This window comes from Carcharhinus amblyrhynchos, unplaced genomic scaffold, assembly GCF_965287045.1.
Source record: "Carcharhinus amblyrhynchos unplaced genomic scaffold, sCarAmb.v2.hapA scaffold_58, whole genome shotgun sequence".
Lineage (NCBI taxonomy): Eukaryota > Metazoa > Chordata > Chondrichthyes > Carcharhiniformes > Carcharhinidae > Carcharhinus > Carcharhinus amblyrhynchos.
In genome coordinates, this window is record NW_027649798.1 from 117,501 (window position 1) to 527,500 (window position 410,000).

Below are 410,000 nucleotides of genomic sequence, written 5' to 3' on the forward strand. Positions count from 1 at the left end.
ATAAACACTCAAGCATCAAGAAAGTATCTGCTGGATTTTCAGCTCTCACTGGCCGATCTGTTTGTTCCTCAATCTGAGCTTCCGTCTTCACTGCTGGAAGTCCCTGCGAACCTATTCAGACACAGGCTCACACTCTCTCCCTCAGGAACTGCGCATTGTACTGCACGGCTTCCCTCCCTGAGTCCTGGACACAGACTGTGGGTTCCCAGCAACCAGTTTAAATGATCCCCTCTGTTAATCAACTCCTCCCAATGGGTGTGACTGCCAACACCAAGGATTAGATTGACTACAAATATATAACCTTTATATAATACCCAGCTAACATTTCGATCACATCAGTATCCAGATAATTTAAACAAATTTTTATTTAAGATCGTGACAACATTTTCTGATCAATTGTCTGACATGTGGAGAGACAGTTCGTACCCGCTCATATGGACTGCTTAAAGGGGCCATCCCCCAGAACTCTAAGGCTTTTACAGCACCCTCCAGTACTAACCCTCACCCCTGAGGCTTTTACAGAACCATTCTGTACTGCCCCTTAACCTCTCAGGTTTTCCAGCACCATTCTGTACTGACGTCACCCCTCAGGCTTTTACAGCACTGTCCTGTACTGCCCTTTACCCCTGGAACTGCTACAGCACCGTCCTCTACTGCCCCTTACGCCTGATGGCTGCGACAGCACCGTCCTGTATTACCCCTTACCTCTGAGGTTGTAAAAGCACCATCCTGTACTGACCCTTACCCCCGAGACTGTTACAGCACTGTCCTGTACTGCCCTTTACCCCTGGAACTGCTACAGCACCGTCCTCTACTGCCCCTTATGCCTGACGGCTGTGACAGCACCATCCTGTACTGCTCCTTACCCATAGAGCCATAGAATCATAGAAAATTTACACTCAGAAACATGCCTTTTGGCCCTTCTTGTCTATGCTGAACCATTTTTTGCCTAGTCCCACTGACCTGCACTTGGACCATATCCCTCCACACCCCTCTCATCCATGAGCCTGTCCAAGTTTTTCTCAAATGTTAAAAGTGACGCGGCACTTGCCACTTTATCCGGCAGCTCGTTCCACACTGTCACCACTAACATTCCCTTTAAACTTTTCTCTTTTCACCCTTAATCCATGTCCTCTAGTTTTTTTCTCCCCTAGCCTCAGTGGAAAAAGCCTGCTTGCATTCACTCTATCTATGCGGACGTGGAGGCCTTAGAGAGTGCAGAAGAGGTTTACCAGGGTGTTGCCTGGTATGGAGGGTCTTAGCTATGAGGAGAGATTGGGCAAACTGGGGTTGTTTTCCCTGGGAATGATGGAGCATGAGGGTAGACCTAATAGAGGTGTATAAGATTATGAAGGGTATAGATAGGGTGAACAGTGGGAAGCTTTTTCCCAGGTTGGAGGCGAAGATCACGAGGGGTCATGGACTCGAGGTGAGAGGGGTGAGGTATAACTCAGATGTCAGAGGGTCGTTTTTCATAGAGAGGGTTGTGGGAGCCTAGAATGCACTGCCAAGTAGGGTGGTGGAGGCAGATACGCTAGGGTTGTTTAAGACTTATCTGGACAGGCACATGAGCAGACTGGAAAAGGAGCGACACAAAAGAATGTTCTAGTTGAAGATCAAGGACCTCAGGACGTTCCTGGGAATTAATAGATTCCTATCAATCAAAGAACAAAGAACAACACAGCACAGGAAACAGGTCCTTCCGCCCAATGAGCCCGTGCCGCCATTTCAACATTGTGAGTCCCCTCTTCCACCCATGACCCTTGTCTGCACTTATGGCACTCCACGTTGGAAACCAGATTGAGGGGAGAATAATTTAGGGACAATTTGTTACACCAATATAGCCTAAGAGCACATCTTTGGGGTGTGCCTCCTTTGCAACCTTCTCCACCTGTACTGCCACCTTCAAAGACTTGTGCACTTGCACCCCCAGGTCCCTCTGCATTTCTATACTCTTAATAGGTCTACCCTTTATCATATAACTCCCCCCTACATTATTTCTCCCAAAATGCATCACCTCACATTTATCAGGATTAAATTCCATCTGCCATTTCTCTGCCCAATATACCAGCCTATCTATATCCTGCTGTATTGCCTGACACTGCTCCTCACTGTCTGCCAGTCCAGCCATCTTTGTGTCATCTGCAAACTTGCTGATCACACCACTTACTCCCTCTTCCGAGTCATTTATGTATATTACAAATAGAAGAGGTCCCGGTGCTGAGCCCTGCGGCACACCACTAGTCTGACAACACCAGGTTTTAGTCCACCCTATTTATTTGATAATATACTCGCAAGCTTTCGGGTTAGCCCCTTCGTCAGGTGAATGGAGAGTTCTGGCCAGAACTCTCCATTCACCTGACGAAGGGGCTAACCCGAAAGCTTGCGAGTATGTTATCAAATAAATAGGGTGGACTAAAACCTGGTGTTGTCAGACTTTTTACTGTGTTTACGCCAGTCCAACGCCGGCATACCCACATCACATCACTAGTGACAGACCTCCAGCTAGAAAAGGACCCTTCCACTACTACTCTCTGTCTCCTTTTAATCTTCAATTGTAATTAGCACTCTCCCAGATTTCTGCACAATTTAGAAAGATTAATCCTTGCAATGAATCCGAAATTCCAGACTTTGCTGAAGATTCACCAGTTCCAAACTAAAAACAAGGGACAAAACTCCCAAAAATGCTGAATTGGCAGGAAAACTTCTAAATCCCGACTGCTTTGTTAGTTCAGCTTCTCACTTGAGTCTCTGCACTCTTGTGCACTGCAGACATCCCAGCCGTAAATCTCATTAAAAACCCGGCGGGGGGGAGCTCCCGCCAGAGTCTGACAGTTCTGGAACTCTGTGCATGTGCAGTGGTCCCGGTCTGTCAAACACCCCAATCGCTGGCCAGCCCGGGACCCCCAAGGTGCTGCCCCTCCAGCCCCCCCCCCCCACTCCCTCCCCAGACAATTCCCGGGCCAGCCCTAGCCTCCCCCCTTTCCTGAGGCACCCCAATGCCGAGGCCTGCCCCACAGTAGTGATGATCCCCCCACCCCTTCACCCCAGCAGACTGCACGCCCCAGCCCGCCCAATGGCTGCCCTCTCTTCATTCCAGACCGATCCCAATGCAGAGCGGCCGTGGGACCCCCCCACTCCTACTGATTGCCCTTAGGCTCCACCTACAGTAGGCCCCGCCCCTTGGCACTGCCCAATGCCTGATGGGCAGCGACAAGGTATCCTGTGGGCATAGGCACTTTGCCCTTTGGGCAGTGGCAGGGGGCACAGTACTGGGGTGCTCATGTCCATGGGGCACCACCCCTCTGCTGTCCGACCTCCTGAGGGGCCCTGATTGCAGCTCCCCCCCCCCCTTCATTCTGGGTGTCCAGCTAGTTCCCCGAACATGGGGAGCTAGTCTGAACTCACCAGAATGAAGTTCTCTTGTCAGGGTGGGAGATTCAACTGAGACCTGAAAGATCCCGATAATTAACTCATATACATATTTAAAATATATTGAAAACAGGTTCAGATTCACCTGCCTTCCAGCTGGTTTCCAGCAAGGTCTGATCGGCGACTGTTTGCCAGCTCTGGGAGATGCACATGCACTCCCTTCGCATGTGATCCCGGTGCATGTGATCCCAGCGCATGTATTCCCTGCGCTTGTGTTCCAGGCGCATGTGATCCTGGCACGTGTTCCCTGCGTATGTGATCCCGGCACATGTGTTCCCTGTGCACGTGTTCCAGGCACATGTGATCCCAGCATGTGTTCCCTGCGCATGTGTTCCCGGCGCATGTGTTTCCTGCGCATGTGATCCCGATGCATGTGATCCCTGCCCATGTGATCCCAGCACATGCATTCCCTGTGCACGTGTTCCCGGCACATGTATTCCCTGTGCATATGATCCCAGCGCATGTGTTCCCTGCCCATGTGATCTTGGCACATGTATTCCCTGTGCACGTGTTCCCAGCGCATGTGATCCCGGCACATGTGACCCCGGCGCGTGTGTTCCAGGCGCATGTGATCCCGATGCATGTGTTCCCTGCACATGTGATCCTGGCACATGTGTTCCCTGCGCATGTGATCCTGGCGCATGTGTTCCCTGCACATGTGATCCTGGCACATGTGTTCCCTGCGCATGTGATCCTGGCGCATGTGTTCCCTGCGCATGTGATCCTGGCGCATGTGATCCCGGTGCATGTGTTCCCAGCGCATGTGATCCCGGCGCACGTGTTCCCGGTGCATGTGTTCCCTGCCCATGTGATCTTGGCACATGTATTCCCTGTGCACGTGTTCCCAGCGCATGTGATCCCGGCGCACGTGTTCCCGGTGCATGTGTTCCCTGCCCATGTGATCTTGGCACATGTATTCCCTGTGCACGTGTTCCCAGCGCATGTGATCCCGGCGCACGTGTTCCCGGTGCATGTGTTCCCAGCGCATGTGATCCTGGCACATGTGTTCCCTTCGCACGCGCAAATCCCCATTCAAGGCCGCAGACGCATCTCTCCTAGCCGGACCAACCAGGAAAGTGATAGGCGACTATGGGAGAATCCCAGCCAAGATGTCTGCTTCTCATGAATAATGCATATTTCTTATTTGGAAATAACTATCCCAATTTTTACATTTAGAATCTGAAAATGTAGAACAACAGAAATCAAGCGAGGGGATTAAGGGTTATGGGGAGAGGGTGGGAATATGGAACTGAGCCGCGACAGATCAGCCATGATCTTATTGAATGGCGGGGCAGGCTCGAGGGGCTAGATGGCCTACTCCTGCTCCTATTTCTTATGTTCTTATGATCATCAGCTTTAAATAAAACATATTCTCAGCAAACACAGCTTTCCAGATTAAATGACAATTGTCTAACTTTTAACAAGAAATTCTTGAGAATTGACACATCCACAGATTAAATGGGGTGATCCAGTGACACATTGGTGGCAACAGGGAGCTGGTTTCAATTCCATCGGCCAATGTACATTTAGACTCTGAAATACTAAAATACGGCTTAATCCAGAATAGTCGACACAGATTCGTGAAGGGTAAGTCTTGCCTCCTTTCTTAAGTTCTTAAACTCCTTTTGGATATGGCCCACTAAGCTTTCTATTTGTTCAGAATGGTCGGGGATGTACGTGCAGCACTCAGAGCTTATTATACCACATGTCCCACCTTTTTCAATTAACAAATAATCTAGGGCCATTCTGTTCTGAAAAGTCACTGTTCTTATGGCTGTCATCTCATCACTTAATCCTTTTATAGCTTTTGTAGTATAATTTGCCTCCACTTCTACTAATTTAGCCAATTTGACTATTTTGACTGAGGTAAATCTGACTCCGACTGAGGGATAGAGGATCGAAAAGAACTGTTGTGTTTCTATAAGGGCTCATTTAGACCGATAAAGGGGATGATGCGTTAGGGAGGGCAAATGAGGGATATAAGGTGTTAGAGGAATTTTCTGAAGGTGTTCCCCTGGGGTGCTCTATACTTGTTGAACCTCACTCAACAAATACATAGGCTGCGAAAGACAGTATATAGTTAAAGAGCAAAAAGGAATTTATTTGCCAATGCATGCATCAGGAGAGAGACACAGTCAATGAGGGCTGACTGTCCTCTCTGAGCTAATATTGCAAGGTAAAATTATTATATTATTCTGAACATTTCAATATCCCACCCAGTCTTGTCAATCAGATTGGAGGTTCCAATCACAATATTTCTTATGTTCTTATGAGGAATCAGGATTAGGCTATTGAGTTGGATGATCAGCCATGATTGTAACACATGGCAGGCAGATTGGAAGGGCCAAATGGCCTCTTCCTGCCCCTGTCTTAATATTTCGATGTTTACCACTACCTACAATTTTGAGGTCTGCCATCATGTTACCATTAGTCCTTGTCAGTTCCTACTAAGTCTCTGACCATAACTCTTCCATTAGCTGTGACTTTGATGTCTTTTGACTCTGTTTTGGCAGAGTAAAGGCAGCTTCATTAAAACTCACTCTTCTATCTATTGTTTCTGATAAGTGTCCTTTATGGCCTTGTGATTCCAACAGTTGGGTGCTTTAAAGGAATGTATTCAAATCATGTTTAGTGTTACAAGGCACTCTATAACTGTGCATCAAGTTAAACAAAGTTTCCTGGTTTAACTTCTAGAAATGTATAGAAGATATATTTGTCTGTTTGAACAGAGAGGAGTATGATAAGATGAGGGCGGAATTGGCTAATGTAGATTGGGGGAGCAGACTGGTTGGTAGGACAGCTGAGGAACAGTGAAGGATTTTTAAGGAGATCTTTTTCAGTACTCAGCAGAAATATATTCTGATGGTAAAGAAAGATTGTAAGAAAAGGGATAACCAGCCGTGGTTATCGAAGGAAATAAAGGAGAGTATTAAATTAAAAGCTGATGCGTTCAGAGTGGCTAAAAATAGTGGGGAATTAGAAGATTGGGAAAGATTTAAAAATCAACAAAGAATGACTAAGAAAGCGATAAAGAAAGGAAAGATAGAGTACGAAGCTAAACTAGCTCTAAATATAAAAAATGATAGTAAAAGTTTTTACAAATATATAAAGGAGAGACTGGCTAGAGTGAATGTTGGACCCTTGGAGGACGAGAGGGGGGATTTAGCGGTGGGTAACAAGGAAATGGCTGCGACTTCAAGTAAGTTTTTTTTGTCGGACTTCACAGAGGAGGACACAAATAGCTTACTGAATATTAAAGATAGAGGAATGGTAGGAGATAAGGTCCTTAATGCAATTACTGTCACTAAAGAGGTAGTGCTTGGTAGACTAATGGGACTGAAGGTAGACAAGTCCCCGGGACCGGATGGAATGCATCCCAGAGTTCTGAAAAAAATGGCAGAAGTGATAGCAGATGCCTTAGTAATTATTTATCAAAATTCGCTGGATTCCGGGGAGGTGCCGGAGGATTGGAAAACAGCTAATGTTACGCCGCTATTTAAAAAAGGTAGCAAACAAAAGGCAGGGAATTATAGGCCGGTTAGTTTAATGTCCGTAGTTGGAAAAATGCTAGAATACATCATAAAAGAAGAAATAGCAGGACACCTAGAAAAGAACAGTTTGATCAAGCAGACGCAGCACAGATTTGTTAAGGGGAAGTCATGTTTAACAAATTTACTGGATTTCTATGAAGATGCGACAAGTGCGGTAGACACAGGGGAACCGGTAGATGTGGTGTTTTTAGATTTCCAGGAGGCGTTCGATAAGGTGCCTCCCAAAAGTTTACTACAGAGGGTTAGGGTGCACGGAGTTGGGGTAAGGTGTTAGCATGGATAGAGGATTCGTTATCTAACAGGAAGCAGAGAGTTGGTGTCAATGGGTGCTATTCTGGTTGGCAGTTGGTGACTAGTGGAGTGCCGCACAGATCGGTGCTGGGGCCTCAACTGTTCACCATTTACATAGACGATCTGGAGGAGGGGGCTGAGTGTAGGGTGACAAAATTTGTTGATGACACAAAGATGAGTGGAAAAGCTAATTGTGCGGAAGGTGTGGAAAGTCTGCAGAGAGATCTGGATAGGCTGAGCGAGTGGGTGAGGACCTGGCAGATGGAGTATAATGTTAGCAAATGTGAGATTATTCACTTTGGTAGAAATAATAGTAGGAGGCATTATTATTTAAATGGTGAAAAGCTGCAGCATGCTACGGTGCAGAGGGACCTGGGGGTCCTTGTGCATGAATCGCAAAAACTCGGGCTGCAGGTGCAGTAGGTGATCAAGAAGGCGAATGGGATGCTGGCCTTTATAGCGAGGGGGATAGAATATAAAAGCAGGGAGGCCTTGCTGCAACTGTACAAGGCACTGGTGAGGCCGCAACTGGAGTACTGTGTGCAGTTTTGGTCCCCTTATTTGCGACAGGATATATTGGTCTTGGAGGGAGTACAGAGAAGGTTCACCAGGCTGATACCAGAGATGAGGGGGTTAGTTTATGAGGAGAGATTGAATAGGCTGGGCCTGTACTCGTTAGAGTTTAGAAGGCTGAGGGGGGATCTTATAGAGACAAGATAATGAAGGGGCTCGATAGCGTAGAGGTGGAGAGATTCTTTACACTTAGAAAGGAAAACAGAACTAGAGGGCACAGCCTCAAAATAAGGCGGAGTTGAGGAGGAACTTCTTCACTCAAAGGGTGGTGAATCTCTGGAATTCTCTGCCCATTGAAGTGGTGGAGGCTACCTTGTTGAATATGTTTAAAATAGAACATAGAACACTACAGCACAAACAGGCCCTTCGGCCCATAAGTTGCGCCGATCACAACTATACCTACCAAGCCATAGAACTATCTGTAACTCCCAATCCCATTAGATCCCATACATTCATCCAGAAGTCTTTTAAAAGACCCCAGCGAGTTCGCCTCTACCACCACCGACAGCAGCCGATTCCACTCACTCACCACCCTCTGAGTGAAAAACCTACCCCTACCCCCGAATAATGGGGCAGGCTGTTAATGCGCAAATAAGTGTGGCGTGCAGGAATGGGACGGCCGTAGTTATGGGGGATTTCAATCTGCATATTGATTGGTCGACCCATGTTGGACGCGGGGGGCTCGAGGAAGAGTTCTTGGAATGCTGCCGGGATAGTTTCCTCGAACAGTGTGTGTTGGAGCCGACGAGGGAGCGAGCTATCTTGGATCTGGTGCTATGTAATGAGGCGGGTAGAATTAGGGACCTTGTGGTGAAGGATCCTCTTGGGGAGAGTGATCATTGTATGGTGGAGTTTCTGGTGCAGATGGAGGAGGAGAAAGTGGGTTCCCGGACACGCGTCCTCTGTTTGAATAGAGGGGAGTACGGTAGGATGAGAGAAGAATTGGCGAATGTGGACTGGGGGAGCGCGTTGGAGGGAGGGTCTGTTGAGGAGCAGTGAAGGATCTTTAAGGAGATCTTTCTTGGTGCTCAGCAGAAATTTATTCTGATGGTCAAAAAGGATAGTAGGAGGAGAGGTAATAAGCCGTGGATAACGAAGGAGGTGAAGGAAAGTGTTAAATTAAAAGCGGAGGAATTTAGAGTAGCTAAGAGTAGTGGGCGAGAAGAGGATTGGGAGAGGTTTAAATGTCAACAAAGATTGACAAAGAAGTTGATAAAGAAGGGTAGGAGAAACTATGAAGCTGGGCTAGCGCTTAATATAAAGAAGGATAGCAAGAGTTTATAAATATATAAAAAGGAAGAGGCTGGCTAGGGTGAATGTTGGTCCTTTAGAGGATGAGAAAGGGGACCTAGTGGTAGGGGATGGGGATATGGCTAAGCTATTGAATAACTTTTTTGTTTCTGTCTTCACGGAGGAGGACGTGAATAATTTGCCGGGTGTTAGCGATGGAAAGGTGGTAGGACTGGAGGGTCTTAATGACATTACTGTTACTAGAGAAGCGGTGCTCGACAGACTGGAGGGGCTGATTGTGGACAAGTCCCCAGGACCGGATGGAATGCATGCGAGGGTTCTGAAAGAAATGGCGGAGGTGATAGTGGATGCCTTGGTGGTTATTTTCCAGACGTCGCTGGATTCCGGGGAAGTGCCGGATGATTGGAAAACGGCTAATGTTACGCCGTTGTTTAAGAAGGGTGCCAGGCAAAAGGCGGGGAATTATAGGCCGGTTAGTTTAACGTCTGTGGTAGGTAAAATGTTAGAATCTGTCATTAAGGAGAAAATTGCGAGGCATCTTGAAGGGAATTGCTTGATAGAGCAGATGCAGCACGGTTTCATTAAAGGGAAGTCGTGTCTGACAAATTTACTGGAGTTCTATGAGGATGTGTCTAGGGCGGTGGATAGAGGAGAGCCGGTGGATGTGGTCTTTCTAGATTTTCAGAAGGCGTTTGACAAAGTACCTCACAAGAGGTTATTGCAGAAGGTCGAGGGACATGGAGTTGGGGGTAGGGTGTTAGCGTGGATAGAGGATTGGTTGTCAAATAGGAGGCAGAGAGTGGGGGTCAACGGGTGCTATTCGGATTGGCGGATGGTGACTAGTGGAGTGCCCCAGGGGTCGGTGCTGGGGCCTCAGCTTTTTACCATTTATATAGATGATCTGGAGGAGGGAACTGAGTGTAGGGTGTCGAAATTTGCTGATGACACCAAGATAGGGGGAACGGCAAATTGTGCGGAGGGTGTGGAGAGTCTGCAGGAGGATCTAGATAGGGTGGGCGAATGGGCCAGGAAATGGCAAATGGAATTTAATGTTGGCAAGTGTGAGGTGGTCCACTTTGGTAGGAAGAATGGTAGGAAGGACTATTACTTACGGGGCGAAAAACTGCAGCAGGCAACGGTGCAGAGGGACCTCGGGGTCCTTGTGCATGAGTCGCAAAAACCCAGCTTGCAGGTGCAGCAGGTGGTCAGGAAGGCGAATGGGATGCTGGCCTTCATAGCGAGGGGGATTGAATATAAAAGTAGGGAGGTCTTGCTGCAGCTGTATAGGGCATTGGTGAGGCCGCAGCTGGAGTACTGTGTGCAGTTTTGGGCGCCACACCTGCGCAAAGATATTTTGGCCTTGGAGGGAGTGCAGAGGAGGTGTACTAGGCTGATACCGGAGTTGAGGGGGTTGAGCTATGAGGAGAGGCTGAATAAACTGGGCTTGTACTCGTTAGAGTTTAGAAGAATGAGGGGAGATCTCATTGAGACATATAAGATGATGAATGGGATGGATAGGATAGAGGTGGAGAGACTCTTCCTGCTCAGAAAGGATAGTAGGACTAGGGGGCACAGCCTCAAGATAAAAGGGGGGCGGTTTAGAACGGAGTTGAGGAGGAACTTCTTCACTCAAAGGGTGGTGAATCTCTGGAATTCTCTGCCCGTTGAAGTGGTGGAGGCTGCCTCGCTAAATATTTTTAAGATGCGGGTTGATGGGTTTTTGATAAGAGAGGGGATTAAGGGTTATGGGGAGAGGGCGGGAAAGAGGAACTGAGCAGCGACAGATCAGCCATGATCTTATTGAATGGCAGGGCAGGCTCGAAGGGCTAGATGGCCGACTCCTGCTCCTATTTCTTATGTTCTTATGTTCTAACAGCTCTCCTGTACTTGCTTCCCAGCACCTTAAACCTACGTCCTCTCGTAGCAACCATTTCAGCCCTGGGAAATAGCCTCCCAGAATCCACCCTATCTACTCCTCTCAACATTTTATAAACCTCTATCAGGTCGCCTCTCAACCTTCGTCTCTCCAGAGAGAAGAGACCTAGCTCCCTCAACCTATCTTCATAAGGCATGCCTCCCAATCGAGTCAACATCCTTGTAAATCTCCTCCGCACCCTCTCAATAGCTTCCACACCCTTCCTGTAGTGAGGCGACCAGAACTGTGCACAGTACTCCAAGTGGGATCTGACAAGGGTCTTATAAAGTTGCAGCATTACCTCCTGACTCCTAAACTCAATCCCTCGATTAATGAAGGCCAGTACACCATACGCCTTCTTGGCCACATCCTCCATAGGACTCTTAAATCAGTCATAGGACTGTTAAATTGATTTAAGAGTCCTATGGACCTGGACCCCAAGATCCACCTGCTCTTCAACCCAGCTAAGACTCCTACCCTTGATATTGTACTCCTGCATCCCATTCGTCCCGCCAAAATGGACCACTACACATTTATCCGCGTTGAAGTCCATCTGCCACTCCTCCACCCAGTCTTGCATCCTATCTATGTCACGCTGCAACTTCTGACATCCCTCCAGACTATCCACAACACCACCAACCTTCGTACCATCGGCGAACTTACTAGCCCATCCCATCATTTCCTCATCCATGTCATTTATGAAAATGACAAACAGCAAGGGTCCTAGAACAGATCCCTGGGGCACTCCACTGGTGACTGACCTCCGTGCAGAAAAAGACCCATCCACAACCACTCTCTGCCTTCTGCAGGCAAGCCAGTTCTGGATCCTCAAGGCCAAAGACCCTTGGATCCCATGCCTTCTCACCTTCTCAAGAAGTCTTGCATGGGGGACCTTATCAAACGCCTTGCTGAAGTCCATGTAAACCACATCCACCACTCTTCCTTCGTCAATGTGTTCAGTCACATTTTCAAAGAACTCAACTAAGCTTGAAAGGCACGACCTGCCCTTGACAAAGCCGTGCTGACTATTTCTGATCATCCTAAACTCCATCCCCGAGATGCCCTCCCACCGAGAGATCCGACACCTGTCCTGGTTCATTAGCCAGCACCAGGTCAAGTACAGCCTCTCCTCTCGTAGGCTTATCCACGTGCTATGTCAGGAAACCATCCTGAATACACCTAACAAACTCCTCCCCATCCAAACCCCTTACCCTAGGGATATTCCAGTCAATGTTTGGGAAATTAAAGTCTCCCATCATGACAACTCTGTTGTTACGACATCTCTCTAGGTTCTGTTTCCCTGTCTGCACCTCAACTTCCCTGTCACTATTGGGTGGCCTACAGAAAACACCCAGCAAAGTTATCGACCCTTTGCTGTTCTTAACTTCCACCCACAGAGACTCCGTAGACAGTCCCTCCACGGCATCCTCCTTCTGTGCAGCCATGACACTGTCCCTGATCAACAGTGCCACTCCACCACCTCTTTTGCCCCCCTCCCTGTCCTTCCTGAAGCATCTGAATCCCGGCACCTGAAGTACCCAGTCCTGTCCCTGAGATATCCAAGTCTCTGTAATGGCCACCACATCACATTCCCAAGCAGCAATCCACGCCCTAAGCTCATCTACTTTGTTCACTACACTCCTGGCGTTAAAATAGGCACACCTCAGACCCTCGGTCTGGGCACTTCCCTTCTCTATCACCCGTCTAACCTCCCTCTCATATTGTCTACAGTCCTTCTCTCTGCGAGGCCGACTCTTAAATCGGCCTCGCAGGTGGAAGAGGTGGTCAAGAAGGCGTATGGTGTACTGGCCTTCATTAATCGAGGGATTGAGTTTAGGAGTCGGGAGGTAATGCCGCAACTTTATAAGACCCTTGTCAGGCCTCATTTGGAGTACTGTGCGCAGTTCTGGTTGCCTCACTATAGGAAAGACGTAGAAGCTATTGAAAGGGTACAGAGGAGATTTACAAGGATGTTGCCTGGACTGGGAGGCATGCCTTATGAAGTTAGGTTGAGGGAGCTGGGTCTCTTTTCCCTGGAGAGACGAAGGTTGAGAGGCGACCTGATAGAGGTTTATAAAATGTTGAGAGGAATAGATAGGGTGGATTCTCAGAGGCTATTTCCCCGGGTTGAAATGGTCGCTACGAGAGGACACAGATTTAAGGTGCGGGGAGGAAAGTACAGAAGTGATGTTAGGGGTAAGTTTTTCACTCAGAGGGTGGTGAGTGAGTGGAATTGGCTGCCGTCAGTGGTGGTGGAGGCAAACTCGCTGGGGTCTTTTAAAAGACTTCTGGATGAGTATTTGGGGTTTTATGGGATGGGGGATATAGATAGGTGTTGATGTGATCGGCGCAACTCGTGGGCCGAAGGGCCTGTTTGTGCTGTAGTGTTCTATGTTCTACCTGCGAGCTAACCTCCTCGCTCTCAGTCTCCTCATCTCTATTCCCTCCCCCCAACCTTTCTGGTCACGGGTAGGTATATTCCTGACCAATAAGGGAATTAAGGGTTATGGGGAGCAGGCGGGAATGTGGAACTGATCCACTTCAGATCAGCCATGATCTTATTGAATGGCGGGGCAGGCTCGAAGGGCTAGATGGCCTACTCCTGCTCCTGCTCCTATTTCTTATGTTCTTATTTATATGTATCAACTAATTAAAGGTCTTATACGTACCTTTAAAACTACAAAATATTTAAAACACCTCATTGCAATTACTAACAAACTTGCTCCCCATTGATTTACAGTGAATTCGAAGTTGAGTAAACAAAACCCCTCGCAGGGCTGGGCAATCTTATAGTAGTCCTTTCTTTTCTATCTTTCTACACATTCCAGGAATCAGACTGGTGAACCTTTGCTGGACCCCCTTCCTCAGACTAGGAGACCAAAACTGCACACAATACTCAAAGTGTGGCTTCACCAAGGCCCTGTATAACTGCAGCAAGACATCCTTGCTCCTATATTCAAATCCTCTTTGTTCTTTGACAACCCACTGAGAGCATAATGGCTCAAATTAAAAACTGCAGAGAAAACATCACACCACATTCAAACCTGTTGTCAGACTTTTTACAGTACCTGTGTAAACCATAGAGTGCTGATGTGGGTATGCCGGCGTTGGACTGGCGTAAACACAGTAAAAAGTCTGACAACACCAGGTTTTAGTCCAACCTATTTATTTGATAATATTCTCACTAGCTTTCGAGGGGACAGCCTCTTCGTCAGGTGAATGGAGAGTTCTGGCCTCAGACAGAGCATATAAAGCACAGACAGTTTAGAGATTACTGATTAAAATGCGAATCCTTACACCTAACCTGCTGTTCAAGACCTGAAGTGGCTGACAATGTGAGTGGTAGGAGCACTGATCACAGTTTAAAGAGATGTGTATTGTCTCCAGACAGTACAGTAAGTGAGGTTTTGCAAACCCAGGCAAGTCACGGGGGTTACAGATAGTGCGACATGAACCCAAGATCCCTGTTGAGACCGTCCTCATGTGTGCGGAACTTGGCTATCAGTCTCTGCTCAGCGACTCTGCGCTGTCGTGTGTTGTGAAGGCCGCCTTGGAGAATGCTTACCCGAAGGTCAGAGGCTGAATGCCCGTGACCACTGAAGTGTTCGCCAACAGGAAGGGAACAGTCTTGCCTGGTGACTGTCACCAGGCAAGACTGTTCCCTTCCTGTTGGCGAACACTTCAGTGGTCACGGGCATTCAGCCTCCGACCTTCGGGTAAGCATTCTCCAAGGCGGCCTTCACAACACACGACAGCGCAGAGTCGCTGAGCAGAGACTGATAGCCAAGTTCCGCACACATGAGGACGGTCTCAACAGGGATCTTGGGTTCATGTCGCACTATCTGTAACCCCCGTGACTTGCCTGGGTTTGCAAAACCTCACTTACTGTACTGTCTGGAGACAATACACATCTCTTTAAACTGTGATCAGTGCTCCTACCACTCACATTGTCAGCCACTTCAGGTCTTGAACAGCAGGTTAGGTGTAAGGATTCGCATTTTAATCAGTAATCTCTAAACTGTCTGTGCTTTATATGCTCTGTCTGAGGCCAGAACTCTCCATTCACCTGACGAAGAGGCTGTCCCATAGAGTGCGCCAGAGCATTAGAGAACACAAACCACTGTTAAAATCCAAAACATGCAGCATGCAGCTGTTACCAAGTCAGAAGTCTCACAGCACCGGGTTACATAAGAACATAAGAAATAGGAGCAGGAGTGGGCCATCTAGCCCTTCGAGCCTGCCTCGCCATTCAATAAGATCATGGCTGACCTGTCGTGGCTCAGTTCCACTTTCCCGCCCTCTCCCCATAACCCTTAATCCCCTCTCTTATCAAAAACCCATCAACCCGCGTCTTAAAAATACTTAGTGAGGTAGCCTCCAGCACTTCAACGGGCAGAGAATTCCAGAGATTCACCACCCTTTGAGTGAAGAAGTTCTTCCTCAACTCCGTTCTAAACCACCCCCCCCTTTACCTTGAGGCTGTGCCCCCTAGTCCTACTGTCCTTTCTGAGCGGGAAGAGCCTCTCCACCTCTATCCTATCCATCCCATTCATCATCTTGTACGTCTCAATGAGATCTCCCCTCATTCTTCTAAACTCTAACGAGTACAAGCCTAGTTTATTCAGCCTCTCCTCACAGCTCAACCCCCTCAACTCCGGCATCAGCCTAGTAAACCTCCTCTGCACTCCCTCCAAGGCCAAAATATCCTTGCATAAGTACGGCGCCCAAAACAGCACACAGTACTCCAGCTGCGGCCTCACCAATGCCCTATACAGCTGCAGCAAGATCTCCCTACTTTTATATTCAATCCCCCTCGCTATGAAGGCCAGCATCCCATTCGCCTTTCTGACCACCTGCTGCACCTGCAAGCTGGGTTTTTGTGACTCATGCACAAGGACCCCGAGGTCCCTCTGCACCGTCGCCTGCTGCAGTTTTTCGCCAAGTAAGTAATAATCCTTCCTACCATTATTCCTACCAAAGTGGGCCACCTCGCACTTGCCAACATTAAATTCCATTTGCCAGTTCCTGGCCCATTCGCCCAGCCTATCTAGATCCTTCTGCAGACTCTCCACATCCTCCGCGCAATTTGCCGTTCCACCAATCTTGGTGTCATCAGCAAACTTCGACACCATACACTCGGTTCCCTCTTCCAGATCATCTATATAAATGGTGAATAGCTGAGGCCCCAGCACTGACCCCTGGGGCACTCCACTAGTCACCAACCGCCAATCCGAATAGCACCCATTAACCCCCACTCTCTGCCTCCTATTTGACAACCAATCCTCTATCCACGCTAACACCCTACCCCCAACTCCCTGTCCCCTGACCTTCTGCAATAACCTCGTGAGGTACCTTGTCAAACGCCTTCTGAAAATCAAGAAAGACCACATCCACCGGCTCTCCTCTATCCACCGCCCTAGACACATCCTCATAGAACTCCAGTAAATTTGTCAGACACGACTTCCCCTTAACGAAACCGTGCTGCGTCTGCTCTATGAAGCAATTCCCCTCAAGATGCCTCGCTATTTCCTCCTTGATTTATAGGCCGGTTAGTTTAACGTCTGTTGTAGGTAAAGTGTGAAAGTCCACCAGGTTTGTTTGGTAGCACAAGCTTCTGGAGCATTGCTCCTTCTTCAGGTGAGTGGGAGTTCTATTCACAAACAGGCCATATATAGACACAAACTCAATTTACAAGATAATGTTTGGAATGCAAGACTTTACAGGTAATCAAGTCTTTGCAGCGACAGACAATGTGAGTGGAGAAAGAGCCAAGCACAGGTTAAAGAGATGTGTACTGTCTTCAGCCAGGACAGTTAGTGAGATTTTGCAAACACAGGCAAGTTGTTGAAGTTACAGATAGTGATCCCGGTTTAGGCTGTCCTCAGGTATGTGGAACTTGGCTATCAGTGTCTGCTCAGCGATTCTGCACTGTCGTGCGTCGTGAAGGCTGCCTTGGAGAACGCTTACCTGAAGATCAGAGGCCGAAAGCCCACGACTGCTGAAGTGTTCCCTGACAGGAACAGAACACTCCTGCCTGGTGCTAGTTGAGCAGTGTTCATTCATCCGTTGTTGTAGCGTCTGCATGGTCTCCCCAGTGTACCATGCCTCAGGACATCCTTTCCTGCAGCTTATCAGGTAGATGACGTTGGCCGAGTCACAAGATTATGTGCCGTGTACCTGGTGGATGGTGTTCTCACGTGAGATGATGACATCTGTGTCGATGATCCAGCACGTCTTGCAGAGGTTGCTGTGGCAGGGTTGCGTGGTGTCGTGGTCACTGTTTTCCTGAAGGCTGGGTAGTTTGCTGCGGACAATGGTCTGTTTGAGGCTGTGTGGTTGTTTGAAGACAAGAAGTGGGGGTGTGGGAATGGCCCTGGTGATATGTTCGTCTTCATCAATAACATGTTGAAGAGATGTCCGGAGATATCATAGTTTCTCCGTTCTGGGAAAGTACTGGACGACGAAGGGAACTCTGTCCACCGTGTCCCGTGTTTGTCTTCTGAGGAGATCAGTGCAGTTTTTTGCTGTGGCGCGTTGGAACTGCCGATCGATGAGTCGAGCGCTATACCCTTTTCTAAGGAGAGTATGAAAATAGATAAGTCCCCTGGGCCGGATGGGATTTACCCTAGGATTCTCTGGGAGGCTAGGGAGGAGATTGCAGAGCCTTTGGCTTTGATCTTCATGTCGTCATTGGCTACAGGTATAGTGCCAGAAGACTGGAGGATAGCAAATGTTGTCCCCTTTTTCATGGGGAGTAGAGACCATCCTGGGAATTATAGACCGGTGAACCTTACTTCTGTTGTGGCAAAGTTTTGGAAAGAATTATAACGAATAGGATTTATAATCATCTAGAGGGAAATAAATCGATTAGGGATAGTCAACACAGTTTTGTGAAGAGTAGGTCGTGCCTCACAAACCTTATCGAGTTTTTTGAAAAGGTGACCAAAGAGGTGGTTAAGGGTAAGGCAGTTGACGTGGTGTATATGGATTTTAGCAAAGCGTTTGATAGGTAGGCTACTGCAGAAAATGCAGATGCATGGGATTGAGGGTGATTTAGCAGTTTGGATCAGGAATTGGCTAGCTGATAGAAGACAGAGGGTGGTGGTTGATGGGAAATATTCAACCTGGAGTTCAGTTACAAGTGGTGTACCTCAGGGATCTGTTTTGGGGCCACTGCTGTTTGTCATTTTCATAAATGACCTAGATGAGGGTGTAGAAGGATGGGTTAGTAAATTTGCTGATGACACCAGAGTTGGAGGAGTTGTAGACAGTGAGGATGGATGTTACAGTTTGCAGAGGGACATAGATAAGCTGTAGAGCTGGGCTGAGAGGTGGCAAATGGAGTTTAATGCGGAAAAGTGTGAGGTGATTCACGTTGGTAAGAGTAACAGGAGTACAGAATATAGGGCTAATGGAAGGTCTCTTGGTAGTGTCGACGAGTAGAAAGATCTCGGTGTACATGTGCATAGATCCCTGAAAGTTGGCACCCAGGTTGATAAGGTTGTTAAGAAGGCGTACGGTGTGTTAGCTTTTATTGGTAGAGGGACTGAATTTCGGAGCCGTGAGGTCATGTTACAACTGTGCAAAACTCTGGTGCAAAACTTGGAGTATTGCGCACAGTTCTGGTTGCCGCATTATAAGAAAGATGTGGAGGCATTAGAAAGGGTGCAGAGAAGGTTTACCAGATGTTGCCTGGTATGGTGGGAAGGTTGCATGAGGAAAGGCTGAGGGACTTGAGGTTGTTTTCGTTAGAAAGGAGAAGGTTAAGAAGAGACCTAATTGAGGCATACAAGACCATCAGAGGGTTAGATAGGGTGGATAGTGAGAGCCTTTTTCCTCGGACGGTGATGGCTAACACGAGGGGACATAGCTTTAAATTAAAGGGTGGTAATTGTAGGAGGGATGTGAGACGTAGGTCCTTTACTCAGAGGGTAGCAAGGGCGTGGAATGCCCTGCCTGCAGCAGTTGTGGACTCGCCAACTTGAAGGGCGTTCAAATGGTCAATGGATAGGCATGTGGATAACATTGGAATAGTTTAGGTGGGAGGGTCATGACATTGGTTTCACTGGTCGGCACAACATCGAGGGCCGAAGGGCCTGTACTGCGCTATAATGTTCTATGTTCTCTCTCTCTCTCTATTTCAGTCGATCTCTCTCTCTCTCTATTCCAGTCGATCTCTCTCTCTCTCTCTATTCCAGTCGATCTCTCTCTCTCTATTCCAGTCGATCTCTCTCTCTCTCTCTATTCCAGTCGATCTCTCTCTCTCTATTCCAGTCGATCTCTCTCTCTCTCTCGCTATTCCAGTCGATCTCTCTCTCTCTCTATTCCAGTCGATCTCTCTCTCTCTATTCCAGTCGATCTCACTCTATTCCTGTCGATCTCTCTCTCTCTCTATTCCAGTCGATCTCTCTCTCTCTATTCCAGTCGTTCTCTCTCTCTCTATTCCAGTCGATCTCTCTCTCTCTCTCGCTATTCCAGTCAATCTCTCTCTCTCTCTATTCCAGTCAATCTCTCTCTCTCTCTATTCTAGTCGATCTCTCACTCTATTCCAGTCGATCTCTCTCTCCCTATTCCAGCCGATCTCTCTCTCCCTATTCCAGCCGATCTCTCTCTCTCTATTCCAGTCGATCTCTCTCTCTCTATTCCAGTCGATCTCTGTCTCTCTCTCTCTCTATTCCAGTCAATCTCTCTCTCTCTCTATTCCAGTCGATCTCTCTCTCTCTCTCTATTCCAGTCGATCTCTCTCTCTCTCTCTCTCTATTCCAGTCGATCTCTCTCTCTCTCTCTATTCCAGTCGATCTCTCTCTCTCTCTCTATTCCAGTCGATCTCTCTCTCTCTCTCTATTCCAGTCGATCTCTCTCTCTCTCTCTCTATTCCAGTCGATCTCTCTCACTCTCTCTCTATTCCAGTCGATCTCTCTCTCTCTCTCTATTCCAGTCGATCTCTCTCTCTCTCTCTCTCTATTCCAGTCGATCTCTCTCTCTCTCTCTCTATTCCAGTCGATCTCTCTCTCTCTCTCTATTCCAGTCGATCTCTCTCTCTCTATTCCAGTCGATCTCTCTCTATTCCAGTCGATCTCTCTCTCTATTCCAGTCAATCTCTCTCTCTCTCTCTATTCCAGTCAATCTCTCTCTCTCTCTCTATTCCAGTCGATCTCTCTCTCTCTATTCCAGTCGATCTCTCTCTCTCTATTTCAGTCGATCTCAATCTATTCCAGTCGATCTCTCTCTCTCTATTCCAGTCGATCTCTCTCTCTCTATTCCAGTCGATCTCTCTCTCTCTATTCCAGTCGATCTCTCTCTCTCTATTCCAGTCAATCTCTCTCTCTCTCTCTCTATTCCAGCCGATCTCTCTCTCTCTATTCCAGTCGATCTCTCTCTCTCTCTCTATTCCAGTCAATCTCTCTATTCCAGTCAATCTCTCTCTCTCTCTCTATTCCAGTCAATCTCTCTCTCTCTATTCCAGTCGATCTCTCTCTCTCTATTCCAGTCGACCTCTCTCTCTCTATTCCTTATAACCTTATTGAGTTTTTTGAGAAGGTGACCAAAGAGGTGGATGGGGGCAAGGCAGTTGACGTGGTATACATGGATTTTAGTAAGGCGTTCGATAAGGTTCACCATGGTAGGCTTCTGCAGAAAATGCAGATGTATGGGATTGTGGGTAATCTAGGAAGTTGGATCAGGAATTGGCTATCAGATAGGAGACAGAGGGTGGTGGTGGATGGTAAATATTCATCATGGAGTGCAGTTACGAGTGGTGTGCCTCAGGGATCTGTTTTGGGGCCACTGTTGTTTGTAATTTTTATTAATGATCTGGATGAGGGTATAGTTGGGTGGATTAGTAAATTTGCTGATGACACCAAAGTTGGAGGTGTGGTAGATTGTGAGGAAGGGTGTCATAGTCTGCAGGGAGACTTAGATAGGTTGCAGAGCTGGGCCGAGAGGTGGCGGATGGAATTTAATGCGGAGAAGTGTGAGGTAATTCACTTTGGTAGGAGCAACAGATGTGTCGAGTATAGGGCTAACGGGAGGACTTTGAATAGTGTGGATGAACAGAGGGATCTAGGTGTGTGTGTACATAGATCCCTGAAAGTTGGGAATCAAGTAGATAAGGTTGTTAAGAAGGCGTACGGTGTCTTGGCGTTTATTGGTAGGGGGATTGAATTTAGGAGTCGCAGTGTAATGTTGCAACTGTACACTACTCTAGTGCGGCCGCACTTGGAGTACTGTGTGCAGTTCTGGTCCCCGCATTACAAGAAGGATGTGGAGGCGTTGGAGAGGGTGCAGAGGAGGTTTACTAGGATGTTGCCTGGTATGGTGGGGAGGTCCTATGAGGAGAGACTGAGGGATTTAGGGTTGTTTTCGTTGGAAAGAAGGCGGCTAAGAGGGGATCTTATTGAAACATATAAGATGATTAGAGGTTTAGATAGGGTGGATAGTGATAGCCTTTTTCCTCGGATGGAGAAAGCTAGCACGAAGGGGCATGGCTTTAAATTAAGGGGGGGTAGCTACAGGACGGATGTCAGGGGTAGGTTCTTTACCCAGCGGGTGGTGAGGGATTGGAATGCCCTGCCTGCTGCAGTTGTAAATGCGTCTAGTTTGGGGGCGTTTAAGAGATCTCTGGATAGGTTTATGGACGAAAAGGGATTGGTATAGGCTAGTGGGTCATTGTTTTTCTAACTGGTCGGCGCAACATCGTGGGCCGAAGGGCCTGTTCTGCGCTGTAATGTTCTATGTTCAATTCCAGTCAATCTCTCTCTCTCTCTCTATTCCAGTCGATCTCTCTCTCTGTATTCCAGTCGATCTCTCTCTCTCTATTCCAGTCAATCTCTCTCTCTCTCTCTATTCCAGTCAATCTCTCTCTCTCTCTCTATTCCAGTCGATCTCTCTCTCTCTATTCCAGTCGATCTCTCTCTCTCTCTCTCTCTATTCCAGTCAATCTCTCTCTCTCTCTATTCCAGTCAATCTCTCTCTCTCTCTCTATTCCAGTCAATCTCTCTCTCTCTATTCCAGTCAATCTCTCTCTCTCTATTCCAGTCAATCTCTCTCTCTCTATTCCAGTCAATCTCTCTCTCTCTCTATTCCAGTCAATCTCTCTCTCTCTATTCCAGTCAATCTCTCTCTCTCTATTCCAGTCGATCACTCTCTCTATTCCAGTCAATCTCTCTCTCTCTATTCCAGTCGATCTCTCTCTCTCTATTCCAGTCAATCTCTCTCTCTCTCTCTATTCCAGTCGATCTCTCTCTCTCTATTCCAGTCGATCTCTCTCTCTCTATTCCAGTCAATCTCTCTCTCTCTATTCCAGTCGATCTCTCTCTCTATATTCCAGTCGACCTCTCTCTCTCTATTCCAGTCAATCTCTCTCTATTCCAGTCGATCTCTCTCTCTCTCTCTATTCCAGTCGATCTCTCTCTCTCTATTCCAGTCGATCTGTCTCTCTCTATTCCAGTCGATCTCTCTCTCTCTATTCCAGTCGATCTCTCTCTCTCTATTCCAGTCGATCTCTCTCTCTCTCTCGCTATTCCAGTCAATCTCTCTCTCTCTATTCCAGTCGATCTCTCTCTCTCTATTCCAGTCGATCTCTCTCTCTCTATTCCAGTCGATCTCTCTCTCTCTATTCCAGTCAATCTCTCTCTCTCTCTCTATTCCAGTCGATCTCTCTCTCTCTATTCCAGTCGATCTCTCTCTCTCTATTCCAGTCAATCTCTCTCTCTCTCTATTCCAGTCGATCTCTCTCTCTCTATTCCAGTCGATCTCTCTCTCTATATTCCAGTCGACCTCTCTCTCTCTATTCCAGTCAATCTCTCTCTATTCCAGTCGATCTCTCTCTCTCTCTCTATTCCAGTCGATCTCTCTCTCTCTATTCCAGTCGATCTCTCTCTCTCTATTCCAGTCGATCTGTCTCTCTCTATTCCAGTCGATCTGTCTCTCTCTATTCCAGTCGATCTCTCTCTCTCTATTCCAGTCGATCTCTCTCTCTCTCTCTCTATTCCAGTCGATCTCTCTCTCTCAATTCCAGTCAATCTCTCTCTCTCTATTCCAGTCGATCTCTCTCTCTCAATTCCAGTCAATCTCTCTCTCTCTATTCCAGTCGATCTCTCTCTCTATTCCAGTCAATCTCTCTCTCTCTCTCTATTCCAGTCAATCTCTCTCTCTCTCTATTCCAGTCAATCTCTCTCTCTATTCCAGTCAATCTCTCTCTCTCTCTATTCCAGTCGATCTCTCTCTCTATTCCAGTCAATCTCTCTCTCTCTCTCTATTCCAGTCAATCTCTCTCTCTCTCTCTCTATTCCAGTCAATCTCTCTCTCTCTCTATTCCAGTCAATCTCTCTCTCTCTCTATTCCAGTCGATCTCTCTCTCTCTATTCCAGTCGATCTCTCTCTCTCTCTCTATTCCAGTCAATCTCTCTCTCTCTCTATTCCAGTCGATCTCTCTCTCTATTCCAGTCAATCTCTCTCTCTCTCTCTATTCCAGTCAATCTCTCTCTCTCTCTATTCCAGTCAATCTCTCTCTCTATTCCAGTCAATCTCTCTCTCTCTCTATTCCAGTCGATCTCTCTCTCTATTCCAGTCAATCTCTCTCTCTCTCTCTATTCCAGTCAATCTCTCTCTCTCTCTCTCTATTCCAGTCAATCTCTCTCTCTCTCTATTCCAGTCAATCTCTCTCTCTCTATTCCAGTCGATCTCTCTCTCTCTATTCCAGTCGATCTCTCTCTCTCTATTCCAGTCGATCTCTCTCTCTCTATTCCAGTCGATCTCTCTCTCTCTATTCTAGTCGATCTCTCTCTCTCTCTATTCCAGTCAATCTCTCTCTCTATTCCAGTCGATCTCTGTCTCTCTCTCTCTATTCCAGTCGATCTCTCTCTCTCAATTCCAGTCAATCTCTCTCTCTCTATTCCAGTCGATCTCCCTCTCTCTATTCCAGTCAATCTCTCTCTCTCTCTCTATTCCAGTCAATCTCTCTCTCTCTCTATTCCAGTCGATCTCTCTCTCTCTCTCGCTATTCCAGTCAATCTCTCTCTCTCTCTCGCTATTCCAGTCAATCTCTCTCTCTCTCTCTCTATTCCAGTCAATCTCTCTCTCTCTCTATACCCAGTCAATCTCTCTCTCTCTCTATTCCAGTCAATCTCTCTCTCTCTCTCTATTCCAGTCAATCCCTCTCTCTCTATTCCAGTCGATCTCTCTCTCTCTATTCCAGTCGATCTCTCTCTCTCTATTCCAGTCGATCTCTCTCTCTCTATTCCAGTCGATCTCTCTCTCTCTATTCCAGTCGATCTCTCTCTCTATTCCAGTCGATCTCTCTCTCTCTATTCCAGTCGATCTCTCCCTCTCTATTCCAGCCAATCTCTCTCTCTCTCTATTCCAGTCAATCTCTCTCTCTATTCCAGTCAATTTCTCTCTCTCTCTCTCTCTCTCTCTATTCCAGTCGATCTCTCTCTCTCTATTCCAGTCAATCTCTCTCTCTCTCTCTATTCCAGTCGATCTCTCTCTCTATTCCAGTCAATCTCTCTCTCTCTCTCTATTCCAGTCAATCTCGCTCTCTGTATTCCAGTCAATCTCTCTCTCTCTCTCTGTATTCCAGTCAATCTCTCTCTCTCTCTCTATTCCAGTCAATCTCTCTCTCTCTCTCTATTCCAGTCAATCTCTCTCTCTCTCTCTCTATTCCAGTCAATCTCTCTCTCTCTCTCTCTATTCCAGTCAATCTCTCTCTCTCTCTCTATTCCAGTCAATCTCTCTATCTCTCTCTATTCCAGTCAATCTCTCTCTCTCTATTCCAGTCAATCTCTCTCTCTCTATTCCAGACAATCTCTCTCTCTCTATTCCAGTCGATCTCCCTCTCTCTATTCCAGTCAATCTCTCTCTCTCTCTCTATTCCAGTCAATCTCTCTCTCTCTCTATTCCAGTCGATCTCTCTCTCTCTATTCCAGTCGATCTCTCTCTCTCTCTCTATTCCAGTCGATCTCTCTCTCTCTATTCCAGTCGATCTCTCTCTCTCTCTCTATTCCAGTCAATCTCTCTCTCTCTCTATTCCAGTCGATCTCTCTCTCTATTCCAGTCAATCTCTCTCTCTCTCTCTATTCCAGTCAATCTCTCTCTCTCTCTATTCCAGTCAATCTCTCTCTCTATTCCAGTCAATCTCTCTCTCTCTCTATTCCAGTCGATCTCTCTCTCTATTCCAGTCAATCTCTCTCTCTCTCTCTATTCCAGTCAATCTCTCTCTCTCTCTCTCTATTCCAGTCAATCTCTCTCTCTCTCTATTCCAGTCAATCTCTCTCTCTCTCTCTATTCCAGTCAATCTCTCTCTCTCTCTCTATTCCAGTCAATCTCTCTCTCTCTCTCTATTCCAGTCAATCTCTCTCTCTCTCTCTCTATTCCAGTCAATCTCTCTCTCTCTCTCTCTATTCCAGTCAATCTCTCTCTCTCTCTCTATTCCAGTCAATCTCTCTCTCTCTATTCCAGTCAATCTCTCTCTCTCTATTCCAGTCAATCTCTCTCTCTCTATTCCAGTCAATCTCTCTCTCTCTCTATTCCAGTCGATCTCTCTCTCTCTCTATTCCAGTCGATCTCTCCCTCTCTATTCCAGTCAATCTCTCTCTCTCTCTATTCCAGTCGATCTCTCTCTCTCTATTCCAGTCAATCTCTCTCTCTCTATTCCAGTCAATCTCTCTCTCTCTATTCCAGTCAATCTCTCTCTCTCTCTATTCCAGTCGATCTCTCTCTCTCTCTATTCCAGTCAATCTCTCTCTCTCTCTATTCCAGTCGATCTCTCTCTCTCTCTCTATTCCAGTCGATCTCTCTCTCTCTCTATTCCAGTCGATCTCTCTCTCTCTATTCCAGTCAATCTCTCTCTCTCTCTATTCCAGTCAATCTCTCTCTCTCTCTATTCCAGTCGATCTCTCTCTCTCTCTATTCCAGTCGATCTCTCTCTCTCTATTCCAGTCAATCTCTCTCTCTCTCTATTCCAGTCAATCTCTCTCTCTCTCTATTCCAGTCAATCTCTCTCTCTCTCTCTATTCCAGTCAATCTCGCTCTCTGTATTCCAGTCAATCTCTCTCTCTCTCTCTGTATTCCAGTCAATCTCTCTCTCTCTCTCTATTCCAGTCAATCTCTCTCTCTCTCTCTATTCCAGTCAATCTCTCTCTCTCTCTCTCTATTCCAGTCAATCTCTCTCTCTCTCTCTCTATTCCAGTCAATCTCTCTCTCTCTCTCTATTCCAGTCAATCTCTCTATCTCTCTCTATTCCAGTCAATCTCTCTCTCTCTATTCCAGTCAATCTCTCTCTCTCTATTCCAGACAATCTCTCTCTCTCTATTCCAGTCGATCTCCCTCTCTCTATTCCAGTCAATCTCTCTCTCTCTCTCTATTCCAGTCAATCTCTCTCTCTCTCTATTCCAGTCGATCTCTCTCTCTCTATTCCAGTCGATCTCTCTCTCTCTCTCTATTCCAGTCGATCTCTCTCTCTCTATTCCAGTCGATCTCTCTCTCTCTCTCTATTCCAGTCAATCTCTCTCTCTCTCTATTCCAGTCGATCTCTCTCTCTATTCCAGTCAATCTCTCTCTCTCTCTCTATTCCAGTCAATCTCTCTCTCTCTCTATTCCAGTCAATCTCTCTCTCTATTCCAGTCAATCTCTCTCTCTCTCTATTCCAGTCGATCTCTCTCTCTATTCCAGTCAATCTCTCTCTCTCTCTCTATTCCAGTCAATCTCTCTCTCTCTCTCTCTATTCCAGTCAATCTCTCTCTCTCTCTATTCCAGTCAATCTCTCTCTCTCTCTCTATTCCAGTCAATCTCTCTCTCTCTCTCTATTCCAGTCAATCTCTCTCTCTCTCTCTATTCCAGTCAATCTCTCTCTCTCTCTCTCTATTCCAGTCAATCTCTCTCTCTCTCTCTCTATTCCAGTCAATCTCTCTCTCTCTCTCTATTCCAGTCAATCTCTCTCTCTCTATTCCAGTCAATCTCTCTCTCTCTATTCCAGTCAATCTCTCTCTCTCTATTCCAGTCAATCTCTCTCTCTCTCTATTCCAGTCGATCTCTCTCTCTCTCTATTCCAGTCGATCTCTCCCTCTCTATTCCAGTCAATCTCTCTCTCTCTCTATTCCAGTCGATCTCTCTCTCTCTATTCCAGTCAATCTCTCTCTCTCTATTCCAGTCAATCTCTCTCTCTCTATTCCAGTCAATCTCTCTCTCTCTCTATTCCAGTCGATCTCTCTCTCTCTCTATTCCAGTCAATCTCTCTCTCTCTCTATTCCAGTCGATCTCTCTCTCTCTCTCTATTCCAGTCGATCTCTCTCTCTCTCTATTCCAGTCGATCTCTCTCTCTCTATTCCAGTCAATCTCTCTCTCTCTCTATTCCAGTCAATCTCTCTCTCTCTCTATTCCAGTCGATCTCTCTCTCTCTCTATTCCAGTCGATCTCTCTCTCTCTATTCCAGTCAATCTCTCTCTCTCTCTATTCCAGTCAATCTCTCTCTCTCTCTATTCCAGTCAATCTCTCTCTCTCTCTATTCCAGTCAATCTCTCTCTCTCTCTATTCCAGTCAATCTCTCTCTCTCTCTATTCCAGTCAATCTCTCTCTCTCTCTATTCCAGTCAATCTCTCCCTCTCTCTATTCCAGTCGATCTCTCTCTCTCTCTATTCCAGTCGATCTCTCTCTCTCTCTCTATTCCAGTCGATCTCTCTCTCTCTCTATTCCAGTCGATCTCTCTCTCTCTCTCTATTCCAGTCGATCTCTCTCTCTCTCTCTATTCCAGTCGATCTCTCTCTCTCTCTCTCTATTCCAGTCAATCTCTCTCTCTCTATTCCAGTCGATCTCTCTCTCTCTCTATTCCAGTCGATCTCTCTCTCTCTCTCTCTATTCCAGTCAATCTCTCTCTCTCTCTATTCCAGTCAATCTCTCTCTCTCTCTATTCCAGTCAATCTCTCTCTCTCTCTATTCCAGTCAATCTCTCTCTCTCTCTATTCCAGTCAATCTCTCCCTCTCTGTATTCCAGTCGATCTCTCTCTCTCTCTATTCCAGTCGATCTCTCTCTCTCTCTCTATTCCAGTCGATCTCTCTCTCTCTATTCCAGTCGATCTCTCTCTCTCTATTCCAGTCGATCTCTCTCTCTCTATTCCAGTCGATCTCTCTCTCTCTATTCCAGTCAATCTCTCTCTCTCTCTATTCCAGTCAATCTCTCTCTCTCTCTATTCCAGTCAATCTCTCTCTCTCTCTATTCCAGTCGATCTCTCTCTCTCTCTCTATTCTAGTCAATCTCTCTCTCTCTCTCTATTCCAGTCAATCTCTCTCTCTCTATTCCAGTCGATCTCTCTCTCTCTCTATTCCAGTCGATCTCTCTCTCTCTCTCTCTATTCCAGTCAATCTCTCTCTCTCTCTATTCCAGTCAATCTCTCTCTCTCTCTATTCCAGTCGATCTCTCTCTCTCTCTCTATTCTAGTCAATCTCTCTCTCTCTCTCTATTCCAGTCAATCTCTCTCTCTCTCTCTCTATTCCAGTCAATCTCTCTCTCTCTCTATTCCAGTCGATCTCTCTCTCTCTCTATTCCAGTCGATCTCTCTCTCTCTCTCTATTCTAGTCAATCTCTCTCTCTCTCTCTATTCCAGTCAATCTCTCTCTCTCTATTCCAGTCGATCTCTCTCTCTCTATTCCAGTCGATCTCTCTCTCTCTCTATTCCAGTCGATCTCTCTCTCTGGTTCTGCGCATGCTCGGCGATTGTTGATGACGTCACCGGGACGCCGATCGAAGCGGAGAAAATCCGGTAAAAAAATAAAAATAATAAAATATAAAATATAGAGATCGAGATAGAGAGATATATACCCGAGATAGAGAGAGAGACAGAGAGAGAGAGGGAGAGAGAGACAGAGCGAGACAGAGAGGGAGAGAGACAGAGGGAGTGACTGAGACAGACAGAGAGATGGTGTATTATGAAAGGGTGAATTGTTGACCCCATTTCATTCCCAGTTGTGAGTGATTGACGCTGCCGCAAACTGACTGACTGACTGACTGACTGACATCCCCGCCGCGCCCCCACTGTGAATGTTTGACCATTTGGTGTTCTTTATCTTTCCACTTCAGGTCGACAGTAATTGGTGCCAACATGAGCAACAGCCACCAGTTACATCCGTACACTTCCATTGGTGAGATCAATCACGTTCACATCTTGTCGGAGCATGTCGGTGCTCTGATTCACCACGAGGAGTACAGCGATGTTACCTTTCTCGTGGAGAAGAAGCGGTTTGCTGCACATCGTGTGATTCTGGCCGCTCGCTGTCAGTATTTTAGGTGAACCCTACGTTCCAGGAGTACTGTTTATTCATTGCGCGTTTGCTGTCATACCTAATCTGAACAGGCCTACATCATTCAAACCCTGGAATCTAAGAAACATAAGAAATAGGAGCAGGAGTAGGCCATCTAGCCCTTCAAGCCTGCCCCGCCATTCAATAAGATCATGGCTGATCTGTCGTGGCTCAGTTCCACTTTCCCGCCCTCTCCCCATAACCCTTAATCCCCTCTCTTATCAAAAACCCATCGACCCGCGTCTTAAAAATATTTAGCGAGGCAGCCTCCACCACTTCAACGGGCAGAGAATTCCAGAGATTCACCACCCTTTGAGTGAAGAAGTTCCTCCTCAACTCCGTTCTAAACCGCGCCCCCCCCTTTATCTTGAGGCTGTGCCCCCTAGTCCTACTGTCTTTTTTGAGCGGGAAGAGTCTCTCCACCTCTATCCTATCCATCCCATTCATCATCTTATACGTCTCAATGAGATCTCCCCTCATTCTTCTGAACTCTAACGAGTACAAGCCTAGTTTATTCAGCCTCTCCTCATAGCTCAATCCCCTCAACTCTGGTATCAGCCTAGTAAACCTCCTCTGCACTCCCTCCAAGGCCAAAATATCTTTGCGCAGGTGCGGCGCCCAAAACAGCACACAGTACTCCAGCTGCGGCCTCACCAATGCCCTATACAGCTGCAGCAAGACCTCCCTACTTTTACATTCAGTCCCCCTCGCTATGAAGGCCAGCATCCCATTAGCCTTCCTGACCACCTAGCAATGTAATCTTGGTTAATCTTCCTCTCCATATCCACTTACTGTTCCCCAATTCTCACTGGATTCCCTGAGAGACAGGAAAGCTGTCTGTTGCTATTTTGAACTTTCTTAATAAATAGGACCATAAAACATAAGAGCAGAAGGAGGCCCTTTGAGTCTGCTACATATTCATTATGATCGTGGTGGATCATCCAACTCAACAGCCTAATCCCTCCTTCCGCCTCATACCCTTTGATTGGGACATGGAGCAAGGGCAGGCAGAAGGGATAAGTTTAATTTGTTTACATTTTTGGCAAAAATATGTGGGCTGAAGGGCCTGTTTCTGTGCTGTGTTCTATGTTCTAACTCCTTTCTATGGTAGAGAATTCCACAGGCTCAGCATGTTTTGAGTGAACATAAGAACATAAGAAATAGGAGCAGGAGTAGGCCATCTAGCCCTTCGAGCCTGCCCCGCCATTCAATAAGATCATGGCTGATCTGTCGTGGCTCAGTTCCACCTTCCCGCCCTCTCCCCATAACCCTTAATCCCCTCTCTTATCAAAAACCCATCAACCCGCGTCTTAAAAATATTTAGCGAGGCAAATGTCTCCTCACCTCCATCCTAAATGGTCTACCCTGAAACCTCAGAGTATGACCCCTGGCTCTGGACTCCCCCACTGTCAGGAACACCCTCCCTGTATCTACCCTGTCTAGTCCTGTAAGAATTTTATAAGCCTTTCTGAGATTACCCCCCTCATTCTTCTGAACTCCAGTGAAAACAATCCTAACCGACTCAATCTCTCTTCATACTGCCATCTCAGGAATAAACCTTCTCTCGAGAGCAAGAACATCCTTCCTCAGATAAGGAGACCATATATACACACAATATTCCAGGATAGCCTCTCCAAGGCCGTGTATAATTACAACAAGACATCCCTGTTCCTGTACCCAAGCAAATTGACATAGGACCTGGATGAGGTATTGGAGGTGTTGGCAGCCTTAAAAGTGGACAAATCTCCAGGTCTGGGTGAATTGTGCCCAAGGTTACTGTGGGAGGCAAGGGAGGTGCCTGCAGGGGCTCTGACCCAAATTTTCAATTCCTCTTTTGCCACAGGGGAGGTCAACACAGTAAGAAGTCTCACAACGTCCGGTTAAAGTCCAACAGGTTTATTTGTAGCAACCGCCACTAGCTTTTGGAACTGGCTGTTTCTTCATCAGGTGGGAGGTGCTAGACGACTGGAGAACAGCTAATGTGGTTCCACTATTTAAGAAGGGTTGAAGAGATAAACCAGGGAACTACAGACCAGTGAGCCTCACGTCAGTGGCAGAGAAACTACTGGAGAAACTTCTGAAGGAAAGCATCTAACTCCACTTGGGGAGGCAAAGCTTGATCAGGTCAACATGGCTTTGTCAGAGGGAGTCATGCCTAACAAATCTGATTGAGTTTTTTGAGGAGGTGACCAGGTGTGTAGACGAGGGTAGTGCAGTCGATGTAGTTTATGTGGATTTCAGCAAAGCCTTTAATAAGGTCCCACATGGGAGATTTATAAAGAGGGTAAATTCACATGGGATACAGGGTCATTTGATAAAGTGGATTCAAAATTGGCTCAGTTGTAGGAGACAGCGGGTGGTGACAGGCTGCTCTAGTGACTAGAAGAAGTTTCACAACACCAGGTTAAAGTCCAGCAGGTTTATTTGATATTCGTCATGGAGTTCGGTTACAAGTGGTGTGCCTCAGGGATCTGTTTTGGGGCCACTGCTGTTTGTAATTTTTATTAATGATCTGGATGAGGGTATAGTTGGGTGGATTAGTAAGTTTGCTGATGACACCAAAGTCGGAGGTGTGGTAGATTGTGAGGAAGGGTGTCATAGTTTGCAGGGTGACTTAGACAGGTTGCAGAGCTGGGCCGCGAGGTGGTGGATGGAGTTTAATGTGGAGAACTGTGAGGTAGTTCATTTCGGTAGGAGTAACAGATGTGTTCAGTATAGGGCTAACGGGAGGACTTTGAATAGTGTGGAGGAGCAGAGGGATCTAGGTGTATGTGTACATAGATCCCTGAAAGTTGGGAATCAAGTAGATAAGGTTGTTAAGAAGGCATACGGTGTCTTGGCGTTTATTGGTAGGGGGATTGAATTTAGGAGTCGCAGCGTCATGTTGCAACTGTACACAACTCTGGTGCGGCCGCACTTGGAGTACTGTGTGCAGTTCTGGTCCCCACATTACAGGAAGGACGTTGAGGCTTTGGAGAGGGTGCAGAGGAGGTTTACCAGGATGTTGCCTGGTATGGAGGGGAGGTCATATGAGGAGAGACTGAGGGATTTGGGGTTGTTTTCGCTGGAAAGAAGGAGGCTAAGAGGGGATCTTATTGAAACATATAAGATGATTAGAGGTTTAGATAGGGTGATGAGTGATAGCCTTTTTCCTCGGATGGAGAATGCTAGCACGAGGGGGCATGGCTTTAAATTAAGGGGTGGTAGTTATAGGACGGATGTCAGGGGTAGGTTCTTTACCCAGAGGGTGGTGAGGGATTGGAATGCCCTGCCTGCTGCGGTTGTAAATGCGCCTAGTTTGGGGGCGTTTAAGAGATCTATGGATAGGTTTATGGACGAAAAGGGATTGGTTTAGATTAGTGGGTCAGTGGTCGGCGCAACATCGTGGGCCGAAGGGCCTGTTCTGCGCTGTAATGTTCTACGTTCTAATGTTCTATGTTAAACGCCACAAGCTTTCGGAATGCTGTTCCTTCGTTAGGTGAGTGGAAGCCAGTGACCGGTGGTGTACCACAGGGATCTGTGTTGGGTCCCCTATTATTCATCATTTATATAAATGACATCAGTGACTATGTGGGAAGTAGGATTAATAAGTTTGTGGATGACACAATGATTGGACGGGTGGTTGACAGTGAGGCGGAGTGTCTTGGGCTCCAAGAAGATGGAGATGAGATGGTCAGATGGGTAAATAAGTGGCAGATGGCATTTAACCCTGAAAAGTGTGAGGTGATACACTTTGGAAGGAGTCGTTTGACAAGAAAGTATTCAGTGAACAGCATGGAACGAGGAAGCTCTGTGGGACAAAAGGGCATAAATGATATCGATGGGAATGTTAAGCAAATTTGCAGGTGACACCAAGTTGGTCAGGTGGTTAATGGTGAAGAAGATGGTAGTCGGTTACAGAAAGATTGGATCAGTCAGATAGGCAGAGCAGTGGCAGACGATATTTAATCCTGATAAGTGCGAGGTGATGCACTTTGGAAGACGAAATAAGAAGAGGGAATATTCAATGAATAGCAGGACACTGGGAGGCTCAGAGGAACCTTGGAGGAATTATACACAGTTTATTTATTAGTGGCAAGTAGGCTTACATTCACGCTGTAATGAAGTTACTGTGAAAATTCTCTATCGCCACATTCTGATGCCTGTTCTGGTACACTGAGGGAGAACTTAGCATGACCAATGCAGAGGGATCTGGGTGTGCAAGTCCACAGATCCTTAAAGGTAGCAACACAGGTGGAAAACATAGAACATAGAACATTACAGCGCAGAACAGGCCCTTCGGCCCACGATGTTGCGCCGACCAGTTAAAAAAATACAACAACAACAATGACCCACTAACCTAAACCAATCCCTTTTCGTCCATAAACCTGTCCACAGACCTCTTAAACGCCCCCAAACTAGGCGCATTTACAACTGCAGCAGGCAGGGCATTCCAATCCCTCACCACCCTCTGGGTAAAGAACCTACCCCTGACATCTGTCCTATAACTACCCCCCCTTAGTTTAAAGCCATGCCCCCTCGTGCTAGATTTTTCCATCAGAGGAAAAAGGCTATCACTATCCACCCTATCTAAACCTCTAATCATCTTATATGTTTCAATAAGATCCCCTCTTAGCCGCCTTCTTTCCAGCGAAAACAACCCCAAATCCCTCAGCCTCTCCTCATAGGATCTCCCCTCCATACCAGGCAACATCCTGGTAAACCTCCTCTGCACCCTCTCCAAAGCCTCCACATCCTTCCTGTAATGTGGGGACCAGAACTGCACACAATACTCCAAGTGCGGCCGCACCAGAGTTGTGTACAGTTGCAACATAATGCTACGACTCCTAAATTCAATCCCCCTACCAATAAACGCCAAGACACTGTATGCCTTCTTAACAACCTTATCTACTTGATTCCCAACTTTCAGGGATCTATGTACACATACACCTAGATCCCTCTGCTCCTCCACACTATTCAAAGTCTTCCCGTTAGCCCTATACTCAACACATCTGTTATTCCTACCAAAGTGAATTACCTCACATTTCTCTGCATTAAACTCCATCCGCCACCTCTCGGCCCAGCTCTGCAACCTGTCTAAGTCTTCCTGCAAACTATGACACCCTTCCTCACAATCTACCACACCTCCGACTTTGGTGTCATCAGCAAATTTACTGATCCACCCAACTATACCCTCATCCAGATCATTAATAAAAATCACAAACAGCAGTGGCCCCAACACAGATCCCTGAGGCACACCACTTGTAACCGAACTCCATGATGAATATTTACCGTCAACCACTACCCTCTGTCTCCTATCCGCTAGCCAATTCCTAATCCAGTTCCCTAGATCACCCCCAATCCCATACATCTGCATTTTGTGCAGAAGCCTACCATGGTGAACCTTATCAAACGCCTTACTAAAATCCATATACACCACGTCCACTGCCTTACCCCCATCCACCTCTTTGGTCACTTTCTCAAAAAACTCAATAAGGTTAGTAAGGCACGACCTACCCGCCACAAAACCATGCTGACTATCTCCAATCAACTCATTACTCTCCAAATAACTATAAATCCTATCCCTAATAATTTTTTCCAAAACCTTGCCCACAACAGAAGTGAGACTCACCGGTCTATAATTCCCGGGGAAGTCTCTGTTCCCCTTCTTAAACAATGGGACAACATTCGCTAACCTCCAATCATCTGGTACTATACCAGAGGCCAACGACGACCTGAATATCAGAGCCAGAGGCTCTGCAATCACTTCTCTTGCCTCCCAGAGAATCCTGGGGTAAATCCCATCCAGACCAGGGGACTTATCTATTTTCAGACCCTCCAGAATATCCAGCACATCCTCCTTATCAACTGTAACACTGTCAATTCTACTCCCCTGCAACCCAGTGTCCTCCTCAGCTATATCCATGTCCCCCTGCGTGAACACCGAAGAGAAATATTGGTTCAATGCTTCACCAATCTCCTCCGGTTCCACACATAACTTCCCTCTGCCGTCTATAACTGGCCCTAACCTTGCCCTAACCAACCTTCTGTTCTTGACATACCTATAGAACGCCTTAGGATTCTCCTTAACCCTATCAGCCAAAGTCTTCTCATGTCCTCTTTTAGCCCTTCTTAGCTCGCTCTTCAACTCCCTCCTAGCCAATCTAAAGCTCTCTAGTGCACTATCCGAGTGCTCACGTCTCATCCGAACATAAGCCTCCTTTTTCTTTTTAACCAACGAATCAACTTTTTTGGTGCACCACGGTTCCCTAGCCTTACCAATTCCACCTTGCCTGACAGGGACATACCTATCACAGACTCGCAGTAGCTGCTCCTTGAAAAAACTCCACATTTCGGACGTTCCCAATCCCTGTAATCTCCTAGTCCACCCTATGTTTCCTAATTCTCTCCTAATAGCCTCATAATTACCCTTCCCCCAGCTAAAACCACTGGCCCGAGGTTCATGCCTATCCCTTTCCATCACTAAGGTGAACGTAACCGAATTGTGGTCACTATCACCAAAATGCACACCAACTTCCAAATCCAACACCTGATCTGGCTCATTTCCCAGCACCAAATCCAATATAGCCTCACCTCTAGTTGGCCTATCTACATACTGAGTCAAAAAACCTTCCTGCACATTTTGCACAAAAACTGACCCCTCTAACGAGCTAGAGCTATAACAATTCCAATCAATATTAGTAAAGTTAAAATCCCCCATAACAATTACCCTATTACTTTCACTCCTAACCAGGATCGTCTCCGCAATCCTTTCCTCAACCTCTCTAGAACTTTTAGGAGGTCTATAAAAGACTCCCAACAGGGTGACCTCTCCTCTCCTATTTCTAATCTCCGCCCATACTACCTCAACAGACAAGTCCTCATCAAACCTCCTCTCTGGTGGTGAAGAAGGCATATGGCATGCTTGCCTTTATTGGGTGGGGCATAGAATATAAAAGTTGGCATATGATAGAACCATAGAACACTACAGCACAGAAACAGGCCTTTTGGCCCTTCTTGGCAGTGCTGAACCAGTTTTCTGCCTAGTCCCGCTGACCTGCACCTGTACCATATCCCTCCACACCCCTCTCATCCATGTGCCTGTCCAAGTTTTTCTTAAATGTTAAAAGCGAGCCCGCATTTACCACTTCATCTGGCAGCTCATTCCACACTCCCACCACTCTCTGTGTGAAGACCCCCTCCCCAATATTCCCTTTAAACTTTTCCCCCTTCACCCTTAACCCATGTCCTCTAGTTTTTTTTCTCTCCTAGACTCAGTGGAAAAAGCCTGCTTGAATTCACTCTATCTATACCCATCATAATTTTATACACCTCTATCAAATCTCCCCTCATTCTTCTATGCTCCAGGGAATAAAGTCCTAACCTATTCAATCTCTCATTGTAACTCAGTTTCTCAAGTCCCAGCAACATCCTTATGAACCTTCTCTGTACTCTTTCAACCTTATTAATATTCTTCCTGTAATTAGGTGACCAAATTTGCACACAATACTCTAAATTCGGCCTCACCAATGTCTTATACAATCTCATCATAACATTCCAACTCTTCTTCTCAGTACTTTGATTTATAAAGGCCAATGTTCCAAAAGCACTCTTAAACAACCCTATCTACCTGTGACGTCATTTTTAGGGAATTATGTATCTGTATTCCCAGATCCTTCTGTTGTACTGCACTCTTCAATGTCCTACCATTTACCTTGTATGTTCTACCTTGGTTTGTCCTTCCAAAGTGCAATACCTCACACTTGCCTGCATTAAACTCCATCTGCCATTGTTCAGCCCATTTTTCTGGCTGGTCCAAATCCCTCTGCAAGCTTTGAAAACCTTCCTCACTGTCCACTACACCTCCAATCTTTGTATCATCAGCAAATTTGCTGATCCAATTTACCACATTATCATCCAGATCATTGATATAGATGACAAACAACAAAGGACCCAGCACTGATTCCTGTGGCACACCAGTAGTTACAGGCCTCCACTCAAAGAAACAATCCTCCACTAACACTTGCTGGCTTCTTCTATTGAACACAGAACACTGCAGCACAAACAGGCCCTTCGGCCCACAGGTTGCGCCGATCACATCTATACCTACCAAGCCATAGAACTATCTGTAACTCCCAATTCCATTAGATCCCATGTACTCATCCAGAAGTCTTTTAAAAGACCCCAGCGAGTTCGCCTCTACCATCACTGACGGCAGCCGATTCTACTCACTCACCACCCTCTGAGTGAAAAACTTACCCCTGACATCCCTTCTGTACTTGCTTCCCAGCACCTTTAACCTGTGTCCTCTCGTAGCAACCATTTCAGCCCTGGGAAATAGCCTCCGAGAATCCACCCTATCTATTCCTCTCAACATTTTATAAACCTCCATCAGGTCGCTTCTCAACCTTCATCTCTCCAGGGAGAAGAGTTCTAGCTCCCTCAACCTATCTTCATAAGGCATGCCTCCCAATCCAGGCAGCATCCTTGTAAATCTCCTCTGCACCCTCTCAATAGCTTCCACATCCTTCCTGTAATGAGGCGACCAGAACTGTGCACAGTACTCCAAGTGGGGTCTGACAAGGGTCTTCTAAAGTTGCAGCACTACCTCCTGACTCTTAAACTCAATCCCTCGATTAATGAAGGCCAGTACACCATACGCCTTCTTGACCACATCCTCCACCTGCGAGGCCGATTTAAGAGTCCTATGGACCCGGATCCCAAGATCCTTCTGCTCCTCAACCCAGCTAAGACTCCTACCCTTGATATTGTACTCCTGCATCCCATTGGTCCTGCCAAAATGGACCACTACACATTTATCCACGTTGAACTCCATCTGCCACTTCTCCCCCCAGTCTTGCATCCTATCTATGTCTCGCTATAACTTCTGACATCCCTCCAGACTATCCACAACACCACCAACCTTTGTATCGTCGGTGAACTTACTAACCAATCCCTCCAGTTGCTCATCCAGGTCATTTATGAAAATGACAAACAGCGAGGGTCCCAGAACAGATCAAAATACTTTTGAAAGTATTTAAAAAGTTGATGAAGAAAAATGTCGGCCCCCTTACATTCTGAAATAGGAGAATTCATAATGGAGAACAAGTAAATGACAGAGCAATTAACTGTCTTCACAATGGAAGACACAAATAACTTTCCAGAAGTATTAGGAATCAATGGTCTAGTGAGAAGGAGCAATTGAAAGAATGCGGTATTAATAGAAAAATAGTTCAGGAGAAATTAATGGGAGTGAAAGCTGATAAATCCTTAGAGCCTGATTATCTGACATCCCAGGTACTGAAGGAAGTCGCCGTGGAAATAGTGGATGTGTTGGATGTTACCTTAGAAAATTCTGTAGATTGTGGAACTGTCCCAGGAGATTAGAGGTGAAAAATGAAACATCGCTATTTAAAGAAGGAGGGAGGGTGAAAACAGGGAATACAGTCCAGTTAATCTAATGTCAGTAGTCAGGAAAATGCGCGGCTCTATTATAAAGGATGTGATAATATGATACTTAGAAAATCTCAACTGGATTGTACAAGAGATTCACCAGGTTGCTTCCTGGGATGGAACATTTAAGTTATGAAGAGAGGTTGGATAGAGTTGGGTTTTTTGGGTGGCACAGTGGTTAGTTTGGGTCAGCCTCTTGCTATATTCCTTATACACCTAGAACTGTGTGGCCAAATTTACACCTCAAATTTCAAGTTTGCTGATGACACCAGCATAGTGGGTCGGATCTCAAACAATAATGAGATGGAGTACAGGAATGAGATAGAGAATCTAGAGAACTGGTAAAATAACAATGATCTCTCCCGCAATGTCAGCAAAACGAAGGCGGTTGCCAACGACTTCAAGAAGCATAAAAGAGAACATGCCCCTGTCTACATCAATAGAGACAAAGTGGAAATGGTCAGGAGCTTCAAATTTTCAGGTGTCTAGATCACCAACAACCTGTCCTGGTCCCTCCATGCCGAAGCTATACTAAAGAAAGCCTACCAATGCCTCTACTTCCCCAGGAGACTAAATAAATTTGGCATGTCAGCTACAACTCTCACCAACGTTTACAGATGCACCACAGAAAGCATTCTTTCTGGTTGTATCACAGCTAGCTTTGGCTCCTGCTCTGCCCAAGACCGGAAGGAACTACAATAGGGTCATGAACGTAGCCCAGTCCATCACTCAAACCAGCCTCCCATCCAGTGGCTTTGTCTACATTTCCCCAGAAAAGCAGCCAGCATAATCAAGGACCCCATGCATCCAGACATTCTCCCTTCCACTTTCTTCTTTCGGGAAAAAGATACATAAGTCTGAGGTCACGTACCGACTGACTCAAGAACAGCTTCTTCCCTGCTGCTGTCAGACTTTTGAATGGACTGACCTCATATTTAGATAATCTTTCTTTACACCCCAGCTATGACTGTCACTGCTGGCTGTGCAGATACATGGATTTGGGCCTGTGTCTGTGGGAGTTTGCGCATTCTCCCTGTGGTTGCGTGGGTTTCCTCCGGGTGCTCTGGTTTCCTCCCACACCCCAAAGATGTGCTCTTAGGCTGATTGGTGTACCAAATTGACCCTACACTATTCTCCCCTGAATCTGGCTACATTAGGGGTGCCATTCACATACACACGGGGCAGGGTAGGTGTAGGAAAATGCTTTGTTGAAATGGCAGCGCGGGCCGAAGGGCCTGTTTCCCGTGCTGGGTTGTTCTTTGTATAACATTCTGCAATCTCTCGTTTCCTTCTCTTATACATAGAACATAGAACACTACAGCACAAACAGGCCCTTCGGCCCACGAGTTGCGCCGAACACATCAACACCTACCAATCTATAGACCTATCTATAACCCCCAATCCCATTAAACCCCATATACTCATCCAGAAGTCTTTTAAAAGACCCCAGCGAGTTCGCCTCCACCACCACTGACAGCAGCCGATTCCATTCACTCACCACCCTCTGAGTGAAAAACTTACCCCTAACATCACTTCTGTACTTTCCTCCCCACACCTTAAATCTGTGTCCTCTCGTAGCGACCATTTCAACCCGGGGAAATAGCCTCTGAGAATCCACCCTATCTATTCCTCTCAGCATTTTATAAACTTCTATCAGGTCGCCTCTCAACCTTCGTCTCTCCAGGGAAAAGAGACCCAGCTCCCTCAACCTAACTTCATAAGGCATGCCTCCCAGTCCAGGCAACATCCTTGTAAATCTCCTCTGTACCCTTTCAATAGCTTCTACATCTTTCCTATAGTGAGGCGACCAGAACTGCGCACAGTACTCCAGATGAGGCCTGACAAGGGTCTTATAAAGTTGCAGCATTACCTCCCGACTCCTAAACTCAATCCCTCGATTAATGAAGGCCAGTACACCATACGCCTTCTTGACCACCTCCTCCACCTGCGAGGCCGATTTAAGAGTCCTGTGGACCCGGACCCCAAGATCCTTCTGCTCTTCAACACTACTAAGACTCTTGCCCTTGATAGTGTACTCGTTCATCCCGTTGGTTCTGCCAAAATGGACGACTACACATTTATCCGCGTTGAAGTCCATCTGCCACTTCTCCGCCCAGTCCTGCATCCTATTTATGTCCTGTTGCAACTTTTGACATCCTTCCAGACCATCCACAACACCACCGACCTTCGTGTCATCAGCGAACTTACTTACCCATCCCTCCACTTCCTCATCCAGGTCATTTATGAAAATGACAAACAGCAAGGATCCTAGAACAGATCCCTGGGGCACTCCACTGGTGACTGACCTCCATGCCGAAAAAGACCCATCCACAACCACCCTCTGCCTTCTGCAGGCAAGCCAGTTCTGGATCCACAAGGCCAAAGGCCCTTGGATCCCATGCCCTCTCACCTTCTCAAGAAGTCTTGCATGGGGGACCTTATCAATTATGTACAATATGCTTTGCCTGAATAGTGCGCAAAAAACAATACTTTTCACCAATAATAAATTAACATTATCCTCTTTGGACGGAGAAACAAAATGGCAGAATATTATTTAAATGGTCATAGACTGAGAAATTGACTTATCATATGTATTGGAATACAGTGAAAAGTATTGTTTCTTGCGAGCTATACAGAGAAAACATACTGTCCATAGGGTACGCAGCAGAGAAGGAAAGGAGAGGGTGCAGCATGTAGTGTTACAGTCGTAGCTAGGGTGTGAAGAAAGATCAGCTTAACATGTGACAGGACCATTCAAAAGTCTGATGGCAGCAGGGAAGAAGTTGTTCTTGAGTCGGTTGATATGTGTTTTTGGACTTTTGTACCTTTTTCCCTACAGAAGAAGATGGAAGAGAGTATGTCTGGGATGTGTGGGGTCCTGTATTTTGCTGGCTGCTTTGCTGAGGCAACGGAAAGTGTTAATAAAACATAGAACATAGAACAGTACAGCACACTACAGGCTCATCAGCCCTCAGTGTTGTGCCGAGCTTTGTCTGAAACCAAGATCAAGCTATCCCCTCCCTATCATTCTGGTGTGCTCCATGTGCCTGTCCAATAACCGCTTGAAAGTTCCTAAAGTGTCCAACTTCACTATCACAGCAGGCAGTCCATTCCACACCCAACCGCTCTCTGAGTAATGAACCTACCTCGGACATCCCTTCTATATTTCTCACCATGAACCTTATAGTTATGCCCCCAAGTAACAGCTACATACACTCGAGAAAATAGTCTCCGAACGTCATAAGAACATAAATAGGAGCAGGAGTAGGCCATCTAGCCATTCGAGCCTGCCCCGCCATGCAATAAGATCATGGCTGATCTGAAGTGGCTCAGTTCCACTTTCCCGCTTTCTCCCCATAACCCTTAATTCCCTTGTCTACCAAAAACCTATCTACCTGTGTCTTAAATAAATTTAGTGAGGTAGCCTCCACCACTTCAATGGGCAGAGAATTCCAGAGATTCACCACCCTTTGAGTGAAGAAGTTCCTCCTCAACTCCATTCTAAACTGCCCCCCCTCTTATCTTGAGGCTGTGCTCTCTAGTCCTGCTGTCTTTTCTGAGCAGGAAGAATCTCTCTACCTAGACCCTATCCATCCCCTTCATTATCTTATACGTCTCTATAAGATTCCCCCCTCATCCTTCTAAACTCCAATGAGTACAAACCCAAGAAGGCGGCTACGAAGGGACCTTATTGAAACATATAAGATGATTAGAGGTTTAGATAGGGTGGACAGTGATAACCTTTTTCCTCGGATGGAGAAAGCTAGCACGAGGGGGCATAGCTTTAAATTAAGGGGTGGTAGTTATAGGACGGATGTCAGGGGTAGGTTCTTTACCCAGAAGGTGGTGAGGGATTGGAATGCCCTGCCTGCTGCTGTTGTAAATGCGCCTAGTTTGGGGGCATTTAAGAGATCCGTGGATAGGTTTATGGATGGAAAGGGTTTGGTTTAGGTTAGAGGGTCATTGTTTTTTAACTGGTTGGCGCAACATCGTGGGCCGAAGGGCCTGTTCTGTGCTGTAATGTTCTATGTTCTATGTTCTATGTTCTATTCAGTCTCTCTTCGTAGTCCAACCCACTCATCTCTGGTATCAGCCTAGTGAACCTCCTCTGCACTCCTTCCAAGGCCAAAATATCCTTGCGCACGTGCGGCGACTCTATCTATCTACGTCCACTCTATCTATCCCCCTCATCATCTTATAAACCTCTGTTAAGTTGCCTCTCATCCTCCTCCGCTCTAAAGAGAAAAGCTCTAGCTCCCTCAACCTATCCTCATAAGACCTACCCTCCAAACCAGGCAGCATCCTGGTAAATCTCCTCTGCAGTCTCTCCAATGCTTCCACATCCTTCTTATAGTGAGATGACCAGAGCTGGACACAATATTCCAATTGTTTCAAATGTGGTCTCACCAAGGTCCTGTACAGTTTTAGCATAACCCCATGGCTCTTGAACTCAAACCCCCTGTTAATAAACACTAACACACTATAAGCCTTCTTCATGGCTCTATCCACTTGAGTGGCAACCTTCAGAGATCTGTGGATATGAACCCCAAGATCTCTGTTCCTTCACATTCCTCAGAACCCTGCCGTTGACCCTGTAATCCACATTCAAGTTTGTCCTACCAAAATGAATCACCTCGCGTTTATCAGGGTTAAACCCCATCCGCCACTTTTTGGCCCAGCTCTGCATCCTATCAATGTCTCTTTGCAGCCTACAAGAGCCTTCCACCTCATCCACTCCTCCTCCAATCTTGGTGTCATCAGCAAATTTACTGACCCATCCTTCAGCCCCCCTCCTCCAAGTCATTGATAAAAATCACAAATAGCAGAGGACCCAGCACTGAATCCTGTGGAACACTGCTGGTAACTGGTCTCCAGTCTGAAAATTTTCCATCCACCACCACCTCTGTCTTCTACAAGATAGCCAGTTACTTATCCAGTCGGCCAAATTTCCTTCTATCCCACACCTCCTTACTTTCTTCATGAGCCTACCATGGGGAATCTTATCAAATGCCTCACTAAAATCCATGTACAAGACATCAACTGCTCTACCTTCATCTACACACTTAATTACCTCGTCAAAGAATTCAATCAAATTTGTGAGGCAAGATTTACCCTTCACGAATCTGTGCTGACTATCCCAGATTAAGCTGCATCTTTTCAAATGGTCATACATCCGATCGCTCAGGACCTTTTCCATTAACTTACCGACCAGCGAAGTAAGACTGACAATCTTCCTTTGGTGGTCGGTAATCTTAATGTACAAAGAAACCTAGGGTCCCAGTGCACCTGTCACTTAAAGCAACCATGCAGGTCAGAAGGCAAATGATATATTAGTCTTCATTTCAAGATGATTTGCATATCAGAACAAGGATGTCTCAGTGCAGCTGTGCAGGGCCTTGGTGAGACCACACCTGGAATACTGCTTGCAGTTTTGGTCTGTTTCTCAAAGAAAGGATATTCTTTTCAGAGAGGGAGTGCAACAAAGGTTCAAGACAGATTCCTGGGATGGCAGGATTGTCGTCTGAGGAGAGATTGGGTCAATTGGGACTGTGTTCACTTTAATTTGGAAGAATGAGAGATGATTTGATTGAATGAGTTTGATTGAATTTGATTGAATTGAATGAGAGATGATGGCAGAGGTGATAGTGGATGCCTTAGTAATTATTTACCAAAATTCTCTGGATTCCGGGGAAGTGCCAGGAGATTGGAAAACAGCTAATGTTACGCCGCTGTTTAAAAAAGGTAGCAGACAAAAGGCAGGGAATTATAGGCCGGTTAGTTTAACATCTGTAGTTGGAAAAATGCTAGAATCTGTCATCAAAGAAGAAATAGCGAGGCACCTAGAAAGGAATGGTTTGATCGAGCAGACGCAGCACGGATTCATGAAGGGGAAATCGTGTTTGACGAATTTATTGGATTTCTATGAGGATGTGACTAGTGTGGTAGACGGAGGGGAACAGGTGGATGTGGTGTTTTTAGATTTCCAAAAGGCGTTTGATAAGGTGCCTCATAAAAGGTTGCTATAGAGGTTAGGGTGCACGGAGTTGGGGGTAAGGTGTTAGCATGGATAGAGGATTGGTTGTCTAATAGGAAGCAGAGAGTTGGTATCAATGGGTGCTATTCTGGTTGGCAGTTGTGACTAGTGGAGTGCCGCACAGATCGGTGCTGGGGCCTCAACTGTTTACCATTTATATGCCACGGGAGAATGAGGGCAGGAAAGGAATGAGGTGGAGGCTGAATGCGTGGCTGAGGGACTGGTGCAGAGGGCAGGGATTTCGGTTCCTAGATCATTGGGACCTCTATAGGGGCAGGTGTGACCTGTACAGTAAAGACGGGTGGCACTTAAATCCCAGGGGGACTAATATCTTGGTGGGAAGACTGGCTAAGGCTACCGGGGGGACTTTAAACTAGAAAGGATGGGAGGAGGGAATTGTGATGGGGAGACTGGGACGGAGGAGGTTACCTCCCAGGTAGGGGAGGACTGCAGGCAGTATGAGAGGGAGGTTAGACAGGGGGTGGAGAAGGGAAATGCCTAGACTGAGGGGCTGAAGTGTATATATTTTAACGCCAGGAGTGTAGTGAATAAGGTAGATGAGCTTAGGGCGTGGATTGCTGCTTAGGAATGTGATGTGGTGGCCATTACGGAGACTTGGATGTCTCAGGGACAGGACTGGGTACTTCAGGTGCTGGGATTCAGATGCTTCAGGAAGGACAGGGAGGGTGGCAGAAGGGGCGGTGGAGTGGCACTGTTGATCAGGGACGGTGTCATGGCTGCAGAGAAGGAGGATACTGTGGAGGGACTATCTACAGAGTCTCTGTGGGTGGAAGTTAGGAACAGCAAAGCGTCGAAAACTTTGCTGGGTGTATTCTATAGGCCACCCAATAGTGACAGGGAAGTTGAGGTGCAGATAGGGAAACAGATTCTAGAGAGATGTAGTAATAACAGAGTTGTCGTGATGGGAGACTTCAATTTCCCAAACATTGACTGGAATATCCCTAGGGTAAGGGGTTTGGATGGGGAGGAGTTTGTTAGGTATGTTCAGGAAGGTTTCCTGACACAGTATGTGGATAAGCCGACGAGGGGAGAGGCTGTACTTGACCTGGTACTGGCGAATGAACCAGGACAGGTGATGGATCTCTCGGTAGGAGAGCATCTTGGGAATGGTGATCATAATTCTATCTCCTTCACAATTGCATTGGAACGAGATAGGATCAGGCAGGCTAGGAAGGTGTTTGTCTGGAGTAAGGGAAAATACGAAGAAGTCAGGAAGTTACTTGGACAAATAAACTGGAAGGAGGCGTTCTTAGGGAAAAGTACTGAAGGAAGGTGGCGGATATTCAAGGATTGTTTGTCTGGAGCTCTGCATGACAACGTTCCGATGAGACAAGGGGGTTTTGGTAGGTCGCGGGAACCGTGGTGCACGAAGGCTGTGCTGAACCTAGTCAGGAGGAAAAGGAAGGTGTACAAAAGGTTCAGGGAACTAGATGTTAAGGATCTTGAGGAGTATAAGGATTGTAGAAAGGAGCTTAAAAGGGAAATTAGGAGAGCCAGAAGGGGTCATGAGAAGACCTTGGCGGGTAAGATTAAGGAAAATCCCAAGGCCTTTTATAAATATGTGAAAAGTAAAAGGATGAGAAGAGAAGAGATAGGACCAATAAAAGGTGAAGGGGGAAAGGTCTGTGTGGAACCAGAAGAAATGGCAGAGGTGCTTAATGAGTACTTTGCCTCAGTATTCACAGTGGAAACTGATCTGAGAGATTTTGCTACGGATTTGCAGCAGATGGAAAAGATTGAGTATGTGGATATTAAGGAGGAGGATGTGTTAGAACTTTTGAATTCTATCAAGATAGATAAGTCGCCGGGACCAGATGGGATGTACCCCAGGATACTGTGGGAGATGAGGGAAGTGATTGCAGAGCCCCTGGCGATGATCTTTGCGTCGTCAATGGAGACAGGAGAGGTTCTGGAAGATTGGAGGATTGCGGATGTAGTTCCTATTTTCAAGAAAGGGAACAGAGATAGCCCGGGAAATTACCGACCAGTGAGTCTGACCTCAGTGGTTGGTAAGCTGATGGAGAGGCTTCTGAGGGACAAGATTTACGAGCATTTGGAGAAGTTTGACATGATCAGAAATAGTCAGCATGGTTTTGTCAAGGGCAGGTCGTGCCTTACGAGCCTAGTTGAGTTCTTCGAAAATGTGACTGAACACATTGACGAAGGAAGTGCAGTGGACGTGGTGTACATGGACTTCAGCAAGGCGTTTGATAAGGTTCTCCATGCAAGACTTCTTGAGAAGGTGAGAGGGCATGGGATCTAAGGGCCTTTGGCCTTGTGGATCCAGAACTGGCTTGCCTGCAGAAGGCAGAGAGTGGTTGTGGATGGGTCTTTTTCTGCACGGAGGTCAGTCACCAGTGGAGTGCCCCAGGGATCTGTTCTAGGACCCTTGCTGTTTGTCATTTTCATAAATGACCTGGATGAGGAAGTGGAGGGATGGGTAAGTAAGTTCGCTGATGACACGAAGGTCGGTGGTGTTGTGCATGGTCTGGAAGGATGTCAAAAGTTGCAGCAGGACATAGATAGGATGCAGGACTGGGCGGAGAAGTGGCAAATGGACTTCAACGCGGATAAATGCGTAGTCGTCCATTTTGGCAGAACCAATGGGATGAACGAGTACACTATCAAGGGCAGGAGTCTTAGTAGTGTTGAAGAGCAGAAGGATCTTGGGGTCCGGGTCCGGGTCCACAGGACTCTTAAATCGGCCTCGCAGGTGGAGGAGGTGGTCAAGAAGGCGTATGGCGTACTGGCCTTCATTAATCGAGGGATTGAGTTTAGGAATCGGGAGGTAATGCTGCAACTTTATAAGACCCTTGTGTGAGGTTGTCCTCTTTGGCAGAAATAATAGTAGGAGGGATTATTATTTAAAAGGCGAAAAGCTGCAGCATGCTACGGTGCAGAGGGACCTGGGGGTCCTTGTGCATGAGTCGCAAAAACCCAGTCTGCAGGTGCAGCAGGTGATCAAGAAGGCGAATGGTATGCGGCCTTTATAGCGAGGGGGATAGAATATAAAAGCAGGGAGGCCTTGCTGCAACTGTACAGGGTACTGCTGAGGCTGCAGCTGGAGTACAAAGAAGAACAAAGAACAACCCAGCACGGGAAACAGGCCCTTCGGCCCAACGAGCCCGCGCCGCCGCATCGCCCTACACCTATTCTACCCTGCATGTCTACGAATGGGACCCTACTCAGTCAGATTCAGGGAAGAAATAGTGTCAATTTGGTGGAAACCAATTAGCCTAAGAGCACATCTTTGGGGTGTGGGAGGAAACCGGAGCGCCCGGAGGAAACCCACGCAGCCACAGGGAGAATGCACAAACTCCCACAGACACAGGCCCAAATCCATGTATCTGCACAGCTAGCAGTGCTAGTCACTGAGCTGTTGTGGAGCCCGTCTATCGGTCCAGGATCAAGCACACACACCGACATGAAGTACTAGGCCACTCCTGGACTTCCAAGAGCAGCCCACGCACAACCTGCCGTGTGCATGCCCCTCGCTTGACACGAGGTGGACCTCCACCTGTGGAATAAAGACAAAACATATTAGTTATACAGCCTGCCCTTCCGGTGTCTCCCGAGGTTTACCCTATTTAATAGCCCCTACCATATCCCTCCATTCCCGTTTCACTCATATGCCTATCTAACTGCATCTTAAACGAGTCCAACGTGCCTGCCTCCACCACCCTACTCGGTAGCGCATTCCAGACCCCCACAACTCTCTGTGTAAAGAACCTTCCTCTTACCTCCAAATTATACCTCCCCCCCCTCACCCTTAATTGATGACCTCTTGTGTTCGTACCCAGTCTAGGGAGCAGTCTCTCACTATTAACTCTATCTATTCCCTTCAGTATCTTATATACCTCTATCATGTCCCCTCTCAATCTCCTTCTTTCCAAGGAGAATAGCCCCAGTCTCTTCAGTCTCTCCTCGTAACCCAGTCCCCCCATGCCAGGCAACATCCTGGTAAACCTCCTCTGCACCCTTTCCAGAGACTCCACGTCCTTCCGGTAATAAGGTGACCAGAACTGGACGCAGTACTCCAAATGCGGTCTAACCAACGTTCTGTATAACTGAAGCATTAGACGGCAGCTTTTATACTCTAAGCCCCTTCCTATAAAGGCTAACATCCCATAAGCCTTCCTAACAACGTTCTCCACTTGTGACACAACCTTCATGGATTTGTGGACCTGCACTCCCAGGTCTCTCTGTACATCTATACTCCTAATCGGCCTACCTTTTATCACATAACTCCTCTCTGCATTATTCCTTCCAAAATGCATCACCTCGCATTTGTCAGGATTAAATGCCATCTGCCACCTATCTGCCCACTGCACCAACCTATCTATATCCTGTTGTATCACCTGACAATCCAGTTCTGTACCCGCCAACCCTGCCATCTTGGTGTCATCAGCAAACTTGCTGATCACACCACCTACTCCCTCTTCTAAGTCATTTATGTAGACTACAAAGAGGAGTACTGTGTGCAGTTTTGGTCGCCCCACTTGTGGAAGGATATATTGGCCTTGGAGGGAATGCAGAGGAGGTTCACTAGGCTGATACCGGAGATGAGGGGGTTGGAATATGAACGGAGACTAAATAGACTAGGTCTGTACTCGTTGGAGTTTAGAAGGATGAGGGGGGATCTTATAGAGACGTATAAGATAATGAAGGGGACGGATAGGGTAGAGGTAGAGAGATTCTTCCCGCTTAGAAAGGATAGCAGGACTAGAGGGCACAGCCTCAAGATAAGGGGGGACAGTTTAGATCAGAGTTGAGGAGGAACTGCTGAAAGAAATGGCGGAGGTGATAGTGGATGCCTTGGTGGTTATTTTCCAAACGTCGCTGAATTCCGGGGAAGTGCCGGAAGATTGGAAAACGGCTAATGTTATGTCGTTGTTTAAGAAGGGTGGCAGGCAAAAGGCAGGGAATTATAGGCCGGTTAGTTTAACGTCTGTTGTAGGTAAAATGTTAGAATCCGTCATCGAGGAGGAAATAGCGAAGCATCTTGAGGGGAATTGCTTGATAGAGCAGACGCCGCGCAGTTTCGTTAAGGGGAAGTCGTGTCTGACAAATTTATTGGAGTTCTATGAGGATGTGTCTAGGGCGGTGGACAGAGGAGAGCCGGTGGATGTGGTCTTTCTTGATTTTCAGAAGGCGTTTGACAAGGTACCTCACAAGAGGTTATTGCAGAAGGTAAGGGGGCATGGAGTTGGGGGTAGGGTGTTAGCGTGGATAGAGGATTGGTTGTCAAATAGGAGGCAGAGAGTGGGGGTTAATGGGTGCTATTCGGATTGGCGGTTGGTGACTACTGGAGCGCCCCAGGGGTCGGTGCTGGGGCTTCAGCTATTTACCATTTATATAGATGATCTGGAGGAGGGAACCGAGTGTATGGTGTCGAAATTTGCTGATGACACCAAGATTGGTGGAACGGCAAATTGCGCGGAGGGTGTGGAGAGTCTGCAGGAGGATCTAGATAGGCTGGGCGAATGGGCCAGGAACTGGCAAATGGAATTTAATGTTGGCAAGTGTGAGGTGGTCTACTTTGGTAGGAATAATGGTAGGAAGGATTATCACTTACGTGGCGAAAAACTGCAGCAGGCGACGGTGCAGAGGGACCTCGGGGTCCTTGTGCATGAGTCGCAAAAACCCAGCCTGCAGGTGCAGCAGGTGGTCAGGAAGGCGAATGGGATGCTGGCCTTCATAGCGAGGGGGATTGAATATAAAAGTAGGGAGGTCTTGCTGCAGCTGTATAGGGCATTGGTGAGGCCGCAGCTGGAGTACTGTGTGCAGTTTTGGTCGCCGCACTTACGCAAGGATATTTTGGCCTTGGAGGGAGTGCAGAGGAGGTTTACTAGGCTGATAACGGAGTTGAGGGGCTTGAACTATGAGGAGAGGCTGAATAAACTAGGCTTGTACTCGTTAGAGTTTAGAAGAATGAGGGGAGATCTCATTGAGACGTATAAGATGATGAATGGGATGGATAGGATAGAGGTGGAGAGACTCTTCCCGTCAGAAAGGACAGTAGGACTAGGGGGCACAGCCTCAAGGTAAAGGGGGGGGCGGTTTAGAACGGAGTTGAGGAGGAACTTCTTCACTCAAAGGGTGGTGAATCTCTGGAATTCTCTGCCTGTTGAAGTGGTGGAGGCTGCCTCGCTAAATATTTTTAAGACGCGGGTTGATGGGTTTTTGATAAGAGAGGGGATTAAGGGTTATGGGGAGAGGTCGGGAATGTGGAACTGAGCCACGACAGATCAGCCATGATCTTATTGAATGGCGGGGCAGGCTCGAATGGCTAGATGGCCTACTCCTGCTCCTATTTCTTATGTTCTTATGTTCTTCACTCAAAGGGTGGTGAATCTCTGGAATTCTCTGCCCGTTGAAGTGGTGGAGGCTACCTCGCTAAATATATTTAAGTCATGGGTAGATAGGTTTTTGATAGACAAGGGAATTAAGGGTTAGGGGGAGAAAGCGGGAAAGTGGAAGTGATCCACTTCAGATCAGCCATGATCTTATTGAATGGTGGGGCAGGCTCGAAGGGCTAGATGGCTTACTCCTGCTCCTATTTCTTATGTTCTTATGATTGAAACTCTAACAGGGCTGGACAGACTGGCTGCTGGGATACATAAAACATAAAAATGCAGGACATTCATATGGGGGAGGGTGAGCAGCCAGAAATTGTTGGACACATTGGTACCAACGACACAGGTAGGAAAATGAGGACCTGAAGCATGAATATAGCAAGTTAAGCAGAAGGCTAAAGTGCAGGACCTCGAATGTAGTAATTTCTGAACGACTACCGGTGTCATGTGCAAGTGAGACTCGGAATAGGAAGATTAGGCAGATGAATGCGTGGCTTGAGTGCTGATGCAGGGGACAGGTATTTTTGGATCATTTTGATCTCTGCTGGGGAGTTTGTGGGAAGTGGGAGGCTTTCAAAAGTGTGTTAACCAGGGTTCAGGATAAGCACATTCTTTTTAGAGTAAAGGACAAGGCTGGTAGAAGTGGGGAACCCTGGATGACTCAGAACACTACAGCACAAACAGGCCCTTCGGTCCACAAGTTGCGCCGATCGTATCCCTAACTACCAGGCCGTAGAACTGTCTATAACTCTCAATCCCATTAAATCCCACGTACTCATCTAGAAGTCTTTTAAAAGACCCCAGCGAGTTCGCCTCCACCACCACCGACGGCAGCCGATTCCACTCACTCACCACCCTCTGAGTGAAAAACTTACCCCTGACATCTCCTCAGTACTTGCTCCCCAGCACCTTAAACCTGTGTCCTCTCGTAGCGACCATTTCAGTCCTGGGAAATAGCCTCCGAAAATCCACCCTATCTATACCTCTCAACAGTTTATAAACTTCTATCAGGTCGCCTGTCAACCTTCGTCTCTCCAGGGAGAAGAGACCTAGCCCCCTCAACCTATCCTCATAAGGCATGCCTCCCAATCCAGGCAACATCCTTGTAAATCTCCTCTGCATTCTTTCAATAGCTTCCACATCCTTCTTGTGAAGAATGTTTTTAAGCCAAGGATGGGTAAATTTGAACAGTAAAGGAATTAAGGGTTATGGTGAACAAGTGGGTAAGTGGAGCTGAGTCCACAAAAAGGTCAGCCATGATCTTATTGAATGGCGGAGCAGGCTCGATGGACCAGATGACCTACTCCTGCTCCTAGGTCTTATGTTCTTGTAAGACATAGGAGCAGAATTAGGCCACTCAGCCGAGACAGCCCCACCATTCAATCATGGCTGATGTTTTTCTCGTCCCCATTCTCCTGCCGTTTTCCCATAATCCCTGATCCCCTTATTAATCAAGCATCTATCTATCTACCTGTCTATCTGTTTCTGTCTCCGCCTATATCTGTCTCCGCCTATATCTGTCTCCGCCTATATCTGTCTCCGCCTATATCTGTCTCCGCCTATATCCATCTCCGCCTATATCCATCTCCATCTATATAGAACATAGAACAGTACAAGCCCTTTGGCCCTCAATATTGTGCCAGCTATGTCCAAACCCGAGATCAAGCTATCCCACTCCCTATCATTCTGGTGTGCTCCATGTGCCTATCCAATAATCGCTTGAAAATTCCTAAAGTGTCCGACTCCACTGTCACAGCAGGCAGTGTATTCCACCCCTCAATCACTCTCCAATGAAGAATCTCGAACATCCTTCCCATATCACCCACCATGAACCTTTAGCTGTGAGCAGAGATTGGGTAAACTGGGGTTGTTCTCCCTGGAAAGATAGAGAATGAGATGAGACCTAATAGAGGTGTATAAAATTATGAAGAGCATAGATAGGGTGAACAGTGGGAAGCTTTTTCCCAGGTCGGAGGTGACAAACACAAGGGGTCACAGATACAAGGTGAGGGGGGCAAGGTTTAACTCAGACATCAGAGGGACGTATTTTACACAGAGGGTGATGGGGGCCTGGAATGCACTGCCAAGCAGGGTGGTGCAGGCGGACACCCTGGGATCGTTTAAGACTTATCTGGATAGTCACATGAGCAGACTGGGAATGGAGGGATACAGAAAAACGGTCTAGTTGGACCAATGAGCGGCGCAGGCTTGGAGGGCCGAAGGGCCTGTTTCCTGTGCTGTATTGTTCTTTGTTCTTATAGCAATGCCCCCTAGTAACAGCTACATCCATCCGAGGAAATAGTCTTTGCGCGTCCACTCAATCTATCCCCCTTAGCATCTTATAAACCTCTATTAAGTCGCCTTTCATCCTCCTCCGCTGTAAAGACAAAAGCCCTAGCTCCCTCAATCTTTCCTCGTAAGACCAAGCCTCCAAACCAGGTAGCCTCCTGGTAAATCTCTTCTGCACTCTCTCCAATGTTTCCACATCCTCCTCATAGTGAGATGACCAGAACTGAACACAATATTCCAAATGTGGTCTCACCAATGTTCGGTGTAGTTGCAGCATAACCCCATGGCTCTTGAACTCAAACCCCCGTTAACAAACGCTAACACACTATAAACCTTCTTCACGGCTCTATCCACTTGAGTGGCAACCTTCAGAGATCTGTGGATATGAACCCCAAGATCTCTGTTCCTCCACATTCCTCAGAACCCTGCTGTTAACCCTGTAATCTGCATTCAAGTTTGTCCTACCAAAATGAATCACCTCGCACTTATCAGGGTTACACTTTATCTGCAACTTTTCGGCCCAACTCTGCATCCTATCAATGTCTCTTTGCAGCCTGCAAGAGCCCTCCTACTCATCCACTACTCCACCAATCTTAGTATCATCAGCAAATTTACTAACCCACCCTTCAGCCCCCTCTTCCAAGTCATTGATAAAAATCACAAACAGCAGAGGACCCAGCAATGACCCCTGTGGTACACTTCTGGTAACTGGCCTCCTGTCTGAAAATTTTCCAACACCACCTCTGTCTTCTACAAGATAGCCAGTCACTTATCCAATCAGCCAAATTTCCTTCTATCCCACACCTCCTTATCTTCTTCATCAGCCTACTATGGGGAACCTTATCAAACGCCTTACTAAAATCCATGTATACGACATTAACTGCTCTACCTTCGTCCACACGCTTAATTACCTCCTCAAAGAATTCAATCAAATTTGCGAGGCAGGACACAAAACTGTGCTGACTATCCCGGATTAAACCGCATCTTTCCAAATGGTTAAAAATCCTATCTCTCAGGACCCTTTCCATTAACTTACCAACCACCGAAATAAGACTAACTGGCCTGTAATTACTTGGGTCATTCCTATTTCCTTTTTTGAAGAAAGGAACAACATTTGCCACTGTCCAGTCCTCTGGCACAATGCCCACGGACAGTGAGGACCCAAAGATCAAAACTAAAGGCTCCGCAATCTCATCCCTTGCCTCCCAAAGTATCCGAGGATGTGTCCCATCTGGCCCAGGGGACTTATCCACCCTCAGGTTTTTCAAAATTGCTAAACATCTTCCCTCAGAATATCTACCTCCTCCATCCTATCAGCCTGTATCACAAACACATCCTCAAACACATGGCCCCTCTCCTTAGTGAACACTGAAGAAAAGTATTCATTCAACACCACCTATTTCTTCTGACTCCATGCACAAGTTCCCACTACGATCCTTGACTGGCCCTAACCTCACCCTGATCATTCTTTTATTTCTCACACAAGAGTAAAAAGCCTTGGGGTTTTCTTTTATCTGACGCGCCAAGGACTTCTCATGGCCCCTCCTAGCTCTCCTAAGCCCTTTCTTTTACTCATTCCTAGCTACCTTATAACACTCAAGTGACCAAACTGAACCTTGTTTTTTCGCCCTTGCATACACTTCCTTTTTCCTCTTAACAAGACATTCAACCTCCTTTGTGAACCATGGTTCCCTCACTCAGCCATTTCCTCCCTGCCTGACAGGGACATACCTATTAAGGACACGCAGTATTTGTTCCTTGAAAAAGCTCCACTTTTTGTTTGTGTCCATACCTGACAGTCTCTGTTCCCATCTTATTCTCCCTAATTCTTGCCTAATCGCATCATAATTACCCCGCTCCAATTATAAACCATGCCCTGCCGTGTGACCCTATCCCTCTCCATTGCAATAATGAAAGACACTGAATTGTTGTCACTATCTCCAACGTGCTCTCCCAGAAACAAATCTAACACTTTGCCCGGTTCATTACCCAGTACCAAGCCCAATGTGGCCCCACCTCTTGTCAGCTTATCCACATATTGTGTCAGGAAACTCTCCTGCACACACTGTTCAAAAATTGTCCCATCTGAACTGTTTTGTCAATGCAATAGGTGAGAGGTCCGAGGCTCCTGGTCTCCCAGAAGTCCATATCTGTGCTGGGTGTGTGGAGCTGCGGTTCCTAAGAGACCGGGTTAAGGAACTGGAACTGCAGCTCGAGGACCTTCGTCTCATTCGAGAGAATGAGGAGGCAATTGACAGGAGCTACCGGCAAGTGGTCACTCCGGGGCAACGGGAGGAAGGCGAGTGGGTAATGGTTAGGAAGGGGAAAGCTCATGTGTTGGAGAGCATGCCGGTGGATGTCCTCCTTCATAATAAATACTCCTGTCTGAGTACTGCTGGGGGGGACAGCTTACCTGGGGGAGGCAGCGGTGGCTGGATCTCTGGAGCTGACCCGACCCAGTACTTCAAAAAAGCAAGGAAAAGAGGAGAAAGGCAGTGTTAAAAGGGGACTCCATAGTGAGGGGGTCAGACTGGTGTTTTTGCAGACGCAGACGGGAGTCGCGGATCGTGGTTTGCCTCCCTGGAGCTGGGATCTGGGATGTCTCTGGACGTGTCCCAGACATCCTGAAAGGGGAGGGTACATGTAGGTACCGCTGACGTAGGCAGGAAGAGGGAAGGGGTCATGAAAAGGGATTATAGTGAATTAGGTAGACAGCTGAGAAAGAGGAAAGCAAAGGTAGTAATCTCAGGATTGCTGCCTGCGCCGCGGAAGAGTGAGAGCAAGAATGGAATGAGGTGGAGGGTGAACGCGTGGCTGAGGGACTGGAGCAGGGGGCAGGGATTCCGGTTCCTGGAATATTGGGACCCCTTTAGGGGCAGGTGTGACCTGTTCAGTAAGGACGGGTGGCACTTGAATCCCAGGGGGACCAATATTTTGGCGGGAAGGTTGGCTAGGGCTACTGGGGGGGCTTTAAACTAGAAAGGTTGGGGGGAGGGAATTGAGATGAAGTGACTGAGAGCGAGAAGGACTGTAGACAGTATGAGAGGGAGGTTAGACGGGTGATAGAGAAGGGAAGTGTCCAGACCGAGGGTCTGAGGTGTGTCTATTTTAACGCCAGGAGTGTAGTGAATAAAGTAGATGAGCTTAGGGTGTGGATTGCTGCTTGGGAATATGATGTGGTGGCCATTACAGAGACTTGGATGTCTCAGGGACAGGACTGAGTACTTCAGGTGCTGGGATCCAGATGCTTCAGGAACATAGAACATAGAACACTACAGCACAAACAGGCCCTTCGGCCCACAAGTTGCGCCGATCACATCATCACCTACCAACCTACAGACCTATCTATAACCCTCAATCTCATTAAACCCCATATACTCATCCAGAAGTCTTTTAAAAGACCCCAGCGAGTTCGCCTCCACCACCACTGACGGCAGCCGATTCCATTCACTCACCACCCTCTGAGTGAGGAAGGACAGGGAGGGGGGCAAAAGACGTGGCGGAGTGGCACTGTTGATCAGGGACAGTGTCATGGCTGCAGAGAAGGTGGATGCTGTGGAGGGACTGTCTACGGAGTCTCTGTGGGTAGAAGTTAGGAACAGCAAAGGGTCGATAACTTTGCTGGGTGTTTTCTATAGGCCACCCAATAGTGACAGGGAAGTTGAGGTGCAGATAGGGAAACAGATCCTAGAGAGATGTCGTAATAACAGAGTTGTCGTGATGGGAGACTTTAATTTCCCAAACATTGACTGGAATATCCCTAGGGTAAGGGGTTTGGATGGAGAGGAGTTTGTTAGGTGTGTTCAGGAGGGTCTCCTGACACAACACTATGAGAGGAGAGGCTGTACTTGACTTGGTGCTGGCTAATGAACCAGGACAGATGTTGGATCTCTCGGTGGGAGAGCATCTTGGGGATGGAGATCATAATTCTATCTCCTTCACGATAGCATTGGAAAGAGATAGGATCAGGCAGGCGAGGAAGGTGTTTATCTGGAGTAAGGGGAAATATGAAGATATCAGGCAGATAATTGGACGAGTAAACTGGAAGGAGGTATTCTTGGGGAAGAGTACTGAAGGAAGGTGGCGGATTTTCAAGGAATGTTTGGAACATAACGTAAGAAATAGGAGCAGGAGTAGGCCATCTAGCCCTTCGAGCCTGCCCCGCCATTCAATAAGATCATGGCTGATCTGAAGTGGATCACTTCCACTTTCCCGCTTTCTCTCCATAACCCTTAATTCCCTTGTCTATCAAAAACCTATCTACCCGTGAGTTAAATATATTTAGCGAGGTAGCCTCCACCACTTCAACGGGCAGAGAATTCCAGAGATTCACCACCCTTTGAGTGAAGAAGTTCCTCCTCAACTCTGATCTAAACTGCCCCCCCCTTGAGGCTGTCCCCTCTGGTCCTGCTGTCCTTTCTGAGCGGGAAGAATCTCTCTACCTCTACCCTATCCATCCCCTTCATTACCTTATACGTCTCTATAAGTTCCCCCCTCATCCTTCTAAACTCCAACGAGTACAGACCCAGTCTATTCAGCCTCTTTTCATAGTCCAATTCCCTCACCGCTGGTATCAGCCTAGTGAACCTCCTCTGCAAGGCCAAAATATCCTTGCGCAAGTGCGGCGACCAAAACTGCACACAGTACTCCAGCTGCGGCCTCACCAGTGCCTTGTACAGTTGCAGCAAGACCTCCCTGCTTTTATATTCTATCCCCCTTGCTATAAAGGCCAGCATACCATTCGCCTTCTTGAACACCTGCTGCATCTGCAGACTGGGTTTTTGCGACTCATACACAAGGACCCCCAGGTCCCTCTGCACCGTAGCATGCTGCCGCTTTTCGCCCTTTAAATAATAATCCCTCCTACTATTATTTCTGCCAAAGTGGATAACCTCACACTTGCTAACATTGTACTCCATCTGCCAGGTCCTCCCCACTCGCTCAGCCTATCCAGACCCCTCTGCAGACTTTCCACACCCTCCACACAATTTGCTTTTCCACTTATCTTCGTGTCATCAGCAAATTTCGACACCCTACACTCAGCCCCCTCCTCCAGATCATCTATGTAAATGGTAAATAGCTGAGGCCCCAGCACCGATCCCTGCGGCACTCCACTAGTCACCAACCGCCAGTCAGAATAGCACCCATTGATACCGACTCTCTGCCTCCTATTAGACAACCGACCCTCTATCCACGCTAACACCTTATCCCCAACTCCATGCCCCCTAACCTTCTGAAGCAACCTTTTGTGCGGCACCTTATCTTGGAGCTCTGCACGACAACGTTCTGATGAGACAGGGAGGTTTTGGTAGGTCGCGGGAACCGTGGCGCACAAAGGTTGTGGTGAACCTGGTCAGGAAGAAAAGAAAGGTGTACAAAAGGTGCAGAGAGCTAGGAGAGGTTAAGGACCTAGAGGAGTAAAAGGCTTGTAGAAAGGAGCTTAAAAAGGAAATTAGGAGAGCCAGAAGGGGTCATGAGAAGGCCTTGGCGGGCAAGATTAAGGAGAATCCCAAGGCATTCTACAAATATGTGAAGACTAAAAGGATGAGAAGAGAAGCGATAGGACCTATAAAAGGTGAAGGGGGAAAAGTCTATGTGGAACCGGAAGAAATGGCAGAGGTGCTTAATGAGTACTTTGCCTCGGTATTCACGGTGGAAAGAGATCTGGGATGTTGTACTGCAGGTTTGCGGCGGACTGAAAAGATGGAGTATGTGGATGTTAAGAAAGAGCATGAATTGGAACTTTTAAATTCTATCAGGATAGATAAGTCACCGGGTCCGGATGAGATGTACCCCAGGTTACTGTGGGAGGTGAGGGAAGTGATTGCAGAGCCTTTGGCGATGACCTTTGCAATTGTTGATGGAGACGGGAGAGGTTCCAGAGGATTGGAGGATTGCGGATGTGGTTCCTATTTTCAAGAAAGGGAACAGGGATAGCCCGGGAAATTACCGACCAGTGAGTCTGACCTCAGTGGTTGGTAAGTTGGTGGAGAGAATTCTGAGGGATAGGATTTATGAGCATTTGGAGAAGTTTAATATGATCAGAAATAATCAACACGGCTTTGTCAATGGCAGGTCGTGCCTTACGAACCTAGTTGAGGCCTTTGAAAATGTGACTGAACACATTGACGAAGGAAGAGCGGTGGACATGGTTTACATGGACTTCAGCAAGGCGTTTGATAAGGTCCCCCATGCAAGACTTTTTGAGAAGGTGAGAGGGCATGGGATCCAAGGGGCTTTGGTCTTGTGGATCTAGAACTGGCTTGCCTGCGGAAGGCAGAGAGTGGTTGTGGATGGGTCTTTTTCTGCATGGAGGTCGGTCACTAGTGGAGTGCCCCAGGGATCTGTTCTAGGACCCTTGCTGTTTGTCATTTTCATAAATGACCTGGATGAGGAAGTGGAGGGATGGGTTAGGAAGTTCGCCGACAGTACAAAGGTTGGTGGTGTTGTGGATAGTCTGGAGGGATGTCAGAAGTTTCAGCGTGACATAGATAGGATGCAAGACTGGGCGGAGAAGTGGCAGATGGAGTTCAACATGGATAAATGTGTAGTCGTCCATTTTGGCAGGACCAATGGGATGAAGGAATACAATATCAAGGGTAGGAGTCTTAGCTGTGTTGAAGAGCAGAAGGACCTTGGGGTCTGGGTCCATAGGACTCTTAAATCGGCCTCGCAGGTGGAAGATGTGGTTAAGAAGGCATATGGTGTACTGGCCTTCATTAATCGAGGGATTGAGTTTAGGAGTCGGGAGGTAATGCTGCAACTTTAGAAGACCCTTGTCAGACCCCACTTGGAGTACTGTGCGCAGTTCTGGTCGCCTCACTACAGGAAGGATGTGGAAGCTATTGAGAGGGTGCAGAGGAGATTTACAAGGATGTTGTCTGGATTGGGAGGCATGCCTTATGAAGATAGGTTGAGGGAGCTAGGTCTCTTCTCCCTGGAGAGATGAAGGTTGAGAGGTGACCTGATAGAGGTTTATAAAATGTTGAGAAGTACAGATAGGGTGGATTCTCGGAGGCTATTTCCCAGGGCTGAAATGGTCGCTACGAGAGAACACAGGTTTAAATGCTGGGGAGCAAGTACAGAGGAGATGTTAGAGGTAAGTTTTTCATTCAGAGGGTGGTGAGTGAGTGGAATCGGCTGCCATCGGTGGTGGTAGAGGCGAACTTGCTGGGGTCTTTTTAAAAGACTTCTGGATGAGTACATGGGATTTAATGGGATTGGGAGTTACAGATAGTTCTATCTGGAATGGGATGCTGGCCTTCATAGCGAGGGGGATTGCATATAAAAGTAGGGAGGTCTTGCTGCAGCTGTATAGGGCATTGGTGAGGCCGCAGCTGGAGTACTGTGTGCAGTTTTGGGCGCCGCACCTGCGCAAGGATATTTTGGCCCTGGAGGGAGTGCAGAGGAGGTTTACTAGGCTGATACCGGAGTTGAGGGGGTTGAGCTATGAGGAGAGGCTGAATAAACTAGGCTTGTACTCGCTAGAGTTTAGAAGAATGAGGGGAGATCTCATTGAGACGTATAAGATGATGAATGGGATGGATAGGATAGAGGTGGAGAGACTCTTCCCACTCAAAAAAGACAGTAGGACTAGGGGGCACAGCCTCAAGATAAAGGGGAGGCGGTTTAGAACGGAGTTGAGGAGGAACTTCTTCACTCAAAGGGTGGTGAATCTCTGGAATTCTCTGCCTGTTGAAGTGGTGGAGGCTGCCTCGCTAAATATTTTTAAGAAGCGGGTTGATGGGTTTTTGATAAGAGAGGGGATTAAGGGTTATGGGGAGAGGGCGGGAAAGTGGAACTGAGCCACAACAGATCAGCCATGATCTTATTGAATGGCGGGGCAGGCTCGAAGGGCTAGATGGCCTACTCCTGCTCCTATTTCTTATGTTCTTATGTTCTTATGTTCTATGGCCTGGTAGGTATGGATATGATCGGCGCAACTTGTGGGCCGAAGGGCCTGTTTGTGCTGTAGTGTTCTATGTTCTATGATCTATCTAGATCTATATCTATGTATCTATATCATACGACATACGACATAACCATACGACACCAAAGTTGGAGGAGTTGTAGACAGTGAGGATGGATGTTACAGTTTGCAGAGGGACATAGATAAGCTGCAGAGCTGGGCTGAGAGGTGGCAAATGGAGTTCAATGCGGAAAAGTGTGAGGTGATTCACTTTGGAAAGAGTTACAGGAGTACAGAATATAGGGTCAATGGAAGGATTCTTGGTAGTGTCGACGAGCAGATAGATCTCCGTGTACATGTGCATAGATCCCTGAAAGTTGGCACCCAGGTTGACAAGGTTGTTAAGAAGGCGTACGGTGTGTTAGTTTTTATTGGTCGAGGGATTAAATTTCGGAGCCGTGAGGTCATGTTGCAACTGTATAAAATTCTGGTGTGGCCGCACTTGGAGTATTGCGTACAGTTCTGGTCGCCGCATTATAAGAAGGACGTGGAGGCATTGGAAAGGGTGCAGAGGAGATTTACCAGGATGTTGCCTGGTATGGTGGGAAGGTCTTATGAGGAAAGGCTGAGGGACTTGAGGTTGTTTTCGTTAGAGAGAAGAAGGTTACGAGGTGACCTGATTGAGGCATACAAGATGATCAGAGGGTTAGATAGGGTGGATATTGAGAGCCTTTTTCCTCGGATGGTGATGGCTGACACGAGGGGACATAGCTTAAAGTTAAGGGCTGGTATTTATAGGATGGATGTCAGAGGTAGGTTCTTTACTCAGAGGGTAGTAAGGTCGTGGAATGCCCTGCCTGCAGCAGTTGTGGACTCGCCAACTTTAAGGGCGTTCAAATGGTCAATGGATAGGCATATGGATAATATTGGAATAGTTTAGGTTAGAGGGTCATTAGATTGGTTCCACTGGTCGGCGCAACATCGAGGGCCGAAGGGCCTGTACTGCACTGTAATGTTCTACGTTCTGTGTTCTATACCTCTATCTATCTAGCTCTATCTATGTATCAGTCTATATCAAAAATCAACCTACATATCTATATATATTTTACTGCTATTGCTGAGAGTTACTCCTCAGTTACTCCATTCAAATCCCTCATTATTTAAGTTGCCCCTTAACGTTCTCCACTTGAAGGAGAAGCTTTTCCAAATTCCCCTCATAACTGAAGTCTCTCCTTTCTGATGCCATGCTTGTAAATCCTTTCTACACCCTTTCCAAGGCCTTGAGGTACTTAACCAAGTTTCCTTGAGCAATCCAACTGGAACCTAACCTGTGATTTATAAAGGGTTGAACATGAGAAATAGGAGCTGGAGTAGGCCATCTAGCCCTTCGAGCCTGCCCCGCCATTCAATAAGATCATGGCTGATCTGAAGTGGATCAGTTCCACTTTCCGGCTCTCTCCCCATAACCCTTAATTCCCTGTCTCAAAAACCTATCCACCCGTGACTTAAGTATATTTAGTGAGGTAGCCTCCACCACTTCAACGGGCAGAGAATTCCAGAGATTCACCACCCTTTGAAGAAGTTCCTCCTCAACTCTGATCTAAACTGTCCCCACCTTATCTTGAGGCTGTGCCCTCTAGTCGTGCTATCCTTTCTAAGTGGGAAGAATCTCTCTACCTCTACCCTATCCATCCATTTCATTATCTTATACGACTCTATAAGATCACCCCTCATCCTTCTAAACTCCAATGAGTACTGACCCAGTCTATTTAGTCTCTCTTCATAGTCCAATCCCCTTATCTCTGGTATCAGCCTAGTGAACCTCCTCTGCACTCCCTCCAAGGCCAAAATATCGTTGCACAAGTGCGGCGACCAAAACTGCACACAGTACTCCAGCTGCGGCCTCACCAGTGCCCTGTACAGTTGCAGCAAGACCTCCCTGCTTTTATATTCTATCCCCCTCGCTATGAAGGCCGCATACCATTTGCCATCTTGATCACCTGCTGCACCTGCAGACTGGGTTTTTGCGACTCATGCACAAGGACCCCCAGGTCCCTCTGCACCGTAGCATGCTGTAGTTTTTCGCCCTTTAAATAGTAATCCCTCCTACTATTATTTCTGCCAAAGAGGACAACCTCACACTTGCTAACATTGTACTCCATCTGCCAGGCCCTCGTCCACTCGCTCAGCCTATCCAGATCCCTCTGCAGACTTTCCACACCCTCCGCGCAATTTGCTTTTCCACTCATCTTCGTGTCATCAGCAAATTTCATCCCCCTACACTCAGCCCCCTCCTCCAGATCATCTATATAAATAGTAAATAGCTGAGGCCCCAGCACCGATCGCTGTGGCACTCCACTAGTCACCAACCGCCAATCAGAATAGCACCCACTGATAACAATTCTCTGCTTCCTATTAGACAACCAATCCTCTATCCACGCTAACACCCCCAACTCCATGCACCCTAACCTTCTGAAGCAACCTTTTGTGAGGCACCTTATCAAACGCCTTTTGAAAATCTAGAAACACCACATCCATCGGTTCCCCTCTGTCTACCGCACCAGTCACATCCTCATAGAAATCCAATAAATTTGTCAAACACGATTTCCCCTTAACGAATCCGTGCTGCATCTGCTCTATCAAACCATTCCTTTCCAGATGCCTCGCTATTTCTTCTTTGAAGACGGATTCAAGCATTTTTCCAACTACAAAAATTAAATTGACCGGCCTATAATTCTCTGCCTTTTGTCTGCTACCTTTTTTAAACAGCGGCGTAACATTAGCCATTTTCCAATCTTCCGGCACTTCCCCGGAATCCAGCGAATTTTGGTAAATAATCACTAAGGCATCCGCTATCACGTCTGCCATTTCCTTCAGAACCCTGGGATGCATTCCATCTGGTCCTGGGGACTTGTCCACCATCAGTCCCGTTAGTCTGTCAAGCACTACCTCTTTAGTGACAGTAATCGCATTCAGGCCCTCAACTCCTACCATCCTTCTGTCTTTAATATCTGGCAAACTATTTGTACCCTCCTCCGTGAAGACCGAGGCAAAAAACTTATTTAAGGCCTCAGCCATTTCCTCATCTCCCACCACTAAATCTCCCCTCTCATCCTCTAAGGGTCCAACATTCACTCTAGCCAGCCTCCTCTTCTTTATATATTTGTAAAAACTCTTTTTTTTTATATTTAGTGCTAGTTTAGCTTCATAGTCTATCCTTCCTTTCTTTATCAACTTCTTAGTCATTCTTTGTTGATTTTTAAACCTTTCCCAATCTTCTAATCGCCCACTACTTTTAGCCACTCTGAACGCATCAGCTTTTAATTTAATGCTGTCCTTTATTTCCTTCGATAGCCACGGCTGGTTATCCCTTCTCCTACATCCCTTCTTTACCATCGGAATATATTTCTGCTGAGCACCGAAAGAGATCTCCTTAAAGATCCTGCACTGTTCCTCAGCCGTCCTACCAACCAATCTGCGCCCCCAGTCTACATTTGCCAATTCCTCTCTCATCCTATCGTACTCCCCTCTGTTCAAACAGAGGACACAGGTTCGGGACCCTACTTTCTCATCCTCCATCTGCATCAAAAACTCAATCATACTATGATCGCTCGTCCCACGAGGACCCCTCACAATAAGATCCCTAATTCTTCCTGCCTTGTCACACTACACCAGATCTAAGATAGCTCGCTCCCTCATTGGTTCCGTCACACACTGTTCAAGGAAACTATCCCAACAGCATTCCAAGAACTCTTCTTCAAGCCCACCGTGTCTGACTTGGGTCAACCAATCAATATGCAGATTAAAATCCCCCATAATTATCGCCGCTCCATTTCTGCACCCATCATTTATAACATAAGGTTCATGGTGGGAGATGTAGGTCTGAGGTAGATTCTTTACTGAGAGTGGTTCGGTGTGGAATGGACTGCCTGCTGTGATAGTGGAGTCGTACACTTTAGGAACTTTCAAGCGGTTATTGGATAGGCACATGGAGCACAGCAGAATGATAGGGAGTGGGATAGCTTGATGTTGGGTTTGGACATAGCCTGGCACAACATTGAGGGCCGAAGGGCCTGTACTGTGCTGTACTGTTCTATGTTTCTATAACCTCCTTGCTTTAGTCCTTATTTCCCCTATTTATAAACCCAGGAGTTGTATAATTTTAAAACTGGCTTCTCACTGTTAGAGATTTGTGTACATGAACCTGTAGCTCTCTCTGGTTCTTCACTCCTTTTAAAATGATACCATTTAATCCCTGTTTCCTAATCCCTCTTTAGGCTTGCCCCTCTTTATTTCTGTATTCTCCTCCAGCCTAGCCCAACCCACCCAGATCTCTCTGCCCACCTCATTCTGTCCTCTTGAATATCCCCAGTGTTAATCGTTCCACTATTGGCATCCGTATCTTCAGCTGCTGGAGCCCTTAACTTCTGGAATTCCTTCCCTAATGCTCTCTGCTTCTCCACCTAATTGTCCTGTTGAACATAGAACATAGAACATTACAGCGCAGAACAGGCCCTTCGGCCCACAATGTGAGGCACTTATTTAAACCACCTGTGACCAACGTGCATCTTGCCATGTGGTTTGATGATGTACTTGGTTTGAAAATGCTGCTTTACTCTGTTAAAGATACAATGTAAATATAAGCTGTTGTTTTGATTATATATTTTGATTAATGATTGAATAATTTCTGAGCTCATTCTGCTCTCTCCCTAGGGCATTATTATATGGTGGAATGCGTGAGTCACATTCCCATGCAGAAATCCCATTGGAGGATACCCCAGCAGAGGCATTTACAATGTTGCTGAAATATATCTACACGGGCCAGGTCACGCTCAGTAATGAGAAAGAGGAAATACTATTGGACTTTCTCAGTCTTGCCCATAAGTATGGATTCCCGGAGCTGGAAGATGCCACGTCTGAGTATCTGTGTACCATCCTGAGTATTGCTAACGTCTGTATGGTTTATGATGTGGCCAGTCTTTATTCACTATACAAACTTTCCAACACCTGCTGCTTATACATGGACAGGAATGCAAAAGCAGTTCTTAGCAGCGAAGGCTTTCTGGGCCTCTCAAAGGTGAGATAATGGAATGTAAAATTGTATTTTAATTCTGATTTAACCCTAAATCTATGTCACCGTAGCTTTCCCAGGTGTTGCTTTTTTGCAGTAGTAACATGGGAATTGCAAACTCAGTGAAAAGAGCAGAGGAGAATTTCATACGTTCATAAGATGTAGGAGCAGAACTAGGTCATTTGGCCCATCGAGTCTGCTCCGCCACTTGATCATGGCTGATATGCTCCTCATCCCCATTTTCCTGCCTTTTCCCCATAACCCTTCAATCCATTACCAATTAAAAATCTGTCTAACTCCTCCTTAAATTTACCACAGTCTCTGCATCACTGCATTTTGGGGTAGCGAATTCCACAGATTCACAACCCTTTGGGAGAAGTAGTTTCTCCTCAACACGGCTTTAACTTTGCTACCCCTTATCCTAAGATTATGACTTTCACCTTGGGATACCCCACCAATGGAAGCGTTCACTCCACTTCTACTTTATCCATATCTTTTATCATCTTGTATACCTCAATTTGATCTCCCCTCATTTCTCTAAATTCCAGAGAGAATAGGCCTAAGCTATTCAATCTCTCTTCATATGACAAACCCTTCATCTCTGGAATCAATCTAGTGAATCTCATCTGAACTGCCTCTAATACCACTACATCTTTCCTCAGATAAGGGAACCAAATCCTCACCAATGCCTTGTATAGTTGCAACAGTACTTTCTTACCTTTATGTTCTACTCCTTTAGATATAAACGTCAACACTCCATTCACTTTATTATCTGCTGTACCTGCATGCTAGTTTTCTGTGACTCATGAACGAGGACACCCAGATCCTTCAGCACCGGGGCATCCCGAAGTCTTTCCCCATTCCCAGGTTGATAGGTTTACGTAGAACATAGAACATTACAGCGCAGAACAGGCCCTTCGGCCCACGATGTTGCGCCGACCAGTTAAAAAACAATGACCCACTAATCTAAACCAATCCCTTTTCGTCCATAAACCTATCCACGGATCTCTTAAACGCCCCCAAACTAGGCGCATTTACAACTGCAGCAGGCAGGGCATTCCAATCCCTCACCACCCTCTGGGTAAAGAACCTACCCCTGACATCCGTCCTATAACTACCCCCCCTTAATTTAAAGCCATGCCCCCTCGTGCTAGCTTTCTCCATCCGAGGAAAAAGGCTATCACTATCCACCCTATCTAAACCTCTAATCATCTTATATGTTTCAATAAGATCCCCTCTTAGCCGCCTTCTTTCTAGCGAAAACAACCCCAAATCCCTCAGTCTCTCCTCATAGGACCTCCCCTCCATACCAGGCAACATCCTGGTAAACCTCCTCTGCACCCTCTCCAAAGCCTCCACATCCTTCCTGTAATGTGGGGACCACAACTGCACACAGTACTCCAAGTGTGGCCGCACCAGAGTTGTGTACAGTTGCAACATGGTTTGTTAAGAAGGTGTATGGCGTGTTAGCATTTATTGGTAGAGGGATTGAGTTTCGGAGCTGTGAGATCATGTTGCAGCTGTACAAAACTCTGGTGTGGCCGCACTTGGAGTATTGCGTACAGTTCTGGTCGCCGCATTATAAGAAAGATGTGGAAGCATTGGAAAGGGTGCAGAGGAGGTTTACCAGGATGTTGCCTAGTATGGTGGGAAGGTCTAATGAGGAAAGGCTGAGGGACTTGAGGTTGTGTTTTTTAGAAGAAGGTTAAGAGGTGACTTAATTGAGGCATACAAGATGTTCAGAGGATTAGAAAGAGTGGACAGTGAGAGCCTTTTTCCTTGGATGGTGATGGCAAACACGAGGGAACATAGCTTTAAATTGAGGGGTGATAATTATCGGACAGATGTCAGAGGTAGGTTCTTTACTCAGAGGGTAGTAAGGGCATGGAATGCCCTGCCTGCAGCAGTTGTGGGCTCACCAACTTTAAGGGCATTCAAATGGTCATTGGGTAGACATATGGATAACGTTGGAATAGTTTCGGTTAGAGGATCATTAGATTGGTTTCACTGGTCGGTGCAACATCGAGGCCCGAAGGGCCTGTCTGCGCTGTAATGTTCTATTTTCTATGTTCTATTCTCATTTTTCCAACCAAAATGCACGAACTCACACTTAGCCATGTTAAACTCCATCTGCCACATTTTGGCCCATTCTCCTAACTTATCAATATCTGTATGTAAATTTCTTATTTCCACATTACAACTATTTTTGTGTCACCTCACATTTGGCTACAGAACCTTCTATCCCTGTGTCCAAGTCATTAATATAGATTGTAAATAGCTGGGACCGAAGGACCGAACCCTGTGGCACTCCTCTAGTTATTTCTTGCCATCCAGAAAAAATCCATTTATCCCAACTTTCTGCCTTCTGTCCATCAGCCAGTCACCGATCCAAGCTAATAAATTACCCCTAATCCCATGTGATCTAACCTTGTGAATTAACCTTCTGTGCGGCACCTTATCAAATGCCTTGGGGAAGTCCAGGATCTCCACTTTCTCACTCCCAAACTGAATTTTGAATTCCATCATACTATGGTTACTATTCCCTGGAGTCATCAATTAATCCCAAACCCAGAGTAGCCTGCTCCCTGGTTGGTTCCACAACATACTGTTTCAAGAGACAATCTTCAGCATGTTCAGTGCACTCTGTCTCCAGGCTATCCTTGCCAGTTTGATTCTTCCAATCTATGTGCATATTAAAATCACCCGTGTTTATTGCCATGTCTTTTTTATATGTCAGAATCATACAGTACAAAACAGTTGCTCCATCAAGTTAGTACCAACAAACTACACTAAATTTACACTAATTCCACTTTCCAACACTTAGTGTCATAGAGGTTTACAGCGTGGAAACAGGCCCTTTGGCTCAACTTGCCCATGCTGGCATTTTTTTTAAAGCCCTAAGCTAATCCCAATTGCCTGCATTTGGCCCTTATCCCTCTATAACCATCTTATCCATGTAGAACCATAGAAAATTACAGCTCAGAAACAGGCCTTTTGGCCCTTCTTGTCTGTGCATTTTTTGCCTAGTCCCACTGACCTGCACTTGAACCATATCCCTCCACACCCCTCTCATCTATGAACCCGTCCAAGTTTTTCTTAAATGTTAAAAGTGACCCCGCATTTACCACTTTATCCAGCAGCTCATTCCACACTCCCACCAATCTCTGCGTGAAGAAGCCCCTGCTAATATTCTCTTTAAACTTTTCTCCTTTCACCCTTAACCCATGCTCTCTGGTTTTTTTCTCCCCAAGCCTCTGTGGAAAAAGCCTGCTTGCATTCAGTCTATCTATACCCATCAAAATCTTATACACCTCTATCAAATCTCCCCTCATTCTTCACGGAGGAGGACGTGAATAATTTGCCGGGTGTTAGCGATGGAAAGGTGGTAGGACTGGAGGGTCTTAATGACATTACTGTTACTAGAGAGGCGGTGCTCGACAGACTGGAGGGGCTGATTGTGGACAAGTCCCCAGGACCGGATGGAATGCATCCGAGGGTTCTGAAAGAAATGGCGGAGGTGATAGTGGATGCCTTGGTGGTTATTTTCCAGACGTCGCTGGATTCCGGGGAAGTGCCGGATGATTGGAAAACGGCTAATGTTACGCCGTTGTTTAAGAAGGGTGCCAGGCAAAAGGCGGGGAATTATAGGCCGGTTAGTTTAACGTCTGTGGTAGGTAAAATGTTAGAATCTGTCATTAAGGAGGAAATTGCGAGGCATCTTGAAGGGAATTGCTTGATAGAGCAGACGCAGCACGGTTTCATTAAAGGGAAGTCGTGTCTGACAAATTTACTGGAGTTCTATGAGGATGTGTCTAGGGCGGTGGATAGAGGAGAGCCGGTGGATGTGGTCTTTCTAGATTTTCAGAAGGCGTTTGACAAAGTACCTCACAAGAGGTTATTGCAGAAGGTCGAGGGACATGGAGTTGGGGGTAGGGTGTTAGCATGGATAGAGGATTGGTTGTCAAATAGGAGGCAGAGAGTGGGGGTCAACGGGTGCTATTCGGATTGGCGGATGGTGACTAGTGGAGTGCCCCAGGGGTCGGTGCTGGGGCCTCAGCTTTTTACCATTTATATAGATGATCTGGAGGAGGGAACCGAGTGTAGGGTGTCGAAATTTGCTGATGACACCAAGATAGGGGGAACGGCAAATTGTGCGGAGGGTGTGGAGAGTCTGCAGAAGGATCTAGATAGGCTGGGCGAATGGGCCAGGAAATGGCAAATGGAAATTAATGTTGGCAAGTGTGAGGTGGTCCACTTTGGTAGGAAGGACCATTACTTACGTGGCGAAAAACTGCAGCAGGCGACGGTGCAGAGGGACCTCGGGGTCCTTGTGCATGAGTCGCAAAAACCCAGCTTGCAGGTGCAGCAGGTGGTCGGGAAGGCGAATGGGATGCTGGCCTTCATAGCGAGGGGGATTGAATATAAAAGTAGGGAGGTCTTGCTGCAGCTGTATAGGGCATTGGTGAGGCCGCAGCTGGAGTACTGTGTGCAGTTTTGGGCGCCGCACCTGCGCAAAGATATTTTGGCCTTGGAGGGAGTGCAGAGGAGGTTTACTAGGCTGATACCGGAGTTGAGGGGGTTGAGCTATGAGGAGAGGCTGAATAAACTGGGCTTGTACTCGTTAGAGTTTAGAAGAATGAGGGGAGATCTCATTGAGACGTATAAGATGATGAATGGGATGGATAGGATAGAGGTGGAGAGACGCTTCCCGCTCAAAAAAGACAGTAGGACTAGGGGGCACAGCCTCAAGATAAAAGGGGGGTGGTTTAGAACGGAGTTGAGGAGGAACTTCTTCACTCAAAGGGTGGTGAATCTCTGGAATTCTCTGCCCGTTGAAGTGGTGGAGGCTGCCTCGCTGAATATTTTTAAGACGCGGGTTGATGGGTTTTTGATAAGAGGGGATTAAGGGTTATGGGGAGAAAGCGGGAAAGTGGAACTGAGCAGCGACAGATCAGCCATGATCTTATTGAATGGCGGGGCTGGCTCGAAGGGCTAGATGGCCTACTCCTGCTCCTATTTCTTATGTTCTTATATTCTACGCTCCAGGGAATAAAGTCCTAATCTATTCAATCTCTCTCTGTAACTCAGCTTCTGAAGTCCCAGCAACATCCTTGTGAACCTTCTCTGTACTCTTTCAACCTTATTTACATCCTTCCTGTAACTAGATGACCAAAACTGTACACAATACTCTAAATTCAGCCTCACCAATGTCTTATATAACCTTACCATAAGACTCCAACTTTTATACTCGATACTCTGATTTATAAAGGCCAATGTACCAAAAGCACTCTTTACGACCTTACCCGCCTGTGACGTCACTTTTAGGGAATTCTGTACCTGTATTCCCAGATCCCTCTGTTCAACTGCATTCTTCAGAGTCCTACCATTTACTCTGTACGTTCTACTTTGGTTTGTCCTTCCAAAGTGCAATACCTCACACTTGTCTGCATTAAATTCCATTTGCTATTTTTCAGCCCATTTTTCTAGTATACATGTAACTTCTATACATGTAACTTGGCCCACAGCTTTGAATATTATGACATTTGATTTGTTCACCCAGGTATTTTTAAAGGTTGTAAGGCTTTCCACTTCTACTATCCTCCCAACCAGGGCATTCCAACTTATAGACCCTCTGGATGAAAAAGCCTTTCCTCAAATCCCCTCTAAACATCCTGCCTCTCACCTGAAAATTATGTCCCTCGTCACTGACCTTTCAACTGAAAGGAATAGCTGCTTCCTACTCACCCTGTCCGTGTCCCTCAATTTTATATACCCCAATCAGACCCACCACTCAGCTGTCACTGCTCCAGAGAAAACAATCCAAGCCTATCCAATCTCTCCTTACAGCTGAAACATTCCATCCCAGGCAACAACTTGGTGAATCTCCTCTGCAACCACTCCAGTGTAATTGCATCCTTCCTATAGTAGATGACCCGAACTACTATAGTAGCTGTAGCTTTCTATATCGTATACTTTCAAGAAGCAGTTAGATATCGCCCTTGGGAGTGAAGGGGATCAAAGGATATGGGGGCAAGATGGGATCAGGCTACTGAGTTGGATGAACAGTCATGATAATAATGAATGGCGGAACAGGCTCAAAGGGCTGAAGAGCCTCCTTCTGCTCCTATTTTCCAACTATTCATTCGTGGGGTATGGGCATTACTGGCTGGGCCAGCACTTATTGCCCATCCCTAGTTGCTGTTGAACTGAATATAGGTGAGACCAGGTAATGACAGCTGATTTCCTTCTGTAAAGGACATTATAGTGAACCAGATCGGTTTTCCTGACAATCAACAATGGTTTCATGATTAACCCAGATATTTTTTATTTGAAGTCAAATTCCATTATCTGCCATGGCTGCATTCGAATTCAGATCTCCAGAACATTAACTGATTTTCTAGATTAATAGTCTGGTGATATTACCAGTAGGCCATCGCCTCCCCTATACTTCTATGTGGCCTAACCAAAGATTTGTACAGCTGCAACATAACAAAGAGAAATGAAAATTACAGCACAGGAACAGATCTTTCGGCTCTCCAAGCCTGCACTGACTGTGCTGCCCAACTGAACTAAAACCCCCTTCTCTTCCAGGGATCATATCCCTCTATTCCCCTCCTATTCATGTAATTGCCAAGACGCTCTTTAAATGTCACTATTGTATCTGCTTCCACTACCTCCCCCAGCAGCAAGTTTCGAGGTACCCACCACACTCTGTATAAAAAACATGGTACATCTTCTTTAAATTTTGTCTCTCACACCTTAAACCTATGTCTCCTAGTAATTGACTCTTCCACCCTGGGAAAAAGCTTCTGACTGTCCACTTTGTCCATGCCTCTCATAATCTTGGAGACTTCTATCAGGTCGCCCCTGCTCCCCCCACCCCGCCCGCCACCACCACCACCACCATCATTGCAGTGAGAACACACCAAGCTTCTCCAATCTCTCCCCATAGTTAATACCAGGCAACATCCTGGTAAATCTTTTCTGTACCCTCTCCAAAGCCTCCACATCCTTCGTAGAAACATAGAAAAACTACAGCACAAACAGGCCCATCGGCCCACAAGTTGAGCCGAACATGTCCCTACCTACTAGGCTTACCTATAACCCTCTATCTTACTAAGTTCCAAAAGTCTCTTAAAAGACCCCATCGAATCCGCCTCTACCACCACTGTTGGCAGCCGATTCCACGCATCCACCATACCCTCTGAGTGAAAAACTTACCTCTGACATCTCCTCTGTATCTACTCCCCAGCACCCTAAACCTGTGTCCTCTTCTGGTAGTGTGGCAACCAGAATTGAACACTATATTCCAAGTGCGGCCCCACTAAGGTTCTATAAAGCTGCAACATGATTTGCCAATTTTTAAACTCAGTACACCGGCCGATGAAGGCAAGCATGCCGTATACCTTCTTGACTACCTTCTCCACCTGCATTGCCACTTTCAATGATCTGTGTACACCCAGATCCCTCTGCCTATCGATACTCTTAAGGGTTCTGCCATTTACTGTATATTTCCTATCTGTATTGGACTTCCAAAATGCATTATCCCATATTGGTCTGGATTAAACTCCATCTGCCATCTTTCCGCCCAAGTCTCCAACTGATCTATATCCTGCAGTATCTTCTGATAGTCCTCATCACTATTTGCAAATAAACCAACCTTTGTGCCATCCGCAAACTTGATGATCAAACCAGTTACATTTTCCTCCAAATAATTTATATATATTGTAAACAGCAGAGGTCCCAGCACTGATCCCTGAGGAATGCCACTAGTCACAGCCCTCCATTCAGAAACACACTCTTCCACTGCAACCCTCTGTCTTCTATGACGAAGCCAGTTTTGTATCCACCTTGCCAGCTCACCTCTGATCCCATGTGACTTCACCTTCTGCACCAGTCTGCCATGAGGGACCTTGTCAAAGGCCTTACTGAAGTCCATGTAGACAATAACCACTGCCCAACTCTTGTCAATCATCTTCATCACTTCCTCGAAAAACTCGATCAAGTTAGTGAGGTACGACCTCCACTTCACAAAACTATGTTGTCTCTTGCTAATACGTGCACTTATTTCCAAGTGGGAATAAATCCTGTCTGATGAATCCTCTCCAATAATTTCCCTACCACTGATGTAAGGCTCACTGGCCTGTAATTATTTTGATCATTATTATTATCCTTCTTAAACAAACGAACAACATTGGCTATTCTCCAGTCCTCTGGGACCTTCCCTGTAGCCAGTGAGGATACAAAGATTTCTCTCAAGGCTCCAGCAATTTCCTCCCTTGCCTCTCTCAGTATTCTGGGGTATATTCCATCAGGTCCTGGAGACTTATCTACCTTAGTGTTTCTCAAGAACCCCAATATCTCCTTTTTGATCTCAACATGACTGCAACTATCTACGCACTCTTTCCCAGACTCATCATCCACCAAATCTTTCTCTCTGGTGAATACTGACACAAAGTACTCATTTAATACCTTGCCCATTTCCTCTGGCTGCACGCACAGATTCTCTCCCTTGTCCTTGAGTGGGCCAACTCTCTCCCTGGCTACCTTTTTGCTCTTTATATTTGTATAAAATGCCTTGGGACTTTCCTTAATCCTGCTGGTGAATGCTTTCTCATGACCCCTTTTAGCCCTCCTTCTTGCTTAAGCTTCTTTCTACTTTCCTTGTATTCCACACTTGCTTCGTGTGTCCCCAGCCTCCGAGCTTTGACAAATGCTTCCTTTTTTTCTTTGACACGGTTCACAATATCTCTCATTATCCAAGTGTTCCCAAAACTTGCCATACTTATCTTTCATCCTTACAGGAATGTGCCGGTCCTGAATCCCTATCAACTTACACTTGACAGCCTCCCACATGCCAGATGTTGATTTGTCCTCAAACATCTGCCCCCAATCTACTTTCTTTAGTTGCTGCCTAATATTGTTGTGATTAGCCTTTCCCCAGTTTAGCACCTTCATTTGAGGACGACACTTATCTTTATCCATCAGTCCATCAAAGCTTACTGAATTGTGGTCACTTTTCCTGAACTGCTCCCCAACTGAAACATTGACCATCTGGCTGGGCTCAGGTCCAGAATGGCCCCTTCTCTAGTTGGACTGTCTACATACTGTTTCAGGAAGCCCTCCTGGATGTTCCTTACAAACTCTGCCCCATCCACGCCCCTAGCACTAAGTGAATCCCAGTCAATATAGAGAAAGTTAAAATCTCCCACCACAACAATCCTGTTACTTTTAGACCTTGTCAAATTCTGCCTACATACTTGTTCCTCTATCTCCAGCTGGGAGTTGGCTGGCCTATAGTAAACCCCGAACATTTTGACTACACCCTTCCAAATTCTGAGCTCTACCCAAATTGCCTCACTCTATGAGCCCTCCGAGATGTCCTCCTGCAGTACAGCTGTGATATTCTCCTCAACCAGTAGTGCAACTCTCCCACCCCTTTTACATCCCCCTCTATCCTGCCCGAAATAACTGTACCCTGGAATGTTAAGCTGCCAATCCTGTTCTTCCCTTAACCAAGTCTCTGTACTTGCAGCAACATCATAGTTCCTAGTACTAATCCAAGCTCTACATTCATCTGCTTTACCTGTTACACTTCTCGCATTGAAACCCCTTCAAAAAACTCAATCAAATTTGTGAGACATGATTTTCTACTCACAACGCCATGCTGACTATCCTTAATTAGTAGTAATGGGGGACTCACTAGTTAGAACATAGAACACTACAGCACAAACAGGCCCTTCGGCCCACGAGTTGCGCCGATCACATCAACACCTACCAATCTGTAGACCTATCTATAACCCCCAATCCCATTAAACACCATATACTCATCCAGAAGTCTTTTAAAAGACCCCAGCGAGTTCGCCTCCACCACCACTGATGGCAGCCGATTCCATTCACTCACCACCCTCTGAGTGAAAAACTTACCCCTAACATCACTTCTGTACTTTCCTCCCCGCACCTTAAATCTGTGTCCTCTCGTAGCGACCATTTCAACCTGGGGAAATAGCCTCTGAGAATCCACCCTATCTATTCCTCTCAACATTTTATAAACTATCATTCTATCAGGTCGCCTCTCAACCTTTGTCTCTCCAGGGAAAAGAGTCCCAGCTCCCTCAACCTAACTTCATAAGGCATGCCTCCCAGTCCAGGCAACATCCTTGTAAATCTCCTCTGTACCCTTTCAATAGCTTCTACGTCTTTCCTATAGTGAGGCGACCAGAACTGCGCACAGTACTCCAAATGAGGCCTGACAAGGGTCTTATAAAGTTGCAGCATTACCTCCCGACTCCTAAACTCAATCCCTCGATTAATGAAGGCCAGTACACCATACGCCTTCTTGACCACATCCTCCACCTGCGAGGCCGATTTAAGAGTCCTGTGGACCCGGACCCCAAGATCCTTCTGCTCTTCAACACTACTAAGACTCCTGCCCTTGATAGTGTACTCGTTCATCCCGTTGGTTCTGCCAAAATGGACGACTACACATTTATCTACGTTGAAGTCCATCTGCCACTTCTCCGCCCAGTCCTGCATCCTATTTATGTCCTGCTGCAACTTTTGACACCCTTCCAGACCATCCACAACACCACCGACCTTCGTGTCATCAGCGAACTTACTTACCCATCCCTCCACTTCCTCATCCAGGTCATTTATGAAAATGACAAACAGCAAGGGTCCTAGAACAGATCCCTGGGGCACCCCACTGGTGATTGACCTCCATTCAGAAAAAGACCCATCCACAACCACTCTCTGCCTTCTGCAGGCAAGCCAGTTCTGGATCCACAAGGCCAAAGGCCCTTGGATCCCATGCCCTCTCACCTTCTCAAGAAGTCTTGCATGGGGGACCTTATCAAACGCCTTGCTGAAGTCCATGTACACCACGTCCACGGCACTTCCTTCGTCAATGTGTTCAGTCACATTATCAAAGAACTCAACTAGGCTCGTAAGGCACGACCTGCCCTTGACAAAGTTAGAGGCACAGACAGGCATTTCTGTGCCGCAAGCCCACGGATAACCGCTGCCACGTGCTAGTGACAGTATGAATAGGAGGATTAGGCAGATGAATGCTTGGCTTGAGAGCTGGTGCAGGGGGCAGGGATTTAGATTTTTGTATCATTGAGATTTTTTTGGGGAAGGGCTGACCTGTTCAAGAGGGACAGGTTACATTTGAACTGGATGGGGACTAACATCCTGGCAGGGACAGTTGCTAGAGCCACTCGGGAGGGTTTAAACTAGTTTGGCAGGGGGCTAGGATCCAGAACAGCAGGGAGACAGAAGAGAAGTTTGAGAACAGCACAGAAGATAAAGAGAGCACATTAAACTGTAAAGGCAGTGTCAGTAATCCTAGTACCAGACAGATCAGGCAAAAGAAAGAAAGAGAGCAAGGGAAATCCAGATTAAACTGCATTTATTTCAATACAAGAGGCCTGACAGGCAAGGCAGATGAACTCAGGGTATGGATGGGTATGTGGATCTGGGACATTCTAGTAATTACTGAAACATGGCTAAGGGAGGGACAGGACTGGCAGCTCAATGTTCCAGGGTACAGATGCTATCAGAAAGATAGAACAGGAGATAAGAGAGGAGGGTGAGTTGCGTTTTTGATTAGGGAAAGCATCATGACCGTATTGAGAGGATATATCTGAGGGGTCGTCCACTGAGTCTATATGAATAGAACTGAGAAATAAGAAGGGGGAAATCACTTTGATACGGTCGTACTATAGGCCCCAAATAGTCGGCAGGAAATTGAGGAGCAAATATGTAAGGAGATTACAGATGGCTCCAAGACAAATAGGGTGGTGATAGTCGGAGATTTTAACTTACCCAACATTGATTAGGACAGCCATAGTATTAGAGGATTGGATGGAGAGAAATTTATTGAGTGTATTCAGGAGGAATTTCTCATTCAGTATGTGGATGGTCCGACTAGAGAGGGGGCAACACTTGACCTCCTCTTGGGAAATAGGGAAGGGCAGGTGACAGAAGTGTTAGTGAGCAATCACTTTGGGACCAGTGATCATAATTCTATTGGTTTTAAGATTACTATGAAGAATGATAGGTCTGGCCCAAAAGTTAAAATTCGAAGTTGGGACAGGGCCAATTTTGACGGTATCAGGCAGGAACTTTCCAAAGTTAACTGGGGAAGTCTATGGGAAGGCAAAGGGATGCCTGGTAAGTGGGAGGCTTTCAAAAGTGTGTTAACCCAGGGTTCAGGATAAACACATTCCTCTTGGAGTCAAGGGCTAGGCTGGCTGAAGTAGGGAACCCTGGATGATTGGGGATATCGAGGCCCAGGACAAGAAGAAGAAAGAGGCACATGACATGCATAGGCAGCTGGGATCAAGTGAATCCCTTGAAGAGTATTGGAGGTGTAGCGTAGAGTTAAAAGAGAAATCAGGAGGACAAAAAGAGGACATGAGATTGTTTTGGCAGATAACATAAGAACGTAAGAACATAAGAAATAGGAGCAGGAGTAGGCCAACTAGCCCTTCGAGCCTGCCCCGCCATTCAATAAGATCATGGCTGATCTGTCGTGATCTTGTAAGGCAAGGAGGATAAGACAAAGGAGAATCCAGAGAACTTCTACAAATACATAAAGGGCAAAAGAGTAACTAGGGAGAGAGTAGTGCTTCTTAAATGTCAACTCGGTCATCTGTGTGCAGATCCACAAGAGATGTGTGAGACCCTAAATTAATATTTCTAATCTGTATTTATTGTTGAGAAATACTGTTTTTCTGCATGGAGGTCGGTCACCAGTGGAGTGCCCCAGGGATCTGTTCTGGGACCCTTGCTGTTTGTGATTTTTATAAATGACCTGGTTGAGGAAGTGGAGGAATGTGTTGGTGAGTTTGCCGATGACACGAAGGCTGGAGGTGTTGTGGATAGTGTGGAGGGATGTCAGAAGTTGCAGTGAGACATTGATAGAATGCAAGACTGGACGGAGAAGTGGCAGATAGACTTCAACCCGGATAAGTGTGCGGTGGTTCATTTTGGCAGGTCAAATGGGATGGAGGAATAAAATACCAAGGGTAAGACTCTTAGCAGTGTGGAAGATCAGAAGGATCTTGGGGTCTGGGTCCATAGGACTCTCAAATCAGCTTCGCAGGTAAAGGATGTGGTTAAGAAGGGTGTGGTGTACTGACCTTCATCAATTGAGGAATTCAGTTTAGGAGTCGGGAGATAATGCTGCAGCTGTATAAGACCCTGGTCAGACCCCACTTGGAGTACTGTGCTCAGTTCTGGTCGCCTCATGACAGGAAGGATGTGGAAGCCATTGAGAGGGTGCAGAGGAGATTTACAAGGATGTTGCCTGGATTGGGTGGCATGCCTTATGAGGATAGGTTGAGATAGCTTTTCCCCTTGGAGAGAAGAAGGACGAGAGGTGACCTGATAGAGGTGTATAAGATTTGAGAGGTATTGATCGGGTGGATTCTCAGAGGCATTTTCCCCAGGGCTGAAAAGGCTGCCACAAGAGGACATAGGTTTAGGGTGCTAGGGAGTAGGTACAGAGGAGATGTCAGGGGTAAGTTTTTCACTCAGAGGGTGGTAGGAGCGTGGAATCGGCTGCTGGCGGTGGTGGTGGAGGCAAATTCGATGGGGTCTTTTAAGAGACTTCTGGATGAGTACATGGGACGTAATAGGATTGAGGGTTACAGATAAGCCTAGTAGGTAGAGATACGATTGGCGCAAATTGTGGGCCGAAGGGCCTGTTTGTGCTGTAGTTTTTCTGTGATTCTATGATTCTAAATAAACCTGTTGGACTTTAACTTGGTGTTATGAGACTTATTACTGTGCCCACCCCAGTCCAATGCTGGCATCTCCACATTTTGGCTGTTCAATGTTGTATCTCAATATCTACCAACAGGCAGCCCTGCTCAATGTCGTCTGTCGAGATTCCTTTGCGGCTGCAGAGAAGGATATTTTCCTGGCACTGATGAACTGGTGTAAACAGAATCCAGATGAGAGACATGGGGAGATTATGAAGGCAGTCCGCTTGCCCCTGATGACTTTGACGGAATTGCTCAATGTTGTACGGCCGGCAGCAATGGTGTCTGCTGACACCATTTTAGATGCAATCAAGATCCGCTCAGAGAGCCGAGATATGGAACTGAACTACAGAGGCATGCTCAGTAAGTATTGGATACGTGACAGACAAGCCCAGTACATATTAGACATGCTACAGATTCATAGTCATAAAGGTTTACAGCATGAAAACAGGCCTTTCGGTCCAACGTGTCCATTCTGCCCCATATTTTAAACCCCTAAGCTAATTCCAATTGCCTGCATTTGGCGCATATCCCTCTATAGCCATTTTACCCATGTAACTGTCTAAATGCTTTTTAAAAGACAAAATTACACCTGCCTCAACTACTACCTCTGGCAACTTGTTCCAGACACTCACCACTCTCTGTGTGAAAAATTTGCCCTCTGGACACTTTTGTATCTGTCCCCTCTCACCTTAAACCTATGCCCTCTAGTTTTAGACTCCCCTGCCTTTGGGAAAAAATATTCACTATCTCGCTGACCTATGCCCCTCGTTATTTTATAGACCTTTATAAAATCACCCCTCAGTCTTCTATGCTCCAGAGGAAAAAAGTCTCATTCTGTCAGTCTATCCTTATAACTCAAACCACCAAGTCCCGGTTGAATCCTAATAAACTTTTTCTGCACTCTTTCTATAATAGGGTGACCACAACTGTACACAGTATTCCAAGTGTGGCCTTACCAATGTCTTGTATAACTTAATCAAATGTATCAACTCCTATATTCAGTGTTCTGACCGATGAAACCAAGCATGCCGAATGCCTTCTTCACCACTCTGTCCACCTGTAACTTCACTTTCAAGGAGCTATGAACACGTACCCCTAGATCTCTTTGTTCTGTAACTCTTCCCAACACTCTACCATTAACTGAGTAAGTCCTGCCCTGATTCAGTCTACCAAAATGCATCACCTTGCATTTATCTAAATTAAACTCCATCTGCCATTTGTCAGCCCACTGGCCCAATTGATCAAGATCCCATTGCAATTGGAGATAACTTATTCACTGTTCACTATGCCACCAATCTTAGTGTCATTCGCAAACTTACCAACCTTACTAACTTACGAGGGATTGAGTTTAGGAATCGGGAGGTAATGCTGCAACTTTATAAGACCCTTGTCAGGCCTCATTTGGAGTACTGTGCGCAGTTCTGGTCGCCTCACTATAGGAAGGACGTAGAAGCTATTGAAAGGGTACAGAGGAGATTTACAAGGATGTTGCCTGGACTGGGAGGCATGCCTTATGAAGTTAGGTTGAGGGAGCTGGGACTCTTTTCTCTGGAGAGAAAAAGGTTGAGAGGCGACCTGATATAAGTTTATAAAATGTTGAGTGGAATAGATAGGGTGGATTCTCAGAGGCTATTTCCCCGGGTTGAAATGGTCGCTACGAGAGGACACAGATTGAAGGTGCGGGGAGGCAAGTACAGAAGTGATGTTAGGGGTAAGTTTTTCACTCAGAGGGTGGTGAGTGAATGGAATCGGCTGCCGTCAGTGGTGGTGGAGGCGAACTCGCTGGGGTCTTTTAAAAGACTTCTGGATGAGTATATGGAATTTAATGGGATTGGGGGTTCTAGATAGGTCTATAGATTGGTTGGTGTTGATGTGATCGGTGCAACTCGTGGGCCGAAGGGCCTGTTTGTGCTGTAGTGTTCTATGTTCTATGTTCTAACCATGCCTCCTATATTCTCATCCAAATCATTAATATAAATGACAAATAACAGTGGACCCAGCACTGATCCCTGTGGCACACCGCTGGTCACAGGCCTCCAGTTTGAAGAACAATTCTCTACAACCACCCTCAAGGCCAGTTTTGTATCAATTTAGATGTCTCACCCTGGATCCCGTGAGATTTAACCTAATGCAACAACCTACCATGCAGTACCTTGTCAAAGGCCTTGTTAAAGTCCATGTAGGCAACATCAAGTGCACTGCCCTCATCTACCTTCTTGGTTACCCCTTCAAAAAACTCAATCAAATTTGTGAGACATGACTTTCCACTCACAAAGTCATCCTGACAGTCCCTAATCAGTCCTTGCGTCTCTAAATGCCTATAGATCCTATCTCTCAAAATATCTTCCAGGCCAGTTAGTCTTACTTAGGCCTGTTAGTCTTATTTCGGTGGTCCGTAGGGCAGTTAGTCTTACTTCGGTAGTTGGTAAGTTAATGAAAAGGGTCCTCAGACATTGGATTTATGACCATTTGGAAATACTCAGTTTAGTCCGGGAGATTCACCATGGTTTCGTGAGGGGTAACTCCTACCTCACAAATTGATTGAGTTCTTTGAGGAGGTAACTAAGTGTGTGGACGTAGGTAGAGCAGTTGATGTCGTACATATCGATTTTAGTAAGGCGTTTGATAAGGTTCCCCATGGTAGGATCATGAAGAAGATAAGGATATGTGGCATAGAAGGAAAGTTGGCCGATTGGATAAGTAACTGGCTGTATCATAGAAAACAGAGCGTGGTGGTGGAAGGAAAATTTTCAGACTGGAGGCCACTTACCAGCGGTGTACCACAGGAGTCAGTGCTGGGCCCTCTGCTATTTGTGATTTTTATCAATGACTTGGAAGAGGGGGCTGAAGGGTGGGTTAGTAAATTTGCTGATGACACCAAGATTGGTGGAGTAGTGGATGAGTAGGAGGGCTCTTGCATGCTGCAAAGAGACATTGATAGGATGCAGAGCTGGGCTGAAAAGTGGCAGATGCAGTTTAACCTTGATAAGTGTGAGGTGATTCATTTTGGTAGGACAAACTTGAATGCGGATTACAGGGTCCTAAGGAATGTGGAGGAACAGAAAGATCCTGGGGTTCATATCCACAGATCTCTGAATGTTGCCACTCAAGTGGATAGAGCCGTGAAGAAGGTTTATAGTGTGTTAGCGTTTATTAACAGGGGGTTTGAGTTTAAGAGCCATGGGGTTATGCTGCAACTATACTGGACCTTGGTGAGACCACATTTGGAATATTGTGTTCAGTTCTGGTCACCTCACTATAAGAAGGATGTGGAAGTACTGGAGAGAATGCAGAGGAGATTTACCAGGATGCTGCCTGGTTTGGAGAGTAAGTCTTATGAGGAAAGGTTGAGGGAGCTGGGGCTTTTCTCTTTGGAGCGGAGGAGGATGAGAGGTGACTTAATAGAGGTTTATAAGATGATGAGGGGGATAAATACTGTGGACATGCAGAGACTATTTCCTCGGGTTGATGTAGCTGTTTTTAGGGGCCATAACTATAAGGTTCATGGTGGGAGATATAGGAAGGATGTCCGAGGTAGATTCTTTGCTGGGAGAGTGGTTGGGGTGTGGAATAGATTGCCTGCTGTGATAGTGAAGTCGGATACTTTGGGAACTTTCAAGCGGTTATTGGATAGGCACATGGAGCATACCAGAATGATAGGGAGTGAGATAGCTTGATTTTGGGATTGGACATAGCTCGGCACAACAGTGAGGGGCGAAGGGCCTGTACTGTGCTATACTCCAGCCAGAGTATTGGCAGGCAGGAGGGTGGGTTGAAGTGTGTATACTTTAATGCGAGGAGCATACGCAATAAGGTGGTTGAACTTGCAGCTTGGATTGGTGCCTGGGACTTTGATGTTGTGCCATTTCAGAGACATGGATAGAGCAGGGACAGGAATGGTTGTTGCAGGTTCCAGGGTTCAGATATTTCAGTCAGAGCAGAGAAGGTGGTAGAAGAGGGGGAGGTGTGGCATTGTTAGTCAAGGACTGTATTGCGGTGGCAGAAAGGACGTTTGGTGTGGACCTGTCTATTGAGATAGTATGGGCTGAGATTAGAAACAGGAAAGGAGAGGTCACCCTGCTGGGAGTTTTTTATAGGCCTCCAAAAAGTTCCAGAGATGCAGAAGAATGGATTGCAAAGATGATCCTGGATAGGTGCGAGAATAACAGGGTAGTTGTTATGGGGGACTTTAACTTTACAAATGTCGATTGGAAAAGCTATAGTTCAAGCACGTTAGAGGGGTCAGTTTTTGTCCAATGTGTGCAGGAAGGTTTCCTGACACAGTATGCAGATAGGCCAACAAGAGGTGAAGCTCCATTGGATTTGGTACTGGGTAATGAACCAGACCAGGTGTTAGACTTGGAGGTAGGTGAGCACTTTGGTGATAGTGACCACAATTCGGTTACGTTTACCTTAGTGATGGAAAGGGATAGGTATATACCGAAGGGCAGAAGTTATAGCTGGGGGAAAGGTAATAATGAGGCTATGAGGCGAGATTTAGGATACGTAGGTTGGAGTAGGAAATTGCAGGGGCTCGGAACATCTGAAATGTGGCGCTTATTCAAGGAGCAGTTACTGCGAATCCTTGATAAATATGAACCTGTCAGGCAGGCAGGAAGTGGTCGAGTGAGGGAACCGTGCTGTACTAAAGAAGTTGAATCTCTGGTGAAGAGGAAGAAGGAGGTTTATGTAAAGATGAGACATGAAGGCTCAGTTAGGGCGCTGGAGAGTTACACATTAGCCAGGAAGGAGCTAAAGAGAGTGTTAAGAAGAGCTAGAAGAGGACATGAGAAGACTTTGGCAGATAGGATCAAGGAGAACCCGAGAGCTTTCTATAGGTATGTCAAGAATGAAAGGTTGGTTAGGGCAAAATTAGGGCCAGTTAGAGACATAGAACATTACAGTGCAGTACAGGCCCTTCAGCCCTCGATGTTGCGCCGACCAGTGGAACCAATCTAATGACCCTCTAACCTAAACTATTCCAATGTTATCCATATGCCTATCCACTGACCATTTGAACGCCCTTAAAGTTGGCGAGTCCACAACTGCTGCAGGCAGGGCATTCCACGACTTTACTACCCTCTGAGTAAAGAACCTACCTCTGACATCCATCCTATAATTACCAGCCCTTAATTTAAAGCTATGTCCCCTTGTGTTAGCCATCACCATCCGAGGTAAAAGGCTCTCTCTGTCCACCCTATCCAATCCTTTGATCATCTTGTATGCCTCAATCAGGTCACCTCGTAACCTTCTTCTCTCCAATGAAAATAACCTCAAGTCCCTCAGCCTTTCCTCATAAGACCTTCCCACCATACCAGGCAACATCCCAGTAAACGTCCTCTGCACCCTTTCCAATGCCTCTACATCTTTCTTATAATGCGGCGACCAGAACTGTATGCAATACTCCAAGTGCGGCTGCACCAGAGTTTTGTACAGTTGCAACATGACCTCACGGCTCCGAAATTCAGTCCCTCTACCAATAAAAGCTAACACACGATACACCTTCTTAACAACCTTATCAACCTGGGTGCCAACTTTCAGGGAGCTATGCACATGTACCCCGAGATCTCTCTGTTCGTCAACACTACTAAGAGTCCTTCCATTAGCCCTATGTTCTGTACTGTATGGGAAGTTGTGCGTGGAGCCTGAAGAGATAGGAGAGGCACTGGATGAGTATTTTTCGTCAGTATTCACGCAGGAAAAAGTCAATGTAGTCGAGGAGAATACTGAGATACAGCCTTTTAGACTAGATGGGATTGAGGTACATAAGGACGAGGTGTTAGCAATTCTTGAGAGTATGAAAATAGATAAGTCCCCTGGGCCGGATGGGATTTACCCTAGGATTCTCTGGGAGGCTAGGGAGGAGATTGCAGAGCCTTTGGCTTTGATCTTCATGTCGTCATTGGCTACAGGGAAAGTGCCGGAAGACCGGAGGATAGCAAATGTTGTCCCCTTGTTCAAGAAGGGGAGTAGAGACCATCCTGGGAATTATCGACCGGTGAGCCTTATTTCTGTTGTGGGCAAAGTTTTGGAAAGAATTATAAGGGATAGGATTTATAATCATCTAGAGGGAAATAAATTGATTAGGGATAGTCAACACGGTTTTGTGAAGGGTAGGTCGTGCCTCACAAACCTTATTGAGTTTTTTGAAAAGGTGACCAAAGAAGTGGTTAAGGGTAAGGCAGTTGACGTGCTGCACAGCAATGCATTTGATAAGGTTCCCCATGGTAGGCTACTGCAGAAAATGCAGATGCATGGGATTGATGGTGACTTAGCAGTTTGGATCAGGAATTGGCTAGCTGATAGAAGACAGAGGGTGGTGTTTGATGGGAAATATTCAACCTGGAGTTCAGTTACAAGTGGTGTACCTCAAGGATCTGTTTTGGGGCCACTACTGTTTGTCATTTTTATAAATGACCTAGATGAGGGGTTAGTAAATTTGCTGACAACACCAAAGTTGGAGGAGTTGCAGACAGTAAGGATGGATGTTACAGTTTGCAGAGGGACATAGATAAGCTGCAGAGCTGGGCTGAGAGGTGGCAAATGGAGTTTAATGTGGGAAAGTGTGAGGTGATTCACTTTGGTAAGAGTAACAGGAGTACAGAATATAGGGCTAATGGAAGGACTCTTGGTCGTGTCGACGAACAGAGAGATATGTGGGTGTACATGTGCATAGATCCCTGAAAGTTGGCACCAAGGTTGATAAGATTACATAGAACATAGAACACTACAGCACAAACAGGCCCTTCGGCCCACAAGTTGCGCCGATCACATCAATACCTACCAATCCATAGACCTATCTATAACCCCCAATCCCATTAAATCCCATATACTCATCCAGAAGTCTTTGAAAAGACCCCAGCGAGTTCGCCTCCACCGCCACTGACGGCAGCCAATTCCATTCACTCACCACCCTCTGAGTGAAAAACTTCCCCTAACATCACTTCTGTACTTGCCTCCCCGCACCTTAGATCTGTGTCCTCTCGTAGTGACCATTTCAACCCAGGGAAATAGCCTCTGAGATTGTTAAGAACGCGTACGGTGTGTTAGCTTTTATTGGTAGAGGGATTGAATTTCGGAGCCGTGAGATCATGTTGCAACTGCACAAAACTCTGCTGCAGCCGCACTTGGAGTATTGCATACAGTTCTGGTCGCCGCATTATGAGAAAGATGTGCAGGCATTGGAAAGGGTGCAGAGGAGATTTACCAGGATGTTGCCTGGCATGGTGGGAAGGTCTTATGAGGAAAGGGTGAGTGACTTGAGGTTGTTTTGGTTAGAAAGAAGAAGGTTGAAAGGTGACCTAATTGAGGCATACAAGATGATCAGAGGGTTGGATAGGGTGGACAGTGAGAGCCTTTTTCCTCGGATGGTGATGACTAACATGAGGGGACATAGCTTTAAATTAAGGGGTGTTAATTATAGGACGGATGTCAGAGGTTGGTTCTTTACTGAGAGGATGGTAAGGTTGTGAAATGCCCTGCCTGCAGCAGTAGTGGACTCGCCAACTTTAAGGGCGTTCAAATGGTTAGTGGACAGGCATATAGAACATAGAACATTACAGCGCAGAACAGGCCCTTCGGCCCACGATGTTGCACCGACCAGTTAAAAAGCAATGACCCTCTAACCTAAACCAAACCCTTTCCATCCATAAACCTATCCACGGATCTCGTAAACGCCCCCAAACTAGGCACATCTACAACTGCAGCAGGCAGGGCATTCCAATCCCTCACCACCCTGTATAGGGCATTGGTGAGGCCGCAGCTGGAGTACTGTGTGCAGTTTTGGGCGCCGCACCTGCGCAAGGATATTTTGGCCCTGGAGGGAGTGCAGAGGAGGTTTACTAGGCTGATACCGGAGTTGAGGGGATTGAGCTATGAGGAGAGGCTGAATAAACTAGGCTTGTACTCGTTAGAGTTTAGAAGAATGAGGGGAGATCTCATTGAGACGTATAAGATGATGAATGGGATGGATAGGATAGAGGTGGAGAGACTCTTCCCGCTCAAAAAAGACAGTAGGACTAGGGGGCACAGCCTCAAGATAAAGGGGAGGCGGTTTAGAACGGAGTTGAGGAGGAACTTCTTCACTCAAAGGGTGGTGAATCTCTGGAATTCTCTGCCCGTTGAAGTGGTGGAGGCTGCCTCGCTAAATATTTTTAAGAAGCGGGTTGATGGGTTCTTGATAAGAGAGGGGATTAAGGGTTATGGGGAGAGGGCGGGAAAGTGGAACTGAGCCACAACAGATCAGCCATGATCTTATTGAATGGCGGGGCAGGCTCGAAGGGCTAGATGGCCTACTCCTGCTCCTATTTCTTATGTTCTTATGTTCTTATGTTCACCCTCTGGGTAAAGAACCTACCCCTGACATCCGTCCTATAACTACCACCCCTTAATTTAAAGCTATGCCCCCTCGTGCTAGCTTTCTCCATCCGAGGAAAAAGGCTATCACTGTCCACCCTATCTAAACCTCTAATCATCTTATATGTTTCAATAAGGTCCCCTCTTAGCCGCCTTCTTTCTAACGAAAACAACCTCAAATCCCTCAGTCTCTCCTCATAGGACCTCCCCTCCATACCAGGCAACATCCTGGTAAACCTCCTCTGCACCCTCTCCAAAGCCTCCACATCCTTCCTATAATGTGGGGACCAGAACTGCACACAATACTCCAAGTGCGGCCGCACCAGAGTCTTGTACAGTTGCAACATGACGCTGCGGCTCCTAAATTCAATCCCCCTACCAATAAACGCCAAGACACCGTATGCCTTCCTAACAACCCTATCTGCTTGATTCCCAACTTTCAGGGATCTATGTACACATACACCTAGATCCCTCTGTTCATCCACACTATTCAGAGTCCTACCGTTAGCCCGATACTCCACACATCTGTTATTCCTGCCAAAGTGAATTACCTCACACTTTTCCACATTAAACTCCATCCGCCGCCTCTCAGCCCAGCTCTGCAACTTGTCCAAGTCCCCCTGTAAACTAAGACACCCTTCCTCACTATCTTACCACACCTCCGACTTTGGTGACATCAGCAAATTTACTAATCCACCCAACTATACCCTCATCCAGATCATTTATAAAAATTACAAAGAGCAGTGGCCCCAAAACAGATCCCTAAGGCACACCACTCGTAACTGAACTCCATGACGAATACTTACCATCAACCACCACCCTCTGTCTCCTATCCGCCAGCCAATTCCTGATCCAATTACCTAAATCACCCTCAACCCCATACATCTGCATTTTCTGCAGAAGCCTTCCATGGTGAACCTTATCAAACGCCTTACTAAAGTTCATATACACCACGTCAACTGCCTTACCCCCATCCACCTCTTTGGTCACTGTCTCAAAAAACTCAATAAGGTTAGTAAGGCACGACCTATCCTCCACAAAACCATGCTGACTATCTCCAATCAATTCATTACTCTCCAAATAACGATAAATCCTATCCCTAATAATTTTTTCTAAAATCTTACCCACAACAGAAGGAAGACTCACCGGTCTATAATTCCCGGGGAAGCCTCTGTTCCCCTTCTTAAACAATGGGACAACATTCGCCATCCTCCAATCCTCTGGCACTATACCTGTGACCAACGACGACCTGAAGATCAGAGCCAGAGGCTCTGCAATCGCCTCTCTTGCCTCCCAGAGAATCCTAGGGTGAATCCCGTCCGACCCAGGGGACTTATCTATTTTCAAACCCTCAAGAATATCTAGCACATCCTCCTTATCAACTGCAATACTGTCCAGTTTACAACCCTGTAACCCAGTGTTCTCCACAACTACATTTACATCTCCCTGCGTGAATACCAAAGAGAAATATTGGTTCACTGCCTCTCCAATCTCTTCCGGCTCCACACACAAATTCCCACTGCTGTCTCGAACTGGCCCCAATCTTGCCCTAACCAACCTTCTGTTCTTAACATATCTATAGAACGCCTTAGGATTCTCCTTAATCCTATCAGCCACAGTCTTCTCATGTCCTCTTTTAGCCCTTCTTAACTCACTCTTTAACTCCCTCCCAGCCAATCTAAAGCTTTCTAGTGCACTACCTGAGCCCTCAGGTCTCATCCGGACATAAGCCTCCTTTTTCTTTTTAACCAGCGAACCAACTTTCTTACTGCACCACGGTTCCCTAGCTCTACCAATTCCTCCTTGCCTGACAGGGACATACATATCAAGGACTCGCAGTAGCTGCTCCTTGAAAAAACTCCACATTTCGGACGTTCCGAGAACCTGTAGTCTCCTAGTCCAACCTATGCTTCCTAATTCTCTCCTAATAGCCTCATAATTACCCTTCCCCCAGCTAAAACTACTGACCCGAGGTTCGTGCCTATCCCTTTCCATCACTAAGGTGAACGTAACCGAATTGTGGTCACTATCACCAAAATGCACACCAACTTCCAAGTTTAACACCTGGTCTGGCTCATTTCCCAGCACCAAATCCAATATAGCCTCACCTCTAGTTGGCCTATCAACATACTGAGTCAAAAAACCTTCCTGCACGCTTTGCACAAAAACTGACCCCTCTAACGAGCTAGAGCTATCGCTATTCCAATCGATATTAGTAAAGTTAAAGTCCCCCATAACAATTACCCTGTTACTTTCACTCCTATCCAGGATCGTCTCCGCAATCCTTTCCTCAACCTCTCTAGAACTTTTAGGAGGTCTATAAAAGACTCCCAACAGGGTGACCTCTCCTCTCCTATTTCTAATCTCAGCCCATACTACCTCAACACACAAGTCCTCATCGAACTTCCTCTCTGACACCGTGATACAATCCTTGACTAATAATGCTACCCCTCCCCCACTTCTGCCTCCTTCTCCATATGGATAACAATGGAACAGTTTAGGTTGGAGGGTCATTAGATTGGTTCCACTGGTCGGCACAACATCGAGGGCCGAAGGGCCTGTACTGCGCTGTTATTTTCTATGTTCTTCCAAGTTAACCACCAGAGGACCTCCCCTCCCCCCACTCCCCCCACCCCCCCGTGCCCGCCCACCCTCCCCCCACCCCCCCGTGCCCGCCCGCCCTCCCCCCACCCCCCCGTGCCCGCCCGCCCTCCCCCCCACCCCCCCGTGCCCGCCCGCCTTCCCCCCCACCCCCCCGTGCCCGCCCGCCCCTCCCCCCCACCCCCCCGTGCCCGCCCGCCCTCCCCCCCCACCCCCCCGTGCCCGCCCGCCCTCCCCCCCACCCCCCCGTGCCCGCCCGCCCTCCCCCCCACCCCCCCGTGCCCGCCCGCCCTCCCCCCCCCGCCCCCGGCCCGCCCGCCCTCCCCCCCCACCCCCCCGTGCCCGCCCGCCCTCCCCCCCACCCCCCGTGCCCGCCCGCCCTCCCCCCCACCCCCCGTGCCCGCCCGCCCTCCCCCCCCCCCCCCGTGCCCGCCCGCCCTCCCCCCACCCCCCCCGTGCCCGCCCGCCCTCCCCCCACCCCCCCGTGCCCGCCAGCCCTCCCCCCACCCCCCGTGCCCGCCCGCCCTCCCGTGCCCGCCCGCCCTCCCCCCCCACCCCCCGTGCCCGCCCGCCCTCCCCCCCACCCCCCTGTGCCGCCCGCCCTCCCTCCCCACCCCCCGTGCCCGCCCGCCCTCCCTCCCCCCCCGTGCCCGCCCGCCCTCCCTCCCCCCATCCCCCGTGCCCGCCCGCCCCCCATCCCCTGTGCCCGCCCTCCCCCATCCCCCGTGCCCGCCCGCCCTCCCCCCATCCCCCGTGCCCGCCCGCCCTCCCCCCATCCCCCGTGCCCGCCCGCCCTCCCCCCATCCCCCGTGCCCGCCCGCCCTCCCCCCTCCCATCCCCCGTGCCCGCCCGCCCTCCCCCCCTCCCCCCATCCCCCGTGCCCGCCCGCCCTCCCCCCTCCCCCCATCCCCCGTGCCCGCCCGCCCTCCCCCCATCCCCCGTGCCCGCCCGCCCTCCCCCCATCCCCCGTGCCCGCCCCCCCTCCCCCCATCCCCCGTGCCCGCCCGCCCTCCCCCCATCCCCCGTGCCCGCCCGCCCTCCCCCCATCCCCCGTGCCCGCCCGCCCTCCCCCCATCCCCCGTGCCCGCCCGCCCTCCCCCCATCCCCCGTGCCCGCCCGCCCTCCCCCCATCCCCGTGCCCGCCCGCCCTCCCTCCATCCCCGTGCCCGCCCGCCCTCCCCCCATCCCCCGTGCCCGCCCGCCCTCCCCCCATCCCCCGTGCCCGCCCGCCCTCCCCCCATCCCCGTGCCCGCCCGCCCTCCCGCCACCCCCGTGCCCGCCCGCCCTCCCGCCATCCCCGTGCCCGCCTGCCCTCCCCCCATCCCCCGTGCCCGCCCGCCCTCCCCCCATCCCCCGTGCCCGCCCGCCCTCCCCCATCCCCCGTGCCCGCCCGCCCTCCCCCCATCCCCCGTGCCCGCCCGCCCTCCCCCCATCCCCCGTGCCCGCCCGCCCTCCCCCCCCATCCCCCGTACCCGCCCGCCCTCCCCCCCCATCCCCCGTACCCGCCCGCCCTCCCCCCCCATCCCCCGTACCCGCCCGCCCTCCCCCCATCCCCCGTGCCCGCCCGCCCTCCCCCCATCCCCCGTGCCCGCCCGCCCTCCCCCAACCCCCGTGCCCGCCCTCCCTCCCCCCAACCCCCGTGCCCGCCCTCCCTCCCCCCAACCCCCGTGCCCGCCCTCCCTCCCCCCAACCCCCGTGCCCGCCCTCCCTCCCCCAACCCCCGTGCCCGCCCTCCCTCCCCCCAACCCCCGTGCCCGCCCTCCCTCCCCCCAACCCCCGTGCCCGCCCTCCCCTCCCCCCAACCCCCGTGCCCGCCCTCCCTCCCCCCAACCCCGTGCCCGCCCTCCCTCCCCCCAACCCCCGTGCCCGCCCTCCCCTCCCCCCAACCCCCGTGCCCGCCCTCCCTCCCCCAACCCCCGTGCCCGCCCTCCCTCCCCCCAACCCCCGTGCCCGCCCTCCCTCCCCCCAACCCCCGTGCCCGCCCTCCCTCCCCCCAACCCCCGTGCCCGCCCTCCCTCCCCCCAACCCCCGTGCCCGCCCTCCTCCCCCCGCTCCCCGTGCCCGCCCTCCCTCCCCCGCTCCCCGTGCCCTCCCTCCCCCGCTCCCCGTGCCCTCCCTCCCCCGCTCCCCGTGCCCTCCCTCCCCCGCTCCCCGTGCCCTCCCTCCCCCGCTCCCCGTGCCCTCCCTCCCCCGCTCCCCGTGCCCTCCCTCCCCCGCTCCCCGTGCCCTCCCTCCCCCGCTCCCCGTGCCCTCCCTCCCCCGCTCCCCGTGCCCGCCCGCCCTCCCCCGCTCCCCGTGCCCGCCCGCCCTCCCCCGCTCCCCGTGCCCGCCCGCCCTCCCCCGCTCCCCGTGCCCGCCCGCCCTCCCCCGCTCCCCGTGCCCGCCCGCCCTCCCCCCAACCCCCGTGCCCGCCCTCTCCCTCCCCCCAACCCCCGTGCCCGCCCTCTCCCTCCCCCCAACCCCCGTGCCCGCCCTCTCCCTCCCTGCCCCCTCATCCCGTGCCCGCCCCCTCCCTTCCTCCCTCTCCCTCTCGTCCCGTGACCGCTTCCTCCCTCTCCCTCTCGTCCCGTGCCCGCCCCCTCCCTCCCTCCCTCCCCCCCTCGTCCCGTGCCCGCCCCCTCCCTCCCTCCCTCCCCCCCTCGTCCCGTGCCCGCCCCCTACCTCCCTCCCCCCTCGTCCCTTGCCCGCCCCCTCCCTCCCTACCCCCTCGTCTTGTGCCCGCCTGCCCTCCCCTCTCCCCCCTCTTTGTTTTCAGTTTGCTGAATCGAACGCTGGACCAGTGGTTCTGATAATCCACTCAATTTTGTTTCCACAGTCCCTGACGAGAACATTGCAGCAATGAAATACGGTGCGCAGGTTATTGGGGGTGAGCTGAAAGCAGCTCTGCTTGATGGCGACACTCAGAATTACGATTTGGATCATGGCTTCTCCCGACACCCGATTGATGAGGACTGTCGTTCTGGGATTGAGGTGAAATTGGGCCATGCATCAATTTTGAATCACATTCGCATGCTGCTCTGGGACAGAGATAGTAGGTGGGTTTGGAATGACTTATAGATAATGTGATGGAAGCTATGGTTGTTTTATTACTGGACAAATCACCCACCAAATGTGTTTGAATCCCATATGAAGATTGAGAATTTGAATTCCATTAAGAAATGTGCTAGAAAAAGACGGTAATCAGTAAAAGTGATCATAATGCTCTCGTCTTGTCATAAAAACCCATTAGATTCACTAATATCCTTTAGGGAGGGATATCTGCTGTCCTGCAATCCCGTTCTGATGCCTGGGATGGCAGGCCTGTCACATGAGGAGAGGCTAAATCGGTTAGGATTATATTCACTGGAGTTCAGGAGAGTGAGAGAGGATCTGATAGAAACTTATAAAATTCTAACAGGGTCAGAAAGGGTAGATTCAGAAAGAATGTTCCTGATGGTGGGGGAGTCCAGAACTAGGGGTCAGAGTTTGAGGATAAGGGGTAAACCTTTTAGAACTGAGGTGAGGAGAGATTCCTTCACCCAGAGGGTGGGGAATGTGTGGAATTCACTCCCACAGAAAGTAGTTGAGGCCAAAACATTGTCTGATTTCAGGGAAAAATTAGATTTCACTCTTGGGGCTAAAGGACTGGGGGATATGGGGGGAAGCAGGGATCAGGATATTGAATTGGATGATCAGCCGTGTTCAAGATGAATGATGGAGCGGGCCTGAAGGGCTGAATGGCCTCCTCCTGCTTCTAGTTTCGAAGTTTCTGATTCTAAGAGTGGTACAGATTTGAAAAATTCACTCGCTTTCTTTCTCCACAAAGGCTGCCAAGTTTGCTGAGTTTATCCAGTATTTTCTGTTTTTATTTCAGAGTTAGCATATCCACAATATTTTTGCTTTTATTATTTGCTGCCTTTACTGGCTCTAGCCCACATGTGTCTCCAATGTTGTTGGCTCTTAACTTCCCTCTGAAATGGTACAACAAGCTATTTAGTTGTATTTGAGAAAGTGACTCACCATCAACTTCTCGAGGGCAGTTAGGGATGGGTAACAACACCTGGCTTAGCCAGCAATGCTCAACCTCCATCAGAAAATAAAAGAATTAACAATTTGCACTTTTATTTAGATCATAGAACATAGAACACTACAGCACAAACAGGCCCTTCGGCCCACGAGTTGCGCCGATCACATCAACACCTACCAATCCATAGACCTATCTATAACCCCCAATCCCATTAAACCCCATATACTCATCCAGAAGTCTTTTAGAAGACCCCAGCGAGTTCGCCTCCACCACCACTGACGGCAGCCGATTCCATTCACTCACCACCCTCTGAGTGAAAAACTTACCCCTAACATCACTTCTGTACTTGCCTCCCCGCACCTTAAATCTGTGTCCTCTCGTAGCGACCATTTCAACCCGGGGAAATAGCCTCTGAGAATCCACCCTATCTATTCCTCTCAACATTTTATAAACTTCTATCAGGTCGCCTCTCAACCTTCGTCTCTCCAGGGAAAAGAGTCCCAGCTCCCTCAACCTAACTTCATAAGGCATGCCTCCCAGTCCAGGCAACATCCTTGTAAATCTCCTCTGTACCCTTTCAATAGCTTCTACGTCCTTCCTATAGTGAGGCGACCAGAACTGCGTACAGTACTCCAAATGAGGCCTGACAAGGGTCTTATAAAGTTGCAGCATTACCTCCCGATTCCTAAACTCAATCCCTCGATTAATGAAGGCCAGTACACCATACGCCTTCTTGACCACATCCTCCACCTGCGAGGCCGATTTAAGAGTCCTGTGGACCCGGACCCCAAGATCCTTCTGCTCTTCAACACTACTAAGACTCCTGCCCTTGATAGTGTACTCGTTCATCCCATTAGTTCTGCCAAAATGGACGACTACCCATTTATCCATGTTGAAGTCCATCTGCCACTTCTCCGCCCAGTCCTGCATCCTATTTATGTCCTGCTGCAACTTTTGACATCCTTCCAGACCATCCACAACACCACCGACCTTCGTGTCATCAGCGAACTTACTTACCCATCCCTCCACTTCCTCATCTAGGTCATTTATGAAAATGACAAACAGCAAGGGTCCTAGAACAGATCCCTGGGGCACCCCACTGGTGACTGACCTCCATGCCGAAAAAGACCCATCCACAACCACTCTCTGCCTTCTGCAGGCAAGCCAGTTCTGGATCCACAAGGCCAAAGGCCCTTAGATCCCATGCCCTCTCACCTTCTCAAGAAGTCTTGCATGGGGGACCTTATCAAACGCCTTGCTGAAGTCCATGTACACCACGTCCACTGCACTTCCTTCGTCAATGTGTTCAGTCACATTTTCGAAGAACTCAACTGGGCTCGAAAGGCATGACCTGCCCTTGACAAAACCATGCTGACTATTTCTGATCATGTCAAACATCTCCAAATGCTCGTAAACCTTTCTCGTTATTTTCACCAATTCTCTTCACTTCAAAATTACTATTAATTTATTTTTAAAAAATTAACTGATGCAATTCAAGTGGTGTAGGCATTACCATAGTGTTGTTCGAAAGAGAGCTCCATCAATTTTATTCAGTGAATGGTCATGTAATTCCAAGTCTGGATGCTATTGTTATGGTTCAGGTTAGAAACTCCAAAGTGTTTATGGAGCCCACCTGAATCATTAGTTTTGCATTTGAATTTGGCTAGGATAAACTTGAGACATTTCACTTCAGGTATAATTCAAGTGACCCACTAGGGAACTTTTATCAAAGAACGTTTATTGATGAGTTTAGTTAAAATGTATAGTCAGATAATTAGCCAGAACTTTTATCAATTGCAAACAAGAAACACAACAACCACTATAATGTATAACTCTGAATAAATATCTCTAATGTCATAGAGTCATAGATATTTACAGCATGGAAACAGGCCCTTCGGTCCAACTTGTCTGTGCTGCTCTTTTTTTTAAAAGACCCCTAATCTAATCCCAATTGCCCGCATTTGGCCCATATCCCTCTATACCCATCGTGCCCATGTAACTATCTAAATGCTTTTTAAAAGACATAATTACGAGTTACGAGTGGTGTGCCTCAGGGATCTGTTTTGGGGCCACTGTTGTTTGTAATTTTTATTAATGATCTGGATGAGGGTATAGTTGGGTGGATTAGTAAATTTGCTGATGACACCAAAGTTGGAGGTGTGGTAGATTGTGAGGAAGGGTGTCATAGTCTGCAGGGAGACTTAGATAGGTTGCAGAGCTGGGCCGAGAGGTGGCGGATGGAATTTAATGCGGAGAAGTGTGAGGTAATTCACTTTGGTAGGAGCAACAGATGTGTCGAGTATAGGGCTAACGGGAGGACTTTGAATAGTGTGGATGAACAGAGGGATCTAGGTGTGTGTGTACATAGATCCCTGAAAGTTGGGAATCAAGTAGATAAGGTTGTCAAGAAGGCGTACGGTGTCTTGGCGTTTATTGGTAGGGGGATTGAATTTAGGAGTCGCAGTGTAATGTTGCAACTGTACACTACTCTAGTGCGGCCGCACTTGGAGTACTGTGTGCAGTTCTGGTCCCCGCATTACAAGAAGGATGTGGAGGCGTTGGAGAGGGTGCAGAGGAGGTTTACTAGGATGTTGCCTGGTATGGTGGGGAGGTCCTATGAGGAGAGACTGAGGGATCTAGGGTTGTTTTCGTTGGGAAGAAGGCGGCTAAGAGGGGATCTTATTGAAACATATAAGATGATTAGGGGTTTAGATAGGGTGGATAGTGATAGCCTTTTTCCTCGGATGGAGAAAGCTAGCACGAGGGGGCATGACTTTAAATTAAGGGGGGGTAGCTACAGGACGGATGTCAGGGGTAGGTTCTTTACCCAGCGGGTGGTGAGGGATTGGAATGCCCTGCCTGCTGCAGTTGTAGATGCGTCTAGTTTGGGGGCGTTTAAGAGATCTCTGGATAGGTTTATGGACGAAAAGGGATTGGTATAGGCTAGTGGGTCATTGTTTTTGTAACTGGTCGGCGCAACATCGTGGGCCGAAGGGCCTGTTCTGCGCTGTAATGTTCTATGTTCTATGTTCTATGTTCTATAATTGTACCCACTGCTACTACTATCACAGGCAGCTTATTCCAGACACTCACCATCCTCTGTGTGAAAAGACTGCCCCTCTGGACGCTTTTGTATCTCTCCCCTCTCACCTTAAACCTATGCCCTTTTGCTTTAGACTCCCCTACCTTTGGGAAAAGATACTGACTATCTAGCAGATCTGTGCCCCTCATTATTTTATAGACCTCTGTAAGATCACCCCTCAGCCTCCTATGCTCCAGAAGAAGTAGTCCCAGTCTATTCAGCCTCTCCTTAAACCTCAATCCATCAAGTCCCAGTAGCGTTCTAGTAAATCTTTTCTGCACTCTTTCTCATTTAATAATATCCTTTCTTTATAGGATCCTTGTCAGACCCCACTTGGAGTACTGTGTGCAGTTCTGGTCGCCTCACTACAGGAAGGATGTGGAAGCTATTGAGAGGGTGCAGAGGAGATTTACAAGGATGTTGCCTGGATTGGGAGGCATGCCTTATGAAGATAGATTGAGGGAGCTTGGTCTCTTCTCATAAGAAATAAGAAATAAGAAATAGGAGCAGGAGTAGGCCATCTAGCCCTTCAAGCCTGCCCCGCCATTCAATAAGATCATGGCTGATCTGTTGTGGCTCAGTTCCACTTTCCCGCCCTCTCCCCATAACCCTTAATCCCCTCTCTTATCAAGAACCCATCAACCCGCTTCTTAAAAATATTTAGCGAGGCAGCCTCCACCACTTCAACAGGCAGAGAATTCCAGAGATTCACCACCCTACCACCCTTCTCCCTGGAGAGACGAAGGTTGAGAGGCGACCTGATAGAGGTTTATAAAATGCTGAGAGGAATAGATAGGGTGGATTCTCGGAGGCTATTTCCCAGGGCTGAAATGGTCGGTACGAGGGGACACAGGTTTAAGGTGCTGGGAAGCAAGTACAGAGGAGATGTTAGGGGTGAGTTTTTCACTCAGAGGGTGGTGAGTGAGTGGAATCGGCTGCCGTCGGTGGTGGTAGACACAAACTCGCTGGGGTCTTTTAAAAGACTTCTGGATGAGTATATGGGATCTAATTTCAGAGACGTGGATAGAGCAGGGTCAGGAATGGTTGTTGCAGGTTCCGGGGTTCAAATGCTTTAGTCGGAGTAGAGAAGGAGGTAGAGGGGGGGAGGGGTAGCAGTATTAGTCAAGGACTGTATCACAGTGTCAGAGAGGAAGTTTGATGAGGACTTGTCTGTTGAGGTAGTATGGGCGGAAATTAGAAATAGGAGAGGAGAGGTCACCCTGTTGGGAGTCTTTTATAGACCTCCTAAAAGTTCTAGAGAGGTTGAGGAAAGGATTGCGGAGACGATCCTGGTTAGGAATGAAAGTAATAGGGTAATTGTTATGGGGGACTTTAACTTTACTAATATTGATTGGAATTGCTATAGCTCTAGCTCGTTAGAGGGGTCAGTTTTTGTACAAAGCGTGCAGGAAGGTTTTTTTGACTCAGTATGTTGATAGGCCAACTAGAGGTGAGGCTATATTGGATTTGGTGCTGGGAAATGAGCCAGACCAGGTGCTGGACTTGGAAGTTGGTGTGCATTTTGGTGATAGTGACCACAATTCGGTTACGTTCACCTTAGTGATGGAAAGGGATAGGCATGAACCTCGGGTCAGTAGTTTTAGCTGGGGGAAGGGTAATTATGAGGCTATTAGGAGAGAATTAGGAAGCATAGGTTGGACTAGGAAACTACAGGGACTGGGAACGTCCGAAATGTGGAGTTTTTTCAAGGAGCAGCTACTGCGAGTCCTTGATAGGTATGTCCCTGTCAGGCAAGGAGGAATTGGTAGAGCTAGGGAACCGTGGTGCACTAAAAAAGTTGTTTCGTTGGTTAGAAAGAAAAAGGAGGCTTATGTTCGGATGAGACTTGAGGGCTCAGGTAGTGCACTAGAAAGCTTTAGATTGGCTAGGAGGGAGTTGAAGAGTGAGTTAAGAAGGGCTAAAAGAGGACATGAGAAGACTTTGGCTGATAGGATTAAGGAGAATCCTAAGGCGTTCTATAGGTATGTCAAGAACAGAAGGTTGGTTAGGGCAAGATTAGGGCCAGTTACAGACAGCAGAGGGAAGTTGTGTGTGGAACCGGAAGAGATTGGAGAGGCATTGAACCGATATTTCTCTTCGGTGTTCACGCAGGGGGACATGAATGTAGCTGAGGAGAACACTGGGTTGCAGGGGTGTAAACTAGACAGTATTGCAGTTGATAAGGGGGATGTGCTGGATATTCTTGAGGGTTTGAAAATAGATAAGTCTCCTGGTCCGGACGGGAGTTACCCTAGGATTCTCTGGGAGGCAAGAGAGGTGATTGCAGAGCCTCTGGCTCTGATCTTCAGGTCGTCGTTGGTCTCAGGTATAGTGCCAGAAGATTGGAGGATAGTGAAAGTTGTCCCATTGTTTAAGAAGGGGAACAGAGACTTCCCCGGGAATTATAGACCGGTGAGTCTTACTTCTGTTGTGGGCAAGGTTTTAGAAAAAATTATTAGGGATAGGATGTAGAGTTATTTGGAGAGTAATGAATTGATTGGAGATAGTCAGCATGGTTTTGTAGCGGGTGGGTCGTGCCTTACTAACCTTATTGAGTTTTTTGAGAAAGTGACCAAAGAGGTAGATGGGGGGAAGGCAGTTGACGTGGTATATATGGATTTTAGTAAGGCGTTTGATAAGGTTCACCATGGTAGGCTTCTGCACAAAATGCAGATGTATGGGATTGAGGGTAATCTAGGAAATTGGATCAGGAATTGGCTAGCAGATAGGAAACAGAGGGTGGTGGTTGATGGTAAATATTCGTCATGGAGTTCAGTTACGAGTGGTGTGCCTCAGGGATCTGTTTTGGGGCCACTGCTGTATGTAATTTTTATAAATGATCTGGATGAGGGTATAGTTGGGTGGATTAGTAAATTTGCTGATGACACCAAAGTCGGAGGTGTGGTAGATTGTGAGGAAGGGTGTCATAGTTTTCAGGGAGACTTAGACAGGTTGCAGAGCTGGGCCGAGAGGTGGCGGATGGAGTTTAATGCGGAGAAGTGTGAGGTAATTCACTTTGGTAGGAATAACAGATGTGTCGAGTGTAGGGCTAACAGGAGGACTCTGAATAGTGTGGATGAACAGAGGGATCCACGTGTATGTGTACATAGATCCCTGAAAGTTGGGAATCAAGTAGATAAGGTTGTTAAGAAGGCATACGGTGTCTTGGCGTTTATTGGTAGGGGGATTGAATTTAGGAGTCGCAGTGTCATGTTGCAACTGTACAAGACTCTGGTGCGGCCGCACTTGGAGTATTGTGTGCAGTTCTGGTCCCCACATTACAGGAAGGATGTGGAGGCTTTGGAGAGGGTGCAGAGGAGGTTTACCAGGATGTTGCCTGGTATGGAGGGGAGGTCCTATGAGGAGAGACTGAGGGATTTGGGGTTGTTTTCGCTAGAAAGAAGGCGGCTAAGAGGGGATCTTATTGAAACGTGTAAGATGATTAGAGGTTTAGATAGGGTGGATAGTGATAGCCTTTTTCCTCGGATGGAGAAAGCTAGCACGAGGGGGCATGGCTTTAAATTAAGGGGAGGTAGTTATAGGACGGATGTCAGGGGTAGGTTCTTTACCCAGAGGGTGGTGAGGGATTGGAATGCCCTGCCTGCTGCAGTTGTAAATGCGCCTAGTTTGGGGGCATTTAAGAGATCTGTGGATAGGTTTATGGATGAAAAGGGATTGGTTTAGGTTAGAGGGTCATTGTTTTTTAACTGGTCGGTGCAACATCATGGGCCAAAGGGCCTGTTCTGCGCTGTAATGTTCTATGTTCTAATGGCATTGGAAGTTACAGATAGTTTTATGGCTTGGTAGGTCTAGATATGATCGGTGCAACTTGTGGGCCGAAGGGCCTGTTTGTGCTGTAGTGTTCTATGTTCTATAATAAGGTGACCAGAATTGCACACAGTATTCTAAGTGTGGTCTTACCAATGTCGTGAACAACTTTAACAAGATGTCCCAACTCCTGTATTCAGTGTTCTTACCGATGAAACCAAGCTTGCCGAATGCCTACTTCACCACTCTGTCCACCTATGACTCCACTTTCAAGGAGCTATGAATATGTACCTCCAGATTATTTTGTGCTGTAACTCTCCCCAGTGCCCTACCATTAACTGAGTAGTCCTGCCCTGGTTCAATCTACCAAAATACACCACCTCGCATTTATCTAAATTAAACTCCATCTGCCATTTGTCAGCCCACTGGCCCAATTGATCAAGATCCCATTACAATTGGAGATAACTTTCTTCACTGTCCACTATGCCACCAATCTTGGTGTTATCTGCAAACTTACTAACCATGCCCCCTATATTCTCATCCAAATCATTAATATAAATGACAAATAACAGTGGACCCAACTCTGATCCCTGAGGCACACCACTGGTCACAGGCCTCCAGTTTGAAAAACAACTCTCTACAACCACCCTCTGGCTTCTGTCAAGAAGTCAATTCTGTATCCATTTAGATACCTCACCCTGGATTTTGTGAGATTTAATTTTAACAACCTACCATGCGGTACCTTGTCAAAGGCCTTGCTAAAGTCCATGTATGCAATGTCAACTGCACTGCCCTCATCTACCTTCTTGGTTACCCCTTCAAAAAACTCAATCAAATTTTTGAGACATGATTTTCCACTCACAAAGCCATGCTGACTATCAGTCCATGTGTCTCTAAACGCCTGTCGATCCTATCTCTCAAAATACCTTCCAACAATTTACCCACCACAGATATAAGAACATAAGAAATCGGAGCAGGAGTAGGCCATCTAGCCCTTCGAGCCTGCCCCGCCATTCAATAAGATCATGGCTGATCTGTTGTGGCTCAGTTCCACTTTCCCGCCCTCTCCCCATAACCCTTAATCCCCTCTCTTATCAAGAACCCATCAACCCACTTCTTAAAAATATTTAGCGAGGCAGCCTCCACCACTTCAACGGGCAGAGAATTCCAGAGATTCACCACCCTTTGAGTGAAGAAGTTCCTCCTCAACTCCGTTCTAAACCGCCTCCCCTTTATCTTGAGGCTGTGCCCCCTAGTCCTACTGTCTTTTTTGAGCGGGAAGAGTCTCTCCACCTCTATCCTATCCATCCCATTCATCATCTTATACGTCTCAATGAGATCTCCCCTCATTCTTCTAAACTCTAACGAGTACAAGCCTAGTTTGATATGAGGCTCACTGGCCTGGCTTTCCGATGTGTTCCGATTAAAATTAAAATCCTTAGACAAAACCCTTTAAACAGATTTATCATTGCATAGACTAAAGCTAACATGACACTGGAACCCAGTTCCCTGGGTTAAATGCTGCTTACAAATGATCTTGAAAACTCAGAGCAGCTTGTAGTCATCAGCTCCCCAAAATACCAAAAACACAGATCCTTTCCTGCAGGACGGCAAGAAGCTGTGCTTTCAGCAAATGGAGAAAACCTTACTGCAGGATGTAATAAGCTGCACTTTCAGCTAACTGGTAAAACTTTCGAAGCAAAACAGGAAGAGACTTCTTTCGGCTTTGCTCCTAACACTGCAGCCAAAACAAAGCTAAAAACTTGTCACCTAACCGGCACAGTTTTCTTTTTCCTCCCACCAATGACATCACCTAAGGCTGTGACTATGATTTAAAAAAAAGAAAAAAACCTCCAACATTCACAGATGGTTTCATTTTTCAAGCTCTTTTTGTTTCATATTACTAGAGCTCTACACGCATTTTAGAAAATCAGAGCATGCAAGGTAATATCGTCCTTTTTAGTCCTTGTCTTCCATCATCAAACACTCCGTTTTTTAAAATCACATTTGTAACAAAGGATTGACAATCACAAAGAAGAAAATTACAGCGCAGGAATATGCCGTTAGACCCTCCAAGCCTGCACCGACCATGCTGCCTGACTTAACTAAAGCCCCCTACCCTTCCGGGGACCATATCCCTCTGTTCCCATCCTATTCATGTATTTGTCAAGATGCCCCTTAAAAATCACTAATGCATCTGCTTCCACCACCTCCCCCAGCAACGAGTTGGCACCCACCACCCTCTGTGTAAAAAATCTGCCTTGTACATCTCCTTTAAACCTTGCCCCTCGCACCTTAAACCTCTGCCCTTTAGTAATTACTCTTTCAGCCTGCAAAAAACTTCTGACTGTCCACTCTGTGCATGCCTACCATAATCTTGACGACTTCTATCAGATCACCTCTCAACCTCCGTCATTCCAGTGAGAACAAACTAAGTTTTTTCAATCTATCCTCATAGCTAATGTCCTCCATATCAGGCAGCATCCTGGTAAATTTTTTCTGGATGTCTTCAAAGCCTCCACATCCTTCTGGTAGTGTGACAACCAGAAATCATATGTAAGATGGGTATAGAGGGATATGGGCCAAATGCAGGAAATTGGGATTAGCTTAGGGGTTTTAAAAAAAAGAGCAACATGGACAAGTTGGGCCGAAGGGCCTGTTTCCATGCTGTAAACCCCTATGACTCTAAATGCGGTCTAACTAAGATTCTATAAAGTTGAAACATGACCTGCCAATTTTTAAACTCAATGCCCCGGCCGATGAAGACAAGCATGCCACATACCTTCTTGACTGCCTTTTCCACCTGCATTGCCACTTTCTGTGACCTGTGAACCTGTACACCCAGATCCCTTTGCCTATCAATACTCTTAAGGGTTCTGCCATTTACTGTATTTTTTCTATCTGTATTAGACCTTGCAAAATGCATTATCTCACATTTAGTCAGAGTCATAGAGATTTACAGCATAGAAACAGACTTGTCCAGATTAAACGCATCTGCCATAAGAACATAAGAAATAGGAGCATGAGTAGGCCATCTAGCCCTTCGAGCCTGCTCCACCATTCAATAAGATCATGGCTGATCTGAAGTGGATCACTTCCACTTTCCCGCTTTCTCCCCATAACCTTTAATTCCCTTGTCTGTCAAAAACCTATCTACCCATGACTTAAATATATTTAGCGAGGCAGAGAATTCCAGAGATTCACTACACTTTGAGTGAAGAAGTTCTTCCTCAACTCCGATCTAAACTGCCCCCCCCGCCCCACCTTATCTTGAGGCTGTGCCCTCTAGTCCTGCTATCCTTTCTAAGCAGGAAGAATCTCTCTACCTCTACCCTGTCCATCCCTTTCATTATCTTATACGTCTCTATAAGATCCCCCTTCATCCTTCTAAACTCCAACGAGTACAGACCCAGTCTATTTAGTCTCTGTTCATAGTCCAACCCCCTCATCTCCGATATCAGCCTAGTGAACCTCCTCTGCACTCCCTCCAAGGCCAATATATCCTTGCGCAAGTGCGGCGACCAAAGCTGCACACAGTACTTGAGCTGCAGCCTCAGCAGTACCCTGTACAGTTGCAGCAAGACCTCCCTACTTTTATATTCTATCCCCCTTGCTATAAAGGCTAGCATTCCATTCGCCTTCTTGATCACCTGCTGCACCTGCAGACTTTGTTTTTGCGACTCATGCACAAGGACCCCCAGGTCCCTCTGCACCGTTGCATGCTGCAGCTTTTCACCCTTTAAATAGTAATCCCTCCTACTATTATTTCTGCCAAAGTAACCTCACACTTGCTAACATTAAACTCCATCTGCCAGGTCTTCGCCCACTTGCTCAGCCTATCGAGATCCCTCTGCAGACTTTCCACACCCTCCACGCAATTTGCTTTACCACTCGTCTTCGTGTCATCAGCAAATTTCGTCACCCTACACTCAGCCCCCTCCTCCAGATCGTCTATATAAATGGTAAACAGTTGAGGCCCCAGCACCGATCCCTGTGACACTCCACTAGTCACCAACCGCCAATCAGAATAGCACCCATTGATACCAACTCTCTGCTTCCTATTAGACAACCAATCCTCTATCCACGCTGACACCTTACCCCCAACTCCGTGCACCCTAACCTTCTGTAGCAACCTTTTATGAGGCACCTTATCAAACGCCTTTTGAAAATCTAGAAACACCACGTGCACTGGTTCCCCTCTGTCTACCACACTAGTCACATCCTCATAGAAATCCAATAAATTTGTCAAACACGACTTCCCCTTAACGGATCTGTGCTGCGTCTGCTCGATCAAACCATTCCTTTCCAAGTGCCTCGCTATTTCTTCTTTGATGACGGATTCAAGCATTTTTCCAACTACAGACGTTAAACTAACCGGCCTATAATTCCCTGCCTTTTGTCTGCTATCTTTTTTAAACAGCAGCATAACATTAGCTGTTTTCCAATCTCCTGGCACTTCCCTGGAATCCAGCGAATTTTGGTAAATAATCACCAAGGCATCCACTATCACCTCTGCCATTTCCTTCAGAACCCTGGGATGCATTCCATCCGGTCCTGGGGACTTGTCCACTTTCAGTCCCATTAGTCTGTCAAGCACTACCTCTTTAGTGACAGTAATCGCATTCAGGCCCTCAACTCCTACCATCCTTCTATCTTTAATATCTGGCAAACTATTTGTGTCCTCCTCCGTGAAGACCGAGGCAAAAAACTTATTTAAGGCCTCAGCCATTTCCTCATCTCCCACTACTAAATCTCCCCTCTCATCCTCTAAGGGTCCAACATTCACTCTAGCCAGCCTCCTCTTCTTTATATATTTGTAAAAACTCTTATTGCCCTTTTTTATATTTAGTGCTAGTTTAGCTTCATAGTCTATCCTTCCTTTCTTTATTAACTTCTTAGTCATTCTTTGTTGATTTTTAAACCTTTCCCAATCTTCTAATCGCCCACTACTTTTAGCCACTCTGAACGCATCAGCTTTTAATTTAATACTCTCCTTTATTTCCTTCGATAACCACGGCTGGTTATCCCTTCTCCTACATTCCTTCTTTACCATCGGAATGTATTCCTGCTGAGCACCGAAAGAGATCTCCTTAAAGATCCTCCACTGTTCCTCAGCCGTCCTACCAACCAATCTGCGCCCCCAATCTATATTTGCCAATTCCTCACTCATCCTATCGTACTCCCCTCTGTTCAAACAGAGGACACAGGTTCGGGACCCTACTTTCTCATCTCTCCGCCCAAGTCTCCAACTGTTCTATACCCTGCTGTATCTTCTCGTAGTCCTTATCACCACCTGCAATTCCACTAATCTTTGTGTCGTCCACAAACTTATTAATCAAACCAGTTATATTTTCTTCCAAATCATTTATATATATTACAAACAGTGTAGGTTTCAGCACAATCCCTGAGGAATGCCACCTGCCACAGCACCCCGCTGTGGCTCGAGAAATAGTGGATGCATTGGTGGTCATCTTCCAGGATTCTTATAGACTCTGGCCAGTCCCTGCAGATTGGAGGGGAGCAAATGTCACTCCAATATTCAAAAAGGGAGTTAGGGAGAAAGCAGAATTATAGACCCAGTTAGCTTCACGTTGGTAGTGGGTAAATTTCTCGAATCCATTATCAGGGACTTTATAGCAGACCATTTAGAAAGCAGTGGCAGGATCAGACGGAGTTAGCATGGATTTATGAAGGGCAAAAATCATAATTGACAAATCTGTTGGAATTCTTTAAAGACGTAACTAGTAGAGTTGACAAGGGGGAGCCAGTTGATGTGGTATATTTGGACTTTCAGAAAGTGTTTGACAAAGTCCCGCACAAGAGATTGTCATGCAAGATTAAAGCGCATGGGATTGGGGGAAGTGTATTGAGATGGATAGAAAACTGGTTGGCAGAAAGGAAACAAAAAGTAGGAATTAATGGGTGCTTTTCAAATTGGCAGGCAGTAACGAGTGGGGTGCCACAGGGATCGGTGCTGGGACCCCAGCTATTCACAATATATATTAATGATTTGCATGAGGGAACAAAATGTGACATCTCAAAGTTTGCAGATGATATCATAGAACATAGAACACTACAGCACAAACAGGCCCTTCGGCCCACGAGTTGCGCCGATCATATCAACACCTACCAACCTACAGACCTATCTATAACCCTCAATCTCATTAAACCCCATATACTCATCCAGAAGTCTTTTAAAAGACCCCAGCGAGTTCGCCTCCACCACCACTGACGGCAGCCGATTCCATTACTCACCACCCTCTGAGTGAAAAACTTACCCCTAACATCACTTCTGAACTTCCCTCCCTGCACCTTAAATCTGTGTCCTCTCGTAGCAACCATTTCAACCTGGGGAAATAGCCTCTGAGAGTCCACCCTATCTATTCCTCTCAACATTTTGTAAACTTCTATCAGGTCGCCTCTCAACCTTCATCTCACCAGGGAAAAGAGTCCCAGCTCCCTCAACCTAACTTCATAAGGCATGCCTCCCAGTCCAGGCAACATCCTTGTAAATCTCCTCTGTACCCTCTCAATAGCTTCTACATCTTTCCTATAGTGAGGTGACCAGAACTGCGCACAATACTCTAAATGAGGCCTGACAAGGGTCTTATGAAGTTGCAGCATGTCAAGTTGGATGGGAGGGTAAACTGTGATGAGGATGCAGCGATCTTTCAGAATGATCTGGACAGGTTGGGCGAGTGGGCTTAATCAATGGCAGATGCAGTATAATTTGGATAAGTGTGAGGTTATTCACTTTGAAAGCAAAAACAAGAAGGCAGGTTACTTTATGAATGGCTGTAAATTGGGGGAGGGACCTGGGTGCCTTTGTGCACCAGCCAGGTGCAGCAGGCGGTAAAGAAGGCAAATAGTATGTTGGCATTCATTGCGAAAGGTTTCAAGTACAGGAGCAGGGATGTGTTGTTGCAATTATACAGGGCGTTGGTGAGGCCACACCCAGAATAATGTGTGCAGTTCTGGTCTCCTTTTCTGAGGAAGGATGTCCTTACTCTTGAGGGAGTGCCGTGAAGGTTTACCAGGCTGATTCCGGTGATGGTGGGACTGATGTATGACGAGAGATTGACTAGGTTAGGATTGTTTAAGAAGGGTAGCAAGGATAATCGAGGTAATTACAGGCTGGTAGGGAAATTATTGGAGAGGATTCTTCGCCACAGGATTTACTTCCATTTGGAAGTAAATGGATATATTAGCAAGAGGCAACATGGATTTTGTGAAGAGGTCATGCTTCAGTAACTTAATCAAGTGTTTTGAGGAAGTGATGAAGATGATTGATGAGGTTAGGGCAGTAGAGATTGTCAATATGGACTTCAGTAAGGCCTTTGACAAGGTCCCGCATGGCAGACTGGTACAGAAGGTGAAGTCGCATGGGATCAGAAGTGAGCTGGCAAGATGGATACAGAACTGGCTCGCTCATGGAAGACAGGGTTGCATGGAAGGGTGTGTTTCTGAGTGGAGGACTGTGACAAGTGTGTATTGATAGGTAGAGGGATCTGGGTGTACCGGTACACAGGTCACTGGAAATGGCAGCACTGGTGGAGAAGGTAGTCAAGAAGGCATACGGCATGCTTGCCTTCGTCAGCCAGGGCATTGAGTTTAAAAATTGGCAAGTTATGTTGCAGCTTTATAGAACCTTAGTTAGGCCGCACTTGGAATATAGTGTTCAATTCTGGTTGCCACACTACCAGAAGGAAGTGGAGGCTTTGGAGATGGTACAGAAAAGATTTACCAGGATGTTGCCTGATATGGAGGGCATTAGCTGAGGAAAGGTTGGAGAAATTTGGTTTGTTCTCACTGGAACGATGGAGGTTGAGGGGAGACCTGATAGAAGTCTATAAGATTATGAGAGGCATGGACAGAGTGGATAGTCAGATGTTTTTTTGCAAGCTGGATGAGTCAATTCCTCGGGGGCATAGGTTTAAGATGTGAGGGGCAAGGTTTAAAGGAGATGCATGAGGCAAGGTTTTACACAGAGGGTGGTGGGTGCCTGGAACTCACTGTCGGGGAGGTAGTGGAAGCGGATATGAACATAGAACACTACGGCACAAACAGGCCCTTCGGCCCACAAGTTGCGCCGATCACATCTATACCTACCAAGCCATAGAACTATCTGTAACTTCCAATGCTATATGGTAGTGATTTTTAAGGAGCAAATACATGAATCGAAGAGGAATAGAGGGATATGGTCCCCAAAAGGGAAGGGTTGTTTCAACTTAGACAGGCAGCATGGTCAGTGCTGGCTTGGAGGGCCGAAGGGCCTGTTCCTGTGCTGTAATTTTCTTTGTTCTTTGTTTTTGCTGGAGCTCAGACGAATGAGGGGGGATCTCCTAGAGAGTCGTATAAAATTCTAACAGGACTAGACAGGATAGATGCAGAGAGGATGTTCCCGATGGTTGGGGGGAGTCCAGAACCAGGGGTCACAGTCTGAGGATTCAGGGCAGACCATTTAGAACGGAGATAAGGAGATATTTCTTCACTCAAAGAGTGGTGAGCCTGTGGAATTCATTACCACAGGAAGTAGTTGATGCCAAGACATTGAATGTATTCAAGAGGCGGCTGGATATAGCATTTGGGGCAAATGGGATCAAAGGGAGAAAGCAGGATTAGGCTACTGAGTTGGATGATCAGCCATGGTTGTGATGAATGGCTCAATGAACTGAACGGCTTCCTCCTGCCCCTATCTTCTACGTAATGCTACCTGAATGGCCTCCCCTTGTACCTGATTGTCCTTTTCTTTCACCAGGTCATATTCATACTACATTGAAGTGTCAATGGATGAGCTGGATTGGATTCGGGTCATCGATCATTCCAACTACTTGTGTCGCTCCTGGCAGAACCTATTCTTCTCTCCCCGTGTCTGCAGGTGAGTGCAGTTAAAGAGCTCTTTAGGCTGTAGATGCCATGTAAGGTTCCTGGTTGACAGTACCCGGTACCTTCACTCGTTGTTTATTCATACAGTAATCAGGTGAGTATTCCGAGTATAGACCACCTTTCTCATTCAGTGTTTCCTCATTAGCTCCAATATAGGGCGAAACTACTACTCCCAGGAGGAAGACATTCTTTTCTGGGTTTCATCTGTGATGAGCTATTATTAGGACCTAATGAAAACACAGAAAGTAGGAGCAGGAAGAGGCCATTTGGTATTTTGAGCCTTCTTCATCATTCGGTAAAATCGTTACTGATCATCCAATACCTTCAACCCGCCTTCGCCTCCATATCCTTTGACCCCCTTTACCCTGAGAATGATATCTAACTCCTTCTTGAAGTCATGTAATGTTTTGGCCCCAAGTGCTTTCTGTGGTATATATTCCACAGGCCTACCACTCTCTGGATGAAGAAATTCCTCTTCATTTCAGTTCTAACAGACCTCTATAAATCTGTATACTCAGACTATGACCCCCTGGTTCTGGACACCTACACCATTGTTAGGAACAGTGTGTACCGCGCCCTCTGGTTATTCACCAGGGTAAACAGTCAGAGGTCGTGGTACATTCTGGTACTAACGAAATGAGCAGGAAGAGTGATGAGGTCCTTGCAGCAGCAGTTTAGAGAGTTAGGTAGAAAGTTAAAAAGCAAGACCTCTGGGGTTATAATCTCAGGATTACTCCCTGTGCCACGTGCTAGTGAGGCTAGGAATAGGAAGATAATGCAGCTCAACACATGGCTAAGCAGCTGGAGATGGAAGGAGGGTTTCAAATATCTGAACCATTGGGGTCTCTTCCGGGGTAGGTGGAACCTGTACAAGAAGGACGGGTTGCATCTAAACTGGAGGAAACAAATATTCTGGCCGGGAGGTTTGCTAATGTTACTTGGGAGGATGAAACAAGTTTGGCGGGGGAGTGGGAATTGAAGTACAGATGAATTAGCTGAAGGGGAACCAGAGACTAGGGCCAGTAAGCCTCAGAGAAACAGCAGGCAGGGTGGGATTGCTAATCAGAGCGGGTCTGGTGGACTGAAGTGAACATAAGAACATAAGAAATAGGAGCAGGAGTAGGCCATCTAGCCCCTCGAGCCTGCCCTGCCATTCAATAAGATCACGGCTGATCTGTCGTGTCTCAGTTCCACATTCCCGCCCTCTCCCCATAACCCTTAATCCCCTTGCCTATCAAAAACCTATCAACCCGCATCTTAAATATATTTAGCGAGGCAGCCTCCACCACTTCAACGGGCAGAGAATTCCAGAGATTCACCACCCTTTGAGTGAAGAAGTTCCTCCTCAACTCCGTTCTAAACCGCCCCCCCTTTATCTTGAGGCTGTGCCCTCTAGTCCTACTGTCCTTTCTGAGCGGCAAGAGCCTCTCCACCTCTATCCTTTCCATCCCATTCATCATCTTATATGTCTCAATGAGATCTCCCCTCATTCTTCTAAACTCTAACGAGTACAAGCCTAGTTTATTCAGCCTCTCCTCATAGTTCAACCCCCTCAACTCCGGTATCAGCCTAGTAAACCTCCTCTGCACTCCCTCCAAGGCCAAAATATCCTTGCGTAAGTGCGGCGACCAAAACTGCACACAGTACTCCAGCTGCGGCCTCACCAGTGCCCTGTACAGTTGCAGCAAGACCTCCCTACTTTTATATTCAATCCCCCTCGCTATGAAGGCCAGCATCCCATTCGCCTTCCTGACCACCTGCTGCACCTGCAGGCTGGGTTTTTGCGACTCATGCACAAGGACCCCAAGGTCCCTCTGCACCATTGCATGCTGCAGTTTTTTGCTATGTAAGTAATAATCCTTCCTACCATTATTCCTACCAAAGTGGAAACTTCACACTTGCCAACATTAAATTCCATTTGCCAGTTCCTGGCCCATTCGCCCAGACTATCTAGATCCTTCTGCAGACTTTCCACACCCTCCGCACAATTTGCCGTTCCACCAATCTTGGTGTCATCAGCAAATTTCAACACCATACACTCGGTTCCCTCCTCCAGATCATCTATATAAATGGTGAATAGCTGAGGCCCCAGCACTGACCCCTGGGGCACTCCACTAGTCACCAACCGCCAATCCGAATCGCGCCCATTGACCCCCACTCTCTGCCTCCTATTTGACAGCCAATCCTTGGATTTGGTTCAATGCAAGAAGTGTAACTGGTAAGGCAGATGAGCTTAGAGCTTGAATTAGTACTAGGAACTATGATGATGTTGCCATTAAGGACAGGATTGGCAGCTTAATGTTCTAGGATACTGATGTTTCATGCAGGATGGGGGGGATTGAATATAAAAGTAGGGAGGTCTTGCTGCAGCTGTATAGGGCATTGGTGAGGCCGCAGCTGGAGTACTGTGTGCAGTTTTGGGCGCCGCACCTGCGCAAAGATATTTTGGCCTTGGAGGGAGTGCAGAGGAGGTTTACTAGGCTGATACCGGAGTTGAGGGGGTTGAGCTATGAGGAGAGGCTGAATAAACTGGGCTTGTACTCATTAGAGTTTATAGAGGTGGAGAGACTCTTCCTGCTCAAAAAAGACAGTAGGACTAGGGGGCACAGCCTCAAGATAAAAGGGGGGCGGTTTAGAACGGAGTTGAGGAGGAACTTCTTCACTCAAAGGGTGGTGAATCTCTGGAATTCTCTGCCCGTTGAAGTGGTGGAGGCTGCCTCGCTAAATATTTTTAAGACGCGGGTTGATGGGTTTTTGATAAGAGAGGGGATTAAGGGTTATGGGGAGAAAGCGGGAAAGTGGAACTGAGCAGCGACAGATCAGCCATGATCTTATTGAATGGCGGGGCAGGCTCGAAGGGCTAGATGGCCTACTCCTGCTCCTATTTCTTATGTTCTTATCCATCCCTTTCATTATCTTGTACGTCTCGATAAGATCCCCCCTCAGCCTTCTAAACTCCAACGAGTACAGACCCAGTCTATTCAGTCTCTCTTCATAGTCCAACCCGCTCATCTCTGGTATCAGCCTAGTGAACCTCCTCTGCACTCCCTCCAAGGCTAAGATGTCCTTGCGCAAGTGCGGCGACCAAAACTGCACACAGTACTCCAGCTGCGGCCTCACCAGTGCCCTGTACAGTTGCAGCAAGACCTCCCTGCTTTTATATTCTATCCCCCTCGCTATAAAGGCCAGCATCCCATTCGCCTTCTTGATCACCTACTGCACCTGCAGACTTTGTTTTTGCGACTCATGCACAAGGACCCCCAGGTCCCTCTGCACCGTAGCATGCTGCAGCTTTTCGCCCTTTAAATAATAATCCCTCCTCCTATTATTTCTGCCAAAGTGGATAACCTCACACTTGCTAACATTGTACTCCATCTGCCAGGTCCTCGCCCACTCGCTCAGCCTATCCAGATCCCTCTGCAGACTTTCTACACCCTCCGCACAATTTGCTTTTCCACTCACCTTCGTGTCATCAGCAAATTTTGTCACCCTACACTCAGCCCCCTCCTCCAGATCATCTATATAAATAGGAAATAGCTGAGGCCCCAGCACCAATCCCTGCAGCACTCCACTAGTCACCAACCGCCATTGATACCAACTCTCTGCCTCCTATATTACAGAGACGTGGCTGCAAGGTGACAGGGACTGGGAGCTGAATGTCCAGGGGTATCAAGTGTTTAGAAAGGATAGGCGGGAGGAAAAAGGGGGGGGCGTAGCTCTGCTGATCAGCCATCTTGCTGGATTTTCCAATCCAGCCATCTTGCTGTCATCAGCAAATTTGCTGATCACACCACTTACTCCCCTTCCAAGTCATTTATATATACTACAAAGAGACGAGGTCCCAGTATTGAGCCCTGCGGCACACCACTAGTGACAGACCTCCAGCTGGAGAAGGACCCTTCCACTACTACTCTCTGCCTCCTCTTAGCAAGCCAGTTCTCAACCCATCTAGATACCTGGCCTCGTATCCCATGAGCCTTAATCTTTTCTACCAACCTACCATGAGGGACTTTGTCAAACGCCTTACTGAAATCTGTATAGACGACGTCAACGGCTTATCCTTCGTCGACCGTTTTTGTCACCTCCTCAAAAAATTCTACCAGATTCATAAGGCAAGACTTCCCCTTTACAAAGCCATGCTGCGTATCCTTAATCAGATCGCAATGCTCTAAGTGCTCATACATCCTATCCCTAAGGATCCTCTCCATCAACTTGCCTACCACTGACGTCAAACTCACCGGCCTATAGTTACCCGGGTTATCCCTCCTACCCTTTTTAAACAGTGGTACCACGTTCACTATCCTCCAGTCCTCTGGGACCTCACCTGTGTCCAAAGAAGAGACAAAGATTTTCATCAGAGGCCCAGCAATCTCATCTCTCGCCTCCCTAAGCAGCCTAGGATAAATACCATCAGGCCCCGGCGATTTATCAGTTTTAATGCTACCTAAAAGCCCTAACACTTCTTCCCTCGTAATCGATAGTTCCTTCAATTGGTCTACAGCTCCCTCGATGACCGTACCAGACACCAAGCCCCTCTCCTTCGTGAATACCGACGCAAAGTATTCATTCAGGATCTCCCCCATTCCCTCGGACTCCAAGCACAATTCCCCTCCTCTGTCCCTGAGGGGACCGATTTTTCCCCTAGCCACCCTTTTGTTCCTAACATTGGACTAAAACGCCTTTGGATTTTCCTTAATCCTACCTGCCAAAGCCATTTCATGCCCCCTTTTTCCCCTCCTAACTCCCCTTTTGAGGTCCCTCCTACTCTCTCTGTACTCCTCCAACGCTCTCTCCGTTCCGAGTTGCTTAGACCTGACATACGAGAAGGGATTGGTTTAGGTTAGTGGGTCATTGTTTTGTAACTGGTCGGCGCAACATCGTGGGCCGAAGGGCCTGTTCTGCGCTGTAATGTTCTATGTTCTATGTTCTACGCCTCTCGTTTCTTCCTGACCAGGTCCTCAATCTCTCTAGTAATCCACGGCTCTCTAAACCTACCTTTCCCATCCTTCCTCCTAACTGGCACATGCCTTTCCTGCACCCATTTCAGTTTTCCCTTGAAAAACTCCCACATGCCTAATGTGGGCTTGCCCTCCAACAGCCTATCCCAGTCTGTATCCCTAAACTCCTGCCTAATCCGGCTGTATCTAGCCTTCCCCCAATTTAGCACCCTCCCCTTAGGACAGCACTCATCTTTTTCCATTCGTATCCTAAAGTAGACAGAGTTGTGGTCACTATTAGCCACATGTTCACCTACTGCAACCACAACCAATATGCAGATTGAAATCCCCCATAATTATCGCCGCTCCATTTCTGCACACATCATTTATTTGCTTGTTTATAGCCTGCCCCACCTCTAAGTTATCATTTGGGGGCCTATAGACCACACCCACCAGCGTCTTCCCCTCCTTACTGTTCCTTATCTCCACCCGCAACGATTCCACGTTCTGCTCTTTGGAGCCAATATCTTCCCTTACTACCGCCCTGATATTACCCTTAATCAGCCGAGCTACCCCACCCCCTTTTTCCTCCCACCTATCCTTCCTAAACACTTGATACTTGTAGAAGGATGGATTAGCTGACGACACCAAAGTCGGAGGAGTTCTAGACAGTGAGGATGGATGTTACAGTTTGCAGAGGGACATAGATAAGCTGCAGAGCTGGGCCGAGAGGTGGGAGATGGAGTTTAATACGGAAAAGTGTGAGGTGATTCATGTTGGTAAGAATAACAGGAGTACAGAATATAGGGCTAATGGAAGGACTCTTAGTAGTGTTGACGAGCAGAGAGATCTCAGGGTACATGTGCATAGATCCCTGAAAGTTGGCACCCAGGTTGATAAGGTTGTTAAGAAGGCGTACGGTGTGTTAGCTTTCATTGGTAGAGGGATTGAATTTCGGAGCCGTGAGGTCATGTTACAACTGTACAAAACTCTGGTGCGGCTGTACTTGGAGTATTGCGTACAGTTCTGGTTGCCACATTATAAGAAGGATACGGAAGCATTGGAAAGAGTGCAGAGGAGGTTTACCAGGATGTTGCCTGGTATGGTGGGAAGGTCTTATGAGGAAAGGCTGAGGGACTTGAGGTTATTTTCATTGGAGAGAAGGAGGTTACGAAGTGACCTGATCGAGGCATACGAGATGATCAAAGGATTGGATAGGGTGGACAGTGAGAGCCTTTTACCTCGGATGGTGATGGCTAACACAAGGGGACATAGCTTTAAATTAAGGGGTGGTAATTATCGGACGCATGTCAGAGGTAGGTACTTCACTCAGAGGGTAGTAAGGTCGTGGAATGCCCTGCCTGCAGCAGTTGTGGACTCGCCAACTTTAAGGGCGTTCAAATGGTAAGTGGATAGGCATATGGATAGCATTGGAATAGTTTAGGTTAGAGGGTCATTAAATTGGTTCCACTGGTCGGCGCAACATCGAGGGCCGAAGGGCCTGTGCTGCACTGTTACGTTCTATGATACCCCTGGACATTCAGCTCCCAGTCCCTGTCACCCTGCAACCACGTTTCCGTCTACAGTCCTAGTTATACGATTCGCCAGGACTCTGGTCCCAGCACAGTTCAGCCGAAGACCATCCCATCTGAACAGGTCCCATCTGCCCCAATGCTGGTGCCAATGCCCCATAAATTCAAACCCATTCCTCCCACACCAATCCCTGAGCCACCCATTCATCTCTTTAATCCTATTTACCCTACACCCATCTGCATGTGGTTCAGGTAGTAATCCAGAGATAAACACCTTTTTGGTTCTGCTTTTTAATTTGATTCCCAGATTTAAGAGTCCTATGGACCCGGACCCCAAGATCCTTCTGCTCTTCAACACATCTAAGACTCCTACCCTTGATATTGTACTCCTGCATCCCGTTGGTCCTGCCAAAATGGACCACTACACATTTATCCGCGTTGAAGTCCATCTGCCACTTCTCCGCCCAGTCTTGCATCCTACCTATGTCACGCTGCAACTTCTGACATCCCTCCAGACTATCCACAACACCGCCAACCTTCATATCGTTAGCGAACTTACTAACTCATCCCTCCACTTCCTCATCCAGGTCATTTATGAAAATGACAAACAGCAAGGGCCCTAGAACAGATCCCTGGGGCACTCCACTGGTGACCGACCTCCATGCAGAAAAAGACCCATCCATAACCACTCTCTGCCTTCTGCAGGCAAGCCAGTTCTGGATCCATAAGGCCAAAGCCCCTTGGATCCCATGCCCTCTCACCTTCTCAATAAGTTTTGCATGGGGGACCTTATCAAAGCATATACAGATACAAACTCAATTTCCAGGATAATGGTTGGAATGAGTCTTTACGTAATCAAGTCTTCAAGGTAGAGGCATAGAACATTACAGCACAGAAGCAGATCTTTTGGCCCTTTTTGGCTGTGCTGAACCATTTTTCTGCCTAGTCCCACTGACCTGCACCTGGACCATATCCCTCCACACCCCTCTCATGCATGTACCTGTCCAAGTTTTTCTTAAATAATAAAAGTGAGCCCGCATTCACCACTTCATCTGGCAGTTCATTCCACACTCCCAACACTCTCTGTGTGAAGAACCCCCCCTCCCCACCTTATACTCCCTTTAAACTTTTACCCCTTCACCCTTAACAGATAATGTGAATGGAGAGAGAGCCAAGCACAGGTTAAAGAGATGTGTAATGCCTCCAGCCAGGACAGTTAGTGAGATTTTGCCAACCTAGCCAAGTCGTCTGGGTTACAGATTGTGTGACATGAACCCAGGATCCTGGTTGAGGCCGTCCTCATGTATGCGGAACTTGGCTATCAGTTTCTGCTCAACGAACTGATCGCCACACTACCAGAAAGATATGGAGGTTTTGGAGGGGGTACAGGAAAGATTTACCAGGATGTTGCCTGATATGGAGAGCATTAGCAATGAGGAGAGGTTGGAAAAACTTGGTTTGTTCTCACTGGGGTGATAGAGCTTGAGGGGAGACCTGATAGAAGTCTAAAAGATTATGAGAGGCATGGACAGAGTGGATAGTCAGAAGCTTTTTCCCAGGGTGGAAGAGTCAATTATTAGGCATAGGTTTTAAGATTCACGGGGCAAGGTTTAAAGGGGACGTACGAAGCACGTTTTTTTTTACACAGAGGGTGGTGGGTGCCTGGAACTTGCTGTCAGGGAGATAGTGAAGGCAGATGCGATAGTGACTTTTAAGGGGTGTCTTGACAGATACATGATTAGGATAGGAATGAAGGATATGGTCCCCAGAAGGGTAGGGGGTTTTAGTTCAGACAGGCAGCATGGTCTGTGCAGGCTTGGAGGGCCGAAGGGCCTGTTCCTCTGCTGTAATTTGTACTCATCTATCACCAGCCAATCACTTACCTTGTGGCTGTGATGTCATGGTTCGATATCTTTCTACCTCTCACTTGCCCTCGAGTCTCCCTCACAGGTCTGCCTGTCCACTCCTCCCGAAGATGAGGATCTCTTTCCCCTCAGCACTGAATTCCCACTCCGCCCCAAATTCCTGACACCCTTACTGTGGTTGAATCTCACCCTGGCCGACTGGTCCTGCTCAAGCTCAAACTCCCTAATTACTTGGCATTGCATTCCAGGCATCCACCATCCTCTGTGTAAACCCTTCCGCTGCACATCTGTACTAAATCTTTCCCCCTTACCTTGAACTTGTAACTGTTACTTGAGCCCTGGGAAAAAGCTTCCAATTGTTCACCCTATCTAGACCCCTCACAATTCTATCAAGTCACCCCTCAGCCTTCATCTTTCTAGGGAGAACAATCCCCGTTTATTCAATCTCTCCTCATAGCTAATGCCCTCCATACCAGGCAACGTCCTGGTAAACCTTTTCTGCACTCTCTCCAAACCCTCCATGTCCTTCTGGTAGTTTGGTGGCTAGAATTGTATACAGTATTCCAAATGTGGCCTAACCAATATTTTATACAACTGTAACATAGTTTGCCGACTTTTATACTCAATGCCCCGGCCGATGAAAGCAAGCATGACATATGCTTTCTTCACCACCTTTCCCACCTGTGCTGCCACTTTTAAGGATCTGTGGACGTGCACTCCCAGATATAGAACATAGAACAGTACAGCACAGTACAAGCCCTTCGGTCCTCGATGTTGTGCTGAGCTATGTCCGAACCCAAGATCATGCTATCCCACTGGTGTGCTCCATGTGCCTATCCAATAACCACTTGAAAGTTCCTGAAGTGTCTGACTCCACTATCACAGCAGGCAGTCTATTCCACACCACAACCACTCTCTGAGTAAAGAATCTACCTTGGACATCCCTCCTATATCTCCCACCATGAACTTTATAGTTATGCCCCCTAGTAACAGCTACATCACCCGAGGAAATAGTCTTTGAACATCCACTCTATCAATCCCCCTCATCATCTTTTAAACTTTTATTAAGTTGCCTCTCATCCTCTTCCGCTCTAAAGAGAAAAGCCACAGCTCCCTCAACCTTTCTTTATAAGATCTACCCTCCAAACCAGGCAGCATCCTGGTAAGTCTCCTCTGCACTCTCTCCAATGCTTCCACATCCTTCTTATTAGTGAGGTGACAAGAACGGCACACAATACTCCAAATGTGGTCTCACCAAGGTCCTGTACAATTGCAGCATAACCCCACAGCTCTTAATCTCAAACCCCCTGTTAATAAATGCTAACACACTATAAGCCTTCTTCACGGCTCTATCCACTTGAGCGGCAACCTTCAGAGATCTGTGGGTATGAACCCCAAGATCTCTCTGTTCCTCCACATTCCTCAGAACTCTGCCATTGATGCTGTAATCTGCATTCAAGTTTGTCCTACCAAAATGAATCACCTCACACTTATCAGGGTTAAACTCCATTTGCCACTTTTCGGCCCAGCTCTGCATCCTATCAATGTCTCTTTGCAGCCTACATCAGCCCTCCACCTTATTCACTACTCCACCAATCTTGGTGTCATCAGCAAATTTACTAGCCCACCTTTTAGCCCCCTCTTCCAAGTCATTGATAAAAATCACAAACAGCAGAGACCCAGCACTGACCCCTGTGGTACACCGCTGGTAACTGGCCTCCAGTTTGAAAATTTTCCCTCCACCACCACCCTCTGTCTTCTATGAAATAGCCAGTTACTTATCCAGTCGGCCAAATTTCCTTCTATCTCACACCTCCTTACTTTCTTCATGAGCCTACCATGGGGAACCTTATCAAATGTCTTACTAAAATCCACGTATATGACATCAACTGCTCTACCTTCATCTACATACTTAGTTACCTCCTCAAAGAATTCAATCAAATTTGTGAGGCAGGAGTTACCTCTCAGGAATCCACCTTGACTGTCCCGGATAAAACTGCATCTTTCCAAATGGTCATAAATCCTATCCCTCAAGATCTTTTCCATTAACTTAACGACTACCAAAATAAGACTAACTGGCCTATTATTACCAGGGCCATTCCTATTTCCTTTCTTGAAGAGAGGAACAACATTTGCCACTCTCCAGTCCTCTGGCAAAATCCCCATGGACGGTGAGGACCCAAAGATCAAAGCTAAAGGCTCCATCATCTCTTCTCTTGCCTCCCAAAGTGTCCTAGGATGTATCCCATCTGGCCCAGGGGACTTATCAACCCCAGGTTTTTCAAAATTGCTAATACATCTTCCCTCAGAATATGTACCTTCTCCATCCTATCAGCCTGTATCTCACACTCCTCAAATACATGGCCCCTCTCTCTGTATGTCTATGCTCCTGATAGTTGTGCCATTTATTTTATAGCTCCCATCTGAATTGGATCTACTGAAATGCATCACCTCGGGTTTGTCCATCTGCCATTTCTCAGCCCAATTTTCCAGTCTAGCTATATCCTGCTGCATTCTCTGACAAGCTTCATCACTATCCGCTTCTCCAGCAATCTTGCCTGATCTCGAGGATGTTGACTGTGAGAAGAGGTTGACTAAACTAGAATTGTTTTCAGTGGAAAGATGGAGGCTGAGGGGAGACCTGATAGAGGTTTACAAAATTATGAGAGGCATAGACAGAGTGGATAATCAGAGGCTTTTTCCAAGGGCGGAAGTGTCAATTACAAGGGGGCACAGGTTGAAGGTGAGAGGGCAAACATTTAAGGGAGATGTGTGGGGGGAAGTTTTTCATGCAGAGAGTGATAGGTGCCTGGATCTCGCTGCCAGTTGATGGTGGTGGTGGAGGAGGCAAATATTTTGGGAGCGTTTAAGGGACTTTTAGGTAAGCCCATATGTGTAAAGAATAGAGGAATATGGACCAAGGGCAGGCAGAAGTAATTAGTTTAATTTGGTGTCATGTTTGGCACAACATTGTGGACAGAAGGGCCTTTCCTGTACTGTTCTGTTCTCTGTTTTATTGTAGGCGCAGGCTAAAATATTCTGAGCTGTTCAGAGGTAAAGGGCCAGAAGCCTTCATTTGGTCATCTCAACACTGTCCCATTAGATAAAGATTGTAGGCAGCTTAATCCCACCAGTGTTGCAGGAGGTGGGAAGCCTCTCTGTTGTTTGACAGTTGCTTTCTGTCTATTATTGAAGTTTTCATTTGAATGTTGCCTTATTGCTGCCTGTTCCTCTCCAGGGATGTGTCGCTTATTTTGTAATGCCTGGTTTCCTAAAAAGATGCAGAAATTGCACAGATAAATTTGGATTTTACCGACTCGAATGTTAAATGAGTTCTATGGTCTTTTCTTAACCGGATCTTTTCTTCTGAGCAGTTCAATTAATTGTCAGTCTGACATGCTGCGGGGTTTATGAACTGCGAGAACACACCATTTCCTGCAGGATTCCTTCACCCTTGAGAACTCATTATACAGAGTAGTGTCACTTGCTGCTTCTACAATGCTGAAATCAGGTCATTAACTGTCAGTTAAAGATAGCTCATCTTGCTCCTACCAGGGTCTGACAGTAGCACGTCCCTCTTCTCCTAGCTATCTCTATCCCTCTTTGTCTCTCTAATTATGGGTGTCTCTCTCCCTAACTCTTAGTCTCTCTGTCTCTCTTCTTGTCTTTCTTTGTCTCTGTCTGATTCTGAACCAGAATCTCCCTTACTGACTCTAACTGGTCCTGTTGTCTTATCAACTTTAAAAACAGGTATCCTATCCAATAACACCTCAAAAAGAGAACAAAGAACAATACAGCACAGGAACAGGCCCTTCGGCCCTCCAAGCCTGTGCTGCTCATGCGCCCAACTAGACCATTTGTTTGTATCCCTCTATTCCCAGTCTGTTCATGTGGCTATGTAGATAAGTCTTAAACAATCCTAGCATGTCCGCCTCAACCACCTTGCTTGGCAGTGCATTCCAGGCCCCCACCACCCCCTATGTAAAATATGTCCCCCTGACATCTGTGTTGAACCTTGCCCCCCTCACCTTGAACTTGTGACCCTTGTGTTCGTCACCTCCGACCTGGGAAAAAGCTTCCCACTATTCACCCTATCTATGCCCTTCATAATTTTATACACCTCTATTAGATCGCCCCTCGTCCTCCGTCTTTCCAGGGAGAACAACCCCTGACTATCCCGGATTAAGCTGCATCTTACCAAATGGTCATAAATTCTACCCCTCAAGATCTTTTCTATTAACTTACCGACTACCGAAGTAAGACTAACTGGCCTGTAATTACCAGGGTCATTCCTATTTCTTTTCTTGAAGAGAAAACAAGTTTACCCAATCTCTCCTCATAGCTAAGACGCTCCATACCAGGCAACGTCCTGATAAACCTTTTCTGTACTCTCTCCAAAGCTTCCACGTCATTCTGGTAGTGTGCCGACCAGAACTGGACGCGGTATTCCAGTAGTATTCTAGCTAGCTCACCTTTTATCCTGTGAAATTTAACCTTTTGCACCAACCTGCCATGAGGGACCTTGTCAAATGCTTTATTAAAATCCATAAAGATGACATCCACGGCCCTTCCCTCGTCAATCGCTTTTGTCACCTCCTCAAAAAACTCCACCAAATTTGTGAGGCATGACTTCCCTCGTACAAAACCATGCTGTCTATCGCTAATGAGATTATTCAGTTCTAAATGTGCATATATCCTATCTCTAAGAATTTTCTCCAACAATTTCCCTACCATGGACGTCAAGTTCACCTCCTATCAGGCTTAGACCCTTCAAGTGTCTAAACTACTTCCCTCTTTCGCCATGGTCTGCATAGTATCTTCCTTGGTAATGTAAATGTTATCACAGTCCCAGAGGACCAAAGGCTGCCCTCCCCTTTGAGAAAGAGCTGACTGGTGGTGATTTAGAACATAGAACATTACAGTGCAGTACAGGCCCTTCGGCCCTCGATGTTGCGCCGACCAGTGGAACTAATCTAATGACCCTTGAACCTAAACTATTCCAATGTTATCCATATGCCTATCCACTGACCATTTGAACACCCTTAAAGTTGGCGAATCCACAACTGCTGCAGGCAGGGCATTCCACGCCCATACTACCCTCTGAGTAAAGAACCTACCTCTGACATCCATCCTATAATTACCACCCCTTAATTTAAAGCTATGTCCCCTCGTGTTAGCTGTCACCATCCGAGGAAAAAGGCTCTCACTGTCCATTTCTGATCATCTCGTATGCCTCAATTAGGTCACCTCGTAACCTTCGCTCTAATGAAAATAACCTTAAGTCCCTCAGCCTTTCCTCATAAGACTTTCCCACCATACCAGGCAACATCCTGGTAAACCTCCTCTGCACCCTTTCCAATGCCTCCACATCTTTCTTATAATGCGGTGACCAGAACTGTACGCAGTACTCCAAGTGCGGCCGCACCAGAGTTTTGTACAGTTGCAACATGACCTCACGGCTCAGAAATTCAATCCCTCTACCAAGAAAAGCTAACACACCGTACGCCTTCTTAACAACCTTATCAACTTGGGTGCCAACTTTCAGGGAGCTATGCACGTGTACATCGAGATCTCTCTGCTCGTCGACACTACTAGGAGTCCTTCCATTAGCCCTATATTCTGTACTCCTGTTACTGTTACCAAAGTGAATCACCTCACACTTTTCCACAATAAACTCCATTTGCCACCTCTCGACTCAGCTCTGCAGCTTATCTATGTCGCTCTGCAAACTGTAACATCCATCTTCAATGTCTACAACTCCTCTGACTTTGGTGTGATCAGCAAATTTACTAACCCATCCTTCTATACCCTCATCTAGGTCATTTATAAAAATGACAAACAGCAGTGGCCCTAAAACAGATCCTTGAGGTACACCACTTGTAACTGAACTCCAGGTTGAATATTTCCCATCAAACACCACCCTCTGTCTTCTATCAGCTAGCCAATTCCTGATCTAAACTGCTAAACCACCCTCAATCCCATGCATCTGCATTTTCTGCAGTAGCCTACCATGGGGAACCTTATCAAACGCTTTACTAAAATCCATATACACCACATCAACTGCCTTACCCTTATCCACCTCTTTGGTCACCTTTTCACAAAACTCAATAAGGTTTGTGAGGCACGACCTACCCTTCACAAAACCGTGTTGACTATCCCTAATGAATTTATTTCTCTAGATGATTATAAATCCTATCCCTTATAATTCTTTCCAAAACTTTGCCCACAACAGAAGTAAGGCTCACTGGTCTATAATTCCCAGGATGGTCTCTACTCCCCTTCTTGAAAAAGGGGACAACATTTGCTATCCTCCAGTCTTCCAGCACTTTCCCTGTAGCCAATGACGATATGAAGATCAAAGCCAAAAGCTCTGCAATCTCCTCCCTAGCCTCCAAGAGAATCCTAGGGTAAATCCCATCCGGCCCAGGGGACTTATCTATTTTCATACGCTTAAGAATTGCTAACACCTCCTCCTTATGTACCTCAATCCCGTCTAGCCTACAACTCTGTATCTCAGTATTCTCCTCGACTACACTGACTTTTTCCTGCGTGAATACTGACGAAAAATACTCATTCAGTGCCTCTCCTATCTCTTCAGGCTCCCCGTGCAACTTCCCACTGCTGACTCTGACTGGCCCTAATCTTGCCCTCACCAATCTTTTATTCTTGACGTACCTGTAGAAAGCTTTAGGGTTCTCCTTGATCCTATCTGCCAAAGTTTAACCCGAGTATCACCACGCCTGCAAGTGAGGAGCAATGTTGAAAATGTGGACCTTCAAAACAGAGGCAAAGTATTAATTGAATGCCTTTAGACTTGTTCCCACTAAAGTTTAGAAGAGCAAGTTTCAATGTCCAGCAAAGGAAGAAAGATTCCAAGAGAGGTATAAACCAATCCTGGCTAACCAAGGAAATTAGAACCATAGAATCATACAGCACACAAGACACTCTTAGGCCCATTGAGTCCGCACTGACACATTATAAACACCTGAACTCCCACTTAATCCCATCTGCCTGCTCTTGGTCCTTAGTCCTGAATGTTATGACATGCCAAGTGCTCATCCAGGAACTTTTTAAATGATGTGAGGCAACTCACCTTCCCAGGCGGCGCATTCCAGACATCACCACCCTCTGGGTTAAAAAAAGCTTTTCCTCACATCCCCGCTAAACCTCCTGCCCCTCACCTTGAACCTATTAGTAAGTTCGCCGATGACACGAAGGTCGGTGGTGTTGTGGATGGTCTGAAAGGATGTCAGAAGTTGCAGCAGGACATAAATAGGATGCAGGACTGGGTGGAGAAGTGGCAGATGGACTTCAACGCGGATAAATGTGTAGTCGTCCATTTTGGCAGGACCAATGGGATGAACAAGTACACTATCAAGGGCAGGAGTCTTAGCAGTGTTGAAGAGCAGAAGGATCTTGGGGTCCAGGTCCACAGGATTCTTAAACCGGCCTCGCAGGTGGAGGATGTGGTCAAGAAGGCGTATGGTGTACTGGCCTTCATTAATCGAGGGATTGAGTTTAGGAATCGGGAGGTAATGCTGCAACTTTATAAGACCCTTATCAGGCCTCACTTGGAGTACTGTGCGCAGTTCTGGTCACCTCACTATAGGAAGGACGTAGGAGCTATTGAAAGGGTACAGAGGAGATTTACAAGGATGTTGCCTGGATTGGGAGGCATGCCTTACGAAGATAGGTTGAGGGAGCTGGGACTCTTCTCCCTGGAGAGACAAAGGTTGAGAGGCGACCTGATAGAGGTTTATAAAATGTTGAGAGGAATAGATAGGGTGGATTCTCAGAGGCTATTTACCCGGGTTGAAATATGGGATGGATAGGATAGAGGTGGAGAGACTCTTCCCGCTCAAAAAAGACAGTAGGACTAGGGGGCACAGCCTCAAGATAAGGGGGAGGCGGTTTAGAACGGAGTTGAGGAGGAACTTCTTCACTCAAAGGGTGGTGAATCTCTGGAATTCTCTGCCCGTTGAAGTGGTGGAGGCTGCCTCGCTAAATATTTTTAAGAAGCGGGTTGATGGGTTCTTGATAAGAGAGGGGATTAAGGGTTATGGGGAGAGGGCGGGAAAGTGGAACTGAGCCACGACAGATCAGCCATGATCTTATTGAATGGCGGGGCAGGCTCGAAGGGCTAGATGGCCTACTCCTGCTCCTATTTCTTATGTTCTTATGTTCTTATGAAATGGTCGCTACGAGAGGACACAGATTGAGGGTGCGGCAAGGCAAGTGCAGAAGAGATGTTAGGGGTAAGTTTTTCACTCAGAGGGTGGTGAGTGAATGGAATCGGCTGCCGTCAGTGGTGGTGGAGGCGAACTCACTGGGGTCTTTTAAAAGACTTCTGGATGAGTATATGGGGTTTAATGGGATTGGGGGTTGTAGATAGGTCTATGGATTGGTAGGTATTGATGTGATCGGCGCAACTCGTGGGCCGAAGGGCCTATTTGTGCTGTAGTGCTCTATGTTCTATGTCCCCTCGTGACTGACCCTTCAACTAAGGGGAGCAGCTGCTCCCTATCCATCCTGTCTGTATCTCTCATAATCTTGTACACTTCAATCAGATCACGTCTTAGTCTTCTCTGCTTCAACAGAAACAACCCAAGCCTACCCAACAACTTTTCATAATTTAAATGTTCCGTCCCAGGCAGCATCCTGGTGAATCTCCTCTGCACCCCCTCCAGTGCAATCACATCCTTCCTATAATGTGGTGACCAGAACTGCACCACACCTTGAACTCAAGCTGTGGTCTCACCAAAGTTCTATACAATTCCAACATGACTTCCCTGCTGTTGTAATCTATGCCTAGATTGATAAACATAGAACATAACAGCGCAGAACAGGCCCTTCGGCCCACGATGTTGCGCAGACCAGTTTAAAAAAAAAACAATGACCCACTAATCTAAACCAATCCCTTTTCGTCCATAAACCTATCCACGGATCTCTTAAACGCCCCCAAACTAGGCGCATTTACAACCGCAGCAGGCAGGGCATTCCAATCCCTCACCACCCTCTGGGTAAAGAACCTACCCCTGACATCCGTCCTATAACTACCCCCCCTTAATTTAAAGCCATGCCCCCTCGTGCTAGCTTTCTCCATCCGAGGAAAAAGGCTATCACTATCCACCCTATCTAAACCTCTAATCATCTTATATGTTTCAATAAGATCCCCTCTTAGCCGCCTTCTTTCTAGCGAAAACAGCCCCAAATCCCTCAGTCTCTCCTCATAGGACCTCCCCTCCATACCAGGCAACATCCTGGTAAACCTCCTCTGCACCCTCTCCAAAGCCACCACATCCTTCCTGTAATGTGGGGACCAGAACTGCACACAGTACTCCAAGTGCGGCCGCACCAGAGTTGTGTACAGTTGCAACATGACGCTGCGACTCCTAAATTCAATCCCCCTACCAATAAACGCCAAGACACCGTATGCCTTCTTAACAACCTTATCTACTTGATTCCCAACTTTCAGGGATCTATGTACACATACACCTAGATCCCTCTGTTCATCCACACTATTCAAAGTCCTCCCGTTAGCCCTATACTCAACACATCTGTTATTCCTACCAAAGTGAATCACCTCACACTTCTCCGCATTAAACTCCATCCGCCACCTCTCGGCCCAGCTCTGCAACCTGTCTAAGTCTCCCTGCAAACTATGACACCCTTCCTCACAATCTACCACACCTCCGACTTTGGTGTCATCAGCAAATTTACTAATCCACCCAGCTATACCCTCATCCAGATCATTAATAAAAATTACAAACAGCAGTGGCCCCAAAACAGATCCCTGAGGCACACCACTCGTAACCGAACTCCATGACGAATATTTACCATCAACCACCACCCTCTGTCTCCTATCTGCTAGCCAATTCCTGATCCAATTTCCTAGACTACCCTCAATCCCATACATCTGCATTTTCTGCAGAAGCCTACCATGGTGAACCTTATCAAATGCCTTACTAAAATCCATATATACCACGTCAACTGCCTTACCCCCATCCACCTCTTTGGTCACTTTCTCAAAAAAGTCAATAAGGTTAGTAAGGCACGACCTACCCGCTACAAAACCATGCCGACTATCTCCAATCAATTCATTACTCTCCAAATAACTATAAATCCTATCCCTAACAATTTTTTCTAAAACCTTGCCCACAACAGTCTATAATTCCCGGGGAAGTCTCTGTTCCCCTTCTTAAACAATGGGACAACATTCGCTATCCTCCAATCCTCCGGTACTATACCAGAGACCAACAACGACCTGAAGATCAGAGCCAGAGGCTCTGCAATCACCTCTCTTGCCTCCCAGAGAATCCTGGGGTAAATCCCATCCGGACCAGGGGACTTATCTATTTTCAAACCTTCTAGAATATCCAGCACATCCCCCTTATCAACTGCAATACTGTCTATTTTACACCCCTGCAACCCAGTGTCCTCCTCAGCTATATTCATGTCCCCCTGCGTGAACACCGAAGAGAAATATTGGTTCAATGCCTCACCAATCTCTTCCGGTTCCACACACAATTTCCCTCTACTGTCTGTAACTGGCCCTAATCTTGCCCTAACCAACCTTCTGTTCTTGACATACCTATAGAACGCCTTAGGATTCTCCTTAATCCTATCTGCCAAAGTCTTCTCATGTCCTCTTTTAGCCCTTCTTAACTCACTCTTCAACTCCCTCCTAGCCAATCTAAAGCTTTCTAATGCACTACCTGAGCCCTCAAGCCTCATCCGAACATAAGCCTCCTTTTTCTTTTTAACCAACGAAACAACTTTTTTAGTGCACCACGGTTCCCTAGCCCTACCAAATCCTCCTTGCCTGACAGGGACATACCTATCACGGACTCGCAGTAGCTGCTCCTTGAAAAAACTCCACTTGTCGGACATTCCCAGTCCCTGTAATCTCCTAGTCCAACCTATGCTTCCTAATTCTCTCCTAATAGCCTCATAATTACCCTTCCCCCAGCTAAAACTACTGACCCGAGGTTCATGCCTATCCCTTTCCATCACTAAGGTGAACGTAACCGAATTGTGGTCACTATCACCAAAATGCACACCAACTTCCAAGTCTAACACCTGGTCTGGCTCATTTCCCAGCACCAAATCCAATATAGCCTCACCTCTAGTTGGCCTATCTACATACTGAGTCAAAAAACCTTCCTGCACGCTTTGTACAAAAACTGACCCCTCTAACGAGCTAGAGCTATAGCAATTCCAATCAGTATTAGTAAAGTTAAAGTCCCCCATAACAATTACCCTATTACTTTCACTCCTAACCAGGCTCGTCTCCGCAATCCTTTCCTCAACCTCTCTAGAACTTTTAGGAGGTCTATAAAAGACTCCCAACAGGGTGACCTCTCCTCTCCTATTTCTAATCTCCGCCCATACTACCTCAACAGACAAGTCCTCATCAAACTTCCTCTCTGACACTGTGATACAGTCCTTGACCAATAATACTACCCCTCCCCCCCTTCTACCTCCTTCTCTACTCCGACTAAAGCATTTGAACCCCGGGACCTGCAACAACCATTCCTGACCCTGCTCTATCCATGTCTCTGAAATGGCCACAACATCAAAGTCCCAGGTACTGATCCACGCTGCAAGTTCATCCACTTTATTGCGAATACTCCTCGCATTAAAGTATACGCATTTCAAACCCTGCTCCGCCCCACCCCCACGATGCCGTGCATTGCAGTCCCCATCTATGCCCCCCTCACTTTCACCCTCTCTACTCAGGATCCCACCCCCCCCTCCGAATCAGTTTAAACCTCCCTGCATAGCCTTTGCAAATTTACCCCCCAGGATATTTGTCCCTCTCTGATTCAGGTGTAGACCATCACTCTTATAGAGGTCCCACCTTCACCAGAACGAGCCCCAATTGCTCAAGTACCTGAACCCCTCCCTCCTGCACCATCCCCTCAGCCACGAGTTCAAACTTTCCCTCTCTCTATTCCTGTCTACACTATCCCGTGGCACAGGCAAGAGTCCGGAGATAACCACTCTCTCTGACTTGGCCTTTAGTTTCCACCCCAACTCCATAAATCTCTGTTTAATATCCCCTTCCCTTAACCTCCGTATGTCATGCGTCCCCACATGAACTATAACTTGGGGTTGATCTCCCTCTCCCCTAAGAGTCCTGAATACCCTTTCCGATACATCCCGGACCCCAGCCCCTGGTAGGCAACACACCAGCCCTGAGTCCCTACCATTACTTCCGACTCTCCTATCCGTCCCCTTAACTGTGGAGTCCCCAATCACGAGGCCCAATCTTTTACATCCCCTAACCACCTGAGCTTTTACAATAGGCTCACCCCCAGAGACCTGCTCCCTTTGGCTATCCCCAGTTGATTCCTCCTCAACTGTAGCCTCCAGGACCGAAAACCTATTTTGGAGGGGAACAGCCCCAGGGGATTGTCCCCCCACTTGCTTCTTTCCCCTCCTCCTGGCAGTGACCCAAGACTCATTTCTAGGAGTGACTATCTCCTTATAACTCCTATCGATGTCCGCCTCCGCCTCCCGAATTATGCGGAGTTCCTCTAATTCCACCTCCAGCTCCTTTACACGCTCCTCCAGAAGCTGCAATCGAACACACTTCTTACAAGTAAAATCACCTGAAACACTACTGGAGTCCCTCACCACATACATCCCACAGGAGATGCAGCTTACTGCATAAAGGTCCCATACGCCTTTTTCACCACCCTACTAACATGTCCTTCTGCTTTCAGGGATCTGTGGACAAACACGCCAAGGTCTCTGTTCCACAGAACATCCTAATGTCCTAACTTTCACTGAGTATGTCTTTGTTAAAGGTGCATCACCTCACACTTTTCATGGTTACATTCCATCTGCCACTTATCCGCCCCTTTGATTATTCTGTATCTTCCTGCAGCCCAAGGCACTCCGCCTCATTGTCAACCACCCGGTAATCTTTGCATCAAAAAAGAAAAACAGAAAAAAATTACAGCACAGGAACAGGCCCTTCTGCCCTCCAAGCCTGCACCGACCATGCTGCCTGACTGAACTAAAACCCCCTACCCTTCCGGGGACCATATCCCTCTGTTCCCATCCTATTCATGTACTTGTCAAGACACCCCTTAAAAGTCACTACTGTATCCGCTTCCACTCCTTCCCCTGGCAATGAGTTCCTGGCACACACCACCCTCTGTGTAAAAGATCTGCCTTGTACATCTGAAGGATAGCAAATGTTGTCCCCTTGTTCAAGAAGGGGAGTAGAGACCATCCTGGAAATTATAGACCGGTGAGCCTTACTTCTGTTGTGGGCAAAGTTTTGGAAAGAATTATAAAAGATAGGATTTATAATCATCTAGAGAGAAATAATTTGATTGGGGATAGTCAACACGGTTTTGTGAAGGGTAGGTCGTGCCTCACAAACCTTATTGAGTTCTTTGAGAAGGTGACCAAAGAGGTAGATAAGGGTAAAGCAGTTGACGTGGTGTATATGGATTTTAGCAAAATGTTTGATAAGGTTCCCCGTGGTGAACTACTGCAGAAAATGCAGATGCGTGGGATTGAGGGTGATTTAGCAGTTTGGATCAGGAATTGGCTAGCTGATAGAAGACAGAGGGTGGTGGTTGATGGGAAATATTCAACCTGGAGTTCAGTTACTAGTGGTGTACCTCAGGGATCTTCTTTGGGGCCACTGCTGTTTGTCATTTTTATAAATGACCTAGATGAGGGTGTAGAGGGATGGGTTAGTAAATTTGCGGATGACACTAAAGTCAGAGGAGTTGTAGATGGTGAGGATGGATGTTACAGTTTGCAGAGGGACATAGATAAGCTGCAGAGCTGGGCTGAGAGGTGGCAAATGAAGTTTAATGCGGAAAAGTGTGAGGTGATTCACTTTGGGAAGGACAACAGGAGTACAGAATATAGGGCTAATGGAAGGACTCTTGGTAGTGTCGACGAGCAGAGAGATCTCGGTGTACATGTGCATAGACCCCTGAAAGTTGGCACCCAGGTTGATAGGGTTATTAAGAAGGCGTATGGTGTGTTAGCTTTTATTGGTAGAGGGAATGAATTTCGGAGCCATGAGATCATGTTGCAATTGTACAAAACTCTGGTGCTTGGAGTATTGCGTACAGTTCTGGTCGCTGCATTATAAGAAAGATGTGGAAGCATTGGAAAGGGTGCAGAGGAGGTTTACCAGGATGTTGCCTAGTATGGTGGGAAGGTCTTATGAGGAAACATAAGAACATAAGAAATAGGAGCAGGAGTAGGCCATCTAGCCCTTCGAGCCTGCCCCGCCATTCAATAAGATCATGGCTGATCTGTCGTGGCTCAGTTCCACTTTCCCGCCCTCTCCCCATAACCCTTAATCCCCTCTCTTACAACCCGCGTCTTAAAAATATTTAGCGAGGCAGCCTCCACCACTTCAATGGGCAGAGAATTCCAGAGATTCACCACCCTTTGAGTGAAGAAGTTCCTCCTCAACTCCGCTCTAAACCGCCCCCCCTTTATCTTGAGGCTGTGCCCCCTAGTCCTACTGTCTTTTTTGAGCGGGAAGAGTCTCTCCACCTCTATCCTATCCATCCCATTCATCATCTTATACGTCTCAATGAGATCTCCCCTCATTCTTCTAAACTCTAACGAGTACAAGCCTAGTTTATTCAGCCTCTCCTCATAGCTCAACTCCCTCAACTCCGGTATCAGCCTAGTAAACCTCCTCTGCACTCCCTCCAAGGCCAAAATATCTTTGTGCAGGTGCGGCGCCCAAAACTGCACACAGTACTCCAGCTGCGGCCTCACCAATGCCCTGTACAGCTGCAGCAAGACCTCCCTACTTTTACATTCAATCCCCCTCGCTATGAAGGCCAGCATCCCATTCGCCTTCCTGACCACCTGCTGCACCTGCAAGCTGGGTTTTTGCGACTCATGCACAAGGACCCCGAGGTCCCTCTGCACCGTCGCCTGCTGCAGTTTTTCGCCACGTAAGTAATAGTCCTTCCTACCATTCTTCCTACCAAAGTGGACCACCTCACACTTGCCAACATTAAATTCCATTTGCCATTTCCTGGCCCATTCGCTCAGCCTATCTAGATCCTTCTGCAGACTCTCCACAGCCTCCGCACAATTTGCCGTTTCCCCAATCTTGGTGTCATCAGCAAATTTCGACACCCTACACTTGGTTCCCTCCTCCAGATCATCTATATAAATGGTAAAAAGCTGAGGCCCCAGCACCGACCCCTGGGGCACTCCACTAGTCACCATCCGCCAATCCGAATAGCACCCATTGACCCCCACTCTCTGCCTCCTATTTGACAACCAATCCTCTATCTGAGGGACTTAAGGTTATTTTCGTTAGAGAGGAAGGTTGAGAGGTGACCGAATTGAGGCATACAAGATGATCAGAAGATTAGATAGGATGGACAGTGAGAGCCTTTTTCCTTGGATGGTGATGGCTAACACGAGGGGACATAGCTTTAAATTGAGGGGTGATAATTATAGGACAGATGTCAGAGGTAGGTTCTTTACTCAGAGGGTAGTAAGGGCGTGGAATGCCCTGCCTGCAGCAGTTGTGGACTCGCCAACTTTAAGGGCATTCAAATGGTCATTGGATAGGCATATAGAACATAGAACATTACAGCGCAGAACATGCGCTGGATAACATTGATAACATGGAATAGTTTAGGTTAGAGGGTCATTAGATTGGTTCCACTGGTCGGCGCAATATCAAGGCCCGAAGGGCCTGTACTGCGCTCTAACGTTCTATGTGCCTATCCAATAACCACTTGAAAGTTCCTAAAGTGTCTGACTCCACTATCAAAGCAGGCAATGCATTCCACACCCCAACCACTGTCTGAGCGAAGAATCTACCTCGGACATCCCTCCCATACCTCCCACTATGAACCTTATAGTTATAAAGAATTAGGATGCCCCCTAGTAACAGCTACATCCACCGTGGAAATAGTCTCTGAACGTCCAATCTATCTATCCCCCTCATCATCTTATAAGCTTCTATTAAGTCGTCTCTCATCCTCTTCTGCTCTAAAGACAAAAGCCCCAGCTCCCTCAACCTTTCCTCATAAGACCTACCCTCCAAACCAGGGAGAATTCTGGTAAATCTCCGCTGCACTCTCTCCAATGCTTCCACATCCTTCTTATAGTGACGTGACCAGAACTGAGCACAGTATTCTAAATGTGATCTCACCAAGGTCCTGTACAGTTGCAGCATAACCCTACGGCTCTTAAACTCAAACCCCCTGTTAATAAACGCTAACACACTATAAGCCTCCTTCACAGCTCTATCCGCTTGAGTGGCAGCCTTCAGAGACCTGTGGGTATGAACCCCAAGATCTCTCTGTTCCTCCACATTCCTCAGAACCCTGCCGTTGACCCTGTAACCTGCATTCAAATTGGTCCTACCAAAATGAATCACCTCGCACTTCTCAGGGTTAAACTCCACCTGCCACTTTTCGGCCCAGCTCTGCATCCTATCAATGTCTCTTTGCAGCCTACAAGAGCCCTGCATCTCATCCACTACTCCACCAATCTTGGTGTCATCAGTAAATTGACTGACCCACCCTTCAGCCCTCTCCTCCAAGCCATTGATAAAAATCACAAAAAGCAGAGGACCCAGCACTGACCCCTGTGGCACACCGTTGGTAACTGGTCTCCAGTCTGAAAATTTTCCATCCACCACCACCTTCTGTCTTCTTTGAGATAGTAAAAAGTCTGACAACACCAGGTTTTAGTCCAACCTATTTATTTGATAATAGGTTGGACTAAAACCTGGTGTCGTCAGACTTTTTACTGTGTTTACGCCAGTCCAACGCCGGCATACCCACATCATTTCTTTGAGATAGCCAGTTACTTATCCAATTGGCCAAATTTCCCTCTATCCCACACCTCCTTACTTCCTTCATGAGCCTACCACGGGGAACCTTATCAAACACCTTACTAAAATCCACGTATACAACATTAACTGCTGTACCTTCATCTATAGACTTAGTTACCTCCTCAAAGAATTCAATCAAATTTGTGAGGCAAGACTATCCCTTTACAAACTGTGCTGTCTGTCCCAGATTAAGCTGCATCTTTTCGAACTGGTTATAAATCCTATCCCTCAGGACCTTTTCCATTAACTTACCAACCACCAAAGTAAGACTAACTGGCCTATAATTACCAGGGTCATTCCTATTTCCTTTCTTGAAGAGAGGAACAACATTTGCCACTCTCCAGTCCTCTGGCACTATCCCCATGGATAGTGAGGACCCAAAGATCAGGCTGTGCAATCTCATCCCCTACCTCCTAAAGAATACTAGGATATATACCATCTAGCCCAGGAGACTTATCGACCTTCAGGTTTTTCAAAATTGCTAATACGTCTTCCCTTAGAACATCTACCTCCTCCAGCCTATCAGCCTGTATCACACTCTCATCTCAAAACCATGGCCCCTCTCCTTGGTAAACACTGAGGAAAAGTATTCATTGATCATCTTTCCTATCTCTTCTGACTCCATGCACAAGTTTCCACTCCTATCCTTGACCAGCCCTAACCTCATTCTTTTATTTCTCACAGAAGAGTAAAAACCCTGGGGGGTTTTCCTTTATCCGACCCGTCGAGGACTTTGCATACCTCCTCCTAGCTCTCCTAAGCCCTTTCTTTAACTCATTTCTAGCTACCTTGTAACCCTCTAACGACCCAACCGAACCTTGTTTTCTCATCCTTACATATGCTTCCTTTTTCCTCTTGACATAAGAACGTAAGAAATAGGAGCAGGAGTAGGCCGTCTAGCCCCTCGAGCCTGCCCCGCCATTCAGTAAGATCATGGCTGATATGTCGTGGCTCAGTTCCACATTCCCGCCCTCTCCCCATAACCCTTAATCCCCTTGCCTATCAAAAACCTATCAACCCGCGTCTTAAAATATTGAGCGAGGCAGCCTCCACCACTTCAACGGGCAGAGAATTCCAGAGATTCACCACCCTTTGAGTGAGGAAGTTCCCCCTCAACTCCGTTCTAAACCGTCCCCCCTTTATCCTGAGGCTGTGCCCTCTAGTCCTACTGTCCTTTCTGAGCGGGAAGAGTCTCTCCACCTCTATCCTATCCATCCCATTCATCATCTTATACGTCTCAATGAGATCTCCCCTCATTCTTCTAAACTCTAACGAGTACAAGCTCATAGTTCAACCCCCTCAACTCTGGAATCAGCCTAGTAAACCTCCTCTGCACTCCCTCCAAGGCCAAAATATCCTTGCGTAAGTGCAGCTACCAAAACTGCACACAGTACTCCAGCTGCGGCCTCACCAGTGCCCTGTACAGCTGCAGCAAGACCTCCCTGCTTTTATATTCAATCCCCCTCGCTATGAAGGCCAGCATCCCATTCGCCTTCCTGACCACCTGCTGCACCTGCAAGCTGGGTTTTTGCGACTCATGCACAGGGACCCCGAGGTCCCTCTGCACCGTCGCATGCTGCAGTTTTTCGCCACATAAGTAATAGTCCTTCCTACCATTATTCTTACCAAAGTGGACAACCTCACATTTGCCGACATTAAATTCCATTTGCCAGTTCCTGGCCCATTTGCCCAGCTACCTAGATCCTTCTGCAGACTCTCCACACCGTCTGCACAATTTGCCGTTCCACCAATCTTGGTGTCATCAGCAAATTTCGACACCATACACTTGGTCCCCTCCTCCAGATCATCTGTATACATGGTGAATAGCTGAGGCCCCAGCACCGACCCCTGGGGCACTCCACTAGTCACCAACCGCCAATCCGAATAGCACCCATTGACACCCACTCTCTGCCTCCTATTTGACAGCCAATCCTCTATCCACGCTAACACCCTATCCCCAACTCCATGCCCCCTGACCTTCTGCAATAACCTGTTGTGAGGCACCTTGTCAAACGCCTTCTGAAAATCAAGAAAGACCACATCCACCGGCTCTCCTCTATCCACCGCCCTAGACACATCCTCATAGAACTCCAGTAAATTTGTCAGACACGACTTCCCCTTAACGAAACCGTGCTGCGTCTGCTCTACCAAACAATTCTCCTCAAGATGCCTCGCTATTTTCTCCTTGATCACGGATTCTAACATTTTTCCTACAACAGACGTTAAACTAACCGGCCTATAATTCCCTGCCTTTTGCCTGCCACCCTTCTTAAACAACGGCATAACATTAGCCGTTTTCCAATCTTCCGGCACTTCCCCGGAATCCAGCGACGTTTGGAAAATAATCACCAAGGCATCCACTATCACCTCCGCCATTTCTTTCAGAACCCTTGGATGCATTCCATCCGGTCCTGGGGACTTGTCCACAATCAGTCCCTCCAGTCTGTCGAGCACCGCCTCTCTCGTAACAATAATGTCATTCAGGCCCTCCACTCCTACCATCTTTCCATCGCTAACACCCGGCAAATTATTCACGTCCTCCTCCGTGAAGACAGAAACAAAAAAGTTATTCAGGGCCTCAGCCATTTCCCCATCCCCTACCACTAAGTTCCCCCTCTCATCCTCTAAGGGTCCAACGTTCACCCTAACCAGCCTCTTCCCTTTTATGTATTTATAAAAACTCTTGCTATCCTTTTTTACATTAAGCGCTAGCCCAGCTTCATAGTTTCTCCTACCCTTCTTTATCAACTTCTTTGTCAATCTTTGTTGACATTTAAACCTCTCCCAATCCTCTTCTCGCCCACTACTCTTAGCTACTCTAAATGCATCCGCTTTTAATTTAACACTTTCCTTCACCTCCTTCATTATCCACGGCTGATTACCTCTCCTCCTACGATCCTTTTTAACCATTGGAATAAATTTCTGCTGAGCACCAAGAAAGATCTCCTTAAAGATTCTCCACTGTTCCTCAGCAGACTTACCATCCAACACACTCCCCCAGTCAACATTCGCCAATTCCTCTCTCATCCTACCATACTCCCCTCTGTTCAAACAAAGGACACATGTCTGGGAACCCACTTTCTCCTCCTCCATCTGCATCAGACAAGACATTCAACCTCTTTTGTGAACCATGGTTCCCTCACTCGGCCATTTCCTCCCTGCCTGACAGGGTCATACCTATTAAGGACTCCCAGTATTTGTTCCTTGAACAAGCTCCACTTTTCGTTTGTGTCCATACCTGACAGTCTCTGTTCCCATCTTATTCTCCCTAATTCTTGCCTAATCTCATCATAATTACTCCTGCCCCATTTATAAACCATGCCCTGCCGTGTGACCCTATCCCTCTCCATTGCAATAATGAAAGACACTGAATTGTGGTCACTATCTCCAACGTGCTCTCCCACAAACAAATCCAACACTTGGCCCCATTCATTACCCAGTACCAAGCCCAATGTAGCCCCACCTCTTGTCGGCTTATCCACATATTGTGTCAGGAAACTCTCCTGCACACACAGTACAAAAGATGTCCCATCCAAACTATTCGATCTATAAAGGTTCCAAACAACATTCACCTCTCTAATCCTCCTATTCCTACTCTCACTAGTTCGTGGCACCAGTAGTACTCCTGAAATTACTATCTTCCAGTCCTGCAGGTTAGCCTTCTGCCTAACTCCCTATGGGTGTCATCCCTTTTCCTATCTATGTCGTTGGTACCAATATGCACATCGACCTCTGGCTGCTCACCCTGCCCCATTCTCCAGCCTTTTCCCCATAACCCCTTTCCTTATTAATCAAGAACCTATCTATCTCTGTCTTAAAGACACTCAACGACCTGGCCCTCCACAGCCTTCTGCGGCAAAGAGTTCCGCATGTCTGCGTACATTCATACTCACACAGTCTCACTCTTTGTCTCTCCCTCTGTCTCTGTCTGTCTCTCTCTGTTTCTGTCTGTCTCTCTCTCTCTGTGTCTCTGCCTGACTGTCTCTGTCTCTGACTCTCTCCCTCTCTCTCATTTGCCCTCTCTCAATTTGTCTGTCTCTCTGTCTCTCTCTCTGTCTCTTCTCTCTGTGTGTGTCTCTCTCTGTCTCTCTCTCTGTCTGTTTCTCAATCTGTCTGTTTCTCAATCTGTCTCTCTCTCAATCTGTCTCTCTCTGTCTCTCTCTCTGACTCTCTCTCTGTCTCTCTCTCTCTCTGTCTCTCTCTCTCTCTGTCTCTCTCTCTCTGTGTCTCTCTCTCTCTGTCTCTCTCTCTCTCTGTCTCTCTCTCTCTCTGTCTCTCTCTCTCTGTCTCTCTCTCTCTCTGTCTCTCTCTCTCTCTGTCTCTCTCTCTCTGTGTCTCTCTCTCTCTGTCTCTCTCTCTCTCTGTCTCTGTCTCTCACTCTCTGTCTTTCTCTCTCTCTCTCTCTCTCAATCTATCTCTCTCTCTCTCCCCGTTTCTCTCTCTCTCCCCGTTTCTCTCTCTCTCCCCGTTTCTCTCTCTCTCCCCGTTTCCCTCTCTCCCCGTTTCCCTCTCTCCCCGTTTCCCTCTCTCCCCGTTTCCCTCTCTCCCCGTTTCGCTCTCTCCCCGTTTCGCTCTCTCCCCGTTTCGCTCTCTCCCCGTTTCGCTCTCTCCCCGTTTCGCTCTCTCCCCGTTTCCCTCTCTCCCCGTTTCCCTCTCTCCCCGTTTCGCTCTCTCCCCGTTTCGCTCTCTCCCCGTTTCCCTCTCTCCCCGTTTCCCTCTCTCCCCGTTTCCCTGTTTCTCCCTCCCTGTCTCTCCCTCCCTGTCTCTCCCCCTCTGTCTCTCTTTCTCTGTTTCTCTCTCTCCCTGTTTCTCTCTCTGTCTGTCTCTTTCTCTCTGTCTCTTTCTCTCTGTCTCTTTCTCTCTCTGTCTCTTTCTCTCTCTGTCTCTTTCTCTCTCTGTCTCTTTCTCTCTCTGTCTCTTTGTCTGTCACTCTCTCTATCTCTTTCTCTCTGTCTCTCTCTCTCTCAATCTGTCTGTCTCTTCCTCTCTCTCTTTGCCTCTCGTTCTCTCTTTCTCTGTCCCTCTTTCTCTGTCCCTGTCTCTCTGCCTCTATGTCTCTCTGTCTCTTTCTCTGCCCCCCTCTCTTTCTGCCCCCTCTCTCTCTCTGCCCCCCTCTCTCTCTGCCCCCCTCTCTCTCTGCCCCCCTCTCTCTCTGGCCCCCTCTCTCTCTGGCCCCCTCTCTCTCTGGCCCCCTCTCTCTCTGGCCCCCTCTCTCTCTGGCCCCCTCTCTCTCTGCCCCCCTCTCTCTCTGCCCCCCTCTCTCTCTGCCCCCCTCTCTCTCTGCCCCCCTCTCTCTCTGCCCCCCTCTCTCTCTGCCCCCCTCTCTCTCTCTGCCCCCCTCTCTCTCTCTGCCCCCCTCTCTCTCTCGCCCCCCCTCTCTCTCTCGCCCCCCCTCTCTCTCTCGCCCCCCTCTCTCTCTCGCCCCCCCTCTCTCTCTCGCCCCCCCCACCCTCTCTCGCCCCCCCCTCCCTCTCTCGCCCCCCCCTCCCTCTCTCGCCCCCCCTCCCTCTCTCGCCCCCCCTCCCTCTCTCGCCCCCCCTCCCTCTCTCGCCCCCCCCTCCCTCTCTCGCCCCCCCTCCCTCTCTCGCCCCCCTCTCTCTCTCGCCCCCTCTCTCTCTCACCCCCTCTCTCTGTCATTGTCTCTCTGTCTCTGTGTGTGTGTCTCTCTCTCTGTCTCTCTCTATTTCTCTTAAAAAAGGCAGCAGACAAAAGACAGGGAATTATAGGCCGATTAGCTTAACGTCCGTAGTTAGGAAAATGCTGGAATCCGTCATCAAAGAAGAAATAGTGAGGCACCTAGGAAGGAATAGTTTGATCGAGCAGACGCAGCACGGATTCGTGAAGGGGAAGTCATGTTTAGTGAATTTACTGGATTTCTGTGAGGATGTGACTCGTGCGGTAGACAGAGGGGAACCGGTGGATGTGCTGTTTTTAGATTTCCAGAAGGTGTTTGATAAGTTGCCTCACAAAAGGTTGCTGCAGAAGGTTAAGGTGCACAGAATTGGGGGTAAGGTGTTTGCGTGGATAGAGTATTGGCTGTCTTATAGGAAGCAGAGAGTTGGTATCAATGGGTGCTATTCTGGTTGGCAGTTGGTGACTAGTGGAGTGCCACAGGGATCGGTGCTGGGGCCTCAATTGTTTACCACTTACAGAGACAATCTGGAGGAGGGGGCTGAGTGTAGGGTGACAAAATTTGCTGATGACGCGAAGATGAGTGGAAAAGCAAATTGCTTAGAAGGTGCGGAAAGTCTGCAGAGAGATCTGGATAGGCTGAGTGAGTGGACGAGGACCTGGCAGATGGAATATAATGTTAGCAAGTGTGAGGTTATCTACTGTGGCAGAAATAATAGTAGGAGGGATTATTATTTAAAGGGTGAAAAGCTGCAGCATGCTACGGTGCAGAGGGACCTGGGGGTCCTTGTGCACGAATCGCAAAAACCCAGTCTGCAGGTGCAGCAGGTGGTCAGGAAGGCGAATGGGATGCTGGCCTTTATAGCGAGGGGAATAGAATATAAAAGCAGGGAGGTCTTGCTGCAACTGTACAGGGCACTGGTGAGGCCGCAGCTGGAGTACTGTGTGCAGTTTTGGTCACCGCATTTGCGCAAGGATATATTGGCCTTGGAGGGAGTGCAGAGGAGGTTCACTAGGCTGATACCGGAGATGAGGGGGTTGGACTATGAAGAGAGATTATATATTTAAGTCACGGGTAGATAGGTTTCTGATAGACAAGGGAATTAAGGGTTATGGGGAGAAAGCGGGTAAGTGGAACTGATCCACTTCAGATCAGCCATGACCTTGTTGAATGGCAGGGCGGGCTCGAGGAGCTAGTTGGCCAACTCCTGCTCCTATTTCTTATGTTCTTATATTCAGCGAGGTAGCTTCCACCACTTCAACAGGCAGAGAAGTCCAGAGATTCACCACCCTTTGAGTGAAGAAGTTCCTCCTCAACTTCGATCTAAACATCCCCCCCCCCCTCTTATCTTGAGGCTGTGCCCTCTAGTCCTGCTGTCCTTTCTAAGCGGGAAGAATCTCTCTACTTCTACCCTATCCATCCCTTTCATTATCTTATACGTCAGTATAAGATCCCCCGTCATCCTTCTAAACTCCAGCGAGTACAGACCCAGTCTATTTAGTCTCTCTTCATAGGCCAACCCCCTCATCTCCGGTATCAGCCTAGTGAACCTCCTCTGCACTCCCTCCAAGGCCAGTATATCCTTCCGCAAATGCGGCAACCAAAACTGTACACAGTACTCCAGCTGTGGCCTCACCAGTACCCTGTACAGTTGCAGCAAGACCTCCCTGCTTTTATATTCTATCCCCCTCGCTATAAAGGCCAGCATCCCATTTGCCTTCTTGATCACCTGCTGCACCTGCAGACTGGGTTTTTGCGATTCGTGCACAAGGATCCCCAGGTCCCTCTGCACCGTAGCATGCTGCAGCTTTTCGCCCTTTAAATAATAATCCCTCCTACTATTATTTCTGCCAAAGTGGATAACCTCACACTTGCTAACATTATACTCCATCTGCCAGGTCCTCGCCCACTCGCTCAGCCTATCCAGATCCCTCTGCAGACTTTCCACACCCTCCACGCAATTTGCTTTTCCACTCATCTTCGTGTCATCAGCAAATTTCATTCCCCTACACTCAGCCCCCTCCTCCAGATCATCTATATAAATGGTAAACAGTTGAGGCCCCAGCACCGATCCCTGTGGCACTCCACTAATCACCAACCGCCAATCAGAATAGCACCCATTGATACCGATGTTTAAGTCACGGGTAGATAGGTTTCTGATAAACAAGAGAATTAAGGGTAATGGGGAGAAAGTGGGAAAGTGGAACTGATCCAGTTCAGATCAGCCATGATCTTGTTGAATGGGGGGGCAGGCTCGAAGGGCAAGATGGCCTACTCCTGCTGCTATTTCTTACGTTCTTATGTTCTTTGTCTCCGTCTCTCCCGCTGTCTCTCAGTTCGACGCAACATTGAGGGCTGAAGGGCTCGTACTACACTGTAATGTTCTATGTTCCTCTGTCTATATATCTCTCCTTGTCTCTCTCTTTCTCTCTGTTTGTCTCTCTCTTTCTCTCCTCCCTCTCTGTCTCTGTCCGTCTCTCACTCTTTGTCTCTGTCTCTCTTTCTGTCTCTCTCTCTCTGTCTGACTCTCTCTCTGTCACTCTCTCTCTGTCTCACTCTTTCTCTCTGTCTGTCTGACTCTCTCTCTGTCACTCTCTCTTTCTGTCTCTCTCTCTCTGTCTCTCTCTCTCTGTCTCTCTCTCTCTGTCTCTCACTGTCTCTCTGTCTCTCTGACACTCTCTGTCTCTCTCTCTCTCTGGCTGTCTCTCTCTCTCTGTCTCCCTCTCTCTGTGTCTCCCTCTCTGTCTCCCTCTCTCTCTGTGTTTCTGTCTCTCTGTTTCCCTCTCTCTGTCTCTCTCTCTCCCTCTGTCTCTCTCTTTTTCTTTCTCTGTCAATCTCTCTCTGTCTCTATCTCTGTGTCTATATCTCTGTCTATCCCTCTCTATCTCGTTACCTCTCTGTCTGTGTATCTGTCTCTGTTCCTCTATCTATATCTCTCTGTCTCTCTCTCTCTTTGTCTCTCCCTTTCTCTCTCCGTCCCTCTCTGTCTCCCTCTTCGTCTCTCATCTCTCTCTCTCTCTGCCTCTCTATGTCTCTGTCTCTTTCTGTCTCTTTCATGTCCCTCTCTGTCTCGCTATCTCTCTGTCTGTGTATCTCTCTCTGTTCCTCTATCTATATCTCTTTGTCTCTCTGTCTCTCTTTCTCTGTCCCTCTCTGTCTCTCATTCTCTCTCTCTCTCTCTCTCTCTCTGCCTCTCTATGTCTCTGTTTCTTTCTGTCTCTTTCATGTCTCTCTTTGTCTCTCTCTATCTGTCTCTATCTCTCTCTATCTGTCTCTATCTCTCTCTCTGTCTCTTTCTCTCTCTCTCTCTGCCTCTCTCTCTCTGTTTCCCTCTCTGTCTCTCCCTCTCTCTCTCTCTCTGTGTCTCCCTCTCTGTATCTCTGTATCTCTCTGTCTCTCTATCTCTCTCTGTCTCTGTGTCTCTTTTTTTCTCTCTCTCTGTTTGTCTCCCTCTGTCTCTTTCTCTCTCTCTCTCTCTCTCTCTCTTTCTTTCTCTGTTAATCTCTCTGTCACGATCTCTGTGTATATCTCTCTGTCTCCCCCTCTCTATCTTGCTATCTCTCTGTCTGTGTATCTCTCTCTGTTCCTCTACCTATATCTCTCTGTCTCTCTCTCTCTCTGTGTTCTTCTCTGTCCCTCTCTATGTTGCTGTCTCTCTCTCATTCTCTGTCTCTCTATCTCTTTCTGTCTCACTCTCTCTCTCCCTCTGTCTCTCTCTCTCAGCCTCTCTCTCTTTCTCTGTCTCTCTCTCTCTCTCTCCCCCTCTCTCTCTCTCTCCTCTCTCTCTCCCTGTCTCTCTGTCTCTCTTTCTACCTCTCTCTCTGTCTCGCTGTCTCTTTCTCTCTCCATCTGTCTCTCTCTCTCTCTCTGTCTTTCTGCCTCTCTGTCTTTCTCTTTTCTCTGCCTCTCTCTGTCTGTCTCTCTCTCTGTCTCTCTCTCTCTGTCTGTCTCATAAGAACATAAGAACATAAGAAATAGGAGCAGGAGTAGGCCATCTGGCCCTTCGAGCCTGCCCCGCCATTCAATAAGATCATGGCTGATCTGTCGTGGCTCAGTTCCACTTTCCCGCCCTCTCCCCATAACCCTTAATCCCCTCTCTTATCAAAAACCCATCAACCCGCTTCTTAAAAATATTTAGCGAGGCAGCCTCCACCACTTCAACGGGCAGAGAATTCCAGAGATTCACCACCCTTTGAGTGAAGAAGTTCCTCCTCAACTCCGTTCTGAACCGCCCCCCCTTTATCTTGAGGCTGTGCCCCCTAGTCCTACTGTCTTTTTTGAGCGGGAAGAGTCTTTCCACCTCTATCCTATCCATCCCATTCATCATCTTATACGTCTCAATGAGATCTCCCCTCATTCTTCTAAACTCTAACGAGTACAAGCCTAGTTTATTCAGCCTCTCCTCATAGCTCAACCCCCTCAACTCCGGTATCAGCCTAGTAAACCTCCTCTGCACTCCCTCCAAGGCCAAAATATCCTTGCGCAGGTGCGGCGCCCAAAACTGCACACAGTACTCCAGCTGCGGCCTCACCAATGCCCTATACAGCTGCAGCAAGACCTCCCTACTTTTATATTCAATCCCCCTCGCTATGAAGTCTCTCTCTCTGTCTCTCTCTCTCTGTCTGTCTCTCTCTCTGTCTGTCTCTCTCTCTGTCTGTCTCTCTCTCTGTCTGTCTCTCTCTCTGTCTGTCTCTCTCTCTATCTCTGCCTTTCTCTCTCTCTCTCTGACTTTCTCCCTCTCTTGTTTTCAGACAGGGCTGAATTTTATACCGCTATTGACACCTCTTTTTTTATTTGCCACATTATTTACCACGCTCTTTGTCTTCTGTCCATGAAATCTTTGTCGTATTATCTCTCCTGATGTCCAACCTATCCCTGACATTTTACTTTACTCCAACTTTTCAGCAGCGTATCATCCATCACATTTCTACCCGTGTTCAGCTCTGAAAAAGAGTTATACAACTTAAACATTAACGCACTTTCCGTCTCCACAACTGTCACCTGACCTGCTGAGTTTTTCTAGCATTTTCTGATTTGATTTTCTCTGTGTTGAATTCAGAAGAATTTAGCAATCATTGGTTGTGTGTTTAGTTAGATATTTCTTGTTGCATAAGATTTTCATTAGTCTATAAGGTCCAGTTCACTCACGATTCTGACTGGATGTGTTATGGTCTTTTTTTGAAGGTAAAATCTCTGTAGGTTATTTTGGACAGTGTATTCCCATTGCAGAGTGAGCGAATGATTTAATCCATGTAATTGTTGGGCTATTGATCCCCAGAGCCTCTATTTTTTGCTGTGTTAAAGTCTGAGTGAGAGGAGATGGATGGTTTATGCTGATGGAGAGCTGCTTGACAATTGCTAGTTAATAAGAGAGAATGTCAGTCTACGGGTGATCCAGACAGCACTGTGTAGTTCCCTGCCTCATTTTCTTTTTAATGAAGGAATGTATAGGTTTGGGGTGATCGATGTGAAGCTATTAGATCGCACAAGCTGCCCTGTGCTGCTGCAATCAAAGGCAGCCAAGTGTATAAAACAAATTCTCTTCCTCCACTTCTTGTAGGAATTAGAACTGGTCTCATGTTGACATTATACATATGTTGATGAAAGATAGAAAATAAGTTGATTACAGGACCACAGCAATCCCAGAACAGATACATTAAGCAGTGATACTGACTTCCATCCATGTTGTCTGCAATCGGACTAGAGTTTCAAATTATAGTGTGGCAGAAATTTCAGCACTTTGATCCTGCGCTGTTTACTGCCAGACTGCCCACTGCAAAACAACAGGACGGAAATGGACACAGTTCATTGAAATCTGTCTGTCTGCCAATTCCCCAAACTGTACCCACAATTAAATCAATCCCTCACTCCCCAACCTCCTCATTGAAGACAATTGCTGGTGATATAATGGCATTTGGGTGGTACCGTGGTTATCACTGCTGCCTCATAGAGCTTGGGGCCGGATTCAATTCCAGCCTTGGGTGACTGTGTGGAATTTGCATGTTCCCCCTGTGTCTGCGTGGGTTTCCTCCGGGTGCTCCAGTTTCCTCCCACGACCCAAAGATGTGTAGGTTGGGTGGCTTAGCCATGCTAAATTCCTCCTTCGTGTCCCAAGATGTATATGTTGGGGCGGAGGGGGGGTGGTTAGTAGGGAAAATATGTGGGGTTAAGGAGGAGGTGTTGGTGAGATGCTCTTTTGGAGAGTTTGTGCAGTCTTGAAAGGCTGAATGGCCTTATTCTGCAATGTAGGGTTTCTCTGATTCTAAAACAATGCCTCTAGTCCTGAAACATTGCCATCAGAGACAATGTCTCTTGTCAGTCTAACCCTTCCACAGAACCTGGTTCAAACATGGCTGCAGGATGGTCACAACTGGAGTTCGACATCCAGGGCTATCAGACTGTTTGGAGGGACCGACAGGAAGGTAAGGGAGGTGGTGTAGCTCTGATATTTAAGGATGATATCAGGGCAGGAGTGAGAGATGGTATAAGTTTTATGGAAAAATGACTGTGGTAGGTAAAATGTTAGAATCCGTCATTAAGGAGGAAATTGCGAGGCATCTTGAAGGGAATTGCTTGATAGGGCAGACGCAACACGGTTTCATTAAAGGGAAGTCGTGTCTGACAAATTTACTGGAGTTCTATGAGGATGTGTCTAGGGCGGTGGATAGAGGAGAGCCGGTGGATGTGGTCTTTCTGGATTTTCAGAAGGCGTTTGATAAGGTACCTCACAAGAGGTTACTGCAGAAGGTCAGAGGACATGGAGTTGGGGGTAGGGTGTTAGCGTGGATAGAGGATTGGTTGTCAAATAGGAGGCAGAGAGTGGGGTTCAATGGGTGCTATTCGGATTGGCGGTTGGTGACTAGTGGGGTGCCCCAGGGGTCGGTGCTGGGGCCTCAGCTATTTACCATTTATATAGATGATCTGGAGGAGGGAACCGAGTGTAGGGTGTCGAAATTTGCTGATGACACCAAGATTGGGGGAAAGGCAAATTGTGCGGAGGGTGTGGAGAGTCTGCAGAAGGATCTAGATAGGCTGGGCGAATGGGCCAGGAAATGGCAAATGGAATTTAATGTTGGCAAGTGTGAGGTGGTCCACTTTGGTAGGAAGAATGGTAGGAAGGACTATTACTTACGTGGCGAAAAACTGCAGCAGGCGACGGTGCAGAGGGACCTCGGGGTCCTTGTGCATGAGTCGCAAAAACCCAGCCTGCAGGTGCAGCAGGTGGTCAGGAAGGCGAATGGGATGCTGGCCTTCATAGCGAGGGGGATTGAATATAAAAGTAGGGAGGTCTTGCTGCAGCTGTATAGGGCATTGGTGAGGCCGCAGCTGGAGTACTGTGTGCAGTTTTGGGCGCCGCACCTGCGCAAGGATATTTTGGCCTTGGAGGGAGTGCAGAGGAGGTTTACTAGGCTGATACCGGAGTTGAGGGGGTTGAGCTATGAGGAGAGGCTGAATAAATTAGGCTTGTACTCGTTAGAGTTTAGAAGAATGAGGGGAGATCTCATTGAGACGTATAAGATGATGAATGGGATGGATAGGATAGAGGTGGAGAGACTCTTCCCGCTCAAAAAAGACAGTAGGACTAGGGGGCACAGCCTCAAGATAAAGGGGGGGCGGTTTAGAACGGAGTTGAGGAGGAACTTCTTCACTCAAAGGGTGGTGAATATCTGGAATTCTCTGCCCGTTGAAGTGGTGGAGGCTGCCTCGCTAAATATTTTTAAGAAGCGGGTTGATGGGTTTTTGATAAGAGAGGGGATTAAGGGTCATGGGGAGAGGGCGGGAAAGTGGAACTGAGCCACGACAGATCAGCCATGATCTTATTGAATGGCGGGGCAGGCTCGAAGGGCTAGATGGCCTACTCCTGCTCCTATTTCTTATGTTCTTATGAATCCATTTAGGTGGAAATTAGAAATAGCAAGGAGAAAAAGTCACTGATAGACGTAGTCTATAGGCCACCAAATAATGACATCATGGTGGGGCAAGAAATAAACAAAAAAAAACTGATGCATGTTAACTTGGTACAGCAATTATCATGGGGGATTTTAATCTATGTATCAATTGGTCAAACCAGGTCGGTCAAGGCAGCCTTGACGCTGAGTTCATAGCATTTATCCACAACAGCTTCCTTGAACAGTATGTAATGGAACCTACTAGGGAGCAAGCTATCCTAGGTCTGGTCCTGTGCAGTGAGATCGGAATAATTAATGATCTTGCAGTTAGGGATCCTCTCAGAAGAAGCGATCATAGCCTGGTTGAATTTAAAATACAGATGGAGCATGAGAAGGTAAAATCCAATACCAGTGTCTTGTGCATAAATAAAGGAGACTATAAAGGGATAAGGGAGCAGTTGGCTAAGGTAGACTGGGAGCAAAAACTTAATGATGGGACAATTGAGGAACAGTAGAGGATTTTCAAAGCGATTTTTCACAGTGCTCAGCAGAAGTATATACCAGTGATAACAAAGGACTGTAGAAAAAGAGATAATCAGCAGTGGATATGTAAGGAAATAAAGGAAGATATCAAATTGAAAGAAAATGCATACAAAATGGCAAAGATTAGTGCAAAACTAGAGGATTGGGAAATCTTTTTCCCAGGGTGAAAGAGTCAATTAATAGGGGGCACAGATTTAATGTGTGAGGGGCAAGGTTTAAAGCAGATTTTTCACAGATGGTGACAAAGATGATTGATGAGGGTGGGGCAGTGGATATTGTCTACATGGACTTCAGTAAGGCCTTTGACAAGATCCCTCATGGCAGACTGGTGCAGAAGGCGAAGTCGCATGCGATCAGAGGTGAACATAAGAAATAGGAGCAGGAGTAGGCCATCTAGCCCTTCGAGCCTGCCCCGCCATTCAATAAGATCATGGCTGATCTGTCGTGGCTCAGTTCCACATTCCCACCCTCTCCCCATAACCCTTAATCCCCTCTCTTATCAAAAACCCATCAACCCGCGTCTTAAAAATATTTAGTGAGGTAGCCTCCACCACTTCAACAGGCAGAGAATTCCAGAGATTCACCACACTTTGAGTGAAGAAGTTCCTCCTCAACTCCGTTCTAAACCGCCCCCCCTTTATCTTGAGGCTGTGCCCCCTAGTCCTACTATCCTTTCTGAGCAGGAAGAGTCTCTCCACCTCTATCCTATCCATCCCATTCATCATCTTAAACGTCTCAATGAGATCTCCCCTCATTCTTCTAAACTCTAACGAGTACAAGCCTAGTTTATTCAGCCTCTCCTCATAGCTCAACCCCCTCAACTCCGGCATCAGCCTAGTAAACCTCCTCTGCACTCCCTCCAAGGCCAAAATATCCTTGCGTAAGTACGGCGCCCAAAACTGCACACAGTACTCTAGCTGCGGCCTCACCAATGCTCTATACAGCCGCAGCAAGACCTCCCTACTTTTATATTCAATCCCCCTCGCTATGAAGGCCAGCATCCCATTCGCCTTCCTGATCACCTGCTGCACCTGCAAGTTGGGTTTTTGCAACTCATGCACAAGGACCCCAAGGTCCCTCTGCACTGTCGCCTGCTGCAGTTTTTTGCCACGTAAGTGATAATCCTTCCTACCATTCTTCCTACCAAAGTGGACCACCTCGCACTTGCCAACATTAAATTCCATTTGCCATTTCCTGGCCCATTTGCCCAGCCTATCTAGATCCTTCTGTAGACTCTCCACACCCTCCGCACAATTTGCCTTTCCTCCAATCTTGGTGTCATCAGCAAATTTCGACACCCTACACTCGGTTCCCTCCTCCAGATCATCTATATAAATGGTAAATAGCTGAGGCCCCAGCACCGACCCCTAGGGCACTCCACTAGTCACCATCCGCCAATCCGAATAGCACCCATTGACCCCCACTCCCTGCCTCCTATTTGACAACCAATCCTCTATCCACGCTAACACCCTACCCCCAACTCCCTGTCCCCTGACCTTCTGCAATAACCTCCTGTGAGGTACCTTGTCACACGCCTTCTGAAAATCCAGAAAGACCACATCCACCGGCTCTCCTCTATCCACCGCCCTAGACACATCCTCATAGAACTCCAGTAAATTTGCCAGACACGACTTCCCTTTAACGAAACCGTGCTGCGTCTGCTCTATCAAGCAATTCCTCTCAAGATGCCTCGCTATTTCCTCCTTGATGACGAATTCTAACATTTTACCTACAACAGACGTTAAACTAACCGGCCTATAATTCCCTGCCTTTTGCCTGGCACCCTTCTTAAACAACGGCGTAACATTAGCCGCTTTCCAATCTTCCGACACTTCCCCGGAATCCAGCGACGACTGGAAAATAACCACCAAAGCATCCACTATCAGCTCCGCCATTTCTTTCAGAACCCTCGGATGCATTCCATCCGGTCCTGGCGACTTGTCCACAATCAGTCCCTCCAGTCTGTCGAGCACCTCCTCTCTAGTAACAGTAATGTCATTAAGACCCTCCAGTCCTACCACCTTTCCATCTCTAACACCCGGCAAATTATTCACGTCCTCCTCCATGAAGACAGAAACAAAAAAATTATTCAGGACCTCAGCCATATCCCCATCCCCTACCACTAAGTCCCTCTTCTCATCCTCTAAGGGACCAACGTTCACCCTAGCCAGCCTCTTCCTTTATATATATTTATAAAAACTCTTGCAATCCTTTTTTATATTAAGCGCAAGCCCAGCTTCATAGTTTCTCCTACCCTTCTTTATCAACTTCTTTGTCAATCTTTGTTGACATTTAAACCTCTCCCAATCCTCTTCTCGCCCACTACTCTTTGCTGCTCTAAACGCCTCCGCTTTTAATTTAACACTTTCCTTTACCTCCTTCGTTATCCACGGCTTACTACCTCTCCTCCTACTGTCCTTTTTGACCATCGGAATAAATTTCCACTGAGCACCAAGAAAGATCTCCTTAAAGATCCTCCACTGCTCCTCAGCAGACCTACCTTCCAACGCGCTCCCCCAGTCCACATTCGCCAATTCTTCTCTCATCCTACCGTACTCCCCTCTGTTCAAACAAAGGACGCGCGTCCGGGAACCCACTTTCTCCTCCTCCATCTGCACCAGAAACTCCACCATACAATGATCACAGTCCCCAAGAGGATCCTTCACCGCAAGGTCCCTAATTCCACCCGCCTCATTACATAACACCAGATCCAAGATAGCTCGCTCCCTCGTCGGCTCCAACACACACTGTTCCAGGAAACAATCCCAGCAGCATTCCAAGAACTCCTCCTCGAGCCCACCGCGTCCAACATGGGTCGACCAATCTATATGTAGATTGAAATCCCCCATAACTACGGCCGTCCCATTCGTGCACGCCGCACTTATTTGTGCGTTAACAGCCCGTCCCACCTCCAGATCAGTATTTGGGGGCCTATAGACGACACCCACCAGCGTCTTCCTCCCTTTGCTGTTCCTAATCTCTACCCACAACGATTCTGCTTTCTGTTCTTTGGTTCCTATATCATCCCTTGCTACCACCCTGATGCTATCCTTAATCAGCAGAGCTACGCCCCCCCCTTTCCCCTCCTGCCTATCCTTCCTAAACACTTGAGGTAGATACAAAACTAGCATGGTCAAGGAAGACAGAGGGTAGCAGTGGTAGGGTGCCTTTCTGAATGGAGGGCTGTGACAAGCGGTGTTCCTCAGGGATCAGTGCTGGGACCTTTGCTGTTTGTAATATATATATAATGATTTGGAGAGGAATGTAACTGGATTGATTAGTACGTTGGCAGACGACACAAAGGTTGGTGGATTTGTAGATAGAGGACACAGCAGGATTTAGATCGGTTCGAGACATGGGCGGAGAAATGGCAGATGGCGTTTAATCCAGACAAATGTGAGGTAATGCATTTTGGAAGGTCTTCTCACTGGAACAAAGGAGTTTGAGGGGGTGACCTCATAGAAATCTACGAGATTATGGGATGCATGGACAGAGTGGATAGTCAGAAGCTTTTTCCCAGGGTGCAAGAGTCAACTACTAAGGGGCATAGGTTTCAGGTGCGAGGGGAAAGGTTTAAAGGAGATGTACGAGGCACAGACGGTGGGGGGTGCCTGAAACTCGTTGCCAGGGGAGGTGGTGGAAGCAGATACGATAGTGACTTTTAAGGGGTGTCTGGACAAACACATGAATAGGATGGGAATAGAGGGCTCTGGTCTCCAAAAGGGCAGGGGGTTTTAGTTAAGTAGGGAAGCATGGTCGGTGCAGGTCTGGAGGGCCAAAGGGCCTGTTCTTGTGTTGGAATTTTCTTTGTTCTTTGTCAATGGAAAGATATAGATATATATAGATTGGGACTCCCATACTGTTAAAGATCTAGATGGGGTGGAGTTTGTAAAATGTGTTCAGGAAAGTTTTCCAAATCAATACATAGAGGTACCAACTCGAGAGGATGCAATATTAGATCTCCTATTAGGAAATAAGTTAGGGCAAGTGATGGAAGTGTGTGTCGGGGAACGCTTTGGTTCCAGTGATCGTAACGCCATTAGTTTCAATTTGATCATGGATAAAGATAGATCTGGTCCTCGGGTTGAGGTTCTAAACTGGAAAAAGTCCAAATTTGAAGAAATGAGAAAGGATCTAACAAGTGTGGATTGGTGTGATTGGTAAGTGAGAGGCCTTCAAAGGAGAAATTTTGAGAGTGCAGAGTTTGTATGTTCCTGTCAGGATTAAAGGCAAAGTGAATAAGAATAAGGAACCTTGGCTCTCGAGAGATATTGCAACTCTGACAAAGAAGAAGAGAGAGCTGTATGACATATATAGGCAACAGGGATACAAATATGATGCTTGAGGAATATAAAAAGTTCAAGAAACTACTTAAGAAGGAAATCAGAAGAGGTAAAAGAAGACACGAGGTTGTTTTGGCAGTCAAGGTGAAGGATAATCCTAAGAGCTTCGACAGGTATATTAAGAGCAAAAAGGATAGTAAGGGATAAAATTGGTCCTCTTGAAGATCAGAGTAGTCGGCTATGTATGGAACCAAAAGAAATGGGAGAGATATTAAATGGGTTTTTTGCATCCGAATTTACTAAGGAAAATGGCATGGAGTCTACGGAAATAAGGCAAACAAGCAGGGAGGTCATGAAACCTATAAAAATTAAAGGGGAGGAGGTGCTTGCTGTTTTGAGGCAAATCAGAGTGGATAAATCCCCAGGACTGGACAGGGCATTCCCACGGACCTTGAAGGAGACGAGTGTTGAAATTGCAGGGGCCCTGGCAGACATATTTAAAATGTCGGTATCCACGGGTGAGGTGCCGGATGATTGGAGGATAGTTCATGTTGTTCTGTTGTTTAGAAAAGGCTCAAAAAGTAATCCAGGAAATTATAGGCCGGTAAGTTTGACATCAGTAGTAGGTAAATTATTGGAAAGAATACTAAGAGATAGGATCTACGAATATTTGGATGGATAGGGACTTATTAGGGAGAATCAGCATGGCTTTGTGCGTGGTAGGTTATGTTTAACCAATCTATTAGAGTTTTTCGAGGAGGTTACGAGGAAAGTGGATGAGGGGAAGGCGGTGGATGTTGTCTACACGGACTTCAGGAAGGCCTTTGACAAGGTCCCACATGGGAGGTTGGTTAGGAAGGTTCAGTCGCTAGGTATACATGGAGAGGTAGTAAATTGGATTAAACATGGGCTCAATGGAAGAAGCCAGAGAGTGATGGTGGAGGATTGCTTCTCTGAGTGGAGGCCTGCGACTAGTGGAGTGCCGCAGGGATTGGTGCTGGGTCCATTGTTGTTTGTCATCGATATCAATGATCTGGATGATAATGTGGTAAATTGGATCAGCAAATTTGCTGATGATACAAAGATTAGAGGTGTAGTGGACAGTGAGGAAGGTTTTCAAAGCTTGCAGACGGATTTGGACCAGCTAGAAAAATGGGCTGAAAAATGGCAGATGGAGTTTAATGCAGGCAAGTGTGAGGTATTGCACTTTGGAAGGACAAACCAAGGTAGAACATACAAGGTAAATGGTAGGACACTGAAGATTACAGTAGAACAGAGATATAGAGGGATATCCGAGGTAGATTCTTTAGTCAGAAAGTGGTTGGGGTGTGGAATGAACTGCCTGCTGTGATAGTGAAGTCGGACACTTTAGATCATAGAACATAGAACACTACAGCACAAACAGGCCCTTCAGCCCACAAGTTGCGCCGATCACATCAGTACCTACCAATCCATAGACCTATCTATAACCCCCAATCCCATTAAATCCCATATACTCATCCAGAAGTCTTTTAAAAGACCCCAGCGAGTTCGCCTCCACCACCACTGACGGCAGCCGATTCCATTCACTCACCACCCTCTGAGTGAAAAACTTACCCCTAACATCACTTCTGTACTTTCCTCCCCGCACCTTAAATCTGTGTCCTCTCGTAGCGACCATTTCAACCATTTCGACCATTTCATTTATCTCTGGGCTACTGCCTGAACCGAGCGCAGACGGGCGTAGGGTTGATAGGATTAAGGAAGTGAATGGGTGGCTCAGGGATTGGTGTGGGGGGAATGGGTTTGAATTTATGGGGCATTGGCATCAGTATTGGGGTAGGTGGGACCTGTTTGGGCGGGATGGGGTTGGTCTGAACCGTGCTGGGACCAGAGTGCTGGCGAATAGAGTAAAGAGGACTGCAGGCAGGGCTTTAAACTAATTAGAGGGGGGGAGGGTGCGAGGGTAGGTGACATTACGGGGCCTAAAGTTGAGGAGAGGGTACAGGTAAGGGAAGAGGCCGAGGATGTCCCAATAATAGAGGGAGTAGGGGGCGTGGGTATGGTTGGTGGCGTTACGGCAAATAGGGTCCAGGTGAAGGCTGGGATGAAGGCACTTTATCTGAATGCACGAAGCATTCGGAATAAAGTGGATGAGCTGGTGGCGCAGATCAGCACAAATGGATATGATCTGGTGGCCATTACAGAGACGTGGCTGCAAGGTGACAGGGACTGGGAGCTGAATGTCCAGGGGTATCAAGTGTTTAGGAAGGATAGGCGGGAGGGAAAAGGAGGGGGCGTAGCTCTGCTGATTAAGGATAGCATCAGGGTGGTAGCAAGGGATGATACTGGAGCCAAGGAGCAGAAAGTGGAATTATTGTGGGTAGAGATTAGGAACAGCAAAGGGAGGAAGACACTGGTGGGTGTCGTCTATAGGCCCCCGAATAATGATCTGGAGGTGGGACGGGCTGTTAACGCGCAAATAAGTGCGGCGTGCAGGAATGGGACGGCCGTAGTTATGGGGGATTTCAATCTACATATAGATTGGTCGACCCATGTTGGACGCGGTGGGCTCGAGGAGGAGTTCTTGGAATGCTGCCGGGATAGTTTCCTGGAACAGTGTGTGTTGGAGCCGACGAGGGAGCGAGCTATCTTGGACCTGGTGTTATGTAATGAGGCGGGTAGAATTAGGGACCTTGCGGTGAAGGATCCTCTTGGGGACTGTGATCATTGTATGGTGGAGTTTCTGGTGCAGATGGAGGAGGAGAAAGTGGGTTCCCGGACGCACGTCCTTTGTTTGAACAGAGGGGAGTACGGTAGGATGAGAGAAGAATTGGCGAATGTGGACTGGGGGAGCGCGTTGGAAGGTAGGTCTGCTGAGGAACAGTGGAGGATCTTTAAGGAGATCTTTCTTGGTGCTCAGTGGAAATTTATTCCGATGGTCAAAGAGGACAGTAGGAGGAGAGGTAATAAGCCGTGGATAACGAAGGAGGTGAAGGAAAGTGTTAAATTAAAAGCGGAGGCGTTTAGAGTAGCAAAGAGTAGTGGGCGAGAAGAGGATTGGGAGACGTTTAAATGTCAACAAAGATTGACAAAGAAGTTGATAAAGAAGAGTAGGAGAAACTATGAAGCTGGGCTTGCGCTTAATATAAAAAAGGATTGCAAGAGTTTTTATAAATATATAGAAAGGAAGAGGCTGGCTAGGGTGAACGTTGGTCCCTTAGAGGATGAGAAGGGGGACTTAGTGGTAGGGGATGGGGATATGGCTGAGGTCCTGAATAATTTTTTTGTTTTTGTTTCTGTCTTCACGGAGGAGGACGTGAATAATTTGCCGGGTGTTAGAGATGGAAAGGTGGTAGGACTGGAGGGTCTTAATGACATTACTGTTACTAGAGAGGAGGTGCTCGACAGACGGGAGGGGCTGATTGTGGACAAGTCGCCAGGACCGGATGGAATGCATCCGAGGGTTCTGAAAGAAATGGCGGAGGTGATAGTGGATGCCTTGGTGGTTATTTTCCAGACGTCACTGGATTCCGGGGAAGTGCCGGAAGATTGGAAAACAGCTAATGTTACGCCGTTGTTTAAGAAGGGTGCCAGGCAAAAGGCAGGGAATTATAGGCCGGTTAGTTTAACGTCTGTTGCAGGTAAAATGTTAGAATCCGTCATCAAGGAGGAAATAGCGAGGCACCTTGAGGGGAATTGCTTGATAGAGCAGACGCAGCACGGTTTCGTTAAAGGGAAGTCGTGTCTGACAAATTTACTGGAGTTCTATGAGGATTTGTCCAGGGCGGTGGATAGAGGAGAGCCGGTGGATGTGGTCTTTCTTGATTTTCAGAAGGCGTTTGACAAAGTACCTCACAAGAGGTTATTGAAGAAGGTCAGGGGACATGGAGTTGGGGGTAGGGTGTTAGCGTGGATAGAGGATTGGTTGTCAAATAGGAGGCAGAGAGTGGGGGTCAATGGGTGCTATTCGGATTGGCAGATGGTGACTAGTGGAGTGCCTCAGGGGTCGGTGCTGGGGCCTCAGCTATTTACCATTTATATAGATGATCTGGAGGAGGGAACCGAGTGTAGGGTGTCGAAATTTGCTGATGACACCAAGATTGGTGGAACGGCAAATTGTGCGGAGGGTCTACAGAAGGATCTAGATAGGCTGGGCGAATGGGCCAGGAACTGGCAAATGGAATTTAATGTTGGCAAGTGCGAGGTGGTCCACTTTGGTAGGAATAATGGTAGGAAGGACTATTACTTACGGGGCGAAAAACTGCAACAGGCGACGGTGCAGAGGGACCTTGGGGTCCTTGTGCATGAGTCGCAAAAACCCAGCTTGCAGGTGCAGCAGGTGGTCAGGAAGGCGAATGGGATGCTGGCCTTCTTAGCGAGGGGGATTGAATATAAAAGTAGGGAGGTCTTGCTGCAGCTGTATAGGGCATTGGTGAGGCCGCAGCTGGAGTACTGTGTGCAGTTTTGGGCGCCGCACCTGCGCAAAGATATTTTGGCCTTGGAGGGAGTGCAGAGGAGGTTTACTAGGCTGATGCCAGTGTTGAGGGGGTTGAGCTATGAGGAGAGGTTGAATAAACTAGGCTTGTACTCGTTAGAGTTTAGAAGAATGAGGGGAGATCTCATTGAGACGTATAAGATGATGAATAGGATGGATAGGATAGAGGTGGAGAGACTCTTCCCGCTCAGAAAGGATAGTAGGACTAGGGAGCACAGCCTCAAGATAAAGGGGGGGCGGTTTAGAACAGAGTTGAGGAGGAACTTCTTCACTCAAAGGGTGGTGAATCTCTGGAATTCTCTGCCCATTGAAGTGGTGGAGGCTGCCTCGCTAAATATTTTTAAGACGCGGGTTGATGGGTTTTTGATAAGAGAGGGGATTAAGGGTTATGGGGAGAGGGCGGGAATGTGGAACTGAGCCACGACAGATCAGCCATGATCTTATTGAATGGCGGGGCAGGCTCGAAGGGCTGGATGGCCTACTCCTGCTCCTATTTCTTATGTTCTTATGTTCATCCACAACACCACCGACCTTCGGGTCATCGGCGAACTTACTAACCCATCCCTCCACTCCCTCATCCAGGTCATTTATGAAAATGACAAACAGCAAGGGTCCTAGAACAGATCCCTGGGGTACTCCACTGGTGACCGACCTCCACGCAGAAAAAGACCCATCCACAACCACTCTCTGCCTTCTGCAGGCAAGCCAGTTCTGGATCCACAAGGCCAAAGCCGCTTGGATCCCATGCCCTCTCACCTTCTCAAGAAGTCTTGCATGGGGGACCTTATCAAATGCCTTGCTGAAGTCCATGTACACCACGTCCACTGCTCTTCCTTCGTCAATGTGTTCAGTCACATTTTCGAAGCACTCCACTAGGCTCGTAAGGCACGACCTGCCCTTGACAAATCCATGCTGACTATTTCTGATCATGCTAAACCTCTCCAAATGCTCATAAATCTTGTCCCTCAGAAGCCTCTCCATCAGCTTACCAACCACTGAGGTCAGACTCACTGGTCGGTAAATTCCCGGGCTATCCCTGTCCCCTTTCTTGAAAATAGGAACTACATCCGCAATCCTCCGGAACCTCTCCCGTCTCCATCGACGACGCAGAGATCATCGCCAGGGGCTCTGCGATCACCTCCCACAGTAACCTGGGGTACATCCGATCTGGTCCCGGCGACTTGTCTACCTTGATAGAATTTAAAAGTTCTAACACATCCTCTTCCTTAATATCCACATACTCAATCTTTTCCATCTGCTGCAAACCTGTAGCAAAATCTCCCAGATCAGTTTCCACCGTGAATACTGAGGCAAAGTACTCATTAAGCACCTCTGCCATCTCTTCTGGTTCCACACAGACTTTTCCCCCTTCACCTTTTATAGGTCCTATCCCTTCTCTTCTCATCCTTTTACATTTCACATATTTGTAGAACGCCTTGGGATTCTCCTTAATCTTAGCCACCAAGGCCTTCTCATGACCCCCTCTGGCTCTCCTAATTTCCTTTTTCAGCTCCTTTCTACAATCCTTATACTCCTCTAGATCCTTAACATCTCCTAGCTCCCTGAACCTTTTGTACACCTTCCTTTTCCTCCTGACCAGGTTCACCACAGCCTTCGTGCACCACGGTTCCCGCGACCGACCAAAACCTCCTTGTCTCATCGGAACGTCGTCGTGCAGAGCTCCAGACAAACATTCCTTGAATATCTGCCACCTTCCTTCGGTACTTTTCCCTAAGAACGCCTCCTTCCAGTTTATTTGTCCAATTAACTTCCTGACGTCTTTGTATTTCCCCTTACTCCAGACAAACACCTTCCTAGCCTGCCTGATCCTATCTCGTTCCAATGCAATTGTGAAGGAGATAGAATTATGATCACCATTCCCAAGATGCTCTCCTACCGAGAGATCCGTCACCTGTCCTGGTTCATTCGCCAGTACCAGGTCAAGTACAGCCTCTCCTCTCGTAGGCTTATCCACGTACTGTGTCTGGAAACCTTCCTGAACACACCTAACCAACTCCTCCCCATCCAAACCCCTTACCCTAGGGATATTCCAGTCAATGTTTGGGAAATTGAAGTCTCCCATCACAACAACTCTGTTATTTCTACATCTCTCTAGGATCTGTTTCCCTATCTGCACCTCAACTTCCCTGTCACTATTGGGTGGCCTGTAGAAAACACCCAGCAAAGTTATCGACCCTTTGCTGTTCCTAACTTCCACCCACAGAGACTCTGTAGATAGTCCCTCCACGGCATCCTCCTTCTCTTCAGCCATGACACTGTCCCTGATCAACAGTGCCAGTCCACCACCTTTTTGCCTCCCTCCCTTGTCCTTCCTGAAGCATCTGAATCCTGGCACCTGAAGTACCCAGTCCTGTCCCTGAGACATCCAAGTCTCCGTAAAGTCTCCGTAATAGGAACTTTCAAGCGGTTATTGGATAGGCACATGGAGCACACCAGAATAATAGGGAGTGGGATAGCTTGATCTTGAGTTCGGACGTAGCTCAGCACAACATCGAGGGCTGAAAGGGCCTGTACTGTGCTGTAATGTTCTATGAATCGATAAGATAGAAGCAGGGAAGTTGTTTCTACTGGTGGGTGAAACAAGAACTAGGGGACATGGCCTCAAAATAAGGGGAAGGAGATTTAGGATTGAGTTGAGGAGGAACTTCTTCACACAAAGGGTTGTGAATCTATGGAATTCCCTGCTCAGTGAAGCAGTTGAGGCTACCTCATTGAATGTTTTTAAGGTAAGGATGCCGGCTGCAGCGTCGCAGGTTTCAGCATTGCATGTTGCAGTGTTTCAGGCTGCAGCGTTGCACTCTGCACCATCGCAGACCACAGTACTCACCATTCTAATTTCACAATGAGTCTGGACCAGGTTGGTAAATTAAATAGTTCTGATGATTGGAAGTGAATACGGAGGATCTTGTCCCTACCTATTTGGAGCAGCTGAAACTATTTGAAGATGGAGAAAAGAAAGTTGTAATGTAACCATCTCAATGTTTTCTGGATTCTGAGAGATGCAAATAAATTGAAGTTGAATAATCTGCATTAAATAATCGAGGGGACTGAATTAAACAGGAAGCCCAGGGTTCAGCAGAGTGAATTGATCCACTTACTTCACACTGCTTATGTTGTCTGTGAAGCAGCCTGCAAGGAGACAGTGTAGCAGGAGATAATTTAAAATGTAAAATATTGTTTGCAAGTTTTCTAACCAAGGTGTTTGGGATTTGGGACCTGTGAAGTGTGATTCTTGTGCTAACTGCATACTTTCTCTCAATTCCATTTCTTCAGCTCGAGTTAATGTTAGATTTATTGTAAACATCAGGTTTGCAAAAGAACGTGTATTTACCATGATCGTTCAGCAGTACTATGCTGTTCTGAATTCTCTCTACGAACCTATTATTAACCCTATTATTTGCTGCAACCTGCGACGCTGCAACTTGTGAGGCTGTAACCTGCAATGCTGCAACTGTCAGCAGATTTATCCTGTAGGAATCAGAGTGTGTGGACATGTGACGGAATTATGAACTTTTTCTGACACTGACTCTAATTCTTTGCAGATATATCCGCATTGTTGGAACTCACAACACAGTAAACAAGGTTTTTCACTTAGTCTCATTTGAGTGTATGTTTACCAACAAGCCCTTCTCATTGGATTCCGGCTTACTGGGTAAGACATCATTTTCTCCCTTTCTCATGCACTATCTGTGTTTTGTCTGTTTCCACTCTCTGAGGCTGGGCCATGACTTTTACAACCTATTTTTTATTCATTCATGCAACATGGATGTTGCTGGCTAGCCAGCATTTATTTGGCCATTCTTAGTTGCTCTTGAGAAGGTGATGGTGAGCTGCCTTCTGGAATCGCTGCAGTCCGTGTGCCATTAGGGAGATAATTCCAGAATTTTGTCACAGCGACTGCAAAGGGATGGCAATATTTTTCCATATCAGGACGGTGAATGGCTTGGAGGGGAACTTGCAAGTGGTGGTGTTCCCATTTATCTGCTGCCTTACCCTTCTAGAGGGAAGTGGTTGTGGATTTGTTCATCTTGTAGATAGTACACACTGCTGCTACTGAGCGTCGGTGGTGGAGGGAGTGGGTGTTTGTAGATGTGGTGCCAATCAAGCAGGCTGCTTTGTCCTGGATGGTGTCAAGCTCCTTGAATGTTGTTGGAGCTGCACCATCTAAGCAAGTGGGGAGTATTCCATCACACTCTTGGCTTGTGCCTTGTAGATGGTGGACAGGCTTTGGGGAGTCAGGGGTGAGTTACTCGCCGCAGTTTCCCAGCCTCTGACCTGTTCTCGTAGCCACTGCGTTTATGAGGTGCCTTCTTGAATCACTGCAGTCCCTGAGTGTAAGTACACCCACAGTGCTGTTGGGGAGGGAATTTCAGGATTTTGACCCAACAGCAGTGAAGGAACGGTGATATATTTCCAAGTCAGGATGATGAGTGACTTGGAGTGGAACTCCAGGTGATGGCTTGATGTGATTACTTGTATTAGTATGCAGGGAAAAGTATTGTTTGTTTGCGCTATACAGACAAAGCAAGTGTTCATAGAGAAGGAAACAAGAGAGTGCCGAGTGTAGTATTGAGTATAATGTAGTATGTATGGAGTGTAGTAGTATGTAGTGTAGTATGGAGTATAATGTTAGCAAGTGTGAGGTTGTCCACTTTGGCAGAAATAATAGGAGGGATTACTATTTAAAGGGCGAAAAGCTGCAGCATGCTACGGTGCAGAAGGACCTGGGGGTCCTTGTGCATGAGTCGCAAAAACCCAGTCTGCAGGTGCAGCAGGTGATCAAGAAGGCGAATGGAACGTTGGCCTTTACAGCGAGGGGGATTGATTATAAAAATAGGGAGGTCTTGCTGCAACTGTACAGAGTACTGATGAGGCCGCAGCTGGAGTACTGTGCGCAGTTTTGGTCGCCACACTTGCGGAAGGATATATTGGCCTTGGAGGGAGTGCAGAGGAGGTTCACTAGGCTGATACCAGAGATGAGGGGGTTGGACTGTGAAGAGAGACTGAATAGACTGGGTCTGTACTCGGAGTTTAGAAGGATGAGGGGGGATCTTATAGAGACGTATAAGATAATGAAAGGGATGGATAGGGTAGAGAAAGAGAGATTCTTCCCACTTAGAAAGGATAGCAGGACTAGAGGGCACAGCCTCAGGATAAGGAGGGGGGGGTGCAGTTTAGATCAGAGTTGAGGAGGAACTTCTTCACTCAAAGGGTGGTGAATCTTTGGAATTCTCTGGCCATTCAAGTGGAGTGGTGAACTGGTGGAGGCTACCTCGCTAAATATATTTAAGTCACGGGTAGATAGGTTTCTGATAGACAAGGGAATTAAGGGTTATGGGGAGAAAGCGGGAAAGTGGAACTGAGCCACTTCAGATCAGCCATGATCTTAGTGAATGGCAGGGCAGGCTCAAAGGGCTAGATGGCCTACTCCTGGTCCTATTTCTTATGTATTACAATCATAGAACATAGAACATTACAGCACAGAACAGGCCCTTCGGCCCACGATGTTGCGCCGACCAGTTAAAAAACAATGACCCTCTAACCTAAACCAAACCCTTACCATCCATAAACCTATCCACGGATCTCTTAAACGCCCCCAAACTGGCGCATTTACAACTGCAGCAGGCAGGGCATTCCAATCCCTCACCACCCTCTGGGTAAAGAACCTACCCCTGACATCCGTCCTATAACTACCACCCCTTAATTTAAAGCTATGCCCCCTCGTGCTAGCTTTCTCCATCCGAGGAAAAAGGCTATCACTGTCCACCCTGTCTAAACCTCTAATCATCTTATATGTTTCAATAAGGTCCCCTCTTAGCCGCCTTCTTTCTAACGAAAACAACCTCAAATCCCTCAGTCTCTCCTCATAGGACCTCCCCTCCATACCAGGCAACATCCTGGTAAACCTCCTCTGCACCGTCTCCAAAGCCTCCACATCCTTCCTATAAAGTGGGGACCAGAACTGCACACAATACTCCAAGTGTGGATGAACAGAGGGATCTAGGTGTATGTGTACATAGATCCCTGAAAGTTGGGAATCAAGTAGATAAGGTTGTTAAGAGGCGTTTATTGGTAGGGGGATTGAATTTAGGAGTCGCAGCATCATGTTGCAACTGTACACAACTCTGGTGCGGCCGCACTTGGAGTACTGTGTGCAGTTCTACGTAAGAACATAAGAAATAGGAGCAGGAGTAGGCCATCTAGCCCTTCGAGCCTGCCCCGCCATTCAATAAGATCATGGCTGATCTGTCATGGCTCAGTTCCACTTTCCCGCTTTCTCCCCATAACCCTTAATCCCCTCTCTTATCAAAAACCCATCAATCCGCGGCTTAAAAATATTTAGCGAGGCAGCCTCCACCACTTCAACGGGCAGAGAATTCCAGAGATTCACCACCCTTTGAGTGAAGAAGTTCCTCCTCAACTCCGTTCTAAACCGCCCCCCCCTTTATCTTGAGGCTGTGCCCCCTGGTCCTACTGTCTTTTTTGAGCGGGAAGAGCCTCTCCACCTCTATCCTATCCATCCCATTCATCATCTTATACGTCTCAATGAGATCTCCCCTCATTCTTCTAAACTCTAACGAGTACAAGCCCAGTTTATTCAGCCTCTCCTCATAGCTCAACCCCCTCAACTCCGGTATCAGCCTAGTAAACCTCCTCTGCACTCCCTCCAAGGCCAAAATATCTTTGCGCAGGTGCGGCGCCCAAAACTGCACACAGTACTCCAGCTGCGGCCTCACCAATGCCCTATACAGCTGCAGCAAGACCTCCCTACTTTTATATTCAATCCCCCTCGCTATGAAGGCCAGCATCCCATTCGCCTTCCTGACCACCTGCTGCACCTGCAAGCTAGGTTTTTGCGACTCATGCACAAGGACCCCGAGGTCCCTCTGCACCGTCGCCTGCTGCAGTTTTTCACCCCGTAAGTAATAATCCTTCCTACCATTATTCCTACCAAAGTGGACCACCTCACACTTGCCAACATTAAATTCCATTTGCCATTTCCTGGCCCATTCGCCCAGCCTATCTAGATCCTTCTGCAGACTCTCCACACCCTCCGCACAATTTGCCGTTCCCCCTATCTTGGTGTCATCAGCAAATTTCGACACCCTACACTCGGTTCCCTCCTCCAGATCATCTATATAAATGGTAAAAAGCTGAGGCCCCAGCACCGACCCCTGGGGCACTCCACTAGTCACCATCCGCCAATCCGAATAGCACCCGTTGACCCCCACTCTCTGCCTCCTATTTGACAACCAATCCTCTATCCACGCTAACACCCTACCCCCAACTCCATGTCCCTCGACCTTCTTCAATAACCTCTTGTGAGGTACTTTGTCAAACGCCTTCTGAAAATCTAGAAAGACCACATCCACCGGCTCTCCTCTATCCACCGCCCTAGACACATCCTCATAGAACTCCAGTAAATTTGTCAGACACGACTTCCCTTTAATGAAACCGTGCTGCGTCTGCTCTATCAAGCAATTCCCTTCAAGATGCCTCGCAATTTCCTCCTTAATGACAGATTCTAACATTTTACCTACCACAGACGTTAAACTAACCGGCCTATAATTCCCCGCCTTTTGCCTGGCACCCTTCTTAAACAACGGCGTAACATTAGCCGTTTTCCAATCATCCGGCACTTCCCCGGAATCCAGCGACGTCTGGAAAATAACCACCAAGGCATCCACTATCACCTCCGCCATTTCTTTCAGAACCCTCGGATGCATTCCATCCGGTCCTGGGGACTTGTCCACAATCAGCCCCTCCAGTCTGTCGAGCACCGCCTCTCTAGTAACAGTAATGTCATTAAGACCCTCCAGTCCTACCACCTTTCCATCGCTAACACCCGGCAAATTATTCACGTCCTACTCCGTGAAGACAGAAACAAAAAAGTTATTCAATACCTTAGCCACATCCCCATCCCCTACCACTAGGTCCCCTTTGTCATCCTCTAAAGGACCAACATTCACCCTAGCCAGCCTCTTCCTTTTTATATATTTATAAAAACTCATGCTATCCTTTTTTATATTAAGCGCTAGCCCAGCTTCATAGTTTCTCCTACCCTTCTTTATCAACTTCTTTGTCAATCTTTGTTGACATTTAAACCTCTCCCAATCCTCTTCTCGCCCACTACTCTTAGCTACTCTAAATTCCTCCGCTTTTAATTTAACACTTTCCTTCACCTCCTTCGTTATCCACGGCTTATTACCTCTCTTCCTACTATCCTTTTTGACCATCGGAATAAATTTCCGCTGAGCACCAAGAAAGATCTCCTTAAAGATCCTCCACTGCTCCTCAACAGACCCTCCCTCCAACGCGCTCCCCCAGTCCACATTCGCCAATTCTTCTCTCATCCTACCGTACTCCCCTCTATTCAAACAGAGGACGCGTGTCCGGGAACCCACTTTCTCCTCCTCCATCTGCACCAGAAACTCCACCATACAATGATCACTCTCCCCAAGAGGATCCTTCACCACAAGGTCCCTAATTCCACCCGCCTCATTACATAACACCAGATCCAAGATAGCTCGCTCCCTCGTCGGCTCCAACACACACTGTTCCAGGAAACTATCCCGGCAGCATTCCAAGAACTCTTCCTCGAGCCCCCCGCGTCCAACATGGGTCGACCAATCAATATGCAATCAATTTTCTGGTCCCCACATTACAGGAAGGATGTGGAGGCTTTGGAGAGGGTGCAGAGGAGGTTTACCAGGATGTTGCCTGGTATGGAGGGGAGGTCCTATGAGGAGAGACTGAGGGATTTGGGGTTGTTTTCGCTGGAAAGAAGGAGGCTAAGAGGAGATCTTATTGAAACATATAAGATGATTAGAGGTTTAGATAGGGTGGATAGTGATAGCCTTTTTCCTCGGATGGAGAAAGCTAGCACGAGGGGGCATGGCTTTAAATTAAGGGGGGGTAGTTATAGGACGGATGTCAGGGGTAGGTTCTTTACCGAGAGGGTGGTGAGGGATTGGAATGCCCTGCCTGCTGCGGTTGTAAATGTGCCTAGTTTGGGGGCGTTTAAGAGATCCGTGGATAGGTTTATGGACGAAAAGGGATTGGTTTAGATTAGTGGGTCATTGTTTTTTTTTTAACTGGTCGGCGCAACATCGTGGGCCGAAGGGCCTGTTCTGCGCTGTTATGTTCTATGTTCTAAGTGCGGCCGCACCAGAGTTTTGTACAGTTGCAACATGACGCTGCGGCTCCTAAATTCAATCCCCCTACCAATAAACGCCAAGACACCGTATGCCTTCCTAACAACCCTATCTACTTGATTCCCAACTTTCAGGGATCTACGTACACATACACCTAGATCCCTCTGTTCATCCACTCTATTCAGAGTCCTCCCGTTAGCCCTATACTCTACACATCCGTTATTCCTGCCGAAGTGAATTACCTCACACTTTTCCGCATTAAACTCCATCCTCCACCTCTCGGCCCAGCTCTGCAACTTGTCGAAGTCTCCCTGTAGACTAAGACACCCTTCCTCACTATCTACCACACCTCCGACTTTGGTGTCATCAGCAAATTTACTAATCCACCCAACTATACCCTCATCCAGATCATTTATAAAAATTACAAACAGCAGTGGCCCCAAAACAGATCCCTGAGGCACACCACTCGTAACTGAACTCCATGACGAATACTTACCATCAACCACCACCCTCTGTCTCCTATCCGCCAGCCAATTCCTGATCCAATTACCTAAATCACCCTCAACCCCATACATCTGCATTTTCTGCAGAAGCCTTCCATGGTGAACCTTATCAAACGCCTTACTAAAGTCCATATATACCACGTCAACTGCCTTACCCCCATCCACCTCTTTGGTCACTTTCTCAAAAAACTCAGTAAGGTTAGTAAGGCATGACCTACCCTCCACATAACCATGCTGACTATCTCTAATCAATTCATTACTCTCCAAATAACTATAAATCCTATCCCTAATAATTTTTTCTAAAACCTTGCCCACAACAGAAGTAAGACTCACCGGGTCTATAATTCCCGGGGAAGTCTCTGTTCCCCTTCTTAAACAATGGGACAACATTCGCTAACCTCCAATCTTCTGGCACTATACCGGTGACCAACGACGACCTGAAGATCAGAGCCAGAGGCTCTGCAATCGCCTCCCTTGCCTCCCAGAGAATCCTAGGGTAAATCCCGTCCGGCCCAGGAGACTTATCTATTTTCAAACCATCAAGAATATCTAGCACATCCTCCTTATCAACTGCAATACTGTCCAGTTTACAACCCTGTAACCCAGTGTTCTCCACAGCTACATTTATGTCCCCCTGCGTGAACACCGAAGAGAAATATTGGTTCAATGCCTCTCCAATCTCTTCCGGTTCCACACATAAATTCCCACTGCTGTTTCTAACTGGCCCTAATCTTGCCCTAACCAACCTTTTGTTCTTAACATATCTATAGAACACCTTAGGATTCTCCTTAATCCTATCAGCCAAAGTCTTCTCATGTCCTCTTTTAGCCCTTCTTAACTCTCTCTTTAACTCCCTCCTAGCCAATCTAAAGCTTTCTAGTGCACTACCTGAGCCCTCAGGGCTCATCCGGACATAAGCCTCCTTTTTCTTTTTAACCAGCAAACCAACTTTCCTAGTGCACCACGGTTCCCTAGCTCTACCAATTCCTCCTTGCCTGACAGGGACATACATATCAAGGACTCGCAGTAGCTGCTCCTTGAAAAACTCCACATTTCGGACATTCCGAGACCCTGTAGTCTCCTAGTCCAACCTATGCTTCCTAATTCTCTCCTAATAGCCTCATAATTACCCTTCCCCCAGCTAAAACTACTGACCCGAGGTTTATGCCTATCCCTTTCCATCACTAAGGTGAACGTAACCGAATTGTGGTCACTATCACCAAAATGCACCCCAACTTCCAAGTCTAGCACCTGGTCTGGCTCATTTCCCAGCACCAAATCCAATATAGCCTCACCTCTAGTTGGCCTATCAACATACTGAGTCAAAAAACCTTCCTGCACGCTTTGTACAAAAACTGACCCCTCTAATGAGCTAGAGCTATAGCTGTTCCAATCAATATTAGTAAAGTTAAAGTCCCCCATAACAATTACCCTATTACTTTCACTCCTATCCAGGATCGTCTCCGCAATCCTTTCCTCAACCTCTCTAGAACTTTTAGGAGGTCTATAAAAGACTCCCAACAGGGTGACCTCTCCTCTCCTATTTCTAACCTCAGCCCATACTACCTCAACAGACAAGTCCTCATCAAACTTCCTCTCTGACACTGTGATACAGTCCTTGACCAATAATGCTACCCCTCCCCCCCTTCTACCTCCTTCTCTACTCCGACTAAAGCATTTGAACCCCGGGACCTGCAACAACCATTCCTGACCCTGCTCTATCCATGTCTCTGAAATGGCCACAACATCAAAGTCCCAGGTACTGATCCACGCTGCAAGTTCATCCACTTTATTGCGAATACTCCTCGCATTAAAGTATACACATTTCAAACCCTGCTCCGCTTCACCCCCACGTTGCTGTGCATTGCAGTCCCCATCTATGCCCCCCTCACTTTCACCCCCGCTACTCAGGATCCCACCCCTCCTCTGAATCAGTTTAAACCCCCCTGCATAGCCTTAGCAAATTTTCCCCCCAAGATATTGGTTCCCCTCTGATTCAGGTGTAAACCATCACTCTTGTAGAGGTCCCACCTTCCCCAGAATGAGCCCCAATTGCTCAAGTACCTGAACCCCTCCCTCCTGCGCCATCCCCTTAGCCACGAGTTCAAACTTTCCCTCTCTCTCTGTTCCGCTCTACACTATCCCGTGGCACAGGCAAGAGTCCCAAGATAACCACGCTGTCCGACTTGGCCTTAAGTTTCCACCCCAACTCCATAAATTTCTGCTTAATATCCCCTTCCCTTAACCTCCCTATGTCATGCGTCCCCACATGAACTGTGACTTGGGGTTGATCCCCCTCACCCTGGAGCTGGAGTGTAGAGAAAGATCAAATTAATGCGAGATAGGTCCATTCAAAAGTCTGATGGTATCAGGGAAGAAGTTGTTGTTGAGCCGGTTGGTATGTGACCTCAGACTTTAATATCTTTTTCCAGACGGAAAAAGGCGGAAGAGAGAATGTCCGGGGTGCGTGGGGTCCTTAATTAAGCTGGTTGTTTTGTCGAGGTAGCGGGAAACGTAGACAGAGCCAATGGATGGGAGACTGGTTTGCATGATGGATTAGGCTACGTTCATGACGTTTTGTAGTTTCTTGCGGCCTTGGGCAGAGCAGGAGCCATACCAAGCTGTGATACTGGGCGGCATGGTAGCACAGTGGTTAGCTCTGCTGCTTCACAGCTCCAGGGTCCTGGGTTTGATTCCCGGCTCGGCTCACTGTCTGTGTGGAGTTTGCACATTCTCCATAGAACCATAGAAAATTCCAGCTCAGAAACAGGCCTTTTGGCCCTTCTTGTCTGTGCCGAATCATTTTTCTGCCTAGTCCCACTGACCTGCACTTGGACCACACCCTCCACACCCCTCTCATCTGTGAACCCGTCCAAGTTTTTCTTAAATGTTAAAAGTGACCCCGCATTTACCACTTTATCCGGCAGCTCGTTCCACGCTCCCACCGCTCTCTGCGTGAAGAAGCCCCCCGCTAATATTCCCTTTAAACTTTTCTCCTTTCACCCTTAACCCATGCCCTCTGGTTTTTTTCTCCCCTACCATCAGTGGAAAAAACCTGCTGGCATTCACTCTGTCTATACCCATCAAAATCTTATACACCTCTATCAAATCTCCCCTCATTCTTCTACGCTCCAGGGAATAAAGTCCTAACCTATTCAATCTCTGTCTGTAACTCAGCTTCTCAAGTCCCAACAACATCCTTGTGAACCTTCTCTGCACTCTTTCAACCTTATTTACATCCTTCCTGTAACTAGGTGACCAAAACCGTACACAATACTATAAATTCGGCCTCACCAATGCCTTATATAACCTTACCATAAGACTCCAACTTTTATACTCGATACTCTGATTTATAAAGGCCAATGTACCAAAAGCACTCTTTACGACCCTATCCACCTGTGACGTCACTTTTAGGGAATTCTGTACCTGTATTCCCAGATCCCTCTGTTCAACTGCATTCTTCAGAGTCCTACCATTTACCCTGTACGTTCTACTTTGGTTTGTCCTTCCAAAGTGCAATACCTCACACTTGTCTGCATTAAATTCCATTTGCTATTTTTCAGCCCATTTTTCTAGTTGGTCCAAGTCCATCTGCAAGCTTTGAAAACCTTCAAAGGACATTCTCCTCGTGTCTGCGTGGGTTTCCTCCAGGTACTCTGGTTTCCTCCCACAGTCCAAAGATGGGTTAGGTTGATTGGCTGCGCTAAGAAATCGCCCCTTAGTGTCCTGGGATGCGTAGGTTAGAGGGATTAATGGGTATAATATGTAGGGATATGGGGTAGGGCCTGGGTGGGGTTGCGTTCGGTACAGATTTGATGGGCCGAAGGGCCTCTTTCTGCACTGTAGGGTTCTATGATTCTATGATACAACCAGAAATAATGTTTTCTACGATTCATCTGTAGAAGTAACTGACATGCCAAATTTCCTTAGTCTTCTGAGGAAGTAGAGGCGTTGGTGGCTTTCTTAACTATAGTGTCGGCATGGGGGGATCAGGGATAGGTTGTTGGAGATCTAGAAGCTCTTGACCCTTTCTACTTCGTCCCCATTGATATAGATAGGGGCATGTTCTCCACTACGCACCCTGAAGTCGATGACAATCTCCTTCGTTTTGTTGACATGAAGAAAGAGATTATTGTTGCTGCACCAATTCACCAGATTCTCCATCTCATTCCTGTCCTCGGTCTCATCATTGTTTGAGATCCAATCCACTACAGTGGTGTCATCAGCAAAGTTGAAAATTGAATTGGACGGGAATTTGGCCATACAATCGTAAGGGGCTGAGAACACAGCCTTGTGGGGCACCGGTGTTGAGGATGATCGTGGAGGAGGTGTTGTTGCCTATCCTTACTGATTGTGGTCTGTGATATAGGAAGTTCAGGAGCGAGTCGCAGTGGGAGGTGCTGAGGCCCAGGGCACGGAGTTTGGAGATGAGTTTTGTCGGAATAATGGTGTTGAAGGCTGAGCTGTGGTCAATAAATAGGAGTCTGACACACAACAAAGAATATTACAGCACAGGAACAGGCCCTTCGGCCCACCAAGCCTGCACCGACTATGCTACTCGATTGAACTAAAACCCCCTATCCTTCTGGGGACCATATCCCTCTATCCCCATCCTATTCACGTATTTGTCAAGATGCCCTTTAAAACTCACTATCGTATCATCTTCCACTTCCACTTCCACTCCCTCCCCCGGCAGCGGGTTCCAGGCACCCACCACCCTCTGTGTAAAAAATCTGCCTCGTACATCTCCTTTAAACCTTGTCCCTCGCACCTTAAACCTGTGCCCCCCTAGTAATTGACTCTTCCACCCTGGGAAAAAGCTTCTGACTATCCACTCTGTCCATGCCTCTCGTCATCTTTTAGACTTCTATCAGGTCGCCTCTCAACCTCCATCGTTCCAGTGAGAACAAACCAAGTTTCTCCAATCTTCTCATAGCTAATGCCCTCCATATCAGGCAACAAGCTGGCAAATCTTTTCTGTACCCTCTCCAAAGCCTCCACATCCTTCTGGGTGTGTGGCGACCAGAATTGAACACTATATTCCAAGTCCAGCCTAACTAAGGTTCTATAAAGCTGCAACATGACTTGCCAATTTTTAAGCCCAATGCCATAAGCCTTTTTCACTATCTTTTCCACCTGCATTGCCACTTTCAGTGACCTCTGTACCTGTACACCCAGATACCTTTGCTTATCAATGCTCTTAAGAGTTCTGCCATTTACTGTATATTTCCTATCTGTATTAGACCTTCCAAAATGCGCACCTCACATTTATCTGGATTAAACTCCATCTGCCATCTCTCTGCCCAAGTCTCCAACTACCCTCTTTTTAATACATATACATAACTATATATGTGTAAGAAGCCTTGGGATTTTCTTTAATCCTGCAGGTCAATGCTTTTTCATGAATCCTTTTTATACATATATAAAGAGCAAGAAGATGGCCAAGGAGAGGGTTGGCCCACTCAAGGACAAAGGAGGGAATTCGTAGAGCCAGAGGAAATGGGTGAGGTATTAAATGAGCACTTTGCGTCAGTATTCACCAAAGAGAAGGACTTGGTGGAATGGTGAGTCTGGAAAGAGTGTGTAGATAGTTTGAGTCATGTTGAGATCAAAAAGGAGGTGGTACTGGGGTTCTTGAGAAACATTAAGGTAGACAAGTCCCCAGGGCCCGATGGAATATACTCCAGAATACTGAGAGAGGCAAGGGACGGAATTGCTGGGGCCTTGAGAAAAATCTTTGTATCCTCACTGGCTACAGGGGAGGTCCCAGAGGATTGGAGAATAGCCAATGTTGTAACTTTGTTTAAGAAGGGTAGCAAGAAAAATCCAAGTAATTACAGGCCAGTGAGCCTTACATCAGTGATAGGGAAGTTATTGGAGGGGATTCTTCAAGACAGGATTTATTCCCACTTGGAAATAAATGGACGTATTAGTGAGAGGCAACATGGTTTTGTGAAGGGGAGTTGTGTCTCACGAACTTGATGGAGGTTTTCGAGAAAGTGACGAAGATGATTGATGAGGTTAGAGCAGTGGATGTTGTCTACATGGACTTCATTAAGGCCTTTGACAAGGTTCCAAATGGCAGACTGGTTCAGAAGGTGAAGTCACATGGGATAACAGGTGAGCTGGCAAGGGGGGTACAAAACTCTCGTGGTTCATGTGGGTGCCAATGACATAGGCAAAATAGGAACTAAGGATCTGCAGAGGGAGTATGAAAAGCTGGGGACCAAATTAAAAAGCAGAACCAACAAGGTGGTTATCTCAGCATTACTACCTGAACCACGTGCAAATTGGCACAGGGTAAATAGGATTAAGGAGGTGAATGTGTGGCTCAAGGATTGGTGTGGGACGAATGGGTTTGAATTTATGGGGCATTGGCACCAGTATTGGGGCAGATGGGACCTGTTCCGATGGGATGGTCTTTGTCTGAATCGTGCTGGGACCAGACTCCTGGCGAATCGTATAACTAGGGCTGTAGATAGGGCTTTAAACTAATTAGAGAGGTGGAGGGTGCAGGGGTGGGGGAAATTACAAAATCTAAAGTAAAAGAGAGGGTACGTGTGCAGGTTAATGTTGAGGATGTTCCACTAATTAAAGGAGTAAGGGGCACGAGAGAGGTTAGTAATGTTTCTACAAATAAGGTCCAGATAAAGGCTGGTATAAAGACACTTTACCTGAATGCACGAAGCATTCGGAACAAAGTGAACGAGCTGATGGCGCAAATCAGCACAAATGGGTATGATCTAGTGGCCATTACGAAAACGTGGTTGCAGGGTGACAGGGACTGGGAACTGAATATCCAGGGGTATCAGGCGTTTAGGAAGGATAGTGAGTCTTACTTCTGTTGTGGGCAAGGTTTTAGAAAGAATTATTAGGGATAGGATTTATAGTTATTTGGAGAGTAATGAATTGATTAGAGACAGTCAGCATGGTTTTGTAGCAGGTAGGTCGTGCCTTACTAACCTTATTGAGTTCTTTGAGAAAGTGACCAAAGAGGTGGATGGGGGTAAGGCAGTTGACGTGGTATATATGGATTTTAGTAAGGCGTTTGATAAGGTTCACCATGGTAGGCTTCTGCAGAAAATGCAGATGTATGGGATTGGGGGTAATCTAGGTACTTGGATCAGGAATTGGCTAGCAGATAGGAGACAGAGGGTGGTGGTTGATGGTGAATATTCGTCATGGAGTTCGGTTACGAGTGGTGTGCCTCAGGGATCTGTTTTGGGGCCACTGCTGTTTGTAATTTTTATTAATGATCTGGATGAGGGTATAGCTGGGTGGATTAGTAAATTTGCTGATGACACCAAAGTCGGAGGTGTGGTAGATTGTGAGGAAGGGTGTCATAGTTTGCAGGGTGACTTAGAAAGGTTGCAGAGCTGGGCCGCAAGGTGGCGGATGGAGTTTAATGCAGAGAAGTGTGAGGTAATTCATTTCGGTAGGAGTAACAGATGTGTTGAGTATAGGGCTAACGGGAGGACTTTGAATAGTGTGGAGGAGCAGAGGGATCTAGGTGTATGTGTACATAGATCCCTGAAAGTTGGGAATCAAGTAGATAGGGTTGTTAAGAAGGCATACGGTGTCTTGGCGTTTATTGGTAGGGGGATTGAATTTAGGAGTCGCAGCGTCATGTTGCAACTGTACACAACTCTGGTGAGGCCGCACTTGGAGTACTGTGTGCAGTTCTGGTCCCCACATTACAGGAAGGACATGGAGGCTTTGGAGAGGGTGCAGAGGAGGTTTACCAGGATGTTGCCTGGTATGGAGGGGAGGTCCTATGAGGAGAGACTGAGGGATTTGGGGTTGTTTTCGCTGGAAAGAAGGAGGCTAAGAGGGGATCTTATTGAAACATATAAGATGATTAGAGGTTTAGATAGGGTGGATAGTGATAGCCTTTTTCCTCGGATGGAGAAAGCTAGCACGAGGGGGCATGGCTTTAAATTAAGGGGGGGGTAGTTATAGGACGGATGTCAGGGGTAGGTTCTTTACCCAGAGGGTGGTGAGGGATTGGAATGCCCTGCCTTTTGCGGTTGTAAATGCGCCTAGTTTGGGGGCGTTTAAGAGATCTGTGGATAGGTTTATGGACGAAAAGGGATTGGTTTAGATTAGTGAGTCAGTGTTTTTTTTTACAAACTGGTCGGCGCAACATCGTGGGCCGAAGGGCCTGTTCTGCGCTGTTATGTTCTATGTTCTATGATAGGCAGGAGGAAAAAGGAGGTGGGGTAGCTCTGTTAATAAAGGGTAATATCAGGGCGGTAATAAGAGAAGATATAGGCTCCAAAGAGCAAAACGTGGAATCGTTGTGGGTGGAGATAAGGAATAGTAAGGGGAGGAAGACACTGGTGGGTGTGGTCTATCGCCCCCCCAAATAATAATTTTGAGATGGGGCGGGCTATAAACAAGCGAATAATTGATGCGTACAGAAACGGAACGGCGATAATTATGGGGGATTTTAATCTGCATATTGATTGGTTGACTCAAGTCGGACGCGGTGGGCTTGAGAAAGAGTTCTTTGAATGCTGTCGGGATAGTTTCCTTGAATAGTATGTAACGGAACCTACGAGGGAGCGAGTTATCTTAGATCTGGTGTTTAACGAGGCAGGTAGAATTAGAGATCTTCTTGTGAGGGATCCTCTTAGGTCAAGTGACCATAGTATGGTTGAATTTCTGATGCAGATGGAGGATGAGATAGTAGGGTCCCAAACCTGTGTCCTCTGTTTGAACAGAGGGGAGTACGATAGGATGAGAGAGGAATTGGCTAATGTAGATTGGGGGCGCAGATTGGTTGGTAGGACAGCTGAGGAACAGTGGAGGATTTTTAAGGAGACTTTTTTCGGTGCTCAGCAGAAATATATTCCGATGGTAAAGAAGGAATGTAAGAGAAGGGATAACCAGCCATGGATATCGAAGGAAATAAAGGAGAGTATGAAGTTAAAAGCTGATGCGTACAGAGCGGCTAAAAATAGTGGGGAATGAGAAGATTGGGAAAGATTTAAAAAGCAACAAAGAATGATGGTAAAAGTTTTTACAAATATATAAGGAAGAAGAGACTGGCTACAGTGAATGTTACCTAAGAACATAAGAAATAGGAGCAGGAGTAGGCCATCTAGCCCTTCGAGCCTGCCCCGCCATTCAATAAGGTCATGGCTGATCTGTCGTGACTCAGTTCCACTTTCCCGCCCTCTCCCCATAACCCTTAATCCCCTTGCCTATCAAAAGCCTATCAACCCGCGTCTTAAATATATTTAGCGAGGCAGCCTCCACCACTTCAACGGGCAGAGAATTCCAGAGATTCACCCAGTGAGGAAGTTCCTCCTCAACTCCGTTCTAAACTGTGCCCTCTAGTCCTACTGTCCTTTCTGAGCGGGAAGAGCCTCTCCACCTCTATCCTATCCATCCCATTCATCATCTTATATGTCTCAATGAGATCTCCCCTCATTCTTCTGGACTCTAACGAGTTCTAGCCTAGTTTATTCAGCCTCTCCTCATAGTTCAACCCCCTCAACTCCAGTATCAGCCTAGTAAACCTCCTCTGCACTCCTTCCAAGGCCAAAATATCCTTGCGTAAGTGCAGCGACCAAAACTGCACACAGTACTCCAGCTGCGGCCTCACCAGTGCCCTGTACAGTTGCAGCAAGACCTCCCTACTTTTATATTCAGTCCCCCTCGCTATGAAGGCCAGCATCCCATTCGCCTTCCTGACCACCTGCTGCACCTGCAGGCTGGGTTTTTGTGACTCATGCACAAGGACCCCGAGGTCCCTCTGCACCGTCGCATGCTGCAGTTTTTCGCCATGTAAGTAATAGTCCTTCCTACCATTATTCCTACCAAAGTGGACAACTTCACCCTTGCCAACATTAAATTCCATTTGCCGGTTCCTGGCCCATTCGCCCAGCCTATCCAGATCCTTCTGCAGACTTTCCACACCATCCGCACAACTTGCCGTTCCACCAATCTTGGTGTCGTCAGCAAATTTCGACACCATACACTCGGTTCCCTCCTCCAGATCATCTATATAAATGGTAAATAGCTGAGGCCCCAGCACCGACCCCTGGGGCACTCCACTAGTCACCAACCGCCAATCCGAATAGCACCCATTGACCCCCACTCTCTGCCTCCTATTTGACAGCCAATCCCCTAACCACGCTAACACCCTACCCCCAACTCCATGCCCCCTAACCTTCTGTAATAACCTCTTGTGAGGTACCTTATCAAACGCCTTCTGAAAATCAAGAAACACCATATCCACCGGCTCTCCTCTATCCACCGCCCTAGACACATCCTCATAGAACTCCAATAAATTCGTCAGACACGACTTCCCCTTAACGAAACCGTGCTGCGTCTGCTCTATCAAACAATTCTCCTCAAGATGCCTCGCTATTTTCTCCTTGATCACGGATTCTAACATTTTACCTACAACAGACGTTAAACTAACCGGCCTATAATTCCCTGCCTTTTGCCTGGCACCCTTCTTAAACAACGGCGTAACATTAGCCGTTTTCCAATCTTCCGGCACTTCCCCGGAATCCAGTGATGTTTGGAAAATAATCATCAAGGCATCCACTATCACCTCCACCATTTCCTTCAGATCCCTTGGATGCATTCCATCCGGTCCTGGGGACTTGTCCACAATCAGTCCCTCAAGTCTGTCGAGCACTGCCCCTCTAGTAACAATAATGTCATTCAGGCCCTCCATTCCTACCATCTGTCCTTCGCTAACACCCAGCAAATTATTCACGTCCTCCTCCGTGAAGACCTAAACAAAAAAGTTATTCAAGGCCTCAGCCATTTCCCCATCCCCTACCACTAAGTCCCCCTTCTCATCCTGTAAGGGTCCAACGTTCACCCGAGTCAGCCTCTTCCTTTTTATATATTTATAAAAACTCTTACTATCCTTTTTTATATTAAGCGCTACCCAGCTTCATAGTTTATCCTACCCTTCTTTATCAACTTCTTTGTCATTCTTTCTTGATATTTAAACCTCTCCCAATCCTCTTCTCGCCCACTACTCTTAGCTACTAATGTTGGACCCTTGGAGGATGAGAGGGGGGATTTAGCAGTGGGTAACAAGGAAATGGCTGAGGCTTTAAATAAGTTTTTTGTGTCAGTCTTCAGAAATAGCTTACCGAATATTAAAGATAGAGGAATGGTAGGAGATGAGGTCCTTAATACAATTACAGTCACTAATGAGGTAGTGCTTGGTAGACTAACGGGACTGAAGGTAGACAAGTCCCCGGGACCGGATGGAATGCATCCCAGGGTTCTGAAAGAAATGGCAGAAGTAATAGCAGATGCCTTCTAATTATTTATCAAAATTCGCTAGACTCTGGGGAAGTGCCAGAGGATTGGAAAAGGGCTAATGTTACACCGCTGTTTAAAAAAGTAGCAGACAAAAGGCGGGGAACTATAGGCCTATTAGCTTAACATCCGTAGTTAGAAAAATGCTAGAATCCATCATCAAAGAAGAAATAGCGAGGCACCTAGAAGAGAACGGTTTGATCAAGCAGACGCAGCATGGATTCGTTAAGGGGAAGTCGTGTTTAACGAATTTATTGGATTTCTATGAAGATGCGACAAGTGCGGTAGACAGAGGGGAACCGGTGGATGTGGTGTTTTTAGATTTCCAGAAGGCATTTGATAAGGTGCTTCACAAAAGGTTGCTGCAAAAGGTTAGGGTGCACGGAGTTGGGGGTAAGGTGTTAGCGTGGATAGAGGATTGGCTGTCTAATAGGAAGCAGAGAGTTGGAATCAGTGGGTGCTATTCTGATTGGCGGTCGGTGACTAGTGGAGTGCCGCAGGGATCGGTGCTGGGGCCTCAGCTATTTACCATTTGTATAGATGATCTGGAGGAGGGGGCTGAGTGTAGGGTGACGAAATTTGCTGATGACACAAAGATGAGTGGAAAAGTGAATTGTGTGGAGGGTGTGGAAAGTCTGCAGAGAGATCTAGATTGGCTGAGTGAGTGGGCGAGGACCTGGCAGATGAAGTATAACGTTAGCAAATGTGAGGTTATCCACTTTGGTTGAAATAATAGTAGGAGGGATTATTATTTAAAGGGCGAAAAGCTGCAGCATGCTACGGTGCAGAGGGACCTGGGGGTCCTTGTGCATGAGTCGCAAAAACCCAGTCTGCAGGTGCAGCAGGTGATCAAGAAGGCGAATGGGATGTTGGCCTTTATAGCGAGGGGGATTGAATATAAAAGCAGGGAGGTCTTGCTGCAACTGTACAGGGCACTGGTGAGGCCGCAGCTGGAGTACTGTGTGCAGTTTTGGTCACCGCACTTGCGGAAGGATATATTGGCCTTGGAGGGAGTGCAGAGGAGGTTCACTAGGCTAATACTGGAGATGAGGGGGTTGGAATATGAGGAGAGATTGAATAGACTGGGTCTGTACTCGTTGGAGTTTAGAAGGCTGAGGGGGGATCTTATAGAGACGTATAAGATAATGAAAGGGATGGATAGGGTAGAGGTAGAGAGATTCTTCCTGCTTAGAAAGGATAGCAGGACTAGAGGGCACAGCCTCAGGATAAGGGGGGGTGCAGTTTAGATCAGAGTTGAGGAGGAACTTCTTCACTCAAAGGGTGGTGAATCTTTGGAATTCTCTACCATTGAAGAGGTGGAGGCTACCTCGCTAAATATATTTAAGTCACGGGTAGAGAGGTTTCTGACAGACAAGGGAATTGAGGGTTATGGGGAGAAAGCAGGAAAGTGGAACTGATCCAGTTCAGATCAGCCATGATCTTGTTGAATGGCGGGGCAGGCTCGAAGGGCTAGATGGCCTACTCCTGCTCCTATTTCTTCTGTTCTTATGTTCTTATAAGCTGTTCTTGAGTCGGTTGGTACATGACGTCAGACTTCTGTATCTTTTTCCCGAAGGAAGAAGGTGGAAGAGAGAATGCCCGGGGTGCGTAGGGTCCTTAATTATGCTGGCAGCTTTGCCGAGGCAGCAGCACAGTCACATGGATAAGATGGGTGTAGAGGGATATGGGCCAAATGTGGGCAATTGGGACTACCTTAGGAGTTAAAAAAAAGGGCAGCATGGATAACTTGGGCTGAAGGGCCTGTTTCCCTGCTGTAAACCTCTATGACGATATGGTTTGCCCACTCACCCAACCTGTCCAGATCATTCTGAAGGATTTCTGCATCCGCATCACACTTTACCCTCCCACCCAACTTGGTATCATCTGCAATCTTCGAGATGTTACATTTTGTTCCCTCATCCAAATCATTATTATATATGGTGAATAGCTGGAGTCCCAGCACTGATCCCTGTGGCACCCCACTAGTTACTGCCTACCAATTTGAAAAGCACAGAATAGAACATAGAACATAGAACATTACAGCGCAGAACAGGCCCTTCGGCCCACGATGTTGCGCCGACCAGTTACAAAAACAATGACCCACTAGCCTATACCAATCCCTTTTCGTCCATAAACCTATCCAGAGATCTCTTAAACGCCCCCAAACTAGACGCATTTACAACTGCAGCAGGCAGGGCATTCCAATCCCTCACCACCCGCTGGGTAAAGAACCTACCCCTGACATCCGTCCTGTAGCTACCCCCCCTTAATTTAAAGCCATGCCCCCTCGTGCTAGCTTTCTCCATCCGAGGAAAAAGGCTATCACTATCCACCCTATCTAAACCTCTAATCATCTTATATGTTTCAATAAGATCCCCTCTTAGCCGCCTTCTTTCCAACGAAAACAACCCTAAATCCCTCAGTCTCTCCTCATAGGACCTCCCCACCATACCAGGCAACATCCTAGTAAACCTCCTCTGCACCCTCTCCAACGCCTCCACATCCTTCTTGTAATGCGGGGACCAGAACTGCACACAGTACTCCAAGTGCGGCCGCACTAGAGTAGTGTACAGTTGCAACATTACACTGCGACTCCTAAATTCAATCCCCCTACCAATAAACACCAAGACACCGTACGCCTTCTTGACAACCTTATCTACTTGATTCCCAACTTTCAGGGATCTATGTACACACACACCTAGATCCCTCTGTTCATCCACACTATTCAAAGTCCTCCCGTTAGCCCTATACTCGACACATCTGTTGCTCCTACCAAAGTGAATTACCTCACACTTCTCCGCATTAAATTCCATCCGCCACCTCTCGGCCCAGCTCTGCAACCTATCTAAGTCTCCCTGCAGACTATGACACCCTTCCTCACAATCTACCACACCTCCAACTTTGGTGTCATCAGCAAATTTACTAATCCACCCAACTATACCCTCATCCAGATCATTCATAAAAATTACAAACAACAGTGGCCCCAAAACAGATCCCTGAGGCACACCACTCGTAACTGCACTCCATGATGAATATTTACCATCCACCACCACCCTCTGTCTCCTATCCGATAGCCAATTCCTGATCCAACTTCCTAGATTACCCACAATCCCATACATCTGCATTTTCTGCAGAAGCCTACCATGGTGAACCTTATCGAACGCCTTACTAAAATCCATGTATACCACGTCAACTGCCTTACCCCCATCCACCTCTTTGGTCACCTTCTCAAAAAACTCAATAAGGTTAGTAAGGCATGACCTACCCGCTACAAAACCATGCTGACTATTTCTAATCAATTCATTACACTCCAAATAACTATAAATCCTATCCCTAATAATTTTTTCTAAAACCTTGCCCACAACAGAAGTAAGACTCACCGGTCTATAATTCCCGGCAAAGTCTCTGTTCCCCTTCTTAAACAATGGGACAACATTCGCTATCCTCCAATCCTCCGGGACTACACCAGAGACCAATGACGACCTGAAGATCTGAGCCAGAGGCTCTGCAATCACCTCTCTAGCCTCCCAGAGAATCCTAGGGTAGATCCCATCCGGACCAGGGGACTTATCTATTTTCAGCCCCTCAAGAATTTCCAGCACATCCTCTTTATCAACCGTAATACTGTCTATTTTACACCCCTGCAACCCAATGTCCTCCTCAGCTATATTCATGTCCCCTTGCGTGAACACCGAAGAGAAATATTGGTTCAATACTTCTCCAATCTCCTCCGGTTCCACACACAACTTCCCCCTGCTGTCTGTAACTGGCCCTAATCTTGGCCTGACCAACCTTCTGTTCTTGACATACCTATAGAACGCCTTAGGATTCTCCTTAATCCTATCAGCCAAAGTCTTCTCATGTCCTCTTTTAGCCCTTCTCAACTCACTCTTCAACTCCCTCCTAGCCAATCTAAAGCTTTCTAGTGCACTATCTGAGCCCTCCAATCTCATCCGAACATAAGCCTCCTTTTTCTTTTTAACCATCGACTCAACTCTTTTAGTGCACCACGGTTCCCTAGATCTACCAAATCCACCATGCCTGACAGGGACATACCTATCAAGGACTCGCAGTAGTTGCTCCTTGAAAAAACTCCACATTTCAGACGTTCCCAGTCCCTGTAATCCCCTAATCCAATCCATGCTTCCTAATTCACTCCTGATAGCCTCATAATCGCCCTTACCCCAGCTAAAATTGCTGACCCGAGGTTCATGCCTATCTCTTCCCATCACTAAGGTGAACGTAACCGAATTGTGGTCACTATCACCAAAATGCACACCAACTTCCAAGTCTAGCACCTGGTCTGGCTCATTTCCCAGCACCAAATCCAATATAGCCTCACCTCTAGTTGGCCTGTCTACATACTGAGACAAAAAACCTTCCTGCACGCTTTGTACAAACACTGACCCCTCTAGCGAGCTAGAACTATAGCAACTCCAATCAATATTCGTAAAGTTAAAGTCCCCCATAACAATTACCCTATTACTTTCACTCCTAACCAGGATTGTCTCCGCAATCCTTTCCTCAACCTCTCTAGAACTTTTAGGAGGTCTATAAAAGACTCCCAACAGGGTGACCTCTCCTCTCCTATTTCTAATCTCCGCCCATACTACCTCAACTGACAAGTCCTCATCAAACTTTCTCTCCGACACTGTGATACAGTCCTTGACTAGCAATGCTACCCCACCCCCCCTTCTACCTTCTTCTCTACTCCGACTAAAGCATTTGTACCCCGGAACCTGCAACATCCATTCCTGACCCTGCTCTATCCATGTCTCAGAAATGGCCACAACATCAAAGTCCCAGGTACTGATCCACGCTGCAAGTTCATCCACTTTATTGCGAATACTCCTCGCATTAAAGTACACGCATTTCAAACCCTGCTCCGCCCCACCCCCACTATGCCGTGCCTTGCATTCCCCAACTATGCCCCCCTCACTTTCACCCCCTTTCCTCACTATCCCTCCCCCCCTCCGAATCAGTTTAAACCTTCCTGCATCGCTTTTGCAAATTTACCCCCCAGGATATTGATTCCCCTCTGGTTCAGGTGTAGACCATCCCTCTTATAGAGGTCCCACCTTCCCCAGAATGAGCCCCAACCCCAGAATCATAGAACATCATCTCTTGGTGGGAGAGCATCTCGGGGGTGGCGATCATAAGCATTGGAAAGAGATAGGATCAGGCAGGCTCGGAAGGTGTTTATCTGGAGTAAGGGAAAATATGAAGACATCAGGCAGAAATTTGGACGACTAAACTGGAAGGAGGTGTTCTTGGGGAAAAGCACTGAAGGAAGGTGGCGGATTTTCAAGGAATGTTTGACTGGAGCTCTGCACGACAACGTTCCGATGAGACAGGTTTCGGTAGGTCGCGGGAACCGTGGTGCAAGAAGGTTGAGATGAACCTGGTCAGGAAGAAAGGAAAGGCGTATAAAAGGTTCAGAGAGCTAAGAGATGTTGAGGATCTAGAGGAGTATACGGTTTGTAGAAAGGAAATTAGGAGAGCCAGAAGGGGTCATGAGAAGGCCTTGGCGGGTAAGATTAAGGAGAACCCCAAGGCGTTCTACAAATATGTGAAGAGTAAAAGGATGAGAAGTGAAGGGATAGGACCTATAAAAGGTGAAGGGGGGAAAGTCTGTGTGGAAGCGGAAGAAACGGCAGAGGCGCTTAATGAGTACTTTGCCTCTGTATTAAGAGCATAAGAAATAGGAGCAGGAGTAGGCCATCTAGCCCTTCGAGCCTGCCCCGCCGTTCAATATTCACGGTGGAAAATGATCTGGGAGGTTGTACTGTAGGTTTGTGGTGGACTGAAAAGATTGAGTATGTGGACGTTGAGAAAGAGGATGTGTTGGAACTTTTAAATTCTATCAAGATAGATAAGTCGCCAGGACCGGATGGGATGTACCCCAGGTTACTGTGGGAGGCGAGGGAAGTGATTGCAGAGCCCCTGGCGATGATCTTTGCATCGTCGATGGAGACAGGAGAGGTTCGGGAGGGTTGGACGATTGCGGATGTGGTTCCTATTTTCAAGAAAGGGGACAGGGATAGCCCAGGAAATTACCAAGCGGTGAGTCTGACCTCAGTGGTTGGTAAGTTGATGGAGAGGATTCTGAGGGACAAGATTTATGAGCATTTAGGGAAGTTTAGAATGATCAGGAATAGTCAGCACGGCTTTGTCAAGGGCAGGTCATGCCTTACGAGCCTAGTTGAGGTCTTTGAAAATGTGACTGAACACATTGACGAAGGAAGAGCGGTGGATGTGATTTACATGGACTTCAGCAAGGCGTTTGATAAGGTCCCCCATGCAAGACTTCTTGAGAAGGTGAGAGGGCATGGGATCCAAGGGGCTTTGGCCTTCTGGATCCAGAACTGGCTTGCCTGCAGAAGGCAGAGAGTGGTTGTGGATGGGTCTTTTCCTGCATGGAGGTCGGTCACCAGTGGAGTGCCCCAGGGATCTGTTCTAGGACCCTTGCTGTTTGTCATTTTCATAAATGACCTGGATGAGGAAGTGGAGGGATGGGTTAGTAAGTTTGCCGACGATACGAAGGTTGGTGGTGTTGTGGATGGTCTGGAGGGATGTCAGAAGTTGCAGCGTGACATAGATAGGATGCAAGACTGGGCAGAGAAGTGGCAGATGGACTTCAACGCGGATAAATGTGTAGTGGTCCATTTTGGCAGGACCAACGGGATGAACGAGTACACTATCAAGGGTAGGAGTCTTAACAGTGTTGAAGAGCAGAAGGATCTTGGGGTCCGGGTCCATAGGACTCTTAAATCGGCCTCGCAGGTGGAGTATGTGGTCAAGAAGGTGTATGGTGTACTGGCCTTCGTTAATCGAGGGATTGAGTTTAGGAGTCGGGAGGTAATGCTGCAACTTTATAAGACCCTTGTCAGACCCCACTTGGAGTACTGTGCGCAGTTGTGGTCGCCTCACTACAGGAAGGATGTGGAAGCTATTGAGAGGGTGCAGAGGAGATTTACAAAGATGTTGCCTGGATTGGGAGGCATGCCTTTTGAAGATAGGTTGAGGGAGCTAGGTCTGTTCTCCCTGGAGAGATGAAGGTTGAGAGGCAACCTGATAGAGGTTTATAAAATGTTGAGAGGAATAGATAGGGTGGATTCTGGGAGGCTATTTCCCAGGGCTGAAATGGTCGGTACGAGGGGACACAGGTTTAAGGTGCTGGGAAGCAGATACAGAGGAGATGTTAGGGGTAAGTTTTTCACTCAGAGCGTGGTGAGTGAGTGGAATCGGCTGCCATCGGTGGTGGTAGAGGCGAACTTGCTGGGGTCTTTTAAAAGACTTCTGGATGAGTATATGGGATCAAATGGGATTGGGAGTTACAGATAGTTCTTTGGCTTCGTAGGTATAGATGTGATCGGCGCAACTTGTGGGCTGAAGGGCCTGTCTGTGCTGTAGTGTTCTATGTTCTATTCCCTTAGCAGACCGTCTGTTCCTGTTATCTATGTCATTGGCACCTACGTGGACCACGACAACTGGATTCTTACCCTCCCACTCTAAATTCCTCAGTAGCCCAGATGAGATATCCTGGACCCGAGCACCAGGCAGGCAACACAACCTTCAGGATTCTCGATCCTGGTCACAGAGAACAGTGTCAATGCCCTTAACTACACTATCCCCAATTATGACTACATCTCTTTTCTCTGCCTCCACTTGAACAGCTCCCTGCACCATGGTGCCCCGGTCAGTTTGCTCGTCCTCCTTGCAGTCCCCGTTCCCATCCACACAGGGAGCAAGAATCTCAAACCTGTTGTACAGATTCATGGACTAAGGCTCCTGGAACTCTACCTCCTGGATCCCTCTTCCTGCCTCACTCGCAGGCACACCCTGTTGTCCCTGACCACTGGCTGAATTAGTTAGTCTGAAACACAGCGTCCAGGTAACTCTCCCCTCCCTAATGTGTCGCAGTGTTCGAAGCTCAGAATCCAGCTCGTCAACCTTGAGCCGCCTCAAGCAACCAACACTTACTGCAGACATGCTCACTGGGAATCACATTGGGGTCCACCAGCTCCCACATCATGAAAGAACAGCACATCACATGACCCTCCATCCTTAATTTCTTAGTTTAAATTTTTACAAATTAATAATTAATCCTACATTGACTCGCCTGTTTCCGCCAAAGCCCTTTAGCTCTCACTGTGCTACCTGCTCACTCCGCTGTCCGCTGTACAGTGCAGCCTGCTTTTTAAACCTAGCGTGCTTAAAAAAAACCCTTCCCAGCTCACCCCGCGGCCCATTTCTGCTTTACTTTTAAAGTAACTTTTGAAAAACAGAAACCCCGCGAGAAACTTAAAAAAAAGTCAATTGCTTAGCTTCACACTCCTGCCACAAATCGATCCTCCTCTCAGCTTGTTCCAATGAACAACTCAATACGGTTTGTGAGGCATGACCTGCCCTTCACAAAACCGTGTTGACTATCCTTAATCAAATTATTCCTTTCTAGATGATCATAAATCCAATCTCTTATAAACTTTGCCCACAACAGAAGCAAGGTTCAATGATCTATAATTACCAGGGTTGTCTCTACTCCCCTTCTTGATCAAGGGGACAACATTTGCTCTCCTCCAGTCTACTGGCACAATTCCTGTAGACAATGATGACCTAAAAATCAAAGCCAAAGGCTCTGCATTCTCCTCCCTAGCCTCCCAGAGAATCCTAGGATAAATCCCATCCGGCCCAGGGGACTTACTATTTTTACACTTTTCAGAATTGCTAACACCTCCTCCTGATGAACCTCAATCCTGTCTCATCTAATAACCTGTATCTCAGTATTTTCCTCAGCAGCATTGTCTTTTTCCTGTGTGAATACTGACGAAAAATATTCATGTAGCGCCTCTCCTATCTCTTCAGACTCCACGCACAACTTCCCACTACTGTCCTTGACTGGCCCAAATCTTACCCTAAATAATAAAACAATTCTGAAAAGTTAGTACAATATTATTTCTGACATACCCATAGAAAGCTTTAGGGTTTTTTCTTGTCCCTGCCTGCCAAAGACTTCTCATGTTCCCCTCCTGGCTCTTCTTAGCTCTCTCTTTAGGTCCTTCCTGGCTAACTTGTGACTCTCAAGCATCCTAACTGAGCCTTGACGTCTCATCTTGACATAAGTTTGCTTTTCCCTCTTCACAAGAGATTCAACTTCTTTAGTAAACCACGGTTCTCTCACTCGACCACTTCCTCCCTGCCTGACAGGTACATAATAGAGGGATATTGTCCCCAGAAGGGTAGGGGCTTTTAGTTAAGTCGGGCAACATGGTCGGTGCAGGCTTGGAGGGCCGAAGGGCCCGTTCCTGTGCTGTAATTTTCTTTGTTCTTTGAGAGAAATCTTTGTATCCTCACTGGCTATAGGGGAGTTCCCAGAAGACTGGAGAATAGCCAATGTTGTCCCTTTGTTTAAGAAGGGTAGCAAGAATAATCCAGATAATTACAGGCCAGTGAGCCTTACATCAGTGGTAGGGAAATTATTGGAAAGAATTCTTCAAGACAGGATTTATTCCCACTTGGAAATAAGGGGACATAATAGCGAGAGGCAACATAGTTTTGTGGAGGGGAAATCATGTCGCATTAATTTGATCGCGTTTTTTGAGGAGATAACAGAGGTGATTGATGAGGGTAGGGCAGTGGATGTTGTCTATGTGGACTTCAGTAAGGCCTTTGACAAGGTCCCTCATGGCACAGTGGTGTAGAAGGTGAAGTCTCTTCGGATCAGAGGTGAGCTGGTAAGGTGGCTACAGAATTGGCTCGGTTATAGAAGAGAGGGTAGCAGTGAAAGGGTGTGTTTCTGTATGGAGCCCTGTGACAAGTGATGTTCCTCAAGGATCAGTGCTGGGACCTTTGCTGTTTGTAATATATATAAATGATTTGGAGGAAAATGTAACTAGTTTGATTAGTAAGTTTGAGATGACACAAAGGTTGGTGGATTTGTGGATAGTGATGAGGACCATCAGAGGATACAGCAGGATATAGGTAGGTTAGATGCTTGGGCAGAGAGATGGCAGGTGGAATTTAATCCAGACAAATGTGAGGTAATGCATTTAGTAAAGTCTAATATAGATAGGAAATACACAGTAAATGGCAGAACCTTTAAGAGTATTGATAGGCAGAGGGATATAGGTGTACAGGTACACAGGTCACTGAAAGTGGCAACGCAGGTGGAGAAGGTAGTCAAGAAGGCATACAGCATGCTTGCCTTCATCGGCCAGGGCACTGAGTTTAAAAATTGGCAAGTCATGTTGCAGCTTTGTAGAACCTTAGTTAGGCTGCACTTGGAATATAGTGTTCAATTCTGGTCACCACACTACCAGAAGGATGTGGAGGCTTTGGAGAGGGTTCAGAAAAGATTTACCAGGATGTTACCTGGCATGGAGGGCATTAGCTTTGAGAAGAGGTTGGAGAAACTTGATTTGTTCTCACTGGAACGACGGAGGTTGAGGGGCGACCTGATAGAAGTCTACAAGATTATGAGAGGCATGGACAGAGTGGATAGTCAGAAGCTTTTTCCCAGGATAGTAGAGTCAATTACTGGGGGGCACAGGTTTAAGATGCGAGGGCAAGGTTTAAAGGAGATGTACGAGGCAAGTTTTTTGCACAGAGGGTGGTGGATGCCTGGAACTTGCTGCCAGGGTAGGTAATGGAAGCAGATAGTATAGTGACTTTTAAGGGGCGTCTGGACAAATACATGAATAAGATGGGAACAGAGAGATATGGTCTGCGGAAGGGTAAGGGGTTTTAGTTCAGTTAGGCAGCATGGTCAGTGCAGGCTTGGAGGGCCAAAGGGCCTGTACCTGTGCTGTAATTTTCTTTGTTCTTTGAGCTATACGCCCTACCTTAGGCTCCTCATCCATCAATTCCCTCCCTTTGGTGAATATTGAGGCAAAGTATTCATTTAGTATCTCACCCATTTTCTCTGGTTCCATACATAGATTCCCTCCACTGTCCTTGAGTGGACCAACCCAATTATGGTGATCATAATTCTATCTCCTTCACAATTGCATTGGAACGAGATAGGATCAGGCAGGCTAGGAAGGTGTTTGTCTGGAGTAAGGGGAAATACGAAGACATCAGGAAGATAATTGGACAAATAAACTGGAAGGAGGCGTTCTGAGGGAAAAGTACCGAAGGAAGGTGGCGGATATTCAAGGAATGTTTGTCTGGAGCTCTGCACGACAACGTTCCAATGAGACAGGGAGGTTTTGGTAGGTTGCGGGAACCGTGGTGCACGAAGGCTGTGGTGAACCTAGTCAGGAGGAAAAGGAAGGTGTACAAAAGGTTCAGAGAGCTAGGAGATGGTAAGGATCTTGAGGAGTATAAGGATTGTAGAAAGGAGCTTAAAAGGGAAATTAGGAGAGCCAGAAGGGGTCATGAGAAGGCCTTGGCGGGTAAGATTAAGGAGAATCCCAAGGCCTTCTATAAATATGTGAAATGTAAAAAGATGAGAAGAGAAGGGATAGGACCTATAAAAGGTGAAGGGGGAAAGGTCTGTGTGGAACCAGAAGAAATGGCAGAGGTGCTTAATGAGTACTTTGCCTCAGTATTCACGGTGGAAACTGATCTGGGAGATTTTGCTACAGATTTGCAGCAGATGGAAAAGATTGAATATGTGGATATTAAGGAAGAGGATGTGTTAGAACTTTTGAATTCTCTCAAGATAGATAAGTCGCCGGGACCAGATGGGATGTACCCCAGGTTACTGTGGGAGGTGATTGCAGAGCCCCTGGCGATGATCTTTGCGTCATCAATGGAGACGGGAGAGGTTCCGGAAGATTGGACGATTGCGGATGTGGTTCCTGTTTTCAAGAAAGGGAACAGAGATAGCCCGGGAAATTATTGACCGGTGAGTCTGACCTCAGTGGTTGGTAAGCTGATGGAGAGGCTTCTGAGGGACAAGATTTACGAGCATTTGGAGAGGTTTGGCATGATCAGAAATAGTCAGCATGGATTTGTCAAGGGCAGGTCATGCCTTACGAGCCTAGTTGAGTTCTTCGAAAATGTGACTGAACACATTGACGAAGGAAGTGCAGTGGACGTGGTGTACATGGCCTTCAGCAAGGCGTTTGATAAGGTCCCCCATGCAAGACTTCTTGAGAAGGTGAGAGGGCATGGGGCCCAAGGGGCTTTGGCCTTGTGGATCCAGAACTGGCTTGCCTGCAGAAGGCAGAGAGTGGTTGTGGATGGGTCTTTTTCTGCATGGAGGTCAGTCACCAGTGGAGTGCCCCAGGGATCTGTTCTAGGACCCTTGCTGTTTGTCATTTTCATAAATGACCCAGATGAAGAAGTGGAGGGATGGGTTAGTAAGTTCGCTGATGACACGAAGGTCGGTGGTCTTGTGGATGGTCTGGAAGGATGTCAGAAGTTGCAGCAGGACATAAATAGGATGCAGGACTGGGCGGAGAAGTGGCAGATGGACTTCAACGCAGATAAATGTGTAGTCGTCCATTTTGGCAGGACCAACGGGATGAACGAGTACACTATCAAGGGCAGGATTCTTAGTAGTTTTGAAGAGCAGAAGGATCTTGGGGTCCGGGTCCACAGGACTCTTAAATCGGCCTCGCAGGTGGAGGATGTGGTCAAGAAGGCGTATGGTGTACTGGCCTTCGTTAATCGAGGGATTGAGTTTAGGAGTCGGGAGGTAATGCTGCAACTTTATAAGACCCTTGTCAGGCCTCACTTGGAGTACTGTGCGCAGTTCTGGTCGCCTCACTATAGGAAAGACGTGGAAGCTATTGAAAGGGTACAGAGGAGATTTACAAGGATGTTGCCTGGATTGGGAGGCATGCCTTATGAAGATAGGTTGAGGGAGCTGGGACTCTTCTCCCTGGAGAGACGAAGGTTGAGAGGTGACCTGATAGAAGTTTATAAGATGTTGAGAGGAATAGGTAGGGTGGATTCTCAGAGGCTATTTCCCCTGGTTGAAATGGTCGCTATGAGAGGACACAGATTGAAGGTGCGGGGAGGCAAGTACAGAAGAGATGTTCGGGGTAAGTTTTTCACTTAGAGGGTGGTGAGTGAATGGAATCGGCTGCTGTCAGTGGTGGTGGAGGCGAACTCGCTGGGGTCTTTTAAAAGACTTCTGGATGAGTATATGGGATTTAGTGGGATTGAGGGTTATAGATAGGTCTATAGATTGGTAGGTGTTGATGTGATCGGCGCAACTCGTGGGCCGAAGGGCCTGTTTGTGCTGTAGTGTTCTAAGTTCTATGTTCTAACCCTTTCCATGGCCACCCTCTTGCTCTTTACGTTGAACATAGAACATAGAACATTACAGCGCAGAACAGGCCCTTCGGCCCACGATGTTGCGCCGACCAGTTACAAAAACAATGACCCACTAGCCTATACCAATCCCTTTTCGTCCATAAACCTATCCAGAGATCTCTTAAACGCCCCCAAACTAGACGCATTTACAACTGCAGCAGGCAGGGCATTCCAATCCCTCACCACCCGCTGGGTAAAGAACCTACCCCTGACATCCGTCCTGTAGCTACCCCCCCTTAATTTAAAGCCATGCCCCCTCGTGCTAGCTTTCTCCATCCGAGGAAAAAGGCTATCACTATCCACCCTATCTAAACCTCTAATCATCTTATATGTTTCAATAAGATCCCCTCTTAGCCGCCTTCTTTCCAACGAAAACAACCCTAGATCCCTCAGTCTCTCCTCATAGGACCTCCCCACCATACCAGGCAACATCCTAGTAAACCTCCTCTGCACCCTCTCCAACGCCTCCACATCCTTCTTGTAATGCGGGGACCAGAACTGCACACAGTACTCCAAGTGCGGCCGCACTAGAGTAGTGTACAGTTGCAACATTACACTGCGACTCCTAAATTCAATCCCCCTACCAATAAACGCCAAGACACCGTACGCCTTCTTGACAACCTTATCTACTTGATTCCCAATATCCCTTATCTACTTGATATCAAATGCCTTAGGATTTTCCTTAATCCTGTTTGTCAGGGATTTTTCATGACCCCTTTTAGCCTCCTAACTCCTTCCTTAAATTCCTTCCTGCGATCTTTATATTCTTCAAGGGCTTCATCTGTCCTAAGCCTTTTAGGCCTTACAGATGCTTCCTTTTCCTTTTTGACAAGGCTCATACTATCCCTTGTTATCCATGGTTCCCAATATTTGCCACACTTATCCTTCATCCTTCAGATATATGCTGGTTCTGATTCCAATCAACTCACATTTGAAAGACTCCCATATGTTGGATGTTGATTTACCTTCCAACAGCCTCCCCGAGTCTACACTCTCTGGATCCTGCCTAATGTTGTTGTAGTCTTCCCCCAATTTAACATCTTTGCCTGAGAGCCACTCTTGTCCTTATCCACAAGCATCGTAAAACTTACAAAATTATGATCACTGCTCCCGAAATGCTCCTCTACAGAAACCTCGATCTTCTGGCTGGGTTCATGCTCCAATACCAGGTCTAATATGGCTCCTCCTGAGTTGGGCGATTTACATACTGTTTCAAGAAGCCCTCCTAGACTCTCCTTACAAACTCTACCCATCCACCCCCCAGCACTAAGTGAGTCCCAGTCAATATAGAGGAAGTTAAAATCTCCCACCACAAAAACAACCCTGTTGTTATTGCATCGTTCCAAAATCTGTCTGCATATCTGTTCCTCTACTCCCGCTGGCTGTTGGGAGGCCTGTAATAAACCCCAACTTTGTGACTGCGCCCTTCCCGTTCCTGAGCTCTACCCACATTGCCTCACTATATGAGCCCTCCGAGGTGTCCTCCCGGAGTACAGCTGTGATATTCTCCTTAACCAGTAGCGCAACTCCCCCACCTCTTTTACATGCCGCTCTATCTGCCTGGAATATTCAGCTGCCAATCATGTCCCTCTTTCAACTAAGTCTCTGTAATAGCAACAACATCATAGTTCCAATTACTAATCCAAGCTCTAAGTTTCCTGTGTCTTACTTGTTACACTCCTCACATTGAAACAAATGCACTTCAGACCACCAGTCCCGCTGTGTTCAACAACTACTCTCTGCCTGCTCTTCCTCTTAATCTTACAGCCTTGGTACATCGCTCTCGCTTAGTTATTTCTCCTGCTGACCTGTTGCTCTGATTGCCACCCCCCCTTGTCATACTAGTTTAAACCCTCCCGAGTGGCTCCAGCAATCTATCTGCCAGGATATTTGTGCCTGTCCAGTTTAGGTGAAACCTGTCCTTCTTGTACAGGTCCCATCTGTCCCAGAAGAAATCCCAGTGGTCCAAATGTCTGAAACCCTCCCTCCTACACCAGTTGTTTAGCCACATATTGAGCTGCACTATCTTCCTATTCCTAGTCATACTGGCAGGTGGTACAGGGAGTCATCCTAAAATTACGACCCTAGAGGCCCTGTCTTTTAACTTTCTACCTAACTCCCTGAACTCTCCTTGCAGGACTTTGTCATTCTTCCTGCCTATGTTGTTAGTGCCAATATGTACCACAACCTCTGGCTGTTCACCTTCTCCCTTCAGAATGTTTTCTGCCCGTTCAGAGACATCCTGGACCCTGGCACCAAGGAAGCAACGTACCCTTCTAGAGTCTCTTTCCCAGCCACAGAAACATCTATCTGCACTCCTGACTATAGAATCCCTTATAACTATCGCTGTTCTGCACCTTGGTCCTCCCTGCTGAACAGCAGAACCAGCCGTGGTGCCATTGCCCTGGCTGTTGTTGTTTCCCCCTGAAAGGCCACCCAACAGTATCCAAAATGGTATACCTGTTAAAGAGGGGGACGACTACAAGCAATTCCTGCACTGACTGCTGGCCCCTTCTAGCGGCTTCCTGCTGACATAGTCATCTGAGACGCTGGAAGCCTCACAGAACCCACGCATCTTGTGAGTTATATGATAAAGGGTAGACCTATTAAGAGTATAGAAACGCAGAGGGACCTGGGGGTGCAAGTGCACAAGTCTTTGAAGGTGGCTGTACAGGTGGAGAAGGTTGTGAAGAAAGCTTATGGTATGTTAGCCTTTATAGGGAGGGGTATAGAGTACAAGAGCTGCCGTCTAATGTTGCAGTTGTATAGAACGTTGGTTAGGCTGCATTTGGAGTACTGCATCCACTTCTGGTCGCCTTACTACCGGAAGGACGTGGAGACTCTGGAGAGAGTGCAGAGGAGGTTTACCGGGATGCTGTCTGGTATGGAAGGACTGGGGTATGAGGAAAGATTGGGCAAATTGGGGCAGTTTTCCCTAGAAAGACGGAGACTGAGGGGAGATGTAATAGAGGTATATAAGATTATGAAGGATATAGATAGAGTAAATAGTGGTAAGCTTTTTCCTAGATTGGAAACACACATTGCGAGGGGCCACGAGCTTAGGGTGAGGGGGTCGAGGTATAATTCGGATGTTAGAACATAGAACATTCCAGTGCAGTACAGGCCCTTCAGCCCTCGATGTTGCGCCGATCAGTGGAACCAATCTAATGACCCTCTAACCTAAACTATTCCAATGTTATCCATATGCCTATCCACTTACCATCTGAACGCCCTTAAAGTTGGTAAGTCCACAACTGCTGCAGGCAGGGCATTCCACTCCCTTACCACCCTCTGAGTAAAGAACCTATCTCTGACATCCATCCTATAATTACCACCCCTTAATTTGAAGCTATGGTCCCTCATGTTAGCCATCACCATCCGAGGTAAAAGACTCTCACTGTCCACCCTATCCAATCCTTTGATCATCTTGTATGCCTCAATCAGGTCACCTCGTAACCTTCTTCTTTCTAACGAAAATAACCTCAAGTCCCTCAGCCTTTCCTCGTAAGACCTTCCCACCATACCAGGCAACATCCTGGTAAATCTCCTCTGCACCCTTTCCAATGCCTCCACATCTTTCTTATAATGCGGCGACCAGAACTGTACGCAATACTCCAAGTGCGGCCGCACCAGAGTTTTGTACAGTTGTAACATGACCTCATGGCTCCGAAATTCAATCCCTCTACCAATAAAAGCTAACACACCGTACGCCTTAACAACCTTATCAACCTGGGTGCCAACTTTCAGGGAGCTATGCACATGTACCCCGAGATCTCTCTGCTCGTCAACACTACTAAGAGTCCTTCCATTAGCCCTATATTCTGTAGTCCTGTTACTCTTACCAAAGTGAATCACCTCACACTTTTCCGTATTAAACTCCATTTGCCACCTCTCGGCCCAGCTCTGCAGCTTATCGATGTCCCTCTGCAAACTGAAACATCCATCCTCACTGTCTACAACTCCTCCGACTTTGGTGTCATCAGCAAATTTACTAACCCATCCTTTTTCACCCTCATCTAGGTCATTTATAAAAATGACAAACAGCAGTGGCCCCAAAACAGATCCCTGAGGTACACCACTTGTAACTGAACTCCAGGTTAAATATTTCCCATCAACCACCACCATCTGTCTTCTAAGTTCAGTCAGGCCACAGTCCCCTGTGACATAACTTTACCGGTTTTTTCAATGTATGAAACAAAGTCTTATAGTTACCCGGAATGTAGGCCGCGAATCCCCGGGGTAAAGTATTTATACTCTTACCGTCACCCGGAATGTAGGCTCCGAATCCCCGGGGTAAAGTATTTAACAAAGAACAACCCAGCACGGGAAACAGGCCCTTCGGCCCAACGAGCCCACGCCACCGCATCTTCCTACATCTACCCTGCCCTGTGTGTATGTGAGTGGAACCCCTAATGTAGCCAGATTCAGGGGAGAATAGTGTCAATTTGGTACACCAATCAGCCTAAGAGCTCATCTTTGGGGTGTGGGAGGAAACCGGAGCGCCCGGAGGAAACCCACACAACCACGGGGAGAATGCGCAAACTCCCACAGACACAGGCCCAAATCCATGTATCTGCACAGCTAGCAGTGATAGTCACTGAGCTGTTGTGGCGCCCGTCTACTGGTCCAGGATTAAGCACACACACCGACACGAAGTACTAGGCCACTCCAGGAACCTCCAAGAGCAGCCCATGCACGACCCACCGTGTGCATGCCCCTCATTTGACAACAAGGTGGACCGACACCTGTGGAATAAAAAGACAAAACGTTAACATGTAATTCTACATTTCCGGTGTTGTCCCAAGGCTCTGACCCTATTTAATACACTCTACTATAACCCTCCATCCTTGTTTCGCTCATGTGTCTATCTAAGTAAACCTTAAACAAGTCCAACGTGCCTGCCTCCACCACCCTACTCGGTAGCGCGTTCCATACCCCCACGACCCTCTGCGTGAAAAACCTTCCTCTCGTATCCAAATTATACTTTTCCCCCCTCACCCTTAGATCGTGACCGCTCGTAATTGTCCCCAATCTAGGGAAAAGCCTACCACTGTTGACTCTATCTATTCCCTTTATACTCTTACCGTCACCCGGAGTGTAGGCTCTGAATCCCCGAAGTAAAGTATTTATACTCTGACCTTTACCTGTCTCTTTGACAATCAACTGTTTCCCTTGTGTCCTCTACTACTGCTGTAGGGCAAGTCAACACCTCGCTTTTACCTCCTCACAGTGCCCTTTTTTTTGTTAGAGGAAATGGAGTGGGGGAAACACTAATGGAACGTTTCGGGCTTAACTACATCTTGACACCAGACCTTCTGCTTGCTGCCTCTACCGGATGCTGTTCCTCCCATTTATTGCTGGAGGGCTTCAACTCCTTCCACTTTTAACAAACTCCCACATTCCAAATGTAGGTTTACCTGCTGGTAGCTGCTCCCAATCTTCACTTACCGGATCCTGTGTAATGATATTGAAATCAGCCTTCCCCAATTCAGACTCTTGCTTTCTGGACTCTCTTTATCCCTTTCGAGAATTACTTTGTGTTATGGTCAGTATCCTCAAAACGCTCATCCACTGACACTTTGACCACTTCCCTAGAGTTAGGTCTAGGTCTGTCCGGTCCTGAGTGGGACTGTCTACGTAGTGGGACAAAGAGCTCTGCGGAATGCACTTTAAAAATTAATTCTTTCACACTAAGGTGATTCCAGTTAATTTGGCGAATATTATTTAAATAGATATAGACTGCAGAAAGCACAGAGAGATTTTGGGATCCTTGTGCATAAATCATATAAAGTTAGCATGCAAGTCCAGCGTGTAATAAGGAAGACAAATGGAATTTTAGCTGTTATTTTCAGAAGGGATGGAGTGTAAAAATAGAGAAAGCTTGTTAAAAACTATACAAGGCACCTATTAGAGCATCCTGCGAAATCCTGTGAATTGTTTCAGTCACACGTAGAAACTATAGTTTCCTTGTCTAAGGAAAGATCAAAGATCAAAGAAACTGGCGTTGGAAGTGTTCCAGAGAAGGTTCACTGGGTCGATCCCACGTATGATGGGATTTTCCTGTGAGGAGAGGTTTAGTAGGTTGGGTCTGTAGTCATTTGAGTTTAACAGAATGAGAGGCAACCTTAATGGACATATAGGATTCTCAGGAAGCTTAACAGGGTAGATGCTGAAAGTTTGTTTCCCTTTGTGGGAGAGTCTAGGACCAGAGAGCGTTATCCCAGAGTAAGGGGTCGCCCATTTAAGGTAGAGATGAGGAGGGATTTCTTCTCTCAAAAGGTAGTGAATCTGCGGAATTCTTTATCGCAGAGGGCTGTAGAGGCTGGGTTAGAGAATCATAGAATTCACACAGTGCAGAAGAGGCTATCCAGCCCATCGACTCGGCACCAACACATTAGAAACACCTGAACTCCCACCTAATCCCATCTGCCAGCACTTGACCTGAATATTATAACAAGCCAAGTGCTCATCCAGGTACTTTTTAAAGGATGTGAGGCATCCTGTCTCTACCACCCTCCCAGGCAGCGCATTCCAGAACGTCACCTCCTGCTGAGTAAAAAGGTTTTTTTTTCACATCCCTCTAGAGCTCCCACCCCTCATCTCAAACCTATGTCCCCTCATGACTGACCCTTCAACTAGGGGAACAGCTGCTCTTTACCCAATCTGTCCATGTCTCTCATAATCTTGTATGTTCAAACCTGAGATAGACAAATTTTTAATCAGTAAGGGAATCGAGGGCTATGTGGATGAAGTGGGAAAGTGGAGTTGAGGAGTGGATCAGATCAGTCATGATCTCATTGAATGACAGAGCAGACTCAATGGGCCGAAAGCCCTACTTCTTCTCCTATGCTTTACATTCATATGGACTGCCTCTTGTACAAAGAATCCAGGTAAATTTTGCCATGCCTGACGTGTCGCAGTGTTTATAGTTCAGCCTCCAGCTCAGCGATGAGCTGAAACTCCTCAACTGGAAACACCTGCATTTGTTGTGGATTGCACTAGTATAGGAGCACCCACATGCTGCAACTATAACACATCACCTCTCCTGCAATCCTTAATGTGCTTTTATTCATTGCTTCGATTATTCTACTGAATTAATTATTTTCATTTTGTTTACATATTTTATTAACCTTAGAATCCCTACAATACAGAAAAAGGCCATTTGGCCCATCGAGCCTGCATCGACAACAATCCCAACCAGCCCTATCCCCATAACCCTATATATTTACTATGCTAGTCTCCCTGATACTGAGGGAGCATTTAGCGTGGCCAGTCCACCTGACCTGCACATCTTTCGGACTGTGGGAGGAAACTGGAGCACCTAGAGGAAATCCACGCTGACACGGGGAGAACATGCAATCTACACACAGTCACCCGAGGCCAGAATCAAACCTGGGCCCCTGGCACTCTGAAGTAGCAGTGCTAACCACTGTGTCGTCGTACCACGATTGGAAAATTTACCACCAGTTTATATTCTTTTTGAACTTGAGGAATAGAATAAATGTGACAGTGGGAAAGTTTGTATAGAACCAGTAGAAATAGCAGAGGTGCTCAATGAATACTTTACTTTGGTATTCACAGTGGAAAAGGATCTTGGTGGTTGTAGTGCAGGCTTGCGGTGGACTGAAAAGCTTGAGTGTGTGGACATTAAGAAAGAGGATGTGTTGGAGCTTTTGAAAAGCATCAAGTTAGATAAGTTGCCAGGACCAGCTGGGATGTACCTCAGGTTACTGTGGGAGGCGAGGGAAGAGATTGCTGAGCCTCTGGCGATGATCTTTACATCATCGACGGAGACAGGAGAGGTTCCGGAGGATTGGAGGATTGCGGATGTGGTTCCTATATTCAAGAAAGGGAATAGAGATAGCCCAGGAAATTATCGACTGGTGAGTCTAACATCAGTGGTTGGTAAGTTGATGGAAAAGATCCTGAGAGACAGGATTTATGAACATTTAGAGAAACATAGCATGATCAAAAGTAGTCAGCACAGCTTTGTTAAAGGCAGATCGTGTCTTATGAGCCTGGTTGAGTTTTTTGAAAATGTGACTAAACACATTGACGAAGTAAGAGCAGTGGATGTGGTTCATATGGACTCCAGCAAGGCATTCGATAACATCCCCCATGCAAGACTTATTGAGAAAGTGAGGGGGCATGGGATCCAAGGGGACGTTGCTTTGTGGATCCAGAACTGGCTTGCCCACAGAAAGCAAAGAGTGGTTGTAGATGGGTCTTTTTCTGCATGGAGGTTGGTCACCAGTGGAGTGCCCCAGGGATCTGTTCTGGGACCTTTGCTGTTTGTGATTTTTATAAATGACCTGGATGACGAAGTGGAGGGATGGGTTTGTAAGTTTGCCGATGACACGAAGGTCGGAGGTGTTGTGGATAGTCTGGAGGGATGTCAGAAGTTGCAGCTTGACATAGATAGGATGTAAGACTGAGCAGAGAAGTGGCAGATGGACTTCAACCTGGATGAATGTGTAATGGTACATTTTGACAGGTCAAATGGGATGAAGGAATATAATATTAAGGGTAAGACTCTTAGCAATGTGGAAGATCAGAAGGATCTCGGGGTGCGGATTCATAGGACTCTTAAATCGCAGGTAGAGGATGTGGTTAAGAAGGCATGTGGTGTACTGGCCTTCATCAATTGAGGGATTGAGTTTAGGAGTCAGGAGATAATGCTGCAGCTGTATAAGACCCTGGTCAGACCCCACTTGGAGTACTGTGCTCAGTTCTGGTCGCCTCATTACAGGAAGGATGTGGAAGCCATTGAAAGAGTGCAGAGGAGGTTTACAAGGATGTTGCCTGGATTGGGTGGCATGCCTTATGAGGATAGATTGAGAGAGCTCGATCTTTTCTCCTTAGAGAGACGAAGAACGAGAGGTGACCTGATAGAGGTGTATAATTTGATAAAAGGTATAAATCGGGTGGATTCTCAGAGGCTTTTTACCAGGGCTGAAATGGTTGCTACGAGAGGACACAGGTTTAAGGTGCTGGGGAGTAGGTACAGAGGAGATGTCAGGGGTAAGTTTTTCACTCGGAGGGTGGTGAGTGAGTGGAATTGGCTGCCGTTGGTAGTGGCGGAGGCAAATTCGATAAGGTCTTTTAAGAGACTTCTGGATGAACATAAGAAATAGGAGCAGGAGTAGGCCATCTAGCCCTTCGAGCCTGCCCCGCCATTCAATACGATCATGGCTGATCTGTCATGTCTCAGTTCCACATTCCCGCCCTCTCCCCATAACCCTTAATCCCCTTGTCTATCAAAAACCTATCAACCCGCGTCTTAAAAATATTGAGCGAGGCAGCCTCCACCACTTCAACGGGCAGAGAATTCCAGAGATTCACCACCCTTTGAGTGAAGAAGTTCCTCCTCAACTCCGTTCTAAACCACCCCCCCTTTATCTTGAGGCTGTGCCCTCTAGTCCTACTGTCCTTTCTGAGCGGGAAGAGCCTCTCCACCTCTATCCTATCCATCCCATTCAACATCTTATACGTCTCAATGAGATCTCCCCTCATTCTTCTAAACCCTAACGAGTACAAGCCTAGTTTATTCAGCCTCCCTTCATAGTTCAACCCCCTCAACTCCGGCATCAGCCTAGTAAACCTCCTCTGCACTCCCTCCAAGGCCAAAATATCCTTGCGTAAGTGCGGCGCCCAGAACTGCACACAGTACTCCAGCTGCAGCCTCACCAGTGCCCTGTACAGTTGCAGCAAGACCTCCCTACTTTTATATTCAATCCCCCTCGCTATGAAGGCCAGCATCCCATTCACCTTCCTGACAACCTGCTGCACCTGCAGGCTGGGTTTTTGCGATGAGTACACAGGATTTAATAGGATTGGGGGTTATAGGTTAACCTAGTAGGTAGAGATAAGATCAGCGCAACTTGTGGGCCGAAGGGCTGTTTGTGTTGTAGTTAAAAAAAAACACATCAATGACTTACCAGATGCTCAGCAAATTGCTAGTGTCTACCCCAGTCATATAGCAAAAACCAATTCGCATAGGGAGAAAAAGTTTAAAAAGACAAAGTTCCTGTGTCCTCCTTACCGAAACTTCCAGCTTGTTGTAGTTTTATTCCATTTATTCTTTGCTTTGACCTTTCCCTGTGTTTAAAATATTTAACACAAATGATGCTTCAGTTCCCACAGAAAACATGGCCACAGTTGGTGCAAGTGCCACAGTGACAGAAGGAGTGAGTCGCACTCGGAATGCTCTCTTAAATGGAGATACAAAGAACTATGACTGGGATTCTGGTTACACCTGTCATCAGCTGGGAAGTGGAGCCATTGTGGTCCAGTTAGCACAGCCCTTCATGATCGGATCCATGAGGTAATTGATACCTGGACATTCAGATCACAATGAGTAAGATCAGTGTGTGCATTAGCATAGAGACATAGAAAACTTACAACTGGGAAGGAGGCCATTCAGCCCATCTTGTCCATGCCATCTCAAGGATAGTTGCCACGAGAAAGTGAGAGCAGGAATGGAATGAAATGGAGGATGAATGCATGGCTGAGGGATTGGAGCAGGGGGCAGGGATTCAGGTTCCTGGATCATTGGGACCTCTTTAGGTCCCAATGATCCAGTACAAAAAGGACAGGTGGCACTTGAATTCCAGGGGGACCAATATCCTGGCAGGAAGGTTGGCTAGGACTACTGGGGAGACTTTAAACTACAATGGTTGGCGGAAGGGAATCGAAATGAAGTGACTAGGAGCTAGGAGGTTAGCTTGCAAATAGAGAGGGATTGTCGACAGTTTAAGAGGGAGGATAGACAGGTGATGGAGAAGGGGAGCGCTCAGACCGAAGGTTTGAGATGTGTCTATTTTAACGCTAGGAGTGTAGTGAACAAAATGGATGAGCTTAGAGCATGGATCACTGCGTGGGAATGTGATGTGGTGGCCATTACAGAGACTTGGATGTCTCAGGGACAGGACTGGATACTTCAAGTGCCGGGTTTCAGATGTTTCAAGAGGGACAGGGAGGGAGGCAAAAGAGGTGGCAGAGTGGCTCTGTTGATCAGGGATAATGTCACGGCTGTAGGAGAAGGTAGACGCCGTGGAGAGACTGTCTACGGAGTCTCTGTGGGTGGAGGTTAGGAACAGCAAAGGGTCGATAACTTTGCTGGATGTTTTCTATAGGCCACCCAATAATAACAGGGATATTGAGGAGCAGATAGGGAAACAGATCCTGGAGAGATGTCGTAATAACAGAGTTGTCGTGATGGGAGACTTTAATTTCCCAAATATCGACTGGAGTATCCCTAGGGTAAGGGGTTTGGATGGGGAGGAGTTTGTTAGGTGTGTTCAGGAGGGTTTGCTGACACACTACGTGGATGAGCCTACGAGAGGAGAGGCTGTACTTGACCTGGTGCTGGCTAATGAACCAGGACAGGTGTCAGATCTCTCAGTGGGAGACCATTTTGGGGATAGTGATCATAACTCTATCTCCTTTCACTAGCATTGGAGAGAGATAGGATCAGACAAGGTAGGAAAGTGTTTATCTGGAGTTATGAAAGGGAATTATGAAGCCATCAGGTAGGAAATTAGAGGCATAAGTTGGAAGGAGGTATTCTCGCGGAAATGTACTGAAGTAAGGTGGCACATTTTCAAGGAATGTTTGTCTGGAGTTCTGCACGACAACGTTCTGATGAGACAGGGAGGTTTTGGTAGGTTACACGAACCGTGATGGATGAAAGTTGTAGCCAGCCTTGTGAAAAAGGAAAGAAAAGCGAACAAAAGGTTCAGGGAACTAGGGAATATTAGGGATCTAGAAGAGTACGCAGCTTATAGGAAGGAATTTAGGAAGGAAATTAGGAAAGCCAGAAGGGTTCATGAGAAGGTCTTGGCAGGTAAGATTAAGGAAAACCCTAACGTGTTCTAAAAATATATGAAGAGATACAAAGGAATAGGACCTATAAAATGTGACGGTGGGAAAGTTTGTATAGAACTGGTAGAAATAGCAGAGGTGCTCAATGAATATTTTACTTCGGTATTCACAGTGAAAAAGGATCTTGGTGGTTGTAGTGCAGGCTTGCGGTGGACTGAAAAGCTTGAGTGTGTGGACATTAAGAAGGAGGATGTGTTGGAGCTTTTGAATAGCATCAAGATAGATAAGTTGCCAGGACCAGCTGGGATGTACCCCAGGTTACTGTGGAGGTGAGGGAAGTGATTGCTGAGCCTCTGGCAATGATCTTTGCGTCATCGATGGAGAGGGGAGAGGTTCCGGAGGATTGCGGATGTGGTTCCTATATTCAAGAAAGGGAATAGAGATAGCCCAGGAAATTATCGACTGGTGAGCCTAACCTCAGTGGTTGGTAAGTTGTTGGAAAAATCCTGAGAGACAGGATTTATGAACATTTGGAGAATTATAGTATGATCAAAAATAATCAGCATGGCTTTGTCAATGGCAGACCGTGCCTTACGAGCCTGGTTGAGTTTTTTGAAAATGTGACTAAACTCATTGATGTAGGAAGACCGGTAGATGTGGTTTATCTGGACTTCAGCAAGGCGTTCGATAAGGTTCCCCATGCAAGACTTATTGAGAAAGTGAGGGGGCATGGGGTCCAAGGGGACGTTGCTTTGTGGATCTGGAGCTGGCTTGCCCACAGAAGGCAGAGAGTGGTTGTAGATGGGTCTTTTTCTGCATGGAGGTTGGACACCAGTGGAGTGACCCAGGGATCTGTTCTGGGACCCTTGCTGTTTGTAATTTTTATAAATGACCTGGATGAGGAAGTGGAGGAATTAGTTGGTAAGTTTGCCGATGACATGAAGGTTGGAGGTGTTGTGGATAGTCTGGAGGGATGTCAGAAGTTACAGTGAGACATTGATAGGATGTAAAATTGGGCAGAGAAGTGGCAGATGGACTTCAACCCTTTTTCCTCTGATGGAGAAATCTAGCACGAGGGGGCATGGCTTTAAATTAAGGGGTGGTAGTTATAGGACGGATGTCATGGGTAGGTTCTTTACCCAGAGGGTGGTGAGGGATTGGAATGCCCTGCCTGCTGCAGTTGTAAATGCGCCTAGTTTGGGGGCGTTTAAGAGATCCGTGGATAGGTTTATGGACAAAAAGGGATTGGTTTAGGTTAGTGGGTCATTGTTTTGTAACTGGTCGGCGCAACATCGTGGGCCGAAGGGCCTGTTCTGCGCTGTAATGTTCTATGTTCTATGTTCTATGGCTTTAAACTAAGGGGGGGTAGTTATAGGACAGATGTCAGGGGTAGGTTCTTTACCCAGAGGGTGGTGAGGGATTGGAATGCCCTGCCTGCTGCAGTTGTAAATGCGCCTAGTTTGGGGGCGTTTAAGAGGTCTGCGGACAGGTTTATGGACGAAAAGGGATTGGTTTAGGTTAGTGGGTCATTGTTGTTTTTTTTTAACTGGTCGGCGCAACATCGTGGGCCGAAGGGCCTGTTCTGCGCTGTAGTGTTCTAGTGTTCTATGTTAAATGTGTGGTGGTTCATTTTGGCAGGTTAAATGGGATGAAGGATAATAATATTAAGGGTAAGACTCTTTGCAGTGTGGAAGATCAGAAGGATCTAGGGGTCCGGGTTCAGAGGACTCTCAAATCGGCTTCGCGGGTAGAGGATGTGGTTAAGAAGGCGTATGGTGTACTGGCCTTCATCAATCGAGGAATTGAGTTTAGGAGTCGGGAGATAACCCTGCAGCTGTATAAGACCCTGGTCAGACCCCACTTGGAGTACTGTGCGCAGTTCTGGTTGCCCCATTACAGGAAGGATGTGGAAGCCATTGAAAGGGTGCAGAGTAGATTTACAAGGATGTTGCCTGGATTGGGTGGCATGCTTTATGAGGATAGGTTGAGAGAGTTCAGTCTTTTCTCTTTGGAGAGACGAAGGATGAGAGGTGACCTGATAGGTGTTAAGAGGTATTGATTGGGTGGATTCTCAGAGGCTTTTTCCCAAGGCTGAAATGGCTGCCACAAGAGGACACAGGTTTAGGGTGCTGGGAAGTAGGTACAGAGAAGATGTCAGGGTAAGTTTTCCATTCAGAGAGTGATGGGTGAGTGGAATCGATTGCTGTCGGTGGTGGTGGAGGCGAACTCGTTGGGGTCTTTTAAGAGACTTCTGGATGAGTACATGGGATTTAATAGGATTGAGGGTTATAGGTAAGACTAGTAGGTAGAGAAATGATCGGCACAACTTGTGGGCAGAAGGATCTGTTTGTGCTGTAGTTTTTCTATGTTCTATGGTAGTGTGTTGATGAGGCTAGTTTTTTTCCCCTAAATGCCCTTTGCGAAGGTGGTGGGGAGCTGAATTTTTAAACCATGGCAGTCCCTGTGGTGTTTGTACGTTGCTGTTTGGAAGGTAGTTTCAGCATATTGACCCAGTGGCAGTGAAAAATCGTGCACTGCATCGGGCCATCCAGCCCGACACATTAGAAACACCTGAACTCCCACTAATGGGCGGCATGGTAGCACAGTGGTTAGCACTGCTGCTTCACAGCTCCAAGGTCCTGGGTTCAGTTCCCGGCTCAAGTCACTGTCTGTGTGGAGTTTGCACGTTCTCCTCGTGTCTGCGTGGGTTTCCTCTGGGTACTCCTGTTTCCTCCCACAGTCCAAAGATGTGCGGGTTAGGTTGATTGGTCATGCTAACAAATTGCCCCTTAGTGCCCAGGGATGCGTAGGTTAGAGGGATTAGTGGGCATAATATGTAGGGATATGGGGGTAGGGCCTGGGTGGGATTGTGTTCGGTGCAGACTCGATGGGCCAAAGGGTCTCTTTCTGTACTGTAGGGTTCTATGATTCTACAATGCCATCTGCCAGCACTTGGCCCATTGTCCTGAATGTTATGATTAGCCAATGCTCATCCTGATACTTTTCAAACAATCTGAGGCATCTCGCCTGCACCACCGTCTGAGGCAACACATTCCAGACCGTCACCACCCATTGGATAAAAAACTTTTCCTCGCATCCCTCTAAACCTCCTGTCCCTCACCTTGAACCTATGTCCCTCTGTGACTGATCCTTCAACTACAAACATAAGAACATAGAGAACTAGCAGCAGGAGTAGGCCATTCAGCCCCTCGAGCCTGCTCCGCCATTCAATAAGATCATGGCTGATCTTTTCGGGGACTCAGCTTCACTCACCCGCCTGCTCACCATAACCCTTAATTCCTTTACTGTTCAAAAATGTACCTATCGTTGCCTTAAAAACATTCAATGAGGGAGCCTCAACTGCTTCACTGGGCAGGGAATTCCACAGATTCGTAACCCTTTGAAGAAGTTCCTCCTCAACTCAGTCCTAAATCTGCTTCCCCTTATTTTGAGGCTATGCCCCCAGTTCTAATTTCACTTGTCAGTGGAAACAACTTCTCTGCTTCTATCTTATCTATTCCCTTCATAATCTTATATATCTCTATAAGATCTCCCCTTATTCTTCTGAATTCCAATGAGTAAAGGCCCAGTCTACTCAATCCCTCCTCATAATCCAACCCTCTGAACTCCAGAATCAACCTAGTGAATCTCCTCTGCACCCCCTCCAGTGCCAGTATATCCTTTCTCAAGTAAGGAGACCAAAACTGTACACAATACTCCAGGTGTGGCCTCACCAGCACCTTATACAGCTGCAACATAACCTCACTGTTTTTAAACTCCATCCCTCCAGCAATGAAGGACAAAATTCCATTTGCCTTCTTATTTACCTGCTACACCTACAAACCAACTCCTTGTGATTCCTGCACAAGGACACCCAGGTCCCTCTACACAGCAGCATGCTGGAATTTTTTACCATTTAAATAATAGTCCATTTTGCAGTTATTCCTATCAAAATGGATGATCTCACATTTACCAACATTGTACTCCATCTGTCAGACCCTCACCCACTCATAGAACAGGACAGCACAGTTCAAGCCCTGCAGCCCTCAATGTTGTGCCAAGCTATGTCCAATCCCAAGATCAAGCTGTCCCCTCCCTGTCATTCTGTGTGCTCCATGTGCCTATCCAATAACTACTTGAAAGTTCCTAAATCATCTATATTGACTATCTATATCCCTTTGCAAACTTTTAGCATCCTCGGCACACTTTGCTCTGCCACTCACCTTAGTGTTATCTACAAATTTTGACACTTGGTCCCCAACTCCAAATCATCTATGTAAGTTGTAAACAATTGCGGTCCCAACACAGATCCCTGAGGCACACCACTGGTCTTCAGAAAAACACCCATTTACCCCACTTCTTGCTTTACCCGTAACACCATGCACCTTTATCTTATGTAGCAGTCTTTGGTGCAGCACCTTGTCAAATGCCTTCTGGAAATCCAGATACACCACATCCACAGGTTCCCCATTGTCCACTGCACATGTAATGTTCTCAAAGAATTCCACCAAATTATCAAACATGACCTTCCCTACATGAACCCATTCTGCGTCTTACCAATGGGACAATTTATATCCAGATGTTTCGCTATTTCTTCCTTGATGATAAATTCAAGCATTTACCCTATCCTTACCTTCCTGTTGGTTCCTCAGAACAATCTGATACCCCTGGATATTTAACTCCCAGTCGTGACCATCCTGCAACCATGTCTCTGTAATGGCCGCCAAATCATACTCGTTCGCAATGATTTGTGCTGTCAACTCATTTACTTTGTTTCGATTGCTGTGAGCATTCAGATAAAGTGCCCTTATGCTAGCTTTTGTACATTCTTTTTGAATTTTAACACTTCCATTAATAACATCTTCTGAGTTAGAACAAAGAACAACCCAGCACGGGAAACAGGCCCTTTGGCCCAGCGAGCCCGTGCCGCCGCATCACCCTACACCTATTCTACCCTGCATGTCTACGAATGGAACCCCTAACTTAGCCAGATTCAGGGGAGAATAGTGTCAATTTGGTAAAACCAATCAGCCTAAGAGCACATCTTTGGGGTGTGGGAGGAAACCGGAGCGCCCGGAGGAAACCCATGCAACCACAGGGAGAATGCGTAAACTCCCACAGACACAGGCCCAAATCCGTGTATCTGCACAGCTAGCATTGCTAGTCACCGAGCTGTTGCGGTGCCCGTCTACCGGTCCAGGATCAAGCACACACACCGAAGAGTTCCCCTTCCTTTTAACTTTTTTCCTGATTTTTGATATAGTTGGAATATTCCCCCCATATTTTGTCCTTGCTTCCTCATTCTTAGACTCCTTACATAGGTTCCCATCCCCCAGGTATGCTAATTTAAATGCCCCCCAACCACTCTCACAAACACTCCCCCTCAGACATCAGTCCCAGTCCTGCCCAGGTGTAACCCGTCCAATTTGTACAGGTCCCACCTCCCCTAGAACCAGTCCCAATCCCAGGAATGTGAAACCCTTTCCCTGACACCATCTCTTCAGCCACATGTTTATCCGATATATGCTCTCATTTCTACTCTGACGAGCATGTGGCACCGGCAGTAATCCTGAGATCACTACCTTTTGAGGTCTGATTTCGTAATTTTCTTCCTAGGTCTCTGTACTCTGCTTTTAGGACCTAATCTCTTTTTTTTCACCTGTGTTGTTTGTACCAACATGTACTGCGATCACTGGCTATTTGCCGTCCCCCTTCAGAATGTCCTGCAGGCGCTCTGAGACATCCTTGACCCGAGCACCAGGGAGACAACATCCCATCCCAGAGTCTCATTTGCAGCCACAGAAACGCCTGTCTATTCCCCTTACAATTGAATCCCCTATCACTGGCACACTTTTTACCTGTCCCCTTTGCAGCAGAACCAACCGTGGTGCTGCTGCTTTCCCTGGAGTGGTCATTCCCCTCAACCATATCCAGTGTATCCAGTTGACTCCATTGTACAGGAGGATGAGAATAGGGAGGTCATGGATAAAGTTTCAAGGTCGCAGCAGTGTATTGGCAGGCAGGAGGGTGGTTTGAAGTGTGTATACTTTAACGCTAGGAGCATACGGAATAAGGTGGGTGAACACCAGGAGCATACGGAATAAGTGCGGGCGGCATGGTAGCACAGTGGTTAGCACTGCTGCTTCACAGCTCCAGGGTCCTGGGTTCGGTTCTTGGCTTGGGTCACTGTCTTTGTGGAGTTTGCACATTCTCCTCGTGTTTGCATGGGTTTCCTCCCACAGTCCAAAGATATGCGGGTTAGGTTGATTGGCTATGCTAAGAAATTGCCCCTTAGTGTCCAAGGATGCTGAGGTTAGAGGGATTAGTGGGTATAATATGTAGGGATATGGGGACAGGGCCTGGGTGGGATTGTGTTCGGTGCAGACTCGATGGGCCGAAGGGCCTCTTTCTGTACTGCAGGGTTCTATGATCCTAACTTGCAGCCTGGGTTGGTACCTGGGACTTCAATGTCGTGACCATTTCGGAGAATGGATAGAGCAACGTCAGGAATGGTTGTTGCAGGTTCTGGGGTTTAGATCTTTCAGTCAGAGCAGGGAAGGCGGTAGAAGAGGGGGAGGCGTGGCATTGTTAGTCAAGGACTGTATTACGGTGGCAGAAAGGACGTTTGATGTGGACCTGTCTATTGAGATAGTATGGGCTGAGATTAGAAACAGGAGAGGAGAGGTCACCCTGCTGGGAGTATTTTATAGGCCTCCAAAAAGTTCCAGAGATGCAGAGGAATGGATTGCAAAGATGATTCTGGATAGGAGCGAGAATAACAGGGTAGTTGTTATGGGGGACTTTAACTTTACAAATATCGATTGGAAAAGCTATAGTTCAAGCACGTTAGAGGGGTCAGTTTGTGCAGGAAGGTTTCCCAAGGTGATGGAACGGGATAGGTATATACCAAAGGGGAGAAGTTATAGCTGGGGGAAAGGAAATTATGAGGCTATTAGGCGAGATTTAGGATACATAGGTTGGAGTACAAAACTGCAGGGGCTGGGAACATTTGAAATGTGGAGCTTGCTCAAGGAGCAGCTACTGCGAGTCCTTGATAAATATGTACCTGTCAGGGAAGGAGGAAGTGGTCGAGCGAGGGAACCGTGCTGTACTAAGGAAGTTGAATCTATGGTGAAGTGGAAGAAGGAGGCTTATGTAAAGATGAGACGTGGAGGCTCAGGGCACTGGAGAGTTACAAATTAGCCAGGAAGGAGCTAAAGAGAGAGTTAAGAAGAGCTAGAAGAGGACATGAGAAGACTTTGGCGGATAGGATCAAGGAGAACCCTGAAGCTTTCTATAGGCATGTCAGGAATAAAAGAATGATTAGGGCAAGATTAGGGACAGTAGTGGGAAGTTGTGTATGGAGCCTGAAGAGATAGGAGAGGCACTAAATGAATATTTTTCATCTGTATTCACGCAGGAAAGAGTCAGTGTAGTCGAGGAGAATACTGAGATACAGGCTTTTAGACTAGATGGGATTGAGGTACATATGGAGGAGGTGTTAGCAATTCTTGAGAGTATGAAAATAGATAAATCGCCTGGGCCAGATGGGATTTATCCTAGGATTATTTGGGAGGCTAGGGAGGAGATTGCAGAGCCTTTGGCTTTGATCTTCATGTTGTCATTGGCTACAGGTACAGTGCCGGAAGACTGGAGGATAGCAAATGTTGTCCCCTTGTTCAAGAAGGGGAGTAGGGACCATCCTGGGAATTATAAACCGGTGAGCCTTACTTCTGTTGTGGGCAAAGTTTTGGAAAGAATTATAAGGGATAGGATTTATAATCATCTAGAGAGAAATAATTTGATTAGGGATAGTCAACACGGTTTTGTAAAGGGTAGGTCGTGCCTCACAAACCTTATCGAGTTCTTTCAGAAGGTGACCAAAGAGGTGGATAAGGGTAAGGCAGTTGATGTGTTGTATATGGATTTAAGTAAAGCGTTTGATAAGGTTCCCCATGGTAGGCTACTGCAGAAAATACGGATGCATGGGATTGAGGGTGATTTAGCAGTTTGGATCAGGAATTGGCTAGCTGATAGAAGTCATGATGTAGATATACCAGCGTTGGACTGGGGTAAACACAGTAAAAAGTCTGACAACACCAGGTTTAAGTCCAACCGATTTATTTGATAGTAAACTCACAAGCTTTCAAGGTTAGTCCCTTCGTCAGATGAATGAAGGGACGTCACCTGACGAAGGGACTAGCCCCGAAAGCTTGTGAGTTTACTATCAAATAAATCGGTTGGACTTAAACCTGGTGTTGTCAGACTTCTTAGCTGATAGAAGACAGAGGGTGGTGGTTGATGGGAAATATTCAACCTGGAGTTCAGTTACAAGTGGTGTACCGCAGGGATCTGTTTTGGGGCCACTGCTATTTGTCATTTTTATAAATGACCTAGATGAGGGTGTAGAAGGATGGATTAGTAAATTTGGGGATGACACTAAAGTCGGAGGAGTTGCAGACAGTGAGGATGGATGTTACAGTTTGCAGAGGGACATAGATAAGCTGCAGAGCTGGGCTGAGAGGTGGCAAATGGAGTTTAATGCAGAAAAGTGTGAGGTGATTCACTTTGGAACGAGTAACAGGATTACAGAGTATTGGGCTAATGGAAGGACTGTTGGTCGTGTTGACGAGCAGATCTTGGTGTACATGTTCATAGATCCCTGAAAGTTGGCAGACAGGTTGATAGGGTTGTTAAGAAGGCGTACGGTGTGTTAGCTTTTATTGGTAAAGTGATTGAGTTTCGGAGCCGTGAGATCATGTTTCAGCTGTACAAAAGTCTGGTGCAGCCGTGCTTGGAGTATTGCGTACAGTTCTGGTCGCCGCATTATAAGAAGGACGTGGAGGCATTAGAAAGGGTGAAGAGGAGGTTTACTGGGATGTTGCCTGGTATGGTGGGAAGGTCTTGTGAGGAAAGGCTGAGGGACTTGAGGTTGTTTTCGTTAGAGAGAAGAAGGTTATGAGGTGACCTAATTGAGGCATACACGATGATCAGAGGATTAGATAGGGTGGACAGTGAGAGCCTTTTTCCTTGGATGGTGACAGCTAGTGCAAGGAGACATAGCTTAAAATTAAGGGGTGGTAATTGTAGGACGGATGTCGGAGGTAGGTTCAGAGGGTAGTAAGGGCGTGGAATGCCCTGCCTGCAGCAGTTGTGGACTCGCCAACTTTCAGGGCGTTCAAATGGTCAGTGGATAGGCATATGGATAACATTGGAATAGTTTAGGTTAGAGGGTCATTAGATTGGTTCCACTGGTCGGCGCAACATCGAGGGCCGAAGGGCCTGTACTGTGCTGTAATGTTCTATGTTCTAAAGCAATATATATGTTTTGCAGGGGAATGGCCAAGGAGATTCCTGCACTACCTGCCTATCTCCCTTGCTCTAAGGGGAACAACTGTTCCTTGTGATTATGGCTCTCATAATCTTTTACACCTCAATCAGGTCACCCCTCAATTTTCTGTGCTCCAATGAAAACAACCCAAGCCTATCCAACCTCTCCCCATAACTTAAATATTCCATCCCAGGCAACATCCTGATGAATCTCCTCCGCACCCCCTCCAGTACACTCACATCCTTATAATGTGGTGAGCAGAACTGCACACTCTATTCCAGTATTTGACCTTCCAAAATGCATTACCTCACATTTGTCTGGATAAATGTGAGGTAATGCAATTATCTTGGGCTACGAGAAGAAATAGATGGAATGATCAAATGAGCAGATAGAATTTAACCCTGAAAAGTGTGACATGATACACTTTGAAAAGAGTAATTTGACAAGGAAGTATTCAGTGAATGGTAGGACATTAGGAAGTTCTGAGGAACAAAGAGACCTTAGTGTGTGTGTCCACAGATTTCTGAAGGCAGAAGGACATGTTAGTTGAGTGGTGAAAAAGGCACATGGGACACTTGCCTTTATCAATTGAGGCACAGATTACAAGAACAGGAAAGTCATGTTGGAGTTGTATAGAACTTTGGTGAGGCCACTGCTGGAATTGCACCTTAAACCTATGCCCCTTGTAATTGACTCTTCCACCCTGGAAAAAAACTTCTGATGATCCACTCTGTCCATGCCCCTCATAACCTTGTAGACTTCTATCAGGTCACCCCTCAACCCCTGTTGTTCCAATGAAAACAAACCAAGTTTCTCCAACCTCTCCTCATAGCTAATGCCCTCCATACCAGGCAACATCCTGGTAAATCTTTTCTGTACCCTCTCCAAAGCCTCCACATCCTTCTGGTAGTGTGACGACCAGAATTGAACACTATATTCCAAGTGCGCCTAACTAAGGTTCTATAAAACTGCAACACGACTCGCCAATTTTTAAACTCAGTAACCCGGCCGATGAAGGCAAGCATGCCGTATGCCTTCTTGACTACCTTCTCCACCTGCATTGCCACTTTCAGTGACCTATATACCTGTATACCCAGATCTTTCTGCCTATCAATATTCTTAAGGGTTCTGCCAATTACTGTATATTTCCTATCTGTATTCGATCTTCCAAAATGCATTACCTCACATTTATAGAACATAGGAATGTAGAACAGTACAGGCCCTTTGGCCGTCAGTGTTGTGCCGAGCTATGTCCAATCCGAAGATCAAGCTATCCCACTCCCTATCATTCTGCTGTGCTCCATGTACCTATCCAATAACCGCTTGAAAGTTCCTAAAGTGTCCGACTCCACTATCACAGCAGGCAGTGTATTCCACACCTCAACCTCTCTCTGAGTAAAGAATATACCTCGGAAATCCCTCCCATATCTTCCACCATAAACCTTATAGTTATGCCCCCTGGTAACAGCTACGTCCACCCGAGGAAATAGTCTCTGCACGTCTACTCTATCAATCCCTCTCATCATCTTATAAACCTCTATTAAGTTGCCTCTCATCCTCCTCCGCTCCAAAGAGAAAAGCTCCAGCTTCCTCAACCTTTCCTCGTAAGACCTACCCTCCAAACCAGGCAGCATCCTGGTAAATCTCCTCTGCACTCTCTCCAGCGCTTCCACATCCTCCTCATAGTGAAGTGACCAGAACTGAACACAATATTCCAAATGTGGTCTCACTAACATCCGGAGTAGTTGCAGCATAACCCCACGGCTCTTAAACTCAAACCCCCTGTTAATAAACACTAACACACAATCAGCCTTCTTCGCGGCTTTATCCACTTGAGTGGCAACATTCAGAGATCTGTGGATATGAACACCAAGATCTCTCTTGTCAGGATTAAACTCTATCTGTCATCTTTCTGCCCAAGTCTCCAATTGATCTATACCCTGCTGTATATTCTGATGGTCCTCACCGCTATCCACAATTTCACCAACCTGTGTGTTGTCCGCGAATTTACTAATCAAAGCAGTTACATTTTTCTCCAAATCATTTATATATATTACATAGAACATAGAACACTACAGCACAAACAGGCCCTTCGGCCCACAAGTTGCGCCAATCACATCTATACCTACCAAGCCATAGAACTGTCTGTAACTCCCAATCCCATTTGATCCCATATATTCGTCCAGAAGTCTTTTAAAAGACCCCAGCAAGTTCGCCTCTACCACCACCGATGGCAGCCGATTCCACTCACTCACCACCCTCTGAGTGAAAAACTTATCCCTGACATCTCCTCTGTACTTGCTTCCCGGCACCTTACACCTGTGTCCTCTCGTAGCGACCATTTCAGCGCTGGGAAATAGCCTCCGAGAATCCACCCTATCTATTCCTCTCAACATTTTATAAACCTCTATCAGGTTGCCTCTCAACCTTCATCTCTCCAGGGAGAAGAGTCCTAGCTCCCTCAACCTATCTTCATAGGCATGCCTCCCAATCCAGGCAACATCCTTGTAAATCTCCTCTGCACCCTCTCAATAGCTTCCACATCCTTCCTGTAGTGAGGTGACCAGAACTGCGCACAGTACTCCAAGTGGGGTCTGACAAGGGTCTTATAAAGTTGCAGCATTACCTCCCGACTCCTAAACTCAATCCCTCGATTAATGAAGGCCAGTACACCATACACCTTCTTGACCACATCCTCCACCTGCGAGGCCAATTTAAGAGTCCTATGGACCCGGACCCCAAGGTCCTTCTGCTCTTCAACACATCTAAGACTCCTACCCTTGATAGTGTACTCGTTCATCCCATTGGTCCTGCCAAAATGGACCACTACACATTTATCCATGTTGAACTCCATCTGCCACTTCTGCACCCAGTCTTGCATCCTATCTATGTCACACTGCAACTTCTGACATCCCTCCAGGCTATCCACAACACCACCAACCTTCGTATTGTCGACGAACTTACTAACCCATCCCTCCACTTCCTCATCCAGGTCATTTATGAAAATGACAAACAGCAAGGGTCCTAGAACAGATCCCTGGGGCACTCCACTGGTGACCGACTTCCATGCAGAAAAAGACCCATTCTCAACCACTCTCTGCCTTCTGCAGGCAAGCCAGTTCTAGATCCATAGGTCAAAGCCCCTTGGATCCCATGCCCTCTCACCTTCTCAAGAAGCCTTGCATGGGGGACCTTATCAAACGCCTTGCTGAAGTCCATGTAAACCACATCCACCGCTCTTCCTTCGTCAATGTGTTCAGTCACATTATCAAAGAACTCAACTAGGCTCGTAAGGCACGACCTGCCCTTGACAAAGCCGTGCTGACTATTTCTGATCATCCTAAACTTCCCTAAATGCTCGTAAATCTTGTCCCTCAGAATCCTCTCCATCAGCTTACCAACCACTGAGGTCAGACTCACTGGTCGGTAATTTCCAGGGCTATCCCTGTTCCCTTTCTTGAAAATAGGAACCACATCCACAATCCTCCAATCCTCCAGAACCTCTCCTGTCTCCATCGACGATGCAAAGATCATCGCCAGGGGCTCTGCAATCACTTCCCTCACCTCCCACAGTAACCTGGGGTACGTTCCATCCGGTCCTGGTGACTTATCTATCCTGATAGAATTTAAAAGTTCCAACACATCCTCTTTCTTAACATCCACATACTCAATCTTTTCAGTCGGCCGCAAACCTGTAGTACAACATCCCAGATCAGTTTCCACCGTGAATACCGAGGCAAAGTACTCATTAAACACCTCTGCCATTTCTTCCGGTTCCACACGGACTTTTCCCCCTTCACCTTTTATAGGTCCTATCCCTTCACTTCTCATCCTTTAACTCTTCACAGATTTGTAGAACGCCTTGGGATTCTCCTTAATCTTACCCGCCAAGGTCTTCTCATGACCCCTTCTGGCTCTCCTAATTTCCTTTTTAAGCTCCTTTCTACAAGCCTTATACTCCTCTAGATCCTTAACATCTCCTAGCTCTCTGAACCTTTTATACGCCTTTCTTTTCTTCCTGACTAGGTTCACCACAACCTTCGTGCACCACGGTTCCCGTGACCTACCAAAACCTCCTTGTCTCATCGGAACGTTATCGTGCAGAGCTCCAGTCAAACATTCCTTGAAAATCCGCCACCTTCCTTCAGTACTCTTCCCCAAGGACACCCCCTTCCAGTTTACTCGTCCAATTATCTGCCTGATATCTTCATATTTCCCCTTACTCCAGATAAACACCTTCCTCGCCTGCCTCATCCTATCTCTTTCCAATGCTATTGTGAAGGAGATAGAATTATGATCTCCATCCCCAAGATGCTCTCCCACCGAGAGATCCATCACCTGTCCTGGGTCATTCGCCAGCACCAGATCAAGTACAGCCTCTCCCCTCGTAGGCTTATCCACGTACTGTGTAAGGAAACCCTCCTGAACACACCTAACAAACTCCTCCCCATCCAAATCCCTTACCCTAGGGATATTCCAGTCGATGTTTGGGAAATTAAAGTCTCCCATCACGACCACTCTGTTATTTCTACATCTCTCTAGGATCTGTTTCCCTATCTGCACCTCGACTTCCCTGTCACTATTGGGTGGCCTGTAGAAAACACCCAGCAAAGTTATCGACCCTTTGCTGTTCCTAACTTCTACCCACAGAGACTCCGTAGACAGTCCCTCCACAGCATCCACCTTCTCTGCAGCCATGACACTGTCCCTGATCAACAGTGCCAGTCCACCACCTCTTTTGCCCCCCTCCCTGTCCTTCCTGAAGCATCTGAATCCCAGCACCTGAAGTACCCAGTCCTGTCCCTGAGACATCCAAGTCTCTGTAATGGCCACCACATCACATTCCCAAGCAGCAATCCACGCCCTAAGCTCATCTACTTTATTCACTACACTCCTGGCGTTAAAAACTGCAGCAGGCGACGGTGCAGAGGGACCTCGGGGTCCTTGTGCATGAGTCGCAAAAACCCAGCTTGCAGGTGCAGCAGGTGGTCAGGAAGGCGAATGGGATGCTGGCCTTCATCGTGAGGGGGATTGAATATAAAAGTAGGGAGGTCTTGCTGCAGCTGTATAGGGCATTGGTGAGGCCACAGCTGGAGTACTGTGTGCAGTTTTGGGCGCCGCACCTGCACAAAGATATTTTGGCCTTGGAGGGAGTGCAGAGGAGGTTTACGAGGCTGATGCTGGAGTTGAGGGGGTTGAGCTATGAGGAGAGGCTGAATAAATTAGGCTTGTACTCGTTAGAGTTTAGAAGAATGAGGGGAGGTCTCATTGAGACGTATAAGATGATGAATGGGATGGATAGGATAGAGGTGGAGAGACTCTTCCCGCTCAGAAAGGATAGTAGGACTAGGGGGCACAGCCTCAAGATAAAGGGGGGGCGGTTTAGAACGGAGTTGAGGAGGAACTTCTTCACTCAAAGGGTGGTGAATCTCTGGAATTCTCTGCCCGTTGAAGGGGTGGAGGCTGCCTCGCTCAATATTTTTAAGACGCGGGTTGATGGGTTTTTGATAAGAGAGGGGATTAAGGGTAATGGGGAGAGGGCGGGAAAGTGGAACTGAGCCAAGACAGATCAGCCATGATCTTATTGAATGGCGGGGCAGGCTCGAAGGGCTAGTTGGTCTACTCCTGCTCCTATTTCTTATGTTCTAAAATAGACACACCTCAGACCCTCGGTCTGGGCACTTCCCTTCTCCATCACCCGTCTAACCTCCCTCTTGTACTGTCTACAGTCCTCCTTGCTCTCAGTCACCTCATCTCAATTCCCTCCCCCCAACCTTTCCAGTTTTACGCCCCCCCAGTAGCCCTAGCCAACCTTTGCACCAAAATATTGGTCCCCCTGGATTCAAATGCCACCCGTCCTTACTGAACAGGTCACACCTGCCCCTAAAGGGGTCCCAATATTCCAGGAACCGGAATCCCTGCCCCCTGCTCCAGTCCCTCAGCCACGTGTTCACCCTCCACCTCATTCCATTCCTGCTGTCACTCTCCCGCGGCGCAGGCGGCAATCCTGAGATTACTACCTTACCAACAGCAAAGGTCCCAGCACTGATCCCTGAGGAACACCACTTGTCACAGCCTCCATTCAGAAACAGTAAGAATCTTCATGATACCAGGTTAAAGTCCAACAGGTTTATTTGGTAGCACAAGCTTTCAGAGCGCTGCTCCTTCATCAAGTGAGTGCCAGAAACATACCCTTCCACTGCTATCCACTTTCACCCATGACCGAACCAGTTCTGTATCCATCTTGCCATCTCCTCTGATCCCAAGCGACTTCACCTTCTATACCAGTCTGCCATAAGGGACCTTGTCAGAGGCCTTACTGAAGTCCATGTAAACAACATCCACTGCCCTACCCTCATCAATCATCTTCATCACTTCCTCAAAAAACTCAATCAAGTTCGTGAGACACGACCTCCCCTTCACAAAACCATTCTGCCTCTCACTGACACGTCCACTTATTTCCAAGTGGGAATAAATCCTGTCTCGAAGAATCCTCTCCAATAATTTCCTTACCAGTTATGCAAGGTTCACCAGCCTGTAATTACCTGGATTATCCTTGCTACCCTTCTTAAACAAAGGAACACTGTTGGCTGTTCTCCAATCCTCTGTAGCCAGTGAGGATACAAACATTTATCTCAAGGCCCTAGCAATTCCCTTGCTGTGTCATAGAGTCATAGAGTTGTAGAGCTTTACAGCATGGAAACAGGACCTTTGGTCCAACTTGCCCATGCCGCCCTTTGTTTTTAAACTCCTAAACTATTCTCAATTGTCCACATTTAGAACATAGAACATAGAACATTACAGCGCAGAACAGGCCCTTCGGCCCACGATGTTGCGCCGACCAGTTACAAAAACAATGACCCACTAACCTATACCAATCCCTTTTCGTCCATAAACCTATCCAGAGATCTCTTAAATGCCCCCAAACTAGACGCATTTACAACTGCAGCAGGCAGGGCATTCCAATCCCTCACCACCCGCTGGGTAAAGAACCTACCCCTGACATCCGTCCTGTAGCTACCCCCCCTTAATTTAAAGCCATGCCCCCTCGTGCTAGCTTTCTCCATCCGAGGAAAAAGGCTATCACTATCCACCCTATCTAAACCTCTAATCATCTTATATGTTTCAATAAGATCCCCTCTTAGCCGCCTTCTTTCCAACGAAAACAACCCTAGATCCCTCAGTCTCTCCTCATAGGACCTCCCCACCATACCAGGCAACATCCTAGTAAACCTCCTCTGCACCCTCTCCAACGCCTCCACATCCTTCTTGTAATGCGGGGACCAGAACTGCACACAGTACTCCAAGTGCGGCCGCACTAGAGTAGTGTACAGTTGCAACATTACACTGCGACTCCTAAATTCAATCCCCCTACCAATAAACGCCAAGACACCGTACGCCTTCTTGACAACCTTATCTACTTGATTCCCAACTTTCAGGGATCTATGTACACACACACCTAGATCCCTCTGTTCATCCACACTATTCAAAGTCCTCCCGTTAGCCCTATACTCGACACATCTGTTGCTCCTACCAAAGTGAATTACCTCACACTTCTCCGCATTAAATTCCATCCGCCACCTCTCGGCCCAGCTCTGCAACCTATCTAAGTCTCCCTGCAGACTATGACACCCTTCCTCACAATCTACCACACCTCCAACTTTGGTGTCATCAGCAAATTTACTAATCCACCCAACTATACCCTCATCCAGATCATTAATAAAAATTACAAACAGCAGTGGCCCCAAAACAGATCCCTGAGGCACACCACTCGTAACTGCACTCCATGATGAATATTTACCATCCACCACCACCCTCTGTCTCCTATCTGATAGCCAATTCCTGATCCAACTTCCTAGATTACCCACAATCCCATACATCTGCATTTTCTGCAGAAGCCTACCATGGTGAACCTTATCGAACGCCTTACTAAAATCCATGTATACCACGTCAACTGCCTTACCCCCATCCACCTCTTTGGTCACCTTCTCAAAATTTGGCCCATATCCCTCTATACCCATCGTACCCACGTGGTCGGTGCAGTCTCGATGGGCTGAAAAGCCTCCTTCTGCACTGTAGGATTTCTATAGTATCTATGATTTCTACAGGTGGTGGAACCAACCAGGGAGCAGGCTATTCTGGATTTGGTATTTGTAGTGTGCAGAGATGAATTAATCATATTATTGTTAAAGATCCTCAAGGAAAGAGTGATCATAGCACGATAGAATTAAAAATTGAGTTGAGGGTGACCAGTTGGCGTCCCACACTCACGTTCTGTAGTTAAACCAAGATAATGACATAGACATGAAGCCAGAGGGTGGTTGTAGAGAGTTGTTTTTCAAACTGGAGGCCTGTGACCAGCGGTGTGCCTCAGGGATCAGAGCTGGGCCCACTGTTATTTGTCATTTATACAAAGAACAAAGAACAACCCAGCACGGGAAACAGGCCCTTCGGCCCAACGAGCCCGCACCGCCGCATCACCCTACACCTATTCTACCCTGCGTATCTACAAATAGAACCCCTGACTTAGCCAGATTCAGGGGAGAATAGTGTCAATTTGGTAAAACCAATCAGCCTAAGAGCACATCTTTGGGGTGTGGGAGGAAACCGGAGCGCCCGGAGGAAACCCACGCAACCACAGGGAGAATGCACAAACTCCCACAGACACAGGCCCAAATCCATGTATCTGCACAGCTAGCAGTGATAGTCACCGAGCTGTTGCGGCGCCCGTCTACCGGTCCAGGATCAAGCACACACACCGACACGAAGTACTAGGCCACTCCAGGAACCTCCAGGAGCAGCCCACGCACAACCCACCGTGTGCATGCCCCTCGTTTGACAACGAGGTGGACCTCCACCTGCGGAGTGAAAAGACAAAAACGTTAATCACAAGCCTGCCTTTCCGGTGTCTCCCGAGGTTCTAACCCTTATTCAATAACCCCTACCACAACCCTCCATCCTCGTTTCACTCATGTGCCTATCTAACTGAACCTTAAACGAGTCCAACGTTCCCGCCTCCACCACCCCACTCGGTAGCGCGTTCCATACCCCCACTACTCTCTGCGTAAAGAACCTTCCTCTCATATCCAAATTATACCTCTCCCCCCTCACCCTTAAATCATGTCCTCTTGTATTCGTAACCAATCTAGGGAGCAGTCTCTCACTATTGACCCTGTCTATTCCCTTCAGTATCTTATATACCTCTATCATGTCACCCCTCAATCTCCGTCTTTCCAAAGAGAACAGTCCCAGTTTCTCCAACCTTTCCTCGTAACCCAACCCCTCCATGCCAGGCAACATCCTGGTAAACCTCCTCTGCACCCTTTCCAGAGCCTCCACGTCCTTCCGGTAGTAAGGTGACCAGAACTGGACGCAGTACTCCAAATGCGGTCTAACCAACGTTCTATACAACTGAAGCATTAGACGGCAGCTTTTAAACTCTATACCTCTTCCTATAAAGGCTAGCATTCCATAAGCCTTCCTGACAACATTCTCCACTTGTGTCACAACCTTCATGGATTTGTGAACCTGCACTCCCAGGTCCCTCTGTGTTTCTATACTCCTAATTTGTCTACCTTTAATCACATAGCTCCTCTCTGCATTATTCCTTCCAAAATGCATCACCTCGCATTTGTCAGGATTAAATGCCATCTGCCACCTATCTGCCCAATGCACCAACCTATCTATGTCTTGTTGTATCACCTGACAATCCACTTCAGTACCCGCCAACCCTGCCATCTTGGTGTCATCAGCAAACTTGCTGATCACACCACCTACGCTCTCTTCCAAGTCATTTATGTAGACTACAAAGAGGAGAGGTCCCAGTACCGAGCCCTGCGGCACACCACTGGTCACTGGCCTCCAGCTGGACAAAGTCCCCTCCACAACTACCCTCTGTCTCCTATTACCCAGCCAGTTCTCAATCCACCTAGCTACCTGACCCCGTATCCCATGCGCCTTAACCTTTTCTACCAGCCTACCATGAGGGACTTTGTCAAACGCCTTACTGAAATCCATATAGATGACATCAACGGCTTGCCCATCGTCAACCGTTTTTGTCACCTCCTCAAAGAATTCCACCAGATTCGTAAGGCAAGACCTCCCTCTAACAAAGCCATGTTGCGTATCCCCAATCAGACCGCAACGCTCCAAATGCTCATACATCCTACCCCTAAGTACTTTTTCCATTAATTTCCCTACCACCGATGTCAAACTCACCGGCCTATAATTCCCAGGGTTATCCCTACTACCTTTTTTGAACAGCGGTACCACATTTGCCACCCTCCAGTCTTCTGGGACCTCACCTGTGTCCAAAGAAGAGACAAAGATTTGCACCAGAGGCCCAGCAATTTCATCTTTCACCTCCCTAAGCAGCCTGGGATAAATACCATCAGGCCCCGGAGCTTTATCCGTCCTTACGCTACCTAAAAGCCCTAGCACTTCCTCCCTCGTAATAGATATTTCCTGCAGCTGATCCTCAGCTCCCTCTAACAGACCGCACGATTCCGAACCCCTCTCCTTCGTGAATACTGACGCAAAGTATTCATTCAGGAGCTCCCCCATTCCCTCCGACTCAATACATAACTCCCCACTTTTGTCCCTAAGAGGACCAATTTTCCCTCTAACTACTCTCTTGCTCCTAATATAGGAATAAAATGCCTTTGGATTCTCCTTAATCCTCCCAGCCAAAGCCATTTCATGCCCTCTCTTCTCCCTTCTAATTCCCCTTTTTAGCTCCCTCCTACTCTCTCTATATTCCTCCAGCGCACTCTCCGTACCCAGTCGTTTCGACCTAACATACGCCTCCCTCTTCTTCCTGACCAAGTCTTCGATACCCCCTGTAATCCACGGCTCTCTAATCCTACCTTTCCCATCCTTCCGCTTAACCGGAACATACCTCCCCTGCAACCATTTCATTTTGCCTTTAAAAGCCTCCCACTTGCCAACCGTGGACTTGCCAGCTAACAGTCCTTCCCAATCAGTGTCCTGCAGCTCCCTCCTAATCCTGCTATAGCTCGCCTTTCCCCAGTTCAGCACACTCCCGTTCGGCCGGCACTCGTCCCTTTCCATTTTTATGCTAAAGTAGACGGACTTGTGGTCACTATTAGCCACATGTTCGCCTACCTCTACCTCTCCCACCTGCCCCGGCTCATTACCCAACACTAAATCCAGTATAGCCTCTCCCCTAGTCGGACTAGTTACATACTGCTCTAGAGACCCTTCCAAAACACATTTCACAAACTCCTCTCCCTCCGTACCCCCAGCTCTAGGCCCCCTCCAATTCACTCCAGGAAGATTAAAGTCACCCACTACAACCACCCTATTCTTCCTGCACCTATCCAAAATGCCCCTGCAAATACCTTCCTCCACTGACCTCGGGCTGTTGGGTGGCCTATAGTACCCCCCTAGCAATGTAATCTCTCCCTTTTTATTCCTCAACTCCACCCACAGCGACTCAATCCCTATCTCTTCCATATTGCCCTCCCTCTGCACTACTGTGATGTTTTCCTTTACCAACAGTGCCACCCCTCCACCTCTCTTCAACCCTCTTCTGTCACACCTAAAACACTTGTACCCAGGAACATTCAGCTGCCAGTCCTGCCCTTCCCTTAACCACGTCTCTGTTACAGCCACCACATCTAACTGCCTCACACACAGCAAGGCCCTAAGCTCATCCGTTTTCCCTGTCATACTCCTAGCATTGAAACAGACACAGTTCAACCCACGAGTGTCCCTCGGAACCTCCTTCTCCCTGATACTTTTCCTTTCACCCGACTCTCTCCCAGCCACCTCCCCACCCCCCCTCCATATTAGTTTAAACCCTTCGTAAACACCCTAGCTAACCTCCCCGCTAAGACATTAGTTCCCCTCCCGTTCAAATTCTCCCCACCTTTCCTGTACAATTGCCCTTCTCTCCTAAACACCTCCCAGTGATCCACAAAAGTAAAGCCCTCCACCCTACACCAATCCCTCAACCATGCATTCAGCTGCATGATCTCTTCATTCTTTGCCCTGCTTGTACCGGGCAGCAACCCAGAGATTGCCACCCTGGAGGTCCTACTCTTTAGTTTGGCCCCCAGCTCCCTAAATTGCCTTCGTACCTCTACCCCACTGCTCCTTCCTATGTCCCCCTCCCCTACATGTACTATGACCTCAGCCTGTGCCCCCTCCCCTTTCAAAATTCCTTCTACCCTGTCCGTTACGTCCTTGACCCCTGCTCCAGGGAGGCAGACCACCATCCTGGAGTCACGCCTCTGTCCACAGAACCTCCTATCGATACCTCTGACCCTCCCATCCCCTACCACTATCACCTTACCGGCCCCCTTCTGTCCCTCTAAGTTAGTCTCCCCCTCCTGCCTATCTTTCTGTGCCCCTGTCGACAAACCTTGGGGGGCCTCTGGGGAGGCTGGGGGACCCTGACTGCTCTTCTTCTTCCTCTTTCCCCTCCTCACAGTCGTCCATCCTCCCTTCTCTTCAGCCCTTGAGACTTCCTCCTTCTCATGTTTCCCAGCCATTATCTCCTCGTTCTCCCTGACTAGAAACGCATCTTCCAGCCGCCCCTCGAGTTGCCTGACCCGGGCCCTCAAGCACTGCAGTTCCAAACATTTACTGCAGATGTGGACCTTGGGGACACGTGACACGTATATTAATGATTTGGACGAGAATATAGGAGGCATGGTCAGTAAGTTTGCGGATGACACCAAGATTGGTGGCATAGTGGACAGTGAAGAAGGTTATCTTGGATTGTAATGGGATCTTGATCAGTTGGGCCAGTGGGCTGAAGAATGGCAAATGGTGTTTAATTTAGACAAATGCGAGGTGATGCATTTTGATAGATTGAACTAGGGCAGGACTTACTCAATTAATGGTAGGGCATTGGGGAGAATTACAGAACAAAGAGACCTCGGGGTACAGGTTCATAGCTCCTTGAAAGTGGAGTCACAGGTGGACAGAGTGGTGAAGAAGGCATTCAGCATGCTTGGTTTCATTGGTCAGAACATTGAATACAGGAGTTGGGATGTCTTGTTGAAATTGTCTGAGATATTGGTAAGTTTACACTTGGAATACTGTGTACAGTTCTGGTCCCCCTATTATAAAAAGGGTATTATTCCACTGAAGAGAGTGCAGAAAAGACTTACTAGGATGCTGCCGGGACTTGATGGTTTGACTTAGAAGGAAAGGCTGAATAGACTGGGACTTTTTTCTCTGGAGTGTAGGAGGCTGAGGGGCAATCTTAGAGAGGTCTATAAAATAATGAGGGGCACAAATCAGCTAGATAGTCAGTATGTTTTCCCAAAGGTAGAGGAGCCTAAAACTAGAGGGCATAGGTTTAAGGTGAGAGGAGAGAGATACAAAAGTGTCCAGAGGGATAATATTTCATGCAGAGGGTGGTGAGTATCTGGAACAAGCTGCCAGAGGTAGTAGTAGAGGGGGGTACAATTTTGTCTTTTAAGAAGCTTTCAGACATTTACATGGGTAAGTGAGTATAGAGGGATATGGGCCAAATGCGGGCAATTGGACTAGCTTAGAGGTTTTAAAAAAAAGGGCAGCATAGACGAGCTGAGTCGAAGGGCCTGTTTCCATGCTGAAAACCTCTGTAACTTTATGACAGACTTGGCCTTAGTGGACTGGGCAGGAAAGAATGAAAGGCGGACAGTTGATGAGCAGTGACAGTTATTTAAGGAGTTGTTCAATTTCACCCAACAAAAATATATTCCAGAGAGGAAGAAAGATTGTAAGAGGGAGAAGAACATCCATGGCTAAGCAAGGAAGTTAAAGACAACATAAAGACAAAAACTAAAACATAGGCATATCATCATCAAAAAGAATTAGTGTGAGGTAAGCTAATGGGGCAAAGGTAGGCAAGTCTCTTGGTCCTGATGGAATGCATCCCACGGTACTAAAAGAGATGGTGGGAGAAATAGCAAATGCACTAGTGGTAATTTACCAAAATTCACTGGACTCTGGGACGGTTCCCGCAAATTGGAAAACAGCAAATGTGATGCCACTGTTTGAAAAAGGAGGTAGACAAAAGGCAGTTACTATAGGCCGGTTAACTTAACTTCTATAGTAGGGAAAATGTTTGAATCTATCATCAAGGAAGAAATAGCGAGACATCTGGATATAAATTGTCCCATTGGTAATACGCAGCATGTGTTCGAGAAGGGAAGGTCATGTGTGACTAATTTGGTGGAATTCTTTGAGAACATTACATGTGCAGTAGACAATGGGGAACCTGTGGATGTGGTGTATCTGGATTTCCAGAAGATATTTGACAAGGTTGGCAATGAGAAGAGATTGAATAAACTAGAATAGTTTTCACTGGTAAGACGGTTGCTGAGGGGAGACCTGATAGAGGTCTACACAGTTATGAGAAGCAGTCAGGGTGGATAGTCAGAGGCTTTTTCTCAGGGTGGAAGTGTCAGTTACAAGGAGCCACAGGTTCAAGTTGAGAGGGGGAAAGTTTAAGGGAGATGCGTAGGGGAAGTTTTTCATGCAGAGAGCGCTGGGTGCCTGGAATGCGCTGCCAGAGGAGGTGGTGGAAGCAGGCACATTAGCAACATTGAATAGACATCTGGATGGGTACTGAATAGGAGGGAATAGAGGGATACAGACTGAGTAAGGGCAGAAGGTTTTTTTCTAATTTAGTTAGGGCTTCATGATTGGCACAGACTTGGAGGACCGAAGGGCCTGTTCCTGTGCTGTACTCCTCTTTTAAATAAAAGCAAATTACTGCAGATACTGGAACCTGAAACCAAAAGAGAAAATGCTGGAAATCCTCAGCAGGTCTGGCAACATCTGGAAGGAGAGAAAAAGAGCTGACATTTCAAGTCCAGATGACCCTTTGTCAAAGCCCTTTTTCTTTATTCTTTGCGAGGTTATCTGATTAAAACATAGGATTCTTAGGGGCTTCATAGAAATCATAGAAACCCTACAGTACGGAAAGAGGCCCTTCGGCCCATCGAGTCTGCATCGACCACAATCCCACACAGACTTGAAGGTAAATGCTGAGAGGATGTCCCCCCTTGTGGGGGAGTCAGTGGATTGGTTAGTATTTAAAAACTCTGCAACTAGCCTGAACGAGTGCGCCACTGCAGTTACTGACTTCATTAGTAAGTGTGTAGAAGACTGTGTGTCAAAGAAGCAAATCCGTGTGTTCCCAATTGGAAACCGTGGATGAACAGGAATGTCCACTGCTTGCTGAAATCCAGGTCTGAGCAATCAAGTCAGACCACACTGACCTATACAAGGAAGCCAGATATGATTTGATTTGATTTCATTTTATTTATTATTGTCACATGTAAAAAGATACAATGAAAAGTATTGTTTCTTGCGCGCTATATAGACAAAACGTGCCATTCATAGAGAAGGAAACGAGAGAGTGGAGAATGTAGTGTTACAGTCGTAGCTAGGGTGTAGAGAAAGATCAACAAGGGAAATTAGGAGAGCCAGAAGGGGTCATGAGAAGACCTTGGCGGGTAAGATTAAGGAGAATCCCAAGGCCTTCTATAAATATGTGAAAGGTAAAAGGATAAGAAGAGAAGGGATAGGACCTATAAAAGGTGAGGGGGGAAAGGTTTGTGTGGAACCAGAAGAAATGGCAGAGGTGCTTAACGAGTACTTCGCCTCAGTATTCACGGTGGAAGCCGATCTGGGAGATTTTGTTATGGATTTGCAGCAGATGGAAAGGATTGAGTACGTGAATATTAAGGAGGAGGATGTGTTGGAACTTTTGAATTCTATCAAGGTAGATAAGTCGCCGGGACCAGATGGGATGTACCCCAGGATACTGTGGGAGGCGAGGGAAGAGATTGCAGAGCCCCTGGCGATGATCTTTGCGTCGTCAATGGAGACGGGAGAGGTTCCAGAGGATTGGAGGATTGCAGATGTAGTTCCTATTTTTAAGAAAGGGAACAGAGATAGCCCGGGAAATTACCGACCGGTGAGTCTGACCTCAGTGGTTGGTAAGCTGATGGAGAGGCTTCTGAGGGACAAGATTTACGAACATTTGGAGAGGTTTGACATGATCAGGAATAGTCAGCATGGATTTGTCAAGGGCAGGTCGTGCCTTACGAGCCTAGTTGAGTTCTTCGATAATGTGACTGAACACATTGACGAAGGAAGTGCCGTGGACGTAGTGTACATGGACTTCAGCAAGGCGTTTGATAAGGTCCCCCATGCAAGACTTCTTGAGAAGGTGAGAGGGCATGGGATCCAAGGGCCTTTGGCCTTGTGGATCCAGAACTGGCTTGCCTGCAGAAGGCAGAGAGTGGTTGTGGATGGGGCTTTTTCTGAATGGAGGTCAGTCACCAGCGGAGTGCCTCAAGGATCTGTTCTGGGACCCTTGTTGTTTGTCATTTTCATAAATGACCTGGATGAGGAAGTGGAGGGATGGGTAAGTAAGTTCGCTGATGACACGAAGGTCGGTGGTGTTGTGGATGATCTGGAAGGATGGCAAAAGTTGCAGCAGGACATAGATAGGATGCAGGACTGGGCGGAGAAGTGGCAGATGGACTTCAACGCGGATAAATGTGTAGTCGTCCATTTTGGCAGAACCAACGGGATGAACGAGTACACTATCAAGGGCAGAAGTCTGAGTAGTGTTGAGGAGCAGAAGGATCTTGGGGTCCGGGTCCACAGGACTCTTAAATCGGCCTCGCAGGTGGAGGAGGTGGTCAAGAAGGCGTATGGTGTACTGGCCTTCATTAATCGAGGGATTGAGTTTAGGAGTCGGGAGGTAATGCTGCAACTTTATAAGACCCTTGTCAGGCCTCATTTGGAGTATTGTGCGCAGTTCTGGTCGCCTCACTATAGGAAAGATGTAGAAGCTATTGAAAGGGTGCAGAGGAGATTTACAAGGATGTTGCCTGGACTGGGAGGCATGCCTTATGAAGTTAGGTTGAGGGAGCTGGGACTCTTTTCCCTGGAGAGACGAAGGTTGAGAGGCGACCTGATAGAAGTTTACAAAATGTTGAGAGGAATAGATAGGGTGGACTCTCAGAGGCTATTTCCCCAGTTTGAAATGGTCGCTACGAGAGGACACAGATTTAAGGTGCGGGGAGGGAGGTTCAGAAGTGATGTTAGGGGTAAGTTTTTCACTCAGAGGGTGGTGAGTGAATGGAATCGGCTGCCGTCAGTGGTGGTGGAGGCGAACTTGCTGGGGTCTTTTAAAAGACTTCTGGATGAGTATATGGGGTTTAATGAGATTGAGGGTTATAGATAGGTCTGTAGGTTGGTAGGTGATGTGATCGGCGCAACTTGTGGGCCGAGGGCCTGTTTGTGCTGTAGTGTTCTATGTTCTATGTTCTAACTTAATGCAAGGTAGGTCCATTCAAAAGTCTAACAGCAGCAGGGAAGAAGCTGTTCTTGAGTCAGTTGGTACGTGATCTCAGACTTTTGTAACTTTTTCCGGAAGGAAGAAGGTGGAAGCCAAATTGTCTGGAGTGTGGGGTGCTTAGTTATGCTGGCTGCTTTGCGAGAAGTGTAAACAGAGTCAGTGGATGGGAGGCTGGTTTCCATGATCAATTGGACTACATTCATGATCTTTTCTTTGCAGTCGTAGGCAGAGCAGGAGCCATACCAAACTGTGATACAACCAGAAAGAATGTTTTCTGTGGTGCATCTGTAAATGTTGGTGAGAGTCATAGCTGACATGCCAAATTCCCTTAGTCTTAACATAAAACATAGAACACTACAGCACAAACAGGCCCTTGGGCCCACAAGTTGCGCCGATCATATCCCTACCTGCCAGGCCTATCTATAACCCTCAATCCCATTAAATCCCATATACTCATCCAGAAGTCTTTTAAAAGACCCCAGCGAGTTCGTCTCTACCACCACCGAAGGCAGCCGATTCCACTCACTCACCACCCTCTGAGTGTCTGTGTGGAGTTTGCATATTCTTCCCGTGTCTGCGTGGGTTTCTGCAGGTGCTCAGCTTTCCTCCCACAGTCCAAAGATGTGCGGGTTAGGTGGATTGGCCATACTAAGTTGCCACTTAATGTCGGGATTGGTAGTATAAATGCATGGGGTTGTGGGGATAGGGCTTGCATGGGATTGTGATTGGTGCAGACTCGACGGGCCAAATGGCCTCCTTCTGTGCTGTAGGATTCTGTGATTCTGTCCTGGTTCCCCCCATGCCGAGACTATAGTTCAGCCCACCAACGATTCTACTTTCTCAGAGGACTAAGGAAATTTGGCATGCCAGCTATGACTCTCGCCAAGTTTTACAGGTGCACCATCGAAAGCATTCTTCCCGGATGTATTGCAGCTTGGTATGGCTTCTGCCCTGCCCAAGGTCACAAAAAAACTACAAAAGGTCATGAATGTAGCTCAATCCATCATGCAAACCATCCATTGAATCTGTCTACACTTCCTGCTGCCTCAGCAAAGCAGCCAGCATAATTAAGGACCCCACACACCCTGGACATTCTCTCTTCCACCTTCTTTTGTTGGGAAAAAGATACAAAAGTCTGAGGTCACGTACCAACCGACTCAAGAACAGCTTCTTTCTGCTGCTGTCAGACTTTTGAGTGGACTTACCTTGCATTAAGTTGATCTTCCTCTGTACCCTAGCTGTGACTATAATCACTATAATCTGCATTCTCTCATTTCCCTCACTACAAACGGTATGCTTCATATAGTACGCAAGAAGCAATATTTTTCACTGTATATGAATACGTGTGACAATAATAAAACAAATCAAATCAAGAGAGTCTCAGCCCAGTGGACAAAGGTGCAGAATAAAGAGACACCAAGACTGAGATGAGAAGGACTTTCTTCTTTCAGAGGATTGAGAGTCTTTGGAACTATTTGCCGCAGAGAGCTGCGGGAGCAGAGTCTTTGTGTATTTTTGAGGCTGAGATAGATAGATTTTTGTTCAGAAAAGAAGTCAAGGGTTATGGGTAAAAGGCAGGAAAGTGAACATGAGAAGTGAGGAGAGGTTGGAGAAACTTGGTTTGTTCTCACTGGAGCGACGGAGGTTGTGGGGCAACCTGTCAGAAGTCTACAAGATTATGAGGAGCATGGACAGAGTGGATAGTCAGAAGTTTTTTCCCAGGGTGGAAGAGTCAATTACTCAGGGGCACAGGTTTAAGGTGCGAGGGGCAAGGTTTAAAGGAGATGTACAAGGCAGATTTTTTTACACAGAAAGTGGTGGGTGCCTGGAACTTGCTGCCAGGGGAAGTAGTGGAAGCGGATATGGTAGTGACTTTTAAGGGTCGTCTTGACAAGTATATGAATAGAATAGGAATAGAGGGATATGGTCCCTGGAAAGGTAGGGGGTCTTAGTTCAGTCGGGCAGCATGGTTGATGCGGGCTTGGAGGGCTGGAGGGCCTGTTGCTGTGCTGTAATTTTATTTGTTCCTTGTTCTAAACGTTGTCAGATCTGCCACGATCCTGTTGGGCTGCACTTGGATGTTGCTTCGAGAATTGCCTCGTGCTTCACGTCATTAGTGTGTGCTTAAACTGGACCATTTGACGGGCAACATGACAGCTCAGTGACTATCACTGTTTGCTGTGCAGATACATGGACCTGGGTCGGATCTCCGGCTTGGGTCGGTGTCTGTGGGAGTTTGCACATTCTTCCCATGCTTGCGTGGGTTTTCTCCAGGTGCTCCGGTTTCCTCCCACACCCCAAAAACGTGCTTTTAGGCTGATTGGTGTTAATAAATTGTCCCTAAGTTGGACCTCCCTTAACCTGGCGCACATATAATTCCCTAAATTTGCACCCCTATATTGTGGAGTCCACTAGATATAGACAAAAGTCGTAGGTAGAAGAAGGATTGGAATGAGGTGCTCACTGAGTGTTAAAATGGGCGGCGTGGGCTTTAGGGCCAAAGGGCCTGTTTCCTGTGCTGTGTTGTTCTTTGTTCTTTATTGAATGATGGAGCAGGCTCGAGGGGCCGAATGGCTTCCTTCTGTTTATTACGGAACTAACTGGCTCGTCCTGCTGTGTCGCCTTGTCTGTAATGTCTTCATAATTTGCCTGCACCATTTACAGTCTGTCCTTCTGCTCAGGTTACTCCTCTGGGATTGCGATGATCGAAGCTACAGTTTCTACATCGAGGTTTCCAACAATCAGCAGCAGTGGAGGATGGTGGCTGATCGGACAAAGGTCACCTGCAGGTGAGGATCTCTCTTTACTCTTTCAAACTTACATGCCTGCGGATTCCTTGGATCATAATACTCTCAGTAATATAGGGAGGGACAAGTCATACAAATGTTTCTGGGAGCAGAAAGGCTGCTGAATATCTCTATATTAGAGTTATGATCACCATTGTGTCTAGGTCAGTGCCCCGACTGTGACTGGTTTAGTGTCCCGACTGTCTCTGGCTCAGCGTCCCGACTGCCTCTGGGTCAGCGTCCCAACTGATCCTAAATGAATATATCTCATCAGTATTCACTGTTGAGAAAAGCATGGATGTTAGGGAACTTGGGGAAATAAATAGTGATGTCTTGAGAAGTGTACATAATACAGAGAAGGAGGTGCTGGAAGTCTTAAAGCGCATCAAGGTAGATAAATCCCCAGACCTGATGAGGTATATCCCAGGACACTGTGAGAGGCCAGGGAGGAAATTGCGGGTTCCCTAGCTGAGATACTTGAATCATCGATAGACACGGGTGAGGTGCCTGAAGATTGGAGATTGGCAAATGTTGTGGCTTTGTTTAAAAAGGGCAGCAGGGAAAAGCCTGGGAACTACAGGCCAGTGAGACTCACATCTGTGGTGGGTAAATTGTTGGAAGGTATTTTGAGAGACAGGATCGACAGGCGTTTAGAGACCAATGACTGATTAGGGACAGTGCCTCACAAATTTGATTGAATGCTTTGAGGAGGTAACTAAGTGTGTGGACGAAGGTAGAGCAGTTGATGTCGTATACATGGATTTTAGTAAGGTTCCCCATGGTAGGCTCATGAAGAAGGTAAAGAGTGGGATAGAAGGAAATTTGGCCGCTTGGATAGGTAACTGGCTGAGTCACAGAAGACAGAGGGTGGTGGTGGAGGGAAAATTTTCAGGCCAGTTACCAGCGGTGTACCACAGGGGTCAGTGCTGGGTCCTCTGCTATTTGTGATTTTATCAATGACTTGGAAGAGGGGGCTGAAGGGTGGGTTAGTAAATTTGTTGACGACACCAAGATTGGTGGAGTAGTGGATGAAGTGGAGGGCTCTTGCAGGCTGCAAAGAGACAGTGCTATCAATGTCTCTTTGAATGTCCAAATAGGATGCAGAGCTGGGCCGAAAAGTGGCAGATGGAGTTTAACCCTGATAAGTGTGAGGTGATTCATTTTGGTAGGACAAACTTGAATGCAGATTACAGGGTTAACAGCAGGGTTCTGAGGAATGTGGAGGAACAGAGAGATCTTGGGGTTCATAGCCACAGATCTCTGAAGGTTGCCACTCAAGTGGATAGAGCCGTGAAGAAGGCTTATAGTGTGTTAGCGTTTATTAACAGGTGTTTTGAGTTTAAGAGCCGTGGAGTTTTGCTGCAACTATACCAGACGTTGGTGAGACCACATTTGGAATATTGTGTTCAGTTCTGGTCACCTCACTATAAAAAGGATGCGGAAACTTTGGAGAGAGTGCAGAGGAGATTTACGAGGATGCTGCCTGGTTTGGAGGGTAGGTCTTATGAGGAAAGGTTGAGGGAGCTGGGGCTTTTCTCTTCAGAGCAGAGGAGGATGAGAAGCGACTTAATAGTTGTTTATAAGACGATGAGAGGGATAGATAGAGTGGACGTGCAGAGACTATTTCCTTGGGTGGGTATAGCTGTTAGTAGGGGGCATAACTATAAGGTTCATGGTGGGAGATATAGGAGGGATGTCCGAGGTAGGTTCTTCACTCAGAGAGTGATTGGGGTGTGGAATGCACTGCCTGCTGTGATAGTGGAGTTGGACACTTTCAAGTGGTTATTGTATAGGCACATGGAGCACACCAGAATTATAGGGAGTGGGGTAGCTTGATCTTGGGTTTGGATATAGCTTGGCACAACATTGAGGGCTGAAGGGCCTGTACTGTGCTGTACTATTCTATGTCCTAGATACCTCCACCTGGAGCCCTTAAGATTTAACTTTATGCAACAATCTACCATGTGGTACCTTGTCAAAGGCCTTGCTAAAATCCATGTAGACAACATCAACTGTACTGCCCTCATCTACATCTGTATTAAAGATCTGCTTCATTCATCTCCTTTAAACCTTGCCCCTCACACCTTAAACCTGTGCCCCCTAGTAATTGACTCTTCCACCCTGGGAAAATGCTTTGGACTATCCACTCTGTCCATGCCCCTCATTATCTTATAGATTTCTAACATCTCATCCTTAAGATAGAGAAGCAGAATTAGGCCACTCAGCCCATCAAATCTGCTTCACTATTCAATCATGGCTGATTTTTTTTCTCATCCCCATTCTCCTGCCTTTTCCCCATAGCCTCCACAGCCTTCTGCAGCAAAGAGTTCCATAGTTTCGCCACTCTCTAGCTGAAGAAATTCCTCATCATCTCTATTTTAAAGGATCACCCCTTTCGCCTGAGCTTGTATCCTCTGGTTCTAGCTTTTCCTACTGTTGGAAACTTCCTCTCTGCATCCACTCTATCCAGGCCTTGCAGTATCCTGCAAGTTTAATAAAGATCCCCCCTTTATCCTTCTAAACTCCGAGTTCAGACCCAGAGTCCTCAGCTGCTCCTCATACAACAAGCTTTTTATTCCAGGGATCATTCTTGTGAACCTCCTCTGGACCCTTTCCAAAGCCAGCACATCATTCCTTACATATGGGTCCAAAACTGCTCACAATACTCCAAATGGGGTCAACGTCCGTCGTACCAGTGAGAAGAAACCAAGTTTCTCCAACCTCTCCTCATAGTTAATGCCCTTCATACCAGGCAACATCCTGGTAGATCTTTTCTGTACCCTATCCAGAGCCTCCACATCCTTCTGGTAGTGTGGTAACCAGAATTGATCACTATATTCCAAGTGCAGCTCAACTAAGGTTCTATGAAGCTGCAACATTACTTGCCAAGTTTTAAACTCAATGCCCTGGCCGATGAAGGCAAGCATGCCGTGTGCCTTCTTGACTACCTTCTCCACCTGCATTGCCACCTTCAGTGACCTGTGTACCTGTGCACCCAGATCCCTCTGCCTATCAATACTCTTAAGGATTCTGCCATTTACTGTATATTTCCTATCTGTATTAGACCTTCAAAAATGCATTACCTCACATTTGTCTGGATTAAACTCCATCTGCCATCTCTCCGCCCAAACAGGCCCTTCGGCCCACAAGTTGCGCCGATCATATCCCTACCTACCAGGCCTATCTATAACTCTCAATCCCATTAAATCCCATGTATTCATCCAGAAGTCTGTTAAACGACCCCAACGAGTTCGCCTCCACCACCACCGACAGCAGCTGATTCCACTCACTCACCACCCTCTGAGTGAAAAACTTACCACTGACATCTCCTCGGTACCTACACCCCAGCACCTTAAACCTGTGTCCTCTCATAGCGACCATTTCAGCCCTGGGAAACAGCCTCTGAGAATCCACCTGATCTATACTTCTCAAGATCCTATAAACCTCTATCAGGCTGCCTCTCATCCTTCGTCTCTCCAGGGAGAAAAGACCGAGCTCCCTCAACCTATTCTCATAAGGCATGCCTCCCAATCCAGGCAACATCCTTGTAAATCTTCTGTGCACCCTTTCAATAGCTTCCACATCCATCTATATCCTGCTGCGTCCTCTGATGGTCCTCATCACATTCTGCAAATCCACCAACCTTTGTGTCATCCGCCAGCAGAGATCTGCAGAGTTTTTCCAATATTTTCTGTTTCTGGTTTTATATCTGTACTAAGTGTTGATTGCTTGAAGAACTCTGGCTCAGAGTTGATGAGCTGAAGTCTGAGCTTCAGACCCCGCGACACAGCAGAGAGGGGAGAGGTACCTGGACACTGTCTTTCAAGAAGCAGTCACACTCCTTAGATTAACTCCCTGAAAAATAGTTTTGGATTGGATGAGAGCGGATTTTAGTAAAATAAGACAGGATCTGGCCAAGGTAGACTGGGAACAGCTACTAACGGGAAGCCTACAGAAGAGCAGTGGGGGCATTCAAAAAGAAAATGGGGAGGGTACAAGCTCAGCATGTTCCTTCTTGGGTGATAGGTAGGAGTAACAAGCCCAGAGAACCATGGATGTCCTGACTGTGTCTGAGTCAATACCATCATCTGGCTTCTGTCGTCAAACCAATTTTGTATCCATTTAGATACCTCACCCTGGATCACGTGAGATTTAACCTCATTCAACAACCTACCATGCGGTACCTTGTCAAAGGCCTTGCTAAAGTCCTTATAGACAACATCAACTGCACTGCCTTCATCTATCTTCTTGGTTACCCCTTCAAAAAACTCAGTCAAATTTGTGAGACATGATTTTCCACTCACAAAGCCATGCTGACTGTCCCTAATCAGTCCTTGCATTGCTAAATGCCTATAGGCCCTGTCTGTCAAAATATCTTCCAACAATTTACCCACCACAGATGTGAGGCTCACTGGCCTGTAGTTCCCAGGTTTTTCTCTGCAGCCCTTTTTAGACAAAGGCAGAACATTTGCCACTCCAATCTTCAGGCACCTCACCCGTGACTATCGATGATTCGAATATCTCGGTTAGGGGACCCGCAATTTCCTCCCTAGCCTCCCACAATGTCCAGGGATATACCTCATCAGGTCCCGGGGATTTATTTACCTTGATGCACTTTAAGACTTCCAGCACCTCCTTCTCTGTAATACGTACACTCTTCAAGACATCACTATTTATTTCCCCAAGTTCACTAACATCCATGCTTTTCTCAACAGTAAATACTGATGAGAAATATTCATTTAGGATCTCACCATCTCTTGTGGATCTGCACCTAGATGACCTTGTTGATCCTTAAGAGGCCCTGTTTTCTCCCTTTATGTGTTTGTAGAAGCTCTTTGCATTCTCCTTTGCCTTATCTGCCAAAACAATTTTGTGTCCCCTTTTTTGTCCTCCTGATTTCTCTCTTAACCCTATTCCTACATTCCCTGTACTCTTCAAGGGATTCACTTGATCCCAGCTGCCTATGCATGTCATGTGCCTCCTTCTTCTTCTTGGCCAGGGCCTCAATATCCCGAGTCATCCAGGTCTCCCTACTTCTACCAGCCTTGCTCTTCACTGTAAGAGGAATGTGTTTACCCTGAACCCTGGTTAACACACTTTTGAAAGCCTACCACTTACCAGATGTCCCTTTGCCTTCCCACAGACTCCCCCAATTCACTTTTGAAAGTTCCTGCCTGATACCGTCAAAATTGGCCTTGTCCCCATTTCAAATTTTAACTTTTGGGCCAGACCTATCATTCTCCAAAGCTGTCTTAAAACTAATAGAATTATGGTCACTGGTCCCACTTCTGTCACCTGCCCTTCCTTATTTCCCAAGAGGAGGTCAAGTTTTGCCCCCTCTCTAGTCAGGCTATCCACATACTGAATGAGAAATTCCTCCTGAATACTCAACAAATTTCTCCCCATCCAACCCTCCCTGTCAATGTTAGGAAAGTTAAAATCCCCTACTCTTACCATCCTATTTTTCTTGGCGCTATCTGTAGTCTCCTTACACATTTGCTTTTTAATTTCCCGCTGGTTTTTTGTGGACCTATAGTACAACCCTATCAAACTGAATTCCCCTTTCATATTTCTCAGTTCAACCCATATAGACTCAGTGGGTGAACCTTCAGATATATCCCTTCTCACTATTGCCGTGCTGTTTTCCCGAATTAAAAATGCAACTCCCCCTCCTCTCTCATCTCCTGTTCTATCTTTCCGATAGCATCTGTACCCTGGAACATTTAGCTGTCAGTCCTGTCCCTCCCTTAGCCATGTTTCAGTAATTGCTATAATATCCCAGTCCCACTTACCCATCCATACTCTGAGTTAACATAACATAAGAACATAAGAAATAGGAGCAGGAGTAGGCCAACTAGCTCCTCGAGCCCGCCCTGCCATTCAATAAGATCATGGCTGATCTGAAGTGGATCAGTTCCACTTGCCCGCTTTCTCCCCATAACCCTTAATTCCCTTGTCTATCAAAAACCTATTTACCCGTGACTTGAATATATTTAGCGAGGTAGCCTCCACCACTTCAACGGGCAGAGAATTCCAGAGATTCACCACCCTTTGAGTGAAGAAGTTCCTCCTCAACTCTGATCTAAACTGCACCCCCCTGCCCCCCCCCTTATCTTGAGGCTGTGTCCTCTAGTCCTGCTATCCTTTCTAAACAGGAAGAATCTCTCTACCTCTATCCTATCCACCCCCTTCATTATCTTATACATCTCTATAAGATCCCCCCCTCATCCTTCTAAACTCCAACGAGTACAGACCTAGTCTATTTAGTCTCTCTTCATAGTCCAACCCCATCATCTCCGGTATCAGCCTAGTGAACCTCCTCTGCACTCCCTCCAAGGCCAGTATATCCTTGCGCAAGTGCGGTGACCAAAACTGCACACAGTACTCCAGCTGCGGCCTCACCAGTACCCTGTACAGCTGCAGCAAGACCTCCCTGCTTTTATATTTTATCCCCCTCGCTATAAAGGCCAGCATCCCATTCGCCTTCTTGATCACCTGCTGCACCTGCAGACTGGGTTTTTGCGACTCATGCACAAGGATCCCCAGGTCCCTCTGCACCGTAGCATGCTGCAGCTTCTCGCCTTTTAAATAATAATCCCTCCTACTATTATTTCTGCCAAAGTGGATAACCTCACACTTGCTAACATTATACTCCATCTGTCAGGTCCTCGCCCACTCACTCAACCTATCCAGATCCCTCTGCAGACTTTCCACACCCTCCGCGCAATTTGCTTTTCCACTCATCTTCGTGTCATCAGCAAATTTCATCACCCTACACTCAGCCCCCTCCTCCAGATCATCTATATAAATGGTAAATAGTTGAGGTCCCAGCACCGATCCCTGCGGCACTCCACGAATCACCAATCGCCAACCAGAATAGCACCCATTGATACCAACTCTCTGCTTCCTGTTAGACAGTCAATCCTCTATCCACGCTAACACCTTGCCCCAACTCCATGCACCCTAACCTTCTGTAGCAACCTTTGATGAGGCACCTTATCAAACGCCTTTTGGAAATCTAAAAACACCACATCCACCTCTGTCTACCACATTAGTCACATCCTCATAGAAATCCAATAAATTCATCAAACACGACTTCCCCTTCACGAATCCGTGCTGCATCTGCTCGATCAAACCATTCTTTTCTAGGTGTCTCACTATTTCTTCTTTGATGGTGGATTCTAGCATTTTTCCAACTACAGACGTTAAACTAACCGGCCTATAATTCCCTGCCTTTTGTCTGCTACCTTTTTTAAACAGCGGCGTAACATTAGCCGTTTTCCAATCTTCCGGCACTTCCCCAGAATCCAGCGAATTTTGGTAAATAATCACTAAAGCATTCACTATCACCTCTGCCATTTCTTTCAGAACCCTGGGATGCATTCCATCTGGTCCTGGGGACTTGTCCACCATCAGTCATAAGAACATAAGAAATAGGAGCAGGAGTAGGCCATCTAGCCCTTCGAGCCTGCCCTGCCATTCAATAAGATCATGGCTGATCTGTCGTGGCTCAGTTCCACTTTCCCGCCCTCTCCCCATAACCCTTAATCCCCTCGCTTATCAAAAACTTCATCATGAACTGCCTGGCCCCCTCATTTCATCGCCTAGCCCTGGAACACACATAGACAAGGAAACTAACTGGGAGATTTACATATTCACAAACTCATTCACTCACTCACACACGTTCCCACAAACTGAATTTTCCTCAGCCCGGAGTGGCGGGATGAACGTGTGGATGAAGCTGGGAAAGAGGGAGGAGCCATGCTGAAGTGGATCCCATGCATTCCCAAGGGGAACCTTGCCAAAAGCTGGCTAGGACTAGGATCAGCTGCCCACTCCAAGGAGTTAGGCAGCCAATTAACATTGTTAAGACCCCAAGAAGGCGCACATTTTCCAGTAGCAGAGTGGAGTGCCCCTTTCCCACCACGTGTCGATGCTACCAGAAATCAAAGGTTACTGACCTGAAACTCAGTTTCTCTCTCCTCACTCGCTGCCAGACCTGCTGAGAATTTCCAGCATTTTCTATTTTTATTGCTCGATTACTAATCTAAATGAATTAATATCATCATCACGTGGCTACTGTATACTTCAAACCAAATTAAACCATTGATTATGCTACACAGCATTACATTTGAAAGAAAACCTAAATTTCCTTACAGTATATAGAAACATAGAAAATAGGAGCAGAAGGAGACCATTTGGCCCTTCAAGCCTGCTCTGCCATTCACTGTGATCATGGCTGACCATCCAATCCAATAGCCAGATCCTCCTTTCCCCCCATATCCTTTGATCCTCTTTTCGCCTAGCGCAAAATCTAACTGTTCCTTGAAAACACACAATGTTTTGGCCTTAATTATGATAGGGGCATTTAGTTAAGGGTGTTAGCGTGGATAGAGGGCTGGTTATCAAATAGGAGGCAGAGAGTGGGGGTCAATGGGTGCTATTCAATGGGAGAAAGCTAGCACGAGGGGGCATGGCTTTAAATTAAGGGGGGGTAGCTACAGGACGGATGTCAGGGGTAGGTTCTTTACCCAGCGGGTGGTGAGGGATTGGAATGCCCTGCCTGCTGCAGTTGTAAATGTGTCTAGTTTGGGGGCGTTTAAGAGATCTCTGGATAGGTTTATGGACGAAATGGGATTGGTATAGGCTAGTGGGTCATTGTTTTTGTAACTGGTCGGCGCAACATCGTGGGCCGAAGGGCCTGTTCTGCGCTGTAATGTTCTATGTTCTATGTTCTATGTTCTATTCGGATTGGCGGATGGTGACTAGTGGAGTGCCCCAGGGGTTGGTGCTGGGGCCTCAGCTTTTTACCATTTATATAGATGATCTGGAGGAGGGAACCGAGTGTATGGTGTCGAAATTTGCTGATGACACCAAGATTGGTGGAACGGCAAATTGCGCGGAGGGTGTGGAGAGTCTACAGAAGGATCTAGATAGGCTGGGCGAATGGGCCAGGAACTGGCAAATGGAATTTAATGTTGGCAAGTGCGAGGTGGTCCACTTTGGTAGGAATAATGGTAGGAAGGATTATTACTTGCGGGGCGAAAAACTGCAGCAGGCGACGGTGCAGAGGGACCTCGGGGTCCTTGTGCATGAGTCGCAAAAACCCAGCTTGCAGGTGCAGCAGGTGGTCAAGAAGGCAAATGGGATGCTGGCCTTCATAGCGAGGAGGATTGAATATAAAAGTAGGGAGGTCTTGCTGCGGCTATATAGGGCATTGGTGAGGCCGCAGCTGGAGTACTGTGTGCAGTTTTGGTCCCCACACTTACGCAAGGATATTTTGGCCTTGGAGGGAGTGCAGAGGAGGTTTACTAGGCTGATGCCGGAGTTGAGGGGGTTGGACTGTGAAGAGAGGCTGAATAAACTAGGCTTGTACTCGTTAGAGTTTAGAAGAATGAGGGGAGATCTCATTGAGACGTATAAGATGATGAATGGGATGGATAGGATAGAGGTGTAGAGACTCTTCCCGCTTAGAAAGAAAGGACAGTAGGACTAGGGGGCACAGCCTCAAGGTAAAGGGGGGGGCGGTTTAGAACGGAGTTCAGGAAGAACTTCTTCACTTAAAGGGTGGTGAATCTCTGGAATTCTCTGCCCATTGAAGTGGTGGAGGCTACCTCACTAAATATTTTTAAGACGCGGGTTGATGGGTTTTTGATAAGAGAGGCGATTAAGGGTTATGGGGAGAGGGCGGGAAAGTGGAACTGAGCCACGACAGATCAGCCATGATCTTATTGAATGGCGGGGCAGGCTCGAAGGGCTAGATGGCCTACTCCTGCTCCTATTTCTTATGTTATGTTCTTATAAGCACATAAGGTCGGTGGTGTTGTGGATGGTCTGGAAGGATGTCAAAAGTTGCAGCAGGACATAAGTAGGATGCAGGACTGGGCGGAGAAGTGGCAGATGGACTTCAACGCGGATAAATGTGTAGTCGTCCATTTTGGCAGAACCAACGGGATGAACGAGTACACTATCAAGGGCAGGAGTCTTAGTAGTGTTGAAGAGCAGAAGGATCTTGGGGTCCGGGTCCACAGGACTCTTAAATCGGCCTCGCAGGTGGAAGAGGTGGTCAAGAAGGCGTATGGTGTACTGGCCTTCATTAATTGAGGGATTGAGTTTAGGAGTCGGGAGGTAATGCTGCAACTTTATAAGACCCTTGTCAGGCCTCATTTGGAGTACTGTGCGCAGTTCTGGTCGCCTCACTATAGGAAAGACGTAGAAGCTATTGAAAGGGTACAGAGGAGATTTACAAGGATGTTGCCTGGATTGGGAGGCATGCCTTATGAAGTTAGGTTGAGGGAGCTGGGTCTCTTTTCCCTGGAGAGACGAAGGTTGAGAGGCGACCTGATAGAAGTTTATAAAATGTTGAGAGGAATAGATAGGGTGGATTCTCAGAGGCTATTTCCCCGGGTTGAAATGGTCGCTATGAGAGGACACAGATTTAAGGTGCGGGGAGAAAAGTACAGAAGTGATGTTAGGGGTAAGTTTTTCACTCAGAGGGTGGTGAGTGAATGGAATCGGCTGCCGTCAGTGGTGGTGGAGGCGAACTCGCTGGGGTCTTTTAAAAGACTTCTGGATGAGTATATGGGGTTTTATGGGATTGGGGGTTATAGATAGGTCTATAGACTGGTAGGTGTTGATGTGATCGGCGCAACTCATGGGCCGAAGGGCCTGTTTGTGCTGTAGTGTTCTATGTTCTATAAATACGCAAGGAATAAAGGGACATGGAACAAGGGCAGTGAGAAGGGATTAGTTTAATTTGTTGTCATGCTTGGCAAAAAACTGTGAGCTGAGGGGCCTGTTCCTGTGCTGTACTGTTGTGCTGTACTATGTTCTGACTACTTTCTGTGGTAGAGAATTCCACAGGCTGACCACTCACTGGGTGAAGAAATTTAACATAAGAACATAAGAACATAAGAAATAGGAGCAGGAGTAGGCCATCTGGCCCTTCGAGCCTGCCCCGCCATTCAATAAGATCATGGCTGATCTGTCGTGGCTCAGTTCCACTTTCCCGCCCTCTCCCCATAACCCTTAATCCCCTCTCTTATCAAAAACCCATCAACCCGCTTCTTAAAAATATTTAGCGAGGCAGCCTCCACCACTTCAACGGGCAGAGAATTCCAGAGATTCACCACCCTTTGAGTGAAGAAGTTCCTCCTCAACTCCGTTCTAAACCGCCCCCCCTTTATCTTGAGGCTGTGCCCCCTAGTCCTACTGTCTTTTTTGAGCGGGAAGAGTCTCTCCACCTCTATCCTATCCATCCCATTCATCATCTTATACGTCTCAATGAGATCTCCCCTCATTCTTCTAAACTCTAAACTCTTCTTAGTCATTCTTTGTTGATTTTTAAATCTTTCCCAATCTCCTAATCGCCCACTATTTTTAGCCACTCTGAACGCATCAGCTTTTAATTTAATGCTCTCCTTTATTTCCTTCGATAACCATGGCTGGTTATCCCTTCTCCTTCTTCATCTGCCTCGCCCGTCAGGCCTCTTGCATTGAAATAAATGCAGTTTATTAGACTCTCCTTGCTCTTTGCCCTGCTTTCTCAGACTATCTGTCCTGTCATGTCAAGAAAGCTTTAGATTGGCTAGGAGGGAGTTGAAGAGTGAATTAAGAAGGGCTAAAAGAGGACATGAGAAGACTTTGGCTGATAGGATTAAGGAGAATCCTAAGGTGTTCTATAGGTATGTTAAGAACAGAAGGTTGGTTAGGGCAAGATTAGGGCCAGTTACAGACAGCAGAGGGAAGTTGTGTGTGGAACCGGAAGAGATTGGTGAGGCATTGAACCAATATTTCTCTTCAGTGTTCTCGCAGGGGGACATGAATGTAGCTGAGGAGAACACTTGGTTGCAGGGGTGTAAACCAGACAGTATTGCAGTTGATAAGGGGGATGTGCTGGATATTCTTGAGGGTTTGAAAATAGATAAGTCCCCTGGTCCGGACGGGATTTACCCTAGGATTCTCTGGGAGGCAAGAGAGGTGATTGCAGAGCCTCTGGCTCTGATCTTCAGGTCGTCGTTGGTCTCAGGTATAGTACCGGAAGATTGGAGGATAGCGAATGTTGTCCCATTGTTTAAGAAGGGGAACAGAGACTTCCCCGGGAATTATAGACCGGTGAGTCTTACTTCTGTTGTGGGCAAGGTTTTAGAAAAAATTATTAGGGATAGGATTTATAGTTATTTGGAGAGTAATGAATTGATTGGAGACAGTCAGCATGGTTTTGTAGCGGGTAGGTCGTGCCTTACTAACCTTATTGAGTTTTTTGAGAAAGTGACCAAGGAGGTGGATGGGGGAAAGGCAGTTGACGTGGTATATATGGATTTTAGTAAGGCATTTGATAAGGCTCACCATGGTAGGCTTCTGCAGAAAATGCAGATGTATGGGATTGAGGGTAATCTAGGAAATTGGATCAGGAATTGGCTAGCAGATAGGAGACAGAGGGTGGTGGTTGATGGTAAATATTCGTCATGGAGTTCGGTTACGAGTGGTGTGCCTCAGGGATCTGTTTTGGGGCCACTGCTGTTTGTAATTTTTATAAATGATCTGGATGAGGGTATAGTTGGGTGGATTAGTAAATTTGCTGATGACACCAAAGTCGGAGGTGTGGTAGATTGTGAGGAAGGGTGTCGTAGTTTGCAAGGTGACTTAGATAGGTTACAGAGCTGGGCCGAGAGGTGGCGGATGGAGTTTAATGTGGAGAAGTGTGAGGTAATTCACTTTGGTAGGAATAACAGATGTGTCGAGTATAGGGCTAACGGGAGGACTCTGAATAGTGTGGATGAACAGAGGGATCTAGGTGTATGTGTACATAGATCCCTGAAAGTAGGGAATCAAGTAGATAAGGTTGTTAAGAAGGCATACGGTGTCTTGGCGTTTATTGGTAGGGGGATTGAATTTATGAGTCGCAGTGTCATGTTGCAACTGTACACAACTCTGGTGCGGCCGCACTTGGAGTATTGTGTGCAGTTCTGGTCCCCACATTATAGGAAGGATGTGGAGGCTTTGGAGAGGGTGCAGAGGAGGTTTACCAGGATGTTGCCTGGCATGGAGGGGAGGTCCTATGAGGAGAGACTGAGGGATTTGGGGTTGTTTTCGCTAGAAGGAAGGCGGCTAAGAGGGGATCTTATTGAAACATATAAGATGATTAGAGGTTTAGATAGGGTGGATAGTGATAGCCTTTTTCCTTGGATGGAGAATGCTAGCACGAGGGGGCATGGCTTTAAATTAAGGGGGGGGTAGTTATAGGACGGATGTCAGGGGTAAGTTCTTTACCCAGAGGGTGGTGAGGGATTGGAATGCCCTGCCTGCTGCAGTTGTAAATGCGCCTAGTTTGGGGGCGTTTAAGAGACCCGTGGATAGGTTTATGGATGGAAAGGGATTGGTTTAGGTTAGAGGGTCATTGTTTTTTAACTGGTCGGCGCAACATCGTGGGCCGAAGGGCCTGTTCTGCGCTGTAATGTTCTATGTTCTATGTTCTATGTTTTGTACACTCTCCTTGTGTTTTATTTCCCTGAGCTATAACATAAGAACATAAGAAATAGGAGCAGGAGTAGGCCTTTGAGCCTGCCCCGCCATTCAATAAGATCATGGCTGATCTGTCATGTCTCAGTTCCACATTCCCACCCTCTCCCCATAACCCTTAATCCCCTCGCTTATCAAAAACCCGTCAACCCGCGTCTTAAAAATATTTAGCGAGGCAGCCTCCACCACTTCAACGGGCAGAGAATTCCAGAGATTCACCACCCTTTAAGTGAAGAAGTTCTTCCTCAACTCCGTTCTAAACCGCCCCCCCTTTATCTTGAGGCTGTGCCCCCTAGTCCTACCGTCCTTTCTGAGCGGGAAGAGCCTCTCCACCTCTATCCTATCCATCCTATTCATCATCTTATATGTCTCAATGAGATCTCCCCTCATTCTTCTAAACTCTAACAAGTACAAGCCTAGTTTATTCAGCCTCTCCTCATAGCTCAACCCCCTCAACTCCGGTATCAGCCTAGTAAACCTCCTCTGCACTCCCTCCAAGGCCAAAATATCCTTGCATAAGTGTGGCGACCAAAACTGCACACAGTACTCCAGCTGTGGCCTCACCAGTGCCCTATACAGCTGCAGCAAGCCCTTCCTAGTTTTATATTCAATCCCCCTCGCTATGAAGGCCAGCATCCCATTAGCCTTCCTGACCACCTGCTGCACCTGCAGGCTGGGTTTTTGCGACTCATGCACAAGGACCCCGAGGTCCCTCTGCACCGTCGCCTGCTGCAGTTTTTCGCCACGTAAATAATAGTCCTTCCTACCATTATTCCTACCAAAGTGAACCACCTCGCACTTGAATTAAACTGGACTCAGTCACTGAGTTCTCCACAGTCGCTGTACTGTGGCCCTTTTTGATTCTTGTCTTTGGTTTCTCTGCCTTTCACTATCTCCCTTACTGCCTTTTGTTTCTGTCCCCACTTTACTTCCCTCTGACTTCCTGCATCGGTTCCTATCCCCCTGCCACATTAATTTAAACCCTCCCCAACAGCACGAGCAAACACTCCCCCTGGGACATTGGTTCCAGTCCTGCCCAGGTACAGACTGTCTGATTTGTACTGGTCCCACCTCCCCCAGAACCGGTTCCAGTGTCCCAGGAATTTGAATCCCTTCCTCTCGCACCATCTCTCACGCCACGTATTCATCTTAGCTATGCTGACATTCCTACTCTGACTAGCACGTGGCATTGGGAGCAATCCTGAGATTACTACCTTTGAGGTTCTACTTTTTAGTTTAATTCCTAACTCCCTAAATTCAGTTTATAGGACCTCATCTTGTTTTTTACTCTATAGCTTTGGTGCCTATAAACACCACGACAGCTGGCTATTCATCCTCCCTCCTCCAGAATGCCCTGCAACTGCTCCAAGGCATCCTTGACCCTTGCACCAGGAGGTGACACACTATCCAGCACAATAGCACAGTGGTTAGCACTGCTGCTTCACAGCTGCAGGGACCTGGGTTCGATTCCCGGCTTGGGTCACTGTCTGTATGGAGTTTGCACATTCTCCTCGTGTCTGTGCAGGTTTCCTCCGGGTGCTCCGGTTTCCTCCCACAGTCCAAAGGTTAGGTTGACTGGCCATGCTAAAATTGCCCCTTAGTGCGTAGGTTAGAGGGATTAGCGGGTAAGGATATGGGAATAGGGCCTGGGTGGGATTGTGGTCGGTGCAGACTCGATTGGCCGAATGGCCTCTTTCTGCACTGTAGGGTTTCTGTGATTTCTATGATCCTGGAATCTCGTTTGTGTCTGCAGAAACGCTTGTCCATTTCCCTTACGATTGAGTCCTCTATCACGAGAGCTCTGCCACTCTTTATCCTGCCCTCCTGTGCAGCAGAGTCAGCCGTGGTGCCATGAACTGGCTACTGCCACCTTCTCCTGGTGAGCGATCTTCCCCAACAGTATTCAAACTGGTCTATCTGTTTTGGAGGTAGATGACCACAGGAGACCCCCACACTGCCTTCCTACTCTTTCTCTGTCTGCTGATTACCCATTCTCTATCTACCTCAGTAATTTTTATCTGCGGTGTGACCAACTCACTGAATGTGCTGTCCACAACTTCCTCAGCATTGTGGATGCTCCAAAGTGAATCCATCCGCAGCTCCAGAGCCATCAGGTGGTCTGATGAGAGCTGTAGTTGGGCACACGTCCTGCACGTGAAGGAGCCGGGGCACTGGAAGGGTCCCTGAATTCCCACGTTGCACAAGAGCAGTGTGACATGGGTCTGGGATCTCCTGCGATGACGTAACTCTTAAGTTAACTTACAACAGCTACAATGCCAAGACAACAGAGAAAAAATTAAAAGAAAAGCTACTTAACCAGTCACCAACCAGTCACTTACCTGCTGGCTGTGATGTCATGGTTTGATTTCTTTCGCCTCTCACTTGCCCTCGAGTCTCCTTCGCGGGGCTTTCTGCTCCTTTCGAAGATCAGCACATTTGTCCCTTCAGCACTGAATTCCCAATACTCTCATCCTGGCTGAATCTGACTCTGACTGACACATCCTGTGCAAGCTCACTCATTCTCCGTTCGATACTTTTGCACTCCTGTGTTAACTGTGTTTTGTTTCTAGATCGTGGCAAACAATCATCTTCGAGCAGCAGCCAGTGGTGTTTATCAGGATTGTGGGGACCTATAACACAGCCAATGAGGTATGATTTTACTGGCAAAGAATCAGACTGTCCAGTCAGTTTTTTTGAAGGAAAAGTCAGATTAGAATAATTTAGGAAGAAAGTCAGGGTGGAAGATTCCTCAATCCTTCCAAAGCAGCTTAGAAGAATGGACAGCTCAGATAGAACTACTGTGCTGAGGAGAAAGATCATCGCCGTGCATTTATATTGCGTCTTTTCAGACTATTGGACACCCTTAAACGTTTTACAGCAAGTGAAGTGTTTTTTAAGGTTTTGCTGCTGTTGTATTGGGAGAGTGGGGAATGTGTGGAATTCACTACCACAGAAAGTAGTTAAGACCAAAATGGAGAGCGATTTCAAGAAGAAATTAGATATAGCTCATGGGGCTTAAGGGATATGGGAGGAAGGGGGATCAGGATATTAATGTGGAGGCTTTAGAGAGGATGCAGAAGAGGTTTACCAGGATGCTACCTGGATTAGAGGATATGAGCTATAAGGAGAGGCTGGACAAACTAGGGCTGTTTACCCTGGAATGACGGAGGCTGAGGAGAGACCTGACAGATGAATATAAAATTGTGAGAAGCACAGATAGGGATGATAATCAGAATCTTTTTCCCAGAATTGATGAGGATCATCAGAAGATTGGCCGGGCCATTGAGTTTAAAAATTGGCAAGTCACCTAGCAGCTTTATAGAACCTTAGTTAGGCTGCACTGGAATATAGTGTTCAATTCTGGTCGCCACACTACCAGAATGATGTTTTGATTTGATTTGGTTTGATTTATTGTTGTCACAAGTATCAACATACCGTAAAAAGTATTGTTTCTTGTGCGTTATACAGACAAAACATATTGTTCATAGAGAAGGAAACGAGAGAGTGCAGAATGTAGTCATAGCTAGGGTGTAGAGAAAGATCAACTTAATGCAAGGTAGGTTCATTCAAAAGTCTGACAGCAGCAGGGAAGAAGCTGTTCTTGAATCGGTCAGTACATGACCTCAGACTTTTGTAACTTTTTCCCGACGGAAGAAGGTGGAAGAGAGAATGTCCAGGGTGCGTGGGGTCCTTAATTATGCTGGTTGCTTTGCCGAGGCAGCGGGAAGTGTAGACGGAGTCAATGGGTGGGAGGCTGGTTTGCGTGATGGATTGGGCTGCATTCACGACCTTTTGTAGTTTCTTACAGTCTTGATTTAAGGTGCAAGGAGCAAGATTTAAAGAAGATATACGAGGCAAATTTTTTACACACAGGATGGTGGGTGCCTGGAACTCGCTGCCGGGGGAGGTAATGGAAGCAGATATGATAGTGATTTTTAGAGGGCCTCTGAACAAATACATGAATAGGATGGGAATAGAGGGATAAGGTCCCTGGAATGGTAGGAGGCTTTAGTTAAGTCAGGCAGCATGGCCAGTGCAGACTTGGAGGGGCCGAAGGGCCTGTTCCTGTACTGTAATTTTCTTTGCTCTTCAGAAGGTGTAATACGAGGGGGCATACACTTAAAAGGGGGGACGTTCAAAGAAGTCACAGTGGCAAGTTTTTTTTATACAAAGATCGGTGACTGTCTGGAATGCACTGCCAGGGGTGGTGGTGGAACATAGAACATCCCAGCGCAGTACAGGCCCTTCGGCCCTCGATGTTGCGCCGGCTAGCGAAACCAATCTAAAGCCCATCTAACCTACACTATTCCAATATCATCCATATGTTTATCCAATGACCATTTAAATGCCCTTAATGTTGGCGAGTCCACTACTGCTGCAGGCAGGGCATTCCACGCCCTTACTACCCTCTGAGTAAAGAACCTACCTCTGACATCTGTCCTATATCTATCACCTGACATCTTTCCTATATCTATCTAGAGGCAGATACGATAGGAGCATTTAGATAAGCACATGAACATGCAAGGAGTAGAGGGATATGGAGCAAGGGCAGGCAAAAGGGATTAGTTTAATTTGGCATCATGTTCAGCACAGCATTGTGGGCCGAAGGACCTTTCCTGTTCTGTATGGTTCTGTGTTCTATCACTAATTAGTCCATATTTTCCTAAATGTGAGTAAATCCTATCCCTAAGAATTTTCTCCAATGATTTTCCTGCCACTGATGTAAGGTTCACCAACCGATAATTTCCTGGATTATCCCTGACGCCCTTCTAAAACAGAGAAACAACATTGGCTTGTTCTCCAGTCCTCTGGACCCCATGAGGTTTCATGGCACCAGGTTAAATATGTGCAAGGAAGCCTCCTGCCGATTACCACGTACCATTTCCCCCTCAGCTGAGGAATCAGCACTCCTCCATGTTGAACACCACTTGGAAGAAGCACTGAGGGTGGCGAGGCCGCAGAAGGTACTCTGAGTGGGGACTTCAATATGCACCACCGAGAGTGGCTCTATACCACAGACCAAGCTGGTCGGGTCCTAAAGGACGTTGCTCATAGCTGCTGGACTGGGACTGTGGCAGGTGGTGAGGAAACCAACAAGAGAGAAAAACATACTTGGGTGAGGCAGACACAGAGTAGTACTGTCAGTGGGATTAGACCAGGATAATGCTTTGGGGACCTGGATTCGAATCCCACCATGGCAGATAGTGAAATTTGAATTCACTAAACATCTGGAATTAAGAATCTATTGATGACCATAAAACCATTGTTATTTGTCGGAAAAACCCATCTAGGTCACTAATGTCCTTTGGAGAAGGAAATCTGCCGTCCTTATCCAGTCTGGCCTACATGTGACTCCAGTCACAGCAATGTGGTTGACTTTCATATACCCAAGGTGATGAACAATGAATGCCGGCCCACCCAATTACACTCGCATTGGTGTAGGAACAGGCCATTCAGCCCCTCGAGCCTGTTCCACCATTCAGTAAGGTCACAGCAGATCCGACTGTTCAATCAGCAAAGACAAATCTAAAATTGATAAAAAGGGGAGAATATAGAAGCTGACATTTTGTAGGAATGAGATGGGGAAGTGGGACATTGTTACTTTCAGTTAAATCTCAGTCAGAATGAGCTGATGATTTTGTGATCAGTAATGTCAGAGGTTGCACTGTTCTATTACTTGTGTTTGTTTAATATGTGGTTTTCTATTGGGTTAGGCTCTTGATAGTCAAACAATTTTTGAAAGATAGATGGGCCAATACTTTGGGATGAGTTTTTGCTCACAGAGTTAAGGTGAGACGTAAAAGACGCAGGGCAGGATTCTCTGATCTTGTCTGTACCCACCCAGCTGGCAATGAGAATGGTCAGACTAAACCCCATTGTGCACAGTCGAATCCCAGCCACGGATGGGGTGGGTACTGGAGTCTTCTTTCTGGAGCAGATGAATGACAATTAGGGTTACAATTCTAACTGTCATTTTCTGATGTAGGTATTCCACTGTGTACACTTTGAGTGTCCAGCACAAAGGAACACGCACCAGGAACCAAGTGAAGATGCAACAGGAACAAGTGATGCAGCAGAACATAGATCTGGACAAGGACTGGCATCTGGAACACAAACTCAATCTGTCACTAACATAAGAAGCAGGCCGCAGTTCAGTCGCTAAGTTCAGTGGAGTTTAGAAAATGGCTTCTAGCACTCTTGGCGATCACTGATTCGAATCAAGGTGAATTCCAGACAGACAAATCCCTGTTTTTCCCGTATTGCATCACATGAGAATTTTGGTCAGTCCTGCTCACATGATGAACTGATGTAGCCCATTTCCCTGCTTCATGCATCATCAGAGCACAACAAATTGTCATGTTTATAACACTTATCCAGGGTATGGGAGAAAATGGAATGAAGTTGCTGCTTCCAATCAGGAACAGTTTGCATCTTCAAAGATGGAACTTTTCTTAATGCAGAGGCTAAGTCTGATTCTGTCTCAGCGAGTGACCATCCTGCTACAGTTTTACAATGTAACTGGGGCAAAGCGAAAGGTTCTCCATCTTGTATGAATGGAGAATAAATCAGTCCTTTCTTACAGTCATTGGCTAATGATTGCCACAAAGATGGGATTGAAGATGAGATTGATTGTAACTGCTCTGCAGCCCTTATAGGAACTTCTCCCTGTCTTTTTGGAGAGTTTAATGTTTCTTTGTTTTATCATTTACATCTGACCTCCAGCTTTATTCTGGTGGTAATTAAATATTGGTCGTGAGGATTTCTGATTCAAGCAAAATGGGTTCCTCACGAAGACAAGCTGTTCATATTGTTTAACTGGGAGTGGGTTCACTTTACGAGTCTGATTAATGTTTCACCTTTACTGAAAATGTGAGATTGTTAAATGATTGCTCGAGGGGTGATGTCCAGGATGTCAATGTTTTTGTCCAGGGTAGTTTGGCATATGTGTAAGATTGAAAACTGTATTAATGTTTTGTAAAAAACTACAAGAGGATCTTTCCGTTTAAACGTTGGGTCATTGTGAAGCACTTGGAAATTCCTTCAATTCTGAATGAGTCAATGATAAGATGAAGCCACAGATATAGTGGTTGTGTTCTGAACGGGGCTCACATTATTGAACCTATAAAAATACAAGCCATAACATAGAACACTACAGCACAAACAGGCCCTTCGGCCCACGAGTTGCGCCGAACACATCAACACCTACCAATCTACAGACCTATCTATAACCCCCAATCCCATAAAACCCCATATACTCATCCAGAAGTCTTTTAAAAGACCCCAGCGAGTTCGCCTCCACCACCACTGACGGCAGCCGATTCCATTCACTCACCACCCTCTGAGTGAAAAACTTACCCCTAACATCACTTCTGTACTTTCCTCCCCGCACCTTAAATCTGTGTCCTCTCGTAGCGACCATTTCAACCCAGGGAAATAGCCTCTGAGAACCCACTCTATCTATTCCTCTCAACATTTTATAAACTTCTATCAGGTCGCCTCTCAACCTTCGTCTCTCCAGGGAAAAGAGTCCCAGCTCCCTCAACCTAACTTCATAAGGCATGCCTCCCAGTCCAGGCAAAATCCTTGTAAATCTCCTCTGTACCCTTTCAATAGCTTCTACGTCTTTCCTATAGTGAGGCGACCAGAACTGCGCACAGTACTCCAAATGAGGCCTGACAAGGGTCTTATAAAGTTGCAGCATTACCTCCCGATTCCTAAACTCAATCCCTTGATTAATGAAGGCCAGTACACCATACGCCTTCTTGACCACCTCCTCCACCTGCGAGGCCGATTTAAGAGTCCTGTGGACCCGGACCCCAAGATCCTTCTGCTCTTCAACACTACTAAGACTCCTGCCCTTGATAGTGTACTCGTTCATCCCGTTGGTTCTGCCAAAATGGACGACTACACATTTATCCACGTTGAAGTCCATCTGCCACTTCTCCGCCCAGTCCTGCATCCTATTTATGTCCTGCTGCAACTTTTGACATCCCTCCAGACCATCCATAACATTTGTTCAATTACTGCTATTCTCAATCAAACTCTTGTGTAGAGTAGCAAACAAAAAATCTAAAGAATTGTCTATTCCAAGCTTCATCCTAATAAACAGATGGATGGAATAGACAGCATCAAGCCCAATTTCATTTTCATATTAGGCTGTGTGTTAGATTGTTTGTTGCTCCCCTGAAAGAGTGGCATCAAGGGCTACACTTTTCACCCATGATGTGGAGATGCCGGCGTTGGACTGGGGTAAACACTGTAAGAAGTCTCACAACACCAGGTTAAAGTCCAACCAGTTTATTTGGTAGTAAACCCACAAGCTCTCGGAAACAGTGTTCCTTCGTCAGGTGTGTGGAAGGTTCTGATCAGAGAAGGGTATATAAAGTCACACACAGTTTACAGAATACTGATTAGAACATAGAACATTACAGCGCAGAACAGGCCCTTCGGCCCACGATGTTGCGCCGACCAGTTAAAAAAAAAACAACAGTGACCCACTAACCTAAACCAATCCCTTTTCGTCCATAAACCTATCCACAGACCTCTTAAACGCCCCCAAACTAGGCGCATTTACAACTGCAGCAGGCAGGGCATTCCAATCCCTCACCACCCTCTGGGTAAAGAACCTACCCCTGACATCTGTCCTATAACTACCCCCCCTTAGTTTAAAGCCATGCCCCCTCGTGCTAGATTTTTCCATCAGAGGAAAAAGGCTATCACTATCCACCCTATCTAAACCTCTAATCATCTTATATGTTTCAATAAGATCCCCTCTTAGCCGCCTTCTTTCCAGCGAAAACAACCCCAAATCCCTCAGCCTCTCCTCATAGGATCTCCCCTCCATACCAGGCAACATCCTGGTAAACCTCCTCTGCACCCTCTCCAAAGCCTCCACATCCTTCCTGTAATGTGGGGACCAGAACTGCACACAATACTCCAAGTGCGGCCGCACCAGAGTTGTGTACAGTTGCAACATAACGCTACGACTCCTAAATTCAATCCCCCTACCAATAAAAGCCAAGACACTGTATGCCTTCTTAACAACCTTATCTACTTGATTCCCAACTTTCAGGGATCTATGTACACATACACCTAGATCCCTCTGCTCCTCCACACTATTCAAAGTCTTCCCGTTAGCCCTATACTCAACACATCTGTTATTCCTACCAAAGTGAATTACCTCACATTTCTCTGCATTAAACTCCATTCGCCACCTCTCGGCCCAGCTCTGCAACCTAAGTCTTCCTGCAAACTATGACACCCTTCCTCACTATCTACCACACCTCCGACTTTGGTATCATCAGCAAATTTACTGATCCACCCAACTATACCCTCATCCAGATCATTAATAAAAATCACAAACAGCAGTGGCCCCAACACAGATCCCTGAGGCACACCACTGGTAACCGAACTCCATGATGAATATTTACCAATTAGAATGCAAGTCTTTACAGCTAACCTGCTATTCAAGTCTTAAAGATGCAGACAATGTGAGTGGAGATAGCATTAAGCATAGGTTAAAGAGATGTGTATTGTCTCCAGGTAGGACAGTTAATGAGATGTTGCAAGTCCAGGCAAGTCATGGGGGTTACAGATAGTGTGACATGAACCCAAGATCCCGGTTGAGACCGTCCTCATGTGTGCAGAACTTGGCTATCAGTCTCAGCTCAGCGACTCTGCGCTGTCGTGTGTCGTGAAGGCCGCCTTGGAGAACGCTTACCCGAAGATCAGAGACCGAATGCCCGTGTGTGCTGAAGTGTTTGCCAACAGGAAGGGAACAGTCTTGCCTGGTGATTGGCAAGCGATGTTCATTCATCCGTTGTCATAGTATCTGCATGGTCTCCCTAATGTACCATGGCCTCGGGACATCCCTTCCTGCAGCGTATCAGGTAGACAACGTTGGCCGAGGTGCAAGAGTATTTACCGTGTACCTGGTGGATGGTGTTCTCACGTGAGATGATGGCATCCGTGTGGATGATCCGGCATGTCTTACAGAGGTTGCTGTGGCAGGGTTGTGTGGTGTCCTGGTCACTGTTCTCCTGAAGGCTGGGTAGTTTGCTGCAGACAGTGGTCTGTTTGAGGTTGTGCAGTTGTTTGAAGGCAAGAAATGGGGGTGTGGGGATGGCCCTGGAGAGATGTTTGCCTTCATCAATGATATGTCGAAGACTCCGGAGAAGATGTCGTAGTTTCTCCGCTCTAGGGAAGTACTGGAAGACAAAGGGTACTTTGTCCACCCTGTTCCGTGTTTGTCTCCTGAGTATGTCGGTGTGGTTTTTCGCTGTGGCGCGTCAGAACTGTCGATGGATGAGTCGAGCGCCATATCCTGTTCTTATGAGGGCGTCTTTCAGCATCTGGAGATGTCTGTCGCAATCCTCCTCATCTGAGCAGATCCTGTGTATACGGAATGCTTGTCCATAGGGGATGGCTTCTTTAACGTGTTTAGGGTGGAAGCTGGAGAAGTGGAGCATCGTGAGGTTATCCGTGGGCTTGCGGTACAGTGAGGAGCTGAGGTGACCGTCCTTGATGGAGATGTGTGTGTCCAAGAATGCAGCTGATCCCAGAGAATAGTCCATGGTGAGTCTGATGGTGGGATGGAACTTGTTGATGTCATCATATAGTTGTTTCAGTGATTGTTCACCATGAGTCCAAAGGAAGAAAATGTCTTCGATGTATCTAGTGTATAGCATCGGTTGAAGGACCTGTGCGGTGAAGAAGCCTTGTTTGAGCCTGTGCATGAAGATGTTGGCATATTGAGGTGCGAATTTGGTCTCCAGGGCCATTCCATGTGTCTGGATGAAGAACTGATTGTTGAAGGTGAAGCAGAATGTGGTCCAGAATGAAGCAGATGAGTTATAAAATTGCATCTGTTTCCAGGTTTGAACAAGGCTTCTTCACCGCACAGGACCTTCAACCGATGCTATACACAAGATACATCGGTGGCGTTTTCTTCCTTTGGATTCATGGTGAACAATCACTGAAACAACTATATGATGATAACAACAAGTTCCATCCCACCATCAGACTCACCGTGGACTATTCTCCGGAATCGGTTACATTCTTGGACACACACATCTCCATCAAGGTCAGTCACTTCAGCTCCTCACTGTACCGCAAGCCCACAGACAACCTCACAATGCTCCACTTCTCCAGCTTCCACCCTAAACACGTTAAAGAAGCCATCCCCTACAGACAAGCTCTCCGTATACACAGGAATTGCTCAGATGAGGAGGATTGCGACAGGCACCTCCAGATGCTGAAAGACGCCCTCATAAGAACAGGATATGGTGCTCAACTCATCCATCGACAGTTCCCACGCGCCACAGCAAAAAACCGCACCGATCTCCTCAGGAGACAAACACAGGACACAGTGGACAGACTACCCTTCGTCATCCAGCACTTCCCCGGAGCAGAGAAGCTACGACATCTTCTCCGGAGTCTTCGACATATCATTGATGAAGATGAACATCTCGCCAGGGCCATCCCCACACCCCCACTTCTTGCCTTCAAACAACCGCACAATCTGAAACAGACCCATTGTCCGCAGCAAACTACCCAGTCTTCAAGAGAACAGTGACCACGACACCACACAACCCTGCCACAGCAAGCTCTGCAAGACATGCCGGATCATCGACATGGATGCCATCACATATAATTCCCTAAATTTGCACCCCCTTTATTGTGGAGTCCACTAGAGGTAGTCAAAAACGTCGACGCTCGACGGAAGACTTGAATAAGGCAGTCACTGAGTGTTAAAATGGGCAGCGCGGGCTTGTAGGGCCGAAGGGCCTGTTTCCTGTGCTGTGCTGTTTTTTGTTCTTTGTTATCTCACGTGAGAATACCATCCACCAGGTACACGGTAAATACTCTTGCAACTTGGCCAATGTTGTCTACCTGATACGTTGCAGGAAAGGATGTCCCGAGGCATGGTACACTGGGGAGACCACGCAGACACTACGACAACGGATGAATGAACATCACTCGACAATCACCAGGCAAGACTGTTCCCTTCCTGTTGGCGAACACTTCAGTGGTCACGGGCATTCAGCCTCTGACCTTCGGGTAAACGTTCTCCAAGGCGGCCTTCACAACACACGACAGCGCAGAGTCGCTGAGCAGAGACTGATAGCCAAGTTCCGCACACATGAGGACGGCCTCAACAGGGATCTTGGGTTCATGTCACACTATCTTTGTTCCTTTGGAGCACAGCAGAGAGGCAGTGATTGGTGAGAGGAGAGCTTGAGGGTAAGCTGCAGTGAATTTTTAAATAACTTCTTTAGTTTTTTTAAAATTTTAAACTGGAAACCGGAAGAAGTCGCAGGGAGGCCTGGGTAGTAGTTTTTTTCTCTCTCTCCCCCCATAAATTGGAATGGTGAGGAATCCCGATATTCTACACGTGTAGAGTATACCCCCCTCCCCCATCCTGTAACCTAAAAAAAAGAGTGACTCGGAGTGAGAGCAGTTAAGTTTTTTGTTGTTTCTTGGTAAGGAACATGACAGGGATGGCAGTACGATGTTCCTCCTGTGGGATGTTTGAGGTGAGGGACACCGGTAGTGTCCCAGCTGATTACACCTGCAGGAGGTGCATCCATTTCCAGCTCCTTGAGGACCGTGTTAGGGACCTGGAGCTGGAACTGGAGGAACTAAGAATCATTCGGGAAGCAGAGGCAGCTATTGATAAAAGTTACAGGGAGATAGTTAGTCCAAAAAGTGATACGTGGGTGACTGCTAGAAGGGGTAAGAAGCAGTCAGAGCAGCGATCCCCCGAGGCTGTTCCTCTCCAAAACAAGCACTCTGTTTTGGATGCTGTTGGGGAGGAAGACTCAATGGGGGTAAGCCATGGGATACAGTCTCGGGAGCAGAGCTGTCCCTGATGCTCAGGTGGGAAGGGGGAAGAAAAGAACAGGATTAGTGATTGGGGATTCCATAGTTAAGGGGACAGATAGGAGAGTCTGTGGGAACGAGCGAGACTCACGGTTGGTATGTTGCCTCCTAGGTGCCAGGGTCCATGATGTCTCTGATCGAGTGTTTGAGATCCTTAACGGGGAGGGGAACCAGCCCCAAGTCGTGGTTCATGTAGGCACCCATGACATAGGCAGGAAAAGGGACGGGGATATAAAACAGAAATTCAGGGAGTTAGAGTGGAAACTTAGGGCTAAAACAAACAGAGTTGTTATCCCTGTTTTGTTACCTGTGCCGCGAGATAGCATGGAGAAGAATAGAGAGAGAGAACATTTGAACTCATGGCTAAAGGGTTGGTGCAGGAGGGAAGGGTTTCAGATACTTGGACAATTGGGGCACATTCTGGGGTAGGTGGTATCTCTACAAAAGGGATGGTCTGCACCCGAACCAGAGGGGTACCAATATCTTGGGGGGGAAATTTGCCAATGCTATTCGGGAGGGGTTTAAACTGATTCAGAGGGGGAATGGGAACCTGAATTGTAGCTCCAATGTACAGGAGGATGAGAACAGGGAGGTCATGGATAAGGTTTCCAGGTCGCAGCAGTGTATTGGCAGGCGGGAGGGTGGTTTGAAGTGCGTATACTTCAATGTGAGGAGCATACGCAATAAGGTGGAGGAACTTGCAGCCTGGATTGGTGCCTGGGACTTTGATGTTGTGCCATTTCAGAGACATGGATAGAGCAGGGACAGGAATGGTTGTTGCAGGTTCCAGGGTTCAGATGTTTCAGTCAGAGCAGAGAAGGTGGTAGAAGAGGGGAAGGCGTGGCATTGTTAGTCAAGGACAGTATTACAGTGGCAGAAAGGACGTTTGATGTGGACCTGTCTATTCAGGTAGTATGGGCTGAGATTAGAAACAGGAAAGGAGAGGTCACCCTGCTGGGAGCTTTTTATAGGCCTCCAAAAAGTTCCAGAGATGTAGAGGAAAGGATTGCAAAGATGATCCTGGATAGGAGCGAAAGTAACAGGGTAGTTGTTATTGGGGACTTTAGCTTTTCCAATCGATATTTGTAAAGTTATAGTTCAAGCACGTTAGAGGGGTCAGTTTTTGTCCAATGTGTGCAGGAAGGTTTCCTGACACAGTATGTAGATAGGCCAACAAGAGGTGAGGCTACATTGGATTTGGTACTGGGTAATGAACCAGACCAGGTGTTAGACTTGGAGATAGGTGAGCACTTTGGTGATAGTGACCACAATTCGGTTACGTTTACCTTAGGGATGGAAAGGGATAGGCATATACCGAAGGGCAGAAGTTATAGCTGGGGGAAAGGAGATTATGAGGCTCTTAGGCGAGATTTAGGATACGTAGGTTGGAGTAGGAAATTGCAGGGGCTGGGAACAACTGAAATGTGGCGCTTATTCAAGGAGCAGTTACTGTGAGTCCTTGATAAATATGAACCTGTCAGGCAGGCAGGAAGTGGTCGAGCGAGGGAACAGTGCTGTACTAAAGAAGTTGAATCTCTGGTGAAGAGGAAGAAGGAGGTTTATGTAAAGATGAGACGTGAAGGCTCAGTTAGGGCGCTGGAGAGTTATAAATTAGCGAGGAAGGAGCTAAAGAGAGAGTTTAGAAGAGGACATGAGAAGACTTCGGCAGATCAGATCAAGGAGAACCCTAAAGCTTTCTATAGGTATGTCAAGAGTAAAAGATTGGTTAGGGCAAAATTAGGGCCAGTTAGAGACAGCAGTGGGAAGTTGTGCATGGAGCTTGAAGAGATAGAAGAGGCACTAAATGAATACTTTTCATCAGTATTCACACAGGAAAAAGTCAATGTAGTCGAGGAGAATACTGAGATACAGCCTTTTAGACTAGATGGGATTGAGGTACATAAGAAGGAGGTGTTAACAATTCTTGAGAGTGTGAAAATAGATAAGTCCCCTGGGCCGGATGGGATTTACCCTAGGATTCTCTGGGAGGCTAGGGAGGAGATTGCAGAGCCTTTGGCTTTGATCTTCATGTTGTCATTGGCTACAGGTATAGTGCCGGAAGACCGGAGGATAGCAAATGTTGTCCCCTTGTTCAAGAAGGGGAGTAGAGACCATCCTGGGAATTATAGACCAGTGAGCCTTACTTCTGTTGTGGGCAAAGTTTTGGAAAGAATTATAAGGGATAGGATTTATAATCATCTAGAGAGAAATAAATTGATTAGGGATAGTCAACACGGTTTTGTGAAGGGTAGGTCGCGACTCACAAACCTCGTCAAGTTTTTTGAAAAGGTGACCAAAGAGGTGGATAAGGGTAAGGCAGTTGAAGTGGTGTATATGGATTTTAGCAAAGCGTTTGATAAGGTTCCCCATGGTAAGCTACTGCAGAAAATGCAGATGCATGGGATTGAGGGTGATTTAGTGGTTTGGATCAGGAATTGGCTAGCTGATAGAAGACAGAGGGTGGTGGTTGATGGGAAATATTCAACCTGGAATTCAGTTACCAGTGGTGCACCTCAGGGATCTGTTTTGGGGCCACTGCTATTTGTCATTTTTATAAATGACCTAGATGAGGGTGTAGAAGGATGGGTTAGTAAATTTGCTGACGACACCAAAGTCGGAGAAGTTGTAGTCAGTGAGGATGGATGTTGCAGTTTGCAGAGGGACATAGATAAGCTGCAGAGCTGGGCTGAGAGGTGGCAAATGGAGTTTAATGTGGAAAAGTGTGAGGTGATTCACTTTGGTAAGAGTAACAGGAGGACAGAATATAGGGCTAATGGAAGGACTTTTGGTAGTGTCGACGAGCAGAGAGATCTCGGTGTACAAATGCATAGATCCCTGAAAGTTGGCACCCAGGTTGATAACGTTGTTAAGAAGGCGTACGGTGTGTTAGCTTTTATTGGTCAAGGGATTGAATTTCGGAGCAGTGAGGTCATGTTACAACTGTACAAAACTCTGGTGCGGCCGCACTTGGAGTATTGTGTACAGTTCTGGTCGCCAGATTATAAGAAAGATGTGGAGGCATTAGAAAGGGTGCAGAGGAGGTTTACCGGGATGTTGCCTGGTATGGTGGGAAGGTCTTATGAGGAAAGGCTGAGGGACTTGAGGTTGTTTTCGTTAGAGAGAAGAAGGTTACGAGGTGACCTGATTGAGGCATACAAGATGATCAAAGGATTGGATAGGGTGGACAGTGAGAGCCTTTTACCTCGGATGGTGATGGCTAACACGAGGGGACATAGCTTTAAATTGAGGGGTGTTAGTTATAGGACTGATGTCAGAGGTAGGTTCTTCACTCAGAGGGTAGTAAGGTCGTGGAATGCCCTGCCTGCAGCAGTTGTGGACTCGCCAACTTTAAGGGCGTTCAAATGGTCAGTGGATAGGCATATGGATAACATTGGAATAGTTTAGGTTAGAGGGTCATTAGATTGGTTCCACTGGTCGGCACAACATCGAGGGCCGAAGGGCCTGTACTGCGCTGGAATGTTCTATGTTCTATCTGTAATCCCCATGACTTGCCTGAACTTGCCTCACTAACTGTCTTGTCTGGAAACAATACACATCTCTTTAACCTCTGCCTAATGCTATCTCCACTCACATTGTCTGCATCTTAAAGACTTGAAGAGCATGTTAGCTGTAAAGACTCACATTCTAGTCAGTATTCTGTAAACTGTGTGTGACTTTATATGCCCTTCTCTGAGCAGAACTTCCCACACACCTGACGAAGGAACACCGTTTCCGAAAGCTTGTGGGTTTACTATCAAATAAACTGGTTGGACTTTAACCTGGTGTTGTGAGACATCTTACTATTCTATAACAACCCAGTTCTGTATCCATCGAGCCCGCCCACCCCAAATCCCACGTGATTTTAGTTTTTGTAACAGTCTGCCGTGTGGGACCTTGTCAAATGCCTTACTGAAGTCCATTTAAACTCCATCCACAGCTGTTCTTTCATCAATTATCTTTGTCACCTCTTCAAAGAACTGAATCAAGTTGGTGAGACATGACCCCCTCTGTCTGCCTGTCACTAACTAGTTCATTTTCTTCCAAATGTGCACATATCCTGTCCCTCAATATCTTCTCCAAAATCTTCCCCACCAGGCATTCAGCATGCTTGGTTTCATTGGTCAGAACATTGAATACAGGAGTTGGGATGTCTTGTTGAAGTTGTACAAGACATTGGTAAGGCCACACTTGGAATACTGTGCAAAGTTCTGATCAAGCTATTATTGAAATGATATTATTAAACTAGAGAGTGTGCAGAAGAGATTTACTAGGATGCTACTAGGATGTGATGAATTGAGTTATAAGAAGAGACTGGATAGACTGGGATAATGAGGGGCATGGATCAGCTGGATAGTCAATATCTTTTCCCAAAGGTAGGGAAATGTAAAACTAGAGGGCATAGGTTTAAGGTGAGAGGGGAGAAATACAAAAAGATCCAGAGGGGTAATCTTTTCACATAAAGGATGGTGAGTGTCTGGAACAAGCTGCCAGAGGTATTAGTAGTAGAGGCAGGTACAATTTTGTCTTTTAATAAGTATAGAGGGATATGGGCCAAATACTTGGACTTAATAGAAGTTTATAAGATGATGAGAGGGATTGATAGAGTGGACGTGCAGAGACTATTTCCTCGAGTGGATGTAGCTGTTACTAGGGGGCATAACTATATGGTTCATGGTAGGAGACAGAGGAGAGATGTCCAAGGTAGATTCTTTACTCAGAGAGTGGTTGGGATGTGGAATGCACTGCCTGCTGTGTTAGTGAAGTCGGACACTTTAGGAATTTTCAAGCAGTTATTGGATAGGCACATGGAGCACACCAGAATGATAGGCAGTGGGATAGCTTGATCTTGGGTTTGGACATAGCTCGGCACAACATCAAGGGCCAAAGGGCCTGTACCGTGCTGTACTGCTTTATGTTTATGTTTAAATGCGGGCAATTGGGACTAGCTTAGTGGTTGAAAAAAAGGGCAACATGGGCAAGTTGGGCTGAATGGCCAAACTGTACACAGTATTCCAAGTGTGGCCTTACCAATGTCTTGTACAACTTTAACAAAACATCCCCAACTCCTGTATTCAATGTTCTGACCGATGAAACCAAGCATGCTGAATGCCTTCTTCACCACTCTGTCCACCTGTGACTCCATTTTCAAGGATCTATGAACCCGTACCCCTAGATCTTTTTGTTCTATAACTCTCCCCAACGTCCGACCAGGTTAAGGAACTGGAACTGGAGCTCGAGGACCTTCGTCTCATTCGAGAGAATGAGGAGGCAATTGACAGGAGCTACCGGCAAGTGGTCACTCCGGGGCAACGGGAGGAAGGCGAGTGGGTAATGGTTAGGAAGGGGAAAGCTCATGTGTTGGAGAGCATGCCGGTGGATGTCCTCCTTCATAATAAATACTCCTGTCTGAGTACTGCTGGGGGGGACAGCTTACCTGGGGGAGGCAGCGGTGGCTGGATCTCTGGAGCTGACCCGACCCAGTACTTCAAAAAAGCAAGGAAAAGAGGAGAAAGGCAGTGTTAAAAGGGGACTCCATAGTGAGGGGGTCAGACTGGTGTTTTTGCAGACGCAGACGGGAGTCGCGGATTGTGGTTTGCCTCCCTGGAGCTGGGATCTGGGATGTCTCTGGACGCGTCCCAGACATCCTGAAAGGGGAGGGTACATGTAGGTACCGCTGACGTAGGCAGGAAGAGGGAAGGGGTCATGAAAAGGGATTATAGTGAATTAGGTAGACAGCTGAGAAAGAGGAACGCAAAGGTAGTAATCTCAGGATTGCTGCCTGCGCCGCGGAAGAGTGAGAGCAAGAATGGAATGAGGTGGAGGGTGAACGCGTGGCTGAGGGACTGGAGCAGGGGGCAGGGATTCCGGTTCCTGGAATATTGGGACCCCTTTAGGGGCAGGTGTGACCTGTTCAGTAAGGACGGGTGGCACTTGAATCCCAGGGGGACCAATATTTTGGCGGGAAGGTTGGCTAGGGCTACTGGGGGGGCTTTAAACTAGAAAGGTTGGGGGGAGGGAATTGAGATGAAGTGACTGAGAGCGAGAAGGACTGTAGACAGTATGAGAGGGAGGTTAGACGGGTGATAGAGAAGGGAAGTGTCCAGACCGAGGGTCTGAGGTGTGTCTATTTTAACGCCAGGAGTGTAGTGAATAAAGTAGATGAGCTTAGGGTGTGGATTGCTGCTTGGGAATATGATGTGGTGGCCATTACAGAGACTTGGATGTCTCAGGGACAGGACTGAGTACTTCAGGTGCTGGGATCCAGATGCTTCAGGAACATAGAACATAGAACACTACAGCACAAACAGGCCCTTCGGCCCACAAGTTGCGCCGATCACATCATCACCTACCAACCTACAGACCTATCTATAACCCTCAATCTCATTAAACCCCATATACTCATCCAGAAGTCTTTTAAAAGACCCCAGCAAGTTCGCCTCCACCACCACTGACGGCAGCCGATTCCATTCACTCACCACCCTCTGAGTGAAAAACTTACCCCTAACATCACTTCTGAACCTCCCTCCCCGCACCTTAAATCTGTGTCCTCTCGTAGCGACCATTTCAAACCGGGGAAATAGCCTCTGAGAGTCCACCCTATCTATTCCTCTCAACATTTTGTAAACTTCTATCAGGTCGCCTCTCAACCTTCGTCTCTCCAGGGAAAAGAGTCCCAGCTCCCTCAACCTAACTTCATAAGGCATGCCTCCCAGTCCAGGCAACATCCTTGTAAACCTCCTCTGCACCCTTTCAATAGCTTCTACATCCTTCCTATAGTGAGGCGACCAGAACTGCGCACAATACTCCAAATGAGGCCTGACAAGGGTCTTATAAAGTTCCAGCATTACCTCCCGACTCCTAAACTCAATCCCTCAATTAATGAAGGCCAGTACACCATACGCCTTCTTGACCACCTCCTCCACCTGCGAGGCCGATTTAAGAGTCCTGTGGACCCGGACCCCAAGATCCTTCTGCTCCTCAACACTACTCAGACTTCTGCCCTTGATAGTGTACTCGTTCATCCCGTTGGTTCTGCCAAAATGGACGACTACACATTTATCCGCGTTGAAGTCCATCTGCCACTTCTCCACCCAGTCCTGCATCCTATCTATGTCCTGCTGCAACTTTTGCCATCCTTCCAGATCATCCACAACACCACCGACCTTCGTGTCATCAGCGAACTTACTTACCCATCCCTCCACTTCCTCATCCAGGTCATTTATGAAAATGACAAACAACAAGGGTCCCAGAACAGATCCTTGAGGCACTCCGCTGGTGACTGACCTCCATTCAGAAAAAGCCCCATCCACAACCACTCTCTGCCTTCTGCAGGCAAGCCAGTTCTGGATCCACAAGGCCAAAGGCCCTTGGATCCCATGCCCTCTCACCTTCTCAAGAAGTCTTGCATGGGGGACCTTATCAAACGCCTTGCTGAAGTCCATGTACACTACGTCCACGGCACTTCCTTCGTCAATGTGTTCAGTCACATTATCGAAGAACTCAACTAGGCATTTATGAGCATTTAGAGAAGTTTAGAATAATCAGAAATAGCATGGCTTTGTCAAGGGCAGGTCGTGCCTTACAAGCCTAGTTGAGTTCTTTGAAAATGTGACTGAACACATTGACGAAGGAAGAGCGGTGGATGTGGTTTACATGGACTTCAGCAAGGCATTTGATAAGGTCCCCTACACAAGACTTCTTGAGAAGGTGAGAGGGCATGGGATCCAGGGGGCTTTGGCCTTGTGGATCCAGAACTGGCTTGCCTGCAGGAGGCAGAGAGTGGTTGTGGACGGGTCTTTTTCTGCATGGACGTTGGTCACCAGTGGAGTGCCCCAGGGATCTGTTCTAGGACCCTTGCTGTTTGTCATTTTCATAAATGACCTGGATGAGGAAGTGGAGGGATGGGTTAGTAAGTTTGCCGACGATACGAAGGTTGGTGGTGTTGTGGATAGTCTGGAGGGATGTCAGAAGTTGCAGCGTGACATAGATAGGATGCAAGACTGGGCGGAGAAGTGGCAGATGGACTTCAACGTAGATAAATGTGTAGTGGCCCATTTTGGCAGGACCAATGGGATGCAGGAGTACAATATCAAGGGTAGAAGTCTTAGCTGTGTTGAAGAGCAGAAGGACTTTGGGGTCCAGGTCCATAGGACTCTTAAATCGGCCTCGCAAGTGGAGGATGTGGTCAAGAAGGCGTATGGTGTACTGGCCTTCATTAATCGAGGGATTGAGTTTAGGAGTCGGGAGGTAATGCTGCAACTTTATAAGACCCTTGTCAGACCCCACTTGGAGTATTGTGCGCAGTTCTGGTCGCCTCACTATAGGAAGGATGTGGAAGCTATTGAGAGGGTGCAGAGGAGATTTACAAGGATGTTGCCTGGATTGGGAGGCATGCCTTATGAAGATAGGGTGAGGGAGTTCGGCCTCTTCCTGGAGAGACGGAGGTTGAGAGGCGACCTGATAGAGGTTTATAAAATGTTGAGAGGAATAGATAGGGTGGATTCTCGGAGGCTATTTCCCAGGGCTGAAATGGTCGCTATGAGAGGCCACAGATTTCAGGTGCTGGGAAGCAAGTACAGAGGAGATGTTAGGGGTAAGTTTTTCACTCAGAGGGTGGTGAGTGAGTGGAATCGGCTGCCGTCGGTGGTGGTAGAGGCGAAGTCTCTGGGGTCTTTTAAAAGACTTCTGGATAAGTATATGGGATCTAATGGGATTGGGAGTTACAGATAGTTCTATGGCTTGGTAGGTATAGATGTGATCGGCGCAACTTGTAGGCCGAAGGGCCTGTTTGTGCTGTAGTGTTCTATGTTCTATTAACTGAATAAGTCCTGCCCTAGTTCGAGCTACCAAAATGTATCAACTTCCGTTTATCTAAATTGAACTCCATCTGCCATTCGACAACCGACTGGCCCAATTGATCAAGATCCCGCTGCAATCTTGGTGTCATATGCAAACTTACTTGTCTTTCTTAATCAAATTCTTAATATAAATGACAAATAACAGTGAACCAAGTACTGATCCCTCTGGCACGCTGCTGGTCACAAGCCTCCAATTTGAAAAACAACCCTCTACAACCACCCTGTGGCTTCTGTCAAGAAGTCGAGATGCCGGCGTTGGACTGGTTAAACACAGTAAGAAGTTAATATCAAGGGTAGGAGTCTTCGCAGTGTTGAGAGCCGAAGGACCTTGGGGTCCGGGTCCACAGGATCTTAAATCGACCTCACAGGTGGAGGACATAGTTAAGAAGGTGTATGGTGTACTAGCCTTTATTAATCAGGGGATTGAGTTTAAGAGACGGGAGATAATGCTGCAACTTTATGAGACCCTTGTCAGACCTCACTTGGAGTACTGTGTGCAGTTCTGGTCGTCTCACTACAGGAGGATGTGGAAGCTATTGAGAGGGCGCAGAGGAGATTTACAAGGATGTTGCCTGGATTGGGTGGCATGCCTTATGAGGATAGGTTGAGGAAGCTTGGTCTTTTCTCCATGGATGGACGAAGGTTGAGAGGTGACCCGATAGAGATTTATAAGATGTAGAGAGGTACAGATATGGTGGATTCTTGGTGGCTATTTCCGAGGGCTGAAATGGTCACTACCTTATCAAGTTTTTGAAAAGGTGACCAAAGAGGCGGATAAGGGTTAAGGCAGTTAATGTGGTGCCTATGGATTTTAGCAAAGCGCTTGATAAAGTTCCCCATGGTAGGCTACTGCAAAAAATGCAGATGCATGGGATTGAGGGTGATTTAGCAGCTTGGATCAGGAATTGGCTAGCTGATAGAAGACAGAGGGTGGTGGTTGATGGGAAATGTTCATCCTGGAGTTCAGTTACAAATGGTGTACCTCAGTTTTTATAAATATATAAAAAGGAAGAGGCTGACTAGGGTGAACGTTGGAGCCTTAGAGGATGAGAGGGGGGACTTAGTGGTAGGGGATGGGGAAATGGCTGAGGCCCTGAATAACTTTTTTGTTTCGGTTTTCACGGAGGAGGACATGAATAATTTGCTGGGTGTTAGCAATAGAAAGATGGTAGGAGTGGAGGGCCTGAATGACATTATTGTTACGAGAGAGGCGGTGCTCGACAGACTGGAGGGACTGATTGTGGACAAGTCCCCAGGACCGGATGGAATGCATCCAAGGGTTCTGAAGGAAATGGCGGAGGTGATAGTGGATGCCTTGGTGATTATTTTCCAAACGTCGCTGGATTCCGGGGAAGTGCCGGAAGATTGGAAAATGGCTAATGTTACGCCGTTGTTTAAGAAGGGTGGCAGGCAAAGGGCAGGGAATTATAGGCCGGTTAGTTTAACGTCTGTTGTAGGTAAAATGTTAGAATCCGTCATCAAGGAGAAAATATCGAGGCACCTTGAGGAGAATTGTTTGATAGAGCAGACGCAGCACGGTTTCGTTAAGGGGAAGTCGTGTCTGACGAATTTATTTGAGTTCTATGAGGATGTGTCTAGGGCGGTGGATAGAGGAGAGCCGGTGGATGTGGTCTGTCTTGATTTTCAGAAGGCGTTTGACAAGGTGCCTTCTGGAGGGTTTGAAAATAGATAAGTCCCCTGGTCCGGATGGGATTTACCCCAGGATTCTCTGGGAGGCAAGAGAAGTGATTGCAGAGCCTCTGGCTCTGATCTTCAGGTCGTCGTTGGCCTCTGGTATAGTACCGGAAGATTGGAGGTTAGCGAATGTTGTCCCATTGTTTAAGAAGGGGAACAGAGACTTCCCCGGGAATTATAGACCGGTGAGTCTCACTTCTGTTGTGGGCAAGGTTTTAGAAAAAATTATTAGGGATAGGATTTATAGTTATTTGGAGAGTAACGAATTGATTGGAGATAGTCAGCATGGTTTTGTGGCGGGTAGGTCGTGCCTTACTAACCTTATTGAGTTTTTTGAGAAAGTGACCAAAGAGGTGGATGGGGGTAAGGCAGTGGACGTGGTGTATATGGATTTTAGTAAGGCATTTGATAAGGTTCACCATGGTAGGCTTCTGCAGAAAATGCAGATGTATGGGATTGGGGGTGATCTAGGGAATTGGATCAGGAATTGGCTAGCGGATAGGAGACAGAGGGTGGTGGTTGATGGTGAATATTCGTCATGGAGTTCAGTTACGAGTGGTGTGCCTCAGGGATCTGTTTTGGGGCCACTGCTGTTTGTAATTTTTATTAATGATCTGGATGAGGGTATAGTTGGGTGGATCAGTAAATTTGCTGATGACACCAAAGTCGGAGGTGTGGTAGATTGTGAGGAAGGGTGTCATAGTTTGGAGGAAGACTTAGACAGGTTGCAGAGCTGGGCCGAGAGGTGGAGGATGGAGCTTAATGCGGAGAAGTGTGAGGTAATTCACTTTGGTAGGAATAACAGATGTGTTGAGTATAGGGCTAACGGGACTTTGAATAGTGTGGAGGAGCAGAGGGATCTAGGTGTATGTGTACATAGATCCCTGAAAGTTGGGAATCAAGTAGATAAGGTTGTTAAGAAGGCATACGGTGTCTTGGTGTTTATTGGTAGGGGGATTGAATTTAGGAGTCGCAGCGTCATGTTGCAACTGTACATAACTCTGGTGCGGCCGCACTTGGAGTACTGTGTGCAGTTCTGGTCCCCACATTATAGGAAGGATGTGGAGGCTTTGGAGAGGGTGCAGAGGAGGTTTACCAGGATGTTGCCTGGTATGGAGGGGAGGTCCTATGAGGAGAGACTGAGGGATTTGGGGTTGTTTTCGCTGGAAAGAAGGCGGCTAAGAGGGGATCTTATTGAAACATATAAGATGATTAGAGGTTTAGATAGGGTGGATAGTGATAGCCTTTTTCCTCTGATGGAGAAATCTAGCACGAGGGGGCATGGCTTTAAATTAAGGGGTGGTAGTTATAGGACGGATGTCAGGGGTAGGTTCTTTACCCAGAGGGTGGTGAGAGATTGGAATGCCCTGCCTGCTGCAGTTGTAAATGCGCCTAGTTTGGGGGCGTTTAAGAGATCCGTGGATAGGTTTATGGACGAAAAGGGATTGGTTTAGGTTAGAGGGTCATCGTTTTTTAACTGGTCGGCGCAACATCGTGGGCCGAAGGGCCTGTTCTGCGCTGTAATGTTCTATGTTCTATGTTCACAAGAGGTTATTGCAGAAGGTCAGGGGGCATGGAGTTGGGGGTAGGGTGTTAGCGTGGATAGGGGATTGGTTGTCAAATAGGAGGCAGAGAGTGGGGGTCAATGGGTGCTATTCGGATTGGCGGTTGGTGACTAGTGGAGTGCCCCAGGGGTCGGTGCTGGGGCTTCAGCTATTTACCATTTATATAGATGATCTGGAGGAGGGAACCGAGTGTAGGGTGTCGAAATTTGCTGATGACACCAAGATTGGTGGAACGGCAAATTGTGCGGAGGGTGTGGAGAGTCTGCAGAAGGATCTAGATAGGCTGGGCGAATGGGCCAGGAACTGGCAAATGGAATTTAATGTTGGCAAGTGTGAAGTTGCCCACTTTGGTAGGAATAATGGTAGGAAGGATTATTACTTACGTGGCGAAAAACTGCAGCATGCGACGATGCAGAGGGACCTCGGGGTCCTTGTGCATGAGTCGCAAAAACCCAGCCTGCAGGTGCAGCAGGTGGTCAGGAAGGCGAATGGGATGCTGGCCTTCATAGCGAGGGGGATTGAATATAAAAGTAGGAAGGTCTTGTTGCAACTGTACAGGGCACTGGTGATGCCGCAGCTGGAGTACTGTGTGCAGTTTTGGTCGCCGCACTTACGCAAGGATATTTTGGCCTTGGAGGGAGTGCAGAGGAGGTTTACTAGGCTGATACCGGAGTTGAGGGGGTTGAACGATGAGGAGAGGCTGAATAAACTAGGCTTGTACTCGTTAGAGTTTAGAAGAATGAGGGGAGATCTCATTGAGACATATAGATGATGAATGGGATGGATAGGATACAAGTAGAGAGGCTCTTCCCGCTCAGAAAGGACAGTAGGACTAGAGGGCACAGCCTCAAGATAAAGGGGGGGTGGTTTAGAACAGAGTTGAGGAGGAACTTCTTCACTCAAAGGGTGGTGAATCTCTGGAATTCTCTGCCCATTGAAGTGGTGGAGGCTGCCTCGCTAAATATATTTAAGACGCGGGTTGATAGGTTTTTGATAGGCAAGGGGATTAAGGGTTATGGGGAGAGGGCGGGAATGTGGAACTGAGACACGACAGATCAGCCATGATCTTATTGAATGGCGGGGCAGGCTCGAGGGGCTAGATAGCCTACTCCTGCTCCTATTTCTTATGTTCTTATGTTCTTCTGCAATCTGTTTTGGGGCCACTGCTGTTTGTCATTTTTATAAATGACCTAGATCAGGGTGTAGAAGGATGGGTTAGTAAATTTGCTGATGACACCAAAGTTGGAGGAGTTGTAGACAGTGAGGATGGATGTTACAGTTTGCAGAGGGACATAGATAAGCTGTAGAGCTGGGCTGAGAGGTGGCAAATGGAGTTCAATGCGGAAAAGTGTGAGGTGATTCACTTTGGAATGAGGAACAAGCGTACAGAATATAGGGCTAATGGAAGGACTCTTGGTCGTGTCGGCGAGCAGAGAGATCTCGGGGTACATGTGCATAGATCCCTGAAAGTTGGCACCCAGGTTGACAAGGTTGTTAAGAAGGCGTACGGTGTGTTAGCTTTTATTGGTAGAGGGATTGAATTTTGGAGCCGTGAGGTCATGTTACAACTGTACAAAACTCTGGTGCGGCCGCACTTGGAGTATTGAGTAGAGTTCTGGTCGCCGCATTATAAGAAAGATGTGGAGGCATTGGAAAGGGTGCAGAGGAGATTTACCAGGATGTTGCCTGGTTTGGTGGGAAGGTCTTATGAAGAAAGGCTGAGGGACTTGAAGTTATTTTCATTGGAGAGAAGAAGGTTACGAGGTGACCTGATTGAGGCATACAAGATGATCAAAGGATTAGATAGGGTGGACAGTGAGAGCCTTTTTCCTCGGATGGTGATGGCTAACATGAGGGGACATAGCTTTAAATTAAGGGGTGGTAATTATAGGATGGATGTCAGAGATAGGTTCTTTACTCAGAGGGTGGTAAGGGAGTGGAATGCCCTGCCTGCAGCATTTGTGGACTCGCCAACTTTCAGGGCGTTCAGATGGTCAGTGGATAGGCATATGGATAACATTGGAATAGTTTAGGTTAGAGGGTCATTAGATTGGTTCCACTGGTCAGCGCAACATCGAGGGCCGAAGGGCCTGTACTGCACTGGAATGTTCTATGTTCTATGAGAGGACACAGGTTTAAGGTGCTGGGGAGGCAAGTACAGAGGAGATGTTAGGGGTAAGTTTTTCACTCAGAGGGTGGTGAGTGAGTGGAATCGGCTGCCGTCAGTGGGTGGTGGAGGTGAACTCGCTGGGGTCTTTTAAGAGACTTCTGGATGAGTACATGGGATTTAATGGGATTGGGAGTTATAGATAGGCCTGGTAGTTACGGATATGATCGGCGCAACTTGTGGGCCGAAGGGCCTGTTTGTGCTGTAGTGTTCTATGTTGTATGTTCTAACACCAGGTTAAAGTCCAACAGGATTATTTGGTAGCAAATGCCACTAGCTTTTGGAGCGTTGCTTCTTCGTCAGGTGACTTGCCTGGACTTGCAAAATCTCAATAACTGTCCTGTCTGGAGACAATACACATCTCTTTAACCTATGCTTAAAGCTCTCTCCACTCACATTGTCTGTACCTTTTACACTTGATTAGCTGTAAAGTCTTGCATTCCAATCATTATTCATGTAAATTGAGTTTGTGTCTTTATATGCTCTGTTTGTGATCAGATAGCTGTAAAGACTCGCATTCCAATCAGTATTCTGTAAACTGTGTGTGCCTTTATATGCCCTGTCTCTGAACAGAACTCCCCACTCACCTGACAAAGGAACAGCGTGTTGCGAAAGCTTGTGGCGTTTACTATCAAATAAACTTTTTGGACTTTAACCTGCTGTTGTGAAACTTCCTACTGTGATCAGAACTCCCGTTTACCTGACGAAGGAGCAGCACTCCGAAAGCTAGTAACTTGTGAGACTTCTTATTTTGTCAAAAAGCCAATTTTGTATCCATTTTGATACCTCACCCTGGATCATATGAGATTTAACATTATGCAACAATCTACCATGCGGAATCTTCTCAAAGGCCTTGCTAAAGTCCATGTTGACAACATCAACTGCACTGCCCTCATCTACCTTCTTGGTTACCCCTTTAAAAAACTCAAATTTGTGAGATGTGATTTTCCACCCACAAAGCCATGCTGACTGTCCCTAATCAATCCTTGCATCTCTAAATGCCTGTAGATTCTGTCTCTCAAAATACCTTCCAACAATTTACCCACCACAGATATGAGTAGTTCCCAAGCTTTTCCCTGCAGCCCTTTTTAAACAAAGACACAGCATTTGCCACCCTCCAATCTTCAGGCATCTCACCCGTGACTATCGATGATTCAAATGTCTAGTAGCATAGAACATAGAACAGTACAGCACAAACAGGCCCTTCGGCCCACAAGTTGTGCCAATCATATCCCTACCTATCAGGCCTATCTATATCTCTCAATCCCATTAAATCCCATATACTCATTCAGAAGTCTCTTGAAAGACTCCAGCAAGTTCGCCTCCACCACCACCGACGGCAGCCGATTCCACTCACTCACCACCCTCTGAGTGAAAAACTTACCCCTGACATCTCCTCTGTACCTGCTCCCCAGCACCTTAAACCTGTGTCCTCTCGTAGCGACCATTTCAGCGCTGGGAAATAGCCTCCGAGAATCCACCCTATCTATTCCTCTCAACATTTTATAAACCTCTATCAGGTCACCTCTCATCCTTCGCATCTCCAGGGAGAAAAGACCTAGCTCCCTCAACCTATCTTCATAAGGCATGCCACCCAATCCAGGCAACATCCTTGTAAATCTCCTCTGCACCCTCTCAATAGCTTCCACATCCTTCCTGTAGTGAGGCGACCAGAACTGCACACAGTACTCCAAGTGGGGTCTGACCAGGGTCTTATAAAGTTGCAGCATTACCTCCCGACTCCTAAACTCAATCCCTCGATTAATGAAGGCCAGTACACCATACGCCTTCTTGATCACATCCTCCACCTGCGAAGCCAATTTAAGAGTCCTATGGACCCGGACCCCAAGGTCCTTCTGATCGTCTACACTGCTAAGAGTCCGACCGTTTATGTTGTACCCCTTCATCCCATTGGACCTGCCAAAATGGACCACTACACATTAATCCGTGTTGAAGTCCATCTGCCACTTCTCCGCCCAGTCTTGCATCCTATCTATGTCTCGCTGCAACTTCTGACGTCCCTCCAGACTATCCACAACACCACCAACCTTCGTGTCGTTGGCAAATTTACCAGCCCATCCCTCCACTTCCTCATCCAGGTCATTTATGAAAATGACAAACAGCAAGGGTCCTAGAACAGATCCCTGGGGCACTCCACTGGTGACTGACCTCCATGCAGAAAAAGACCCATCCACAACCACTCTCTGCCTTCTGCAGGCAAGCCAGTTCTGGATCCACAAGGCAACAACCCTGCAGACCCCATGCCCTCTCACTTTTTCAAGAAGTCTTGCATGGGGGACCTTATCAAACACCTTGGTGAAATCCACATAAACCACATCCACCGCTCTTCCTCATATAAACCACATCCACTGCTCTTCCTGACATCCACCGCTCTTCCTTGGGGACCCGCAGTTCCCTCCCTAGCCTCCCACAATGTCCTGGGATACCCTTCATCAGGTCCCGGGGATTTATCTACCTTGATGCGCTATAAGACTTCCAGCATCTGCTTTTCTGTAATATGTACACTCCTCAAGACATCATTATTTATTTGGTTTGAAATTTTGGTTTGATTTATTATTGTCACATGTATTAACATATAGTGAAAAGTATTGTTTCTTGCGCGCTATATAGACAAAAATATGCCCTTCATATATTTGTCTGTATTTCCCCAAGTTCCCGAAAGCAAAGTTTATTTATTAGTCACAAATAGGCTTATATTCACACTGCAAAAAAATTACTGTGAAATCCCCTGATTGCCACACTCCAGTGCCTGTTCAGGTACATCGAGGGAGAATTTAGCACGGTCAGTGCACGTAACCGGCGCATCTTTGGACTGTGGGAGGAAACAGGAGCACCCAGAAGAAGCCCATGCAGATGGAAAGTTTGAACTCGTGGCTGAGGGGATGGTGCAGGAGGGAGGGGTTCAGGTACTTGAGCAATTGGGGCTCATTCTGGGGAAGGTGGGACCTCTACAAGAGAGATGGTCTACACCTGAATCAGAGGGGAACCAATATCTTGGGGGGAAAATTTGCTAAGGCTATGCAGGGGGGTTTAAACTGATTCAGAGGGGGGATGGGATCCTGAGTAGCGGGGGTGAAAGTGAGGGGGGCATAGATGGGGACTGCAAAGCGCGGCATCATGGGGGTGGAGTAGAGCACGGTTTGAAATGCGTATACTTTAATGCGAGGAGTATTCGCAATAAAGTGGATGAACTTGCAGCGTGGATCAGTACCTGGGACTTTGATGTTGTGGCCATTTCAGAGACATGGATAGAGCAGGGTCAGGAATGGTTGTTGCAGGTTCCGGGGTTCAAATGCTTTAGTCGGAGTAGAGAAGGAGGTAGAAGGGGGGGAGGGGTAGCATTATTGGTCAAGGACTGTATCACAGTGTCAGAGAGGAAGTTTGATGAGGACTTGTCTGTTGAGGTAGTATGGGCGGAGATTAGAAATAGGAGAGGAGAGGTCACCCTGTTGGGAGTCTTTTATAGACCTCCTAAAAGTTCTAGAGAGGTTGAGGAAAGGATTGCAGAGACGATCCTGGTTAGGAGTGAAAGTAATAGGGTAATTGTTACGGGAGACTTTAACTTTACTAATATTGATTGGAATTGTTATAGCTCTAGCTCGTTAGAGGGGTCAGTTTTTGTACAAAGCGTGCAGGAAGGTTTTTTGACTCAGTATGTAGATAGAACATAGAACATAGAACACTACAGCACAAACAGGCCCTTCGATCACACCAACACCTACCAATCTATAGACCTATCTATAACCCCCAATCCCATAAAACCCCATATACTCATCCAGAAGTCTTTTAAAAGACCCCAGCGAGTTCACCTCCACCACCACTGACGGCAGCCGATTCCATTCACTCACCACCCTCTGAGTGAAAAACTTACCCCTAACATCACTTCTGTACTTTCCTCCCCGCACCTTAAACCTGTGTCCTCTCGTAGCGACCATTTCAACCCGGGGAAATAGCCTCTGAGAATCCACCCTATCTATTCCTCTCAACATTTTGTAAACTTCTATCAGGTCGCCTCTCAACCTTCGTCTCTCCAGGGAAAAGAGTCCCAGCTCCCTCAACCTAACTTCATAAGGCATGCCTCCCAGTCCAGGCAACATCCTTGTAAATCTCCTCTGTACCCTTTCAATAGCTTCTACGTCCTTCCTATAGTGAGGCAACCAGAACTGCGCACAGTACTCCAAATGAGGCCTGACAAGGGTCTTATAAAGTTGCAGCATTACCTCCCGACTCCTAAACTCAATCCCTCGATTAATGAAGGCCAGTACACCATACGCCTTCTTGACCACCTCCTCTACCTGCGAGGCCGATTTAAGAGTCCTGTGGACCCGGACCCCAAGATCCTTCTGCTCTTCAACACTACTAAGACTCCTGCCCTTGATAGTGTACTCGTTCATCCCGTTGGTTCTGCCAAAATGGACGACTACGCATTTATAGAACATAGAACATAGAACATTACAGCGCAGAACAGGCCCTTCGGCCCGCGATGTTGCGCTGACCAGTTAAAAAAAAAAGACCCTCTAACCTAAACCAATCCCTTTTCATCCATAAACCTATCCACGGATCTCTTAAACGCCCCTAAACTAGGCGCATTTACAACCGCAGCAGGCAGGGCATTCCAATCCCTCACCACCCTCTGGGTAAAGAACCTACCCCTGACATCCGTCCTATAACTACCCCCCCTTAATTTAAAGCCATGCCCCCTCGTGCTAGCTTTATCCGCGTTGAAGTCCATCTGCCACTTCTCCGCCCAGTCCTGCATCCTATTTATGTCCTGCTGCAACTTTTGACATCCTTCCAGACCATCCACAACACCACCGACCTTCGTGTCATCAGCGAACTTACTAACCCATCCCTCCACTTCCTCATCCAGGTCATTTATGAAAATGACAAACAGCAAGGGTCCTAGAACAGATCCCTGGGGCACTTCACTGGTGACTGACCTCCATGCAGAAAAAGACCCATCCACAACCACTCTCTGCCTTCTGCAGGCAAGCCAGTTCTGGATCCACAAGGCCAAAGGCCCTTGGATCCCATGCCCTCTCATCTTCTCAAGAAGTCTTGCATGGGGGACCTTATCAAACGCCTTGCTGAAGTCCATGTACACCACGTCCACGGCACTTCCTTTGTCAATGTGTTCAGTCACATTATCGAAGAACTCAACTAGGCTCGTAAGGCACGACCTGCCCTTGACAAATCCATGCTGACTATTCCTGATCATGTCAAACCTCTCCAAATGCTTGTAAATCTTGTCCCTCAGAAGCCTCTCCATCAGCTTACCAACCACTGAGGTCAGACTCACCGGTCGGTAATTTCCCGGGCTATCTCTGTTCCCTTCCTTGAAAATAGGAACCACATCCGCAATCGTCCAATCTTCCGGAACCTCTCCCGTCTCCATTGACGACGCAAAGATCATCGCCAGGGGCTCTGCAATCACTTCCTTCACCTCCCACAGTATCCTGGGGTACATCCCATCTGGTCCCGGCGACTTATCAATCTTGATAGAATTCAAAAGTTCTAACACATCCTCCTCCTTAATATCCACAAACTCAATCTTTTCCATCTGCTGCAAATCTGTAGCAAAATCTCCCAGATCAGTTTCCACCGTGAATACTGAGGCAAAGTACTCATTAAGCACCTCTGCCATTTCTTCTGGTTCCACACAGACCTTTCCCCCTTCACCTTTTATAGGTCCTATCCCTTCTCATCCTTTTACCTTTCACATATTTATAGAAGGCCTTGGGATTCTCCTTAATCTTACCCGCCAAGGTCTTCTCATGACCCCTTCTGGCTCTCCTAATTTCCCTTTTAAGCTCCTTTCTACAATCCTTATACTCCTCAAGATCCTTAACCTCTCCTAGTTCCCTGAACCTTTTGTACACCTTCCCTTTCCTCCTGACTAGGTTCAACACAGCCTTCGTGCACCACGGTTCCCGCGACCTACCAAAACCCCCTTGTCTCATCGGAACGTTGTCACGCATAGCTCCAGACAAACATTCCTTGATTATCCGCCACCTTCCTTCAGTACTTTTCCCTAAGAACGCCTCCTTCCAGTTTATTTGTCCAAGTAACTTCCTGACTTCTTCGTATCTCCCCTTACTCCAGACAAACACCTTCCTAGCCTACCTGATCCTATCTCGTTCCAATGCAATTGTGAAGGAGATAGAATTATGATCACCATTCCCAAGATGCTCCCCTACCGAGAGATCCATCACCTGCCCTGGTTCATAGGCCAACTAGAGGTGAGGCTATATTGGATTTGGTGCTGGGAAATGAGCCAGACCAGGTGTTAGACTTGGAAGTTGGTCTGCAGAAGGATCTAGATAGGCTGGGCGAATGGGCCAGGAAATGGCAAATGGAATTTAATGTTGGCAAGTGTGAGATGGTCCACTTTGGTAGGAAGAATGGTAGGAAGGACTATTACTTACGGGGCGAAAAACTGCAGCATGCGACGGTGCAGAGGGACCTCGGGGTCCTTGTGCATGAGTCGCAAAAACCCAGCTTGCAGGTGCAGCAGGTGGTCAGGAAGGCGAATGGGATGCTGGCCTTCATAGCGAGGGGGATTGAATATAAAAGTAGGGAAGTCTTGCTGCAGCTGTATAGGGCATTGGTGAGGCCGCAGCTGGAGTACTGTGTGCAGTTCTGGGCGCCGCACCTGCGCAAAGATATTTTGGCCTTGGAGGGAGTGCAGAGGAGGTTTACTAGGCTGATACCGGAGTTGAGGGGGTTGAGCTATGAGGAGAGGCTGAATAAACTGGGCTTGTACTCATTAGAGTTTAGAAGAATGAGGGGAGATCTCATTGAGACGTATAAGATGATGAATGGGATGGATAGGATAGAGGTGGAAAGACTCTTCCCGCTCAAAAAAGACAGTAGGACTAGGGGGCACAGCCTCAAGATAAAGGGGGGGCGGTTTAGAACAGAGTTGAGGAGGAACTTCTTCACTTAAAGGGTGGTGAATCTCTGGAATTCTCTGCCCATTGAAGTGGTGGAGGCTGCCTCGCTAAATATTTTTAAGACGCGGGTTGATGGGTTTTTGATAGGAGAGGGGATTAAGGGTTATGGGGAGAGGGCGGGAAAGTGGAACTGAGCAGTGACAGATCAGCCATGATCTTATTGAATGGCGGGGCAGGCTCGAAGGGCTAGATGGCCTACTCCTGCTCCTATTTCTTATGTTCTTATGTTCTTATGCATTCTGGTGATAGTGACCACAATTCGGTTACGTTCACCTTAGTGATGGAAAGGGATAGGCATGAACCTCGGGGCAGTAGTTATAGCTGGGGTAAGGGTAATTATGAGGCTATTAGGAGAGAATTAGGAAGCATACGTTGGACTAGGAAACTACAGGGTATTGGAACATCCGAAATGTGGAGTTTATTCAAGGAGCAGCTACTGCGAGTCCTTGATAAGTATGTCCCTGTCAGACAAGGAGGAAATGGTCGATCTAGGGAACCGTGGTGCACTAAAAAAGTTGATTCGCTGGTTAGAAGGAAAAAGGAGGCTTATGTCCGGATGAAACTTGAGGGCTCAGGTAGTGCACTAGAAAGCTTTAGATTGGCTAGGAGGGAGTTAAAGAGTGAGTTAAGAAGAGCTAAAAGAGGACACGAGAAGACTTTGGCTGTTAGGATTAAGGAGAATCCTAAGGCGTTCTATAGGTATGTTAAGAATAGAGGATTGGTTAGGGCAAGATTAGGGCCAGTCAGAGACAGCAGTGGGAAGTTATGTGCGGAACCGGAAGAGATCGGAGAGGCACTGAACAAATATTTCTCTTTGGTATTCACGCAGGGAGATGTAAATGTAGTTGTGGAGAACACTGGGTTACAGGGTTGTAAACTGGACAGTATTGCAGTTGATAAGGAGGATGTGCTAGATATTCTTGAGGGTTTGAAAATAGATAAGTCCCCTGGGCCGGACGGGATTTACCCTAGGATTCTCTGGGAGGCAAGGGAGGCGACTGCAAAGCCTCTGGCTCTGACCTTCAAGTCGTTGTTGGTCACAGGTATAGTGCCAGAAGATTGGAGGTTAGCGAATGTTGTCCCATTGTTTAAGAAGGGGAACAGAGACTTCCCCGGGAATTATAGACCGGTGAGTCTTACTTCTGTTGTGGGCAAGGTTTTAGAAAAAATTATTAGGGATAGGATTTATAGTTATTTAGAGAGTAATGAATTGATTGGAGATAGTCAGCACGGTTTTGTGAAGGGTAGGTCGTGCCTTACTAACCTTACTGAGTTTTTTGAGAAAGTGACCAAAGAGGTGGATGGGGGTAAGGCAGTTGACGTGGTATACATGGATTTTAGTAAGGCGTTTGATAAGGTTCACCATGGTAGGCTTCTGCAGAAAATGCAGATGTATGGGATTGAGGGTAATCTAGGTAATTGGATCAGGAATTGGCTAGCAGATAGGAGACAGAGGGTGGTGGTTGATGGAAAGTATTCGTCATGGAGTTCGGTTACAAGTGGTGTGCCTCAGGGATCTGTTTTGGGGCCACTGCTGTTTGTAATTTTTATAAATGATCTGGATGAGGGTATAGTTGGGTGGATTAGTAAATTTGCTGATGACACCAAAGTCGGAGGAGTGGTAGAAAGTGAAGAGGGGTATCATAGTTTACAGAGAGACTTGGACAGGTTGCAGAGCTGGGCCGAGAGGTGGCAGATGGAGTTTAATGCGTTAGCCCTATACTCTACACATCTGTTATTCCTGCCAAAGTGAATTACCTCACACTTTTCCGCATTAAACTCCATCCGCCGCCTCTCGGCCCAGCTCTGTAACCTATCTAAGTCTCCCTGCAAACTATGACACCCTTCCTCACAATCTACCACTCCTCCGACTTTGGTGTCATCAGCAAATTTACTAATCCACCCAACTATACCCTCATCCAGATCATTTATAAAAATTACAAACAGCAGTGGCTCCAAAACAGATCCCTGAGGCACACCACTCGTAACCGAACTCCATGACGAATATTTACCATCAACCACCACCCTCTGTCTCCTATCCGCTAGCCAATTCCTGATCCAATTCCCTAGATCACCCTCAATCCCATACATCTGCATTTTCTGCAGAAGCCTACCATGGTGAACCTTATCAAACGCCTTACTAAAATCCATATACACCACGTCAACTGCCTTACCCCTATCCACCTCTTTGGTCACTTTCTCAAAAAACTCAATAAGGTTAGTAAGGCACGACCTACCCGCTACAAAACCATGCTGACTATCTCCAATCAATTCATTACTCTCCAAATAACTATAAATCCTATCCCTAATAATTTTTTCTGAAACCTTGCCCACAACAGAAGTAAGACTCAGAAGTAGATCCCTGAAAGTTGGAAATCAAGTCGATAAGGTTGTTAGGAAGGCATACAGTGTCTTGGCGTTTATTGGTAGGGGGATTGAATTTAGGAGCCGCAACGTCATGTTGCAACTGTACAAAACTCTGGTGCGTCCGCACTTGGAGTATTGTGTACAGTTCTGGTCCCCACATTATAGGAAGGATGTGGAGGCATTGGAGAGGGTGCAGAGGAGGTTTACCAGGATGTTGCCTGGTATGGAGGGGAGGTCCTATGAGGAGAGACTGAGGGATTTGAGGTTGTTTTCGCTGGAAAGAAGGCGGCTAAGAGGGGACCTTATTGAAACACATAAGATGATTAGAGGTTTAGATAGGGTAGACAGTGGTAGCCTTTTTCCTCGGATGGAGAAAGCTAGCACGAGGGGGCATGGCTTTAAATTAAGGGGGGGTTAGTTATCGGACGGATGTCAGGGGTAGGTTCTTTACCCAGAGGGTGGTGAGGGATTGGAATGCCCTGCCTGCTGCAGTTGTAAATGCGCCTAGTTTGGGGGCGTTTAAGAGATCCGTGGATAGGTTTATGGATGGAAAGGGATTGGTTTAGGTTAGAGGGTCATTGCTTTTTTCTTAATTGGTCGGCGAAACATCGTGGGCCGAAGGGCCTGTTCTGCGCTGTAATGTTCTATGTTCTATATGGGGAGAAAGTGCAAACTCCACACAGACAGTGACCCAAGCTGGGAATCAAACCCAGATCCCTGGCTCTGTGAGATAGCAGTGCCAACCACTGTGCCACCTCTCCAACCCCCCCCCCCACCCCCCCCCCGTATCCATGCATTTCTCAACAGTAAATGCTGATGAGAAATATTCATTTAGAATCTCACCCATCTCTTGTGGATCCACACATAGATGACCTTGTTGATCCTTAAGAGGCCCTACTTGCTCTCTTGTTACTCTTTTGCCCTTTATGTGTTTGTAGAAGTCTTTGGATTCTCCTTTGCCTTATCTGCCAAAACAATCTCGTGTCCCCTTTTTGCCCTCCTGATTTCTCTCTTAACTCTAACTTGATTGAGTTTTTTGAGGAAGTGATGATGATTGATGATGGTAGAGCAGTGGATGTTGTTTATATGGACTTCAGTAAGACCTTTGATAAGGTCCCTCATGGCAGATTGGTGCAGAAGGTGAAGTCACATGGGATCAGAGGTGAACTGGCTCGGTCAAAGAAGACGGAGGGTAGCAGGGGAAGGGTGTGTTTCTGAATGGAGGGCTGTGACTAGTAGCATTCCTCAGGGATCAGTGCTGGGACCTTTGCTGTTTGTAATATATATAAATGATTTGGAGGAAAATGTAACTGGTTTGATTAGTAAGTTTGCAGATGACACAAAGGTTGGTGGATTTGCGGATAGCGATGAGGATGTTGCCTGGCATGGAGGGGCTGGGTTACGAGGAAAGGTTGGAGAAACTGGGACTTTTCTCCTTGGAAAGACGGAGATTGAGGGGAGACATGATAGAGGTATATAAGATACTGAAGGGAATAGATAGAGTTAATAGTGAGAGACTGTTCCCTAGACTGGGTACAAACACGAGAGGTCATGATTTAAGGGTGAGGCGGGGAGAGGTATAATTTGGAAGTGAGAGGAAGGTTCTTTATGCAGAGAGTTGTGGGGGTCTGGAACGCGCTACCGAGTAGGGTGGTGGGGGCAGGAACGTTGGACTCGTTTAAGGTTCAGTTACATAGACACATGAGTGAAACGAGGATGGAGGGTTATAGAACATAGAACATTACAGCGCAGAACAGCCCCTTCGGCCCACGATGTTGCGCCGACCAGCTTTTAAAAAAAAACAACACTAACCCACTAATCTAAACCAATCCCATTTCGTCCATAAACCTATCCACGGATCTCTTAAACGCCCCCAAACTAGGCGCATTTACAACTGCAGCTGGCAGGGCATTCCAGTCCCTCACCACCCTCTGGGTAAAGAACCTACCCCTGACATCAGTCCTATAACTACCCCCCCTTAATTTAAAGCCGTGCCCCCTCGTGCTAGCTTTCTCCATCGTAGGAAAAAGGCTATCACTGTCTCCCCTGTCTAAACCTCTAATCATCTTATATGTTTCAATAAGGTCCCCTCTTAGCCGTCTTCTTTCCAGCGAAAACAACCCCAAATCTCTCAGTCTCTCCTCATAGGATCTCCCCTCCATACCAGGCAACATCCTGGTAAACCTCCTCTGCACCCTCTCCAAAGCCTCCACATCCTTCCTGTAATGTGGGGACCAGAACTGCACACAATACTCCAAGTGCGGACACACCAGAGTTGTGTACAGTTGCAACATGACGCTGCAACTCCTAAATTCAATCCCCCTACCAATAAACGCCAAGACACCGTATGCCTTCTTAACAACCTTATCTACTTGATTCCCAACTTTCAGGGATCTATGTACACATACACCTAGATCCCTCTGTTCATCCACACTATTCAAAGTCCTCCCGTTAGCCCTATACTCAACACATCTGTTATTCCTACCGAAATGAATTACCTCACATTTCTCTGCATTAAACTCCATCCACCACCTCGCGGCCCAGCTCTGCAACCTTTCTAAGTCACCCTGCAAACTATGACACCCTTCCTCACAATCTACCACACCTCCGACTTTGGTGTCATCAGCAAATTTACTAATCCACCCAACTATACCCTCATCCAGATCATTAATAAAAATCACAAACAGCAGTGGCCCCAAAACAGATCCCTGAGGCACACCACTCGTAACTGAACTCCATGACGAATATTTACCATCAACCACCACCCTCTGTCTCCTATCTGCTAGCCAATTCCTGATCCAATTCCCTAGATCACCCCCAATCCCATACATCTGCATTTTCTGCAGAAGCCTACCATGGTGAACCTTATCAAACGCCTTACTAAAATCCATATACACCACGTCAACTGCCTTACCCCCATCCACCTCTTTGGTCACTTTCTCAAAGAACTCGATAAGGTTAGTAAGGCACGACCTACCCGCTACAAAACCATGCTGACTGTCTCTAATCAATTCATTACTCTCCAAATAACTATAAATCCTGTCTCTAATAATCCTTTCCAAAACCTTACCCACCACAGAAGTAAGACTCACTGGTCTATAATTCCCAGGGAAGTCTCTTCTCCCCTTCTTAAACAATGGGACAACATTTGCTGTCCTCCAATCTTCCGGTACTATACCAGAGACCAACGACGACCTGAAGATCAGAGCCAGAGGCTCCGCAATCACCTCTTACGGTAGGGGCTATTAAATAAGGTCAGAACCTCGGGAGACACCGGAAAGGCAGGCTTGTAAGATTAACGTTTTTGTCTTTTCACTCCGCAGGTGGAGGTCCACCTCGTGTCAAACGAGGGGCATGCAGACGGTGGGTCGTGCATGGGCTGCTCTTGGAGGTTCCGGGAGTGGCCTAGTACTTCGTGTCGGTGTGTGTGCTTGATCCTGGACCGGTAGACGGGCGCCGCAACAGCTCGGTGACTATCACTGCTAGCTGTGCAGATACATGGATTTGGGCCTGTGTCTGTGGGAGTTTGTGCATTCTCCCTGTGGTTGCGTGGGTTTCCTCCGGGCGCTCCGGTTTCCTCCCACACCCCAAAGATGTGCTCTTAGGCTGATTGGTTTTACCAAATTGACACTATTCTCCCCTGAATCTGGCTAAGTTAGGGGTTCCATTCGTAGACATGCAGGGTAGAATAGGTGTAGGGTGATGCGGCGGGGTGGGCTCGTTGGGCCGAAGGGCCTGTTTCCCGTGCTGGGTTGTTCTTTGTTCTTTGTTCTCTTTGTTCTAGGACCATCAGAGGATACAGCAGGATATAGATCAGTTGGAGACTTGGGCAGAGAGATGGCAGATGGAGTTTAATCCAGACAAATGTGAGGAAATGCATTTTGGAAGGTCTAATACAGATAGGAAATATACAGTAAATGGCAGAATCCTTTAGAGTATTGATAGGCAGAGGGATCTGGGTGTACAGGTACACAGGTCACTGAAAGTGGCAATGCAGGTGGAGAAGGTAGTTGAGAAGGCATACGGCATGCTTGTCTTCATAGACCAGGGCATTGAGTTTAAAAATTGGCAAGTCAGGTTGCAGCTTTATAGAACCTTAGTTAGGCTGCACTTGGAATATAGTGTTCAATTCTGGTCACCACACTACCAGAAGGATGTGGAGGCTTTGGAGAGGATACAGAAAAGATTTACCAGGATGTTGCCCCTGGTATGGAGGACATTAGCTATGAGGAGAGGTTGGAGAAACTTGGTTTGTTCTCACTGGAGCGATGGAGGTTGAGGGGAGACCTGATAGAAGTCTACAAGACTATGAGGGCCATGGACAGAGTGGATAGTCAGAAGCTTTTTCCCAGGGTGGAAGAGTCAATTACTCAGGGGCACAGGTTTAAGGTGCGAGGGGCAAGGTTTAAAGGAGATGTACGAGGCAGATTTTTTACACAGAGGGTGGTGGGTGCCTGGGACTCGCTGCCGGGGGAGGGAGTGGAAGCGGATACGGTAGTGCGTTTTAAGGGGCATCTTTACAAGTACATGAATAGGATGGGAATAGAGGGTTAGGGTCCCTGGAAGGGTAGGTAATTTTAGTTCAGTCAGGCAGCACATCAGATCCTGTACCGAAGGGCTGAGGGGACCTGCTCCTGTGCTATTATTTTCTTTGTTCTTTGTTCTATTCCTACACCCTCTATATTCTTCAAGGGATCCGCTTGATCCTAGCTGCCTCTGCATGTCATGTGCCTCCTTTTTCTTGACCAGGCCCTCAATATCCCGAGTCATCCAGGGTTCCCTACTTCTACCAGCCTTGCCCTTCGCTCTAAGAGGAATGTGTTTACCCTGAACCCAGGTTAACACACTTTTGAAATCATCCCACTTCCCAGACATCCCTTTGCCTGCCAACAGACTCCCCCAATCAACTTTTGAAAGTTCCTGCCTGATACCGTCAAAATTGGTCTTGCCCCAGTTTAGAATTTTAACTTTTGGGCCAGACCTATCATTCTCCAAAGTGTTTTACCTGTTCATTCTCAGATACTTTAAACCAATTTGCTTACTCCAAGGTTTTACCCCGGTGCCCTTATTTGCAAGATGGACAAAGGACAAACACAAGTAAAGGTTCAACAAGTTTATTAATAATAACACTAGTAACCCTTAAATTATCCACATAAAACAAGAGGATACCCCAGATTCAAGTATACCACCCGCAAAGATGGTTTGGTTAAAACTGCAGGCTCGATTCTCTGAGTCCCTCTGGTCTGGTGTCACAAAGGTGAGTCTCGATGGAAGCTTCTCCCTTCCTTCTCTGGTCAGCCTTCCGAATGGTCAAGGGTCGCCTCCTTCATCAAGTCATTGCTCCTGGTGTCTGAAGATGTGTCTCTTTATCCTCTGCCTGCTTGCCTTTCCAGAAACTTCTCTGGCTTCCAGCCAATGAGGTCCCAGGAGGGGGTTCCAATATCCACTGGGTTTCTTGATGTCTGTCAGACAGGACACCAGGGTCCACCCCCAGGTGTCCATCTCCATGCTGCTGCTTACATGTAACCTGTTATCAGATTAAACCAACTGCAGGAACTCTCAGTGACCCGATCTGGGCTTCTAACAATAGGCCGGTTCATTTCAATGGGGTGCAATGATCTCCTGCTCAGTATCAGTAGGGTGCATCGACCTTTGATGGGAGATTGATGAATCAGGCCCAGACAGGTTTGTCTATTGTACAATTGACCTGCCCAAGGTTTGACTGTGTTTGATTTTAATATAGTAAAAAGTCTGACAACACCAGGTTTTAGTCCAACCGATTTATTTGATAGTAAACTCACAAGCTTTTGACTCCCTCTTCGTCAGGTGAATGGAGAGTTCTGGCCTCAGACAGAGCATATAAAGCACAGACAGTTTACAGATTACTGATTAGAATGCGAATCTTTACACCTAACCTGCTGTTCAAGTCTTAAAGTGCCTGGGTTTGCAAAACCTCACTAACTGTGCTGTCTGGAGATAATACACATCTCTTTAACCTGTGATCAGTGCTCCTTCCACTCACATTGTCAGCCACTTTAAGACTTGAACAGCAGGTTAGGTGTAGAGATTTGCATTCTAATCAGTAATCTCTAAACCGTCTGTGCTTTATACGCTCTGTCTGAGGCCAGAACTCTCCATTCACCTGACGAAGAGGGAAATCTCGAAAGCTAGTGAGTTTACTATCAAATAAATTGGTTGGACTTAAACCTGGTGTTGTCAGACATTTTACTGTGTTTACCCCAGTCCAACGCCGGCACATCCACATCGGTCAAAGAAGACAGAGGGTAGCAGTGGAACGGTGCAAGGGTTGAGCTATGAGGAGAGGCTGAATAAACTGGGCTTGTACTCGTTAGAGTTTAGAAGAATGAGGGGAGATCTCATTGAGACGTATAGGATGATGAATGGGATGGATAGGATAGAGGTGGAGAGACTCTTCCCGCTCAAAAAAGACAGTAGGACTAGGGGGCACAGCCTCAAGATAAAGGGGGGGGCGGTTTAGAACAGAGTTGAGGAAGAACTTCTTCACTCAAAGGGTGGTGAATCTCTGGAATTCTCTGCCCGTTGAAGTGGTGGAGGCTACCTTGCTGAATATTTTTAAGACGCGGGTTGATGGGTTTTTGATAAGCGAGGGGATTAAGGGTTATGGGGAGAGGGCGGGAATGTGGAACTGAGCCACGACAGATCAGCCATGATCTTATTGAATGGCGGGGCAGGCTCGAAGGGCTAGATGGCCTACTCCTGCTCCTATTTCTTATGTTCTTATGTTCTTATGAATGGAGGGCTGTGACAAATGGCGTTCCTCGGGGATCAGTGCTGTTTGTAATATGTATAAGTGATTTAGAGGAAAATGTAACTGGTTTGATTAGTAAATTTGAGTCCAACACAAAGATTGGAGGGTTTGAGAATCGCGATGAGGACCATCAGAGGATACAGCAGGATATAGACCAGTTGGAGACTTGGGCGGAAGGATGGCAGATGGAGTTTAATGTGAGGTAATGCATTTTAGAATGTCTAATAAGAACATAAGATAAGAAATAGGAGCAGGAGTAGGCCATCTAGCCCTTCGAGCCTGCCCCGCCATTCAATAAGATCATGGCTGATCTGTCGTGGCTCAGTTCCACATTCCCGCCCTCTCCCCATAACCCTTAATCCCCTCTCTTATCAAGAACCCATCAACCCGCTTCTTAAAAATATTTAGCGAGGTAGCCTCCACCACTTCAACGGGCAGAGAATTCCAGAGATTCACCACCCTTTGAGTGAAGAAGTTCCTCCTCAACTCCGTTCTAAACCGCCCCCCCCTTTATCTTGAGGCTCTGCCCTCTCGTCCTACTGTCCTTTCTGAGCGGGAAGAGTCTCTCCACCTCTATCCTATCCATCCTATTCATCATCTTATACGTCTCAATGAGATCTCCCCTCATTCTTCTAAACTCTAACGAGTACAAGCCTAGTTTATTCAGCCTCTCCTCATAGCTCAACCCCCTCAACTCCGGTATCAGCCTAGTAAACCTCCTCTGCACTCCCTCCAAGGCCAAAATATCCTTGCGTAAGTACGGCGCCCAAAACTGCACACAGTACTCCAGCTGCGGCCTCACCAATGCCCTATACAGCTGCAGCAAGACCTCCCTACTTTTATATTCAATCCCCCTCGCTATGAAGGCCAGCATCCCATTTGCCTTCCTGACCACCTGCTGCACCTGCAAGCTGGGTTTTTGCGACTCATGCACAAGGACCCCGAGGTCCCTCTGCACCATCGCCTGCTGCAGTTTTTTGCCCCGTAAGTAATAGTCCTTCCTACCATTATTCCTACCAAAGTGGACCACCTCACATTTGCCAACATTAAATTCCATTTGCCAGTTCCTGGCCCATTCGCCCAGCCTATCTAGATCCTTCTGCAGACTCTCCACACCCTCCGCACAATTTGCCGTTCCACCAATCTTGGTGTCATCAGCAAATTTCAACACCATACACTCGGTTCCCTCCTCCAGATCATCTATATAAATGGTAAATAGCTGAGGCCCCAGCACCGACCCCTGGGGCACTCCACTAGTCACCAACCGCCAATCCGAATAGCACCCATTGACCCCCACTCTCTGCCTCCTATTTGACAACCAATCCTCTATCCACGCTAACACCCTACCCCCAACTCCATGCCCCCTGACCTTCTGCAATAACCTCTTGTGAGGTACCTTGTCAAACGCCTTCTGAAAATCAAGAAACAATACAGATAGGAAATATACAGTAAATGGCAGAACCCTTAGGAGTATTGATAGGCAGAGGGATCTGGGTGTACAGGTACACAGGTCACTGAAAGTGGCAATGCAGGTGGAGAAGGTAGTCAAGAAGGCATACGGCATGCTTGCCTTCATCGGCCAGGGCATTGAGTTTAAAAATTGACAAGTTATGTTGTAGCTTTCTGGAGGGTAGGTCTTGTGAGAAAAGGTTGAGGGAGCTGGGGCTTTTCTCTTTGGAGCAGAGGAGGATGAGAGGTGACTTAATAGAGGTTTATAAGACGATGAGAGGGATTGATAGAGTGGACGTGCAGAGACTATTTCCTTGGGTGGATGTAGCTGTTACTAGGGGGCATAACTATAAGGTTCATTCCGTACCAGCTGCTTAGCCATGTGTTGAGCTGCATTATCTTCCTATTCCTAGCCTCACTAGCACGTGGCACAGGGAGTAATCCTGAGATTATAACCCCAGAGGTCTTGCTTTTTAACTTTCTACCTAACTCTCTAAACTGCTGCTGCAAGGACCTCATCACTCTTCCTGCCTATATCATTAGTACCAGTATGTACCATACCATAAGGAGATATAGGACGGATCTCTAAGGTAGATAGGATGGAGTACAATGTTAGGGCAGATGGAGTATAATGTTAGCAAGTGTGAGGTTATCCACTTTGGCAGAAATAATAGTAGAAGGGATTATTATTTAAAGGGTGAAAAGCTGCAGCATGCTACGGTGCAGAGGGACCTGGGGGTCCTTGTGCACGAGTCGCAAAAACCCAGTCTGCAGGTGCAGCAGGTGATCAAGAAGGCAAATGGTATGCGGCCTTCATAGTGAGGGGGATTGAATATAAAAGCAGGGAGATCTTGCTGAAACTGTACAGGGCACTGGTGAGGCCGCAGCTGGAGTCTGTGTGCAGTTTTGGTCACCGCACTTGCGCAAGGATATTTTGGCCTTGGAGGGAGTGCAGAGGAGGTTCACTAGGCTGATACCGGAAATGAGGGGGTTGGACTATGAACAGAGACTAAATAGACTGGGTCTGTACTCGCTGGAGTTTAGAAGGCTGAGGGGGGATCTTATAGAGACGTATAAGATAATGAAAGGGATGGATAGGGTAGAGGTAGAGAGATTCTTCCCGCTCAGAAAGGATAGCAGGACTAGAGGGCACGGCCTCAAGATAAGTGGGGTGGGGGGCAGTTTAGAACGGAGTTGAGGAGGAACTTCTTCACTCAAAGGGTGGTGAATCTCTGGAATTCTCTGCCCGTTGAAGTGGTGGAGGCTGCCTCGCTAAATATATTTAAGTCACGGGTAGATAGGTTTTTGGTAGGCAAGGGAATTAAGGGTTATGGGGAGAAAGCGGGAAAGTGGAACTGATCCGCTTCAGATCAGCCATGATCTTATTGAATGGCGGGGCAGGCTCGAAGGGCTAGATGGCCTACTCCTGCTCCTATTTCCTATGTTCTTATGAATGGTTGAACGTAGAACATAGAACATTACAGCGCAGAACAGGCCCTTCGGCCCACGATGTTGCGCCGACCAGTTACAAAACAATGACCCACTAACCTAAACCAATCCCTTTTTGTCCATAAACCTATCCACGGATCTCTTAAACGCCCCCAAACTAGGCGCATTTACAACTGCAGCAGGCAGGGCATTCCAATCCCTCACCACCCTGGGGGTGTGGAATGGTTGGGGTGTGGAATGCACTGCCTGCTGTGATAGTGAAGTCGGACAGTTTAGGAACTTTCAAGCGGTTATTGGATAGGTACATGGAGCACAGCAGAATGATAGGGAGTGGGATAGACTGATCTTGGGATTGGACATAGCTCGGCACAACATTGTGTGTGATATTTACAAATGACCTGGATGAGGAAGTGGAGGGATGGGTTGGTAAGTTTGCCGATGATACGAAGGTTGGTGGTGTTGTGGATAGTCTGGAGGGATGTCAGTTGTTGCAGTGTGACATCAAGAAAGAATGTAGGGGGGAGTTACACAATAAATGGTAGACCTATTAAGAGTATAGAAACACAGAGGGACCTGGGGGTGCAAGTACACAAGTCCTTGAAGGTGGCAGTACAGGTGGAGAAGGTTGTGAAGAAAGCTTATGGTATGTTAGCCTTTATAGGAAGGGGTATAGAGTATAAGAGCTGGAGTCTAATGCCAAGTCGTACAGAACGTTGGTTAGGCCGCATTTGGAGTTCTGCGTCCAGTTCTTGTCGCTTTACTACTGGAAGGACGTGGAGACCCTGGAGGGAGTGCAGAGGCGGTTTACCAGGATGCTGCCTGGTATGAAAGGACTGGGTTATGAGGAAAAATTGGGCAAATTGGGGCTGTTCTCCTTAGAAAGGCGGAGGATGAGGGGAGATCTATAGATGTGTATCAGATTATGAAGGGTATAGATAGAGTGAACAGTGGTAAGCTTTTTCCTAGGTTGGAAACCTATGAGGGGCTACGGGCTTAAGGTGACGGAGGGGGGAGGTATAATTCAGATGTTAGAGGGAGGTTTTTCACACAGAGGGTAGTGGGGGTATGGAATGGTCTGCCAAGTAGGGTGGTGGAGGCAGGCGCGCTGGAGTAGTTTAAGAGTAACTTAGGCACATGAGCGGGATGGAGATGGAGGGATACAGGAGACTGATCTAAATAAAGATCAAGAGCCTTGGGACGTCCCTGGGAATCAATTGATTCCTATGGACCTTCCAACATATTGTATGGCTCATTTGCTTTACAAAGAACAAAGAACAACCCAGCACGGGAAACAGGCCCTTCGGCCCAACGAGCCCGCGCCGCCGCATCACCCTACACCTATTCTACCCTGCGTGTCTACGAATGGAACCCCTGACTTAGCCAGATTCAAGGGAGAATAGTGTCAATTTGGTAAAACCAATCAGCCTAAGAGCACATCTTTGGGGTGTGGGAGGAAACCGGAGCGCCCGGAGGAAACCCATGCAACCACAGGGAGAATGCACAAACTCCCACAGACACAGGCCCAAATCCATGTATCTGCACAGCCAGCAGTGCTAGTCACCGAGCTGTTGCGGCGCCCGTCTACCGGTCCAGGATCAAGCACACACACCGACACGAAGTACTAGGCCACTCCCGGAACCTCCAGGAGCAGCCCACGCACGACCCACCGTGTGCATGCCCCTCGTTTGACAACAAGGTGGACCTCCACCTGCGGAGTGAAAAGACAAAAACGTTAATCACAAGCCTGCCTTTCCGGTGTCTCCCGAGGTTCTAACCCTTATTCAATAACCCCTACCACAACCCTCCATCCTCGTTTCACTCATGTGCCTATCTAACTGAACCTTAAACGAGTCCAACGTTCCCGCCTCCACCACCCCACTCGGTAGCGCGTTCCATACCCCCACAACTCTCTGCATAAAGAACCTTCCTCTCACTTCCAAATTATACCTCTCCCCCCTCACCCTTAGATCATGACCTCTCGTGTTTGTACCCAGTCTAGGGAGCAGTCTCTCACTATTAACTCTATCTATTCCCTTCAGTATCTTATATACCTCTATCATGTCTCCCCTCAATCTCTGTCTTTCCAAGGAGAAAAGTCCCAGTTTCTCCAACCTTTCCTCGTAACCCAGCCCCTCCATGCCAGGCAACATCCTGGTAAACCTCCTCTGCACCCTTTCCAGAGCCTCCACGTCCTTCCGGTAGTAAGGTGACCAGAACTGGACGCAGTACTCCAAATGCGGTCTAACCAACGTTCTATACAACTGAAGCATTAGACGGCAGCTTTTATACTCTATACCTCTTCCTATAAAGGCTAACATTCCATAAGCTTTCCTCACAACCTTCTCCACTTGTGTCGTAACCTTCATGGATTTGTGAACCTGCACTCCCAGGTCCCTCTGTGTTTCTATACTCCTAATCTGTCTACCTTTTATCACATAGCTCCTCTCTGCATTATTCCTTCCAAAATGCATCACCTCGCATTTGTCAGGATTAAATGCCATCTGCCACCTATCTGCCCAATGCACCAACCTATCTATGTCCTGTTGTATCACCTGACAATCCACTTCAGTACCCGCCAACCCTGCCATCTTGGTGTCATCCGCAAACTTGCTGATCACACCACCTATGCTCTCTTCCAAGTCATTTATGTATACTACAAAGTGGAGAGGTCCCAGTACCGAGCCCTGCGGCACACCACTGGTCACTGGCCTCCAGCCCGAAAAGGTCCCCTCCACAACTACCCTCTGTCTCCTATTACCCAGCCAGTTCTCAATCCACCTAGCTACCTGACCTCGTATCCCATGCGCTTTAACCTTTTCTACCAGCCTACCATGAGGGACTTTGTCAAACGCCTTACTGAAATCCATATAGACAACATCAACGGCTCTCCCATCGTCAACCGTTTTTGTCACCTCCTCAAAGAATTCCACCAGATTCGTAAGGCAAGACCTCCCTCTAACAAAGCCATGTTGCATATCCCTAATCAGATCGCAACGCTCCAAATGCTCATACATCCTACCCCTAAGTATTTTTTCCATTAATTTCCCTAACACCGATGTCAAACTCACCGGCCTATAATTCCCAGGGTTATCCCTACTACCTTTTTTGAACAGCGGTACCACATTTGCTACCCTCCAGTCTTCTGGGACCTCACCTGTGTCCAAAGAAGAGACAAAGATTTGCACCAGAGGCCCAGCAATTTCATCTTTCACCTCCCTAAGCAGCCTGGGATAAATACCATCAGGCCCCGGCGCTTTATCCGTCCTTACGCTACCTAAAAGCCCTAGCACTTCCTCCCTCGTAATAGATATTTCCTGCAGCTGATCCTCAGCTCCCTCTAACAGACCGCACGATTCCGAACCCCTCTCCTTCGTGAATACTGACGCAAAGTATTCATTCAGGATCTCCCCCATTCCCTCCGACTCAATACATAACTCCCCACTTTTGTCCCTAAGAGGACCAATTTTCCCTCTAACTACTCTCTTGCTCCTAATATAGGAATAAAATGCCTTTGGATTTTCCTTAATCCTCCCAGCCAAAGCCATTTCATGCCCTCTCTTCTCCCTTCTAACTCCCCTTTTTAGCTCCCTCCTACTCTCTCTATATTCCTCCAGCGCACTCTCCGTACCCAGTCGTTTCGACCTAACATACGCCTCCCTCTTCTTCCTGACCAAGTCTTCGATACCCCCTGTAATCCACGGCTCTCTAATCCTACCTTTCCCATCCTTCCGCTTAACCGGAACATACCTCCCCTGCAACCATTTCATTTTGCCTTTAAAAGCCTCCCACTTGCCAACTGTGGACTTGCCAGCTAACAGTCCTTCCCAATCAGTGTCCTGCAGCTCCCTCCTAATCCTGCTATAGCTCGCCTTTCCCCAGTTCAGCACACTCCCGTTCGGCTGGCACTCGTCCCTTTCCATTTTTATGCTAAAGTAGACGGACTTGTGGTCACTATTAGCCACATGTTCGCCTACCTCTACCTCTCCCACCTGCCCCGGCTCATTACCCAACACTAAATCCAGTATAGCCCCTTCCCTAGTCGGACTAGTTACATACTGCTCTAGAGACCCTTCCAAAACACATTTCACAAACTCCTCTCCCTCCGTACCCCCAGCTCTAGGCCCCCTCCAATTCACTCCAGGAAGATTAAAGTCACCCACTACAACCACCCTATTCTTCCTGCACCTATCCAAAATGCCCCTGCAAATACCTTCCTCCACTGACCTCGGGCTGTTGGGTGGCCTATAGTACACCCCTAGCAATGTAATCTCTCCCTCTTTATTCCTCAACTCCACCCACAGCGACTCAATCCCTATCTCTTCCATATTGTCCTCCCTCTGCACTACTGTGATGTTTTCCTTTACCAACAGTGCCACCCCTCCACCTCTCTTCAACCCTCTTCTGTCACACCTAAAACACTTGTACCCAGGAACATTCAGCTGCCAGTCCTGCCCTTCCCTTAACCACGTCTCTGTTACAGCCACCACATCTAACTGCCTCACACACAGCAAGGCCCTAAGCTCATCCGTTTTCCCTGTCATACTCCTAGCATTGAAACAGACACAGTTCAACCCACGAGTGTCCCTCGGAACCTCCTTCTCCCTGATACTTTTCCTTTCACCTGACTCTCTCCCAGCCACCTCCCCACCCCCCCTCCATATTAGTTTAAACCCTTCGTAAACACCCTAGCTAACCTCCCCGCTAAGACATTAGTTCCCCTCCCGTTCAAATTCTCCCCACCCTTCCTGTACAGTTGCCCTTCTCTCCTAAGCTTCTGAGCTTCTGGGGATTCCGTAAATGTCTAAGTTTTGCATGTTTATTGATGTCTTTTCTTTTAATCCATAGGGGATTCGGTCCGCCTTGTTGTCCAACAAGGGGCATACACGCGGTGGGTCGTACGAGGGCTGCTCTTGGATGTTTCGAGAGTAGCCTAGTACTTCACGTCGTTAGTGTACATTTACACTGGACCATCTGACGGGCAAGACGACAGCTCAGTGACTATCACTGTTTGTTTGCTGTGCAGATACATGGATTTGGGCCGGTGTCTGTGGGAGTTTGCACATTCTCCCTGTGGTTGTGTGCGTTTCCTCCGGGTGCTCCAGTTTCCTCCTACACCCCAAAAACGTGCTCTTAGGCTGATTGGTGTAACAAATTGTCCCTAAATTGGTCTTCCTTCAATCTTCCCCAGTAGGCGTAGACAAAGGTCATGGGTAGAGGAGGGCACTCATAATGTTAGAATGGCAGCGCAGGCTCATTGGGCTGAAGGGCCTGTTTCCTATACTGTGTTGTTCTTTGTACATAGATAGGATGCACGACTGGGTGGAGAAGTGGCAGACGGACTTCAACTCGGATAAATGTGTGGTGGTACATTTTGGCAGGTCAAATGGGATGAAGGATAATAATATTAAGGGTAAGACTCTTTACAGTGTAGAAGATCAGAAGGACTTTGGGGTCCGGGTTCATTGCACTCTCAAATTGGCTTCGTGGGTAGAGGATGTAGTCAAGAAGGTGTATGGTGTACTGGCCTTCATTAATCGAGGGATTGAGTTTAGGAGTCGGGAGGTAATGCTGCAACTTTATAAGACCCTTGTCAGACCCCACTTGGAGTACTGTGCGCAGTTCTGGTCGCCTCACTACAGGAAGGATGTGGAAGCTATTGAGAGGGTGCAGAGGAGATTTACAAGGATGTTGCCTGGATTGGGTGGCATGCCTTATGAAGATAGGTTGAGGGAGCTAGGTCTCTTCTCCCTGGAGAGACGGAGGTTGAGAGGCGACCTGATAGAGGTTTATAAAATGTTGAGAGGAATAGATAGGGTGGATTCTGGGAGGCTATTTCCCAGGGCTGAAATGGTCGCTACGAGAGGACACAGGTTTAAGGTGCTGGGAAGCAGGTACAGAGGAGCTGTCAGGGGTAAGTTTTTCACTCAGAGGGTGGTGAATGAGTGAAATCGGCTGCCATCGGTGGTGATAGAGGCAAATTCGTTAGGGTCTTTGAAGAGACTTCTGGATGAGGGTTATAGGTAAGCCTAGTAGGAAGAGATAAGATCAGCGCAACTTGTGGGCCGAAGGGCCTGGTTGTGCTGTAGTTTTTCTATGATTCTATGATCGGTGGTTTGAAACTGACTGAAGAAGAGGAGAATCTATCTCCGTTTGGAGAGATGAGGTGTGATCAGGGAGAGTCAGCATGGTTTTATCAGAGGGAGGTCATGCCTAATAAATGTGATTGAATTTTTTGAGCATTTGACCAAGTGTGTAGATGAGGGTAATGCAGTTGATGTCGTTTACATGGATTTCAGCAAAACCTTTGACAAAGTCCCACATGAGAGATTTATTAAGAAGGGAAATGCACCTGGGATACAGGGTGTTCTGACAAGGTGGATTCATCATTGGCTGAGCGGCAGGAGACAGAGGCTGGTGACAGACGGCTGTTTTAATGACTGGAGGCGAGTGACCAGTGACGTACCACAGGGATCTGGGCCCCCTGTTACTCAGCATTTATATCAATGATCTCGGTGACTATGTGGGGGGTAGGATTAGTAAGTTTGCCAATGCCACAAAGATTGGACGGGTGGTTAACACTGGGGTTGAGTGTCTTGGGTTACAGGACGATATAAACGAGATGATCAGACAGGCACACAAGTGGCTGATGGAATTTAACCCTGAAAAGTGTGAGGTGATACACTTTGGAAGGGGTAATTTGAAGAGGAAATATTCTGTGAAAGCTCTGACACTGGGAAGCTCCGAAGAACAGATGAACTTTAGTGTGTTTGTCCGTAAATCTCCACAGGTGGAAGGGCAGGTTAATAGGGTGGTGAGAAAGGTGTATGGGACACTCACCGTTATCAATCAGGGAGTCATGTTGGAATTGTAAAGAACTCTGGTGAGGCCACAGCTGGAGCACTGTGTACAGTTCTGGTCACCACATTATCAGAAGGATGTGATTGAACTGGAGGGGGTGCAGGGGAGATTGAACAGGATGCTGCCTGGGACGGAACATTTAAATTATGAAGAGAGGTTGGATAGGCTTGGGTTGTTTTCTCTGGAGCAGAAAAGACTGAGGAGTGACCTGATCGAGGTTATAAGGGGCACGGACAGAGTGGATAAGGAGCAGCTGTTCCCCTTAGTTGAAGGGTCAGTTACGAGAGGACATAAGTTAAAAGTGAGGGGGTGGGAGGTTTAGGGGGGATTTGACGAAAAACATTTTTACCAGAGGTTGGTGAGAGCCTGGAATGAGCTGCCTGGGAGGGTGGTGGAGGTGGGATGCCTCACATCATTTAAAAAGTATCTGGATGAGCACTTCACACGTCATAACATTCAGGGCTATGGGCTAAGTGCTGGCAAGTGGGATTAGGTGAGCAGGGCAGGGTCTTTCATGTGTTAGTTTAGACTCGATGGGCTGAAGGGTCTCTTCTGCACTGTAGTATTCTGTGATTGTAGTCCTGTTATAAATTTATTTTCGAATGGCAGAGTGTTAAAGAACAAAGAACAACACAGGAAACAGGCCCTTTGGTCCAACCAGCCCGCGCCGCCATTTTAACATTGTGAGTTCGCTTTTCACCCATGACCTTTATTAAACAATGGCTGGAATTCTCCCACCACTTGCTGTAAACGGGAAAGAGATTTTGGTGTTGAGAGAATCTCCCTGGAATGAAGCCAGTGAATTCTGGCCGTGGTATTGGAGATGGTCACTGTGTGGTAGGATTGGCTGGGGTTAGTTACTCAACTTGGGGCTGCAAAGGTTCAGTTTGGGCACTAATTGATTCCAGTTTTCTCCCATGTTTGGGCTGCTCCGGGAACTGTGACTAATGAAACATTTCTATTGGTCGGGTTAAGAGATTTGTGCATTCTATTCACATCCTGTTGGCCGCAGGAATTCATGTAGATTTATTTGAAAAAGCTTTCTGAGCTGTGACAGAATTCTGCAGCTTCCGAGATGGAACCAATGCTTTCAAGATACAGAGAAGGAATCAGCCCCGCAGAATGATTTAAGGCTTTGCTGGATACTGAATACTCATTATTTAATATGCTACATTGCTTGTTATTAAACATTGACACGCTCGCTTCCCTAATACGGGCTGGAGGGTGTCTATGGAAATTGGGACTTTAGTAAATTGGAGAGAAGCCGGAGATGGAGCATTCATTAATTCTTAATCAGATGCCAATTAAAGCAGCGAGTCACCATGTCCTCGGATCTGAGGCAACCTCCACTCACAGAGAACTTGGAACTGTCACTCAAACCCTCCACAACACCTCAGGAAATCCCAGCAAATTAGATTCACCTCAGCCGCAGACACATTTCAACAGATTTCCAGCTTCAGAAAGGCAATTTGTGGGATAAGCCCAGGGAGCTGACAGCACAGCTTAATTCACTGGCATTTGTGAGAGTCAGCAGAACACACAATTACCAAACAATTCCGGATTGACTGCTAACATTTCAAACCCCGAGAGACCCATTGCAATTAAAGAACCGACTGAATGGAAGGGGCTGCTTTTGCTGCTGCTGCTGATTTCTTCTCATCTTTAAAGCAAAGGGGTTATTAATTGGTGAGAGATTGAGAAAGAAATGTTCTCTCCTCCCTGTTCAAACTGACCCAGTTCCAGTTTTCACTGCTGGATGAACCCTCCGCGCCCGCCCCCCCCCCCCTTTGCCCCTGGGGCTTCTACCTTTATGTCTCCCCCCACCCCCGATACAGGACAAAGGCAAGATGTGAGTGCAGGATGTTCATTATCCCTCCAAGTGTTGGGGGAATTCTCAGCAGCCTGAGGCTCCTACCACTGGATGGCAGCCACTGAACATCAGGAACTCCTGAGAAATTAAACAAAGATTACAAAGAAGTCGGAGAAGATAACTCAGCGTCTTCCCCAGCACTGCAAACAAGAAAGTTCCCTGCTCTTCCTATTACCTTCCTCCTTCTCGGATAATAATTGAATTTAATTTCGAAAGCCTCAATTGAACCAGCTCAGGGCATTCTAAACCCCAACCATTTTTACATCTTCTTATCACTTTCAATCTCACCTTCTCCATTTCACCAATGGGAACATTTCCTCACTCTCTAACCTGTTCACACACTTCAGAGCTGAAAACTCAATCAACTTTACACATCTTTCAACAGCACCGAGACCAGCTAAAGTCAGGATAATATTCTAAAGAGGTGCCGAGTCGAGTCAGGTGGTGATTTTCCACCTTGTTTCTCCTGCTGCAGGTCACACCAGCTCTGGAACATTGTGTGCGGGTCTAAACATCAGATAATAATTATCCTTTCCACTGGTGTGAACCTCAGCGCACCCTTTCTTAGATCGAGGCTGATTAGTATGAGATGGAGTGGTCTCAGTGATGAGTTTGGATCACAATCGTCCCCACTCCTGGAATGTTCCCACTTTCTGGTAGGATGGTCCTTTGAAATGTGGTTCAGATGCCACAGTTGTAAGGGCGAGTGAGGAGAACAATCCGGCACCAACATCCAGGGCACAGAAAATGACGGAGCCACAGCCATGGTGCGAGTCGGGGGCCTTGAAGAGTGCAGAGACTTGAGTGGATCAGGGTGAGTCTTAGGTCCTCAGGTCAGGGTCACGGCTGTGTCGGGGCTCGTGTGGTAAATACTCGACATGTCCAGTGAAAGGTCTCTGAGGGGTTTTATATGTTCATATGCGGTGAGTTCAAATGCCACTAATGTTGCTATGAACAAAGAACAATACAGCACAGGAACAGGCCCTTCGGCCCTCCAAGCCTGTGCTGCTCATGCGCCCAACTAGACCATTTGTTTGTATCCCTCTATTCCCAGTCTGTTCATGTGGCTATGTAGATAAGTCTTAAACAATCCTAGCATGTCCGCCTCAACCACCTTGCCTGGCAGTGCATTCCAGGCCCCCACCACCCCCTATGTAAAATATGTCCCCCTGACATCTGTGTTGAACCTTGCCCCCCTCACCTTGAACTTGTGACCCTTGTTTTCGTCACCTCCGACCTGGGAAAAAGCTTCCCACTATTCACCCTATCTATGCCCTTCATAATTTTATACACCGCTATTAGGTCTCCCCTCATTCTCCGTCTTTCCAGAGAGAACAACCCCAGTTTACCCAATCTCTCCTCATAGCTAAGACCCTCCATACCAGGCAACATCCTGGTAAACCTTCTCTGCACTCTCTCTAAAGCCTCCACGTCCTTCTGGTAGTGTAGCGACCAGAACTGGACACGGTATTCCAAATGTGGCCTAACCAACGTTCTATATAACTGTAACATCAGACGCCAACTTTTATACTCTATACCCCTTCCTATAAAGGCAAGCATGCCATATGCCTTTTTCACCACCCTCTCCACCTGTGCTGCCACCTTTAAGGATCTGTGGACTTGCACCCCCAAATCCCTCTGTGTCTCTATACTCCTGATGGTTCTGCCTTTTATTGTGTAACTTCCCCCTGCATTAGATCTACCAAAATGCATCATTTCCCATTTATCTGGATTAAATTCCATCTGCTATTTCTCCACCCAATTTTCCAGCCTATCTATATCCTGCTGTATTCTCTGACAATGTTCATCACAAAGAACAAAAACAGCCCGGGAAACAGGCCCTTCGGCCCAACGAGCCCACGCCGCCATTTTAACATTACCAGTGCCCCCTCCACCCATGACCCTTATCTATTGTTTTATGGCAATCCACATTGAGGGAAAACTGATTTAGGGACAATTTATTCCTGCCAATCAGCCTAAAAGCACATCTTTGGGGTGTAGGAGGAAACCGGAGCACCCGGAGAAAACCCACGCAAGCACGGGGAGAATGTGCAAACTCCCACAGACACCGGCCCAAATCCATGTGTCTGCACAGCAAACAGCGATAGTCACTGAGCTGTCGTCTTGCCCAGTATCTGGTCCAGTTTAGGCACACACTAACAACATGAAGCACTAGGCCAATCCCGAACAACCAAGAGCAGCCTTTGTATGACCCATCGTGTGTATGCCCCTCATTGGACAACAAGGCGAGCCGACATCACTATCCACAACTCTTCTAGCTAGCTCTCCTTTTATCCTGTGAGCTTTAACCTTTTGCACCAACCTGCCAATAGAACATAGAACCCTACAGTGCAGAAAGAGGCCCTTCAGCCCATCGAGTCTGCACCGACCACAGTCCCACCCAGGCCCTATCCCCATATCCCTACACATTCACCCACTAATCCCTCTAACCTACACATCCCAGGACACTAAGGGGCAATTTTAGCATGGCCAATCAACCAAACCCACACATCTTTGGACTGTGGGAGAAAACCGGAGCACCCGGATGAAACCCACGCAGACACGAAGAGAATGTGCAAACTCCATACAGACAGTGACCCAAGCCGGGAATGGAACCCGGGTCCCTGGCGCTGTGAGGCAGCAGTGCTAACCCACTGTGTCACTGTGCCCCAGGGAATCGAACCCGGGTCCCTGGCGCTGTCAGACAGCAGCGTTAACCCACTGTGTCACCGTGCCCCCGGGAATCGAACCCGGGTCCCTGGCGCTGTGAGACAGCAGTGCTAACCCACTGTGTCACCGTGCCCCCGGGAATCGAACCCGGATCCCTGGCGCTGTGAGGCAGCAGCGCTAACCCACTGTGTCACCGTGCCCCCAGGAATCGAACCCGGGTCCCTGGCGCTGTGAGGCAGCAGTGCTAACCCACTGTGTCACCGTGCCCCCGGGAATCGAACCCGGGTCCCTGGCGCTGTGAGGTAGCAGTGCTAACCACTGTGTCACTGTGCCCCTGGGAATCGAACCCGGGTCCCTGGTGCTGTGAGACAGCAGTGCTAACCCACTGTGTCACCGTGCCCCCGGGAATTGAACCCGGGTCCCTGGCGCTGTGAGACAGCAGTGCTAACCCACTGTGTCACCGTGCCCCCGGGAATCGAACCCAGGTCCCTGGCGCTGTGAGGCAGCAGTGCTAACCCACTGTGTCACCGTGCCCCCGGGAATCGAACCCGGGTCCCTGGCGCTGTGAGGCAGCAGTGTTAACCCACTGTGTCACCGTGCCCCCGGGAATCGAACCCGGGTCCCTGGCGCTGTGAGGCAGCAGTGTTAACCCACTGTGTCACCGTGCCCCCCGGGAATCGAACCCGGGTCCCTGGCACTGTGAGACAGCAGCGCTAACCCACTGTGTCACCGTGTCCCCGGGAATCGAACCCGGGTCCCTGGCGCTGTGAGGCAGCAGTGCTAACCCACTGTGTCACCGTGCCCCCGGGAATTGAACCCGGGTCCCTGGCTCTGTGAGACAGCAGTGCTAACCCACTGTGTCACCGTGCCCCCGGGAATCGAACCCGGGTCCCTGGCGCTGTGAGACAGCAGTGCTAACCCACTGTGTCACCGTGCCCCCGGGAATCGAACCCGGGTCCCTGGCTCTGTGAGATAGCAGTGCTAACCACTGTGTCACCGTGCCCCCGGGAATCGAACCCGGGTCCCTGGCGCTGTGAGGCAGCAGTGCTAACCCACTGTGTCACCGTGCCCCCGGGAATCGAACCCGGGTCCCTGGCACTGTGAGACAGCAGTGCTAACCCACTGTGTCACCGTGCCCCCGGGAATCGAACCCGGGTCCCTGGCGCTGTGAGACAGCAGTGTTAACCCACTGTGTCACCGTGCCCCCGGGGAATCGAACCCGGGTCCCTGGCACTGTGAGACAGCAGTGCTAACCCACTGTGTCACTGTGCCCCCGGGAATCGAACCTGGGTCCCTGGCGCTGTGAGACAGCAGCGCTAACCCACTGTGTCACTGTGCCCCCGGGAATCGAACCCGGGTCCCTGGCGCTGTGAGACAGCAGTGCTAACCCACTGTGTCACCGTGCCCCCGGGAATCGAACCCGGGTCCCTGGCGCTGTGAGACAGCAGTGCTAACCCACTGTGTCACCGTGCCCCCGGGAATCGAACCCGGGTCCCTGGCGCTGTGAGACAGCAGTGCTAACCACTGTGTCACCGTGCCCCCGGGAATCGAACCCGGGTCCCTGGTGCTGTGAGGCAGCAGTGCTAACCCACTGTGTCACCGTGCCCCCGGGAATCGAACCCGGGTCCCTGGCACTGTGAGACAGCAGTGCTAACCCACTGTGTCACCGTGCCCCCGGGAATCGAACCTGGGTCCCTGGCGCTGTGAGACAGCAGCGCTAACCCACTGTGTCACCGTGCCCCCGGGAATCGAACCCGGGTCCCTGGCGCTGTGAGACAGCAGTGTTAACCCACTGTGTCACCGTGCCCCCGGGGAATCGAACCCGGGTCCCTGGCACTGTGAGACAGCAGTGCTAACCCACTGTGTCACCGTGCCCCCGGGAATCGAACCTGGGTCCCTGGCGCTGTGAGACAGCAGCGCTAACCCACTGTGTCACCGTGCCCCCGGGAATCGAACCCGGGTCCCTGGCGCTGTGAGACAGCAGTGTTAACCCACTGTGTCACTGTGCCCCCGGGAATCGAACCTGGGTCCCTGGCGCTGTGAGACAGCAGCGCTAACCCACTGTGCCACCGTGCCCCCGGGAATCGAACCCGGGTCCCTGGCGCTGTGAGACAGCAGTGCTAACCACTGTGCTACCGTGCCGCAGTAGAGAGATGAGGAGGCACCATCCCGTGGGCGGGGGGGGCAGGGTTGTGGCAGCAGTGTGCCGCACATTAGCGCCCACGCAACTGCCACAGGGGTGCAGAAGGCATTGGGCTGCAACCTGTGAAGAATGGGAATGGTGACAGTTGTCATTGTTCGGGTTCACGGATGCTGGGAGGGATTGACAGGTGAGGTGTTGAATGAATACTTTTCTTCAGTGTTCACTAAGGAGAGGGGCCATGTGTTTGAGGATGTGTTTGTGATACAGGCTGATAGGATGGAGGAGGTAGATATTCTGAGGGAAGATGTTTAGCAATTTTGAAAAACCTGAGGGTGGATAAGTCCCCTGGGCCAGATGGGATACATCCTGGGATGCTTTGGGAGCAAGGGATGAGATTGTGGAGCCTTTAGTTTTGATCTTTGGGTCCTCACTGTCCATGGGCATTTTGCCAGAGGACTGGAGAGTGGCAAATGTTGTTCCTCTCTTCAAGAAAGGAAATAGGAATGACCCTGGTAATTATAGACCAGTTAGTCCTACTTCAGTGGTTGGTAAGTTAATGGAAAGGGTCCTGAGAGATAGGATTTATGACCATTTGGACAGATTCAGTTTAATCCGGGATAATCAGCACGGTTTTGTGAGGGGTAAGTCCTGCCTCACAAATTTGATTGAATTCTTTGAGGAGGTAACTAAATGTGTGGACGAAGGTAGAGCAGTTGATGTCGTATACATGGATTTTAGTAAGACATTTAGAACATAGAAAAACTACAGCACAAACAGACGATTCAGCCCACAAATTGCACTGAACATATCCCTACCTACTAGGCTTATCTATAACCCTCAATCCCATGTACTCATCCAGAAGTCTCTTAAAGGACCCTATCGAATCTGCCTCCACCACCACTGACAGCAGTGAAAAACTTACCCCTGACATCTCCTCTGAAACTACTCCCCAGCACCTTAAACCACAGAACCATAGAAAATTACAGCTCAGAAACAGGCCTTTTGGCCTTTCTTATCTGTGCCGAACCATTTTTCTGCCTAGTCCCACTGACCTGCACTTGGACCATATCCCTCCACACCCCTCTCATCTATGAACCTGTCCAAGTTTTTCTTAAATGTTAAAAGTGACCCCACATTTACCACTTTATCCGGCAGCTCATTCCACACTCCCACCAATCTCTGTGTGAAGAATCCCCCCCTAATATTCCCATTAAACTTTCCTCCTTTCACCCTTAACCCATGCCCTCTGGTTTTTCTCTCCCCTAGCCTCAGTGGAAAAAGCCTGCTTGCATTCACTCTATCTATACCCATCAAAATCTTATACACCTCTATCAAATCTCCCCTCATTCTTCTACGCTCCAGGGAATAAAGTCCTAACCTATTCAATCTCTCTCTGTAACTCAGTTCCTCAAGTCCCAGCAACATCCTTGTGAACCTTCTCTGCACTCTTTCAACCTTATTTACATCCTTCCTGTAACTAGGTGACCAAAACTGTACACAATACTCTAAATTCGGCCTCACCAATGTCTTATATAACCTTACCATAAGACTCCAACTTTTATACTCGATACTCTGATTTATAAAGGCCAATGTACCAAAAGCACTCTTTACGACCTTATCCGCCTGTGACATCACTTTTAGGGAATTCTGTACCTGTATTCCCAGATCCCTCTGTTCAACTGCATTCTTCAGAGTCCTACCATTTACTCTGTACGTTCTACCTTGGTTTGTCCTTCCAAAGTGCAATACCTCACACTTGTCTGCATTAAACTCCATTTGCTATTTTTCAGCCCATTTTTCTAGTTGGTCCAAATCCGTCTGCAAGCTTTGAAAACCTTCCTCACTGTCCACTACACCTCCAATCTTTGTATCATCAGCAAATTTGCTGATCCAATTAACCACATTATCATCCAGATCATTGATATCGATGACAAACAACAATGGACCCAGCACCAATCCCTGCGGCACTCCACTAGTCACAGGCCTCCACTCAGAGAAGCAATCCTCCACTACCACCCTCTGGCTTCTTCCATTGAGCCAGTGTCTAATCCAATTTACAACCTCCCCATCTATACAGAGCGACTGAACTTTCCTAACTAACGTCCCATGAGGAACCTTGTCAAAGGCCTTACTGAAGTCCGTGTAGACAACATCCACCGCCTTCCCTTCATCCACTTTCCTGGTAACCTCCTTGAGAAACTCTAATAGATTGGTTAAACATGACCTACCACGCACAAAGCCATGCTAATTCTCCCTAATAAGTTCCTGTCTGTCCAAATATTTGTAGGTCCTTTCCTTATCACACCTTCCAATAACTTGCCCACCACCGACGTCAAACTTACTGGCCTGTAATTTCCCGGATTTCTTTTGGAACCTTTTTTAAATAACGGAACAACATGAACCACCCTCCAATCACCTGGCACCTCCCCTGTGAATACTGACATTTTAAATATGTCTGCCAGGGCCCCTGCAAGTTCAACACTAGCCTCCCTCAAGGTCTGTGGGAATACCCTGTCCAGTCCTGGGGATTTATCCACTCTGATTTGCCTCAAAACAGCCAGCACCTCCTCCCCTTTAATCTGTAAAGGTTCCATGATCTCCCTACCTGTTTGCCCAATTTCCGTAGACTCCATGCCCGTTTCCTCAGTAAATACGGATACAAAAAACCCATTTAGTATCTCCCCCATCTCTTATGTTCCATACACATAAACCTATGTCCTCTTGTGGCAGCCTTTTCAGCCCTGGGGAAAATGCCTCTGAGAATCCACCCGATCAATACCTCTCAAATCTTATACACCTCTATCAGGTCACCTCTCGTCCTTCTTCTCTCCAAGGGGAAAAGCTATCTCAACCTATCTTCATAAGGCATGCCACCCAATCCAGGCAACATCCTTGTAAATCTCCTCTGCACCCTCTCAATGGCTTCCACATCCTTCCTGTCATGAGGCGACCAGAACTGAGCACAGTGCTCCAAGTGGGGTCTGACCAGGGTCTTATACAGCTGCAGCATTATCTCCCGACTCCTAAACTGAATTCCTCAATTGATGAAGGTCAGTACACCACACCCTTCTTAACCACATCCTTTACCTGTGAAGCTGATTTGAGAGTCCTATGGACCCAGACCCCAAGATCCTTCTGATCTTCCACACTGCTAAGAGTCTTACCATTAGTATTATATTCTGCCATCCTATTTAACCTGGCAAAATGAACCACTTCACACTTATCTGGGTTGAACTCCATTTGCCACTTCTCCACCCAGTCTTTCATCCTATCTGTGTCTCGCTGCAACTTTTGACATCCCTCCAGACTATCCACAACACCTCCGACCTTTGTGTCATCAGAAAACTTACTAACCCATCCCTCCACCTCCTCAACCAGGTCATTTATAAAAATGACAAACAGCAAGGGTCCTAGAACAGATCCCTGGGGCACTCCACTGGTGTCCAACCTCCATGCAGAAAAAGACCCATCTACAACCACTCTCTGCCTTCTGTGGGCAAGCCAGCTCCAGATCCACAAAGCAACGTCCCCTTGGACCCCATGCCCCCTCACTTTCTCAATAAGTCTTGCATGGGGAACCTTATTGAACGCCTTGCTGAAGTCCAGATAAACCGCATCTACCGCTCTTCCTTCGTCAATGTGTTCAGTCACATTTTCAAAGAACTCAACTAGGCTCGTAAGGCACGATCTGCCATTGACAAAGCTGTGCTGACTATTTTTGATCATACTATACTTCTCCAAATATTCATAAATCCTGTCTCTCAGGATCTTCTCCATCAACTTACCAACCACTGAGGTCAGACTCACCGGTCGGTAATTTCCCGGGCTATCCCTGTTCCCTTTCTTGAAAATAGGAACCACATCTGCAATCCTCCAATTCTCTGGAACCTCTCCCGCCTCCATCAAAGATGCAAAGATCATCGCCAGGGGCTCTGCAATCTCTTCCCTCACCTCCCACAGTAACCTGGGGTACATCCCATTGACTTAGGTTCCCCACAGTAGGCTCATGAAGAAAGTAAGGAGGTGTGAGATAAAAGGAACTTTGGCTGATTGGATAAGTAACTGTCTGTCTCATAGAAGACAGAGGGTGGTGGTCGAGGGAAAATTTTCAGACTGGAGGCCACTTACCAGCGGTGTACCACAGGGGTCAGTCCTGGGTCCTTTGCTATTTGTGATTTTTATCAATGACTTGGAAGAGGGGGCTGAAGGGTGGGTCAGTAAATTTGCTGATGACACCAAGATTGGTGGAGTAGTGGATGAGGTGAAGGGCTCTTGCAGGCTGCAAAGAGACATTGATAGGATGCAGAGCTGGGCAGAAAAGTGGCAGATGGAGTTTAACCCTGATAAGCGTGAGGTGATTCATTTTGGTAGGACAAACTTGAATGTGGATTACAGGGTCAACGGCAGGGTTCTGAGGAATGTGGAGGAACAGAGAGATCTTGGGGTTCATATCCACAGATCTCTGAAGGTTGCCACTCAAGTGGATAGAGCCGTGAAGAAGGTTTATAGTGTGTTAGTGTTTATTAACAGGGGGTTTGAGTTTAAGAGCCGTGGGGTTATGCTGCAACTTTACTGGACCTTGGTGAGACCACATTTGGAATATTGTGTTCAGTTCTGGTCACCTCACTATAAGAAGGATGTGGAAGCATTGGAGAGAATGCAGAGGAGATTTACCAGGATGCTGCCTGGTTTGGAGGGTAGGTCTTATGAGGAAAGGCTGAGGGAGCTGGGGCTTTTCTCTTTAGAGCGGAGGAGGATGAGAGGCAACTTAATAGAGGTTTATAAGATGATGAGGAGGATAGATAGAGTGGACGTGCAGAGACTATTTCCTCGGGTGGATGTAGCTGTTACTAGGGGGCATAACTATAAGGTTCATGGTGGGAGATATAGGAGGGATTTCCGAGGTAGATTCTTTACTCAGAGAGTGGTTGGGGTGTGGAATAGACTGCCTGCTGTGATAGTGGAGTCGGACACTTTAGGAACTTTCAAGCGGTTATTGGATAGGCACATGGAGCACTCCAGAATGATAGGGAGTGAGATAGACTGATCTTGGGATTGGACATAGCTCAGCACAACATCGAGGGCCGAAGGGCCTGTACTGTGCTGTACTGTTCTATGACAGACCCGGATGGAAAACTTATGGATTGTATTTCCCTCTCTCTTTCTTCCTACTCCTAGAGGAACCATGGATGTTGGGATTGAGCCAGTAGCGGTGGCAGTAATCCTTGTTGCTGCCAAAAGATGCAGCTGCGGCAGAGGAAACTCTGGCTGGTGGCTGCACCAGAACAACAGGGGCCCACTGGTCAAGACCAGGACCCAGCCACGCATCTGCCCGAGGAGGGGGGTTAGAAGAAAGCAGAGATTGGCACCCCGCTTGTACAGGGCACATCCATTAATGAGATGCTGGACACCATGCTCTGCACAAGACTCCACTTGAACAAGGAAAGAGTGTGGGACTTGTGCCATGTCCTCGCAGACCTGGCATCTCGTGGCACTCAATTCACTTCCTCTTGGTGGCCATAAAGGTCACGGCAACCTTGAACTTCTTCAGCACTGGGTCATTGCAGGGCTGGAGCAGGGATGTGTGTGGCACCTTTCAGGAATCAGTCCACAGTGCACTGGCAATGAAAGTGGATTACAGCAGGTATCGAAGACTTGGTCAGGAAGAAGAGGGAGGCGTATGTTAGGTCGAAACGACTGGGTACGGAGAGTGCGCTGGAGGAATATAGAGAGAGTAGGAGGGAGCTAAAAAGGGGAGTTAGAAGGGCGAAGAGAGGGCATGAAATGGCTTTGGCTGGGAGGATTAAGGAGAATCCAAAGGCATTTTATTCCTATATTAGGAGCAAGAGAGTAGTTAGAGGGAAAATTGGTCCTCTTAGGGACAAAAGTGGGGAGTTATGTATTGAGTCGGAGGGAATGGGGGAGATCCTGAATGAATACTTTGCGTCGGTATTCACGAAGGAGAGGGGTTCGGAATCGTGCGGTCTCTTGGAGGGAGCTGAGGATCAGTTGCAGGAAATATCTATTACGAGGGAGGAAGTGCTAGGGCTTTTAGGTAGCGTAAGGACGGATAAAGCTCCGGGGCCTGATGGTATTTATCCCAGGCTGCTTAGGGAGGTGAAAGATGAAATTGCTGGGCCTCTGGCGCAAATCTTTGTCTCTTCTTTGGACACAGGTGAGGTCCCAGAAGACTGGAGGGTGGCAAATGTGGTACCGCTGTTCAAAAAAGGTAGTAGGGATAACCCTGGGAATTATAGGCCGGTGAGTTTGACATCGGTGGTAGGGAAATTAATGGAAAAAATACTTAGGGGTAGGATGTATGAGCATTTGGAGCGTTGCGATCTGATTAGGGATACGCAACATGGCTTTGTTAGAGGGAGGTCTTGCCTTACGAATCTGGTGGAATTCTTTGAGGAGGTGACAAAAACGGTTGACGATGGGAGAGCCGTTGATGTCATCTATATGGATTTCAGTAAGGCGTTTGACAAAGTCCCTCATGGTAGGCTGGTAGAAAAGGTTAAGGCGCATGGGATACGAGGTCAGGTAGCTAGGTGGATTGAGAACTGGCTGGGTAATAGGAACTCTCCATTCACCTGACGAAGAGGGTAACCCCTCGAAAGCTTGCGAGTATATTATCAAATAAATAGGTTGGACTAAAACCTGGTGTTGTCAGACTTTTTACTGGGTAATAGGAGACAGAGGGTAGTTGTGGAGGGGACCTTTTCGGGCTGGAGGCCAGTGACCAGTGGTGTGCCGCAGGGCTCGGTACTGGGACCTCTCCTCTTTGTAGTATACATAAATGACTTGGAAGAGAGCGTAGGTGGTGTGATCAGCAAGTTTGCAGATGACACCAAGATGGCAGGGTTGGCGGGTACTGAAGTGGATTGTCAGGTGACACAGCAGGATATAGATAGGTTGGTGCATTTGTGAGGGATGGTAGCGGTAGTGTAATTTTTGAGTCAAGCCATCTGGGGCGGAAACCATGACAGAACCGTTAGTGTAACCTGAGGGGTTAAACGCTAAGACCAGCAGATGATGAAACACGCAGAAAAAGAAGAAAAAAAAAACATGAGACTGGCAGGCGCTCGGGGTCTTCAGCATAGCCTAAAAGAGATTTACACCATATAAAATAAATGGGTAAGCAATTTACGGGACAATGAAAAAGAGTTAGCTGAATTGATGAGAGGTAAAACGATTTAAGCCTTAAAAGGGGTGATTGGATTAGAGTTAATGGGATGTCAACAAGGGAGGAGATCACTCAGTAAAGAGATTAAGGAGTGGTACCCAATAAAGAAAGGAGGGCTGTCCTATTGTTATCTAGGAAAAATGTATATAAACTAAGATTGTGTAAAGCAAGGTGTGTGTACCCACGGGACGGCACCCTTTCTTGCAAGATCGAATAAACCGACAGTTAGCTGAACTCATCCGTGTATTTGATTCAAGGGGGGGAATCATAAAGTGAGTATCTGACCGTTTCTCACAATTGGGGGCTCGTCCGGGATCTGGAATTATAACGGGGGTTTCCCTCGACTAGACCAAATCGATGGAATAAGACGCGTCTAGTGTATATTTACACGTAAAAACGTCGTTTTGGTCTGGGAGGAGGGGAATCTGAAACCACTCAGTTGAGATAATTCTGGACCCTGGAAATCACACGGATGACTTCTATACACTAGGACTGCTAGGACTGTGACTGAAATCTGTGAGGGGGTATACACATCATTGGAAGAAGTCGGACAACTCCGTGCACGGATCAAGGTAAGAAATTTCTCTCCCGGGAATTCGGCTGATTAAGGGTGAGAGTCATTTTCTTCCTTGACGACTTTATGGTTATGACAGTTTGATCTGAGGGCACAAATAAATTAACTTGTGTCCAAGACGACAACTGAAGACTAACCATGGGAGGTAAACCGTCCAAGAGTAAGGATGGGAAACCGGGAAATAATAATGATGAAAAGGGAATACCCCCCGACAGTCCTCTGGGGATACAGTTAGAAAATTGGGATGGGGACCGAAAGACTAAGGACTTAAAAAAGAAGGTTATGATAAAATATTGTTGTTTTGTGTGGACGAAGGAACCAATCCGGAAACCATCTGTATTGTGGCCAAAATATGGATCGGATGAGGATTGGGTCTGTCAGATATTAAATTTATATGTTAATAGTAAACAACCCTTTAACCCCGAGGAAAGTAAGTACGCTGCCTGTTGGGTGGGCGCGATGAGTAGATCGCCACAGCCAGTCTCCCTGTATCCAATGATCCCACAGAGCAGACCGGGGCAATGGGACCCTCTTGACAACCTCCCGCCGCCACCCCCTCCTGTACCAAATGTACCCCCTGCATATCAACCAAATAATAATGGGGCCCAAGGGCCCCGAGGGGATGATCTCATAAATCTTGAGAACGGCACAGGAGGCGGACCCCCAGTTGAGGGTCTGCGGAGGTCCGAGAGGTTGGTAATAAAACAGTCCCTGGAACAACAGCAGAATAATGGGGCTTCAGCGCCCGAGGTGGAAATGCACCCCCTCAGGGAGGTTCCCTTCGGACAAAGAGAGACAGGGCTCGTGGTGGTGCCTCTTAACTCGGCAGACATCCGACAACTTAGGAAGGAGTTGCCCCCTCTCCTAGAAGACCCTGTCGCGGTAGCGACACAACTTGACCAATTCCTGGGTCCAAGCATGTATACTTGGGGGGAACTCCGGGCCACGATGAGCATATTATTCAACTACGATGAAGGAGTTATGATCCGAAATAGGGCCATAGAAATTTGGGATAGGGATCACCAACAGCAAGAACAACTCAGGGGAGATCAAAAATACCCTCTTGAGGATCCAAATTGGAATCATAATACCCAGGAAGGGCGGACAAACATGTCGGATCTCCGGAATCTTATAATTCGGGGGATCCAGACATGTGTCCCCAAGCAGCAGAATGTGGCAAAAGCATTTGATATTAGGCAAGGAAAAGATGAATCACCCAGCATGTTCTTAGACAGACTGAGGGAGTCTGTCCGCAAATATTCAGGAATCGATCCTGATGATGAAATTGGAAAGGGAATGCTAAAAATTAATTTTGTAACGAAATCCTGGCCAGATATCCAGAGAAAACTACAAAAGATTGAGGATTGGAGTGGGAAGGACATGGCGGAATTATTGCGGGAAGCGCAGAAGGTCTTTGTTCAGAGAGAGGTTGTAAAGGAAAAGCAGAAGGCAAAGATGATGGTGGCAGCTGTTAGGGAAGTATGTAAGTCCACCGGGATAACGGATGAAGGATATACAGTAGGTAGAGGAAGGTCAAGGGGAGGTTGGAAGGAAAGGGGGGCCAGGAGGGGCCGAGGTAGAGGACGAGGAGAATTTTACGGTGGTGACCGGCCCCGGGCGGCCGGGTGTTACCACTGTGGGAAACCGGGACACTTCAAAAGAGAGTGTCCTGAATTTAAGAAGGAACGAGAAGGGATTTATGAAATGGAATGTGAGGTTGATTAGAGGGGTCAGGGGAGAATCGGAAAAAGGACCTACCAAGAACCCCTGGTAAATTTAAAGGTGGGTCCACAAAAGGAGGATGTTACATTTTTAGTCGACACGGGGGCAGGCAGATCCTCAATCCCAATCTATCCTACAGGAGCCAATTACCAAACTAAAATGTTGAACATATCAGGAGTAAAGGGAGGGGTATTTAGGGCGAAACTATTTGAACCACAGGTACTACAATGGGAGGAAGAGGAGCTTTTAGCAGAGCTCCTCCACCTCCCTCATCTCCCCTATGGTCTGTTGGGGCGGGACCTGATAATCCGCTTCGGGCTCCGAATAAATGTAGGGGACGACGAAGACCTGGTGGTAACTATGTCATACCTTAGCGAGGACCGACTCACGGGTATAGACTCTAGAGTATGGACGGCCAAGGGAAACAGAGGGCGACTCTCGATTCAGCCTGTAAAAATTGATCTTAAGCCCCAGAGCCCCTCTGTCAAGATACGTCAGTATCCTATCTCCCGGGAAGGGAGACAGGGCCTGAAAGAAGTGATGAAAGACCTGATAAGTGATGGGCTGGTGGAACCATGTATGTCGAGATATAACTCTCCCATTTTGCCAGTCCGAAAGTCTGACGGCAGTTACAGAATGGTCCAAGACTTGAGGGAAATCAATAAGATTGTACAGGTACGACACCCGGTGGTGCCGAACCCATACACTATACTGGGGCGGATACTCCCAGAACATGAATGGTTCAGTGTAGTGGATTTAAAGGACGCCTTCTGGGCCTGCCCGTTGGACGAGGCCAGTAGAGACTTATTCGCCTTCAAGTGGGAGGACCCTGACACGGGCAGGAAGCAGCAATACCGCTGGACAGTGCTTCCCCAGGGGTTCACCGAATCGCCAAATTTGTTTGGTCAGATTTTAGAGCAGGTATTAGAGGGACTGATCCTTTCCCCAGCCCTAAAACTCATACAGTATGTGGATGACCTCCTGTTGTCCGGACCCACAGAAGCGGAGGTCGTAGCGGGAACAAATACCCTTCTGAATTATTTGGCAGGACAGGGACTAAGGGTGAGCCAGAAGAAGCTCCAATATGCAGAAAGAGAGGTTAAGTATCTGGGACACTTGATAAGCCAGGGACAGAAGAGAATAAGTCCGGAAAGGGTGAGGGGAATAGTTGAACTGGGACTCCCGGGAACTAAGAGAGAGCTACGAATGTTTTTGGGACTCTTAGGTTATTGCCGATTATGGATAGACGACTATGCCCCCCTAACCAAGGGTCTGTACCTAAAACTTGTAGAGGGGGCTCCTAACAAAATCCAGTGGGACGAGAAAGAGGAGGAACTAATTGAGACCCTGAAACAGAAATTGATGACCGCGCCAGTCTTGAGCTTGCCAGATTTCAGTAAGGCATTCAGACTCTTTGTAAATGCCAAACAGGGAACCGCCCTCGGAGTTTTAACCCAAGATTGGGGGGGAAAAAGGAAGCCAGTGGCATTCTTATCAAAGATACTGGACCCAGTTTCCCGAGGCTGGCCAGAATGTGTCCAGGCGGTGGCTGCCACGGCCAAATTGGTGGAAGAAAGTAGGAAGCTGACATTTGGGGCACCCTTGACGGTCATTACCCCCCACCAGGTTAGGACTATTTTAAATCAGAGGGCTGGAAGATGGCTGACGGACTCAAGAATCTTGAAGTATGAGGCCATTTTGCTAGATCGGGACGATCTTAAGATAGAGGTCAATTCCTGTCAGAACCCAGCTGAATTCCTCTGGAAGGGGGAAGAAGGCGAGGGACTCGAACATTGCTGTTCGGACATAATAGATCTCCAGAGTAAGGTAAGGGAGGATCTAAGGGACTCCCCTCTTCACACTGGAAAGCGATGGTATATAGATGGATCCTCCCGGGTGGTAAACGGAAAAAGGCATAATGGATACGCGATCATTAGTGAAGCTGGCTGGAATTTGGTAGAAAGGGGGCGACTGCCTAATGCCTGGTCTGCCCAGACATGTGAATTATATGCTCTACACCGGGCTCTCAAGGGCTTAGAGGGATTGATAGGGACCATCTACACCGACTCCAAGTATGCGTTCGGGGTGGTACACACTTTTGGGAAAATTTGGAAGGAAAGGGGAATGATAAATAGTAGGGGAAAAGAATTGATACATGAGGAATTGGTTACTAAAATATTAAAAGACCTGCTGGGGCCACGGGAAATTGCTGTGGTCCATGTAAAAGGACACCAGAGAGACAATGGGATAGAGACAAAGGGGAACCAGTTGGCGGACGAAATAATGTTCGGTCTCCCCTTTAATGGGCCAAAAGGGGAACTCCCCACATTCGAGTCCCGCGATGTATTTGTGCATAAATATGTTGAGGTCCTGGGGTCTGCTCTATCTCATTTACGCCAACAGGGACTCCTGGCACAGACACCACCTCTCGAGTTTGCGATACACACCATCAAGCCAGGGCATTGGGTCCTAATCAAGAACTGGAAACTCCGGACTTTAGAACCGATCTGGGATGGTCCCTACTTAGTACTTCTGACCACGGAAACGGCTATCCGCACGGCTGAGAAAGGCTGGACGCATTACACTCGAGTGAAAGGACCGGTGCCAGAACCAGCAGAAGAAGTGCCTACTCCTGGCCACCACACCGCGAAGAACTGATTGGACTTGATTTTTGATATGTCAATTTGGGCAATATACGGCAATAGCGGGATGTTACTAATAATATGTTTACTCTATGGGGGCATAGGTGCTGGGCAGGCGGCCCAAGTGTACTCCCTTACTATAATCCAATCACCCCAGGCACAGGTAATTGAGATCGACCTCTGTCGAATGGTACCCTGCAAAGACGACCTTACGGGGCAAAAGAGATACCAGGGGAGGGAAATAGAATTACTTGTCTTCGATAAGAACCCAAAGTGTACTAAAAATGAACAGGGGAAAGTAGAATCTTGTCAAGTAGGGGGGTTAAATGAAGACGTTAAGTTAAGGATTCGCGAGAAAGTATCACTGGTTCCACGGAAGATCTTTCCCAGAGACTGTAAGCTAAACCAATGTAACCCCCTCTACCTCACCATAAAAAAGTCAGACGACGGTGGGACAGAGGGCCTCGACGGACAAGTTTTTGGGGTCAAGATCAAGGAACACACAGGGAGGGTGGGGGCGGCCCTGTGTTGTGTGCGGGTTACAGTCAAAAATGCCGAAACCAGGAACTCCTCCGCCCCTAGCCGGGGAGTCTCGGGAGAAGTCAGGGTAGTGGAGGTAAAGGATTTAAGAGAGACCATTGAAATAGAAACGGGATTCAGGGAAGCGAACACCTGGATAGAATGGGTCAAATATACAGTACAAAGTGTCGGAAAAGGTAACTGTTATGCGTGCACCAGTAGCCGGCCAACTCCCCAGGTGGTCCCATTCCCGCTGGGATGGGATAAAGAACCAGCTGAAATGGAGTGTATGGTGAAACTGTATCAAAACAGAGAGGCTTGGGGAGACCCCACTTGTCGCTCCTTGAGCCTGACATTTCCCCCAATCAAACTGAACAGGGCGTCTCAACCCCCCCCTTTTTCCGGAGTAACGGGGATACATCACACCTGTATCACCCGGACTGGGGATGGATTGGACAGGGAAGTGGGAAGCTTCGATAGGTGTGGAACAGTTAAGGAAGTCAGCGACACCACCGAGGGAGGAAACTACTCCCAAATCCAGGTACCTAGAGCTGATCTATGGTGGTACTGTGGAGGGAGGACTTTGAGACCCATTTTACCTCAGAAATGGAAGGGCACTTGTGCACTTATCCAATTGGCCGTACCCTTTACCCTGGCATTCGAACATCAGGGACCCCGTGGAAAAGAACGAGGGAAAAGGAGCCTCCCGGGTTCTTTTGATGAACGAATATATTTGGACGCCATAGGGGTCCCTAGGGGGGTCCCTGATGAGTACAAAGCCAGGAGCCAGATAGCAGCAGGATTTGAATCCCTGTTCTGGTGGGTGACTGTCAACAAGAATGTAGATTGGATCAACTATATCTATTATAATCAACAGAGGTTTGTTAATTATACCCGAAATGCGATAAGCGGGATAGCGGAACAATTGGACGCAACCAGCAGAATGGCCTGGGAAAACAGGCTAGCCCTGGACATGATTCTAGCAGAGAAAGGGGGGGTATGCGTCATGATAGGAACTGAATGCTGCACCTTTATCCCAAATAACACAGCTCCCGATGGGTCAATTACCCGAGCCCTCGAAGGGCTAACGACCCTAGCTAATGAACTAGCTGAGAACTCGGGTACAGACCTAGATCTCACTGGGTGGTTGGAAGCTTGGTTCGGCAAATGGAAAGGAGTAGTAATGTCCGTCCTTGTCTCTTTCATGGTAACGGCAGGGGTATTGGCCGCCCTAGGGTGTTGTATCATCCCTTGTGTTCGGGGGTTGGCTCAGCGGCTAATCGAAACAGCCCTGACTAGGGGGGATGTCCTGAATGGAAAAGTGATAAATATGAATTTAGAGACGGAAGAGAGGATAAGCCTCTTAGGCGATAAAACTCTGGATGAACAGGCCCTCGACCTGCTGGAACGCCTGGAACACCAGAAGAATGTCAAAAATTACAAAGCGTAAGAAAAACAGGGGGGATTGTGAGGGATGGTAGCGGTAGTGTAATTTTTGAGTCAAGCCATCTGGGGCGGAAACCATGACAGAACCGTTAGTGTAACCTGAGGGGTTAAACGCTAAGACCAGCAGATGATGAAACACGCAGAAAAAGAAGAAAAAAAAAACATGAGACTGGCAGGCGCTCGGGGTCTTCAGCATAGCCTAAAAGAGATTTACACCATATAAAATAAATGGGTAAGCAATTTACGGGACAATGAAAAAGAGTTAGCTGAATTGATGAGAGGTAAAACGATTTAAGCCTTAAAAGGGGTGATTGGATTAGAGTTAATGGGATGTCAACAAGGGAGGAGATCACTCAGTAAAGAGATTAAGGAGTGGTACCCAATAAAGAAAGGAGGGCTGTCCTATTGTTATCTAGGAAAAATGTATATAAACTAAGATTGTGTAAAGCAAGGTGTGTGTACCCACGGGACGGCACCCTTTCTTGCAAGATCGAATAAACCGACAGTTAGCTGAACTCATCCGTGTATTTGATTCAAGGGGGGGAATCATAAAGTGAGTATCTGACCGTTTCTCACACATTGGGCAGATAGGTGGCAGATGGCATTTAATCCTGACAAATGCGAGGTGATGCATTTTGGAAGGAATAATGCAGAGAGGAGCTATGTGATTAAAGGTAGACAGATTAGGAGTATAGAAACACAGAGGGACCTGGGAGTGCAGGTTCACAAATCCATGAAGGTTGTGACACAAGTGGAGAAGGTTGTTAGGAAGGCTTATGGAATGCTAGCCTTTATAGGAAGAGGTATAGAGTATAAAAGCTGCCGTCTAATGCTTCAGTTGTATAGAACGTTGGTTAGACCGCATTTGGAGTACTGCGTCCAGTTCTGGTCACCTTACTACCGGAAGGACGTGGAGTCTCTGGAAAGGGTGCAGAGGAGGTTTACCAGGATGTTGCCTGGCATGGAGGGGTTGGGTTACGAGGAAAGGTTGGAGAAACTGGGACTGTTCTCTTTGGAAAGACAGAGATTGAGGGGTGACATGATAGAGGTATATAAGATACTGAAGGGAATAGACAGGGTCAATAGTGAGAGACTGCTCCCTAGATTGGTTACGAATACAAGAGGACATGATTTAAGGGTGAGGGGGGAGAGGTATAATTTGGAAGTGAGAGGAAGGTTCTTTACGCAGAGAGTAGTGGGGGTATGGAACGCGCTACCGAGTAGGGTGGTGGAGGCAGGAACGTTAGACTCGTTTAAGGTTCAGTTAGATAGGCACATGAGTGAAACGAGGATGGAGGGTTGTGGTAGGGGTTATTGAATAAGGGTTAGAACCTCGGGAGACACCGGAAAGGCAGGCTTGTGATTAACGTTTTTGTCTTTTTATTCCACAGGTGGAGGTCCACCTTGTTGTCAAACGAGGGGCATGCACACGGGGGGTCGTGCGTGGGCTGCTCCTGGAGGTTCCTGGAGTGGCCTAGTACTTCGTGTCGGTGTGTGTGCTTAATCCTGGACCGGTAGACGGGCGCCGCAACAGCTCGGTGACTAGCACTGCTAGCTGTGCAGATACATGGATTTGGGCCTGTGTCTGTGGGAGTTTGTGCATTCTCCCTGTGGTTGCGTGGGTTTCCTCCGGGCGCTCCGGTTTCCTCCCACACCCCAAAGATGTGCTCTTAGGCTGATTGGTTTTACCAAATTGACACTATTCTCCCCTGAATCTGGCTAAGTTAGGGGTTCCATTCATAGACATGCAGGGTAGAATAGGTGTAGGGTGATGCGGCGGCGCGGGCTCGTTGGGCCGAAGGGCCTGTTTCCCGTGCTGGGTTGTTCTTTGTTCTTTGTTCTTTGAACACTGGGCAGGACACTACATCCACTCTGTCCCAGAGTTAAACCGGAGAGGAGGGATTCCTGAATGTAAACAGCATGGTTTTCTAGACCAAAAGATAGGAGCAGAAGGAGGCCATTCAGCCCTTCAGGCTGCTGTGCCATTCATTACGATTGTGGCTGATTATCCAGGTGAAGGCAGCAGAGAGTCGACACCGATTGGCTGTTGCAGGCAAGATTTGCACAGGCGCAGTAACTGCTCCCAGAAGGTGGACCTTAGGAAGACACCATCCATCTGTTTGTGGAGGAGCTGTTGTAAAAGGACAATTAAACCCCAAACACTACTTCAGTGTTTCCTCTCTACCACCTCCTTGAATCAAAAAAGGTGTTGGGAGGACCACAGGCAAGGAAGAGGTAAGTTGAGATTCTTTTATCCTTTTACCTGCATTACGGTAGGTTGGGCAGTGTTATGCTCCTCCCACTATTGGGAACATCCTCTCTGCATCTATCCTGTCTAGTCCTGATAGAATTTTATAAATCTCTATGAGGTCCCCTCTCATTCACCTGAACTCCAGTGAAAACAATCCTAACCGAGTCAATCTCTCCTCATACATCAGTCCCACCATCCCCGGAATCAGCCTAGTAAACCTTCACTGCACTCCTTCCAGAGCAAGGACATCCTTCCTCGGAAAAGGAGGCTAAAACTGCACACAATATTCCAGGTGTGGTCTCACCAAGGCCCTGTATAATCACAACAACACATCCCTGCTCCTGTACTCGAAACCTCTCGCAATGAAAGCCAACAAACCATTTACCTTCTTTACCGCCTGCTGCACCTGCATGCTTACCTTCAGTGACTGGTGCACAAGGACACCCAGATCCCTCTGCACACTCCCCTCTCCCAATTTACACTCACTCAGGTAGTAACCTGCCTTCTTGTTTTTGCTTTCAAAGTGAATAACCTCACACTTATCCAAATTATACTGCATCTGCCATTGATTAAGCCCACTCGCCCAACCTGTCCAGATCATTCTGAAAGATCGCTGCATCCTCATCACAGTTTACCCTCCCATCCAACTTGATATCATCTGCAAACTTTGAGATGTCACATTTTGTTCCCTCATGCAAATCATTAATATATATTGTGAATAGCTGGGGTCCCAGCACCGATCCCTGTGGCACCCTGTGTTAATGTAACCCTATTCATGACAGCAATATATAAATTAAATTAAATGATCTAGTTGTGAGAGAGACCTTGGGGATGGTAACTTGGTGAGTAAAGTAGTTGATTCTGAGAGTAGAGTTCCTGAGTCAGAGACCACAAGGCTGTGTTCCTGCTCCCGGCTTACAAGCAAAAACTGAAGCGGAAGAATCCACCAAAGAAAGTCAACGAGACAGAGATAGGATGCAGGACTGGACAGAGAAGTGGCAGATGGACTTCAACCCGGATAAATGTGTAGTGGTCCATTTTGGCAGGACCAATGGGATGAAGGAGTACAACATCAAGGGTAGGAGTCTTAGCAGTGTGGAAGATTAGAAGGATCTTGGGGTCTGGGTCCATAGGACTGTCAAATCAGCTTCGCAGGTAAAGGATGTGATCAAGAAGGTGTATGGTGTACTGGCCTTCATTAATCGAGGGATTGAGTTTAGGAGTCGGGAGGTAATGCTGCAACTTTATAAGACCCTTGTCAGACCCCACTTGGAGTACTGTGCACAGTTCTGGTCACCTCACTACAGGAAGGATGTGGAAGCTATTGAGAGGGTGCAGAGGAGATTTACAAGGATGTTGCCTGGATTGGGAGGCATTCCTTATGAAGATAGGTTGAGGGAGCTGGGACTCTTCTCCCTGGAGAGACGAAGGTTGAGAGGCGACCTGATAGAGGTTTATAAAATGTTGAGCGGAAGGACTGGGTTATGAGGAAAGATTGAAGAAATTGGGGCTCTTTTCCCTTGAAAGATGGCGACTGAGGGGGGATCTAATAGAGGTATGATAAGGTTCACCATGGTAGGCTTCTGCAGAAAATGCAGATGTATGGGATTGGGGGTGATCTAGGGAATTGGATCAGGAATTGGCTAGCGGATAGGAGACAGAGGGTGGTGGTTGATGGTGAATATTCGTCATGGAGTTCAGTTACGAGTGGTGTGCCTCAGGGATCTGTGTTGGGGCCACTGCTGTTTGTGATTTTTATTAATGATCTGGATGAGGGTATAGTTGGGTGGATCAGTAAATTTGCTGATGACACCAAAGTCGGAGGTGTGGTAGATTGTGAGGAAGGGTGTCATAGTTTGTAGGAAGACTTAGACAGGTTGCAGAGCTGGGCCGAGAGGTGGCGGATGGAGTTTAATGCGGAGAAGTGTGAGGTAATTCACTTTGGTAGGAATAACAGATGTGTTGAGTATAGGGCTAACGGGAGGACTCTGAATAGTGTTGATGAACAGAGGGATCTAGGTGTATGTGTACATAGATCCCTGAAAGTTGGGAATCAAGTAGATAAGGTTGTTAAGAAGGCATACGGTGTCTTGGCGTTTATTGGTAGGGGGATTGAATTTAGGAGTCGCAGCGTCATGTTGCAACTGTACACAACTCTGGTGCGGCCGCACTTGGAGTATTGTGTGCAGTTCTGGTCCCCACATTACAGGAAGGATGTGGAGGCTTTGGAGAGGGTGCAGAGGAGGTTTACCAGGATGTTGCCTGGTATGGAGGGGAGGTCCTATGAGGAGAGGCTGAGGGATTTGGGGTTGTTTTCGCTAGAAAGAAGGCGGCTAAGAGGGGATCTTATTGAAACATATAAGATGATTAGAAGGTTTAGATAGGGTGGATAGTGATAGCTTTTTTCCTCGGATGGAGAAAGCTAGCATGAGGGGGCATGGCTTTAAATTAAGGGGGGGTAGTTATAGGACGGATGTCAGGGGTAGGTTCTTTACCCAGAGGGTGGTGAGGGATTGGAATGCCCTGCCTGCTGCAGTTGTAAATGCGCCCAGTTTGGGGGCGTTTAAGAGATCCGTGGATAGGTTTATGGACGAAAAGGGATTGGTTTAGGTTAGTGGGTCATTGTTTTTTTTTAACTGGTCGGTGCAACATCGTGGGCCGAAGGGCCTGTTCTGCGCTGTAATGTTCTATGTTCTATGTATATAAGATTATGAAGGGTATAGATAGAGTAAACAGAGGTAAGCTATTTCCTATGTTAGAGACACACAGTATGAGGGGCCATGGGCTTAAGGCGAGGGGGGAGAGGTATAACACAGATACTAGAGGGAGGTTTTTCACACACAGGGTAGTGGGGGTATGGAATGCTCTGCCAAGTAAGGTGGTGGAGGCAGGCACGCTGGAGCCATTTAGGAGTAACTTAGACAGGCACATGAGTGGGTTGGAGATGGGAGGATATAGGAGGTTGATTTAAATAAGGTTCATTAGCATTGGGACGTCTCTGGTAACGTAAAAGGATGTGGTATGATAATAATGTTTTTTCTCTTTTTCATTCACAGGTTTTAAGTCGGTCCGCCTTGTGTCCAACGAGGGGCATACACGCGATGGGTCATACTGGGGCTGCTCTTGGTTGTTCGAGATTGGCCTAGTGTTTCATGTCGTTAGTGTGTGCCTAAACTGGACCAGATACTGGGCAAGACGACAGCTCAGTGACTATCACTGATTGCTGTGCAGACACATGGATTTGGGTCGGTGTCTGTGGGAGTTTGCGCATTCTCCCCATGCTTGCGTGGGTTTTCTCCGGGTGCTCCGGTTTCCTCCCACACCCCAAAGATGTGCTGTTAGGCTGATTGGCAGGAATAAATCATTGTTAAATTAGTTTCCTTCAATGCGGATGGCCATAAAACATTAGATAAGGGTCATGGGTGGAGGGGGGGACTGGTGGTGTTGAGATGGTGACGCGGGATCGTTGGGCCGAAGGGCCTGTTTCCCGGGCTGTTTTTGTTCTTTGTTCTTTGTTATTGATCGGGTGGATTCTCAGAGGCTTTTTCCCAAGGTTGAAATGGCTGCCACAAGAGGACACAGGTTTAAGGTGCTGGGGAGTACGTACAGAGATGTCAGGGTAAATTTTTCACTCGGAGGGTGGTGAGTGAGTGGAATCGGCTGCTGTCGGCAGATTCAATAGGGTCTTTTAAGAGACTTCTGGATGAGTACATTGAACTTAGTAAGATAGAGGGTTATAGGTAAGCCTAGTAGGTAGAGACACATTCAGCGTAACTTGTGGGCCGAAGGGCCTGCCTGTGCTGTAGTTTTTCCATGTTGTAAAGTTGTGCAATGTTGGTCTGAGGAATTGGATGATCTCCTACGGGGCTGCCTGGTGTCAGTGAACTGGTCGGCATTTAAAAACTCTGCAACCAGCCTGACCAAGTGCGCCACTATAGTAACTGACTTCATTAGTAAGTGTGAAGAGACTATGTGCCAAAGAAGCAAATCTGTGTGTTCTCCATCTGGAAATCATGGATGAACAAAGATATCCACGGTTTGCTGAAGTCCAGGTCTGAGAAATTCAAGTCAGCCAACACTGACCTACACAAGAAATTCAGATATGATCTAAGAAGATCCATCAAAGATGCTAAAAGACAGCACCAGACCAAGCTAGAGGCCCAGGTGAGCCACACCGACCTCCGCCAACTATGGCAAGGTCTGCAAACAGAGAAAATTCCAGCACAGGAACAGGCCCTTCGGCCCCTCCAAGCCTGTACCGACCATGCTGCCCCCGACTGAACTAAAACCCCCTACCCTTCCGGGGACCGTATCCCTCTATTCCCATCCTATTCATGGATTTGTAAAGATGCCCCTTAAAACTCACTATCGTATCCGCTTCCACTCCCTCCCCCGGCAGCGAGTTCCAGGCACCCACCCCCCTCTGTGTAAAAAATCTCCCTCGTACATCTCCTTTAACCCTTGCCCCTCGCACCTTAAACCTGTGCCCCTGAGTAATTGACTCTTCCACCCTGGGAAAAAGCTTCTGACTATCCACTCTGTCCATGCCTCTCATAATCTTGTAGACTTCTATCAGGTCTCCCCTCACCCTCCGTCGCTCCAGTGAGAACAAACCAAGTTTGTTCCTGGAGTGGATTGGAAGGTGCCGAGAGCTGGGGGTTCAGATGGGGAGGAATTTGTAAAACGTGTGCTGGAAGGGTCCTTGGAGCAGTACGTAACTAGCCTGACTAGGGAGGGGGCTATACTGGATTTAGTTTTGGGTAATGAGCCGGGTCAGGTGGTTGAGGTTGCAGTAGGTGAACATGTGGCTAACAGTGACCACAAGTCTGTCTACTTTAGGATACCAATGGAAAAAGATGAGTGCTGTCCGAAGGGGAGGGTGCTGAACTGGGGGAAGGCGAGCTATAGCCGGATTAGGAAGGTGCTGAAGGACACTGATTGGGAGGGACTGTTAGCTGGTAAGTCCACAGTCGGCAAGTGGGAGGCTTTCAAGGGCAAACTGAAAATGTTGCAGGAAAGGCATATGCCGGTTAAGCAGAAGGATGGGAAAGGTAGGATTAGAGAGCCGTGGATTACAGGGGATATTGAGGACTTGGTCAGGAAGAAGAGGGAGGCATATGTTAGGTCAAAACAACTGGGAACGGAGAGAGTGCTGGAGGAACATAGAGAGAGTAGGAGGGAGCTAAAAAGGGGAGTTAGAAGGGCGAAGAGAGGGCATGAAATGGCTTTGGCTGATAGGATTAAGGAAAATCCAAAAGCATTTTACTCTTATATTAGGAGCAAGAGAGTGGTTAGAGGGAAAATTGGTCCTCTTAGGGACAAAGGAGGGGAACTGTGCTTAGAGTCTGAGGGAATGGGGGAGAGCCTGAATGAATACTTTGCGTTGGTATTCACGAAGGAGAGGGGTTCGGTGTCGTGCAGTGTCTTGGAGGGAGCTGTAGATCAGTGGAAGGAAATATCTATTACGAGGGAGGAAGTGCTAAGGTTTTTAGGTAGCATAAAAACGGATAAATCTCCGGGGCCTGATGGTATTTATCCCAGGCTGCTTAGGGAGGTGAGAGATGAAATTGCTGGGCCTCTGGCGCAAATCTTTGTCTCTTCTTTGGACACAGGTGAGGTTCCAGAGGACTGGAGGATAGCTAATGTGGTACCGCTGTTTAAAAAGGGTAGTAGGAATAACCCGGGTAATCATAGGCTGGTGAGTTTGACATTGGTGGTAGGAAAATTATTGGAAAAAATTCTTAGGGGTAGGATGTATGAGCATTTGGAGCATTGCGATCTGATTAGGGATATGCAACATGGCTTTGTTAGAGGGAAGTCTTGCCTTACGAATCTGGTAGAATTCTTTGAGGAGGTGACAAAAACGGTCGACGATGGGAGAGCCGTTGATGTCATCTATATGGATTTCAATAAGGCGTTTGACAAAGTCCCTCACGGTAGGCTGGTAGAAAAGGTTAAGGCGCATGGGATACGAGGTCAGGTAGCTAGGTGGATTGAGAACTGGCTGGGTAATAGGAGACAGAGGGTAGTTGTGGAGGGGACCTTTTCGGGCTGGAGGCCAGTGACCAGTGGTGTGCCGCAGGGCTCAGTACTGGGACCTCTCCTCTTTGTAGTATACATAAACGACTTGGAAGAGAGCGTAGGTGGTGTGATCAGCAAGTTTGCGGATGACACCAAGATGGCAGGATTGGCGGGTACTGAGGTAGAATGTCAGGTGATACAGCAGGATATAGATAGGTTGGTACATTGGGCAGATAGGTGGCAGATGGAATTTAATCCTGACAAATGCGAGGTGATGCATTTTGGAAGGAATAATGCAGAGAGGAGCTATGTGATTAAAGGTAGACAGATTAGGAGTATAGAAATACAGAGGGACCTGGGAGTGCAGGTTCACAAATCTCTGAAGGTGGCGACACAGGTAGAGAAGGTTGTGAGGAAAGCTTATGGAATGCTAGCCTCTATAGGAAGGGGTATAGAGTATAGGAGCTGCCGTCTAATGCTTCAGTTGTACAGAACGTTGGTTAGACCGCATTTGGAGTACTGCGTCCAGTTCTGGTCGCCTTACTACCGGAAGGATGTGGAGGCTCTGGAGAGGGTGCAGAGGAGGTTTACCAGGATGTTGCCTGGCATGGAAGGACTGAGTTACGAGGAAAGGTTGGAGAAACTGGGACTCTTCTCCTTGGAAAGAGGGAGATTAAGGGGGGACATGATAGAGATATATAAAATACTGAAGGGAATAGATAGAGTCAATAGTAGTAGGCTTTTCCCTAGATTGGGGACAATTACAAGAGGTCACGATCTAAGGGTGAGGGGGGAGAAGTATAATTTGGATACGAGCACGCAGAGGGTCGTGGGGGTATGGAGTAAGGTGGTGGAGGCAGGCATGTTGGACTTGTTTAAGGTTTACTTAGATAGACACATGAGCGAAACAGGGATGGAGGGTTATAGTAGAGTGTATTAAATAGGGTCAGAGCCTCGGTACGACACCGGAAATGTAGAATTACATGTTAATGTTTTGTCTTTTTATTCCACAGGTGTCGGTCCACCTTGTTGTCAAATGAGGGGCATGCACACGGTGGGTCGTGCATGGGCTGCTCTTGGAGGTTCCTGGAGTGGCCTAGTACTTCGTGTCGGTGTGTGTGCTTAATCCTGGACCAGTAGACGGGCGCCACAACAGCTCAGTGACTATCACTGCTAGCTGTGCAGATACATGGATTTGGGCCTGTGTCTGTGGGAGTTTGCGCATTCTCCCTGTGGTTGTGTGGGTTTCCTCCGGGCGCTCCGGTTTCCTCCCACACCCCAAAGATGAGCTCTTAGGCTGATTGGTGTACCAAATTGACACTATTCTCCCCTGAATCTGGCTACATTAGGGGTTCCACTCACATACACACAGGGCAGGGTAGGTGTAGGAGGATGCGGCGGCGCGGGGCTCGTTGGGCCGAAGGGCCTGTTTCCCGTGCTGGGTTGTTCTTTGTTCTTTGTTTCTTGTTTCTCCAACCTCTTCTCATAGCTAATGCTAATGGGTGGGGGTGGGTGGGGGAGGGGGGAGAGTAGTGGGGGGGTGGGGGGATGCATGGGGGTGTGTGGGAGGGAGGTGGGTGGGGGTATTGAGGGGAGGTGGGGCTGTGGGGTGGAGGCGAGTGGGGGGAGGTCGGTGGGGGGGGTAGGGCGTGGGGGGTGGGTGAGGGAGGGAGGTGGGGTGGTGGGATGGGGGAGGGGGTGAGGGGGTGGGATGGGGGAGGGGGTGAGGGGTGGGATGGGGGAGGGGGTGAGGGGGTGGGTGGGAGAGGCAGTGGGGAGGTGGGGTGGAAGGCGGTGGGGGGTGGGATGAGGGGGGTGAGGGGGGGTGGGGGGATGGGTGTGGGGGGGAGGGTGTGGGGGGAGGGGGGGAGGGGGGGTGGGGGGAGGGTGGTGGGTGGGGAGGGGGTGGGGGGGTGGGGAGGGCGTGGGGGGGTGGGTGGGGGTGGTGGGGGTGGTGGGGGTGGGTGGGGTGGGGTGGGGGTGGGGGGGGTGGGTGGGGGGGGTGGGGGGGTGGGTAGGGTGGAGGGGGTGGGGGGGTGGGTGGGGTGGAGGGGGTGGGGGGGTGGGGGAGGGAGGTCAGGGGGGTGGGGTGGAGGGGGTGGGGGGGGTGAGGGGGGGTGGGGCGTAGGGGGAGGGGCTGAGGGGGAGAGGCGTGGGGGGTGGGTGTTGGGGGAGAGGTTGGGTGGGGGAGTGGGGGGGAGGGGGGGTGGGAGGGAGGTGGTTTGGGGGTGTGGTGGGGGGGGTGTTGGGGGTGGTGGGGGGGGATGTGTGGGGGGTGGGAGGTGGGGGTGGTGGGTGAGGGAGGGGGGTGGAGGGGGTAGGGGGAGGGGGAAGGGGGGGTCGGGGAGGCAGGAAGGGAGAGGGGATGGGGGTGGGGGGAGAGGGGATGGGGGTGGGGGGAGGGGGGATGGGGTGGGGGGAGGGGGGGATGGGGTGGGGGGGGTAGGAGGAGGGGGATGGGGGGTTAGGGGTAGGGGGTGTGTGGGGGGGTGTGGGGGGAAGGGGGGGTGGAGGGGTAGGGGAGGGGAAGTGGGGGGTCGGGGGAGTGGGAAGGGGGGGGTCGGGGGAGTGGGAAGGGGGGATGGGTGGGGGGTGTTTGGTGGAAATGGGGGGTCCGCCTCCCCTCTGCCTGAGATCAGTGAGGGGGAAGGGGGGGGGTCAGCTGGCAGTCTGCCTGTGATCAGTGCAGGGAAGGATGCCACGATAGGTCTGGGAGTGGAGGGGGTGGGGAAAAGGGGTCAGTAATGTTGTGAGAGTGGGGCAATATCTGTGGGGGGGGGCCGAGGGGAGGCATTCTCCCTCCCCCCACCCCCGGGCCTCACAAACCCCGATGGGATGTGACGGGGAGCCACATTCTCGCGTGCTTCTTGCTACACGTGCAGTTGGAGGCAGCAATCAGAGCTGCAGGATTCTGGGCCATTAAACCCTGGCTACAGGTCTGTGCACCGTGATTCAGAATCACTGGGACTTTCTCAGGCAGATTGCGTATGGGGGGCGCCTGAGAATAGATCTAAAGGTTGGATCTGAAACACTCCCAGCATATTACAGCAGTGCAGAGGGTGGATAATTTAGAGGGGTCATGTAACGAGTCACTGTGGGTGGAGCTCAGAAACAGGAAGGGTGCAGTCACTACGCTGGGGGTAAACTACAGGCCTCCCAACAGCCCACGGGAAGTGGAGGAATGGATATGTAAGGAGATTCTGGATAGGTGCAGAAAAAATAGGGTTGTTGTAGTGGGAGACTTTAATTTCCCTGGTATAGACTGGAAATCACTTGGGGCTGGGGGTCTAGATGGGGAGAAATTTATAAAACGTGTACAGGAAGGTTCTTTGGTACAGTATGTAGATAGTCCAACTAGAGAGGGGGCGATACTGGACCTAGTTCTGGGGAATGAGACCGGTCAGGTCATCAAAGTTTCAGTAGGGGAACATGTGGCAAATAGTGACCACAATCCTGTAAACTTTAGGATAGTAATGGAAAAGGATGAGTGTTGTCCTATGGGCAGGGTGCTGAATTGGGGGAAGGCTAACTATAGCCGGATTAGGCAGGATTTGGTGGCCGTTGATTGGGAGAGGCTGTTCGAGGGTAAATCCACATCTGGCATGTGGGAGTCTTTTAAGGAACAGTTGATGGGGCTGCAGGACAGGCATGTGCCTGTAAAAAGGAAGGATAGGAAGGGTAGGATTCGAAAGCCGTGGATAACCAGGGAAATTGAGGGTCTGATCAAAAAGAAAAGAGAGGCGTACGTTAGGTCCAGGCAGCTAAAAATAGATGGAGCTCTGGAGGAATACACAGAGAGTAGGAAAGAACTCAAACGGGGAGTTAGAAGGGCAAAAAGGGGTCATGAAATGTTCTTGGCAGACAGGATTAACGTGAATCCCAAGGCATTTTATTCATACGTTAGGAACAAGATGGTTGTCAAGGAAAGGATCGGACCTCTTGGGGACAAAGGAGGGGAATTATGCTTCGAGCCCAAGGGAATAGGGGAGATCCTAAATGAATCCTTTGCTTCAGTATTCACAAAGGAGAGGGACGTGTTGACTGGGAGTGTCTCAGAGGGAGGTGTTGACCCGTTAGAGAAAATCTCCATTACAAGGGAGGAAGTGTTAGGTTTTTTAGGGAACATTAAAACTGACAAATCCCCAGGGCCTGATGGCATCTATCCTAGACTGCTCAGGGAGACAAGAGATGAAATAATATAAAAAATATAATATAAATAATATAAAAATATAATATAAAATATAATATAATATAAAAAAGGATAGCAAGAGTTTTTATAAATATATAAAAAGGAAGAGGCTGACTAGGGTGAACGTTGGTCCTTTAGAGGATGAGAAAGGGGACCTAGTGGTAGGGGATGGGGATATGGCTAAGGTATTGAATAACTTTTTTGTTTCTGTCTTCACGGAGGAGGACGTGAATAATTTGCCGGGTGTTAGCGATGGAAAGGTGGTAGGACTGGAGGGTCTTAATGACATTACTGTTACTAGAGAGGCGGTGCTCGACAGACTGGAGGGGCTGATTGTGGACAAGTCCCCAGGACCGGATGGAATGCATCCGAGGGTTCTGAAAGAAATGGTGGAGGTGATAGTGGATGCCTTGGTGGTTATTTTCCAGACGTCGCTGGATTCCGGGGAAGTGCCGGAGGATTGGAAAACGGCTAATGTTACGCCGTTGTTTAAGAAGGGTGCCAGGCAAAAGGCAGGGAATTATAGGCCGGTTAGTTTAACGTCTGTGGTAGGTAAAATGTTAGAATCCGTCATTAAGGAGGAAATTGCGAGGCATCATGAAGGGAATTGCTTGATAGAGCAGACGCAGCACGGTTTCATTAAAGGGAAGTCGTGTCTGACAAATTTACTGGAGTTCTATGAGGATGTGTCTAGGGCGGTGGATAGAGGAGAGCCGGTGGATGTGGTCTTTCTAGATTTTCAGAAGGCGTTTGACAAGGTACCTCACAAGAGGTTATTGCAGAAGGTCAGGGGACTTGGAGTTGGGGGTAGGGTGTTAGCGTGGATAGAGGATTGGTTGTCAAATAGGAGACAGAGAGTGGGGGTCAATGGGTGCTATTCGGATTGGCGGTTGGTGACTAGTGGAGTGCCCCAGGGGTCGGTGCTGGGGCCTCAGCTTTTTACCATTTATATAGATGATCTGGAGGAGGGAACCGAGTGTAGGGTGTCGAAATTTGCGGATGACACCAAGATTGGGGGAAAGGCAAATTGTGCGGAGGGCGTGGAGAGTCTGCAGAAGGATCTAGATAGGGTGGGCGAATGGGCCAGGAAATGGCAAGTGGAATTTAATGTTGGCAAGTGTGAGGTGGTCCACTTTGGTAGGAAGAATGGTAGGAAGGACTATTACTTACGGGGCGAAAAACTGCAGCAGGCGACGGTGCAGAGGGACCTCGGGGTCCTTGTGCATGAGTCGCAAAAACCCAGCCTGCAGGTGCAGCAGGTGGTCAGGAAGGCGAATGGGATGCTGGCCTTCATAGCGAGGGGGATTGAATATAAAAGTAGGGAGGTCTTGCTGCAGCTGTATAGGGCATTGGTGAGGCCGCAGCTGGAGTACTGTGTGCAGTTTTGGGCGCCGCACCTGCGCAAAGATATTTTGGCCTTGGAGGGAGTGCAGAGGAGGTTTACTAGGCTGATTCCGGAGTTGAGGGGGTTGAGCTATGAGGAGACGCTGAATAAACTGGGCTTGTACTCGTTAGAGTTCAGAAGAATGAGGGGAGATCTCATTGAGACGTATAAGATGATGAATGGGATGGATAGGATAGAGGTGGAGAGACTCTTCCCGCTCAAAAAAGACAGTAGGACTAGGGGGCACAGCCTCAAGATAAAGGGGAGGCGGTTTAGAACGGAGTTGAGGAGGAACTTCTTCACTCAAAGTGTGGTGAATCTCTGGAATTCTCTGCCCGTTGAAGTGGTGGAGGCTGCCTCGCTAAATATTTTTAAGACGCGGGTTGATGGGTTTTTGATAAGAGAGGGGATTAAGGGTTATGGGGAGAAAGCGGGAAAGTGGAACTGAGCAGCAACAGATCAGCGATGATCTTATTGAATGGCGGGGCAGGCTCGAAGGGCTAGATGGCCTACTCCTGCTCCTATTTCTTATGTTCTTATGGAGGGGAGGTCCTATGAGGAGAGACTGAGGGATTTGGGGTTGTTTTCGCTGGAAAGAAGGCGGCTAAGAGGGGATCTTATTGAAACATATAAGATGATTAGAGGTTTAGATAGGGTGGACAGTGATAGCCTTTTTCCTCGGATGGAGAAAGCTAGCACGAGGGGGCATAGCTTTAAATTAAGGGGTGGTAGTTATAGGACGGATGTCAGGGGTAGGTTCTTTACCCAGCGGGTGGTGAGGGACTGGAATGCCCTGCCAGCTGCAGTTGTAAATGCGCCTAGTTTGGGGGCGTTTAAGAGATCCGTGGATAGGTTTATGGACGGAAAGGGATTGGTTTAGGTTAGAGGGTCATTGTTTTTTAACTGGTCGGCGCAACATCGTGGGCCGAAGGGCCTGTTCTGCGCTGTAATGTTCTATGTCCTATGTTTATCTGGATAGTCACATGAACAGACTGGGAATGGAGGGATACAGAAAAACGGTCTAGTTGGACCAATGAGCGGCGCAGGCTTGGAGGGCCGAATGGCCTGTTTCCTGTGCTGTATTGTTCTTTGTTCAGTTTCAAGTCCGCCCAGCACTTAGAATCAAAACAGTAAAATAGGACCCTGTATTCCAAGTGCGACTAAGGTTCTATAAAGCTGCAACCTGACTTGCCAATTTTTAAACTCAATACCCTGGCCGATGAAGGCAAGCATGCCGTATGCCTTCTCGACTACCTTCTCCACCTGCATTGCCACTTTCAGTGACCTGTGTACTTTATAAGACCCTTGTCAGACCCCACTTGGAGTACTGTGCGCAGTTCTGGTCACCTCACTACAGGAAGGATGTGGAAGCTATTGAGAGGGTGCAGAGGAGATTTACAAAGATGTTGCCTGGATTGGGAGGCATGCCTTATAAGGATAGGTTGAGGGAGCTGGGACTCTTCTCCCTGGAGAGACGAAGGTTGAGAGGCGACCTGATAGAGGTTTATAAAATGTTGAGAGGAATAGATAGGGTGGATTCTCAGAGGCTATTTCCCCGGGTTGAAATGGTCACTACGAGAGGACACAGGTTTAAGGTGCGGGGAGGCAAGTACAGAAGTGATGTTAGGGGTAAGTTTTTCACTCAGAGGGTGGTGAGTGAATGGAATCGGCTGCCGTCAGTGGTGGTGGAGGCGAACTCGCTGGGGTCTTTTAAAAGACTTCTGGATGAGTACATGGGATCTAATGGGATTGGGAGTTACAGATTGTTCTATGGCTTGGTAGGTGTTGATGTGATCGGCGCAACTTGTGGGCCGAAGGGCCTGTTTGTGCTGTAGTGTTCTATGTTCTATGTGTACCTGTACACCCAGATCCCTTTGTCTATCAATACTCTTAAGGATTCTGCCATTTACTGTATATTTCCCTATTTGTATCAGACCTTCCAAAATACCTCCCATTTGTCTGAGTGAGCTACTCCTGCTCCTGATGAATATGTTGGTGTATCTGTGTGTTCATGTCTTCCTGTTCATGTTCTTGTTCTATGTGTTCTATTGGGTATCTGTGTGAAATTAGAACAAGCTGGTCTTTTTGCTGATCTTTGGGTGGTGATGCTTGAAGCAAGTATGGAAATCTCTCCTGGTTTGGAATGCAGGGTCAGTTTGGAGGTAAAATTGCCCAATTCACTAAGGAGCACTGTGTTTGAAATGGGCTGTGAGCGCTGCAGTTAATTTACTGTCAGTAGCACTCCTGTCCACATCTCTTGTGTATCCATTAATTGTGAATCTGGAAGCAATCTCCACGTAACCAGCTCTCGACTCTAATACACAGAGTGGCATTAATTGGAACAAGCTGTTTTGGTGTAATGAATTGTGTCAGTGGGGGATATGTTGTGCGTGGTAATGGATTTGTTGCAGATAAGGAATTGTGAGTGAGAGATTGCCATTCCAGTTATCCTGGAGTCATTGTGTCGTGGCTACAAGTTCATGTCTAGTTGAACAAATTCCCAGTGTGGCCTTTCCCCATCCCTGTCCTGAATAAAAATCTGTGAACATTCTCCAAACACTGCGAGGTGACTGCAGCTGAATGTGAATCAGGTGTCAGACTGCAATCACTGACAAGATCCATGTAAAGCTACTGTCACCATCAGAGTTTGTCAATTATATCCATGAATAAATGTGAGGTCAGAAAAACAACAAGGCCCAGCCTGCTGAGAAAGCAAAATCTGAACAGAAAGCAGGGTCTGAACGGCAGAAGAAAGAAAAAGAAAATTCCAGCACAGGAACAGGCCCTTCGGCCCCTCCAAGCCTGCACCGACCATGCTGCTCCCAACTGAACTAAAACCCCCTACCCTTCCGGGGACCATATCCCTCTATTCCCATCCTATTCATGGATTTGTCAAGATGCTCCTTAAAACTCACTATCGTATCCGCTTCCACTCCCTCCCCCGGCAGCGAGTCCCAGGCACCCACCCCCCTCTGTGTAAAAAATCTCCCTCGTACATCTCCTTTAAACCTTGTCCCTCACACCTTAAACCTGTGCCCCTGAGTAATTGACTCTTCCACCCTGGGAAAAAGCTTCTGACTATCCACTCTGTCCATGCCTCTCATAATCTTGTAGACTTCTATCAGGTCTCCCCTCAACCTCCGTCGCTCCAGTGAGAACAAACCAAGTTTCTCCAACCTCTCCTCAGAGCTAATGCCCTCCATACCAGGGGCAACATCCTGGTAAATCTTTTCTGTACCCTCTCCAAAGCCTCCACATCCTTCTGGTAGTGTGGTGACCAGAATTGAACACTATATTCCAAGTGCGGCCTAACTAAGGTTCTATAAAGCTGCAACATGACTTGCCAATTTTTAAACTCAATACCCCGGCCGATGAAGGCAAGCATGCCGTATGCCTTCTTGACTACCTCACATAGAACATAGAACACTACAGCACAAACAGGCCCTTCGGTCCACAAGTTGCGCCGATCGTATCCCTAACTACCAGGCCGTAGAACTATCTGTAACTCTCAATCCCATTAAATCCCATGTACTCATCCAGAAGTCTTTTAAAAGACCCCAGCAAGTTCGCCTCCACCACCACTGACGGCAGCCGATTCCATTCACTCACCATCCTCTGAGTGAAAAACTTACCCCTAACATCTCCTCTGTACTTGCTTCCCAGCACCTTAAATCTGTGTCCTCTCGTAGCGACCATTTCAGCCCTGGGAAATAGCCTCCGAGAATCCACCCTATCTATTCCTCTCAACATTTTATAAACCTCTATCAGGTCGCCTCTCAACCTTCGTCTCTCCAGGGAAAAGAGTCCCAGCTCCCTCAACCTAACTTCATAAGGCATGCCTCCCAATCCAGGCAACATCCTTGTAAATCTCCTCTGTACCCTTTCAATAGCTTCCACATCCTTCCTGTAGTGAGGCGACCAGAACTGCGCACAGTACTCCAAGTGGGGTCTGACAAGGGTCTTATAAAGTTGCAGCATTACCTCCCGACTCCTAAACTCAATCCCTCGATTAATGAAGGCCAGTACACCATACGTCTTCTTGACCACCTCTTCCACCTGCGAGGCCGATTTAAGAGTCCTGTGGACCCGGACCCCAAGATCCTTCTGCTCTTCAACACAGCTAAGCCTCCTACCCTTGATATTGTACTCCTGCATCCCATTGGTCCTGCCAAAATGGACCACTACACATTTATCCGCGTTGAACTCCATCTGCCACTTCTCTGCCCAGTGGATAGCTGTTTGGGATTGTGATGTGGTGGCCATTACGGAGACTTGGATGTCTCAGGGACAGGACTGGGTACTTCAGGTGCCAGGCTTCAGGTGCTTCAGGAAGGACAGGGAGGGTGGCAGAAGGGGCGGTGGAGTGGCAATGTTGATCAGGGACAGTGTCATGGCTGCAGAGAAAGAGGATGTCGTGGAGGGATTGTCTACAGAGTCTCTGTGGGTGGAAGTTAGGAACAGCAAAGGGTCAAAAACTTTGCTGGGTGTAATCTATAGGCCACCCAATAGTGACAGGGAAGTTGAAGTGCAAATAGGAAAACAGATTCTGGAGAGATGTTTTAATAACAGAGTTGTCGTGATGGGAGACTTCAATTTCCCAAACATCGACTGGAATATCCCTAGGGTAAGGGGTTTGGATGGGGAGGAGTTTGTTAGGTGTGTTCAGGAGGGTTTCCTGACGCAGTATGTGGATGAGCCTACGAGGGGAGAGGCTGTACTTGACCTGGTACTGGCGAATGAACCAGGGCAGGTGATGGATCTCTCGGTAGGGGAGCATCTTGGGAATGGTGACCATAATTCTATCTCCTTCACAATTGCGTTGGAACGAGATAGGATCAGGCAGGCTAGGAAGGTGTTTGTCTGGGGTAAGGGGAGATACGAAGAAGTCAGGAAGTTACTTGGACAAATAAACTGGAAGGAGGCGTTCTTAGGGAAAAGTACCGAAGGAAGGTGGCAGATATTCAAGGAAGGTGTGTCTGGAGCTATGCGTGACAACGTTCCGATGAGACGAGGGGGTTTTGGTGGGTCGAGGGAACCGTGGTGCACAAAGGATGTGTTGAACCTAGTCAGGAAGAAAAGGAAGGTGTACAAGAGGTTCAGGGAATTAGGAGATGTTAAAGATCTTGAGGAGTATAAGGACTGTAGGAGGGAACTTAAAAGGGAAATTAGGAGAGCCAGAAGGGGTCATGAGAAGACCTTGGCGGGTAAGATTAAGGAGAATCCCAAGGCCTTCTATAAATATGTGAAAGGTAAAAGGATAAGAAGAGAAGGGATAGGACCTATAAAAGGTGAGGGGGGAAAGGTTTGTGTGGAACCAGAAGAAATGGCGGAGGTGCTTAACGAGTACTTCGCCTCAGTATTCACGGTGGAAGCCGATCTGGGAGATTTTGTTATGGATTTGCAGCAGATGGAAAGGATTGAGTACGTGAATATTAAGGAGGAGGATGTGTTGGAACTTTTGAATTCTATCAAGGTAGATAAGTCGCCGGGACCAGATGGGATGTACCCCAGGATACTGTGGGAGGCGAGGGAAGAGATTGCAGAGCCCCTGGCGATGATCTTTGCGTCGTCAATGGAGACGGGAGAGGTTCCAGAGGATTGGAGGATTGCGGATGTAGTTCCTATTTTTAAGAAAGGGAACAGAGATAGCCCGGGAAATTACCGACCGGTGAGTCTGACCTCAGTGGTTGGTAAGCTGATGGAGAGGCTTCTGAGGGACAAGATTTACGAACATTTGGAGAGGTTTGACATGATCAGGAATAGTCAGCATGGATTTGTCAAGGGCAGGTTGTGCCTTACAAGCCTAGTTGAGTTCTTCGATAATGTGACTGAACACATTGACGAAGGAAGTGCCGTGGACGTAGTGTACATGGACTTCAGCAAGGCGTTTGATAAGGTCCCCCATGCAAGACTTCTTGAGAAGGTGAGAGGGCATGGGATCCAAGGGCCTTTGGCCTTGTGGATCCAGAATTGGCTTGCCTACAGAAGGCAGAGAGTGGTTGTGGATGGGGCTTTTTCTGAATGGAGGTCAGTCACCAGTGGAGTGCCCCAGGGATCTGTTCTGGGACCCTTGTTGTTTGTCATTTTCATAAATGACCTGGATGAGGAAGTGGAGGGATGGGTAAGTAAGTTCGCTGATGACACGAAGGTCGGTGGTGTTGTGGATGATCTGGAAGGATGGCAAAAGTTGCAGCAGGACATAAATAGGATGCAGGACTGGGCGGAGAAGTGGCAGATGGACTTCAACGCGGATAAATGTGTAGTCGTCCATTTTGGCAGAACCAACGGGATGAACGAGTACACTATCAAGGGCAGAAGTCTGAGTAGTGTTGAAGAGCAGAAGGATCTTGGGGTCCGGGTCCACAGGACTCTTAAATCGGCCTCGCAGGTGGAGGAGGTGGTCAAGAAGGCGTATGGTGTACTGGCCTTCATTAATCGAGGGATTGAGTTTAGGAGTCGGGAGGTAATGCTGCAACTTTATAAGACCCTTGTCAGGCCTCATTTGGAGTATTGTGCGCAGTTCTGGTCGCCTCACTATAGGAAAGATGTAGAAGCTATTGAAAGGGTACAGAGGAGATTTACAAGGATGTTGCCTGGACTGGGAGGCATGCCTTATGAAGTTAGGTTGAGGGAGCTGGGACTCTTTTCCCTGGAGAGACGAAGGTTGAGAGGCGACCTGATAGAAGTTTACAAAATGTTGAGAGGAATAGATAGGGTGGACTCTCAGAGGCTATTTCCCCGGGTTGAAATGGTCGCTACGAGAGGACACAGATTTAAGGTGCGGGGAGGGAGGTTCAGAAGTGATGTTAGGGGTAAGTTTTTCACTCAGAGGGTGGTGAGTGAATGGAATCGGCTGCCATCAGTGGTGGTGGAGGCGAACTCGCTGGGGTCTTTTAAAAGACTTCTGGATGAGTATATGGGGTTTAATGAGATTGAGGGTTATAGATAGGTCTGTAGGTTGGTAGGTGATGTGATCGGCGCAACTTGTGGGCCGGAGGGCCTGTTTGTGCTGTAGTGTTCTATGTTCTATGTTCTATGTTCTTGCATCCTATCTATGTCACGCTGCAACTTCTGACATCCCTCCAGACTATCCACAACACCACCAACCTTCGTATCATCGGCGAACTTACTAACCCATCCCTCCACTTCCTCATCCAGGTCATTTATGAAAATGACAAACAGCAAGGGTCCTAGAACAGATCCCTGGGGCACTCCACTGGTGACCGACCTCCATGCAGAAAAAGACCCATCCACAACCACTCTCTGCCTTCTGCAGGCAAGCCAGTTCTAGATCCACAAGGCCAAAGGCCCTTGGATCCCATGCCCTCTCACCTTCTCAAGAAGTCTTGCATGGAGAACCTTATCAAACGCCTTGCTGAAGTCCATGTAAACCACGTCCACTGCACTTCCTTCGTCAATGTGTTCAGTCACATTTTCAAAGAACTCAACTAGGCTCGTAAGGCACGACCTGCCCTTGACAAAACCATGCTGACTATTTCTGACCATTCTAAACTTCTCTAAATGCTCATAAATCTTGTCCCTCAGAAGCCTTTCCATCAGCTTACCAACCACTGAGGTCAGACTCACCGGTTGGTAATTTCCCGGGCTATCCCTGTTCCCTTTCTTGAAAATAGGAACCACATCCGCAATCCTCCAATCCTCCGGAACCTCTCCCGCCTCCATCGACTATGCAAAGATCATCGCCAGGGGCTCTGCAATCACTTCCCTCGCCTCCCACAGTATCCTGGGGTATATCCCATCTGGCCTTCTCCACCTGCATTGCCACTTTCAGTGACCTGTGTACCTGTACACCCAGATCCCTCTGCCTATCAATACTCTGAAGGGTTCTGCCATTTACTGTATATTTCCTATCTGTATTAGACCTTCCAAAATACATTACCACATTTGTCCGGATTAAACTCCATTTGCCAACTCTCTGCCCAAGTCTCCAACTGATCTATATCCTGCTGTATCCTCTGATGGTCCTCATCGCTTTCCATAAATCCACCAACCTTTCTGTCGTCTGCAAACTTACTAATCAATCCAGTTACATTTTCCTCCAAATCATTTATATATAATTCAAAGTGCAAAGGTCCCAGCACTGATCCCTGAGGAATGCTACTAGTCACAGCCCTCCATTCAGAAACACACCCTTCCCCTGCTACCCTCTGTCTTCTTTGACCGAGCCAGTTCTGTATCCACCTTGCCAGCTCACCTCTGATCCCATGTGACTTCACCTTCTGCACCAGTCTGCCATGAGGGACCTTGTCAAAGGCCTTACTGAAGTCCATGTAGACAACATCCAGTGCCCTACCTTCATCAATCATCTTCATCACTTCCTCGAAAAACTCGATTAAGTTAGTGAGACACGACCTCCCCTTCACAAAACCATGTTGCCTCTCACTAATACATCCACTTATTTCCAAATGGGAATAAATCCTGTCTCGAAGAATCCTCTCCAATAATTTCCCTACCACTGATGTTAGGCTCACTGGCCTATAATTCCCTGGATTATTCTTGCTACCTTTCTTAAACAAAGGAACATCATTAGCTATTCCCCAATCCTCTGGGACCTTCCCTGTAGTAAGAAGTCTCATAACTCCAGGATAAAGTTCAACAGGTTTGTGTGGTAGTAAATGCTACTAGCTTTTGGAGTGCTTCTCCTTCGTCAAGATCTCTCTGCTCATCCACACTACCAAGTATCTTACCATTAGCCCAGTACTCTGGACTCAGATCACTCCTTCCAAAGTGAATCACTTCACACTTTTCCGCATTAAACTCCATTTGCCACCTCTCAGCCCAGCTCTGCAGCTTATTTCAGCAGGGAAGAAGCTGTTCTTGAACTGGTTGGTGTATGACCTCAGACTTTTGTATCTTTTCTCCCCCCGAAGAAAGAAGGTAGAAGAGACAATGTCCTTGGTGTGTGTGGGGTCCTTAATTATATTGTTCTCTGGAGCAGTGTACCTGGTGGCTGTGGTGAGTGTTTGATTTTCCTTTGGAAGTTCTTGACTGTATTTCCAGTTCACGGGGTTTTTTTGATTACTTTTTCTTTCCGTAGCGGAAGTTAGGCGAGGGGCTAGTCGGGAAGGGAGACCTGGGGGGTATAAAAAGAAGGCAGTAATAGACAGTGGGCAGCATTGGGAGCGGGCAGTGGAGTGAGTGGGAGCAGAGTGAGAGCTATAAGGGCTTTGGCTCGCTGGGCTTAGGCGAGAGCAGGCTTAGGCAAGGTGAGGTACTAGTTCCATCTTTCCTGTGTTCCATTTCGGGATATATAATTCCAAGGGGGGGTCAGGTAAATGGCAGGGGCTATGGGGAGACACTTCAGCTGTGTTAGGTGCCACATGTGGGACTTCCTGGAGACAACACGTCTCCCGAAGGCCCACACCTGCGTCAAGTGTTTAGAGCTGCAGCGTTTGAGGGCCTGGGTCAGGCAACCAGAGCTGCATTTAGAGGATGCGTTTCTGGTCAGGAAATAATGGCTGGTCAGGAAACAAGGAGATAATGGCTGTGAACCATGGACAAGTGGAGGTCCCAGGGCCTGGGGGACAGGACGGGTGGGTAACTGTTAGGAGGGGGAAAAAGCAGAAGAAGAATAGTCCTGGTCCAAAGACCACCCCAGTGGCCCCCCAAAAGGCATCAACAGAAGTACAAAAGGTATGACAGGAGGACCAGAATGCCTCAGAGGGAAGGAAGGGGGCTGGCAATGAGATAGTGGTGGGGGATGGGAGGGTCAAAGGAATTGACAGGAGGTTCTGTGGACAAAAGCGGGACTCCAGGATGGTTGTCTGCCTCCCTGGAGCAGGGGTACGGGACGTATCAGAGAGGATAGAGGGAATTTTGAAGGGTGAAGGGACCCAGGCTGAAGTAATTATACACATAGGAGAGAAGGACGTAGGAAGGCAGAGCAGGGGCGATGTACGTAGGCAATTCAGGGAGTTGGGGGCCAAGCTGAAGAGCAGGGCCTCCAGGGTGGCGATCTCTGGGCTGCTGCCGAGTACAAGCAAGGCCAGGGATAATCAGATCCTGCAGCTGAATGCATGGCTGAGAGATTGGTGCAAGGTAGAGTGATCGATCACTGGGAAGTATTTATGAGAGAAGGGCACCTGTACAGGAGGGATGGGGAACATTTGAATGGGAGGGGGACAAATATCTTAGCTGGGAGGTTAGCTGGAGTGTTTCGGCAGGGTTTAAACTAATAGGGAGGGGGGTGGGGATGAGACTGATAGCTCAGTAGGAACTGGGATCAGGAGCGAGTTGGGTGACAGGGTAGGTTTGGTTGAGAGGAAAATTATCCAGGGGAAGGAGGTTCCGAGTGGGCCTGGAGGGTTGGATTGCGTCTGTTTTAATGCGAGGAGTGTGACGGGTAAAAGGGATGAGCTTAGGGCCTTGATGTTCGTGAGGAATTTAGATGTGGTGGCAGTGACAGAGACGTGGTTACGGGAAGGGCAGGACTGGCAGCTGAATGTTCCTGGGTACAAGTGTTTTAGGTGTGACAGAGGAGGGTTGAAGAGAGTTGGTGGGGTGGCACTGTTGGTAAAGGAGAACATCACAGCAGTGCAGAGGGAGGATAATATGGAGGAGTTAGGGATTGAGTCACTGTGGGTGGAGTTGAGGAACAGGAAGGGAGCGATTACGATGCTAGGGGTGTACTATAGGCCACCCAACAGCCCAAGGTCAGTGGAGGAAGGTATTTGTAGAGACATTTTGGATAGTTGCAGAAAGAATAGGGTGGTTGTAGTGGGAGATTTTAATCTTCCTGGAGTGGATTGGAAGGTGCCTAGAGCTGGGGGTTCGGATGGGGAGGAATTTGTAAAACGTGTGCTGGAAGGGTCCTTGGAGCAGTACGTAACTAGCCTGACTAGGGAGGGGGCTATACTGGATTTAGTTTTGGGTAATGAGCCGGGTCAGGTGGTTGAGGTTGCAGTAGGTGAACATGTGGCTAACAGTGACCACAAGTCTGTCTACTTTAGGATACCAATGGAAAAAGATGAGTGCTGTCCGAAGGGGAGGATGCTGAACTGGGGGAAGGCGAGCTATAGCCGGATTAGGAAGGTGCTGAAGGACACTGATTGGGAGAGGTTGTTTGTGGGTAAGTCCACAGTTGGCAAGTGGGAGGCTTTCAAGGGCAAAATGAAAAGGTTGCAGGAAAGACATGTGCCGATTAAGAGGAAGGAGGGGAAAGGTAGGATTAGAGAGCCGTGGATTACAGGGGATATTGAGGACTTGGTCAGGAAGAAGAGAGAGGCGTATGTTAGGTCTAAGCAACTGGGAACGGAGAGTGCGCTGGAGGAATATAGAGCAGGAGGGAGCTCAAAAGGGGAATTAGAAGGGCGAAAAGGGGGCATGAAATTGCTTTGGCTGATAGGATTAAGGAAAATCCAAAGGCATTTTACTCTTATATTAGGAACAAGAGGGTGGTTAGAGGGAAAATAAGTCCTCTTAGGGACAAAGGAGGGGAACTGTGCTTAGCGTCTGAGGGAATTGGGGAGAGCCTGAATGAATACTTTGTGTCAGTATTCACAAAGGAGAGGGGCCTGGTGTCTTGTAATGTCTTGGAGGGAGCTGTAAACCAGTTGAAGGAAATATCCATTACGAGGGAGGAAGTGTTAGGGTTTTTAGGCAGCGTAAAAACTGATAAATCTCCGGGGCCTGATGGTATTTATCCCAGGCTGCTTAGGGAGGCGAGAGATGAGATTGCTGGGCCTCTGGCACAAATCTTTGTCTCTTTGGACACAGGTGAGGTCCCAGAGGACTGGAGGATAGCTAATGTGGTACCACTGTTTAAAAAGGGTAGTAGGGATAACCCGGGTAATTATAGGCTGGTGAGTTTGACATCAGTGGTAGGAAAGTTGTTGGAAAAAATTCTTAGGGATAGGACGTATGAGCATTTGGAGCATTGCGATCTGATTAGGGTTACGCAGCATGGCTTTGTTCGGGGGAGGTCTTGCCTTATGAATCTGGTAGAATTCTTTGAGGAGGTGACAAAAATGGTTGACGATGGGTGAGCCGTTGATGTCGTCTATATGGATTTCAGTAAGGTGTTTGACAAAGTCCCTCACGGTAGGCTGGTAGAAAAGGTTAAGGCTCATGGGATACAGGGACAGGTATCTAGATGGATTGAAAACTGGCTGGGTAACAGGAGACAGAGAGTAGTAGTGGAAGGGTCCCTTTCTAGCTGGAGGTCTGTCACTAGTGGTGTGCCGCAGGGCTCAGTACTGGGACGTCTTCTCTTCGTAATATATATAAACGACTTGGAAGAGGGCATACGTGGTGTGATCAGCAAGTTTGCAGATGACACAAAAATGGCAGGATTGGCGGACAGTGAGGAGCAGTGTCAGGTAACACAGCAGGATATAGATAGGCTGGTATATTGGGCAGATAAATGGCAGATGGAATTTAATCCTGACAAATGCAAGGTGATGCATTTTGGAAGGAATAATGTAGAGGGGAGTTAAATGATAAAGGGTAGACCTATTAAGAGTATAGAAATACAGAGGGACCTGGGAGTGCAAGTGCACAACTCTCTGAAGGTGGCAACCCAGGTGGAGAAGGTTGCGAAGAAAGCTTATGGAATGCTAGCCTTTATAGGAAGGGGTATAGAGTATAAGAGCTGGCGTCTAATGCTACAGTTGTACAGAACATTGGTTAGACCGCATTTGGAGTACTGCGTCCAGTTCTGGTCACCTCACTACCGGAAGGACGTGGAGACTCTGGAGAGAGTGCAGAGGAGGTTTACCAGGATGCTGCCTGGTATGGAGGGACTGGGTTATGAGGAAAGATTGGGTAAACTGGGGCTCTTCTTAGAAAGACGGAGATTAAGGGGGGATCTGATAGAGGTGTACAAAATAATGAAGGGTATAGATAGAGTCAACAGTGGCAGGCTTTTTCCTAGATTGGAGGCAAATATCACAAGAGGTCACGAGCTAAGGGTGAGGGGTGAGAAGTATAATTTAGATACTAGAGGGAGGTTTTTCACACAGAGGGTCGTGGGGGTATGGAATGCACTGCCAAGTAGGGTGGTGGAGGCAGGCACATTGGACTTGTTTAAGGTTTACTTAGATAGACACATGAGTGAAACAGGGATGGAGGGTTATAGGAGACGGTTTTAAAAAGGGTCAGAGCCTTGGGACGATACTGGAAATGTAATACTACATGTTAATGTTTTGTCTCTTTAATCCGCTTGTGTGACGGTCCACCTTGTTGTCTAACGAGGGGCATGCACACGGTGGGTCGTGTGTGGGCTGCTCTTGGATGTTTTGAGAGTGGCCTAGTACTTCATGTCGTTTGTGTATGCTTCAAACTGGACCAGCAGATGGGCACCACAACAGCTCAGTGACTATCACTGTTTGCTGTGCAGATACATGGATTTGGGCCGGTATCTGTGGTTGTGTGGGTTTCCTCCGGGCGCTCCGGTTTCCTCCCACACCCCAAAGATGAGCTCTTAGGCTGATTGGTGTAACAAATTGTCCCTAAATTATACTCCCCTGAATCTGGTTTCCAATGGGGGTACCATAAGCATAGACATGGGTCAACGTAGGTGTAGGAAAATGCTTTGTTAAGATGGTGGCGCGGGCTCGTTGGGCCGAAGGGCCTGTTTCCTGTGCTGGGTTGTTCTTTGTTCTTTATACTGGCTGTTTCTCGAGAGACAGCAGGATGTGAAGAGAGTCAATGGATGGGAAGTTGGTTTGTGTGATGGATTGGGCTACATTCATGACCTTTTGTAGTTCCTTGTGGTCTTGGGCAGAGCAGGAGCCCAGACCGAGCTGTGATACAACCAGAAAGAATGCTTTCTATGGGGCATCTGTCACCTCTTAACTGTCTTCTTTCTAACGAAAATAACCTCAAGTCCCTCAGCCTTTCCTCATAAGACCTTCCCACCATACCAGGCAACATCCTGGTAAACCTCCTCTGCACCCTTTCCAATGCCTCCACATCTTTCTTATAATGTGGCGACCAGAACTGTATGCAATACTCCAAGTGCGGCCGCACCAGAGTTTTGTACAGTTGTAACATGATCTCACGGCTCCGAAATTCAATCCCTCTACCAATAAAAGCTAACACACTGTACGCCTTCTTAACAACCTTATCAACCTGGGTGCCAACTTTCAGGGATCTATGTGCATGGACACCGAGATCTCTCTGCTCATCCACACTACCAAGTATCTTATCTTTAGCCCAGTACTCTGTATTCCTGTTACTCCTTCCAAAATGAATCACTTCACACTTTTCCGCATTAAACTCCATTTGCCACCTCTCAGCCCAGCTCTGCAGCTTATCTATGTCCCTCTGCAAACTGTAACATCCATCCTCACTGTCTACAACTCCTCCGACTTTGGTGTCATCAGCAAATTTACTAATCCATCCTTCTACACCCTCATCTAGGTCATTTATAAAAATGACAAACAGCAGTGGCCCCAAAACAGATCCTTGAGGTACAGCACTTGTAACTGAACTCCAGGTTGAATATTTCCTATCAACCACCACCCTCTGTCTTCTATCAGCTAGCCAATTCCTGATCCAAACTGCTAAATCACCCTCAATCCCACGCATCTGCATTTTCTGCAGTCGCCTACCATAAGGAACCTTATTGAAGTTTTTTTTTCCTTTAAAAGGTTCTTTAAGAGCGTTCGAACTCATTGTTCCAGAGGAGCAACTAAAGATGTGAATCAGTGAAGAGAGCTAGCAGGGAAAGGGATTTTTAACTTTCTTGTTTGTTCGGAGTTTTTTCCTAAGGCAGCTAGAAGTGTAAAACCGGAAGTAGGCCCCAGTGACCCCTGGGAAGGTTTTCTTCCCCCAATAAATTTGAATGGAGAAGAAACCTGAGACTCTACACATCTAGAGTATCCCCCCGTCCCCCCTCCTCTAACCTTGGAGTGAGAGCAGGAAAGCTTTCTTCTTTTTTTCACTTATTCCTCTAATCTAAAGGGGTGAGGGAAATCAGGCAAGATCTTTCTTTTTATCCAGAGGGAATGGCAGTGAGAGCAGTGCAATGTTCCTCCTGCAGGATGTTTGAGGTGAGGGACGCTCTCAGTGTCCCTGCTGATTTCACCTGTGGGAAGTGCACCCATCTCCAGCTCCTCAAAAACCACGTTAGGGAATTGGAGCTGGATGAACTTTGGATCATTCGGGAGGCAGAGGTGATCAGAGATAAAAGCTTCAGGGATTTGGAGATTCCGAGAAATGAAAATAGATGGGTGACAGTGAGAGGTGCTGGGAGGAAGCAGCCAGTGCGGGGATCTCCTGTGGTCATTCCCCTCAGCAACAAGTAATCGCGTTGGATACTGTTGAGGGGGATGACCTACCAGTGGTAAACCAGGGTGACCGGACTTTGAGCACTGAGTTGTCCCTGTGCCTCAGAAGGGAAAGGAGGAGAGCAGGAGGGCAACAGTAATTGGAGGTGTGGTAGATTGTGAGGAAGGGTGTCATAGTTTGCAGGGAGACTTAGATAGGTTGCAGAGCTGGGCCGAGAGGTGGCGGATGGAATTTAATGCGGAGAAGTGTGAGGTAATTCACTTTGGTAGGAGCAACAGATGTGTAGAGTATAGGGCTAACGGGAGGACTTTGAATAGTGTGGATGAACAGAGGGATCTAGGTGTATGTGTACATAGATCCCTGAAAGTTGGGAATCAAGTAGATAAGGTTGTCAAGAAGGCGTACGGTGTCTTGGCGTTTATTGGTAGGGGGATTGAATTTAGGAGTCGCAGTGTAATGTTGCAACTGTACACTACTCTAGTGCGGCCGCACTTGGAGTACTGTGTGCAGTTCTGGTCCCCGCATTACAAGAAGGATGTGGAGGCGTTGGAGAGGGTGCAGAGGAGGTTTACTAGGATGTTGCCTGGTATGGTGGGGAGGTCCTATGAGGAGAGACTGAGGGATCTAGGGTTGTTTTCGTTGGGAAGAAGGCGGCTAAGAGGGGATCTTATTGAAACATATAAGATGATTAGAGGTTTAAATAGGGTGGATAGTGATAGCCTTTTTCCTCGGATGGAGAAAGCTAGCACGAGGGGGCATGGCTTTAAATTAAGGGGGGGTAGCTACAGGACGGATGTCAGGGGTAGGTTCTTTACCCAGCGGGTGGTGAGGGATTGGAATGCCCTGCCTGCTGCAGTTGTAGATGCGTCTAGTTTGGGGGCGTTTAAGAGATCTCTGGATAGGTTTATGGACGAAAAGGGATTGGTATAGGCTAGTGGGTCATTGTTTTTGTAACTGGTCGGCGCAACATCGTGGGCCGAAGGGCCTGTTCTGCGCTGTAATGTTCTATGTTCTATGTTCTATGTTCTAATTGGGGACACGATGGTTAGAGGGACAGATAGGAGATTCTGTGGCAGCAGAAGAGACTCACGGATGGTATGCTGCCTCCCGGGTGCAAGAGTCTGTGATGTTTCGGACCGTGTTTTCAAGATCCTTAAGGGGGAGGGGGATCAGTCGCAGGTTGTGGTCACATCAGTACCAATGATGTAGGCAGAAGGAGGGATGGGGATTTAAAACAGGAATTTAAGGAGCTAGGCTGGAAGCTGAGAGCCAGGACAAAGCATGTCGTCATCTCTGGTTTGTTACCGGTGCCACGTGCTAGTGAGCTGAGGAACAGGGAGAGAGAGAGCAGATTAAGATGTGGCTGCAGGGATGGTGTAGGAGAGAGGGTTTCATTTACACGGATAATTGGAGCACATTCTGGGGAAGGTGGGACCTGTACAAACAGGATGGTTCACTCCTGAACCAGAGGGGCACCAATATCCTGGGAGGGAAATTTGCTACGGCTCTTCAGGGGGAGCGGGGGTTTAAACTAATTTGTCAGGGGGATGGGAAAATGAGCTGTGGTCCAAAAGCCAGTGTTGAGTGTCACGAGGTACTGAGGAAGGTACCAAGGTCACAGGAGTGTACAGGCAGACAGGATGGTGGGTTGAAGTGTATCTACTTCAAAGCAAGGAGCATCAGGAATAAGGTGGTGAACTTGGAGTGCGGATTGGTACTTGGGACTATGATGTTGTGGCCATTACGGAGACATGGTTAGAACAGGGACAGGAATGGTTGTTGGCAGTTCCGGGGTATAGATGTTTCAGTAAGAGTAGGGAAGGTGGTAAAAGAGGTGGAGGAGTGACATTGTTAATCAAGGATAGTTTAACGGCTGCTGAAAGGCATTTTGAGGGCGATCTGCCAACTGAGGTCATATGGGCTGAAGCTAGAAATAGGAAAGGATCGGTCACGTTGTTAGGAGTTTTCTATAGGCCCCCAAATAGTAATAGAGATGTGGAGGAGGAAATGGCAAAGCAGATTATAGATAGGTGTGGAGGTCACAGGGTAGTTATCATGGGTGACTTTAACTTTCCAAATATTGATTGGAATCTTTTTTGGTCGAATAGTTCAGATGGGACACTGTTTGTACAGTGTGTGCAGGAGAGTTTCCTGACACAATATGTGGATAAGCTGACAAGAGGTGGGGCCACATTGGGCTTGGTACTGGGTAATGAACCGGGCAAAGTGTTAGATTTGTTTCTGGGAGAGCACGTTGGAGATAGTGACAACAATTCAGTGTCTTTCATTATTGCAATGGAGAGGGATAGGGTCACACGGCAGGGCATGGTTTATAATTGGAGCGGGGTAATTATGATGCGATTAGGCAAGAATTAGGGAGAATAAGATGGGAACAGAGACTGTCAGGTATGGACACAAACAAAAAGTGGAGCTTTTTCAAGGAACAAATACTGCGTGTCCTTAATAGGTATGTCCCTGTCAGGCAGGGAGGAAATGGCTGAGTGAGGGAACCATGGTTCACAAAGGAGGTTGAATGTCTTGTTAAGAGGAAAAAGGAAGTGTATGCAAGGGCAAAAAAACAAGGTTCAGTTTGGTCACTTGAGTGTTATAAGGTAGCTAGGAATGAGAAAAAGAAAGGGCTTAGGAGAGCTAGGAGGGGCCATGAGAAGTCCTTGGCGCGTCAGATAAAAGAAAACCCCAAGGCTTTTTACTCTTGTGTGAGAAATAAAAGAATGATCAGGGTGAGGTTAGGGCCAGTCAAGGATCGTAGTGGGAACTTGTGCATGGAGTCAGAAGAAATAGGTGGTGTTGAATGAATATTTTTCTTCAGTGTTCACTAAGGAGAGGGGCCATGTGTTTGAGGATGAGTGTGTGATATAGCTGAGGAACAGTGGAGGATTTTTAAGGAGATCTCTTTCGGTGCTCAGCAGAAATATATTCCGATGGTAAAGAAGGGATGTAGGAGAAGGGATAACCAGCCGTGGTTATCGAAGGAAATAAAGGACAGCATTAAATTAAAAGCTGATGTGTTCAGAGTGGCTAAAAGTAGTGGGCGATTAGAAGATTGGGAAAGGTTTAAAAATCAACAAAGAATGACTAAGAAGTTAATAAAGAAAGGAAGGATAGACTACGAAGCTAAACTAGCACTAAATATAAAAAAGGGCAATAAGAGTTTTTACAAATATATAAAGAAGAGGAGGCTGGCTAGAGTGAATGTTGGACGCTTAGAGGATGAGAGGGGAGATTTAGTGGTGGGAGATGAGGAAATGGCTGAGGCCTTAAATAAGTTTTTTGCCTCGGTCTTCACGGAGGAGGATACAAATAGTTTGCCAGATATTAAAGACAGAAGGATGGTAGGAGTTGAGGGCCTGAATGCGATTACTGTCACTAAAGAGGTAGTGCTTGACAGACTAACGGGACTGATGGTGGACAAGTCCCCAGGACCGGATGGAATGCATCCCAGGGTTCTGAAGGAAATGGCAGAGGTGATAGTGGATGCCTTAGTGATTATTTACCAAAATTCGCTGGATTCCAGGGAAGTGCCGGAAGATTGGAAAACGGCTAATGTTACGCCGCTGTTTAAAAAAGATAGCAGACAAAAGGCAGAGAATTATAGGCCGGTTAGTTTAATATGTGTAGTTGGAAAAATGCTTGAATCCGTCATCAAAGAAGAAATAGCGAGGCATCTGGAAAGGAATGGTTTGATAGAGCAGACGCAGCACGGATTCGTTAAGGAGAAGTCATGTTTGACAAATTTATTGGCTTTCTATGAGGATGTGACGAGAACATAGAACACTACAGCACAAACAGGCTCTACAGCCCACAGGTTGCGCCAATCACATCTATACCTACCAGGCCGTAGAACTATCTATAACTCCCAATCCCATTAAACCCCATATACTCATCCAGAAGTCTTTTAAAAGACCCCAGCGAGTTCGCCTCCACCACCACCGACGGCAGCCGATTCCACTCACTCACCACCCTCTCAGTGAAAAACTTACCCCTAACATCTCCTCTGTACTTGCTTCCCAGCACCTTAAACCTGTGTCCTCTCGTAGCGACCATTTCAGCCCTGGGAAATAGCCTCCCAGAATCCACCCTATCTATTCCTCTCAACATTTTATAAATCTCTATCAGGTCGCCTCTCAACCTTCGTCTCTCCAGGGAGAAGAGTCCCAGCTCCCTCAACCTATCTTCATAAGGCATGCCTCCCAATCCAGGCAACATCCTTGTAAATCTCCTCTGCACCCTCTCAATAGCTTCCACATCCTTCCTGTAGTGAGGCGACCAGAACTGCGCACAGTACTCCAAGTGGGGTCTGACAAGGGTCCTATAAAGTTGCAGCATTACCTCCCGACTCCTAAACTCAATCCCTCGATTAATGAAGGCCAGTACACCATACGCCTTCTTGACCACATCCTCCACCTGCGAGGCTGATTTAAGAGTCCTATGGACCCGGACCCCAAGATCCTTCTGCTCTTCAACCCAGCTAAGACTCCTACCCTTGATATTGTACTCCTGCATCCCATTGGACCTGCCAAAATGGACCACTACACATTTATCCGCGTTGAACTCCATCTGCCACTTCTCCGCCCAGTCTTGCATCCTACCTATGTCACGCTGCAACTTCTGACATCCCTCCAGACTATCCACAACACCACCAACCTTCGTATCGTCGGTGAACTTACTAACCCATCCCTCCACTTCCTCATCCAGGTCATTTATGAAAATGACAAACAGCAAGGGTCCTAGAACAGATCCCTGGGGCACTCCACTGGTGACTGACCTCCATGCAGAAAAAGCCCCATCCACAACCACTCTCTGCCTTCTGCAGGCAAGCCAGTTCTGGATCCACAAGGCCAAAGGCCCTTGGATCCCATGTCCTCTCACCTTCTCAAGAAGTCTTGCATGGGGGACCTTATCAAACGCCTTGCTGAAGTCCATGTAAACTACATCCACCGCTCTTCCTTCGTCAATGTGTTCAGTCACATTTTCAAAGAACTCAACTAGGCTCGTAAGGCACGACCTGTCCTTGACAAAACCGTGCTGACTATTTCTGATCATTCTAAACTTCTGTAAATGCTCATAAATCCTATCCCTCCGAATCCTCTTTGACTGCTTTGACTGCTACCCTCTGTCTCCTGTGGCCAAGCCAGTTCTCTACCCATCTAGCCACCTCTCCTTGTAGCCCATGAGATTTAACCTTTTTCACCAACCTGCCATGAGGGACTTTGTCAAACTCCTTACTGAAATCCATATAGACAACATCCACGGCCCTTCCCTCGTCAACCGTTTTTGTCACCTCCTCAAAAAACTCCACCAAATTTGTGAGGCATGACCTCCCTCGTACAAAACTATGCTGTCTATCGCTAATGAGGTTATTCCATTCTAAATGCGCATACATCCTATCTCTAAGAATCTTCTCCAACAACTTCCCTACCACGGACGTCAAGCTCACCGGCCTATAATTACCCAGGTTATCCCTGCTACCCTTCTTAAATAACGGGGCCACATTTGCTATCCTCCAATCCTCTGGGACCTCACCTGTGTCCAATGAAGAGACAAAATGGCACGGTAGCACAGTGGTTAGCACTGCTACTTCACAACTCCAAGGTCCTGGCGTTGATTGGCCGTGCTAAGAAATTGCCCCTTAGTGTCCAAGGGGTAAGTATGAGTGTGAGACCTGTATGTTGTTGCCTGTGCAACATGTGGGAGGTCTTGGAGGCTCCTGGCCTGCCAGACATCCACACCTGTGCTCGGTGTGTGGAGCTGAAGGCCCTACGAAACCAGGTTAAGGAGCTGCAAATGCAGCTCGAGGACCTTCGGCTCGTTCGGGAGAGTGAGGAGGTTATAGATAGGAGCTACCAGCAGGTAGTCACACCAGGGCAACGGGATGAGGGCACTTGGGTAACTACTAGGAAGGGGAAAACACGGGTGATGGAGAGCACACCGGTGGATGTCCCCCTTCAAAATAAGTACTCTGGCCTGAGTACTACTGGGGGGGACAGCTCATCTGAGGGAGAAAGCGGTGGCCAGGTCTCTGGAGCTGAGCCAGTGAGTCATAAAATCAAAAAGGGAAGCAGAAAGGTAGTATTAATAGGGGACTCCACAGTGAGGGGGGTGGACAGGCGTTTTTGTGGACGTAGAAGGGAGTCGCGGATGGTGGTTTGTCTCCCTGGAGCTGGGATTCGGGATGTCTCTAGGCGGGTCCCAGACATCCTGAAAGGGGAGGGTGAGGAACCAGAGGTTGTAGTACATATAGGTACTACTGATGTAGGTAAGAAGAGGGAGGCACTCGTGAAAAGGGACTATAGGGAACTGGGTAGGCAGCTGAGGAAGAGAAAAGCGAAGGTAGTAATCTCAGGATTGCTGCCTGTGCCACGGGAGAATGAGGGGAGAAATGAAATGAGGTGGAGGGTGAATGCGTGGCTGAGGGACTGGTGTAGAGGGCAGGGATTTCGGTTCCTAGATCACTGGGACCTCTTTAGGGGCAGGTGGGACCTGTACAGTAAGGACGGGTGGCACTTAAATCCCAGGGGGACTAATATCTTGGTGGGAAGACTGGCTAAGGCTACCGGGGGGACTTTAAACTAGAAAGGATGGGGGGAGGGAATTGTGATGGGGAGACTGGGATGGAGGAGGTTAGCTCCCAGGTAGGGGAGGACTGCAGGCAGTATGGGAGGGAGGTTAGACAGGCGGTGGAGATGGGAAATGCCCAGACTGAGGGGCTGAAGTGTATATATTTTAATGCAAGGAGTATAGTGAATAAGGTAGATGAGCTTAGGGCGTGGATTGCTGTTTGGGATTGTGATGTGGTGGCCATTACGGAGACTTGGATGTCTCAGGGACAGGACTGGGTACTTCAGGTGCCAGGCTTCAGGAGCTTCAGGAAGGACAGGGAGGATGGCAGAAGGGGTGGTGGAGTGGCACTGTTGATCAGGGACAGTGTCATGGCTGCAGAGAAAGAGGATGCCGTGGAGGGACTATCTACAGAGTCTCTGTGGGTGGAAGTTACGAACAGCAAAGGGTCGAAAACTTTGCTGGGTGTATTCTATAGGCCACCCAATAGTGACAGGGAAGTTGAAGTGCAAATAGGAAAACAGATTCTGGAGAGATGTTTTAACAACAGAGTTGTTGTGATGGGAGACTTCAATTTCCCAAACATCGACTGGAATATCCCTAGGGTAAGGGGTTTGGATGGGGAGGAGTTTGTTAGGTGTGTTCAGGAAGGTTTCCTGACACAGTACGTGGATGAGCCTACGAGGGGAGAGGCTGTACTTGACCTGGTACTGGCGAATGAACCAGGACAGGTGATGGATCTCTCGGTAGGGGAGCATCTTGGGAATGGTGATCATAATTCTATCTCCTTCACAATTGCGTTGGAACGAGATAGGATCAGGCAGGCTAGGAAGGTGTTTGTCTGGAGTAAGGGAAAATACGAAGAAGTCAGGAAGTTACTTGGACAAATAAACTGGAAGGAGGCGTTCTTAGGGAAAAGTACTGAAGGAAGGTGGCGGATATTCAAGGATTGTTTGTCTGGAGCTCTGCATGACAACGTTCCGATGAGACAAGGGGGTTTTGGTAGGTCGAGGGAACCGTGGTGCACGAAGGCTGTGTTGAACCTAGTCAGGAGGAAAAGGAAGGTGTATAAGAGGTTCAGGGAATTAGGAGATGTTAAGGATCTTGAGGAGTATAAGGACTGTAGGAAGGAACTTAAAAGGGAAATTAGGAGAGCCAGAAGGGGTCATGAGAAGACCTTGGCGGGTAAGATTAAGGAGAATCCCAAGGCCTTCTATAAATATGTGAAAGGTAAAAGGATAAGAAGAGAAGGGATAGGACCTATAAAAGGTGAGGGGGGAAAGGTTTGTGTGGAACCAGAAGAAATGGCAGAGGTGCTTAACGAGTACTTCGCCTCAGTATTCACAGTGGAAGCCGATCTGGGAGATTTTGTTATGGATTTGCAGCAGATGGAAAGGATTGAGTACGTGAATATTAAGGAGGAGGATGTGTTGGAACTTTTGAATTCCATCAAGGTAGATAAGTCGCCGGGACCAGATGGGATGTACCCCAGGATACTGTGGGAGGCGAGGGAAGAGATTGCAGAGCCCCTGGCGATGATCTTTGCGTCGTCAATGGAGACAGGAGAGGTTCCGGAGGATTGGAGGATTGCGGATGTAGTTCCTATTTTCAAGAAAGGGAACAGAGATAGCCCGGGAAATTACCGACCGGTGAGTCTAACCTCAGTGGTTGGTAAGCTGATGGAGAGGCTTCTGAGGGACAAGATTTATGAACATTTGGAGAGGTTTGACATGACCAGGAATAGTCAGCATGGATTTGTCAAGGGCAGGTCGTGCCTTACGAGCCTAGTTGAGTTCTTCGATAATGTGACTGAACACATTGACGAAGGAAGTGCCGTGGACGTAGTGTACATGGACTTCAGCAAGGCGTTTGATAAGGTCCCCCATGCAAGACTTCTTGAGAAGGTGAGAGGGCATGGGATCCAAGGGCCTTTGGCCTTGTGGATCCAGAACTGGCTTGCCTGCAGAAGAACATAAGAACATAAGAAATAGGAGCAGGAGTAGGCCATCTGGCCCTTCGAGCCTGCCCCGCCATTCAATAAGATCATGGCTGATCTGTTGTGGCTCAGTTCCACATTCCCGCCCTCTCCCCATAACCCTTAATCCCCTCTCTTATCAAAAACCCATCAACCCGCTTCTTAAAAATATTTAGCGAGGCAGCCTCCACCACTTCAACGGGCAGAGAATTCCAGATATTCACCACCCTTTGAGTGAAGAAGTTACTCCTCAACTCTGTTCTAAACCGCCCCCCCTTTATCTTGAGGCTGTGCCCCCTAGTCCTAGTGTCTTTTTTGAGTGGGAAGAGTCTCTCCACCTCTATCCTATCCATCCCATTCATCATCTTATACGTCTCAATGAGATCTCCCCTCATTCTTCTAAACTCTAACGAGTACAAGCCTAGTTTATTCAGCCTCTCCTCATAGCTCAATCCCCTCAACTCCGGTATTAGCCTAGTAAACCTCCTCTGCACTCCCTCCAAGGCCAAAATATCCTTGCGCAGGTGCGGTGCCCAAAACTGCACACAGTACTCCAGCTGCGGCCTCACCAATGCCCTATACAGCTGCAGCAAGACCTCCCTACTTTTATATTCAATCCCCCTCGCTATGAAGGCCAGCATCCCATTCGCCTTCCTGACCACCTGCTGCACCTGCAGGCTGGGTTTTTGCGACTCATGCACAAGGACCCCGAGGTCCCTCTGCACCGTCGCCTGCTGCAGTTTTTCTCCACGTAAGTAATAGTCCTTCCTACCATTCTTCCTACCAAAGTGGACAGAGAAGGCAGAGAGTGGTTGTGGATGGGGCTTTTTCTGAATGGAGGTCAGTCACCAGCGGAGTGCCTCAAGGATCTGTTCTGGGACCCTTGTTGTTTGTCATTTTCATAAATGACCTGGATGAGGAAGTGGAGGGATGGGTAAGTAAGTTCACTGATGACACGAAGGTTGGTCGTGTTGTGGATGGTCTGGAAGGATGGCAAAAGTTGCAGCAGGACATAAATAGGATGCAGGACTGGGCGGAGAAGTGGCAGATGGACTTCAACGCGGATAAATGTGTAGTCGTCCATTTTGGCAGAACCAACGGGATGAACGAGTACACTATCAAGGGCAGAAGTCTGAGTAGTGTTGAAGAGCAGAAGGATCTTGGGGTCCGGGTCCATAGGACTCTTAAATCGGCCTCGCAGGTGGAGGAGGTGGTCAAGAAGGCGTATGGTGTACTGGCCTTCATTAATCGAGGGATTGAGTTTAGGAGTCGGGAGGTAATGCTGCAACTTTATAAGACCCTTGTCAGGCCTCATTTAGAGTATTGTGCGCAGTTCTGGTCGCCTCACTATAGGAAAGATGTAGAAGCTATTGAGAGGGTACAGAGGAGATTTACAAGGATGTTGCCTGGACTGGGAGGCATGCCTTATGAAGATAGGTTGAGGGAGCTGGGACTCTTCTCCCTGGAGAGACGAAGGTTGAGAGGCGACCTGATAGAGGTTTATAAAATGTTGAGAGGAATAGATAGGGTGGATTCTGGGAGGCTATTTCCCAGGGCTGAAATGGTCGCTACGAGAGGACACAGGTTTAAGGTGCGGGGAGGGAGGTTCAGAAGTGATGTTAGGGGTAAGTTTTTCACTCAGAGGATGGTGAGTGAATGGAATCGGCTGCCGTCAGTGGTGGTGGAGGCGAACTCGCTGGGGTCTTTTAAAAGACTTCTGGATGAGTATATGGGGTTTAATGAGATTGAGGGTTATAGATAGGTCTGTAGGTTGGTAGGTGTTGATGTGATCGGCACAACTCGTGGGCCGAAGGGCCTGTTTGTGCTGTAGTGTTCTATGTTCTATGTTCTATGATGCATAGGCCAGAGGGGTTAGTGGGTATAATATGGGGGTAGGGCCTGGGTGGGATTGTGTTCGGTACAGACTCGATGGGCTGAAGGGCCTCTTTCTGCACTGTAGGGTCCTATGATTCAATGAAAGATTTCTGTCAGAGGCCCAGCAATTTCATCTCTTGTCTCCCTGAGCAGTCTAGGATAGATGCAATCAGGCCCTGGGGATTTGTCAGTTTTAATGTTCCCTAAAAAACCTAACACTTCCTCCCTTGTAATGGAGATTTTCTCTAACAGGTCAACACCTCCCTCTGAGACACTCCCAGTCAACACGTCCCTCTCCTTTGTGAATACTGAAGCAAAGGATTCATTTAGGATCTCCCCTATTCCCTTGGGCTCGAAGCATAATTCCCCTCCTTTGTCCCCGAGAGGTCCAGTCCTTTCCCTGACAACCCTCTTGTTCCTAACGTATGTATAAAATGCCTTGGGATTCACGTTAATCCTGTCTGCCAAGAACATTTCATGACCCCTTTTTGCCCTTCTCACTCCCAGTTTGAGCTCTTTCTTACTCTGTGTATTCCTCCAGAGCTCCATCTGTTTTTAGCTGCCTGGACCTAACGTACGCCTCTCTTTTCTTTTTGGTTAGACCCTCAATTTCCCTGGTTATCCACGGCTTTCGAATCCTACCCTTCCTATCCTTCCTTTTTACAGGCACATGCCTGTCCAGCAGCCCCATCAACTGTTCCTTAAAAGACTCCCACATGCCAGATGTGGATTTACCCTCGAACAGCCTCTCCCAATCAACGGCCACCAAATCCTGCCTAATCTGGCTATAGTTAACCTTCCCCCAATTCAGCACCCTGCCCATAGGACAACACTCATCCTTTTCCATTACTATCCTAAAGTTTACAGAATTGTGGTCACTAAGATTGTGCCAGAAGATTGGAGGTTAGCGAATGTTGTCCCATTGTTTAAGAAGGGGAACAGAGACTTCCCCGGGAATTATAGACCGGTGAGTCTCACTCCTGTTGTGGGCAAGGTTTTAGGAAAAATTATTAGGGATAGGATTTATAGTTATTTGGAGAGTAATGAATTGATTGGAGATAGTCAGCATGGTTTTGTAGCGGGTAGGTCGTGCCTTACTAACCTTATTGAGTTTTTTGAGAAAGTGACCAAAGAGGTGGATGGGGGTAAGGCAGTTGACGTGGTATATATGGATTTTAGTAAGGCGTTCGATAAGGTTCACCATGGTAGGCTTCTGCAGAAAATGCAGATGTATGGGATTGAGGGTGATTTAGGAAATTGGATTCGGAATTGGCTGGCGGATAGGAGACAGAGGGTGGTAGTTGATGATAAGTATTCGACATGGAGTTCAGTTACGAGTGGTGTGCCTCAGGGATCTGTTTTGGGGCCACTGCTGTTTGTAATTTTTATAAATGATCTGGATGAGGGTATAGTTATGTGTGGAACCGGAGGAGATTGGTGAAGCATTGAACCAATATTTCTCTTCGGTGTTCACGCAGGGGGACATGGATATAGCTGAGGAGGACACTGGGTTGCAGGGGAGTAGAATTGACAATGTTGCAGGTTGCAGAGCTGGGCCGAGAGGTGGCGGATGGAGTTTAATGCGGAGAAGTGTGAGGTAATTCACTTTGGTAGGAGTAACAGATGTGTTGAGTATAGGGCTAACGGGAGGACTTTGAATAGTGTGGATGAGCAGAGGGATCTAGGTGTATGTGTACATAGATCCCTGAAAGTTGGGAATCAAGTAGATAAGGTTGTTAAGAAGGCGTACGGTGTCTTGGCGTTTATTGGTAGGGGGATTGAATTTAGGAGTCGCAGCGTCATGTTGCAACTGTACACAACTCTGGTGCGGCCGCACTTGGAGTACTGTGTGCAGTTCTGGTCCCCACATTATAGGAAGGATGTGGAGGCTTTGGAGAGGGTGCAGAGGAGGTTTACCAGGATGTTGCCTGGTATGGAGGGGAGGTCCTATGAGGAGAGACTGAGGGATTTGGGGTTGTTTTCGCTGGAAAGAAGGCGGCTAAGAGGGGATCTTATTGAAACATATTAGATGATTAGAGGTTTAGATAGGGTGGATAGTGATAGCCTTTTTCCTCAGATGGAGAAATCTAGCACGAGGGGGCATGGCTTTAAATTAAGGGGGGGTAGTTATAGGACAGATGTCAGGGGTAGGTTCTTTACCCAGAGGGTGGTGAGGGATTGGAATGCCCTGCCTGCTGCGGTTGTAAATGTGCCTAGTTTGGGGGCGTTTAAGAGATCCGTGGATAGGTTTATGGACGAAAAGGGATTGGTTTAGGTTAGTGGGTCATTGTTTTTTAACTGGTCGGCGCAACATCGTGGGCCGAAGGGCCTGTTCTGCGCTGTAATGTTCTATGTTCTATAGTTGGGTGGATTAGTAAATTTGCTGATGACACCAAAGTCGGAGGTGTGGTAGATTGTGAGGAAGGGTGTCTTAGTCTACAGGGAGACTTGGATAAGATAAGAGTACTGTGTGCAGTTTTGGGCGCCGCACCTGCGCAAGGATATTTTGGCCTTGGAGGGAGTGCAGAGGAGGTTTACTAGGCTGATACCGGAGTTGAGGGGGTTGAGCTATGAGGAGAGGCTGAATAAACTAGGCTTGTACTCGTTAGAGTTTAGAAGAATGAGGGGAGATCTCATTGAGACGTATGAGATGATGAATGGGATGGATAGGATAGAGGTGGAAAGACTCTACCCGCTCAAAAAAGACAGTAGGACTAGGGGGCACAGCCTCAAGATAAAGGGGGGGCAGTTCAGAACGGAGTTGAGGAGGAACTTCTTCACTCAAAGGGTGGTGAATCTCTGGAATTCTCTGCCCGTTGAAGTGGTGGAGGCTGCCTCGCTAAATATTTTTAAGAAGCGGGTTGATGGGTTTTTGATAAGAGAGGGGATTAAGGGTTATGGGGAGAGGGCGGGAAAGTGGAACTGAGCCACGACAGATCAGCCATGATCTTATTGAATGGCGGGGCAGGCTCGAAGGGCCAGATGGCCTACTCCTGCTCCTATTTCTTATGTTCTTATGTTCTTATGTTCTTAAGATGCAGAGCTGGGCCGAGAGGTGGAGGATGGAGTTTAATGCGGAAAAGTGTGAGGTAATTCACTTTGGCAGGAATAACGGATGTGTAGAGTATAGGGCTAACAGTAGGACTCTGAATAGTGTGGATGAACAGAGGGATCTAGGTGTATGTGTACATAGATCCTTGAAAGTTGGGAATCAAGTAGATAGGGTTGTTAGGAAGGCATACGGTGTCTTGGCGTTTATTGGTAGGGGGATTGAATTTAGGAGTCGCAGCGTCATGTTGCAACTGTACACAACTCTGGTGCGGCCGCACTTGGAGTACTGTGTGCAGTTCTGGTCCCCACATTACAGGAAGGATGTGGAGGCTTTGGAGAGGGTGCAGAGGAGGTTTACCAGGATGTTGCCTGGTATGGAGGGGAGGTCCTATGAGGAGAGACTGAGGGATTTGAGGTTGTTTTCGTTAGAAAGAAGGCGGCTAAGAGGGGACCTTATTGAAACATATAAGATGATTAGAGGTTTAGATAGGGTGGATAGTGATAGCCTTTTTCCTCGGATGGAGAAAGCTAGCACGAGGGGGCATGGCTTTAAATTAAGGGGGGGTAGTTATAGGACGGATGTCAGGGGTAGGTTCTTTACCCAGAGGGTGGTGAGGGATTGGAATGCCCTGCCTGCTGCAGTTGTAAATGCGCCTAGTTTGGGGGCGTTTAAGAGGTCCGTGGATAGGTTTATGGACGAAAAGGGTTTGGTTTAGGTTAGAGGGTCATTGTTTTTTAACTGGTCGGCGCAACATCATGGGCCGAAGGGCCTGTTCTGCGCTGTAATGTTCTAATGTTCTATTTGCACATGTTCCCTTACTGAAACTTTGATGACCTGACCGGTCTCATTCCCCAGAACTAGGTCCAGTATCGCCCCCTCTCTAGTTGGACTATCTACATACTGTACCAAAGAACCTTCCTGTACACGTTTTATAAATTCCTCCCCATCTAGACCCCCAGCCCCAAGTGATTTCCAGTCTATACCAGGGAAATTAAAGTCTCCCACTACAACAACCCTATTTTTTCTGCACCTATCCAGAATCTCCTTACATATCCATTCCTCCACTTCCCGTGGGCTGTTGGGAGGCCTGTAGTTTACCCCCAGCATAGTGACTGTGCCCTTCCTGTTTCTGAGCTCCACCCAGTGACTCGTTACATGACCCCTCTAAATTATCCACACTCTGCACTGCTGTAATATGCTCTCTAACTAATATCGCTATTCCCCCACCTCCTTTAGCCCCTCCTCTGTCTCGCCTAAAACACTTATACCCTGGAGTATCCAGCTGCCAGCCCTGTCCTTTTAACCAAGTCTCCGTCACTACAACCACATCCGATTTCCGCGTAAGCATTAAGGCCCTAAGTTTGTCTGACTTGCCCGTGACGCTCCTCGCTAAAACTAGAGGGTGTAGGTTTAAGGGGAGAGATATGAAAGGATCCAGAGGTGCAACCATGGAAGGTGGTGAGTGTCTGGAACAAGCTGCCAGAGGCAGTAGTTGAGGTGGGTATGATTTTGTCTTTTGAAAAGCATTAACAGTTACGTGGGTATGATATAGCAGGGGGCTGAGAACACAGCCTCGTGGGGCACCGGTGTTGAGGATGATCGAGGAGGAGGTGTTGTTGCCGATCTTTACTGATTGTGGCCTGTGAGTTAGGAAATTCAGGATCCAGTCACAGATGGAGGAGCCGAGGCCCAGGCCACGGAGTTTGGAGATGAGTTTTGTGGGAATAATGGCATTGAAGGCTGAGCTGTAGTCAATAAATAGGAGTCTGACATAGACGTCCTTGTTATCTAAGTGTTCCAGGGTTGAGTGCAGGGCCAGGGAGATGGTGTCTGCTGTGGACCTGTCGCGGTGGTAGGTGAACTGTAATGGGTCCAGGCATTCCGGGAGGCTGGAATTGATTTGTGCCAGGGCTAACCTTTCGAAGCACTGGATAATGATGGATGTCCGAGCCACCGGACGATTGTCATTAAGGCACACTGCCGGGATTTTCTTAGGTACTGGGACAATGGTTGTCTTCTTGAAGCAGATAGGGGCCTCAGAATGTTGTAAAGAGAGGTTGAAGATATCTGTGAATCCCCCCGCCAGCTGATCCACATAGGATCTGAGTGCTTGTCCAGGTACCCCATCCGGGCCAATCGCTTTCCATGGGTTGACCTTCCAGATAGCTGCTCTGACACCTGCAATGGTGACCCCCAGATACAGATTCATCCAGAACTTCCAAGGTAGAGGGCATGTTCTCACTGACCTTGTGCTTAAAATGGGTGTAGAATGCATTGAGCTGATCAGGGGAGGGTGCGTTGGAGCCGGCGATTTTACATGCCTCCATCTTGTAGCCTGTTATGTCTTGCAGACCTTGCCATAGTCAGTGGGGGTCTGTGTGGCTCACCTGGGAATCTAGCTTCACCCAGTACTGTCCTTCGGCCTCTTTGATGGATCTCCTCAGATTGCAACTGCCTTTCTTGTATAAGAACATAAGAACTAGCAGCAGGAGCAGGCCATTCAGCCCCTCGAGCCTGCTCCACCATTCAGTAAGATCATGGCTGATCTTTTCATGGACTCAGCTTCACTTATCTACCCACTCACCATAACCCTTAATTCCTTTACTGTTCAAAAATCTACCTATCCTTGTCTTAAAAACATTCAGTGAGGGAGCCTCAACTGGGCAGGGAATTCCACACATTCACAACCCTTTGTGTGAAGAAGTTCCTCCTCAACTCAGTCCTAAATCTGCTCCCCCTTATTTTGAGGCCATGCCCCCTAGTTCTAGTTTCACCCGCCAGTGGAAACAACTTCCCTGTTTCTATCTTATCGATTCCCTTCATAATCTTATATGTTTCTATAAGATCTCCCCTCATCCTTCTGAATTCCAATGAGTATAACCCCAGTCTACTCAGTCTCTCCTCATAAGCCGACCCTCTCAACTCCAGAATCAACCTATTGAATCTCCTCTGCACCCCCTCCAGTGCCAGTATATCCTTTCTCAAGTAAGGAGACCAAAACTGTACACAGTAACTCCAGGTGTGGCCTCACCAGCACCTTATACAGCTGCAACATAACCTCACTGTTTTTAAACTCCATCCCTCCAGCAATGAAGGACAAAATTCCATTTGCCTTCTTCATTACCTGCTGCACCTACAAACCAACTCCTTGTGATTCCTGCATAAGGACACCCAGGTCCCTCTGCACAGCAGCATGCCGCAATATTTTACCATTTAAATAATAGTCCATTTTGCTGTTATTCCGACCAAAATGGATGACTTCACATTTACCAACATTGTACTCCATCTGCCAGACCCTCGCCCACTCACTTAGACTATCTCTCTCCCTTTGCAGACTTTCAGCATCCTCTGCACACTTTGCTCTTCCACCCATCTTAGTGTCATCTGTGAATTTTGACACACTACACTGGGTCCCCAACTCCAAATCGTCTCTGTAAATTGTAAATAATTGGGGTCCCAACACTGATCCCTGAAGCACATCACGAATCACTGATCGCCAACCAGAAAAACACCCATTTACCCCCACTCTTTGCTTTCTATTAGTTAACCAATCCTCTATCCATGCTAATACGTTACCCGTAACACCGTGCACCTTTATCTTATGTAGCAGTCTTTGGTGTGTCACCTTGTCAAATGCCTTCTGGAAATCCAGATACACCACATCCACAGGTTCCCCATTGTCCACTGTACATGGAATGTTCTCAAAGAATTCCACCAAATTAGTCAAACATGACCTTCCCTTAATGAACCCATACTGCGTCTTACCAATGGGACAATTTATATCCAGATGTCTCACTATTTCTTCCTTGATGATAGATTCAAGCATTTTCCTTACTACAGAAGTTAAGCTAACGGCCTATAGTTACCTGCCTTTTGACTACCTCCTTTTTATAAACAGTGGCATCACATTTGCACAGTAGGAAGTCTCACAAAACCAGGTTAAAGTCCAATAGGTTGATTTGGTAACACAAGTTTTTGAAATGTTGCCCTTCATCAGGTGAGTGGGAGTTGTGTTCACTAACAGGGTATATAAAGACACAAACTCCATTTACAAGATAATGGTTGGAATGTGAGTCTTTACAGGTAATCAAGTCTTAAAGGTACAGACAATGTGAGTGGAGAGAGAGTTAAGCACAGGTTAAAGAGATGTGTATTGTCTCCAGACAGGACAGTTAGTGAGGTTTTGCAAACCCAGGCAAGTCACGGGGGTTACAGATAGTGTGACATGAACCCAAGATCCCTGTTGAGACCGTCCTCATGTGTGCGGAACTTGGCTATCAGTCTCTGCTCAGCGACTCTGCGCTGTCGTGTGTTGTGAAGGCCGCCTTGGAGAACGTTTACCCGAAGATCAGAGACCGAATGCCCGTGAGCACTGAAGTGTTCGCCAACAGGAAGGGAACACTCCTGCCTGGTGATTGTCGTGTGATGTTCATTCATCCGTTGTCGTAGTGTCTGCATGGTCTCCCTAATGTACCATGCCTCGGGACATCCTTTCCTGCAGCGTATCAGGTAGACAACATTGGCCGAGTTGCAAGAGTATTTACCGTGTACCTGGTGGATGGTGTTCTCACGTGAGATGATGGCATCCGTGTGGATGATCCGGCATGTCTTACAGAGGTTGCTGTGGCAGGGTTGTGTGGTGTTGTGGTCACTGTTCTCCTGAAGGCTGGGTAGTTTGCTGCAGACAATGGGTCTGTTTGAGGTTGTGTGGTTGTTTGAAGGCAAGAAATGGGGGTGTGGGGATGGCCCTGGCGAGATAGGTGATGGCTTCTTTAACGTGTTTAGGGTGGAAGCTGGAGAAGTGGAGCATTGTGAGGTTATCCGTGGGCTTGCGGTACAGTGAGGAGCTGAAGTGACTGACCTTGATGGAGATGTGTGTGTCCAAGAATGTAACCGATTCCGGAGAATAGTCCACGGTGAGTCTGATGGTGGGATGGAACTTGTTGATATCATCATATAGTTGTTTCAGTGATTGTTCACCATGAGTCTAAAGGAAGAAAAATGTCATCGATGTATCTAGTGTATAGCATCAGTTGAAGGTCCTGTGCGGTGAAGAAGTCTTGTTCAAACCTGTGCATGAAGATGTTGGCATATTGAGGTGTGAATTTGGTCCCCATGGCTGTTCCGTGTGTCTGAATGAAGAACTGGTTGTTGAAGGTGAAGACATTGTGGTCCAGGATAAAGCGGATGAGTTGTAAAATTGCATCTGCAAACTGGCAGTTGTCGGCATTGAGTACTGAGGCAGTTGCAGCAATGCCATCGTTGTGGGGGATGTTGGTGTAGAGCGCCGAGACATGCATTGTGACGAGGAGTGTCCCTGGTTCAACTGCTCCATGTGTGCTGAGTTTCTGTAGGAAGTCCGTAGTGTCGCGACAAAAGCTGGGGGTTCTTTGTACAATGGGTTTCAGGATGCTCTCGACATAGCTGGAGAGGTTCTCACACAGGGTCCCACTGCCCAATACGATGGGATGGCCAGGTGTGTTTGCCTTGTGTATCTTTGGGAGGCAGTAGAGATCTCCAATGTGGGGAGTACGTGGGTTGAGAGCACGGAGGGTGCTCTGAAGGTCCGGATCAAAGGTCTTGATCAGATTGTTGAGTTGAGTGGGTGTGTTCTTTGGTCGGATCTGCGGGTAACTGTGGTGCTTCTCATTGTTCAGTTGTCGGTACACTTCTTTACAGTAATCCGTTCTGTTCAGTATGACGATGGCCCCTCCTTGTCTGCTGGTTTGATGACAATGTTGCGGTTGGTCTTGAGAGCGTGGATGGCGTTGCGTTGTGCTTGGGTGATGTTCGGGGTTGTCTTGTGAGTGCAGCTGATGTATCTGGTGTTGATGCACCTCCTGATGGTTTGGGCAGACATGTCCAGTCGAGGACAGCGACCTTCCGGAGGAGTCCAATTGGACACTTTCCTCTTCGGTTGCTGCACTGTGGATCTCTCTGTCGGCTGTTCCGGTTCACTGGCTGTCTCACTGTGTTCACTGTTGGCCTCTTGGGGTTTGTGGAAAAACTCCCGCAGCTTCATTCGCCTGATGAATTCCTCTGTGTCTGCTGCAAGGCTGATGGGGTAGAAATCAAGCCCTCGGCTGAGAACTTCGATTTCATCTGGTTGAAGTGTGTCGTCCAACAAGTTAACCATGGACTTCCCTGCATTGGGACTGTTTTTAACTCTGGTACCAGGAGGAGGTTTCGTTGCTGCTGGAGTTTCTCAAGTTTCCTGTTCTTGGTGTGTGTGTAGATGGTGTAGTTCCTTTGTCTCATCTGTTTGGCAGAACTTTGCAGCTGGTCTCATCCTGAGCGCAAGTTGAGAATATGAATTCTATCTTGGTTTCCAGGATGTGGTGTTTGCTGCAGAGCTGGTGTATGAGGTGGTTGAGGAGTGTGAGAGAGGTGCGACGGTAAAGTCTCTCAGCATTGTCTGTGTTATAGGTTGACCTGAATGGGTTTGTGATCTGTAGTCCTTTGGGTATCTTGTCTGTTTTCTTGCATCTTTGTGGATATAAACCATGGTGGTGGAGGCAAACTCGCTGGGGTCTTTTAAAAGACTTCTGGATGAGTATATGGGGTTTAATGGGATTGGGGGTTATAGACAGGTCTATGGATTGGTAGGTGTTGATGCGATCAGTGCAACTCGTGGGCCGAAGGGCCTGTTTGTGCTGTAGTGTTCTATGTTCTATGACCTGTTTGTGAACACAACTCCCACTCACCTGATGAAGGGGCAGTGCTCTGAAAGTTCATGCTACCAAATAAACCTGTTGGATTTTAACCTGGTGTTGTGAGACTTCTTACTGTGCTCACCCCAGTCCAACGCCCACATCTCCACATCATTCCTTGTATAGGTCAGGGTGATCTGACTTGAATGCTTCAGACCTGGATTTCAGAAAGCAGCAGATATTCAAGCTGCACGCCTGGATTGGGAGGCATGTCTTATGAAGATAGGTTGAGGGAGCTGGGACTCTTCTCCCTGGAGAGACGAAGGTTGAGAGGCGACCTGATAGAGGTTTATAAAATGTTGAGAGGAATAGATAGGGTGGATTCTCAGAGGCTATTTCCCTGGGTTGAAATGGTCGCTACGAGAGGACACAGATTTAAGGTGCGGGGAGGAAAGTACAGAAGTGATGTTAGGGGTAAGTTTTTCACTCAGAGGGTGGTGAGTGAATGGAATCGGCTGCCGTCAGTGGTGGTGGAGGCGAACTCGCTGGGGTCTTTTAAAAGACTTCTGGATGAGTATATGGGGTTTTATGGGATTGGGGGTTATAGATAGGTCTATGGATTGGTAGGTGTTGATGTGATTGGCGCAACTCGTGGGCCGAAGGGCCTGTTTGTGCTGTAGTGTTCTATGTTCTATGTTCCTGTTCATCGGTGGTTTCCGGTTGGGAAACACACACATTTGCTTCTTTGGCACACAGTCTTCGACACACTTACTAAGGAAAGGGTGAACGGGGAGAAGGGGTCAGTGTCACAGTGACCGGGTGAAGGGGTCAGTGTCACAGTGACCGGGTGAAGGGGTCAGTGTCACAGTAACTGGGGTGAAGGGGTCAGTGTCACAGTGACCGGGGTGAAGGGGTCAGTGTCACAGTGACCGGGTGAAGGGGTCAGTGTCACAGTGACCGGGGTGAAGGGGTCAGTGTCACAGTGACGGGGGTGAAGGGGTCAGTGTCACAGTGACCGGGTGAAGGGGTCAGTGTCACAGTGACCGGGTGGAGGGGTCAGTGTCAGAGTGACCGGGGTGAAGGGGTCAGTGTCACAGTGACCGGGTGAAGGGGTCAGTGTCACAGTGACCGGGGTGAAGGGGTCAGTGTCACAGTGACCGGGTGGAGGGGTCAGTGTCACAGTGACCGGGTGAAGGGGTCAGTGTCACAGGGACCGGGTGGAGGGGTCAGTGTCACAGTGACCGGGTGAAGGGGTCAGTGTCACAGTGACCGGGTGGAGGGGTCAGTGTCACAGTGACCGGGTGAAGGGGTCAGTGTCACAGTGACCGGGTGAAGGGGTCAGTGTCACAGTGACGGGGGTGAAGGGGTCAGTGTCACAGTGACCGGGTGAAGGGGTCAGTGTCACAGTGACCGGGTGAAGGGGTCAGTGTCACAGTGACCGGGTGGAGGGGTCAGTGTCACAGTGACCGGGTGAAGGGGTCAGTGTCACAGTGACCGGGTGAAGGGGTCAGTGTCACAGTGACCGGGTGAAGGGGTCAGTGTCACAGTGACCGGGTGAAGGGGTCAGTGTCACAGTGACCGGGTGAAGGGGTCAGTGTCACAGTGACCGGGTGAAGGGGTCAGTGTCACAGTGACCGGGGTGAAGGGGTCAGTGTCACAGTGACCGGGTGGAGGGGTCAGTGTCACAGTGACCGGGTGAAGGGGTCAGTGTCACAGTGACCGGGTGAAGGGGTCAGTGTCACAGTGACCGGGTGAAGGGGTCAGTGTCACAGTGACCGGGTGAAGGGGTCAGTGTCACAGTGACCGGGGTGAAGGGGTCAGTGTCACAGTGACCGGGTGGAGGGGTCAGTGTCACAGTGACCGGGTGAAGGGGTCAGTGTCACAGTGACCGGGTGAATGGGTCAGTGTCACAGTGACCGGGTGGAGGGGACAGTGTCACAGTGACCGGGGTGAAGGGGTCAGTGTCACAGTGACCGGGTGGAGGGGACAGTGTCACAGTGACCGGGGTGAAGGGGTCAGTGTCACAGTGACCGGGTGAAGGGGTCAGTGTCACAGTGACCGGGGTGAAGGGGTCAGTGTCACAGTGACCGGGTGGAGGGGACAGTGTCACAGTGACCGGGGTGAAGGGGTCAGTGTCACAGTGACCGGGTGGAGGGGTCAGTGTCAGAGTGACCGGGTGAAGGGGTCAGTGCCATGTCATGGTGACGCTGACCCTTCATCCCAGTCACTATGACACTGACCCCTTCACCCGGTCACCATGGCGCTGACCCCTTTACCTTGGTCACTGTAACACTGACCCCACCCCCATCGGTCACTGTGACAATGACCCTTCACCCCAGTTACCATGGCGCTCACCCCTTCACCTGGTCACCGTGACACTGAGGTGGGTTCAGTGTCACAGTGACCTGAGTAAAGGTCAGTGTCACAGTGACCGGGGTGAAGGGGTCAGTGTCACAGTGACCGGGTGAAGGGGTCAGTGTCACAGTGACCGGGGTGAAGGGGTCAGTGTCACAGTGACCGGGTGAAGGGGTCAGTGTCACAGGGACCTGGGTGAAGGGGTCAGTGTCACAGTGACCAGGTGAAGGGGTCAGTGTCACAGTGACTGGGTGAAGGGGTCAGTGTCACAGTGACCGGGTGAAGGGGTCAGTGTCACAGTGACCGGGTGGAGGGGTCAGTGTCACAGTGACCGGGTGAAGGGGTCAGTGTCACAGTGACCGGGTGAAGGGGTCAGTGTCACAGTGACCGGGTGGAGGGGTCAGTGTCACAGTGACCGGGTGAAGGGGTCAGTGTCACAGTGACCGGGTGAAGGGGTCAGCGTCACAGTGACCGGGTGAAGGGGTCAGCGTCACAGTGACCGGGTGAAGGGGTCAGTGTCACAGTGACCGGGTGAAGGGGTCAGTGTCAGAGTGACCGGGTGAAGGGGTCAGCGTCACAGTGACCGGGTGAAGGGGTCAGTGTCACAGTGACCGGGTGAAGGGGTCAGTGTCACAGTGACCGGGTGAAGGGGTCAGTGTCACAGTGACCGGGGTGAAGGGGTCAGTGTCACAGTGACCGGGTGAAGGGGTCAGTGTCACAGTGACCGGGTGAAGGGGTCAGTGTCACAGTGACCGGGTGAAGGGGTCAGCGTCACAGTGACCGGGTGAAGGGGTCAGTGTCACAGTGACCGGGTGAAGGGGTCAGTGTCAGAGTGACCGGGTGAAGGGGTCAGTGTCAGAGTGACCGGGTGAAGGGGTCAGCGTCACAGTGACCGGGTGAAGGGGTCAGCGTCACAGTGACCGGGTGAAGGGGTCAGTGTCACAGTGACCGGGTGAAGGGGTCAGCGTCACAGTGACCGGGTGAAGGGGTCAGCGTCACAGTGACCGGGTGAAGGGGTCAGTGTCACAGTAACCGGGTGAAGGGGTCAGTGTCACAGTGACCGGGTGAAGGGGTCAGTGTCACAGTGACCGGGTGAAGGGGTCAGTGTCACAGTGACCGGGTGAAGGGGTCAGTGTCACAGTGACCGGGTGAAGGGGTCAGCGTCACAGTGACCGGGTGAAGGGGTCAGCGTCACAGTGACCGGGTGAAGGGGTCAGTGTCACAGTGACCGGGTGAAGGGGTCAGTGTCACAGTGGCCGGGTGAAGGGGTCAGTGTCACAGTGGCCGGGTGAAGGGGTCAGTGTCACAGTGACCGGGTGGAGGGGTCAGTGTCACAGTGACCGGGTGGAGGGGTCAGTGTCACAGTGACCGGGTGGAGGGGTCAGTGTCACAGTGACCGGGTGGAGGGGTCAGTGTCACAGTGACGGGGGTGAAGGGGTCAGTGTCACAGGGACCGGGGTGAAGGGGTCAGTGTCACAGTGACCGGGTGAAGGGGTCAGTGTCACAGTGACCGGGTGAAGGGGTCAGTGTCACAGTGGCCGGGTGAAGGGGTCAGTGTCACAGTGGCCGGGTGAAGGGGTCAGTGTCACAGTGACCGGGTGAAGGGGTCAGTGTCACAGTGACCGGGTGGAGGGGTCAGTGTCACAGTGACCGGGTGGAGGGGTCAGTGTCACAGTGACGGGGGTGAAGGGGTCAGTGTCACAGTGACCGGGTGAAGGGGTCAGTGTCACAGTGACCGGGGTGAAGGGGTCAGTGTCACAGTGACCGGGTGAAGGGGTCAGTGTCACAGTGACCGGGGTGAAGGGGTCAGTGTCACAGTGACCGGGTGAAGGGGTCAGTGTCACAGTGACCGGGTGAAGGGGTCAGTGTCACAGGGACTGGGTGAAGGGGTCAGTGTCACAGTGACCGGGTGAAGGGGTCAGTGTCATAGTGACCAGGTGAAGGGGTCAGTGTCACAGGGACTGAGGTGAACATAGAACATTACAGCGCAGAACAGGCCCTTCGGCCCACGATGTTGCGCCGACCAGTTTTTTTTAAAAAAAAACACTGACCCACTAACCTAAACCAATCCCTTTTCGTCCATAAACCTATCCATAGATCTCTTAAACGCCCCCAAACTAGGCGCATTTACAACCGCAGCAGGCAGGGCATTCCAATCCCTCACCACCCTCTGGGTAAAGAACCTACCCCTGACATCCGTCCTATAACTACCCCCCCTTAGTTTAAAGCCATGCCCCCTCGTGCTTGCTTTCTCCATCCGAGGAAAAAGGCTATTACTATCCACCCTATCTAAACCTCTAATCATCTTATATGTTTCAATAAGATCCCCTCTTAGCCGCCTTCTTTCCAGCAAAAAACAACCCCAAATCCCTCAGCGTCTCCTCATAGGACCTCCCCTCCATACCAGGCAACATCCTGGTAAACCTCCTCTGCACCCTCTCCAAAGCCTCCATGTCCTTCCTGTAATGTGGGGACCAGAACTGCACACAATACTCCAAGTGCGGCCTCACCAGAGTTGTGTACAGTTGCAACATGACGCTGCGACTCCTAAATTCAATCCCCCTACCAATAAACGCCAAGACACCGTATGCCTTCTTAACAACCTTATCTACTTGATTCCCAACTTTCAGGGATCTATGTACACATACACCTAGATCCCTCTGCTCCTCCACACTATTCAAAGACCGGGTGAAGTGGTCAGTGTCACAGTAATCGGGGTGAAGGGGTCAGTGTCACAGTGACCGGGTGAAGGGGTCAGTGTCACAGTGACCGGGGTGAAGGGGTCAGTGTCACAGTGACCGGGTGAAGGGGTCAGTGTCACAGTGACCGGGTGAAGGGGTCAGTGTCACAGTGACCGGTTGGAGGGGTCAGTGTCACAGTGACCGGGGTGAAGGGGTCAGTGTCACAGTGACCGGGTGAAGGGGTCAGTGTCACAGTGACCGGGTGAAGGGGTCAGTGTCACAGTGACCGGGTGAAGGGGTCAGTGTCACAGTGACCGGGTGAAGGGGTCAGTGTCACAGTGACCGGGTGAAGGGGTCAGTGTCACAGTGACCGGGGTGAAGGGGTCAGTGTCACAGTGACCGGGTGAAGGGGTCAGTGTCACAGTGACCGGGTGAAGGGGTCAGTGTCACAGTGACCGGGTGGAGGGGTCAGTGTCACAGTGACCGGGGTGAAGGGGTCAGTGTCACAGTGACCGGGGTGAAGGGGTCAGTGTCACAGTGACCGGGTGAAGGGGTCAGTGTCACAGTGACCGGGTGAAGGGGTCAGTGTCACAGTGACCGGGTGAAGGGGTCAGTGTCACAGTGACCGGGTGGAGCGGTCAGTGTCACAGTGACCGGGTGGAGGGGTCAGTGTCACAGGGACTGGGTGGAGCGGTCAATGTCACAGTGACCGGGTGGAGGGGTCAGTGTCACAGTGACCGGGTGAAGGGGTCAGTGTCACAGTGACCGGGTGGAGCGGTCAGTGTCACAGTGACCGGGTGAAGGGGTCAGTGTCACAGTGACCGGGTGAAGGGGTCAGTGTCACAGTGACCGGGTGAAGGGGTCAGTGTCACAGTGACCGGGTGAAGGGGTCAGTGTCACAGTGACCGGGTGGAGGGGTCAGTGTCACAGTGACCGGGTGAAGGGGTCAGTGTCACAGTGACCGGGTGAAGGGGTCAGTGTCACAGTGACCGGGTGAAGGGGTCAGTGTCACAGTGACCGGGGTGAAGGGGTCAGTGTCACAGTGACCGGGTGGAGGGGTCAGTGTCACAGTGACCGGGTGAAGGGGTCAGTGTCACAGTGACCGGGGTGAAGGGGTCAGTGTCACAGTGAACGGGGTGAAGGGGTCAGTGTCACAGTGAACGGGGTGAAGGGGTCAGTGTCACAGTGACCGGGTGGAGCGGTCAGTGTCACAGTGACCGGGTGAAGGGGTCAGTGTCACAGTGACCGGGTGAAGGGGTCAGTGTCACAGTGACCGGGTGAAGGGGTCAGTGTCACAGGGACCGGGTGAAGGGGTCAGTGTCACAGTGACCGGGGTGAAGGGGTCAGTGTCACAGTGAACGGGGTGAAGGGGTCAGTGTCACAGTGACCGGGTGGAGCGGTCAGTGTCACAGTGACCGGGTGAAGGGGTCAGTGTCACAGTGACCGGGTGAAGGGGTCAGTGTCACAGTGACCGGGTGAAGGGGTCAGTGTCACAGGGACCGGGTGGAGGGGTCAGTGTCACAGTGACCGGGTGAAGGGGTCAGTGTCACAGTGACCGGGGTGAAGGGGTCAGTGTCACAGTGACCGGGGTGAAGGGGTCAGTGTCACAGTGACCGGGGTGAAGGGGTCAGTGTCACAGTGACCGGGTGAAGGGGTCAGTGTCACAGTGACCGGGGTGAAGGGGTCAGTGTCACAGTGACCGGGTGAAGGGGTCAGTGTCACAGTGACCGGGTGAAGGGGTCAGTGTCACAGTGACCGGGTGAAGGGGTCAGTGTCACAGTGACCGGGTGAAGGGGTCAGTGTCAGAGTGACCGGGTGAAGGGGTCAGTGTCACAGTGACCGGGTGAAGGGGTCAGTGTCAGAGTGACCGGGTGAAGGGGTCAGTGTCACAGTGACCGGGGTGAAGGGGTCAGTGTCACAGTGACCGGGTGAAGGGGTCAGTGTCACAGTGACCGGGGTGAAGGGGTCAGTGTCACAGTGACCGGGTGAAGGGGTCAGTGTCACAGTGACCGGGGTGAAGGGGTCAGTGTCACAGTGACCGGGTGAAGGGGTCAGTGTCACAGTGACCGGGGTGAAGGGGTCAGTGTCACAGTGACCGGGTGAAGGGGTCAGTGTCACAGTGACCGGGGTGAAGGGGTCAGTGTCACAGTGACCGGGTGAAGGGGTCAGTGTCACAGTGACCGGGGTGAAGGGGTCAGTGTCACAGTGACCGGGGTGAAGGGGTCAGTGTCACAGTGACCGGGGTGAAGGGGTCAGTGTCACAGTGACCGGGTGAAGGGGTCAGTGTCACAGTGACCGGGTGAAGGGGTCAATGTCAGAGTGACCAGGTGAAGGGGTCAGTGTCACAGTGACCGGGTGAAGGGGTCAGTGTCACAGTGACCGGGTGAAGGGGTCAGTGTCACAGTGACCGGGTGAAGGGGTCAGTGTCACAGGGACTGGGGAGAAGGGGTCAGTGTGACAGTGACCGGGTGAAGGGGTCAGTGTCACAGTGAACGGGGTGAAGGGGTCAGTGTCACAGTGACCGGGTGAAGGGGTCAGTGTCACAGTGACCGGGGTGAAGGGGTCAGTGTCACAGTGACCGGGTGAAGGGGTCAGTGTCACAGTGACCGGGTGAAGGGGTCAGTGTCACAGTGACCGGGTGAAGGGGTCAGTGTCACAGTGAACGGGGTGAAGGGGTCAGTGTCACAGTGACCGGGGTGAAGGGGTCAGTGTCACAGGGACTGGGGTGAAGGGGTCAGTGTCACAGTGACCGGGTGAAGGGGTCAGTGTCACAGTGACCGGGGTGAAGGGGTCAGTGTCACAGTGACCGGGTGAAGGGGTCAGTGTCACAGTGACCGGGTGAAGGGGTCAGTGTCACAGTGACCGGGTGAAGGGGTCAGTGTCACAGTGACCGGGTGGAGGGGTCAGTGTCACAGTGACCGGGTGGAGGGGTCAGTGTCACAGTGACCGGGTGGAGGGGTCAGTGTCACAGTGACCGGGTGGAGGGGACAGTGTCACAGTGACCGGGGTGAAGGGGTCAGTGTCACAGTGACCGGGTGAAGGGGTCAGTGTCACAGTGACCGGGTGAAGGGGTCAGTGTCACAGTGACCGGGGTGAAGGGGTCAGTGTCACAGGGACTGGGGTGAAGGGGTCAGTGTCACAGTGACCGGGTGAAGGGGTCAGTGTCACAGTGACCGGGTGAAGGGGTCAGTGTCACAGTGACCGGGTGAAGGGGTCAGTGTCACAGTGACCGGGTGGAGGGGTCAGTGTCACAGTGACCGGGTGAAGGGGTCAGTGTCACAGTGACCGGGTGGAGCGGTCAGTGTCACAGTGACCGGGTGGAGGGGTCAGTGTCACAGTGACCGGGTGGAGGGGTCAGTGTCACAGTGACCGGGTGAAGGGGTCAGTGTCACAGTGACCGGGTGAAGGGGTCAGTGTCACAGTGACCGGGTGGAGGGGTCAGTGTCACAGTGACCGGGTGAAGGGGTCAGTGTCACAGTGACCAGGTGAAGGGGTCAGTGTCACAGTGACCGGGTGAAGGGGTCAGTGTCACAGTGACCGGGTGAAGGGGTCAGTGTCACAGTGACCGGGTGAAGGGGTCAGTGTCACAGTGACCGGGTGAAGGGGTCAGTGTCACAGTGACCGGGTGAAGGGGTCAGTGTCACAGTGACCGGGTGTAGCGGTCAGTGTCACAGTGACCAGTGGCAGATCGATATATCAGTTGTAGAATGGACGAGGGTGAGTTTTACACTCTAACTGTTCAGGTTTTTTTATTTTGACTGAAGTTGAATCTTGGGATTTGCTGAATGGAGAAATTAGATTTTAATGAATTCATTTTGTGATCTTGTGGAAAGTGAGCTGTCAAATCTGGAGGCAGCCACTGATTGCAGCAGTAATCAGAGAGCTAATGATTTTCTGCAATGATATAGATTAGAGAAAGGAAGTTATAATTACTGACAATTTCCCCGTCCAAAGCCGGATCACTCACTCATATTCGTCAAGTTTCATCATTCCATTCTGCCAATGTTCAATTGTGGAAAACACTGTGAAGATTGCAATTATTGGGATGGTGCTTACTCAGCCTTGCATAGGAAGAGATCAAAGGGTCAAACGGTCAGCATAGATTGATGTGCCAAATAGCCTGATAAAAGAGGGATGAATGGGCCGAATGGTCTGGCATGAAATAGTACCAAGAGGCTAAATAGGCTAGAATAGATCAAGGTGAATGGGCAGAAAGTTCTGGGATAGACAGAGCTGGATGGACCGAATGGTCTGGGAGGGACAGAGATGGATGGACCGAATAGTCTGGGAGGGACAGAGATGGATGGACTGAATGGTCTGGGATAGACAGCGATGGATGGACTGAATGGTCTGGGATAGACTGAGATGGATGGGCCGAATGGTCTGGGACAGACTGAGATGGATGGGCCGAATGGTCTGGGATAGACAGCGATGGATGGACCGAATGGTCTGGGATAGACAAAGATGGATGGACCGAATGGTCTGGGATAGACAGAGATGGATGGGCCGAATGGTCTGGGATAGACAGAGATGGATGGGCCGAATGGTCTGGGATAGACAAAGATGGATGGACCGAATGGTCTGGGATAGACAGAGATGGATGGGCCGAATGGTCTGGGATAGACAGCGATGGATGGACCGAATGGTCTGGGATAGAATGCTATTGAAGGGCTGAATTAGTGAGCTGTGCACAGGCACAGTGGGGGAGTAAGTTAAGAAAGGTTGTGGGGTACATATAGGTACTGCTGACGTAGGCAGGAAGAGGGAAGGGGTCATGAAAAGGGATTATAGTGAATTAGGTAGACAGCTGAGAAAGAGGAACGCAAAGGTAGTAATCTCAGGATTGCTGCCTGCGCCGCGGAAGAGTGAGAGCAAGAATGGAATGAGGTGGAGGGTGAACGCGTGGCTGAGGGACTGGAGCAGGGGGCAGGGATTCCGGTTCCTGGAATATTGGGACCCCTTTAGGGGCAGGTGTGACCTGTTCAGTAAGGACGGGTGGCACTTGAATCCCAGGGGGACCAATATTTTGGCGGGAAGGTTGGCTAGGGCTACTGGGGGGGCTTTAAACTAGAAAGGTTGGGGGGAGGGAATTGAGATGAAGTGACTGAGAGCGAGAAGGACTGTAGACAGTATGAGAGGGAGGTTAGACGGGTGATAGAGAAGGGAAGTGTCCAGACCGAGGGTCTGAGGTGTGTCTATTTTAACGCCAGGAGTGTAGTGAATAAAGTAGATGAGCTTAGGGTGTGGATTGCTGCTTGGGAATATGATGTGGTGGCCATTACAGAGACTTGGATGTCTCAGGGACAGGACTGAGTACTTCAGGTGCTGGGATCCAGATGCTTCAGGAACATAGAACATAGAACACTACAGCACAAACAGGCCCTTCGGCCCACAAGTTGCGCCGATCACATCATCACCTACCAATCCATAGACCTATCTATAACCCCCAATCCCATAAAATCCCATATACTCATCCAGAAGTCTTTTAAAAGACCCCAGCGAGTTCGCCTCCACCACCACTGACGGCAGCCGATTCCATTCACTCACCACCCTCTGAGTGAGGAAGGACAGGGAGGGGGGCAAAAGAGGTGGTGGACTGGCACTGTTGATCAGGGACAGTGTCATGGCTGCAGAGAAGGTGGATGCTGTGGAGGGACTGTCTACGGAGTCTCTGTGGGTAGAAGTTAGGAACAGCAAAGGGTCGATAACTTTGCTGGGTGTATTCTATAGGCCACCCAATAGTGACAGGGAAGTTGAGGTGCAGATAGGGAAACAGATCCTAGAGAGATGTAGCAATAACAGAGTTGTTGTGATGGGAGACTTTAATTTCCCAAACATCGACTGGAATATCCCTAGGGTAAGGGGTTTGGATGGGGAGGAGTTTGTTAGGTGTGTTCAGGAGGGTTTCCTTACACAGTATGTGGATAAGCCTACGAGGGGAGAGGCTGTACTTGATCTGGTGCTGGCGAATGACCCAGGACAGGTGATGGATCTCTCGGTGGGAGAGCATCTCGGGGATGGAGATCATAATTCTATCTCCTTCACGATAGCATTGGAAAGAGAGAGGATCAGGCAGGCGAGGAAGGTGTTTATCTGGAGTAAGGGGAAATATGAAGATATCAGGCAGATAATTGGACGAGTAAACTGGAAGGAGGTATTCTTGGGGAAGAGTACTGAAGGAAGGTGGCGGATTTTCAAGGAATGTTTGACTGGAGCTCTGCACGATAACGTTCCGATGAGACAAGGAGGTTTTGGTAGGTCACGGGAACCGTGGTGCACGAAGGTTGTGGTGAACCTAGTCAGGAAGAAAAGAAAGGCGTATAAAAGGTGCAGAGAGCTAGGAGATGTTAAGGATCTAGAGGAGTATAAGGCTTGTAGAAAGGAGCTTAAAAAGGAAATTAGGAGAGCCAGAAGGGGTCATGAGAAGACCTTGGCGGGTAAGATTAAGGAGAATCCCAAGGCGTTCTACAAATCTGTGAAGAGTAAAAGGATGAGAAGAGAAGGGATAGGACCTATAAAAGGTGAAGGGGGAAAAGTCCGTGTGGAACCGGAAGAAATGGCAGAGGTGTTTAATGAGTACTTTGCCTCAGTATTCACGGTGGAAACTGATCTGGGAGATTTTGCTACAGGTTTGCGGCCGACTGAAAAGATTGAGTATGTGGATGTTAAGAAAGAGGATGTGTTGGAACTTTTAAATTCTATCAGGATAGATAAGTCACCAGGACCGGATGGAACGTACCCCAGGTTACTGTGGGAGGCGAGGGAAGTGATTGCAGAGCCCCTGGCGATGATCTTTGCATCGTTGATGGAGACGGGAGAGGTTCCGGAGGATTGGAGGATTGCGGATGTGGTTCCTATTTTCAAGAAAGGGAACAGAGATAGCCCGGGAAATTACTGACCAGTGAGTCTGACCTCAGTGGTTGGTAAGCTGATGGAGAGGCTTCTGATGGACAAGATTTACGAGCATTTAGAGACGTTGAGAATGATCAGAAATAGTCAGCATGGTTTTGTCAAGGGCAGGTCGTGCCTTACGAGCCTAGTTGAGTTCTTTGAAAATGTGACTGAACACATTGACGAAGGAAGAGCGGTGGATGTGGTTTACATGGACTTCAGCAAGGCGTTTGATAAGGTCCCCCATGCAAGACTTCTTGAGAAGGTGAGAGGGCATGGGATCCAAGGGGCTTTGGCCTATGGATCCAGAACTGGCTTGCCTGCAGAAGGCAGAGAGTGGTTGTGGATGGGTCTTTTTCTGAATGGAGGTCAGTCACCAGTGGAGTGCCCCAGGGATCTGTTCTAGGACCCTTGCTGTTTGTCATTTTCATAAATGACCTGGATGAGGAAGTGGAGGGATGTGTTAGTAAGTTCACCGACGATACGATGGTTGGTGGTGTTGTGGATAGTCTGGAGGGATGTCAGAAGTTGCAGCGTGACATAGATAGGATGCAAGACTGGGCGGAGAAGTGGCAGATGGACTTCAACGCGGATAAATGTGTAGTGATCCATTTTGGCAGGACCAATGGGATGAAGGAATACAATATCAAGGGTAGGAGTCTTAGCAGTGAGAAAGAGCAGAAGGATCTTGGGATCCGGGTCCATAGGACTCTTAAATCGGCCTCGCAGGTGGAGGATGTGGTCAAGAAGGCGTATGGTGTACTGGCCTTCATTAATCGAGGGATTGAGTTTAGGAGTCGGGAGGTAATGCTGCAACTTTATAAGACCCTTGTCAGACCCCACTTGGAGTACTGTGCGCAGTTCTGGTCGCCTCACTACAGGAAGGATGTGGAAGCTATTGAGAGGGTGCAGAGGAGATTTACAAGGATGTTGCCTGGACTGGGAGGCATGCCTTAAGATAGGTTGAGGGAGCTAGGTCTCTTCTCCCTGGAGAGACGGAGGTTGAGAGGCGACCTGATAGAGGTTTATAAAATGTTGAGAGGAATAGATAGGGTGGATTCTCAGAGGCTATTTCCCAGGGCTGAAATGGTCGCTACGAGAGGACACAGGTTTAAGGTGCTGGGGAGCAGGTACAGAGGAGATGTTAGGGGTAAGTTTTTCCCTCAGAGGGTGGTGAGTGAGTGGAATCGGCTGCCGTCGGTGGTGGAGGTGGATTCGATAGGGTCTTTTAAGAAACTTCTGGATGAGTACATGGGACTTAGTAAGATAGAGGGTTACAGGTAAGTCTAGTAGGTAGAGACATGTTTGGTGCAACTTGTGGGCCGAAGGGTCTGTTTGTGCTGTCGTTTTCCTATGTTTCTATTTAATGGCTGGAAATGAGAAAATGTCTAAGGCATTGAACAGGCCTTTTAGAACCTTGGAACCATGCTCAGAAACAGGCCTTTTGGCCCTTCTTGTCTGTGCATTTTCTGCCTAGTCCCACTGACCTGTACTTGGACCCTATCCCTCCATACCCCTCTCATCTATGAACCCGTCCAAGTTTTTCTTAAATGTTAAAAGTGACCCTGCATTTACCACTTTATCCAGCAGCTCATTCCACACTCCCACCACTCTCTGTGTGAAGAAGCCCCCCCTAATATTACCTTTAAACTTTCCTCCTTTCACCCTTAACCCATGCTCTCTGGTTTTTTTCTCCCCTAGCCTCAGTGGAAAAAGCCTGCTTGCATTCACTCTATCTATACCCATCAAAATCTTATACACCTCGATCAAATCTCCCCTCATTCTTCTACACTCCAGGGAATAAAGTCCTAATCTATTCAATCTCTCTCTGTAACTCAGTTTCTCAAGTCCCGGCAACATCCTTGTGAACCTTCTTTGCACTCTCTCAACCTTATTTACATCCTTCCTGTAACTAGGTGACCAAAACCGTACACAATACTCTAAATTCGGCCTCACCAATGCCTTATACAGCCTTACCATAAGACTCCAACTTTTATACTCGATACTCCGATTTATAAAGGCCAATGTACCAAAAGCACTCTTTACGACCTTATCCGCCTGTGACATCACTTTTAGGGAATTCTGTACCTGTATTCCCAGATCCCCCTGTTCAACTGCATTCTTCAGTGTCCTACCATTTAGCCTGTACGTTCTACTTTGGTTTGTCCTTCCAAAGTGCAATACCTCACACTTGTCTGCATTAAACTCCATCTGCCATTGTTCAGCCCATTTTTCTAGTTGGTCCAAATCCCTCTGCAAGCTTTGAAAACCTTCCTCACTGTCCACTACACCTCCAATCTTTGTATCATCAGCAAATTTGCTGATCCAATTAACCACATTATCATCCAGATCATTGATATCGATGACAAACAACAATGGACCCAACACCAATCCCTGCGGCACTCCACTAGTCACAGGCCTCCACTCAGAGAAGCAATCCTCCACCATCACTCTCTGGCTTCTTCCATTGACCCCATGTTTAATTCAATTTACTACCTCTCCATGTATACCTAGCAACTGAACCTTCCTAACTAACGTCCCATGTGGGACCTTGTCAAAGGCCTTACTGAAGTCCGTGTAGACAACATCCACTGCCTTCCCTTCATCCACTTTCCTCGTAACCTCCTCGAGAAACTCTAATAGATTGGTTAAACATGACCTACCACGCACAAAGCCATGTTGACTCTCCCTAATAAGTCCCTGTCTGTCCAAGTCTTTGTAGATCCTATCTCTTAGCGCTCCTTCCAATAATTTACCTACTACCGACATCAAGCTTACCGGCCTAATTTCCCGTTTGTGTCGGTCTTCACAGTGGAAGACACAAATAACATGCCAAAAATTGATGACAGGAAGGCCTATGGCAGGTGAGAACCTAGAAACTATCATTATCACAAGAGGTAGTGTTGGGAAAGTTAATGGGACTAAAAGTAGACAAGTCTCCTGGTCCTGATGGAATGTATCCCAGGGAACTAAAAGAGACGGCGGGAGAAATAACAAATACACTAGTGGTAATTTACCAAAATTCGCTGGACTCTGGGGTGGTTCCCACAGATTGACCTGGATGAGGAAGTGGAGGGATGGGTTCGTAAGTTCGCCGACGATACGAAGGTTGGTGGTGTTGTGGATAATCTGGAGGGATATCAGAAGTTGCAGCGTGACATAGATAGGATGCAAGACTGGGCGGAGAAGTGGCAGATGGAGTTCAACATGGATAAATGTGTAGTGGTCCATTTCAGCAGGACCAATGGGATGAAAGAATCTTGGGGTCCGGGTCCACAGGACTCTTAAATCGGCCTCGCAGGTGGAGGATGTGGTCAAGAAGGCGTATGGTGTACTGGCCTTCATTAATCGAGGGATTGAGTTTAGGATTCGGGAGGTAATGCTGCAACTTTATAAGACCCTTGTCAGACCCCACTTGGAGTACTGTGCGCAGTTCTGGTCGCCTCACTACAGGAAGGATGTGGAACTATTGAGAAGGTGCAGAGGAGATTTACAAGGATGTTGCCTGGATTGGGAGGCATGCCTTATGAAGATAGGTTGAGGGAGCTGGGACTCTTCTCCCTGGAGAGACAAAGGTTGAGAGGCGACCTGATAGAGGTTTATAAAATGTTGAGAGGAATAGATAGGGTGGATTCTCAGAGGCTATTTCCCAGGGCTGAAATGGTCGCTACGAGAGGACACAGGTTTAAGGTGCTGGGGAGCAGGTACAGAGGAGATGTCGGGGTAAGTTTTTCACTCAGAAGGTGGTGAGTGAGTGGAATCGGCTGCCATCGGTGGTGGTGGAGGCGAACTCACTGGAGTCTTTTAAGAGACTTCTGGATGAGTATATGGGGTTTAATGAGATTGAGGGTTATAGATAGGTCTGTAGGTTGGTAGGTGATGATGTGATCGGCACAACTTGTGGGCCGAAGGGCCTGTTTGTGCTGTAGTGTTCTATGTTCTATGTTCTATGTAACTATAGGCCATTAACTTAACTTCTGTAGTAGGGAAAATGCTTGAATCTATCATCAAGGAAGAAATAGTGAGACATCTGGATATAAATTGTCCCATTGGTAAGACACAGCATGGGTTCATTAAGGGAAGGTCATGTTTGAGTAATTTGGTGGAATTCTTTGAGAACATTCCATGTACAGTGGACAATGGGGAACCTGTGGATGTGGTGTATCTGGATTTCCAGAAGGCATTTGACAAGGTGCCACACCAAAGACTGCTACATAAGATAAAGGTGCATGGTGTTATGGGTAACGTATTAGCATGGATAGAGGATTGGTTAACTAATAGAAAGCAAAGAGTGGGGGTAAATGGGTGTTTTTCTGGTTGGCGATCAGTGACTAGTGATGTGCTTCAGGGATCAGTGTTGGGACCCCAATTATTTACAATTTACAGAGACGATTTGGAGTTGGGGACCCAGTGTAGTGTGTCAAAATTCACAGATGACACTAAGATGGGTGGAAGAGCAAAGTGTGCAGAGGACACTGAAAGTCTGCAAAGGGATATAGATAGTCTAAGTGAGTGGGTGAGGGTCTGGCAGATGGAGTACAATGTTGGTAAATGTGAAGTCATCCATTTTGATAGGAATAACAGCAAAATGGACTATTATTTAAATGGTAAAATATTGCGGCATGCTGCTGTGCAGAGGGACCTGGGTGTCCTTGTGTAGGAATCACAAGGAGTTGGTTTGTAGGTGCAGCAGGTAATTAAGAAGGCAAATGGAATTTTGTCCTTCATTGCTGGAGGGATGGAGTTTAAAAACAGTGAGGTTATGTTAAGAACATAAGAACATAAGAAATAGGAGCAGGAGTAGGCCATCTAGCCCTTCGAGCCTGCCCCGTCATTCAATAAGATCATGGCTGATCTGTCGTGTCTCAGTTCCACATTCCCGCCCTCTCCCCATAACCCTTAATCCCCTCTCTTATCAAAAACCCATCAACCCGCTTCTTAAAAATATTTAGCGAGGTAGCCTCCACCACTTCAACGGGCAGAGAATTCCAGAGATTCACCACCCTTTGAGTGAAGAAGTTCCTCCTCAACTCCGTTCTAAACCACCCCCCCTTTATCTTGAGGCTGTGCCCCCTAGTCCTACTGTCTTTTTTGAGCGGGAAGAGTCTCTCCACCTCTATCCTATCCATCCCATTCATCATCTTATATGTCTCAATGAGATCTCCCCTCATTCTTCTAAACTCTAACGAGTACAAGCCTAGTTTATTCAGCCTCTCCTCATAGCTCAACCCCCTCAACTCCGGTATCAGCCTAGTAAACCTCCTCTGCACTCCCTCCAAGGCCAAAATATCCTTGCGCAGGTGCGGCGCCCAAAACTGCACACAGTACTCCAGCTGCGGCCTCACCAATGCCCTATACAGCTGCAGCAAGACCTCCCTACTTTTATATTCAATCCCCCTCGCTATGAAGGCCAGCATCCCATTCGCCTTCCTGACCACCTGCTGCACCTGCAAGCTGGGTTTTTGTGACTCATGCACAAGGACCCCGAGGTCCCTCTGCACCGTCGCCTGCTGCAGTTTTTCGCCCCGTAAGTAATAGTCCTTCCTACCATTATTCCTACCAAAGTGGACCACCTCACACTTGCCAACATTAAATTCCATTTGCCATTTCCTGGCCCATTCGCCCAGCCTATCTAGATCCTTCTGCAGACTCTCCACACCCTCCGCACAATTTGCCGTTCCACCAATCTTGGTGTCATCCGCAAATTTCGACACCATACACTCGGTTCCCTCCTCCAGATCATCTATATAAATGGTAAAAAGCTGAGGCCCCAGCACCGACCCCTGGGGCACTCCACTAGTCACCATCCGCCAATCCGAATAGCACCCGTTGACCCCCACTCTCTGCCTCCTATTTGACAACCAATCCTCTATCCACGCTAACACCCTACCCCCAACTCTAAGTCCCCGACCTTCTGCAATAACCTCTTATGAGGTACTTTGTCAAACGCCTTCTGAAAATCCAGAAAGACCACATCCACCGGCTCTCCTCTATCCACCGCCCTAGACACATCCTCATAGAACTCCAGTAAATTTGTCAGACACGACTTCCCTTTAATGAAACCGTGCTGCGTCTGCTCTATCAAGCAATTCCCTTCATGATGCCTCGCAATTTCCTCCTTGATGACGGATTCTAACATTTTACCTACAACAGACGTTAAACTAACCGGCCTATAATTCCCTGCCTTTTGCCTGGCACCCTTCTTAAACAACGGCGTAACATTAGCCTTTTTCCAATCTTCCGGCGCTTCCCCGGAATCCAGCGACGTTTGGAAAATAACCACCAAGGCATCCACTATCACCTCCGCCATTTCTTTCAGAACCCTCGGATGCATTCCATCCGGTCCTGGGGACTTGTCCACAATCAGCCCCTCCAGTCTGTCGAGCACCGCCTCTCTAGTAACAGTAATGTCATTAAGACCCTCCAGTCCTACCACCTTTCCATCGCTAACACCCGGCAAATTATTCACGTCCTCCTCCGTGAAGACAGAAACAAAAAAGTTATTCAATAGCTTAGCCATATCTCCATCCCCTACCACTAGCTCCCCTTTCTCATCCTCTAAAGGACCAACGTTCACCCTAGCCAGCCTCTTCCTTTTTATATATTTATAAACTCTTGCTATCCTTTTTTATATTAAGCGCTAGCCCAGCTTCATAGTTTCTCCTACCCTTCTTTATCAACTTCTTTGTCAATCTTTGTTGACATTTAAACCTCTCCCAATCCTCTTCTTGCCCACTACTCTTAGCTACTCTAAATTCCTCCGCTTTTAATTTAACACTTTCCTTCACCTCCTTCGTTATCCACGGCTTATTACCTCTCCTCCTACTATCCTTTTTGACCATCGGAATAAATTTCTGCTGAGCACCAAGAAAGATCTCCTTAAAGATCGTCCACTGCTCCTCAGCAGACCCTCCCTCTAATGCACTCCCCCAGTCCACATTCCCCAATTCCTCTCTCATCCTACCGTACTCCCCTCTATTCAAACAAAGTACGCGTGTCCGGGAACCCACTTTCTCCTCCTCCATCTGCACCAGAAACTCCACCATACAATGATCACTCTCTCCAAGAGGATCCTTCACCGCAAGGTCCCTAATTCTACCCGCCTCATTACATAACACCAGAACATTACATAGCACCATGTTGCAGCTGTATAAGGTGCTGGTGAGACCACATCTGGAGTTACTGTGTACAGTTTTGGTCTCCTTACTTGAGAAAGGATATACTGGCACTGGAGGGGATGCAGAGGAGATTCAATAGGTTGATTCCGGAGTTGAGAGGGTCGGCTTATGAGGAGAGATTGAGTAGACTGGGGTTATACTCATTGGAATTCAGAAGAATGAGGGGAGATCTTATAGAAACATATAAGATTATGATGAGAATCGATAAGATAGAAGCAGGGAAGTTGTTTCCACTGGCGGGTGAAACTAGAACTATGGGGCATGGCCTCAAAATAAGGGGAAGCAGATTTAGGACTGACTTGAGGAGGAACTTCTTCACACAAAGGGTTGTGAATCTTGAACAAAACAAAGAACAAAGAACAATACAGCACAGGAAACAGGCCCTTCGGCCCTCCAAGCCTGCGCCGCTCATTGGTCCAACTAGACCGTTTTTCTGTATCCCTCCATTCCCAGTCTGCTCATGTGACTATCCAGATAAGTCTTAAACGATCCCAGGGTGTCCGCCTGCACCACCCTGCTTGGCAGTGCATTCCAGGCCCCCATCACCCTCTGTGAAATACGTTCCATGTTCATCCTACCACGGATGTCAAGCTCACCGGCCTATAATTACCCAGGTTATCCCTGCTACCCTTCTTAAATAACAGGACCACATTTGCTATCCTCCAATCCTCTGGGACCTCACCTGTGTCCAATGAAGAGACAAAGATTTCTGTCAGAGGCCCAGCAATTTCATCTTGTCTCTCTCAGTAATGTAGGATAGATGCCATCTGGCCCTGGGGATTTGTCAGTTTTAATGTTCCCTAAAAAACCTAACACTTCCTCCCTTGTAATGGAGATTTTCTCTAACGGGTCAACACCTCCCTCTGAGACACTCCCAGTCAACACGTCCCTCTCCTTTGTGAATACTGAAGCAAAGGATTCATTTAGGATCTCCCCTATTCCCTTGGGCTCGAAGCATAATTCCCCTCCTTTGTCCCCAAGAGGTCCGATCCTTTCCTTGACAACCATCTTGTTCCTAACGTATGAATAAAATGCCTTGGGATTCACGTTAATCCTGTCTGCCAAGAACATTTCATGACCCCTTTCTGCCCTTCTAACTCCCCGTTTGAGTTCTTTCCTACTCTCTGTGTATTCCTCCAGAGCTCCATCTGTTTTTAGCTGCCTGGACCTAACGTACGCCTCTCTTTTCTTTTTGATCAGACCCTCAATTTCCCTGGTTATCCACGGCTTTCGAATCCTACCCTTCCTATCCTTCCTTTTTACAGGCACATGCCTGTCCTGCAGCCCCATCAACTGTTCCTTAAAAGACTCCCACATGCCAGATGTGGATTTACCCTCGAACAGCCTCTCCCAATCAACGGCCACCAAATCCTGCCTAATCCGGCTATAGTTAGCCTTCCCCCAATTCAGCACCCTGCCCATAGGACAACACTCATCCTTTTCCATTACTATCCTAAAGTTTACAGGATTGTGGTCACTATTTGCCACATGTTCCCTTACTGAAACTTTGATGACCTGACCGGGCTCATTCCCCAGAACTAGGTCCAGTATCGCCCCCTCTCTAGTTGGACTATCTACATACTGTACCAAAGAACCTTCCTGTACACGTTTTATAAATTTCTCCCCATCTAGACCCCCAGCCCCAAGTGATTTCCAGTCTATACCAGGGAAATTAAAGTCTCCCACTACAACAACCCTATTTTTTCTGCACCTATCCAGAATCTCCTTACATATCCATTCCTCCACTTCCCGTGGGCTGTTGGGAGGCCTGTAGTTTACCCCCAGCATAGTGACTGCACCCTTCCTGTTTCTGAGCTCCACCCACAGTGACTCGTTACATGACCCCTCTAAATTATCCACCCTCTGCACTGCTGTAATATGCTCCCTAACTAATATCGCTATTCCCCCACCTCCTTTAGCCCCTCCTCTGTCTCGCCTAAAACACTTATACCCTGGAGTATCCAGCTGTGGAATTCCCTGTCCAGTTGAGGCTCCCTCATTGAATGTTTTTACGACAAGGATAGATAAATTTTTGAACAATGAAGGAATTAAGGGTTATGGTGAGCGGGTGGGTAAGTGGAGCTCAGTCCACAAAAAGATCAGCCATGATCTTATTGAATGGAGGAGCAGGCTCGAGGGACCGAATGGCCTGCTCCTGCTGCTAGTTCTTATGTTCTTATGTTTTTAATCCCCAATCAGAGAGATGCAGTCGGAGTGAGTGTGGCTATTTGGAACTATGTGAGAATGTGATGTCAGGGAAAATCATAGAATCTCTGCCGTGAAGAAGGAATCTATTTAGAACATAGAACACTACAGCACAAACAGGCCATTCGGCCCACAAGGTGCGCCGATCACATCTATACCTACCAAGCCATAGACCTATCTATATCTCCCAATCCCATTAAATCCCATATACTCATCCAGAAGTCTCTTAAAAGACCCCAGTGAGTTCGCCTCCACCATCACTGACGGCAGCCGATTCCATTCACTCACCACCCTCTGAGTGAAAAACTTACCCCTAACATCTCCTCTGTACTTGCCTCCCCGCACCTTAAATCTGTGTCCTCTCGTAGCGACCATTTCAGCCCTGGGAAATAGCCTCTGAGAATCCACCCTATCTATTCCTCTCAACATTTTATAAACTTCTATCAGGTCGCCTCTCAACCTTCGTCTCTCCAGGGAGAAGAGTCCCAGCTCCCTCAACCTATCTTCATAAGGCATGCCTCCCAATCCAGGCAACATCCTTGTAAATCTCCTCTGCACCCTCTCAATAGCTTCCACATCCTTCCTGTAGTGAGGCGACCAGAACTGCGCACAGTACTCCAAGTGGGGTCTGACAAGGGTCTTATAAAGTTGCAGCATTACCTCCCGACTCCTAAACTCAATCCCTCGATTAATGAAGGCCAGTACACCATACGCCTTCTTGACCACATCCTCCACCTGCGAGGCCGATTTAAGAGTCCTGTGGACCCGGACCCCAAGATTCTTCTGCTCCTCAACCCAGCTAAGACTCCTACCCTTGATATTGTACTCCTGCATCCCATTGGTCCTGCCAAAATGGACCACTACACATTTATCTGCGTTGAAGTCCATCTGCCACTTCTCCACCCAGTCTTGCATCCTATCTATGTCACGCTGCAACTTCTGACATCCCTCCAGACTATCCACAACATCACCAACCTTCATATCGTCGGTGAACTTACTAACTAATCCCTCCACTTGCTCATCCAGGTCATTTATGAAAATAACAAACAGCAAGGGTCCTAGAACAGATCCCTGGGGCACTCCACTGGTGACTGACCTCCATGCAGGAAAAGCCCCATCCACAACCACTCTCTGCCTTCTGCAGGCAAGACGGTTCTGGATCCACAAGGCCAAAGACCCTTGGATCCCATGCCCTCTCACCTTCTCAAGAAGTCTTGCATGGGGGACCTTATCAAATGCCTTGCTGAAGTCCATGTAAACCACATCCACCGCTCTTCCTTCGTCAATGTGTTCAGTCACATTTTCAAAGAACTCAACTAGGCTCGTAAGGCACGACCTGCCCTTGACAAAGCCGTACTGACTATTCCTGATCATACTAAACTTCTCTAAATGCTCATAAATCTTGTCCCTCAGAATCCTGTCCATCAACTTACCAACCACTGAGGTCAGACTCACCGCTCGGTAATTTCCTGGGCTATCCCTGTCCCCTTTCTAGAACACGGATTTGACCCACTGAGTCTCCAAGGATTCTGTGACAGTGTCTTACCCAAGCCTGCCACCCTTATCATATCCCTATAATCCACCCCTCCCTCCCCGTGTTTGCTCCACTAACCCCGCTAACCTACACATCTTTGGACTGTGCGAGGAAACTCACGCAGACAAGAGGAGAATAGGCAGACTCAACACAGATCATGACTCAAGGCTGGAATTGAAACCAGGTCCCTGGAACTGTGAGGAGCAGTGCTAACCACTGTACCACCACGGGTCCCTGGCACTGCGAGACAGCAGTGTGAATCACTGTGTCACCGTGCTGCCCCGAGTCCCTGGCACTGCGAGACAGCAGTGTGAATCACTGTGTCACCGTGCTGTCCCGGGTCCCTGGCGCTGTGAGACAGCAGTGTGAATCACTGTGTCACCGTGCTGCCCCGGGTCCCTGGCACTGTGAGACAGCAGTGCGAATCACTGTGTCACCGTGCTGTCCCGGGTCCCTGGCACTGTGAGACAGCAGTGTGAATCACTGTGTCACCGTGCTGCCCCGGGTCCCTGACACTGCGAGACAGCAGTGTGAATCACTGTGTCACCGTGCTGCCCCGGGTCCCTGGCACTGTGAGACAGCAGTGTGAATCACTGTGTCACCGTGCTGCCCCGGGTCCCTGACACTGCGAGACAGCAGTGTGAATCACTGTGTCACCGTGCTGCCCCGGGTCCCTGGCGCTGCGAGACAGCAGTGTGAATCACTGTGTCACCGTGCTGCCCCGGGTCCCTGGCGCTGTGAGACAGCAGTGTGAATCACTGTGTCACCGTGCTGCCCCGGGTCCCTGACACTGCGAGACAGCAGTGTGAATCACTGTGTCACCGTGCTGCCCCGGGTCCCTGGCGCTGTGAGACAGCAGTGTGAATCACTGTGTCACCGTGCTGCCCCGGGTCCCTGGCACTGCGAGACAGCAGTGTGAATCACTGTGTCACCGTGCTGCCCGGGTCCCTGGCACTGTGAGACAGCAGTGTGAATCACTGTGTCACCGTGCTGCCCGGGTCCCTGGCACTGTGAGACAGCAGTGTGAATCACTGTGTCACTGTGCTGCCCCGGGTCCCTGGCGCTGTGAGACAGCAGTGTGAATCACTGTGTCACCGTGCTGCCCCGGGTCCCTGGCGCTGTGAGACAGCAGTGTGAATCACTGTGTCACCGTGCTGCCCCGGGTCCCTGGCACTGTGAGACAGCAGTGTGAATCACTGTGTCACCGTGCTGCCCGGGTCCCTGGCACTGTGAGACAGCAGTGTGAATCACTGTGTCACTGTGCTGCCCCGGGTCCCTGGCACTGTGAGACAGCAGTGTGAATCACTGTGTCACCGTGCTGCCCCGGGTCCCTGGCACTGTGAGACAGCAGTGTGAATCACTGTGTCACCGTGCTGCCCGGGTCCCTGGCACTGTGAGACAGCAGTGTGAATCACTGTGTCACCGTGCTGCCCCGGGTCCCTGGCACTGTGAGACAGCAGTGTGAATCACTGTGTCACCGTGCTGCCCCGGGTCCCTGGCACTGTGAGACAGCAGTGTGAATCACTGTGTCACCGTGCTGCCCCGGGTCCCTGGCACTGTGAGACAGCAGCGTGAATCACTGTGTCACCGTGCTGCCCCGGGTCCCTGGCACTGTGAGACAGCAGCGTGAATCACTGTGTCACCGTGCTGCCCCGGGTCCCTGGCACTGTGAGACAGCAGTGTGAATCACTGTGTCACCGTGCTGCCCGGGTCCCTGGCACTGTGAGACAGCAGTGTGAATCACTGTGTCACCGTGCTGCCCCGGGTCCCTGGCACTGTGAGACAGCAGTGTGAATCACTGTGTCACCGTGCTGCCATCTAAAGAGAACTTTTTCTCCTTGCTTTCTAATTTTTAAATCTTCACAAAGTGGTCTTGTTCAGCTGCAGTTGCCGAGGACAGAGCAGTAAGAGCTGATTGGTAACTGATGGATAAGATCAAAAAAGTATTTCATCGTTTTATCAGTTATAAAACCATAAGACATTGGAGCAGCATTAGGCCACTCAACCCATCGGGTCTGCTCCACCATTCAGTCATGGCTGATACTTTTCTCATCCCCGTTCTCCTGCCTTTTCCTCATTACCCCTGATCCCCTTATTAATCAGGAACATAGAACATAACAGCGCAGTACAGGCCCTTCGGCCCTCGATGTTGCGCCGACCAGTGGAACCAATCTAATGACCCTCTAACCTAAACTATTCCAATGTTATCCATATGCCTATCCACTGACCATCTGAACGCCCTTAAAGTTGGCGAGTCCACAACTGCTGCAGGCAGGGCATTCCACGCCCTTACCACCCTCTGAGTAAAGAACCTACCTCTGACATCCATCCTATAATTACCACCCCTTAATTTAAAGCTATGTCCCCTTGTGTTAGCCATCACCATCCGAGGTAAAAGGATCTCACTGTCCACCCTATCCAATCCTTTGATCATCTTGTATGCCTCAATCAGGTCACCTCGTAACCTTCTTCTCTCCAATGAAAATAACCTCCAGTCCCTCAGCCTTTCCTCATAAGACCTTCCCACCATACCAGGCAACATCCCAGTAAACCTCCTCTGCACCCTTTCCAATGCCTGCACATCTTTCTTATAATGCGGCGACCAGAACTGTATGCAATACTCCAAGTGTGGCCGCACCAGAGTTTTGTACAGTTGCAACACGACCTCACGGCTCCGAAATTCAATCCCTCTACCAATAAAAGCTAACACACCGTACGCCTTCTTAACAACCTTATCAACCTGGGTGCCAACTTTCAGGGATCTATGCACATGTACCCTGAGATCTCTCTGCTCATCAACACTACTAAGAGTCCTTCCATTAGCCCTATATTCTGTACTCCTGTTATTCCTTCCAAAGTAAATCACTTCACACTTTTCCACATTAAACTCCATTTGCCACCTCTCAGCCCAGCTCTGCAGCTTATCTATGTCCCTCTGCAAACTGTAACATCCTCCCACATCCCCAAAGATGTGCTTTTAGGCTGATTGATTGGGTACTAAATTGTCCCTAAATTGGACCTCCCTGATCCTCGCACATTAGGCGTAGACTAAAATCATGAATAGGACACTGAGACAGTGGGACGGCGGTGCGGGCTCGTTGGGCCGAAGGGCCTGTTTCCCATGCTGTGTTGTTCTTTGTTTATCCATCCTCACCGTCTACAACTCCTCCAACTTTGGTGTCATCAGCAAATTTACTAACCCATCCTTCTACACCCTCATCTAGGTCATTTATAAAAATGACAAACAGCAGTGGCCCCAAAACAGATCCTTGAGGTACACCACTTGTAACTGAATTCCAGGTTAAATATTTCCCATCAACCACCACCCTCTGTCTTCTAAAGCACAGTAAAAAGTCTAAAGCACAGACAGTGCTTTATATGTTCTGTCCGAGGCCAGAACTCTCCATTCACCTGACGAAGAGGGAGTCCCCTCAAAAGCTTGTGAGTTTACTATCAAATAAATCGGTTGGACTTAAACCTGGTGTTGTCAGACTTTTTACTGTGTTTACCCCAGTCCAACGCCGGTATATCTACATCATGACTTCTATCAGCTAGCCAATTCCTGATCCAAACTGCTAAATCACCCTCAATCCCATGCATCCGTATTTTCTGCAGTAGAGGTTTATAAAATGTTGAGAGGAATAGATGGGGTGGATTCTTGGAGCCTATTTCCCAGGGCTGAAATGGTCGCTACGAGAGGACACAGGTTTAAGGTGCTGGGGAGCAGGTACAGAGGAGATGTCAGGGGTAAGTTTTTCACTCAGAGGGTGGTGAGTGAGTGGAATCGGCTGCCGTTGGTGGTGGTGGAGGCGAACTCACTGGGGTCTTTTAAAAGACTTCTGGATGAGTACGTGGGATTTAATAGGATTGGGAATTACAGATAGTTCTATGGCTTAGTAGGTATGTATATGTTCGGCACAACTTGTGGGCTGAAGGGCCTGTTTGTGCTGTAGTGTTCTATGTTCTATGTTAAAATAAGACAGGATCTGGCTAGGGTAGACTGGAAACACCTACTAATGATAAAATAATGAGGGGCACAGATCAGCTAGATAGTCAGTATTTTTTCCCAAAGGTAGGGGAGTCTAAAACTAGAGGGCAGAGGTTTAAGGTGAGAGGGGAGACATACAAAAGTGTCCAGAGGGATAATTTTTTCACCCAGAGGGTGGTGAGTGTCTGGAACAAGCTGCCAGAGGCAGTAGAGGCGGATACAATTTTGTCTTTTAAAAAGCATTTAGACAGTTACATGGGTACGATGGGTATAGAGGAATGTGGGCCAAATGTGGGCAACTGGGATTAGCTTAGGGGTTTAAAAAAAGGGCAGAATGGGCCAGTTGGGCCGAAGGGCCTGTTTCCCTGCTGTGAACCTCTCTGACTGTATGACTCTATGACTAGTGGGAAAACCTACAGAAGAGCAGTGGGGGGCGGCAATCAGAAAGGACATAGGAAAGGTATAGATGATAGGTAGGAGTAACAAAGCCCAGGGAACCATGGAGAGCCAGGGATATTCCGGATACAAAGAGAAGGAAAGAGAGGCTTTTAACAAGTAGAAGGGGAACAAATCAGGCTTTAGTGAGGTTAGAAAGTGCAGGGTGGAGTTTTAAAAAGCAATTAGGAATGCAAAGAGGGGATCTGAGAAAGCTCTGACTGGTAAAAATAGGGAAAATTGTAAAATATTCGAAATCAATGGGAAGAGGATAGTTAGGGAAAGAGTGGGGCCCATTAGAGACGAAGGGGACAATCTGTGATGGAGCCACAGGACTTTGGTAGAGTGTTGAATGAATACTTGACATCTGTCTTCACCCAAGAGAATGAGGAGGATGGTCAGGGAGAGAGACTGTGAAAGGACAAGGTACTGGAGGTGTTGGCAGCCTGAAAAGTGGATAAATCTCCAGGTCCAGGTGAACTGTGCCTCAGGCTGCTGTGGGAGGTAAGGGAGGAGATTGCAGGGACTCTGACCCAAATTATCAGTTCCTCTCTGGGCACAGGGGAGGTCACAATAAAAAATCTCACAACATCAGGTTAAAGTCCAACAGGTTTATTTGATACTGAACGCCACAAGCTTTCGGAGCGCTGCTCCTTTGTCAGGTGAGTGGGAGTTCTGATCACAAACAGGGCATATAAAGGCACACAGTTTACAGAATACTGATTAGAATGCAAGTCTTTGCAGCTAATCAGCTAATGAAGTCTTAAAGGTACAGACAATGTGAGTGGAGATAGCATTAAGTACAGGTTAAAGAAATGTGTATTGTCTCCAGACAGGACAGTAAGTGAGATGTTACAAGTCATGGGGGTTACAGATAGCTTTTGTCGCGACACTACGGACTTCCTACAGAAACTCAGCACACACGGAGCAGTTGAACCAGGGACACTCCTCGTCACAATGGATGTCTCGGCGCTCTACACCAACATCCCCCACAACGATGGCATTGCTGCGACTGCCTCAGTACTCAATGCCGACAACTGCCAGTTGCAATTTTACAACTCATCCGCTTTATCCTGGACCACAATGTCTTCACCTTCAACAACCAGTTCTTCATCCAGACACACGGAACAGCCATGGGGACCAAATTCACACCTCAATATGCCAACATCTTCATGCACAGGTTTGAACAAGGCTTCTTCACCGCACAGGACCTTCAACCGATGCTATACACTAGATACATCGATGACATTTTCTTCCTTTGGACTCATGGTGAACAATCACTGAAACAACTATATGATGATATCAACAAGTTCCATCCCACCATCAGACTCACCGTGGACTATTCTCTGGAATCGGTTACATTCTTGGACACACACATCTCCATCAAGGTCAGTCACTTCAGCTCCTCACTGTACCGCAAGCCCACAGACAACCTCACAATGCTCCACTTCTCCAGCTTCCACCCTAAACACGTTAAAGAAGCCATCCCCTACAGACAAGCTCTCCGTATACACAGGAATTGCTCAGATGAGGAGGATTGCGACAGGCACCTCCAGATGCTGAAAGACGCCCTCATAAGAACAGGATATGGTGCTCAACTCATCCATCGACAGTTCCCACGCGCCACAGCAAAAAACCGCACCGATCTCCTCAGGAGACAAACACAGGACACAGTGGACAGACTACCCTTCGTCATCCAGCACTTCCCCGGAGCAGAGAAGCTACGACATCTTCTCCGGAGTCTTCGACATATCATTGATGAAGATGAACATCTCGCCAGGGCCATCCCCACACCCCCACTTCTTGCCTTCAAACAACCGCACAATCTGAAACAGACCCATTGTCCGCAGCAAACTACCCAGTCTTCAAGAGAACAGTGACCACGACACCACACAACCCTGCCACAGCAACCTCTGTAAGACATGCCGGATCATCCACACGGATGCCATCATCTCACGTGAGAACACCATCCACCAGGTACACGGTAAATACTCTTGCAACTCGGCCAATGTTGTCTACCTGATACGTTGCAGGAAAGGATGTCCCGAGGCATGGTACATTGGGGAGACCAGGCAGACACTACGACAACGGATGAATGAACATCACTCGACAATCACCAGGCAAGACTGTTCCCGTCCTGTTGGTGAACACTTCAGTGCTCACGGGCATTCGGTCTCTGATCTTCGGGTAAACGTTCTCCAAGGTGGCCTTCACGACACACGACAGCGCAGAGTCGCTGAGCAGAGACTGATAGCCAAGTTCCGCACACATGAGGACGGTCTCAACAGGGATCTTGGGTTCATGTCACACTATCTGTAACCCCCGTGACTTGTTTGGACTTGCAAAATCTCATTAACTGTCCTACCTGGAGACAATACACATCTCTTTAACCTATGCTTAATGCTATCTCCACTCACATTGTCTGCATCTTTAAGACTTGAATAGCAGGTTAGCTGTAAAGACTTGCATTCTAATCAGTATTCTGTAAACTGTGTGTGACTTTATATACCCTTCTCTGATCAGAACCTTCCACACACCTGACGAAGGAACACTGTTTCCGAAAGCTTGTGGGTTTACTATCAAATAAACTGGTTGGACTTTAACCTGGTGTTGTGAGACTTCTTACTGTGTTTACCTCAGTCCAACACCGGCATCTCCACATCATGGGGGAGGTGCCAGAAAACTGGAGAACAGCTAAGGTGGTTCCACTATTTAAGAAGGAGATAAACCAGGGAAGTGAGTCTCACATCAGTGGTAGAGAAACTTCTAAAGGAGAGAATCTATCTCCACTTGGAAAGGCAAAGCCTGATCAGGGATAGTCAGCATGGTTATCAATGGGCCAAATGGCCTCTTCTACACTGTATGATTCTATGGAAGCACATCCACTGGTTCTCCTTGGTCAACTCTGCTCATTACATCCTCAAAAAATTCCAATGGATTCATCAAGTATGATTTCCCTTTGATATATCCATGCTGACTTTGATTATCCCACTGCCTGCCAAATGCTGAATTATGAAATCCTTTATTATAAACTTCCCCAGTACTGACCCCTGAGCCATGCCATTCAGCTCTTCCACCATCAGCCTCTGCTTCCTCCATCCAGACCATTTTGAATCCAGTTCGCTAACTCTCCCCGGATCCTATGTGACCTATCCTTCTGGACCAGCCCGCCATGCGGAACCTTGCGTGATAGCGATGGGATGACGATAGAGAGATGTTGATGGCTTGAATAAAGTTTATTTACTCGTGTTACAAGCAGGCTTACACTAACACTGCAATAAAGTTATTGTGAAAATCTCCTGGCCACCACACTCTGGCGCCTGGTTGGTCGGATACACTGAGGGAGAATTTAGCCTCTCCACCGAACCAGCACATCTTTCAGACTGTGGGAGGAAACCGGAGCACCCAGAGGAAATCCACGCATATACAGGAAGAACGTGCAAACTCCACACAGACAGTGACAAAACAGGAATTGAACTGGGATCGCTGGCGTTGTGAGGCAGCAGTGTTAACCGTTGTGTTATTGGGATAGAGGTGGGCTGAATGGTCTGAGATAGACTGATTTCAATGAGCTCATTCTTGGTTTGAGATCTATTGCTTTGGTTTGACAGTTATTCCACATTTCTTCAGTTGTGCTTTGAACAGAATATTTGCCGTTTGATCCAGTTCTTTAGCAGAAAGCAATTGAAGCAGGAACCCAGACGGGAGAGTGACAATCATTTCCTGGGAATACTCTGCTCCAGCTCACAGTAGCAGCAACTCTCACTTTGCTCACTCTTTCCATCGCCTGAAATCCCAATCAACTTATTGATTACATTTCACCAGCTCTCGAATTGAGAATCAAACTGCGAGATTTATTGAGATGAAAGATTTGAGTCAGATTAATGGCAGGAAATGTGTTCCGATGATGTTTTGGATGAAATGTGATATGATTTCCAAATTGCACAAGGACAGAATGTTGCAGACAACACTTCACATCTCACTGAAATATTTTCATAAATCCTGAGTATTAAACAACAACTGTGAGGTTGTGCCTGTGTGTGTGTCTGTGTTTATTTGTGCCTCTATGTGTGTGTGTCTGTGTTTATTTGTGCCTCTGTGTGTGTGTGTCTGTGTTTATTTGTGCCTGCGCGTGTGTGTCTGCATTTCTGTGTGTGTGTGTGTCTGTGCCTGTGTTTATTTGTGCCTGTGTGTGTGTGTCTGCGTTTATTTGTGCCTGTGTATATGTGTGTGTTTATTTGTGCGTGTGTGTGTGTGTCTGCATTTATACGTGCCTCTGTGTGTGTGTGTATCTGCGTTTATATGTGCCTGTGTGTGTGTGTATCTGCGTTTATATGTGCCTGTGTGTGTCTGCGTTTATATGTGCCTGTGTGTCTGTCTGCGTTTATATGTGCCTGTGTGTGTGTGTTTGCGTTTATATGTGCCTGTGTGTGTGTGTGTGTGTCTGCATTTATATGCGCCTGTGTATGTGTGTGTGTCTGCATTTATATGTGTGTGTGTGTGTGTGTGTCTGCGTTTATATGTGCCTGTGTGTGTGTGTATGTGTGTGTGTCTGCATTTATATGTGCGTGTGTGTGTGTGTCTGCGTTTATATGTGTGTGTGTGTCTGCGTTTATATGTGTGTGTGTGTCTGCGTTTATATGTGTGTGTGTGTCTGCGTTTATATGTGTGTGTGTGTCTGCGTTTATATGTGTGTGTGTGTGTCTGCATTTATATGTGCGTGTGTGTGTGTGTCTGCGTTTATATGTGTGTGTGTGTCTGCGTTTATATGTGTGTGTGTGTCTGCGTTTATATGTGTGTGTGTGTCTGCGTTTATATGTGTGTGTGTCTGCGTTTATATGTGTGTGTGTGTCTGCGTTTATATGTGTGTGTGTGTGTCTGCGTTTATATGTGTGTGTGTGTGTCTGCGTTTATATGTGTGTGTATGTCTGTCTGCATTTATATGTGCCTGTGTGTGTGTCTGCATTTATATGTGCCTGTGTGTGTGTCTGCATTTATGTGTGCCTGTGTGTGTGTCTGCATTTATATGTGCCTGTGTGTGTGTGTGTGTGTCTGCATTTATATGTGCCTGAGTGTGTGTGTGTGTGTATGTGTGTGTCTGCATTTATATGTGCCTGTGTGTGTGTGTCTGCATTTATATGTGCCTGTGTGTGTGTGTGTGTATGTGTGTGTGTCTGCATTTATATGTGCCTGTGTGTGTGTGTGTGTGTGTGTGTGTGTGCGTGTCTGCGTTTATGTGTGTGTGTGTGTGTCTGTGTTTATTTGTGCCTGTGTATGTGTGTCTGCGTTTATTTGTGGCTGTGTATGTGTGTGTGTTTATTTGTGCTTCTGTGTGTGTGTGTGTGTGTGTCTGCGTTTATACGTGCCTGTGTGTGTGTGTGTGTATCTGCGTTTATATGTGCCTGTGTGTGTGTGTATCTGCGTTTATATGTGCCTGTGTGTGTATCTGCGTTTATATGTGCCTGTGTGTGTGTCTGCGTTTATATGTGCCTGTGTGTGTGTGTTTGCGTTTATATGTGCCTGTGTACGTGTGTGTGTGTCTGCATTTATATGTGCCTGTGTGTGTGTGTGTGTGCGTGTCTGCATTTATACGTGTGTGTGTCTGCGTTTATATGTGTGTGTGTCTGCGTTTATATGTGTGTGCGTGCGTGTCTGCGTTTATTTGTGCCTGTGTATGTGTGTCTGCGTTTATTTGTGCCTGTGTATGTGTGTGTGTTTATTTATGCCTGTGTGTGTGTGTGTGTGCCTGCGTTTATACGTGCCTGTGTGTGTATCTGCGTTTATATGTGCCTGTGTGTGTGTGTATCAGCGTTTATATGTGCCTGTGTGTGTATCTGCATTTATATGTGCCTTTGTGTCTGCGTTTATATGTGCCTGTGTGTGTGTATCTGCGTTTATATGTGCCTGTGTGTCTGTCTGCATTTATATGTGCCTGTGTGTGTGTGTTTGCGTTTATATGTGCCTGTGTATGTGTGTGTGTGTCTGCATTTATATGTGCCTGTGTGTGTGTGTATGTGTGTGTGTCTGCATTTATATGTGCCTGCATGTGTGTGTCTGCATTTATATGTGCCTCTGTGTGTGTATGTGTGTGTGTGTGTGTGTGTGTCTGCGTTTATTTGTGCCTATAGGGCTATGTGAATGTGTGTGCCTACATTTGTGAATGTATCTGTCAGTCCGTCTTTCCGGGTTTGTGTTTTATGCCTAAATATAAACAGGAAATAAACTCGGCAGGTCTGGCAGCATCTGCGGAGAGAAAAACAGAGCTATTCCAGACCATATACTTCCTCTTCAGAGGTGGGAGGGTGAGTTAAAGAACAATACAGCACAGGAACAGGCCCTTCAGCCCTCCAAACCTGCACCGATCATGTGTTCTGAACTAGACCGTCCGTTTGTATCCCTCTAGACACCAGTTTCTCATAACCAGGCAGCCTTAATTGTGAAGGACAAACCTAGAACCCGAGACAGAGAGAAACGAGAGGCCATTTGGCCCTTTGAGCCCTGCTGCACCATTCATTTTGATCATAACTGATCATTAAATTCAATATTCAAAAAGGGAGAAAGCAGAATTATAGACCAGATAGCTTCACATTGGTAGTGGGTAAATTTCTCGAATCCATTATCAGGGACTTTATAGCAGACCATTTAGAAAGCAGTGGCAGGATCAGATGGAGTTAGCATGGATTTATGAAGGGCAAAAATCATAATTGACAAATCTGTTGGAATTCTTTAAAGACGTAACTAGTAGAGTTGACAAGGGGGAGCCAGTTGATGTGGTATATTTGGACTTTCAGAAAGTGTTTGACAAAGTCCCGCACAAGAGATTGTCATGCAAGATTAAAGCGCATGGGATTGGGGGAAGTGTATTGAGATGGATAGAAAACTGGTTGGCAGAAAGGAAACAAAAAGTAACAAAGATCTCTGGAATTCTCTGCCCGTTGAAGTGGTGGAGGCTGCCTCGCTAAATATATTTAACTCACGGGTAGATAGGTTTCTGGTAGTCAAGGGAATTAAGGGTTATGGGGAGAAAGTGGGAAAGTGGAACTGATCCACTTCAGATCAGCCATGATCTTATTGAATGGCGGGGCAGGCTCGAAGGGCTAGATGGCCTACTCCTGCTCCTATTTCTTATGTTCTTATGTTCTTATAACACTTCCTCTGTCCCTATTCCCTGTTGTGAGCTAAGATACTCATCATGTCCTATCATTAGCTCTTGCTACAGACCTTAGGAACCATCTCATTTGCCAGTTACTGGAGAAACAATCAGAGAGTGAGGTGGGGCTTCCTGGACTCTCTGCCTCTTTCTCTCAGATACTGTGTCAGTCACCTATTCCCTCTCTGTCTGTCCACTCCTTAGCTGCAGTGTGACCACCTGTCTGAACATATCTGTACAATCCTCCACCAGAGATCAATGTGCCTGAGCTGATGGCACTTGCAGCAAATGTGGTCATCCAGGGTGGCTCGTGCCTAAACTGCTTCCCACATTTGACAGGATGTACATGACAGAGCTGCACTGACAAACCTTGAACTTTATAAAAACTGTTTACTCACCAATCATCATTCTGAGTTTAAAACGACTTGTACTTACCAGCCAATCAACTGACAGCATTCCTGTGAAGCCACCTTCAGATTTTCTCTGTAAATTCTCGACTCTCTCGGAAAAATTCACCTGACATTAAATAAGGAGAATCCATTTTTTCCCAATCCAATCTACTCCATCTGCCACTTACCCTCGATTGACGTTAAACTAAAGGCCTGAGATCACCACTGAATCCTGAGAGTGCAGAAAAGAGTCACGTAACCTGTCCAGAGGACATTTAAAAGAATTTAAAATTTTTAAGCAGTGGGAGTTGATTTTTGATTTTAGCCATCCCATCCATAAAGACCACATTACAGCACAGGAACAAGCCCTCCGGCCCGTTACAGCACAGGGACAGGCCCTCCGGCCCGTTACAGCACAGGGACAGGCCCTCCGGCCCGTTACAGCACAGGGACAGGCCCTCCGGCCCGTTACAGCACAGGGACAGGCCCTCCGGCCCGTTACAGCACAGGGACAGGCCCTCCGGCCCGTTACAGCACAGGGACAGGCCCTCCGGCCCGTGTACGGCACAGGGACAGGCCCTCCGGCCCGTTACAGCACAGGAAAGGGCCCTTCAGCTTATTACAGCACAAGAATAGGTCCTTTGGCCCGTTTACAGCACAGGAACAGGCCCTTCGGCCCGTTACAGCACAGGAACAGGCTCTTTGGCCCATTACAGGCAGGAACAGGCCCTTCAGCTTATTACAGTGCAGGAACAGGCTCTTCGGCTCATTACAGCACAGGAACACACTCTCCAGCCCATTACAGCACAGGAACAGGCTCTTCGGCTCATTACAGCACAGGAACAGGTCCTTCAGCCCATTACAGCACAGGAACAGGCCCTTTGGCACATTACAGCACAAGAATAGGCCCTTGGGCCCATTAGAGCACAAGAACACACTCTTCAGCCTATTACAGCACAGGAACAGGCCCTTCAGCCCATTATAGAGTCATAGAGGTTTGTAGCATGGAACCAGGCCCTTCGGCCCATCTTCTCCATGTTGACCGTTTCTTAAACCTCGAAGCTAATCCCAGTTGCCCCCATTTGGCCCATATCCCTCTGTACCCATCGTACCCATGTAACTATCTAAACGCTTTTTCAAAGATAAAATTGTACCCGCCTCTACTGCCTCTGACAGCTTGTTCCAGACACTCACCACCCTCTGGGTGAAAAAATTGCCCCTCTGGACCCTTTTGTATCTCTCCCCTCTCACCTTAAACCTGTAACCTCTAGTTTTAGACTCCCCTACCTTTGGGAAAAGATATTGACTATCTAGCTGATCTGTGCCCCTCATTATTTTATAGACCTCTATCAGATCACCCCTCAGCCTCCTACACTCCAGAGAAAAAAGTCCCAGTTCTGGTCACCTCACTACAGGAAGGATGTGGAAGCTATTGAGAGGGTGCAGAGGAGATTTACAAGGATGTTGCCTGGACTGGGAGGCATGCCTTATGAAGATAGGTTGAGGGAGCTGGGACTCTTCTCCCTGGAGAGACGAAGGTTGAGAGGCGACCTGATAGAGGTTTATAAAATGTTGAGAGGAATAGATAGGGTGGATTCTCAGAGGCTATTTCCCAGGGCTGAAATGGTCGCTACGAGAGAACACAGGTTTAAGGTGCTGGGGAGCAGGTACAGAGGAGATGTTAGGGGTAAGTTTTTCACTCAGAGGGTGGTGAGTGAATGGAATCGGCTGCCGTCAGTGGTGGTGGAGGCGAACTCGCTGGGGTCTTTTAAAAGACTTCTGGATGAGTATATGGGGTTTAATGGGATTGGGGGTTATAGATAGGTCTATAGATTGGTAGGTGTTGATGTGATCGGCGCAACTCGTGGGCCGAAGGGCCTGTTTGTGCTGTAGTGTTCTATGTTCTATCCAGCCTCTCCTTATAACTCAATCCATCAAGTCCCGGTAGCATCCTATTAAAACTGTACGCAGTATTCCAAGTGTGGCCTTGCCAATGTCTTGTACAACTTCAACAAGACGTCCCAACTCCTGTATTCAATGTTCTGACCAATGAAACCAAGCATGCTGAATGCCTTCTTCACCACTCTGTCCACCTGTGACTCCACTTTCAAGGAGTAATGAACCTGTACCCCTAGATCTCTTTGTTCTGTAACTCTCCCCAGTGCCCTACCATTAACTGAGTAACTCCTGCCCTGGTTCAATCTACCAAAATACATCACCTCACATTTATCTAAATTAAACTCCATCTGCCATTCGTCAGCCCACTGGCCCAATTGATCAAGATCCCGTTACAATTGGAGATAACTTTCTTCACTGTCCACTATGCCACTAATCTTGGTGTCATCGGCAAACTTACTAACCATGCCCCCTATATTCTCATCCAAATCATTAATATAAATGACAAATAACAGTGGACCCACAGTTGAACAGTGGAATAGTGTACTCACACCTGTCCCCAGTGTACTCACACCCGTCCCCAGTGTACTCACAACCATAGAACATTCCAGCACAGTACAGGCCCTTCGGCCCTCGATGTTGCGCCGACCAGTGGAACCAATCTAATGACCCTCTAACCTAAACTATTCCAATGTTATCCATATGCCTATCCACTGACCATTTGAATGCCCTTAAAGTTGGCGAGTCCACAACTGCTGCAGGCAGGGCATTCCACGCCCTTACTACCCTCTGAGTAAAGAACCTACCTCTGACATCCATCCTATAATTACCAGCCCTTAATTTAAAGCTATGTCCCCTTGTGTTAGCCATCACCATCCGAGGAAAAAGGCTCTCACTGTCCACCCTATCCAATCCTTTGATCATCTTGTATGCCTCAATCAGGTCACCTCGTAACCTTCTTCTCTCTAATGAAAATAACCTCAAGTCCCTCAGCCTTTCCTCATAAGACCTTCCCACCATACCAGGCAACATCCTGGTAAATCTCCTCTGCACCCTTTCCAATGCTTCCACATCTTTCCTGTAATGCGGCGACCAGAACTGTACGCAATAGAAGGGTGCCAGGCAAAAGGCGGGGAATTATAGGCCGGTTAGTTTAACGTCTGTGGTAGGTAAAATGTTAGAATCCGTCATTAAGGAGGAAATTGCGAGGCATCTTGAAGGGAATTGCTTGATAGGGCGGACGCAACACGGTTTCATTAAAGGGAAGTCGTGTCTGACAAATTTACTGGAGTTCTATGAGGATGTGTCTAGGGCAGTGGATAGAGGAGAGCCGGTGGATGTGGTCTTTCTGGATTTTCAGAAGGCGTTTGACAAGGTACCTCACAAGAGGTTATTGCAGAAGGTCAGGGGACATGGAGTTGGGGGTAGGGTGTTAGCGTGGATAGAGGATTGGTTGTCAAATAGGAGGCAGAGAGTGGGGGTCAATGGGTGCTATTCGGATTGGCGGTTGGTGACTAGTGGGGTGCCCCAGGGGTCGGTGCTGGGGCCTCAGCTATTTACCATTTATATAGATGATCTGGAGGAGGGAACCGAGTGCAGGGTGTCGAAATTTGCTGATGACACCAAGATTGGGGGAAAGGCAAATTGTGCGGAGGGTGTGGAGAGTCTGCAGAAGGATCTAGATAGGCTGGGCGAATGGGCCAGGAAACAGCAAATGGAATTTAATGTTGGCAAGTGTGAGGTGGTCCACTTTGGTAGGAAGAATGGTAGGAAGGACTATTACTTACGTGGCGAAAAACTGCAGCAGGCGACGGTGCAGAGGGACCTCGGGGTCCTTGTGCATGAGTCGCAAAAACCCAGCTTGCAGGTGCAGCAGGTGGTCAGGAAGGCGAATGGGATGCTGGCCTTCATAGCGAGGGGGATTGAATATAAAAGTAGGGAGGTCTTGCTGCAGCTGTATAGGGCATTGGTGAGGCTGCAGCTGGAGTACTGTGTGCAGTTTTGGGCGCCGCACCTGCGCAAGGATATTTTGGCCCTGGAGGGAGTGCAGAGGAGGTTTACTAGGCTGATACCGGAGTTGAGGGGATTGAGCTATGAGGAGAGGCTGAATAAACTAGGCTTGTACTCGTTAGAGTTTAGAAGAATGAGGGGAGATCTCATTGAGACGTATAAGATGATGAATGGGATGGATAGGATAGAGGTGGAGAGACTCTTCCCGCTCAAAAAAGACAGTAGGACTAGGGGGCACAGCCTCAAGATAAAGGGGAGGCGGTTTAGAACGGAGTTGAGGAGGAACTTCT

At 47.8% G+C, this 410,000-nt stretch overlaps 2 protein-coding genes across 2 annotated transcripts; both read left to right on the forward strand.

The window, feature by feature from the left end:
• The first annotated feature begins 28,714 nt into the window (after positions 1-28,714).
• Positions 28,715-255,082, forward strand: btbd9 (BTB (POZ) domain containing 9). Its single transcript, XM_080182504.1, has 11 exons — positions 28,715-28,769; positions 29,087-29,293; positions 66,062-66,425; positions 80,287-80,551; positions 93,963-94,182; positions 110,762-110,881; positions 162,469-162,578; positions 203,280-203,469; positions 234,319-234,426; positions 250,515-250,593; positions 253,931-255,082. Exons 2-11 carry the CDS (start codon positions 29,109-29,111, stop codon positions 254,105-254,107), a joined length of 1,818 nt encoding a protein of 605 aa, XP_080038630.1. The 5' UTR covers positions 28,715-28,769; positions 29,087-29,108; the 3' UTR covers positions 254,108-255,082.
• Positions 255,083-320,504: 65,422 nt separating this feature from the next.
• Positions 320,505-322,268, forward strand: LOC145337681 (uncharacterized). Its single transcript, XM_080182505.1, has one exon. The coding sequence runs from the start codon at positions 320,605-320,607 to the stop codon at positions 321,772-321,774; it is 1,170 nt and encodes a 389-aa protein (XP_080038631.1). The 5' UTR covers positions 320,505-320,604; the 3' UTR covers positions 321,775-322,268.
• The last annotated feature ends 87,732 nt before the right edge of the window (positions 322,269-410,000 follow it).

What these genes read in the sequence shown, in the direction of transcription:
- btbd9 (XM_080182504.1), top strand. Translation starts at nt 29,109, where the DNA reads ATGAGCAACAGCCACCAGTTACATCCGTACACTTCCATTGGTGAGATC. An exon ending in TTCATGATCGGATCCATGAG is followed by an intron (nt 203,470 to 234,318) that starts GTAATTGATACC and finishes CCTTCTGCTCAG; the next exon opens with GTTACTCCTCTGGGATTGCG. An exon ending in CCTATAACACAGCCAATGAG is followed by an intron (nt 250,594 to 253,930) that starts GTATGATTTTAC and finishes TTTCTGATGTAG; the next exon opens with GTATTCCACTGTGTACACTT.
- LOC145337681 (XM_080182505.1), top strand. Translation starts at nt 320,605, where the DNA reads ATGGAGTGTATGGTGAAACTGTATCAAAACAGAGAGGCTTGGGGAGAC.